This window comes from Vulpes lagopus, chromosome 8 (genome assembly GCF_018345385.1).
Source record: "Vulpes lagopus strain Blue_001 chromosome 8, ASM1834538v1, whole genome shotgun sequence".
Taxonomy (NCBI): domain Eukaryota; kingdom Metazoa; phylum Chordata; class Mammalia; order Carnivora; family Canidae; genus Vulpes; species Vulpes lagopus.
In genome coordinates, this window is record NC_054831.1 from 70,952,365 (window position 1) to 71,529,080 (window position 576,716).

The following is a 576,716-nucleotide window of genomic DNA, read 5'->3' on the forward strand; positions in this document are numbered from 1 at the left end:
ATACTTTAACAAACCTTTTCATAAAGTTACTTTGGTGGTTAAAAAACCCCAGCCCTTGGGCCAGGTGGCTGGCTCAGTCAGTGGAGCATGTGATTCTTGATCTCTGGGTTGTGAGTTCAATACCAATATTGGGCGTGGAGTTTGCTTAAGAAAAAAAAAAATCCTCCACCTTTCCCCTAAAACGTTTTTTGCTTTTCACCTACCACTTTCTTTTTCTTTTATACATCCTTCCAAACTTCCACAAATATAGTTCAAAAGGGCGGTGCTGGGGGATGGGGGCAACGTGGGCAGCTAAGCCGTCCTTGGGATCTTTACGTATCGACCCTAAGTTCATGCATCTGAATTGTGATCATCAGGGATCGTTTGTTTACTCAGCTTGTAGATCACAAATGGAAGCGGGGCCTGGCAGTTCCTTAACCTACCATGAGTCACGTACATTTTTTCCCCCTCATACAATCCTCTTGGTTACCCCCTAAGGTAGAAACCGGGAAGAGGAGGGGAGAAGAGAAGCTGAGCTCGGCTTTCAGGCTCTCAGTTGACAAGCAGGAGGTGCAAGCGAAGGTTTGCATCGCCCTTCCTGGCGTCCTGGGGTGGAGCACCTGCTGCAGGTGTTCCGTGTCCCTTCGCCACGCGGCTCCTGCACAGAAACGGGCACTGCGCACCGGACGCCCCCCGCGGTTTCCAGGCGAGGCGTCGGGCAGGAGTCACGCCCGCCGCGCCCGAGGCCCCGCAGCCCCGCAGCCCCGCAGCCCCCGAGGCCCCGCAGCCCCGCAGCCCCCGAGGCTCCGCAGGCCCGCAGCCCGCCGCTCGCACCGCCGAGCCACGCGGGTCTCCAGCCGCGGAGTCGCCCGCCCGCTCCTCGGCCCCGCCCCCCGGCCCCGCCCCTCCGCTGCACGGCTCTTCTGATTGGACGTGGCTGCGCCCGGCCGGCCAATGGCGCGGCGGCGGCAGGTTCCCGGAAGTGGCGGCGCGGCGCGGCGCGGCGCGGGGCAGACCCGAGCTTCCGCAGGCGGCGTGGGGAGCGAGCCGCGGCGGTCGGCCGGCGCTATGAGTTCCTTCAAGGGGCAGATGGCCGAGTACCCGGCCATCTCCATAGACCGCTTCGACAGGGAGAACCTGAAGGCCCGCGCCTACTTCCTGTCCCACTGCCACAAGGGTGAGTGGCCGCGGGGAAGCTGCGGGGGGCGGGGGGCCGGGGCCCACACTAGCAGGTGCGCGTGTCCCGGCCTGGCTCTGCAGCCTCTTCGCCTGCGCGACGGCGCAGAACTGAACACTTGGGCTCTTCTGGTCGCTCTCCTAGCAGCGCAGGTCGGGGGGCAGCGGGGACGCTCCCTTCCGCCTCCACGTCTTCGCTTCCCTGTTTGGGGGGCACCTGGGTGGCCCAGTGGTTGGGCGTCTGCCTTTGGCTCAGGCCGTGATCCCGGGGTCCTGGGGGCCTGCTTCTCCCTCTACCTACGTCTCTGCCCCTCTCTCAGTGCCTCTCATGAATAAATAAAATGCCTTTAAAAAAGGAGAAGAGGGCAGCCCAGGTGGCTCAGTGGTTTAGCGCCGCCGTCGGCCCAGGGCGTGACCCCAGGGTCCTGGGATCGAGTCCTGCGTCCGGCTCCCTGCGTGGAGCCTGCTTCTCCCTCTGCCTGTGTCTCTGCCTCTCCGTCTCCGTCTCTCTCTCTCTCTCTGTGTCTCATGAATAAATAAATAAAATTTTAAAAAAAGAAAAAGACAGGTTTCAGGTGCAGTTACGCCCTTACCTACCCCCCCCCCCCAATATTTATTATCAAGCAAGTGCATGGACACTCATTCAAGCATCCTCTCTGAAAGTTCTATGAAGCGCAAGCTCCCCCTCCTTGTTGATGTTCTGCCCACATCCAATGTAAAAGTTTTGTTTAAGGCAAGGCAACCAGAAGACTAAGATTTAGCAGCTGCACACAGTTAGGGCTTAAGCCTGAGTGGCCCCCCCACTGATGATAAGGGCTGGAGGGTCTCTAGGACATTATAGTCTGGGCAGCTCGGGTGGCTCAGCGGTTTAGCGCCACCTTCAGCCCAGGGTGTGATCCTGGGGACCCAGGCCTGCTTCTCCCTCTGCCTGCGTCTCTGCCTCTCTCTCTCTCTCTCTCTCTGTGTGTGTCTCTCTCGTGAATAAAATCTTTAAAACAAAAAACATTGGGGATCCCTGGTGGCTCAGCGGTTTAGCACCTGCCTTTGGCCCAGCGTGTGATCCTGGAGACCCGGGATCTAGTCCCGCACCAGGCTCCCTGCGTGGAGCCTGCTTCTCCCTCTGCCTGTGTCCCTGCCTCTCTCTGTCTCTCTCATGAATAAATAAATAAATAAAATCTTTAAAAAAAGAAATTCTGGCCCATCTCCAGAGCCAGAGGAGCCTCATGTTGCAACCGTTGTCCACGTTTAACCTCTAGGATACTGAAGTTACTGCTTTTAGGAAGTGCCTCTGCCTTCTTGCTCTGAGCTACAAATTCTCTCTCATTAATGAGCAAAGTCTGTACTTCCTCTCGATTTGCTAACTAGCACCGTGAGCCTGTTTGAGAGTCCGTTTTATTCTTCAGAATATGGTTTTTGTTTTTGTTTTGTTTTTCATTGTGAGTCTCCTGCTGGGCAAGGATACCTCTGTTTGACCTTTTGTCTTGAGCCTCAACTCGACATGTGCTAGCCATGACTGAAGTGTGGCTTAGGGGCTTGCCCTTCGTGTTTAGGAGTTGGGAGTTTGGAGAAAGAATCCGCCTGCAGGAATCTGAAATCATGATCATGAATTTATGCTTAAGCAAGAAACTGACTCCCTATCATTGAGCAATTTGTAACTGTTCCTCTTCTTTCATTACATGTGTGTTCACTCAAGGAAGATGTAAACTTATCAAGGCAAGAACTCAACTGCTTTCAGAAATTTCCCACATTGCTTACTGGGAGTGTTTAACCCTTTTGAGAAACAGATTTCTTTGGATGTGCTGTGGGCTGAATTGTGACCCCCCTACCCCCAATCACACTGAAGCTCTAAACTCCCTATGTGACTCTATTTGGTAATGGGGCTCTTAGGAAGTAATTACACGAGCTTATAAGGGCAAGGTCCTAATTTGTTAGGATTGGTGGCCTTGTAAAAAGAGGAATAGAGATTCCTCTCTCTCCACACACACAACCTGAAGAAGGACTGTGTGAGCATGCAGCAAGTGGCTGTCTGCAGGCCAGGAGGAGTCCCACCAGAAGCCAACCCTGGCACCTTGATCTTGGAAGTTAGCCTCCAGAACTGTGAGAAATTTCTGTTTTATAAGCCGCTCTGTCTACGATATTTTGTTACGTCAGGCTGAACAGACTAATACAGAATATCTGACAAAATCTGTGGACTCTTGGTAGAAAAAAAATTACATAAATGAGATAGAACATCTCATCCCATGGCCCACTCAGTCCTGTTTAGGAACCATCTGGAACCCAGTGCTATGCTCAGGGCAGGCTTTGCTAAACATCACAGCAAGGCCTGGAAGACAAGAGGGGACCTATGGCTTGAGGTAGCAGCCCAGGGGTGGAGAAGACCCCCTTAGAGGACAATTTACAGTGACTTAATCTGGTCTAGGGGGATCCCTGGGTGGCGCAGTGGTTTGGCGCCTGCCTTTGGCCCAGGGCGCGATCCTAGAGACGCAGGATCGAATCCCACATCGGGCTCCCGGTGCGTGGAGCCTGCTTCTCCCTCTGCCTGTGTCTCTGCCTCTCTCTCTCTCTCTCTCTCTCTCTCTGTGACTATCATAAATAAATAAAAATTAAAAAAAAATTAAAAAAAATCTGGTCTAGGAAAAGGAAAAAGCCCCTATAAAGGAGATGCTGGGTACAGTCCTCGCAGCACCAGGTAAATTGGCTCAAGTTCTCTTGGCTGGCAGGGGAGGGGGCTGGGGTGGTCCTGGGCCATCTTGATTATAGCAGCTACAGAGTGCTATCTGCTGATTTAGTTTGGGACTTGAAGCCAAGTCCTGATTGAGCCTCTTTTTGCCATGGCACAAATTCTTTGGAAAGTCCTGCCCTGGGATACCCCCCATGGGCCCTGAAAGCCTGGACCAGGGGTGATCTGAGGAGATTGACGCTCTGAGGGGACAGGTGCAGGTCTGGTCAAGGTCTGTGGTGGGGGATGTGCCTTGTTTTCTCTGGAGTTAAGGATCACCAGAGGGAAGTTGAGGCTGTGTGTGTCCGTGTGTGTCTGTGTGTGTGTGCGCGCGCGTGCGTTCATGCATGTGTGTGGTGGTGGTGGTAATTAGAATAATTAGGATTGGTTTAATTCAACTCAACTGAGGAGGTGTGGCCATTGCTGTCTAGTCCTTCCCATGCTGGAGATTCAGAATATATTAGAATTTACTGTGTTTTTAAAGGCCATCTCTGTACCTGTTCATTTGGAGGGCTGTGAAGTGGGCCTGTGTGGATGGAAATATCATACCTTCTCATGCTGGTCTAGGCCTGAACAAATTCTTAGAGTCTGTGGAAGCTAGCTCAAGTCTCCAGATGGACTGACTTAAGTGACTGGAACTGAATGGGTCACATGGAGTGGGGCATGACAGAGGGTTGGATAGAAATGAAAGAAGAACATAAAGGAAAGTGCTGGAAGTAGTTCTGAAATGAGGGTCTAGTCACTCATTCTTCTGTGGCTCCTCAGAGTGATTTAGACTCTCCTAAGATGGAGGGGATCATTGTCCTTCTATTTTTATTTTATTTTATTTTATTTTATTTTATTTTATTTATTTTATTTTATTTTATTTTTTATTTTATTTTATTATTTTTTTGATCATTGTCCTTTTAAATGATGGCCAGAGGTGGCCAGCTTTCAGTGGTTCCTGACCTGTTTTCAGATGCATCGTCACCTGCAGAAGAAAGAGCCAATAGTCCATAAGAATCTGTTCTCTTGGGGATCCCTGGGTGGCTCAGCAGTTTGGCGCCTGCCTTTGGCCCAGGGCACAATCCTGGAGTCCCGGGATCGAGTCCCACGTCAGGCTCCCGGCGTGGAGCCTGCTTCTTTCTTCTCCTGTGTCTCTGCCTCTCTCTCTATCATAAATAAATAAATAAATCTTAAAAAAAAAAAAAAAAAGAATCTGTTCTCTTATAAAAGAGAACCTCTTGGGATCCCTGGGTGGCGCAGCGGTTTAGCGCCTGCCTTTGGCCCAGGGCGCAATCCTGGAGACCCGGGATCAAATCCCACATCGGGCTCCCGGTGCATGGAGCCTGCTTCTCCCTCTGTCTATGTCTCTGCCTCTCTCTCTCTCTCTCTGTGACTATCATAAATAAATAAAAATTAAAAAAAAAAAAGAGAGAGAACCTCTTGGGGCACCTGGGGGGGCTCAGTTGGTTCAGTGTCCGACTCTTGGTTTCAGCTCAGATTTTGATCTCAGGGTCATGGGATCAAGCCCTGTGTTGGGCTCCCTGCTCAGTGGGGAGTCTGCTTCTCTCCTCCTCACCACCCTTGCACATGTGTGCACACACTCTCCTTCTCTCTAAAATAAATGCATTTTTAAAAAAGATTTTATTTATTTATTCATGAGAGACACACAGAGAGGCAGAGACACAGGCAGAGGGAGACGCAGGCTCCATGCATGGAGCTGGATGTGGGACTTGATCCTGGGGCTTTAGGACCACGCCATGGGCCGAAGTCAGGCTCCCAACCACTGAGCCACCCAGGTGTCCCTAAAATAAATAAATCTTTAAAAAAAAATGAACCTCTCATCTGTTTTCTCATAAAAATCAACTAATCTTATGTTCTCTTTCTCATAAAAGAACAGACAATTGTTTGCTTGGCCTAAGGAATCCTCTCAAAAAAAAAAAAAGTGCTTATGAATTTTTATTCTTTTGTTTTTAGATCACATGAAAGGATTAAGAGCTCCTGCCTTGAAAAGAAGGCTGGAATGCAGGTAATTTATTTTGCTACTTATTGGTGTGTGTGTTTTTAAGTAAACATTTTTATTGGGGTATAACTTCTACGCAGGAAAGTACATACAATGTATAAGGGTACAGTTGGATGAACTTTTACAGGTGAGCACATCTATAGAGCTTCCACGCAGATCAAGAAATAGAATAGGACCAGTGTCCCAGAGCAGAGCCCCGTCCCTCCCCCCAGTCAGTCCTCGTCTCCCAGAGGCAACCTGTACTTTAACTTGTTGTGGTTTAGCTTTGGCGGTTTGTGAACTTTGTGTACGTAGAATCATACAGTCTATTCAGTATGATTCTACTTCTCTTTCACTTAACATTATAATTGTGGGATTCCTCATGCTGTTGGGTGTAGCAATAGTGTGTTCATTTTCACGTGTATGTGTGGTTCTGTTGTGAAGAAAATCATGTTTTTGGATCTTAAAGCTAAACTGCAGTATTTTCCCACAGCCGTCCTTTGCCTCAGTGTCAATTCCAAATTCTCAAGATATATGTTGGATAGGGCCCTGCTCACTTCCTTTCCTTTCCTTTCCTTTCCTTTCCTTTCCTTTCCTTTCCTTTCCTTTCCTTTCCTTTCCTTTCCTTTCCTTTCCTTTCCTTTTTTAAGATTTTATTTATTTGAGAGAGAAAAAGAGAATGAGCAGGGGGAGGGGCAGAGGGAGAGGGAGAAGCAGGCTCCCCACTGAGCAGGGAGCCTGATATGGGGCTCCATCCCAGGACCCTGTGATCATGACTTGAGCTGAAGACAGATGCTTAACTGACTGTGCCACCTAGGCGCCCCAACTTTTTTTTCTTTTTAAAGATTTTATTTATTTGAGAGAGAGAAAGTTCACAGGTGGGGGTTGACTTTTTAACTTCTGAACCAATGGATGTTAGTCTTCTCTGCAAAGTGGTATCAGTAGTCCGTGTATCCTGGTAATACTAGCTGCGGTTAATCAAGTACTTATATATATGCCAGGCACTATGTATTTATCAGTTCTGCAGTTTTTCTGAGTGCCTGTGATGAGTCAGGCACTGTCTTGGATGTTGAGGATATAATAGTAACAACACAGATGAAAATCCCTGTCTTCTTGGAGCCAACATCCTCATCAGAGCCTCTTGATAATTTTTTGAAAAGATACCATTATTATTTCTATTTTGCAGATGAGGAAACTGAGGAACCAGAGAGATTAAATTAGTTGCCCAAGGTCATGCAGCCAGTAAGTGGCAGGACCAGGATTTCAACCAGGTCTGTCTGATTTTCGAGCTGGGTATTAGTTATCTGTTGCGTAACAAATTACGCCAAAACTTAGTGACTTAAATCAACTAATCTTATGTTCTCTTTCTCAGTTTCTGTGGGTCAGGAACTCTGACAGGGCGCAGTGGGAGTGGCTGGTTTCTGCCTGGCCCCATGGCATGCTGGGGCTGCCATTATCTGGAGGCTCATTCATTCAGTGTTTGACACTGAGGCTGAGAAGAATCAGGCAGTTGGGGCTTTCGAGCATCTCTGTTGCTGGAAAACTCTTCAGCATGGTGATTTCAAGGTAGCTGAACTTTTTAAATGGAGACTCAGGGTTTAAAAAGTATACGTCCCAAGGGAGAGCTAGCAGATAGCCATGTTGCCAGGAGACCTGGCCTCCAAAGTCCTGTGACCTTCCTTCATCACATTCTGTTGGTGGAGGCAGTTACAAAGACAGGCTGAAGGGGAGGTTAAAACAAAACCCGAGGGATTTCCATATCCATTTTGTAAACAGAGCATGTATGGTCAGGATATATATGAGTGTGGCCATCTTTGGAAGATATGGTCCACCACAGACTATATTCTTAACCTCTAAGCTTTGCTTTTGAATTTTTAAAGTTTATCATGAAATAAATTTTTGCTCACTAAAAAATCGAATAGGTGTAGATGAAGTAAAACACAGAAGTCTTCTGTTCCCCGCCCCTTTCTGTTCTGGAGAGGCAGCTTCGTACCTAATCATGTGCAAACATTTATGTATAAAAACTAAGAGTGATGGGGGACACTCTTTTGAGGAGGTCAGAGGGCCCAGTAGTTTCTCTCATCTGTTTCTTCCCCATTGTCCCTTTGCAGTCTTTTTTTTTTTTTTTAAGATTTTAAAGTAATCTCCCCACTGAATGTGGGGTTCGAACTTACAACCCCGAGATCCAGAGTTGCACACTCCACTGACTGAGCTGGCTAGGCGCCCCCCTCTTTGCGGTCTGATGGGACCTAGATAGTCACAGGTGGTGGCTTGTTGGGAACTGCTCTAACACTTTTTGGGCCAGCTGAGTGTCTGGATGACTTGAGATAACTGATAGATGATGAAACGTATTTTCTGGTCACCCAGATGGCTCCCCGTGGATTGTACTGACATAGCTTTTCTAAATTTCTTCCTTTCAGCTTGAAGGTTCACTTATACTGTTCACCTGTTACTAAAGAGTTGTTGTTAACCAGCCCGAGGTACAGATTTTGGGAGAAACGAATCGTAAGTTTTATTTTTTGAATGACACTAACTCTTCTTCTCAAGGGGGAATATTTTTCGAGGTAAACAAAGCTTTTGAATTATTCAAAGCCCAGTTCCTCCTACACTACATTTATCCACATTAATTACAATATTGATGTTTAGTCTTTGTAATTCATCAGTTTAGAGGAGGCAGACATTTTATTGTTGCCAATTTGTTTTTCTTGTTCCTTAACAGTTTGATCTCAGGTCTTAGTTTTGCTGGTTTAATCTCATTCACTCTTGCTAAGTTGCATTTTAATGCTTTATGGTGTAAAATATTTAACACCGTTGATAAATCCTTTTTTTAGGTCACAATGTAGCCTGGGAAGAATGAACACATCTTATGGGTTATGATAAAGGGATAACAACCGGAATAAAAATAGAGTGGACAACTTTGAATTTGACAGATTCAAAATTGTCCAACGGAAAGTAGATAGTAAAGGGGAGAAACAAAAGAATGGTGTATGGAAAATGTAAAGATGCCAGGAAAGGTTCTGTTATAGCAGTAATTACTATAAATATGGCTTTAATTTAACTTTTGCTCAAACTGTAATTTTTTCAGTTTAGGTTTAAAAAAAAAGAAGAAAAGAAAGCTCCATCAGTCTTAGTCTACAAGAGGCTTAGATAAAACAGAAGGAGAAATGCAGGTTGAAATGGAAAGAATAATCCAAAAAGGGAAAAGATGTACTAAACAGTTAGAAGCCAGAAATGCCAGAGTGGCAATTTTTGTATCATACAAAATAGAATCGAAGGCAAAAAGAGATCTTTGTTTCAAAGAGGATGTTATTTACTGTCAGAAGGAACAGTGGATGGGGAAGATAAGAATTTTAACGTCCAATTGACATACTGGCCTCAAACTGGATAAAACAGTAACTGATACCCGGTGCTTGATCAGAGAGAGAGGACGGCTGTGGGGGAAATACAGTTAGGGTTCACAATACAGATTAAACTTTAAGTAATTGTGGGAGCTGCCAGAGAAGTCTGAACAAGTGTCAGAGTCTGATGTTTGTCTACTGACAGCTTTCAACTCTCACATCCTCTTTCCACTAGTACCCCACATTTGGGCGGGCTAATAAAAAAAAGCCTACCCCTCCTTTGGCACTGACATGAAGTTCAAACTGCAAGCCCAGACATACCCCCTAACCACAATAAAAACCCAGGGCCACTTGCTCCTACTGTCTTCAGGCCATGAGAGCCACTTCCTCCCAGCTGGAGCACTGCTCTCCTGTCTCCGTAAAGTCCCACAGCATGAGAAATACGGGGTTTTCATAGCCTGTCAGTGTACGTGTGGCACGTTCAGCCTCGACCTCTGACAGTAACTTGGTGGGATCCATCCCCACTCCTCACAGTGACCCTACACACCAAGGCGTTAGTGTAACACGGCCCAGTGTTAGGCCTGACATTGGCCGTGGATCAGCCCAGCCTGCAGTCGGGAAGTGGAGCTGAGAAATGAAGAGCAGAGAAGAGCTGGGCTGGAGTCTACAAGGACAGACTGGAGCCCCTGTCTGTCTCTCACTCCTTCCAGCCTTGGTAGGTTCTGCACTCCTTGCCCAGGCCTTCAAGAAGCCGAAGGAGGATATGCAGCCACAGGTGGGATTGCTGCAGTCCTGCCCTGTGTCTGTGAGCTGAGCCAGCAGATAGACATCCATGAACTGGTGGAGTTTCTGGAGCTCTTCAGAGCATTAAGAAATGGCTGCTGGTTCACTTTGGCCGTCTGCATCTCACACAGATGTTTCTAGCGGCTAGCTCCAACCTGGAGGTGTATGCCGAAGGGACCTGTAGGACAGTTCCAGCTCGAGGAGTGGTGCAGTCCAAGGCCCCCTCACAGTCTCAGGGAGACTAGGCTGCTTGACAGGAGTAGCTGGAGTACTTCCCACACTGCTCAGAAGCTGAAAGAGGAAGGAGGCAGGAAGTAAGCACAGAGACTTGAAGGGCATGACTAATAAAGGCGAACTCATGGCAGTCCGAGGCACCCAAAGGGAAAACCAGATCTTTGGTATACACAGAACATTTACAACAATTGACCACATACTGTGTCGCAGAAGAAGCAGGAAATCCTAGTGATCTGTCCTCTGCAGTGCAGTGATGCTGGAAGTCACAAATAAAAGGAGAGCTCAGATCACCCCACACCTATTGGAACTGAGTGCATCTAATAAGCGACCATTAGGTCAAAGAGGAAATTATAAAGAAAACCATGTAATACTTAGGACTGATGGACAGTGAAGACACACCATGTCAAAATGTGTGTAACATGGCTAAATTAGCACTTGAAGGGAAGTTGCCAGCATTAAGTACATCTCTTAGGAAACAAAGACTAGAATTACATGGAAAGAGTCTTTGACTCAATAAGAAGCAGAAGGAGCAACAAATGTGAAAGAAGGAGATAATAAAGGTAAAAGGACAAGTTAGCGATGCAGAGACCAATAGCTACCGCAGAAAATAAAAGGGAAGGTTGACAAAAGTCAAAGCTCATCTTTAGAGGAGTAGAACTAGATTTCTACCAAGGTGTAAAAAAGAAGATGCATATAAAAATACAGAATTATAAAAAGGAAAAGAACTATTAATAGCAGCAGTATATTTTTTTTGAAAATGAATGATAGTATATTTGATAATTTAGGCAAAGTGGATAAATCTCTGGATAAGTAGGAAAATACCAGACTGAGGCAAGAAAAGTGGAAACCTTGAATAAGTAAACATTGAGGAAATGAAAACAATTTGCAAAGATCTCTTCTTCAGTAAAGTCCCAGGTCCAGATGGTTTTATAGGTGCATTTTGCCAGATGTTCCAAGGACAAATACTCCCCACACTAGGTGTGCTTTTGTGGGATATAGTAAAGAGGTAAGTTGCTCATTCTTCTGGCAGATTTGATATTGACGGTTTCACATATGGCTGTGTGAACATCCTGATTAAGGTAGTAGCTCACTGAATCTCACAGTCGTGAGATCGCATTTATTTATCTTCAGAGTAGGCCACCACCTCTTGCACTGATCCAGGCTGTTTTCTGCAACACAGAACCTAAGCTTGGAGAACACAGAGCCACGTGTGTTACAGAGACTCAGGTTCAGAGGGAGAGGGCAGTGGGAAGATGGGGATGGGGAGGTTAAGGGAAAAAGTTGAAACAGAATGGCCATGTCAAAGGATATGTAGGTTTAGAAGGCATTTAACCCATGTTGCCACGGCCCCTCGAGAAAGGCACTACTTTAGCTCTATCATGTTTTCCGACTGTGGAAACGTTTGGTACCATGAATCAGAAATTGTTACGCAGAGAGTTTTATAACTACATCTTAGTCCTTTTTTTGTGTTTGAGATGGCAAAGACATATAAATCCATGAAAAACTGTAGAAACACTCAGTATGGTGTACGTATGATCTCTTATTTTAATAGATATCCATTGAAATTGAAACTCCTACCCAGATACCTTTAGTCGATGAAGCGTCAGGGGAGGTAAGTAAATGTTAAATTTAATTTTATGAAAGTATTATTTAATAAGATGATTGACTTTCTCTGTGATTTTGAATGTGCATTTTACCATAAAAAAATTATAGTAATTGGGTGAGTTTGTAGGGGGAAAAATATTTGTGTTCCATTTCTTTTCTACATGCAAAGGTTTGGACGTGACTCCTGTCTTGATCCTTTTTGTATTACCTTCTTTTTTTTTTGTATTACCTTCTAATGTTGAGCACTCCAGTTGTTATTACTCTGATGTCATTGTCAAATTTATTAAGTTTATTATAATATTCAGGATATAATATGGTGTTTAGTGCTTTTGTAGCAAATTTATGTATTTGTGATTTTCTTTTTTTCCTGAATCATTTCTTAAGAAAATCCACTTAAGTGTCCAAATGGATCCAATATATTTTTTTGTCCTTAAATTTAGAAGCAGATACTTTTGTGTTGTGAATATATTTTTTTAATAATACGCAGGATTACGGACCTGCCTTTTATTTATTATTTTAACTCAAATTCTTCCTAGGGCCAGGAAGTATTTTCCTATTTTATGGTAAATCTAGGTAATATTAATTCCATGGCCTGGTTATAACCTGCTCTGTTGACACGTTGAACTCGGATGGGTGTCCACTCTCTGTGACCAGGCGGGGGCTGAATTTTCACATTTCCTCTCTGGGGACGATCAGGCGTGTGAATCAGTCCTCTTTGATTTGTTATCCAAGTGAGGACTGCAGGGCCAGTTGAGGGTGGGTTAAAAAGGAGGTGAAAGGGGTGGCCTGAAGGTTGCTCAATGCTGTCCTGGACTCAGTTAGCTAACACTAGACTCCTTTGTTCACCTCACTGCCTTGCCACTTATGTTGGTGACAGGCTTTGTCAAATCTGGGCACCAGACAGCAGGCAGCTCCCATTGACCAGAGTCTTGCTGTTCCACTCTGGTCCTTTGTTCTCATGCTCTGTGGCTTCGTGTGTTGTGCCTCCAGCACTTACCCTGGGACCTTGCTCTAAAGGGGCCATTGGAATGAATGATGTTAGACTTCCAGAAGGAATTGCCACTATCAGGGAGCGAGCCAGGGTGTCCAGAGCTCTGCCTATTAGCTCTGCCCAGGACAGAATGGTGACTTGGGGCCAGGCTATGTCAGGCTTTTTATTTTTATTTTATTTTTTAGTTTAATAATAGCTTTATTGACTTATAATTCATATATCATACGGCTCACCCCATTTGAAATGTACAGTTCAGTGGCTTTTAGTATATTCACAGAGTTGTGTATTCATCACTACAGTCGTTTTTCAAGTATGTTCATCACCCAGAAAAAGAAACCCTGTACCCATTAGCAGTAATTCCCTGTCTCTCCCTCCCTCAGCCCATGGCAACCACTACTCTAAGTCTATAGGATTCACCTATTCTGGACATTTCATATAAATGGAATCGAACAGTTATGTGGTCTTTTGTGACTTACTACCTTTATTTTGCATCATGGTTTCAAGATTTATCCATGTTGTGATATGATGTCAGTATTTTGTCTCTTTTTTGTGGCCCAAATAATATTCCATTGTATGGATGTACCACATTTTGTGAATTCGCTCATCAGCTGATCGACATTCAGGGTCTTTCTACTCATTAGCTAGTATGAATACTGCTGCTGTGAACATTCGTGCACCGGTTTTCGTGCATGAATGGATGTAAGTTTTCATTTCTCTCATGTGTACCTCAGAGCGGAATTGCTGGGTTATACTAGTCACTATGCTTAACCATCGTTTTGTGGGCAAGGATTCTACTTGTTTCCAGAATTTGTTGCATGAGGAAATGAGAAAAGGCGTACCGTATTCTTGAGAAGTACTTGAATCTATTCTACCAAGGAGCGCTTTTTTAGGCAAGGTCCTAACGATAATTTATATCATTGTTATTTTTTCTTTATTTTCTTTTTAGAAGGAAGATATTGTTGTGACTCTCTTACCAGCTGGTCACTGTCCAGGATCAGTTATGTAAGGGAGCCCATCTATTTTGCTACTTTATTATACATGTATTGTATTTGTAGAAATAAATCTTCAGGGTCTAGAAAATAATAACATGTACGGAGATTACTTCTCTAATATGTAGGTGGCAATTTCTTTCATCTTTGTTTTAAAATTGAACTTGGGGGATTGAGGTGAAATCAAGTTTGACCTGTGTGGCTATCTTTTAACAGAAGTGTTCCATGGCCATTTCTCTGTTGGCTTTGCATTTTCCCATCCCGTGGATTTTTCTCTCCATGAGTAGGAGTGATCGCACATAGTTGGGAGAGCCAACACATTTCAGGGGATGTCTGTTGCAAATGCGGAAGTATATTCTATTGTGTTATTCCCCCCAGGAAAGGTGGCAGCTGAGTGGCTGGTATAGTTTAGAGCTTATATTAAAATCCCATTAATACTATATCGTAGGTGGCTCTGTTCGTCAGGAAACATTTGCTGTGGATTTAGTGTATATTTGCTTCGTTAGGATGTTGTATGAGACTTAAAAGTCACCAAGACAAATTTCCTTCTCAGGTTTTTATTTCAGGGCAATAATGGAACAGTCTTGTACACAGGAGACTTCAGAATGGCAAAGGGAGAAGCTGCTAGAATGGAGCTTCTGCACTCTGGGGGCAGGTATTAGACTTTGTCTGTCTGGTTTTGTTTTTTGTTTTGTTTTGTTTTTTTTGAGAGCTTGCAGAAGCAGGGGGAGGGTTAGGGACAGAGGGAGAGAGAATCCCAAGCCGACTCCACAGGCAGCACAGACCCTGACGCGGGGCTCCATCTCTAGACCCTGAGATCGTGACCTGAGCTGAAATCAAGTCAGCTGCTTAACTGACTGAGCCACCCAGGTACCCCCAGACTTCATGTAATTCTTGACTGGAGGGCTGAATCATCTAAGAAGTTTTACTGCTCCCTTCCCCCCAAGTACAAGCCTATGTTTCAGTTAGAAATTGAAGTGTATTATACTATTTGTGACAGTAAAACAAATTTTTCTCCTTGCAATGGGGTGATGGTAACATTCTTTCTGTAAATTGATTGAGGCAGTAGTTACGTGAATTGTCAAAATTCACCGAGCTGCATTTACAAAATCTTTGTATTTTATTGTGTGGAAATCATTTCCTAACAAATTTGATTTCACAAAAAAATTCCAAATGGAATGGAGCACCCTCTAAAATCACTGAGAATTTGGGGATTCCTGGGTGGCTCAGCAGTTTAGAGCCTGCCTTCGGCCCGGGGCATGATCCTGGAGTCTCGGGATTGAGTCCCAAGTCAGGCTCCCTGCATGGAGCCTGCTTCTCCCTCTGCCGGTGTCTCTGCTTCTTTCTCTCTCTGTCTCTTGTGAATAAATAAATAAAATCATAAAAACAAAATTCTTAAGGGGATCCCTAGTTGGCTTAGCAGTTTAGCACCTGCCTTTGGCCCAGGGTGTGATCCCGGGGTCCTGGGATTGAGTCCCACATCGGGCTCCCTGCATGGAGCCTGCTTCTCTCTCTGCCTGTGTCTGTGCCTCTCTCTGTGTGTCTCTCATGAATAAGTAAATAAAATCTTTAAAAAAAAAAATAAAAATCACTGAGAATTTAAATTTCACATATATTTTATTTCACAGTAGGTGGTTAACACTAATTGTTTTTTTTTTAAACCCTAATTGTTGTTCTCGTGTTGTTTTTTTCCAGAGTGAAAGACATCCAAAGTGTGTACTTAGATACTACTTTCTGTGATCCGAAGTTTTATCAAATTCCTAGTCGAGTAAGTCTCCCCAGAGAGGCAGGGTAGTAACTGGGGTGTGGCTGTATTTCTAGTGGGGGGTTTCTAGAATAACAGGTCAGGTCATAATCGTCCCATAATTAATTGGCATTAATACCTGTGACTGTTGGGAGTAGAAGGGGTGAGTGATGTTTTTAAAAGCATTAAATGCCTTTTAAACCTCTTGCCCAGGAGGAGTGTCTGAGGGGAATATCGGAGCTGGTTCGAAGCTGGATCACTCGCAGTCCCTACCATGTCGTGTGGCTGAACTGCAAAGCAGCTTACGGGTATGAGTATCTATTCACCAACCTTAGTGAAGAGTTTGGAGTCCAGGTACGGTGATGGCTCTTTCTTTTCTGTTGCTCCTTCCATCCTTCCAGGTTCTCCTTTCCTCCCCCTCCCAACCCCTCAACAACCAGCCGCAGTAGCAGAGGGAAGCAGCCAATCAAATACGGCGTGTTGGGGGCCCGGGTGGCTCAGTCAAACAAACCTCTGCCTTCTGCTCAGATCATGATCTCCTGGTCCTGGGATCGAGCCCCAGGTCAGGCTCCCTGCTCAGTGGGGAGCCTGCTTCTCCCTTTGCTTCTCCCTCTGCTGCTCCCCCTGCTTGTGTGTGTGCGTGCAGGTGCTCTCTCTCTCTTTTTCTGTCAAATAAAATCTTAAACCAAAACAAAGGCATGTGTGGCGCAGGTTGGCAGCCCCTGTGGAGTGAGAGGTCATCTCTGTTTATTCACGTCCTCACAGGAGGAGCCCACTGCAGCCCCTGCGGCTGGGAAGAGCCCTTTGGCGAAATGTCCTGTAGAGCAAGTATTTTTTTCAAAACTGTGGATGGTGAAATAAATGTAGCGATCTGAGTGTATTGCTTACAGTCAGAGTAATTGTCATTTTGTGACAGTTTACTTAGGGAATCAGACACATGCATGTAAGCGTGTGTGCAAGTGGTGCCCTGGTAAACCCATTTCTTACCGTGGGTCCTGGTCAAGGTGTGTGAAAACCACTGTCCTTAAAAAAAAAAAAAAAAAAAAAGAAAAGAAAACCACTGTCCTTGAGCACCGAACCCTTTGGATGGATCCATCTGCCCCCAATCAGGCTGGGAGGGTGTTCTGTTTCACCTTCCCTTCCACGTGCTTTGGTGCTGGGCTCTCAGGCTGACAGTGGAGCCTGGGGCGTGAGTGTGGCTGCGAGCATGTGGCTTCTGCTTGTCCCTGAGAGAAATGACCCTGAATAAAACAAAGTGCTGGAGTTAGTTGGACATTCAAGTTCCATTCCATTTTATGCCTTGTAACATAGATCTCCGTCCCCCCCCCGCCCCTCCCCGCACTCCAGCCAACAGACTTGTGCCAAAAATTCAGTCATACACAGTGTCATTCAGTAAAATAAAAAAGATCTAGTTTTTCTGCATTGGACATTTTATAAATTCCTCCCTCCCTTCCTTCGTAAGTCGTGACTCCTTCGGTCCTTCTTTCCTTCTGTCAAAATATATTGGTATAAAGTTGTAAATTCTCCGTTTTGAGGGTTTGCTTTCATTCTGAATTGTCGTTCCTGTAATTTGGGTGTTAAAATGGCCTTTTAAATTAAAATCGGGGGATCCCTGGGTGGCTCAGCAGTTTAGCGCCTGCCTTTGGCCCGGGGCGCAATCCTGGAGTCCCAGGATCGAGTCCTGCGTCAGGCTCCCGGCATGGGGCCTGCTTCTCCCTCTGCCTCTCTCTCTCTCTCTCTCCCTATGTCTATCATAAATAAATAAATAAATAAATAAATAAATAAATAAATCTTAAAAAAATTAATTAAAATCACAGTGAGGATAGGTTGTGTGCACGCGCGCGTGCACACACATACACACATGCTGATCTCTGTTCTCCATTGTTTTTTCCCTCCTGGCCTCTCTTAGTGAAATAGGAAGGTAACAGCCACTTAGCAGGTGCTAAATTTGGGTTGTAAATTTTTGCGTGTGTGAAGTGCGGGAAGGGTTGAAGCTCCTGCTCTTGCAGGCTCTGCAGGAAGAAACCGTGGGCTGAGGAGCCTGCGGATGGGGGAGAGCAGCCTTGGGGGTGTCCCGGTGACCTTGGGGGTGGCCCGGTGACCTCTGGAGAGAGCCCTCTCTTCTGCCCCTTAATCCCTCTGCAGGGGTTAGAAACAGTTTCAGATCATTAATTTCAAAAGGGACCACAGGGAGGTGTTTGACTAAGGGACCTCAGAGATGGTCTGTGGCAACTTTTTCAGGCTTCTTTATTTTTGTTGAGGACAAAAGTTTCTGTATCTCTGTACACCTCAGAACTCACCCCTTTTCATCTCTGTACAGAGTCCAGAAAAGCAAATTTGTTGCTGCTTCTTGTTAGTCATTAGTAAATAGGGAGTGAGCGGAATAGGCCACAGGGTAAGTAAGCAATGACACTTGTATCCTTTTCACGCGTGTCTGGTATTAATTACCACAGCGTTTGACCGAATTCCAATCTGTTGTCAGATTTCAAAATGAGACTAGTTCTTACTGTGCCACTTCATAGTCCTACCACCCACTTAGGTACACGTCACTTAAAGAAGAGAATCCTTTAAAACTGACACATGTGACGCTGGGGTGGCTCAGCAGTTTAGCGCCTGCCTTCGGCCCAGGGCGTGATCCTGGAGTCCTGGGATCGAGTCCCACATCGGGCTCCCTGCATGGAGCCTGCTTCTCCTTCTGTCTGTGTCTCTGCCTCTCTCTCTGTGTCTCTCTCATGAATAAATAAATAAAATATTTTTTAAAAAACTGACACATTGGCTTAACAATTTAAAATGTATTCACCTTAAAATTCCACAGGTGGCAAAGGTTGTTTAGTTTTTTTTCCCCCTCCATCTGCCTTCCTCCTCCTTTTACTCCTGCAAAGGGATGTGTGTTAAGGGGGGATCTGGGCCTCTGCTTCCTGCTCCAGTGGTGTTCCCTCTAAAACTGCCCTTACTTATGCGGCACATTGGAGATGTGTCTTCCCAAGTCAGTGATTGTTGGGTGTTTGTGTGTCTGTGTTCACAGTATTTAGTGAACAGTATTTAGAATAAGACTTGGCAGGTAGTAGGTGCACAGTAAATAGGCATTGAATGACTCTTGATGAAGGACAGCAGAATTGACCCTCCCAACAGTGTGGGTTTGAACATAGGTCCACGTATACGTGGATCTTCTTTGACAGATGTGCTATCAGGTAGTAGGTGCACAGTAAATAGGCATTGAATGACTCTTGATGAAGGACAGCAGAATTGACCCTCCAACAGTGTGGGTTTGAACATAGGTCCACGTATACATGGATCTTCTTTGACAGATGTGCTATCATATCCTATGTGGTAATGTATGGTGGCTGCACTGACGGTGAGCACAGCATGACAGAGAGTTCTAGTGTCCTCCTCCTCCTCCAATCGCTGTGCCTCCCCCTGAAACTAATGTAACACTGCGTAAGCTGTACTTCAAACCATAAAAGTACAGTGCAGTACTCAGTGCATTTTCTCTTCCTTATGATTTTCTGAATAACATTTTGTTAGCTTGCTTTATTGTAATACAGTATGTGATCCATCTATGAAATCTGTGTTAATTGGCTGTTTATGTTATGGGCAAGGCTTCTGGTCAACAATAGGCTACTAGAGTAGTTAAGTTTTGGGGGAGTAGAAAGTGATGGGGATTTTTTTTTTTTTTTGACTATGGGGGGTTGGGGCACCACAGTCGTTCGAGGCCAGCGGTATTAGCATGATTCAGTGAAAGCCACCAGCCGAATCCCCAGCATGTTTTGTTACCACCGATAGGCACTAATGCTGACCGGTGGGGATATGATCTTTGTCCTTTGCTGTTGACAGCCAGCAGATTACTGGTGTGGACGGAAATAGCCAAAAACTAGGGGTGTATTTTGTTTTAAAGGTTTTATTTATTTGGAGAGGGACAAGCAGACTCACTGCTGAGCAGGGAGCCCAACACGGGGCTTGATCCCAGGTGCCGCTGCCAAAAACTTAAGTTTTAAGAAAGAAGAAAGAGTTCACTAAATGGATGATTTGCCCTGCATAATTACCCTTGAACAATTTCTTTATAGGAAATACAATTCAAATAATATGCTTATATGTGCTATTTTACTCAGGTTCATGTGGACAAACTAGACATGTTTAGAAACATGCCGGACATTCTCCATCATCTCACAACAGACCGTAACACTCAGATCCATGCCTGTCGTCATCCAAAGGTAGGGAGTCCCTTGTTTTTCTCACTGTTGGCGTGACGAATGGGAAAACAGAATTGTTGGTCCAGAAAGAAGCTGTGAAATCCCATTTTCTAGGCCCTTCAGTTTACAAATGTGAAGACAGGCTGAGATACCCCAGGCCACGCAGCTAGATGTTACTATGTTCCATGAAATGCATGGTAGTCAACAAACACAGACCCTCTTGGTTGTTTAATGAAGTAAATCCATACACATTTGATACATGTTTATTTGTAATGAATTATGTAATGAGTAATGTATTTTTAATGGAAATAGTAATATGTTAGAGCTTCTAACTTAAAACATTTATAAACTATTTTTCTTCTACTTATTTGAGATAAATACTTAGGTATAACTTTGCTTCAGACTTAGAAATGGTGTTATGGACTGCTGGGGCAGTTTCAAATGACCATTTTTAGTGTCTTTGCCCCTCATTTGTAATTCATTTTCGAATGCCACCGTAGAACTCTCATCACTTATTAAATGTCCTGTTATTAAATGTCAGGTATTAAATTTTGCATTTGCCCTTAACATTTTTTTCCCTTTCAATTTATATAGCCATAATCATGATCTTCAGAAGTGGGATTGCATGATCATCATATCCCTCTAAATTTTAAAATATCTGAGCATTCAGATGCTGAGTAATTTTCATTTTAGTAAACGCTGCATTTATATATTTAGATACTCACTGTGGTAATAATATTGGCTCCATTGCCAAAAACCTAAAGTAAACTTGCTCAGCCCTAAAGTAAAGCATAGTTAAAAAAAAAAAAAAAAATTCTTATCTACAGCCTGGCCTATTCTACTTGAGACCACTATAGGGTAACTACAAGGTGAGAAATTATTTTGATGATTGGTAAGCTGCATATTATAACTCAAATACGAATTTATTTCATCTTTTTGTTTTCGTGCACAGAGACACGCACATACTCACTGAATTCACGGATGGAGCAAAGTCCGATAGATACAGAATAGCACCTGTTTTGTCCCTTTTCTTTCTATTTAAAAAAAAAAATGTCTTTGAGAGAGAGAGTGAGAGAGCACAAGCAGGAGGAGCAACAGGCAGAGGGAGAAGCAGACTCCCTGCTGACCAGGGCACCCGATTCAGGGACTTGATCCTAGGACCCCAGGATCACTCCTGGAGCCAAAGGCAAAACACTCAACCGGCTGAGCCCCCAGTGCCTGACTTGTAGCCTTTGTCCTCACAAGCCCAGTAAATCTCTTAATTGGCAGATTTGTCTCTGCTCTGAGTTTTCTTACATCCCACAAGTAGCTGAATTTGTAACTGTCACTTCCGTCACTTCCCACAAGGCTGCCTGCCTCAAAAACCCTCCTCTAACTGCTTGGTCTTGGTTCCCCGGCCTCAGGGGTACAGCTCGCAGAGCCCTGGCGCTCCCCTCCGCCTCGTCAGGCTTCAGAGGCCTCCCGAGACATCGTATTTGGATGGAGCACTAATGGTTTTGCAGGACCTCTCTCCAAATGTGATGTCCTTGGGAAAACAGTTTCATTGCTTTTCAGCCCTTTAAAAGCATTTTTGTTACTTTTCCCTCAAACTGTATTTTGAAAAAGTTGGATGTGTAGCCCGTATCCATCCCTGTTGTGTAGCGGTGTCCTTTTTAGCATGTGGCGCGGGGGAACAGGGCATCCCGAGCTACGATCAGGTGTGTGTTGCGGTCCCTGTGCCCTCTTTTATCTCTCGATGGAGATCAGGTCTCCAGCCTTTGGCTTTTCTTTCAGGACACCGATATTTTCAGAGAGTCCAGGCCAGTCGTTTTGCAGAATGTTCCTAAATTTGGGATTATCTGATTGTCTCCTTACATCTACTTTTTTGTCGTGTCTGTAGACTTAAAAACATTTGTTTTTGAGACCCTGCCTACAGACAGATTTGTTGAAAATGTTGAACTGCTTTTCCTTCTTTGCAATCTTTTTTTAGGCAGAGGAATATTTTCACTGGAATAAATTACCTTGTGGAGCTATTTCCAAAAACAGAATCCCGCTCCACACAATCAGCATTAAGCCATCCACTATGTGGTTTGGAGAAAGAACCAGAAAAACAAATGTAATTGTGAGGTAAGAAAGCAACCTCTCTTTTGAGAGAAACCTTGCTTTTGAGGTAACTTCTCTGATTTAGTTTAAATGCAATTGAGCCTAACCCAGGGAGGAGGATGCACTATAATTATGGAGAATAGCTTCTGAAATTTAAACGCTATTTAAAAAGGTTCTGCTTCCCAATCTGTCTGATGGCCAGTGTCTTTAGCGGGTATTTGCTGAGGTCTACTCTGGTTGGGTGGCTGGAGACTGAGGGCATCCTGCTTGTCAGGGAGTGGGGGGCTGATGCTGCAGGGGATAGAAGCCCTCGGTGGAGCAGAGGAGAACCATAGTGATCATCCCATTTTGGCAACACTTCTTTAATATTGGGTATTCAGAATGTCTACAAATACTTATATTTCTGGAAAGAGTTCCCTCTTGTCCAAGGAGAAACCTTTGATTGTAGGGTGATTGTATTGGAGTAGACTAAATGAGAAGGCACGAAATGTAGAACTTAGCTTGGTTTTGTCAAAAGACCTTTTAATTTTTGTGTTTTCATTTCCCTTTAGGACTGGAGAGAGTTCATACAGAGCTTGTTTTTCTTTTCATTCTTCCTACAGTGAGGTAAGAGGATCCCACGGACTCAGACCCCTGTTGCCACCTGCTTTGGCAGCCATCGTGGTTGACAGTAGTGCCCCTGACTACCAGAGGCATCTCTCTTCTTACTGCTTAAGATTTGTTTTGGCTTTTCCTAAAGAAGTTTAGGGAAAATATATCAGTAGATGAGCCATGTTTGCTGAGTACAGAGGAAATTGGCTATTATCATCTACTTTCAGCCTAAACATTGAAAAATGTGGATGATTAAGGTTTTCTTCCCATCTTACTTCCTGCATATATTTTAACTTCCCCACTTTGGTTGTTCTGTCCAGCTGTCATTAGATGCTTGTAACTTACGTGAAGGAGTACTACAGATAAATCTCCTATGGGCGGCCCGAAGGTGCCATCCAGATTTTTGTCCCCTTCCAAAATTTGATTGTGCGGAAAAACTATTTAAAAAATAGTCCTGAAAAAAAAAAAAAAAGTCCTGAATATTCAGCAGTGGGAAAGAACAAAGGCTACTGAGGTAAAGACCTTGTTTCTTTTCTTTTTTATTTTTTTAAAATATTTTTATTTATTCATTCATGACAGAGAGAGGGAGGGAGGCAGAGACACAGGCAGAGGGAGAAGCAGGCTCCATGCAGGGAGCCCAACGTGGAACTCGATCCCAGGTCTCCAGGATCACGCCCTGGGCTGAAGGTGGCGCCAAACCGCTGAGCCCCCCGGGCTGCCCAAAACCTTTTTCCTTAAGAAGGATGTAGCATATTGGGATTACTCAGTTTAAGGCTTATTAAATAGTTTTGTTAGGATTCTTTTTACTTTTTTTTTTTTTAGCCAACATATAGATAGAACATTATTAGCTTCGTTATTAGCTTCAGATGTAGAGCTCAGTAGTTACCAGTTTTGCATTGTCAGGATCCTTTTCATGTAGGAAATTGACCTGCTAGAGTGGGAACTTGGTATGTGTACTTTATTTGCAAACTCCTCATGCATTTCCAGAGTAAATGCCAGCATCTCATAAGTGCTGAGTTTTAGTAATCTCATGTACATATCAGGAGAAAAAGGTGCATAAAATCCGACTTTGTATGACACTTTAAGTCCCATATAATTTTAGTTTGACCATTTCGGCACTTAAACATTGATTTCCCGGGTAACTATCATTTTTGTATTTGGGATACACGGATGCGGCACTCCAGCAGTGAGCCGTGAGCTGTGGACGTGTTAATGATTCGAACAATTGGATTCTTCAGAGCGCAAGTCAGGCGTAGTGTTGTAAATGACTCTTCATCATATTATCGAAATACCACAGTGGCCTATTAAATAACTGATCTTAACTTTCAGGTACAAATCGGTTATCTGAGAGCAGCTTGGAAGGGATTCATTGTGATGGCATAATTGAGCTAATGTGTTTTCCTCATTTTATCCTGAAATCTCAGATTGTTGTCAAAGCCCCCTCCTGGGGATTTGTCTTTGGTTTGGTATCTGGCTCAGGATCAGGTCCCCTTCCTTTGATCCCTTAGGGCTGGGGATTCTTTCTGTCTCAGCCACCGGGAAGGCATCTAATGAGGGAACGGGTTTGGCCTTACTTTTTCACTTAGGACTACATCTGGCCTGTTTCCCTCCTTCAGTGTAGTTAGCAGCCGGGTTGAAAAGCATAAGCCCTCCTGGGATATTATGCAGTTACCCCTCAGGAGGTCTTTCTGGTGCTTAAGCAGAGAGATGAAACAGATGACCCTGCCATCATCCCCCACACTTCCTCTGGATTAGCACTACTGATCGCACACTTGGAGAGTCACCATGAGCTCTGCTTGGTCATCTCTCAGGGTGGTGAGGAGACAGGCTTTTCTGAAAAGTATAGATCATGTTGAAATATATTTAAAAACATAAGTAGTAGATTTTTCAAAAATTATTTAGAGCATATACTCGAATGGGAGGGAGAGGCCTTCAGTTTTCCTCATGACCCTGAGACCAGGACCTGAGCTGCAACCAAGTGAGCCGCTCAACCAACTGAGCCACCCAGGTGCCTCCCATAAATAGGAGGCTTAAATATCATTTCCTGTCAGTTTTTCTGACTACAGCTGATCCTCCTTACTCATGGATTCCTTACTTACAAAAGTCTGCTTGCTCATCAAAATTTATGACCCCCAAATTAATAGTTGCAGCGCTGCAAAGTTGTTTGCAGTCAGGCCCAGGGAGTCACCAGACACGCATATTCCTGGCTGAGGCTGAACGGGGTGGTGCTCTTCGCCACTGAGCTCCAGGGTAAACAGGTGTCCTTTTGCAGGCAGGTCAGTGCTGCATTTACACATTTCTGTGCTTTTTGTTGGGGGTTTCACTGTTCAAAACGGCCCCCAGGTGCAGTGCTGGGGAGCTGTGCATGTTCCTAAGCACAGAGGCTGGGCTGTGCCCTCATGGAAAAAATACATGTGTTTGATAAGCTTTGTTCAGGCAGGAGTTATGGTGCTGTTGGCTGTGAGTTCAGTGGTAATGAGTCAACAGTGCACGTGGAATAGGTGTCAGAAGCACATAGAAAACAAGGTGATGCGTTGGTAGGCTGACAGAAACAGTGACCAGAGGTTCACAGGAGCCTGGTCTTCCTGGTAGGAGTCCTGGTTCAGTGTTTGCCAACTCACCGTGCCCGGTGACTTCAACGAACATACGAGGATAAGAATAGACGGTCTTCGTGAATGGTCTTAAGGCAGACATCTGATGCAAGGACATCAGCTTGTACAAGGGACAGAGGATGCCTCTCTAGTGGGTGTCTCTTGCCTCCTGTGGCCACTTCATTTCTAAGTAAAAGTGAATGATTTCTGGTATAGGTAGACCTTTCTTTATCCCTCTTCCCTTGAAAAGCCTCAGAACAAATTATGCAAATCATATAGGTTGTGGCCAGGTAAGTAATAGTTTCTGCTCTGAAAGTAAAAAAAAAGAGTTTATGGAAAATACCTGAAGAATGAATGGGTCGTCTTGCTTTTTCTCCTGTGTTAAGTAAGGTAGCCACTTTATTTTAATATGGAGTTATTGATAATTCCTGGGTTCCTACTTCTTTTGATTTGGTAAAGTTGGGTTCTAATAATTACTCAGATCTCAGTTTCCCCACTTGCAGAAGGGAATAAAAACGTTTGTGTGTTGTCATTATTATGTGTGTGATGGATAATTTCACTGAATGTTAAACATATGCCAGGCCAAACTCTTCACATGCATTATCTCATTAAGACTTTTAGCTGAAGAATCGAACGCAGACTCCAGGTAACCTGACCAAGATCACATGTTCACCAAGATCTAACAAGTGACAAAACTGAAACTTGTCTGGGTTGTAGAGATGTTTTGAGGAATATTGACAGAGTTCCTCTTTTATAGCATTCTGAACTTTGCAGAAAATCAAGGTATTCATGAAATTTTTGCCTTCAGTTTTCCTCTAGGTTAGAATAAGCTGTTAGAACAAATCAAGCATCCTGGAAGAAGTCCATGAATCCGTGATTCCTAGTCCTTACTGTGGAACAGAATCACCTGAAGAACACTTAAATATTCAGATTTCCAGGCCCCACTGTAACTCAGTTAACAAAAGGATTTTGGGGGTGGGCCTGAATGTCGATTCATTTTTCCTGGGAGGCCCCCAGGTGGTCCCCATGTGCAGCTAGCATTGAGAACCACACAAGAAATTCCTGCTGCTCTTTCTCCTGGCCTCATTTGTTGCTTCTCTGACAACCAGATTTTTCAGCATAGAGATAATTGACCTATTTTATTTTCCTTCTAGATTAAAGATTTCTTGAACTACATCTGTCCTGTGAATGTGTATCCAAATGTCATTCCAATAGGCACAACTTTGGATAAGGTTGTAGAAATGTGAGTAGTTGCTACTTGTGAAACTTCTATTGTTGAACAGATGGATACAGAGACTAGTTTTGGGCCTAAGAATTGGGGGCAAGGGTGTAAGATGGACATGGCTATAAATACGTTTCTCGCTGGGAACACGATGGCTTTATACATAACACGATATGTTATGTATAATCCTAAAGGCTGCTGGGAATCTGGCCCAAGGAACCATTTGGCAGTGAGGCCCTTCTCAAGTCTTTTTCTGTGCCCTTTTGTATTTTATCATCACTGTGCCTTAGCTTTCAGCCTGTAGAATGAGATAAGATTTGTGAGATTCTTCGAAGAGATCAGTAAGCCTCATTAATCAGGGACCAGTAAGCAGCCAGCTAGATGTATTCTCTGAAAGCCAGAAGGTGTCACTGTCTTACTTAATAGTCTTGTAGAATAGGACCTGCTTTTCTGCAGTGCAAGAGCAAATACAGGAGTTTTGCCTTCCTCCATCCTACGACTAGATAGCTGTATAACAGGTTGTATTCTGTTTACCACTTTATTACAGTGAAGTGGTTTTTTAATTATTAGACATGGCTTTTCAGTTTTTAAAAGTAGTTATTAATGATTTTTCCCATGGCTAAGTTTTTATAATCTCTGTAGATGATGATTATATTCCAGTAGCTTTCCCCACAGGAAAAATATAATTATCATATTCGTTTCAGCTTAAAGCCTTTATGCCGATCTTCCCAAAGTACTGAGCCAAAGTATAAACCACTTGGAAAATTGAAGAGAGCTAGAAAAACTCACCTAGAATCAGGTAAGAAAATGACCCTGGGCTCAGGGTTTCCACATGCAAGGCTGTTTTCCAGGCTACTCTGGTCCGGTGAAAGCTGCATTGGGCAGAGGTGGCCCTGGAACAGACTGTCACTCAGACCTGTCACCATGCTCTCGAAGTGTTTGCCTTCCTTTCTTCAGCCTGTAGAATCAGGAGTCCGATCTCCTTCACAAGCTTAGAACAAGCGACTGGGAGAACTGTGCCTCTATTGAATGGTAGGGCCTGTAAGGAGAGGCTGTGCTGTTAGTCTTGGCCATTTCCTTCAAGATACTAGTAAATGCTGATAATGGGAACTTTTGTCACTTTTTCATTACTCTTTTAGTTTTTTAGCAAAGAGCAGCAGTAACCTCTGAGGAAGAAATCAGAGCTTCAGACTCCAAACAAAGCTCTGCTCCTTTATAGCAGCCACATTTTGTGGTTAGGATTCTGAGTTTCTGTTGCTTTATAGTGGGGAGCCAGTTACTGTACCAGGTAGCTAATACATGACCAAAAGAGAGTAAATAATGGTAGTATTTCTTGAACACCTGCTGTATATGGCAGGTATTGTGCTAGGTCCTTTACGTACGTTACAGTTAAACCTCAAACCTCCAAGGGGTAGCATCCCAATTTCACTAACAAGAAAAATGAAGTTTAGAGAGTGAAGTAAATCCCCCAGGTCCAGCCAGAAGTGAGTGATGGGGTTGGGATTCTAATCCAGGCCTGTCCTTCTCTTCTCCATTTCTGCATTTCCTCTCATTTAAAATCAAATAGAAAACCATTAAGATGCAAATTCCAGGACTGATTCTAGAAAAACAGTTGTATTTTCAGATGTTACCGCTATCATGTACTGCATCTTCTAATCCTTTATATATACAAACTTAGTTGTAAGTTAAAAAAAAAAAAAAACAACTTTATTTTTTTAAAAGATTTTATTTATGTATTCATGAAAGACACAGAGAAAGAGAGAGAGAGACAGAAGCAGAGACACAGGGAGAGGGAGCAGCATTCTCCACGCAGGGAGCCCGATGTGGGACTTGGTCCCGGATCCTGGGATCAGGACCTAAGCCGAAGGCAGCTGCCTGCTGCGCCAGCCAGGTGTCCCTAGTGTCCAGTTGATGCATGTTTACATATTCACGTACTGGAGAAGCTATCACCCTAATTAAGATAATGAAAATATCCATTACCTCCAAGTCCCCCAGTGCCACTTTGTAATTCCTACCAACTACCCTTCTTGCTCCCTGCTGTCCTCATCCATGCCAAGGCAGCCACTGATCTGCTATCACTGTAGATTAGTTACCATTTTCTAAAGTAATCACATACAAGTATATGTCTGGCTTGTTTCACTCAGCATATTTTGAAACTTATTGATATTGTTGCATGTATCAAAGTTCATTCTTTTTTATTGATGAATAGTATTTATTGCATGGATGTACCACAATTTACTGATCCATTCACCTGTTGTACATTTGGGTTCCCAGTTTTTGGTTAGTATAAATAGAGCTGTAAACATTCATATACACATCTTTGTATGAATGTATGCTTTCATACTAGGAGTGGGTCAGATGGTATCTGTGTCCTTAAAAAACTGCCATATTGTTTTAGAGTGGTTGGACCACTTTGTATTCTCGCCAGTTCTCTTGCTCTACTTTGTTGTCATTATTTGGTCTGGGTAGACTTTGTACTTTTAGGTATCCTAATGTGTATGAAATGGTATCTCATGGTTTTATTTTGCATTTTTCTAAGATCTAGTGAGGTTGAGCATCTTTGGTTATAGGCTATCCATGTATTTTCATTGGGGAAGTGTCTGTTAAATCTTTACCCATTTTATTTTTTTATAATTAATTTTTTTCTTTTAAAGATTTTATCCATTTATTCATGAGAGAGACACAGAGAGAGAGAGAGAGAGAGGCAGAGGCACAGGCAGAGGGAGAGGGAGAAGCAGGCTCCATGCAGGGAGCCCGACGTGGGACTCGATCCCGGGTCTCCAGGATCAGGCCCTGGGCTGAAGGCAGGCGCTAAACCACTGAGCCACCCGGGCTGCCCCTCTTTACCCATTTTAAAAATTACTTTTTCACTTTATTATTGTTTTGAGTGTTTCTGGATATAAATTTATCAGTTACATGCTTTGCAAAACCTTCCTCCTGGTTTGTGGCTCATCTTTGCAGTCTCTTGAAGAGCAGAAATTTTAAATTTTGATGCTCAATTTATTAGTGTTTATTTGTAGCATAGCTAAGAATTCTGCCTGACTGAAGGTCACAAATTTCCTCTTGTTTTCTGATAGTTTTAGGTTTTACATTTAGGTCTATGATCCATTTTTCTAGTTTGTATGGTACAAACTAGAAGTCCAAGGTCTTTGTGTTTTTTTTTTTTTTTCTCCTGCATATGAACATCTAGACACTGGAACCATTTGCTGAAAAGTTATCTTTTTCCTACTGAATCGTCTTTGCACTTTTGTTGAAAATCAATTGACAATATATGTGGGAGTCTGCTTCTGGACTTTTTATGTTCCATGATCTCTGTCTTAACATCAGTACTGCCCTGTCTTGATTATTGTACCTTTATGAATTTTGAAATGATACAAGTTCTTAAGCTTTTTTGTTACTTTTCAAAGTTGTTTTGGTTATTCCAGGTCTTTTGCATTTCCATCTGAATTTTAGAATCATCTTGCCATTTGTACAAATGTCCATGGGAGGGAGTCTGATTGGGATTTGTTAGTAAATTTGTTGATCAATCTGGGAAGAATTGAGAGATTACATTTAATCTCTATTTGGTTTATTGGCTGTAACTTTTTATTATTATTATTATTATTTTTTTTAACTTTTTATTATTTTTTAAAGATTTTATTCATTTATTCATGGGAGACACAGAGAGAGAGAGAGAAGCAGGCTCCATGCAGGGAACCTGACGTGGGACTCGATCCAGGGTCTCCAGGAACAGGCCCCGGGCTGAAGGGGCAACCACCTGGGCTGCCCCTGTAACTTTTTATTTTAGTGGCTTAAGTATACATCTTTAACCTAGGAGAGTGAAAAGATATGTATTATTGTAGTAATAGCATAGCATAGTATGGTATAAGAAACTTAATGGCAGTTATTTCCCCCCTCACAGTCTGCAATTTTACTCATATGTTTTACTTGTTATAAACCCCACAATATTTGCTTTATGCTGTCAGGTTTTTAAAGCTTTATTGCAGTGTAACTTAGATACCATAAATTTCACCCTTTTTAGGCACACACTACCAGACATGCAGACATTTGCCACTAATTTTAGAACATTTCTGTTCCTCCAAACTATGCCCATTTCAAGTCCCTCCCCACTAGCACCTCCAGTTTTAGGTAACCACTAAATATACAGGTTTGTCTCTTCTGGACATTTCATGTAAGTGGAATTGTACAACATTTGGTCTTGTGTGCCTGGCTTCCTAAGCATACTTACTCTTTTTTAGTGCCACATTTTATTTATTCACTAGTTGAGGGACATTTGAGTTGTTTCTACCTTTTACTATTTATTTATTTCTACCTTTTAGTTATAAGTTATGCTGCTTTGCATATTTGCATACAGGTCTTTGTGTGGACACAGGATTTATTTATTTGGGATAAGTAACATAGGAGTAGCATTTCTAGATGATGGTGGGGGTGGTGATGCGATCTTAGCCTGAGCTGCCGTAACAAAATACCAGACTGGGTGGCTTAATAACAGACAGGTCTCATAACTCAGGAGGCTGGAAGTCCACGAGGTGCTGGCCGTTTCATTCTGAGGCTTCTTCTCTTGGCTTGTAGGCAGCTGTCATATTGTGGTGCTGACAGGCCCCTTCCCGGGGCATGTGCTGGGGCTCTCTGAAGTCTAAGGACACCAATCCTATTTCATCAGGGTGCCGTCCTAACTTAAATTATTTCCTTTGAGGCTCCGTTTCCAAATACAGCCACACTGGGGGTTAGATGGCTTCAGCATGTCAATTTAGGGGGAGGTACATTTATTGCATAATATACACACAGTAAACCTATGTTTTAACATTTTAACAAACTGAGAAGCTATCTTTCAAACTGAACACAATTTTATTCCCACTAGCTAAGGATTCCAATTTCCCCACATTGCAGCTCACACTTTATCTTTTTGATTATAGCTCTTCTAGTGGGTATAAAGAGGTGTCTCATTATAGTTTTGATTTGCATTTCACCATTTGAGCTTAAGTATTTATGTTCTTTGCTGAAATGTCTACTTCAATCTCTTGCCCATTTTATTTTTAAAATATTTTATTTATTCATGAGAGACACACAGAGAGAGAGAGAGAGAGAGAGAGAGAGAGAGAGGCAGAGACACAGGCAGAGGGAGAAGCAGGCTCCATCCAGGGAGCCCGACGTGGGGCTCAATCCCGGACCCCAGGACCACGCCCTGGGCCGAAGGCAGGCGCTAAACTGCTGAGCCACCCAGGGATCCTCTCTTGCCCATTTTATTTTTTTTTTCTTGCCCATTTTAAAATTGGATTACCTTCTTGCATTATAAGAGGGGTTTAAATATATATATATATAAAATTTTATCTATTTGAGAGTGTGCAGATGAGCAGGGAGGAAGAGCAGAGGGAGGAGCAAACTCACCACTGAACAGGGAGCCCCGGTCGGGACTCCATCCCAGAACCCTGGGATCATGACCTGAGCCAAAAGCAGCAGCTTCACCAATTGAGCCACCCAGGAGCCCCTGTAAGAATTTTTAAAGGACTTCTACCCAGTGTCCATAATTAGGATTTGCAAATATTTTCTTCCAGTCTATACAGCTCGTCTTTTTACCTTACTGATGGTGTCTTTTGAAGTTTAAAATTTAAGTCCAGGGATCCCTGGGTGGTGCAGCGGTTTAGCACCTGCCTTTGGCCCAGGGCGCGATCCTGGAGACCCAGGATCGAATCCCACGTCGGGCTCCCGGTGCATGGAGCCTGCTTCTCTGCCTGTGTCTCTGCCTCTCTCTCTCTCTCAGTGTGCCTATCATAAATAAATAAAATAAAAATTAAAAAAAAATTAAAATAAAATTTAAGTCCAATTTATCTGATTTTTGTTTTACTGCTTGTGCTTTTGGGGTCTTAATCAACTATGGCTTAATCCAAGATCATGAAGATTTTCTCCCAGGTTTCTTTTTTATCATTTCAGTTTACCTGAAATTTACTGTGTTAGGTTCTGCAATAATTTTGGATTTCTAAGAGTATTCATGCATTTTGTTCAGGCATATGGTTAAATGGCTCGGATTGTGTGATTCTTTTGTGTCTAGAACTCACTCTCCCCACTACTAACACAAGGCCCCTTTTAGTACCCCTACAGATGCCCTGTGAATTATAAGGGGTTCCACACTGGCTGTTGGGAACAGGCACTGTTCCTAGCACTGTGTGCATTCTGGTCACTTTTAGTTTTTTGAAGTGTTCCCTGGCCTCAGGTAGTTACCTCACACACAAATGTGCACTGGCCAGGGTGCTGAACACCAGAGGGGGCCCTCGCTCTGAGCCTCTGCTCTATAGATCCAGCCACACCTCAACTACTGGATGCCCAGGGGCTCTTCCTGCTTGGAAAGGTCACAAAGTGAACAGTCTTAGGGCTCGGAGCCCCTTCATTTGCATCTCCTGTCTCAGGTGTCTTTGTCCTTCAGAGCCTGATAACGAAGGCTCTCAAGAAATTTGACATATTTTATCTGGTTTTAGTGGTTTCATGTGGGAAGTTCAATTTAGTCCCTGTTACTCTTGGCTGGAAGCAGAAATCTTTAACATTTTGTCCTTTTATATATATCTATATCTATATCTATTTTATATATCTATATATATCTACCCAGAGGACTCTGGTTTTTTTGGTTTGTGGGCCACTAGTTCTAAGTTTTCAAATTGGTGTTTCTTTTTCCCTCATTTTTGCTTTTTTTTTTTGGTTAGCTTTGGTTTTGTTCCTTGTTGACTCCCTAGTGTTTTTATTATTATAATGATTTTTATAGCTTTTATTTGTATAGGTATAGATCTTTAGCAATCTCTGGTGTCAGTCTGATGTTTTTAGATGTATTTTGTAAGCCATAGGGATGTTTGCTTTAATTCATATCATTGACCTTATAGTTCTGTCCTGTGTGTGTGCTGCAAGGTCTATGGTAATTTTGGGGTAGTTTTTAGTTTCTTTAGTCTGTTAAATGTTCTGTTGATGCAAGTCAATGTTTAACAAATGTTAACCATGCAGTGTTTAGCAAATCTTAGAGCAACTGATTTTTTTGTGCGTCAGCATTTGAAGGGCAAGTTGAGCAGTCATTCTTTTCTCAGTCAGTAAAGCTCTTTGTGCTCTGATTTTTTGTTGTTATAGCTTATTGAGAACATAGAATTCCACCACTCTATTTTGAATAGCATTTTAATGTATTTCCTTCTCCCCATGTATGTAAACATCTAGAACTCACAGGACATTAAAAATGTTTACTGTCTAGGCACCAGTAAGAACAGAACAGGGTCCTAAGTTTCTGTAGTTGTGTGAGGCTCGTTGGGACTGTGGAGAGGTGGACAGCAGGACATAAGCAGGGACCAGGGCAGTGAAAAGGAAGGAAAAACACTTGGGGACTTAGCTGTACAGAGTGTAGAGGCTGAAAAGCAGTTAACCTTTCTGTGGGGAAATTAAACTTCACTTTTACAAATAATTTTGTGATGAACAACACTGTACCTAAGTCTGTTTCACACTTCTCATTATTGGATTAAATTGTAGAAATTATTTTGTTCAGTATGGTTATACCAAGTTACAAAGTATCTATGAATTATAATGTTTGTCCTTTTTAAAGTTGGGTTTAGATGTGCCTATCAGCCTGGGTAAATGCTATTAAGGATTTTAAAACTTATTTTCTTAGTGTTATATGCCTTTCCATTTTCATGGAGAAATTAAAAATTTTTATATTGTCATAACAGGATTTAGAATAATCTTGGTTTAGTAAAGAAACTTTCTTAGATACAGATGAATTAATGTGAAAAATGTTTTGATAGGTTTTACAGTTGAAACATACTGTGATACTAGTATAGTCACTAATCTAGAAGAATATGAAACTGCTTAACCTTAAATACAAACAACAGAAATCTTTCGTAAAATGTAACTGTGGCAAAAACAAATTTATACTCCGTGTTTTGAAAGAAAAGCCGTATCTTGGAGATGAGGAGGATTCCAAATATAGTCGCTAGACATCTTAGTCACCTTAAGTCCTTAAGAATTAGGCAGAGCGAGGAATCAAACTGATCTGGTTTTGACCTAGAGTCTTGTCACACCACTTCTCTGGACTGGTCTCCTCATTGGTAAAATGCGAGGATGATGATCTCTGGCCCATTTTTTTTTAAAGCAGCTTTTATGTATGTAAGTGTTTAGCTACATCCATGTTACCTTTTTAAGTTGCCATGACGGCAGTCTCACGAGCATTTAATTTTCCTCTTATGTAATGTTTCATTAGAGAGCAGGAAAGAATGTTTTCCCTCCAATTACATGCCTACTCAATTTACGATAATTTCATTCTCCAAGTAGGGTTTCCTCCTTTTAAGAATTTAAGGGGACTGGCTCATTATATTATATTGCTAGTGCAACATGCTTTAAAAAGAAGATCACACACACACACACACAAACAAAAAAATCATACACAAAAGAAAAAAGAAAATCAGTAAATTAAATTCGTGGTTTTCATTTTGGGCCACTAAATGTGGCTTATTCAAAGTAAGCCCCATCTGGCACATTTGTTCCCCCCAAGTATCTATCACAGCCTTGTGTACTTAGCTGGCTCAGGTTGCAATCACAAATACTAGAGACTGGGTGACTTAGCAATAGACATTTATTTCTCACAGTTCTGGAGGCTGGGCTGTCCAAGGTCCAGGTACCAACAGATTTGGTTCTTGGAGAGGGTCCATTTCCTGGTTGTAGACAACCTCCTCCTCAGCACGTGCTCACCTGCCTTTCTACACACTGTCCGTGCATAAAGAAGGAAAGTGAGTCTTCCTACAAAGACACTAATCCCGTCCTAGGGGTCCCACATCCAAATACCATGACACTAGGGCTTCAAATTTAGGAACTTTTGAGGACACAGACATTTTGGCCCATAACATCTGCAAAGTAGGTATCAAAATGTTCAAAGAAATGATAGAAAAGTGTTTTATTTAGCCAATTCACTGAGTATCCACTATTTGCCAGGCACGTACAGTTTGCAAACCTGGCTGTTGAACAAGTCACTACTAAACTATAAATCAAATTATTGGGTCCTACCTTCAGCAATTCAGTAGTCTGGAATGAGATACAGAAGGCTCTTTTTAAAAAAGGGTTTCCAGGGGTGCCTGGCTGGCTCAGTCAGAAGAATATGCAACTCTTGATCTCAGGGTCACGAGTCTGAGCCCCATGTTGGGTGTAGAGATTACTTAAATGAGTGAATAAATGGGGGGGGGGGGGGGAGAAGTAAAAAGCTTTCCAGAAAAGGCTAATGAACAGTCAGGTTTAAGAACCACTGACTGTGGCCTATTTGGAGAACACAGATCTGTACTCTCAACTCAAAGTCCAGCATTAGTTGATGGGTTAAATTGTTCAAAATATCTAAGGGGCCTTTTAAAAAAATAATAAATTTATTTTTTATTGGTGTTCAATTTGCCAACATACAGAATAACACCCGTCAACTGCCCCCCTCAGTGCCCGTCACCCATTCACCCCCACCCCCCGCCCTCCTCCCCTTCCACCACCCCTAGATTGTTTCCCAGAGTTAGGAGTCTTCTTGTTCTGTCTCCCTTTCTGATATTTCCTAACCATTTCTTCTCCCTTCCCTTCTATTCCCTTTCACTATTAAGGGGCCTTTTTCTTAGAAGAAAAGTGAACTATTACTTGCAGTTCCACCAACTGAAATCATAGTTAATGCTACAAATTGGATTTTAAGTTAAAAGCACCAATTAGCCTCTTTGCATTCTGTGTTTCCCATATATCTCTTGTGTTTTCCCACAGAGGAGGAAGATGACCTCTTTGATGATCCTGTGCCGTTACCGTTAAGGCACAAGGCTCCATACCAGCTAACTCTCCACCGTGAGGTATTTGTAATGACTGCAACATCACAAAACCAGCCTGAACAATGGAGACAAAGCACAGGGTACCTCAAAGCAGAGAGCATGCAAACCGTTCCTTGGGCAAACTTTGTAGATTGTGAAGAATCTAACAGTGAAAGTGAAGAAGAATTACAAACCCCAGCTTCATCTCAAGAAGACTTGGGTGCTGTCACACAGCAGCAGCAAAAGGCTGATGTAGAAGTACCACAGTGGGAAATATTCTTTAAAAGAAATGATGAAATCACAGATGACAATTTGGAAAACCTCCCTTCTTCTACAGAGGCAGGGGGTTCTCAGTCACCGAAGCTTTTAAGTGACTCTGATGGGGAATCAACTCATATTTCTTCCCAGAATTCTTCTCAGTCAACACACATATCTGAACAGGGGAGTCAAGGCTGGGACAGCCAATCTGATACTGTTTTGTTATCATCCCAAGAGAGAAACAGTGGGGATATTACCTCCTTAAACAAAAGTAGCTACAGACCAAAAATCAAGGAGAATATCCCTGCTTCTCAGATGGAACAAAATGTACTTTGTCCAAGGAATACTTCCTCTGACTTGAAACACAGAGATCAAAATGTAAAGGTAGTTCCCAGTGTTGGAGAACCGACTGCCCTAAGCAGTGGGAAACACGTACCTCAGGAGAAAAGGATGCTAAATCTTAGCACCAATGCAGATTCCCCGAGCTCCTCAGATTTCGAAATTCCCTCAACACCAGAGACTGAGCTACCTAAAGGAGAGCATTTGCAATATTTGTATGAGAAGCTGGCAACAGGTGAGAATATAGTCCTTGAAAAGAGAAAAAGCTCATTCTTAGATACTTAAAAATTTTAAAGCTTGCATTCTCAAGCAACCACTAAAAAAACCTACACTAAAGAGGTAATAGTCCAAATCATACCAGACATATCAGAGTGGAGTAAAAACGCTCCTGTAACCTAAAACAGGGCAGTAAAGGGGAAGCAGAGAACAAAAAATGGGACACATACGGTAGAACTAAATCCAGACCTCAATAATTACATTAAGTGAAAATGGTCAAAATGCACCATGAAAACATAGGGGAAAAACAGTCCTCCTATATATAGTGAATGATGCAGGTAGGTTAACAGTAAAGAATGGAAAAAGATCCCTAAATAGTACTTAAAAGAAAGCCGGAATGACCATATTAGCAAATTTCTAATGATAAAAGATCTAGACACAACGCTGTACGTATATGTACCTAAAAACAGTTTCCAAATACAAAGAGCTAAAACCAAGGAGAAAGACAAATTAATGCACAATTCTAGCTAGGGACTTGCCCATTCCTCTGTCAGTAACAATCAGCATACAGGAAGTGAGCAAAGATACAGAATGAATAGCACCACTGACCAACTGGATCTAACTGACGTAGAACACTCCACCCAACAACATAAGTGCCCATGGCACACTGACCACAATAGACAACCGTATACTGCAGGTCATAAAATGCTTCAAAAATCAGCCCCTTATTTATCTCAAAAGTTGTATCACTTACAAATGCTGGTATGAATACAATGACAAAATTTAAAGCAGAAAAATTAGAAAAGAAAATAATTAAATGGCAAAAGCATTAATGTGTTCTGAGTTGTTTTCCTTCAAGTCCATCAATGGGGTATGTCATCAACACTTTGGGGTATGCTGGCATTTTATACATTACGGAAGCAAAAAGATTTCACTTACAATGAGTTTAAGTAGAGAATCTAAAACAATCTGCAGATTAAATGGAATGATATGCATTATCATGCGTATCACTGACCCCTTTTTTCTACCTCAGCAGCTACTCCCCAGCTTTTGATGAAATATATTCCACAGACTCCAAATGACTCGGGTAGAAATACATTCACCCCATTTTACCCCTCTCTCCTAGGAGTACTATTACTAAATGCAAAGTGAATATAAAATTATTAAGGAAACCAGCAGAGATTGCAGATCATTGGTTGAGTATCAAGTCATAACTACAACAGGCCTAATAAAACCCAGAGATTTTACTTTTTATTTACAGCTCTAAAAATTAGTTACACTTAATTATTAGAAATCATGTAATCAGGGCAGCCCCGGTGGCGCAGCGGTTTGGCGCCGCCTGCAGCCCAGGGCATGATCTTGGAGATCCTGGATCGAGTCCCACGTCAGGCTCTCTGCATGGAGCCTGCTTCTCCCTCTGCCTTGTCTCTGCTACTCTCTCTCTCTCTGCATCTCTATGAATGAATAAATAAATAAAATCTTAAAAAAAAAAAATCACGTAATCAAATGTAACTATATATTCACTGACACTGAAGACCTCACCTTTAACAGCCTAGCTTATAACCCAAAACATGCCTGTAAACATTCTGAATTTTTTTAGCACTTTATAATCACACTATCAATTTAATATTACATACTGCCATGTTCTCATTGTTCTATAGGTGAATCTGGCATAATAAATGCCAGCTGAATGAATATAAGGGCTAGGAGCACTAGAACAAACTTAAGAAAAAAAAAAAACAACTTGTAGCCATCACTGAAGATTACAGTACAGAAGAACTGTAGCAAATACTTACATATGGTGCTTACTCTATGATGATGATTCATTCTTTTACACACTGGATATCAACTCCATTAATTCTCACCACCACCCTTTGAGGTAGAGAAATTATTCTCCCCATTCACAAATGAGGCTAAGGCACAGAGAGGTTAGTTCACACAGCCGGGAGGGGGTGAAGCCAGGAATGAAAATGCTGGCAACTCAAGCTCCAGAGTCCATGCTCTTTGCCACCATGCAATAATGACTCTCAAAAAGAGCACAGGAGGAAGCAGGATTAATTATAGTGACTACTTGATTTTTACTTTAAGAACTGTAAAGTATAAAAGAAAAAGTGAAAAAAGTTTCAAAATGCCAAGATTCAGCACAGACACACCTCAGATGCTAGCCACATTTGCCTTAGGAATCCAAGAGTTACATGTTTGTTGAAACTAAAAGTATAAAACTGAGTGCATTATAGTCAGGTGTTACTGGCCCCAAGCTGGGTGATCTATGGGTGTGTTAATCTTATCTACCCAGTCTAGACCCTTTCCTTTGCTGTGCTATATAGGGCCAAGAGCACCAGACTCAGGCTTAGGGGAAGCACAAGAGCACATATAAAGAGCCTAAGACTTGCTCAAAGAATGGAAGCTTTATGTTAAATTTCCTGGTGACTAATAATGCTCAAAAAATTTTACAAGTATCTATCCATATCCATTTTATGCTATGTAAAATTCTACTCTAATATTTAAATGGATCAACCATGACTGATAAACTTCTTAAAAGGCAAATAACATTTAAGGGAATAGTATAAAAACCTCTGGTTAATTTCAAAAGAAGTAGGCAGGAATACACTGGTGTTTTTGGCCCTTTTGTAGCCTTGCTGGAAAAGACAGTAAAATATTCAGAAACAAAGCTAACCTACAATAAATAGAAAATCAAATGCCAAACTAAATTTATTTGGCTAAAGAAAAGTGAACTGTAAGAAAAATAAGTGCAGTCTAGATTTTGCACATAGAGGGAAAAGACCCTGAGATTACCAATTGTGTATCGCGATCCTTATATAGATACTGAAAACAACGGTATTAGTAAAACTCAGACTGGATTAATTTACAGTTTAAACTTGATCTAAATATTACCCTTGAATTTTGGCTATACTTATACTGAAGGAACAAATTCTGACAACTTAAGAAACTAAAGCAGCTAAATGTTGACAAAATAGTTAAAAGCTTCTAACAGTTTCATGTAGAGGGTTTCTAGTTTACTAAGTCCAACTTTTTAATAAAGTAAGGGTAACAGGTCATTAAAATCTCAAAGATTAATTAAATTTCTAGTAATAAAGACAAAATGAAACAAATTTACTGAAAATAGCCATTTTCCCTTTGCCCTCCTGTTTTACATTTTTTTTAAACCACAAGTAGACAAGATTAACTGGATAGTACAACTGACTTTTTAAGAAGAATATTAAAATTATATCTTTAAACCTGTTGAAGAATTATAATTCAAAGTAAGCTTGGCCATTGGAGCATTATAAATCTGTGATGTTCTCACCACCGACACCATGTGACTAATTTCTCATAAAAAAACAACTAAGAAATGGCACTAAAAAAAAATTTTTCCTTGACACCTTCTGCAGATTTTGGTTAATACACTGAGACTCCAAACATGTAAAAAATTTACCGTATATTATAAAAGAGCAAAATCATGTGGTAGCTATAAAAATATAATGCATAAAGAAACACAGCTTCTCCCAAAAAAGAGGTTAAGAATTTAGAAGATATTGGAAGTGCTGCATTTGAGGTCCATTCAATTTTACCCACTCATTTTAGGGTCATTAAAGCATCAGGGCAATGAACTTGGGTATAATTTAATTAGGAATACTGAAAGCCAGATTTACTTGCTGCGTTTACCTTCATTCTGGACACCATGATTACAAATCCCACAATCACAGAAATGAAAACACATTTTTTCCTGATTGATGTTTTACTATGCAGGAAAACAAAACAAAAACCAAACAAGGAATATATTCCATTTCAGTCTTCATGGTTCAAGTAAAAAAAGTTCTCATAACTCAGGTACACACTTTGGCCAACCCAAGTTTTAGCTTTATCATATTTTAAAAATTCATGTATAAAAAATAAGTATCAGTTCAAAATATAGATTATTTTAAGAGACTGCAGAAAATATAAAAATAATTAAGTTTGGTGGAAATGTTAAAACTGCCTGAAATTCAGAAGATGTATCATATCAAACATTATTGTTAGGTACAACTGCACTCAGGGCTATCTTGTTTTACTATTTATGTTTAGACCAGAAGTACTCAACGTGGATCTCTTAATTTACGTTACTAAGAGGGGCCCTTAAAGTGCTCCATTTCCTCTGCCTGGCACTCCCCAAAACTCTCCTGGTCCCACTGCCCCCATCCTTCAAAGCAGCATAATGGGCAGCCATTCTAGAATTTTTGAGTTTTTGGAAATTATTCCTTTAAGGGATTAAAAATCTTTAAGAATTACTGGTTCAGATATACATGCCTCATAACAGTCTAGATTGTTTCAAAATGAAATCAAACTGTATTTAAATTTTTATATTTAATTTAGACCTTAAATTTATCATTAAAATCCAGTATCTTGATGAAAGTAGGAAAATAGTATCAGTATCACCTGTTTGTCTCAAATACAAGTACAGTGAGTAATAATGGGAATGACAACATCACAGAAATAGCACTTGTATATATTTGCCCAAATTGAATTAACTCTCTAAATTCAAGGTGTATGGCAGGTTGAATATTTGATCTTAGTGACTTACGCTACTAGTTTGCTTAAACACTGAAGGAGGCATTTTTCTCTACTCACAGTCTTTTTATGTATGCATATGCTCATCTATAAATAGTTTTCCCTTCATGTTTAGTATCTAATCACTAAATATGTATATCTCAAATTAGTCTATGTGACCCTGTGTTCTTCTCTTCAGAAGCATCAGTAATACATTTGGCCAACAGTTTGAAACATGAACTGTAATTAACATAGCATATAATCTTGACAATCTGAAAAGAGTCCCAAATACTTTTTTGAAATGTTAACATTAGAAAAAAACAAAACTACAATTGTCAGCTCTATTTCCTGAAAATTCAGTTGAGGTAACCTCTGCAAGTCACAGCTCCACACTTGCACACAGTTCTGACCCTCTTTTTGGCTGGGCTGTGGTCAACAGAATCTGAAGATATATCTCCAGAACCTGATCACATAGAAAAAGAAATACAGAAGAAAGAGTTAAGACAATTCAGAAGGAAGTTCAAATTTTCTATCAGTTTTAAGTAAATGTGAATATTCAGAGACAAATCATTATGAATTATCTTTTGAAAGGATGGTGTGAGCTAGTAAGAGATAAACACATATGCTATTAGCCCATATTAATAAGACTAGCTTGGAAATGATGGAACTTACTAGGAAAAATCCAATACATAATCACTCAATTTCACACTTTACTAAAGGCCTTAAAGCTAGGCTAAATAGCAACAAGCTGTACTTAACACTTAGAAAAAAACAGTCACAATGAAGCAAATAAAAGTACCATTAAAAAAAAAAAAGCCAAATCCGAGTAGGATTGGACTAAGTTAATGTATGATTTAAATCAGATTTTCAGCCTTTTGAATATACATCTCTTGGTAAATATTCAGGAATGTATGCCTTACAATTTTAAAATACAAGTAATACTGAGAAAAGATGTATAATAAGCTTTCGTAATGGGAATTATGAAAAAAGCAGGTGGCAATGTGGTATAGAGAAAAGAACATTACTCAGCTCAAGGTCATGCAGACCTGGATTCTAGTTTTACCTCTGTGAGATTAGTTTATGACCTTGAGTAAAATGACAAATTTAGCCTCATTTTTTTTCTCCTTTTTAATATCTGCTTGGTTCAGATCTTTTGGTTCAGGTTTTTTTGATTAGATTCTTTGTACCGAAACAACTGAACACCAATCAAACTACTTGAAAACCATACCTTTCATTTGATAATCAAAAGTGAGCTCTTCTCCAGCATTTATAGTTCTTGTGGAAAATAATGCTATTCGGGGAAGACGGGTATCAAGGTTGTCAATGAAAACATTGAACACCTGAAGATTTGGGTCACACTAAAAAGGAACATTAGAACCCATTTAAGTAAAAAAGACATGAACCTTCTCTTTTACATGCCATATAAAATACTTAATTTCCCAGACTTGTATTTTTTAAAGTTCTATTAGGAATTACATTGTTTATTGTTTAGAGGTCTTTGAGGCATGCAAATTAAAAAATACTGTTTTCACTTACAGAAAATCTTAAACACAACACTAGCAAAAATGATAAATCCACATATATTCACCCTGCAGCTACAACAATTACTAACATTTTTACCAATCCTGTTTCATTTAGTCTCAACCTTTTAACTTTTCTGTCATGATAACATTATCATTTAGCCTGTATGTAGTTCAGTAAGGCATAAAGAAATAGAATAAGTCAGCACTATACAACTCAGATTCCATACTGTATGGGGTTTTATTGCTTTAACTTCTGTTTGGAACTAATATTTTAAGAATTCTACATTAAGTTCTGGACAATGCAGGAAGAAACATCTAGTGAATCATACTAAGAAATCAAAATAAGTGTTTACTTGTCCTTGAATAGACTATTTCCAGAGTATCTCAAATTTACCATTAAGAAAAAAAATTAAAGCAAAATAAGTAAAATTTATCTGCTGGCACTTAGTAGGTACCCAGTAACTATTCACCTCTTATTTTTAGAAATAGTTTATAGAATTTAAAATTCTACAGTTAAGGTTCTAGCTGTAGTCTAAGATCTTTTCAAACATGAATTAAAAATACTAACTTGTAATTTAGAAAAATGGCCCTAAAAACTTATTCTACAAATTCTTAAATTTTATAAACAGCTTAACATGTTTACATTTTAAGAAAATACAGCTATCTTTAGTTGCAATCCTAAAATTCAGCTGTTAACTTCTGTAAGAAACTTCTACAGTTGCATGTGATTCTTCACCTTTCCACCTCTTAATTCCTCCACTCACTTCTTCCTCCATATGAAGATAAAACCTTACAAAGTTTTGAAAAGATTAGATGAAATACATAAAATCTCTTGCAAAATGCCTGGTATTTGGTAGTCACCTCAATGAATTTTCCAAATACAGCAATAATACCACAACCTAACTGAAGAGTTCTTTGTATTAAAATGCTTTGGAGGGACGCCTGGGTGCTCAGCGGTTGAGCATCTTGCCTTCCGCTCAGGGCATGATCCCAGAGTTCCAGGATCGAATCCCAAATCGGGCTCCCTGCATGGAGCCTGCTTTTTCCTCTGTCTGTGTCACTGCCCCCACCCCCATCTCTCATGAATAAACAAAATTAAAAAAAAAAATGCTTTGGAATTATTAAAAGGGTAAGTAACTTAAATACTCCTCAACTATGGACAAATCGTTAAAAACAGTACTAAGTTGATTAGTCCTGTCTATTCTTTAAGTATCACTTACACTGTGATTAACAAAATGAGAGACATTTCCGTATCGGGCTGCATCCACTGTGAATTCATCAGATTCATAATCCAGATCAAAGAGATATGTGATTCCCTTGTTGTCATATAACTGTCCCCGTCTTTCAGCTTCTTCGCTTGTGATTACCTAAAAAGAAGAAACTATAGTATATTATATAGCTATTGTTGAATTGAACACTCACCTATAAATCTATTATTAATTTATTAATGCCTTAACAACAAAGGTTTAGAAAGTAAGAAATTGAGGTGTCTTTAAAACAAATATTCAGGGGTGCCTGGATGGTTCAGATGGTTGGGCATCCGCGTTTGGCTCAAGTCATGATCTCTAGATCCTGGGATAGAGCCCCATGTTGGGCTCCCAGCTCAGGTGGGAGTCTGCTTCTCCCTCTGCCTCTCCTCCTGCTTGTGCGCGCTCTCTCTCTTGCTCTCAAATGAGTAAATAAAAAAATGTTAAAAAAAAATAAAACAAATATTTACACAAACTACTCTACAAGAGCTGAATGGAAAGATGTGGGAAACTAAGGGCAGAAATGACTGCAAAAGAGTCAAGGCTGTTTAGACAGGCATTGGGACAACCCACAATTAACAAATTAAGACAGTATTACTTTCATTCTTATTTATTCAGATGTTCAAAAAGCTACCCAAGTATAGCTTTCTGTAGGATATAATGGAATATAAAGGGATAAATTTACAAGTAAAGATAGTCTTAAAAACCTTATTTTTCCTGTAATTAATCTGTGCAGTTATAAATGGAAATTTGTTACAAATACAGAATTTGCAGCCAACTGTATGGGAAGTAGTTTTGTAAAGTAGGCTCTTTTCATGTAATTCTGTAGCTCAAAACTCTCATGTACAGTTCTGTTCTAAGAACATAGCTTTACCAGATGCCTGAGTTAAACCAAAAACATCTAAAGTGATTGTCGGTGTCAACCAGATTTACAAATCTGATTATACAAGATCTAGTATCCCTAAGAGAGATTTACAATAATCTGCCCTTGTCTAAATACTGAAGGCTTGAAACACTTCCAATCTCAGAATTCTAGATGAATACAGATAATTATATGTGACCTAATTCCACATAACTTTAAAATGTCAGATGTGACAACCTGAGATACATAGTCACACTTTTATTTTCCAGTCAGCGTAATCCTTCACTCAGTTTGAGGAAGTGTAGCATAGGGGAAAAGTGCACTCATTTTGGAGCCTTGGTTTTGAATCCTGGCTCCTCTTCACTTCAATGTGACCTTGTGCAAGTTGAATTCTCTGTGCCTGTTTCCTCATCTATAGTAATGGAGATAATACTACCCCAGAGTTATTGAGATGATTAAGGAGTTAAAACAAAAGGTACTTAGAATAGTATGTGGTACATGCTAAATACTACTTTTTCATATATTCAAATTATATGTATAAAAATAAATTAGCTCAGTCTTTGGTAACTTAGAGAATAGTCTCTGAGCTACAAAGAATTTGGATTTTCTTGTGGATGCAATAAATGCTCTTAGGTATATTTTACATTTGTTCGGAAAACATTTGTCTACAGTATCTCTCATGTTGATACAATACTGAATTTGGCCAACTACACACTTAACCATATTTAGTCAAATGGATGGATTATAATCTAAACGTTTTTAAAGTTAGCATGTGTGTAGATCTGATTTTTTTCTTAGGACTTTTGTGTAAAATAGTTGCCATATTTTACAATTTCAATGACTATGTGTGGGTTTTTTTGTTTTTGTTTTTTTTGGAATGGGTGCTTTTGAAAGAGGACTGTTTATCATTATATCTATTTTTGTTCACATACAAGTCTGTATTTCTAATTATGCCAGTGAACCCTTCTCTCAAACCCAAAATTTTTACACACTTGCAAATAGTAATATAAAATTGTACCAATATTTGTTACTAAGGTAAAAAAGAAAAAAGCATAAACCTCCCACACCCATTATTTAAGTTGAACATACCTCTCCAACATATTCCATGACAAAACTCATTCTTTTAATCTTCACAAGGGTTTTTACACCCCAGCCACAGCCATTACTAGTTCGAAAGATGCAAAGTGAATACTGGGTGCCTTTTTGTACAATCCTATTAGGACAATCGGGTCCACATTGACACCTCGAGTTGCATTCATAAATGGGGGTACCAGGTGGGATTTTAATTTGCTGGTTTTTATTATAAGCCAAAAGAACTCCAGCTTCAGCAGGACAACATTTCTCAAAGAAGCAATCTGTACATGAACAACCAAAGGTAGCTTCATTGACTAAGCTGATTCCAGGAGCTGGTTTGTATTCATTAATATAGTAGAAGTCTGAAGGTGGGCCCTCTAAGTCAACAGTATTTTCAACAAAAATCATTCCTTTATGATTCTTTCTTCTGTTGAGTTCATCTTGCCATCTCTGCAGAGCTATCCTCTGTTTAGCCTTCTTTACAATGTATTCAGCAATGGCAGGTTTCAGAGCTTTGTTATTGTCTTTTAGAGATATTGCTTTGCCTTTCTTTACCTGAGATAAATAATTATGCTTGTCATTAGAGAACTGCTGAAGTAGTAATGGGCACTTGAGATTTTGCAAAGGTTCCCAAGTATTTGTAGAATCTGGCCATCCTTTCCATTTTACAAGATAATATTCCATATCCTTAAAATATAAAAGAAAATTGCAATCAGATTATGACAGTCCTAATTACTTAAAGTAATATCTTGAAGGGTAAGGTAGCCATTATCATTCTCCTTAATAAAGTTCAGAATACACTGAGTCAGAGGTTTTCTTTATACTACATAAAATATATACAGAATTTAGTTTAGTATGTTTGAACACAGGTAAAGAATTGCACCTCGGAGATAAGAGTACTGAAATTCAATGGTATTTATCTTGATCATGGAAACAGGTAGTCTCAAAACTAACAATTTATGACCTACATTAGTACTTGACATGACCAGCACAGATGTAGGCATCCTCTAAGTAGGGAATTTTAATATTTTACATTGGATATAAGGCAAGTTCTACTTCTCAATATCATGGGGCACACAGCCCTTAGATGTTCTAGAAACACAATGTTCAATACAAACATTCCTAGCTGCCATGTAGCTACTGAGCATCTGAAATCTGGCTAGTCCAAATTGAGATGTGCTTTAAGTACAATATACATTGAGTTCAAACAATAAACAAAAAAATAACATAGTTAACATTTGAAAAATACTGATTACTGAAATATTTTGCTTTTATTGGATGAAATCTTTTTTTTTTTTTTTAATTTAAAATCATCTCTATGAGCAATGTGGGGCTCAAACTCACAATCCCAAGACTAAGAGTCACACACTCTACCGACTAAGCCAGCCAGGTGCCCCTGATTAAAAATATTACTGAAAGCAATCTCACTGGTTTCATTTCACTTGTTTAATGTGATTACTAGAAAATTTAAAATTACATCTATGTAGCTTATATTGTTTCTATTGGACATAACTATTCCAGAGAATTCTTACTTTAGACTCACGCATGAATGGATTAGGTAGCAGCTACCAAAGAGCAAACATTTTGATTTATCCCTTTGACTGCTGTTGTGGCCACCATGGTAACTAGAATTTTGCCTTCCTACCCCAATGAGTCAATGAGGTTCTCCTCCCTTAAAATAAGGGAATTCCATGTTAAGTAAGTTTCTCTTTAAAAACGTAGTCAAGTGTGTAATAAAATAAAAAAATTCTAAAGCCCTTCAATTTTTTCTTTGTCCTCTGGAATAACATATATCCACATTCTAAAATATAAAAGTGATTAAACTGTATTCTACAGTTTTTAGTTATTTTAAATCAGATATAGATTAAAACCTTAACTGGGATACATTTGCTTTTCCCTAAAATTTTTAACAAAGTTTTTATTATAAAGTAAGGATGAGCATCACACTTGTTTTACTATTCGTAATTTATTAATGCCAAATAACCTGGAAGACTTAGGAAATGTTGCTGAGGCACAAATTAGGGGGAGGTACCCTGAGGCAGCTTTGCTGAAGTCACTTAGCCAGTAAGTTTTATTTTCTCTCCACCGATGAATCTCAATGTTTCAGTATAGTCTACTCAAAGCAATACTGCTTGTGAATTAAAAGAACTATTCTTTATCAAAAACAGTCAAAATATGCATTACCTATTCAAAAATATGGTTAAATTAAGGTGTGAAGATATGCACAAAAATTGTACTTTTGTGGAAATACATATTGTGATTTCAGTGGAAAAAAAGGAAAAGCTTAGTCATATATTTAAGTGTTAAACTGGCTGACTAAAGTAACACAGATTTCTTCCTCCTGTCAGGTTACAATTTAGGATTTACATTAGTAGATATCTGGCTCAACAATAATGTGATCCACGTGGCAGTATCTAACATATCTAGTCTACTTCTTAACTAAGGAAGTTTTTAATTTTTCTGACTTGGGAATAAAGCAATTCAACTCTAGTCCTCTTTTTTTCTACAACAGTTTTTCCTATCATAACCCTGGATTATGCCAAAAGTTGTCAGCAAATAATGAAAGAAACAATAACACTGGCTTCAAATCAACTGATTAAGCTAAATTATCATTCAGCAGAACTAGTAACACCATGCCTCTGAAGTCAGCTTCCAAAGTAACATGTATTGTTTAGTTATGAGCCAGCTGCATTATTAGTGACTAAATTTTGTATGTTAATCCCATTGGTATCTACTTAATTTATGGCTAGTAAAGATGTTTATAAAACATGAGTGCCTTTGGGGATCCCTGGGTGGCGCAGAGGTTTGGCGCCTGCCTTTGGCCCAGGGCGTGATCCTGGAGACCCGGGATCGAATCCCACATCGGGCTCCTGGTGCATGGAGCCTGCTTCTCCCTCTCCCTCTCCCTCTGCCTATGTCTCTGCCCCTCTCTCTCTCTCTCTCTCTCTCTCTCTCTCTGTGACTATCATAAATAAATAAAAATTAAAAAAATAAAAAAATAAAAAAATAAAACATGAGTGCCTTTGGCAAAATAGTATCGAAATACTAGTAATATCTCTACTTGATAGACTTATTTTAGTAAATGTATTTTACTTTTAAATCCAAAACTATTCCCATTTTGAAAAGTTGATAATTTTACACAGAAAAATTAGTTTGGCTTAACAGACTTAGTTAATTCAATATGCTAAAAATCTCAAATAAAAGCCCAAAAGTTCCTAAGCCTCATAGATGTCAGTATCTTCTGATATGCAATCAACTCTTGATTACCCATAGAAATGGAGTATGATTGTAAAAATAATCCATCAATCACTCCTGTATAATTTAGAATGCATCATAAGATTTTTTTCTTAAAGACATTTTCCCCCACTATGCATGGCTTAGGTTAAAATTCATTCAAATATTTTAGTATTTAAAATAAGTACATGAAAGTTCAGCCACTAGGGGGTGTGAAGAGATATAAGGTAGGGCTAACCTTTAGGAGTTAAAAAAAAAAATCTCACTGGGAAAAGAGGCAATAATATGTACAGTAAGCAGCAATGCAAGGTGGCACAATTTTAAATGGCAAAACAAGACAATAAATACCTAGAATATAAAGAGGGAAATTAATATAGTCAGAAAGGAGTACAGAGAAAGCAGAACAAACTAAACTGTGAGAAGCCGATAGGGTTTGTTGGGTAGGGAACAAACAGGGCAGGCAGGATGAAAAACACCAGCAAAAGCTTGGAGCTAAGATTTGTATGAAGTATCCAGAAAACAGTGAAGAGATGGATCTGGCTAGCTATAAAGTTCAGAATATTGAAGCAAGAAATTCAACTGTAATGGCAAGGCAAGAGCAAATTTCAGCTTTGAACGCTCAACAGAGGCATTTGAACTTTTTTGTAGGCCAATGGTTTTTACAATTCTTAGAAACCACGGTGTTTCTGCGGGAAGCTTCATTACATACACATACATTTAATTCCACCTTGTTCATTAGGAACAATTTACCAGTCTTCTAATTGCCAAGCCAACGACTCTTCTTCAGTCCTCCTGATACTTCACTTAGGCTTTGATACCACCTTTTTCTCTTCACTATTGTTCCTTTTCTGCCTTCTTTGGTGAGACTACTTACTGCATCGCTGCCCATCACTTAATGCAGATACTCGGGGCTCTGTTCTTGCCCCTTTTCACACCAAATGTTTATCCCTTTTGAGAATCTAAAGAAAACTATGGACCTTCCCCTAACAAAAGTCACATATGTCGTATTTTGGATAATGGAGACTGTTTGGATTCCAGAAGTTAATTCTTGCTCTCTGGGCAATCTTATCACTCTAGTGGTGTTAACATATGCTAATGACTTCCAAAACTTCATCCCTATATAACTTCAATTCCCCACCCCATATATCCAATAGCTTACTGGATGTCCAATAGGTTCTTAAATCCACCTATCTCCATGGAACTTCCTAAATGGATTTTTGTTTCCCATGGTAATCTTACCATCTACCCAGTCACAGAGTCACAAACTAGGAGCTCAATCTAGATTCTTCTCAACCCATCAGGTTTCTTCAGATACTTGTTCCTGTCCATCTCTATTACCATAGCCCTAGTTACTTCAGGCCTTCAATTCTTCCTGGGATTATTACATTAACCTCCTAACTGGTTTCCCTGCCTCTAGTCTGACAATACTCCACTTTACCTTTACTAAAGTTTTCTTATAAAAATAAGAAATCCACAATACCAATCATTCTATTACTTTCTTGCTTAAAAATTTTAATGGCTCCCCCATAACCTAAAGAATGAAGTTCAAACTTCCTATTACAAAAAGATCATTCTTGGGACACCTGGGTGGCTCAGTGGTTGAGCGTCTGCCTTTGGCTCAGGGCCTAATCCCGGATTCCCAGGATGGACTTGTCCCACATCGGACCCCTTGCATGGAGCCTGCTTCTCCTCCCTCTGCCTGTGTCTGGCCTCTCGTTCTGTGTCTCTCATGAATAAATACATAAAAGCTAAAAAAAAAAAAAAAAAAAAAAAAAAAAAAAACATAAAAGCTTTAAAAAATAATAAAAAGAAAAAAAAAATAATAAAAAGATCATTCTTGATTGTCATTCTTGATGTCTCTCTGGCACAGTCTTCCATTATGGCCCCATTCATACACCACCCTCTAGCAATACTGAACTGTGGCTGCTAGTACTTGAACATGCCAGGCCTTTTCACTCCTTTCTGCTTTGTTCACAAAGTTCTAATTACAATGACCTCTTCCATTTCCATAATGAACTTATTTTGGTCTCATCTTTTATTTGTGAAAAAAAGCTACTCATCTTTATAAGTCAGCTCAACTGTCACCTACCCTGTGAAGTCTTTCTTGCCTCTCTTATCCAAGGAGAGCTGATCACTGCCAACCCCTTGTGTTCCCACTTCCAAACTTAACCAGAGACAGAGGGGGATGAAATCTTATTCTTCATAGCCCCCAAACCAAGCACAATGGCCTACTTTATCTTTGGCTTTGACTACATGTTTCTGAATGCCAAAACAAAAAACAGGACTATCAACATGCATGCAATATATAAAAAGAAAAATCACAAATAATAGTAACTTTATGGATCTTTAAAAGAAACACAAGCTGTTAAATTTAATCTGGATAGTAATTCATGTTTTTTTTCAATATTTGTTCTGTCATCTGCTGTCTACAGCCACTAAGTGGTAGCAAGCACAAAAACTTAAAGAAATATATATAGTTAATTTTTCCTCCAAGTTTTAAAAACATATTTAGTACTGGTGGTAAAACAGCCTGCATTTAATTATGAAAACACTAGTGTCTGTGGAAGGTCACTGGATTTTCAGGCCAGTAACTTACCAAGTAGCAATTCTCAGACCTGGGCTAGTGGTCCAAGATAGACACAACTGAGCAACATGACCCTGGAAAAGCCCTTTCTTGGAGTTCTGTTTTCTTCATCTCTTAAATACCAGATTTTAGTCAAGTGATTTCCATGTTACCCCAGTTCTTAACAAATCATTCTAAGTGCAATCAGTCTTTTAGGAATAGTAATCTACTGTTTGATGTGGATGATTCTATCAGACGTGCCATGCACTGCAGTGGCAGTTCTAGAGACACAGAACTACCTGGAAACTTTATGAAGCCAAACTGTGGTAAGATTTCTTTCTTAATATTTGCTTACTAAGGGAGAAGCCTTACCATGTGCATGGGGGGTTCTGGTTCTTTTCAGTTTTGTCACAAGTTTTCCTGTATGAAAGTTCAACATGACAAGAACATGGTGCAGAAGAATCCTACAGCACTGACACTATTACAGTTTGTTCAAATGGACTTGAACGTGAACTCAAGACAGTAAGAGCCTTGTTGTTCTTCCAGTGAGCATTTGTTCCACTTCCCACGCTGGCTGTTTCAGAACTCTCCCACTTTGTTCAAGGGCACTATCCCGCTACCTCCCCCATTGTTTTCAGTAGCACTAGACCTCTGTTCCTAATATAGAGAGAAAACAGAAGCTTCCTTAATTTTTACCCTTCCATGAACATATAACTAGAGAAAAAGTGGAGCAGATACAAGAGATGTACTTCCTCCATCAATTGTCCCACCTCTCCTATCTCTCAGGTTCTCCCTATTTGTTCTCACTGGCATTTAAACCTCCTTCATTTTTTAAACGCAAAATCAGACCAAACCTTCAAGATATAAATGCTGGACTATGTAAGGAATTTCAAAAAGATATGATAAATTACTAAAAGTTGAGAGATGGGAGACTAAGGTCACGGCGGGGGTGGGGTAAGATTTCTTTTCAGTATAAGAACATTCAAGTTTTCTAACCTTCAATTTTTAAAATAACAGGCATATACTACCTATTCAGATTTGTTAATAAAGTATAAAATTATAAACGCCCTTTAAACCTACATAGCCATTTCTCCCTTTCTTCAAACATAGAATTCTTCAAAGCATTGTCCACACTACTTGACTCTACCTTCTAATTTGTTCAGTTTATTCTACTTTGGCTTCTTCTTCTGAGAACAGCAAGTGTCTGGATGCACAGACACTGCTCTAAGAGCATCAATGACCCTTCCACTGTTCAATCCAATGGGTCCTTTCTGGTTCTTCTCTGATCTATTGGCCTCTTCTTTATTTTGCTGACATTATTTCTCCCTCAGGCTTCATGACTCATTTTTCCAGAGTTTCATCCCACCTTTGGCCAGTTTGTCTGTTTCTTTGATAGTTCTTTGAGTGAGAACTCCCTACCCCATTTCCCATACCACTCAGCAGTCCTTGTTCTCTTCTTACATTTCTTTTGCTTGAATTACTGCAATACCCTTTACCACTTTCGAACCATTCATGGCACAATAGCCAGAATACCATCTTCAAGACATTCACCTCATTATGTCACTCCTCTGCTCAAAACTACTAGGTGTTTCCCTACTGCCCTTAAGTCCAAATTCTTTTCCTGTACTGTAGGGAACTGTACTTTCTGGTCCTCTACATCTTTCTAGCCTCCTTTCAATCCCTCTTGCTATGTTCCACTCACATTTTCTATTCCTTGAAGAAGTCAGGCTCTCTTCTGCCTCAGGACCCTTCCCTACTTCTCTTCCCATCCTTTAGGACTGAGTTGAAACACCATTTCTCACAAACGGCTGCCTAGTTTCTCCAGAAGTTACATCGTTCTGTTACATTAGTCCTTACCTAAACTGTAAGGTTTTCTACCCTCACTGAAGGATCCACTCTATGTATCAGTGGACAGAATGACCTCTGTGTCATTCAATGCTGAGATCCCTAGTGTTTAGGATATAATCCTAGAGATGGGAGATGGCAATAAAAAGCTGCTGAGTTCATTAAGGGGTGACCGTATTCACTCCCAGAACTTTGTTATATTTTCTATGTTTCCAGTTCTCACTCTTGACTTAGAGCCACATTCTCAACTATCTCTCCTGGTCATCTTACAGTTAAATGTTCTCAACCTTCTGCAAACCCAACCCGGTCCTCCTATCCTAATCCTCCTATATTGCTGAATCTTGGGGAGCAGTATTATCTTTACTGCTACAAGTCAGAAACCCATGTTTTCAAAGATGTGGATCCCTCCCCAATCCCAACCACTAAACCATATACTTGTACATTTAATAACCATGATAATTAAAAAAAAAAAATCACCTATTTCTTTTCACCTCCTTTGCTACTTTAGTTTAAGCACTATCATTTCTTGCCCAGATTACTGCAACAGTCTTTCAGAATGTTTAAATTGTGTATCACTCCCCTCCCCGTCAATCCACCTTCCTCACTGCAGAAAGAAAATTCTGAACTAAATATCTGATTGTATCATTTTCTGAAACCTTTTAAATGATCCCCTTTTGCTGTAGAATGATGTGGAAGTTTCTTCATTCCTCCCTCATTCTTTCCCACTCCCATATTCTAGCACTCCATTCTCTTAAAACCATGAGTTACAGTGTACCTGTCTTTTTCAGGCCTCAGTGGGACCTCCCCTCTTCTGAACAGCTTTCTGTGACGTAGCCCAGTGCACCTCCCACAGATATATAATCAAGTCTGCCAGTGCACTTATTATACTATACTACAATGAATGGTTTATCTGTCAATCTTTCCAGCAGGCTGATTAATCTTTATTTTTCCCAGAGCCTAACACAGTACCTGACACACAGAAGAAATTCATATGTTCACTGAGTGAGACTAGAGAAACATGACACGGGAGCTATTAGTCAACAGATTGCTGCTGTAATCTAAGTATGAAGCTAAAAAGGTCTAGTCTACTGGTGACTGTGTGAGGATTAGAAAAAATCACTGATGCAAAAGCCAATTAAATTAATTAACCACTAACTAAATACCCATTATGTACTTGATAGAGACTACAGTAATACATAGTCCTGGCCCTAAATGGTTGACAATTTAGCAGAGGAGGTATGAAACCAAGCTATAAAAGATGTCAAAGTTCTAGAATAACAAAAACAGTGCTTTTTAAGTCCTGACTATAAATTAATTTTAGGGACATGGGGGAGGGAAGAAGGCTCAAAAATAGTGGTAGCCTTTCAGCTAACTTTCCAGACCAAAGAGAATTCTGTCAAGGAGAGAAGGGAAACAACAGTATTCCAAAGAGGGAACTGGATGAGAACAGCAAAAGGGCACAGAGGTGCATAATATGTTTAAGGAATTAGAATATAAGCTTTATCTGTATTTAAACTATGTTCTCAATGCTTAGAAGACTGCCCAGCTCATAGCAGGTGCTCATTAAATCTTAGCTAAATGAAAGAATTTACAAGTATTTCCGTGTGCATAAAAAATAGGATATGTGACCAGTGATAAAGCTGGGAAGGTAGTTGGTTCCCAGATAATAAAGAACCTCAGCACAAAGGATCTCAGCTTAGATTGGTAGACAAGCCATTGAGAGGTCTACAGCAAGGCCCTAATGCAACCAGAAGTGTGTTTTAGAAACTTCTATTGTGGCTTTGAAGAATATGGTATTGAAACAGTCTCTTATGAGCTAAGTGGAGGGGTACACACGAGAAAAGAACACAGATCTTTATATGATCTTTATCCTGCCCTAAACATGAGAGGGCAGAGAGAGAAAAGATAGAGATACGCTGGAATAATACTGGGCTATAGATTAAATAACCTGCACTGGAAATAAGAAAGGAGGGATACAAGTGGTATATTGAGGATCTAAGTGTGCAAGTAGGGGTGCTTATTCCAAAACAAGAAACCAAAAGGATTGATGAGAAGGACCAAGGGGAAACCAAGGAGCAAAAGCTATCTAAAACCTAACTACAATACTCAGAATCCTGCATAAGAATAATGGTAGCTCCTTCAATGTAAGCACAGATCCCGAGGTAACTAACTCTGTGAGAGTACAGCAAGAATGAACAGGAAAACACAAATAGAGACAGAGATAATATAATCTGACAACCTATTAGAGGATAGGTAGGAAGGAAGAATTAAAAATGTATGAACTTGGGATGCCTGGGTGGCTCAGTGGTTGAGCGTCTACCTTTGGCTCAGGGTGTGATCCCCGTCTAGGGATCGAGTCCTACATCAGGCTCCCTGTGAGGAACCTGCTTCTCCCTCTGCCTATGTCTCTGCCTCTCTCTCTCTCTCTCTCTCTCTCTCTCTGCGTGTCTCTCATGAGTAAATAAAATCTTAAAAAAAAAAAAATGTATGAACTTACAAGGTTAGGTATCTGGAGGTATTATGGTTAGCTTAGATAGGGAACACCAGACCAGGAAGCAGATGTGAGGGAGGAAAGCAGGTACAGTTTTGAATATGGTGAATTTGGGAACCTGTAGTGTTCAGTTCAAAATGAATCCATAAAGAGATCAATGCCTCACAAAGACTTGGCAGTCATGAGTCAAACAGACAGAAGTAGAAACCACTGGGAAAGAGGTCATCTACAGAGCCACTTTAAATGAGTAGAGGGTCAAGGATAGAGTTGTGAAGGTTACCTACATTTCAGAGGAAGGACAGATAAGAGACAACAAAGGCGATTCAGAAAGAGTAGGAGGAAAGTGGAAAAAGGAAGGGATATAGAGATGAATAACAGTGTCAGAAAACACTTCTACAATATCACAGATCAGTTTCTGTTGTAAGCATTTATCTTTATCAATGCATTTAATGTTAATCATAACCCTATGAGATGGGTACTATGACTATCCTCATTCTATATTTGAATAAATGGGAAGACTGAGAGGCTAAGTAATTTGCTAAAAGTCACTCAACTAATAAAGAGTAGAGACGGAGTATGAACATAGGCACTCTTCATAGACAAGAATATTTCAAAGAAGAGAGAGAGGCCAACAGTGTCAGATATTCCTAAGAAGGGAATGGAAGGGCAGCCTGGGTGGCTCAGCAGTTTAGCACCTGCCTTCAGCCTCGGGCGTGATCCTGGAATCCTGGGATCGAGTCCCACATTGGGCTCCCTGCATGGAGCCTGCTGCTCCTCCCTCTGCCTCTGCCTCTCTCTCTCTCTCTCTCTCTCTAAAGAATAAATAAATAAAATCTTTAAAAAAAAAAAAGAAGAAGAAGAAGGGGATAGAAGTAGGTCACTGATAGGGGCATGGATCATAATAAAGTGGGTTAAAAAGTTTCTCTCCCAGGAGAAAACTTTTACAAATGTAAAATAATACAAATGTATCTCATGAGGGACTATCTAGCAAATATAAAGAACTATTACAATTCAATAATTAAAAAACAATTTAAAAAATGAGCAAAGCCTCAGAATGAACAGTTCTCCAAAGATATACAAAAAGCACATGAAAAGATGCTCAGCATCATTAGCCATCAGAGAAATGCAAATCAAAACCTTAAGGAGGTACTACTCCATAGCCACTAGGACAGTGGTAATCAGAGTCAGGTAGCAACATGTGTTGGTAAGGAGGTAAAAAAACAGAAACACTAGTAACACTGCTAGTGGGAATGTCCCTTTGGAAAAATCTGGCAGTTCCTCCAATGGTTAAACAAAGAGAAATTGTATGACCCAGCAATTCAACTCCTAGGTATACATCCAAACATGTTCACACAAAAACCTCTGATGAACGTTCATAACATTTATAATATCCCCCAAACAGAAAAACCCAAATGTCCAAGTGACAAATAAATTAAGTAAATGTGCTATATCCCTGTAATGGAATAGTTGTCAATAAAAAGGAATGATGCAACACTGACAAACCTTGGAAACACCATGCTAAGTGAAAGAAACCAATCACAAAGAACCACATACATATTATATGGTTCTATTTATGAATCCAAATAGGCAATCTACAGAGACAAAGAGTAGATTAGTGGTTAGCTAGTGCTAGTGGGGGAAGGAGATTGGGGAGGTTTGGGGAGTGATGGCTGGGTGGTGAGGACTTTCTTCCTGGCATAATGAAAACATGCAATCATCACCACAGTCAACTTTAGAATAATTCTGAGAGCATGCTAAGAGCTCTGAATTGTACACTTTAAATTAGTGAACTGTACGGTATATGAATTACATCTTGACAAAGCTGTTTTAAAAACTTAATGGGAATGAAGTAGAAGACCGGAAATGCTTGAGTGGGGAGGCAAGGTCAAAGAAAGACTGGGGAAGCGGTGAGTAGGTTTTACTGCCTGAGACAAGTCAGTGGAAAAAGAAAGCTAAAAAATAAATAAGTAAGTAAATAAATAAAGTACCACAGATTAAACAAAGTCCTACCAGGGATGGACAGGAAGAAAAAGGAAAAACAGTAACAGCAAAGATACAGGTAACTGGTGTAAAGGTTAAGTTGAAAGTTCATACTTGAAGGATCCTATCTGCCACTGAAGAGATCTGTGGCTGAATATGAAGGTGAAGGACAGCGTGAGAAGCCCAGAAAAGTAGTAAGTCGGAAAAATGCTGACAAGAAAGGGAAAAGTAACAGATAAAAACCTCATGTAGAGGGGATCCCTGGGTGGCGCAGCGGTTTGGCGCCTGCCTTTGGCCCAGGGCGCGATCCTGGAGACCCGGGATCGAATCCCACATCGGGCTCCCGGTGCGTGGAGCCCGCTTCTCCCTCTGCCTGTGCCTCTGCCTCTCTCTCTCTCTCTCTGTGACTATCATAAATAAAAAAAAAAAAAAAAAAAAAAATTAAAAAAAAAAATTAAAAAAAAAAAAAAAAAAACCTCATGTAGAACTGAACAGAACGAGACTAGAAATAAGCTTTAATGGTGTCAATACGTGTGATTATAGGATAATATTGGCTAGTTTGGTGAGGCCACAGTTAATAAAGAGATGGCAGATGACTGGGCTGTTTTGTGGTTGAAGGCTGTTGAAGAGTGCAGGTGAAATGCCTGAACATAAAATCCCACTGAGTGAGGAAGGCAGTTATATGAAAAGATGATGGATGTTTCAAAGGAAGAATTGGATTTAATGACTGAATCGATATGGAAGATGAAGGAGGAGGATTCCTAATTCATTTGTCTGGAAGAACTGACAAATAAATGACCAAAAAAGAATTCTTGGAGAGGTCTGGAGAGGCAGCAGGCTACAGAAAGATGAATTACTCAAAAATATATCATAAGGTTTAGAATGGAGAAGGTTCTTAGGAAAACAACCCTGTCATTTTAAAGAGAAATAGGAATCAAGTGAGGCTCAGAGAAGTTACAGGACTTTGATGAAAGCTACAAAGTATCAATCAAAGATTAGAAATGACTCTGAACTCCAGGCCATTCTATTACACCACTGAACCTCACTAATATTGGAGTTTGACATGATGCAGGACATACAAATGGTGATGCTTCCTGAGGAGATCCAATAGCACTAAAACTGGGTTTGAATTTCTAGGTTTATTTCAGGTGATAGTGGGGAAATATGATACAGGAACAAAATGAATGACAGGAGAAGCCAATAGGAGATAAAACATTTGCTCTGGTAATCCACATGGAGATAATCAAGAGTTGGATGTAGAATGATATAAGCACCTTAAAATAATATAAGAACATTTAATGCTTCAAAATCCTCTCAATGTTACTTGGCAATATAGATGATAGGACATATAAATTTATTATGGCTTAGAATTTTTAACATTAAGAAGAACTTTGCTTACTTTTAAGGTTCTTTTTATGTTACAGAAATATGAAATACTGAGTTGAAGTCTGATTAGGTCTCTTTTAAGGAGCTAGATATTTGCCTTACCTTTACTACCTTGTAGTCACACAAGTATTCCACCTCATAATTGTTTAGATTCCTTTTGGTGATTCCAATCGATTTACATGTGAGTTTTTCTTTTCTACATAATTCCTGAAGAGTATCAAGTGAAACTAGGCAAGGCACACACCAAGCTACAATAAGAAAATAGAATTCTTTACTAATGAAGTAGCTACTCAATTAAAACAAAAAGGAAAAACTTAAGACCTCTATATCCCCACCCTTCAACTGGCAAATTTACAGGACTGAAAATTCATATGACAAGAAACCATTTATGTGTCTTCAAGAAAAAATTAAGCATTAAAGAACTATTTTGGTAAATTGGTCTTCTTGGATTTTCTCATGGGTCTCTATCCTACTACACTTAACTAGTATCAATTAATTTCTACTGAGCCACCTGAATGAAAAGTTTCATGTTTGTAAGCTTTCTTAAAATTACATATAGATGCAAAGGTCAACAAAGACAATGTTTTTACCTTTTCCATTATATTCTACATAGAATATAGCTACTGTTTTAATAAAATGTAGAGCTCTAAGACAAACTTATACATCAATTACACACCCTACTTTTCCCATTCTGGAATCCTGCATGAAATTTTAACTCCATTTATTATGTTGCCTATGCTGTACTGTATTGTTAAAGATAAATAAGCCCAGGAGTTATAATAAATAATGGAGAATTTATTTTCATAACTCATTTCCTATCTTGTTTTTAAAGCCAAGATTTACAAAACAAGAGTACTTAATTTACATAATCCACATACCACACTTAAAACCAGACACACTCGTAATTAACCTTACAGGAGCCACTAACTAAATGTGCTGCCAAAGATTTTATTCTCAAAATTCTGGAAACAGTATGCTACCATATGGCATGTAAAATATGTTAACACAAACTGGTGTTTAGCGATATGTAATAAACTTGGTTTTATGGCTAGTGTTATGGTAATAAGCACTCCAGAGAATCAAGGGTCCTCTGCCCCAGCCTTTGCTAGGGTACCCAGCGACAGGACTTTGGGGAGATTTCAATCTTTACGGATTTCAGGTTCCAGTGGGAGGAAAAAAAAAGCGAGGGTGGATGCAGAGTGCAATTAACCAAACAAAATCTATGGGTAAACTCCAGCTTTGCTTGGTAGCTCTCCCAGGTAATTGTGGTAACCTTTTGTTTTGCGGTGATTTCCAAGGAAGAGAGAACACAGCTGCTCTTACCACATCCTTCCCTCACTCTCCCCAACTCTCACAGGGGCTTCATTGTCAGAAACCTTGAGGCACGATTTCCATCACCCCCGCTTCCCACAAAAGATTCATAATGCCAGACCAAGAAAATGAAAGGTATTTTCTCCCACCCACCCCAAAAAATCTTGAGAGACTGCTTACTCTGAAGTGGTGGTTTGGGGATAGGAAAGCGCTAGAACGGAGATGACCACTTCAGTGTCTTCCACTTAAAAACAAAAACTTCAGGATGTTTTGTGTAGAGTGACCCTCCTCATGGCGATCGCGTGCAAGGGAGCTTCCTCTTGGGTATCGACCCAAGGTGTGCATGTCTGTCGTCCCTACCGTTCTGATCTAGTTTATGTAACTTGACGTTCAAGACAACCTTCGACGGAAATGCTATTATTTTTTTTTTTTTTTGAGAAGAAAAGGGGGAAAAAAAAAAAGGAACACAAAAATCCGCAAACCCTTTGGTAACCATTCCAGTGATCTACAGGAATGTAGAAAAATACTTCATTTGCAAGATTAAACATTTCATTACCAATGCAAAAAAAAAAAAAAAAAAAAACCACCTTACGCTAGGTTCACACAAAAGCCCTCGTGGAAGGTAAGTTTGGGGATAATTGAGTTCATAATCTAGGGAGTGGTGCCAGCAAACGCCTTTAAATTCTAGAACGCCTTGAAAATTCCAGTTTTCCCGAGGGTGCGCGCGACGGACACACACACACACACACACACACACACGCGCGCGCGCAACCACCTAATTCTCCGGCGTCCACAGAGATACCACGCGGGGTCCCGGGGGTATGGAAATTACCGTAAGCCAGAGGCTACGTCTCCCAACACCCGCGAACTGGGCTCTATTCTGCGACGGGGAAGCGACCGTCGCTCGCAGAGCGTCCGACCCGGGGAGTGGGCCCGCTTATTTGTTTAGCGTTGGTGCTTCAGCCTCCATCCCGGTCTCCCCTCAGGCCCCGAGGTCTTCCTCGGGGACACACACCACCGGGTACTTCCTGCTTCCCAGTCCAAAAGGCAGCCCGAACACGGCACGTCCCGCCCAAACCTCCACAAAGGAGCAAACCGCGCGCGCCCACAGCCCCCCCACTTCCGGGGATTACCGGGAGCCGCGGCGGCCGCCCGAATACCTCCACACGGCGGCGACCAGGCGCGGAGCGGCCCCGGGCCCAACGGGCAGCGGGGGCTGGGCCACGGAGTCCACGGAGCCCGCGGGATCTCCGCCGAGCGGCAGGCAGCCGACCTCGCGGCAGGGCGCGAGGGCCGTGCCCGGCGGACGCGGGGCGCAGGAGGAAACTGCGGGGAGCGGGCGGGCCGGGCCTCGAGAAGGGTCAGGGGCCGGGGGCCGGGGGACGCCCGCGGGGCGCCTGTGGGGCCCGAGGTATCAGCGGGGCAAGAGGCGGCGTCTCGCCGTGTCGCGCTCTGGCGGGCCTGCGGGTCCCGGCCCCGCTTCCCGGGCCTCGGGAGTTTGCCTGCAGAACGGGGGACAGTGAGGGGAGCCGCTCTCCAGCCCTCACCTCGTCGCGCCTCGGCCCCGACCGCCGCCATCTTAAGGAGCTTGCATTCAAACTGGCGCGGTCACACGGGATAGCTCAGCTGGCCCGACGCCCCGCCCCCGCCTCCGCCCCCGCCCGGCCGGCGCCGGAGTCTGGGGGCTCGGGCTGGGGGGCTGGAACCCGCGACGCGCTCTGACGTCATTGACGTCTGACGTCTCACGTCCCATCCCGACGCGCGGGAGGGCGCGGGAGGGCGCGGGAGGGCGCGGGAGCCGCGAGGCGTAGAGGCGCCGGGAACCCGGGCGCTCCTCTGGGTTAGCGGCGGGCCTCCCTGATTCGCGCGCGCACCGGGCCTTCCCACGCTTTTTCGTTGCTCCACGTCAGCGCTGCTTGTATGTTGTGCAAAATCCGCGACGCAGAGCGGAGCCATGTGGTGCGGCGTAGTTTTACCTCCCCGTTCCTGGGCCTGGGCCTCAGCTACCTGAGCCCAGCTAACCATTGTTTTCCTTCCACGATACGCCCTTAGATCAAAGGTTCTCAAAATGGGCTGCAAGCTGGGATCACGTGGAAAGCTTTGGCGTTGTGGTCCCGCTCCCTGAGATGCATTTCATTGGTAAGGGGCGTGACCTGAGCGTTGGAATTTTTTAGGAGCTCCCCCAGGTGATTGCAGTGCGCGGCCGTTTGAGACCACCAGTCTCCATCGGTGCTGCTCGCGCTTGAATGGCTATGGGAATCATCTGGGGCATCTCGTTACAGTAAATGCAGATTCAAATTAGGTAGGTCTGTGCTGGGACCTGAGGTTCTGCCTGGTTTTTTTTGTTTTGTTTTGTTTTTTTTAAGATTTATTTATTCATGAGAGAGGGAGAGGGAGAAGCAGGCTCCTTGCGGGGAGACTGACGCGGGACTGGATCACCAGGACCTGGGATGATGCCCTGAGCCGGAGGCAGACGCTCAACCACTGAGCCACCCAGGTGCCCAGGTTCCCCACCTGATGCTTCTGGGCGGCGTCGAGGGGAAGGGTGCGCACAGAACACTAAAGAAATCAGTGTGTTAGGTCTCATTATTAAATACTGTCTAGCCACTTAGGAAGACGTTTATGAGGCCTTTATTATCATGGAGGAAGTGTTTAATAGACCAAAACAACAAAAACGTAAAAGGTTTTTTTTTTTTTTTCAAAATTTTTTTTTTAAAGATTTATTTATTTATTTATTAGAGACGCAGAGAGAGAGATAGAGAGAGGCGGAGAAGCAGGCTCCATGCAGGGACGTGGGACTCGATCCAGGGACTCCAGGATCACATCCCGGACTGCAGGCAGCACTAAACCGCTGCGCTACCGGGGATGCCCTAAAAGGTTTCAACTACATAAAAATGTAGAGGAAAATAAATGTAAAATCTCCGGGGAGTGGTTTCCTTTTTGATTTCTCCTTTTTACATATTTAACCATGTTCTATAATGAACATCTTATTACCTTGATAGTAAGGAATTAAAGGTCCTATCCAACCCTGTCGTATGGAAGCCCCTTTGTGACCTGGTATTTCCTGTCTACTTGTCAAGCCTTACTGCTCATCCATCATTCTTTGTTTTTGAAAAATAAAGGATTCATCCATCATTCCCTCCTATTCTAGTTTGTGACTTCCTTGAATATTCCGCTCCCTGTCCCCAGGGACTTCTTCAGTTCTGCCCTTGCTGATAGAAAATGCCTACTTTCCCCCATCTTTGCTAGGATTACTAGAAATCCTTTTTTTTTTTTTTTTTTTTTTTAAGATTTTATATTTATTCGTGAGAGACAGAGACTCAGACACAGACAGAAGGAGAAGCAGGCTCCATGCAGGGAGCCGGACCAAGTCTCCAGTATCCTGCCCTGGGCTAAAGGCGGCGCTAAACCGCTGAGCCACCTGGGCTGCCCTAGAGATCCTTTAAGACTTAGATACAGCCTCACCAGCCTTCCCAAGTGTATTTTTTGCCTGTCCTCTATGTTCTTAGAACACCCCAGGAGCATCTCTCTTAATTCAATGTCTTTCTTGGTTTTTCTTCTACCTCACTTACCTCTACCTTACTGATCTCTCTTAACTCCCCTTTTGGGCTCCCTTTATTGAGCCTAAATGCTGGGGTTCCTCAGGGCTTGTCCCCAAGACATCTCTCTTAGGCTCCCTCCCTAAGTGACTGCCTCCATTCCCATGGGTTTATAGACTGTCTTTATACTTAAGGTTTTCAACTTTTTGTCTCCAGCCTTAATCTTTCCCCTGAATTCCAGATTTGAATATTCATAGCACCTAGCTGACATATCCTCTTTGGTGTGCACAAACATCTCAAATCAAACACACTCCTAAGAGTGCCCTTGATTTTTGCCTCCAAGCCTGGTCCTTTCCACTGCCGTACCCCCAGACTTTCTCATCTTAATACACTGGCACCACCATCCACTCAGGGGCCCAAGAAGGAAATCTAGGTGTCCTCTTGATTTACTCTCCTCATTCTATAATTTCATTAGCAAGTTGTGTCAATGCTATGTCTAAAATACACCTTGATTCTCTCTCTTCTCTCCATTGCTGCTGCTATGACCTTAGTACAGGCCATTTCTCACCCTCAGTCCTGTAAAAGCCTACCTGGTTTCACTTCCACTATTGCTTCCCCTCCAATCCCTTTTCCATCCAACTGAAAAAGTGACCTTAAACATAAAGTGGGACGTGTCCTTCTCCTGCTTTAAATAATTCCTGGAGTACCTACAATAACATTCAAATCTTTTTTAAAAGGTATGTGTTTGAGAGAGAGCAAGAGCAATGAGAGATCACAGAAAGAGAAAGAGAGAAGCAGACTCCCCGCTGATCGGGAGCCTGATGGGAGCTCCATCCCAGGACCCTGGATCATGACCTGAGCTGGAGGATGCTTAACCGACTCAGCCATGCAGGGGCCCCAAATCTAAACCTTTGGATAGTTGCTAGGCCTTAAGTGATTGGAACCCTGTCACTCTGACCTTACTTTGCCACTCTCCCCTTTGCTCACTGTTCTCTAGGATGTTTTCCATCCATTCAGAAACCTTTTATGGTACATCTCCTATGTGTCAGGCACTGTATGAGGTGCTAAAACAGTAAAGAAAAAGACTGTCTGCCTAGACCTTATATCCTAGTGGGAGGAGCAGATAATAAACAAATAAATACCTTAAGACAACTCTATAATTACTTCCTAATTGTAGGAAGTAATTGTAGGAAGAATTGTCTTCCTAGAAGACAAGCTCCTCTCCACCTGGCTACCTTTTTATTGTTTGGGTCTTAGCTGCTTCCATTTCTTCAGAGGCGTCTCCTGGTCACTCTAACTAAAAGTAGGTACCTACCCTCTTCCATTCTCTCTTCTTTGCACCAAATGCACTTCCCAACATTTGTAGTCATCTTGTCTGTTTCTTTAGGTCTTGTTCAGTATCAGTAAAAATTTACAGAATGGATTAGACTCTTTTGTAAATTAGTTGTTTTTCATGTCCAACCCCACTAATTCCAGGAGACAGATGAGACCTGGTCTCTTCAACAGGCACCACTGTGTCTACTATCTAAAACTGCAACTCTCAAACTATGGGACAGGGACCCTGAGGCCCTTCAGGGGGCTCATAAGTTCAAAACTTTTCATAATAATACCAAGATGCTATCTGCCTTTTTTCCTCTCACAAGTATAGAGTGAGGTTTTTCAGAGAATATACAACTTGGATATTGCAACAGAGTTAATGAAGAAACAGAACAGAGCTATCTTCTCAAGGCAGACATTAAAGAGATTTGAAAAAGCATAAATGATACCCTTACCCACTAAATCTTTTTTGAAAAGTTACTTTTCATAAAAATGTTACTTAACATCTAATTTTTAAATTTAAAAGTGAAGGATTTAAAAAAAAATCTCTTGTTTTTAACACCTCTGGTAAATAACTATTACCATAAAGTCAATATAAATAAAAGCTCTTTAGGTTATCAATAACTTTTTTTTTTTTAAAGATTTTATTTGAGAGAATATAAGCAGGGGGAGGCTCAGAGGGAGCAGACTCCCTGCTGAGCAGGGAGCCCAGTGCAGGGCTCAATCCCAGGACCCCGGAGACCATGACTTGAGCTGAAGGCAGACGCTTAACCAATGGAGCCACCCAGGCACCCCTGTTCTCGATAATTGTTAAGAGTGTAAATGAGTCCTAAGACTAAAACTTTTGAGGATCTTGGTAAATCCTGGCTATAAATAGAAAGGGAAATCAAACTTGAGAGGAATATATCAATGCCTCAAGGGAAACAAAGAATTATGCCTCTACTCCCCAGTTTTTTTCATAAAAACCATTGCAAACATGATTTCTGGAGACCCATGGAATGTCTCCTCTTTCATGTGAATGTTCTTGAAAGGCAGGGAACAGTAGAATGGACAGTGTAAATTTAAATGAAATGTACATAAAGCGCTTAGAATAGTAAGCAAGAAAAACTGTTCACAAAAAAAGCATGAGTATTAGTTCAAATTTTCACATTTACTGTCAGTTCTTGAATAAATTGTTTGATTCCTCTGAATCTATTTCTATTTCTACATGTAGAAAACAAAAGAGGCTAGATTACACTCTATTGCAACTACTCAGGCAGAGTGAGGTCATAATTAAAAAATGAGATAAAGAATTAAAGCAAACAAACTGGTATTGTTATAAATGTTGCATGGTCACTCAGTTATTCTAGAAATCTCGACATTTTCCCACAGAATTTGTTTTGTGCTGATACATTTCTTTTAATCTTTAAAAGATCTTATACATATAAAAGCTTTGTTTGTGATGCCAGATATGTTGTCATCCCAGGATTTTCACACTATTATATGTAGGCATTTATTTCTAGCTGCATATTTGGCTCTGTCCTTTAGACAGTATCAGATATGTAGATAGGCAAAATTATAGTTTGACGTAACATCTTGTTTTACTAGCAAAAGTGCTGTTTTTAAATATATGTGATGCTGCAAAGATAATTGGTAAGTGCATGAAAAGATTATCAAGATGTTCATCAAAAACATCTTAACAGTTGTTACTCAACATGGTAGGAATAGGTTTTAGATTTTCTTCCTTTGCAATTTTACTTCTTTTAACATTTAAAAAAAGATTTATTTACTACAGAGAGAATTTGCATGTGCATGTATGAACAGAAGAGGAGCAGAGGAAGAGGAAGAAAGAGAATCTCAAGCAGACTCCTGCTGAGCTTGGAGCCTGACACTGGACCTCACAACTCTTGAGATTATGACCTGCGCTGAAATCAAGAGTCAGGAGCTTAACCTACTGAGCCACCCAGATGCCCCTTTCTTGTGAAATTTTAATTTTATAATAAAACATGTATCATTTTATAATTAGAAGAATGTTAAAGCTATTTTTATCTTGAAAAAGTAAAACACAAGAAAGAAAAGTTAGTTTAAGGCAAAACTTCCCCAAGAAAAATAACTTGTCATATGAGGATGCAAAAAAAATTGGATTACATTTTACTAGGCAACAGAGCACCTTCGGTGACAATTTCAAATTTGGTATGTCTGAGGAAAAAATCATGCAAAGCTGACTAATGAAGCCAGAAGTAGTGGTATTCCTTTCCTTCTTTATTGTTTCTAAAGAAATCATAAGATATGCAAAAGATGTACTTACTGGTGACCATTGTCCTGTAGAATAAAAAGATGATTTATTTTTTTCTTCCATGTAATGCACTTACTTGATAGACACTGACTGAACACCTATGTTCAGGTATTATTCTAGGGCCTGGGACATAATGGTGACTAAGAGTGTCTCTGTTCTCACAATACTTACTGCTCTAGTGGAGAAAGCAGTCAAATAAATAAATAATTAATGGACATGGAAGGAAAGAAAACTTTTGGATAAATCCTTATGATATTTTATTCTATAAGTTTCATTAATCTACTTTAGGGGTTGACAAACATTTTCTATAAAGAGCGAGACAGTAAGTATTTTAAAGTTTGTGGGCCACAGTCTCTGTTGCAACTACTCACTGCCATTACAGTGTGAAAACAGCCACAAACAATACATATACCATTGAGCCTGGCTATGTTCTAGTAAGACTTTATTCACAAAAATAGGAATGGTGAAGAACTGACACACTGGCTATAGTTGGCCAGGGCCTGATCTAGTTTAAAGAGTTATCAATAACTACAAAATAAAATCCTAAAGCACTTTCCAAAGCATAATGGAAAGGAGTTCAACTAGTTTGGATGCTGTTTTCCTATTTTTTGAAAACATTTAATTTACATTTATTTACTTGATTCCAAAGTTTTTATAACTTTGGAAAAGATCCTAAAAAATAGCTAAGTATTTAGCCTTAATCAAAAAGATATATCTTTGAGTCTGCTTCTTTGTGGAGTCAAAATCTTATCTGAATTCTTTTTGATTCTGTCAATAATTTGACACAGAATAATCAGGAAAAAATGTTTGGTTTCTGTATCTTTAGAAACAGAATATTACTGCAACCTAGCTCCAAAAAAATAAACTATAATGAATAAAGCACATCCACAAGGCCTGAACGAGATAAAAACAGCACTGTTTTTTAATTTTACCACTGGGTAAAGGTATTTCCTCTTCTCAAGTCTTCTGGGAACCAAGGAGAGAAATGAATGGAAAATCCTCTCTTGATAATAGAGTCTGATGTACACTGCTTACCTTGCAGCTCTTTTTTCAATATACACAGATTAGTTGTCTTGTTTTAGTTAGTGAATAAGCTTTTCATTAGTAATCCACTGAGTATCCCAGTGTACTAGTGACTGTTCTCTGATAAATGGAATGTGGCTAGCCCTCTCTTTAAAATAGAAAAAGATCTTTTAATTTCAAGAGATAAATATGTTAGAAAAATCACACTAAATCTGTAAAAAGGAAAGGTGAAAATGGCACCCTATAATATTTCTGTCCACCAAAAGGCCACTGTTATGAGTTTGGTGGGCAGCCTTATAGATTTTTGTTTCCTATGCTTGTTGCATACATATGTGTATACAACAGTTGGGTTATGAATTTACTTTTTTCTTTTAAGCAAAAATGGTATTTTACTTTGCACATGGCTCTCCAATTTCTTCATTTAATGTCAAAGATTTTCAAATTGTTTTTAGTTTATTGTCTAATAAGAATTAGTAAGACTTCTTCAAATTTGAAGTTATAGAAACAAAAATTTTTAAAAAAAGACACTGTTAAATTTCTTGTAAAATTTCCTTCCATCTAATCAAATAATTCTAAATAGCTTCATGATAGAAAAAGCTCCTTATGTCTCCCACTACTAAAGGACTTTATATTTCCCATCTTAAATGGAAAACAAAAAAAGGTTGCAACACTTACCAATATATTGTATTTTAATAGAAACATATACAATTCATTCAAAAGGTATTTTAATATAAACATCACTTGTAAACAAAACCAAATAATATTCTAAAATCTAAAAAATTTCTGGTTTCTTTAGAACATTAGGATGCCACTTCAATAGTGATGGCTTCACATTTTCCAGTCTCTTGATCTGTGCACGTCACATGTAAAGATCCATCCCTAAACAAACAAAAAATAACATTTTATAAGCTCATGTCAGAAGAGCAGAAAGTTCTAAAGAAATTATTTGAGGACTTTGAGTAAAGAGATAATTTTAATTTCTGAAAGAAGAGTATTAAGAAGAAACACAATATCAGTGTCTAAATGTCTAAAATTAATGTCATATGCTATAATTAGGTAGCTGTTCTTAAAAATCTCTTCCTAGACCTGTGACACAGAAGTTGGTATTCCTTGAAAACCATGATACAATGATAAAGATCTCAAGTTTAAGACTTCATACACATTGAAGATGCACCCTGCCATTTTTATTATTATTGTTGTTATTATTCGTGAGAGACACAGAGAGAAAGAGAGGCAGAGACACAGGCAGAGGGAGAAGCAGGCTCCATGTAGGGAGCCCGACGTGGGACTGATCCCAGGTCTCTAGGATCATGCCCTGGGCTGAAGGCGGTGCTAAACCGCTAAGCCACCGGGGCTGCCCCAACCTGCCATTTTTAAGCCCAGGCAGGCCAAGGCAAACCTACTCTAATGAATTTGACATTCTTGCTAAGTATGGTTATGGGATGAATTGTCCCCAGGGTTAATTTGGAAATGATTTACTTGCGAGACATAGTCTTATGCATGGCTGGTTGTTAGTGGAGTGGTTAATATCTGGATTTATCTAAGAATTTACTTCCTAGAGATCTTCTGTAGCAATATTGAAATAAACTTATCCTTTCATAGGACAAATAATATTAATTATTTAAACCTTAGAGAACTATATTTAAAATTGATAAAAATTATACTTCAAACTTCATGGACCAGTTTTTTAGGCTGACCACACCAAAATAAGAGTCCATAAAACAATTCAGAATGCAAATGACTTGAGATACAGTTTTCTTTGTAAGAGACAGCAATTTTGCACGGCAGAAAATATAATTTGTTGGTAAAATCTTTGTCAGCTTTAAAATATGATTTTCCTAGAATGGCAATGTGTGAAGAACCAACAAACTAAGAAAAAAAGGTCAAGCCTCACAGTGAATTTTCTCAACATCAGAAGTAGTTTAATTTTGTACCTTTTCATAGTAAGAACAGCTAATATATCACGTAATCCATTTTCTTTTTTATCTAGATCCTGGAGTACAACCTGTTTGTGCAAAAATAATACAAAGATCATTTAGTACATCGAAGTATTATTATAAAGTCAAAATATTAATGCACCAGTTATTCCAATGGATCAAATCTTACTTATTACTGAAACAAACCTTTTATTTTTTATTTTTTTTTTATAAATGTTTTTTTAATTTTTATTTATTTATGATAGTCACACAGAGAGAGAGAGAGAGAGAGAGGCAGAGACACAGGCAGAGGGAGAAGCAGGCTCCATGCACCGGGAGCCCGACGTGGGATTCGATCCCGGGTCTCCAGGATCACGCCCTGGGCCAAAGGCAGGCGCCAAAACGCTGCGCCACCCAGGGATCCCTGAAACAAACCTTTTAAAATAGGGCAGTTTTCGGTTTTCCTACCATTTACCAAAATCAGAATAGGACTAAGCTTTCTTAAGTGGAAATGTCTCCTCTGGAAGGAGAGCATATAACTAATAGATTTGTTCCTCTTAAATGTGATGTCCTAGATTAAAATGATTGCTTCTGTATGAAGTATTCCGTGTCTCAGAAAATAAAGACTTCTTTGCTTTTTGGTTATTAAGTCAGTACCAGTAACATGTAAATTACATTTTGACATATACTTCCATATAAACTTTTAAAATTTCCAATATTTTAAATACACTTGGAAAACCAATTTATTCTTTTTTTTTTTTTTTTTAAGATTTTATTTATTTATTCATGAGAGACACAGGCAGAGGGAGAAGCAGGCTCCCTGCAGGGAGCCCAATGTGGGACTCAATCCCAGGACCCTGGGATCACAACCTGAGCCAAAGGCAGACGCTAAACCACTGAGCCACACAGGTCCCCCTAATAAACCAATTTAAAGAAACACGTGACAAATTCTTTTGTACAACTATGATTGCATTTGTATGTAAGAGATACTAACGAAGTTATCAAAAAATTCTTTAGCTTCCTAACGAAAGGTATACCAATAAACTAAGTTTGGAAGTGACTTTGCCAATAGCAAGTCTTAATGACCTTAGGCAAGCACTAAGTACCTTGATTTACTCTTTTGTAAAACAGAGAGGCTAGAACAGATGGGATTTTTAAACCAGTACCTTCCAAATTCAGTATTAGGTGACTAACCATTCTCCTCCTGGCATCTGTAAGTTAGGATATGGTGACAGTAGCTGCAGAGTCTTAGAGTAGTATGTGAGGAAAAAAGGTAATGTACAAGAGAGAGAAGCTAAGGGGTTACTAAGACAGCCAACTGAGTTTAGAAATATAGTACACAGGAAAGGGCTTATATTATAGTAATCTACAACAGAAACATCTGGAGGAGTTTTTGAAGAAGCCCTAGATTTTAAGATGTCTGAGGTGGAGCCCAGATATGTTTTGTATGTGTGTTTTCATTATTCTTTTGTTGAAATTAGAAAATAGATATAAAGCTTAAAGTACTATACATTCTCTTTGGTTACCATATTTGTTTTATTTTCATTATAAAAGTATTTCATGCGCATGTCCTGTGCTGTTGATTAAAAATTCAGGACAAAGTGTTAAAAAGTAAAAAAACAAAACAAAACAAAACAAAAAACCCCTCTTGATACCTTCAAATCTACCCACTGTTAAGTTTCCTAAATATAGTTCAAATACCTTTAGATATTTTCTGTATCTATGCATGGATATTTATATACACACACCTACCCAAACACCATTTCCCTCACCCACACTCGTGCTCTCAAACTTTTTATTTAGACACAAATGACATCAGACTATAAATATGGCTCTGCAGTCCTTGTATATGTGTTTTAGTGTAATTATATTTCTTGGTCATGTTTCTAAGCAAATAATGCGGCTCCACTTCATTCCTTTTAAAGGACGCAGAAGACTTGACAGTGTGAAATATGAATGTGGTATTTTGGAAAAGCAAAGGTATCCCGTATCAGAGGCAGTATGGTATAATGGCAAGAGGAAGGGGCCAGGAGCCAAACAAACTAAGGATAAATCTTAGCCCAATCAGGAAAATAACAAGGTATTTACTGCCATGAACCTGTTTCTCAATCATCTATGAAATGAACAAAGTTATTATCTCATGGCATTTTGAGATTATATATGTAAGTTGCCTGGTATAGCACCTGGCATATGGCAAACCAAAAAATGTCATTTTCCCCTGCCACTTACATTTTACCAAGGAGGGCCGAGAACACAAAGGCAAACAGAAAAAATACATATTGTATGTTGTTCTTATTTTCCTGTAACTCTTTCAGATTAAAATTGCTTCTTTCTTTTAAAAGAAGTAATCCATTCATAAAAATGTGTTAGATGTTTTATATACATTTTATATTGATATTAAACTGAGTCTAATGAAGAAGGAAAAGCTAAACAGTTTCACATGACTAATTCATTGTTCAAATTTGTCTTCACCTGTGCGAACTTGTCTTCCTCTTTTGCAGAGTTTTTCCCCTCAGACTCATAGAGTTCAAGGCATACTGAAGATATACTTCCTGGGGCTTGTAATGTGTGTTGTCTTCGAGCTGGCAAAGGAGTCCCCGATGGGAAGAGTACTGTGAAACTATTGGCTCCTGATTCATCGACTCCCTAATAAACAGAAAAATAATATGTATATCCTTTGATATTTATCATTACAATAGTAAAGTCTCTCCTATTATAAATATACTACTTATTCCTTGTTGATAATTTGGAAACTACAGATAGGCAAAGAGAAGAAAATAGAAATGATCCTTCATCTCAACCTACTTTATTTAAAAATAAATTGAAACAGGTTCTGGATTTGAAGCTTATGATTAAAAATATAAGAAATTAACATGTTAGGGGCATCTGGATGACTCAGTCAGTTAAGCATCTATCTGCCTTCAGCTTAGGTCATGATCTTGGGGTCCTTGGATGGAGCCCCACATGGGGTTCACTGCTCAGCGGGGAGTCTGTTTCTCTTTCTTCCTCTTCTCCTCCACCTGCTCTTGTTTTTTCTCTCTCTCAAATAAATAAAATCTTAAAAAAAAAACCACCACCTGAAAGAACATGAGAAACTCATTAAATGTAAAATTATAAATCTAAATTTAAACTTTTTAACAATATATAAAGTTCCACTTAAAACCATGATATGTATAAAAACTTATGGCAATAAGTTGATACTACTTTTATGGAAAAGTAAAGAAAAGTTAAACATACCTTAACTAAAATATCTTTGGCTGAACACTCTATCTTAAGGGAGTCTTCCACTAAAAGGTTTTCTTTCCCAATAAGAATCCCTGCTTCTATAGCTGCACCAATAGGGATGACCTCATCAGGAGGGATAGAATTCAGAAGTTCAACAGATGGGAAAAGATCTTTAATCAGTTGCTGTAGCCTTGGAATTCGAGAAGAGCCTCCACAAAGGACAACCTGGAAAATAAAAATAATTTTCAGTTTTTTACTTTTAAACAATAGCTATTTCTCAAAATTAAGTGTTTAAGTTCAGCCATCTTTTTTTTTCTTTTAAAGATTTTATTTATTTATTCATGAGAGACACAGGAAGAGAGGCAGAGACACAGGCAGAGGGAGAAGCAGGCTCCATGCAGGGAGCCTGACGCGGAACTCGATCCCGGGTTTCCAGGATCACACCCTGGGCTGAAGGCAGCACTAAACCATTGAGCCACCTGGGCTGCCCAGGTTCAGCCATCTTTACTACATGTAATAGTAAAATATAAGAAGCCCTATTTTAACATTATTTTATTAAAATATAAGAAGCCCTATTTTATTTTATTTTTTTAAATTTTTATTTATTTATGATAGTCACAGAGAGAGAGAGAGAGAGAGAGAAAGGCAGAGGGAGAAGCAGGCTCCATGCACTGGGAGCCTGATGTGGGATTCGATCCCGGGTCTCCAGGATCGCGCCCTGGGCCAAAGGCAGGTGCCAAACCGCTGCGCCACCCAGGGATCCCAAGAAGCCCTATTTTAACATTATTTTATGTTGTACTTACCATATGTATAAATATATATCTAACACATTTAAATATTTAATATATTCTTTACTCATAAAAGCAAAATTTAAAATGAGATCTCACAAAGGTTTGAGAAGCAACCAGGAGCCTGGGCTGGGCTGACTGACAAAGTTCATTTGCTATGTGTTAAGACTAGAACGTGGCAGTTACATGTAATGCACAGAAACCAACATGGATAGTCAATACATGTATTCCAAATGAAATAACAAAACAAATCTTCAAAAAATAATTTTAATGAAACAAAGATAAGAGATTTTCCCAATACAGTTCCAAGTAATAGTAATAAAGCTGCTCACTGAAGTCAGGAGAGTAATGACACCCAAAGCAATAACAACGAAACTAAAAATAAGTAACTTCAAACTAAAAAGCTTCTGAACAACAAAGGAAACCAACAACAAAATGAAAAGACAACCTATAAAAATGGGAAAAATATTTGCAAACCACATATCTGAAAAGGGGTTAATATGCAAAATATAAAAGGAAGTCAAACTCAAAAGCAAAAAACCAAACCACCCAATTAAAAAATGGGTAAAGGATTTGAACAGACATTTTTCTGAAGATATACAGGTGGCTAACAGACACATGAAAAGATGGTTAACATCACTAATCATAAGGCAAATACAAATCAAAACCACAATGACACAATGAGATATCACCTCACAATTGTTAGGGTGGTTCTCATCAAAAACACGAGAGATAACATGTATTGGCAAAAATACAGACAAAAGGGAACCCTTGTACACTGTTGGGAATGTAAAATGATAAAGCCGCTATGGAAAGCAGTATGGAAATTCCTCAAGAAACTAAAAACAGAATTATCGTATGACCCAGCAATCCCACTTCTGAGTATATATTGAAAGGAAATGAAGTCACTATCTCAGAGGTATTTTTACTCTCATGTTCATTACAGCATTATTCACAATTGCTAATATATGGAAGTATCCTAAGTGTCTGTTGATGGGTAAATGGATAAAGATGTGGCATATATACAAACATAGTGAGGTATTCAGTTTTTAAAAAGGAAGAGACTCTGTCATTTGCAACAATATGAATGAATCTGAAGGCATTATGAGAGGTCAAATAAGCTACACAGAGAAAGACAAATACTGTGTGGTGTTGCTTATATGTGGAATCTAAAAAAGAAAAAAATGTCAAGCTCATAGAAACAGAAGATGGAAAAGTGGTTGGAGCTAAGTGGTGGGGGAAATAGGAAGAGGCTGGTAAAGGGTACAAAATTTCAGGTGTAAGTAAGGTCTGAGAATCTGATGTATAACATGGTGATTATGGTTGATAACATAGTATCGTGTGACTGAGGTTTATTAAGAAAGCAAACTTAGGTGTTTTCACCCCTGACCTAAAAAAAGTAAAAATATGAGGTGACTAATGTGCTAATGGACACTGTGGTGGGAATCCTATCACAATGTATACATATTATCAAATCTCACCTATATGCTATAAATAGCTTACAATTATTTGTCAATTACACCTCATTAAAGCTGAATAAAATTGCTCCTTTATAAAGACCTTAATTTCCTCAGTTATTCATACACTTAACACTTATATCTCCATAGGCACACAGGATATTAAATAGCCTAAGAAGGGAAATCATCAATAATTACTTCTTGGGAGGAGGGGCAAGACGGCTGAAGAGTAGGTCCCCAAATCACCTGTCCCCACTAAATTACCTAGATAACCTTCAAATCATCCTGAAAATCTACGAATTCGGCCTGAGATTTAAAGAGAGCTGGAATGCTACAGTGAGAAGAGTTCCCGCTTCTATCAAGGTAGGAAGACTGGGGGGGGGGGGGGGGAAGAATTAAAGAAACAAAAGGCCTCCAAGGGGGAGGGGCTCCCGAGGAGCCGGGCTGAGGCCGGGGCGAGTGTCCCCAGGACAGGAGAGCCCCGTCCCGGAGGAGCAGGAGCTGCACCAACCTTCCCGGGTGGAAAGGGGCTCGCAGGGAGTTAGAGCAGGACCCAGGAGGGCGGGGATGCCCTCGGGCTCTCTGGGACACTAACAGACACCTGTGCGCCCAGGAGAGTGCGCCATAAAAGACTGCAGCACACGGCAGGACCCGGAGGAGCAGATCCGAGGAGCTCGGGCAGCGGCTCTGCGTGGAGGGGGCTGCGCGGCCAGGAGCGCGAACCCAACAGCTCAGGCTCCTGAGCACAGGGCGCCGAGACACAGACCAGGATCCGGCCTCCCCCCGGGACAGGGAGAGGCCCGGAGGGCCCAGGACCTCAAGGATGCTCCTGCCCCGAGCTGAGCAGATCAGCGGCCCCGCCCCCGGAGCCTCCAGGCCCTGCTGACAGAGAGCCCCGGAGTTACTGCAGGGGCTGAATCCAGGGCTGCAGAGCTGCCCCCGCACTGCGGTTGTTCCTCCCGGGCCTCACGGGGTGAACAACCCCCACTGAGCCCTGCACCAGGCAGGGGGCAGAGCAGCTCCCCCAAGTGCTAACACCTGAAAATCAGCACAACAGGCCCCTCCCCCAGAAGACCAGCTAGACTGACCAGTTCCAGGGGAAGTCAAGGTACTTAAAAGTATACAGAATCAGAAGATACTGCCCGTGGTTTTTTTTTTTTTTTTTTTTGCTTTTTGATTTCTGTTTGCTTCCACCATGCTTTTTGTCCTTTCTTTTTTTTTTTTTTTCTTTTTTCTTTTTCTCTTTTCTTTCCTTCTTCCTCTCCTCTCTTTTTCTCCTTTTCCCAATACAACTTGTTTTTGGCCACTCTGCACTGAGCAAAATGACTAGAAGGAAAACCTCACCTCAAAAGAAAGAATCAGAAACAGTCCTCTCTCCCACAGAGTTACAAAATCTGGATTACAATTCACTGTCAGAAAGCCAATTCAGAAGCATTATTATACAGTTACTGGTGGCTCTAGAAAAAAGCATAAAGGACTCAAGAGACTTCATGACTGCAGAATTTAGATCCAATCAGGCAGAAATCAAAAATCAATTGAATGAGATGCAATCCAAACTAGAAGTCCTAACGACGAGGGTTAGAGAGGTGGAAGAACGAGTGAGTGACATAGAAGACAAGTTGATAGCAAAGTGGGAAACTGAGGAAAAAAGAGACAATTAAAAGACCATGAGGATAGATTAAGGGAAATAAACGACAGCCTGAGGAAGAAAAACCTACGTTTAATAGGGGTTCCCGAGGGCGCCGAAAGGGACAGAGGGCCAGAATATGTATTTGAACAAATCCTAGCTGAAAACTTTCCTAATCTGGGAAGGGAAACAGGCATTCAGATCCAGGAAATAGAGAGATCCCCCCCTAAAATCAATAAAAACCGGTCAACACCTCGACATTTAATTGTGAAGCTTGCAAATTCCAAAGATAAAGACAAGATCCTTAAAGCAGCAAGAGACAAGAAATCCCTGACTTTTATGGGGAGGAGTATTAGGGTAACAGCAGACCTCTCCACAGAGACCTGGCAGGCCAGAAAGGGCTGGCAGGATATATTCAGGGTCCTAAATGAGAAGAACATGCAACCAAGAATACTTTATCCAGCAAGGCTCTCATTCAAAATGGAAGGAGAGATAAAGAGCTTCCAAAACAGGCAGGAACTGAAAGAATATGTGACCTCCAAACCAGCTCTGCAAGAAATTTTAAGGGGGACTCTTAAAATTCCCCTTTAAGAAGAAGTTCAGTGGAACAATCCACAAAAACAAGGACTGAATAGATATGATGACACTAAACTCATATCTGTCAATAGTAACTCTGAACGTGAACGAGCTTAATGACCCCATCAAAAGGCGCAGGGTTTCAGACTGGATAAAAAAGCAGGACCCATCTATTTGCTGTCTACAAGAGACTCATTTTAGACAGAAGGACACCTACAGCCTGAAAATAAAAGGTTGGAGAACCATTTACCATTCAAATGGTCCTCAAAAGAAAGCAGGGGTAGCCATCCTCATATCAGATAAACTAAAATTTATCCCGAAGACTGTAGTCTTCGGGATAGAGAGATGAAGAGGGACACTATATCATACTCAAAGGATCTATCCAACAAGAGGACTTAACAATCCTCAATATATATGCCCCGAATCTGGGAGCTCCCAAATATTTAAATCAATTAATAACCTAAGTGAAGAAATACTTAGATGATAATACACTTATACTTGGTGACTTCAATGTAGCTCTTTCTGTACTCGATAGGTCTTCTAAGCACATCTCCAAAGAAACGAGAGCTTTAAATGATACACTGGACCAGATGGATTTCACAGATATCTACAGAACTTTACATCCAAACTCAACTGAATACACATTCTTCTTAAGTGCACATGGAACTTTCTCCAGAATAGACCACATACTGGGTCACAAATCGGGTCTGAACTGATACCAAAAGATTGGGATCGTCCCCTGCATATTCTCAGACCATAATGCCTTGAAATTAGAACTAAATCACAACAAGAAGTTTGGAAGGACCTCAAACGCAAGGAGGTTAAGGACCATCCTGCTAAAAGATGAAAGGGTCAATCAGGAAATTAAGGAAGAATTAAAAAGATTCATGGAAACTAATGAGAATGAAGATACAACCATTCAAAATCTTTGGGACGCAGCAAAAGCAGTCCTAAGGGGGAAATACATCGCAATACAAGCATCCATTCAAAACCTGGAAAGAACTCAAATACAAAAGCTAACCTTACACATAAAGGAGCTAGGGAAAAAACAGCAGATAGACCCTACACCCAGCAGAAGAAGAGAGTTAATTAAGATTCGAGCAGAACTCAATGAAATCGAGACCAGAAGAACTGTGGAACAGATCAACAGAACCAGGAGTTGTTTCTTTGAAAGAATTAATAAGACAGATAAACCATTAGCCAGCCTTATTAAAAAGAAGAGAGAAAAGACTCAAATTAATAAAATCATGAATGAGAAAGGAGAGATGAGATCACTACGAACACCAAGGAAATACAAACGATTTTAAAAACATATTATGAACAGCTATACGCCAATAAATTAGGCAACCTAGAAGAAATGGGCGCATTCCTGGAAAGCCACAAACTACCAAAACTGGAGCAGGAAGAAATAGAAAACCTGAACAGGCCAATAACCAGGGAAGAAATTGAAGCAGTCATCAAAAACCTCCCAAGGCACAAGAGTCCAGGGCCAGATGGCTTCCCAGGGGAATTCTATCAAACGTTTAAATAAGAAATCATACCTATTCTACTAAAGCTGTTTGGAAAGATAGAAAGAGATGGAGTACTTCCAAATTCGTTCTATGAGGCCAGCATCACCTTAATTCCGAAACCAGACAAAGACCCCACCAAAAAGGAGAATTACAGACCAATATCCCCGATGAACATGGATGCAAAAATTTTCTTTTTTAAGAAAATCATTCACCATGACCAAGTAGGATTTATCCCTGGGACACAAGGCTGGTTCAACACTCATAAAACAATCAATGTGATTCATCAAATCAGCAAGAGAAAAACCAAGAACCCTATGATCCTCTCATTAGATGCAGAGAAAGCATTTGACAAAATACAGCATGTATTCCTGATCAAAACTCTTCAGAGTGTAGGGATAGAGGGAACATTCCTCGACATCTTAAAAGCCATCTATGAAAAGCCCACAGCAAATATCATTCTCAATGCGGAAGCACTGGGAGCCTTTCCCCTAAGATCAGGAACAAGACAGGGATGTCCACTCTCACCACTGCTATTCAACATAGTACTGGAAGTCCTCGCCTCAGCAATCAGACAGCAAAAAGACATTAGAGGCATTCAAATTGGCAAAGAAGAAGTCAAACTCTCCCTCTTCGCCGATGACATGATACTCTACATAGAAAACCCAAAAGAGGGATCCCTGGGTGGCGAAGCGGTTTGGCACCTGCCTTTGGCCCGGGGCGCGATCCTGGAGACCCGGGATCGAATCCCACGTCGGGCTCCCGGTGCATGGAGCCTGCTTCTCCCTCTGCCTGTGTCTCTGCCTCTCTCTCTTTCTCTCTGTGACTATCATAAATAAATAAAAATTAAAAAAAAAAAAAAAGAAAGAAAACCCAAAAGACTCCACCCCAAGATTGCTAGAACTCATACAGCAATTTGGCAGTGTGGCAGGATACAAAATCATTGCCCATAAATCAATGGCATTATATACACTAACAATGAGACTGAAGAAAGAGAAATTAAGGAGTCAATCCCATTTACAACTGCACCCAAAAGCATAAGATACCTAGGAATAAACCTAACCAAAGAGGTAAAGGATCTATACCCTAAAAACTATAGAACACTTCTGAAAGAAATTGAGGAAGACACAAAGAGATGGAAAAATATTCCATGCTCATGGATTGGCAGAATTAATATTGTAAAAATGTCAATGTTACCCAGGGCAATTTACACGTTTAATGCAATCCCTATCAAAATACCATGGACTTTCTTCAGAGAGTTAGAACAAATTATTTTAAGATTTGTGTAGAATCAGAAAAGACCCCGAATAGCCAGGGGAATTTTAAAAAAGAAAACCATAGCTGGGGGCATCACAATGCCAGATTTCAGGTTGTACTACAAAGCTGTGGTCATCAAGACAGTGTGGTACTGACACAAAAACAGACACATAGATCAATGGAACAGAATAGAGAACCCAGAAGTAGACCCTGAACTTTATGGTCAACTAATATTCGATAAAGGAGGAAAGACTATCCACTGGAAGAAAGACAGTCTCTTCAATAGATGGTGCTGGGAAAATTGGACATCCACAGGCAGAAGAATGAAACTAGACCACTCTCTTACACCATACACAAAGATAAACTCAAAATGGATGAAAGATCTAAATGTGAGACAAGATTCCATCAAAATCCTAGAGGAGAACACACAGGCAACACCCTTTTTGAACTCAGCCACAGTAACTTCTTGCAAGATACATCAGCAAAGGCAAAAGAAACAAAAGCAAAAATGAACTATTGGGACTTCATCAAGATAAGAAGCTTTTGCATAGCAAAAGATACAGTCAACAAAACTAAAAGACAACCTACAGAATGGGAGAAGATATTTGCAAATGACTTATGAGATAAAGGGCTAGTTTCCAAGATCTATAAAGAACTTATTAAACTCAACAGCAAAGAAACAAACAATCCAATCATGAAATGGGCAAAAGACATGAAGAGAAATCTCACAAGAGGAAGACATGGACATGGCCAACAAGCACATGAGAAAATGTTCTGCATCACTTGCCATCAGGGAAATACAAAACAAAACCACAATGAGATACCACCTCACACCAGTGAGAATGGGGAAAATTAACAAGGCAGGAAACAACAAATGTTGGAGAGGATGCGGAGAAAAGGGAACCCTCTTACACTGTTGGTGGGAATGTGAACTGGTGCAGCCACTCTGGAAAACTGTGTGGAGGTTCCTCAAAGAGTTAAAAATAGACCTGCCCTACGACCCAGCAATTGCACTGTTGGGGATTTACCCCAAAGATTCAGATGCAATGAAACGTCGGGACACCTGCACCCTGATGTTTACAGCAGCAATGTCCACAATAGCCAACCTGTGGAAGGAGCCTGGGTGTCCATCGAAAGATGAATGGATAAAGATGTGGTCTATGTATACAATGGAATATTCCTCAGCCCTTAGAAACGACAAATACCCACCATTTGCTTCAACGTGGATGGAACTGGAGGGCATTATGCTGAGTGAAGTAAGTCAATCGGAGAAGGACAAACATTGTATGTTCTCATTCATTTGGGGAATATAAATAATAGTGAAAGGGAATATAAGGGAAGGGAGAAGTAATGTGTGGGAAATATCAGAAAGGGAGACAGAACATAAAGACTCCTAACTCTGGGAAGCGAACTGGGGGTGATGGAAGGGGAGGAGGGCGGGGGGTGGGGGTGAATGGGTGACGGTCACTGAGGGGGGGCACTTGACGGTCTGAGCACTGGGTGTTATTCTGTATGTTGGTAAATTAAACACCAATAAAAAATAAATTTATTAAAAAACAATAATAATTACTTCTTATTTTGCAGTCTTTTTATGGATGTTCTCAAAGCTCAATGTGTCAGAGGAAAGGATCAACTGATGAAAACTAGGCCTCTTTAACATTATGTGTGAAATGAGGAGTAATACCATACTGATCTTCAGGGGAGGGCATGAGGAATATCAGTTGAGTGAAACAAAGAAAAAAAGAAAAGCCTTGTAGTTGAGCAAAGTTCCCTAAGACCTCCTTAAAAAGTCTGTTTTGGAGGTAAGAAAAATAAGTCTTTTCTAAAATTTTATGATCCCAGGCAAATACCATGAGAATAAAAATGTAAAATATGTATGCTCTTTCGAATTTCTCATATTCATCATCAAAAAGCTTTATTAAGAAGCAATTCGGGGTCCTGTGTCAGGCTCCCTGCAAGGAGCCTGCTTCTCCCTCTGCCTGTGTCTCTGCCCCGCCCTCTCTGTTTCTCATGAATAAATAAATAAATAAAATCTTGAAGAAAAAAAAAAAAAAGGAATCAATTTGGGGATACCTGGGTGGCTCAGCGGTTTGGCGCCTGCCTTTGGCCCAGGGCGTGCTCCTGGAATCCCGGGATCAAGTCCCAAGTCCCTGCATGGAGCCTGCTTCTCCCTCTGCCTGTGTCTCTGCCTCTTTCTCTCTCTCTCTGTCTCTCATGGAGAAGTAAATAAATAATCTTTAAAGAAAAGAAGCAATTAGTTGATGCTATGCAAAAAAACAAAGTAGAAAATCTTAGCTTTAGGAATTTTCATTGAAAAAGTAAAAAATATTAAGAATGTGTTACCATTAATGCTGACAGTAACCAGCAAATTCTAATAACTTGTTTAAACATCTAGTTTGTAGCATGAGATTTCTTTTGCGACTTAAATTTTATTTTTTAAAGATTTTACTTATTTATTCATGAGAGACTGAGAAAGGCAGAGACATAAGCAGATGGAGAAGCAGGCTCCCTGTGGAGATCCCAGGATTCTGGGATCATGACCTGAGTCAAATGCAAACGCTCAACCACTGAGTCACCTAGGTGCTCCTGAGACTTAAATTTTAATAGTATATACATATTTTGAACATTAATAACTTCTTTTACTAAAGGCTTTTCAAATATAACTCTCACAGTAATTTCATAAGACTCTTAAAAAATCAAAGCTATCAAAAAAATCAAACCATCTTAATTACTTGGGTATTAAAAACATGAATCTTGGGATGCCTGGGTGGCTCAGCAGTTGAGGGTCTGTTTGCCTTCGGCTCAGGGCGTGATCCCGGAGTCCCAGGATGAAGTCCCACATTAGTCTTCCTGCATGGAGCTTGCTTGTCCCTCTACCTGTGTTTCTGCCTCTCTCTCTTCTCTCTCTCTTTCTCTGTCTCTCATGAATAAATAAAATCTTAAAAAAAAAACCCATGAATCTAAACAACAACAACAAAAAAAGTCAGATTATCCTAAAAATAAAGAAAATAAAATCTGTCAAAACTTGTGGAATAGGGGATCCCTGGGTGGTGCAGTGGTTTGGTGCCTGCCTTTGGCCCAGGGCGCGATCCTGGAGACCCGGGATCGAATCCCACGTCGGGCTCCCGGTGCACGGAGCCTGTTTCTCCCTCTGACTATGTCTCTGCCCCTCTCTCTCTCTCTGTGACTATCATAAATTAAAAATAAATAAATAAATAAATTTATAAAAAAAAAAACAAAAAAAACTTGTGGAATAAAACCAAAATTATTAAGAAGTGAGATTGTAGGGCAGCCCCGGTGGCGCAGCGGTTTAGCACCGCCTGCAGCCCAGGGCATGATCCTGGAGTCCTGGGATCGAGTCCCATGTCAGGCTGTCTACATGGAGCCTGCCTCTCCCTCTGCGTGTGTCTCTGCCTTTCTCTCTCTCTCTGAATAAAATCTTAAAAAAAAAAAAATTAAAAAAAAATAAAAATGTTCTATTACTTAAAAAAAAAAAGAAGTGAGATTGTAGTTAAATTTTTTATTAGGGGAAAAAACAACGGAAGGAATAAACTGACATTCAGTGTAAGAATAATGAAAGTGTCTGGAAAGACTGAAAGAAATAAAGAAAAAATCAGACATAAACCAACCTAGAAAAGAAAAAAACATGACCTAAAGGTTTTTTGGGGGTAGTAGTGGCAGGAGTTGGAGAAAAAATAAGTATGTCAAACCTAGGAAAGCAAAAAACAGAAAAACTCAAGGAAAAAATAGAGAAATTGTCCAGATTTCAAAAATTTCTTTGTACTTTAAAATCTTGGTATCAAAAGATACACAAAAATTAAAAATTATGATTATACAAAGTCAAATGTTAAAAATTTAAGAAATCATCCTGAAATAGGTCTACAAAATTCTTCAATTCAAAATTAAAGCAGTAAAGAGAAATGATGAAAGTTTCTTTGGAATGTGTGAGGAACAGAGAATATCCATGGAATACTTCAGAAGATGAAAAGATATAAAATTCATCTTATGAGCATCTGATAACCCAAGAACAAAACCATAAAAACAAATACCAATAAAACAAAACTCTCTGAAATGGAGGGTGCAGTGTAGCAACTTGCACATTTTATCATACAAGATGTTTTACCTCTTTACAGAGTATTTTTAAAAGTTCTGAATTAGTTACTAATATTTAAGCAGAATTAAAAAAAAAAGAAAAAAATCAAAACACTACTTGTAAAAATATCTCCAGAAGGGCTCACAAAAAATCAGTAATATTAGTTACCTCCAGGGAGGGAAAGAGACTGAGTGGTTGGGGAGATGGGGGGAGGCCTTTGCACTTTGAATTGTGCAAATATAAAACCAATTCAAAATAAACAGTAAAATTTATTTAAAATCCCTATTTCAGAGTCTCTCAGAAAGTCAAAGGCTTTAGTAGCACTAGCCTGCATCCCTGAAGGCCAGTAATCAGTAGGTGGCCAGGAACTTTTGGACTAGGACAGGTCTGTCTTACGTAGCAGGCCAACCACTACCTCCTGTGGCCCTCACACCAGCTTAGTGGTCACTTGCCATTTATAATCACATTTTTGCTCTTGTGTCTGTGACAATAAAGAAGTTTAGTATATATGTGCTGCCAAAGCGAGCACTGTGACAATAAAGAGTTTAATGTGAAACTCCTCAAACTCTTTAAACCCATCTCTTAATCCAGTAGGAAAAGAGAGATCAAGAGGATTGTTGTGTGTTTGAAGAAAAATGGTGGGGAATATATTTCTTTTTTGCAGAATGGTATGGTACATTCAACCCGCTGTCCTACCTGGCTGCTACGCAGCTTAACTGTGGTGGAGTACTTAAAGATATTCATATAGTTTATGTGCAGAAAGAAATCGATCTTTTTTCCATATCATCTGTGGGGAAAATCTTAGCCCTGGTGCATCAGGTATGAGGGACCAAACGTTATCTTTCTGACTGACATTACATTCTGCATAAGAACTACCAATACTTCTGTCCCTGTAAAAGATATGATTTCCTCACTCCTAGAGAAATGAAATGAATACTGTGGAAACCTACTTGGCAAGGGATCTGCATACTTTCTTATGTTGAACTTAGCTTACAGATATGAAAGTGACAACCTAAAATCATATTCCCACATTACATGGTTAAAGATTCATTTTAGAATCCTACATGTATCTTATGTTAAATATATATTTAAAAAAACCACTGTACAAACATTCTGTCCTTGTTTAGAGAAACCTATTATTTTAAGATTTAGAGAGAGAGAGAGAGAGAGAGAGAGAGAGAGCACACACAAGTGGGGGGTGGGGCAAAGAGAGATGGACAGAGATAAACAGCCTCCCTGATGAGCATGGAGGCAACACAGGGCTTACTCCCAGGACCTTGAGGTCATGATCTGAGCCCAAGTCGGACACTTAATGGACTGAGCCACCCAGGTATCCCGAAAGAAATCTATTTTGTGAACAGGTATTTCTTATGATTAAAATGAAAAAAATGAAATATTACTTCTAGTTAAAGGATTTAAGGCTGAATTTTATACCAAACATAACAAAAATGTAAGATCTGACACTGACATTGTGAAACAGAAGCAAAAGGGTGTCAGGTTCCAAATCTAGAGAAATTAGTTGTGAAAGAACATTAATTATTAAATATTTCTATTTGTCAATCTATTTTTTTTTCAAGGTGGAATTTAAAATGTTACCTCTACTACAGGATATTTGTATTTTTATACTGAGTTCAGATTGATATTTTCTGGCAGTTGTGTTTTCCTATACCTGACAACTTTACTCATGTTCATGACTGGCCCCTATAACTCCTGGAGCATGTAACCTCTCCCACACAGTGCTTAAGGCTATGAAGAAAAGGAAGGTAATATTAGCCTCTTTCCTGAAGAACACTGTGTATGATTATATTATCTGGAATAAAGTAAAGTACTGGAAGTTTTGGTTTAGAAGGTATTATTCTGAGTAAATGAATCAGATATATTGTGGTATTTTGTCAAAGTTCAAGCAATTGAGCCAAAAAGGGTTAATGCCCTTAGTTCTTTGAACATGTCTCAGGAGGTTTTGTTGTTGTTTTATTTTTTTATTTTTTTATTTTTTATTTATTTTTTTTGTTGTTGTTGTTTTAAAGAGAGAGAGAGAAAACTTAATTTCCTCTGCTTATAAAGTTACAACTTGGACAAGGTAGACCATTAAAAGGAAGGAGGTCATATTGTATAGATAGAAGAAGGGAGGTAAGGGCAGGAAAAGATGAGAGAAGGATGAGAGAAGGACCAAGCTGTGCCTCCAGCTTACAATATGCTTCTTATTTGAACAATGCTTGAGACTCACCCCTATGCCTCTCACTGTCCCTAAACAGAAACCCTGGGGCCTTACTGAGAAGCAATAGTTCAGGAGAAACCATGGAAAACTCATCATGCAGGGATGAGAGTATGAGTTGGAGGCCAGTAGCTAAGGCACTTCTTAGACCAATGAAATAAAAAAGCAGGACCATTCCTCTTTTAAGTATCTGATGTTAAAAGGGGTTACTTTGTTCAGACAATATGGTTAAGGTAGGGAAACCTGAAATACACCATCTGTTCCTTCCTGCCAACCCACATAAAATAAGGTGAAAATAATAAATAATCACAGAAAATTAAGCAATATATAAAAGAACATTTCTTCATAACCACATGAGGTCTATCTCAGGAATACAGTTCCACATTAGGAAATTATCAATAATTTATCATCTAACTTTAAGACAAATATAAAGAAAACCATAAGACTGCCTTGTAGGTATACAGAAAATACATTTGTGAAGACTCACCACCTATTTCATAATAAAACCCCTTTAAAAATAGGAAAAAAGAAATGCTTAATATGAGAATCTATTTCAACCCAAGTACCAGTAATCACATTTTTTGTTAAAAGACTAATAATAATATTCTCCTAAAAAAGAGAACAAAAGAAGGAAGTTCTGACCAAGGCAACCAAGTATATATAAAAAAGCGAGAGATACATATTTGAGAAAGTATCACCACTAATGTATAACCCTCTTCCAGAACTCACAGCCCACCTCAACTACCATGGCATTTTCCTGCTGCCCTTATAGAAAAACTTCTCAAGAGAGTTCTCTTTACTCGTGGTATCCCTGATCCTACCATCTGTTCTTTATTAAACTCACTCCAGTAACATGTTTCTCTTATAACTCCACTAAAACTGCTATTACCAGGCACTTGCACATTGTCAAGCCCAGTGGTCAATTCTCGAGCCTCACCTATTGGACTTCCAATAGCACAGGACAAGTGACCTTTCCTTCCCTAACCCAGACAGTGTTACTTGTCTCTCGGTTCTCATGTTTCCTCACCGGCTAGCCCTAAATCCTCTGTGCTGTTTCCCCTTTTGGCTTGTAAACGTCCAGAGCCTTGGACCCCATCCTGAGGTCTCATCTTTTTTTTTTTTTTTAAAGAGCTGTTTATTTATTTATTTTTTTAATTTTTATTTATTTATGATAGTCACAGAGAGAGAGAGAGAGAGAGAGAGAGAGAGAGACGCAGAGACACAGGCAGAGGGAGAAGCAGGCTCCATGCACCGGGAGCCTTATGTGGGATTCGATCCCGGGTCTCCAGGATCGCACCCTGGGCCAAAGGCAGGCGCCAAACCGCTGCGCCACCCAGGGATCCCGTCTCATCTTTGTTATGGCTCTATTTCATCCAGTTATGGCTCTAAGTGGCACACAGGCACCGATGAATGTAGATGAATGTAGATCTCCAGCTCAAAACTCTCCTAAAACCCAGACTCACATGTCTAACCACACTGTACTCCTATTCCTACAGCTAGAGGCATCCATGCTGTTCTGATCCGGTCCTTAGCTCCCTTACTACCATCTCTCCCTGGTCCACTCAGCTACACCTACTACCCTCACTGCTCCTCTTTAAACACAGCAAGCTCCTCCCATGTCACTGTTCCCAAGGCCTAGGAACTGGCAGATATGCACATAGCTAGTTCCTCCACTTCATTCAGGTCTCTGATCAAAAGCCACTCCTTATATGGAACTCTTAAATGAAAAATCACCCTTTGTCACTAGCTATGCCCTTATCTTGCTTTATTTTTCTTCATAACAGTTATCATAACTGGGAATTATTTTCCTTATATGTTCTTTTATACATTACCTGGATATTCCTACTAGAAGTTCTATGAAGGCAAAGACTTCATTACACTTAGTGCTATATCCAAAGTGCCTAGAACCTGCTTGCACAGAATAGGTGTGCTCAATAATTAGTTGTGGATTAATCAGTAAATTAATTTAAATGCATGCCTAGGAAATTCTAGAAAACTTAATACCAAGGGTTCATGAATTGGCAAAATATAGGGGTGCCTGAGTGGTTCAGACAGTTAAGTGTCTGCCTTTGGCTCAGGTCATGATCCCAGAGTCCTGGGATGGAGCCCCACATTGGGACTCCAGCAGGGAGTCTGCTTTTCCTTCTCTCTCTGCCCCTCACCCTGCTCTGGCTTGTTCTCTCTCATATAAATAAAATCTTTTAAAAAAAGAATGGCAAAATGTAAGATACAAATAAGCAAAATCCAGTAAATATTCCACTTATCAGTGAAAACAAATTAGAAAACAAAAGTATAAATGACAACTCATTCACAATAACCAGAAATCTGACAGCACATATAGCAATAATTTAATGCAAATGCTAAGAAAACACAAAACTTTAAGTATTAAAGAAGATCTAAACAGAGACAGATATCAACTTCATGGTTAGGAAAACGAAATACTGTAAAGTTACTACACCATCCCAAATTTTTCATTTTTTTAAAAAGATTTAATTAATTAATTTATTGGAGAGAGACATACACAAAGCAAACGGGAGAGAGAGCACAAGTGGCTCTCACAGTCTTAATGAAACTAACAAAATTACAATGGGATTTTATGTAGGAAGTTGAAAAAGTAATTCTAATGTTCTCTAGAAAAAGTATGAATAAAGAGAATTTTTAAAAATTGCTATGTTAATAATGAAGGTTTACAACTGCTTGGAAAGTAAATTGCTTTCAGGTGAGCAATTTGGTGGTAAATACTAAAAGCTTTAAAATTTGGGATTTACTCCTAGATTTTATTCTAAGGAAATTCAGGATGCTCACAAAGCCACAAGACTGCTGTTTATAAAACCAAAATCACCTATCCAACCAAAACAAAGAATTGGTTTTACAAATTATGGTATGTCAATACCATAATATCAATCAAATACCATGCAGCTAATGCAGCTGTAGAGTATGGGAGCTAGATTAAAATGGAGGGATTAAAATCACATCAATTTATTTATGTGTTCTTCCAAAAAGCCCATTAAACTGACAGTAAATAAATTTAAGATATAAGTGCACAATGCTAAAACAAATGGGAATAAGATCTTGAGTTTGAAATTTCAACAAATTCTGGAAGCTGGAAAACAGAGGGAATTGTCTTAAAGTAGATTAAGTTTGAGGGGACCAAGGAGACGACAAGGTGGTTTCACATGCACAGAATCCCAGTGTGGCTTAGGTCTTGGAAGCACCAAGCACCACAGGAAGGGAGGGTGAAGCACAGATGTGAAAGCAGGATGACTGGCAGAGAGGATACACACAGAGTGACTGGACTCTCCAAAGCCCTCACCTAACTCAGACAGGGGGCCAAGAGCACCTTCTCCCACATGCAGGGATGGAGGTTTGGACCAGGTATGGGATGTGGGTACAAGCATACAGCATGGGGCAGGGGTGGGCATGGTGCTGAAAACAGGCAGAACATGGGAAGTTTGCAGATTAAGGAACAGGAACCCTGAGGCTCCTGTTTTCAGCAGGCCAGAAACCAGACATGTCCTTCTCAAGCAAGAGATCAGAGGATTTCTTCTGGAAAAAAAAACAAAAACAAAAACAAATCCTGCTAAGATGAGACTTTCTGACCCTAAGATGAGAAAGGCAATGGGCATACCCATGAGTGAAGAAAGATCTTCGATTATGGAGGCAGACTGCCTGGGCTCCAGTCCCACCTCCACCACTTATGTGCTTCACCTCTTTGGAAACCTCTTGGTTTTCTCACCTGAAAATGGAGATCACGGTGCCTACCTCATATTGCTGTTGTGTGGATTAAATGTTTTAGGGCAAGTAGAAGTCCAATTATTCCCTCCTCCTTCCCACTAAGAGGATTACACATCCCCACCCATTACCACTGCCCCAACTCTGCCTCTCTGCAGGCGGAGCAGATTCCCCTGCCCCATTGTGAGGCCCAGCCCTGTGTCTAGTTTTGGCCGACCGCAGGTGAAGCACACCATATCTAAGTAGAAGTTTTTTTAAAGCCATGCATCTTTTTGCAAACTCTATCCTTCCTTCCCTTGTGCCATGAGAAATGTATGTCCCAGAGAGCTGCCCCTTTAGCCTGGGTCACAGAAGAGAGCCATAGCAACAGACCTACAGCCACCTTCAGCAGCTCACATGAGAAGTGAGAAAAAATTGTTTACTGTAGAAAACCAATGAGATTTGGGGCTTGTTACTGTAAGAAGGTCAACAAACTAAAAAGAAAACTCTGTTTTTAAGTTCTTAAAAGTCTTTATTTTAGAAATATCTGGGGAGTGATCTTTAACAACACTCTTAATCCTAAGAATATATTCGACCTGAATTCCAGCAATTGAGAACTATACCATTTGTGATATTTAAATGTCAGAGCTCTATGAATGAATGATGAGAACTTACATTAATTGGTTACTTACAATATATTACACATGATATTTTTCTTAACTCTCTTGTAACAACCCTGTAGAATAAGTTATAATACTAATCACTTATAAGTATTATCACCCCCTCATAAGAAGAGAGAAAGCTCAGGAAATTAAGTGATTTGGAAATTAAGCCCACTCCGGAACTATTAGAACCATGAAACTTCCAGTTCAGGTGGGTCTGTCTCCAAACCTACTCATTTCCATTGCTGCCTTGCTATCAATATACCATGTCTTATTCTCCATGATGCAGCCCAAGGCCCCAAGCACTAGCACAATGTCTGGCATATTATAAGTGTTCAAAACAAAACAAACAAAACAAAACAAAACAAAACAAAACCTTCTTGAACTAAATTGCAAAGAAAACCACCCAAAGAACAAAAAAAATCCAATCTGCACTATACAATGTATACCACAACAGTTAAAATATAAAAACTTTCAAACTATAGACACATTAAAGGAAAACAATATTAAATGTTTGTCATACATCTGAACAGAGATGGAATTTATAAACCTGGAAGCACCTGAAAAAAATCAGACCAACAAATTTAAATAAATAAATGAGGGTGCCTGGATCGTTCAATGGTTAAGTGTCTGGCTCAGGCCATGATCCCGGGGTCCTGGGGTCGAGTTCCACAGGGGGCCCACTTCTCCCCCTGCCTATGTCTCTGCCCCTCTCTCTCTCTCATGAATAAATAAATATGTAAAGTATTTTAAAAAATAAAAATAAAATAAATGAAACTTTTATATGTCAAATATCCACTTTCCTTCAGTGGGCCAAAATTAAGCAGTAAAGTACATGGTTCAAAAGTAGACTGCAGTAAATTATAATTAATATTTTGATATGTAAAGCATTTGTGCAAATACATTTTTTAAAACACTAAGATTTAAATCATTAAGTAGGTAAAAAATATGAAGTACACAGAAGGAAATATAAAATTAAACATTTAAGAGTCCTCCAAATGTCAATAAAATAAGAAGACCTATCTTTTTTTCAACAATTCAATGGAAAATTTATCTTTAAATAATAAGACTCAGGGACGCCTGGGTGGCTCAGCAGTTGAGCATCTGCTTTTGGCTCAGGGCATGATCCTGGAGTCCTGGGATCAAGTCCCATATTGGGCTCCCCGCATGACGCCTGCTTCTCCCTCTGTGCCTGTGTCTCTCTCTCTCTGGTCTCTCAGGAATAAATAAATAAAATCTTTAAAAAAAAAAAAAGACTCAGAGTCGGCAAGGTAAAATGCACATCTTTAGGTATTGCTGACATGAGTATTAATTAGTGCAACTCTTAGAAATTAATTGAAGGTAAAAATAGTCTTATGCTATTTATGCTCAACTCAGTAATTTTACAATGGGAATCCACCCCAATTATGGTAAAAGCTGATGTTCAAAGATGGGCATCACTGATTAGAAGACAGGGAGACACAACCTAATGTCCACAATAGAACACAATAGAATGGAATAATCTATGATATCTTTCCTTTCCTAGAATGGTACGAATCTGTTTAAAATTGTGTTTATGCATGAGAGACTCTTAACTATAGGAAATGAACTGAGGGTTGCTGGAAGGGAGGTGGGTGATGGGGTAACTGGGTGATGGGCATTAAGGAGCATGTGATGTGATGAGCACTGTTACACATAACTAATAAATTACTGAACTCTACATCCGAAACTAATGATGTACACTATGTGTTGGCTAATTGAATTTAAATTAAAAATGTGTTTATGAACTTCTACAGTAATATGGGGAAAGGAACTGGTCATAACATATTAAAAAAAATAAAATCCAAATTGTACATAAAGATTGGATTAGTTATGTTCCAAAATACAACAATTAGTTATGTTCCAAAATACAATGTTCCAAAATACAACAGTGGTAGTTGCCTTTTGGTACTTCTAGAATTTTCTTTTATGAATACTTACTATTTTAATACTGAAAATGAAAAAAAACTTATATACACTTTAAGGAGCAGAAATAATCTTGGGGTGAAAAAAGAAAACATTAACAATTTGAATATCTTTGAAAGTACCAAAATACTTTCAAGCAAGCAGAGAGAAGTGGTACAGTTGTACTGGTTAAGAACAGACACAGGGGATGCCTGGGTGGCCCAGTGGTTGAGCATCTGCCTTTGGCTCAGGCCATGATCCTGGAGTCCCGGGATCGAGTTCCACATCAGGCTTCCTGCATGGAACCCGCTTCTCCCTCTGCCTATGTCTCTGCTGCTCTCTCTGTGTGTAACTCATGAATAAATAAATAAAATCTTAAAAAATTTAAAATCTTAAAATAAATCCAAAAAACCAAAAAACACAGACTCGGGAACTACAGGGAGTTAAATCCTGGCTCTACCGCTAACCACAGGATTGCCAGGAAATTATTCATTTTTCTGTACCTTGGGGTGTTCACTCATAAAATGGGGATAAATAAAAGCACCTGCCTTGTAAAGCTGGTAAGTATTCAAGGAGTTAATCCATGTAAAATACTTAGAGCGTTTTGCACATAGTAAACATGCAAATATCCATCAGCTTTTGCTTACATATTGAAAGACATACTGGAAAGGAATTATTCTTTTTTTGCTAGGAAATTCATAAATACATATCATTGGAGCCAGTAATAAAAAATTCAATTTTCCTTATTCATTAACACAATCTCAGAAAATATTTAAATTAATAAAAATATTATTTCAGTACCAAGGGGCTATTCCCTAAAATTTAAGTCTGACACTACTCCAAAAATAAATAAGAAAAATGTAAAAGTATTACCTTATTGATATCATCGGCTGTAAATCCACTTTGTTCTAAGAGTCCTCTGATTGCTTCTATACATTTATTAAAAAGTGGAGAACAGAGAAGTTCAAATCTTGCTCTGCACACACACACACACAACACACATAGGAAAAGACACAGAGAAAAGGCTTAATACAAATAAACATGACAATTTTTCTTGTGATGAGTAATGCCAAAACCAAATGTGATGATTCTCTTAAAAATAGGTTTATGAGGAGATCCTTGGGTGGCTCAGCACTGTAGTGCCGGCCTTCAGCCCAGGGACTGATCCTGGAGTCCCGGGATCGAGGCCTGCATCGGGCTCTCTGCGTGGAGCCTGATTCTCCTTCTGCCTGTGTCTCTGCCTCTCTCTCTCATGAATAACTAAATAAAACCTTTAAAAAAAAAAAAAAAAAAAAAAGGTTTATGACCAGGACAAGATATTTAACATCCAACAGTGTAATACCATGGTGTGTGTGTTGTGGGGGAGACATCTAAATTATTCACCTACAAATGTATGAAGACATTCAATGTCAAATTGACAAGATTCTTACCTATGGCTGCTTTCAAAAAACCTACAAGTAAATGTTCAGTGTATGGCATTCCTAAGAAAGCCACAGATGCAAACCAAATCATCATTTGGAAGCTTTTGCTATTTTTATGTTAAAAGTTTAAAAAACTATTTCTCATTATTTTTTCTTTGTAACCTGAGACTATGCTTATGCTGTACATAAGTTGAAATTTTTGTGATAAAGGCAAAATTTCCTTGATGAAAAATTACAAATTCTATTTCATTCCTAGTAACTAAGCCATAATTAGCAAGCATATACTGAGTACTTGGACAAAGTCAGCACTAAGTTAGGAATTCTAGAAATAGAAAAAATATACAACACTTTGCCCACAAAGATATTTCAGTTTAATTTAACACCTTTCAATCTTCTGGGTTGTAGTTTAAAATCTCTCTTAAAAGAATTAACGCAGGGCAGCCCCAGTGGCACAGCAGTTTGGTGCCGTCTGCAGCCCGGGGTATGATCCTGGAGATCCGGGACCGAGTCCCATGTCGAGTTCCCTGTGTGGAGCCTGCTTCTCCCTCTGCCTGTGTCTCTGCCTCTCTCTCTCTCTCTCGGTGTCTCCATAAATAAAATCTTTAAAAAAGAAAAAAAAAGAACTAGTGCAGTGCTAATAGAATTTTCTGTGAGCCATTAGCCACATGAAACTATTGAGTGCTTGAACTGTGGCTGGTTCTAGTGAGGAATTAAATTTTTTATGTTACTTATTTCTAATTAATTATAATTTAAATAGCCACAGATTGCTAGTGGCTATTGTATTGGGCACACAGATCTAGATTTGCAGGAAAGCCTAGGGAAATGAGGAAGCTAAAGTACAAGGGCCAGATGAAGAGTGAATTTAACTAAATACATTCAGGAGAATCCTAAAAATAATACTGTAATTCTGGAAATTTTTACTGCTTCCAAGTCACCTGTTAGGTTGCTGAGAGGTTCAAACAGTGAACCACTAGTGGCTATTATTACTGTCAATAATAAGCAAAGGAAAATGGGAGGGCAATGTCCTCCCTTTGGATTCTCTGGGTAAAGGTGCCAATTACTCGTAACCAATGTTTTGGATTATGTAAAAGATAGGTAATTTTAAACAATTTTATCCACATTAAACTTGTGTTTACTAAATAAACCATATCAAAATTTAAAATGTTGACAATGGATGACAGCCAACAAAACCAAGACAGGTATGAATCTTTGGTAAGATGTGATAGAAAGTATGAACTCTGGAGTGAAACTTGCTGGGTCTGAACCCCTGGTCCACTGCTAACTTACAACATTTATTGTCTAACCTTGGGCAAGAATGAAATTTCTCTATTTCAGCTTCCTCATGTATAAAATAAGGAAAATACTACTACTAACCTCACTAGGTTGTTATGGGGATTTGATGAATTAATGTAATGACTACTTAGATTACAGCCTGCCACACAATGTTAACTAGTTAGTTAGGATAAGTATAACTGAAACATGCCCCACATCAAACTTAATCAACAGCAAGCCTCTCTCTCCAAGATCTAGGATGCATTTTTTCACACATTGCTCTTTGGAGCTGTCAGTAACAGGGCAGGCAATCACAACTGAGGTCAGTACTCTGGAAGCTGTTCCATGGTCATCACAAGAATAGGACCTCAGAGGTAAAGACAGTGATTGAGCAGTTCTGTTAATAATTCTGTTGGAGATCTTTTCACCCCCATATGTCAGTGTGCAGTTAGGCCGATGTACACTTGGTTGTGCTGGGAGAAGCTGTGGATAAATGATGAACACTTGCATGGAGGGGAGGGTGAAAGGAAGATATGTTGGCCTCTCCCTCTTGATTATCCTCCCCAGCCTCCCCTGCTGCGTTGCCACCTGACTTATGGGAACAAACTAACTCTGTAAAAGAGAGTTTCATGGGGAATTTTCATTCCAAGGAAGGAATTTTTATGTGTTGCAGTTCAGCTGTCCCCTCCCACTTTGTTGTAAACATAGCAAAAACAAAGGTCTCAGAGGTTTAGAAGTGAACTGTTTTTGTGAAGTTTTTCTTTTTGTGTGTGTGATTCTCTTACTTTGTTACTATACCAGTTCTTATGTTTTATTAACATGTCACAAACATCTCTGATGATTTAGTGCTGCAATTTAGTGCAAGCTCTCCTTTTATTGACGGCTAATAAGTCTCAAAAGAACAAACAAAAAGCCCTAAGTGAGAAAATTATACCTAAAAATATAAATGTATTTGGAATTTTTCAAAGTTTTTTGAACTTCAGTTTTACCTGGACACATTGCAGTCAAAATCTTGACCTTCATATAATGAATCAAGGAAACAATTGGCACTTCCCAAGGTTGACAAAGAATGCTTTGCAATGTCAGCACTGTTCATCAACTTCATCATGGCTCGGGCGTTCCCTCTCACGTCATGTTTGAAGGCTCTAAATCAAAAATATCTTTGGAGTTTAAAAATTACTAGGCCATGTAGAATTTATAAAACTCAAATCTGGATAATGCCTATTAGAATAATAACAAGCTCATAAATTCTTATTAATATTAGATTTTAGTAACTGGCTTCAAACCCTCCAAAAAAAATTTTTTTTTAAAGATTTTATTTATTTATTCATGAGAAAGAGAGAGAGAGAGGCAGAGACACAGGCAGAGGGAGATGCAGGCTCCACGCAGGGAGCCTGACGTGGGACTCGATCCAGGGTCTCCAGGATCAGGCCCTGGGCTGAAGGTGGCGCTAAACCGCTGAGCCACCAGGATTGCCCTCCCTCCAAAATTTCTGAGGAAATTCTTTGCAATTAAAAGAAGGGTCTCCTGGGGCGCCTGGTGGCTCAGTCCATTAAGCATTGGACCCTGATTTTAGCTCAGGTCATGATCTCAGGGCGATGGGATTGAGCTTTGTCAGGCCTTGGCTCAGTGGGGAGTCTGCTGGAGATTGCCCTTCCTCTTCCTCTGCAGCTCCCTCCTGCTCATGTGTGCGAGCTCTCTCTCAAATAAATAAATAAATCTTTAAAAAAGGAAAGGAAAGGTCTCCTCAAGAAAAGTGAATAACAAGTATTCTTGATACTTAGAATTGCTAAATTCTGTGTGACCATAATAACAGACTGTCCTTTGAAGAAAGCAAAGGACATCTTTGACATCTTTTTTGCAGATGTGACAAAAAGAGGGTGAAGGAGATCTGTTTAACCAAGTCAAGTCTCCTATCTCCCCCTTACAGCTACAGCACAATCACTGTTTCATAGTAAAAAATCATTGTCCAGCACTAAAAAAAAAATAAAAGTTCTTTCAAGAAATTTGACACGTATCAAATATATAAAATTCTCATTCTTCTATCTCCAAGACAAGTTAATTGTTAAAATTGCTTGGCTCTGTTTCTAAACATGTCTATTAACTGGAACTGGGAGTCAAATTAACAATGCCCTACCTTGAGCACCTGCATAACAAAAAGCAGCACAGGTCTTCGAAACAAGTGAGAACTTACCTCTTTTTCAAGACTTTTTTACCCAGTAGGTTTAGTCAAGCTGATGAAAATACTGTTTGAGCTCCAATTTTTTTTTTTTTAAGAGCAATGTCCAAAACATAACTTTTATCTATTTGACTTGTGATTTTGAATGGAATAATTGCACCTAGTAACAAAACCGAAATACTCCTTGTGACAGCAGATTAGTAATTAAATAAACATGCCAAAGGCACTAATTCACTAGTATGTGACTATAATATAATGTAATTTTCATCACATCTAAACTTTCAAAAGCCATTTAGAAGGTAGAAAGCCCTCAGAGCCTGTACCTTCCTTTATCTAGACATAACAGCTGCAGCACCTGAGGAATTACGAATTTGAACTTGAGACTCAAGTTCGTGCAGTTCAACATCTGGTGGGCCCTCACAGTATGTGAAAAATCTGAGCACACTGCACTGTGCAACCAAATCTCTGCTTCCCTGAAAGTGCCTAGAAAGGACATTATAACTCCAGACATGAAAACATCCAGGGCACTGTAACTAAAAACAAAAAACACATCCTCCTTTGAAGCAGGGCAATTTAAAATAAGAAAAACAAACAAATCCAAAACTCTGCAAAGAAACTTCAAAGTATATCATCAAAATACTCACCTCTGAAACTCTGAAGCTAGATACTGTGCTAAGGTTTCTGTGAAATGTGTACCTCCGATGTTATCATCAGTGTTTGTTGAAAGAACACGGTATATTCCACTGTTCACTTCCATGACACTGACAGATAAGGATGTTCCTCCAAGTTTAAATACCAAAATATTGCTTAAAATAAAGATAACATGAATAAGTTAAGAGAGAACCACAATATTTTAAAAGTAGGCTGGACATTAGAAATAACTTACTTAAACCCCTAATGATAATAAGGAAACTGAAAATCTGACACAAGTCAAATTAGCTGTCCATGGTCATCACCTGGACATTCTAGTGCTGAATAAGCCTAGAACCACACCTTCTGATTCAAAGTCAAAATTTGTTTTTACTTAGTTGTACCAGTAAAACTGGATTCTTCTGAGTAACAGAATTCAAAACACAAACTTTTCTAATTCTAGTATAATTGACATATAGTGCAAGACACTAGCCTTTCCAAGTAGAGATTTGTGATTATAGTGAATTGTAAGAAAATTAAGTATAGAAATTCTTTGTGCTAATATTATCCAAGTAACCACTACAATAACATGTTCTATAAAAATCAACCATATGCAAAACTAGAAGCTAATTTCTGATATTCTACATTTATCTAGTTTACCTAAAACTGATTTCCTACTGATTCATACATATTAGTTTCTTTGACTGTGAAATATGAATGAAGTGAAACAATTAGGGAAAATTAACACATCTGAATTAATCTTCCTAAAGGTGCCTATGTCAGCTCTTGTAAGACAGGTTTTCACAACTAAATTAGGAGTAGGTCTTACTATTTCATTATGAAAAGACATCTTAAATCCTATGCTGCATTTTCCCATCTCCTGCCAAGAGAAAAATGTATATAAAAGTACTCACTATTTCTAAACATGTTTAATGACTGAAATCGGTAGAATTAACAGTGCCCTAGCTTGAGCTAGAATCTGGCTGGGCTTGTAAATTTCAAATCTTCCTTCAATAAAGAAAGATAACATAAGTAATAAGAGAAGAGCAGGAAAGCTGAATGTTCCCTCTTGTTATGTCCTTTTTCTGCTCTCCTAGGACATCTTTCTCACCTATCTGAAGAACTTCAGGTGAGAGTTTCAGCTTTTCATTCATAAAGGCTTTATATAACAATTCATATTGATATAAGTGCTGTAATCTAAAATGTTTTCTGCACTGAAAAACTTAAAGCTGCAAATATGGTTTTTACCTTTTTCCAGTGGGGTAGTCTTGTCCAATTCCATAAGCCAGAAGAGCTGCAGATGGTTCGTGGATTAACCGCAAAACATTAAACCCAGCAGCTCTGGCTGCTTCCCTGTGGACGATTTGCTTTCAATGAATTTAATATCACAACATGCTCAAGTATTTTCTTGACAAAGAAAATAACGTGTGCATATACTGAGTACAGAAAAGGAAAGCTCGCAAGACTGCCTGTGTTTATAAACTTTAGAAAGAGATTAAAACAAATTTATAATACGTTTTGGAACTTTCCAGTTTCTATAACTTAGGGTCAGAGTTCTTAGCATCCTATAAGTAAATAAGCAATTATCTGTCCCAGAAGCAACTCAGACGCTTGCTAAATAAAGTCCCATATGAAACTCTATCCTTAAGGCAAAAATATGCATGCTTGCCACTTACATTTGCATAATGACACATAAAAACTAAACCCAATTTTTGGCTTAGATGTGAAGATCTAAGGTGGAAAAAGTCATTGCAAATATTTTCTAAATTGTATTATTTTTATATAATTCCTACATAAACCTTGATTGCATGGAACGAAGGCAAAGCAATTTATAAACATCAACCTAACTTGGTATTAAAAACATTTCCTGGGCAGCCCGGGTGGCTCAGCGGTTTAGCGCCGCCTTCAGCCAGGGGTCTGATCCTGAAAACCTGGGATCGAGTCCCATTGTCGGAGCCTCTGTGTCTCTCATGAATAAATAAATAAAAATCTTAAAAAAATAAAAACATTTCCTTTTTTAAAAAAATTTTTTATTTATTCATGAGAGAGAGAGAGAGAGAGAGAGAGAGAGGCAGAGACATAGGCAGAGAGAGAAGCAGGCTCCATGCAGGGAGCCCAACGTGGGACTCGATCCTAGGTCTTCAGGATCAGGCCCTGGGCTGAAGGTGGCACTAAACCTCTGAGCCACCCAGGGATCCCCCAACATTTCCAATCAAAATAGCTAACAATCACATCTAATTGTATGTTCTCTTGGTACTTCATAAAAGACAGGAAATATTAATAATTACTATACTTTTTATCATACTAATTACATATATAAATACATACATCTGTTTACAAATACAATTTTAAGGCCTAGGGTATTTTCAAATACAATTTTACCTTTTACTACATTGTAATATTATGAAAACTATATTTCCTTTAAGCAAATAAGATAAACTTACCCAAGAGCATTTTTTTGCTTTTCTCCAAAATCAAATGGAACAGTAATAACTACATCATTTGCATCTGAGCCCAATACAGAATGTGCTGTTTCTGTATATGAGAAAACATACAAATAAATTCCAATGACAAAAAAAAGTCATGATACTTTGCAGCTTTTTTTTTTTATTTTTTAAGTGGCTTATTAATTTGTGCCAATGATCTTCTCATTGTAAAGACTTTCCTATTCACCTGATTCCCCACCCACCCCACTCATTTGCTTCTCTGGATCTCTTAAAATGTGCAGAACTTTTTGTGGTTTTGGGTTTGTGGTCATGGGAACCAGGTACTTTCCAAAAAGCCTGGTTCTCAGGCTTCAAAAATTTCAACCACCTCCCAAATTAGACTGATTCTATTAAGAATGAGCTTCTAAAGCATCAGTGTGAAGACAAGCAGCATGTTAGTTCAACACATTAAAAGGCTACCCACAAATTCCTAATTCCAGAACTGAAGTAAGCCTGATAAATAATCTACTCCAGAATTTCCCAAGTTGCTCCACAGCACACCACTCAGCTTGGTGCCTTCATAGGAAGTGGTAATAAGCCAGACTGACTTAAACTGCCTAAATAAGTGTTCAAAGAGCACTTCACCAAGCTTATTCAGCCACTTCAGCTTAAGAAGGTGTGAAAATGCTAACCTGGCCCAACCCATTAATGTTACTTCTAAGGAAACCAAAGACAGGGAAGGTAGTCAATTAACCAAGGTCACAGGGCCAGGTAGTGGCACAGTCAGGTCTAGCACTAGGTCACCTGCATCTGCTCAATCACCCCACTTCTCTCCAAATCAAGAAACACCCCTAACTTTTTCTTAAGGTCAACTTTTAAAAGATCTCTTTGGCTCAATACCTTTCATCTTACTAAAGATCAGTCTGGCAACATCTTCTGGATTAACAAACTTTGTTTCTTCACCAGTATCCACTTCGTATCTTAACTTTCCATTTTTTTCAATGACCTGTAAAGGAAATTACGTGTTAAATAAGGAATAATTTTAATAAAAACACAAAGTTTCAAAATAATATAATAAGTTATAACCTTGGTAATTACTTTGTGTAAAAGAATAATAGAACCATACTCACTAAACATTTACTCTCCGTGATGTATTTCTGAGCCTGGGGATCATCAGAGCTGTCCATAAAGATAAAGACAGTCAAATATTAAAATAAGTATTGTTGATCCATAATATTTAAAGATTATGTATTTCAATACTACTAAACAAATATCAAAATACAAAATTAGTAAGTTGCTTAAAATTAAAAAATCATGATATAGACAATAGATTAAATGGATACAATATTTACAATGGTTATAGTAATTCTATTAGAGTATTAACCTTCACATTTGAAAATAAATAGTTCTTATTTGTTCTGATCTTATTATGAACAGATGCTATACAACTGAGGGTAATTTTCCATAATATCAATAACTTTATGTCATATACTCTTTCATCTATGATTTTGAAGACCCAATCACTGAGATGAAAAAGATAAAATCTATACTGTCCTATACAAAGTGGGCATTAAATGTGTATAGCAATGAAAAAATTACAATAGGTGTTATGTTGCTCAAAATACCAATTTATGCAGACTACAAAATGTTCTCACATGTATTACTTCACTTGATCTTCACAACTCTTAAGTGGGGTTAACTTGGCAGGTATTATTTTAGAGATAATAGGTTCATAGAGAGTCAACGACTTATAAGCTAATAAGGGGCTGAATCAGGATCCAATCTTCTCAGGCAGGCTCATGGTGTTTACACTTTACCAGCTGCTCCCATTAAGAAGGTAAATGACTTAAGTACTTCTGCCCCTTTGAGCAGTGACAGGAGTCTTTGATCCTTGGCTTAACTTCATCTAGAAATTAATGTTAAGCCCTTTCACTTAACCCTTCTTCCAACGGGGCTATAGCTGTTCTATTCAGAGACTAGTTTTAAGAGGAGTTGGAAAGTAATAGTGACTACCTGCTGCAGAGTTATTGAACATCTGAGGACTCTAACCCATGTAAGAGGAAGACAAAGGGGTTTGAGATGGACTAATACAGCTCAGAAATCTCTCAGAACACTTGCAGATTCGTCATACTTCCTTCTCTATTACCCAAAAACTGATAGAGAGGGAAATAGGTAAGGAGCTTGCCCAAAGTCACATGGTTAATTCATGGCAGAACGGATTGAAATCCAGATCTTTAATAGAAAGTTTAGTATTCTTGTCACCAAGCCTACACTTTCTCCCGTTTTAAAAATCCAGTATTTTAGACTATATCCTGGACAAATTATTTTCAGAGTAAGAAAAAAAAGATGAAGTATGTCCATACTAATTTTTTTGCACCAATAGGATTCCAGCGTGACACTTACCAGTTTTTGTCAGAACAGAATTTTAGTCAACCAGGACAATTTACCTTGTTCTCTGCAAACTATCTGTAAGCTATCTAAGACAATTTCCAAGGAAAGCCTTTATTATGGAATTTAAAGAACTTTTAGAAATGGGAAATTACTTCTCCATTGCCCTGCAAAAAGGGCCCTACTCTTGTGAGGACAGGAAGCACACAAAGCTCTAAGGGCCATATACACGCAAGACCCTGGAGATTTGCTAGTAAAGAAACAGAAAGCAGAGAGTGGAGGTGACGACAAATGGTCATGGATATCACCAGAAAGTAGCGGAATGACCCACAAGCACATACAAGTAAAAACTTTATTTGTCCATACCAGGATTTAATCACTTAACAGAAACACAAAGGATGGTGGGAAGTTGGCATACGCAGCACCTCATTTACATCATCATCTTCAGGAGGCAGAGTGTTAATCCCACCACTGTATCACCTCTACAAGCAATGCCACTTTCTGTTCCTCATCCTTCCTTAAATGTCTCTTGCACCGTCAGCAGGCTGTCGGACCTGGCACACATCAGCACTAACTTGCCACAGGGTCTTCTTCCCCGTTACTGTCATAAAACAGTGCCTTCCACATCTGAAAGCATTTTTATTTTTACATTCCTCTGTTCATTTGGCCCTCACAACACTCCTGTGAGGTAGGTAGGAGTTATTCGTTTCTCCCTCTGTAGGTGAGGAACCTGAGTCACAGAATGGTAAAATGACCTGCCAAAGGATGGGCAGGTAGGAATGGCTGGGCCTAGGGCTTAGGCAGGATTTTAGGACATGTTCTCATTCATATGACCCCCTCCTAATCTTTTGCCTCTTTTTCTGTTTATCTCATGAAGAACTTTCCCTTTAATTTTATTCTCACATTAAGGTTATTTCACCCAAAAGATATTCACAACCCTACCCCCAAGTTTAACTCCACTTTTGTTCTTTAGCACTTCTCTTATCGCAAATTAATCCCTGCATATTTACTTTGCTATCATTAAGAGATTAATATAGTACGGGCCTACTCTCCTTCAAGTATTTCCCTGTTTTTCCAGAAAGTCTACATATCTACGTTAGTGTTATCCAGTCGTAACTGACACACATCCCTCCACATAAAGGCCTAAAACAACTGAGAAAAATGCACGCACGCACACACACAGACATATATATCCATTTCACTGTCTTAATATATGGTTCTTTAAAGCAAGGAACGTATGTATGGTGTGGTGCTTATTTAAGCTGAGTATATTGATAAATATTAATACCACAGGATGCTTCCTTAAAATACAATTGTTACCAGGATTTCAAACGTACAACATGTGGCTATGAACTGAAGACACTGCAATTAAAATTTCACTTTGTCCTTTATAACACTTATAGAATTTTTTTTAGAACTGGAAGGTACTAGAAAAGCCATCTAGTACAAACCTCTCATTTTAAAGAAACTGAGGCACAAGAAGGGCACATCATCTGCCCCATGTAACAAATTGTGACAGGGTTATTAGAACCCAGTTCTGAGTCCAGTGTGTTCTATCACACCAGCTGCCTTCTACATTCATCATCTGTTCATCAGAGCGGCTTGCTTGCTTGCCATCCATTCATGGTTCCAGGTGCATTCCCACTGTTGTTCTATTTCTCTATCTATCTGTATTGCCAGCTTTTAGGTAAGCACCCAAGCCTACAAAATATAAACAAAACCTCTTCAAACATGCCTGCATTTGTCTTTGTTTTAGCCTGTAGACTGGAGGAAAAGCCTTTTAAATTCCAAGGCTCCTATCTGTATTTCCTGAAAGTACTAAGTAAATTACTTAAAAGCTTTACTTAATTTAATAATGGCCAGTAATGGCATTCCTTCTAAAGTAAGTTGGAAGTATAGCTCAACACCTTCCTATCTCCTAAAGGAAGTGTGTGTGTTCTGGGCAGGGAGAGAGGTGTGTTTGTTGAGGGCTTTGTGCTTAAAAGGAGTTATCTATTGCAGGCAGTCTTTATCCGCATCATCCTCAATTGTTGCCAAAGCTGTCCTCTTCCACCATATGCCATTAACAAGGTGAACTTTTGTCTACATCATATGAAAAAAAAATGACTTTGGAAAGTTCCCTAGAAGGAAAGTTTCCTAGGATTCACTTTCTGTAACATACTAGACAGAAAAAAGGCTAGGGAAAAAGAATGAAATTAGCTAGAAGAAATTGGAAAACAGATTCTAAATTGTTTCCACATGTTGTTCAAATGACAACCTAAAGATATGTAATTATGGACACAGAGGGACCCAAATGATATGGAATGCAAAGAATTTACTTACATTTAATATTTTATAGAACAGCCAATACCTCATTATATTGAAGATTATCAATATGAATCATAACACACAACTGTGGCTCCCTGTCCGTTCTGAATTATACCCTTATAGTGATAAGTCATTAAGAACTAGTAAAATGGGAGGGCATGATGGTTTGATCATTGAGTGCTTACCAGTAGGTATGTCACAGACACAGCAGTGAAAATATGAGATAAAGGTACAAATACATGTATCTATATTAGTCTAATAAGTTATAGAGAAATTTTAAAAAATGAAGATCTTACAAGAAGCAGTCAAGTTAAACTAGTAAAGATTCAAGCAATGAGGTCATGGTATACACCATAATGCTGTATCTTGTCAACTAATGTGCCTCACCCGAGCCTTACCTCGGCCAAGGTCATATGTATCAATAACTTACATGTATATAAGTGTGTAGTGCTTTTAGACTTTTAAACCCTTTCACATCTATTAGCCATTTGATCCTCACAACAACCCTGTGAGGTAGGCAGGTCAGGAGTTATTACCTAGCCCCCATTTTACAGATGAGGAAACTGGTGTAGAGGTAAACTAAACTGCCTCACATCAGTAGCAAAGCCACAGCTGACCAGCTCTCTGGCCTTGGCTCCATCTGTTTTCTATGAGACCACTCCTCATATATCCAAGAGGTCTTTCGATTAGAGAAGCTTGGGAAAAGCAACTAGCACAGATCTTCCTGCTACTCTGCATATTAAATGGTTCATCCACTCTTTTTTTCCAAAGGACCTGTGGAAGGAGCCAGGGGACCAAAAGGCAGGTGTTGGAACTGGGCTTCCCCAGTTTAGGAAATAGACTCTTCTGTAACGAGTTCCTAACTTTTGGTATTTGAAATTAATCTTTGAAGCAATTTTTCAAGCCCTAGCTGAAAAGCACCGGTGGCCTCTTCCACTGCTGTTGCCAAGCGTCTGACTGCGATCACAGCATCCCTGCGGAGCTCGTTGGCAGTGTCTTGCTGAGCACTGGCCTCCTCACCAATAGCAATCAGCCTGTCCAATTTTTCTTCCTCACGCTTTGAAAGTTCTCGTGCCAACCTCCTGTTTTCTGCCAACTCAGCCGCAATAGTCCTGGCCACTGACCGCCTTCTTCGCCTTGCCCACCTTGGAGGGGGCTCACTGGTCAAGGGCCTATCCCCACCAGAAACAAAAGGAACTCTGGAGGAAGAGGCCGGAGGCCGCTGTGTGGAGGCCACCCCAGGAGTGTTTCGGCTGGTACTGGCGCAGGGACTGGGCTCACCGGACACACCCAGTCTGGTCATGGGGCTGCTCTGACAGGGAGCAACTGCACCTCTGAAAAGGTGGTGGGAACTGCTGTAGCTGGGGGTCCCTTGAGAGCACCCTGAAAAACAAAGCAACAATGTTGCAAAGAGGACATTCCTGCTAAGGGAATGCTTGGAGCCAGCAGCGGAGCTGAGAGACAATTATAAAACTCTGGTAGTTTCTGAAAATGCCTCTTTCCACAAGGGTCTGGGAAGATTTCAATTCCTTGATCTGGACACTTTGGCCTACCGTCTTACCTCCAAAACCTCCCCTCTGCCTTCCCTGAACCCCTTTACAGGTAGCCAGACAACCCAATCTCTGGTCACAAATTTCTAAGTACCCACTATAAATAATGCCAAATCGTTTGGTTCTAAAGAATACTTCTTCCATGTTGAAAAAGCTCCAATATCTTATATACCTAGAATCATTGCTTTTGAAAACCTGGAGCCCTTTATCTTACCAGAAGGCTTAAAAAACACAGGGCATGGGGCAGAAATAGAGACAATGCTGAAGAGAACACCATCCAAACATATACTGCTGTTTAGAACCAAGTGACTCTGGCACCCCAATCCTTCACATGCTTGGGAGTTACCTGCACCCGAGGATTCATCCCAGGAGTCCTCAAGGTCACTGGTTTCTCGCATCTGGTCACTGATTCTCAGTTGACAATCCTCATCTGATTCCTTAACTGTTTTCAAGATAGGCTGATGGTCTGCTGCCTGAGTCCTTTTTGCTCTGAGAATGCTGGCTCCCTCTTCCCCTGGGGTGTCAGAGGCCACTAAGTTCTGATCACAGTGCTTGGCCCAAGCAGTATCCTCCATTAAGTTGTCTGGGTCAGTCACTATCTGATTTCGGAGAAGCTGATCCAACGTATCATAAAATGGACAGTGTGGTGGCTCACCCATACTTGTGGCATGGGCAACATACGCCTTTAAATATAATGCCTTCAGAACTTTAAACTTGGAGCGGCACTGACGTTCGGTGCGGCGGAAGCCTTCCTGCTGCATTCGCTTAGACACAGCCTGATAGACATCTGCATTGTGATGCACAGTCTGGAGGCGCTGGATATACTCTGCCTCGCCTAGTATGGAGAGAAGAGTTCGTGTCTCCTGTCTGGACCACCGGATGCCCGCACTGCTATTGGAACTGGCCATAGTGGACTGGGAAGGAAGGCTAGCTGCAGGAAGGTCCTGGGCAGCAAGGTCAAGTCTGAAGGTGTGGGGAAGCTCTGTGTGCTCTCAATGTACTTCCAGGAGCCAGCCGATTCTTCCCTCTCAGGGCTAATTGTTGAGAAGCCAGGTCCAAGGACCGCATTTCTGGCTGGAAGGCCACAGGGGAATGAGAGTTACAGGGAGGGTGTAAGGATAACTGTGGCAGCAAGTTAAATGGTGCTACCTGTAAGTAGGGTGCAAACAGGCTGGATGCCAAGACTAAAAGAGCCCAACTGTGAGTTCGCCTGGGATAGGTACTGGACCAAAGGCTGAGACGGGCCTTACTGGCTTGGTAAAAGGGGACCGGCTCCTCCACAAAAGAGAGGGTGCTTCTAAGGCCGAGACTGGATACAACTGTATATCCGTAAAAATCACATTGTCTTTTAAGTAGACTGAGGGAGGAATATCTGGACTGTGAGGCAGCTCACTTTAGAGAAGTGCTAGCAGGACCATGGTTGAACAGCAAGTCTGAAGGGCGCTCATACTTTGCCAGCCTTGGCCTAAGTAGCATGCTTTGGCTACATATTACCATCTGTCACCATTGCACTTTGTTAAAAGATAACTTTTAGAGTCAGAAAAGCAAACTTAAATTGTTCCTGATAATACAAAGATTTTACATAATGTGGCAGAAGACAATTGTATCATTACTCCAATCATCTGCCCTAAAGTAGTAACATAAAACAGGGCTACCAGGAGATAGATCTATGGAAATATGCTGCATTTTGATTGTACCAACATCAGTATCCTCGTTGTGATACTATAGTTTTGCAAGATGTTACCAACGAGAGAAAGTGGTAAATCTAGTAATATATTGGATCTTTTTGTATTTCTTATAACGGTATGCAAGTCTACAATGATTTCAAAATAAAAAGTTTAATTGCAAAAAATCCTCTATTGCTGGCTGCTTAGAGTGAGTACAGCTTCAAAGCCCATTTAGAGCTCCCTGCTTTTTTAGGGTTTTATAACTTGCAAATTTTTGACACCAGCTAATTTATTTTCAATATGCTCAATACTCAGTTTTATCAACACATAAATGGATAGAGGAGTATATTTATCATCAGAAAAATTTAAATTCTCTCCACAGTATTATTGTTTTTGACTTAATACATAAATACCCTAAGAAAAAAATAAATATCAAGTTCAATTTAACTAAATACAGATAAAGGATAATAAAAAATATCTATATATATAAAAGAAATAAATATTACATTTAACCCATAACTCCCAAATCCTAAGATCAACACGGGACATTTATACTTAAATTCTCAACCGAACAAAGAAGAAAGGAAAAAACCTGGGGCTAAGGGTTAGAAGTCCTGACCTGCAGTCCTTTCTAGTTCACTCCCCACACCCCTCCGCAAGTGAGCAATAGCATAACTTCTGTGCCTTGATTTTCTCCTCTACAAATGGGGAGGAATAAAACCTGCCCTACCAATCTTCTAGGGATTTGAGAGGATTAAATAATAGATGTGAAAGCACTTTGAAAATTTAAAAACACTGTAGCAAGTATTACTACTGCAGTGAAAATGAAAACCTCTAATTATTATGGTAATCTATAATTTGAGGAGACAGAAGTCTGGAGAAGGAAGCCTCTTTAATCTTTTAATTAAAGTTACAACACATGATTAACCTGATTCTTAAGATGTTAATTAAGCTGTTTCTCTAATGATTAAATTTGTAAGCCAACTGGAAAAGTTAGTTCCCAGAAAGTGTCACAAAAGGACCTGAGGAAGAGAATCAGTAGCTTCTATACAAACTATGACCAATTGTTACATATTTTGCAAAATTCAACAGTGCAGAAAATCATCAAATTCCCACAAAAATCTTTTAAGTTCCCCCAGTAATGTAAAAAGGTAAAAAGTCCAAATTACTATTTCTAAGTGAAACATATTATCAAACTACAGAAATGTTGGCATTTATCAATAAAAAGAGACCTCTCGGCAAAAGACAAATTCCTGAATGAATCCCATCCTCAAAAAGATACAACACTAATTATTAAATGAAAGAGCTTACTGGGATAATCTCTGAAATGACTTAATCATAGAAAGCAACAACAACAACAAAAAACCACACTGGTGTTTCTAGTTTCATTTCACATTATGCTTAGAATGCATAAACATTCTTAATTTCCATATGTAAAAGTATTATTTTATTCCATACCTTCTGCCAAGGATCTGCTTTACTTTCATTACTGTATTTGAAATATTTCTTATTCTACTTTGTTTTGCTGCCAATCCAACAACCTGAAAAAGAGTACCATATTACAATGATGTAATCTTACTTATTTTAAAGTACAAAAATAAGGGGAATAGTACCTCTTCATTTTCTGTGTAAGCAACAACAGCTGGAGTAACTCTGTCACCTGCATCATTTGCAACCACATCAGCCCGGCCATCCTGGAAAAAAAAAGCACAAGGATATTAGGTCTTTTGAAACACACACACACACACACACACACACAGAGTCTCATCAGGCATATGTGGGCCAGTGTTATCTTGCCACATCTGTAGAAAGAAAACTGATGTTATCAATATTTTAAACTTGTGGATTTAATTGCCATTATTAATTTCCTGGATTTTACATAAGATCAACATTCCATAAAGAACTGCCTCAGTTTTTCAATCTGCTCTGCGTAGTCAATCATTGGGACAAACATAATGACCTCCTTGTATACAATAAGATGCCTTATTACATCACCCTTCCTAGTTTTCTTCCTTGCCTGACAAACATTATCTTTCTTCCTTTTCCTACGTATGATTAAGAAGCACTAAATCCCTTTGGTTTTTCCAAGTCACTTGACATTGGATTCAAGACTAACATCAGGGGAGCTCATTATTATTGTTCCTTCCGCCTCCCCACTGATGGGAGGAAGGCTACAATTTTCGTTAAGCTCTCTCGTTCGAGAAAGGTCAAGCCAGTAAAGCACGCACCACCAACTGGCGGGATTAACAACCCCAGGTCCAGACCTCCACCACGCAGTCCTTTCCTGACATTCGAAAAACCTCCGGTCTGGGACGTTCAGGCCCACCTCCGGGCCTCCAGGGGCCCTGTCGTCCCCGGGCCCGCCTCCCCTCCCGGCGTCCGCGAGGTCCTCGGGACCCCCGCGGCCTCCCGCGGCGCTGCCGTCCCCGGGCCCGTCCCTCTGGCGGCCTCCCGCGGCCCCGACGCCCCCGGGGCTGCCCGACTCGGAGCCCCAGTGCCCACGACGGCCCCGAGATCCCTCCGGGCCTGCAGAGGCCCTGGCGTCCCCGGGCCCGGCCCCCTCCCCCGCAGGCTCCCGCAGGCTCCCGCAGGCTCCCCGCAGGCTCCCCGCGGCCCGGACGTGCGCGGACGTTCCCGGATCCCGGGCCCCGGCGCCGCCACGACCCTTTCCGCAGGGGCTGCGGGGGACCAGGCCGGGTCCGCCCGCCCTCCGCCTCCAAACTTCCCCGCGCGACCTTCCTAGGCCGGCGACACGCTGTTCGCAGCCCCGTAGACCGGAGGACTCGGCCCCGCGGCCGGAGAACGGGGTGGCCGGCAGCCCAGACCCCAGCTCCCCCGGTACCTCACCTTATAGACGGCCACACAGGCTGAGGTGCAGCCAAGGTGAACCCCGATGGCCGCCATGAGGCGGCAGAGAAGGCGGCAGCAGTAGCGAGGGGTCCCCCTGTGGCACCAGCTTCGGGCCTCGGAGCAGCCCCATCAGGCACCGCGGAAACTTCACGTTCCCGCCCGCCCACTGCGTCCGCTCCATCCGCCGCGGCCTCCCGCGCCGCCACCAATCAGCGCGAAGGTTTCGCCTTTCCTCCCGGACTGTCGGCGAATAGCTTCACTGGGTCCTCCCACCCCCGCCCTGCCGGGGCCGCAGCGCGTGTGCGGCGGTGCGCACGCGCCCGTCGGGGGGGCCTGGAAGGGATCTCTTCGCTCCGCCCCCTGCGGAAGCCAATGGGAACTCAGGATTGAATTGCGTCATTCGCCCTAGCAACTCCCGGCAGATTTCCTCCCCCGCCTCCCCGGGACACTCGCGCGCCTCCAACGCGTCCCGGAACGGCTCCGGGCTACATCGCAGCGTGGCTGTTGGTGGGCGCAGGTGGCGGGGCGTCCTGCGCGGCTGGCTCAGCATGTGGTGCACGGGCCCGGCCGCAGTGGTGGCCTTTTGTGCCGGGCTTTGGGTCTCGAACCCGGGGCTGGCGCTGGGCCACGAGGCCGGGGAGAGGCCAGGGGCCGACTGTGAAGGTGAGCGGTGTGAGCCCTGCTTGCGTGACAGTGGCACCGCGCTGCAGCGCAGCTGTTGTCGGCTTTGGCTTCTCCTGGCCCTGGCTATAAATAACATTAGATTCAGGAAATGCAGGTCCGCGGCCCTGGCTTCCCATCGCCTTCTTCCAGTCCTGGGCAAAAGTTCGAGCCGGGCCCGGTGACGCCTTGAGGCCGCGTTCTGGTCTATTAAACTGCTGCGGTCAAAACTGGAGAGTTTGGATTTGGATTAGATGTTGTGCAGACGCTACTAGCTTCTGAAGACCCTGGCGCTCCATCAGTGATGCTGTTGCTGGCGGGCGAATCCGGCCTCTCCCTGCCCAGGAGATGTCTTTCAAATTTAAATTTGTTTGACTCCCAAAAGAAAAAACAAGTTGTCTGTAATTGAGTTGAGGTGCCATAAACAGAATAAAACTAACGTTTGTTAGAACTTTACAGAGTCAAGTTGCTTTACAAAGCAGTACGTTGATTCAAGAGGAATACCCAGCAATGATTTCTTTCCAGTTCGCAGAACCTCAGCTGTGCATTTGCAATCAGAACACTTGGGTTTAGGTTCCACCAACTCTTCTGGCTCTGAGCCCCCAAACCTCTTGCTTGCAAAATCAGCGTGATTATACCTACCTCAGAGGGTTGTTAACAAGGTCAAAGAAGATAGCTATGCTAGCCCCTTCCTCCTGGACTGCTGTAATAACCATAGCTCATTCACCAAAACAATTTATGTAAGTGTATATCCTCCTCACCCTTGTGTGATCTTGGGACTCTATCCCTACTTAACCAGAAACTGTAGGTTCACAGTATACATTGAATAACTGGATGAGTGAAGTTTGTATAATAACTTAATGAAGTGCTAAGAATTTGGAGTCCAGTTTTCTACCAGCCCTACAATAATTAAACTTTCTCTCCAGAAATTTGAAATACCCACACGATGTCATTTTTAAACTTTCTTTAGATATATTTATTCAGCTAAGTTATAATTTTGTTTAAAGAATCTTATAACTGCATGCTATACATTTAAAGCAGAATTTGTGAGATAAACAATTGATCTGATTACTCATTAGTAGCAGTTTCTCCAGCTACTACCTAAAAACATTTCAGAAAAGCCAGAGCATCTCGATGTGAAGCTTATGCCATCTTTCTTAGATTTATTACAGCATATTGTGATTATTGCATGTTTGACTAGACCTCATTGTCTACTGTCCTCCCTCCTCTTGCTCACTCTGCTTCTACCACCCTGGTGCCCTGTCTTTGGACCCACCAAGGACTTCCTGCATTAGAGCCTTTGCACTTCTCCCCTCTGCTGGGAGAGTTCTACCCCAAGTAGTCCACTCGTGGTTTTCGCTCCCATTCTTTTTTTTTTTTTTTTTTAAGATTTTATTTATTTATTCATGAGAGACACAGAGAGAAAGAGAGGCAGAGACATAGGCAGAGGGAGAAGCGGGCTCCATGCAGGGAGCCCGATGTGGGACTTGATCCCGGGTCTCCAGGATCACACTATGGGCTGAAGGCAGGAGCTAAACCGCTGAGCCACCCGGGCTGCCCTTCGCTCCCATTCTTAAGGTTTCTGCTCAAGTACCACTTTATCCACTTTTTCCTTAACTACCCCTTTTAGGGTAATACTATTTATCTTGTCACTTTCTACCCCCATTATGTTGCTTTTTCTTCACAGCCAGGAGATTCTTCTATTTATTCCCTGGAATGTAATCCTTGAGGGTATGGACTTTCTTTTTCAACAACCTAGAACACTGTCTGGTGCCTACTAATTGCTCAATGAATGTTAAAAACACAAATGACAGGCTGTTGTATTTAATGTTCTGTTCCTATTAATAGCATTAGGAATGAATAGGACTTTGAGCTCCAAAAGACATGACTGATCCTCTAGCTGAAAACAGCTATAAGCACTGGATAAAATAAAAAAATGTAAAAAAAATATTTTTAAGGTTTATTTATTTTTGAGAGACAAGGAGAGACACTGTGAGTGGGCGGGGGGGCAGAGGGAGAGAGAGACCAGAAAACATTCCCCTGAGGAGCCCCCCTCAGGGCTCTATCCCTTGACCCTCCGAGATGAGAACCTGAACCACAATCAAGAGTCAGACGTTCAACCAACTTAGCTACCCAGACACTCCTAAAAATAATTTTAAGAGTAAGTTAGTAAGGCATAACATTATCAAGGCCAAAAATAAAGGTAAAAGTGGAAACTCAAAGAGGTAAAAGCTGGTAGATGGCTTTTGCCTTGAGGGCATTTGTTATCCAGGCGATCTGAATTTAGGTTTGGTAAAATCAAGAATAAAGATAAAGCCCAGGACCTTCCCAAGTTAGGAGTATAATATAGGTTTCCCCCCAATTAATTTGAAACCCCAAAGAGCTACACCTCCATTATAAAATGTGACCTGGAAATAACCACAGCTCTACCCTCATCTTTAGAGAGTAAAATTAAGTGTGGTACTTGAACTTTGTACCAAAAGGGAAAACAAAAATGTTTCCAGATAACTCCTAATCACAAGATATCCCACATAGGCATTGAGGCCCAAAGGCACACAACTTGAAGGGTCCAGAACATCTCAAACTGAAGTTTTAGTTTAAAGGGATTTTAAGCAGACATCAGCAAAAATTGTTCTTACCTGTAAGAATCCACCTTTAACCCAGTCTGCAAATAATTCTCACAGAGTCTAAGAAATAAAGCTCACATTCAGAAAGTTCTGGCACTCACAGGACAGAAGGGCACCATAAGTGACAGCCAGTTGAACTAGTGGCAGAGACCAGAGAAAAGGCTTCAGGTACTGGAATTATCAGACACAGAATAGAAAATACATTTATTATGTTTAAAGAAATGAAGGAAGGGATTGAAAAATATGAAAATGGGGCAAAAGACTCTTAAAAATGTCCAACCATATTTGGAAAAGAACCAGATTAAATGGCTACAAACAAATTAATAGTATTAACAGCAGATTACATACAGCTGATAAAAGAATTAGGAAGAAGGTTGAAGAAGTTGTCAAGAATGAATCACTAGAGAGAAAGAAGAAGAAAAAATTAGAAAACCTTAAATGCAGCCAGAAGAAAAATTCTGATGACCTTCAAGTTAGACTGTCAGATGATTCAATAGTGAAAGGCCCAAAGTCACACAGCTAGTAATTTGGACGCAGGGAGTCTGGTTTCAGAATCCAAGCACTGAATTATCACCTATATTGCTTCTTCAGTATAGTGTTGGGAACTAAATCATTTAAGGAAATATTAAAAATAAAATCAGAAAAATTAAGTGGTATACAAATTATTCAAGATCTGACTATTCTTAAACTCCTAAACTCCTTATAACAACATGTGTTATGTTCTTAGGTAGCAATTCTCCTCTAGTCCTGGTGTCACCAAGATTAATCTGTTGTCTTTTTTATTTTTCCTCCAAAATCAAACAGATAATGTGGGACTGATTTCGGTGTGAGAAGATGTGGATGGAACTGTTGAAAATAATATTTCTAGCTCACTGCCAGTTTAATTATTCCACTAACCTGACTTTAAACGTTTATCATTATCTTTTTGAATAACTTGTAGCTCTTTTCCTGCAGGTGGCATTATTATATTTTCCAAATCCTATTTTCTCCTTTTGGGCTCTGGCTAATAATTGCTTAATTGATGTGTGATTTCACTTTAACATTTTTTTTTTTTTTTTTTCACTTTAACATTTTAAATTCAATTTCATTAATATTACCAAATATTTTATTGAGCATACTGGGGATTTCTGTGATGGTCGAAGATATTGTGGTGAGTTTTTAACATCAATTAGGAAATACTTCAAACATACAGGAACATTTTTTATGACATATACCTAGCATCTAGATTAACTGTTAATATTTTGCCACATTTGCTACTATTCTCTTTCTTTTTTTTTTTTTTTTTAATTTTTATTTATTTATGATAGTCACAGAGAGAGAGAGAGAGAGAGGCAGAGACATAGGCAGAGGGAGAAGCAGGCTCCATGCACCGGGAGCCTGATGTGGGATTCGATCCCGAGTCTCCAGGATCGCGCCCTGGGCCAAAGGCAAGCGCCAAACCACTGCGCCACCCAGGGATCCCTATTCTCTTTCTTTAAAAAATAAAATAAAACACTTGAGCCACTGTTTTCTCTCCATTTCCAGGACAAATGTCTGTTCTAAAGTTAATGTGTGCTGCTTTTCCATTTTTGAAGAACTTTTACTATAAATGTGTGTATCCACAAATTATGTAATTTTTTGGATCTTAGATGTATATAATTGTACATTGTACATATTCACTTGCAACTTTTTTCACTCAACATTATATTGGGGCATTTATATACATTGAGAACTATAGATGTAGTTCATTCTTTTTAACTTGCCTATACAATTCCACTTTCTGAGTGAAATGCAACTGTTCTCTCTTGGAGGTATGGTTAGGTTCTTCCCACTTTTACATAATTTGAAACAATGGTGCTCTGAATATTCTTATACATGTCTCCTAGAGCACATATATGATGATTTTTCTAGGTCATAGAAGAAGAATTTCTGGATGAGATGTTATATGCATTTTCAACTTAACTCTTCTCTTTTGGACTGTGGGATTATTTTTTATAGATATACAGGAGCTCTTTTATTCAGCCAAAAAATATATATTTCATACCCAATCTAGGTACGTTGTTGAGGACAGAGCAATGTGGCTTAAGTGGGAGAGGTGACAGAAGCTGAGGTGTGAGAAACTGTGAGAAGTCAGGTCATCAGAGACCATGGGACAATCTAAAGACTGGATCAGACTCTGGCTGATACAGAAAGGAAAAAAAAAAAAAACCACAGGAGGGTTTTGAGCAGGTGAAGTAGCATAATCTGACTTTCATTTTTAAATAATCTGATTAGAATGTTGGGAATTTAGTGGGTCAGATTGTTGTAATCTGACCAAGATACCCTAATGCTGCAGGAGAAAATATGAAAACATCATAAAGGAACCAAGAGCTGACAAGACAGAAAGATTCACTAGGGCAAAATTGAAGGGGAAGAAGCAATCCCAAATGGCAAACTGAGTTTACACTCATTTTGCCCGGGTGACACTGGCCAAAGTAAAGATGATGTTTGGTATGAAGGAGATGGAAGGCAAAGCCTAAGACTTGTTTCAAGTGGGGAGTCTACTAGGACACTCTTCTCTGTTAACCTGGAATTCCCAAAGGGTTACTCCCTCAGAGTAAGGTTGAATGAGCCATAAACCTAACCCATCCCTGCCCACAGGGGTCTCTAAGGAAAATTTCCTTGACAGTGAGCAGAATAAAAAGAATAAATACATTTCTGAGAGTATAACCACAAGATGTCCTCACTTGGATTTACAGCTAAAATTCACAAAAAAATATCAAGCTGTCAGTTTCATTTAAACTAGTCCCTGGCTAGTAACTCCTAAGCCTGAAAAAATACAGACACAAATCCTTTATGGAAATAAAGCATCTTCACTTTAGGCCTTAATGATCTCCACAAATACATTTCAAGTGACTGTAAGTATCATGCAGGACAAATAAGCAAGCAGACAAAAAATTTCAAATAACCAGGTAACAAAGGGAAGCAAAGGACTCTGTTTTTCACAACAAATCTTTTATAACTCACTGACTTTAAACTAGGTGTGGGGGAGTGAGGGAGAGGAAGAGAAAAGAGACTTGGAAACCGCAGCATAAAGAATTTTTGAGTGTTTTTTTTTAAAGAGGAGTGGGGAAATGGGGTGGTATTTGATGGTGGCGGGTGGGGAGATGGGGAAGATGTGGTGTTGAGAGAGCTTTCTATTGTTTCTGAGATGTGAGAAGTAACAGTATGTTGTGGGCTAATGGGGAACAAGATGGGAGGGAGAGGGCACAAGTGTAGGAGCAGGGGTTTGATAGGATCTCCTTAGCAAGTGGAAGGGTTGTCAGTCATCATATTCCGTGGTAAATTGTCTTTGTACTATTTACTGACAAGTAAATTTTTATCCTCTATTGATTTTTAGCATCACTTCCATCCTTTACCAACCTCTTCGAGATTTGTGCATTTGTTTCTAGCCCAGTTCTATTTCTGTGACATTCCCACACTGTTTTCAATGCCATCACTCTAGAACTAAATCTTGATATCTGATAGTGTCCACTCCTCAGACTCCTTTTTATTTTCTTCTTCAAACATTCCTTAGCTTTCATTTGCTCTTGTTTCTTCATGTGTATTTTTAAAAAATATTTTATTTATTCATTCATGAGAGACAGAGAGAGAGAGAGGCAGAGACACAGGCAGAGGAAGAAGCAGGGTACTCACAGGGAGCCCGATGTGGGACTCGATCCTGGAACTCCAGCGTCACGCCCTGACCCAAAGGCAGATGCTCAACCACTGAGCCATCCAGGCGTCCTTTATGTGTATTTTTGGACCAGGTTGTAAAATCTATAAAAGTTCTATTGGGGTTTTAAAAAATATTTTATTTATTCATGAGAGAGAGAGAGAGAGAAAGATTGGCAGAGACACAGGCAGAGGGAGAAGCAGGCTCCATGCAGGCAGCCTGCTGATGCAGGACTTATCCAGGAACTCAATCACTACCTGAGCCAAAGGCTCAACTGCTGACCCACCCAGGTGTCCCTGTCTGACACATATCTTTATTAATCTAAATAAACTGCTTATAATTCTTTTTCAGTTTTGCATTTTTATTATCTTTGGAAAATGAAGTTTTAGATTTATTACACCCACATCTGTCTTCTGCACACACATTCCCCCATTTTACATGCATTTATATCACCATTTGGGTTAAAAATAAACTTCAGGATTTATATTGTTGTGCCCATGTCATTATTATTCAGAAGTGAGTTACCTAGTGCACCAGGATTTCATCTTTCATGTACATCTTTCTCCCCTTGAATTAAAACTTGCCAGGGGGTCCCTGGGTGGCTCAGCGGTTTAGTGCCTGCCTTTGGCCCAGGGCGCGATCCTGAAGTCTTGGGATCGAGCCCTGCATCAGGCTCCCTGCATGAAGCCTGCTTCGCCCTCTGCCTGTGTCTCTGCCTCTCTCTCTTCTCTATGTCTATTGTGAATAAATAAATAAAATCTTAAAAAAAAAAAACTTGCCTTAATTTTTTCTCTGGTTTTGTTCCAATCATTAATTGATCATATCATATATGTATGTCATATATACATATACATATATACACAGCTGAAAATCATCTCTGAACATGTTAGCCACATCAGGTAGTCTATTAGTTTGATTTTCTGCTTGGTAACATAATTCCTGGGACTCTCTGTGTCCTGTTCCAACCTGGACAGGCATCTTTCCAGCCTGCTATGTGGCTGGCTTCCTATGGTTCACTCCCCTCCCCTCCAGGGAATTTCCTTGGCCTCTTTGTTGTGTTTGAGCCTTTGTTTCCTGGAACCCAAGGCATTCCCTTGATTGCTTCATTCTTCCAGTTTGGTGAAGCCTACTGTCCTGAAAAACAGTGCATGATAATATAATTTTGAGATCTTGAATGTTGGAAATGACTTTATTTACTTTTACATTAAAATAGCTTACCTGCTTATAATTTTTTTTTTAATTTTTTTTTATTTATTTATGATAGTCACAGAGAGAGAGAGAGGCAGAGACACAGGCAGAGGGAGAAGCAGGCTCCATGCACCGGGAGCCTGATGTGGGATTCGATCCCGGGGCTCCAGGATCGCGCCCTGGGCCAAAGGCAGGCGCTAAACCGCTGCGCCACCCAGGGATCCCCAGCTTACCTGCTTATAGAATTCTTGGTCAAAAATATTTTTTCTGTAGAATTTTGATGATATTAAGTCATTTTCTTATAGTTTCCAGTGTTAGCAAATCTATTTCATAACTGTTTCACTCTATTTCATACTGTTATTAGAGCTTTTTTAGATTTCAGAATTATAGAATCTTTTCTTTTTTACAGGTGTTCCAAAGTTTCTTGATTTTTGTGTTTTGGTATAAATCTTTTTCAATTTTGTGGGTCTACCAATCCAGATATTCATGTCTTCTGCTAATGAAAATATTCCCTATTTTGGTTCTTTGGCAATTGCCTCTTCTATCTTTCTGAAGCTTGTATTATTTAGGTATTTGTCTTCCTGAATTTCTCAAATTTTATTAATCATTTTCAACCTGTTTGTTTTGTGGTCTACTTCCTGGTGATTCCCCGCCCCTGCCCCTGCCCCAACTTGATCTCCTCAATAAATCTGATTGACTTTTCTCTTTAATTCAGCAATAATATTTTTAATTACCAAGCGTTCTTACTTGTTATTTGATTGTCTGAATATTATTTGGTTTATCACTTAAATTTTTTTCCTTGCTAAGAACTTATCTTTATTAGTTTCATTTTATCTTTACTTTTTTGTACTTAGTTTGTATGGTTTTATTATCTAACAATTTCTATATTCTTTTGGTTTATATAGTTATATTTTTAAAACAACTTGAATGCTTTCTCATTAATTTTCTATTTTTTTCTTTTGAAAGATACATACTTATTTATGAATTTCTTTGTAAGTACTGCTTAACTGAAGTCCTTTAGTTTTATATATAGCATTTTTACTGGAATTAAGTACTAAAAATTGCATTCTGTTACTACTTTTTCTGTGACCCATGGGTTACTTAGAAGTGCGTTATTTTAAACATTTCCGGGTGTAAGGAGGGCAGACACTGAGTTGGATCATATTAGTTTTGTTACTCATTTCTAATTATGTTCAGGGAATGTGGCCTGCTTAGTACAGGTTTTTTTGTGCTTGTTGAGCACTGCTTTTTGACCCACTACCTGGCAAATAAATGTAAATATTCCATATTTTCTTGAAAAGAATGTGGATTCTCTAACTTGGGGGAGAGGAGTTCCATATGTTACAAGGTCAAACTTGTGAATAGTGCTTAAATGTTTAATGTCGTTATTAACTTTTGGTTGAGTTGATCAAATAACTGCTGTGAAAGTGTTCAACCATCTATTGTTATTGTGAGTTTGTCAATTTCTCCTTATAGTTCTATCAGAATTTTTTATATTATTAGGCTATGTTATTGACTGTCCATTAGTTTGGAACATTTCTTTTTGATATTTCTGGTAAATGGTTCAGATTGATTGGTAGTGATTATTGTTATGCTCAAAAATGCTTTACAGAACTAAAGCAGATTTTGGTTAGCATTTTCCAGGCATATCTTTTTATTTTTAAAATCTCCTTAATGTTGTTTTTTGTTTTTTCAACCTTTTGCTATATTCTCACTCTTTATATGACTCTTATAAATAGCATATAATTGAACATTTAATAGTTCTACTCTGAAAAATACTGTTCTATAACTGCAAGCTTAATACATTCATACTTATTGAAATTAATGATATAGTTGGGTTTATTTTTCCCACTTAATTTTGTAGTTTAAAAAACACTTATTGTGCTTTTTTTTCTTTCTTTTTCTAGTCTTTTCTGCCTTCTAGTGAACTGATAATGTTTTAACAATCCCTCCCCAGGCCCTGCACAAATACCCATCTCAAAGTAATGTTTATATTTTTTAGTTATTACCCTGTCATTGTTAACATGGTTAATTGGCTAAAAATTATTATGACTTAACAGTAATGTTTCTCCACCCTCTTCTGGATGATAAGGGATCTTAGAAGTTTCATGTGAATTCTCCTTTATTTCCCATCTTATGTGTTTGGATTGTCCTGTATTTGGGTTTTACCTTATGCTTATACCCCTACATGTTTATTATTATTGTTTACACAGTTGATCTTGATTTAGATTTTTCTCCCACTTTCCATTTTCTCTTCTCACATTACTTCTTGCAACGTGATTCTCCTTTCTGGATCTTGCCTCCTACTTTCTGAAGTTTATCTTTTAGTAGTGCTTCCAAAAGTGCTTTATACAGAGGAAGTGCTCAATAAATGTTTATAAAAAATTAATTTAATCAAATGAACATAATTTAAACTAGAGTAGGTCTCTAGTTTGTGTACTAGGGTGATCAGAAGTCTTGTCTCATTTATCAGACAGACAAATAAGACACTTGAATATTGGGGATGGAGGAGAGAGCCCATTATCTGGTTTTAGTTAATATCATGAATCAAAATAGGGACAGAAGCAAGGGCCTGAGCACTCTCCACTCTTCCTTAGTATGTTTCTCTAGAATTCTCTCTCCAATACTAGGGCCACTGTTTTCCAGCATAAGCTTCTAGGCCTCCATATCCTCCTCTGCTTGCTAGGGCCAGATGCTTGCCCCATCTGGGAAAGCAACATGGGAAAGCATCCTCTTCCTACTTCAGAGGTACCTAATGGATACGTGTGTAGGGCCAGGGTCAGATGACCTGGGATCTAATTTCCTCCTTAGCACTTATTAGGCAAGTTAACTGGCCTCTCTTTGACTCAGTGACCTCATCTGTAAAATAAGGATAGTAATGTATCTACGTCATAGCTTTGTTCTGAGACTTGAATGAGTTAATAACATACATTAGAACAGTGCCAGCACCTGTAAGCACCCAACAAATGCTAACTATGGTTAATGCCTGCACTTCTTAGCTCCCTCCACCTCTTCACTGGCTCTGGATGCTGGGATTGAATATGATTGTTCAAATTGGAGTTTTACTTAGGTTCGTGATGATAGAACATAGAGACATAGGCAGACTACCAAGGGGTTTCATTTAAGATATGTATTCAGGTTTTTCTCTGTGCTTTAAACAAAGTTGTCCCAAGCATCATATCCTATATAAAGCTACATTCTCTCTTAAGGTTAACTTTTGTGGGAAAATTCTCATTTTTAGATTCAACTTGGTTCCAAAGATCATTTGATTGATTTATTTGATAAGTTCATATTATTCAAGACCCAATACTAAGCTAATAGCTGTAGACCCCAAACCATTCTTACTTATAATTTGAATCCATTGTCACAATGTGTTGAATCATATTTAACTTTTCATTTGATGAGTGGGGGATACACATAAGTGTATTGTATGTATTGTATGATTGTATGATTATATTGTATGTAACTACATAATTTCTTTGATCTTTCTAGTATGTAACGAATTCTTGAACCGATTCTATAACTCCTTAATAGCCAGAGGAGTCAACTTTTCCCTAGACACCATAGAAAATGAATTGGTCAGCTTTTGCTTGGATGTCAAAGGAAAAGAAAACCGCCTGGTATGGTAAATTTTCATCTTTCATTTTTCCCTTATGCTTGAAGAAAACTGTTAATAGTTGCATTTTTCATCTTAGTCTTAATGTTCTCCTGCTTAGATGCTTGCCTCAAGCATGTTCATTGTAGATAGCAAGCAGAAATTGATCTTCCAGTGAAATGTAGTCCTATGTATTTTCATCTAGAATATATCTGGTTTCATTTTGTTTTCTGAATAAACCATAGACAAGAAATTCCATGTTTTACACAAATTCCCCCTTTTTTTAACGCAAATTCCTTTTTTTAAAAAATAAATTAATTTTTATTGGTGTTCAATTTACCAACATACAGAAAAACACCCAGTGCTCATCCCGTCAAGTGTCCCCCTCAGTGCCCGTCACCCAACCCCCCCACCCCCCGCCCTCCTCCCCTTCCACCACCCCTAGTTCATTTCCCAGAGTTAGGAGTCTTTATGTTCTGTCTCCCTTCCTTAACGCAAATTCCTAATGAGAATTTTTCTGTCCTGGTTTAAGAGTGGTAGATTTTCTATTTATTACTAAGACCATTTATTACCAAGACTATTGTTACCAAACCTGTCAAAATATTTCTTTTTTTAAAAAAGATTTTATTTATTTATTCATGAGAGAGAAAGAGAGAGAGAGAGAGGCAGAGACACAGGCAGAGGGAGAAGTAGGCTCCATGCAGGGAGCCTGATGTGGGACTCGATCCGGGGTCTCCAGGATCACACCCTGCGCTGAAGGCAGCACTAAACCACTGAATCACCTGGGCAGCCCCAAAATATTTCTATAACATGATTTATATATAACTAATGAGGTATTTATATTATCTTATTACCTGGATTTACACAGATGACTTATTTCAATAGTGTTTTACTTTACTACAGATAATTGCAGGCCAATTCATTTTGCCTAAAATTTTCATGTTCAATTTGTCAGTTAAATCTGCATTGTTGACTGTTCACCACTGACACACTGTAAAACTCTCAATATTTATTTGTGGCATTAAGTTTCATATTTTTAAATGTAAATTACTTCAGTTAGGCAGCTACCTGAAAGGCAAGCCTAACATGAGGGAGAAGGATATGGACTCTAGAGCCAAAATACTAGGTTTCTAAATTTTATCTCTTCTGCTTACCAACTAGTGACCTTCAGTTGACTTGGGTGTAAAATGAGGATAATTATAGTACTTACTTCACAGGATTGTTGTGAGAATTCAGTAAGTTAAGACCTTTAAAGCCCTGAGAACAGCACCTCGCACAGAGAAAACACTTAGCAAGTGTTGGCTCTTATTAGTCTTTTGAGCATCGTGTGAATTGTAGGGCGCTTCTAATTAACATGATCACGGGGATGGAATCATTTGTTTTCTGGTGTCTTAGTCAGCAGGGGTTAAAATTTAATAGCTGGGTCAAGAAAACTAGGTTAACCTCTTTCTCACTTCTCCAAAACTATACTAACTACATTTTTTCATCACCCAGGACACTAACTTCTCTTTGTACCCTTCAGTGCTATTACCTAGGAGCAACAAAGGATGCAGCCACAAAGATCCTCAGTGAGGTTGCTCGCCCAATGAGTGTGCATATGCCTGCAATAAAGATTTGTGAGAAGCTCAAGAAGATGGACAGCCAGATCTGTGAGCTGAAATATGGTATAATGAAGTCAAATGTATTTTTCCAATATGTCCAGGGGATTGCCAATTCCCTAAATCAAGGTCCCTGTTTCTAAAAAGTCAGTGTGAGAAGGGAAGGCAATCTCCACTTGCCAGTAGGTGGCTGGGCTGCTGAATGGTGCCTAGTGCCATCTGAGCTCCTTTGGGGAAAGAGAAATGAATCCTGGCACAACCAGCTTTCGGTAAAATTACCAACCCAGATAGCAAAGTTTAAACTCTTAAATCACCAAGGCAATGTCAACTATGTATGTCAAAGAAAAATTCAAAATGCAAAGGGAGCAGCTATTCATGGTGATTTAGCTCTTGGTAACCTATTAAAACAAAAAGTTGCATCTATTCAAATGTGATGTGACGGGACTTTGAAATTTTAAAAATGACTGTATCTTTCCCCCCTAGATTTGTCTACCATCCTGCCAGTTTTAAATGTTAGAAAATAGGTTATTCACATCAAGTCAGGTTTTGCTTGATGAAGTAAGCTTATCAAGGGTGCCTAAAATAAACAGTGAGGAAAGGAAGGAGATGTCCTATTTAAAACATTATCCTTGGCCTTAGGAATTTCACAGATATAGATCTATTCTTATACAGTACTGAAGACTTGTATCTGGACCAGCCTTTTGGGTAGACTGAATAGGTGTGTTAAAAGCCTGGGGAGCCCTCCCTTTGCCAATCCTTAATACCTGAGATTTTACCAGGAAAGACACATTTTTTTTTTTGTTGTTGCTTAAGTCATTGTTTTGTGTTACAGATCCACTGTAGTACTACAAACTAGGTCATTAACACCGACTCTGAATTATTTTAGTCTTATTTTCCAACATAGCTATGTAATATGCCTATGCACCATAGCAACAAAGCTGGCTTTAAATAGGTTTAAGGTCAGAAGATACCAAAGACAACCTATTTCTCAGTTTGCCAAGGGCAGGCCCCAATCTCCAAGGTAGTGATTATGGGGAAGGCATCTGTTTTTATTGGCTTCCAACTAATGAAGTAGAGGTAGAAATCATTGAATACATATGAACAATATTCACAAAAGGGACCAACCTGTCCTGATTCTTTCATTTGATAAATGTATTTGGAATAACATCTGGTATATAAAAGGGATCCTACTTGGGTCCTTGAATAACAAAAAATATTCATATATTATTGAGAAGAAATGCATATTTACTAATGTTTTGGCAATGCTGGCCACTAGAGGCCCTTGGGGAGCCATGAACTAGTTTTAATTTTGGGATCAACATTTTCCTTAGAGGTTTAGGGTTACAGGGTTTTTACTCTTTTAAAATTAATGCCAGAGGCCAAGTTTTCTAGAAAAACTCAAAAACTCTAATGACACTTGCAAGAAAGTATTTTTTTTTCCCTTCAATCATTTGAAGGATGTTCTAAATTCTCCTTCTCATCTTATTGTTGGCAGGAAAGTTAAGATTGAACAGGGAGTTTGAATGGTGGGATATTAATAATTTAAGCTATAAAAGCATCTATGTTTAAAGGTATTTTGCTGGGGATCCCTGGGTGGCGCAGCGGTTTGGCGCCTGCCTTTGGCCCAGGGCGCGATCCTGGAGACCCGGGATCGAATCCCACATCGGGCTCCCGGTGCATGGAGCCTGCTTCTCCCTCCGCCTGTGTCTCTGCCTCTCTCTCTCTCTCTCTGTGACTATCATAAATAAATAAAAAATTAAAAAAAAAAAAAAAAGGTATTTTGCTAAGTCAGTCATGAAATTAACAAACAAGGTAAGTGAAGAGGACTTGTATCTGGACTAGCCTTTTGGGTAGACTGAGATTGGGTAGAAGAGATTTTTTTTTTAAAGATTTTTATTTATTTATTCATGAGAGACACAGAGGGTGGGGGGGGGAGCAAAGACACAGGGAGAAGCAGGCTCCATGCAGGGAGCCCAACGTGGGACTTGATCCCCGGTCTCTAGGATCAGGCCCTGGACTGAAGGCAGTGCTAAGCTGAGCCACCCAGGCTGCCTGGATTATGTTTTTAATTAGGAAGGTGTCATTTGGTTTTTGACCTGAAAGTATGTTTTCACTAGATCTATTTTTTTTTTAAAGGATAGGTATCACTATGAAAATCGAAGGGTTCTCTGGAACACAGGGTGTAGCTGACCCTCCAAATAAAAAAAAGCTTTAAAATTTAACTTTTACCTATTTTTTTCCAGATTTATTAAGATATAATTAACATAAAACTTTGTGTAGGTTTAAGGTGTATAACATGTTGACTTGATACACTTATATATTGCAATATTAGCACCATCACATAAGCTAACACCTCCATTGTGTCTTATAAATACCGTATCATTTTGTGATAACATTTAAGATCTACTCTCTTAGCAACTTTAAGTATATAATACAGTATTAGCCATAAATACCATGGCATACATTAGATCCCCAGAACTTGTCTTATCACTGGAAGTTTGTACCCTTTGCCAAAATCTCCTTAATTTCTCCACCCTGCAGCCCCTAGTAACCACCATTCTACTTTCTGTTTCTATTAGTTTGGCTTTTTTAGATTCTACTGGTAAGTGATATACAGCATTTATCTTTCTCTGTCTGACTTATTTTACTTAGTATAATGTCCTCAAAGTCCATTCATGTTGTGGCAAGTGGCAAGATTTCCTTTCTCATGGCGGAATAGCACTCCATTGTGTGTGTATACCTGTGTATCTCTCTCTCTCACACACACACACATATCTTCTTTATCCATTCATCTGTTGACAGATACTTAGCTTGTTTACATATCTTGCCTATTATGAATAATGCTGCAATGAACATGGAAGTGCAGATAGTTCTTTGATAACCTATTTTCATTTTGATATATACCCAGAAGTGGGATGCTAGGTCATTTGATAGTTTATTTATTTATTTAAAGATTTTATTTATCTGTTCATGAGAGAGACAGAGAGAGAGAGAGAGAGAGAGAGATACAGAGATATATAGGCAGAGGGAGAACCAGGCTCCATGCAGGGAGCCCCATGTGCAACTCAATCCCCAGACTCCAGGATCATGCCCTGGGCTGAGGCGGGCACTAAACCGCTGAGCCACCTAAGCATCCCAGTCTTTTAAGTTTTAAAGGAACTTCCATACTGTTTTCCATAGTGGCTGTACAAACTTATACTGCCAGGGTCAGTGATTTTTTTCCAAATTGTTTTCAACATTTGCTATATCTTGTTTTTTGTTTTTTTTTTTTTTAAGATTTTATTTATTTATTCATGAGAGCCACACAGAGAGGGAGAGAGAGAGAAGGAGAGAGGCAGAGACACAGGCAGAGGGAGAAGCAGGCTCCATGCAGGAAGCCCGACGTGGGACTCGATCCCGATCCGGGTCTCCAGGATCATGCCCCAGGCTGAAGGCGGTGCTAAACCGCTGAGCCACCCGGGCTGCCCTATCTTAGGTTTTTGATGACAGCCATTCTAACAAATATGAAGTGATACCTCATTGTAGTGCCGTTTTGCATTTCCCTTATGATTAGTGATGTTGAGTACCTTATCATGTATCTTTGGCCATGTATATGTCTTCTTTGGGAGAATATCAATTCAGTCCCTCTGCCTATTTTTTTAGTCAGATTGTTTGGGATTTTTTTGCTATTGAGTTGCGTGAGTTCTTTATATATTTTAGACATTAACCCCATGTCAGATATATGATTTTCAAATAATTTCTCCTATCCCATAATTTGCCATTGATTTTGTTGATGGCTTCTTTTCTGGGCAGAAACTTTTTAGTTTATTTTGTCCCACTTACTGATTTTTGCTTTGGTGTTGTGCTTTGGTGTCATATCCAAAAAATCGTTGCCAAGACCAATGTCAAGGAGACTTTCCCCATGTTTTCTTCCAGTTATTTATGGTTTGGGGTCTTATATTTAACTTGTTAATCCATTTCAAGTTAATTTTCCCAAGTGATATAAGATAGGAGTCCTGTTTCATTTTTCTGCATGTGGTTATCCAGTTTTCCAAACACCATTTACTAAAAAGACTGTTCTTTCTGCATGGAATATTCTTGGCTCCTTTGTCAAATACTGTTGACCTTATATGCAAGGGTTAATTTCTGGGCTTTTGATTCTACTCCATTGGTGTATGTGTCTGTTTTTATGCCAGTACCACACTGTTTTATTATAGCTTTGCAGTATCGTTTGACACCAGGATGCTTCCAGCTTTGTTCTTTCTGAGGGTTGCTTTGGCTATTCAGGATCTTTAGTGGTTCCATACAAATTGGGGTTGTTTTTCCTATTTCTTGTGAAAAGTGCCACTGGAATTTTGATGGGGATTGCATTAAATCTGTAGATGGCTTTGGGTAGAAAGGGCATTTTAGCAATATTAATCTTCCAATCCACAAACAGGATGTTTTTCCATTTGTGTTTTCTTCAATTTATTTCATCAAAGTCTGGTAGTTTTCAGTGTATAGATCTTTCACCTCCTTGATTAAATTTATTCCTAAGTATAAAATCCAACTTTTAAATTTGAGCACAGTTACTGGAAATTTTTGATAAGTCACTTGACAACTATGTTAGGTTGTTGAAAGACTTAAATGCTGTGTTGTCTTATGCAGGGAAAAAAAGAGGAAAGGGCTCCTCAAGAGAAGTCAAGCTGCAAAGGTTCTGAGCTGCCACTAATTGTGGCAACATTAATGTTGCATCCATGTTCAAACACACAGCTGGTCATGGGGGAGGGGGAAGGAAAAGAATTTCCCCTTTCTGATGGGGATTATAATCATAAGTATGTTATAGATGAGCTTTGTTTGTTTGTTTTTCCTATTTTTGGGTTTTGCATTAGAGAAGTAGCTGAGTTCTTGACATTGTCTACAGATAGTAAATGGGAGCAGTAGTCTTTCTAGAGGAGTTGGATGTTCGTGACAAGTGTTATTGGCAAGAAGGTTAGGAGCCAGATCAGCTGGCACCAAAGAGCTTGCATTAGAGACGTGGGCATATATAAATGAATGCTGTGATGATTTTGTAATCCCAGTAGGGACAGAGGATCAGGTGAGTTCAAGCAGAGATTCCCAAACAATTAAGGCTCAGTGAAAATGCTCTTAATTTTATTCCTGTGTTTTGGTTTCTTTATATTTGTATTTAAAAACTCAATAGTGCTTTGTAATAGGTATGTCCATCTGTTTTAATGCAGACATGTCTTCAGTATAGAAGGTGAACTATCACTTTCTAATTAATTACAATTAAGGGCTTTCAGTTGGCCACACTCAAGGCCATTCCAAGGCACCGTCATTTATCAGTTCCCTTCTTTATATTTTAGGAGCAGCAATTAGAATGCTGTGCAGTCATTTTAATAATTATGGTCTTGAGAAGCCATGGAGTAGTCACAAAATACTGCAAATCTACCCGGTCCCCTGTTTTGAAGCAAGTATAATTCCATGGAAAACAAGTTTAATAGAACACTAATGATCCCAATAGCTTTGTACATAACACATTTTCCTTAGGTATGTCTTGGTTTCCATAGAAATTGGAACTGATCCCCACTTTGAAACATAGGGTAGTCAGCACCAAGATAAGTAACACCACTGGCTTTTCTAAGTGTTTCACAGTTGTTTTGTTTTTTAAAAAACTGCTTTTCCTTTTTGTCATTTAGAAAAGAAACTGGACTTGGCATCAGTGGACCTGTCAAAGATGAGAGTAGCAGAGCTGAAACAGATACTGCACAACTGGGGAGAGGAGTGCAGAGCCTGTGCGGAAAAAACTGACTATGTGAATCTGATCACTGAACTGGCACCTAAGTATGCAGCAGCCCATCCCAAAACAGAGCTCTGATCCTTGGATGTTGGTACACCATTAATGACAGATACAGTGACTCTCCAGGATATGGACTTGTTGGTTAAGAGTAACCAGGAGTTGTGCTGTATGTGGTCTCACATTTTTTGTTTTGGTTAACACAACCAGCCAAGAATTGGTTACTTGGAATTACAGTGAAAACTGTTAATATTAGTGGTGTCTTATATTTCCAGTGTACCCAACCTAACAGTGCCTTTCTCATAATTTTTATAAGGATTATGTATCTTTTCTTTGCCTGTTTCCTTAAAATTGGGAAAGATGAACTACTGAAAAATGGATGGAATAAGTCAATTCGAAAAAAGAAGACAGTGCTCAGAGGCCCCTCTCTGTGCACTGATTTTTAATTAAATATATTGGTTTAGGACAAAAGAAACAGTGTTTAGCCTACCTAACACCCACCGTCAATCCAACACAATCACATGACATAATCAAAGGTTTTAAAAAGTAAACTTTGTACTTTCAACTGCAAATCACTTTATGTTCTGGCTCTTTTTGGTATCAAATATGGGAGGGCAGGAGGCACTATTTGAAATTAGGGTTTCCCAATAGAAGGAATACCTATTTAAAATTCACTTACACCTACTTAAAGAAAATAGATCAAGAATCCACTCAAGTATAGTCAATGTTTTAACAAATTGTATCAACGCTCATATTGATTGAACCAAGTTCAAGGTATTCTGTATTCCTTTCTACCACATATTAGACAAGCTTTTTTTTTTTTTTTTTTTTTTATTGGTGTTTAATTTACCAACATACAGAAAAACACCCAGTGCTCATCCCGTCAAGTAGACAAGCTTTTGATAGAGAATTAAAGCATGGTAACAGCATCTGCAGGCAACACAGAGTTCTATGGTTCCTAATGCTATTTTATTAGCTTTATTTTTAAAAATATTTTATTTATTTATGAGAGACAGAGAGAGGCAGAGAGAGAGAGGCAGAGACACAGGCAGAGGGAGAAGCAGGCTCCACACAGGGAGCCCAATGCAGGACTGGATCCCAGGTCTCCAGGATCACATCCTGGGCTGATGGCGGCGCTAAACCGCTGAGCCATCCGGGCTGCCCTATTTTATTAGCTTTAGATTGTAAAATCATGCTTGGCTCTATTTTCTGGTCACATCAGAGTAAGAACTCCCCTGTACAAGTGGCTGCCTCTGGGTGGAAGGCAGAGGTGGGGAAGGCCCGCAAAGGGAACTTTCTGGGGGGATGGGAAAGTTGTATATCTTGACTAGGGTGGTGGTTACATGGTTGGATATGATTATGCAACTCATCCAGTAGTATAATTAAGATCTGGGCATTTTATTGTATATATGTTTTATCTGAAATATAGAAAATTTATTTTAAAGTTAACTGAACTTAGTTCATTCAAATCATCTTGTTCATGTAAAGAATTGCATTTACTGACTGGGAGTGCTTTTGGGGAGTGGAGGAGAAATTTTCCAGAATGAACATGTACACTGAAAGTATAATTTTCACATTTAAATGCTGCGCAGGTAAGCGAATTTTCAATTTGTCAGTTGGGATATAACTGAACTTGTCAGAGAATTGGTGGTTAGTAACTTAAAAATGAGAATAAAAAGCTTTGGTGTAGTAAGTGACCAAAAGGGTTATTGTTTCTGGATTTTGGCAGCTTGATCATTATGTGGAAAGCACTCTACTTTATTATGAATTATATCTTCAAAAAGTCCATATTTAGGGCTTTTTTGGTATTTGTTTTCCTTTAGTGCATTTTGAACCAATTGAGAAACTTATCATTTGAAAATAGCATGTTTGATGTCTGATCTCAAAACAGGTCATATTTTCTTACTGTCCTACCCCCTCCCCCCCCGCCCCAGGATATAAATCTAGGTAATAAGAATACTGCCCAGCAGGTTCATTCAGATCCATGATGTTTGGTCTGGCTTGTCAAAGAGCATTTACTCAGTGAATGCCACTGAAACTTTTCAAACTGCATACATAAGTCACCTGGGGATCTTGTTTAAATTTGGATTTTGATTCAGAAGGCCTGGGTGGGGCCTGAGACTCTGCTTTTCTAATAAGCTCTTAAGTGATGCCCATGCTGCTCTTGCAGGGATCACATGCTTGGAGCGGCAAAGGCCTGAGTCATGGACCCCCCAACTGATTTATTTTCTCCAGCTGCCAATTCTCTGTTAGTTTTTTGATAGAGCCGAATATAACAACAACAACAACAAAAACAATAAACACACGAGTTGTTTCTCTCATATAAAAGAAGTCCAGAGGTAGTCAGTCCAGAGTAAATATGGCAACTCCACTGAGTTACTTGGGATCGAGTTCTTATCTTTTTGCTTTACGTTAGGTGCGTGTTCCATTCTTAACCCATGGTTCCAAGCTCACTATGGAGCTCCTTACTCCAGAAGGGAGAAGGCATGGAAAGAATAGTCTTTAAGCCAAGCCAGCCTCTTTAGGGCAGCCTTCCCCCCTTCCCTTCCTGTTACCCCTCCCCAACATCCCCCCTCGGGTCCATCTCCCACTCAACACTCTGCCACAGATCATTGATCAGAGCTTAATCACATGCCAAACCTAGCTGCAAGGGAGTTTGGGAAATAATATCTTTTAGTTGAGTTCATAGCTGCCCTAATAAAATCGAGGTTTTTGTTTGTTTTTACTGAGGAAGAAGGGAGAAATAGTTTGTGGCCACAAGCCGTCTCTGTCACACAGCATAAATTTTTCATTCCCATGAATTTTAGTTATAATTCCTGGTTATCATACCCTAAATAACTCTTCTTCCTTCTTACTATTTGCTTCTTTTGTAAATGTAGGCAATTATGTCTTTCTTTTTTTGGTTTGACAAGAAGTAGCTCCTGTTTTCTATTTTCATTTTAAATTGCTTCCTCTCTCATTGTGTGTGTGTGTGTGTGTGTATACAATTTGTGTTGTATTTTTACCCCAAATCCATAAGCACACAAGATTTACAAATCAGACTTTCTGACAAGTGTGGCAGAACTCTGAGCTGAGAACTTTCATCTAAACAGCAGCGGTTTGGGACAGATGTTATTCCCAATCTATTTTACATTTCAAAAAGTTCAAGTAGATGATCCTTTAATTTGGTGCCCAAATACATCTGGGAGATTAAGTATAACATTTAAAAGTTGTAGTTCCTTGAGTATGGATATTCGTCATTCACATTCCACTAGAGTATTACATTTAGAACAAAAGAGCTTGGCATATACAAGAAAATATTTGATGATCAGATCCTTAAAAACAAGCAGGGCACTTTGTGATCCCAGAGGCTCCACCTATGGGTTTGAGCAGCTCTTGATTAAGTGTTTCTTCTTGGCAGATAGCTGAGTTTTTGCCTTCCAGACTCATCTAGGGGAAATGATTATCAAGGACCTGTTCTTTCACAGTGTGTTTGAATCAAGGACCTGTTCTTTCACAGTGTGTTTGAAATAAAACAATTCCACCAACTATGAAATGGAAAAAGGGATGAACAGTATATATTAAATTTTTTGTTTGTTTAGGGGTTTGCTTTTCACTGATACACATTTTCAGATTTTGGGATTGTGCAGGTAGACCTGGTGCTGAATTTCTTTTCTTTTCTTTTTCTTTTTCTTTCTTTTTTTTTTTTTTTTTTTTGGTGCTGAATTTCTAAAGCTCACCAGGATTTAAATGAAAAATTTGATGTGTGAGACGGATAAATTAAAAATGTAAATGTGATAGTTAACAGAGGTAAAGTTGTTAGCTGTCACTGAAATGGATCAGTTTTAGAAAAGGCAGTATTTTTTAAGGCTTCTCATGTGATTTCTCTGGAAGGCTGTCAATAAGTACTCTACATAGAATACTAGAAGTTCCTCCCAGCCGTCATAGTTTTTTGATGTGGGAAGCTCACCCTGTGCAGTTGGGCCCTTCCAAAGTTTTGGTGGCTGACCTTGCAAGATAAGATACCTGGTCTGGCAAACTGCATTTTCTGAGAACATATGGCTGCTTATTAAGATGCTATGGATTAGTTACTTGTACTGTGTGAGACATGAATTAACCTACATTTAGAACAAAAGAAGAAAGAAAAAAGAACACATAAAGATATATAATACAGGTCTGCATTCCATTACCAAAATACCTGGAGCTAGGTATTCTTGGAATTCATAATTTTTCAGATTTTGGAAAGACAGTATGGTACATATACTAAGTATTTCATAATCACCTAGGGGTTTGAAGCAGCACCCCATAATACTCATAAATCCAGGTCGGGGGTGGGGGGTGCCTGGATGGTTCAGTCAGTTAAGCATCTGCCTTCAGCTGGGGTCATGATTGTGGGGTCCTAGGATCAAGCCCCAACTCAGGTTCCTCGCTCAGTGAGGAGTCTGCTTCTCTGTCTCCCTCTGCCTGCCGTTCTCCCTGCTTGTGCTCTCTCTCTCCATCAAATAAATAAATAAAATCTTTTAAAACAATCAATCAATCAATCAACCAACCAATCCAGGTCAGGTTTGGTCACCAGAAGAAGCTGGATCAAGTCTTGCTTGTCACATGAATTACAAAAAAAGAATCTTTTATTTTCACAGCCTTTTGGATTTCTGAATCTTAGATGAGAGACTGTGGCACTGTCATTCTGTGGTGACTCCAATCTAGCTGTTATCAATCATTAATTAAGACTCTGGGCCTTCTTTGATAAAACCTCTCCCGCCCATAGACTAGTCTCCCATGGACAGAGCTTCCTTCTCCTAGAAAGGAGTTGAAAAGCACCCGAGAGTCTCAGAAAATTAGGACTCCAGGTGCCTCACATCTTTCTTTTGGCCACATGCCTTCCAGAAGTATGTATGGTACAGGGTCAGTACTAAATACTCATCGGGGAAATTTGCTCACCGTGTTGTCTTCCTTCTAAACAGGTGGGTCAGCTGTGGTTTCTCCTTCTCAGGTCCTGAGAGCCAAGGAGCAGAAAGGAGGCTGCTCCTCCTTTCTGCAGCCCCCGCCCTCAAGACTTCTCTCTCTCCAGACTGAAAGTCTGTTCACACTTTGCAAGCAACAGTCTGCTCTTCTCTTTGGTGGCAATGTTTACAATCAGCCACAGAGGACGTTGTTTACAGGGCTCTTACCTTTTTCCTTTTGAATTTTTTAAAACCTATTTTGGAAAGAACAGATCAAATGTTGGCGCCTTAGTGACGGAGCGTCTATAAATACATTCCAAGGGATCTTGGGCTGTGCAGTTTCTAGCGGGCAGTAAACTTGCTCACCTGCTGGATGTTTTCTAAGAATGCCTACACAGAAATTCAGGTGTTTCCCCTGGTCAGATATTTGCTGCTCATATATTTCTATTCTTCCTCAGTCCTAAATTAATAAATTCCTGGTTTCTTTCTGAAAAGAGTCTGGACTTTTTCCTTTTCAGATTATATTTATACGCATATATATTTGTCTCCTCAGAAAGTTCAGTGTCACATCTCCTTGACCTTGGGATGTATATGCTCAGGACTCTGGTTCAGACCCAAATTTTACAAATTATCTTTGCAGTTTTCTTTGCTTTCTCTAATAGTTTATTGGTGGTTCCTAAAAATTTCATTCTACTGGAAAATCTTAGTACTGTAATAGCATCTTGACTATACAAAGATAGAAGTAGAAATAATAAGAGGGAAAGAGCACCAGAATGAAATTTGAATCCTGTATTTGGCCAGTTGTGCTGAGAAAAGTAATTCACCTTTTTTGGCTCTCAGTTTTTTGTCTTAGGTATAGCTAATAACTGGGCTATTTCATTAAATGGAAAAAATATAAGTAAAATATGTAACAGAGTGTCCAGCTCAGGATAGACACCTCAATAGATGTGAGTTGAATCTGCATGGCACTTTATTTTAAACAATTCATTTATTGTCACAATGTTCTATATGAAGGTAGGATGAGCACTGGCCCATTTTATTGATGAGGAAGTAAGGCAAATGAAACATTTAGTGACTTGCCCACTGAGGCGAGGAAATGAATTCAGGTCATTTGACTTCTGGATTGGATGTAAACTTTTAGGCTGAGAAATTCAGGGGTGAGAGAGTTTGATGATTTGGAATTTAGGACTTTTAAGTGATCTTTGGGAAGTAGGCACATTCACATTACACATTTTGGGGTGTGAAAAACATTACAAGAAATGGTCAAATAGAAATGACCTGAAGTGATTGGTATTTGATAAGTCATGACCATAACATGTTCTAGAACAACACTTGTGGTCAATAGTGGGCTATGTCTTTTATGTGGGGTGACTCAATATTTCTGGAGCATCCTATAATTCTACACACCTCCATGATGCTATTGCTTCATGTGAAATGTAGAAGAAATTAGGCCAACTGTCTTGTCCAGCAACAAAAAAGCATGAGTATGTTCCTGGATCTTTTTATTGCAACCTCATATACCAGTTGTCCGGAGACGCCTGAGAAATGTACTCATCAGCATCTTTCTGTAATGCCTTTTAAAATTCTTGAAAGTCAGCAATCTCAGATGAAGCACTTTTGTATTATGCTTTATTTGAACTAGTTTGACTATTAAGAACTTTCCTGATGGTCTTCCCTTTTCTATTAGACAAAAAGGTAATACACTATCATGTGATATTTTGTTCTGTTTTGAAGAATTGCTTCTCACTTGTTTCAACTGTTAGAAACATAAAGTTGATTTTTCTTTTCCTATCTTTATAGTAGTATCAATTATTTTCATCTAACCTATGCTTATCAGAACACACTCCAACTTACGTAACTCTTTTCTGGAGGTGGCGGCAATGGGTAAATATAATGTTTGGGAAAATCAATGACTATGAATGTGCTTTGGGTATAAACCTATTTGTGCCTTAATTTTAAACCTAGGTCTTCATTAGTAAATACTATATTTAAAAAAACAAAAGGACACTTAAATGTTTCTACTAATCATTGTATTTAACTTGAATGGAATTCCAACCCCCCCCCAGCTGTAAGAATGATGATGACTTGAAAATTTAATATTTTTAAAGTGACTATCATGTGTGGTTTAGGTGGAATGGAAAGGGTGATTGTGGCAGTAAAATTTTCACTCTTAAGATCTTGAGTCTTTGATGATCATGTCACTTCCTAGTAAGTTGGAAGCAAACAGGAGGGACTCCTGGGATACCTTTTCTCTTAGCTTCACTGGCTCCATTGAACAAAATCAAAGCCTCACAAAAATAACCACGAACAAACTTATTTTCTGTTCATGCACAGAAATTCTACCTTGAATATCTAGCAATTTCCCAGTGTCTTGGGGGTCAGTTTTGCAAGAGAAATGTCCAAGGCTTTGAATGCTCATCCTGCGACTACCTCTGCTTCTACTATACTTAATGTCCACCCCCCCCCCTTCCTGGATGTTGGCAGAGTGGTAGTGCTGTAGATACCTCTGACCTAGCCCCATCTTGCTTTGCGAAGCTTACATTCTTTCATGGATGGCCCCTCCCACCTCCCTCTTCTAATTACAGAATAATGACATGTATGCAGAAGCTCTGCCATCCCCAATGAGTACCTCAAGGGAGGATGATTCTTTAGCAATAAACACAGAGGATGAAATGGTTTCCTCTGATTGTGTTTTTGCTATCAATAGGTCTGAATAATTTCACATGTGGGTGCATTTTAGAAAATGCTTATAGCTGTAGGATAAGGGAAGAAATTGCAATGCCCATTCCTAAGCAGACTGACAAACAGGCCTCCTAAGTCAAAATGAAAGAGTTTTAATAGCAAGTAGACTATTGTAAAAAGTTAAATCCTTGAAAATTTGTCAGTTGCACTAATAGACATTGGGCATATGAGAAATTTAGGCCCGACTGAAGGGTCTTAATGATTTGTCCATTGGCACTAGCCTTGCCTTGAATTTATCATTACTTTTGAATATTTGTGTGACCCAGGTCTGAGTAGTTCACATGCTGACTTTAAGTATATGATCTTTATTTGGTAGTAAAAGTGTAAAATGAAAATAAGTGTTTTAGAGGGTATTATGCTGAGTGAAATAAGTCAATCGGAGAAGGACAAACATTATATGGTCTCGTTCATTTGGAGAATATAAATAATAGTGAAAGGGAATAGAGGGGAAGGGAGAAGAAATGGGTAGGAAATATCAGAAAGGGAGACAGAACATAAAGACTCCTAACTCTGGGAAACAACTAGGGGTAGTGGAAGGGGAGGAGGGGGGGGTGGGGGTGACTGGGTGGTGGGCACTGAGGGGGGCACTTGACGGGGTGAACACTGGGTGTTATTCTGTATGTTGGCAAATTGAACACCAATAAAAAATAATTTTATTATTAAAAAAATAAAGGATATTAGGTAGCAACTTAAATACTTTCTGATGGGAAATTGGTTTAAAAATGATGGACTGGAAGTAGGGGGCAGCCCGGGTGGCTTAGCAGTTTAGCACTACCTTCGGTCCAGGGTGTGATCCTGGAGACCTGAGATCGAGTCTCACGTCGGACTCCCTGCTTGGAGCCTGCTTCTCCCTCTGCCTGTGTCTCTGCCTCTCTCTCTCTCTCTCTCTCTGTCTCTCTCTGTGTGTGTCTATGAATGAATAAATAAAATCTTTAAAAAAAATGATGGACTGGCAATATAAGGCAATTCTATGTAGTAATTTAAAAAGACTGAGGTAGATTTATCTTACTGATCTGGAAAGATTGCTAAGTAATATTTTTAAGTAAAAAAAGTGAGTTGTGTTTATACCATATTATCCTATTTTTAAAAACTGCTACAAAGCTCCTATGTATGTACATAAATATAGAAAAATGTCTCAGATAATGACTTTTTCTCCCTTCCCCCATCTCTCTGTCTCTCAGTATATCTTGCTCTTTCTCTCTCTCTAGATATGTATTATTTGTTGCTTTGCTAAACTAAAAGTTGGTATTGAATTTTATCATGTACTTTTTGGGGGGAACTTTTGCTTTGAAATAAATTTAAACCTATAGAAAAAAATTTAATTTCAAGAACAGAACACAGAAGTCCTTCCCCAGATCCACCAATTATTGATAATCTACCATATTTTTCATCTCTCTATATATACACATATTTTTCTCAACCACTTGAAATTATGTTTCAGGGGCACCTGGTTGGCTCAGGTGGCACCTGGTTGTTTAAACATCTGCCTTTGGCTCAGGTCATGACCCTGGGGTCCTGGGATTGAGTCCCCATTAGGCTCCCTGCTCAGCAGGGAGTCTGCTTCTCCTTCTCGTTTTGCCCCTCTCCCTGCTCATTCTCTCTCTCAAATAAATAAAATATTTTAAAAAATGGAATTATGTTGCAAATGGTGCAATGTTCCATTACCTCTGAATGCTTCAGTGCACATTTCTTTAAAATAAGAACATTCCCTATGTAGCCACAGGATACCCATTAAAATCAGGGAATTGAAACTGATAATGTACTGTCTTCTACTTTGCAGATCCCTGCTCAAATTTCCCTGATTGTTCCAGTGTTTATACTTCCAGAATCATGCACTGCATGCAGTTAGCATGTCTCTTTAGTTGTCTTTAACCTGGAACAAGCTAGTTAGTCTTATCTTTTTTGAAGTGTCCCAGTCAGTTACTTTGAAGAATGTCCCTCAATTTGGAGTTGTCTCATCCTTTGCCATGATTAGATTCAGGTGTATCTTGACATTAGCACAGAAATGAGCAGATATTTTTCTGCAGATATTTTTCTCAGTGCATATTATCAGCAGGTACATGATGTTGATTTAACTTATTACTGGTGATGTTGACTTTTATCATTTGGTTAAAATGCTGTCAGGTTTCTCCACAGTACAGATAATTAATGAGTACTTTGTGGTAGGGTATTAGTAAGTATTGACAAGTATTCATTAAAATGTTATTTTTTTTTAACTTTGAGTTTTTTTTTAATTTTTATTTATTTATGATAGTCACATAGGGATAGAGAGAGAGGCAGAGACACAGGCAGAGGGAGAAACAGGCTCCATGCACCGGGAACCTGACGTGGGATTCGATCCCGGGTCTCCAGGATCGCGCCCTGGGCCAAAGGCAGGCGCCAAACCGCTGCACCACCCAGGGATCCCTCATTAAGATGTTAATAAGTATTTTGTGGGGATATACCTCAAGTCTGTATAAATACCTGGTTCCTTATTAAACCTTTACCCATTATTTGTGGCATCCAGAGATGCTATTCCTCACCCAATTATTATTAACATGGTGGATAAGTAATTATATAATGCTACTATTTCTTCTATACATATTTGCTGGCATAAGGGAGAGCTTCCTCTTCTTATTTATTTGTATCAGTGTGGATCCATGATTCCTGTTTTATTGAATGATTTATAATCCACTACTAGCATTACTTACTGTGATGCTCAAGCTAGCCCAGATTTAGCCAGTGAGAGACTTTTCAAGCTCCTAGGACTTTTTTTTTTTTTTTTTTTTTTTTTTTGCTCCTAGGACTTTTGATGGTTACAAAGATTCTTGAAGAACTTCCTTATTTCTGCCATGAGAGATTCCATGCTCATCTGGTACTTTCCTTATCGCCCTGGAGTCAACTATGTCTTCAAGGAGCCCTGGTTCCTTTTAATTGAGAATGTTATTTAGATATCAGGATTTAGGCATTAAACGTGCTTAGTGCTACCAGAGCGTCATTGATTCTGGGTCCTCTCAGTGGGTAGAGCTATAAGCACACATGTACATTTGGTATCTACATCTGTATCTATATCTCTATATTTTAGAAACCCTGTGTTCATGCCAATGTGCCTGATTACAATCCAAGATCACGAGTCTTGCCTTTTCCATGTTTGTGCCTCTCTTCTTCAACAATGAGAAGATTGGCTTCCATGATCCTTAATGTATGGGATTATTTCTTTTGGATGTGACCAATCTCCCATTCATGCTGTCTTACCTCCCGTGCTTCTGATGCAAATTGGCCAGGTCAAGAGCAAAGATATCCCCCCAGCTCTAGTGGTATGCCAGCTGAGAGTTTCACATCTATATTGTTTTGAATGAATCTTGACTATTTTATTGAGGGGCTATAATCTAGTGATTAAGTGTGAGGTCTCTACAGTCAGAATGTTAGATCTACATAGTAGCTATGCCACTTGCTAGCTGTGCGGCCTTGGACAAACTAGTTAGCCTCTTCTAGTCTCTAAGATTCCTTTCTTCAGAGGGAAGCCATAAACAAGAGAAAGCAAGCCACCCTGCTACTTCTTGCTCATTGGGTATAGATCCCGAGTCTCAGAGTAAAGGGTGCTGCCTTCTCTGGTTAAGTAGCCATTGATTGAAGAATGAGCAGCAACCTTCGGCAGGCCACAGGGGTGGGGTGGAGAGCATGAGAGGGCTTCAGGGTAGTGGGTGGCTTTATCAGCCATCCAAAAAGGGGCTTGCTTGCCTGTGACATCAGCTCGCTTGGGGTAAGTATAACCCAGTGAAGAATGATGAAGTTCAGGCCTCAGTTTCTTTATTTGCAAACTAATGATGGTGATGTGGGTTTCCATACCTTAAAGTATTGTGGAAGGGTCCGCTGAGCTAATGTTCTCCAGTGTGTGAAGTGGGAGATGTCTAGAGAACATTTCCCACCTCCTTCCCTCTTTTAAAAATAATACATATTCACTGTAGAAAATTTAGAAAACCAACCTAAGCAAAAATAAAGTAATTGCTATCACTAATAATTACAACTGGCAAAGATAACAACTCTTTACATTGGGGGATGGGTCCCCCCAGTCTTAATTCTAGGTGTATCAGGTGTAAGTCACTAGCATGGCGTTCTCCCTCTCTTCTCTTCTCTCTGTGGGAGACCAAGACCAGATTCTCTCTAGGTACCACACTAGACTCAGCAGTACAGTACTCCAAAAGCAGTCAGCAAGCAGGCCAGGTCCACGCACCGTGCACTCCTCCTGGTGGGCACTTGTGCCTGAGGCAGCATCCTCAGATGAAGTTCTTCTTCCTTCCCAGGTGCAGAAGGCCAAACAACAGGTTCCCTCACTCTTTTGAACATAAGGACTTGTCCACTGCGGAAGCTGGCTGCCGTCCAGATTCTGGGGGAAACAGCAGGCAAACATTTTCCATTCAAATGCTACTGCCTTGCAGGCCCTCCAGGCTGAGGCGTTTGGGAGAGCAAATGTGGCTCTAGCATAGACGGAGAGGATGTAGGGATCATCTCGCCAGGAGATGTGCACACACTGACTCATAACCTTCCCACCCCTCCTGTCCTTCCTTTGATGTTGGTGTCAGCTTATCTGGCTGGTCCACTGACCATATGCTTGGCCACTTTGTAAACATTTCCTCAAACATTACGTAACACTATGTTTGTGTCTAGGGATAAATGGGAGGAAGAAGAAATGTAAAGGTTAGCTGTTTTTCCCCCCTCAGAATTTTTACCACATAACCAATGAAAGGATACTAGTCCAAGTTCAAGTTGGCTCTGTGGAACTTTCGAGTACTTCTAAGGACTCACTGATTTTCCCATCAATTATGTCCACCAACACTCACCAGTCTGGGGTGCTGTTCTGGCACTGCAGTCTTAAATTTTTTTTTTAAAGATTTTATTTATTCATGAGACACACACACACACACACACACACACACACACACACACACACACACAGAGGCAGAGACATAGGCAGAGGGAGTAGCTCCCTGCAGGTGAGGGACTTGATCCCAGGATCCCAGGATCACGCCCTGAGCCAAAGACAGATGCTCAACCACTGAGCCACCCAGGCATTCCTTAATATTTTCTGTCATTTAATACACAGACTAATATGTGCTAGGTATTGGGCCCAAACTTTGTTCCTCACTTCCAATCAGTGGTTTAGAATTTCACCCTTAGAGATTTTAGTCCTATGTATCTGGAAGATTTTATTCCCCAAAAGGAAAGTGATTTATTTATTTATTTTTTAAAATTTTATTTATTTATGATAGTCACAGAGAGAGAGAGAGAGAGGCAGAGACATAGGCTGAGGGAGAAGCAGGCTCCATGCACCGGGAGCCCGACGTGGGACTTGATCCTGGGTCTCCAGGATCGCGCCCTGGGCCAAAGGCAGGCTGCGCCACCCAGGGATCCCAGGAAAGTGATTTAAAACATAAATAATCCCAGAGCTGTTTCAGTGAATGCACTGCTGTGTGTTAGTTGATACAAGTTCTGTAAGGGAAGGAGTAAAGAAACCTACCAGGAAGATGGTAACAAGGGACCTAGGAGGTCCTAAAGCCAAGTATCACATTAGCATATTTGAGGAGTTTGCTAGTTTCATCATTTAGCGAGCATCTAGATGTAGCTCATTTCTTTTCTTTTTTCTTTTTTTTCTTTTTTGACTCTTAGAGGAATGAGCTCAATCATGACACTTCATATTAACAGGATTCACTGTATCTGTTAAAGGAATAGTTCTGGGAGGAATGGCACATTTTGGGAATCTGGTGACAGTTGATGGTAATTTCTGAGCAAATGGATAGGACTCTGATCCAGGGAATGAATGTGAAAAAGGCTCTCATGGGTCTTTGGCTTTTATGCGATGTAAGCAAAGACTCTAAGACATACATTCTTGGATCTGCCTTCACACCCTCATAGAAGCCAGCTCCCAGAGCCATGGAAAACCTTGAGAAAATAATAGCAGGAACTATTCCTGATAGAATGAAATTTTGTGAAACCATCTACAGAAGGATTAAATTTTTTTTTTATTATTTTTTATTATTTTTAATTTTTTTTTTATTTTTTTTTTATTTATCATAGTCACAGAGAGAGAGAGAGGCAGAGACACAGGCGGAGGGAGAAGCAGGCTCCATGCACTGGGAGCCCGACGTGGGATTCGATCCCGGGTCTCCAGGATCGTGCCCTGGGCCAAAGGCAGGCGCCAAACCGCTGCGCCACCCAGGGATCCCCCAGAAGGATTAAATTCAAGAAGTTGTATGTTTGATACTATTTTTAAAAAAAGATTTTATTTATTTATTCATGAGAGACACGGGGGCGGGGGCAGGGATACAGGCAGAGGGAGAAGCAGGCTCTGTGCAGGGAGCCCAATGTGGGACTCGACCCCGGGTTCCCAGGATCAGGCCCTGAGCTGAAGGCAGCGCTAAACTGCTGAACCACCTGGGCTTCCCTGTTTGATACTTTTTGATGACAAGCAAAATTATTTCTTATTAAAGGGTTACAAATGGAACCAAAATACTTAGTATGGAACTGGAAAACAAGACAGATATTGCTCATAAAAAATCACTCATGTTAAGTAGATAATAATTCTATTTTGCTGAATGAAGACATAAATATATGCTGATGGTACCTTTGTATATGTAAATCTAGACTGATGATACATAGTATATTTTAAAATATACAATTATTGCAAAGCACATCACTTTAGAAGCACCGAGTCATTGAAGAAATGTGAAGGGATAAGGAAAATGTAAACTGGAGGTTATACAAGTGAAGATTGGGCATAGGCTTGTATTTTGAAAAAATTAAATCACAAAAATATTATCTATTGAAATACACCTTTTCTACATCTCTTTATTTTTTATTCTGTATATCTTACCATCATGTTGGAATTTGCTTGCTCTTCTCACTTCTCATAAGCTACCTTTCACATTATATTTCTCTTTATTTCTCTGTAGAGAGTTCTGGATAACTTTCTACAGCTCTGTCTTTCAGTACATTCTTTCTTTCTTCAGCTATATCTAATCTTCCTATTATGCTCCCTATTATGTTAAATTCATCAATTATGATTTAAAATTATAAATAAATACATATGTATTTAACACCCTTATTGAGATATAATTCACATCTCATGAAATGTAACCTGTTAAAGTATACGGTTTGGTGGTTTTATCATACCACGGGATTAGATAACCATTACCACTACCTCATTTTAAAACATTTTTTTTTAACCCCCAGAAGAAACCCTGTACTTACATTAATAGTCATTTCCCTTTTCTCTTGACCACCAACCCTAGAAAATACTAGTCTCATCCCTGTCTCTGTGGATTGCCTATTCTGAAACATTTCATACAAATGGAATCATACCATACATGGTCTTTGGTATGGCTTCTGTCATTTGGCATACTGTTTTCAAGGTTTATTTATGTTGTTTTTTTTTTAAGATTTTATTTATTTATTCATTAGAGACAGAGAGAGAGAGAGAGAGGCAGAGAGAGAGAAAAGAGAGAAAAGAGAGAGAGAGAGAGAGAGAGAGAGAGAGGCAGAGACACAGGCAGAGAGAGCAGCAGGCTCCATGCAGGGAGCCCGACGTGGGACTTGATCCTGGGTCTCCAGGATCAGGCCCTGGGCTGAAGGCAGCGCTAAACCACTGAGCCATCTGGGCTACCCTGGATGTTGAATTTTGTCAAATGCTTTTTCTGCATCTATTGAGATGTTCATATGATGTTTATCTTTCATTTGGTTCATATGATATATCATATTGGCTGACTTGCACATTTTTGCATTTCTGGGATAAATCTCACTTAATCATAGTGTATGATTATTTTGCCAATGATTTTTGCATCTACATTTATCAGGGATACTGGCATGCATATTTTTTTCTTCTGGCACTCTTATCTGGTTTTGATATAAGGCTAATAATGTTGGCTTCATGAAATGACTTTGGAAGAGTTCCCCCTTGATTGAGAAGGATTGGTATTAATTTTTCTTTGAATGTTTGGTAGAATTTACCAGTGAAGCCATCTGATCCTGGACTTTTTTTTTGTTGTTGTTGGGAGGTTTTTGATTACACATCCAATTTCCTTATTAGTAATTGGTATGACTAATTTATTTATTTTCTATTTTATCTTAATTCATTCTTTGTAGGTTGTATGTTTCTAGGAACTTATCTATTTCTTCTGTGTTGTCCATTTTGTTGGCATATGATTGTTCATATTGTCTTTTGCGATCCTTTGTATTTCTATGGTATCAGTTGTAACATTGCCTCTTTTGCTTCTGATTTTATTTATAATGAGTCTCATTTTTTCTTGATGAGTCTAGCTAAACGCTTATCAATTTTATTTTTTCAAGGAACTAGATCTTAGTGATCTTCTGTACCATTCTTTTAGTATCTATTTCATTTATTTCTGCTCTAACTTTATTTCCTTCCTTCTACTAACTTTAGGCTTTGCTGTCTCTTCTTTTTCTATTCCTTTAGATTTATTTTTATTTTTTTAAATGTTGTTTCAAGATTTTATTGATTTATTCATGAGAGACACAGAGAGAGAGGCAGATAGACGTAGGCAGAGGGAGAAGCAGGCTACCCGCTGAGCAGGGAGCCTGATTCGGGACTTGATCCCAGGACCCCAGGATCACGACTTGAGCTAAAGGCAGACGCTCAACCACTGAGCCACCTAGGCATCCCAATTCCTTTAGGTTTAAAGTTAGGTTGTTTATTTGAGACTTTTCTTGTTTTCTGAAGTAGGCATTTACCCCTATGAACTTCCCTCTTAGAACTTCTTTTCACTGATCCCACAAATTGTGGTATGTTATATATCCATTTATAGTTTTTTTTGTATATTCTTTTATTGGACTTCGATTTGCCAACATATAGGATAACACCCAGTGCTCATCCTATCAAGTGCCCCCCTCAGTGCCTGTCACCCAGTCACCCCATCCCCCTGCCCACCTCCCCTTCCACTACCCCTTGATCATTTCCCAGAATTAGGAGTCTCTCATGTTCTGTCACCCTCACTGATATTTCCCGCTCATTTTCTCTCCTTTCCCCTTTATTCCCTTTCACTATTTTTTATATTCCCCATATGAATGAGACCATATAATGTTTGTCTTCTCCAATTGACTTACTTCACTCAGCATTATACCCTCCAGTTCCATCCACGTTGAAGCAAATGGTGGGTATTCGTCATTTCTGATGGCTGAGTAATATTCCATTGTATACATAGACCACATCTTCTTTATCCATTCATCTTTTGATGGACACCGAGGCTCCTTCCACAGTTTGGCTATTGTGGACATTGCTGCTAGAAACATTGGGGAGCAGATGTCTTGGTTTTTCACTGCATCTGTATCTTTGGGGTAAATCCCCAGCAGTGCAATTGCTGGGTCGTAGGGTAGCTCTATTTTTAACTCTTTGAGGAACCTCCACACAGTTTTCCAGAGTGGCTGTACCAGTTCACATTCCCACCAACAGTGTAAGAGGGTTCCCCTTTCTCCACATCCTCTCCAACATTTGTGGTTTCCTACCTTGTTAATTTTTCCCATTCTCAATGGTGTGAGGTGGTATCTCATTGTGGTTTTGATTTGTATTTCCCTGATGGCAAGTGATGCAGAGCATTTTCTCATGTGCTTGTTGGCCATGTCTATGTCTTCTTTGGTGAAATTTCTGTTCATGTCTCTTGCCCATTTCAGGATTGGATTGTTTATTTTTCTGCTGTTGAGTTTTAATAAGTTCTTTATAGATCTTGGATACTAGCCCTTTATCTGATATGTCATTTGCAAATATCTTCTCCCATTCTGTAGGTTGTCATTTAGTTTTGTTGACTGCTTCCTTTGCTGTGCAGAAGCTTTTTATCTTGAAGTCCTAAGAGTTCATTTTTGCTTTTGTTTCCCTTGCCTTCACAGATGTATCTTGCAAGAAGTTGCTGTGGCCAAGTTCAAAAAGGGTATTATTGCCTATGTTCTCCTCTAGGATTTTGATGGATTCTCATCTCATGTTTAGATCTTTCATCCATTTTGAGTTTATCTTTGTGTATGGTGTAGGAGAATGGTCTAGCTTCATTCTTCTGCACGTGGCTGTCCAATTTCATTTATGTTTTTCTTAAGGTATTTTCATATTTTCTCTTTTGATTTCTTCTTTAACCCATTGGTTGTTCGGTAGCATATTGTTTAATTTCCACATATTTGTTAATTTTCCAGTTTGCTTCAAGTATTAATTTCTACTTTCATACATTTGTGTTGGAAAAGATATGATTTCAATCCTCTTAAATTCATTAAGACTTGTTTTGGGCCTAATATGTGACATATTCTGGAAAATATTCCATGTGCATTTGAGAAGAATGTGTAATGTGTATTCTGTTACTTTTGGATGGAATGCTTTGTATATTCCTGTTAATTAAGTCCATCTGATCTAATGTGTTACTTAAGGCCACTGTTTCCTTATTGATTTTCTGTCTGGATCACCTATCAATTGATGTAAGAGGGATATAAAGTACCTTACTATTATTGTAGTGCTGTTTATTTCTTCCTTTAGGTATGTTAACATTTGTTTTACATATTTAGGTAGGCCCATGTTGTGTGCATAAATCTTTACAAATTTTATATCCTCTTGTTGGATTAATCCTCTTATCATTATGTAATGCCTGTCTTTGTTTTAAAGTCTGTTTTGTCTAACACAAGTATAGCTATTGCAGCTTTCTTTTGGTTTCTATTGCATAGAATATCTTTTTCCTTCACTTTCAATCTGTATGTGTCCTTATCTAAAATGAGTCTTGGGGATGCCTGGGTGGCTCAGTGATTGAGTGTCTGCTTTTGGCTCAGGGTGTGATCCCGGAGTCCTGGGATAAAGTCACACATCAGGCTCCCGGCAGGCAGCCTGCTTCTCTTTCTGTCTATGTCTCTGCCCATTTCTCTGTGTCTCTCATAAATAAATGTAAAAATCTTAAATAAAGATAGGGGATCTGGGGTGGCTGGGGTGCCTGTGTGGCTCAGTGGTTGAGCGTCAGCCTTTTGCTCAGGTTGTGATCCTGGGGTCCTGGGATGGAGTCCTGCAGCTGGCTCCCGGTGAGAAGCCTGCTTCTCCCTCTGCCTAGGTCTCTGCCTCTCTCTTGGTGTCTCTCATGAATAAATAAATAAATAAATAAAATCTTTAAAAAAATAAAAAAACAAAGTGATTCTTGTAGGCAGCATAAGGAAGCATCTTGTTTTTTTAATCCATTCAGCAACTCTATGTCTTTTTTTTTTTTTTTTTTTTTTTTTATGATAGTCAGAGAGAGAGAGAGAGGCAGAGACATAGGCAGAGGGAGAAGCAGGCTCCATGCACCGGGAGCCTGATGTGGGATTCGATCCCAGATCTCCAGGATCGCGCCCTGGGCCAAAGGCAGGCACTAAACCGCTGCGCCACCCAGGGATCCCCAACTCTATGTCTTTTGATTGGAGAATTTAGTCCATTTACATTTAAATTAAGTATTGGTATGTATGTACTTTTTGTTATTTTATTAATTGTTTCCTGGCTGCTTTCACAGTTCCTTTGTTTCTTCTCTTGCTCTCTTTGTTTTGTGGTTTGATGATTTTCTTCAGTGGTTTAATTATATACTTTCCTTTTTATCTTTTATGTATTTGCTATAGATTTTTGTTTGGTGGTTACCTAGAGGCTTACATAAAACAACTTATACTTGTAACAGTCTACTTTAAGTTGATAACAATTTAAGTTTGATCCCATTCTAAAACTCAGCATTTTTACCCCCGCAACCACATTTTATATTTTTGAGGTCACATTTTACATATTTTTATCTTGTGTATCACAGGTATCCCTTACCTAATTATAGTAATCACAGTTATTTTTACCATGTTTTCTTTTACTTTATAGGTGATTCACTACTTTTGCTATATATTTACATTTTTAGTGACATTTATTCTTTCATTTTTTTTTAAGATTTCATTTATTTATTCATGAGAGACACAGAGAGAGAGAGGCAGAGACACAGGAAGAGGGAGAAGCAGGCTCCATGCAGGGAGCCCAACATGGGACTCGACCCTGGGACTCAAGGATCATGCCCTGGGCGGAAGGCAGATGCTCAACCACTGAGCCACCTGGGTGTCCCGCATATGTTTTCTCATTACTAATTGGTACCTTTTCTTTTCAGCTTTAAAGAAGTCTTTTTAATATTTCTCATAAGGTCATCTTGGTGGTGATAAACTCCTTGAGCTTTTGTTTGCCTGGAAAACTCTTTATCTCTTCTTCAATTCTGAACGATAACTTTGCCAGTTAGAGTAGTCTTGGTTGGAATTTTTCTCTTTTTCTTTTCTTTTCCTTCCCTTTCCTTTTTCTTCTTTTTCTCTCTTCTCTTTTCTTTTTTGGTCAGCACTTTGAATATATCATGCCACTCCCTTGTGTCCTGAAAAATTTGTGCTGAAAAATCTGCTGATAGCTTTATGGGCAATCCCTGTATGCAATAAGTTGTTTTTCCCTTGCTGCTTTTAATATTCTTTCCTTGTCTTTAGCTTCTGACAGTTAATTATAGTGTGTCTTGGTGGGATCTCTTTGGGTTCCTCTTATTTGGAATCCTCCCTGAGATTCTTTGATCTAGATGTTTATTTTCTTCCCCAAGTTAATAAAAATTTTAACCATTATGTCTTCAAAGATTTCTGCCCTTTTCTCTTGCTCTTCTGGAATATTTATAATACGAGCATTAGTCCATTTGATGTTGTCCCATAGGCCTCTTATGCTATCTTTATTTTTTTTTTCATACTTTTTTCTTTTTGCCACTCTGATTGGGTGAATTCTACTGCCTTACCTTTGAGTAGACTGATCCTTTCTTATGTTTCATCTAGTCTGCTATCGAACCTGTCTAGTGTATTTTTCAATTTAGTTATTGTATTCTGTAGCTCTGCGACCTTGATTTAGTACTTTCTTATATTTTCCATCTCTTTGTTGAAGTTCTCACTGTGTTCATCCATTCTGCTCCTCAATTTGCTGAGCATCTGTATAGCCATTACTTAGAACTTCTTATCAGGTATGATTAAAGTTTTTTTCTCCTGAGGTTTTATCTTATTCTTTTAATTGGAACGTATTTCTCTGATTCTTCATTTTGCTTAGCTCTCTGTTTTGGTTTTTATACATCAGATGAAGCAACCACCTCTCCCAATCTTGAAAGTGTGGTCTTGTGTAGAAGGTGAATCTTGTTGCTTAACCTTGTATCAGCTTTTTGTTGTCTCTCAAACCTCTGTGTTTCTCCAAAGAGCCTATTTTATATATATACATATATATATGTGTGTGTGTGTATATATATATATATATATATATATATATATATATATATATATATATATAAGAGGGAGGGGCAGAGGGAGAGAGAGAGAATCCTCAAGCAGACTACTCACTGAGTATGGAGCCTGACAGTGGCTCAATCCCAGAACTCCAAGATCATGACCTGAGCTGCAATCAAGAGCCAGCCACTCAACTGACTTAGCACCCAGGTGACGCCCAGCCTATTATATTTTTAATAGCTCCCAGTATTGAGGATGTGTCAAGAACTATCAGTGTTCCTAGTTGAAGGATCTCGGCACCTAGATTCAGGCTGTTTCGAAATCAGGCCCTCAGGCAGCAGCTTTCAAAAGTATGCAAATATAGGGGTGCCTGGGTGGCTCAGTTGATTAAATGTCTGCCTTTGGCTCAGGTCATGATCCTGGAGTCCTAGGATTGAGCCCAGTGTCTGGCTCCCTGCTCACTGGAGAGTCTGCTTCTCCCTCTCCCTCAGCTCCTCCCCTGCTCATGATTGCGTGCTCTCTCTCTCTCTCTCTCTCTCTCTCTCTCATTTACTCTCTCAAATAAATAAATAAAATATTTTTTTAAAAGTATGCAACTATATACAGTTCTGTATAGGGACTACAAGTATAAGCTCTGCTGGCCATGTGATCTGAAAGTATTGCCTGGTGATAGTTGCAAAAATTGAGTCTTCAGATGAATGTATAAGCTCTTCTGTAGGTGATACTGGCAAATTGGAGTAAGGCAGAGAGAGGGTAAACCAAAATGGCATCTGCAGCCTATATTCTTTGAGAGCAGTTCTAGAGGCTACTAAATGTGTGTCAAAACTGAAACCTGTCCCTAAGGCCAAATCTTCTGAACAAGCAAAGAGGCCCCTTTTACAGAAAGACTGGGGATGGTGCCTCAGTCTGTTATCTGTTCAGTGCCCTAGGGGTGGTAGCCTGCCAAGAACCATCTCTCTGATTGCCACTACTGTGCATGCCCTTCTGGTCATTAGAGCCAGGTGATCAAGGGGTGTTCCCTGGCTGCAAAACTTGAGGCACTAGACATAAAAACCAGGTCACTGGCTACATGTAACACTCCCCTCCAGGAGACATTGGTGCTCTGGAGGATGGCAGAGGGGAACTACAAGGATAGCACCCATGCTCTGAGGTCTCTGGAAAGGATTATTATCAGCCCTTACATGCATGTTTAATTAAAAGCCTGACCCTCAGCCTTGATGATTAGCTAATAGGTTTCCTTCACAGAAAGACTGAGCTCCTAGGTTTCTGGCCTCTTCTGTGCCCTGAGGGTGGTGGCTGTTTAGGAACCTTTTCTCTATTAATTAACGTCCTCTGGGACCCATGAGCATAAGCTCCACTGGCCATCAGAGCCAGGAAATGCAGAGGTGTTTCCTGGCAGCAGCCTTTTAATTAGGATACCAAGACAAGGGTATGAGCTTCTTTCTAGGTGATAATAATTATTACAGTTCACAGGACCAGGAATGTAAACTCCTCTGGCCTGTAGAGTCACATAGTCAAGAGGTGTCCCCTGGATTTATTTCTTTACTTAAAGTTATTACCCCTACCCCATGATCTTCCTTCCTTTCTCACCAAGCTTTGCAATGTTGTAATCATAAACAATGCTTTGCATATATCCTCAACTCCTTTGATCTCTGCCCAGTACTCTCCTGGCAAAACCTGATTAAATCTATTTCTGGCCATCTCTGTCTCTGCATCTGAGCTACTGAGTGTGGGTAGAGGCCCCCGACCATGAGGGCTGTCTCACATCAACCGCATGGCTGTCAACCATCATCGCACCTGGCAGTCCTATCTCATTGCCCTACTGAATTAACTCTTCTAATTACAAAGAAGACCAATTCACATCTTCTGTCGTTTCATGAAATTTCAGCATCTGCCCTACCCTCCCTCTCAGCTCATGACCTTGATTCCAATCAGGAAGATAAGCACAATCATGAGAAGACATCCTTGACTATCTCCACCAAATCTGCCAACTTTCTTGCCTTTGGACCTAGACACTTTGCCTTCTCTTTCGTTACAAGTGATAAACAGTCCATGCTCATCCCATCTCACCTACTCCAGGACTTTGCTCTGTGCCCTTCTTTTTCCTGTATCCCTGGATACCTCCCCACTTTTGCATCATTTTCATTAGCACAAAAATAAACTGGCTTAAAAATATATTTGAGTTGTGATGAAACAAACATAACATAAAATTTGTCATTTTCTTTTGGGCTGAATTTTGTTCTCCCAAGTCTATATGTTGAAGCCCTAACCCCCAAAGCCTCAGAATGTGACTGTATTTGAAGACAGGTTTTAGAGAGGTGATTAAATTAAAATGGGGTCATCAGGGTGAGCCCTAATCCAATCTGACTGGTGTCCTTATGAGAAGAGGATATCAAGACACAGATACACACAGAGATAGAAGATGATCTGAACATACAGAGAAGTGGTCATCTGTCAGCTATGGAGGAGAGGACTCTGAAGAAACCAAACATGCTGCCACCTTGATCTTGGACTTCTAGCCTCCAGAAATGTGAGAAAAAAAAAAAGACTGTTGCTTCAGCACCCCAAGCCTGAGCTATTTTGTTATGGCAAGCCCAGCAAAGTAATACACCATCTTAATAATTTTTTATTTTTTAAATTCAATTAATTAACATATGGTGTATCATTGGTTTCAGAGGTAGAGGTCAGTGATTCATCAGTCTTATATAACACTCAGTGTTCATTACATCATGTGCCCTCCTCAATGTCCATCATCCAGTTACTCCCATCCCTCCACCCTTCTCCCCTCCAGTGACTCTCAGTTTGTTTCCTATGCTTAAGAGTCTCTTATGAAAAAAAAAAAAAAAAAGAGTCTCTTATGGTTTGTCTCTCTCTGATTTCATCTTGTTTTTTTTCCTCCCTTTCCCTATGATCCTCTGTTTTATTTCTTAAGTTCCACATATGAAGGAGATAATTCTTTCTCTGTTGACTTATTCATTTAGTGTAATATCCTGTAGTCCCATCCACATCATTGCAAATGGCAAGATTTCATTCTTTTTGATGGCTGAATAATAATAATAATAATAATAATAATATATATATATATGCCACATCTTCTTTATTCATCTGTCAATGGACATTTGAGCTCTTTCCATAGTTTGGTTATTGTGGACATTGCTGCTATAAACATTGGGGTGCAGGTGCCCCTTCAGATCACTATACTTGTATCCTTAGGGTAAATACCCAGTAGTGCAATTGCTAGGCTGTAGAGTAGCTCTATTTTTAACTTCTTGAGGAATCTCCACAGTGTTTTCCAGAGTGGCTGCACCAGCTTGCATTCCCACCAACAATGTACAAGGGTTCCTCTTTCTCCTTATTCTTGCCAACATCTGTCATTTCCTGACTTGTTCATTTTAGCCATTCTGACTGGTGTGAGGTGGTATCTCATTGTGGTTTAGATTTGTATTTCCCTGATACTGAGTGATACGGAGGATTTTTTCCACAGGTCTATTGGTCATGTATGTCTTCTTTGGAGAAATGTCAGTTCATGTCTTCTGCCCATTTCTTGATTGGTTCATTTGTTCTTTGGGTATTGAATTTGATAAATTCTTTATAGATTTTGGATACTAGCCCTTTATGATACATCATTTGCAAATATCTTCTCCCATTCTATAGGCTGTCTTTTGTTTTGTCGACTGTTTCCTTTGCTATGCAAAAGCTTCTTACTTAAGTCCATAGTTCATTTTTGCCTTTGTTTCCCTTGCCTTGAAGACATGTCTAGCAAGAAGTTGCTGTGGCCGAGGTTACAAGGGTTGCTGCCAGTGTTGTCTTCCAGGATTTTGATGGATTCCTGTATCACCTTTAGGTCTTTCATCCATTTTGAGTCTATTTTTGTGTATGGTGTGAGGAAATTGTTCAGTTTCATTCTGCCACATGTGGCTGTCCAGTTTTCCCAACACCATTTCTTTTTTTGTTTTTGTTTTTTTTTTTTGTTTTTTTTTTTTAAATTTTTTTTTTTTTTTTTTTTTTATTTATGATAGTCACAGAGACAGAGAGAGGCAGAGACACAGGCGGAGGGAGAAGCAGGCTCCATGCACCAGGAGCCTGATATGGGATTCGATCCCGGGTCTCCAGGATCGCGCCCTGGGCCAAAGGCAGGCGCCAAACCGCTGCGCCACCCAGGGATCCCCCCAACACCATTTCTTGAAGTGACTGTCTTTTTTACATGAGATCTTCTTTCCTGCTTTGTCAAAGATTAGTTGACCATGGAGTTGAGGATTCATTTCTGGATTCTCTATTCTGTTCCACTGATCTATGTGTCTGTTTTTGTGCTAGTACTATACTGTATTGATGATTACAGCTTTGTAATGGAGCTTGAAGTCCAGAATTGTGATGCTACCAGCTTTGGTTTTCTTTTGCAACATTCCTTTGGCTTTCGGGGTCTTTTCTGGTTCCATAACAATATTTGTTCTTCCAATCCATAAGCATGGAATATTTTTCCATTTCTTCATGTCTTCCTCAATTTCTGTCTTGAGTGGTCTATAGTTTTCAGAGTACCGATATTCTGCCTCTTTGGTTAGGTTTATTCTTTGGTATCTTATGTTTTTGGGTGCAATCGTAAATAGGATTGACCCCTTAATTTCCCTCCCTCCCTTCCTTCCTTCCTTCCTTCCTTCCTTCCTTCCTTCCTTCCTTCCTTCCTTCCTTCCTTCCTTTCTTCTTCTTCTTCTTCTTCTTCTTCTTCTTCTTCTTCTTCTTCTTCTCTCCTCTCTCTTCTCCTCCTCCTCCTCCTCCTCCTCCTCCTCCTCCTCCTCCTCCTCCTCCTCCTCCTTCTTCTTCTTCTTCTTCTTCTTCTTCTTCTTCTTCTTCTTCTTCTTCTTCTCTTTTTTGTTAGTGTATGGAAATGTAACTAATTTCTGTGCATGGATTTTATATCCTGCCACCTTGGTGAATTCCTGTATGAGTTCTAGCAATTTTGGGCAGGAGGAGTCTTTTGGGTTTTCCATATAGAGTATCATGTTATCTGCAAAGAGTGAGAATTTGACTTCTTTGCCACTTCAGATGCCTTTTATTTCTTTTTATTTCTGATTGCTGAGATTATTTCTGATTGCTGAGGCTAGAACTTCTAGTACTATGTTGAACAGCAGTGGTGATAGAAGACATCCCTGCCATATTCCTGACCTTAGGGAAGAAGCTCTCAGTTTTTCCCCATTGAGAATGATATTTGCTGTGGACTTTTTGTAGATGGTTTTTATGGTATTGAGATATATTCCCTCTATCTCTACACTATGAAGGGTTTTAATTAGGAAAGGGTGCTGTAGTTTGTCAAATGCTTTTTCTGCATCTAGTGAGAGGATCATATGGTGCTTATCCTTTCTCCTATTAATGTAGTGTATCACATTGATTGATTTTGGATGTCAAACCACCTTTGCAGCCTAGGAATAAATCCCACTTGGTTTTGGTGAATAATCAGTTTAATGTATTGTCAGATCCTACTGGCTAGTATCTTGGTGAGAATTTTTTCATCAATAGTCATCAGGGATATTGGCCAGGTAATTCTTTTTTGTGGGGTCTTTGGTTTTGGGATCAAGGTAATGCTGGCCTCATAGGATGAGTTTGGAAGTTTTCCTTCCATTTCTATTTTTTGAATAGTTTCAGAAGAATAGGTATTAATTCCTCTTTAAATGTTTGGTAGACTTCCCCTGGGAAGCCATCTGGCCCTGGGCTCTTGTTTATGGGGGGATTTCCAATTTCTGCTTCAATTTCCTTGCTGGTTATGGGTCTGTTCAGGTTTTCTATCTCTTCCTGTTTCACGTTTGGTAGTTTTTATGTTTCTAGGAATCCAGCCATTTTTCCCCCAGATTGCCTAATTTGTTGGCATATAGTAATTCAAAATATGTTCTTATAATTGTTTGTATTTCCTTGGTGTTGGTTGTGATATCTCCTCTTTCATTCATGATTTTATTTATTTGGTTTCCTTCTCTTTTTCTTTTTGATAAATCTGGCCAGAGATTTATCAATCTTATTAATTCTTTCAAAGAACCAGCTCTTAGTTTCTTTGATCTGTTCTACTGTTCTTTTGGTTTCTATTACATTGATTTCTGCTCTAATCTTTATTATTTCTCTTCTCCTGCTGGGTTTAGGCTTTATTTGCTGTTCTTTCTCCAGCAACTTTAGGTGTAAGGTTAGATTGTGTATGTGAGACCTTTCTTGTTTCCTGAGAAAGGCTTGCATTACTATATACTTCCCTCCTAGGACCGCCTTTGGTGCATTACAAGTGTTTTGAACAGCTGTGTTTTCATTTTCATTTGTTTTTAAATTCTTCGTTGATTTCCTGGTTGACCTATTCATTCTTTAGTAGGGTGCTCCGTAGCCTCCATGTAGTTGAGTTCTTTCCAAATTTCCTCTTGTGATTGAGTTCCACTTTCAAAGCATTGTGGTCTGAAAATACGCAGGGAATGATCCCAATCATTTGGTACCAGTTGAGATCCGATTTGTGACCCAGTATGTGATCTATTCTAGAGAATGTTCCATATGTACTTGAGAAGAATGTGTATTCTGTTGTTTTAGGATAGAATGTTCTGAATATATGTGTGAGGTCCATTTGGTCCCGTGTGTCTTTCAAAAACCCTTGTTTCCTTGTTGATCTTCTGCTTGGATTATCTGTCCACTGCAGTGAGTGGGATGGTAAAGTCTCCTACTATTATTTTATTATTATTATCAATGTGTTTCTTCAATTTTGTTATCAATTGGCTTATATAATTGGCTATTCTCATATTAGGGGCAATGATCTTAATAATTTTTCAGTGTTTGGTTCCATGGTATTAGGTCCATTCACATTGTTGTGCAACCACCACCACCTTCCATCTCCAGAAGCCTCTTCACTTTGCAAAATTAAACTCTGTACCCACTGAACAATAACGACCCCATTTCGAAATCCTTTTTCACTATGGTTTCAATTCTTCCTTTTGCCCCAGAGAGATGATACATTTAATATTTTGAACTAAAATTTGAGCTGTAAATAGCTCTGGGAAGAAGGATTGAAAGGATTGAAGAATTGATCTGGCATTTTTGTTCTATGAACTTTGCATTTTCTAACTGTAACTGAATACACTTATTACTTTTATTAAAATATGTTAACCAGAGTAATCCAAGCAGGTAAATTGTGGTCTAATTTTGCTTCCCATTTTTCCTTTTTATCTCTCTGAATTTCAAAGAAACCTAATGCATGTTTTTATTATCTTTAATAAAATAAACATATTTTCAAAACCTATCATTTGAGTCACATTTTTTTAAAAGTTCAATTATTGACTAGCAAAGTCTATATTGCAACCTTTTGCTTATTGCATCTTTCTTAGCCAGGGAGTCCTGTGACTACTATTAAGAAGAAATAAAATGCACTCTTTCAGGAGAAGACATAACAAATTTCAAGAACCATGAAAATATTTATATTATTTGTGCTACTCTCTTAGTAGGATAATCTAAAATACAGAGAAAAGGCTGTATTCATGAAAATTCTCCCAGAATGCTTATTATACTGAGAAACAGAAAGTAGCCATACAACATAGAACAGACAGCTACTAGAAATAATGATGTAAAGACTTGGTGGCAGTCTGAAATAGTTATGCTATAAGGGAAGAAAATAGGATTATTAAATTGCATTTAGCCTATCATGTAGGAAAACATATTTAAATAAAAAGACTAGACATTATATTGGTCTTAGGAAAGTGAAGTTATAAAAGTTTTCAATATTTATTTTCCTAGGCTGTGTAACATTAAATACATAATCAATAATTTAAAATTTAATTTGAGTGGTCCTGTTAGCATTTTAGGCAGAATCATGTCACAAAGGAAAAGGAACAATTTAAGGAAACTTTAGTAACCTATGTCTGATGTGTTTTGGTTCTAAGTATTTCAGAATATTCTCTATATTTGCATGTAAAAATATAAACATATATTTAAAACTTAAATAGTAAATTTAAGTTTACATGTAACAGGGATCCCTGGGTGGCGCAGCGGTTTGGCGCCTGCCTTTGGCCCGGGGCGCGATCCTGGAGACCCGGGACCGAATCCCACTTCGGGCTCCCGGTGCATGGAGCCTGCTTCTCCCTCTGCCTGTGACTCTGCCTCTCTCTCTCTGTGACTATCATAAATAAATTAAAAAAAAATTTAAGTTTACATGTAAAATATATGTACTTATAATAAGAATATGTAAGTATATTTTAAATTAGGTTAGTGTGATGGGGACGCCTGGGTGGCTCAGTGGTTGAGCGTCTGCCTTTGGCTCAGGTCCTGATCCCATGGGATCAAGAGCCCCAAGTCAGGCTCCTAATTTAGTAGGGAGTCTGCTTCTCCCTCTGCTCCTCCCTCCACTTGTCCTCTCTCTCCCTCTCTCAAATAAATAAATAAATCTTTAAAAACAATTAGGTTAGTGTTTCAGGATCAGAGAACAGAGTGCTGCTTCTTCACATTAACTGCTAAAGAGTTTAAGTTTTTTTTTTTTTTTTTTTTTTTTTTGGTATTTTGAGCAGTTTCTTAGCATGGATGAGAATTAGGTGAGGAGTTGCCAGCTTTCCTTTGACTTTATTATGACTTCCCTTCTTAAATAGTAGTTTTTAAGTACATGGAATTACTTATGATCTTGGTCACCATAGGTAATATCTGAAATTAGGTCTGTTAATGTGTGAGCAAATATAAATTCCTGTAAACTAACTGAGATAATGACTGCGATCTAAAAAGATTAAACCAATGGAACACTCTATGAGTAAGTTTTAGACACAAAGCTAATATATTTAAATCCTGGATACCCAAGAGAGATTTAGAAGGTGCATTGCCACTAGGTACTCAAAAGGATAAGATTTTGAGTTCGTTCACTTATGGGAATGCCTTGAGATTTTTTTTTTTAAAGCAGGCTCCATGCTAAACATGGAGCCCAATGTGGGGCTTAAACTCACAACCCTGAGATCAAGACCTGAGCTGACATCAAGAGTCAGATGCTTAACTGATGGAGCCACCCAAGCACCCAACTTAACTTTTATTTTTTTTTAAAGGTTTTATTCATTTATTCATGAGAGAAAGAATGAGAAAGAGGCAGAGACAAAGGCAGAGGGAGAAGCAGGCTCTCCACAGGGGCCCGATGGGGGACTCGATCCCTGACCCCTGGGATTACTCCCTGAGCCAAAAGCAGATGCTCGAATGCTGAGCAACCCAGGCATCCCCCAATTTAACTTTTAAATGTTAGGAGGATATGGCCAGTGCAGTGTGAGAGGAGAGGAGGAGGTGCAGGGTAGAGAGAACATGAATAGAATGATAAGTTTGAAGAGACAGAGCAGCACGGGTAGAAGAGGTGGGTGGAGGCAGCCCTGGTGGCCCAGCGGTTTGGCACCACCTTCAGCCCGGGGTGTGATCCTGGAGACCCAGGATTGAGTCCCACATCAGGCTCCCTTCATGGAGCCTGCTTCTCTCCCTCTCCCTCTGCCTGTGTCTCTCCCTCTCTCTCTCTCTCTGTTTGTCATGAATAAATAAATAAAAGCTTTAAAAAAATAAAAAAAAAAGAAGAGGTTGGTGAGAGGCACCATTATATTATGAGAGTAAAGAAAGGATGGGTGACATTTTGCTTTACTTAGTACTTAAAGCAAGTTGATTGATTTCAGTTGCAATTTTTTAGTAGTTTTAAAATTTTAACTTCTTTAATACTCATGCTCATTTTTTCTACACTAGTGACGATGTTTGACATAACGCAATATTTGGCTATGCCCAACAGAACCCAGATTGGGAGCTACCCAAATTCCTGGTAGAATAGGTATTTTATTGTATTGACCCTACAGGGTACTCACTACACACTAATGAGAATGAGCAACCTATGGTTACACACAACAAAATGGATGAATCCAACAACATGATGTTGAGTGAAATAAGCCAGACTATTCAATTGGATTTACATAAAGTTAAGAAAAAAAAGGCAACACTCACCTATGGTGTTGGAGGTCAAACAGTGTTTATCTTTGGGGAGGGGTAGTAAAAAGAAGCTGGCACAAGGAGATCTTTTGGGACATTAGTACTATTCTTTTTGTTCTGGGTGCCAATTACAAGGGTGTGTGCAATTTATAAAAATAGATTAAACTGTACACTTATGATATATACATTTTCAGTATGGATATTATGCTTCATAAAAATTTTAAAAACATTAGAGTACTGGCCAAGACTCATAAATCTTTAATCTTTATAATTTTCTTATAAAACCTGATCAACATTACAAGGAAAAGAGATCATAGACCAATAGCCTTCATGAACAGAGACAAAAAACCCTTGCAAAATTTTAGCAAATCAAATTTAGTAGATTACAAAGTGGATAATACATCTTGACCACCTGGGATTTATTTCAGGAATGCAAGGTTAATTTCCCATTCAAAAGTCAACATTATCCACCATACTAATAGACTAGAAAAGAATGAGTAGAGCATTTCAATATATGCCAAAAAAAAATTAACAAAATTCAACACAGACATGATAAAAACTCTTAGCAAACTACACATAGAAGAGAACTTCCTCATCTTGATAGAAGAATGTTCGAAAACCCACAGCTAACACAATATAATATAGTACAGGACTGTATGCACACTTCCCCCTGCCTCCCAAGTTCAGCAACAGGACAAGAATATCCATTTTGACACTTTCATTCAGTGTTATACTACACTTCTAGCCAAATCAATAAGGAGTGAGGGTCAGGAAAAGGCATATCAATTGGAGAGAAAGAAGTAAAATTTTTTATTCACAGATATGATTATTTAAGTATAAAACCCTAAGGAATCAGCAAAAAATCTTCCAGAACTAATACATAAGTTTAACAAGGTCACAAGGTCCAAGGTTAATATGCAAAAATCAGTCATGTCGCTATGGGCTGGAAATAAACAATTTTTTAAAGATTTCATTTATTTATTCATGAGAGACACACAGAGAGAGGCAGAGACATAGGCAGAGGGAGAAGCAGGCTCTCTGCAGGGAGCCTATGTCTCTGCCTCTCTTTGTGTGTCTCTCATGAATAAACAAATAAAATCTTTAAAAATAAATAAAGAAAAATAAAAATACAGTAGCCTCAAAAAACATGCAAGATATTGGGATAAATTTAGCAGAATATGTGCAAGATTGGTGCATTCAAAACTAAAATATCGAAAGAAATGAAAGAAGACCTAAATAAATGGAGACATATTTTATGGTCTTGGGTTGGAAAGCTCAATTTTATTAAGATGTTGATTTTCCATGTATTAATTTTCTATAGCTGCTATAACAAATTACCACAGACTTGGTGGTATGAAACAAGAGAAGTTTATATTCTCTCTCAGTTCTGGAGGCCTTAAGTCTGAAATCCATTTCCTGGAGATGAAAGCAAAACGTTGGCTGGGCCACATTCCCTCCAGAGGCTCTCATGGAGATCATTCCTTGCTTCTTATAGGTTCTGGTTGCTGCTGTAATCTCTGGGTTTGTGGCTCCATCACCCCTAATCTCTGCCTCCCTGAGAGGCATAGCCTCTCTTTTCTTCTGTCTTCTCTTGTCTCCCTCTAACAAGGGTACACATAATTGCTTTTAGGGCCCACCAAAATAATGCAGGATAATCTCCCCATCTCAAGATCCTGAAGCATATGTGTAAAGTCTTTGCCATAAAAGGCAACATCTACAGGTTCCAGAGAATAGGGCATGACATCTTTGGGTGGCCATTATTTAGCCTACTATATTCCCCAAATCTATCTATGGATTTAGTGTAATTCCAATCATTATCCCAGTAAAGTTTTTTGGTAGAAATGGACAAACTGATGGTACATTTAATGTAATTGTGAATGAGCTAGAGTATATGAGATAATTTTGAAAATAAAGAACAAAGCTGGACAAGTCATACTACATGATTTTAAGACTTACTATAAAGCTACAGTAAACAGAACAGTGTTTATTAAATTTATTTTTATTGGCATAAATTTAGACATATATATCAATGGAACAGAACGGAGTCCGGAAATAGACCCAACCATGCATAATTAATGGATTTTCCACAAAAATGCTGAAATAATTCAATGAACAAAAAAAATAGTCTTTACAATAAACCGTGTTGGCACAATTAGTTAGCCACGTGGAAAAAATAAACTGGTGGTATTTCCAAACAATGAAATACTACTTGCTGATAAGAAGAAAGAAACTACTGAAATTAACAGCATGGATGAATCTCAAAAGTTAAATGAAGGAAGCCAAGCACAAAATACTATATTTAGATGATTCCGTTGATATGAAATTCTAGAAAAGTCCAGATTATTGTGACAGAGAAATCAGTGGTTGTCAGAATTGAAGGATGGGATGAGGAGATTCACTGAAAAGGGGCATAGGGAAGTTTTAGGGGTACTGGCAACATTCTATGTCTTGACTAGGGTGGTGGTTACATCTCTTTAGCCATTTATCATCACTTACCAAAACAAACACTTGAATTTAGAAATGTTACGGTATATAAATTGTAACTCAAGACATCTGATTTTTAAAAAGTTGTAACAGTTTGGGTGATATATTACATGGTTATCCATAAATTCTTCTCTTTTTTTTTTTTGTGACAATGAAATTGGATGGTTGATACATACTTGTCACCCGGGGATTCTTGTTGGCACAGATCAAAGCCTTCTGTTTATTACTAATACTCCTATTCTAGCAATTTAAAAATATTCAACTAGTAGTCTAGGATTTGGTGAATCCTATAGAAGTAGTTAACTGGAGGGGATCCCTGGGTGGCGCAGAGGTTTAGCGCCTGCCTTTGGCCCAGGGCGCGATCCTGGAGACCCTGGATCGAATCCCACGTCGGGCTCCCGGTGCATGGAGCCTGCTTTTCCCTCTGCCTGTGTCTCTGCCTCTCTCTCTCTGTGCGACTATCATTAAAAAAAAAAAAAAAAGAAAAAAAAGAAGTAGTTAACTGGAAAGTGAGTGGGGAAAGCAGTTCTCAGGACTAGGTGCTTCTATATCCACTTTTACCTTAAACCATCACAATCATTAGACCAGATGATAGGACTGCCTGTTCCTCATTTCACATTTCTCCTGGCTCAGTTTTCATGACACCTTCTATTTTTGAAGTTGTCCTTCTCAGTGCTTCCCGGAGCCTTCAGCAGGAGGCTCATATTTTCAGCATGACATAAGGCCAACTTCATCTATACACCACTTAGTGTTACAGCATTATTTCTCACCTCTTCCACCTTTCAGCCATGTATAGGGCTGGCCATGCCCTAAAAGAACTTTGCTTTTCCTTGCTTCCAGACTTCACCATGTGCTTCCACAGCTACCTGGAATGCCCTTTTTTTCCTTTCCTCAATCTCTCTCTTTTCCTGTATAATTCATCTTACTCATTTTTCAGGATTTACTGTAGATGTTACCTGCTCTAGGAAGCTTGACCCCTCAGAGTTATATTAGATGTTTCTCTTGAGTGCTTCTGTAATACTCTTCATGCCCCCCAGATCTGAAAACACACTTGAGCTCTATGTATAGCCTTGCCTGAAGCCAGTTCTATATTCCTTATGTAAGACAACAAATGTCTTACTTTGCTAAAACCATTTTATCTTGAGTTGTCTTTCTCTTGCTGCTAAACCATCGTAACTGATGGTTTTAAGAACCGATGCCATAACTTTCCAGTGGGCAGGGAAACACGTTTACAAAGACAGTGGAGAAGGGGACTTTGAAACACGATAATGTGAACAGGGAGGAAATTTAATAGATGCTGGTTGCATCCATTTACAGTGCCTGTTAGCTAGCCTCAGGCTAGCCTAAGAGGCTTGAAACCTCCTGAATATGCCTCTAATTAGTACAATTAATTCAGGTGGAAGAAGAAAAAGCCGAGGATATCAAGACTCAAAGCAAAAGGACTTCTATTTTTATTTTATCATCTAGTAAGGTGATATGATCTTAGAGAAGCAGACTCATCAGTTGACAGCCAGTTCCTAAAGGCAGGGGGGAAACTGGGAACCTCTAAGGTAAAGCTTCACAGAGAAATATCTCCTGGAAAAACTCGTAACTGCTCCTGACAAGACACTTTCAGTGACCCTACACCCAGGACAGGACTGTTGGTCCATCTGGGTCATTTCTTCACCATCTAAATTCCTATGCATCATAATTCCCTGAGCTTTTCATGTATTACAACAATTGAGAGGTGGTGTGTTTACAGATCAGAGATTTGTATATCACTTATTAATTAAAATTATTTAAGTATTAAGTACTCCTTGATAAGCTTTCCACACATCAATCTCCAACTCAGACTGCTTGCCAACAAACCCAACCTGAAGAATTGGTTGGTGGTGTGGTTCTAGGAAACAGATTCTGGAATTGAATTTTTTTAAAATTTAAATTCAATTTGCCAACATCTAGTATAACACCCAGGGCTCATCCCATCAGGTGCCCTCCTTAGTGTCCATCACCCAGTTATCCCATCCCCCCACCCACCTCCCCCAGAATTGAATTTTGATGAGGAATCATCTACCAGCCATCTGGCAATAGCTGCATAGCTCCGTGATGACGGAGCAGTGACAACCCCTGGTGTGCAGCTATATTACCATTGCTTAACTTTTTATTAGCATGGACTAGGAATCAGAGCTAGTGAAGTGATGGCACTGGAGGTACGTGTGAGTGCAATGTTTTAGACATATTTTGAAAATTGGGAATTATTAATTATAAGGAATATGGAATTAGATAGCTAAAACTGGAGAAAATCAATGACTTAGAGAAAGACAATGACAGGCTGATAGTGATTACTTTTTTTTCTTTTTCCTTCCCTCCTGTTGTTCTTCCCTCCTTAGTAATTTCTTACCCATTATTTTCAATGTTCTCTCTGGAATTTCTATTCAGTAGATATTGAATCTCATGGGTTGATTTAATTTTTTTCCTGTCTTCTCTCTTATCTTCATTCCCATGCTTTCCTCTTTCCCCTGGCCCAAGCCCACAAATTTTGTGATTCAATTCCTCTGGAGAGTAACATTCTTCTCTGGGGGTGGAGGGCAGGGCTGGGGTCGGGGGAGAGCAGCAACTTGGCTGCCTGGATTAGAGAAAAGACACGGTGTCTAAGTGCTCTTTAACAAATTCCCAAATGGGATCCCTGGGTGGCTCAGCGGTTTAGTGCCTGCCTTCGGTCCAGGGAGTGATCCTGGAGTCCTGGGATTGAGTCCTGGGATCGAGTCTCACATGGGGCTCCCTGCATGGAGCCTGCTTCTCCCTCTGCCTATGTCTCTGCCTCTCTCTGTGCCTCTCATAAACAAACATACAAACTTAAAAAAAAAATCCCAAATAATCCCCCACTCCTTGCAAACTCCATATTATTTTCTGTTCCCAATTTCTAAACCTTTGAAAGGAGTGGGGAAGTGGAGAGTTGGGTGGAAGGGTGGTTCAATGGAGATTAACTTGTTTACCATCTTGTATCCTTGGATATGTGGGTTTCAGTCAGTAAGGACAATTACCACTCTTCTACCAGCTTCCTCTATTTCTTGTCTTCTATTCTCTTTTTCTGTCCTTTTTGTCCTTATGGATTTAAACCCTTTAGATTATTGTTGTGAACTGAATGTTTGTGTTCTCCCAAACTCCTAACCCCCAATATGATGGTATTGGAGATGGGGCCTTTCTGAGGTATTTAGGTTTAGGCGAGGTTATGAGGGGATCCTCCAAGATAAGACTAGTGTCCCTGAAAGAACAGGAAGAGAGACTGGAGCTTGCTGGCTCACACTTACTCTGTCTCTCTGCTATGTGAGGACACAGTGAGAAGGCAGTCATCTGTAAGCTAGGAACTGAATTGCCTGGCACCTTGACCTTGGACTACCCAGCCTCCAGAACTGTGAGACAATAAATGTCTGCTGTTTAAACCATCCAGTTGATATTATTTTTTTTTAGAGCAGCCAGAGCTAAGGTCTTATTTTACTGTTATTTTAGTTAAATTCTCTTACTGTCATTTCAATATTCTTTAGTTGCTTAGAACTTAGAGAGCTTTGAACCATGTCAGGAAATATATTCATTTTTTATTTCAAATTCAGTGTCTCTTTAACAAATTAGATCATATAGGATGCTTTATAATCTTTTTTTTTTAATTAGTCGAGTATAAAGATTTTTAGTTTGTGGTCAACCTACCAGGGGACCTGCCCTCCTCATTCCTTTGTCACCACCTGCCTGTGGTATACAATGCAAGAAAACAAGTATGGCTGGCACACCCACTGCCAAAGAGAAGGGGAATTGCCAGAGGCTGTGAATTTTAAGTGAGGAGGGATGGGAGTACAGGATGAACCATGGTCAAGGTGCAGCTACTTGGAAAGGACATAACACCTGTGGTTTAGGGAAGATGCTTTTTTACTCTGAAACTGCTGGAGCAAAACTTTATGGATATCTAGACATTACCTATGGATAAGACATCCTAATGACTGTATCAGGAGATGGACTAGCCACTCTCATAAGGATATAACTCCATCTGTCTTTATTCACTCACCACCACTGCCATCAATACCCACTGCCTGTTCTTACAGCTGTCCCCACCCCCACCCCAGGGGGTTGGGGGTGAAAACACCTCTGAGTGGCAGGCTGTGGAACATGAAGAATGGTAAACTGGGCTGGGAAATGGGCACATGTGGGGAATCTCTGAATCCACCCAAAGATTAGGGGCCCATTGAAGGAATCTAATTAGGAACCTGATAGATCAGTATTACCTCAGAAGTACTGGTGGAAGCTATAATGATATAAATATAATCCTGAAGCTTAGAGATTTACTGAGCATTGAACAGAGAACGTCTGCTTTCTTCAGTCTACCTGACACATTAGCCCTTTGAATTTCAGCTGTGCTTTTGAACGGAAAGCAGGCAAGCTTTTGCTTATGCTTTCTAGGGAAGATCACATTGTAATTAGGCAGGATTTCTTTGTGAGGATTACAAAGAAGGGTAAAGAAAATTCTGGAAATGTGAAGGTAGGCCAGTCTTAGTTTGAGGCACATCCCATGACAGTCAAATCTAGTTCTGCAACATGTAGGTCATTTTCAACAGTCTCAGGAATGTTTGAGGAAAAAAAGAAAGAAATGTTTGAGAAATGTTTAACAACAACAAGGAAGTTTAACCCCCATTTTAATTCATTTTGATTTTAAAATAAATATGAGGAAAGGAGGAGAATGTAAAATCAAACAATGACATTGGCCTCATCTAGAACTATGGCTGTGTTTGTGGGTCTTACACCTGAGTTACCTGATTCCTGCATCTTCTTGCCATGCCTCTCTTGGTTGGGGCACCTTCCTTTCTCAACACTTAGAAGGAGGCTGGCTCCTCCTGCTACTTTCAGGGACTCATATGGGACCCTTGAATTCTGTTGTGATTATTTGTCTTGCTGGGACATGGGCTACCACCTAAGGGCAAGGGGAGTCTTCTCAGGGCAGGGAATATTTCCAGTGTCGGTCACACTGGTACAGGAAGTGCCTAGAGAGGGAACTCTCAGGAAGGAGAGAGCTCCTTTCTCTCTCTCAGGGTCTTGTCCCTTGAGCCTGGTCTCTAAGGTGTCTAGATGAACTTGAGGGGGTAAAATGGTCATTACTAGACAGATAGATAGACATAAGGGGAGAGTTACTGTAGCAATTGGCTCACAGTCATGGAGGCTGAGAGGTCCCATGATCTGCTGTCTGCAAGGCAGAGAACTGAGAAAGCTGGTGGTATAATTCAGTCTATCCCAAGGCCTGAGAATCTGGGAGCTGATGTGTGAATCCCTATCTAAATCTCAAAATCAAGAGCAGGAGCACTGATACCCAAAGGTAGGTGAAGATGGATGTCTCATCTCAAGCAGAGTGCAAATTTGCCTTTCCTCTGCCTATTTGTGCTATTTCAGCCCTCAGTGGATTGGCTGATATCCACTCATTTTGGAAAAGGTGGTCTTTATTCAACCCCCTACTTCAAATGGTAATTTTTTCCAGAGACATCTTCATAGACACATCCAAAAATATTGTTTAACCAGCCATTTGGGCATCCTTTCACCCAGTCAATGTGATATGTAAAGTGAATCATCAGAACCATATACTAGTACCAGCTGAACTATGGAGGAGAAGGGACAGGTGCGCCTTTTCTTGGGCTGTATGTGTAAAGGGGAGGGCAGTGCCTCCCAAGGTTGTTGTGGCAAGATACTGATAAGTAGGATTCCCAAGGAGAAAGTGAATGTCAGCAGACAAGCACATAGACTGTGAGGGCAGCTATCCTTCCCCACACAAGTTATTATGTCATTTCTGGAGGCCAGTAGGTTCCCCTTATTGTATTTAGCATACTTGCTTACATGCCCCACTGGCCTTTGAGCTCTAAGCAAGCAAGAATCCCGTCTTGTGTGCTCATATCCCCATAGTAGCCCCTAACTCAGAATCTGCTATGTCATGGCTTCTCAATAAACATCGTTTGAATAAATGAGTCCCATTGTTAGTGTTACACCTATGAGTTCTATATGGAAAATGACTAATATTCTTAAGGCATTCTGACAGTGGCACCAAATGACTTCACTCACTCTTAGGTTAAGACCTAAGCCTTGTTAGTCTTCTCTTTAGAGAGATCACTTGAACCAAACCTTTGACTTTTATCTGTGACCCTGCCTAGAAATAATTATGTTGGTGCCATGTTACCCTGCAGGTTTTTTAAATTGAAAAATTAATATTTACATATGGTTAAAAAAAGTCAAACAGGACATACCATGAGAAGTGTTTTCTTCCCAGCCAGATGTTTAGTGCCCTCTCTCTAGAGGCAGATACTTCTTAGACATATTTCCATAAACTTTCTATGTAAGTATAAACACATACACGTATATATTTATATAGGCATATTTATAGATGTGTGCAAATATTTAATACAATTTGAAGCAAACCATATACCTTGTTTTTCAATTTGGTTTTGTCATTCAAAACATATCTTGGATATTTTCCATATTGCCATATGCAAATTACTACATTCCTTTCTTTTAAAAAACATATTAGAGGGATCCCTGGGTGGCGCAGCGGTTTGGCGCCTGCCTTTGGCCCAGGGCGCGATCCTGGAGACCCGGGATCGAATCCCACGTCGGGCTCCCGGTGCATGGAGCCTGCTTCTCCCTCTGCCTGTGTCTCTGCCTCTCTCTCTCTCTCTGTGACTATCATAAATAAATAAAAATAAAAAAAAATATTAGAATAATACATATGATTTAAATTTAAACCATATATAAAGATTTATAATAGAAGAGACTCATCTGCCTCACATCCTCACCTCTATCCTTATTTCCTTAAAGGCAACCTTTTTTACCTGTTTCAGTCTTTGGTTTTCTGGTGGATAGCACCATATCATAAGTAACATCTTTATGCTTCTGTTTCTTAATTTATTGAGTTGAAATATTACCTATTGACATTCAGGTATGATAGATGACCATTTATCCCGCTAATATGGTTTTGTCTTTACCAATTCTAGACATTACCATAAATTTTCTAGTAAGACAGGTGAGCATTTAGTTCTGCCCTATATCTTCCCGGTGGGGCTCGATCTCTATTTCAATTCCCCATCTGGTCACCTCAGCAGCCTCAGACACCACACATTAACTGTTCCTCTTTGCATCAACCATAGGGAGTCCTTCTGACTTTGAAATGTAAGAATATTAGCAAACCTATTCTCTCAACATATCACGGCCTCACAACCTTTCCTTTCTCAGAATCTCTCAGCTTTTCCTTTACTTTGGTATTCTCAAGTAGATAATGTTTTCACCCTATTCTGTAACCATAACGATCTTCTGTGATTTGTTGGTGCCTGTAGGTCATATACTGATTAGGACTCTTAGTAGCAAGTGACAGAAAACTCAGCTCATGCAAATGAAACAATAAAGGAAATCCAGGGGAAAATGTGGCTTATGCAAAACTTAGCATTTTCAGGACCCGTTTTTTTCTCTACATCTCTAAAATCTGCCCTGTGCTGGTTCCATCCTGGAAAAGCTCTCTCAAGGACACAAGATGTTGGCAGCTGCTCCAGTCTTATACTTTCTCAAGTTGAAATTGAGTTAATCAGTGAGAAGATGAGAAAGTTTCTTCCAAGCCAAATTTTGGGATTTATCCTGATTGGAACAATGTGTTCTCATGTATATCTTTGAACCCATCACTGTGATCAGGGGCTCTGGATGTTGATTACCTAACTCCCATTTCTGGAACCAGGCCCAAAGTTCTACCCAAAGGACAGAAGGAGTTCCCCAAAAGGAAATCAGGATGCTGTTACCAAAAGAAAGGAAGGAAAAGATACTGAGGCACCAACCACAAATACCCACCCTAGACCACAAACTCTAATGTCTGTAGTGTTCTGTTTACATAAACTTGTGAACTGACTCCGTGAAACATACAGAGAGTGGCAGTTTCTGTGATCTAACAGTGATGTGATAAAGTTTTTTAAATGTCATGAGCCAAACAAAACACATCTTTAGGCCTAATTTTGCGTGAGAGTAACCACTATGCAACTCTTGGTCTGTATACTAATTCTAAAAGTTGAAAAAATTGGAATAGTACTTATATTATGATAGCTATGTAAACAGTTTTCATGGCAGAGCAAATTAATGTTTTCAAATTCTCTGGGGCTCTCATTACCTCTTGTATGGCACCCAAAGAGAATGTTCCCAGTGTCAAATTGCAAAGAGTCTCCCTCCTTACTCTCCTCCCATTGTTCAGAATCCAGCTGCATACTTGTACCATACTTTTAATGGCAGATGTTGCTGCCTACCCCACTGCCATTCCCTCATTCTTCCTTGCTAGGATCTTTTCTTTTTCCTTGTTTATTGATGTTGGCAGTTCTCAAATGTCTTATGATCTATTTGTATTTTCACATGAGGGAAGAGTTTGAAGATTGGGAACTCTGTAAACGTTGATGAGACTCACTAACTTATGGGTTCACTTTAAGTGGACAGAAAACTCTTGGCTATAATGTCAGGGCTGAAATAAAGCAGCAGAAGGCCTTTATTCTTGGATAGTGACATCCAGGCTAGTGACCCTTGTTAGTTCTTTAGACAGTTCATCAAATAGTTTAGGCAAGAACTGATTAAGCAGGGTTTTTTTTTTTTTAGTTAGTTAATTAATTAATTAATTTACTTATTTGACAGAGAGAGAGATAGAGTAGGCAGAGGGGCAGGCAGAGGGGAAGAGAGAAGCAGGCTCTCCACTGAGCAGAGAGCTTGACTTGGAGACTCAATCCCAGGACCCTGAGATCATGACCAGAGCAGACACCTTACTGATTGAGCCACTCAGGCGCCCCAATTAGGCAGTTTTTAAAGATATGTTTAAATAAGACCCTGACTCCACACCTTAACTTTTATTTATTTATTGTTTACTTAGTTACTTATTTTATTTATTCACCCACTCATTTTGTAGCCTGCTTGCTGGTACAGGAAGGTATAGGAAACTTGACTTTCTTTTTTTTTTTTTTGGTGTCTGATCTTATTTATTTTGTCACTCTTAGAAAATCTCATTTTTCACTGGACTCAGACTTAGAGGTAGAAGCTCTCAGAGAGGACAGCCTCCGTCTCTTGGCAATCTGTTCCTGGCGTTTTTCTTTGGCCTCCTTCATTCTCTTGGCCAAAAGTTTAGCATATTCTGCAGCCTCTTCCTTATTTTTCTTAGTACGCTATTTCTTTAAAGCAATACGCCGACGTTTGTGTTGGAGGACACGTGGAGTAACAAGACGCTGAATCTTGGGTGCTTTGGTTCTAGGTTTCTTACCTTCTTTGTTTAGGGGCTTTCTAACAATATACTGGTGGACATCGTCTTCTTTTGACAGATTAAAAAGCTTTCAGATTCTGCTGGCTCTTTTGGGCCCCAGGTGACGAAGCACAGTAGTATCAGTGAGCCCAGGAATATACTTCTCCCTTTTTTTTCACAATAACCAAATTGAGAACACTGAGATTGGCATCCACAATGCAACCCCAAACAGATTTGCACTTCCTCTCTCCAGTCCTCCTGGGTCGGTAGCAGGAATGCCCCTTACTCAGCAGCAGGCAGACGCAGCCATGGGTGAAGACACCCTGCTTCATGGGGAAGCCTTGTTTGTCATTGCCACCACTGATTTGCACCATGTAACCCTTCCATTCCTCGCCCAGAGCATCGGCAGCAACTTCTGTGGCCATACGCTTCTCATAAAAGGTATGCAGTTTGTGCTCATCATCCACTTCAATGAGTTTCCGGCAGCCAGTGGCTGGGAAAGAGATATTCAGCTTCATCCTGAAGCAGCATACTGCCTCGGAGGCACCACGAAAAAGAGCAGAAACTTGATTTTCATAGACCTTCAATTAATCCCATATTTTCAGGCCTTCCCTTTTTTAATATATAATTTTTTCCCGTATTTTATTTGAGAGAGAGAGAGAGAGAGCATAAGTGGGGGGAGGAGGGGTAGAGGGAGAAGCAGACTCCCCACTGAGCAGGGAGTCCGATGTGGGACTCAATCCCAGGATCTTGAGGTCATGACCTGAGCCGAAGGCAAACACTTAACCGACTAAGCCACCCCAAGTGTCCTTCAGGACTTTTCTTAAGTTCCATTGTACCTGTTGCCCAAGCCAAGAGGTTCCATGTGGTTGTATTATATGGCTGTTCCATGCTGGCTTTCTGTTTTTTTTTTTCATTAATTAATATTTCATCTGATTTTTGCTTTATAGGAATTTATTGAGTTTTCTTTTTATGTTAATAGCCTTCTTCCTATTCTCTTTGTGAACTTAAGTCTTTAAAAAAATTCCATTACTATTATCTTAATAATTTCTCAGAAAGAGGATATAAATACATGTGCTTAATTAGCCTACCATATTAAACCTGCAGTCTTTACATCATTCTTTTTGATAGCTGCATAATGTAAAATTGTCTGGAATTTTATTTTATTTTTTTTGTTTTGTTTTGTTTTTTGTTTTTTTTTTTTTTTGGAATTTTAAAATATATATTAACCTGCCTTCTACTAATTAGCAGTTAATTTTGTGATTCCAAATACTGCTGCAATGAATATTTCTGGATATATCTCTATGCATTGTATATCTGTAGAATAAATTTCTAGAGGTAGTGTGTTGGATTGAAGGCTGTTGGAAAGCTCCCCTTTGGAGCATGTGTGTAGTTTTGGAAAGTGATATTGTATAGTGATTAAGTGCATGAACTCTGGGGCCAGGCTGCCTGGGATCATAATCTTGGCTCTCTTTCTTAGCAAAGCTGTGACCTTGGGCAAGTTACTTAAGTTTCTGTGTCTTGTTTTTCTAATGGGTAAAAATGAGAATTAATAATATCACCTTTCTCCTAGGGTTGTGAGGATTAAATGAGTTAATTTGTTGAAAATCATGACTGATAATAAACACTCAATAACCATTATCTGTTACTACTATTATTTTAGGTAAGACTTAGCTACCATGCTAGCTAAAAAGAAGCCACTGCCCTGCATGGGCTGGAGCTGGCACTCTGGCCAGAGTTCGTGAGCACAGGACCAAGAAGAGAAGGTACAAAAGGTCTGGGGAGGGCTCAGAGCTTTTTTGCCCAGGAGCCTACCAACTGTAGCCACTTGAAAGCTGCATTGTTAATTGCTGTCTCTCTAGTTTTAGACAGTGTTTGCCATATAGTTGAGTAAATAAATGAATGAGTGAATGAAACCAAGTTTAAGAATTATTTTTACTTCTTTTTAATTCCCTCTTGCCATCTGCAAGCCATCTTTGCTTTACTGTAAACATGCCTGGTAGGGAGGGGACCACAAAGGAGCCTGTGAGGGAAGCATCTTAAAGTCACTCTGCCTGAGGGGATCATAGTGACCACGGCAGGAGAGACAAAACACAGTTCCTAGGGCTTCTCAGGAACACTTGGTTGAGGAGCTTACTAAAAGCCTGGACTTCCCACTATCGTGGAGAGAGGGATTTACACTGCTTATACTTCAGTATTAAAGGGAGAATGATCCCTCACGACTGGGAAGTCTGGTATAGGTGGTTTAGCACAGGGCTTGCTACATGGTAACCTTTCAGTAATGGCAGCGTTTTATATTATATTTCTAAATTTTGCTAAAGACTAAAGTCTGCATTTGATGCTGTATCCACCTTCTTCAAGCTATATCTGACCTGATGTATGATGGCCATAACTGCCTATTCACTGCAATGTTCCTAGTACAGCTGTTATGTCAGTAAGATGATTGTCAGGTTGAGTGAGCCTCAGAGATCAGATAGGGTAGCAGTGATCTTAGACTTTCTACCAGTTCTTCTCAATAGCATAACCTTGTATTAGTATCTTGAAATTTCAAAGAATCATTTTCTGTCTCTGTGAAATGGGAGATTACTACTATAGTATCTACCACCTGTTTGGGCTTAAGAGCACATCTTGACATTAAATTAAAAGAGAGAGAAAATGAATAAATTAAAATGGGTAATACACCCTGAAATCTTGATCTGAAAGTCACTATTAATGGTAAAACCATTACAGTATTATCTTTCTCCAACATTTCTAGCAGATGCTTGGCTAAGGAAAAAAATGTCAATTTTCAGCATATTCTCAGAATATGGTTATAATTTATTATTTTTCACCATTCACACATTAATGTGTTGAAAAAACAGATCTAAGTTCAAAAGGAGGTTATTTTCCAAAATTAATATACACAGTAAATGAATAGAACACACATTCATACATACATACTTGTGTCAATTATTCATTTTAGCTAATTATTTTGTTTCAGTGTTGTTGAACATTAGTCTGGACTTAGCATGGGTAGTGAAAAAGCAAATTAAATAAAGACTCAATTATAGTTACCAGAGGAGGAATATGGATCCTAAAGCCAGGAAGCTTGTTTGAGGAAGATTCAGGAAAGCCCCTGTGACATCAAACCCAAACATGGAGCTCTCCAGACAAAAGATTCGAATCTACCTCCTATTTTAATAATGAAACAGCTGCCAGGGTCGAGGACCCTCTAGGGGTCCTCATTTGTGATGGATAACTGAGTGGTGTTTGTTTTGTTTGGGAGAATAAATATTTGAAGGGAGTAATAGAAGAAGGTTATGCTGCTGTTATGATGTTATTGATACACAGGCTGACGCTATTATGGCAGACGCTATCAGGCTACATTATCTTTATGCCTTCAAGGTAACCTGAAGCAACTGTCTTTTTACTTGGCACTACCTTACACTGAAGCGTCTGCCCTGCTGAGGGACTGTAACCCAAGCCAACACATGCCTCACAGACAGCTTTCTTTAGCCACTGACAGCATCAAGGAAGGAAGAGCGTGAAATCGCCCCGCGACAGACGCTTCCCGAAGGGGAGTTGGCTGCTAAATGACTCCAAGGGAGGGTGGCACTGCCATCTCCTAATCTTCTATTTAGGAGTAACCACTAGAAAGCCCTTCTCTTCAGGCAAGGAAATAGTTACTATAAGGAAAGTGGAGGTGATGTGAACCCCTGGAAAGTTTTCCTGCTTTGAATTTTGCAATGTTTCCCTGCAGGTCATGTTCACATGGAAAGCAAGGCTCACCAAAAGACTGAAATCTCCATCTAGGAGGATGCATCCCTTTCCATGCTCAGCTCTGCTTGCTTGTTTTGGGAACACAAGGGAGAATGCACCCTTTGATCAGTCCAGCACAGCTGATACTCATTCCACCATCTATATTCAGCCCATGGCCAAAGCGAGCAGACATGCAAGTCACTCAAAAGGGGAAGAAGGAATTCCCGAGAAAAGGCGAGATTCTGGCATCCGTTCAGAGAAAAATGGCAGCACAAATCTGAATTCAAGTAACCACACTGTCAACCAGCCTGCTGAGACCCCTGAAGATTCTCCTGGGAACCCAGAAGATAAGTTGGACTGTGAGGCAGTTACTTTCCAGACTTCTATCCCCAGACCATCAATTATTGAAATGCCAGCGGTGAGTTTTCCCAATGCTATTATAGAAGGAATGGTGTTGGAGGAGTGTTCTTATCATTTGGTGGATGCCTTCAGGAAACAAACTTGTCTAATGTTAGTGAATAATATGTTGAGGGGAACTCTTATTGGTGAGAGGAAGTGTGTAAAGCCTTTTAAATTATCATAAGGACCTCAAAGGATGTAAAGGGAGGCAATGACAATAAGCACTGGGGCCTTAGCAATGGCCAAAACTGGCCTTTAATTAACTGCCCATGGTGCTTCGGAGTCAACAGTGTCTCAACAGGAGATTAGGGGTAAGGTAGTCTGGGAAAGCTTTTTTGTTTTGTTTTTCTTTTTTTTTTTTTTAACTGGTACATGAGTTTATTTATATGAATATCTACAATATAAAAGATTTAATTATAGAATTAAGGAATTTCCCCTACTTAAAATGGTACCAAGGCAGTTTGGGAAAATTTGGAAATGATGATCATTGTATATATAGTAGTAAAGAAAGGAACCAACCTGTAAAACTATTCGTAATATGGGTGTTCCTGCAATAGTTTCCCAACTCAGGCAGGAGAATGAAGCTATTAAAAAAAAAAAAAAGTGCTGCTCTCCAAAGGCATCATGTTGAGATATTTATTTATCTGTCTTCTTGTTGGGGACAATACCGAATTTTAATTGTTGACTATTCTGATTGGATTGAGCTATAGAGCCATGCTGAAGTTCTTGGTAATCTCAAGAGACAGGGTTTCTTGAATGCTGTTTTCCAGAGATACCTCTTGAGCATTTTTCGGTCATATTCCTGGCCAAGTAGCTTAGGACCAGACTTAATAAACTGAGAAGTCTTTGTGGATCCATTACTAAGATACTCCAATTTTCAAAAATCACTGTTTTCCATCTAGTTTAACAAATCATATTTTGTCTGACTTGCTGACCAAGAGGCCTCATTAGTATTGAAAACTGCTAAACAGTGAAGATAAGGTTAACACATGTTTTTAAAACTAATTTCATTTGATATTCTACAGGCTTATCTTAAATTACTGAAGCTTACCCCTATTGTCTAAATCTTTCTATTTTGAGATTGGACAGAGGATTTCACTCTGTTATAGCAAGAACTGTAGTGGTTTGGGGACACCTGGCTCTGTGGTTGAGCGAATACCCCTGGCTCAGGGCATGATCCTGCGGCCTCAGGATCAAGTCCCACATCAGGATCCTTGCCTGGAGCCTGCTTCTCCCTCTGCCTACATCTCTGCCTTTCTCTCTCTGTGTCTTTCATGAATAAATACATAAATAAAATCTTAAAAAAAAAAAGCACTGTAGTGGTTTGGCTCTCCTCCCCACCCAGCATCACTAAATCAAAACCCAAAACAAGCAAACAAACAAAAGCAAAAACATGTATTATTCAATTTTCAGTTTGTATCCACGTCCAGATGAAGATATTGTTAGCGGTATCATAGTAGGCTGAGTGGACATCCTGGCCGAGTTTTTATTTATTGCATCTTAAAAGACCCAATGATGTACTGGTTTAATGAGCTGGAAGGTTCTGTTGGGTAGAGATTCGAACATCCCAGGACCCACCCTATATTGCTAAATATAGCAGTGAATACAAAGGGTTGATTTATCTTCCTATCTTAGTGGCATATGTGACACAGGGACTCAAAGTAAATACGCATATTCAAATATAACCAATTAAACACAGTGAAGTAGCATCCATATTTATTGTCCACTAGTATGAGCAAGTCAGAGGTGACACAGGCCTTATGATGGAACCGACCCCAATGTAAGGTTAAATACAAGTGTCTCAAGACACACATAAGATAGGTTGAAGGAGGTTGGAAAAGTACACTGTAGTGGAGGTGGAATTTGAGATTGATTTAGAAGGAGGGTTAGGATTTTTATGGCAGTGATGAATGGGAGGACACTGCAATAAAAAAAAATTGTATGAACAAAACCATGGATGTGGGGGAATGTAGCTTAGGGATATGTACATCAGATTGGCTAAATTGAAGAGATACCTGGAAGGGTAGATTGAAGCCAAAAGTGAGATGTCTTGAATGCTATGGTCAGAAGTGAACTTAGAAGGCAGTGTGGAAGCTTTGAGAATTTTGGGCAGAGAAGTGTCATGCTTAGGATTTCATAAGTACGATGGGTTAGAGTTGAGAAGACTTGGAGTTGAGGTCATTGTAATGATCTAGGCTTGAGGATACTGTAAAAAAGAACAGCAGGGAGGTGAAGTGGGAGGACCAAAGAAGAAAGGACCACAAGGGATAACAAATGCAGTAGTTGTATGGGTTTCAGACCGCGTGAGGAGGGAAGTGAGACCAAACTGGGAGTGATGAAATGAAAACATTATAAAACTAATGCCAGGCTGTATGGGAAAAGTGGGTCCTGTGGGGGTGGTATATGGGCATCCTATTATAGTTCAAATGGAGAAAGCGAATATTTACAGAGCATTTGCCAAATGTCAGCCATTCTTCTAAGTGCTTTATAGGGAGCATCCCGTGGACCTTGGTTACAGTGAGGTGCATATTCTTATGATTCCCTGACACTTAGAGAAGGTAAGACACTTGCCTAAGGTCACAGAGGGAGGAAGTGGTAGAGCCAGGATTGAAACTCAGCTCCTTATTATTGCTTGTATGGTGTTTGAGGATTTACAATCAAATATTCACACATGATCTCACTTCACATGCAATCAAATTAAATTTGTGTGTGTATGTGTATGTATTTATATGTAAATGTATCTGTGTATATAACCATCATCATTATTATTTGCTTTTTATTAATTTGCTTAACCTCTTAAAAATCTTAGACTAATGGTATTAACATTATGGAAAGGGACATTTTCCACTTCGCATCCTGCTGATGACAAGACTTGTTGATGACATGGTGGGGTTGTTTTGAGATATTCTGATTAAAAGTGCCATGGGACTGCCCAGAATTTTCATTATCTAGTAATTTTTGTAGTGATGTGTTTCCCCTCCACAGATGAGCTTCTTTTATTACAGCCTTGCCTGGAGGCAAAAGTATTTCCCCGTTAATGCACTGATCCTCATTATTTAAACTGGCTTGGTAGAGACAACAAATAATACTCTTTTTTAGAACTCAGCCTTACAATATAACCATAGCTAAGAAATGGGGACAAGTCCTCCTCTCTAATTTTAGTTACCTAGTTCAGACAAGAGGGTGATTCTTTAAAATCTGAAGCAACATCTGGTCTGAGAGGAAAAGCTCAAGATAGAGAGGCCAAGTGAACTAATTAAAAAAAGGTTTTTGTTTGTATAAATGTATGTGCACATATCTGTATTTACGAAGTGATACCAATTAGTCTTCAACCTTTTTGTGGCCATCTCTTCCTTGTTCCAGGCCTGAAATCAAGGTGATAATAACCCTAACACTGGAATGTTTTACAACTCCTGCTATCTTCAGATTGTACTTTTTTTTTTCTTAGTGGTCTTGCAATTGAAGTGTCTAATAATTACTGGGATTGTAGAGTCAATGAAACACAGCAGTGTGCTATTTATTTTTCTGGCTAAGAGTTATTGTGTTCTTATGTGCCAGGACAGCCCTAGCCCTAAGGAAAAAGACTGAAGATACAGTTTGTGACGTTGCTTCCATTCCAGTGAGAGAGAGTAAACTGTTGGTGTCAATGCAATATGAGAATCATTATGTCTCAACAATGGACATCCAGAAGAGTACATGGAAGAAGCTCCTATCTTAGCCTTGGGAAGACTAGAATATATGGAGGCGAAGGGTTTCTACCTTATTCTTTTAAAATTGGCTTCTTAGTTGAATGGTGCTATTTTTCTCACTCTTCCTTCACAATGCTGGCAGCGTAAGAAAGACACGGTTTCCACATGAACTAGCTTCAGAGGAGTTTGGTAGTTTCAGAGACTTTCTACAGCAGTGGTTTTTTATCCAGTTCTTATTCTATAAAGTTGCCTGCCTGACACAGGAAGAGAAAGTTAACTGTGGGTTGGGAAATCATTCCTGGGTATTTTTTTTAAGATTTATTTATTTGAGAGAGAGAGAGAGAGACTGCACATGCACAGGTGCAAACTGAGGGGGGAGCAGGGGGAGAAGGAGAGAGAGAATCTCATGCAGACTCCTCGCTAAGCACAGAGCCTGATGCAGGACTCCATCCCTGAAATCATGACCTGAGTCAAAACCAAGAGCTGGACGCTCAAGTGACTGAGCCACCCAGGTGGCCCATTCCTGGGTATTTTTGACTAAAAGTTCGTTTTCTAAAAAGGAAGGGAAAACAAGGCCTATCTTGCAGTTGACAACTGCATTGCTTTTTATAATAGGCCATTTTTGCTATTAGACAGAGAAGTGGTAACCAAGACTTTCCTAGAGTCTACGCTTGACTGTCACTGCTTTTTAGGGTCTGAGTAATACCAGTTTTGTCAGTCATCCTTCTGTAAGATGTAGTTCCTTGATACTCATACTTACAAGAGCCTGATGTATAAATCAGAACAACTGTTTAGTTGTCAGCCTTGAAATTGTCAGGGTAGGGCTTACTAAGCCATGTATTTTTGCCACAGGAAAATTATACATAAAGAGAAATGATAACCAGAAAACTGGTTGGAGAGTAAAGATTCAGATGGGGTACTTGGGTGGCTAAGCAGCAAAGTGCCTTCAGCTCAGGTCATGATCGCAGGGTCTTAGGTTGAGTCCTGCATTGGGCTCCCTGCTCAGTGGGGAGCCTGCTTCTCCCTCTGCCCTTCTCTCTGTCTCACATGAATAAATAAAATCTTAAAGTATGATTCAGAGGAAGGAGGGAGACTACATTTTTAATTGTAGTAAAATATATAACATAGAATGTATAATTTTAGTTATTTAAAAATATACAGTTCTGTGGCATTAGGTATGTCCATAATAATGTGCACCTGTCACTATCATCCATCTCCAGAACTCTTCATCTTCTGCAACTCAGACTCTATATTCATAAAACAGTAACTCCCCATTCACTATTCACCCTTCTCCTAATCCCCTGGCAATCACCATTCTACTTTCTGTCTCTATAAATTTAATGATTCTCAGTACCTTGTATAAATGGAATCACACTTTTGCATCCAGCTTAAATCACTCAGCATAATGTCCTCAAGGTTCATCCATGTGGAAACATGTATCAGCATATCCTTCCTTGTTAAAGCTGAATAATATTCCATCATATGTATATGCCACATTTTGTTTACACATTCATCTGTCAATGGGGTTTATGTCATTTCCACCTTCTGGCAACTGAGAATAATGCTATTATGAACATGGGTTTACAAATATCTCTTCAAGACTCTGTTTTCAATATACCCAGAAATGGAGTTGCCCTATCATATGGTAATTCTGTCTTTAATTTTTCAAGGAACTGACATACAGTGTTTTACAGTGGTTGTACCACATATTCCTACCAGCAATGTGTAAGGGCTCCAAGTTCTCCACATTCATGCCACGACTTGTGTCTAAAGCTTTTGTTCATTTGTTTTGATAATAGTTATTGCAATGAGAATAAGGTGATATCTTATTGTGGTTTTGATTTTCATTTCCCTAATGATTAGTGATGTTGAGCATCTTTTCATGTGTTTATTGGCTGTTTATGATCTTTGGAGAAATGCCTATTCAAGGCCTTTGCCTATTTTTAAAATGGAGTTATTTTTTGTTGTTGAATTAGTGTCCTTTGATGTACAAAAATTTTAATTTTGACAAAATCCAATTTATCTATTTTTTTTCTTTTGTTTCCTGTGCTTTTGTTGTCACATTCAAGAAATCATTGCTAAATCTAATACTATCAAGTTTTTTCTCTATGTATTCCTCTAAGAGTTTTATAGTTTTAGCACTTATGTTCAGGTCTTAATCCATTATGAGTTAATTTTTTATTGTGATGCAAAGTAAAGGTCCAAATGCATTCTTTTGCATGTGGATGTCTGATATTTCCAACACCATTTGTTGAAAAGACTGTCCTTTCCACAGTGAATGGCCTTGGTACCCTTGTGAAAAATCATTTCACCATATATGTGAGGGTTTATTTCTGGGCTCTTTTATTACATTTCATTGGTTTATTTGTTTGTTTTAATGCCAGTAACACACTGTTTTGATTTCTGTAGCTTTGTAGTAGGTTTTGAAACTAGTAAGCATGAGACATCCAAGTTTGTTCTTCTTTTTCAAGATTGTTTTGGCTATTTGGGTTCCCTTGAATTCCATATGAATTTCAAGATGGATTTTTTTTTCTATTTATCCAAAAAAATTGTTTGCATTATGTTAGGATTTGCAGTGAATCTTTAGATTTCTTTGGATAGTATTGACATTTTAACAATATTGGGTCTTCTAATCCATGAATACAGTTTATCTTTCTACTTATTTGTGTCTTCTTTAATTACTTCCAGCAATGTTTTATAGTTTTCAGTATAAAAGTTCTTTGTTTCAGGCTGTTTATCTCCAATTTTGATTCTATTGTAAATAAAATTGTTTTCTTAATTTCCTTTTCAGATTGTTCACTGTTGGTGTATAGAAATGCAAACGATTTTTGTCCATGTGTTTTGTGTCTTGCAATTTTGTTGAATTTATTTATTACTTATAATGGTATGCGTGTGTGTGTGTCTGTGTGTGATCTTTATGGTTTTTACATATAAGAACATATTATCTGTGAACATAGATAATTTTACTTCTTCCTTTCCAATTTGGATGCCTTTATTTCTATTTCTTCTCTAATTGCTTTGGCTGGAACCTCCAATGCTATTCAACAGTACTTAGTTGGATAGAAAGGCAAAAGTTAACATTCTTGTCTTGTACCTGATCTTAGAGGATAAACTTTCAGTCTTTCACCATTGTATATGGTGCTACCTTTGAGTACAGTGTGAGGTGGTTTTTTTGGTTTTGTTTTTTTTTTTTTCAGTGTGAGTTTTTTATATATGGACTTTATTGTGTTGAAGTACTTTCCTTCTCTTCCTACTCTATTGTGTATTTTTATCATGAAAGAATGTTAAATTTGGTCAGTGCTTTTTCTGCATCAATAGATCTAATCATTTTTTCCTTTACTCTGTTAATTTGATGTGTTATGGTGATTGATAGTTTGTGTATTGAACTATCCTCACATTCCAGGAATAAATCCCACTTGGTCATCATGTAATCTTAACATGTGGTGGCATTCTGCTTTCTAGGATTTTGTTGAGTTTTGCATCAATAGTCCTCAGGGATATTGGTCTCTAGTTTTCCTGTTACATCTTTGTCTAACTTGGGTGTCAGAGTAATGCTGGCCACACAGAATGATTTAGGAAGTGTTCCCATTTGTTTTGGAAGAGTTTGAGAAGGATTAGTATTAATTCTTTACATGTTTAGTAGAATTCACTAGTGAAGCCATCTGGTCCAAGGCTTTTCTTTGTTGGGAGGTTTTGGTTACTGATTTAATCTCATTACTAGTTATAGGTCTATTCAGATTTTCTATTTCTTCACGATTTATTCTTGATGAAGAAGAACTACTTTGACAGCTTTACTGAAGTATAGTATTTATAATCATGATTATTCATTATTGAGCACTATTAACGCACTAGGCATGGTGCTAAGTGCCTTACTTGGATTAGCTAATTTGGTCCTTCTATCCTTTTACAATGTTAGTTCCTGATAATCTCAATCACCCCTCTGCTCAAAACCTTTCAATGGCTCCCCAGTTCCCTAATCTTAAAAGTCAGGTCTTCACAGGGGCCTGTCAGTCCTATACAAAGTATCCCCCATGACTTCTCAGAACTTATCTCTTACTGTTCTTACTGATGGGGAAACTAGGACACAGTGGAGGTAAGCATCTGAGTAATTTCCACTCTAAGGATAATCCTTTCAGCAGACCAGGAAGTTCACTTCAACCAGTCAAAGCATGACTTCCTTGGGCAGTGTAGAACTCATGCTACCAATAACCTAATAGCTACTTATTCTGCTGTCCTTGTCTAGACTCCATACCCATCCTTCCTCTTTTCTTGGCACAGTCTTTGTTGAGACCTGGGGTGGTTTAATTAATTGGATTTCAGCTTCCTTTGTTAGAATCAGATTCCAGCCATGTTCTGTCAGGGCTACATCAAGGCTGTGCTAATTGGAATTTGGTGTTGGAGAGACTCCCGGGTACATACTAACAGAAAAGCTCTTGGAGGTATTTGCCTCTATAGGCAACTGATCTCATTCAACAGATTTATTTTTATTTTCAATGTCTTAAAGATGTCTTGAAGTTGAGCCTTGAGAGTACTATCTGTGGAGGGCAGTACTACTTAGGAGCATATTGTAAACTTGTGTGTAAACATCTATCACCCCTCATCTCACTCTTAACTCTGCTTCCCCCCTTGTATAAGCATCATGGAGAGCAATGCTGCTAGGCTGCATTTCCATTTTCTGATACAAACCAGTTTGCCTGAATTTATTTAGAATGACATCTTTCCTTCCTTTTCTTATGGGCCTAAATAGAAGAGAACAGAATTTCAGGCTACCTATAAAAACAAATATCCTATTAAGGAAGCTTTCTGCTAGATAGGTAGTTTGATATAAAGATTTTTAAATAAAGATTTTGTTTATTTATTTTAAAGAGAGACAAGAGACCGAGAGAGCACAGTGTGAGGGAGAGGGAGAAACAGGCTCCCCACTAAGCAGGGAGCCCAACGCGGGGCCCGATCCCAGGACCCCGGGATCACAACCCAAGCCAAAGGCAGAGACTCATCCAACTGAGCCACCCAGACACCCGTTGATATAAAGATGTTTTTAAGGAAAAAAAAACCCTTATAAATCCATGAAAATATTAGTTTTTTAGTCCCCTTTCATGCTCCCTATTTCTGAACAAGGGGATATGAACTGGGGGGAATCCCATCCCATTCCTCTTAAGTCCTAATAACTTCTATGTTAGGTTTATACTTTCAAAAGATGTTAAATATAGTGGCATGAGACTGCATGATATACCCAGTGTACTTAGGAATTTTCCAATCCAGATATTCAGTTGCATCCCAACTGGAAAAGAGATCGCTTTCTGGCTTCTCTTGGAATGAAATGAATTAATTATCCTCATAAAACCAAGAAAATTTACATTGTACAGATTTGACTATTGGAGACTGTCCATAAAAGACTATAGAGGATGGTAAAAAATGTAAAATTTTCAGAAAATTTAGAGTGGAAGGGCATATATATTCCAAGCTAAGAAATAAAAATTGAGTGTATAATTTCATGAAATGTTAAAGCATCATTTTCAAGTGAGGTTACTCTAGCATTTACAATTTAGATAAGAATAATAAATATTATCTAAGTAGGTGTTGATATGTTGGAGAGAGAGAGAAGTACAAAAGGAAGAGGTCAGCCCATTTTTGAGCAGCCTCTATTTCTAGCTCATCAGAGAGAACCTGGCAATCTGCCCATGACCTAGTTGATCCTTTGCCCTCATTTTCACAGGTGGTTAATGAAAGAGCAAGGTTTACTTTGTTTGTAATCAGTGGCCTGGAGTGTCTAACCAAACAGCCACCAAGAAGATTCCAATTCATTGACTGGACCCATTTTTCTCCAAATACTTGCATCTGTAGAGTTGGAATTTCCATTCTCTTGATTACATAACATGCAGTTTTACTTCAGTTAAAAAAAAAATTCCACTATTCTACTCACTGGGTATGCTGGAAACTAAAATTTCTTATGCTCCAAGACCCACAGGGGCTGGCTGAATGAATATGCTATATTAATCATGGTAAGTTAGAGGGCTGTTGTTTTTTTTCCTCAGCCAAGGACATGTGTTAACCTGATCTGAACTGCCTTTAGTTTTACACTCACAGTTCCTCATTTCCAAATAAAATAGAGTTCATCAAGTTAACACTTTTTCTGATATTAGGTTGACGTACTTGGTTTTGTAATTCTGTACCAAGAGAGGGGAGTGTTTGGAAATTTGAGGAATTAGAGGAAGGGGGAGTCTCCACAAAGGGCACAGGACTGCTATGGGAAGTGTTTACGATTTTGTTATGGGAAGCTGGTCTGTGGGTATCTCATGTTCAGTTAAACAGAAAATGACAACTCAGGCTACTGTCAGAACCTAAATACATAGGCATGATTTGGTTGTCCACAGAAAAAGAGAAACTTCCCCTCAAATAAGCCACCTCCATGAAGAGAATCCGTTTCTGTAACTTTAAGGCATTGAATCTCAAAAAGATGTACCATATATTATTTATTACTAATGGTAATTAATGTACGGCAATCTGCAGATTGTAAACTAACTTTAAATATTTTGTTTTTTACATAAAACAATGCATAGTCTTCTAAAAATTCAAATGTGATATACATACACTTGTAATTAGAGCTAATTCAAAGTTGTATCATTTAAAAAAAAATCACTCATATGTGTTCAAGTAATCTTCACCAAAGACAGCAAGAATACATAATGGGTAAAATGCTCTCTCTCTTTTTTTTTTTTGTATATTTTTTTTATTGGGAGTTCGATTTGCCAACATATAGCATAACATCCAGTGCTCATCCTATCAAGTGCCCCCCTCAGTGCCTGTCACCCAGTCACCACATCCCCCTGCCCACCTCCCTTTCCACTACCCTAGTTCGTTTCCCAGAGTTAGGAGTCTCCCATGTTCTGTCACCCTCACTGATATTTCCCACTCATTTTCTCTCCTTTCCCCTTTATTCCCTTTCACTATTTTTTATATTCCCCATATGAATGAGACCATATAATGTTTGTCCTTCTCCAATTGACTTACTTCACTCAGCATTATACCCTCCAGTTCCATCCACGTTGAAGCAAATGGTGGGTATTCGTCATTTCTGACGGCTGAGTAATATTCCATTGTATACACAGACCACATCTTCTTTATCCAGTCATCTTTTCGATGGACACCGAGGCTCCTTCCATGTTTGGCCATTGTGGACATTGCTGCTAGAAACATTGGGGGTGCAGATGTCTTGGTTTTTCACTGCATCTGTATCTTTGGGGTAAATCCCCAACAGTGCAATTGCTGGGTCATAGGGTAGCTCTATTTTTAACTCTTTGAGGAACCTCCACAGTTTTCCAGAGTGGCTGCACCAGTTCACATTCCCACCAACAGTGCAAGAGGGTTCCCCTTTCTCCGCATCCTCTCCAACATTTGTGGTTTCCTGTCTTGTTAATTTTCCCCATTCTCACTGGTGTGAGGTGGTATCTCATTGTGGTTTTGATTTGTATTTCCCTGATGGCAAGTGATGCAGAGCATTTTCTCATGTGCTTGTTGGCCATGTCTATGTCTTCTTTGGTGAAATTTCTGTTCATGTCTCTTGCCCATTTCAGGATTGGATTGTTTATTTTTCTGCTGTTGAGTTTTAATAAGTTCTTTATAGATCTTGGATACTAGCCCTTTATCTGATATGTCATTTGCAAATATCTTCTCCCATTCTGTAGGTTGTCATTTAGTTTTGTTGACTGCTTCCTTTGCTGTGCAGAAGCTTTTTATCTTGATTAAGTCCTAAGAGTTCATTTTTGCTTTTGTTTCCCTTGCCTTCATAGATGTATCTTGCAAGAAGTTGCTGTGGCCAAATTCAAAAAGGGTGTTGCCTGTGTTTTCCTCTAGGATTTTGATGGATTCTTGTCTCACATTTAGATCTTTCGTCCATTTTGAGTTTCTCTTTGTGTATGATGTAAGAGAATGGTCTAGTTTCTTTTTTTTCTTTTTAAGATTTTATGCATTTATTCATGACACACACACACAGAGAGAGAGAGAGAGAGAGAGAGAGAGAGAGAGAGAGAGGCAGAGACACAGGCAGAGGGATAAGCAGGCTCCATGCAGGGAGCCTGATGTGGGACCTGATCCCAGGACCCCAGGATCACCACCTGAGCCAATGGCAGACGCTCAACCGCTGAGCCACCCAGGTGTCCCTGGTCGGGTTACATTCTTCTGCATGTGGTTGTCCAATTTTCCCAGCACCATTTATTGAAGAGACTGTCCTTTTTCCAGTGGATACAATCTTCCCTCTTTATCGAATATTAGTTGACCATGGAATTGAGGGCCCATTTCTGGGTTCTCTATTCTGTTCCATTATCTATGTGTCTGTTTTTGTGCCAGTACCATACTGTTTCGATAATCACAGCTTTGTGGTACAACTTGAAATCCGGCATTGTGATGACTCCGGCTCTGGTCTTCTCTTTCAATATTCCCCTGGCTAGTCAGGGTCTTGTCTGATTCCACACAAATCTTAAGATTATTTGTTCTAACTCTCTGAAGAAAGTCCATGGTATTTTGATAGGGATTGCATTAAATAGCCAATGGGTATATGAAAAGATGTTCAGTACTACAAATCATCCAGGAAATGCAAATCAGAAGCACAACGACACATCACTTCACATGTTAGGATGGCTATTATAAAAATGTGAGAAGGTAAGTGTTGGCAAGGATGTAGAGAAAAGGTAACACTTAAAACTTACACACTGTTGATGGGAATGTCAATTAGTACAGCCATTAAGGAAAACAGTATGGTGGTTTCTCAGAAAATCAAAAATAGAAGAACCGTATAATCCATATAGTCTTACTTCTAGCTACATAACCAAAGGAAATAAAATCACTTTCTTGAAGAGACATTTTATACTCTCATGGTCACTGTGGCCCTATTCATAGTAGACAAGACATGGAAACACTCTAAGTGTTTGTCAGTGGATGAATGAATAAATAAAATGTGATTATACACACACACACACACACACACACAGTGGAATAGAACACAATGGAATCCTGTCGTTTGTGACAGCATGGATAAACCTGGAGGACATATGTTAAGTGAAATAAGCCAGACACAGAAAAACAAATACTGTATGATCTCACTAATATGTGAAAGCCAAAAATATTGCCCTTATAGTAACACAGTGATTGTTGCCAAGGGCCAGGGATGGTGGCAGGAAAAGAGTGCAAACTTCCAGTTATAGGGGAATAAATTCTGGAGACCTAATGTACAGTATGATGATTACTAATAGTAGTCATATTGTCAATAACAACATATTGTATGCCTGAAATTTGCTGACAGTAGATCTCAAGTGTTCTTACCACAAAAAGAGGTAATGATATGAGATAAAGGATATGTTAATTAACTAGGTAATCACTTCACAATGTATACCTATATCAAAACTTCACATTTTATGCCTGAAACATACACAATTTTTATTTGTCAATCATTCTTCAATACAGCTGGAAAACATCACTCTCACTGATCTGCTTTCTGGCATAGTAATTCAAGGGGGATGTTAGAGAACCTCAGGGTGGTGATTGTGAATAGTGGGTGTGAGAAAGTCATGCAGTAGAAGCCGAATAAAGGGAGGGTGGGATGCTATTTAAGGAAGCCTTGAATGGGAGCAGCCATGTATATACCCTGAACCAGTAAGAAGTCCTCTTCTAATCTGGGAACTCTTTTCCTTTTTGACTGAGCTGGGTGTTGCAGCAGAGACACACATGAGGCAGTGATGGAAGAAAAAGACCAACTGATTAGACTCTGGTACGGAGTAAGGCAGTGGCTTGCCCAGAAGGCTCTCATTCTTGGTCCCTATCCTAGGATTCTGGGAGATCTGTCTACAGGAAAGATTGTTCTTTTGACTGAGTTTCTGCCAGGACTCATCTGACCTGAATGCATTAACACTTGAGTCTCTGCAGGGAGAAGTAACTTGGTGTAGTGGTGGTGTTGTTGCAAGTTATCCAGTAAACATTGGTGTCCTCCAACTATACGAGGCAGGTACGGGCTGAATGCATACCCACTCACAACTTGATCCCCAGTGAGACATTGCAATAAAGAAAGCCTCACATGAATTCTTTCACAGGTACAAGTGTTGGCAAGCGCGCCAAAAAGGGCATATTCCCTGACCCTATATGCTGGAAGAGGTTCTCTAGTCTTTGACACAGTGGCCCCTTGCATGACTAAAATGATGTATAGGAATGCAACAACATTCTATTGGCAAAACCAACAAACCATCTATTCAGACAGGGGATGAAGGTGCCCTCTGCTCATGAGAATCCAGGGCAAAGTGGAGTTCAAGATCCAGGATGCTAGTATAAAGGAGTTGGATTTCTGATCTCACCACATTCTTAAACATTTCATTTTGCAAAGACAGAAATGCAGATCAGTTACTACTTTGAATACCAATCACTTCACAAGTGAAAAATGATTTCTAAAATCTCTTATCCTGTTTAGTGGATCCTGTTGTTGAGATTTAGCTAAACCTCATTTGAAGCACTTGGTATAGGTGCCTATGGATACAGACTCCTGATTAGAGTCTTTAAAAAACTAACCACCTCTAAGCGTCAGCTCTAAAACTTGGTTTGCTTTCAAGAAAGAACAAGGAAAAATGTGCTCAAACTTGGCCTTTGGATGTTGCTGGGTGTGGATGGGATGCTTGATACTGCTATAACCATCTTGTGAGCAGGAGAGGACAAAGCTATAAATAAAAGCAAATCATCTAGAGATGGCAAAGCAGGAAGGCAAGAAAGCACCTGGGTTGAGGATGCCATGGAGCTACTTCAAGTGCATATATACTATGCATATACTACAGATACTATAGTAAGGGTATAGATACTCAAAGTATGTATGCTAAGGCTATTTTAAAATAATAGCAAACTGTTCAGCAAGGGTAATTGGGCCTACCTATCCTTGGGAAATCTCCAGGTGGACTGACAACCATCTCAAATTCAATGTTTGCAAGAAAGAACTATCTTCCCCCCTTAACCTCCTCCACATATTGCTCAGGACACTTTTAGCTGCAAGAGACAAAAACCCTACTTAAATTTAACAACATGGAAGTGTATTATTTCATTTAAAAACAAGCCTCAGGGTGGGGTGACTTCAGAGTTGATTGATTCAGCAGTTCAATGAAGCCACTGAGCGTCTAGATTCTTCTGTCTCTCTGCTCAGTCATCCATAACACTGGTTTCACCCTACAAGTGCTTCCCTTTGTGGTGATACAATAACTACCATATTATACAGCTGGGCCACGTGCTTCCTCCCTCCCCCATTATCCTCCATGCACTTTGGACATATCCTGCTCATTCTCCTACTGCTCTTCCCTTCTCTGTCCCCACTTTCTGACACCATCCCCAACACTCTGTTCCCGGTTGGTGCTCTGTCCTGGGCTAGCCTGGCACTTGGTGTTTACCTCAATTAAAGCACTTATTAAACTGTACCAAGTTTATGTGTCTGACTCTCCACTAGGCTGTGAAGAACTTTAGGGCAGGCGCTGTATCCTCTTTTCTTTTTATCTATTATACATAGCACCTATAACAGTACTTGGCACATAGAAGATGAATCAATAAAATCAAAATTAGAGGAGAGTTTTATGTTACATGAGCCTTCACATATTTTTATCATGAGGACCTTGTTTAGTGTGGCCTGTATATTTGTGACACATTTGTCATTTTAAAAATTGGTGGAAATAATTTAAGACTACACCAGGGAGTAGGGCCTAAGAGAATGTATCTCTCTGAAGAGTGAGCTGTTTATTACTCAGGTTAGAGACAACAGACCCAGACAAATTTATTTTGAAGTGAACTCGGCCAGAAGTCTCCTTTCAACTGTCCTTATACTCTATTTTTGGGACCACGTTATGCAAAGAATGGGCCACTTTATGCTTGTTTTCCTATTTGCACAATGAGGATAATGAGAGCTTTTATAATTCTAGTACCAGATTGGAAAGAATGACTATTTATACAGAACTTTAAGCATTACAGAAGGAAATATAGGATATTAATAACACAAGTAATGATACCATTAAAATGGGAGCAGAAGAGAACAAAGGGATACATTCACCTCACTACTCTGTGTGACTTTAATAGCATGTGGAGAAGTATAGAAATAATACTGTTCACATTAATAAGACACCAAGCTGTACAAAAGACATTGCTAAGAATGGCCTAATTTTTTTTTCTATTCTGGCTTTACAATGCTTTTGGCTAAAAAAATATATATATATATATATTTTAAACCTTATTAGTTAAACTGGTATAACTATCAAGCACAGGATTTTGTACTTAATGGTTAAGTTTCTAAATCTGAAATAAAAGCTCATGATTTACATGTTATTGTTAGAGAGTATTAAAGGAGAAAAGAAGTAATTCGATTTAACAAGGAACAGATAATTTCAAATAAAATGTTCAACAGGTTATTTCTTCCGTGCTTTCAGTAATCAGGGTGAGAGCTAACTTTGAAGGTTTAAAGTCTTTATTCGATCCTCAATTCAACAGATCTTAATGAGGACCTGACACACATCGTGTTAGGTGCTAGGCATGACATGAAGATCCAAGTGCTTGGCTTGCCTTTGTGTTGCTTGCTATTAGCACAGGAGTCAGGCAAATCCACAGCTATGGAATGAGGTGATAAATGCCAAAATGGCATTAATATTTATTTCTATGGCTTATTGGTAAAAGCATTTATACAGTTAGACACACTTTTTTCTTTCCTATCCAATGGAATTTCCATAAACCTTAATTTGATCATATATCAGTTTCTCATAATTACAGTCTCTTATTTTTCCCATTTTGCTCTCTCCTCACTCCCTGTTCCACACTGTCCTTTATTATTCTTGTTTCCTTTTCTCTTGACTCATAATTACATTTCAGCATTTCTGCTGTCACAGAGAATCTCTATCTCTAAGGTCACGTATTCGTTCATTCATTCACATTTGTTGTGCCAGGGACTCTTTCAATTCTGGGGGGGAAATGAGTAACTTATTTCCTTCTCTTAAGGGGCTTACTGTCTGGCTGACAGAGATAGAAATAACCCCTAAGAGCAGAGATGCCATGATAGAAATCTGGAGCATTAAGAAGGTAGGCAGTGACTCAATGCGACAAGAGCAGGGTCTCAAAGCTGAGAAGGTATTCACCAGGTGAAAAAGACAGAGGCAACTTCAGCAGCAGGTGACCAAGAACCTGATTCCTATTGGCTTAAACAGAAGGATATGTTTTATTCCATAGAAGTAGATGTCCAGAGGTCAGCTGCCTTCATAGTTGCTGAAAGAAGTAAAGGGGGATGCCTGGGTGGGTTGGCCTTGGCTCAGGGAGTGATCCCAGGTCTGGGGATTGAATCCCACACCAGGCTCCATGTGAGGAGCCTGCTTCTCCCTTTGTCTGTGTCTCTGCCTCTCTCTCAGTGTCTCTCATGAATTAAAAAAAATAAGAAGAAATGAAGGGACAGAATGGTGTAAAGACAGTGTATCCTGATGCCACAAGCTGACTCTTAAGCAGACCCTCTCTCACTGTCACAGCCCAGTTAATACTCTGGGGCATATTAATCTATCTCAAAATAGATAGATTTTTTTCCAGTGAAACTTGTATTTAAAAGTTAAGGGAGACGGGAATCCATCAAGATCCTAGAGGAAAACACAGGCAGCAGCCTCTTTTATCTCCGCTGTAGCAACTTCTTGCTAGACATGTCTTCAGAGGCAAGAGAAACAAAAGCAAAAATGAATTACTGGGACTTCATCAGGATAAAAAGCATTTGCACAGCAAAGGAAACAATCAATAAAACTAAAAGGCAACCTATGGAATGGGCGAAGATATTTGCAAATGATATATCAGATAAAAGGCAAGTATCCAAAATCTATAAAGAACTTATCAAACTCAACACCCAAAAAACAAAAAATACAGTCAAGAAACAAGCAGAAGACATGAACAGACATTTCTCCAAAGAAGACACACAAATGGCCAACAGACATGAGAAAAAATGCTCAACATCACTTGGCATCAGGGAAACACAAATCTAAACCACAATGAGATACCATTTCACACCAGGCAGAATGATGAATTAACAATTCAGGAAACAAAAGATGTTGGCTATGATGTAGAGAAAGGTTAACCCTCTTGCACTACTGGTGGGAATGCAAACTGGTGCAGTCACTCTGAAAAACAATACGGAGGTTCCTCAAAAATTAAAAATGAAACTACCCTATGACCCAGCAATTGCACTACTAGGTACTTACCCAAAGGATACAAAAATAATGGTTTGTAGGGGCACCTTTACCCCAATGTTTATAGCAGCAATATCCACAATAGCTAAAATATGGAAAGAATCCAGATGTCTATTAACAGATGAATGGGTAAAGAAGATATGGTATACACACACATACACATAACCACAATGGAGTATTACTGAGCCATCAAAAAGGATGAAATCTTGCCATTTGCAACACATGGATGGAACTAGAGAGTATTAAGCTAATAAGTCAGAGAAAGACAAATACTATATGATTTCACTCATATGTGGAATTTAAGAAACAAAACAGATGAACAGAGGGGAAGGGAAGGAAAAATAAGTTGAAAATAGAGAGGGAGGAAAGCCATAAGAGACTCCTAACTATAAGAAACAAACTGTGAGTGTTAGAGGGGAGGTGGGTGGTGGGATGGGGTAGTTGGGTGATGGGCATTAAGGAGGGCATTTGTAATGAGCACTGGGTATTATATGCAACTGATGAATCACTAATCTCTACCCCCAAAACTAATAATACACTATCTGTTAATTAAATTGGATTTAAATTAAAAATTTTAAACATTTTAAAAAAGAAGTTAAGGGAAATGAGACAAATACAGAGAATGTTGAACTGAATGAGCACAGATTTTCTTTTTTAATCCATTTGCTGGCACTATTTGTTGTTTTTCTCCAACTAACCTGAGAATGCATGTTAGCAGCTGCAGCATCCCAGCCCAGACTTCTGGCTTCAAATGAAAGTTTTTGCATCGGTCAATTCCTCAGGGATCAGCCTGCTAACATATCCTACAGATGGGGACCCCAAATTCAGCACCTAGGGCAAACTGTGTCACTCCACTCCTACTCCTTGCAGACACTCTAAGAGAGGCACAATCACTAACCTATCTCCTAAATGCCTGCTCAGCTTCCGGCCTCTGAAACAAGATATCTTGTCCCAGGTTAGTTTTAAATCCATGTTTGCTTGAGATATTCACTATCTAGTCATTCTGGCCAGTTCTTCAACTTAAGAGTTTCTGTACGTTTCATGCTTTTGGGTGGTACCACCTCTCTTGCTTGATCATCTGAATTATATTCATTTTCTCCAGAGGCCAAAAGTGAAACCCTTCTTCTCAAGTTTCTGAGGCTCCTTGTTGAATGACCTCCTAGGTTATTTATTCCTAAGGGATCTTCCAATGTGTGGCTTACTTTCAGGACACAGATGGTGACAAGTCCCAAATTAAGGTTGACAGCTCGCCCAAGCACAGCATTAGCATTGTTACCACTCTGTTTTTCTATTGTTTTATATAGATAGTTCCCAAACCAGACATAATTCCCATCCATTCACTTCTTTTCCTAGCAAATAGTTAAGCACATAAAATGTGATTAGGCACTGTAATTTTCAGCTAAAAGCATCATTTCTGATCCAGAAAGATGCACTGTTTCCATTTTGCAGACAGAATGCTATGGCTAAACTGGGTTAAATAACTCTGGGTTAAATCACAGAGAATTTTTAAAAAGATTTTTATTTATTTATTTGACAGAGAGAGTGAGAGAGCACAAGCAGGGGGAACAGCAGAGGAAGAGGAGAAGCAGACTCCCTGCTGAGCAGGGAGCCCGATGTGGGGCTAGATCCCAGGACCCTGGGATCATGACCTGAGCTGAAGGCAGATGCTTAACCTACTGAGCCACCCAGGCACCCTGCGAATTTTGTTTTAATGCCAAAGAATCTTACATCTTTACTAGTGATGTGTACATGTCTTCTTTATGAAATCTTCTTTGAGAATTTGAGCCCTTTATAATCATCTTTATCAAAATCCAATGGTAAATAGCATCTTCTTTATATCTGCTAGCATTCAGTTCTACACTGAGTCATATTATTCATTTCGCTTTTCAAAGGTTCATCTTTGTCCCTGACTAGAAAATAAGCTCTTTGAAGATAAGCCCATAGCTCCTATGGCCTGGCATAGCATGGGGTACACAACAAATGCTTAATATAGACAACAAAAAGTGATGGACACATGACTTGAGTTTGGACTGTACTGACACATTAATCAACTGATTTTATAGGGATAATATAAGTAATTTAAAACTCTCTGTGCAATCTTTTTCCCTCTTAAGGGAGCCTGCCATAAATTCATGCTCTATGTGATTAATAATAAAATTATAACAACAACGAAGAAGGAACCAGATGGTTTTGTGTACAGAATAAGGAAAAGAAGGATGGGTGAGCTTTATCCTTCCTTCTATGTAACTAGTTCCAAATTATTTCAACTAGAGAGCTTGTTGTTTTTCCTTTATCTATGGACATTATCAGGAAAAAGGCTGCCTGTTTTAAGAAAGTCTCAATGGTAAAATATTTTCTCTGGTTGTGGAAAATTTTCTCTGTGGTTTCCACTCTATCACACGGCATTTTTGAGGTCTTATTTATACATCACTGTCTCCCTCAGTCACTGAATAGTGGTGTCTTACATCCCAAGGATTCTCTCTCAATTTCTTGATCTTCAACAGGGCAATGTTAGGTTTGTCCTATCTGGCTTATTGAATAATGTATATAATTCAGGGCTCTCCAGAGAAACAGAACCAAGATATATGTGTGTGTGTGTGTGTGTGTGTGTGTGCATGCACATGTACATGCATGTGCACAAATACATATATGTTGGGTATATTTATGTATTTATATCTAAATACCTATCTACTCATCTATGTATGTTATCTATTTATGCATCACTCTTTCTCATGTGTCCATTGATCATCTATATATAGAGAAAAATTTTAAGAAATCAGCTCACAAAGGTGTGGGAACCTACAAGTCTAGAACCCACAGGACAGGGGATCCCTGGGTGGCTCAGTGGTTTAGCACATGACTTTGGCCCAGGGTGTGATCCTGGAGTCCCAGGACAGAGTCCCACATCAGGCTCCCTGCATGGGGCCTGCTTCTCCCTCTGCCTGTGTCTCTGCCTCTCTCTCTCTGTGTCTCTCATGAATAAATAAATAAAATCTTTTAAAAAAATTAATTAAAAAATAATAATAATAAAAAAATAAAATCCACAGGACAGACCAGCAGGCTAGAAACAGGCAGGACTTGCTGCAGGCTTGAGGCAGAATGTCCTTTTCTTCCAGGAAACCTCAGTCTTTGCTCTTAAGGCCTTTAAGTAATTGGAAGAGGCCTGCTCACCCTACCAAGGGTAATCTCCTTTACTTAAAGTCAGCTGATTGTAGATATCAAGGGTATCTACAAAATATCTATGCAGCAATACCTGGATTAGTGTTTGATTAAAGGCCTAGGTACCGTCTTAATCAAGATGACACATAAGACTATCACAAAGAGTTTGATAAGGAGAAAAACATCATGGTGGCACCTGGTTGGCTCAGTCAGTAAAAGTCGGCCTTCCACTCAGGTCATGATGCCAAGATCCGGGGATGGAGCCCGCATTCAGCTTCCTGCTCAGGGGGGAGTCTGCTTCTCTCTTTGCCCTCCATCTTTCTCCCCACCTCCTGCTCTGTATCTCTTTCAAATAAATAAATTTTAAAAAGAAAGAAAGAGAAAGAAAGAAAGAAAGAAAGAAAGAAAGAAAGAAAGAAAGAAAGAGAAAGAAAGAAAACTTCATGGAATGGATGGAAAAGAAATCGATGGAATCCTTTCTGGAGAAAGCAGGAATTGATTGGTCATATTTCCATTGAGGAAAATGCTGTAGTGCTGTGACTACAGAGGCTTTGCTTTGGGGATCTTGAATTTCTTTTAATTCCACTGCTGGTAATTTTACTCTCCTAGACTCGACAATGGCCTTTTACCTAGTGTCACCTGTTCTTGCTCAAAAGAGATTTCTCTGGGACCGCTAAATCATTTTATGCTTACTTTAGACCATGGTTGGTGTTAAATGCTCTTTAGAAGTGTCAGGTCAAATGCTCCTTAGAAGTGTCAGGTTGTCAAACCTATATATTTGCTGACTTTGTTCAGATGGTCAGTTTCCAAGTTTCTATCCCTCTGAAATATGCTTTCCCCTGACAGTGAAAAGGTTAACTGATAAATTAAAATATCATAAAACAGGTCTTAACTCAAGACCTGGCCCTGGCAAGCACGGGTGACCTCAGGCTTGTTTACTTACTACATTGTGTCATTAGGAATTTTTTTTTTAAGATTTTATTTATTCATAGAGATGCAGAGAGAGAGAGAGAGAGAGAGAGGCAGAGACACAGGCAGAGGGAGAAGCAGGCTCCATGCAGAGAGCCTGACGTGGGACTCGATCCAGGGTCTCCAGATCACGCCCTGGGCTGCAGGCGGCACTAAACCGCTGCGCCACCAGGGCTGCCCTGTCATTAGGAATTTAATCCAACCTTTGGTGTTAAGAAATATTTTCCATTTTTTTCCAGATCTGCATTTCATCTTTGACTGAATACCTTTCAAAGGAAAGAAGTTCATAATTTTCAGTATATGATGGATTTCTATAAGGAAAATAAAATAACCCACATGGTTGAAGACACGTAGATGTGCTGTATCTGGCATGGTACATTTGCATCTTAGTGGAAGAAATCCCAACTCAAATGACTAAACAAAGTACAGCTTTTATTACTGAAAAGTCTGGAGTCAGGGCAGGCTTTGCTCAAAGGTGTACCAAAGACCAACTCTTTGTGTGTCACCTCTCTGCTTTTCACAGTGTCATTTTGTTTTAAAGGCTAGCTCCCCCAGTCACCACATGGCCGCCAGGGCTTCAAGCTTTCCCATCCTCATTTAGCTGGAGGAGAGAGAGAGGCAGAGAGGAAAGAGTATTTCTTTTCCATCAGAACAAGTCTTGGACTTTTGTTACCATGATATACAAAGAAGGAGATGGAACTACTCTACTTGGCTTGACAAGTTAGATCCTACCTCTGGGGCTGGATGTGAGGCCATCCTATTCACAACATATTGCTGTTTATCAGTGCAGGGGCACAATGAATTCAGGGGAGGCTCAATGTCTAAAACATATACATTTCAGAAATTACTTGGATTCACTTTCCCTTTAAAATATTTGATATGAAAAAATTTATTAGTTGAATTCAAGGTACCTGAAATTTTATATGGGTGAGGAGAATGTTGAACATTTGGAAAACAGCTAACAAAATACTTTCTTTGTTATCAAAATGGAAAAGTTGAATGTACTTTTTTCTTGTTTGAGAAGCAATAAAATGTTCTCCTTATCACTGAAGAGTATATGTGAAGTAAAAAAATTGGAATAAACTAAAAAGTCAGTCATTTAAATACTTAACCTTATCCCTTCATCCCGTTGCTTTCCTCTGATTTTTCTTCCATCCATCCACACAGTAACTATAACATGGATGTGAGGAAACTAAAAAAGCATTCTATTTTACCTTTAGTAAGTACTGAATAATTACAATGGCTCTCTATGATAAATGCATAAGTTCCTTCTATGTGTTGTGAATCTTCCTAAGCATCAACAAGTCTGAGGAAGATCTGCCCACAGTTAAGGTGTGGGCATCAGGAGGAAGAACTTACATTGTAATGGGATTTTATTTTATTTTAAAAATTTTTATTTATTTATTCATGAGAGACACAGAGAGAAGGCATAGAGAAAAGTAGGCTCCCTGCGGGAAGCCTGATGCAGGACTGGAACCCGGAACCCCAGGATCATGCCCTGAGCCAAAGGCAGACACCCAACCGTTGAGCCACCCAGGTGTCCCTGTAATGGGATTTTAAACTCCCATTCCCAACTTCTAGTTTCTGTCACCATCCTCAATTGTAGCAAATAGTAGAACTTGATTGTTGTCCGTGTGCATGTGTTTGTGTATGTGTGTGTGTATTTGTGTGCATGCATGCAGACATCTATTACCATTCTTTTCATTGCTACCCTTTCGATAATGTCATAAGTAGGTTTTGAATAAGAGTCAGCTTTGTACTTTGAAGCACTCATACTTTATTAAAATTATACTTGGACTGATAAAAATTGCCTGCTCTTAAAATTTTCTTTTATATTATATTGTTTGAATGGCTAAGTTTTCATAAGCCTTATCCATCCCATCTTAGAATCGTCAACAGACGATTGTACTGTCACACACAAGGAGGTACCCCAACACATGATGAGGTTATACAATATGGCACAAATCTAGTTCCACTGGAGTTAGGTGTTTATCTCCTATATCAAACTCTTATTACTAACAATGCAAGGTTTACTAGATGCTATATGTCTCAGGATCTGCACTTGTCCCTGGAGAGGAGGTAAAACTCATCTCTGAAATTTTTGTAAGTGGAATGGGACAGGGAAATCTTGGAGTGTAAAGCTGGGTCTATTCCAGGCTCTCTGTTCCTTCCAGGGACACAGGGTCAGGGTGGTTTAGAGGGCCACCTTTGAAGAGACGAGTGAGGAGCCAAAGGAAAGAAACTCTGACGTCATGGAGATTTGATGAGCAGTAAGTTCAGTCCCTTTTTCCAGGCATCACTTTCCAGGCTGCAGCAAAAACAGGAAGGAAGGATGCCCTCTCAGACCAGAGTGAATGGGTCTGTGTCTGCAGGAGTCAACTGCATTAGCAGATGGGATATCGGGAAACCTGCAGCCTGGGAATGACATCAACCTGAAATGGAAAAACCCACCATGGCCCTGTAAATATTAAAATAGGAAGACTGGTGGGTATTTAAAAAAAAACATTTGGAACCCAGAGCTAGAGATGAGGTGGATTAAATCTCTCTTCTAATTCCTTTCACTGTTTTTGTAACCTCTTTCTCTTACCAACCACTGGGGAAAAGCTTTCTGGTCTTATTAACAAGTCTTTACCTTCTTTGGAGGTGGAGGTAGGAGCATAGGGCAGGTAGACTTCAGTCTAAATATGTTATAAACTTCTCTGAAGAACCTGACCCTTCCTTGCCCTCTTGTCCCTGCAGCTCTCAGAGCCAAAGGCCAGGGCATATGGATACCCAGAGACAACTCTGGGGGGTAATTGGGAATGGTCTATAGAACTATCAATGTTCTAGGACTTTCCATATTTTCAAAGGGTTAGCGTATCAGGTCACTCCACTTGGTTTTCTTCCCTTAAGAACTACTCAATGCTTAATATCCCAGTCTTGCAGACTTTCTTTTTCACTAGTGGTTTCTCAGTCTTGACTGGTAAGCTCAAAAAGAGATGCAGAAGACAAATTGTCAAAAAGAGATGCAGAAGACAAATTGCTCAGCCCCTTGCAGGACAAGGGCCATGTATCAGAAATTACATAAAAACTGAATGGTTTCCCATAATGTCCTCTAGTTTTAATTGCAAAGAGTTTCTTTAAAAATCCTCATTTATGGATTTGCTTTGGAACATTCTCTTGGGAAGACTTGGGGGTGGAGGAGTCTCTGTGTTTAGATTCAACCTTTCCCCAGAGATCATAATGAGGAAGTAAGGGAGCAGATGTGCACATCCCATCTGCCCAGCTGAGGCCTGTCATCTTCCTCATTCTCATTACCTAGCGGATGTCCAACAGTTTGGGGCCCATCCCTTAGCAGATGTGCTGACACAGAAATAATGCATTAGGCAGATTTGTTCCTAATATTTGCAGGACTGGAGTAAAAATAAAAACAAGTCTGAGGCCAAGTTCCCTTTTTGTGCCACTCCTGATTCTGTCTTGTACCTTCAGGGGTCACTAGCACATGCATTTGTACTTCTCAGCCTGCAGGTTCCAATGCTGTCCCATCCTTCCCCAACGAGTTACCCTCTGAACCCTCTTCCTGACTGGAAATACACACATCTGCTATTTGGTCCTTCAGTACTACAGACTTGAGGAAGAAAGTTTTCCACCTAGGATGGTCTAGTCAGGGAATTCCTGGGTCCCAAGAACCTGCAGCATGATCTAGAAGGGGAGAGGTGCTAAGTGGGCACATCTCTTGGCCTAGGACTCCTTGAGTAGAATTCTCTAGAGCAAAGTGCTACCGGCAGAGACCCTGGATGCCTGGGTCTAAGGGCTGGATTCAGGGTCCTCTGCACGCAATGATTCCTCCCGTAACACATTCAGTTTCATGATATCCCTGGGACAATAACAGCAAAAGTCATATTCTGTGTTTGTACTTTTCTTAGACTTGAGTGTTGTCATCTTTGATAGTTTTAGAGTGCTTTAAAAGTGCTCTTCCAGGGAATTCTATTTTTTATGGAATTTTAAATTTTTTATGCTTTTCCATTCTGATTCAGTTCCCTTGGTTTGCACTGTTGGTTCACAGCCTTGGGAGCTCCCCAAACGACATCCAAAACTGGTCTCCATACATGGAGGGCAAGGAGAGACTAAAGAAAGAAGCAGACCTCTCCAGATTGGCAGTTGGCCATTTTAATAAGCAAAGGAGCTTATGTACATGGCTTGTCTTGATGGCCACAAGAAGAATAAATCTCCCACCCATGAACTAGCACCTTTAGAGTTTATATAAAGGCCTTAATTGGGGTTCAGTTGCATATACAGTCAAGATAATCTAAATAACACATTGCTCATTGCTCTCTCAAGGTTGTATCCTTGAAGTGGCTCCTAGTGCAGCAACAGTGCGAAGAATGCACATTCCAAAGATAGGGGAGGGTTGAGGAGCCTCTGATTGCCCACGTCCAGTTCTTAGGTCAGCTTATGGTCATATCCTCTTGATGATCTCCTCCAACATCTCAGATGTCCTATATTCCAAGATGTGGCTCAGGGGAGTAGTTTTCAGGGGAGGATGCATTTAGAAGACATTTGTGAATGAGAACCATTTAAATTCCATAAGAAAGGCCTTGGAGATGCTACCAATGGATTTTCATACTAGCTTTGCCTTCAAATTGTTCTCCTGGCCCCCGGTGGCTTTTCCTAGATTGTTCTCCTTATTTGAGCTATTGACTCATCTTTCTTTCTGAGTTCCCAAGTACCTTGGCTCTTCAGGATGATCACTGTGGTGCCTCACCCATAACTGGCTTCCATGACTGGCTTCCATAATGGGATTAGACTTTTCTTTTTCCAAGCTGTCTTCTTCCTTATCTTAGATTTAATTCCCTAAAGGTCTACTACTGTGGATGTGTCAGTGGCTGTTAATGATTCCTCCCACAACACATGGGGCATTGTCATACGTAGTTTTGGAACTACGCATTGTTTCAAAGACATTACTGCTACTGATTTTAGGCACTGCAGTGTATTGATACAGAGTATATTACTGGAGAGGGTGGGCCCTTGGTACCTCTGCTCCCTGGGATGTTAGAAGCCCATGGTGAGGGATCCCTGGGTGGCTCAGTGGTTTAGCGCCTGCCTTTGGCCTAGGGCGGGATCCTGGGGTCCCGGGATCAGGTACCGCGTTGGACTCCCGGCATGAAGCCTGCTTCTCCCTCCTCCTGTGTCTCTGCCTCTCTCACTCTCTCTCATAAATAAATAAATAAATAAATAAATAAATACTTAAAAAAAAAGCCCATGGTGATAAATTACCCAGATAAATATTGGTATATTGTAACTGCTATCCTTCTGACTCATTTCACATCTCTATAAAGACCTCACTAAGACTAGGATATGAACTTTGGTCATGCCTCAGTTCTAATAAGGCCACTACATTATTCAATTTTCCAGGGAGTGAGGGTGCTGGTGCCAGGGAAAATTATTGTATGATGAAGTATGTTTTTTACTTACTTAACAGACTAGCTCACAATCTAGTTTTGATCGACAGAGTAGATTTTAACCAGGAAGAAATGAGGCACTAGTATCTCAGAAGTCAGGTTGATTGAAGGGGGAAGAGGGGATTGGCAGAGGAATGTCAAAACACAAGGATCTCATTGAGATGTGCTGAGTAAACAGTGCATTAGATCATGTGAGCAGGGAAAGACTTCACTCACCAGCCACACTGAAGTGTCACTCAGGTGACAAGTCCTCAGACAAACTGGCTTCCAAGAGGCTGACAGATCACATGGTCTGTCTGGGCTTTTGTTTCTTCTTAAATGGCATTGTTCCCTGGCTCACAAATATAGCCATTCTACCTCAGCGATTCATTCTTCCCAGAAAGGCTGGCTGGAACCAAACTCCAGCTCTCTTGTAGCCTTTAACAGGTCTCATCTGGCCCTAAACTCTAGGCATGCCACGGAATACACAGGCTCTGACTCTACAACAAGCATTCAGGATTTTTTTCTTTTTTAAAGAAAGGTTACTCCAGATCCCAAAGGTATAATCAGATCTATTCTTAACCTTGCTTTGAGGAAGGACAGGGGTAAAATTCAGGCCAGCTGGCACTTGAGCAAGCAGGTTATGCAGTCCCACTTGGTCCTGCTAAGACTTTGATGCCCCTGGAATTTTACCTGGTCTTCTTTTGCACTGTATCTTGGTTAAATGCTACTCTACCTTTGAAACCTGTGGGATCAGACTCTAGATGTTACTACTTGCACCACTGCTGTTGTAGCCCTGGAATGCAAATTTTGCCTAATGGCCACCGTTTTCAGTTCCATCTATCTAAAGTGCAAGCTTCCCATTCAAAGTCTTGGAGAAGACGGTCCATTTCATTGCAGGAAGTCAGACTAGAGCCTTTGCCACAGCTACAAGAGATGGATAGTGAGTTGCTGGTATCTTCAGCATCAAGAGTGTGAGGTAGGCTCTGCCTCCCACTAAGAGTCAGAAATTCTCCAGACATGGGAGGAAGGTTCAGATACTGGGTGGCCAAAAAGAATAACAGATGTCCACTACCCTTTGTCAGATCTTGTCTTGACCCCCATGTACTTATTCCCAGCTTGAAGACATTCATTCATCCAACATACATTTATCAAGCACTTGTTAGGAAGCAGGCACTGTATCTACTTTTTATGGGTAGGGATGGGGAATATCTAGGTAAATGAGAATGATGTTCTTCTCAAGTAGCCCCCTATCTAGTTGGGAAGGCAGACAAAACTGAAAATAAGAAAAGAACAATAGGTGTTTGATATAAGTAAGCACTGGGGTACCTAATCAGAGGATCTGACACATAAATGAAATCTTGAAAGACAGGTGGAACTGCCAGGGCAAAGGTGGGTGAGGGTGTTTCAGAAAAAAAAAATTTCACTACAGCTGCATATGGTGACATGGAGGAGCCTGGTGGGGCATAGGGGTGGAGTGACAGGCAGAACAGATCATGAAGCTTTGCATGCCTTACTGAGGAGTTTGCATTTTAGACTGAAGATCATAGAGAATTACTGGGGAATTTTAAGGAAACATCACTTTATCATGGGAAATTAGTTGCCAGTTAAGGAGACCACTTAGGAAGTTCCTATAAAAACTGAGGGAATAAATAATGATAGATTCATGAATGATATAATTAAGGAGATGCTTTGGAGAGAGAATTGATAGGACTTGATAACTGATTAAATGTGGTATTTATAAGAGAAGGAGAAGTTATAGATGATTTGCAGCTTAATGGGCTGGGCAATTGTGGGGAAAGTGATGTTACAGATTTGGGAGGGAGAGGATGTGTCTGAATTTGGACATGTTGAGTTTGAGGTGCCTATGAGGCACTAGAGTAAAGATGGCTAAGGAGGCAGAGGAATGTGTAGATCTAAACTTTAGGAGGGTAGGTTAAACCAGAGATAGAGTTTGGAAACTGTTATTGTCTTGGGCATTGTTGAAGTCATAGAGCAGCTGGATCAGTAGGGAGAATCTGAGCAGATGGATGAAGGAGGTCCAAGGATACCACATGGGCATGGACCACAGCATTTCAAGAACAGAGTAAAGAGACCCTGTGAAGAACTGGAGAGGGGTCAAACTAACAGAGGAAGAAAGAAAACCAGAAGAGTATGAAAGCCAAAGGAAGAGACACTTTTAAGTGGGAGGGAGTAGAAAGGTCAAGAGACAGAGGACTAAAAACTGTACAATTGGTTTCGGTAAAAGACATCTTTAGTGACCTTCAAGAAAGTTGTTTCACTGCAAGAACTACAATGAATGTAGGAGAGGAGGATGATTAAACAGTGGAGATGAGAAATGTAGACTATTCTCCAGTAAATTTGATTATGAAAGAGAAAGAGATAGAGATTGAGAGAGAGAGAACGCAGGAGCTAAGGAGTTATATAAAATCCAGGGAGGAATTGCTAAAATTTGGCCAATGAACCAATCCAGCATTATATTACCTGGCCAAATGCTCATCTCTGAATGCATGTAGTATACTGTTCCTCTTCATTTTCTCTCCCATGATTCAGCCAAGGGTGAAAGGAGAAACAACACATCCAGCATTTTAAAAATATTTAGTGAGCACCTACCATATTCCAGGCACTGTTTTAGGTTCAGCAATGAACAAAATTGATAGTAGCTGCTATTTTCATTAAATCAAGGTGGTCTCAGGGGGAGTGTAATAAGTAAGTAAATTATATAGTATGTTAGTGATAAAGTGCTAAGGAATAAAAGAAAAATCAGGTAAGGGTGACTGGGAGTACCTATTGGGCAACATGCGTTTGACATGTTATACAGTCTGGTCAGAGTAGGCTTCACTGAGAAGTGACATTTGAGCAAAACCCTGAAGGTGAGTCAAGTCCAGGAAAACTTCTTAACTGTCCCTGGACAGGTAGCAGAAATCAAAGAATGAAGATCACAGTGCCAGTGGTTCTACTGACTCAAGAAGACCACCACTGACACAGGTGCTCCTTTTCATTCCCAAGTCTCAGCAGCAATGTATCTTTATTCAACTAATTATGTCTTGGGCAGTGATTTTTATGTCTTTAAATTTTTGTTTTTAAGGGAAATTAGTGAAATATCCTTTTCAATGGAAATTTTATTTGAAACACCAATACATAAAATATACAAAAACAGCCATTCTTGGATTCAAAGCTCCCCTTGTTGCCCAATCAGTCTCCCTGGGAAACTGCATCACAGTGCTAGGTCTCTAAATCTGAGGAGCTTCTGTTCAGGTCAAGCCTCTCCTTGTTGATTAAACTATGTCTTTATTCAAAGACACCCTTCCCACGTTACTCAATCCTTATGGTGCATGTATCTTTGTATTTCATGGACTCAGTTCTTTTTTTGGGGGGAAAGAGAAGAGCTCTTGGTGGGCTTTTTAACCTATCTCTCTAAACATAAACATCAGTTTATTAAACTAAAGTCATTAACAAAAAAGAAGAGATCATTTTGGTTGCCTACAGGGAGAGTTCTTAATTACAACCAAGATCAATAATGTACTTTATTAGCATTACCTGATGTCAAAACACACATTGAGCCTGGTGCTGAAATCCAGGTTCTTTTCATTGTCCAAGCTTCTTTGGAGAAACAGTTAAAACATTGCTCATAGATGATTCTGTAGCACCTGTTAGGTCATACAAAACTTATTCAGAAAGTTGGGCAGTTACGTGTGGAAAGAAGAAGGGAGGAAGAATAATATCAACTTGTCATAAGAAAAGAACTAACAGTGCTGGGATCTGGGTTTAAAGAAACTAGTGGGCTTTCAGGAATTATATTTAAAGGGGACTCTTCTCATGGAGTCTGTGTTTGGAGGCAGAGGGTACCCCCTGGTTTTTCTGGAGATAAAGAGATTGACATCTTTCTCCATTTCAGTTTGCTTTTCCTAACAGACTTTTTTTGTCTGTTGTAGGCTAGTGTGGCAATCAAACTGGGTGCTGTCTTGCCTAAAACACAGAGCTCCTCTCCTCCTTTGTTCCCTCCTGCCCTCTAGGGGTGGGGCAGACAATCATCTCTTACAAGCTCACTCTCCTTCCACCTCCAGATCAGGGCCTGGTGGAGGCATCACTACTCTGACACTGTAAGCCTCCTCCATTTCTTGATATCTGGCTTTTGCCTTGTTCCTTGGGACTGTCTTGACAGTTTCTTCAATACTTTGGCTCCCATCTTGCTCTTTCCATTCTCCATTCTCTAGTTCAGAGTCTCACCCCTGACTGGGCACCCTGGTTCTGGCTGGCATATTGTCTGCATTTCTCTAATCACCAAAGTCATGGGGAAACTGACCATAGTGCTGCCTGTTGTTGGGAAATCATCACATCCCATGCTGCCTGCTGTTGGGGCACAATTGAGTCTTGTCACAGTTTTCTCATGTCATTTCCCGGCCACTAAACCAGATTCATCTCAAGACCTCTTAGAATTTTTTTTCTTTAGAGAGAGAAAGAAAGAGCAAGCCAGGGTGGGGAGGGGGAGAGGGAGAGAATCTTAAACAGGCTCCAAGCTCAGTATAAAGCCCAACGCAGAGCCTGACATGGGACTCCCATCTCATGACTCTGAGATCATGACCTGAGCCAAAGTCAAGAGCCAGACATTTAATCAAGTGAACCACCCAGGCACCCCTTAGAGCTTTTTAAAATCACAAGTGACAGAAAACTAACCTAAGCTTGCTTAAGCTAAAAAGAAGATGTATTGACTTGTAGCTTATTTTTTACAGCAATTTTAGGTTTTCTTTTTTTTTTTTAATTTTTTTTTTAATTTTAGGTTTTCAAAGCAGAAAGTAGAGTCTCCATATACCATCTCTTACACCATCTATCCCCTGAGTAGTTTTCTCTATTATTAATATCTTATATTAGTATGGTACATTTATAACAACTGATGAGCCAATATTGATACAATAACTAAGTCCATAGTTTATCTTAGGGTTCATTCTCTGTACAGTATATTCTGTGGGTTTTGACAAATATACAATGGGACATATCCACCAATATAATGTCACACAGAATATTTTCACTGCACTAAAAATGCCCTGTGCTACACCTATTCATACCTTCCTTTCTCCCCCCGACTTGAGCCCTTTTATAGTTTTGCCCTTTCCAAAATGTGATATAGTTGGAATAATACAGGATATAAGCTTTTAGCTGATTCATATTAGCTTCTTTCAATTAACAATATGCACTTAAGTTTCCTCCATGACTTTTTGTGACTCCATGGCTTATTTATTTTATATCTGAAAAATAGTCCATTGAATAGATGTACCATAGTTCACTTATCCATTTATCTATTAAAGAAAATTTTGTTTGTTTCCAATTTGGGGCAATTATGAATAAAACTGCCATAGACATTCATGTGCAGGTTTTTGTGTGAACATTTTTTTAACTCATTTGGGTAAATGAACAAAATTACTAGATTGAACAGTAAGATTACGTTCAGCTTTTTTTTTTTTTTTAAATTTTTTATTTATTTATGATAGTCACAGAGAGAGAGAGAGAGAGGCAGAGACACAGGCGGAGGGAGAAGCAGGCTCCATGCACTGGGAGCCTGATGTGGGATTCGATCCCGGGTCTCCAGGATCGCGCCCTGGGCCAAAGGCAGGCGCCAAACCTCTGCGCCACCCAGGGATCCCTACGTTCAGCTTTTTAAGAAACAACCAAATTGTCCTACAAGATGGCTAGCTGTACCAGTTTGTATTCCCAGCAATGAGTGTGTTTTTGTTGCTCCTCATCTTTGTCAGCATTTGCTGGTGTCAGTGTTTTGGATTTTGGCTAGTTAGTTGAATAGTCTAAGAGACAGACTAACTTTAGGCCTAGCTGGATGTCAAACAATGTTATCAAGACTCTGCCTTTTTCTTTTCATCTCTCAGCTTTCCTTTCCACTAGGCCAGTCCTATTTTCTTGCAGGGATTTACCTTGTGGTATCTCTCAATAACTTTGCATTACATACTTAAGATTCCAAGTCCAGCATAAGGAGGATAGTTCTTTCCTAGTCATTCTAGAAAAAGTCCTATAACTTGAATCATGTATCCCTGAAATAATCCCTGTGGCCAGAGGAATGCAATCTTTTTCTTTTATTCATTCATATTGAGCACCTACTATGTGGCAGGCACTGTTCTAAGCACTGAAGATGTTTGATCAGGTCCAAGTCACATATTTCAGGATTAAAATCTATCCTTTATCCAAATCATATGAGTTAGGAGCTGAGGAGGTCAGGTTGCCCAAGGTGCTATTGCCAGAAGAGAGCTGGCTGGATCATGAATGCTAGGCAGGCAAACTGCTAAGTATACCATTCCCAGTGGGTGATTATAGTTCTTTGCCCTGACTCATTCCACTTTCTCCAAATCTGATAGTTACGTGGCTCCTTTCTGGCCAAATCCTGAGGTAGGTAGGACAATATGGCAGATTGACACTTTTGCCATTGAAAGGGGGAAGCTGTTTCCCCTCCCCCCCTTTTAAATATTTTATTTATTTATTTATTTATTTATTTATTTATTCATTCATTCATTCATTCATTCATTCATTCATTCATTCATTCAGGAGAGACAGAGAGAAGCAGAGACACAGGCAGAGGGAAAAGCAGATTCCCTGTGGGAGCCCAATGTGGGACTTGATCCCAGGACCCTGGGATCATGACCTGAGCCAAAGGCAGATGCTCCACGCACTGGGCCACTCAGGTGCCCCTTCCTCTCCCTTTGAATCTGGATTCCTCTGTGATTACTTTAATAGGTATAATAGTAACATTCTACTTTAGGGCATGGCTTCTAAGAGTACTAGCAAGTTTGTCTTGGTCTTTTGGAAGCTACCTGCCATGTTAGAAGTACAAATAATGACACCACCATGCTGGAGGAAGTCTAAGCCATACAAAGGGGCCCAAGTAGATGAGAAGCTATACGGAGAGAGACTCCAGACATATGGGTAAGAAGGCCATTTTGGAAGGGTATCCACTAGCCCCAGTCACCCCAGCTGATGCATGTGGGTCAGGGCTAAAGAGCCCATTCTAAGCCCTTTCCAAATTTGTGACTCCACAATTGTGAGCAAAATAAATAGTTGCTTTAAGTCATGAGCTTTGGGGTTGCTTGTTACACAGCAATAATATCCAGAATAGACAGCAACTAGTATAACAATACGATCAACTGAAACTTAGCACACCAACCCATTCAGTCCCAAACATTTGCTAGTTTTAATGTTCGGACACTCAGCAGTCACTAGTCCTACAGGCAGTCCTTTGGGTGCTACTGACCTAATTTTGTATTTTTGCATCTAACCTCCTTTTTTCAAATGGTGTGTGACATGCTTCAGGCTACCCAGAAATAGGCTACCACTGGGAATCCTAAGGGAATGTTTTGAAGCTGAAAGGGCCCTGAGAGACCATCTCATTTTATAGATAAGATCTGAGCAGACTAAGGAGGTTAAGGGGTGTGGCTGTGGTCAAGAGAAATAGCCTAGCCTGGAATCCAAGAAAACCATCACATCACTTTCTAGTTAACAATCAATTCTCTGTACAAATGCATGAGCTCAGTGGTAGTGTGGATAACTTTGTCTTTCCCTAACTCTGCCTCCCAACAAACTCACTATTCTCACTGTTTTATCTCATCTAATTTAAGACTGTTTTCAAACAACGTGGGCTCTGGAGTCAGATGTAGATTCAGGTCCAGATTCAGCCACTTATTACCTCTGTAATAAGTTAATTACATTTCCTGTGTTTCTGCTTCTTCAGCTGCAGAATGGGGAAAACTTCTTCCCTGTCATTCTACATTTGTATGTGTAAATATTATTAATTTCCAGTGAGGTTTTATGTGTAAACTGTTTCTCATAATACTAGCACATGATAAATGTTCCACAGTGGTGGCACTAGCTGCTGCTGAATGTCAGGAGAATTAAGCTTCCAGAGATAAAGCTTTTGTCCATGAACAAGTCATGTTCCAAGACGTTAGGCAAGTTTTACAACATCACTATCAATCCATGGTGTAAATTACATTTTCAGATGGAGAAAAAAGATAAGCTAAGGCACTGAACTGGTACCTAGTCTAAGTAAAGCCAATGAGCTAGTTGGAGAGAGCAGAAATCCACAGGGATGGACTGGCCTACTGGCCTGGGGAGCATTTCCAGAGAAGTCTCTTGGTTGGGGAAGATAAATTTATCTTAGAACATTTCCCTGTGGAAATAAAATACTTTCTTTTCTGATGAAAGGAAGTGCTTTCCTTCATTCTCATGTCCTCTTTCCTCTCTCTCCTATTTTCCTCAGATCATCCTGACTCCAACTCTGTAATATACGAAAAAAGAAACCAACCATAGGAGCCAAACAAAAGGGCCTACTGTAAAGCAGAGATGAATGGAGTCTCTCTGTTTTTTCTCAAGAGTTCTGACAAGATCTCTGGCTCCATCGTGCTCTGGGAACTCCTCGGGAATTGCTTTACTGCCTCCTTTATTTCTCCTTTCCTTATTCCTTTGTCCTACTGTGAGTTCAAAGAAGTTTATTCTCTTCACTCTCTCTCAGGAAGTGACATCTTTCCCAGGCTGTCAGCAAAGCTACCTGGTGCTGCCTTCCTATTTGAGGGCTGGGGGATGACATTATCAAGGCTCCGATGGATTCCTCTGCAGACTTAAGTTACAACATTCACCCTGTATTCTACTGCCAACATTTCCTATTGCATTCATTTAAAATCTATTTTTAGTTTATCATTTCAACATTACAGCATTAACTACCCTGAAATAATACTGCATGCCGGCGAGTGAAAATAAATCCCAGAAAGAGTTACTCCTGGCTGGAGTTAAAATAAATTTTTGGAAATTATCAGTTAATGATTTATGATGCTTGTACTTAGTAAGGTTTTTAGTATATCTTGGACTTAGAAAATAGCACTGATTTATAGAGCCAGTGAAGGAGAACTGAGTGATAATTGGGCTTGGGGTTTTTATTTTACAGCCAACTTACTGTACTTATATAAAGTATTGTTCAGTTTAGTGGAATAGGAAGAATATACAAATGGATAGTCTTAATCGTGAGTCCATAGGAAAGCTCTCCCAAACAGTTTGGCTTGTCCCTTAGACTGAGTGGGAGTGGGGAGTGGGACTACTCATATCACTGGAGAGCTGAAAATAGGTTGACAAATTTATGGCAAGAAATTATTTCTTTTAATTTCCAGAAGCAACACAGTAGAACATGAATTTTGTACTCTATCATTCATTCATTTAACTATTACCATCTCTTTGCCGTTTCTTTATCCTTCCATTAATTTATCAAACTATTCAACAAATATTTATTGACTAGCGCCAAGTACTGACCACATAAAATACGTTTTTATAGGAAGATTCAATCATGCTATTGAACCACTAGCAGAGCAAGAAAGTCCCAATACTTACTTCTTCAGCTATTTTGGCCTCTATTTCTGATTCAGATGTCAATATAATCTGGATATAAATATTCTTTGGCTGTGTCAAGATTCCACCCCCCTCCCAGTCTCCTCTAAATCATATTTTCTTCCCACATAGCTTCTTCCTTTTACTTTCCAGCCTGGATTCTGGGGTATAACATATCTGGCATTCTCCTGCCAACACCCTCAACATCTTCATTTCCTGCCATCTACCTGGCAGACCCACAACTTGAATTATCCATTTTCTCCAGCTCTACATGTTTCTTTCTTTTTTTTTTTTTTTAAGATTTTATTTATTCATGAGAGACAGAGAGAGAGAGAGAGCGGCAGAGACCCAGGCAGAGGGAGAAGCAGGCTCCCTTCCAGGAGCCCCATGTGGGACTTGATCCCGGGACTCCAGGACCATGTCCTGGGCCGAAGGCAGGTGCTAAACCATTGAGCCACCTAGGGATCCACAGGGATGTGAGTTTCTAAGAACCGCTGAAGGAAGTGACAATTGGACCATAACTGTCAATGAAGTAACACATTCATTCTATAAAGCACTAGCATGTAATAAATAAGGCAGATGAATTCCTTGTTCCTGTGGAGCACACATTCTTATGGAGAGACAAACAATAAAAAACAGAATAAAAATAGGATAGCCATAATTTCCCTACAGAGAACTATATTACATTACTGTAAAATCTAGTGACCAAATGGCTATACCAAATTCAGGGTTCAGAGAAGGCCTCTCAGATGTAGTGACTTTTGGGTTGAAATCTGAATGAACAGAAGGAGTCAATCATGCAAAGATCAGAGGACTAGTACTCTTAGCTATGGAATAGAATTGATACCAATGCCCTGGGAATGAGCTTTGTGTACTCAAAAAGAAAGTTCAGAGGCAGCTGGAACACCATGCACAAGAGATAAAGTTTCAGAGGTAGGTAGTGGCCAGATGAAAAAACAGGGGTGTGTAACTCAGGAAAAGAGTTTATAGACTTTATTGGAAATTTGGGGGAAAAAAGGTTTTAGGCAAATGAATGATATGATCTGACTTTTCTAAAACCTTAGCTGCTATGCAGAGAAGGAATTAAGGACAAAAGTAATGGGGTAAAAGGTAAGATAAGAGTTGTATCTGGAGCTTGAACAATTAGATAGGTAGCGGTAGTATTTATGATATGGGGAAATTCAAGAAAGATAACTTTTAAGGGGAAATATCAAGGATCTCTTATGACAGCAGTTCTACTTCTATGAAAATATCCAATAGAAATGAATGCTTATAGCTACTAAGAGACATATGAGAATGTTCACAGCAGCTTTATTAATAATAATCCAAATGGTAGTTAAACTAAATGGCCATCAACAGGAGTATGTATAAATATATTGTAATATGTTCAAACATAGAATGCACAATAAAAACAGCAATGAAAAAGATTATACAACTTATATATATATACAACAACCTGAAAGGATCCCATAGACATGTTGAGTGAAAGAAGCCAGACCCAATTTATAAGAAGTTCAAGAACAGGCAAATTTAATCAATGCTTATAGGAATCATAAAAGTGATTACTTCTGGAGAGGTAGAAAGAGGTACTGACTGGGGAGAAGTGTGAAGGAATATTCTGGTCTGATGGAAATATCTGAATCCAGGTAGTGGCTCTACAGGGGTATAATTCATCAAGTTACACACTTGATTTGTATAACTATATAAACTACACTTCATTTTAAAACATACTCTTTTTGGGCCATGTTAAGTTTAAGATACTCATTAGGCATCCAAAGATGTCAAGTAATCAACTGGATGTAGAAGTCTGTATTCCAGTAAGATGGCAGGGTTGGAAACAGAGATTCTAGTAAAGTTAACTTTAATGAGGTATAATTTATATATGGTAAGAGTCACCCATTTTAAGTGTACAATTTAATGATTTATTTTAATATTTTTAAATTTAAATTCAATTTGCCACCACCCAGTGCTCATCCCATCAAGTGCCCTCCTCAAGTGCCTGTCATCCAGTTACCCCATTCCCCCACTTACCCTCCCCATCTGCAACACTTTGTTTTGCAGTTATGAGTCTCTAATGGTTTGTCTTTCTCTCTAAAGTTTACCCAAGTTGCATAACCGCAGCCCAGTTTTAGAACACTTCCATAACCATAGTAAGATCCCTCATGCCCATTTACATTAACCTATGTTCCCACTGTTAGCCTCAGGCAACCACTAATCTTTCTATTTATGTATTTGTCTTTTCTGGACATTTCCATATAATATGTGGTCTTCTGTGTCTGGCATCTTTCACTTAGCATGATATTTTTGAAGTTCACTAATGTAACATATAACAATAATATCAATACTTAATTCTTTTTTTATTGTTGAATACTATTCCATTGCATTGAAATGCCACATTGTTTATCCATTCAACAGTTTATAGACATTTGTTTCTACTTTTTGGCTCTTATGAATAATGCTGCTATGAACATTCACATACAAATCTTTATATGAATGTATGTTTTCATTTCTTTTGGGTTGATGATACCTATGAGTGGAATTGCTGGATAAAATAAACTTACATTTAACTTTTCAGGAAATTGTCAAGCTGTTTTTCAAAGTAGTTGCACCATTTTTTATTCACACCAGTAATGCATGAGCATTCCAACTTCTTCACATCCTTGCCAATACTTGTTAATGTACATCTTTTTTTTTTTATTACAGTTATCCTTCCTAATGGGTATAGGCTGGTATCTCATTGTGGTTTTAATTTGTACTTTCATAATGATCAGTGATATATTGCACATGTCTTCACAGAAAATAAAGATTTGAGGATTGTGAGCACAGAAATATTATTAAATATTAAAAATGTTAAGATACTAAAAATCACAGAGCTGAATGAGATCACCCAAGAAGTGTGTAACTAGAGAAGAGAAAGTGGCAAGAACAGAGCAATGAATTCCCCAACATGTTAAGGGTCAGGTAGAGGAGAATACCAAAAGTCACTGAAAAGGAATGACTGAAGAATCTAGAGGACAATTTCCTTAGCCTTCTAAAAGGTCTCCAGTCTTTCAGTGCATTCTTCCTACACCACTGAATTATTCCTTGTGAAATATAAATCTGACCATATCTGTCTCTCCTTAAAAATCAACATCAAATTCCTTAGTATGGCAATGTAAGGTTTCCCACCATCTGGTCACACATCTACAGCTCTATCTCTTGCTACACACACACACACAAACATTCTAGGCTACAGTACCAACCACTAAACCACACCCAAGAGTATTTTGCTCCTTTGTGCTTTTTTGGTTTTGCACATATACGTCCTTCTGGTGGGGCCTATCCTGTTCATTGTCATCTTGTTCCATTCCTCACACTTAACATAGTTACTGGCAAATGGTTTGCACTCAGAAATATTTAATAACCAGTTTAACAGACTTAACATTGAATAAAAATAGTGAATGTGGGTACAGGACTTGCATTCTAATTTTAAAATTTTCTTGGATTTTAAAAAATTTTACTATCAGTAAAATTTTTCCTACTTCTTTGTTCTTTAAAACTAACACTTAAAAAAAACTAACACTTAAAAGTTAAAATGATGCGTACAGTATTTTTCATTTAGAAAGTAAGTTAAAATGATTTCTTGGTCATTTATGATCAGTTTAATTTTATTTATTTATTTTTAAAGAGTATTTATTTATTTATTTATTTATTCATGACAGACTCAGAGAGAGAGAGAGAGAGAGAGAGAGGCAGAGACACAGGCAGAGGGAGAAGCAGGCTGCATGCAGGGAGCCCGACGTGGGACTCGATTCCGGGTCTCCAGGATCACACCCTGGGCTGAAGGCAGCACTAAACCGCTAGGCCTAGGCCACCGGGGCTGCCCTACGATCAGTTTTAAACTCATATTTCTGGTAAGAATGAGGATGAAACCGAAAGATATGAGGATCATAAAGTAGACTGTGGACAAGTGGAAAGAGCAGAGGGTTTGGGAGTTATGAGACCTGCATTTTTGTTCCGTTATGCCTCTCTCCTGACATGTGAACGTGGCCTGATCACTTTCCTTTTATGGGCTCATTTTCTTCATTTGAAAGCTGGAGAATGAACTTGATATCTCAGGTCTCTTTCAGTTGTCCATTTTAAGGCTGGCTATCATAATATACTTTAGAGGAACACATGTGCTTTGCCAAGGAGACGTTTTTGAGGACTTCCATCTTGGGTCTCTGCTCCCTCTCCATACTGCTCCACCTCTGGGCATAACTAAAACCTCTTGAGGTATATTTTATTACATTTAAACTATAATCATGCCCTATTTTTCTCCTAGCCTTCCTATAACAATAAAATATGGTAATATGTATAATAGTACTTTGGGAAATTATAGAGTAATACGCAAATAGATGTTAGCATTACTACATTTCTAAGGAAGGAATTCCAGAATCCTATTAAGCTAGATATTCACAGATCTGTGGAAGTTGAATATGAATGGCATTTCAGTCCATGCCCTGGTTCAGAGAAGCTTGGCAGATCATTAGACACCCTTTTGCTTTAAATCCTTTGTAAAGAAGTCTTCCCAATCTTCTTTCCCTGAATAATGTACTACAGTGTCTTACTCCCTTGCAATTGGGGGAATTCCTCCTATAATCATCCATAGGCACATGGTCTTTTGCCCAAAATTTTCTTGCTAATTTTTTAATGCTTCATTTCTCTTAAATGGATTAAGAATTCAAGTTATTTCTTCTTTACTGAGTGGACAGACATCCTGAGGAGCCATCTAACCAGTTATCACCCTGCTTGTAGTCAAGGCCACTCCTACATAGCTCCAAGAGATGGGTATCTGGCCCCATCATGGAAGGTCACTGGATTTGGGGGGATAAGAATTCCACTTATTTTTCCAGGCAGCATGCACGACAGTTTAGAATGACCAAACACTGAAATACAACCCAATTTTGCAATACAAGCCTTGAGACAGCAGGTGGGCGACATCTTGCTGGACACTAGCCTACATGACAGCCTATGTTGGCTGGCTCAGGACTAAGCTGACTTGGCAGGTTAGGCTAGGACAGATGGGCTTCCATGTGCCACAGGGGGAGATGATGTATATTAATTTGTTTTCTTTGAGGATTTGTAAAACTGTACTCACTGCATTTCACTGCTAAGGTACCAGAAAATGAACTATTTAAAAGCACAGAACTGTAAGGAAATGCCAAGAGCAGTGGTAAATCTACAGACTCAAAATGTTGCTCAGCTTTGAGCAATGAAGATGTGTCCTAAGCTTTGGTGAATAAGCCCTGCTAATTCTTCATAATCATCTTTATAATCATTTAGTAGATGCTTCTAATTCCCTATTAATTCAGTAGGGCCAATGTAACAATAGTTTCTGTCTGACAATGTTAGTGTCTCTGAGTGCTCTGGAAACTCTTCATCTTGCCTTTCAATTCACTTTCCCTCACTGTTTAATAAGCAATAAAACAATGGATCTTTGACTATGTATAGCAGGACATTTATTCTTCCTGTTATCTTAACGTTTTAATTTCATTACAAATTAAATTGTTTCCAGTGAAGAAGACTCTATTGAACTAAGTTTAAGTGTGTATCTAGAATAAATCTAGTCCCAAATTTATGTGGATGTGGCTAGCAGTCCATTTATTTGAGTCAATGGCTCAAGTAATGACATCATCGGTTTAGCACCAGTTGTCCTTAACAAAGTTCTCTATAAACACCAAGTGACCAGAAACTTCTGGGACTATGATAGTTAATTTTATGCGTCAACTTGACTGGATTAGGGGATGTCCCAGTACCTCGTTAAACATTATTTCTGAGTATGTCTGTGGGGGTATTTGTAGATGAGATTAGCAGTTGAATCAATGGATTTAGTAGATTATTGCTCTCCCCAGTTTGGGTGAACATTATCCAATCTGTTGAAGGCCCAAACAGAACAAAAAGTCAGAGGAAGGAAGAATTTCCCCCCTTTTTTTGCCTTATGCCTTACTGCATAAGCTGGGACATCTCATCCTCTGCTATTGGGTGAAGATTTCAATCAATCTTGGGTCTCAGGCCTTCAAGACTCAGACTAAATTACACCATTTGCTTTCCTGTGTCTCCAGCTTACAGATGACAGATTGTGGCACTTCTCAGCCTACATAATTGTATGAATCAATTCCTCAAAATAAATTTCCCTTTATATCCTATTGATTTTATCTCTAGCAAATCCTGATTAATATAGGGACATCCACTGAAATTAATTCCAAACGGTGTATGCAGTTAATATAATCAAATTAGACAACTACCGAAGAAGAAAATGTTGACAAGCAGTGTGGTTTTCTGGAAAGAACATGAACTCCGGAGCCAGAAAGGCTTGGAGTCGAATCTTGACTTGGCTACTTGCTGTTTGATGTTGGGTAAGTTGCACAGTCTCTCTGAGCCACAGTTTTCTCATGGTTAAATACCTCTCAAAGTGTAAGATAAGTGATCTAATAGAAGCTGAATTTACCAGTTTGCCTTATCATTCACATGAACAAACTTTCTCCACTGTTATATGTATCTACTCTAATATTTCAAGAGCCCCATGATATATTCATTGCTAGTGTAAATTTCCTGGTCACAACAGGCAGGCTGTTGTCACTATACCTTTTTATTCAGGAACTAGTTTGTCATCGTGTGTAAAACAATACTATCTTGGTGAATATCATTTTTGCATAACATATATTTTTACTTAACTTTAGTCAGGTTTGTATGAAATTTGACAGCATTTTATTAACAAAATAAATCAGAGATTTTTCATGAGGCTGACAAAGTTGAGAGAAAATGTGATGTCCACTGACAAAACTAAAGTAGATATATTAGGTGGCCTCTGAGGCTATTTTATCTCAAAAAGTTGGGTGAAGCTAACTACATGTACTATAGCTTATACAGTACTATAGCTTAATGTGAAAGAAGTTGGCATAATGGTTGCCATTAGTTAGAATACTATATGCAATTTCAGTAATTCATTCTACTTCTGAATATCTAAAATTGTATATTATACAAAACACATTAAATATCAGATTTACTGGGCACCTGGGTAGCTCAGTCAGTTAAGCAAGCATCAGAGTCTTCTTGATTTTGGCTCAGGTCATGATCTCAGGATCATGAGATCGAGCCCCACATGGGAGTCTGTGCTGGGAATGGAGCATGCTTAAGATTCTCCCTCTCTTTCTCTCCCTCCCTATCTCCCTGCCCACTGTGTGCTCACTCTTTCTCCCCCTCAAAAAAAAAAAAAAGAGTAAGTATCAGATTTGCTCCTAATATTATGAAATGTTATATAAAACATTAAATATTCTAATATTATCAGTAGTATACATGCCTTCAAAATATTTGTACTTTATACACAGTATATGTTTCTATTAGCAAGAATTATAATTTGGATTAAGCATGTCAATTATAATATAAATATCAAGTGTATTCTACTTTCATATTTACAATACTTTACATGTGCATAGCACTTTACAGTTTAGAGATACTTTCACATATATTTGCTTCTCAAAACAACTCTCTAAAATAGTCCAGGCAGGTGTTATTATTCCCATTTTGAAGATAAGGCCATTTATTAAGGCTCTAGCAAGTTTAATAACATCTAGTAAATGGCAAAGCCATCACTGACAACAGCTCTTGGACTCCTGGTGCAATCAATATTTTCCCACTACACAGCACTGCCTGTCTGACAGGTTGATTAATTGTCCATCTTTGGGAGAGACTGGTTTATATAATGAAGAAATAGGTTTGCCTCATTTCCTTGCTCTTGCTCATGGGTATTCAGGATGTAGTCAATAACCCCTGAACAGTGATGTCTGTGTGGAGAGCTAGCTGTTGTAAGAAAATGAACATAGAAAATCAATAGTAGGATTGAGGTGGTATAGACAGGGTAGTTATTGTTAGGTCTTCATATAATTTACCATAGAAACTGGGGAATTTTTGAGAGTGGAATGTGTCATTATTAATAATTACATTGGGATAGCAGGAGTAAATTGGTAATGTTCCAGGGAAGCCAGATGTTTGGTAATCTTTGATATAATAGTATACAGGGAAGCAATGTGGTAAAAACAGAGGAGTATATGAGTTGAGAAATAAAATGTTTTTGGTAAAATTAATTGACTTAATTCCTCTGTCCTACTAGGTTGAGAGCCCCATAAGGATAGGCATCCTCTGTCTTATTTTTTTGGTGCCTGACATCTAGTAAGTGCTCAATAAATAAATGAACTGATTGGTATTTGGATACTATTAGCCTCGGTTTGGATTTCCTCTTGGGTACTTGCAAGTGAGCATGGTAAAAAAAATAAAAATAAAAAAAAATTAAAAAAAAAAAAAGCTGTAGGTGAATATAAGTAGTGTTACATGATGACTAGATACTTTAAAAGCATTTGTATCCTCCTCAGCTGACTGCTTTGCAAACTTGTCTGTGATTCAGAATTTTGCAAATAAATCACCATGCAGTGAAAGGAAAATATGATCCCCAACCCAATATCCTAGTCTATATAGATACATCAGGATGGTGAAGCGGTTGAAAAAGAAATATATTTCGTAAGGCCCTCAGTGATGGATAGCTCACATAAATTACCCCTGCTGGACCAGCTGGGCTTTCACATCTTTTGGAATTGATATCCTGGGGGTGGTTCTCCTCTCCTTTCTCCTTCATCTCTATTTACTGTGCTCTGTCTTTATATTTCTCACTGGTTTACTTTCACGTTATGACTTCTACCACTGGCAGTTAAAAAGAAAATACACACACATACACACACATATAGGCACACACTAAAAACCACATCATCAAAGAAATAAATAACCAAAAAAAGGGAAAGATAATTGTTGATTATTCTTTAAGAAAGTTGGTACACTGAGTGATTTTTGATCAATAGAAAACTTTGCTAAAAAAAAGAGGCCTGACAACCTCTACTCTTTCTGTGAGGCTTATGGGTTTACAAACACAAAGGCCCATACAAAGGCATATGGCCTTCAGGTGCTACTTCTATTCCCTCTGTGGAGCTGGGTTTATTTTTACGGAAATCTAAATCATATGTTTCTGTTTCACTTACACCAAATTCATAGCAATGTTGTTTCCTTGCAATCCTTTGAAGTTATCAGAACCTTATACATGGATTCCACAAATGTTTATTTTTGTGATTTCATTCTCAAACTCACTTTAGAAATGTCCATGCTTCATTTTCTCAAGCAAGTGACCCTGGAATGGGAGAGACTGGAGTCCCTCTGTTTAAGGCCCAAGGATGGACTTCTCTACTTTTCAGATGAGTTTCTGTCATCCTGGGTCCTTCTTTAGTCTTTTCCCTATCTTTATTAGTACTGGGCTTCCTGGGAATTTGTGTGAAGACCATGTGAGGGCTGATTTTTCCTTCTGAGAGGATTCTGGTCTAAGCTTCCCATCCTAGAGAATACTCTTCTCCTGAAAATGGAATGTGAGCACATGCTCCAGACAGTTTTAGAGTTGATCCAAATTATCCATTGGAGCTGGCATTCTGTCACTCTAGGAGGTGAACTATCTGACTATATGGGATAGCTGCAAAACTAGGCTCTAGGTAGCTAGAAACTAAAATTAGGTCTCTATGAGCCCCTGGAGGCTAAGGACCATATCTTACTAACCTTTATGTTCTCCTATGTCCACACACTGCCTGGCATATTGTAAGCATTTGATATTTAAAGAATGAACTGATGACTACTCAGTAGGTAAGAGAAATCCACATAAACATATATGACTAAAAATAAAAACAAACAAACATATATGACTATAAATACATATTCATGCATGTGCTTATGCATGTTAATCTCAACATGTTCCAATAAGCCCAGGTTCTAAAATAAATCAGGTTCCCCATCTCCCTCCCTCCCTCTCTATTCAGAAAAAAAGACTTTCTCCCCATATAAATGCTACTATGGTCTGAATATTTGTCTCCTCACCAAATTCATATATTGACAACTTGATGCCCAAGGATCTTTGAGAAAATATTAGGTCATGCAGGTGGAGCCCTCCTGAATAGGATTAGTGCCCTTATAAAAGACACCCCAGAGAACTAACTAGATCCTTCCACCATATAAAGACAAACCAAGGAGTCTGACTTGGAAGAGGGCCCTCATCTGACCATGCTGGCACCCTGTTCTCAGACTTCCAGCCTCCAGAGTTGAGAGAAGTAAATTCCTGCTGTTTATAAGTTGCTCAGTCTGTGGTATTTTGTTACAGTAGTCTAAATGAACTAAGACAAATGCTCACTTGTAAAACAACCCTGATTATATAAATACTCAGGATTTATAAAAGTGAGAGAATTAGGGTAATGCTAGCCTCTGAAACAAATATTCAACTTTCAGAAGTTTAAGACGATAGAGTTTTATTTCTCACTCCTATAACAGTACTGATAGAAGAGGTCAGCAGAGCAGCCCACAGTTGTTCAGGGATCAAGGGTGATGGAGGTTTTGCCATCTTTAACTCTTTAGAGGTTAACTATATTCCATCCAAGAAGTAAGAATATGGAGAGCTCCACAAAATTTTATGAGCAGCCCAAGAAGTGGCGTCACTTCTGTGGACACTCCATTAGTGAACTCAGTTACATGGTGGCACCCAGCTGTGTGAAATGTGGTACCTGGCTGGGTAGCTACCTTCCAGTGGTAAGTCCACCTTGGGAAAGGGAGCAGTGTTTTGGGGAATAACTATCTGTCTCTTCGAGAAAAGCCAAGAAAAGTTCAGTGCTCAAATTTCCAGAAAGGGTGGTAAGGTAAGTACCTACCTTCAGAGTTAAGAAAATCTAAGATCAACCCCAGGGTCAGCCCACCCTCCCCTCCCCAACACTCCCAGCCTTGCACACACTGCAGCAGCAGTACATTTGTGGAAGGAACTGCTCCCTCCGGGACATGAAAAGTGGCTCATGCTTTTGCTGTTTATGAGAAGAAATGTCTATACAGCACATCACTTTCTTTTTATTTTAGGAAAACGTTTTTATTTTTAAACTCATGAAAATGCTGAGGATAAAGTAAAAATGGTATAGGCCTGAATTTTGAAAATGACTTTGAATGATACTATGTCCAAGACCTCTAAACCCACAGACTCAGATATAGCTGAATATTCAGTAAATACTAACTGGAAGTGGTGGCTGTCGTGATGATTATTAGACTATAACAGACTTCCTCTCAGCCTCCTAAATGACTTATTCTTCATATATAATGTTAAATAATCTGTGGAATGTGAAATAGAGACATGAAGCTCATACATGGCTAAGTTTGGTAATAGTAATAATAATAGGAGCTGACTTTTACTGTGTATTTGCCAAGTGTCAGGCACTAAATTAAATACTTAACACAGATACATGTCTCTTCATAAGTTAGGTATTCAGGATCATTTTACAGATGGGGAAATTAAGGTACAGAGAGATTAAGTAATTTGTTCCGGGCTACACAGCTAAGAAAGCATGACCCCAATCCCACAAATGACTGAGACAAGCAAACTAATGCCAATTGCTGTGGGATAACAGGAAGAAAAGGCTCAAGCAACAACAGACTCGTGGCATTAATAAAATAGAGATTTTGTTTTACTGCAGTATTTTATTCTTTGCTTACATTTTAAAGTTTAGTACCGTGTATGCTTTATACATTATAGAACATCCTAAATACTTATTCTAAGTAACTTAACTGCTTTGTTCGAACTGAGGGAATAAGCTAGTTAGTAAGAAGAGATCAAATGTGGTAGCTATTTGCTGTCATTTCCGTGGAACTAAAAGAATAAATTCATTTAGGGTAATAGAGGCTAAAAGATCTATGGGTTAGGGCAAGACACAAAAGTGTATTCCTTTAATAAAACATTAAAAAAAAACTAGGAATAGGAGGGAACTTTATCAACTTGATAAAGAGCATATGAAAAATTCACAGCTAACATCATACTTAATAGTGAATGACTGTTACTCTACTCTACTATCAGGGAAAAAACCAAGATGTCTGTCTACTCTTGCCACTTCTATTAAACATGATGCTGGGTCAGTCTGGGTGGCTCAGCAGTTTAGCACCACTTTCAACCCAGGGCGTGATCCTGGAGACTTAGGATCGAGTCCCATGTCAGGCTCCATGCAGGGAGTTTCTCCTTCTGTCTGTGTCTCTGCCTCTCTCTGTCTCCTGTCTCTATGTCTCTCATGAATAAATAAAATCTTTAAAAAAAACATGATGCTGGTGGTTCTTTTTTTTTAATAAAGATTTTATTTATTTATTTATTCATGAAAGACACACAGAGAGAGGCATAGGGTAAGGGAGAAGCGGGCTCCGTATGGGGAGCCTCATATGGAACTCAATCCCAGGACCCCAGGATCATGACCTGAGCCAAAGACAGATGCTCAACCACTAAGCCACCCAGATGCCCAGATACTGGTGGGTCTAATCAGGGCAATTAAGCCAGAAAAAGAAATAAAAAGCATCCAGGCTGGAAAGGAAGAAGTGAAATTTTCTCTATTTGCATATAACATGATATCATATATAGAAAAATCTAATAATCCACTAAAAAACTATTGAAACTAGTGAACAAGTTTGACAAGGTTGTAGGTTAAGATACATATATAAAAATAAATTGTGTTTCTATATACTAGCAATAAACACTCCAAAAATGAAACTAAGAAAATAATTCCATTTATTAGAGCATCAAAAAAATACTTAGCAATAAATTAAACAAAATAAGCACAAAAATTGTACACCGAAAACTATAAAATATCATTGAAAAAAATTTAAAAAGACCTAAATAAACAGAAAGACAGCTATTTTAATGGATTGGGAGACTTATTAAGATGGAAACACTTCAGAGGAAGACACAGACATGGCCAACAAGCACATGAGAAAATGCTCTGCATCACTGGCAATCATGGAAACACAAATCAAAACCACAATAAGATACCACCTCACACCAGTGAGAATGGTGAAAATTAACAAGACAGGAAACAACAAATATTGGAGAGGATATGGAGAAAGGGAAACCCTCTTGCACTGTTGGTGGGAACATGAACTGGTGTAGCCGTCTGGAAAACTGTGTGGAGGTTCCTCAAAGAGTTAAAAATAGAACTGCCCTACGACCCAGCAATTGCACTGCTGGGGGTTTATTTACCCCAAAGATACAGATGCAGTGAAATGGCAGGACACCTGCACCCCAATGTTTGTAGCAGCAATGTCCACAATAGCCAAACTATGGAAGGAGACTCGGTGTCCATCAAAAGATGAATGGATAAAGTAGATGTGGTCTATGTATACAATGGAATATTACTCAGCCATTAGAAACAACGAATACCCACCATTTGCTTCAACATGGATGGAACTGAAGGGTATGATGCTGAGTGAAGTAAGTCAATTTGAGGACAAACATTATATGGTCTCATTCATTTGGGGAATATAAAAAATAATGAAAGGGAATAAAGGGAAAATGAGAGAAAATGAGTGGGGAATATCAGTGAGGGAGACAGAACATGGGAGACTCCTAACTCTGGGAAACGAACAAGGGGTGGTGGACGGGAGGTGGGCAGGGGATTGGGGTGACTGGGTGACAGGCACTGAGGGGGGCACTTGATGGGATGAGCACTGGGTGTTATGCTATATGTTGGCAAATCGAACTCCAATAAAAAAATATATATATATGCTAAATGTTGGCAAATCGAACTCCAATAAATATATATATATATATATATATATATATATATATATATATATATATTTAAAATACTTCCTATAGTGGTTTATGGATTCAATACAATTCAAAATTCCAGCCATCTTTTTTGCAGAAATTGACAAACTGATCTTAAAGTTTAAGGGAACCACAATAACCAAAAACAGTTTTTTCCATTCCTTGTAACTTTATTTTTTGTTCTGACAATGACCTTCAACATAATTTTTTGTCTTTTTTTTTTCAAAAAATTTAAAAAAATTATCAGGAGTAGGTTTCAGGAGTAGAATTTTAGTGATTCATCACTTACACACAACACCCAGTGCTCAACAGAACAAGTGCCCTCCTTAATACCTATCACTCATGTAGCTCATCCCCTGCCTACCGCCCCTCCATCAATCCTGTTCTCAATTATTAGGAGTCTCTTATGGTTTGCTTCCCTCTCTTTCTTTCTTTTCTTTCTTTTCTTTCCTTTCTTTTCTTTCTTTCTTTCTTCTTTCTTTTTCTTTTCTTTTTTCTTTTTTCTCTTCTTTTTTAGATTTTATTTATTTGAAAGAGAGAGTGAGTGGGCGAGCAGAAGCAGTGGGAGGGGCAGAGGAAGAGGGAGAAGAAGACTCCTGCCTGAGCAAGGAAGCCTGATATGGGGCACGATCCCAGGACCCCAAGATCATACCCTGAGCTGAAGGCAGATCTTAACTGCTGAGCCACCCAGGCACCCCTCATTTGTTTTGTTTCTTAAATTCCACATGTGAATGAAATCATATGGTCTTTTTCTGACTTACCTCACTTAGCATGATAAACCCTAGCTCTATCCATGTCGTTGCAAATGGCAAGATTTCATTCTTTTTAACGGTTGAGTAATATCTATCTATCTATCTATCTATCTATCTATCTATCTATCTATCTATCTATCTTCTTCATCATCATCTTCTTTATCCATTCATTAGTCGATGAAAAGTTGGGCTCTTTCAATAATTTGACTATTGTTAATAATGCTGCTATACACATCAAGGTGCATGTGTCTCATCTGAATCAGTATTTTGTATCCTTTGGGTAAACACCTACTAATATAATTGCTGGGTCATAGGGTAGTTCTATTTTTAACTTTTTAAGGAAACTCCATACAGTTTTTCACAGTGACTATAATCTTTTTATAAAAAAGAATATAGCTGGAGAGCTTACACTTCCTGTTTTTATTTTATTTGAGTATAGTTGACACACAATGTCACATTAGTTACACATGAGTACAACATAGTGATTCAACAAATTTATACATTATGCTATGTTCATCACAAGTGTAGCTACCATCTCTCCTGATATATCACTATTACAATATCATTGACTATATTTCTTATGCTCTGCCCTTTATTCTTGTGACTTAACTGAAAGCCTGTTATTCTCTCTCCCCTTCACCTGTTTTGCCTAACCCCCCAACCACCCCACTCCACCCCACCCCCAGCAACTATGAGTTTGTTCTCTGTATTTATAAGTCTGATTCTACATTGTTTATTTATACATTTGTTGTTCTTATTGGTTTAATCTAGACTCCACTTATGAGTGAAATCATATAGTGTTTGTCTTTCTCAGTGTGACTTATTTCATTTAGCATAATACCCTCTAGGTCCATCCATGTTGTCTCAAATGGCACAATCTCATCCTTTTATGGCTTTGTAATATTCGATTGCATATTTGTACCACATCTTATTTATTCATCTATTTGTGGATACATAGATTGTTTCCCATATCTTGGCTATTGCAAATAATGCTACAATAAACTGGAATTATTTGATCATATGGTAATGCTATTTCTAATTTTTTGAGGAACCTCCATACTGTTTTCCACAGTGGCTGCACCAATTTGCATTCCTACCAACAGTGTACAAGGGTTCCTCTTTCTTCACATCCTCTCCAACACTTGTTGTTTCATGTCTTTTTTATTTTAGCCATTCTGACAGGCTTAAGGTAATATCTCATCGTGGTTGTGACTTGCATTTCTTTGGTGATTAGTGATGTTAAGCGTCTCTACATGTGTCAGTTGGCTATCCGCATATCTTCCTTAGAAAAATGTCTATTCAGGCCCTCTGGCCATTTTTTAATTAGACTGTTTTTTTTTCCAGTGTTGAGTTGTATAAGTTCTTTAAAAAAAAAAAAAGATTTTATTTATTCATGAGAGACAGAGACAGAGCGAGACAGAGACACAGGCAGAGGGAGAAGCAGGCTCCATGCAGGGAGCCTGACATGGGACTCGATTCCAGGTCTCCAGGATCAGGCCCTGGGCTGAAGGTGGCACTTAACTGCTGAGCCACCCGGGCTGCCCATAAGTTCTCAATATAGTTTGGATATTAACCTCTTATTGGATATATCATTTGCAAGTATCTTCTCCCAATCAGTAGGTTGTCCTTTTGTTTGACTGATAGTTTTCTTTGCTGTGCAAAAGTTTTTCATTTGATGTAGTCCCAACAGTTTATTTTTGCTTTTGTTTCCCTTACCCTAGGAGAAATATCTAGAAAAATGTTGCTATAGCCAATGTCATAGAAATTACTGCCTATGTTCTCTTCTAGGACGTTTATAGTTTCAGGTCTTACATTTAAGTCTTTAATCAATTTGTTTATTTTTGTGTATGGAGTTAAAAGATGGTCCAGTTTCATTCTTTTATAAATAGCTGTCCTATTTTCCCCAGTACCACTTATTGAAGAGACTGTTTTTTCTCCAATTTATACTCTTGCCTCCTTTATCATAGCATAGTTGTGGGCTTACTTCTGGGTTCTCTTTTCTGTTCCACTGATCTTTGTGTCTGTTTTTGTGCCAGCACCTTACTGTTTTGCTTACTACAACTTTGTGGTATATCTTGAAACTGGAATTGTGATGCCTCCAACTTTGTTCTTTCTCAAGATTCCTTTGGCCATTCAGTTTCCATATAAATTTTAGGATTATTTGTTCTACTGCTAGTATTTTTATAAGGATTGCACTGAATCAGCTTTGTGCAGTGACAGTATCATAGCCAATGAAGTTTATCCACGGCACAATTATTGCTATAAGTATTGCACTGAATCTGTAGATTGCTTTGGGTAATATGGACATTTTAACAATATTAATTCTAATCCACGAGCATGAAATATCTTTCCATTTGTGCTACCTTCAATTTCTTTCATCAATATTTTATACATTTTGAAGTGCAGATATTTCACTTCTTTGGTTAAATTTATTTCTAGGTACTTCATTCTTTTTGGTGCAATTATAAATAGTGTTGTTTTCCTAATTTCTCTTTCTGCTTGTTATTGGTGTATAGAAATATTACCAATTTCTGAGTATTAACTTTATATACTGCAACTGTACTGAATTCACTTATTACTTATAGTTGGTTTTTTTGGTGGTCTTTGGTGGGATTTTCTACATACAGTATCATGTCATCTGGAAATAGTGACATTTTCATTTCTTCTTTACCAATATGGATGCCTCTTTCTTTTCCTTGTCTGATTGCGATGGCGAGAACTTCTAGTATTATGTTGAATAAAAGTGCCAAGAGTGGACATCCTTGCCATATTCCTGATCTTAAGGAAAAGCTCTGAGTTTTCCCCATTGAGTATGATGTTAGCTGAGGACTTTTCACTTATAACCTTTATTATGTTGAGATATGTTCCCTCTAACCCCACTTTGTTGAGTTTTTATCATGAATGGATATTGAATTTTATCAAATGTTTTTTCTGCATCTATTGAAATGATCATTAGATTTTTATCCTTTGTTTTGTTAATGTGGTATATCACATTGATCGATTTGCAAATATTGACCCATTCTGCAACCCCAGAATAAATTCCGCTTGATCATGGTGATTGATCTTTTTTTTTTGATTGATCTTTTTTAATGTATTGTTGAATTTGGTTTGCTAATATTTTGTTGAGGACTTTTGCATCTATGTTCATTAGGGATATTGGCCTATAGTTTTTTTTGTAGTGTCTTTGTTTAGTTTTCATATCAGAGTAATATTGGATTTATAGAATGTATTTGGAAGCTGTGCTTCCTCTTCTATTTTTTTTTGGAATAGTTTGAGAATAGGTATTAACTCTCCTTTAAATGTTTGGTAGAATTCACCAGTGAATCTGCCTGGTCCTGGACTTTTATTTTTTGGTAGCTTTTTGGTTATCAATTCAATTTTGTTACTTATAATCAGTCTATATAGATTTTCTATTTCTTCCTGGTTCAGTTTTGGAAGACTGTATGTTTCTAGGAACTTACTCATTCCTTCTAGGTTGTCTAATTTGTTGACATAAAATTTTTCATAGTATTCTCTTATAATTTTCTGTGTTTCTCTGGTGTTATTTCTCCTCTCATTTCTGGTTTTGTTTACTTAGGTCTTTCTCTCTCTCTCTCTCTCTCCTTCCTTCCTTCCCTTTCTTTTCTTTCTTCTTTCTTTCTTTCTTTCTTTCTTTCTTTCTTTCTTTCTTTCTTTCTTTCTTTCTATGAGTGTGGTTACCAATTTTCTCTTTTCAAAGAACTGGCTCTTAGTTTCACTGATGTTTTTACTTTTTTTAAAGTCTGTATGTCATTTACATCTGCTCTACTCTTTATTATTATCTTTCTTCTACTCACCTTGGGCTTTGTTCTTTTCCTAGTTCCTTTAGGTATAAGGTTAGATTGTTTATTTGAGATTTTTCCTGTTTCTTGAGTCAGGCCTGTATTGCTATATATTTCCCTCTTAGAACTGCTTTTGTTGTGTCTCAAAGATTTCAGACCATCATGTTTTCATTTTTATTTGTCTCCAACTATTTTTTTAAATTTCTTTGAGTGTTTTCTTGACCCACTGGTTTAGTATCATGTTGTTTAGTCTCCATGGATTTGTTTTTTTTCTTGTGATTTATTTCTAGTTGTATACCCTTGATATATATCATGATTCCAATCTTCTTAAATTTATTGAGGCTTTTTTTTTTTGTGGCCTAATATGTGATCTGGAGAATGTTCCATGTACCTTTGAAAAGAATGTATATTTTGTTGGTTTTGGATGGAATGTTTTGTATGTATATGTTATGTCCATCTGGTCCAATGTGTTATGCAAATATGTCATTTCCTCGTTGATTTTCTGCCTGGATGATCTATCCATTAATATATAAGTGAGATATAAAGGCTCCTACTATTATTGTACATTACCATCAATTTCTCTTTTTATGTCTATTCATATTTGCTTTCTGTATTTAGGTGCTCTAGTGTAGGGTCATAGATATTTATAATTGTTATATTCTCTTGTTGAACTGATCCCTTTATCATTATGTAATGCCCTATTTTCTCTTGTTACAGTCTTTGTTTTAAAGTCCATTTTGGGGACACCTGGGTGGCTCAGCAGTTGAGTGTCTGCCTTTGGCTCAGGGTGTGATCCTGGGGTCCCTGGGGGGAGCCTGCTTCTCCCCCAACCTGTGTCTCTGCCTCTGTTTGTCTCTCCTGAATAAAATCTTTAAATAACAATAATAATAATAAAATAAAAGTCCATTTTGTCAGGGGCATGTGGGTTGATTAAGTGTTCAACTCTTGGTTTCAGCTCAGGTCATGATCATAGTCATGGGATTGAGGCCCACATTGGGCTCTGCGCAGAGTCAATTTCAGATTCTTTCTCGGTCCCCTCTGCCCCTCCATACTCGTGCATGCATGCTCTCTCTCTTAAAAAATTTTAAGTCTATTTTGTCAGATATAAGTATTGATACCTTGGCTTTTTTCCTCCTCCATTTGTATGATAAATGTTTTTCCATCCCTTCACTTTCAGTCTATATGTGTCATGAGGTCTGAGGGGAGTCTCTTGTAGGCAGCAGATAGACGGGTTTTGCTTTTTATCTACTGTTATCTTATATCTTTTGATTGGAGCATTTAGGCCATTTATATCCAAAGTAATTATCGATAGATGTGTACTTATTGCCATTTTGTTATTGTTTTATGGTTGTTTTTTGTATTCTTCTTTGTTATTTTCTTCTCTTGCTCTCTTTCTTTGTGATTGATGAGCTTCTGTAGTTTTATGTTTGAGTTTCTTTTTTTGTGTATCTGTCATAAGTTTTGGGTTCGTGGTTACCATGAATAACCATCCTAAGTAAATAGAGTCGGGATCCCTGGGTGGCGCAGCGGTTTGGCGCCTGCCTTTGGCCCAGGGCGCGATCCTGGAGACCCGGGATCGAATCCCACATCGGGCTCCCGGTGCATGGAGCCTGCTTCTCCCTCCGCCTGTGTCTCTGCCTCTCTCTCTCTCTCTGTGACTATCATAAATAAATAAAAAATTAAAAAAAAAAATTTCTAAGTAAATAGAGTCTACATTAATTTGATGGTCATTTTTTTCCTTTTCTTCAAGAATTTTTTCTTTTCCTTTTTCCTCTTCTTTTTCTCTTCCTCTTCCACATTTTATGTACCTGTTGTCATATTTTACATCTTTTTAGTCATAACTTTCTTATGTCTAATTATGACCAGTTTTTTCCACTTAAAAAAGTGCCTTTAACATTTCTTGTAAGGTTGGTTTAGTGGTGATAAACTCATTTATCTTTTGTTTGTCTGGGAAACTATCTCTCCTTCAAATCTGAATGTTAACTTTGTTGGGTAGAGTATTCTTGGTTGTAAGTTTTTGCCTTTCAGCACTTTGAATATATTATGCTACTTTCTTCTGGCTTGCAAAGTTTCTGCTAAACAATCAACTGATAGCTTTATAGACTTTCCCTTCTAGGTAGTTACCTACAAGGTATTCTTGTTTCTTTCTTGCTGCTTTTAAGATTCTATCTGTACCTTTTGACATTTTAATTATTATGTGTCACAGTGTGGACCTCCTTGGGTTTATCTGGTCTGAAACTCAATGCTTCTTAGACTTGGATGTGTATTTCCTTCCCTAGATTAGGATGGTTTTGGTTATTACTTCTTCAAGTAAGTTTTCTACCCATTTTTCTCTCTCTTCTTCTTCTGGGGCCCCTATGAAATGAATGTTTATTCATTTGATATTGTCCAAGAGATCCCTTAACCTATCTTCTTTTGAAAAAATTCTTTTCTTATTTTGCTGTTCTGCTTGGGTACAATCCAATACCCTATCTTCCAGATAGCTGATATGGTCTGCTGTTAATTCCCTCTACGTGTTTTTTTGTTTGTTTGTTTTATTTCTGTTACTGTATTCTTAAATGTTGATTGGTTTTTATATTTTCTATCCCTCTATTGAAGGTATTACTGAGCTCTTCCACTCTTTTCTCCAGCCTGTGATTTAAGATCATTACTTTATCAGACGTATTTTTTTTTTTTTAATGAGACGTATTGTTAATCTCCATTTCAGTTAGTTCTTTTTCTAAAGTTTTTCTTGTTCTTTCTTTTGGAGCATACTCCTGTCTCCCCATTTTGCTTGACCTTCTGTGCTTATTTCTATAGATTAAGCAGAATAGCTACTTCTCCTAAACTTCAAAGAATTGTCTTATGTTTGGTTGTCCCCTCTGTAGACTGTGTGTACTTAGTGACTTTGCTGGCTGGCCGGAGCTGTGACTGTCATGAGCTGAGGGTTCTGTGCTTTCCACATTATGCATTCCCTGTCAGGGCAGCTAAAAGTGAGTTGGAAAAATAAAATAAAATAAAATAAAATAAAATAAATAAAATAAAATAAAATAAAATAAAATAAAATAAAATAAAATAAAATAAAAGTGAGTTGGATGCAAGCCAGGGTATCCCAGGGTTCTAAGCACAGAGAGCACCCTAGCAAGGCAGCTGAAGCTGAAATAGGTGCCATCCAGGATGTTCCAGGGTACTCTGTGCAGGGGGTGCCTTGATGGGATGGCTGGAGCTGATGTGTATGTGGGCCAGGAAGTTCCTGAGCTCTCTGCACAGACAGTGCCCTAGCAGAATAGCTGAAACTAAAGTGGATGCAAGACAGTGAAATCCAGGACTCTATATATAGAGAGGGCACCTAGGCAGTATAGTTGAAGCAGAAGTGGATATAAATAAGGATATTCCTAGACTCTCCACATTGAGAGTGCCCCGAAGGGGCTGCTGAAGCTGAGGTGGGGTTCAGACCAGGATGTCCTAGGGCACTCTGCACAGGGAATGTCCTGGCAGGACAGCTAAAGCTAAAATAGGCATGGGCCAATGTGGTCCCTGGGATGTACATGCAAAATGTACCCTGACAGGGCAGCTGGGCTGAATTAAGTGCATGCCAGGGTTTCCTGGGCTTCCAACACCGAGGGTGACCTTGCAGGACAGCTGAAACTGACTGGGTTCAGGCTGGAGTATCCCAAGGTGTTCAGCATAACAGGTAGCCAGGCGGCTAGAGCTGAGGCCAGCATGGGAAGGAGGGGTCTGGGGCACTCCCCACAGAGGGTGCTCTTGTGAGGTGGCTAAAACCTATAGAAGCAGAGGCCTGGGGTTCCTGGGGCACTTTTCACAGGTGTCACCCTACAGGGTGGGTGGATCCAAAGGAGATTCCAACTGAGATGTTGTGGGGGTGCTCTGCACTGAGGGAATCCTAGCAAGCTGTCTAAAGCCAAAGTGAAAATAGTCCTGGAGTGTTCTTGGGTATTTTGTGTCTGCATCACCTTGGCACAAAGGCTTGGGCTGTAGTGAGCTCTAACCAGGGGTGTCCCAGTGACACTACTCTGTGACCATCTTGGTGGGACAATTAGGGCTGATCTGGGCTAAGGCCCCAGGGTTTACTGAGATGGCAGCTGGTTAGGATGCCCAGACCATGCACTGGCCTGTGCTTTCAAAGTGGAAGGGGAGTATAAACCATGCCCACTAACCCCTCCCACCTAGAGAGTAAGGGAGCCCAAAAAACATAGGTGGGGGAAGAGCAGAGAATGAATCTGAAAAGGCAAATGACTTGTGTGGTTCTCCAGAGCAAATTACTAACATTTTTGTATCTTTCATTCTCTATGAAATATTTATGTTAATGGAAAAATATTATTTTAGGTTCTCAAAAGGAAAATGCATCATTGAAGGCAAAGTATTATTATGTCATATTAGGACATTTATAAACACTTTTTTAATTTAAAAATATTTATCTCTTTCCTGATGATAATCTAACCAAGTACATCAGGATTCTTATTTCAGAGGCAAGAAACAATGGCCAAGAGAGAATGCATCCCTAGCTAAACTGAGGCCTAAGGCCCATGCCTGAGCATATGTCACTGGGGCAGGCTTTGTCCAGTGAACATCAAATCAGACATCCAGGCACCCTGCTCTGATGTCATCATCTGATTGTGAAGACTCATACCTTCCCATCCCAGCTAAGTGCCATGGGACCCTGAGAAGACCTGAACTCTGGTCTTAGTTCTGCACAAACAAGTGTGATTTCAGGAATGTCACTTCATTTTTTTGAGTTTCTGTTTCCTCATCTGTAGAGCTGGGAAAGAAAGTTTCAATTTTTACCACCTCAAGGTTGTTGATCAAAAATAATAATAATTGCATCAAGTAAGGGAGGCATACACAAACCAAAGTTGGCATTATGACTGATGTAATTAATCTACCCCAATAATCCAAACCAACATCATCACAACTGTGATGTAAAACTGTGCTGTTTTACCGTGTCTCATATGCACTTCGTCTATTGAAGGGTGGATGGAGAACCAATTAAGCATATATTTACCAATGGGTGCTAGTCTGACTGGGGAACATTTGACTTAAGGATGGTTGGTAACTTCTTGCTACTCACCAAATCATGCCATTATTGACTCTGCTGTAAGGTTAGAGATTCAAACATTTTTTGGCAAAAGACCTCTGAAGAACTAACAACCAAAACATGACCTTCACTAGCTAAAAAATTTCACCCAAATCTTTATACCCATATATCAGAAGATTCTTTTATGGGCTCTAGGAAGACTTCTTATCATTATTCAGAAATGATAGAGCAGTGCATTCTAATTGTTTAGCTGCTGGTTAGTGAGGTTGTCCAGAGAGGGGTTTTGCTGTTTTTCAGAGTTCTGGTTTGGGTTTAGCCAAGACTTCAGAATAAACCACATCCTTTCTATTTTTCTCAAAGGCATAACAATATTAATAATTGGGTATCTACCATGTGCAAGTCACTTTACACGGTTTATTCTCAACTCCTTAAAACCAGGTAATGTGGCAATATCATACCCTTTTAGAGAGGAGGAAACTGAGGAGAGGTTAATTTGCTTGGGGGGGGCAAGATTCAAACCCATGACCATCTGACATCAGAACCTTTGTTCTTTCCACCTCACCACATAACTGCCTAGCAAAACTGCGAGTCCTTGCATTACCATGAAGCCTTTCTAGCTTTCTCTCCCTGGGTCAGACTTAGTGACTCACTTCTAGCAAGCAGACTCTGATGAAAGGATCACCATGTTATTTCTGAAAGGCACTGCAACTTCCTACTTGCTCTCTCTCTTGGAGTATTTGCTCCAGGTGAAGCCAGCTGCCGTGTCATTAGGACACTCAAGTAGCTCTATGCAGAGGTCCACATGACAAAGAATTGAGCTCCCGGCCAATAGCCAGCAAGGAGCTGCCCTGTGAGAAACCCATCTTGGGAGTGACTGCAGCCCAGTCAAGCAAGCCCTTAGGTGACTGCAGTCCTAGCCATCTTGACCACAACCTCAGGACAGACCCCAAGCTAAAACCACTCAGCTAAGTGCTGGGTGACCTACAAACACTGTGAGATAATAAATGTTTAAAGCCATTACATTTAGGGGCGATTTGTGACATAGCCATAGGTAGTAACCAAAACAGCCTCCTAAATTGATCTTTTTCTTATGCTTTTCTATCCTACTGAACTTTCTCCTTCTGTTTTATTTCCTGAGAGATATCCTTGATTTTATCTTCTAGTCTCTTTTAATTTCAGCTGTCATATTTGTAATTTCTAAAGGTTCTTTCTTGAGCTCTGATTGTTCCCTCTCTGCATATCATCTGTTGTTTTAAAGATCTTTTCCTTTGTCTCTGAAGATGTTAATAATTTATTTCACCCCCTTTTTTTGTATTATCTCTGATTCTTCTGAGAACCCCCTCCCCCCTTTTTCTCATTACTCTCTCAAGTTGTAAATTCTCCTCAAAAGTCTGCTGAGCCTTGCTGGTCCATTCGTATTTAAAAGAGAGCAGTTAAAGGGAGATCAGAAAAGAACATCTTTTAGTGAGATCTAGAGTTTGCCAATTAGTGATATCAGGATAATGGGTAGACCACCAGCTTTATATTTTAAACACCCCAACATCAATAGTTGATGTTCCCTTCTCTGGGTTAGGTCTCTGAAGAAGGATCATCCAAACTCCTGCCTTGAGTATAACCTGGCTATCTGGTAAATGTAGTGGTTTGAAAATTTAACATAGCACTACACATATGAACCAAGAAATGTCATTTATTTTCCATCATTGATCTAATCCGACCTCCAACACTACTGTAGGAAGAAAATGAAAATTCTCTCAGTTTTTTCTGGATTAAGTAGTCCCATTCAGGTCAGTTTCTTAGAATAAATGTTCAGTTTCCAGGCTTCCTCCCTGAGTTTGAGTCTGAACTTCTGGCAAGAAGGGTGGATTGGCTGGGTTTAAGGCTCTGGATGAATGTGCTGCTGTATACACCCTCATCGCCCTCTAATGAAGATTGGAGGGTTTGATTTGTCCTGGGCCTGATGTCTGCTGAGCTGTGACAGTCTCTTATGGCCTTTAGGGCCGTCCTGTGGCTCCTATGACTAGATTTCCTGGTACTAGCCATTTGCATCTTATCTTAAAGTCCCATCACTCTGTCACCTCTGTGTCCTGAGCCAAGGCCACCAGCCCACCAATCCTCTGGGCCCAAATTAAAGCACACGGACACCTGTAAAGTCCCTGGGCTAACAGAGACTGAGGGAGTCCAGCAATATGTCATTGGGGTACCCAAACAGCCCCCTCCTACCACCAATGCTGAGCCGGCAGCACTCCAGCTCCATGTGGCATGTGGCTGAATAAGAATCTTCCCCCAGATGCTTCCAGAAACCTCTAAGCCAGACAACCATGAACCCTGATGTTCTATACTTTCTGCTCAACCCATTTGACAAGCCCTGCATCAGAACATCGGTGCAGAATAGGGAAACCAGAGCACCCACATCTGCCTATCCCTGTCCTGCTCCCCTCTAGAGTTCCCTACACTCCTTCCCTTTTTTCCAGAAATGCCAAATGATTTGCATTACTTTTCCCTGTTCAAAGACTTCTCTGTGTCACAAATTTCCTCCAGCCCTAGGTGGCATTTCTTCCCTCCTCTCCTTGGGACCATGAAGGCAAATGGTTACAGGGACATTTTTTGCAGAGTGGTCCCCTGTAAAATATTTTCAAAATGTTTTTTGTGGGGCAGCCCGGTGGCTCGGTGGCTTAGCGCCACCTTCAGCCCAGGGCCTGATCCTGGAGACCCCGGATCGAGTCCCACATCGGGCTTCCTGCGTGGAGCCTGCTTCTCCCTCTGCCTGTGTCTCTGCATCTCTCTCTCTCTTTGTGTCTCTCATGAATAAATAAATAAAATCTTAAAAAAATGTTTTTTTGTGTAACATAATTCATGCTGTAAAGAGAACATCCTTATAGATAAACCTTTGCTGACATTTATGGAATTGCAGGGCCAAGGGACAAGAACAATATAGAGGCTTTTGATGCATACTATCAACTGGGGAGACAGAGTAACTATTGATAATACCCTTTATCCTCCAATATGACAATCTAGTTAGTTTAAATTTAATCTGATTATCCAGAAGAGACCATGGATTTGATGAGATTCTAAACCTGTCTGTAGAGCAAATAGCAGCAGGGTGTCCACTGAGTCTCAGTAGCCAAGGCCAGGGCTGCTCCAGAAACCCAGTTTAGGAAAAGAAGTCCAAAGAAACAAGAAGCCCTAAAGTGAAAGGGGGGCACACTTCTAGTCTCAGTCACCACTAAGGAAATCTCTAAACTGCAGCCCAAAGCAAATAGGAATTTTGGGCTCATCTTCTAAAACAAAGCCCTTCCTAGGAACTTCTGAGAAAAAGAAAATTAGTATAAAAGCCACTTATCACCCGAGGCTCTGACCATTTTGTTCCTTAAACCTTTTTCCAGCAATAATTTGGAAATCATTAAGCCTCAGACTTACTGTACCAATGATCTTGACTTCCAGTCAGCCTCCCTTACTTCTGTGATTTCCTAAAAGTATAAATGTGTATTTCCTAAAAGTCCTAAAAGTATCGAAGTATGTGTATTTTTCTTAAGTGATGATGCTGGTCTGGAAAATCATATCTTCCTGACTTGGTAACTTGGAGGGATTTCTTGCTCTTTGGCAAGAAACTGGATTTAAGCCTAGTACTACTTTACAGTTAACTGATAAGCCAATACTGATACATTATGTTAACTAAAATCCATAGCTTTATATTAAGATTCACTCTGTGTTGTACATTCCATGAGTTTTAACAAATGCATAATGATGTGTACCCACTATTGTAGTATACAGAAGAGTTTTCTGTCCTAAAAATTCACTGTACTTGACCTATTTCTCCCTCCTTCTTTTGAAACCCTGGCAACCATGGATCTTTTTTACTATCTTCAGAGTTTTGCCTTTTCCAAAATATCATGAAGTGAAACATACAACATGTAACCTTTTCAAATTAGCTTCTTTCACTTAGTAATTTGCATTTAGGATTCCTCCACGTCATGGGGTGGTAGCTCATATCTTTTTTTTAAAGATTTTATTTATTTATTCATGAGAGACACAGGCAGAGGGAGAAGCAGGCTCCATGCAGGGAGCCTGACGTGGGACTCGATCCTGGGTCCCCAGGATCCGGCCCTGGGCCAAAGGCGGTGCTAAACCGCTGAGCCACCTGGGCTCCCCAGCTCATTTCTTTTTACACCTGGATAATATTCTGTTGTCTGGATGTGCCACAATTTGTTTACCCACTCATTTATTGAAATCTCTTGGTTGCTTCCAAGTTCTAGCAATTATGATTAAAAACACTGTAGACATTTATGTACAGGTTTCTAAGTGGACATGTTTCCAACTCATTTGTTTAAATGTTATGGAGTACAACTGCTGGATCAGGGGGTAAGAGTTTGTTCAGTTTTCTAAGAAACTGCCAAAACATCTTCCAAAATGGCTGTAACATTTTACATTCCCTCAAGTAATGAATGAGAGTTTCTGTTCCTCCACATCCCCACCAGCATTTGATGTTGTCAGGGTTTTGGGTTTTGGCCATTCTAATAGGTGTACAGTGGTATTGAACTATTGTTTTAATTTGCAATTCCCTGATAATATATGCTAATTATCTTTTCATGTGCTTATTTGCCATCTGGATATTTTCTTTGGAAAGGTTTCCATTCAGATCTTTAGTCTATTTTTAAATTGGTTTGTTTTCTTATTGTTGAGCTTTAAGAGAACTTTGTATATTCTGGATACCAGTCCTTTATCAGATATGTGTGTTGCAAGTATTTTCTCCCAGGCTATTGCTTGTCTTTTCATTCTCTTGAAGTATCTTTTTCAGACATTTTAAATTCCGATATAGTCCAACTTACCCATTTTTTTTTCAAACATACTGCCAGTGATGAGATCCAATGCCCAAAGAAAAGAGTAAATATGGCCTGGCTGCCTATTGGCTTCACCTCTGATCTGAAAGGCTGTTTCCCTGGGAAATTCAGCTCCATAGATCATGATATAGGTGGGAATCATCTATCATATCCTTTCTGCCTGAAATGCCCATGAAGTCATAAGAAAGGGAAATGGTCACCCTGATCTGGGTTCAAACTTTCTAAGGTGAAGAGACGGGGCAGTTATAAAAAGTGATGGCCAGATGGGAAATGGAAGGGAGAATGGGACACACTGTGCCTCAGCTGGAATGTCTGTCGGCCATGCCAGGGACTGAAGGCCTGTTATTCATAGCCATTAATATGTGCTGTGCTTTCCATAGCCTGGTCTGAATTTGTTTTTTGTTTTTTGTTTTTCCTCATAAGCTTGCTGTCTCCTCCACAAGATGGGATTCACTGACAGCCTCATGAATTTTTTAAAAATCCAAACTGTATTAATATCTCATTATTATGGTAAAGTGAGGGTAAGGAACCATGTTTAAGGATGGAAAAAGTAAAGTGATTTTAATGGAATGAAAAATGAAAAAGCAAAGTAAAATAAATATGTGGGCCTCTTACTTACAGCAGTAATGTAGCTCCTTAATCTATCCCAGCTGCCACAGCTCACAGACGAGAGGGGAGTTATTTGTCGTGGGAAACTGGAGCTCTGTGAGTTGCAATAGCAGCCCTTGAAAATCACAGCCCTGAGGGCAGAGCATTTTCCTCTGCAGTAATGGGCTCACTTCTCTTCAATCTCAGGGACGCTCTGCTGGTGATCATTGCTCTTTTTATCCTGGTTCCAAGTAAACATAACCTGGAAGCACAAACTCACTGAGCAGCTCCATGTGATGAGCACCTGACCCAGAAGTCCAGTCTCTCTATCCTTCAGGAGAATTGTGGGAACAATTAAGGGAAACAGATGAAAGGTAGCTCTGATAGCTTATGAACTCACTTATGAAGTGGTTGTGACAGGATCAGAACTAGACTGTTTAAAGTCATTTTTTCAAACTCTTCTATTTTTTTTAAAGATTTTATTTATTTATTCATGAGAGACACACAGATAGAGAGGCAGAGACATAAGCAGAGGGAGAAGCAGGCCCCCATGCTGGGAGTCCCATATGGGACTCGATCCCAGGACCCCAGGATCACTCCCTGGGCCAAAGGCAGGCACTCAACCACTGAGCCACCCAAGCGTCCCTCAAGCTCTTTTATTGTGGCAAATTATAGCCAACTTAAAATCTACCATTTAAACCACTCTTAGGTGTATAGTTCAGTGCCATTAAGTGCAATCACATTGTTTTGCAACCATAGCTATCATCCACCTCCAGACCTTCTTCATCATCCTAAACTGAAACTCCTTACCCATTAAACATTATTTCCCCTCCCTCCTTAGTCCCTAGCAACCACGATTCTGCTCTCTGAATTTGGCTATTCTAGGTTCCTCACATAAAGAGAAATCATACAGTATTTGCCCTTCTGTTTGGCTTATTTCACTTAGCATAATGTCTTCAGAATTCATCAGTACCATATGCCAAAGTTTCATTTCTTTTTAAGAGTCTCATGCCGGGTGCTAGAATTTCATTTCTTTTTAATGCTGAGTAATATTCCATTGTATGTATATATCACATTTTATTTATTCACTTATCCATTGATGGACATTTGACTATTGTGATAATGCTGCTACAAACATGGGTGTACAAATAACTGTTTGAGTCCCTGCTTTCAATTCTTTTAGGTATATGCCTAAGAGTGGAATTTTTGGGGAATATAGTAATTCTACATTTGGCCTTTTGAGGACTCACCATATTGTTTTTTCAGAGTGACTGCACCATTTTACATTCTCACCAATAATCCACAAATGTTCAATTTCTTTACATTCAAATCAATGCTTTTTTTTTTTATTATGGCCATCCTAATGAATGTGAAGCAGTACCTCACTGTGGTTTGATTCGCATTTCTCTAATCATTTATGATGCTGAGCATCTTTTCATGTGTTTATTGGACATTTGTATATCTCTTTAGAGAAATATCTATTAAACAGCTTTGTCCATTTTTTTTGAAGATTTTATCTATTTATTCATGAGAGACACACACAGAGAGAGAGGCAGAGACATAGGCAGAGGGATAAGCAGGCTCCATGCAGGGAGCCCGATGTGGGACTCGATCCGGAGTCTCCAGGATCATGCCCTGGGCCGAAGGCAGGCGCTAAACCGCTGAGCCACCCAAGGATCCCGTTTTGGGTTGTTTTTCGTTTTGCTGTTGTCATTGAGTTGTAGAACTTCTTTATATGTCCGGGATATTAAGCTCTGATGAGATATATGATTTGCAAATACTTTCTCCCATTCAATGGGTTGTACTGTTTTGATTTTGCCTCAGATGTGTCCAGTTTAATTTTTAACCACCCAACTAGGCCAGGTGTCCCTTGTATTTTTTTCCTGATTTTGTCAGGGACCTGTCTCTAGGTAGACCCACTTTTCTGAGGATGGGTTATAACATCTCAACATTTTTTAGAGCAAATAGTACAAAACCACTTGTTAGCAGATTCTCCCACAATTTTTAACACCTTGTTAGGTATCAGTTCAAACCTGCTACTTTGTTTGGATTAATCATTTATTAAACTTATTTTGCACAGCAGTTTACTGAAACCTTTACTCTTAGTCTCCTATAATGTTTACAACTTTGGAGAAAATAGTGATTGGATTCCTCCTAAGCCTTAATATCTCTTAAGTCCTAATTTGGGGAGGTGAACTTCATTTAATCATTTAACGTTCTCTGAGGATCTACAACAGAAGGTTGATTACATGTGGCCTAGGAAAAGTGCTGAGCATAAGAGAGGCTCTTTAGATATGCACACATATGCATTTATGTATATTAAATGTACATGCAGTATTGTGTATGTACCTTAGTAAACTATGTATTTCTTTGTTCGCTTAAGAATATTTCATTAGATGCACTTTTTGCAGGACCAACTGTCGTAATTCTTGCATTCATCAGTGTATTCTCTATTCTAGAGAAGAGTTTTTACTTCTGCCACATTTGTTTCGGATGGCCTGCTCTTGCCAGGCGCAGGAACCCTGGCCCTCTGAAAGTAGGCTTCAAAGTGCTGCTGATGGTACCATTGCTTTCATTCTGTTTCGTTTGCTGAGAAGTGCATTTGGGTGTGCTTACCTATTCCTGACACCCCTTCAGCCCTCCTTCCTTAAGGACCGCTGCACTGTGTGCCTTCGAAGGGCCACCAGAGGGACAAGTCTGTTAACGGGCTAGTGTTACTGACGGTCACCACTACAGCACCACACGAGTCCCTCTTCCCTCACACATCCTGTTTGAAATAATAACAAAAAAAATTACTTGCCTGGGGTCAGCCATGCCGACAGACTGGAAAGCCTTTGCCTTCCTCTGTTCCCACATTCAGTGATTCTGCGAGAGGCAGAAAATACCATCGGTTGGTTGTTACCACTTACAACTGAGGATTTGGCCCTGCATGAGGATGTTTAGAAACAAGTTTGTTAGAGCTGAACCAGATCAGCGGAATGTCAGGGAACCTGAGATCAAGTTAAGACATTGAAGAATGTTTTTTTTTTATTTTTTTTTTATTTTTTTATTTTAGATTTTATTTGTTCATGAGAGACACAGAGAGGCAGAGACATAGACAGGGGGAGAAGTAGGCTCCCTCCCGGGAGCACCATGCCGGACTTGACCTCACGCAGGACCACAACCCAAGACAAAGGCAGTTACTCAACCCGTGGGCCACTCAGGCGCCCCTTAAAGAATGTCTTCATAGCAGGGGCTTCAAATGAGAGGCGCTCGGTGCTTACCTCCAGAAGCGGGGGAAGGCAGGTTTCCACAGAAAATACAGCTGGGTTCCGCTTCCGGTTTTCTCCTGGCTCGGACAGGAAGTCCTGCTGCTTTAGAGCACGTGACAAAGCCCACATCCGGAGCGAGGTGAGGCGCGGATGTGAACACGTGCGTGCGTGGGTGCGTCTGCGTGCGTGTTGCGTCTGCGTGCGCGTCCGGCGTGCGTGGGCCCGCGTGCCCCGCGTGAGCCTGTAATCCGGGGGAAGGTCAGTGGCACCGCTGAGCTTTTGGGCCCGCTCCCGCGGCCATTTGTTTCCCGCCTGCTCACGGCGTCCAAGTGACCAGCTGGGCCTCGAGTTCACCCAGGACTGGTGCGATCTCAGGTAACTTGGGCTGTCGGAGCTGTCGGAGGTTGTGTAGTCTGTTTCGACGTCTGGGAAGGAGAAGGTCCTTATGGTTCACGGCAGGAAATGGATGCGCTGGGAACCGCAGCAGACTGTGCATCGTGGATCTAGCTCAGGATACAGACATAAGCTCAGGATGGGTTATTTTTATTTTTATTTTTTAGCTTCCACCCCTGTCCTTACCTTCATTTTTATTGTCATTTCAGAATCAGGACATTCATCTTTTTTATTGGCTCTCCTCCGACGTCGGCCCTCATTACTCTCCCCACATGAAATTCTGTGCAGACGCTGAAATGCCCCCAAGGCTTCCATATGGAAGGAAGCCATCCACTCCATTTTTCCGGAGCTCTGAAAGTTGGAAGTCAGGGAGCCAGGCGCTCCTTTATCTCCCAAGGTGCCCTAGGGGATGCCAGGCTTAATGGCCGTTCATTGTGCCGATGCTTCCCTCCAGCTTCACAAATTGCCCAAAAAGATGGCTCGCCGTCAGAGAATAATCCTTTCCACTGGGGATTATTTCTTGACTCTTGGTTGATTTTCTCTTAGATTTAGTCTGCTACTCTCTCTGCATCACAGTGGTCATTACTGCATTTTTGTTTTGTTTTGTTTAATGGACTCTTCACGGTCTTCCCCACTTACAGACTCTCCTCGTGCCAATCTAGTCTGCGCACACTGTTTCCAGACTAACCTGAGTGGACAATGTTTCTGCTCCAATGTGGGCCTCTCACAGCCTGGAGAATTAAATAAAAAGCCTTATTAAATAAAAAGTACTCAAACACTCTACCATGTGGTTCAGCTTCCCGTACAAATGCTCTCTGGCCAGAAAGCATGTCTTATTATTCTCATCATTCACGTAGTTTCCCTGCTTTTCCTCATGTTCTCCCCGTTAGTCTGCGAGATACCCACTTTACCTGCTCACAGTGTCCCCCGTTTCCATGCTCCAATGCACACCTATTTCTGTCATCAAGATTTTCCCGGTCACCCCAAAAGTTAAGATTATATCATTTTCAAAATCTCCACAGCCACTTGTACAGCGATCACATCTGCTTTGTATTAAAATTATTCATGTTTATGTCTTAGCCTCAAAGAGGGCAGGGCAATGCTTTCTAATCTGTAATTCCCTGAAAGCTGGCATACCAGTTTATACACAGTATGCAGAAGCAAGTCAGCAGGGATATAGTGAAATAAACCCCATGTTGAAAAACAGACAAATCTGGAGTTGAGTATTAGCTCTATGATCTTGGTCATGTCACATAATAACTTTTGATCCTTAGCATGCCCAAGTGTAAAATGAGTATGACTGTATTTTCCTTGAAGGGCCATTACATAGCTCATGTAAGATGATGACATATGTGAATTATCTTTTTTTTTTTATTGGAGTTCGATTTGCCAACATTTAACATAACACCCAGTGGTCATCCCACCAAGTGCCCCCCTCACTGCCCATCACCTAGTCAGCCAACCCCCCACTCACCTCCCTTTCCACTACCCCTTGTTCATTTCCCAGAGTTAGGTGGCTCTCATGTTCTGTCACCCTCACTGATATTTTCATTCATTTTCTCTCCTTTCCCTTTAATCCTCTTTCACTATTTTTTATATTCCCCAAATGAATGAGACCATATAATGTTTGTCCTTCTCCGACTGACTTATTTCACTCAGCATAATACCCTCCAGTTCCATCCATGTCGAAGCAAATGGTGGATATTTGTCATTTCTAATGGCTGAGTAATACTCCATTGTATACATAGACCACATCTTCTTTATCCATTCATCTTTCGATGGGCACTGAGGCTCCTTCCTGAATTGTCTTTTATAATTATAAAGTACGATACACATGTAAGTGTAAACAGTAAGAATTTGATGAATTAAATATATAAGTTTGCGAATTGTTTCCAAAATTCTCCACAACAGGGGTTATCAGAATCACTAGGAATCCTTCTAGGAATATCCTTCTCACTAGGAATTGTATTAGCATCCTCTGCACTTAACATTATCACTTTTTTTTCTCCTTTTACTCAACTTTTAATTGGGCCTTCAATTGCTAAATTAGAAAGACACAAGGAACTACCCACAGTAGGTTTCTGTCTCCCTCCTAGCAAATCCACCATGATTTAACTTGGCTTAGGAGTACTACCACAGGAATGATTTGTTTTCATGGTTTTTAAAATGACTATGGACATTATTTTTAATCTTGGTATTTGTGTTTAAGATCAAAAGTTGAATTGGGGCTGAGCCAATGTGTGGCAAATGGCCCCATAGCAACAAAGGTACAAAATTGTAGAAACAGTCTAGATGAAAGTACATTGCAATGGATGGTACAAATTGTGCGTACAAATAGCGGTTGCTCACACTGAAGCCCACAGGCACCTCTTTTTGCGTAGGAGTGAAATAGCTTTCAAGGATACCCTTACATTTTCGCCTAGAAGTGAACTGAACGCATTGGAAAGTAGCTATTTTTATGTGCCCCTCCTCAGTTCCTCTAAAGCTGTTGTAAGAGGGAGAAAAACAGATTCTGGAACGCAGTACTTTATAAAATTTTTGGCACCCAAATTTGAATTTGGTCTATGAATAATTTTTGGGCAGGCATGGCAGACTTTCCAATTCCATGAGTGCCAAGCCCTGCATTATTAAAACAAAAAACAAAAAACACAAAAAAAACCTATGGTTCTTTCCTTGGAAATGATTCCAGATTCTAGCCACGGCAACTTCTTCTGAAGGAACTTGCCACTGTCATCTCTGGGACTCAGTTGGGCTTGGAGGCGGCAGGGTTGTGGGGGGGGGGGGGTCTAGGGTGGAGTAAAGACAAGGAAAGGTCACAAGCAGAAGAAGGAACAGAGGAACCAAGGCAGCCTCTTCTAGTTTGTCCATTAAGTGACTGAGGTATTATATCCTTTCTGTCTGCAGCCTCAGTAGAGGCCTAAGAACAGGATCAGCTCCCTTTCTAGGCTTTGGCTTTCTAGACATTCTAGGCTTTGGTGACTTTTTTTCTTTCTGTACTTCTCCACCCCTTCTTCCCTCTAGACTGATAATTTTCAGACATCATCTGAGTAAAATTGTTCGGCCTGGTGGAGGAGTGGGCATTTGAGACACAGTTGATTTGTGGCAAGGGTAAACAAGACAAAGGAGCAGACTGTGACAATCCTTAGAGACACTAAAAAGAAACACATCCCTGGATCCAGTCATGGTGCCTCTGGTTACAGATGACAGGCCCTTGGGTTGGGGTCCCCCCCATCCCACCCTTCTCTATTGAAGTCTACTGATGAGTTGCAATCCCGTTCAGAACCAGCTACTGAATCAAAGAGGGACACCTTTCTGAGGTCTGTTAATAGGTCACTGGGACCACTGGATGTTTTATGATAACTGCAGGCAAACAGACACTGACTGATCAGTTGTTAGAATTTCACTTGACAAAAGGCTTGAGTCTCCAAGCCATCATCAGCTCTTTGTTTCAGGGACAGAGTTTCTCTCCCTCTGCCCCATCTCAGCTGGGTTGAGTTGCTAGATTTCTCCAAAACAGCAGAGGATCTGTTGGGGGACGACTGACTGCATCATTGTGACTTTCTTACAGCTCTTCATAGCCTTTGTGTACTAAACTATCTCTTCAGATTGTTTCTGGCTCCAAAATTATATAACTTTATGAACTATTTCTATTTGTTATTGGCCATAAAAGTCACTAGCCACATGTTTTATTCTCACTTGGGACATAAAGGATCAGAGAGGTTAATTGAGTAATCTAGACCCATGCAGCAAGACAACACTTATTTTGAGACCAAACTTGGGGTATTTGAAGCTCAGGATCCCACTGCCTCACTTTCTTTTATTGATCAGTAACGTATAGCAGAGGTAAAGTGATAATTTATCATCTAAAACAACACTTTTGAGAGTGAAAGGGGACGCTATTATAATCGTTCTGGGACAACAGGCATAAACCATGATATATAGGTACTTAAGGTATAGGGGGAAAGTAGGTAGGCTTTTATAAGGGCATCAACAGGTCTTAAACCTGAATTCTTCAAAATTTATGGGTTACTTTAAATTTATAAGCATTTCTGTTGCTCACCACTCATAAAAACCCTCTTGTGTGGTTAGGTTGGCTGCTCCTATTCCCAAAGGAAGCATAGGTCAAAGCTGCTCACCCCTAGCCCTAGTGTAGCTAATTACAGGGAACACAGCCTTAAATGTGTCCCTCACCACCCCTCCCACTGACATGCTGATCTCTACTACCTCCATAAACTAATAATTATTAGATCCTATTAGAGGAAGCCATAGCCTCTACAGAAGCAAATCCTGGCATGCCCCTGGGTACAACTGGTTTAGTTTGTCCCTTGACCTTCTTTTTAATCCCAGAGCAAATTGTTAGCTGAGATCTCATTCTACCATACAGAATCAAAAGGAGATTCCAGTAATGTTGGTTCTCCAGCCCATTTCTCACTGTGCAGATATAATAACAGAGAGTAAGCCAAAATTGCAAGATAGCCCTTTGCCTTCAAACCTGTAATTGTGTCTTCTTCACCAAACATCCTCTGGTCTTGGCCATGAGTTGTCTATTCCTGGAAGAGATGATGTAGCCGAGTAGTTAAGAGGGAATAGGCCTTGGATATAAACTTGGGTTATCCAGATGCTAACTAACACTACTAACTGCTTAATGTTTTAAGACTTGGCTTTCTGCAAAATGAGAAAAACCATGCCTGTTTTATAGAGGTTTTCACAAAGAAGAGATATTAAATCTGTTCTTCCACTGCCTGGCTCATGGTGAGCCTTCATCATCACCATTGAGGCCTTTGACCCCAAAGCAGCAGTCTCACCTCTCAGCAGGCAAGGGAGTGTTACCCACAGTGTGACCTGCAAAATGTAGATCCAGTACTTGATCATACCTTGGACTGTCTCCACGTGCTTTTTTCTTTTATTGACTTGGACTTTGGAGAACTAAGCTAGACTAGAGTATAAGTTCTAAGAGTACAGATTGCATTGTACTCATCTTCCCCTTGCCCATAGCTATTGAGGTCATATTTTATGAGCTCCAAATTAAAATATATAATCTGACCATAACAAAAAAATGTTGTAACTGACAGTGTCTCATAAAATACAGGAAGTGTGATTTCCTCACCCATTGTATTTTTCACAGAGTTGGCCATCGATAAATGTCTGTGGAATAAATGAATAAATCAGATAGCATCATTACTATCCCTGGCATATATGTGCGCATGTGCGCACGCATGCACACACACACATATTTATATAATTTTTGCATCCTGCCCTCCCTAATATATTTGCTATTTGCTCTATCATTCACCATCCCAGCAGGAAACAGATGGCCGTCCAGTTAGAATAATTCAAGGAGAGTTTAATAAGGCAACTTTTGTAAAGTGTGGGTGGGATGTAGAGGAACCACAAGGGATACTAATATCAGAGCAAGAGCTGTTACTACTTCTAAACCCAAGGGATGAGGGTGGAGAGGAAGCTGCAACAGGAACTGAGAAAAAAAGAGCATTTCCTAGAGAAGACTGCCTGGATGGGAGAGTGGCATAAAAGCCTTGACCTGACTCTCCTCCCTCTCTCAGTCCAATGGGCTGAGCCCCATGGGAGGCCACAGGGCAAGGGAACCTGTGATTTATCAGCAGGCAGCCAGAGAATGATGGGGCACATGGGCTATTTCTGAAATACAAGGTATAAGCATACCTTAAAATTTTTAAGAAGAAATTGAAACTGAAAAAATAACATCAGAGGGGGGTTTTCTTTAACAATTTTATTTATTTACTTGAGAGAGAGAGCACGCACCCATGCATACGAGCAGGGGGGAGAGGCAGAGAAAGAAGGAGAAGCAGACTCCACACTGAGCAGGGAGCCCGATGCAGGACTTAATCCCAGGACCCTGGGATCATGACCTGAGCCAAAGGCAGATGCTAAGCCTACCAAGCTACCCAGGTACCCAAGGGTTTTGTTTTTTGAAGTGGTTCCCTAGTAGGAAAACCACCACATCCTCCTCTGGTACATAGTGTCATCTCCCCTGAGAAGTCTTCCTGCTTCTTCCCTGTTCTCACCTGCAGACTCCTGAGCCCCTTCCTCTTTACCCTCCCTAGCACTTCTCCTGTTCTAATGGTTGGTTTCCTCCTCCAGGGGGCCCTTGTGGGCTAGGGCTACATATTGGTCCTCCTTGTCTCTTCCACACCTAGCCCAGCAACAAGCACACAGTGGGTGCTCAGTCCCTGTTTGTTGAATGACTAAGTTTCCCATGAAATGAAAGAATGCTTGCCCTTTGATGATAATACTTCTTTCCTTGGTTTTCTAGATTAAAGCTCAGTATTGACCCTTTCCTGGTAAGCACATCTCATATCTATCCATAGAGGAGTAGACAAGTGAAGACCAGCAGAAACTGGTCAGAGTACATCTGGAGCAGGTCTGCAGGGGCTGTGGGAAGCATCCGCCAGCAGGAAGGTGGGGGGAGGGGCGCTCAGACTGTGGAGCAACATCTGGAAGAAGGGAACTCTGGTTATGAATTCCTTGTGAAGGAACTTCGGGCATTGCTTAAGTTAACACTCAGATTTCCAGTAACTCCTCTTCTCTTTCTGGAAGCTCTGACAACAGAGGTGCTGAAACAGCATGGATCCTGATAGAAAGCCTAAAGGCATGGACAGGAGGTGTGGGGAGGCTGAGCAACTGAAGCATCTCATTTACCAGGCTTATTTCTTGTTGTGTTATTCACTCTGTGTAGGTTGTGTGCATTTTTATATGTGTGCTTGTTTGTGTATGTACATGCATGTATGGTGTGTGCACATGTATATTGTACATCTGTGTCTGTTTATGTATAAATGTTTATGTATGTGTGTTTATATTTGTGTTTGAGTAGTATGTGCATATGTATTTGTATGTATGTGTATGTATGTCTTTGTGTGTATATATGCATTTGTGTTTGTGTGTGTTTTTGTAAGTGTACTTAATTGTGTATGTGTGTTTATGTGCATGTGTGTATGTGTGTGTTTGAGTTGTGTACGTATGTGTGCATTGGAGTGTATGTATTTGTATTTGTGTGTTCATCGATGTGTTTATGTGTTTGTGTGTGTGTGTGTGTGTATGTTTGAGTGTCTGTGTATGTATGACCTTGACCCTTATGGTCTAGGAGTGGATCTATCAGGTTCTATCCATGCGTGAGAATTGGGCAGAGAAACATTTATAGGCAGGAAGGGTATGAAAATGGAAGAAAAGAAATCTGGGCAGCACTTTTTGTTATAACCTGCCTCCTCCAAGCTGTTCCTTCTCTTGCTGAGCTTTCTGTACATTCCAAGCAGAACTGCAGTTGTCTGTGTGGTGAGGTTAACCCACAAACCATAAATACTGGCCGGGGGACCACTGAGTGCAAGGTGACAGAATTATATCCATTTGTGTTGATTCTGTATTTACACAGCATTGCTGGGTTTTGGTGAAGCAAAAAGATACCTTTTTAATTCTCTCTTTCCAAATAACAAGAATGTTGAAAACTTCTGTTAAGAAAGCTCAAGATGCTTTTCTGGATACTTCTGGAAGTATTGCTATGACGTGAAGAAGGGCTGCCTTTCTGTCCATTTTGTTAAGGCCCAGGGCAGTGTGAACCTGGTCAGCTTCACACAGTTATGTGGGACTGCCAGATGGCTCTTCTCACTCTCATTTCCCATCTGATGTCACTGTCTTTCTAAAATGATGTTAATGAGAACTAGTGGATGACCATTATTTTTTCCCCAAAATTTTCTTATTGGGACCACAGTGGGAAAGATGAGAGGTATATACTGACTCAGGGAAATACTTAATCCCCTCTGGCTATACAGGTCTTTTTGAGCATAAAGCTTCTTTTTTTTTTTTTTCAAGATTTTATTTTTTTACTCATGAGAGAGAGAGAGAGAGAGAGAGAGAGAGGCAGAGACACAGGCAGAGGGAGAAGCAGGCTCCATGCAGGAAGCCTGATGTGGGACTCGATCCCAGGACTCCAGGATCACGCCCTGGGCCGAAGGCAGGCACTAAACCACCACCCAGGGATCCCCTGAGCATAAAGCTTCTGTGAGGGAAATTGAAAAGCTATGAGTTTCCATGACACTGCTGTAATGAAAAAAGCTGATGCAGACCTGGGTGGCTCTGTTGGTTGAGTGTTAGACTCTTGATTTTGGCTGAAGTCCTGATCTCAGGGTGGTGGGATCTAGCCCCATGTGGAGCCCCTGTTGCCCTGTGTCAAGCCCCCTGTTGAGCCCCATGTCCAGCCCCGATTGATCAAGCTCAGGGCAGAGTTGGCTTGAGATCCTCTCCCTCTGCCCCTCTTTCTGGCCCCTCCCATGCATGCAGGTGCACTCGTGTATACTAGTGTGTACATGCTCTCTCTCAAATAAAATCTTTTTAAAAAATTAAAAAAATAAAGCTGGTGCAATTGTATTTTAAAAATCATGTTTAAAAGTGGCTTTAAGAGGTATGCTTCAACAGGACCCTGCATAGTGCTAGAGCCCAGAAGAGGACAGGACAGCAGGTCACTGGCTCTCTCCTTCTCTCCCTCTCTTGCATTCTTTTTTTTTTTTTTTAAAAGAGGAAGCATTTTTTTTTAATTTTTATTTATTTATGATAGTCACAGAGAGAGAGAGAGAGGCAGAGACACAGGCAGAGGGAGAAGCAGGCTCCATGCACCGGGAGCCCGACGTGGGATTCGATCCCAGGACTCCAGGATCGCGCCCTGGGCCAAAGGCAGGCGCCAAACCGCTGCGCCACCCAGGGATCCCTCTCTTGCATTCTTTAATGGGTGTCAAGCAACCCCAATTTAGCATTTTCCCTCCAAGATGAGTCTAAACAATATTTTAAGCTCATTTGCACAATTTATAAATAGTACTCCATGTCAATTTGAACTTCAGGAAAAGAGGTTGGGTGCGGGACATTGAGTCTAAATTTCCTTACCACAGCTTTAACTTCAGCTAGGACTAGAAAAATTAAGGTTTGCCAAAAAAAAGCCCACCATCAAATGTCTACTTATTCTGGAAGGTTCTACAGAAAATCAAAAGAGTTGCTGGATGTCACTTCCTAGGGTGTAACCTCTGCTCACAGACATAATTCCAGCGTTCACAAATGTCTCAGCTTAGAATAAATTCTGAAAGTGAGGCTGATTGGAACATGGAACCAAAGCTCAGAAGTCACTCCAGAATTCTCAAGACAGCTCTAAGAATGTATTCTCACTGGTGCAGCATGGATCTCTGGCAGCACTGTTCCTCCTTCTCTACTTTTTGATCCCTGCTAGGAGACCTTCTATATTCTGATCCTAGGAGACCTTCTATATTCTGATACCTCTGCCTCAAATCTGAGGGATGGACAGGAGTACTGGAAAGTGTTCCTTTAGTGGGTAGTGAGCAAAGTGTCTGGTCTTGCCTTTCTTTATAGTTGTGCGACCATGGGGTCCAAATTCCTCATGTGGAAAATGGGAGTATGAAATAGTAAGAAAGAGATATATAATATTGGTCTCTGCCCCTGGTTCCTGACACAGAGCTCCTAAAAACCTTGTAGATAGGGATGCTAGAAGAATTTTTGTTCTAATATCTAGTCTTTGACCTGAGTTCTTGAGACAGAACTCTTACATTAATGTACTTTCTGAAGTGGTAGGAACATCTGGCATAGAACTCCTAAATCCCTGGATTTCTTAGCTGATAGGAGCTCCTTTTGTTCTAATGAGGCAACAATAGCCAAGGACTGGTCATCAGAAAGACTAAGCCATGATTAGAAGCAAGGAAATTTCAGCTCCCCCAACCCCCAATTCTCTAGAGAGAGGAGAGGGGCTAGAAATGGACTTAATAACTTACTGTGCCTGTATAATGAAGTCTTCATAAAAATCCTCAAAGTACAGGTTTTGGAAAGCTTCTGGGTTGGTGAACACCTCTACCTACTGGGAGGGTGGTATACCCCAGCTCCATGGAGACAGAAATTCCTGCCCTCACTTTATCCTATGTGCCACTTCATCTGGTTGTTCATGTATATCCTTTAAAATATCCCTGTAATAAATCAACACTAGTAAGTAAACTGTTTTCCTGTGTTCTGGGGTCTATAGCAAATTATTAAGCCCAAGGAGGATATTGGGTGACCTGCAATTTGTAGCCAAATGGGACAGAATTTGTGGGTAACCTGGTGACCTAGTGATTGGCATCTCAAGTGGACCCAGTCTTGAGGGTTCTGAGCCCTTAACCTGTGAGGTCTACACTAACTCTGATTAGTGTGGAAGTAAATTGTGAACACTAAGCTGGTGTCAGAGAATTATTCTGGGGAAAAAAATGCACCCATCTGGGTCAGAAGTATTGTAAGTGTGAGCAGAGGAAACCATGCATTTTCCCTAAACAGGGAGACAATGCTCTTCCCACGACATGAGGTGTTGAAGGAGTCAAATAAACCATGTATTGTACACCTCTTTATAAATTGTGAGAGGTGCTAAGCAGATATGAGATACTACTAATTTTGTGAACCAATGTGGAGACAGAATAAAAACTCATGTCCTGATTTCTAACAAAAACTCTTCCTTCTGTCATTTGCAATGTGTGTATGAAATCCTTTTGGTATATGGTGTCTCTCAAACTTATATCATCTTCCAGTGCTTGAAGCCACATGATATCCACACATAGTTTCCTGGAGCTTGAGTTTTACAGGAAAAAGAAAAAATATTTTGAAAAAACTTTTTCTTAAAGTATTCACTTATATGCTCATTCATTCAACAAATGTTTATATTGTGCCTATGGAGTAGAATTAGATGCTGTAAGTAGCTGAAGAGTTCTATGATTCTCCTGTCACTCATCCAAGATCTGTAATACAGGGCAGTCCCAGTGGTGCAGCGGTTTAGCGCCGTCTGCAGCCTGGGGTGTGATCCTGGAGACCCAGGATCGAGTCCCGTGTCGGGCTTCCTGCATGGAGCCTGCTTCTCCCCTCTGCCTATGTCTCTGCCTCTCTCTTTCTCTCTCTCTCTGAATAAATAAATAAATCTTTAAAAAAAATCTGTAATACAAATCTATATGCAGGATGTATAATGGTTAAGTTAATAAATTAATCAGGGTTTTAGTCTGTTCAGGCAGCTATAATAGACCATCCTGGACTGGATGGCTTAAACAATAATCATGTATTTTTACAGGGAGTCTGAAAGTCCAAGATCAGGAAACCAGCATATTTGGTATCTGATGACAGCCTGCTTTCTGGTACATAGGTGGCATTCTTCTTACTATATCCACACAGGTGGAAAATGCAAGGGAGCTCCCTGGGGTCATGACCTAATCACCCCCCCAAAGGCCTCACCTCCAAATACCATCATCTTGGGGGTTAGGATTTCAACATCTAAATTTGAGGGTGTCTCAAATGGCAAGTCTCTAGCCACATGTACAGGCCACTGGTTTTACCTCTTACTTTCCCCCAGGAGTCTGACAGTTTATTTTATTTCAAATATTTTTGCAGTCATTATGCAACTTTAAATTTTGGACACGCATACTGAATTACAGCCATAAAGATTGTGTCAAACTTTCCTATGCTTCCAGCTCTGAAATTTCCACAATGTGACAAATGTTGTTTTGTTCTGTGGTTTTCTTGGCCTGGAGCTCCCTAAACGTTGAAACACACAATGGCGCATCTTTGAAATGGCCTTCCTTAATCATGAGGAACAATTGCTCATTCCTTTGCAATGCTCCTCCTTAAGTTCTTCCCTACCCAAAGTGCTCTTCAGTTAGTCCTTTCAAGTATAGCTATTCAATAACTAGCTGTTCTTTCCACTTAAGATTAAAGTTTGTAAAAATAACATCCTCTAGGAGTAAACCTGTGGTACTGCTGAGATACCCAGGGCTCTGACTCAGACAAATGGTGTGGATTCTTACCCCCATTTAAAACATGTATTCTTAGACAAAGTCCTCAACCTGTTAGGGCCCCTTCTGTATAATGGGGACACAAGTATCAACACTGCAGTATCCTTGCCAATGCTTTCCAGTCTTGTCTACAGAAGTACCCCCATGTCAGGGACCCTGTGTCCAAATTCTTTTGACATTCAATGGCCATCCTAAATATTTGTCTGTTCTACACACGCTTCTGCAATGTAGTCATATTTAATATACAAATAATGGAGTTTTAATATACAAATAATGGAGTGCCTGGGTGACTCATTTGGTTAAGCATCTGCCTTTGGCCCAGGCCATGATCCCAGTGTCCTGGGATCTAGTCTCGCATCAGGCTCCCTGCTCAGTGGGGAGTCTGCTTCTCCCTCTCCTTCTTCCCCTCCCTCTGGCTCATGCTCTTTTTCTCTCTCTCAAATAAATAAATAAATAAAATCTTTTAAAAACTAATATGCAAATGCTTTTCTTTCCCAAGTCTTTGAATGAAATGATGTTCCAGAGAGAGGTTTGCATACCCCTAGCATATTACAACATACTTCCAGGATGTACCTCTAATTTAGAAGTGTGTTTTATAAGATGATACTGAGGGCTGAATATATTCAGCAGGTATACATCAGTAAGAATATGTTGACTATTCAAATCTCAAAATACCTTTGTATTGACTGGTATGTAATTTCTCTCCAATCTCTAAGTGGCATCCATCTCCCACATCACCCCTGAACTCTGCATGGTCCAGGAACTAAAGGGTTAAGGCCTGTCCCCCAGGACCTCCAAGACCCTCCCAATTCTGATTAGCTGGTAGCTAATCCATGCTGTTAAATATTTTGGATATCATCTCATACACATGTAGCATACATGATGCTCCTAGCGTATGCTAGACCCTAAGAAAGCAGTAGGTATTTTTAGTCCTGTGGCTTTGGAGAATTCAGCCTGGGAGTATATATTTTCAACTGCAATGTGGCCAGTATCTCTACCTCCCCCACATCAGGACACAGCCTTCCTTCCTTTAGGGAACTGTGCCTTTCCGCTTTCTGAGGTTCTGGTGAGCCTTCCAATCCAATTACAGTAACCTTCTCTCCAGCAGCTCTTAAGATGGGCAATAATATGAGTTTGAAAAATCATAGTCTCCATTCTCTGATAGGCAGATGCTGAGACTTGGGATGAGTGTGTGAACCAAGATGGACCAATCAGGATCGTCCCCTACACTCTGAATGCAGAGTCTAAAACACTCCTTGTCCCTCCTTTGAAACATGAGCTGAAAGGATGTGGCCTCAGGACTTCCAGTGGTGTTGGCTCTGCAATGAAGTCAGCTGAGAAGAGACTTATGGGCAGAAACAGGCATATGGAGAGACAGAAAAAGACAGGGCTCTTATGATATTGTCTGAGCACCAGGCCAAATTCCCATCCTTTACAATAGTGATTTTTACACTTGGGTGTGTATCAGCATCACCAGGAGGGCTAATCAGGTCCACTTATCATGATGAAAAATAAAATAAAATGATAAAAAAAGACAACATATGGAATGGGAGAAGATATTTGCAAATGACATATCTAATAAAGAGTATCCAAAATGTGTGAAGACCTGATATAATTCAACACCTAAAAAACAAATGATCCAATTAGAAAATGGGCAAAAGACATGAATAGACATTCCTCCATAGAAGACATACAGATGACCAACAGACACATGAAAAGGTGGTCAACATCACTCATCATCAGGGAAATGCAAATACAAACTACGATGAGATGTCACCTCACACCTGTCAGAATGGCTAAAATTAACAACACAAGAAACAAGTGTTGGCAAGGACACGCAGGAAAAGAAGCCCTTGTGCACTGCTGGTGGGAATGCAAACTGGTGCAGCCACTGGAAAACAGTATGGAGGTTCCTCAAAAAGTTAAAAGTAGAACTATCCTATGATCCAGGAATCACACTACTGAGTATTTGCTCAAAAAATATAAATACATTAATTCAAAGGGATACACAAGCACCTCTATGTTTATAGCAGCAGTATTTATAGTAGCAAGATATGGAAGCAGCCCAAGTCCCATTGATAAATGAGTGAGTAAAGAGGTGATGTGTATTATATACATATGGAATATATATATGTTTATATATATATGGAATATTACTCATCCATAAAGAATGAAATCTTGCCATTTCTAACAACATGGGTGGAGCTAGAGAGTATAATGCTAAGCAAAATAAGAGATAAATACCATATGATTTCACTCATGTGAAATTTGAGAACGAAAAAAAACAAGCAAAGGAAAAAAAGATAGAGACTGACAAAACAAGAAACAGACTTCTAACTACAGAGAACAGATGCTTGCCAGAGGGAAGGAAAGTGGGGGCATGGGAAAAGAGGTGAAGGGGATTAAAAGTGCACTAGTCGTAATGAGCACGAGTGATGCCTAGAAGTGTTGAATCACTATATTGTACACTTGAAACTAATATAACACTGTGTGTTAACTATAATGAAATTAAAATTTAAAACTTGATAAAAAAATTTATGATATGTTAAAAAAACTGATGAGTCACTAACATGAGAAATTTTAGTCTGATTGTTAGGGAACTTCCCAGACAGTGAAATGAACTGAACTGTAACCATGTGCCTAAAATAAATTAATGAAAGTCCTTTGTATTTGACATTTTAGAAACTAGCAAATATGCAAGAAAAGAAAACAGGCTCACTTAGGGAAGTCAGATGACTCCTGACATCTTTTCATCTGTAACTACCATCTCTCAAGGATTTCTTTAAGGACAACAAAAGGAGGCAAAACACCAGATTTTTAAAAAATGTTTGTCAGGGGATCCTGGGTGGCTCAGTTGGTCAAAGTGTCTGCCTGCGGCTCTGGTCATGATCTCAGGGTCTTAGGATCAAGTCCCGCATTTGGCTCCCTGCTCAGTGGTGAGCCTCCTTCTCCCTCTACCTCTGCCTCTTCTCCCACTTGTGTGCTCTCTTGCATGCTCTCACTCTCTCTCTCTCAAATAAGGAAATAAAATCCCACAGCTGGTAAATGGGAGAGCTAGGATTTGACCTCATTCATTTGACTCCAATGTATGTGCTTTTCCACTGCAATAAAACACTATAAATAAAGCATTAAAAAAAACAGGAATCCAGGGGATCCCTGGGTGGCGCAGCGGTTTGGCGCCTGTCTTTGGCCCAGGGCGCGATCCTGGAGACCCGGGATCGAATCCCACGTCGGGCTCCCAGTGCATGGAGCCTGCTTGTGTCTCTGATTCTCTCTCTCTCTCTCTCTCTCTCTGTGTGCGTGTGTGTGTGTGTGACTATCATAAATAATAAAAAAATAAAAATAAAAAAAAAAAAGGAATCCAGAGGCCCAATCTTGTCCAAGTAGACAAGGGCTGGCTCCTCTTCTGTATTTTTGCCATGTCCTCCAAGTAATTTGGATATATACCCAGGTATGAGACCTACTAGCTTTATAAGCATGGAATCTAATACTTCTCCATTTTTTTTTATTGTTGTTGTTGCTATAACTACTTTGTTTTCCTATAAGTAGGGATGAAGAAAAGCACTTAGCACTAAGCACCATATAGGCCATGATGAGCCAAGTCTCTGATCAATGAACTAGGTCTTTGATCAAGGTTCCAGAGCCTCCCCGATCTTGGGTCACTTAGTGAATTGCATGTTTGCTCCTAAGAATCCTCTATGGATCCAACAGTGGCTGGAGCATGCTACTAAAGTAGTTGAGAATTGACACCTTCAATTTTCTTGGGCTCCCCTGCATCTGCAGTTATCTGAAGGACATTCCCTGAGCTGCAAGAAGTTAGAGGCAGCCTAAACTAATAGAAATTTGGCAGAGGAACATAGAAATTAATAATAAACCACAGAATAGGACACATGGACCATTCATCATAGCTCCTTCTTTGACTTTTGCCTTTGCTTCTCGTCGAATGTTGGGTTCATTCGCTTGAGCTCTGTCAGGGGATGTGTCACTAGCTCTGAGACTCCTTCCAAACTGAGAAGTCTCAGCTAAGTCAGGATATCTAGCCTAAATTAGGCTATATCCCCTTGCCTGGATTAATCCTTGTGGCCAGGAGGTGGCAATTCTTATCAGAAGGGCTGCTAGAGGAGTGGAGACCACTCCATTTCACATTAATAGTGACTAGTTTGACATTCTTGCATCTGTCACCTTGTTTAATCTTTGCATCTATCCTGTGAGGACATCAAGTGATGACCTTTACATTTTGATGAGGAAAAACAGGCTCACAGAGTTCCTACAAGGCAGAGCCAGGATTTGAAGTCTGAACTCCCTAACTCCAGGGCCCACATCCTTTCACCACCCTGTGGGATGCCAGTGGGCTTTCCTTCTATTCCCGCCCACTTGCTCTGTAGTTCTTGGCACATTTCAGGATAGTTATATCTGCTGCCTTAATTCTTTAAAATGACAACTACATGGCATGTCTTAAAATTGACCAGATGCTTCTAACCTGTGTACTGGGGTCCAGAATCAGTTCTCTGAAAGCTCGAAGGCTTGTTTAGAGCTTGCTTTGAAATTGTGGGTTTGCTCCCTCAGAAAGAGGAAGCTAGGGACACGGGTGAGCCTACTTTATTTATAGTACTCTTTCCTCTCCTGTAAGTGCCAATCAAGCTCTTTCTCTCAGGTTCTAATATTGAAACTCTTTGTCTTCTCCAGGAGCTACACACTACACCACATGAAGAGGAGGGGAGGGGCTGAGAAAGTTATTTATTAGAATTAAGATTTTACTTTCCCTAAGAAAATTAGGGAACTTTTGAGTTTCTCTCCTGTGGTTATGAGTTTCTGGAGGTACAAGATTATGTTCTATTTCACAGTACTATTCCTCATGTTTTCTGGCATAATGCCATGGAACATGGAAATTTCTCAGTAAATGCATACTGATTTAAAGTGAATTTTGCAAGGTTCTACATATAGTCAGGAAAGAGCTTTTGGTGGATGACCTCTAATCTTCATCTTAGTGGTCCCATGGACAAAAAAAGGACATAAAAGCCAATTATGTGTTTCCACTGGGGGAAGAGGGAAGGTGCATTATCTATATATTTCCTCTGCAGCAGGTATTAAATAGATGCTTTACATATATTATTTTATCGCCACAACAACCCATGGACATAGATACCATTATTATCTCCATCTCCACACTAGGAAATTTAGAGAGAACAAGTCATCTGGAGTGCAGTATGGAGAGGTGATTATGCGCATAGACTCTAGACACAATAGTTTTTTTTTTTTTTAAGATTTTGTTAAGTTATTTGAGAGAGAGAGAAAAAGGAAGAACACAAGTGGGGGTGAGGAGGAGCAGAGGTAGAGGGAGAAGCAGATTCCCCACTGAGCAGGGAGTCCAAAAAGGGGCTCAATCCCAGGACCCTGAGATCATGACCTGAACTGAAGGCAGACGCTTAACCTACTGCCACCCAGGCACTCCTCTATTGGGTTTGTCTTCAGACTCACTTATTAGCTGTGTGACTTGAGGAGAAGAGGATAATATGCTACAATGAAGTTTCTCAATGAAGGCCTTACCAAAGTCATAGGCAGCTCTGAAGGGAGGAGGGCCCTTCAGAGTTGTCTTGAGATGGAGTGAGGGGGCAAGGCCTCTCTGCCCTCAAGTCAACAACTCTGAGTGCCACCTGCACTGCAGCTCTCTCCCAGGATGCTGACAGCTGAGTGTTATCTCTTAACCACATTTCCTGTAGCTGTGACAATAAATCTTTCAGTCCTGAAGGGGCCTCCAGGCAGCACATCATAGTATCCACTATAGGATGAATGAGCCCCTCTGAGCCTCTGTTTCTCCATCCAAAAACCAGGACTGAGAATAATAAGGTCACCTATCTCAGGGAGCTGTTGAGGACTAATGAGCTCTACACATACAGTACAGTTTGACACATTGCAAGCACCCAAGAAATTGTTGCTAACTATACATCTTAAAGTTTGAATGGGGTAGAGTTTGGAATGGAGATGGGGACTGCTTCAGGAAGGTCTTCTTGAAGAAACTGCCACCTGATCTTTGTTATTAGGAGGGACAATGCTTGACTTTTTATTGTAGGATGTGTTACAAGGTTAGACATTAAACAAAAATGTAAAGTAGGTGAACAATTGAATCCATTCAACAATTGTTTAACAAGCATCTGTTGACAAAAAGGGTAGAGCCTGAATGAAACTTGAAGAGGAAGTATAGTTTTTGCTCTGAAAGATCCTGCACTGTAGTGGGATAGACAAGGCTTTAATACTGGATTCCATGAGAAATTAAACATATTTATTAGTAGCAATGCAGTGCAGTAGGAGGGACTTTTGGCACTGGATTGTGGTGAATGTTGGATATCAGTTTCTAAAATAACCTCCAGGGGATCCCTGGATGGCTCAGCAGTTTAGCTCCTGCCTTTGGTTCAAGGGCGTGATCCTGGAGTCTAAGGATCGAGTCCCACATCAGGCTCCCTGCATGGAACCTGCTTCTCCCTCTGCCTGTGTCTCTACCTCTCTCTCTCTCTGTGTGTCTCTCATGAATAAATAAATAAAATCTTAAAAAAATAAAATAAAATAACCTCCAATAGGTGACTTTTCATATCCATCAAAATGTGAACTTAGATGTTGCTAGAGAAGGTGTAATGAAACTGTCACATTTTAACATTAAATTAATTATTTTTACATTAAATTAATTTAAAATTAATTTGCTGCAATATTCTTTTTTTTTTTTAATTTTTTATTTATTTATGATAGTCACAGAGAGAGAGAGAGGCAGAGACACAGGCAGAGGGAGAAGCAGGCTCCATGCACCGGGAGCCTGACGTGGGATTCGATCCCGGGTCTCCAGGATCGTGCCCTGGGCCAAAGGCAGGCGCTAAACCGCTGCGCCACCCAGGGATCCCAATTTGCTACAATATTCTTGGGGGAGTTTTATAGTCTCAAAAACATTCATGACCTTTGATCCAGAATCCTTTCCTTGAAACTTTAATCCAAAATAATTTGAAATAATGAAAATCCTTACATTGAAAGATGTTTTTTGTAGTGTAGCCTATAATAGAGAAAACTTGAAGACTCCTCAAATGTTTGGTGCTACAGGAACAGTCATTTAAAATTAGAATTCAGGGGATCCCTGGGTGGCGCAGCGGTTTGGCGCCTGCCTTTGGCCCAGGGCGCGATCCTGGAGACCCGGGATCGAATCCCACATCAGGCTCCCGGTGCATGGAGCCTGCTTCTCCCTCCGCCTGTGTCTCTGCCTCTCTCTCTCTCATTGTGTGACTATCATAAATAAATAAAAAATTAAAAAAATAAAATAAAATAAAATTAGAATTCAACTTTCTTGGGGAGGAATGGTTACGTTTGGGATCCATTTTCCAAATGGAGGTAGTTGAAGCCAAGAGTCAGTCATGTACTTATTGCAACAGGTAGAGACAAATGGGACCAGATCTCCTTAATTCTCGCTTAAGAATTCAATTTTTCTTTCAAACTATCATTTTGTTTCTAAACTTGCTTTCCTGGAGTGAAAAGCCAGCTGCCAATGTTGCAAAACTATAAGACCAAGTTAAAATGACTTGAAGTATATCAGTAAGGCTATGTTAATATTTTAACTAATTAATTTTTTATTGTTTGTTTTGTTTTTTGACTATTGCTCAAGCAGGTGAATCTTGGGAAAAGAAACTTATTTGTGCTAAAACATACCTTGAACTCACTCATTGTAAACATATTCAGGTTGTGGTTTACCGTGATTTATTGCAAATATTTAAAATTTTCTGTATTAAATTAGGATGTTTTGACATCCTCTCTGTTACATCCTAAACATATTAGGATGTTTTGACATCCTCTCCAGCCTGGAGAATGCCTATGCCTGTGCTAGGAATACTAACCAACCTGGGGTTGAACATTCTCTATTTGGTCTGTGTGTCTCAGGATGCGATATCATTCTGCTTTAATTATCTCAGGGCCAAGTAAAAGCAACTAGGGACCATTTCTTTTGCTCCAAGCCCATGGAAATTTTTTAAACTAGCCAACCTTAAACTGTTTACTTTCCCCTACTTTGCCTTTCCTGTGCAAAAAACCCCAAAAAAGGCTGTGGCTGAAGTGCTCCCCTAGCTCCTGTCTTCTGCCCCCCACTACCCTGGTATTTCCCATGTGGCCCTAAGAGACAGGCTGCACCTCCTTCTCTAGGACCTAAGGGTGATAGACTTTGATTTTCCTGTTTTTTTTTCTCTCCTCTATCTTTTCTTGTGGACATACCTGAGTGACCATCTTGTAAAGAATGTGAAACTCATGGCCTCTCAGTAAAACATCCTGGCATTAGACATCATAAGACATAGATGAAAAGCCCAATTGCTTGTCAAATTGTACTAGCACTTCCTCTGAGCATTTCTTCAGTGCATCATCCCTATCATTCCATTTAATTAAAGTACCCCATAGTGTGTGAGGGACAGAAGCCAATGATCAACACACCCCACTCTGGCTTCCAAGAGTGGAGGTATATCAGCTGGTTCTGTTAGAAGTGACAGAAAACCTGATTTTTAAAAATACTTATTTTTTTAAAGATTGATTTTAGAGAGAGAGAGAGAGAGAGAGCCAGGTGGAGGGATAGGGGAAGAGAGAGAATCTCAAGCAGACTCTACACTGAGCATACAGCCCAACTCTACACTGAGCATACAGGGCCCTATCTCACAACCCTGAGATCATGACCTAAGCCAAAACCAAGAGTCCAACACTTAACCAACTAAGCTGCCTAGGCACCCCCAAATGGGTTTTTATTTTAAAAATCAATGTATTTTTAAAAAAATAGAATATAATAGCTGACTTAGGATTAAAAGTCCAAGGTTAAGTTTGCTTCTGGCATACCTAGATTTGGGGCTCCCATGACATCACTAGGCCTCTGTATCAGTCCATCTCTTGGTCCTACCTTCCTTTGTGTGGACAGCTGCCTCCAACCCTCATAGTTGTTTCAGGTTTCAGTGGGTTAGAATAGGAGTCAAATTCCCAGAATTTCAGAGAAAATCTGTCATTAGCCCTGATCAGATCACGTGATGACTCTAAACCCCTCAATGAGGGAAATGAGATGGAGGGATGGGCCTGGGCCTGGGTCACATAACCAGCCCTGGCGGTGAGGAGGGAGATGCATGGGGCTCTGGGCTGGTTTCATAGGAACCACAGTTGGTTAAAGTCTGAAAGGATGACTTTAAAGAGGAAATTAGGACACACTTACTAGATAGAGTGAGTAAATGCCAGGCAGCAAAATCAACAGATGTCTACTACAGTTGGACTGTTGTCATTTTATTCTAGCTTTGCTGGGAAAAAGCCAGTAAGAACAAACTCAGCAAATCACAGACTTGCGCTGAAGAGAAGAAACATGAGAATCTGAGGAGCTGGGTCTTTTTTCTCTAAATAGAACATAGTTTACACTATCAAAGACAGATGCTTGTTTATTCTATGCTGAGAGCTCTTCAGCGAAGAGGATTCCAAATATCCTTCCATCTGCAGATAATTCCAGGACTTTGCAATTTTTACTATTTAATGAGAAAATTGGAGGAAGGACAATTTAAAATAAAATAATAAATATGTCTGGAGGAAAGCTAAAGAGCTACATTATTTCACAATTCTGGAATTCAGAGCAATAAAAAGTAAACAGTCTTATTGGCTCAAAGGAGAATCCTTTCATCCATGAAACAACTTTATTTGGTTATTTGGGCATCTCAAGAGACTTCCTTTGTGGCTGTATTATAAAATAACTCCTTGTGTTTTCATTATATACTGTCCTGTTGGGTGTTATAAAACAAGAAATTATTTGAGGATTTTAGTTTCTGTATTATGGAGCTTTCTATCATTTACATGTCCTTTAACATCATATTAATTCATATCATTTTTAGAGATATAATTCTTAAAGCAATTTTCATAAAAATTTCTTACAGCATATACATTTGAGCTAATTGAACTGAAGGCTTATTTACCCAAATTGCCTATGCCAGTACTGGTTCATGGGTTTTAAAAGTAGGACAAATTTTTGGAACTAGTCCCTGATGAACATTTGAAGAGAATCTTTGATCTCTGGAAAAACATTTGTTCCCAACACAGGTGAAATCAACTTATAAGAGTTGATACTGATGATGATTTAAATAAATTATTCTTTATGAATTGAAAAGAGATGTCTTATCTTACTAACCAAGCTTGAGAGTCTGGTGGATTCTCATCTGGGTGAAATATTACTTAGGAGGTGCAAACTTAGAACAAATTGGAGAGTGTTCCTACAATCAATTTTTGAGTTTGTTAGTTCTACTTTGGTTACAGAGTAGCTTCATTTACCATTTTTGCAACTCTTCACCGACATGCTTTATTGTGGTGCAAAATTCTTCTATCTGGCTAAATTCCCCCAAGGAACAAGTATGTGCAGAAAGTGTGCCAGACTGGGAAGGAAGCTGAGTAGGCATCTGTCTGCAGTGTAATTGAAGGGATCTTGCATAGAAATTAAGGTCCCACAGAAATAGCCCCTACAAGGCACTCAACAAATATTTGTTTGTTGAAGGAAAAAACTAAATGAAGGAATCAGCATAAAGTTATCTTGCAGATAAAATTAGAAAGGCACCATGTAGATATTCCATCTAATTTACTTCCCTCACTCCTAGCTGGGTCTACTTTATCAATGCTTATAGGAGTCACGATTGTCATTAAAGAATATCATCCCAGAACTCAGAGAAGAATGTGTTCACTCAATTTTCCAAAGATAAAAATAACTAAATTGTGATTGAATTTTCAAAAATACAATGAATCAGCTCTTTGAATTATGAAAAGTAAAGCATAATTATCTTTGTTACACCATACTGGCAGAATTTTTGTCTTATGTAGCAACCCACCACCACTATTATCTAATAATTGATGCTCCCAAACGTATTAGTCACAGAGAGTCCCTGGATTGTACTGCTTCAGGGACAGTATCCATAGACACTTCCGTGTGAATGACAGCCCTGGAGTTTGTAATGCAGCACCCCCGTAGTTACCCTCCTCAACATCTACTATTGACTTTGTTGCTTGTCCAAAGCCTCAGTTCATAAAGTCTTGGTCTAATATTTTCAATCTTTTTTTTTAAAAGATTTTATTTATTTATTCACAAGAGACACACAGAGAGAGGTAGAGACAGGGGCAGAGGGAGAAGCAGGTTTCTGTGGGGAACCTGATGAGGGACTCGATCCCAGAACACTGGGATCATGCCCTGAGCTAAAGGCAGATGCTCAACCATGGAGCCACCCAGGCATCCCTAATATTTTCCGTTCTCGATCTCGTATTAATTCAGTAGGTTTGCAGAAATTGTTGCTGTAAATTAATGCATATTTTTATTTTCTCTCTGTTTTTCTGGTTTGTGGGACTGGAACTCAGGAAGAAGGATCCCAGGAGGAGCCTAAATGCCTCGAGTTGGAACAGAAGATGGCATCAGGTAGCGTACACCAGTGGGATGCCTCCTTTTCTGGGCTGCTGTTGCTGACAGGAGGGCCTACAGCATCCAAAAGCTTTGCATGTTGCACAAGAAAGTCTGTGTGTTCCAAATGATTGGAAACACAACTAAAAATGTCACTAGTAATGGATTCCAGGCACGACATCTAGACAATCTGGTTATGATGCAGAAACTAGCTGCTTCTCTTCTTTCTTTTATTGATTACAGTTCTTGATGAGCAAACACTTGCAATGAAGTAAATGATGATAATGATGAAGAAATTTCAAATTCGGGAATACTAAAATAAGTAATGTAGTTTTTTGCTGAAGTATTTATGATTACCTTGGAAAATGTTATTTAGATGCATTTGCTGGGTTTCTTTTTATGTTAGCATAAAGTGAAATATGCAGCTTTGCTAAAGCTATTTACCCCATAATAGGACTTCCTATGTGATAATATGGGAAGAAACAGTGATAAGTCCATTTATAACTTAGTTTCTGACTATGATCAGTATAATGATAATGACATGTAATGGCCATAAAAATAAATATTAGTTGAGTGGACCTATAATAATGAAAGCTAAATCTTTTTTTTTTTTTTTTTATGATAGTCACAGAGAGAGAAAGAGAGAGAGGCAGAGACACAGGCAGAGGGAGAAGCAGGCTCCATGCACTGGGAGCCCGATGTGAGATTCGATCCCGGGCCTCCAGGATCACGCCCCAGGCCAAAGGCAGGCGCCAAACCGCTGCGCCACCCAGGGATCCCTGAAAGCTAAATATTAATACTCTCTGCTTCTATATCCAAGTGGCTTTTAGATTGGTATTTTAGACATTAAGGGGTTAGAAGAGGGCTCCAGATGTGTTTGCTGCTGGCAGAGGCTCGTTTTCTTGTAATTTAATGGCAAATGGGGGAGCAGAATTGAGAAAATGGAAATAGTAATGAAAAAATATGCAAAACGGGGGAAAGGTGGCACCCTGCTCTGATGTAGATGCAGAAAGGAAAGTTAGCAATTAAGCAGCTCCACCGTCTCCCTCTATACTCCTCCCAAGTGTCTACCCGCCACAGTAACAAACATTGCTTTACTTTGATGCCTCTCCCTAGGAGATCCTTACATGGCTCCCCTTGCAGATCCCTTGCAGATCCTTGTATGGCTGGCTCCTTCTCATCAATCAAGTATTAGCTGAAATGTCCAGTCCCAGAGACTACTTTATTATTCCTTCGAATCACTCTTTATCTCATTGCCCATTTTATTTGTTTCATAACTCTTATTACAATCTAAAATCATCCTTCCATGGATTGGTTTGGTTACTTATTGTCCCGCAGAGAGAAACTTTGCCTATCTTGTTTATTGGTATCTTGGCACCTTAGATAGTGGTTGGCACCTAGTAGTCATTCAGTAAATTCTTATTGAGTCCTTCCTGTTCACTATATGCAAGGCATTTTATTTCCCTGTGTAATGGAGATGCAAGTAGGATACATTAAGTGTGGCAAACTCTGACTATTTTAGATTTCTGACCTATAAAGGATAATAAGACATGACCCATGCCTTTCAAGAAAGTAAATGTCTAAGGCATAGATGTGTTTGGAACATGAGAAATAATGTGAAAAGATGGCACAACTAAAACACCACTGGGAGCATTGTAGAAGTAGAATCTAAGAAGTCTCCTTGAGTTGATGATGCTCATAAGGAGTTTTGGAGTTGATTCTTTAAAGATTTTATTATTTATTTATTTGTTTATTTATTTATTTATCTATCTTAGAGATAGCAAGTGAGTGAGCATGCATGCAGATGCATGGGCATGTGAGGGCATGAGTGGGGGCAGGAAGAAGCAGAAGGAGAGGGACAAGGAGACTCCACACTGAGTGTGGAGCTGGATGCAGAGATCAATCTCCTGACCTGAGCCAGAACCAAGAATCAGATGTTCAACTGCCTGAGCCACCCAGGTGCCCTAGGAGTTTTGGAGTTTGAAAGTAGGGACATAGGAAGGCAGAGTCGAAGCTTGCATATTCTACCCCTTGAAAATTGTTCTGAGTGCCACTTTTGCACACTTACTCTTGATGGTCAGTTCCTCAGCTAGAGGAGGCTGGACTTATGGCCATTGCTGGGTCAATGCAAATTTGGCCAAGAGATTTTGAGTCTCCTGGTTGCTGTTATAAATAGTATCATTTGCCCACTAGATTTTGAAGATATCCAAAGCCTTGATTATCCTCCATGTTGTGAAGACACAGCTACTCTGCAAGGCTTTTCTAAGACATGAATTGAATCCAACAGGTCCTACCATGAAATCTCCAAGTGAGAAATCAGAAATCCACTTCTGAAACAGTCTGCTAGCATCTTAGATCTGTAAGCCCTGTGTGAGTGTGTGACTAGAAACGTAATGTAGTAGGAAAGATTTCCCTCCATAAATTCATTTGGAGTCAGAGACCCCAATGAACAGAATTCTACAGCAAGAGGGACATCATTGAGTTAGAAATCTGTAATCCCAATTTCTTGGGATTATTTCTTGGGATTATTTCTTGGGATTATTCGTGGTTGAATAATATAGCTTTACATTTTGGATTATGAATAAAAGACGTATTCTTCTATTTTTTTTTCAAAAACACCTAATAGCCCTATTCTTTAAGTAGAAATTTCAAACACAAAATGCAAAAATTTCTCACTATTTCTAAAATAGTACTTGGGTTCACCAGACGCAGAGACACAGGCAGAGGGAGAAGCAGGGAGCCTGATGTGGGATTCGAACCCAGGACCCCGAGATCACGCCCTGAGCTGAAGGCAGATGCTTAACTGCTGAGCCACCCAGGCATCCCAAAACTTAACACTTTGAAAATAAACTGTATTTTCCCTTTCTTGTTCTTCACCCAACCTGTTTTCCCAATTTAATACATATCTTCATTAGCTACTTGTTTGAGTCAAAACTCATGGATCCAATCTAATGCCTATCCTATCAGATCTGCCTAGGAAAAAATATATATCAGTTTTATTTACTTCTCTACTATTTCTGCCACCACCACTCTCTGCCATCTCCTATGTTAATTACTTAATGCAAAAGTTATGTACTGTTTTTCTTGTCATTCTACCAAATAACTACACATTTAGTTCCTTGCAACAACACAAATTGATAATCTTATAATTCTGGAGGTCAGAAGTCTAAAATGGGTCTCACTGGGCTAAAATCTAGGGGTTGGCAGGGCTTTCATTGTTCCTTCAGGAGGCTCTAGGGGAAAGTCCATTTCCTTACCTTTTCTAGCTTCTAGAAGTCATCTGCATTCCTTGGCTGGTGGTCCCATTTTTCATCTTTAAAGTCCACCAGTATAGTACTTTCCAATATCTTTCCTGTGTTTCTATTATCATGCCTTTCTGATGCTGACGCCTCATCTTCCTCTTGAAAGGACCCTTGTGATTACACTGGACCAGCCGAGATAATCCAAACATGTGGCATTAGTGTGTTTATGCCTGTAGTTTTAGTTCATTCAGTTCAGACCTACTGTGCTTATTAAATATTCTTTGAAATTCTGTTATAAATTGTGTCTGCCAGGTCATTTGAAAAGTATGAACATAATTCATTGACTAAGAAATGTTTACTGAATAGTATTGCTAGACATTGTGCTGGGAATTACGCTATGTTTAGAGTGGTAACTAGGACAGATGTGACTCTGTGTCTCACAGAGCTTATGGGAAAACGAGAAATACAACCATTAAATAAATAAAAGGAAAATGTAAATTATAGAGAAATTATAGGCTTAAACAAGTAAAATATAAGTTACTGAGAAAGCAGGGTTCTAGAAAAGTCTTGCCTTTAGAGCTTATAGTTAAATAGTGTCTCTAAAACATGAACACAGAGAACTAAGACCACAGGTAGGATATGGTATGTGCTGGAACACAGGCAGGATTGGGAGGATGGAGATCCAAAGAGGTGAGAGAAATTCAGTTTGGGGGATCCTGGAAGTTATCCAAGGATTTGTGGCATATAGGCTGGGTCTCAAAGGATAGATATGAAATCCTTTTGTGAAGAAAGACACATTAGCCAGGCTATTTATAAAGTGAAAACCAAATACTGCAAATTGAATCTAAAGTGATACTTATTTGGTATCCAGCCCCTTTTGTGGCTGATGACCTAATCCTTAAGCATTTGTCACTTTATCCTGAGATCTGTAATTTCTACTTGCAGGGTCTACCCAGGGGCTATGACGGGTTAATTGGGAGTGTGTTTAAACTTTACTACCATCATAACCTGTCCTTTGTTGTCTAATAATTTAGTGTCTGTACATTTGAGGGTTTTTTTTTTCTAATTAAGTGATCTGCCTATAACAGACAGAACCCTATTGCTTATTCAGAATCAGGTGGCACTTCCCCTTGGCTTCATGGATATATTAACTGAGTGGACAGGATAACCCATTTATAATAAATCCCTTTTAATGTGATACATTGTGAGTTGCTGTCAGCTGGTGCTTCATTTCATCAAGACCATTGCTGGATAGGTTCATCATAAGATAAAGTTTATTTTTGCCTCCAGCCTGCCCTTTCCATGCCCTGCCCCCTCAATGGGATTCCCTCTTCACTACCTTCCATCCCCAGCTTTGCTACCATCAAAAGAACATGTAGGGGCACCTGGGTGGCTCAGTGATTGAACGTCTGTCTGCCTTTGGCTCAGATTGTGACCCCAGGGTCTTGGGATTGAGTCCTGCATCAGGCTTCCCACTGCCTGTGTCTCTGCCTCTCTCGGTGTGTCTCTCATGAATAAATGAATAAAATCTTTTAATAAAAAAAGACTCTTTAGCCTATTAGTATTTTAAGCTGCAAATCCGCTTACAGAATGAAAAAATGTAGTGGCTGCTAAAGGGATTTTAAACATTAGCAAGCAGGTGAAGAAGAGGAGGCCTTTCTGGCTGTAGTCACACGTGTGGTTAGCTACTTTCTTGACCTGAATAAGGCTCTGAATCATGAGGACACTTAATGAAGATTCCATCAGGCTATGTGTTCCTTAAAAACAGGGGTTATATTTCTTTGGAAGTAAGGTTAGATCTTTTATCCAAAGGTGCCATTTTGGAGACATCTTGTATCCTTCTCATATAACATCATTATCATTGCACAGGGATAAGGAATAATGAGGTAATAGACCCATGAAAAATGGTGATAGGAATGGAGGTGTGAAGGAAAGATTTCCAGACATAAGAGCTCCCTTGAGGTGCCATGATGTTGTCTGAAAAATAGAGAGAAAAACAACAATACTTTAATAATAGTAGCAAGAAGGAGGCCATAGTTCCAAACAGAAGAATCTCTAAGTCAGCAAGAAGGCATAATTCAAAGCCTGGCAATATGACCATCTGAGATAAGCCAGTTATTAGAAGTAGTTGAGGACAGGAGAAGAGTTTACACGTTCTCACTTGGATTTATACCTCATTTCTCAGCAGCTGCTACATCTAAGTTGGCAGACATTTTGGTTTGCATGGCTCACTTGGCCACCTGCTCCCAGGTCTGTCTTTCTGTGGGATGTCTTTCCTTTTTGCATTGCCGTAGGATATGTTCCTTTCCTAGAGCCTTTTGTGGTTTCCATGACTTGTCATTTTAAAATTGGAAATTGACAAGTCATTTTCCATGACTTGTCATTTGTGATGAGGCTTCATTTAATCTCTTTCTGTTTCACTGTAGGGTCCTTGGAACAAGCCAAACACCACAAATACAACAGCCTGTAAAAGGCATCAATACTGAATAAGGTTAAAAGTGAGCATTACCTTTTTAGTACAGAGACTCAGATTTATGAGTTGACATAAAGAAACTACAGATCTTGCCCAAACTAATCTTATCTCTAGCCAAATGAATAGAAATTATGTAATATCAGTTTTGGGAGAGTGAGAGGAAGATTTATTTATTTATTAATGAGAGATGGGGGCGGGGGGCAGAGGGAGAAGCAGGCTCCACGCAGGAAGCCCAATGTGGGACTTGATCCTGGGACTCCAGGATCACGCCCTGGGCCGAAGGTAGGGGTTAAACTGCTGAGCCACCCAGGGATCCCTGTGAGAGGGAGTTAGCACATCATATCTTCATTTATTCATTCATTCCCTTGTGGACAGGGAGACAGATGAATGGATGGGCCAGCTATATTTTCTTGAGAGAATTTTTTTTTAAATGAATTGCACCCTTTCTGGTGGCTATGTTTCAAAAGAAAAAAATTGTTTTTAAAATGTTGGCTGGATCTTGCCTTTTTTCTTGCCCGTGCATTGCTTTAGAAGCAGGCCAAGTATTTTTGAATGCTGAAACAACTTTCAAATGTGTTTAAAATCCAAGAAGACTTTGCAGAATCCTTATTATCTTTTTGGTTGCTATCAGCCTGTGTGCTGTTGTGGCCTCAAGATTGCCACACTCTGATCATAATGGGGGAGAATCTTATAAGTCAATGCTGTTTTATGACAGAACATTTCACTGGAACATTCTTTTTGCTAAAGGTCACCTAAGGCTGAGGGAGGCCCAGCACACTTTCAGAGTTGGCCTTCTGTGTCATCTGCATTTAGTCAAGCTTTCATTTCCTGTGGTTTGTAACGTTGCTTATATGTGAAGTAAACCCCAAACAGTTAAAACTCTTCAACTAAAAATGAAAGCAATAAAGAAAAAAATATATGTATTTTTGTAACCTTTGTGAGGAAGTGAGACCAGGGTTCCATTGAGCAGCTTCTTAAGAGATGTAATGTTGCTGTGTGTGTGTGTGTGTGTGTGTGTGTGTGGCCGGGCCCCCTGCAGGAAGGTGGCACTTCTGGCTGGGAGCCATGGGAGTTGAGAGAATGACCTATTCTCTGGTAATTCAGATAACTAAAATGTTTGCTTTTACTGTCATGTCATAGTAGAACAGTCAAAATGAGGTCTCTACCCCATGCCAACTGTATTTCAGTCATGCCTCACTTTGTGCAAAAAAAAAAAAAAAAAAAAAAAAAAAAAGGTGATTTATCTTCCTTACCGATTTTTCTAAGGCCCTGGCTAAAGAATGAATAGAAAACTGTTCAGGTAGGGACATTGGAAAACAGAAGGTGGTGTGCTTCCTGTATCCTGAGTTTACTTTCTTTCCATCCCCTTAACCTTAGGACAGACCATCTGAGGTCCTAGGAGGTCTTTTATTACAGAAAATGCTGCTGGGGGCTGGAGATGTCTTCCAGCAAAGACCTGATCCCTAAATTTCCATATGGGATGAATATGTTGGTCTGCATGGCTTCCATCCCTACCTCCTGACTGGTCTCTGCCCTCAGTAAGTCTTTCTCTGACCACCCTGAGCAGAACTGTAATCTGTCTATAACTCTTACCTCCTTGCCCCATCTTGTCTGAAAACCACTTATGACTCTCTGATGCACTATGTCCTTTCCTTGTTCTTTATGACTCTTCATCGTCTAGAATGTAAGCTCCATAAGCTCTGGTGTTTGAGCATATGCTATGCTGCTATGTAAATAATGAATGCCCAGAACAGAGCCCTATGTAAAGTGGATGCTCAATAAAGATTTGTTGGACAAAGAAGGAATGATTGCTCTTCTCTTTTAAACTCTTGCTACTAAAGCAGTTGGCTCCACCAGAAGCTGAATACACAGAATCTTTTTCTATTTTTTTTTCTCCAGTTCCCAGCATAATGTTCTGGAGTATGGAAGAGTTCAAAATAGATGGTTGTTTGACTGAAGTATAAATGAATGCATGAATGACCAAGTGTGGTTTACAGTACAACTTTTGATATTGAAGACTTGTTCAGTAGGGGCTTTAACAAACATGAAGACGACCACGCTAATCCCTGGGAAGTCAAAGATGAGGGAGACACAGGGCTTGTCTTCAAGGAGCTAAATGTACTTCCTTTACCTTCTTCCCATTCCCTTGGCTATAGGACAGTCTCTGGGTTCTAGGGGACTTTTATTAGAGAAAATGATGCTGAGGTTGCACATGACTTCTAGCAAAGTGCTGATCCCCAAACTCCTGTATGGGACTTGGCTACCATGCTTTTACTTTAGTCTAAGGAGATTTTATTTAATCTTAGTCTCTACTTCAAAAGATAATTGATTGGATGTTCACTATCATGTAAATTCTTCCCACAAAGTGAAGGTCTACCAGAGGAATACACACCTATGAATGTGATATATTCCCCATCCCAAGAACTAAAACACCACTGGATGGGATACCATGCATGGGCTTTTATAGATACTAGTGTACTTAGGAGAAAGTCATGGGGTGGGGGAGAGCACAGCTAGATTTTCTTCACTGTTAAATCAGCTGGCCCTGCCCTTGAATCCAAGGAGATGCTTGGGGTGGGAGTGAGTGTAATGTTTGTTTTCGGCAGGGCAAGGCAGCAAGAGTGTTCTTTCATGCAGGAAGGGAAACTTCCTGGCCTGCCCGCTTAAGTTGTACCAGTCTGCTCCTAACTCCGTATTATTTCATGTTGAGAAGGTGTCAGACTAATGAATCCAGTTTCCAGGTTCTCAGCACTGTCTTAGTAACATCTATTAAGCAATAATACCACCCACAGCTTTGAAACCACAGCATCCATACTCCTCAGGGTCACTGAGGGAGCAGTTTCTGGTTTTTCTCCTCTCCCCATGGACAGAGAGCTAATCATTTCCAGATTTTTTTATTCAGGAAATTCAATAGACCACTTGTTGTTTGTAAATGAAAAAACACAAATAAATAAAAAGGAGTTTGATTTAGTCCTCTGCAATCAAGGTACACCTGATGTGTTGTCGACTGACCAGGCACCTGTTTCTCAAAGAGGAGCAGAAATGCACCTGCACAGCAAATGTTTGGTTTAGATATTGTGCCCATGCACCACATGAGACACCTTGGTAGCTTTATCGGGTACTACTCTTTATCCAATCCTGAGTCCCCTTAGCACCCCTGAGGCACAGGGCTTCCTAGAAGTTTATCCAGGTCAAAAATGAATCAGTTACTAGGAATGAAATGCTCAGTGTTGGCAATACTTGGAGCAGAATTTTCTAATGTGTGGTGTGTGTGTGTCCCCCACATGTTTCAATGTTATTTTATTTTCTTCTATTATTTCCCTGTTTAAAATTTCTTATCCAGCCTTTGTAAGAATCCCTCAGAGCAGAAAGAATCATGAAGGCAGCACTAATATACAAGAGCAGCAGTGATGAACAACTCTCAGGTTAAGTAAGTGAAACCATACACGGATGGTCTTTGGGTGTCTCCATTCTGGAGGAATCCCTCTACCCACTTCCACTCCTCACTTCCCATCCCTGCACGTGAATGGAAAGCAGGAGCTTGCGCTGCATGCTGTGCTTTTGGATGCCCAGCACACTCTCTCCCTGGACTGTACCCTTCCTCCCGTTCTCGGGACACAGATAGCGGAAATCATCATGTAGAGGTTCCAGCTGGTCATTGTCACCAAAGCCCTTAGGTGAGATAGAAAATGGAAAGTTTTGGAATCTCAAAGATTGGTGGTGGTGTTTCTCTTGTTGCTATTTACCCATGTTTCCCTGCAAACATTTAAATGAAGTGGCTTTTTGATCCTAGGGGTCCCCTGAAGTCAGCATTGTTATTCCCCTCACTCCCACACCTCAGTTCAACATGGCTTTGTGGCAGTCATGCCCTACTACCCATTTAGGTGACTCCCAGTGGGTGAGCCACTGCTCTAGAATCTGTGTACAGGAGGAGCATAGCTCAAGCAATGTGGTTGAAAAGACAAACCAGGACTTCTCCTAAGTTATTTATACTTCATTGAGAAAATGTCACTGTCCAGATTAGGGGAGGCAGGACTGATGAAGCTTGGGGGAGCAGGGTGGCCATCATACCCCAGCTTCTGCTTCTATAGACCTTGGCTCCACTTCCTATACCTACAGGTGTCTGCCTTGGGCTTTCTCTTCCAGAACCTGCTCTGACCCCCTCAGGAGTAGCCCTCAAACAAACACTGCTGGGACCTGATGAATAAATACCTCCACTCATTGACCCCTTGGGGAGGCCAGCCGTGGGCCACATGTCCTGCACTGATGCCCAGAGTTGCTCCCAGGGGTTAAGCCACAGAAGTAGCTGATAGCTCTCCTCCTGGCTTATCACCCCACCGCTAAGCTGCTATTTCCCTCACCTCCCACAGAAACAGCTTTCGGGGGGGAACCCATAATCAGAGAGGGTACCCTGGCACCATCAGAGCATTCAACACAGTGTAATATATTCAAAAGAATCAATGAGCCTGAGATCTCAAAAAAGAAAAACTAAAAACCTTTTGACAAGTGTTTTAAAACGTCAATGCGAAATAGCTGCTCTGATCACTAAATTATTAACTCATTAAAATGGTGGCATTCCTCAGCTTTTTAAAAATTCTCCAACCTTTTCTGAATGCAGCATTCTGTACTTACCTGTTAATTGGGGGAAGTTAAATGATTATGAAGAAGGAAGGAGACTCTTCCAACTTGATGTTGACCATCACAAAGCATATTTGCTTAGATACTGCTATATTGTGACTCATTTTGAACTAACTTGATATGAATTGAGGAGTGGATTTGAGTCACAGAATCATTTCTTTCCGAGCCCCAAACATGAGCCCTAATGTTTGGCTGAGTTACTGATTGGATCGGTGTGAAACTTGAATCATCATTTACCCTATTTTGAGCCTGTTTTTAAAAACAGCTTAGAAAACAACGCCTCTGGATCTTTATCCTTCATCACAGAGAGATGATGAGAAAAAGAGACAACAAAATATAGAGCAAAATGTTAATGAGTTTTCTAACGAATTATGGCTGAGGATTGGTATGTAGTCCGTGTTCCACACAGATAGTAAAAAAACACTGAGTAATTCTGAAACCCTGAAAAGTGACTTCTAATATTTTAGGACTGATGTTACCAACAGGGCAAACTCAGATACATTTTGTTTGGCCTGCAGTCTTCTTCAAAATTAAAAATTCAGTTCCCAATGTTTAAAATCTGGAAAACTTCCTGTAAAAATCTAGGTTCTATCTGTTCTTGAGAAATTGTACAAACTGACAGAGCAGGCCTGCATGCCCAAGTGATGAAATAATAGAAGTGGGGTGGCATCACATCCCTGCCAGGTTACCTCCCCAACATGCCTGTGTCGGAGGAGCAGGTGAGATGGCGTGGGGGCCGTTGCTGTGGAAACGAGATGCACTAGCTTGCGTCAAGCTGGTGAGCGCTGACCTCGGGCCAGTGATCTTTACCCCGTTCTCTGAAGCTCCCCGCAGTTACATTTTCTTCTGTGTCAGAGGCTAATGCTACACCATTTAGAGGCTTCTCGTGATTTCAGTAATGGACAATAACAACTATGAAGGGTACCCTAGGAAAGGGAAACATTTAATGGATGGGTGTGACTGAACAGCTAGAAGTGTAGTTGCAGCTCCCACCTTAACGACACAGGACGTTGGAGGACTCGGGATGGCAATAGGGCACAGCTGCTTCTCTGGGTCTTTTCCTTTCATGGGAACTAAGGGGTCACTGTGTTCTCACCGAGAGGGCTGCCCTGATGGACTTCTGTTTCTGCTCTGGCTAAGCAAGGCTGATGTAAAATTTCCTTTGTGAGCATTTGCCCGTCTGGCTGTGTGCCTGGCACCTTTTAGATGGATTTTGATCAAGCATGACTCCAGTGTGTATAGTAATCATGGAAAATTTCAGCTTTCCTATCCAAGGAGAAACTGACAAAAGGGACAAACAGCCCTTGGCTTTTTCCAAGCCATAGAAGCAGAACCAGACCAAGGACTCAAGAGCCAGGGCACATTTGGCGGAAGCCCATTGCTAGCCTGGCCGTCATTATAAACACAGAGGCATCAGATCAGTTCGTTTGGTTACTTACACAGTTAACTTGTCTGGTGAGTTCAACAAGTGTTTGTGGAGACTGCCCTCTCTGCTGGGCACTGAGATATAGGGCTTCAAGTCTCGCCTTGTTGGTTTTAATGCACTCAACCCCAATAGCTGTGTTTCCAGTCATTTTCCTTTGTGCCCGCATTCTTTTCATGCCTGCCCTGCTCTAAGTGGGTTCACAGGGTGGAGTTCTCTCCAACCATTTGGAAAGCCTTGAAGAAAATGTTTTACTTTCTTCAGGTAACTATGACTTTCTCTGCTCCGTACCAAGCTACACCCCACTGATTGGATTCAGGGTTCACCTGGTCCAGCTGCCGTTTTTGATTTGAGCGTATTCAGCATCACATTATCTGAATTGTCCTTTTCTAACAACTGAACACAAAGTGTCTGGTAAGCATGATTGCCGGATACTCAACAATAACACCAGCTAACATTTATTAAGTACTTGCAATGCATTAGGCGCTATGCTAAGTGCTTTCGTGAGTTTCTTATTTAATCCTCTTAACAGCCCTCTAGAGTCTATATTATCCCCACTTTGCAAATAAGGAAACTCAGCCTTAAAAAGTTAATTCATCCCAACAGAGCCCCAGTTGAGTCCAATGCTCTATACTCTTAGCCATCTCAGCAACTCTTTAAAGACTGGTATAGGGCAGCCCAGGTGGCTCAGCAGTTTAGTGCCACCTTCAGCCCAGGGCATGTTCCTGGAGTCCTGGGATTGAGTCCCGAGTCAGGCTCCCTGCATGGAGCCTGCTTCTTCCTGTGTCTCTGCCTCTCTCCGTGTCTCTCATAAATAAATAAAATCTTTAAAAAAAAAAAAACACTAGTATATCTTCTGGACAGAGTTGAGAATTTCTGAGCAGTACCACACGCGGAGAGGGTAGATTCTATTTGCCTCTGATTTGAGGGCATTTATCAGCCGGGATCTTAGATCTGGTGCCTTTTAGAAAGGCTAACCATCCTGGTTTCCTGTAAAGAGGGCACACTGGGGTGGGGCGAGTTCCTGGAATTGGCCCTAGGCATATAAAGTCATTGAGAGGATTGAGATGAAGTAAAGAAATGAGTCTTTACTTTTTACCCCAAGATTGGTGAAACTTAGTATCTTTGTTTTTAATCTGCTTCGCTGTAGGATACTAGGTTGAAATCCTGCAGCATCTAAGACAAAAATGAAAGCCCCCAGATGTGGCTTTTCTTTCCAACTGTATGACTCCTGTTTATGCTGTCACCTTCCATCTTGGCTTTCAGCTTCAAAGTCATGTTTCATTGCTATTTTCCGCTTAAACTCTACATTGGGTTTCTTTGCAATATTTCTTGTATCAATTCCAACTTTTCCAGTCCTGTTGTCACATTCCAGGTTAGTTGATTATTCCCCCATGCCCAAACTATTTTAATAGTTTCCTATCTGGTCTTTCTGTATCTAGACCTTACCTGCTCTTACCCACTCTACATATCACTCTCAGACGTATTCAGCTATTATACATGGGTTTGAAGGTCCAAGTCAAATTCTGTACTTTTAATGAAGTGATAGAATACCTACAGAGAAGGAATTACTCTAATACCTCTCTTATGGCCCATAATTTACAATTATGTGTGGATATGTCTTATCTCTGCCAATTGTTTATCCAATATTCATCTTCTCTTCTTTAGCTACAGGATTCTGATTTTGTTGGGTGCAGTGTAAGCCCAGCTATAAAAGTACGTTTTCGAGCCTCCCTTACACATAGGTCTGGCCAATGGGATATAAGCCAAGTTGTCAGGAGATACCTTAATGTGGTTCCCCCAGAGGTAGATCCTGGAACAAGGATTCTAGTACAGCTTGTTTGGAGGAGATCCCAGGATGCACATTGTGGTAAGGAGGGGAAGTGAGACAGCGTAAGACAGGCAGTCGATCAAGGGTTGATTATTAAGAAAATAATCACTTTTTGTGCCTGGAGTTTCATCCTACCAGGGAACTATGGGATGTACGTTAGGTACTGGCAGTTTCAAGTTGGGACAGTGTGTAAGATGGCAAGAGCAAGGGAATGTGGCTGAGATTTATTTTTAATAGACTTCATTTTTTTCTAGACTAGTTTTAGGTTCACGCAAAATTGAACAAAAGGGGAGATCCCTGGATGGCTCAGCAGTTTAGTGCCTGCCTTCGGCCCAGGCGTGGTCCTGGAGTCCCGGGATCCAGTCCCACATCAGGCTCCCTGCATGGATCCTGCTTCTCTCTCTGCCTCTCTCTGTGTATGTGTGTGTGTGTGTGTGTGTCTCATGAATAAATAAATAAAATCTTTAAAAAAATTGAACAAAAGGTAGAGATTTCCTATATGCCCCTTCCCTCCCCCGCCCCCACTGCCCCACATGCATAGCCTTCCCCATTATCCACATCCCCCACCAGAGGGGAACATTTGTTGTAATTGATAGACCCACATGGACCCACCATTATCACTGAAACTCCATGGTCTACATTAGGGTTCACTCTTGGTCTTGTACATTCTATGGTTTGGACAAATGTATAAGGACATGTATCCATCATACAGAGTATTTTCACTGTCCTAAATATCCTCTGTGCTTTGCCTATTCATCCGTCCCTGTTCCCCTACCCCTGGCAACCACTAATGCATTTACTGTCTCCATAGTTTTGCCTTTTCCCAGATGTCATCTAGTTGAAATCATACAATATGTAGCCTTTTCAAACTGGTTTCTTTCACTTAGTAATATACATTTAAGATTCCTCCTTGTCTTTTTATGGCTTGATAGCTCATTTCTTTTTAGTGCTGAATAATATTTCATTGGATGGATCATAGTTTATTCATCAACTGAAGGATATCTTTTTTGTTTTATAAGATTTTATTTATTCATTCATGAAAGACACACACACACACACACACAGAGGCAGAGACACAGCAGAGGGAGAAGCAGGCTCCATGCAGGAAGCCTGATGTGGAACTCGATCCCCAGACTCCAGGATCACACCCTGAGCCAAAGGCAAATGCTCAACCGCTGAGCCACCCCGGCGTCCCAACTGAAGGATATCTTAATTGTTTTCAAGTTATAGCAGTTATGAAAAAACCGCAACAGACATGTGTGTGCAGGTTTTTGTGTGGATAAAGTTGGTGGATAATGTTTCAGCTCCTTTGGGTAAACACCAAAGAGTGCAATTGCTGGACCCTATGGTAAGAGTATGATGTTTTCCATAGTGGCTGAGCCACTTTGCATTCCCACCAGCAATGAGTAAGACTTATTGTTGGTCTGCATCCTCACTAGCATGTGGTGTTGTCAGTGTTCTGAATTTTGGTTATTCTATAGGTGTGTAGTGATATCTCGTTGTTTTATGGCTTTTTAAAAATAACATTTAATTTTTACTAGGAACATATTTGCTTGCTACAAATTTAGTCATATGATAAAGTGGAAAAAAGCTAATGATTTAATGTTAAGCAAAAAAAGTAGGATATGAAATTATTTACTGTAATTACAACTACAAAACACAAAAACTGATGCATAGCTTTACAAAATGGAGAAAAAAAAATCCAGAATGCCCATAGTAGTTATTTACTCTCAGAATGCCCATAGTAGTTATTTACTCTCACAGTCCTAGCTCCTAGTGCGATAGCGTGCAATAAATATTTGTTAAGTATTGGTGTTAAGGACCAATTAATCCATTTTCCAAAGTTGCTGTAATAAGATGATGTAATTTCCATAATGAAAACGTGGGGGCAGCCTGGGTGGCTCAGCGGTTTAGCGCCGCCTTCAGCCCAGGACCTGATCCTGGACACCTGGGATCAAGTGCTGCATCGGGCTCCCTGCATGGAGCCTGCTTCTCCCTTTGCCTGTCTCTGACGCTCTCTCTCTCTCTCTCTCTCTCTGTGTGTGTGTCTCTCATGAATACATAAATAAAATCTTAAAAAGAAAAAAAAAAAAGAAAAAATGGAGCTATATATAAATAAGACTGATTTCACACCCCTCAAGCAATAACATGAAGAGGGGGCTTTATATTTTTCATAGAAAGCCATCAAATGCTGTAATACTACTGTGGGGCTTTTAGAAATCTCCCTCAAGAGAGAACACTCTTCCCCTCCTAACCATCTGGAACATTGGCAGGATATCATGGTGACCATTTGGATCACAGGGTGACTTTGAGGATGAAACTCTTATCCAAGGATAGTGGGGGCAAGACACAGGAGAAACTGGGTCTTGGTGACCATGGGGCTCCATACCAACTCTGCACTGCCTCCGTGCAGACTTCTTTTATGTGTAAGGACAAAAAATATATATACAACTTTCTATCTTATTTACACTACTGTTATGTGTGTTGCTGTCATCTGTAGCCAACCCTCATGCTTGCATGTGTTTCTCTTACAAGACCAGGAAGCTTCTTGAGGGGAGGAGTATATGTGCTCATTTTTGTCTGCCACAGAGCACGCCAGATAGTGCACATAGAACCGAATCCTCAGTAAATGTTTGTGAAAAGAGGAGTTGAATTCAATACATACGGAGAACTGAGTGTAGAGCAGCTGGGTTGGAAGATGTTGGCATCTGAAGATAAATAAAGCCTTGTCTCTGCTCTCAAGGAATTGATAATAAAATTACTGTGTGTGCTCCTGTGTGTGCATGCTGTCGCTGTTTGCAACTGACACACCTGGGTAGAAAGAGAAGAAGGGGGGGGGGGGGTGTTAGCCCTCTGACTGTCTGAATAAAGAAAGACAAGATGCCCATTCACTTCTTGTCCTCTCCCAGCATCCTCGGCTCTTTGGTGCCTGCTGGAAAAGCCAGGCCTTGCCTGGTGTTACCATGACGTCTGAGCTTTGAGAGCTGTTTCCTTTCTTCCTAAGCCTAAGAAAGATTATTCTAGTGATATCTGAATAGCTTGAGTTAGCTGTGTATGAGCACAGAGGAAGTGGTTCCCTAGCAACAGGAGCCTCTGAAAGCCTCTGAGCACTCAGTGCTTCTCCCTTCTTTTTGTTTTCTCTCCTCCATGTTGCCTGTCAGCAAACGGCTGGAGTGATTGCACCTGCTCTGAATTAGGGCCAGTTGGTTAAACTCTAGCAGTTCAGTTTTCTAAGTCAGGAGCACTGTTCCTCTTTTGGTCAAGTTTCCTCGTGAGGTCTGGGGCCTGTTTTGCTTCTGCTCAGACCATAATTACTTCAGATCATACTTCCTTTTTTGCTGTTCAGATCTTGACCAGAAATGGAAAATATTGAGGCTCCTGAAGAAAACGTGAACTGAGGTGTTTTTTGGCAGAAAAAAAAATACTCATTTCTGTACATTTTTTTCAAATGTGCTAAATCTCTTAAGAAAAAGTTTAGTAGGGTTTTTTTTTTTTTTTGCTAAAGGGTTTATTCTCACTTTGTTTTCCCACAGAAGGCTAAACAAATTCTTCATTCCTTATACATGTCAGCATCTCGATATTGTAGTTGAGTCTGCAAGAATGAGAGGGGCAATGATAAAGTATCTTCTTATGACATTGCCTCAGTCTAGCAAAATACTAGGTTCTAGAAAACAGATATCCTTACTGGGGCCACTGATCCTATTCTTTTTCCAGCTCCAGGGTCATATTTGAGAAAGTAAATCTGCAGAGACCATACCACATAGTGCTAGCGTGGAGTCAGAATTACAGTGGAAACGCCTTGTTTCATCTTCAAACAGCAATCTGGACAAGCATCGTGATCTTCTAGGAGGTGGTTATACAGCCTTACTTACCAATTGGCTGGTATCAATTGGCAGCATTGAATATCTGGCCAAGACTGCTAATGATTAATGACAGCATGAGCCTAATTATAATTGAACCTAACAGCTCCTAAAAGGCTTGTCATCTACGCCTATTAAAATAGTCTCATTCACTCATTTGTTTAACCAACAAATATTTGTAATCAATTGTCTCCTGTGTGTGTCAAGAGACTATGCTGTGTCTTGTGGGAAGGACATGAACGACACTGTCTGCAACCATAGGTCTCAATCTAACAGAGGAAGTAAGATATGTACCCACACAACTATCAAGCAAGATTGTAGCCTAAACAAGGATAATCCATCCAATTCTAGACATTCTCTTTAATTGACTCTTTCTGTGAGAGGGCAGTGGTAGAGGTAGGGTGAACCCACCCTTCTGAGTAATCAAGTAGAGTATAAGGAAGGGGAGATGAGAAGGTATATGTGTTCTGTAGATAAACAGGATTTGGTCTCCAAGACTATTCACCTAGGTCTCTTTATTCCCCTTACACTTATTAAAACTACAAAATGAAACAGCAAAATCCCCTTGTGTTGTGATAGTCTGTTTCCATCCAAATGGTCTATTTTTAATCAATGTTAAGAGCTTGACATGTGTCAGCCAAAGTGACATAAAACAGAAATCAGGGAGAGAGTTTATCTGAGATCTGGGAAAAATAAAAAATAAACCCTAGCTTAGGGGAAATTTGAATTGCCACTGTTTATCTTGTTTTCCTCCCAGGCTTTATTTTCCACTAGTAATTGAGAAAGGAAGAAAAATACATCTCAGTAGTCAAACCCTCTGGGAGCCAAGCTCTCTTGTTAATAGCCATATCCCCTTGATAAGCTGAGGAGTCCATCCAGAGTAGTATGCATGGTCATGACCATGGTCACAGTTAGAAAAAGAAATGAGTTATAAATCACTGGAGATGTGGAGGAGGGGAAGAAAGCCCCTAGATCAGACAGACATGGTGTGTTCTTTCTCAGGCTGGCTTAGACTAAAGGAGGGTGAAAACCTAAAAGCCATTCCTCATATATCCAGGTGATAAGCCTTTGGGGACCATTTTAGACTTATTGAATCAAGCCACTGCCTTCTGGGAGCTGGCACCTATTGAAGATTTATGAAGTAGAGAATGTGAGACAGACTATAAAAGAGTCTTTTGTAGCCAAATAAGTGATTTGCACCCTAGAACAGAAAGGACACTGAGGTGCCAGCCATGACAAGTAGTGAGCTCCCCAAGGGTATGTCCTGAATCATGAAGCTAGAGTTCTGATATAGTTAAATGACTCTTAGGGCACAGCTCTTCCTCCTCACCACACTCCGGATTTTCAATTTCTTATTAATTAATTAATTAATTAATTTATGATAGACACAGAGAGAGAGAGGCAGAGACACAGGAGGAGGGAGAAGCAGGTTCCATGCTGGGAGCCCGTCATGGGACTCGATCCCGGGACTCCAGGATCGCGCCCTGGGCCAAAGGCAGGCGCCAAACCGCTGAGCCACCCAGGGATCCCCAGGATTTTCAATTTCAAACCTAATTGCTTACAGGAAAATCGTGGCTGATTATTAGTTTTAGGATGTTGCAAACAGATCTTTCCTATGGCACTGAGTAAGCATATACCAGACTCTGTTAGTCATGGTTCTCTGAGAAACAGAATCAGTTTATATATATATATATATATATATATATATATATATATATATACACACACACACATATAATATATATGTATAAATTGTATATATAATATAATCAATTATATATATGTATATATATATGTTTATGCCTGTATCTTTAGAGAGAGAGAGAGAGAGAGAGAGAGACAGATTTATTAAAAGGAGATGGCTCATGTGATTTTGGAGGTAAGACCTAAGATTGGAAGATCTGTGGACTAAGACAGCAAACCAAAGACCAGAAGAGCCAATGGTTTAATTTCAGTCCAAAGGCCAGCAGGCTAGAGACCCATAAAGAATTGAAGTTCCTGTTTGAGTCCAAAGGCAGAAAAAAAATTCTCTCTTATTCCAGGGGAGGGTCAGACTTTTTGGTCTACTGGAACTTTCAACTGATTAGACAAGGCCCACCCACATTAATAGGGCAATCTGCTTTGCTCTGTCTACTGATTTAAATGTTAATCTCGTTTAAAAACAGCCTCATGGATTGTTCAATCACTATATTGTATGCTTGAAGCTAATATAACACTGTAGTTTAACCACAATGGAATTTTAAGTAAAATAAAATACTGAAACAGAAAAAGAAAAAAACAAAACAAAACAAAAAAAAAACCCCTCATTCTCACAGAAACACCCAGAATAGCATTTAACCAAATATCTGGGCACCATGTGGTCCAGTTGAGTTGACACATAATTAACCATTGCACAAACTTTGCCTCCTATGCTCAAAGTAAGGAAATTAATGTTTATTTAGTACCTATGAGACAGATGCTCTACATTTATTCCTTTTTATAAGTAAGGGGTAATTTATTGCCAGCTTCACATAGCTGGTCTTGAAAATGATGAGAAAGAAGTATATAAGAAAGACCTCTCTTGTCTGTCAAAGAGAAAGAAAGGTTTTTGTATTTTGGTTTTGCATTTTATAGTAAACACAATCATACCAATGCCTGCATATGGAAACATTCCTCATGGTACTTTCACAATTCTTTTATTGGATCTGTCATTAAATACCTTGACAAAGTGGGACAGATAAAATTTTCACTGTACAGGTAAAGAAACTGAGTCACAGAGAAAGTAAATGACTTGCTTAAGGACCCTTGGCAAATGTGAAGCAAAACCAAGATGACACCCTCACATTTTCTGGCTTCTAGCAGAGAAGAAAACATCACCCATGTTCGCAGTATTTATATCTGCTAATGTATATGGTGCTGATGGGCCTTCGAGGTGGCAGCCAGAGTAAGTGGCACAGGTCATGATTCCAGATCAGACAAGCTAGATAAGGGTCCAAGCTCAACCTCTGGTTTGTTGTTTGACTTTGGAAAATTTCCTATGGTGTAAAATGGGAGAAACCTAGGAATATCTCATTGGCTAGGTATGAGGATAACACAAAGTAATACCTGGAGTGCACAATGCCAGGTACACAGAAAAGAATTCAACAGAGAGTTAAATGAGAATATAGTAAGCATGCAATAAATGTTAGCCATCGTTATTACTATTGTTGTATCATCATAGATTCTCAATATAAGTTAGCTTCTCCCTTCGCAGCTCTGTTTTTGCAATAACAGGAGTAGGCAGAGAGAGAGAATAAGAGGACCAAGAAGAGGAGGAAATATTCTTCCTGCTTATACTTGATCTCTCCTTATTGCAGCATTAGGTAATTTTCAAGTAAGAAATATGACAACAGTTTCAAAAAAAAATCTTACATTGGACAGCTGTTTTCTTATGTCTTTGCCCAAAGTGCCTTTGAATTGCCCTCTAGAATGATTTCCTGGCTGCCTGCAATGTCTGCTGAGGTCCTGTACCCAAAAGTCAGTCATCTGAAACCAGCTTAACGTGGCTTTGCATCTATTTGTCTAACCCACACACAGGGCTCAGCAGAGCACCTAACATTTTACCAAACCATTACTGGCTTCAATTAGTCAGGAATCTCATGCCATGGAGGATCACAAACTCCAAAAATGTGTCTTATCGGTTTACCTATCAAAATTAATATTATTATATTAATGGTAGTTATTTATTTTTTAATTTTTTTTTAATGGTAGTTATTTATAATACATAATCACACACAATCAATATAATATGTAATGATTATATATAGTAACATACTGGATATATATTGTCTATATCTCTTCTTAGGTAGATAAATAACCATGTTGAGACTTTCTAACAACTTGGTTATCTACCTAACAAGAAACTACAGAGTGTGGTAGAACTTGGTTGATGATCAATTATATTATTTAAGGAAACACATTTGGTTAAAGCCCATTTGCCCTTCTGCTAGAGCTGCTAAGAAAAGCGTAGTCTCTTCATTTATGAAGCAAAAGGACCTTCATCTAGTAGGATATTACAGAACCACCATAAATCTTTTGGATCCAAGCCCACTAGGAAGTGTGAGCAAATTATGCTACGTAAAGAAAGGGTGAAATCCTTGCAATTGGATCACAACTCTGTTAAAGCAAGTTTTCTATTAAAAAAAAAAAAAAAGTAGGGAAATAATGTCAGAACCAGGCATTTTCCTTGGAGAAAAAACATACACCAATAGATTGTGGAGTATTTTGTCTCCTCTGGCCTTTGGTCTGGGAATCACTAACTAGCCTGTGGCCAAGGGAAGTTTGATGACTTTGCTGATCTGAGCCTCGATCTCTTTGTTATTAAATTAAGGGATTGGAATGCAGCAACTATAAGGCCCTTCCAGCTCTTAAATTCCATAATGCTGGCTAGGAATTATGCAGGATGCTATTCTAGGAAATCCAGCAAGCAACAAGAAAACTCTCAAGTTTTATTTCACTTGAAGGAAAGCACCTCTTTATTATGCAGTATCTGCCACCCAGCCAGGTCATATTGGGTTTATACGAGAGCTCTACTGGCCTTAAATTGGTCAATCCTCTGCTTTATTTCCAAGAGAACCAAAGCAGATGAGAACCTTCCCCAGAGATGTAAATCCAAGAAGAATTCACGTAGAATATGCTAACATGAGCACTGAAGGCAAATGAAAAAGGACTGTTGATTCCCTCCAATCATTCTGGAGAAATCATTCATTTGTACACTCATTCAGTCAATGCTTACTGAAAGGCAGTATAGTATATGGTTAATGGTTTGGGCTCTGGAGTCAGATGCCCTGGCTTCAAATCCCAGTTCCACTACTTCGTGCCCTGTGGCCTCAAGCAAACTACTGATTTCTCTGTGTCTTCATCTGCAGTCATCCTCTCAAAAGCTCATTGTCAGGGATAAAATGAGTTAATACATGTCAGCTATTGAGAATAGCACCTGACACCTAGAAATCCTTCAGTTGGGGATCCCTGGGTGGCTTAGTGGTTTGGCGCCTGCCTTTGGCCCAGGATGTGATCCTGGAGTCTCGGGATCGAGTCCCATGTCAGGCTTCTGCATGGAGGCTGCTTCTCCCTCTGCCTGTGTCTCTGCCTCTCTCTCTTTTTCTGTGTCTCTCATGAATAAATAAATAAAATCTTAAAAAAGAAAAAGAAATCCTTCAATCAGGGCAGCCCTTGTGGCTCAGCAGTTTAGTGCCACCTTCAGCCCATGGTGTGATCCTGGAGACCCAGGATCCAGTCCCATGTCAGGGTCCCTGCATGGAGCCTCTTTCTCCTCCTGCCTGTGTCTCTGCCTCTCTCTGTGTGTCTCTCATGAATAAATAAAATATTTTTTTAAAGATTTTATTTATTTATTTGAGAGAGTGACAGAGCAAACATGAACAAGGTGGTAGGGGGGATGGGCAGAGGGAGAGGGAGAAGCAGACTCCCCTCTGAGCAGGGAGCTGATGTGGGGCTTGATCCCAGGACCCTGGGATCATGACCTGAGCCAAAGGCAGATGCTTAACCACCTGAGCCACCCAGGTGCCCCAAATAAAATATTAAAAAAAAAAAAGGAAAAGAAAGAAATCCTTCAATCAGTAAGTACTATGTGTACCATGGCCAAGCTCTGTGCCAAATGAGAACTCAGAGAAATGGACAAGATAACAATAAACAGGTAAGGGAGGAAGGAGGTGGCAGTCAGGGCAAACTGCATGGAGGAAGTGACTCCAGCTGAGTCTTAGTGATGAGATAAGCCTTTCTTTCACGAAGGAGAAAGATCATTCCAGTGCAGTGTCAGCTAATGGAGAAAGACACAAATCTTCCTCTTAATGGCTAATCCAGAATGGCTGGACTATAGATGAAAGGAGAAAGCTCACGGAGGTGAAGTTGGAAGAGTAGGTGCTGTTATGAAGGGCTCCGTGATAGGGGGTATGCAGTGTCAGTGAAGCTGGGATTTTAAGCTATATTCTGTGAGCCTTCTGGTTTGGAGCCACTCTGGGAGTGGCTATTTGAAATAGAAAGAAGTCAGGAGTGGGGTTGGGCTTGGATGGAGGGTCTGGTGGATCTTTGAGTTAGGCTGGTGGCAATAAGAAATCTTGTTACTTTTTGCATCTTTTGTGAATCTTAGCTCCCTGTGGCTTTCTACTATGAGATTTCCTGACTCCCTTCCTACTACTTTTTCTGAGCCAGAGATCAGATAGCCTTTCAAATCAGAGTCACAGTCTTTTAAAATGTATTGAACACTTAGTCTCTGGAAGGCACTTTACTAGGCAAAGATACACAGAAGTAGAGCATGGCAGTTCTCAACCCTAAGGTTTCAGATACTGTTTGAGTGCAGAGGAGGAGGAGAGCTTGGGCTCAAGTTAGTTCCAGAAGGCTTCGTGGAGAAAGCTGTCTTTGAGCTGGATGTTTAAAGAGGTAAGATATTGACAGACTGGGCAGACTGGATGGAAGTACCAGCATGAGCCAAGGTAAGGAAATGAGAAAGCAAAAGAAAATACTGCAGGCGTCTAGACATGCAATCATGGGAACCTATAGTAAGGGGCTGGCGATAGCCATGAAAGGAAGAAGCGGATGTGGGAAGCGTTGTAAAGATAAATAAAGAGCTCTTGGCCACCAGCTGGGTAAAGGGGTGAGTAAAAGGACATATTGGAAGCTGATTAAGAAATAATCCATCTGAAAGATTGTGTATGGGGGCTGGGGGAGGGAAGGAAATAAATTGCCTTAATGTCAAGATAAGACTATCAAGGGAAAAGTATTTCTAAAAGGCAGAGGAAAATATAGATTGGGGTTCTGAGGGAAAGGTTAGCATCTGAGATAAAAGTTTGAGCGTCTTCCCCAGAGAGGTCGTATTTGAATTTTGGAGTAGATGCATTTTCTGTGGAAAGAATATAAAGAGAAAAGAACATGATGCTTCCAGTTGACTGGAAATCTTTAATGAGTCCTTCCATTTCTAACCACAAGGAGGACTATAACCCTGAAGCCATCTAGCTTGAAAACAAACAAAATTTGAAAAACAACCTAAATATGCTACATCAAAAATAACAAAGATTTTTTTTGCGCGCGCATGCGCGCGCACACACACGTGTGTATGTGTGTGTGTGTGTGTGTGTGTGTGTGTGTGACTGGACAGCTAATTGTTAGAGAAAATTTCAGAAAGCCCTAGGAGCCCAGAGCAAAGAGACAATTGAAAATCAGATAACAATCCTGTAAATTGGTGTGGCTGCCCTGGGGGTGGAGGTCTTGGAAATCTCTGCACTTGGGTTTGATGCCTACATGAGCTGGGGAGGGTGGGGTGTGTTAGTTATGGTTCACTAGGTAACAAATTACACAGACTTGGCTAAAAACAACACACATTTGTTATCTCACAGTGTCTGGGTCAAAAGCCTGGGCTGGTTGGGATGCTGAGATGGCTCAGTTGGCTAACCATCTGACTCTTGATTTCGGCTCAGGTCATGATCTCAGGGTTGTGGGATTCAGCCCAGCGTTGGGCTCCCTGCTCAGCATGGAGTCTGCATGAGATTGTCTCTTCCTCTCTCTTTCTCTCTCTCTCTCTTCCTCTGTCCCACCCCTCAAATAAACAAATAAATCTTAAACAAACAAACAAACAAAGAATCTGAGCTGGTCCTCTGCACAGGGCTTCCAATGGCTGCACTCAAGGTATCAGCTGGGCTGAGGTCTCCAGTAGGGTCTTCCCTGGCGAGCTGCACTTGGCAGAATTAAATTCCTATGGTTGTAGGACTGAGGGGCTTCAGGTTTTTCCTGATTATCAGCCAGAGACTGTCCTCATCTGCCATGTAGGTTTCCTGATATAGACAACCCCAACAGGACATCTTGCCTCTTCAAAGGAAGAGAGAGTCTGGCTCCAGCAGGATGGGTACTACAATCTTGCCCATGTCATCATGTATGTCTCATCACATACATTTAATCTTGTATGTTCACCATTGTTATGGGTGGGAGATTCTGCTGTGGAAATGGAGGTCTTGGTTCTGGGATTCCTCATGTGAGATTTATGTGAGGATCTGAACTTAAATAAAGACAGCCAGAAGAAAAATAGAAAGCAAAAACAGTTTATTTACTAATTTATTTTTAATTTTAAGTTTTTAATTAACATATACTGTATTATTAGTTTCAGACGTAGAATTTAATGATTCATCTGTTGCATACTGGATACAGTTTATTAAGGACAGTAACTCTTAAGATGGGAGAATGGGCAGGTTCAGAGATGTGACTGCCCTGAGGCTGCTGGGGTCTTGGGTCATGGATGGGGTGGTCTCTAATGGAGTCTGCTTTCCAGTCACTTGGGGGTCTCTTCCCAGGTTGGGAGAGGGAGTTTTCCACCCTACAGTATTTGTACTGGAACCATCATGGCACAGTCCCCCATTGTGGGGGGAGGATTCAAAACCACAATGCAAATGAATTATAATGAGTGTAGGGTTTACACTGGGGCAGAGGGGGGAGGAGGAGAGCGCATGTTCTGCACCTGTGGCTCTTGGTCTGTTAGTCCTGAGGTCTTAGAAGCTACAAGGCCAGAATGTGCCCCCAGGCTTCTAACATGTCACCTATTTATCACCACCCTGACCTATAGTTGGTGTCTAACCAACTCTATCACCATCACCTGGCCATATTCTGTTGGCCAGCAGCAGACACAGGTCCTGCCCATACTTAAGGGGAAGACAGCTCACAAGGGTGTGACAACAATAGGAGCCACAGATCATCAAGGACCACCCCAAGAACTGGACCACCTCAGTGCAAGACCTGACGCTGTGAGAGGCATGGTATTGGAAATGAAACCTCTCATTAAGCTAGGACCTTGAGGAACCACACCCTCATTCCAAGGGAGATGCCAAGGAAATCTGTGTTCTGACGGTCTGTAATGGGGGGAAAAAATCTCCCTGGGAATTCATGATTGCAGGCTACATGATGCATGGTTTTGAGATGCAAGCTTACAGCAGAGCCCAGTGACTCTTCAAGTTGAAAAACGAACATACAGAATATCCTCCATCAGGGATCCCTGGGTGGCGCAACGGTTTGGCGCCTGCCTTTGGCCCAGGGCGCGATCCTGGAGACCCGGGATCGAATCCCACATCGGGCTCCTGGTGCATGGAGCCTGCTTCTCCCTCTGCCTGTGTCTCTGCCTCTCTCTCTCTGTCTGTGACTATCATAAATATAAATAAATAAAAAAAACAAAAACAAAAAACCAAAATATCCTCGATCAATAAATACCCAGAGTGCCTGGCAAAAACAAATGCAAGTCCTTTTTTGGAAGGATACTTACAGATAAAGCCTCGTTGAAGATAAAGATCACAATTCCAATTCATAAAACCTACGAGAAGCTAATTCATTATGAGTTAGAGGTAGTAGTCTCAAACTGCAGGATTAAGTCTCCAAGAGCTGAGTAGAGAATGTGTTGTGGGCTTAATTGTGTCCCCCAGCTCCCAAATCCATATGTTGAAGCTCTAACCCCCAGTATCTAGAATATGACTGTATTTGGACATAGGGCCATTATAGGAGTGATTGGTTCAAAATGAGGCCCCTTGGGTGGGCCCTGATCCAATCTGAATGTATCCTTATAAGACAAAATTAATACACAGACACAAATAGAGGAAAGACCATATGAGGACGCAGGAGAAGGCGGCTATCTACAAGTCAAGGAGAGAGGCTTCAGAGGAAACCCACCCTGTCAGCACTTCGATTTCAGCCTTCTGGCCTCCAGAACCGTGAGAAAATGAATTTCTGTTGTTTACACCACCCAGTCTGTGGCATTTTATTATGGCAGCCCTAGAAAACTAATACAATATGGAAATGGCTAAAAAAGAAGAACGTTAAAAATGATCAAGAGCATAAACAAAGGAATAAAAACATAAGAATTAAATGAGAGGGGAAAAAGAACAGGCACATTTATTGGAGAATCAAGTAGAATTTCTAGCTAGCAAAACAGATTTTATTATTAAGGGATTACTGCATCATAAAATAAATCTGAAGAAATTACCCAGACAGCATAGAGCCCTGAGAGATGAAGAGATTTGAAACATGAAAGAGAGGTTAAGAGAGGTTAAGAGTGAACAGAACCTGAGAAAGTAGAAGGTACATCTCATAGGCATTCGGTACTGGGCAGTGGAGCACACATGAGTTAGGGCTGAGAATCTTCCAGAATTGATTAAAGACATGGATCCTCAGATGCAGGAATCAAATGAAGTCCCAAGCAAGGTAACAAAAAGTAAGCCCACGCCGAGGCATGTTCTAGTAAAAATGCAGAACACTGAAGACAGCTAGGTCTTGAAATAAACCAGAGGAGAGTTGGTGCAGGGATGGGGGGGCAGAGAATACTTAAAAAGGAGCCACCCTTAAAGTGACAGAAGATTTATCAATTACAAGGAAAGAAAGAAGAAAACAAACAACCTCACCAGAGATCTAAGAGGATAAGAGAACGCGACTATCAACCTGGAATTTGAATCTCACTAAACTGTTATTTAAGTGTGAGGGAAAAAATGAAGACAAAATATAGAGACATTTTTAGGCAAACAATGACAATTTACTGCTGACAAACCAGCAAGGAAAGAGGAACTGGAGGGGTTCCAGGGAAACGGAAATTAAACTGGAAGGAAGATCAGAGATGTAAGAATAAGAACGGGGCGGGGGGGGGGGGGTGGCGGCGCCCGGGTGGTTGGTGGTTAAGCATCCAACTCTTGATTTCAGCTCAGGTCACGATCTCATTGTCATGAGATTGCACCCAGTGTCAGGCTGTGCTCAGTGTGGAATCTGCTAGAGATTCTCACTCTCCCTCTCCATCTGCCCCTCCCCCGGCATGCTCTAAATGAATGAATGAATGAAATCTTTTTAAAAAGAAAAAAGATTTAAAAAAGAGTAAGAAGAACAAGTAAATTGGTAAACATGAAGGTAAATTTAAATAACACTTGCCTATTTAGAATGAAACTGATGAGTTGAGAGAGAGGTAATTAAGCTGAAAACTTGGTTTACAGAGTGTTCAATGCTTTGTTTTCCTACGATTCTTATTTTAAAACTGGACATAATTACTTTGAGTTATCAAATAGTTCGCATACTTTCCCTCCGAAAGGGCTGGAGACATGCTGAGAAAGAGCAGAATATATTATCAGTTTCATTCTGTGGGCGTCTAACAGTAAACTTCTCTCCTCTCTCTCTCCATCAGAAATATGTGCTTAGGCTGATGTTTTCTTTTTCTGAGAATAACAATATGGCAAAATCCTGACAGCATAGCTACTTTATCCTGACTAGGCATGAAGTACTGCTCCTGTGTGTTCAGGACCGGAGGGGCAGCCAGGTGAACTGGTGAAGGTAGCTGAGCTTGAAGCAGAAGCAGCATCTCCTACATGGTTATGTTCTAAGATGTGCCAAAGTGAGTCATGTGAAATAGAACATCAGAATGTATTTTCACATCAAAGCAACATTATAAGATCAGTATTATTTCTAGTCCTGGTTTAAAGAGTAACCCATCTTGTGCCTGAGTCAGAATTAGCTACCCTTCATAACAATGTTTCACTAGGAAGATCCATCCCAAGTTCTACCTAGGGAGGTCTGAAGCTTCTCTGAATCTTAGAGCAGCACTTAACGTGGCACCACCGATGCGTGTGTGTTAAAACATACATAACCAGGGGATCCCTGGGTGGCTCAGCAGTTTAGCGCCGCCTTCAGCCCAGGGCGTGATCCTGGAGTCCTGGGATCAACTTCCACATCAGGCTCCCTGCATAGAGCCTGCTTTTCCCTCTGCCTGTCTCTGCCTCTCTCTATCTCTCTCTCTCAATGTCTCTCATGAATAAATAAATAAAATCTTTTAAAAAATACATAACCATTAAATTTACCATTTTAACTACTATTATGTGTACAGTTCAGTGACAGTAAGTATATTCATAGTGTTGTGCAAATGTCATCACCACCAATCTCCAGACATTATCCCAAACTGAAACTCTGGACTCACTAAATACTAACTCCCCATTACCACCTCCTCCCAGGCCCTGGCCACCCACCATTCCCCTTTCTGTCTTTATGAATTGGACTGGTGTAGATACCTCTTGCAAATGGAATCATATAGTTTCTGTCCTTTTGTGTCTGGCTGATTTCACTCTGCATGATGTCTTCGAGGTTCATCCATGTTATAACAGGTATCAGACTTTCATTACTTTGAAAGGCTGAAGAACATTCTATTTATTGTCTGTATATGCCACATTTTCTTTATCTGTTTATCCATTAATGGATACTTAGGTTGTTTTCTACACCTTTTGACTATTGTGAATAATGCTGCTATATCCATAGGTGCACAAATATCTGTTTGAGTTTCTGCTTCCAGTTCTCTTGGGTATACACCCAGAACTGGAATTGCTGGATCATATGTTAAATCTAGTGTTAAATTTTAAAGCATCATGCTGTTTTCTGCAGCAGCTGTACCATTTCACATTCCCTCCAGCAATGCACAAAGGTTCCACTTTCTCCACATCCTCCCCAACACTTGTTATTGTCTGCTTTCCTGATAATAGCCATCCTTTGGATGTGAAGTGGCAACTGACATTTTGAGTGAAACAATCCTTGCTGTGTGTGGCTGTCTCTTACATGGCAGGAGGTAATTCTATCCCAGCCACTCACTGGAGAACCACTGGCAGAGAATATTGATTCTTTTTCCTTTTGTCTTTGTAAGCAGTGAACAACAGCTAAAATCTCTGATTAGCTTTTAGCCTTAGTGGGGGCTACTCAAAAGTCCAATGGTGCAGGCATAGCTTGGACGTCAGCCTAGAGGTTATGGGCAGAATTTATGCAAAGAAGTTCTCTCTCTTGCTTTCCTTTCTCAGATTTCCAGCTGCTGTGGTCCTTGGTCCTCTGGTTCTTTGGGCCAAAAAGACTGTGGGTGTCTGTTCCAGTTTTAGCTACCTTCCCCTTCCCCATCATCCCAAAGGCACCATCTAACTTCAGGCTTAAAGCTGTAAAAGAGGGAAACTCAGCTAGTGCTTTTCCTTCTCCTAATATAGACCCCTCTCCAGGTTCTGCCTGCTTTTTTGGTCGCTGACCAAGCCTTCAGGTAGTTGGTTCAGGGATTTTCTTTGAAGTTCACTGTTGTTTTCCTTGGGAACCGTGACTCCAACCATTCCGGAAGGCCTTATCATCTCTCTCCCTATCCACTCTTCTCCTCTTGCTACTGCTGTGTAAATTAATCCAGCTTGTCCACCTAGTATCCAAACTTTGGACATTGAGCATATATTTTGAAATCTTAATAGCTATTTTGTATGATTTTAAAAACCAAAAACAGGGGCCCCTGGGTGTCTCAGTGGTTGAGTGCCTGCCTTTGGCTCAGCTTTTGATCCTAGGGTCCTGGGATAGAGTCCCGCATCAGGCTCCCTGTAAGGAGCCTGCTTCTCCCTCTGCCTGTGTCTCTGCCTCTCTCTCTGTGTCTCCCATGAATAAATAAATAACATCTTTTAAAAAAACAAAAAATCAACAACAATGTCTTGAAAATATAATTACAGAAAAAAATTACAGTCCACTTCAAAACGCCAGGAGAAAACACTCCAGTGTTTCCTTACTTCCAGGCGTGTGAGCTGAGGCTTTGAATTTTTCAACTCATTTCATCCCTTCCCTAGCCTTTATTTTTGCTCCACAAAGTGTCACAATGATTGGCCAGAAATATTTTAAATTTCTTGCTGTGTGGGAAGTAAAGAAATATGGGGTTAATACTGCAAACTGAATGTCTTTTGAAACAGTATTTTCTCTGGTTGCCTTGTTTGCGAAAAAAACATTGTCAGGTTTCAGATTGGAAAATTAGAATTGCCAAGATTTGCAGGCTAATAGGGGATTTGTTTGCATTTACCCATTTATTCATTTGCTCAACTAATATTTGCTGGAGCCTTTTTATATATCATTTCATTGCATTTGTTTAATGAAAGCTAATTTAGTAATTTGTATGTTAGGAACTAGCTGACCAGTTCACACTCTCATTTGTCAAGAAGTTAATTCACAAATTTAATTGAGTTAATTTATGAATCCATCAGTGAAAAAATGTAATTCATCAATAAACTCCTAATGAATTCCTATTCCAAGGCTCTGCAAGATCTCTTCATCCCTTCTGAAATAGCAAGTTGATTGTTTTGCTTGGGCTAGTTTTGGATTCATTATATCTTCTTGTGTTATTATTTGAGAACCAGGAGTTCACATGTATGCATACAGATTCTCTTACAGTATAAAGTAAAGCTGCTTTTGTCTGTTGGTCAGTTTCACAATTAAAGATCTATCCAAATTATCTGTGATCTCCTGAAGGGAGCCTTCATTCACTCAGAGGCTTTTGACTAGCTGTATGATTATATATATTAAGATTTTATTTATTTATTTATTTATTTAAAAAATTATATATATATATATAATTGTGTGTGTGTGTGTGTATATATATATATATATATATACACACACACACACACACAGAAAGGCAGAGACTTTGGCAGAGGGAGAAACAGGTTCCCTGCAGGGAGCTGATGTGGGACAAATCCCAGGACCCCGGGACCACACCTTGAGCTGAAAGCAGACACTCAACCACTGAGCCACCCAGGCATCCCTAGCTGTACGATTTCAAATCGGTTGTTTATTTCTGAACATGGGCCTCCAGTTCTTTGAACCTTCCCTCTCGGGCCCTTCTTATCCTGCTCCCCCTTGTCTGTATCCTCTGCTGGCCGGGCTCTCCATCCCTCTGCTGCGTCTCTCCCCACTATCTTCTCTCTCACAGCCTTTGTTCATACCCCTCCTTTCCCTAAGAAAAAGTTACTTTTGGATTTTCTTTATGCAATAATTTGTAAATGAAGATTTCGGAATCCTACGAAGGGGCTTCTGATTCTGATGGTCGTGAATCTGCACTTTTCTTCAAGGACATATGACCTGCATAGTTGGATAGGGACCTGAAGTTAGAAGGGCCCTGTCCTGGGATTCACGCTATGCTGTGGCCCTCCTGAAATGCTTCATTGTTGTTTTTTGCTGTGTGTGTGTGTGTGTGTGTGTGTGTGTGTGTGTGTGTGTGTGTTTAATAAGGGACCATGACCATGTATTTCCATTTTGCACTGGACGCCACAATGTATGTAGCCAGTCCTGTGTTAGAGATGCTCAGTGAGTCAGGAGCTGTGTGATTCAACAAGGGAGAGTAAAGGGACAATCAAGGCTATTTAGGAAGTCAGAAGGGTGGGGACTCAGTGTTGTGGAAGGAGCAAAGATGGGATCATCTTTCAGTAGTGTGCTCCTTTCCCTGGGAATCTCCTTAAATTACAAGGACGGAGTTGGAGGGCATAGTGGGAGCCCTCCTCTTATAAATTGATGGCGGAACCATTCACATGATCATAGTCAATTCTGATCTACTCTTGAGGAATCCCTGCCAAATTCCAGAACGGAATTTATCTCTAAAAAGTAGATTGATTCTAAAAGCCCTGCCATAGAATTTATACGCTTGCTCATCTCTCAGCTGAACTGTAACTGAATATAAAACATAGACAAGTTTATCCCAGGAACCCCAAGTTTATCCCAGTTTATCCCATGAGCACAAAGTTGCCCTGCAAAAATTAGAGGTGGCAGAAAGGTACTTTGCTATAATGATATATGGTGGTGGTTCAGGAAGCAAATCCTGGGACAGTTACCTGGGAGAGGATCTTGATGTGGACCTGTTGAAGAGGTGCTAGGATGGCAGGCAGGCAGGAGAGGAGGAAAAACGTTGAGATTCATATGTAAGAAGGAAACAGGAACACGTGTGAGATCACTGCAAACTATTCCAGAAGAAAAAAATGGTCTGTGTTGATCTAAATAGAAAGGTCTTTGTAATGATCTGCATGACAAACAGGACAAGAGGCAGAGTTGAGATTGCAAATTCGTGCCTATGTCCTTTGTTCAACTGTTATGTTGGTTCTCAATAAATGTTAAATAATACAACATAATAAAAAATATAATAATAGCAATAATAAATAATAATAAAAATCCATCAGGTAAGCCATTTCAGACAGACTAGACCCCATTAAATTTCAAACCAGAGCGTTCAAAGGCCATTTGCTGAAGCTCTTTCCTTTCTTTTTCTTTTTTTTTTCTTGAAGTTCTTTCTTTGAGTACATAGAAGAGAGTTCATTTCAAAACACAGTTTTGAAAATGGGAATGGAGTAAAGTACATATATGTAAAAATTAGCTCTGCCTAGGTGCACTGTTTTTTGTTTTTTAAAGATTTATTTATTCATGAGAGACACAGAGAGAGAGAAGCAGAGACACAGGCAGAGGGAGAAGCAGGCTCCATGCAGGGAGCTTGACAGCGGACTCAGTCCTGGGTCTCCAGGATCACACCCTGGGCTGAAGGCAGGCGCTAAACCGCTGAGCCACCAGGGCTGCCAGGTGCATTGTTTTATTGATAATTTGTTGAGATTCATTGGGAGCAATGGGCATTTGCAAGCAATTGTATATTTTTCTAATGATTACTATGGTCAGTCTTACAATTCAGGTTCTTTCCATAATTTTTTCCCACTGAGTCTTCTAACACTGAGGAAGAAGTGGTAGTGTATTGTATTCAACAACCAAACTTTAACTTTGCATATGAGACATAAAGTGCTAAATTTAATACAAACTGCTGATGTGAGCAGGAGAAGTGCCTTTTGCATGTTTTCTTAAAAGTCTTGATCATTGCTCTGAGCTTGAGGTACGGAGAACAGGAAATTCTGCAGCCAAGGAAAACCCTATCCATATGTAGCATCCTGCGGAAGGAGATAAAGCTCCATCAAAGGGTTTTGCCATCATACATATTGTTCATTTACAGTGAAACCTCAAAGAACATATTGTCTGTGTTTTCATGTGTCTTGGGTAAAAAGATTATTTGCATTTCTACAATTTAAAAGAGTAAATTTAAAAGTCACGATTTTTCCTTAAGTTTATAAAATCTCATTTTGTCATGTACAATGCTGATACATTTCTAAAAATCACTTTAAAGGCTCTTCAATTAATCTTTGGTCCCATTTAAAATCTTTGAATTACACTTCTATTTTTACTGCTTATGTATTTAGCTTTCTTAGTCTTTCCCTTGTCTCTTGTCCCAAAATCGTCCCAAAACATACTTCAGTAATATAAATCTAACACATATAATATCATAATATGTAAGTTATATGAATAATCTTAAACTCTCCTTAATTTTTTATACTATTTACAAACTGGGTATTTCCTTGTCAACTTAAAAATCCGAAGTCTAAATCAATTATCCATGCCAATTATTCTTTGAAACACTATAATCATTTCAAATACCAGGTACACGCAATTTAACAAAAAAATTTAAATACTATGAGTTATGCTTACATAATTATCATTAGACTTAGTTCTTCGTGGGTCTGGGGTTAAAACAAACATATCCATCAAGGAACCAATTACAGTATCCTACACTGATGTCATTTTTCTTTCCAACTGTTTTTTTCTGAGTATTTTGGGGAATGTTGTTCCAAGGAAGTGGGATTTCCATTCCAGGTGCAGTGGGGTGACCTTCTCAGAGGCTGACTGCACATAAACTAGAAAGACTGGCCTGGGTGTGAAATGAAAAAAATCAGACATTTGGCATAACTTTTCTCACCAATAAACTGCTATATTGAACCTTAAAAAATAAAAGAAGTGAAATTCATGTCACATAAAATTTACCATTTTAAAATTAAAAAAAGATCAGATGCATTTAGTACATTTACACATTTGTATTTACTTTACTTGATGTACTTATACTTTTCTACTTCCACTCTTGAACAACCATGTCTTTTATTTAGTTCTAAAACATTTCCATCACTAAAAATCAAGCCCTGTATTCACAAACAGCTATTCCCCATTACTTGCTACCCTTGGCCCCAGGTAACCACCATCTGCTCTTTATTTCTGTGCATTTACCTATTCTGGGTGTTTCATATAAGTAGAATCACATGCTATGTGAATTTTTGGTCTGTATTTTTTTTTCACTTAACATAATGTTTTTAAAGCTCCTCTATGTTGTAGCATGTGCCCATCCTTTTTTCTTTTAATGGTTGAATAATATCCTATTGTGTGAAGATACCACAATTTGTGTGTTAATCCCTCCATTAATAGGCATTTGGATTGTTTCTCCCTTTTGACTATTACGAATAATGCTGTAATGAATGTGCCTGTACATGTATTTGTGTGGATACCTGTTTTTATTTCCTTGGGGTATATACCTAGGAGCAGAATTGCAGGGTCATGTGGTGGTTCTATGTTTAGATCTCTTTAAAAGATTTTATTTATTTATTTATTTATTTATTTATTTATTTATTTAAAAGATTTTATTTATTTATTCTTGAGAGACACAGACAGAGAGAGACAGAGACATAGGCAGAGGGAGAGGGAGAAGCAGGCTCCCCGCAGGAAGCCGGGTATGGGACTTGATCCCAAGACCCCGGGGATCATGACCTGAGCCAAAAGCAGACCCTCAACCACTGAGCCACTCAAGTGCCCAAAGATTTTATTTACTTATTCATAAGAGACACACAGAGAGGCAGAGATATAGGCAGAGGGAGAAGTAGGCTCCCTGTGGGAAGCCCGATGCAGGACTTGATACCATAACGTTGGGATGACAACCTGAGCCAAAGGCATATGGTCAACCACTAAGCCACCCAGGTGCCCCTCTATGGTTTAGATTTTTGAACCACCAGACTTTTCCACGGCAGCTGAAGCATTTTACATCCCCACTAGTAACATACAAGTGTTTCAATTTCTCTGTATTTTCACCAGCACTTGCTAATGTCCATTTAAAAAATATATATAGCATCTTTGTGAATGAGAAGTGGTCTCATTGTGGTTTTGGTTTGCCTTTCAAATGATTAATGATGTTTGAGACCTTTTTTTTTTTGAAAGATTTTATATATTTATTTATTCATGAGAGGCAGAGATACAGGCAGAGGGAAAAGCAGGCTCCCAGGACTCAATCCCAGGACCCTGGGATCACAACTTGAGCTGAAGGCAGACGCTCAACCACTGAGCTACCCAGGTTCCCCAGTTGGAAACATTTTTATTAATGGCTTCTGCTACCACAGGCTCCAAGCTAATGCTCTATGTATGCTCTAGGTCCCCTGATTTCATGCTCATTCTTTACTAATTACTCTCAATTGTGTCCTTTGATTAAGTCCAATGATATGATGTGAACTTTCCTCTAAACCTCAATTCTCTTCCCACTTTTTGCTTCACAACCTATTTGGATTCAACCAATCTGTTTAATGTGGTTTTATACTCTGAATTCTTTGTGCATTCTTTCTATCTGGCAGAGCTGCTACTCTAAACAGATATTTGGATGACATCCTTCAGATTCTGCATGGCTCTGCTGTCTGTTTGGCTATGTGATCAATTTCTAAAGTCATTCTAATTATAATATTCTAAATATAATATTAAATACATTGGGAGGTAGGAAATTTTGGACTGTGATAAAATTATTTTTGGTAGAATCAGATTGCCATACTTTACAAAATAATCACGATTCATTTAGGAAATTTTCCTTTTGAATCCTAGGACCACAATTTAGGCTACAGTGTTTGAGCAATGGCAGTTTATCTAATTGCCTGGGTGGTAATGGGTGCCTTCTTGGGAAATTTCATTTTTGCAGTTCACCTTCAGGCTATGGTCATACCTAATTAAGAATGTCTTATGGAGAGAGAAATGCTAATGAGAACAGGAAGCATAGGCAATTGGTAAAGAAAATATGTGTAAGTGAGGATTTATAATGTGATGGCTAAGAGAAGGAGTGAGGTACAAAGAAAGTCAAAATTGGATCTGGGAGGTGATCAAAAATGAATTCAGAGGCCAACGATCATGGGCTCAGTGGTACTTTTCGTGCACTTTGCAGGGATACACGAAGACTGACAAGACACCTAAAGATCCATCCCAAATGCCACCATCTGTTTCCATGAAAGTCAGGGCCAGTGATAACTGTGACCCCAAATGAGAAACCAAATAGCAGAAGTGTTGGAAAATAATATGTGCTTTTGTGTCTAAATTTCAAGATTTCCAGCTCTTGAATAATACACTACAATAGAAATTCTAAATTGCCACTCAAATATAAAACAGCATTGTTTTTATTGTTCCCCTAATGAATTGTATATTGAAGACAGAAGAGAGGGGAGAGGGATCTCGGCTAACTCATGCTACAAGAAGAGTGTTGTGTAAGTCCAAGGCCACCCAGAGACTGGCAGTGGCCAGCAGTGACCAGCCCTGAAAACACTAAATAAAATCATCACCATAACAGGAGATCGCTTTTCTCTTCTCTTCTGCTTTGCCAGCTTCAAAACAACCGCTGTCTTAAAAGAGTCCCAAGTGTACTTTTGGGGACCCTGTATCCCCAGCCTCCTCTTGGCCCTAATGAGAGAGGAGGATGTGCTTGCCTTTGATGTACAGCTGTAGGTTTTTTTAATGAGGTAGGCAAGAGATCAGATTCCATTAGGACATCTCCTTTTAAGCCTTGATTATTCAGCAGCCCTGTTGAAATTAGCTGTTCATTTATCCATGAGCAGCTGCATGCAGGGTTGGACGATTTTGCTTGTAGTGTCAAACTGAGTGGGTCTGGGCTAAAGCACTCCTGAATATTTATTTACTTTAATTATTCCTCTGTGCTGATTTTTTCTTATTCTAAGCAATAACAACTAGATCCTGAAACTAGAATTTCACCATAAAAATGACCAAGAAATTTGATCTGGATTGTAAACTACAGCTCAGTTCTAATACGAAGCAAATCCTTTCTGTCCCTTACGCCTGCTTCTCTTCCACGCGACATTAATGCCTATTTTGGCACATCATGTCACAGCTGCAAAGCAGGGCTGGTCCCTTCTGTTTGCCTGTTCTTATGAGCTCCCTGCAGGGCTGCCAGAATAGTCATATTTATGACTGTCAGGCCCTGGCTGGAGTGGCTTTTTTCAGAATAGGGACCAAGTTTTGCTCGCTGTCCTGGGAAGGTGTGTGGAGCTCCAGGAGGCTTTGCTGGAGGGTCAAAGAAGGAATGAAGGATGACCCTGAGACAGGGCAGAGATTTAGTGCCAAGTTGGAAAATTGGCAGGGCTAGAAGAGATACACACACACACACACACACACACACAGAGAAGTGGCATTCTGATCAACAGAATTATTGTCATGCATCAAGGGCAATGGGCCACCAGGAACAAATGTTTCTTACTCTTGAATACTTACTGATCAAGATTAATAAATTTTTTTATGTATGTGCTTTTGATTTCTAAGACCTTTGTGTTACTGGTTTAACAGTTGCACCATCCTGTGTTCTTCTCCCTACGTTGGCAGCTGCTTGAATTATTTTACTACAGTTGTCATAAGTGCAGCTTGTCCCAAATATGGAAAAATACTCAGGGACCTTCAAGCTCCTTGGGAGTTGACCCTCATAGTTTTTATACTTGAGATAAAGTGGGCTAAACACTCGTTGGCTCAGCAGGAGCTGGCTCTGCCATTTCTTCTCCAGCCTTTTCAAACCATGTTGGAATTTTTCCATACTTCTCACATCTTCTGATGGGCTTCATGGTTGTATTTATTATTCTTAGGACCACTACATTGTTTGGATTGTTAGTAGGTCTCTTTCAGCACTTCCACTGGTTTTTTTTTATTGATCCTCCATGTGTTTTCTGAATTGGGCACCAGCTTCACCAGCCTCTACATTGTTTTATGTTTGCTTGGAACCATTTGGGGCTAAGTACCATGGAAGTTGATGACAGGAGCAACTGACATTTTATAATACTCCATTACTCAGAAGAATGCTTTGTAACTGATGTTGGCAAGTTCTTTAAAAATGCAGTGTCCTCAGCAATGTTGAGTGCTAATATTGAGAAAGATGAGTTTGACATTTTTGTTAAACAATAGTAGTATGAAGGAAAATGGACTGTTTTATATGCCTCTAAAATGCAAAGCCCAATTGTGAGATATTTAGTTTGAAGTCTGAGCCCATCATTATCCTTCACATGACTTTTGGAAATTGTGAAATTTCCACAAATTGGAAATTATGTTGCTTTTGTGCCTATCTCCGTATCTCTGGGCTGCTTACTCTCCTTGGGACGTCTGTGCCTTCTCTGTTTTAGATATCCTTTTTTTTCTAACATTTCATTTGTTTATTTATTCATGAGAGACACAGAGAAAGGCAGAGACACAGGCAGAGGGAGAAGCAGGCTCCTTGCTGGGAGCTTGATGTGGGACTTGATTCCAGAGCACTAGGATCACAATCTGAGCCAAAGGCAGATGCTCAACCACTGAGCCACCCTGGTGCCCCAGTAGATATCCTTTTAATGAATCTCCACTTAGTACCTTGTGGGTGAACTGAGGAACTGTCGCTAAATTCTTTCTGTAAAATACACAGGGTCAGTCTCATGGCATGCTAGACTCTTGCAGTTGACAGACTGTTTTTCACACACTTCTGCTTCTACTGGTTGAGTGGTTTGCTTACTGAGAATAAGATGTATTTGCTTCAAACTTGCTTATGCTTGATTACTTATTACTGTAACACTGTAATATAATTAAACATTAAATAAGTAAAAAAAAACATGAGTCCCAAAAGAAAGAGGGTTATTATTATGAAAATCTAATCAAATGCTTGGAAAAGAACAAAGATGAGCTGCTTCAGACAAATTGCTATCAAATTAGGTGTGGGCAAGAGAAATAAGACAAGCAAAGTAGTAAAAATTAAGAAGTCTTCTTTACTTAGATTGCTTTGCAACTCTCTTCATATTCTTGCTCCCATTTGAAGAAACAAATTGGAAATTGTGTTGTTAATGCATTGTAGGTATAATTTATGCAGGGGAAAAAAATGTCAAGGGAAATCCCATTGGAAGACCTATATTTAGAAGGAAAACTTCACCCTATAATCAAGTCAATGAGTAAACAAATACCCAATATATGTTTACATTAAATTAAGTGTGGAAGGCAAAAGACTATTTTTATGTGATTTCCTGCACTGATCAATTGGCCATCTACCTGAACCAGGTTTTTTTTTTTTTTTTTTTTTTTTTGGATAAAAAATATATTGTTTGCTGTTTTGCAATCTGCAAACATTTAAGAAGCCTGCGCCGAGCCAGACAGCTTCTGGAGATAATGCGGGCCCGAAGCAGGGTTCCCGCTGTGACTCAGAGGACACCCGTCGTAACGTGCCCACCCTCCGTTTGCCGGAGGGGCAGCTGTCGACCAAGAATTTTGTGGTGGAAAGTTCTGAGCCGAGGAGGGGACAGTTTCTGGTGAGGTCATGGGGAGGGAATGCCTTCCTCAGCAGAGGTGGGAGCCTGGGACAGAGGCCAGGAGTGTGGTCTGGGATGCTCGGGCCCTCAGACACAGGAAAAGGAGTCCTGCCCTTGCCCTGGCACATATTTCCTGCACTGATCAATTGGCCATCTACCTGAACCAATAGCCACTAAGAGGTTTCCTAGTGTACAGATCCTTTAACATACTTCCTGTGTGCCGTATCCTTCTGAAAGCTTCCTCTGACTCTCCTCTCAAGTCTGGATTAAAAATATCATCTTAGTTCCTACCTGTTTGCCCATCACAACATTTTATTACTTCATAACTGGTTTGCTTGTTTATCTCCTCCACTGGACTGTGAGCTTCTTGAGGGCAGTGACCTCATTTCTAATGTCTCCATATTTGTACTTAATATTATTAAAATATTCTCATTTTAATATTCTCCTGAAACACTGCATGACCTCTATGTGGATGCACAAATGTTTGTTGAATGAATGTTGAAATCTACACTTCATTACAGGTGTTTATGAAATAACTGAGATAAAAAACCAAGGTATTACTTTATGAAAAAATTTTGTGGGTAGAAGAGGATTGTTTCTCTGGGATTTAAGATATGTAATGTAATGAGCATGAAGAGAAACTACTACATGGAGATCACAGAACAATTTGAATATATTTTACTGTTAGTGTGCATTGTCTTGACACATCTTCACTTAACTACAAGATATTTTTGTATTTTTCACCCTGTGTAATCAATCCTCCTCTTTTTGCTCTTCATGTGCTGTATTGTTTCCAGCACTAACTTGTGGAGCAGAGCTGGTGCCACCCCATATCATGTGAGAAAAACTCAAAGAATATGTATCTTTCCATTCAGAAGGAAGGATTTATTTATTCTCCTTCTCTCTTCTCCAACTTCAAATCAACATATGCTTCTAGTCTGGGAATCTAGGGGAGTTCTCAAGGCCATGTATCTGTTTCCTTTAATAGACTTGTAGCATAATTAAGCTAAGCATTAGCTTCCTTTTTGTCCTTTACATTCATTGATTCCTTGGTCTTAACTCTTTAATCAAATGTCTTGCTTTAATTTCCCCTTGCCCTGTGGCATTTGGCTTATGTCTAGCCACAAAAAGTTCCATTTTTGTATAAATTTTAAAAAGTGGCCCACCAGAGGAAATAGTTCATCCAAAGTGAGCATTACAGTTTGAACATTTCAGAGCTTGGAACCTAGGAGTCTGCAGTAGGAATCAGTCACAGACACAAATGACACCAGCACAGTTTAACAGAAAAATTATAAAATGAGTCTATGTATGTAAGCGACAGCTTAATGTGTGCTTTCAAAGCATAGAAATGTAGAATGGATCTCATTCTACTCATTTGTCACAGGCATGCCCCTTCCCCTGAAGTCCCCTAGAAGCAACTGCAAGTTAAAAAACACAGAGAACCTAAGAAATAAAACTCTCTTTATTGCAAATGACACGGTTATCTACATTACAAATCCCAAAGCATTCGCAGAAACAGCTATGAAAACTAATAGGAAAGTTTATCACATTCATAGGATACAAGGAAATCAATTGTATTTCTGTACACTCGCAACAAATAATGGACAATTGAAACTGTAAATATTTACAATAGCATCAAAATCATGAAATACTTAGGAATAAATTTAACAAAATATGTGCAAGTTTCACATGCCAAAGAATATAAAACATTGATAAGCAAAGTCTGAAAAGATTAAATCAGTGGAAAGATATACCATGTTTATGGACTATAAGACTAAATATTATGATAATCTCAGTTCTTCCCAAATTGATCTATATATTTAGTATAATCTCAGTTAAAATCTCAGCAAGTTTTTTGGGAAAAAAATCACCATGTTGATTCTAAAATGTGTATGTAAAAGCAAAAGATTTAGCATAACCAAAATAATTTTGAGGAAGAACAAAGCTGGATGACTCATACCAATAGATTTTACAGCCTGTGAAAGACTTAAGACTTACTACAAAGGCAAGACAAATAAAATATTATGGTATTAATGAAAGGATAAATATATAGGCACAGGGTGCAGAATAGAAAGTTCAGAAATAGACTCACATAGTCTGTTGATTTCCCACAAAGCTACCCAGGTAATTCAGTGTATAAAAACAGTCTTTTTCAACAAATGAAGCTGAAACAATTGAACATCCTTAGGCCAGAAAACCCAAAAGCCAAAACAACAACACAAACAATAACAAAAAGCTTACCCTTACCTAGCAACACATGCAAAAATAGATCATAGATCTAAATGTAAAGGTAAAAACTAAAAAAATGTCTAGAAGAAAACAAAGTATTTGGGGCGTTGGCTTGGGCAAAGGTTTTTTTTAGCTAGGACATAAAAACACAAACCACAAAAGGAAAAAAATGAATGAATATGACATGAAACCTCAAGTTTTTACTTCTCTGGAAGACACTGTTAAGGAAATAAAAAAAGAAGTTACAAACAGGGAGGGATCCCTGGGTGGCGCAGCGGTTTGGCGCCTGCCTTTGGCCCAGGGCGCGATCCTGGAGACCCGGGATCGAATCCCACGTCGGGCTCCCGGTGCATGGAGCCTGCTTCTCCCTCTGCCTGTGTCTCTGCCTCTCTCTCTATCTCTCTGTGACTATCATAAATAAATAAAAATTAAAAAAAAATTAAAAAAAAGAAGTTACAAACAGGGAGAAAACACTCACAAGACATATACTTAATAAAGGATAAAAAAATTCGTACATCTTAAAAAAAAATTCGTACATCTTGATCACTAAGAAAACCCACAACCAATAAAAACTGGATAGAAGATTTGAACAGATGCTCCACTAAAGAAAATGTATGAGTGGCAAATAAGCACATGAAAAGAGGTTTGACACCATAAGCCATTAGGGAAATGAAAATTAAAACCACAGTGAGCTATCACTGCACATCTATTAGAATGGCTAAAATAAAAAGTATTGACAACACCAAGTGCTAACACAGTGTAGAACAACCAAAATTCACGTGCATTGCTGGTGGGAATGTAAATACAGGCACTTTAGAAAACAAATGACAGCTCCTATCAAGCAAGATATATACTTAACACATGTATTAATTTCCTAGGACTGCTGTAATAAAGAATCACTAACTGAGTGGCTTAAAGCAATAGAAATTTATGGTCTCACACTTCCGGCAGCTGGAAGGGTGAAATCAGGGGGTCAGTAAAGCCGAGATCCCCTGAAATTTATAGGGGAGTATACTTCCTTGCATCTTCTAGCTATGGGTGCTTGCTGGCAATCCTTGGCATTCTTTGGCTTATAGATGCATCGCTCCAATCTCTGCTTCCATTGCAGTATTTCCTCTCTGTGTCTCTGTTTATATGTCTCCTCTACTCTTATAAGGACACTAGTCCTTAGATTCAGGGCCATTCAAATCCAATATGAGCTCATCTTAATTAGATCTGCAGTGACTTTGTTTCCAAATAAGGTCACATCCTGAAGTAAAGGGGATCAGGATTTCAACATTCTCTTGAGGGGACATATTTCAACTCAGAATACCATTCAACCCAACAATTCCATCTTTAGGTATTTTTTAAAAAGATTTATTTATTTATTTTAGAGGGAGAGTATGTGTGCATAAACAAGCAGGGGAGATGGGAAGAGGGAGAGAATCCTGAAGCCAACTCCTGCTGAGTGCAGAGTCCAATGTGGGGCTCAATCTGAGGACCCTGAAATCATGACTTGAGCTGAAATCAAGAGTTCCTTAACCAAGTACACCATTCTGGCACCCCTCCATCCTTAGGTATTTACACAAGATAAATGAAAACAATGTCCTCACAAAGACCTGTATGAGATGTTTATAGCAGCTTTATTTTTCCAAAATAGGAAACAACCCAAACCTTCATCAATTGTGAATGAATAAATGTGGTACATCGATCTGGTGGAATGCCCCTTGGCAATAAAAGGGCCAAATTCCTGATACATCCCAGAGCATGGGTGGTTCTCAAAGCACGATGTTAAGTGAAAGAAGCTGCCCAGAGAAGACTGCAAACTACCATTTATTCAACATTCTGGAAAAAACATCACTATAAGGCAAAAAGCAGAGGAACCAGATGTGGGGAAAGCGTACTGATCCCAAAGCAGCAAAAGGTGACTTTCTCAGGTGATGAAAATACTCTCCATCAAAATTGTGGTGGTAGTTATATAACTGCATACATCTATCAAAAGAGTAATTTTTAGGACAGCCCAGGTGGCTCAGCGGTTTAGCGCCACTTTTGGCCCAGGGTGTGATCCTGGAGACCCCGGATCGAGTTCCACATCAGGCTCCCTGCCTTCTTCTCCCTCTGCCTGTCTCTGCTTCTCTCTCTTTCTCTATCTCTCTCATGAATAAATAAATAAAATCTTTTTTAAAAAAAGGTAATCTTTACTGTATGTAAATTATACCTCAATAAAACTGATTTTCACAAATATTCTCAGGTACTACATTTGAAAATCAAAAGTACTTAAAAAAATAGGACCCAAGATTCTTCGAGATCTCACTGTAGGTGAACTGTCTATAAACTTTTCTAATTCAAGGAATTAAGTTTTCTAACAAAGATTGTTATACATATTAGGATTAACCGACAAACATCAGTATTGCTTCCCACCACTGGAGATCAAGAAAGGAAATCTCCAAAGAGCCAGGGTCTGTCCTTTGGGGGAAATGGCCCTCAGATCATTTCAGGGAGCAGCCCTTAAGAAAATCAGATTTGGAAAGCCGTCATGTTGAACAGCAGTGAGGCTGCCAGCCTCAGCTCCTGTGTGCACCTTGGGCTCTTTCCTCAGCATCTCCCTGAATGTTCGTGACTTAGTTCTCCCGACAGCCCTTCCCAGGACCTGGCTGTGTTCTGCTCTCCCTTACCAGGACAACCTTCTTTTGGTTTTCACCTGTCTTGCTCTGGGCTTATTGTTCTGCTTTGGTCTGCACTCAAATATAGATAAATGACTTCATGTTTCCTACCAAATGTGAAATTGTGATATGTTAAGCTTCACATGATAGAACATACAATTTCATGTTAACTCATATTTGATGTACAACAGTTTTTCTTTAAGTCTGTGTCTCCTGTAGTGCGTGACTCCTTTTCTGAACAAGACCGGAGTCCTCTCTCTCATTTTTTCTTTCAAGATTAAGAGTCCAGTGTCTTTCCCAGGGATCAAAACCAGAGGGCCCCACCTTCAGGTGCAACTGCCCCCTCTTTACAGATATGCTTCTCTTAATTTGCAGCAACTGCTTAAAAGGAAAATAAGAAGGGGCACCTGGGTGGTGATGTTGGTTAAGCATCCGACTCGGGTTCAGTTCAGGTCATGATCTTGGGGTGGTGAGCTTGAGTCCTGGGTGGGGCTCCATGCTCCTCTGCTTAGGACTCTGGCTCCCTCTGGCCCCTCTCTCACCCCCATCCCCCATGCTCTCTCTCTCTCTCTCTCTCAAATAAATAAATAAATAAATAAATCTTAAAAAAGAAAAAAGAACATAACAAGAATCACACACATGTCTCAACAGGAAGGTTTGTTTCCTGAGGCTTTAATTTACAGTGAAAACAGGGATTGACCTTCAAAAAAAAATCTTAAAATATCCCATGTCTCTCTCCCTGCCAATTTCCTTTTCCTCCCCGCCTCTCCATTTCCTCTTCTTCCCTCCCACCCTACTTGAGTCCCAGTCTGCTCTTCCCTCTTCTCACTCCCTTTTCTCTGTCCTTCTCTCACTTCTCCCTCCTGCTCCCATCTGCCCACCTGACCATCTTCTGTCAATTTTATATTTTGTATTTTCCCCACTCTCTTTGACTGTGATGAGGGACTCACGTGTATTTTTCATTAAGGCTGTTTTATTTAATAAAGCTTGGTGTTCTCCGAGAAGCCTTGCAAAAGATCTCCACAAACTTGCCCACAGTATACTCACTGGGGCCTTCCACTTTTCTATGCCAGGCAGATGTAGGGAGGAACAATACCCTATATAGGGTTCTTGGGGTGGTTCCAGCTCATGCATATTCATATTTCCCACCTCATTAGTAGTCCCCCGGGCTTACTCTCTGTCATCAGGAGAGCGTGAAGAATTGTAGAAATCTCAATTAAGATAATGCCCCTTGTCTTTTCATTGGCCTTGATAGTTTTTGAAATACGAGTTTCCAATTGCTCCAGAGAACTGCTAACCAGATTCTTTTCCTATATATAAAAGCGAGTCTTAAGAACAGTTATTTCTGCAAATGTGCAATGTGTCCTAAGTTCAGCTTTATCAAAATTCCCAATAAAGACACCCAGTTCTGCATTCCACAAGCAGATTGAAATCATTTTTTTAAAAAAATAATGTTTCCAAGGACCTTTGCATAACACAGCAGGGAAATACCTAATATCTTAGAAAGATTTAAAACAATGACTATAAAAATGCTTAAGAGGGTTACCTGGTTGGCTCAGTTGGTTAAGCATCTGACTCTTGATTTTGGCTCAGGTTGTGATCTCAGAGTTGTGAGATTGAGTGCCCCATTGGACTCTACGCTCAGCACAGAATCTGTTTAAGATTTTTTTTTCCCCCTGGGGATCCTTGGGTGGCTCTGCAGTTTGGTGCCTGCCTTCAGCCTAGGAAATGGTCCTGGAGTCCAGGGATCGAGTCCCGCATCAGGTTCCCTGCATGGAGCCTGCTTCTCCCTCTGCCTATGTCTCTGCCTCTCTCTCTCTCTCTCTTTGTGTGTCTCTCATGAATAAATAAATAAAATCTTTAAAAAAAAGATTTTTTTCTTTCCCTCTGCTCCTCCCCCCTCCTGCACTCCCCCTGCACTCTCTCTAAAAAAAACAAAAACTAAAAATAAATTAAAAAATGAAAATATTTGAAGAGATAAGCTGTTAAGCTAAGTTTTTTGTGTGATTGTTTCATATAATTGGGAGGTGATATAATAATACTTTAAGTAATTTTATCATAGTGATTTTTAATATAATTCAACAAATATCTATAACTTCTCTTATGGAGCTAAGCCCCAAGAGGATGAAAATGCTGCCTGCCCCCAAGATCTACAAGGGAATTAGGGAAAAAAGATATGCACAAAAAATGGTAATGTATGACAGATAATAAGTTTGTTAGCTTCTTGAGTGTAGATACTGTGCCTTCCATTTATTTCGTTTAACCTATTCTCCTTCCAAATCTAGCTCAGTCCTTGATGCACAGAGATACTTAATAATTGTGTTAGAAAAACTAAGTGTTATAAGAAGGAAAAAATGCAAACAATGCAGATTACAAAAGTTAGGGAAGGTCTCACATAAGCAAGACTTGAGCTAAAACTTAATATATTGGTAAAATTTGGATCTGTTAAAAGAGAGAAACAGCATTCCTATCAGAGAAAAGAACATGGATGAGATTCAGAGGTGGGAGCTAGTGTGTTGAGCAGGTGCAAGGAAAATTGGCTGGAGCAGAGCATTCCCTCAAGGTTTAATGTTTAGAAGGCCAATAAAGATAATCACTAATCCTCTCAATACAGGATCATTCCCATCAGCTTAGAAAGAGCATACCAAGAATTACACACAGACCTCAATATGCCATTAATTTCATCCATTTTTAAAAAGATTTTTATTTATTTATTTGAGAGAGAAAGAGAGTGCAAAGCAGACTCCCTGCTGAGCAAAGCCTCATGCAGGGCTTGATCCCAGGACCCTGAGATCATGACCTGAGCCAAAAGCAGATGGTTTACCATCTGAGCCACCCAGGCACCCCTAATTTCTTCCATTTTATTTTTTAAGATTTTATTTATTTATTTATTCATGAAAGACACAGAGGAGAGAGAGGCAGAGACACAGGCAGAGGAAGAAGCAGGCTCCATGCAGGAAGCCTGATGTGGGACTCGATCCCAGGATTCCAGGATCACACCCTGGGTCAAAGGCAGGCACTAAACCGCTGAGCCACCCAGGGATTCCCAATTTCTTCTATTTTTAAAAACAAAACCAAACAGAACCTTTCTTGGCTCCATATTCCCCTCCCTAAAAAACACTGCCTATACCAGCTGCCTCTAATTCCTATCCTTGACTCTCTCTTGGAATCCCTCCAGTAAGGCTTCCATGCCCACAGCTCCACCAGTGATGCTTGGGTGGATAAATCTACTAGTCAAGTCCCAGCCCCCACCTCCCTGGGCCTGGATCTGCCAGCAGTGTTTGAGACAGGTGAGCATTCTCTCCTCCTCAAATCACTGGCCTCACCTGTCCACCAGGACCCATACTATCCTGTTTTTCATTTTTTCATTGGCCATTCCTCCTCAGTTTCTTGTGTCCACGCATCTCCCTGACCCCAAAATGTTGGGGTGGCCCAGGGACCAGAACTCAGTCATTTACTAGGTGATATATGAAATCTCATGTTCAGTATCATATGCCCGCTGATGATTTTTAAGTTTATAGCTCTGGCCTGGCCCATCACTCTTAGCTATAATCTCATATCCAACTACTTGTTGGTATCTTTAGATCATTCAGGGTATCTCAGATTTGGCATACCCCAAAATGAACTCCTGATATTCTCTCCCAAAGTAGTTTCTCTCATAGTCTCCCCTTCTTAAAGAAAGGGAATTCCATCCTTTCATGTCTTCATGCCAAAATTTGGGTGTCACCCATGACTCTTTCCCCCCTCTTCTTCCACATATAATCCATTAACAAATCCCGTTGACTCTACCTTCAAAGTATCTATAATGTGGCTATTTCCCATTACTGGTTCAAAGCACCACCTTCTCTCTCTTGGATTAATACAAAAGCCTTCTTTCTTCTTTCTTTTCTTTCTTCTTTCTTCTTCTTCTTCCTTCAGATTTATTTATTTATTTGAGAGAGAGAGAGTGCACATGTGCATGGGGGCGGGGGCAGAGAGAGGGAATTGCCAAGCCGACTCCCTGCTGATTGCAGAGCTAGATGCAGGGCTCCATCTCAGGACCCATGCAATCACAACCTGAGCCAAAACTGAGAGTTGGATGCCCAACTGACTGAGCCACCTAGGCGCCTTGAAAGCCTTCTAAGTGCTCTTCCACATTTGCTCTCCTGCAGTCTGTTTTCAACCCAGCAGCTTGGTGATCCCTTTAAAATGTGCATCAAACCAGATCTCTCTTCTGCTCTGAACCTCCCAGTGGCTTCCCAGCTTACTCAGAGAAAAAGCCAGCCTTTCTCTGCAATAGCCTACAGGGCCTTATATCCTCTGTTCCTCTATCCATCCCACCTCCACTTGCCTCTCTGACCTCATCATCTATCATCCCTCCTTACTCAAGCTCTCAGAGCCACACTGGCCTCCTGCTGTGCCTGGAATCTGCCATGCGTGCCAGCCTCAAGACCTCTGCATTTGTTATTCTAGTTGCCTAGAGAGTTTGTCCTCCAAATGCCTGCAGGAGGAACTCCCTCATGTCCTTCAGGTGTTTGCCTAAATGTCACTGTCCCAGAGAAACCTTCCCTTGCTATTCTGTTTAAAATCACAAATTCCCACCATGACTTTCTAGCCCCTTCTCAGCTTTATTATGTTTTTCTATAGCATAGCAATAATGAATGCTATCAGTATACTATATGCTTTTCTATTTTTCTTTTTTCTTCCTTCATTCCTTCTACCGCCTGTTTGATTCCTTCTTTTAGAATATACATATCATAATGGGAGGGATTTTTTAATGTTTTGTTTACTATTGTATTCTCAGGGAGTAGAACAGTTCCTGGAACAAAGAATGTGCTTGAGAAATATTTGTTAAATAAATGAATAAACCTGCACCTTACTAGTGAGAAAACGGAGTCTTAGAGAAATGAATAATTTAGCCAAAGTCACTCAGCTGGTAAGCAGGGGATCTAAGACGCATAATCACATCTGTTGGACTGTGAACTGAACCACTGTAATATTTGGCTCTCTGTAAGCAAAGTAAGCATCTTTATCTTATACAAGCTATGCCACTCTTCAAAGCATTTTGTATTTTGTCATTTGATGACTTCTCTATGACAGTGAAACATTTGATTTTTTTCCCATCGTTGGGAGTTCAAACTTGCTCAAAAGTAAATAAGGACAATAAAAGAAAATATGAATTCTAAAACCACATGATTACTAAAAATTAGTAATTTTTTACTAAAATTACTAAAAATTTTACTTTGTGATTCAGTTCTATTTTGATAAGATAGGAAAAATCAGGAACTAAATTAATCATCCAAAGTAGTACAGTAGATCAGAAAAAACTCATAAAAGAAGAAATATTGTAAGTGAATATTGCAGTGAATGTGGAATACATATATCTCTTCAAGGTACTGATTTCATTTCCTTTGCATATATACTCAGAAGAGAGATTGCTGAATCATAAGGAAGCTCTATTTTTAAGAAAACTATTTCTTAAAGAAAGAAGTAACTGAATTTTAAGAAAAGAAAAGCCAATGCTCTGAATTAGAGGGTGAAAGCATTGTATAATTTGTTACACTGGATTAGCCTGGTAGATGTGGCCTACTGGAGGAGCTATGGCTTGGACAGTAGTGTTTACTGTGTTTACTGTGTGGGGCAAATGGAAGGAGAAGAGTATCTTGGGTGTCCACTCAATGAGTATTAAGTATCTGTGGTCCGGGCAGAATTTGATAGAAATGAAGAAGAAAATGGGAAATTGAGAGAAATAATAGGGAAAGTAATGGCTTGGTTTTGTGAGCTAAGTGGATGTGGGGCCTGAGAGGAAATGAAGATTTTCCTAATGTCTGTGGGTTCAAGACCATCAAGCGTCCTTTTTGTAAGGTGGCAGGCATATGGTAAGTGGGGAAGTTAGGAGTGAAAACAGTTCTGCTTTTCTTTTTTTTTTTTTAATTTTTATTTATTTATGATAGTCACAGAGAAAGAGAGAGAGAGAGAGAGAGAGGGGCAGAGACACAGGCAGAGGGAGAGGCAGAGGGAGAAGCAGGCTCCATGCACCGGGAGCCCGACGTGGGATTCAATCCCAGATCTCCAGGATCGCGCCCAGGGCCAAAGGCAGGCGCCAAACCGCTGCGCCACCCAGGGATCCCAGTTCTGCTTTTCATTAGTCCCACTGATGAACTTTCTCTCAAAGAGATTAAGAAGATCTCTAACTGAGCTAAGAATTGTCATTAGCAAATAATTCTTAAAATCAATTTCCATATGGGGCTCCTGGGTGGCTCAGTTGGTTAAGTGTCTGCCTTTGGCTCAGATCGTGATTCCAGAGTCCTAGGATGGAGCCCCACATCAGGCTCCCTGCTCAACACGGAGTCTGCTTCTCTTTCTGCCCCTCATCCTGCTCATGCTGTCTCACTCTCGCTCTCTCAAATAAATAAATAAAATCTTCTAAAAAATAAGTAAATAAAACCAATTTCCTTAGTCCTAGATTCCTCCCATTCCATAAGAAAATTCCAATTGCTCATCCAATTCATTGAGAATTTATGGGACTCTCCAGATTTCCTATTTAATCCTCAGTTGGTTGTATTTTTGTTGGAATGTTTCCATTTCGTCTAAATTTTCAAATAAAGTCGCTCATAGTGTTTCTGTATTCACTTTTTATTCAGCATTTTCATTCCTAATATTTTTTTACTTGTTTTCTGTGTGTCTTTGTCCTACATCATTTTGGATAGAGATTTGTCAATTGTATTGGTCTTGCAAAGAAAAAATTTCTTATATTTATTTGTTCAACTCTTTCTTCTTTTTCTTTCTTTTCTTCTTTTTCTTTTCTTTCTTCTCTTTCTTCTTTCTTTCTTTCTTTCTTTCTTTCTTTCTTTCTTTCTTTCCTTCTTTCTTTCTCTTTCCTTTTCTCCCTTTTAAGTGGTTGTTTATGCTGTGATGTGGATGATAGCAGATGGCACAAGCAGTTGTTCTAGAGAGAAATGACCTGGGGAAAGCAAGTGCGTGTCAAAGTACTGTTTCTTGCCATGTGTCTCAGCTGTTAACTTGCAAAAGGGTGGTCATTAGGGAAAGCTGGAACTAGGACAGGGCAGGTTGTCCTGAGCAAGGAGGGTGCTGTCTGAGAGGTGAACAAGGCAGAATTACAAAACACTTCCAGAAATTGCCTTCAGTTGCCTGAGAAGGACTCTGTCCTGTTATTCACTCCGCCTTTTTCCTTCTAAAGTTTAACTCTATCAACATAATCCAGCAAAAGCTAACATTAGTTAGAATTTTAATTCATGTTAAATTGCAGTGGGACAACTAAAAGAATGTTATCACCCAAAGAGCATTTTTTAAAGCCCAGTAATTCTTAGCATTTCTAATGTGTGAGTGATACCATTCTCTAAGCAGAGTTAATAAGCAAACCTTCTCTGGCAAGATTTAACATTAGTAGCAGTTTGGACTTTAGTTGTAAGCTCAAAGTGGATAGAGCAGTCTCCTATCTAGCAAAGCCTGGACAGCAGCAGAAATACCATTAATGCTAAAATTTCCATATAGGAGAAACGTGATGTCCGTCTCTATGTACATAAAAGTGCCATAAGTTTCTCCAAGTTTTTATTTAAATTCTAGTTAGTTAACATTTAGTGTAATATTAGTTTCAGGTGTAGAATTTAGTGATTCAACGCTTAACATACAACAGCCGGTGCTCATAACACTAAGTGCACTCCTTAATCCCCATGGCATATTTAACCCATCCCCTTGCCCACCTCCCTTCTGGTTACCACCAGTTTACAGAAGATATAGACAGATATAGATATGGATATAAATCACTATAAAACCACTAACCATTAAATCTAGAAGAAACAGCCTTCAGTGAGTTGAATATCTTGTCCAAAGTCACAAAGTGAGTTGGTAGTGGAGCCATGATCAAAATCTCTTCTGTCCTAGTTGAGTCTTTATTCCATTACTTCACAAACTTATGTTACTGCATTGCTTAAAAGGTAGATTAGAATATATAAGTGACATTCCACTCATTATTACCAATGCAAGCATTAAAGGAATACTTTCTGCTGACAGAAATGTATGTATATGAAAAGCATTTCAGAAAGAAGAAAAGAAAGTTGGAGAGAAATGTAGATTGTTCTCAATGAATTGGCCATTTGTTTTACACATTAGTTATTTGAATTAGTAAACATATAGGAATTATCTTTATTGTGCTCAAATATGAGATGGTTTGTTTACTCATTAATATCTATTAAGATATCATAATATATTAATATTATATTAATATATATATAATATTTTTGACAGGATGAGGGTTTGAGGGTTTTTCTCTCTCTCTTTGCTTTTTAGAGATTTTTTGTTTTAAAATACAGGAAGACCTCTCAGGAAATCCTCTTTTCTGGTGCTGGATTCATGTGAGGAAAAAGACATAAAACTCAGATCTTCACATCATTCAGGAGTTGTTTATGTGGCTAACAGCTGTTTCTCTTGATTCTTAGGTAATATTTTTTAAAAGATTATATTTATTTATTTGAGAGAGAGAGGATGAACAAGCAGGGGGAGGGGGAGAGGGAGAAGCCTGAGATGGGGCTGGACCCAGGACCCCAGGATCAGGACCTGAGCTGAAGGCAGATGCTTAACCGACTGAGCCACCAGGTGCCCCTCTTAGGTTATATTTAGTTAGATTTTAATCACTATTTTATAAAGTCCCTCTGATTTTAAAATTATCAATAGCAAAGAGCAAATGTTTTGTAAAAACTAAATTAAACGTTTTAGGCAACACATTGATTAGAAAATTTGAAGTTAAACTCTTAAACTCCTTAGAAAGGGCAGGGGTTTAGTTACACTACAAATTATAGCTTTGTTGTAGAGTTTGCAAAATGCTTTGTAGCAGATTCACTACTAAAGGGGATAAAATTCATTTTTATTATTGGTCCTATTAGCATATTTAATGAAGTGGCTCCACTCTTGTTCACAAATGCTCATGCAAAGAGGCTATTTTGATGTAAGACCTCATGATGTTGTTTACAGCACATTCATTTTGACTTGGGTCTTTCATCTGATCCTTCCTAGAACCTACTAATTTTAAAAGGTACATACATCTAGCTATGCTGTGAAGTGATTTTGCAGAGGTAAGGAAGGTCTCAAGCCCATTGACCTTAAGATAGGGAGGTGATCTGGGTCAGGCTGGCCTAATCACAACTAGCACTGTAAAAGAGTCTAGGAGCAGAGATGGAGGGAGATAGAGGTTAAGGGAGGCAGAGATAGGAAGTATGAGAAGGATTTGATGTGTCTTTGCCAACTTGATAATGGAAAGAGCCCCATGGTAAGGCACATGGACAGCCTTTAAAATCTGAGAGTGGATCTTAGTTGACAGCCAGAAAGGAAACAACAAGGAAACCTTAACCTTGGTCATACAGACTGGACAAACTGGACAAACGAGGAACTGCATTCTGCCAAGAGGACCTTTGCAGTCCAGATGAGATGAGCCATGGGCTCTGCCAAGTTCTTGATTTTGGCATGGGGGGGGGCGGACCTTGAGCAGAGAACCCAGCCAGGCCATCCCTGAAGAAAGTGAAGATGAGTTGATCTATGGGTACTGTCTGAAGTTGCGAAGTCTGTAGTAGTTGGTTATGTGGCAAGAGAAAACTAATACACTGGTGTGGAATTTGGTTAAGCTTAGCTTGTTTAGAGACCTTAACGCTATTTTTACCTCTAGTCTCATTCTTACTTGAAAGCAAAAACAAATAAACAGAAATCAAGTATTTACTCTGATCTATCAATTCAGGACATGAAGCCAGTACCAATTTATGGAACCTGTTATTATGAGCTTTATGTTCAGTTGCAGGTGGCTTTTGACTTGTTTATAAATCAGAATGATATCCCTTGAGACTACCATTCTCAGTTGTCACAGTTACCCTCCACTCTGGTTCCTCAACTCCAACTTGGGGGAAGATTCTTTGCAGGGATGATGGCCACAATTCCTCCTATCCTTGGATCTGGGTGCTCAGGTCCCTATGTAATGTGACCACTGCTTTTACCATCAAGGGGTGTTGGCTATTTCCCTGAACCTCGGATTAGGGCTGGCTCTGTGCTATTTTTGAATGCTAGAATGTCACAGAATGACCTGGCGGCTAGACCTCCTGGGGCCCTACTGCTTCCTCTTTCACCCTCTTGGACACAGCTGCCCCGTGAGGAAGTCTCAGGGATCCTGCTGAGAGGCTATGTGGAGGGCATCTGAGGCACCCATGTAACAGCTCTAGGTAACATCTGGACTTTGAGGCCACTGGGGACATGCTGGGCCCTGGCAGGCCTCCCAACGGACGTCAAACACGTGACAGAGCCTGGCTAAAACCAAATGGAGCAGAAAGAAGCTAATCCCAGCTGAGTGTGGTCCACGTTGCCAGACCCTAGCATTGTGAGCAAATCATTCATTCTTATCTACTAAGTTTTAAGGTAATTTATTCTACAGTAATCGTTCACTGATACAGATATTAAAGAACATGACTTTTACAATACTATTTTAAAATTAAAATTTTATTTTTTTTAAAGATTTATTTATTTCAGGGAGAGATTGAGAAAGAGGGGGAGAAAGAGAGAGAGAGAGAGAGAGAGAGAGGCGGAGGGAGAGAGGAAAACAAGATTCCTCGCCGAATGTGGAGCCTGACAAGGGCTTGATCTTCCAATGGGGAGATCACAGTTTGAGCTGAAACCAAGAGTTGGATGCTTACAACTGGGCCACCCAGGTGCCCCTAAAATTTTATTTCTTTTTTAATGGATTATCTATTTGAATGTCCGCATACACAGTACAAAATTTAAGATACAAAAGAGTATACACATAAAATGAATTTCCAGCCTTCACGGCACTGTGAAACCTTTCTCATCTCTCTGGAGCTCTTCAGGACAATAGGTAGGGCATAAAGGAACAATTTCAAGACTATACATAGGGAAAAGTGACCAAGTAGGAGCTAAAGAACATCTTATTCCAAATTGCTTTGCGTTGTTTTACTTCATGCCCCAGATGTTCATCACTGCTTTCTTCAGTTTTCCTTAGGAATAACTTTAAAAGGCCTCTAGATGTGAAAGCAACAATGAGGTTAAAGTTGAGTGCATGGGTGACCTTGTGGGTAAGTGTTATAGGATAGGAAATTATCATCCACGTTTTCTAGTAATGTCAGGTTAGGGACTCTATGACCAACATATTAAGTGACTCAACCCTTCAGAGGAGTATTTTCTTCATATTGTATTTGGAGAAAGCAAGTGGGGCAGCTCCGGTGGCTTAGCAGTTTAGCATGGCCTTCAGCCCAGGGCCTGATCCTGGAGACCCAGGACTGAGTCCCGTGTCGGGCTCCCTACATGGAGCCTGCTTCTCCCTCTGCCTGCGTCTCTGCCTCTCTCTCTGTCTCTCATGAATACATAAATAAAATCTTAAAAAAAAAAAAAAAAGAAAGCAAATGAAAGGCCCTTGATGTCTGTCGCCTGATAATCCATGTCATCCCAGGAGCAAGAAACCCAAGCAGAGCACAGGAGGTGCCTAGGCCACTGACATTTCTTGGAGTCCTGTCCACATCCAGAATGTGGAATCTGTAGAACATAATACCTGGGCTGAGAGTTGGTGTGACCTGGCATAACCCTGGGAAGTCTACTAGTGCCCTGAAAATCTAAATGTATTCATTCTACAAACATCTACCATGCACCCACTATATTCTGGGCACTGTTGGTAGATGGTATGGGTACAAATATAAATATCACTCTAGTTCTTAACCTTAAAGTTTTTACTTCTGAGCTCTATCCATAAGTGCCCCAAACCAAACTGGATACTTGATCCTACCTGGATTAAAATTCCCCTAAGGTTCCCAGAATGTGAAATATTCAGCCCAAAACAGTAGATTCAGTAAGTGGGTATTGGTGTCTTTTCTTTTAAGAAGGCTTTGACTCAAGAAGTTCAAAGATATATTTCATCTCCTCTTAATGTTTTTGTTTAAATTATGTTTTGTGATACAAGGGTAGGCTTGTATCTTAGTGATGGCTAAGAATCTGTGGGCATTTATACCTCAGGCTATGGAATGAGCTACATATTCCTCTCAGAGGGCAGAGGAAATGCTATGTGGTCGCTTCTCACATCCAGACACTCTACCCGCTGTCCTAGCATCTTAGAAGTTTGCTTCAGGCTGCTAGAAGGGGACATTACAGGCTCACTGGTGGGTTAGTGCTTTTCCAAGGTTAGAATCTAGAATTTAATGCATGCTCAGGCTGCCATGATAGTGGCTTAAACAACATTTATTTTCTCACAGTTCTGGAGGCTGGATGTCCATGAGATGCTGGCAGGGTTGGTTTCTGATGAGGCTTCTTCTTGGCTTGCACATGGTTGCTTTTTTTTGGCTATGTCCTCACATGACCTCTTCTCTGAGAAGTCTCTAGTGTCTCTTCCTCTTCTTGTAATGTCACCAGTTCTACCAGATTAGGTCCCTACCTTTATGACTTCATTTAACCTTAATTACTTCCCTAAAGGCCTTATCTCCAAATATAGTCACATTGAGGGTTAGGGTTTCAACATATGAATTTGTTGGGGGCGGGGGGAGGGAACACAATTCAATTCCTAACTATGTTAAGCATGAGGGTGTAAAGATATATGTATCAAGCATAAACTCAGTTCACGGAGGACATATATTGGGTTGCCTCGGTGGCTCAGTGGTTGAGGATCTGCCTTTGGCTCAGGGTAGTATCCCAATGTCTTGGGATGGAGTCTTGCATCAGGCTCCCTAAGAGGAGTCTGCTTCTCCCTCTGCCTACATCTCTGCTTCTCTCTCTGTGTCTCCTTTTTTTCAAAGACAAACCTTTGAATAAATAAATAAAATCTTTTTTTTAAAAAAGGAGGACATATATTTACTGTAAAGCACAATAATTACCAGGCTGTGCCAGGCATGAGATGGGAGAGAAGATCCATCCAGTTTGAGCAAATGAGGGAAGTCTTTTCAGAGGAACCTGGGCCTCAGAGAGGAGAGGAACCTTGGGGGGTGGAGTGGGGTGAAGGTATGCTAGGCAGAGGGGAGGTGTGCGGAAGAGCATAACAGGCTCTTCCTCCAGTCCTTATATTCACAGAGCAGGGTCATTCAGCAAATATAGCACTCTGGTTGAGTGAAGCTCTCTGGTTGTCTGGGGGATGTAAGAAGGACACATGGGAGAGGTCAGGTGATATCAAAAAGTATACTACCTTATGGGGTACTATAGCAAGGGGCTTGGACTTGATTATGTAGTAGGAATTGGGTATTTGTTGAAGGGTTTTAACCTGAGCAGATTTGCACTTGGAAGTTCACTGAGAAGCAGTTTGGAGGAAAAAATTGTGTGTGACTGGAAGCTGGGGTCAGTTGGGAGGCCAGTGTGATGACTGACACCAAAGGCCAACTATGGCAGTGTTAGTGGGATGGAGAGGTGGGCATCTAGGCCTCCTGCAGGATTCCGAAGACTTGGGATTGGCTCTATCAGCTCTATCAGGTCCTAGGATCCTGGGCTGGATCCCAGGTTCTGGTTTGGCGACTGGTAGACCCTTTGTTAGTTACAGAAACAATACAATGCAAGGACTGGGAGAAAAGAAAGATATGTAGGAAACCCTATGGATAAAGTTCACACGACAGTTTCTCGGGCTGGGAAGGAGCTGCTTTCTCTCTAAATCCTGTATCAAGTGATTCCACCCCTCAGTGGGCTTCAGGGATCTAGGGCTGGTCAGGCCATTTAGGGCTTGTGGCTTTAGAGCATCTTTGGAGTTAAGTTATTCGTTTACCAAAATCCGTAATTGATATGACTGTTCTTTGTGATAATGACCCAAGCTGTTTTAGTCAGAAAGATTTCCCAATTAAAAAACAAAACAAGGGATCCCTGGGTGGCGCAGCGGTTTGGCGCCTGCCTTTGGCCCAGGGCGCGATCCTGGAGACCCAGGATCGAATCCCACATCAGGCTGCCAGTGCATGGAGCCTGCTTCTCCCTCTGCCTGTGTCTCTGCCTCTCTCTCTCTCTCTCTCTCTCTCTGTGACTATCATAAAACAAAACAAAAAAAAAACACCTCATTCATCTGTTGCCAAGAAAATTAAAAAGGTTTTGATCTAAAATCCACCAACCTGCTGTCCTCCTTTGCTACTCTGAATTAGATATTTTTTTTTGTTCTATGTCCTGATTCAGGTACATGGTAATCTGAGAGTCTTAGGGTTGGGCAGAGAAGCAATTTACCGTACGAGAGCTGTAAATAAGGAAAATCAGAGAGGGGGTAAAAAGGAGGTGAGACAAACATTTCCTCCTGGCGCACAAATTAAATCCCCAATGACTCTTTGATGATTTGGGACAGGGAAGGAATAGGAGTAAATTTCCAGGTCACTGGGTTTGAAGTCCTGGTTTGACAGTAAATTTATACAAATAGTACAAATCTGCTTCCTCTTCCTTTTGAGTTTTCTCCTGTGACGTATTTTCAGGATTTCAACGGGGACAGCCTCGCTAAGCCTCACAAGCATGGATTGGGGATGGAGGCCGGACACCCACCAGCCCAGCACGTGAGACGGGGGAGGAGAGGGAGGGAGAGAAAGGCCTTTCACTGTGGGCTTCCTGACCCTACTCCCGCCACCTTCCAGTCCCCATTTCTCTCTCTCATCTGGTGACACTTAGGGTTTTTTTCCTTCCAACATTGCCTCTCTTCTTTGCAAGTGCCTGAAGCCAACCGGACCCAAACAGCAGAAGGGGAACCTCTCGGAACCGAATCCTCGGACTTTTTTGCCCCTCGCCCCGCCCCTCGCCCCGCCCCGCCCCGCCCCGCCCCGCCGCTTAATTCGGACGCGCGGGGCCGCGGGGTGTGAAAGAGCCGCCCTGCGCCGGACGGGCCGCGCCGCAGTCGGAGCCGCCGCCCGCGCCGCCTCGGGGCCGCCCTGAGAAGCCGGGCCGCTGGGCGCCGCCGCGGCCGCCCGCAGCGAGCGCCGGGGAGGGAGCCGCGCGCCTTTGTGAGCGCGCCGAGGTAGGTTCGCCGCCCGCACTTACTTTGCACACAAAGACTGGGAGCTCGGGAGGCGGGTGCCCGCCCCGGGGAGAGCGCGCAGCCCCGACCCCCGGCCCGAGGGACCCCGGGCGGAGACGGCGGCCGGCGCCCGCGCGGCGTGGGCGGTGGGGCGGGGGCCCCTGCGTGCGCCGGAGGACGGACACGCGCCGGGCGCGGGGAGACGGGCGACGGGCGACGGGCGACGGGCGTGCGGGAGCCCGCGGGGGGCCCGGGGGCGGGGCCGGGGCGGGGCGGGGCTGGCGCGTGGCCCCCGGCCCGAGGGGCGCGGGGGGGCGGGGGGCGCCGCGAGGAAGGGGAGCCCGGGCGGCCGCTCAGCTCGGCTTATTGTTGCCTCGTCGGCCCTGAAAATGGAGAGACACTGCCCGCCCGCCCGCCCGCTCGCCCGCCTGCTCGCCCGCCCGCCTGCCTGCGGCGGGATGCGCGGCCAGATGCCGAGCCCCGGCGCCCCGTCGGCCCCGCGCTTTGCGGGCGCGCCCGGGGGGGGGGGTCGCAGCCGGCTGCGGGGCCGCCGCGAGCCGGGGCCTGGCCAGACAAAGGAGGGGCCGCGGGGGGCTTGCCCCGCCGCTTTAACGGTGACCGGCGCCCTGTTGCCCAACAGTCTGCAAGTAGTAACTTTTCCATTTTTGACTCCTTTACGCTCCCTTCCCTTGCAGTCACCCCAGCATATTGGGTGGCGTCTGCAGCCCAAGAAGTCCTGAAAATTGGGTTCCCGTTAATTTCTCCCTTCGGGTCCCTTGGGGATGGCACGGCTGCGTATGGCCAAGTTTTGACATGCTGCCTCGGGCATGGTAACAGCCCCTTCTGAAATGTGAAAAGCAATCCTGTTTGAGACGATAAATTGCAGATGTTAATCTCTGAGGCAATACACCATACCCTTCCTTCCTCAAAAAAAAAAGAAAAAAAAGAAAAAAAATCAGTAGAGCAAAGTTATTTGATTAGAATGAGTGTGATATTTAAGGGAAATAACAGAAAAATGAAGTGAGGCTTGTTAGACTTTACCTTTCTTGCTTACAGGTATGTTTTCTTCTTTGACCATGTTCCCCGGGCCATTACTTTGGAGATGTTAGCTGTCCAAGTAGCTTCAAGGTGACATAGTATTTGGGGTGCCTGTCTGGAGATTCCTTAGTGTTCCTAGTTTCAGGTTTAAAACTTTTAATTATAGAATTATGTATGTGTATTATAAAATTGAAAAGAACACAGAAAAGAAGGTCACTTATGTCTACCACCCAAACACACCCAGAGGTTGAAGGCATCTTAGCCTGATTCATGGCTTGGCAGCCACAGCGTGATTGTGTGAGGGAGAGAGAGAGTGTGTGTGTGTGAATAAAGGAAGGAGTTACAGATTCTTAGTCTTTACCATTCACATCAGACTGAAATACATCTAATAACCATAGTCTACAGAAGTGGTTTGCCACTTTTCACATAGGATTAATACCAACAAGTTGTCTGAATAGTATTTTCTTTTTTTTTTTAATTTTTATTTATTTATTTATGATAGTCACACACAGAGAGAGAGGCAGAGACACAGGCAGAGGGAGAAGCAGGCTCCATGCACCGGGAGCCTGACGTGGGATTCGATCCCGGGTCTCCAGCATCGCGCCCTGGGCCAAAGGCAGGTGCCAAACCGCTGTGCCACCCAGGGATCCCTGAATAGTATTTTCTTATAGCCTAACAAATAACTACCTGCACAAAAGGGAGAAGGGAAGAAATAGGAAAAAAACAGGTGCTTTCCACTTAATTTGGAAGAATGAACCGACAGAAAAGTTTTAGGGACTGTTCTTTCGAATTCAGGAGTTTTAGATTGATCATTTTTTAAGAAAATAAATATTTCAGCTTTTAAAATATTTAAAAAGTAAAATTCTGTGATTTATGAGAAATATGTGATGGAAAGGCACCCTTTTTGTAGAACACGGAATGACAGAGATTTGATAGCCAGATAACATGTTTACTTCCGAACATTTAAAAAAAAAAATTTCCCTGAGTAGTGAGTGGTTTCAAGTGCCTGTGTTCTGTTAAAAAAAAAAAAAAAAAAAAGCCAGAAAACAACACATTATTCAACCATAGATTTGTCATTGAATGCTTTTGTTATTACCGACGTTATTTTCCACTTGTAAAATCTTCGGACATTTCATTTCTCCAGTTTCCACTTGTAAAATTTTTGGACATCTTCATTACTCCGTGCTAAGTGTAGAGGTCTTGGAGACAACTGGAAGTAGATTGATCATGAGGATGATGCAATACTCTTCGAAGTTAGAATTTCCCAGAAGGAAGTTGTGGTCTTATTCTATTAGGTGCAATCTTTGTTCCTGTTCCTGACTTGGGGCTCCTTAATCTGCGTACATGCATACAGGGAGCTTTTGCCATGCAGTAGACACTTCTAAGTCAGCATGTGAAGTATATGGTGCAAAGTATGTAGTGGGCTGTAATGATCAGTGTTCCTTCAGAAACAAGGGGATCCTGCCACATGCAAAAGTCAAAAGAAACTCGAAAAACATCAGAATTTTTAGATACTAATTTTCAACCGTCCTGTGGCCTTGGACAACAGTGTAAGCAACGTAAACCCACCTGGAATAGAGGTCAGAGTTGAGTAGCTTTGCCTTTTTTCTATAATGTTGCTTCGTGGGGAGGAGAGAAAAGTTTGGGAGTGGCCCAGTGTCATGGACTTGGCTATGGCTGTTTGTGATGGCCAGCCTCTTGCCCCGATGGACCGCAGAATCCATTCTTCAGGTGTTTAAAAGTAGGCCTGGTTTGTGTTTTAGAGAAGTTCTATGAGAAATCCTCTTCCTCAGCTGTGGTAGGCTGGATATTCTTATCCTTATCTTTGTTTTCTTAATTGTTTAAAATGTCACAAGTAAAGGTGGAAAAGATTTACACTGATTTTCTTTGGGAGTGGTTGCGGGGTGGAGGATTTTTCTCTGAAAAGAGGGACCCCAGTAGATTAGTAATGTGGCTTTCGTGTTATTCATGATGTCTTGTCTGCACTTTCTTCTCTCCAGGATTCTGTGTGCAGAATGTTTTTAAAAATGGGTCAGGACATTTGGTTTAGTAAGCTCTAGATTTCAGGCATTGGTAGAAGTCCCCATATATGTTGGGGAGTGAGTCTAGAGAAAGTAGCTGTGGGCACTGGCCCATTTTTGCAACTCATTTTGGGCGTGTGTTTTGGGGAAGCTTTGGTGCTGACGAGAAGTCTGTGCACAGCTCAGGGCCATGTAGTGCTGGGATGTCCTGATGAGGCTTCATTTTCTTGTATAATTTCCTTGTCTTATCTTGGCCTATTTTTGCTTTTCCTTTGTGAAGGCAAGTCATTTTTCTCCCTTTTTCGTTCCGAGTGCTGAAAGTGCTGGGCCTTATCTATCTGAATTTTTCCTTATGCTCAATACTTAGGGAATCAGCTGAAAAGGAATTGGAGCTTTTACCCACCTGATATTATTTATTTCATTTCGCATCAATAAAATAAATAATTTCGCAAGCTGATGTAGGTTGCCATTTAGCCATGGTAAATAGCGGCTGTTTCTAAGACTGGTGGGGGAGCTTTTGCTTTTCATTCACTCCTTCATTTAACAGACATTCACATAGAGCCTCTTCTGTGCCCGGGGATTGGCCTAGCATGGGGTGTATTGCAGTTGACAAGACTGATGGGGGGGTTCATGTCCTCATGGCAGGGTAGGTGTGGACAGTATTTAAAGAACCTCACAAGATGACACAAAAGTTGTTTAATGACTGCGGCTCCTGGGTCAGTGAAGCCTCTGCCTTTAGCTCAGGTCATGAGCTTGGGATCCTGGGATTGAGCCCTGGGTTAGGCTCCCCTGCTCAGTGGGGGAATCTGTTTCTCCCTCTCCTTCTGCCCTCCCCACTGCCACCTGCTTATGCCCCTCCCTCCCCCCAATAAACAAAATCTTTTAGAAAATTTCTTAAAAAGTTGTTTACTGACAGTCATGGTAAGGGCTGTGAATTAAGGCATCTGAGAGTATGATGTAAATCACAGCTAAAGCTAAGGGGTCGGGTTTCTGATTCAAAGGTGAAGGCCCGGGAGAGGCGTGGGAGGGAAATGAGTGTCATTTGCTCAGGGCTGATCAGTTTAAGAGTCTGGTGGCAGGGGCGTAGCTGAACACAGGAAGAGGACTATTCATTTTTGTCTCAAGTGTGGCTGCCTCGAGGTTGGGGCAGTCTGTAGTGTGGAATCCAGGAGAGAGAGAAACTCTGGTATTGTTCTTGTGTTCTTGCTGGACATAGACGTCACAGCTGATGGCCCTTGGAAACCAGTTGTGGTGGGGCCTTTTGGTCCTGAGCTGTTCCGAAGTCTTCCCAGGAGCCGAGGGCTGGTGTCATCCGGGAGGATGGGGGTAGCTGGCTACAGGTGTGCCCACCAGACGTTCTGGACAGATGAGAAGATAAGATGGGGTTTGTGGGGGAAGTTGTGGGAATTCTAACTACATGTTTTTCAAGGTCTGGTGAACTGTGGGCAGGAGAACGAAGGGGAGAGGTTCAGAAAAAGGAAGTAAAGAAGGAAAAAAACGAAAAAAAAGAAAAAGGAAGAAATTTGCTTTAGCACTAGGTGACCGCGTTAGCTGTGTTACCAAAGATTTCAGTGGAGGGGAAGCAGTGGGCACCAAGCATTTGTGAAGCACGGCCATAGTCTGCTCTGTGGTGGTGCTAGGTGGGGAAGTGGGAGGGAGGCATGGTCTAGTGACAGTCATGTTCCACCTACACCCCAAAGTCTTGGGGTTCTGCGGTGTAAAAGGATACGCCTATTAAAAAAAAAGCACCCTTCCCCCACCTTTAGAGGCCATGAAACAACAGAGGCCTCTGGGCTGTACACAGTGCTTTTTCCTGCTTATGCTTCTGTATCATGAGTTAGGCCCACAAGTCTTAAATAGAGGGGATGCCTAGCCTACGTAGCCTTCTGGGGTGAGTATGTGTTGTGAAGTCTCCTCCAAAAACAGGATTGAGAAAATGCAGGTTATGGACCAGCTGTCTGCTTCCTGGCTGGTCGTAGGTGCATGTGGTTTGGAGCGTTCTTGATTATCCTCTTTGCTGTCAATGCCCACTTGGGTTGCCCTGGAGCACCTATGGGGCGCTGCATGGAGCATACTCCATGAGAGGTAAGATGAAAACTCACATTTTATCCAAGTTTTTCAGGTACCTGGGCCTGTTGCATGCTAATGAGCTTATGAAACGACAGTTCTATTATAAACTGCGGTGTTAGGGACGCCTGGGTGACTCAGTGGTTGAGTGTCTGCCTTCAACTCAGGGTGTGATCCCAGGGTTCTGGGATCGAGTCCCACATCAGGCTCCCTGTAGGGAGCCTGTTTCTCCCTCTGCCTATGTCTCTGCCTCTCTATGTCTCTCATGAATAAATAAATAGAATCTAAAAGAATAAAAAATAAATAAAAAATAAACTTCCTGTAGTGTAAATAATCAGAAGTTACTTATGAATGTCTCATGTGGATGAATTCAAATTTCCAGGAAGTTAAGAATGTCATTGTGGATATGTATATGTAGAAAGACTTTACAATATTCATTTCCCTTATAACTTAATGTCATTTAAAATAGCTAAAGCTGTGGTCTTTATTTTTCTTGCTGTTTTTAATGGATGCACAGAGTAATATAGTGTGTGGGGGGACAGAGAGAGAGAGAGACACCTAGGTTTTTAAATTTTTAAGAATCCTAAATGCAAGCTTCTTAGTAGTATGATTTTTGAGTGGGTCATTTATTTCTGTTTTTCTACTTTCTCATCTGTAAACTGGAGGTAAATCAATCACCCTTGCCTACCTCATAGAGCTGTCTTGAGGGTGAGGTGAAGCTCGCATGCTTTATAGCTGGTGGAGGGCCTCATAACTCTAAGTTGTCATTTGAGGGACTCCCCTGTGGTTCTGTGGCACCCGGGCCACCCCGTTAGGACAGGGGTGGATCTTTGAAGGCAGAGGAGGCAGAGAAGGATGGTGAAAATCAGTTGCATCATCCTTTATGTTCCTGCCAGAGTGAGAACATGTTCCTCTGTGCTCATGGGAGGAAGGCATCTTGAGTACCAAAGTGGCATACTTAGAGTTCTACCTGGATTATTAGCATGTTAACCTAGGAGGGCTTCCATATTCTTTTGTGAAATAAAATAACAATAACTGTGTAATAATATTTTTATTGTTACTAACTTAAAATTCTGGAGGATTTCCTACCTGGCAGGCTAAGTGCTTTATGAGATCTCTTCATTCAGAAAGTATTTAAGTTTCCTCTTCCATGAAATTTCCTCTATGCCAGGCTCTGTGCCAGACTCCGGGTATGTGACGAGGACAGTGGGCAGGACTGTCAAAATCCTTGCCTACATGGAGTTTTCACTATAGCAGGAAGACAGTATGTGATTCTAGGGAACAGCAATGCAATGAAGAAACCAATCAGGCGAAGGGGCTAGAGTCTAGCAGGGCAGGAAGTGGTGGTTTTAATAGGGCAAGGCCCATCTCGGAGGAGAATTTGAGATCTTAAGGGAGGAACGGATGAGCCTCGCCCCCATCTCTCTGTACAAATAACAGCCCAGAAGCGGGAGGAACTTGCTTTTGGGGAATGGCAAGAAGGCCCAGGTGGATGGAGCCAGTTGTGGGTGTTTGGTGGGACATGAGCTGAAGTCCGAGTGGACACCGGATTGTGTGGGGCCTGGAGGCCATGGTCTAGTCAGTCATGGGAGGGACTGCACAGGGAATGATAGAGCTTGGCCTTGAGTTCAACATACACCCCTTTGGGATGCAGTGCAGTGGTACCTGCAGAGGGGCCAGAATGTAAGTCCAGAGACCAACCAGTAGGCGGCTTTTGTGAGTCCCTGGGGATGTTGTGATGACTGGGAAAGAACTGGTGGGAACTGGTTGGGTACCTGATAGAGTTTGAAGATGGAGCCATCAGAACTTGCTAATGGATTGGAGCTAATATTTGAGAGGGAACGGAGTCAGATATGACATGGCACTTTTAGCCTCAGCGACTTCGTGAAGGGTGGCGCCATTTATTGATCTGGGAAACCCTGGAGAGGGGTAAGGGGAGGATGATGTAATGCCCACAGCAGCCTTTGAGAATCATATTGTTAGGATTCCCATTCCCGTTTCACAGATACAGAAGCTGATGCCCAGAGAAGTGAAGAGTTTGCCCTGAAATGAGCAAAGCTGGATTAGGATTGGGATCCAAGTCTGATCCTTGCCCAAACTTGCATTCTCCACTATTTCTGCTGTCCTTGGTAAAATATCTGAATTTGCTATTTTCATGGAGAGGTATGAAAATGCCTGTGCCAAGGCTTTGGAAACCTCTCTTTTTTAGATTAGTGTGGCTTTATCGAGGTTTAATTTACATTCATACACCTTGCCCATCGTAAAGTGTGCCACTCTATAGCGCTCAGTAGATTATGCAGTTAAACGACTGTCACCCAGATTTTGCAGTCCATTCCTGTGGCCATCCGCAGTCTTAGGCAACCACGCATCTTTCTTCTGTCTCTAGAGTGTTGCTTTTTCTAGACATTTCATCCACAGAGAATTGTACACACGTGGCCTTTTTGTCTGGCTTTGTCTTTGCAGTTCACCCACTGTTGCTCCATGCATCTTGCTTTTGAGGCATGTGTTTTTGCCTTTGTCAGAAAGAGGTGCTCTGTGTTGATAAGAATGATTTCCACTGAGATGGGTCTTAAAGATGATGATAAAAATAGTAATAGCTGGCATTTACCGAGCGTTTACTCTTATGCCAGGCGTGGTGGTGGTATTCATTGTCTTCTGTGATCTTCCAAGTGATGCTTTGAGGCAGGTAGCATTACTAATGTTTGACAGATGAGACACTAAAGGATAAAGAGATTTTTTTTAAAAGATTTTATTTATTTATTCATGAGAGAGAGAGAAAGAGAGAGAGAGAGGCAGAGTCATAGGCAGAGGGAGAAGCAGGCTCCATGCAGGGAGTCCGACGTGGGACTCGATCCCGGGTTTCCAGGATCACGCCCTGGGCTGAAGGCAGCGCTAAACCGCTCAGCCACCCGGGCTGCCCAGGACAAAGAGATTTAAAAACTTGTCCAAGGTTATGGTGAGAGCTGGTATCACACTTGGGCCTTCTCTCTCAGGACCATGTCTGTATTCCCTGTGTGGATAACACGTTTGACTTCCCAACTTTAGAAGGAGTTTGGGATCCCAGTGGGAGTAATGCACTTGCCAGGTAAATCCAAAATCATAGTTTTAAGGAGAATATTTGTACTGCATTTTTACTTTGGCATTACCATATGGAAATTATAGCATCTTAACACGATTTGTTTGTGAAGTCGCTTTCTTTTAGGTCTCATGTTTGGATGGTGCCAGATTAAAAACACATAATTATGTCATAAGACAGTGCTTGTATATTTGAGTAGTGTTTTAAATATTATATTTACCAGAAATGCCATTTTTGTACAAACTATCCCCAGGCTACTGCCTTATTAATGGATGGAATTTAATTAGGCATGATGCATTTTTCAAGATGTTTATATAATTATATTATACATTAATACGTTTTTCCCCTCTTTGTAACAATTCTGTATTCAAACAGTGTTTTTTTTCTATTCACATATAATCCATATTGGAGGATTTTGTATTCCCTATTGAAGAGGAATTCTTTGTGTATCCCCAATATTCTGAACATTTTCAAAGCATTTTAAACACCTCCTGTGTGTTTTTCTATTTACCTTTTTTTTTTTTTTAAAGATTATTAAGTAGCTTGATAAGAGCTGGTTATATAATTTTACCCTCATGAGTAATAGCCTCTTTGGAATAGGACTAACTTTACACTTTGGTTTCTGGTGAGACACTTTTTACTGGCCTCCCAGCTTCCTGACTTTCTAAAACGGAATTACAGCATTGCTAAGCTAACTCTGTAGGTGTAGTACATCTTTCATTTTTAGGGATTTTTAATTATGGACCCAGTTTACTAGTTCAAAATAGCAAACAAAAAGGCCACTCTTTATTTTAGAATACCTGGTTTGAAGAGTGAAACAAATGAACAGTTTTGCATTTTGATCTAAAAAGATTTCCTTCAAATCTTTAAAAAGTCTCTATACAATTAGAACCATGGGGGAGTCCGCTGTGTTTTAAAAGAAGATTGACCAGTAAAATGGCAGGTCTTTGAAACCGGTGAAAGGAGAGAAACCCTGTTCCGCAGCCATTGGGACAGTTTGGGCAGCAGCAGCAGGTTAAAAGCCCTAGAACTTGAGCTAGAAACTCTGGGAAAGTCAGATTTGGGGGCGGAGTTAGAGACTCAGAAGGTGTGGTGAAGAAGCCGTATCTTCACTTGCCATCGCCGTCTGTTCACATTTACTGTTTGTACCCTGGCTGGACGGCACATTTCGGCTGCCGAGGCCACCAGTGTGCAGAGCTTGGAAGTTGGAAACAGGCCCCAACCTGTTTCTTTGTCCATCCCAGGCTGGCTTCTGGCTGGCTCTTTAGCCTTAGGGAAAGGGGAACGCTACAAAGACAAATCAAATAAAAGACAAAGACAAATCAAATAAAACTAAAATTACAGCAAGTGAAAAGTGATGGAAATGGTGTGAAATGTGTGCCATTTGCATTATGTATGTTCTGCCTCCATTAGATAGATTTGAAAATAGATGAGAAACAAAAGGAAACTCAACCAAACTCTCTGAGGAGTAGAGGCAGGAGTGGAGAACGGCTGAAGAAAGCAAACGTGAAGTTGCCACTTGGGTGTTGCTTGTGTGTTTTCTCCCATTGCACAGGTAACTTGCTTGTTTCAGATGCTGGTTTTCCTGCTCAGAGCAGTAATTTTATGCTTTTTACATGATGGGTTTCAGATGGAGCTTGGGGCTGCTGGAAACCTATTGGCAAAACTTGTTCGTAGAGGAACCTGTCCATTTCCTCCCTAGGTAACCCCAGGAACTAACTGCCTCTTGTTCCACCAACTGTGAATCTTCCGAATCTTACCTGCGAGTCTCCCCTTTCCGCATGGGGCTTGGTGAGGCCCAGCCATCGGTGCCCTGGTCTCCCTATGGGCCCTGCCCTTTCATTGTGGAGTGGCTGAACACACAGTTCCAGAGCATCAGACGGCAAGGTCTAGGGGAGGGCAGGGGTCTGTAGAACTTCCACCTGCCCGGGGTTGACCTCATGCCTAGTAGCTTAAAAAGGTCTTTTACAGTAAGTTTTTTTCAAACTGGCACCAGGATAGAGTCCAGACTTGCAGTCTGATTATTACACCTCCCGAAGCTTTTAAACTCTGGAGCAGCTCTTCTTCCCCCACCCTTTTCTCCAGAGCTGTTGATTTGTTGAAGAATCAGGTCAGTTGTCTTGGAAAGTGGCCCACATTCTGGACTTGGCAGCTGGTTTCAACCTGTTCCACCAGTGTCTGTAATGTCTGTAAACTGGAAGTTAACCCTAAAGCTTGATGAGATCCAGGTCCAGTTGTTTGGGTGAGATCCATCTGTTAGTGGTGGTGGTGAGTACTTCACGTTGCATCATCTGAGAAGAATGTCTGGGTACCTCCCTTGGGGTGATACCGGGGCAGGTCACTGAGTTCACAGGGTGGCCTCTTAATCCTTTCATCGTGAATTTCTTATCCTCCTCTCCCCTGATGTCTGCTAACATCCCCTGGGGACTGTTACCCAAACTAAGGATTTCAGGACAGGTTGTTGATTCTTCTTTCTTCATGGACATGGTTAGGGAGAGTGAGGCGGAATTGAAACGGGCCAGGGGTCAGGGAATACCAGTGGTGTTGATGCAGCCTAGGGACATCCAGATGACTCATAGAGAAGTAAAGATTGGTCTGGTTTCCTCCAGGTATCTCGGATACTTCCTGTCAGTACAGCTGATTACCATTTGTAGTTTTTTTTTTTTTTTTTTTTTTTTAACGAGTGTTACTCCGTCAGGTTAATTGTATTGTAGTCTTGCTTAGCAGCAGCATTAAGATCTGCCCTGTTGTTTACATAATGTGGGTACCTGGCCACCACCTAAATTAGGAGATTATGGTGTGGGTTTATGAGACAGAATCCTGTGTGATGGTGCGCACCATGACAGATTATCCTTTTCAGTAATCATTTTAAATCTCCTGCTTCGTAAGGACGTTAAAGCCCTGTCTTTCCTTAGAAGAGGTGTCACTGAGGAATTTAAAACAGTGAGGGGAAAATGATAAATCTGAAATAGTTGCTGTTCCACCCAGATTTAAGAGAAATGGACTTTTAGTGGCTGCTTTTCGACTTCATTGTTAAGCTTAGAAAGGATAGGTTCTTGCAGTGTTTTCAGCAGGAAGTAATTGAGAGCTCCTTTTATGAAGAAGGGTGGTTACAGCAAATGAATTTAATTTACATACACGCTCCTTCACTCCCAAGCCACACCAGGACACATTACACCACATCCTGATTTGGGGACAGCCCCAACATTTGAAAGCCACAGGAATGGAAATCTATTGATTCCTCCTAGCACTGGCAGGCCTTCCTTTTGCCACCGTGTGTTCCTGGATACCACTTGTGAGAGGGATCATCACAAAACAGGATTCCCATAAGCACAGTCACACACAATGGGGAGTTGTGTTTGTTTGTTTGTTTGTTTGTTTGTTTTTTGGTGGGGGGAGTTGTGTTTGTGACCACACCTTTGGTATCCAGTCATGGCTGGGACCAATAAATCCCAAAAGAAAGGTGTGGGTACTAGAAGCATAAAGGCGTTTGACCTGGTAAAGCACATCACGTTGTCAGAGAGGATTTGAGCTTGGAGAAGCCACAGAGATCATCTAACCAAGACTCACTTATTTTGTGAATAAGCCAACATTCAGACATGGCGACTAGCTTGCCTCAGACCACACAGCTAATTAGTGGTGGAGTTGGAACTGAACTCAGTCCAGAATGATGGTCGCTAATACTTAATTTCTTGCACACATGCTGAATGTTTTATGTGCATCATTTTTTGGATCCTCATCCATCCCACAATTGTCTTTTGCCAAAGAGGACATTGGTATATACAGACCTTCAGTAACTGATCCAAGATCACTAGAATTCCATACACTCGCTACAGACAATGCACGCTTATCCACCCTAGGGCATTGCCCTTCTCTTCACCCCTTCTTTCTTTTCCTCATTTCTTCCTTTTTATTATTTTTTAAACTTTATTATTATTCACTCAAGTAATGCTCTATTCCTTGTGGCCCATAACATTACTGCTCTAGAGCCTTCCATTTACTCTAAAGATCTATATTAAAAATCTATAAGCTCTAATTTATTGTAAATATGGTCAATGGAAAATGAAGCACTTGCCATAATCAGTATTTAAATAATTGCTTTGCTTATTTAACAAGTGGTTCTACTTGGCTCCTTAGTATGTGGAGCTCTTAGGTGGTAGATGGTTCAGGACTCTTAGAAGAGGTCTGGGTAGGTGTGAATGGAGGGCTTTTTTCTTTTGATGAATACCCTGTGCCCACCCAAAGCTGTAAAGGTATAATTCCTTTGATAATTAAAACCAGTTGCCCCTCATCTTTTAGCGCTGGGAAACATCCCTGAGGCACTGGCTGGAGGTGGGGTCTGAAAAGCAGAAGTTTTCTCCTCTCCTGTTCCTCCTCTTTGTTTCTTGTCTTCAGTTACACCCTAGGAGTCCTGTGGCACAGATCTCATCAAAAGCGACTCTTCTTGTGGGGATCATTGTGCGAGGGGTGGTGGGCAGAAGGCAGTGCTGGTGAGTATTCAGCCCACTAGACACGGGAGATTGTGTTTGGTGTTGGTTTTCTGAGCACTGGCCTCTTGCTGCTTCTGACTGTAAGACTCCCCTCTTTCTCTGTCCACGCTGTCCCCACAGAGCATGGTGTGGGTGTCGCAGACGCATTTATTAGACTGGTTGGTCTGTGTTATGTGAGTCCATAGGGAGGGGAAACGTGGAGACCTTGGTAACGTCCAGGGAAATGTCCACTTGGATGTCTCTCGTACTGTGCTCCGCTGGTCGCTTTAAACAATTTGCGGTTAAACAAAAACACAGTTGGCTTTGCAGCTGTCCATATATATGCCCAAAATAGGTCTTTTTGGGGGGTTTTGTTTGATTTAAATGCTTCTAAATTGCATTTTTCATGAGCTTCCTGTTTGATTTGTACAGCTGAAATCTGTAATGATTGGATGTACAAGGCTGTTTTTTTTTTTTGTTTTTTGTTTTTTGTTTTTTGTTTTTTTTCCATTTTTGCCAGAAACAAACCAGCTTACAAATAGAGTCTGGAACATGTTGCATGCATGTGCTTCTCAGTGAGCCTTAAGTCAGCCGTAGCTGCCTGACTTCATACACTCCTATTTATAGCCTCTTCAGGAGAACTGTAAAACATTAGATGTTCCCTCTACGAACCTCTTGTTGATGAACACGACTCTCTAAATGGAGGTAAATGAGTTTTTACTCATGGATGATTCACTCCCTAATCTCCTTTAAACACATACCCTCTGTTTCTTGGAAGTGTAGTCACCCCGGTCGTGAGCCCTTGTTGTTGTGGGATTGACTGGGAGATGAGGCCTCATGATGTGGAGCTCTGGCTGGGAAGCAGAAGCCCGGGAGTGCCGACTAGACCAGCATCTCACAGCTCCTGAGTGTGTGCATAGGACTTGAATTCTCTTTCCTCCATCCCTGAGTCAATACAGGTTCCTTCGTGTCACCCACCTTGAGTCACCCTGCCTACTGCACCTGTTGCCTGTTGCCACTGCTGAGGAATAGAAACAAAAACCCAAGATCGAAACTTCCTAGATACTGGGATGATGGTGACAATTTTATGGCAGAAAAAGAATGTTAGAAGAAAAGCAACTCACACAATTCTGTCATCGTAAAAAACTGCCCTTTTGGGGGGGATGTGTGCATTCTTAGCTCTTGTTTCGACTAATGTCTTAAAAACATTAAGCGTAGTTACTTGAAACACTGCGAAAGCCTAGGGACTCATTCGAATGTAGGAGAACTATCTTTGTGAACTCTCGTCTGTTCACATTTTGACTTGTAGTGCAGGCAACTTCCTACAAGTAAATACATATATAATTTCTTTCTAAATAAATATATGAGCATATTTTTGTAAATAAGTGTATGAGAATATAGTTCTAAGAACAAATGTGTGAGTTCTTTCTATGATTGTGGAAGAATGCCCTTCACATTACCTTTCCCTGCAAGCCTTTTTATTTTTATTTTTTTAAAGATTTTATTTATTTGAGAGAGAGAGGAAGAGTGAGCCAGAGAGCATAGCTGGGGAAACAGCAGAGGGAAAGGGAGAGGCAGGCTCCCCACTGAGCAGGGAACCCAATGCAGGGCTCAATCCCAGGACCCTGGGATCATGACCAGAGCTGAAGGCAGATGCTTAACCAACTGAGCCACCCAGGCACCCCCCTGCAAGGCTTTTTAAAGTGTTGGTTAGTATTCATTCCAACCCTGGCAAATTAGAAAGAGCATGTGCCTTATTTTAGGTAGACTTGTTGGTGTGTGGTAAGTTCTTTTACCTTTGTGAGCTCCAGTTTTCTCATTTCTACCATGGGAATTTCAGGCAGGTAATGCAGGTGAAGCCCCTGGCTCTGTGCCTGCATGTAGGTGCTAAGAGATGTTAGCGTTCTTACTTTGCCTGCTCTCCTCAAGCTGGTATCTGGATGTGACATTATACAGGACTGTTTTCATCCACCCGGTGGAATAAAACCGTTCAGTTCCATTGGACTCAGAGTCTCCCTGAGGTTTGGGGTGAGTGCCCTATTCACCTGTATCGTCCTAGTGGACCTTCTGTACCTGAAGTGCTGAGTCAGTTTTATAAATCGTGGTAGAGAAGAGAGTTGGGTTAAGAAGCTCTAGGTGAGGGGCCCACCCTGGGAGAGTGGAAGAGAGAACATTGGCTGGAAGAAAGAAAACTGAACCCAAAGGTATGGATATGCTGTCTTTGTCAGCCCAGGGGCTGTCACATGTACCATAGATGGGGTGGCATAGACAGCAGACATTTATTTCTCACAGTTGTGGTAGCTGGAAGGCCGAGATCAAGATGCTGACAGATTTGGTGTCTGATGAGTGCCCCCTTCATGGTTTGCAGATGGCGGTCCTGCTATATCTTTACTTGGCAGAGAGAGAGAAGTCATCTCTCTTGTGTCTCTTCTTCCAAGGACACTAATCCCATTCACCTCCCAAAGGCCTCACCTCCAGGTACCATCATATTGGGCATTAGGGCTTCAACGTCAGAATTTTGGGGAGATAGAAACATCCAGCCCATACCAATGGCCAATGTGAAGAGAGGTTTAAAATGTGTGAACAGGCAAGGTTTTTAGAAACAAAGACATGTTATGCAGAGAAGGTAGAATTTCAGTGGTCCAGCATGGGAGTGTAAGTGAGGAGGATGTGGTGAGTGAGTCGGGAATCTCAGCCAGAGAAGAAAATCAGGTCACTAGGTCACCAGTAACCAAGAGTTACTTGGCAGGGATGCTGAGTAAGGATTGTTGCCTGGTTCATTTGTGGGTCTTGGGCTCCTGTAAATGCAGGAACTGACTGCTCGTTGAGGGGTCCAGGGTCAGTGGTTAATGGCAGTAGAGCAGCCCACCAGGTACCCCTTACATAGGGATGATTTGTTTGTCTGGTTTAAGTTTTGTTTATGTCTTTTATGTCATGTGTAGTTAATAGTAGAGCCTTCATCCAGATTCCACAGTGACCTGGTATCATTGACAAATAATTTAGCTTCCCTAGGCACATATCCTTGGTGGCAGATAAGTGTTTGTTGTGTGTTTGAATAAAGATCCTTGATCAAAAGGTTGATTGACATAAGGTTCTCTGGGAATCCCAAGTCTCCCTGCCTCATTGGGGGAGGTTGGCTCCTATCTCTTTGCTTATTATTTAGATTCTGAAGAACATTCTACATTACATTTTTCAGCGTTCTTTTCACTCTGGGTTTGTTTTCAACGACTATTTTAGGAGTGACTACTAGTGCTGTACCTGGTAATACAATCACACCTGGCAGTACCCTAATTGCACCTTTTTGGCTGCACCTCCTTAGGAGGCTGTGGTTTCTGTGGGGCTCCCCACAGTGCATGAGCTCCACATAACACCTCAGCGGCAGGACTAGTGAGAGGAAGGGAGGAGGGAAAGGATGCTTGGCCTCCTTTTATTGGTCAGCCTGATTAGAAGGGCTTTGGGAAGTCTTGCCAGCCTGGCAATTGGGGCCCCGAGGGGGTGGTGGGGGTGAGTGAGGTAAGCAGGTCTTGGGGCCATCTTGGTGCTGTTGATAAGGCATCCTGTGTGTGTTTCCTGTTCCCCTTGGCGTGGGTTCTCTGTCCATTCTGGTAAGAGTTTCATTCCCTAGAAGAAGAATGGATGTTTTTTTCTTGAAGCTCCTTGAGCACTATTTGATATGGATGCCAACATCACGCAGTGTACTGTCCTGTTTTGAGACAGCTTCATTTATGATGAAGTGGAGTGAAAGGCTCCAGTCCTTTGGGTGCCCTGGGATGAGAAAGCAGAGCTCACTGCACATTGCCGCTGCTGGGAAGTGCTTTCCTCCTTCGGGTTTCTTTGTCGTCACTTATCACGAGTTGCATATTTTCATCTCTGATCCGAAACTGAGGATGGGGCCCCTGTCATCCTAATCGTGGCCTCCAAGTGCTTCTTCCTATGTGCTGCTATGCCGTTCCCAGGTCAGACTGATGGATGGGCTTCAGGCTGCGTAGAAGCCAAGGCTAACTTCAGTCATGCCGTTCATGAAGCGCATGAAATGTGTGTGGCCTCTTACTCAGCCTTTGTTTCAGGCTCACTGTGTGTCAGCATTGAGATCTCATGAGTGCTAGGAGTTCCTTTTCAAAGGCATCCTTTTACATATGGTTTTATGTCATTTAAGTCCCATATTTCCTCTCCCTCCTAAGGACTGGTCTTGAAACCTACCACCTCTTTCCCTGACACCAACAGCACCTCTGACAGATCCTTTTAGGGGAAAGTCTTGTACTTGATGCTGTGTCCCCAGGCCCCAGATCTCAAGAACTGGCCTTGTGGTAATTGCAGAGAATCCCAACCATGTTGAGATAACAGAGATGATCCTCCTGGTAAGTGGATGGTACAGGTTTGTGTGTTTGCCTTCCCTTTGCATCAGTCGCTTACTTCCATTATGAACTTTCCCCCTTCCTCCGTGGCAGTGGTATTGGCAACTGAACGTGCAGGTTGGTGGGGCTGAGCCTCTTCCTCCACCCCCATGTACCGTGTCTTTGCAATTTTGGGTGGGGTGGTGTGTCAGGCCACAACTTTGTGACCCCTTGTTTTATTTATTTATTTATTTTTAAAAATATTTTATTTACTTATTCATCAGAGACAGAGAGAGAGAGAGAGAGAGAGAGAGAGAGGCAGAGACACACCCAGAGGGAGAAGCAGGCTCCACGCAGGGAGCCCGATGTGGGGCTCCCAGGTCTCCAGGATCACGCCCTGGGCCGAAGGCAGCGCTAAACCGCTGAGCCACTGGGGCTGCCCTGTGACCCCTTGTTTTAACTAACTAACTTACTAACTACACGACAAGCTTGTGCTCTTCCCCAGATGAAAGGATGCGGAAATGTAGAAGGAGGGTGGCTAGTGGGTGGGTGCCCAGGAACGTGAGCTTGCATCCTGTTTGTGGAGGTCTGTGGTCCACACAGTGGTTCCGCATTTCATGTCACTTGTCATTAATGAGCAGTAGATTCTTCTCTGTAGTTTCTTTAGCTCTAGGTTATATATATCTCCCTAAAGAGTCTTGACTGACTGTAGATCTTAAAGAAGACACAAGACTCTCATTTTTAGCTAAATGGAAAAGGATGTGGGTAACTTTGGTCAATGAGTGAATTCTCACTGTACGATTTCTTTAAAGAGAGGCAGTGTGATTTGGCATCCTCTGGGATCAGACTGCTTGGGCCCACCCTCTGGGTCTTTAGTTTACTAGCTTTATCATAAAATAGGAATAACAACAGTATAGGCTTGATAAGAGTCTTACAGAAATACAAACAGTGCATTAGCAGTGTGCCTGCATGTAGTAAGCATTCAGGCAAATGTTAAAAAACATGGGAATGTTAATAATGCAAGCCTCAACATTCTGGTACTGTTTTTAGAAGAATTTTTATCTGTCTCCTAGAGGTGTGGTCACTGTGTGTTCTCTAATCATGACCAGAGTAATTTGAGAATAAGGCATGCATTTATGGGGATGATAGGGAAGAGTATTTGAGGTTGGGGGTGTCCCAGAAAACCCCAGCTCTTTGATAACCTGTGACAGGTGGGATGAAGATGACAGGAGTTTTATTCTAACACACCATAACCTGGAGTTTCAGCTGCTGTCACAAAGAGTGTGTGGGCAGTATGCCAGGTCGGAAACCATCCGCCAGGGCAAGAAGCCTACACAGTCTCCAGCATTAATTCTGAGCGCCCTGCTGTGTGTCTTCTTACAGGAACAAGGCATTGGTTCACAAATACCACCGTGCGCTGATGCCTACAGGTGAAGCCGAAGTGAGACAGTCCTGGGAACCCCCCAGATGGCCTTAGGAGGCTGGCCCAGTGGATCACTTTGAGCATCTGTCAGGCCGGTTGATTTCCACTGCATTCAGAGGTGTAGAACTCTGATCCCTGAATCAACCATTGCTCCAAGTGTTGGAGTGAATCAGAAGCTGGTCTGGCTGCTGCCATCCCCCTAACCTAGTTTCCAACCACTTTCCTCGTTCCCTCGCTCCAGCCACATTGGCCTCTTTTCTGTTTTTCCTAAACATGCCAAGCACACGCTTGCCCAGGGCCTATGGGGCTCTCCAGATCTGCTCTCTGGAAAGCTCATCCCAGATACTCTGAGGCCTCTCCATCACCCCTTAGGAAATCAGCCCCTGACCTGTACCATCTCACCCTGCTTTGTTTGTCCTGCTACCACTTAGCCAGATGCAGGACAGTTACGTCATGAGCTCCACTGTTTCCTGTCCTTGCCCTCCCCTTGCAACACCAGTAGAACATAAAGGCTGAGAAACCAGTGTTTCCAGCAACAGGGACTGTGCTTTGTTCTTGGTTTGCTGTAACCCCAGGTGTCCTTCCCCTGGATGTGATGCCTTCTCATGCTGCCGAGCAATGCAGGATAAGAGTTATTGAGGTTTTAATCACGGAGTATAACAAAAATCATTTGTCTTCTCAGTAAGGAAGAAAATATTTGGGAAGAAAATTCTGCAGAATACATTATTTTAAGTTCCATCTTGGTATGAAGTCAGGATCTTGGGAGGCCAAGTATGAGGATCACATTAGCGTTTCCTTTTGGTAAATTAAAATGAATTAAAGGCCAGTGAATTAAAGGCCAGGCATAATCCTCTGCCTTTGGCCTTTAACAGGTTGTTTTTGTTTTTGTTTTAAATAGAAAATAGCTTAAATAAATAAATAAATAGAAAATAGCTATGTGTTCCATGTGCTTTTTTGGGATTGGGCAAATGGATAAGGGATATTGTTCACACTGTTGTTCATTGTTCATACTTTTGCTGTTCCTTCTGTAGTGTGATCTTAACTTTTAAATTCTATGTATTTAGTTACACATAGGACTTATTTTGAGGTACCCCATATCTTTGAGAGGAACCAGGGGATGACAAAACAATTTTATCCCCATTTCATCTCCTAATGAGAGGTTTTGAGTAGCCAACTTGGTTTTGAGACTGTTACCTCTGTGTGTTGCTACTTGGGCAATGCTGCTAACAAAAATTTCTGTGTTTACTTAGGTAGTTTGCATTTCTTTGGCTGATAAGCTCAGGGAAGCAACTTTTGGGTCCTGGCCAGTCAGGTAGGAGGTAAATAATCAGGGTAGGGTTTTTTAGGTGAATTTCTCTGGCTTTATCTGGATTATTCTAGTTGTAAGGTTTTGGTTACTTTGCAGTTAGGAGGCTTTCAAAGGAATATGCACTGTAATAGGGGAAACAGATAACTAGCTTCTGAATATTAAAATACAATTTCTTAAACATTGCTATTTCCAGAGGATTTGAGTCCTTTCACTCAGTAATGCTGTGCCTTCCTGTGTTCCAAGGTTTACACTAGTTGCTATGGAGGTCTAGGTTTATACTTAATAGCAGAACCTACTTTTGAGAAGCTTACATTCTAATAAATTAGTTTTCAAAATTAGCGTGTCACATTGGTAACTGTTTCATAAGCAGTGAAAGAAGTATCTTCTGTTTTAGAAAATCAGTTTATTTACTAACCTGAACTTTGTGCATAATATAAAAAAATGGGTCTTTTCCTGCTGTTTGGTACCAGAATTTTTCCTAGACGCCTGTAGAAATAGAAAGCAAATGTGTTTTTTCTTTTGTTTCCTTTGTTGTTAAAATTTTTCATAGTCTTAAAGTTTGTGAACAAGGCTGTCCTTTTTAGCACCCATCTGAACAAAAACATTTCTTTTTAAAGATTTTATGTATTTATTCATGAGAGAGACACACAGAGAGAGGCAGAGACGTAGGCAGAGGGAGAAGCAGACTTCCTCTGGGAAGCCTGATGTGGGACTCGATCCTAAGATCCCAGGATCACGACCCAAGCCAAAGGCAGATGCTCAACCACTGAGCCACCCAGGCACCCTGAACAAAAGCGTTTTATACTTTGTGATTAGAATAGGCACTTAGGGGGCACCAGGGTGGCTCAGTCAGCTAAGTGTCTGCATACAATTCATTGACATTTGTACATTCACATTGTTGTGCCACCATCACACCATCCATCTCCGGAACTTTGTCATTTCCCAAATGGAAACTCTGTACTCCTGAAACACAAATCCCCTATTCTCTCCTGTCCCCAGTCCTGGCAACCCCCGTTTGACCCTCTGTCTCTATAAATTCGAGTATTATAGACCTCATGTAAGTGGAACCATATGGTATTTATCTTTTTGTGTCTGACTGATTTCACTCAGCATATGGTCATTGGGGTTCGTCCGTTGTAGCAGGTGTCAGAGTTTTCTTCCTTTTAAAGGCTGAATAATATTCCACCATATGTCTGTACCACATTTTGTACACACATCCATCCTTTGATGGATCTAACTCTGTTTTATACTGTGGGTCACAATCAGTACATTTATAACATAAAATGTGATAGGAAATGTATGCTGTGTTAGGTATTACCATTTTTTGAAACGTGTCTGTTATATTAAACCCTTGTTTTCACAGGTGGAGTGGGGTTGAACTCCTAAATATCTACCAGGTCTTAGGACACTTTTCACATGGGGAGGTGTGCAGTGTTTCCTTTGTGATGGGAGGGGCAGATAGAAGGAACAGGAAGGATCAACTGACTCATGTCCACAGTGATGCACTTGGAAGGAATTCTAGTGAATCAGATATGAGCCAAGCAGCATGGCTTATAAACAGTTTTCGGGATTGTCCATGGAGCCTCGCTGGTTCTCTCTGTGCCACTGTTATGTGTTGGGCTTGGTGTGGGAGCAGGTGTCACTAAATATGTCTTGTGTGTGCATCTGCAATTGTAATTTTCACACCCTGCACCTTGGTCTAGATTTGATATTTCCTAATAACTTAACCTAGACCTAAAAGGAAACTTCTTTGGTTTGGAGAGGTGGATGCTTCCCAGCCCAGAATTTCACGCAGGTAGTTGGACAGAATTGGGACGGCGCAAGGCCCTTCTTCCCCTGGTTGTGGTTTTTCCATTATCTTAAACACTTCCCCCAAAATAGAAAGTTCCGAGCACATTTCATAAGTGGGCCCTCATGTCCTGAATTATTATCCTTAGAAGTGCAAGTTTTAGGTGTCTTAAAGCATCTGTGCTACAGGTATCACCGTGGTGTTATAATGAGTATTAAACCCCAGCCTCTTGTAGTTGGAGAGGGTATTTATAAGCTGTTGGACAGGTGACTTGAGCATGATTAAGGTGTATGAATGTTGGATTGGGGACCGTGCACAGGCATTGACTTGTTTATAAATGTATATTGTCACAGCACTCAGAGAGGACGCTGATTCATAGGTGGAAGTGCTTGCCTTTGTTATTAGATTTCAGTGAACGGGTATAGAGGGCATTTGCCTTCTAGCAGAGTAGCTGATGTTCAGCATGAGATAGCATGTTCCATTGGTCTGGAAGGTCAGTAACTGGTACCAGAGTTGGAACAGTTTGTTTTGCATTGTTTGCTCTTGTTTCTATGCCTCATGAGGTCATTCATCTGCACACGCAGATGGATATGCCAACTTTCCTGCTCTCTGGATTTGCCACAGCGTCTCCCTTTGAAGTTGAATTCTGTCTTTTTTGAGTTCCAGAAAGAGGGCTTCTTGGTAGGGGGACAGGTAGTGGTGGTAAAGTCTTGTCTGAGGGGCTTTTCTTCCCCCTAAGGGTACTACTGCTATCTGGTAGTGCAAGTGTTTTTTAAAAATCTGTTGTATTGAGTGAGGAGCCTGCAAATATCCAGAATTTAGCCTTCATTCTCAATAACCTTTTGTTGCTTATGCTTTGAATTAGGTGACAAGTATAGGGCAATTTCCTGGGCAACTTTGTCTTACTAGAGGTTGATTTTTCAAAGCTTTGAGTGAGCATGAGTAAAGCATAAACAAGAGAATGTGTATCTGAAGTAATAATAAACCTTGAGATCTTCCCACGGGTTATTGAATCATCTAGTCCTGAAGGACTAGAAACTGTATAAACTTAAATATGTGTGTTTAACAGAATAGCAGACCTGTATGATACAAGGCCAAATTAAAAAAATCACCTCTTGTTATATAGTTCTGGACATCATATCATATCTTTGCCAGGGAGAGAGCTCTGTAAGAGGCTGTCTCTCTTAGAGTCATAGACTTTTACCCCCTAAGATTTCTTCAGATGCCCAACCATCTCTGCATACTCCGGATGAGTTGTATTTTGCTTACCTTTTTAAAATACCTTTTTTTTTGTGTCCAGTAAGTTTTATCTCCATGTATTTATCTGTCCCCTATTCCATGTTTGGGATCCTGATGGTTAAATTGTGCAATTTCTTTGAAGATACATACTTCTGGTTAAAAAAAAAAAAAAGTGACTATCCAATGAAAATTATAGGACTGATGTGTATTTTGAAGTATTGCATTTTAGCAAAATAGCACTTGATTTGAAGTTGTTTGGTTCATTGCCTTCACCTCCTCCCTAGTAACTGTGGATGTGAAAAACACAAGTGTGCAGCAACAACAAAATGCTCTGATATGCTCTGAGTTTAATTTGCTGCTTCTTCCCTGGTTGGGATCAGGAAGGATGGTTTCTTGGGTGTCCAATAGGAAATAGTATTTTCAGTCTCTGCTAGTACCAATCTGATAAGAAAAGGGACGCAAATGCTCTCCTTCATCATGCTGTAATTTTCACAGTGGGTCTGACTTTCCTTGCTATATGCTTCTTCACTGGCATAGGCGTGTACAAATATTTGGTGACAATGTAAAGTTGATGTAGATGGACAGATCCTCCCCCCCCCCCCGCACAATTTTTTGGTTTGTTTTCTTTTTTTTGATAGGTGCATTTGCAGTATATATATATATATATATGTATGTATTTTTTTTTTTTAGATTTTATTTATTTATTTATGAGAGACACAGAGAGAGGCAGAGACAAAGGCAGAGGGGAGAAGCAGGCTCCCTGTGGGGCGCTTGATGTGGGACTTGATCCCAGGATCTGGGATCACAATCTGAGCCAAAGGCAGGTTCTCAACCTCTGAGCCACCCAGGTGCTCCTGCAGTGTGTTTTTACTTGAGAAAAAATACAGGCTATGCTAATTAACATAGGATCCTGATCTGCTTTGGGCACATTCATATTTATTTATATATAAATTAAATTTTGAGTAGCAGAGACAAATGCCCAGCTGAAGTAATACAGGCTTAACTTTTGAAAGCTTTAGTTGATAAAAGAATTCTCTTTCTGTAGCTAACAAAACTGATTTAGAAATATTTATTGACTGGGAACTGCATCTGTAGGAAATGGACCCAGTTGCTGGGGGTTTCTGCTCCAGTTTCTGTGCTCTGGTTTTTGATGAGCTCCAGCTTGTGGTTGGGGCTGAGCTGAGGCTGTTATGGGAAACTGTAGAAGCACCCGTGAGGTATGAGAGCAAAGTCCCATTTTCTGTCATGAAACCTGGGCTTGAATCAACAGAGAGAGTGAGCTTGTTTGTGGACCGTGTGAGAGGAGGCAAAGGGCCTTTGGTTTCCTTCCCAGGCCTTACCTGTTGAGTAACCATCATACCTCCTGGCACCTGTGAGCTCACTGTGCTTTTTGTGTTTGGTTAGCGCCTCCCCCCAGTTCATTGTGTTATTCTGTCGCATAAGGATTTGTGAATACTCAAGTCTCTCCTATATTAAAACCAAAATAGAAAGAGCAAACACCACAAAACCCATCCCTTCCCCGGTGTCCTCCTCTTTTGGCTACTACTTTCTCTCTCCTCTTTGATTAAACTTCACAAGAGGATATTTTCCTTTCTGACTTGTACCTTATCTACTGCTGCATAACAAGTTATCATAAACTTAGTGCCTTAAAGTGACATGCCTTTATTATCTCACCATTTCTGTGGGTCAGGAATCCAGGCACAGCCTATCTGGGTCCTGTGCTTCAGGCTGTCCTCAGGCTGCAGTCCATGTGTGTATGGGGCTGCAGTCTCATTAGAGTCTGAACTGGGGAAGAATTGCTTTTAAGCTCACTGAGGTTGTTGGCAGAATTCATTTCCTTGCCAGTCATTAAGTTGCATTAAGTTGTCCTCTGTTCCTAGAGGTCTCTCTTGCACTTCCATGTCACCTGGGGCTCTGCCGACTTCATGGCAGCTCCTCACAGCTGGCAAGAGAGAGACTCCAGCAAGACATAATCATGGGAGTGATATCCCATCGCCTTCGCTGTATTGTGTGGGTTAAAGGTGAGTCACAGGTCCTGTCCCCACCCAGAGGGAAGGGATTATACCAGGAGAGGTTGGTGTGGGCCACCCTAGTGTGTCCACCACACACCATATGTCTCAAGTGGCTCTCTTCTGTTCACTCCCCCAAACTACTATATTCTTTTTATAATCCCTACTTACTTCACTGAAATGGATCTCAAAGGCAAAATTAGCTATATAGTGTTCAGAGTTCAGTGCTCATTTTAAGCATGAAAATGTGAGGCTCCTTGTTCAAAAATTATTAAGAATTTCAAGATGGTGACAGCAAAGCATTAAGGCAAGTCTGGGGCCCAGGCATGCAGAGCCAGCCTCGCAGAAAAGCTGTTCTCCCAGTTGTGAAGTCCAGGGGTGTTTCCTTGTGTTCTTGATTGACCACTTCACAGTTTTTGCTTGACAGAGATTACTACTGCTGAGGAGGTGTGCCTCTGTGCAACCTGTCTCTGAGCTTCTGAGACCTTGCTCTCTCCTGGATTCCCTTCTTTTCCTGAATACTCCCCTTCAGTCTCCCTCATTGGCTCTTCCACTTTACCCACCCTGTGGGTTTTTGGTTCCCAAGTCTGTGTATCTAGCCTATATCTGACTCCCCAGCTTGAGCACTTATGCTCAGTGCCTCCTTTATATGTCCACTAACATGCTTTATGAGCATCAAAAATGCAGCATATCTTAAAACTCTTCTTATGTTCTCTGATCCACCAAATTTGTTTCCCTCTCAGTGTTTTCCATTTTGGTGTCTGGCTTCACTGTCTCCCCAGGTGAGTTTTGACTTCAATACATATACACCCCTGCTCTCAAGCTCTTTCCTTTTTCTGATTAATCTTAAACTTATGCTCAAGATCTGTACTGCCACATGTCCACAGAGGGCTGGTTGCTGGACCTGTATTTCATCCCAAAGATCATCCTGGTGGCCTGTTCTCAGGGTTTCCCAGGCTGCTTCTCTTAAAACCCAGTGCACTTCGCTGCTGCTTCATTAGTTAGCATATTAACCTCATGAGACCAGGGGCTTTGTTTTGTTCACTGCTTTATTCTTGGTGTTGATGTGTGCTGGGCATTTGCTACACACTGGATAAATATATATTCTAATGAAAGGCTTTTTTATATTCAACCTGATTTTTTGAAGTGGGATCATTTTCTTTATAGAAACCGAATGTTATGGAAGACCAGGACAATGGCAGAGTAGCATTGCAGTTCTTGAGATACTAGGAATATCTGTAATGCTAGAATAGTTTTGGGACTTTGGATTGTTGTTGATTAGAAAGTAACATTGTAATAGAAACTAAGTGGATATTTTCTTATTTCCATGGAGTTCTGGGCACTATAGGTTAGAAGGGTGTATGTGTGTATAATTTGGTCTCTACAATTCACAGAATTGCTTTTGTAATTCTGTAAGAGGAAGTAAAACAGTTGATGACTGTGTCTTAGGCATCATCATCTGAATCACTCTGCTCTTACCTCAGATGTATTTTGATAATTTTTTGTTTTATTGTGTTTAACCAGCAAGTGGAGAAGTAATTGTCGTTAGAGATCTATATCTCTTTCTGGAGTTCTGTTTTCTTTGCACTATCTGCTTTAAGAAAGTATTTGGCAATACAATGCTGAAATGGATTAAGTATTTGGGAGCCTAGTTATTTACAGACTCAATGTGGGCCAGGAGAGGAAGAATTCCACTCAGTGCAGACATGACGAATCTCTCAAAGGTCATGGAGCAATCTCATTTTAAGCAGAAATCAGTCACAAGCAAACAAAATAATACATGGGCTTACTTGTTAAAGAGATCCTTCATTCTACAGCCCTGGATTTTTTTTTTTTTTTTTTAAGATTTTAGTTTATTTATTCATGAAAGATACACACACACACACATACACACACACACACACACACACACAGAGGCAGAGACACAGGCAGAGGGAGAAGCAGGCAGGGAGCCCACCACGGGACTCGATCTCAGGACTCCAAGATCACGCCCTGGGCCAAAGGCAGGTGCTAAACCGCTGAGCCACCCAGGGATCCCCTGGGTTCTTAAACTTCTTGATGTCAGGACCCTTTTGTGCTGTTAAAAGGTGTTTGAGGACCTCCAAAGAACTTTTTCTATTGTAATGTGTATTGATATTTACTATATTAGACCTTAAAACTAAAAAATTTTAAAAAACGTACTTAAAAATGCAACAATATACTCGTTAACATTGAACAAAAAGACCATTTGTAATGAAAATAACTTTTCTGGAACAAAAAAAGTAGTGACATGGGAACCCTGGGTGGCGCAGCGGTTTAGCGCCTGCCTTTGGCCCAGGGCGCGATCCTAGAGTCCCGGGATTGAGTCCCACGTCGGGCTCCCGGCATGGAGCCTGCTTCTCCCTCTGCCTGTGTCTCTGCCTCTCTCTCTCTCTCTCTTTCTCTCTCTCTCTGTGTGACTGTCATAAATAAATAAAAATTAAAAAAAAAAAGTAGTGACAGGAACGACACTATTTTACATTTGTGTCAGTCTCTAACAATTATTTTTTTTAAATAAAAAATAAGTATTTTCCAACCCCCCAAAAAAAATTTAGTGAGAAGAGTGGCACTGTTTCACATTGTTTGCAGTCTGTTTCATAACAGCTTTAATAAAAAGTAGTGGGTTCTCTGGTCTGCTTTGCCCTGCGGTCTGTAAATGAGTTGGGTGGAAGTGTGCAGAAAATTTAGTCTTGCACAGATGTGTAATTGTGAAAGGTAGGAGTCTTGAAATAATCTTTTCAGATAATTGTGGGTATTCTTCTTTGATACTACACTAAAACATAACTAGTAGTAGTTTTTTAAAGGTTAGGTATGATGTAGATTCTAAAACCATAATATAGATCTTTTACCAAATCTGTTACCTTAAAATTCATTAATTTATCTTGCATTGTGAATAGAACAGGAAGGGGGGGGTGGTTAAGTCAGTTACCACACATCTGTGTAATGGAATATTATGCAACCATATTTAAAAAGTATTTTATCACAGATGAAATGTTTACCAATGGAATAAGTTGTCTCATGATCCTGATTTTGCTGAAGAATGAAGAGTGTGTGTGTTTGTATTAATTGAAAGGAAAATATAGCAAAATAAGGATATGTTTAGGGATGTGTTCATGGATGATATTTCATTTTCTTTATACTTTTCTGTATTTTCCAAATTTTCTACAATCCGCACGTTGCTTCTAAAACCAAGGGAAAATAAGATTTTTAAAAATGAGAATAAATACGTCTATTAAGCTATTTCCCTCATTCATAAGCCACCTTTTATAAGAACCACCCTGGTATTTCCAGTTGGAGTGGTAGCAGGATCTATTTCTCCCCTTTAAGTTTTATTTATTTAACAGACCAGTGTAACCTCTTTGGCTGTTCTAAGCCTCAGAACTTTTCCTCTTTATTTCAGTGGAAATTAATTGGTTTATAAGAGAAACTTTATTCAAGAATTATTCAAGAAAAGTATTAGTTGTTGAACTTTATATAGCAGGGACATAATTTGTTTTTTCTCATTTCTGTTGCACCCCAGGCAAGTTCTATTTCTATCTAAGTAGAATGGCAAAAGGATCTTGTCCTAGGTGATAGAACGGAGTTGAGAAATATCCTAGAAATCAGCATGTAATTAACGTCTCATTTATTGCCTCTGAGTAGTTTGTCACTGTTGTGTCTGTCACATTTGTCTTTATGGTTTTATGGCTAGCAGTTGAAGTGGCTTTATAGAAATGTAGAGGGCAGCCCACGTCTAGGGATTAGTTCCCTGCTTACCCCTGGATTTAGAAAGGATGTTTGCTCACTATTATGTCCCTGAAATAGTATTGTCCTAAAATATTGCTGCTTTAAGGCTTTTGTCCTCAGTCTGTGGACAGGAATCCAAATCTGCTGATGTTTTTTTTTTTTTTTTCCTGAAAATGGAAGACCTCATCCTGTTGGCATTTTTTTTGTTTTGTTTTATGTTCCTTATGATATAATTAAGTGATTATTAAGATGTCTACAGAAGCTACAACGCATCCACAAAGCAGGAAATTAGCAGCTTTGCATCCTCTACTTCTCATCTTAAAGATGAGAACAGCCCTTTGATATTTCCAGCTGAGCATACAGTTCTGTGGCTTTAGGTAATATGTTAGTGACATGCAGTGTTTGCAGTCTCTCCCAAGACTGTTTACTAAGGCACAGCTCACTTTGAAGTATAAACTGTGATGGGAAACTATGTCAGTGCCTATTCTGATACTGTTTTACATTAAAAGACCATTCTATCCTCTGCCTATAAAACAGCTGAGAATGTTCTACTTGTGGGCATCCCTAATGGTTAAAGCCATCATTAAATTGGAAGTATTCTGATTTCCATCAGATTTTTGAGTTGAACATTTTGGAGGCTGGGGAATGCTCTAAATATACCTAATACTTTTTTCTTCATTTTATTATTGAAACTGCTCTTTGCATTGAATTTATTTCTCAGATCCGTCTTCATCTTTTGTGTAACAGACCAGACTTGGAAGGATCTGTAGCTTCTAAGGAAGGAATGAAGACTGTTATTATTACTGTATTACCATGACCATAAACTTTGTAAACTGCAGGGGTGCTGTACTGCTGCCTGCCTGTGGTGTTGTTGCCATAATCTTGTTCCTGACCACTCTCACAGCTCACCCTGTGCCACTCCTGCTACCTGTGCTGTACCCAGGCCTCCTGGCTGTCTGGTCTCAGCTTCTGCACCTGCACCTGCCCATAACTCTGCCTGTGCCTGGAGTGGAACTCTGGCCCCACAGAGCAGGTTGGCTTGCTCTCTCACTTCATTTGGCTCTTTGCTCAAATATCACTCAAGTGTCTGCTCTCTCAATGCAGTCTTCCCCAAATATCCAGAATAACACTACCTATTTCCTTACCTGTGTGTGTTTTCCATAGTACTTACTTCCTGTCTGATAAATGCACCCTTTCTATTTGCTTGCCGGCTGTCTGCCTGCCCACCTCTCTGTCCCATGTAGGCTTCATCAGGGCAGGGGCTTTGTGTCCTTTGCTGCCACTTCCACACTGTATGGAATAGTGTCTGGTTTTACTTCATGGACATGAAATAAATACTTGGTGAATGAATGGAAGAAGGAACTCACCAGAATCTCTGTTGTGGGCTGCTATGAACAGATTGTATTTGCTTTCCAGATATTATACCTCCTTTGAAAGACCGGGATGAAAGGCTTGCTGTTGTTAGACCTTGATTCAAACTGTGCCAAACACCGTGCCTGACACACAGTTGATGGTCACATGTCACGGTACAAAATTACACATGGATGGCCAGATAGTTGTTTGTTCATGTCTATGTCTGTCAGTGGTTCCCAGAACACCAAGTGTGCTCTGCAGATGGTGAAGATGGAACACAAAAAAGCTCAGGAGGTCGGTGTTTGATTTTCTAGTTTGTAAATATTTGGATGCTGGCATACTTTGGCTTGATTTTTTAATAGTAGGAAAGGAAGTGTTCTGAACCACTTTGATGACATTCTTGTTGAAAATAACTGGTGTGTCAGATATTCATTATAGGCTGAATCAGAGTTAATGACAGCTGTCTTATCCATGTGCCTAAGACAGTTTCCATCTGTGCTCTACTCCTTTCCTTCTCAGAGTCATGCCACACCTGTCTTTACAGGGTCATAGGACCACATCTGATTCAGAGCCCCATGTTGAACTGTTCCTACCTGTATATAGCCTTTCCTGTGCTGACCTGATGAGTCCTCCTTGATTCAGTCAGGCTGATGTCTCCATTATTTCTCATCCCTGGGCTCATGGTGCTCCTTAAAATATCCTGCTTGGTCACTGCTGACTATGCCTGGCCAAACCCTTCTTTCAGAGCTTGCTTCAATGGAGTGCTCACACCCTAAGTAATCGATATTCCCTACTCCTTCCACAGTTTAGTTCTGAATCAGTATGTAATATTAATACGTTATATATCTTAGTTTAGTTTTTACAAAAAGACTAAATACTCTTTAAGAGGGATTTTTGGAGGTCTTTTATATGTCCCCAAGCCTGTGATAGACCATGAGAAAAAGAGAACATATGAGACCCAGCATGGTAATGGGACAAACTTGACTTCGGAACATTCCAGTCATCCTGAGGATGTGGGTGCAGTCAGGGGCACTGAGGAAATAGTGTTTGATTGTCTGGATCCAGCCATTGAGTAGAGCAATCCATTGGGTAGTGCCTGGCCTGCCAGCTGAAGCACAGCACAATGCAACAAAACACTTTTCGGAGGATCGAATGAGAAGCTGTGGTTTAAAAGGACTTCAGTTCAATGAAACTGTTGGAAACTGGGGGAACCTTTTTAGCTGCCTTTTTTTTTTTTTTTTTTTTTTAAATAGGTTAACTTAAATCTCCCTGGTGTGATTTCACTAGATGGAAGGTCCTTGAGGGCAGGTCTGCCAGTGTGGTCGGCTACGTGTCTCTGGTACACAGTGCTGGCACAAGAGGTGCTCAGGGACAGGTGGATGGATGGATGGATAGTAGGTTCAGGTGGTTGGTCTTGGAGGGGAAGGAAGAGGAGACTCGGGGACTAGTTGGTTCTTTGAATCCTGACCAGCCCTCCCTCTTTACATGGTTACATGTTGGGACAGGCCCTATTGGGGGTGGCTGACGAGTGGCTGATCATGGTTGATTCTCCTTTCATGGTTCTCTAATGGAGCAGACCCTGGAATTGTGTTCTGAAGTTCTGGCATGATTCTAATGTGTGAGTCAGGGTTGTAAACCACAGTTGTGGAGTGTTTGAAGGAAAATGGAGGTCCTGGTAGTTCAGGTGGTTCACATGTAAATAAGCAGTCAGCGTGGCCTATTGGGGGATGCGTTATTTTGCTACTCTCTAATGGGAGCCGTACAAAACTCAGTAGTTGAAGGGTTTTTTCTCTCCTACATCTTCATCTGCTACTTCAGGCTTCCTTTCACATTTAGCTCTTGGCAGCTTAAGAATCCAAGCTCTTTGGGTACACTTTTATTATACCTGGCAGCACATATTATTAAGGTGTTGAAGTGTTTTTAAAAATTCAGCAACAAAGTGTAGGCGGCCTCCAGCTGCAAACACTGGAGTTAGAATCCTCTGTTCAGTGTTCTTTCCACACATCAATTTTCCATTCCTCCCTGTGTGTTCTCCCGAAATATAGTTATGAGCAGCCTGGACTCTGGATTTGGAAACAGGGGATCATAGATAGGAAAAATCACAGTCAGGTGAGTGGTTGCCAGTTGGCCACTTGATTTAATTATCATCCTGGACACTTCTTGAAGTTGCCACCTAATTTTGGTCATTTTCAGGCTCTGTAATAATTCAACTGTACTTGGTGAACACGTAACCTTTTATGTTATGTATTTTAGCATCTCTAGGAAGGTCAAGGAGTTTTTTGTTACCTCTTCTTATACCTCAGAATGAATAGTTTAGGTGACTTATTTACCTTCCGACTTCTAAAAGCTAGAGAGAACAAGTTGGAGTTTGGAAAGGGATTTGCATATGCACGTGTGATTGCGTGGGCACACTTAGCACTCACACACTTGCACAGGCTGGGGCAGAAAGTAGTTCTGGACTGTGTGATGAATTCCAAAGCATTGAGATGCATGAAGGAGCAGGTCAGGGAAGTAGGAGACACAGGGAAGTAGGAATAGGGGAGTAGCCTCTGGAGGAATTAGGATAGAATCAGCTGGACTGAGGCCAAGTGGGTCACAAATGAGTTTTTGTTTTTGTTTTCTTTTTCCCCCAGAAAACAACAACAAAAAAATGGCCTGGTTCCAAAATAAAAAGAGAAAGCTCTACCTTGTCTCTCTTTCCCCTAGGAATGGACTGCTCTAGGAGGGATAGAAGATGGGGCAGGGATCCCTGGGTGGCTCAACGGTTTAGCGCCTGCCTTCTGCCCAGGGCGTGATCGTGGAGTCCCAGGATCGAGTCCCACATCAGGTTGCCTGCATGGAGCCTGCTTCTCACTCTGCCTGTGTCTCTGCCTCTCTCTTTCTCTCTCGAAAATAAATAAAATCTTAAAAAAAAAAAAAAAAAAGATGGGGCAGTAGTGAGGAGGCCAGGTCTCACAGCGCCCCACCCAACCAACCCACCTCTTCCTGCAGCATGACCTTGAGCTAGTTGCTAAGTCGCTGTGCATCCGCTCCTACTCTGTCAGTAGGCATGAGAATACCTCTCTCATGGAACTGTCTTGGAGGTTACATAAGATGAACTACACAGTGTTTGAACGGTGCCTGGAACATAGTAAGCACTGAATAAATGGAAGCTAGTAGGAGGAGTATTTCTATAGATTACCTGAGACCCAACCATCACTGATAATATAGTTCCTATTACAAATTTCAAATATTTTTTTTCAAAATCTCATTTTAATCAGGAAATTGCAGTAGAGCACAGACCCAACCACAGGTGGGTATTTAGTAGGGAGAAATAGAGTAGAAATTAATTTATCTCAATACCAGTGAATAACTTTTTTTTCCACCCTGACCAATTTAGGACAAATAAAAATGTTTATGGGCTGCATCTTTTCTCCATGCAAAATTTATTGAGATGTTGAATCATCTTAACAAATGATAATTGAGCATTTAGTATATTTTTTAGCCCTGGAGATACAGTGGTTACAAGAGAAATGGCTGTGGCCCTTAGGTAGCTCTGTATCTAGAGGGGAGATGATCAAATAACATATATAGCAATATATAAAGAGTTCCAGATTGTGAGAGGGAGACACAAGCTCCCCCATTGGTTAGGGCAAAGACTGACGGTGGAGCGACCTGTTAGATGGGGCGCTCTGGAAAGATGATGTTTAGGTACAGATAAAAAGGGCAAGGATGAGCCAGCTATAAGGAGAGTTTGGGGAAGGGTTGGGAGGGCATTCTCTAGGGTTGGGGTAATGGCCTATGCGAAGACTCAGCTGGGTAAGAAATGAAGGATGGGTAGTGTGGCTGGAGTGCACGGAGCAAGGTGAGGGAAGAGCTTGGTGTAGGCCCATGTCCAATGTGGTAGGGAGTGTGAGGGCCACTGCCAGGGGTTCAGAGAAGCTACTGTGCCAGGGACTTGACCTAATTTACCTTTTAAAATAATTGCCTGGGAAGAAGGTCCATTCTTAGAGCAGGTGTCCCGCTTTGACGTTTTTCTTTTTAATAATGAAAATGTTGGCACTGCTTTTTTAGCTATGGAACTGTTGGTATCTGACTATGTCTGAGAAGTGGCAGTGCCAGAGTGGCCTTCGCAGATTTTCCCCTGAAACTGCATTGTTGCCAGTGAAGCCAGGCTGGTGGCTGCGGCCCAGACACAGTCTGTAGATTCCCATCGAGAAGAACACATGGTGGGTTGCTAATCAAGTCAGAGGTCCTGTACAGCTCCGTTGTGTCAAGAGCAGAACTCTGAGTCAGGACTGCGATGGGTGAGAATTTTGTGCCCAGGCTGCTGTCTGGCCTGCAGAGCGCTGACTGGTGTGTTTCCTTCTTCAGTCACAGCATCCTGGCTGAGCCAGAACAATGCAGAAATTCTGTGATCAGCACTTGTAGATCTTGTGCTTGGAGAGGAGTAATTGTGGACTCCTTGATTGTAGATCTCTGATATCAAATTACTGACTTTCAAATCTGTCAGTTCTGATGACAGGGAAGGACTCTTAGGAAGGCCATTTTCAAATAATTGTTATTAATCAAGTCGTGTTTTGTGGTTACTGTTTGTTTACATTGAGTATTGAAAAAGGAGAATGTAATGCTGTGTTACTGCAGTTTGCTTTCTCTTGCTGCTAGATCACCTCTGACTGTTGAAAGCCCCAAGGTGGCAATGAGGGGCTGCATTTCATACTCAAGCTTTAATATGCATTCCTTATGGGTCATAGGTATTTTAGGGGTCACCCTATTAATTGTATTATAGCTGCAGATATAGGTAAAGAGCAGATTTCTCACATTTCTCATTTTTCGGGGGATGGGGGAGTGTGTGTGGCTTTGAAAGACCTGTCTCATGGAGCCTGACTTTGTTGCCCAGCACATTGTGTAAGTCTCAGGTTTAGATCACACTGTCCTGACTACTGTGAACCTCTGATCTGGGTTGGGGCTCACAGGTGAGGAAACTGACCCAAAGGGACATGATCATTTTCTGAATGCACAAGCCTTTGGGGTGACAGACTTGGGAATGGGACCAGGCACTCCTGAGGCTTGAGCTTGTGCCCTCTGACAAAGAGTGTTTTAGGTAATTATAAAGGAAAGGGTCAGTAACAGATGTAATGAGGATAATAATGTCCAATTTTTCCAAGTCCTGGAGTCAAATCTTTCTATCTCTGCAGTGAACCATTTTAAGAGAAAACAAAATTTGTTTCTTACTAATGAGGTGGAAATAATTTATTTTTAAAAAAAGCACAAAAGGCAAAATAAAACTAAAGACAAAGTCTAGGATACTTTGTGTTTATTTTATAATCAGGCATTAAATGATAACTTAAGTAGGAGTGACATTAATGGTTCTAAGCTCACAGTGTCATCAGTACTTCATTTAATTAACATAATAGATGTATTTGTAAACTGCTTTTGTTTAGATAATAGTAATCTGGCAGTTAGTTTCATCATTAATTTTTTTCCAAAGTCTGAAAGCAATGTATCTCTTGAGATTATTAAATGGCTTTATAGTAACAATGTCTTATTTTCTGAACATTCATAAATTCAATTTATGTCATTTATACCTTTCAGTGCTTTTTTTTTTTTTTTCCTCCAAGTCAGGCTCATTGGTTATATTCCCCCTTGGTATGGCAAGCTAGTGATAACCTAATACTCAGAAGGTGGTTTTTATAGTAAGTAGTGATAGATGTATAATGTGAAACAGGTAAATTTCTAACTACCAATCTGAGCAGGCATTGTTGTCTGCTGTTGCTACAACAGCTAATGATTGAGTTCTGACATTGGTTGCTCCCTTGTTACACCATAGGAGCATACATACACAGTTACTCGATCTTTGTGTTAAGAAATGGCCTGAATCAGTAAGTGGGTGATGGTGTATTACTGGCATATCTTTCAACAACTTGGAAACTTGATTGATGTGTTTTGGTTAGGTCCATTGAGTGGTCCATTGAGGTCCACAGCCCATTGAGCCTGTGAGTCTGCCTCTGTTTACCCACTTTTCTTGTGAGGAAATGGAGCGGATGGCATTTGCCAATGCATATGGACAGGAAAGAAAGGGAGAATGTAACTCTTATTTTGAAAACTTCTGTCGACACTTATTAGCTACTTGATACTAGTACTTCCTGTTTCCAAAACTGATGTTAATGCAATCCTGCTTTGCATTGTAAGGTGGTTTATTGCCCTCAGCAGAATTCCTGGCATATTTGAGGCCCTGCCCTCGGATTTCTGCCAGCCCCCCCCCCCCCCAAGCCACAACTGGCCCAGTCCATCCCACTCTGGCACTACCCACTGAGGCTCCCTCCTGCCTTCGTGCTGTTGGTGGTAGAGATCTTCCTTGCTCGGTAAATGAGCATTACCCTGATGATCGTTCTGGCACACTCCTGCCACTGCGCTGAGTCCTCTGTAGTTCTCTGCTCTCATTGTCTTGGCTTTGAGTTAGGCCTGACTACTTTGCCCTGTCTTACAAACATTACATACCTCCCTTCCTTCCTTTGGTAAATATATTCACAGGGGTTATACTGCTCTACCTCTGGTACATATTTCCTGAGGTCAGTGAAAGGTATTTGTGGGGGAGGTGTGTTTGAGGGGTGTGGGGCAGTGAGAGAGTAGAAGAAGAGATCAAAGTTTGTGACTGAACAGGTGAAGTCAGCTTACCTGAGACAGTCTGTGCCCTGTGCTGGTGGCAGCTGTCACTGGATCCTGCTGGTGATGAGTCTTTATCTGACAGGCCAGATAAAGGTGTTAATCCATATAGCAGCCCTGAGAGGGAATGATAAGGAAACCAGGGCTCAGAAGACAACCCTCACAAAGGTTTTGGGATGAGTTGGGCTGTGTTTGAACTCTGGCCTTCTTATGACTAACTGTCTGCAGTTGGATGAGTTTCCTAGTCCCTTTGTGTCCCTCAACCTACCTCAGGGTGTTGTGAAAATTCAGTGAGTTGGTGGGTCCTTGCCCACAGCTAATATTTATTGAGTGCTATCTTTAAAGTGTTTTTATGATTGAACTAAGGTCATACAGCTAATGTGTGCTTAGAGCTGTGTTTGAGTTTCTCAGGTACTAAAGCTTAAGCTCCTCTACTGTTCCATTTTGCCCTTACTGTTGCCTTACCTCTGTTGACCAGGAAGAAAAATGGGTCAATTTTATTTTCTCCCTTACATATTCTACCCAGTTTCCTGGGTGGTGGGGCTAAACGGCCTATCCTTGGTTCCAGATACCTGGGATGGGAGCCTTTCCTCTTACTCACTGTTAACTTTAGCTTCCCTTATGGAATTTTGTTCTGCTTCTTACAAGATTATGCAAACAGAATTATTATTTTGGTGTTAAGAAACATGAGCTGAGTTGCACTGTCATTTTTTAAAAAATAGGCAAATGCCACTCAAGTTAGTTTTAAATATTGATGTACTGTATCTATAATTTTATTTGTGGGTAGAGAAATTATGAAAACTGCTTTTTAACAATATTTTAAGAAGGGGAGGGGTGCCTAGGTGGCTCAGTCAATTGTATGTGCCTTCAGCTTAGCTCATGATCTCAGTGTCCTGGGTTTGGCAAAAGTTGTCAGGCACTGTGCTCAGTGGGAAGTCTGCTTCTTCCTCTCCCCACTCATGCTCTCGCATGTGTGCACACACTCTCTCTCAAATAAAATCTTTAAAAAAATAAATTCTATAAAAAATATTTTAAGAGGAGAAAATACAATACATCCTCAGTCTTCTCTATTCCCTACCTTCTACCATAAGCAGAGAGAAAAACTTACCTATGAACAGAATTCTCTAGGTAATCTTTAATTTGTATTCCTTTACTCATTCATACACAGCTGGAAGGATTTGAGGTTATTCTTTAATGATTGTAGTTAGGATAGTTTAAAGATTAGGTGGGAGAGAGATGATGACTTTAGTATTAAAGTCATACTAACCCAAATAAAACTTTTAAAAGGTAATGGATTTTAAGTGTTTTCTATCTGGGAGGGATGATGACAGTTGGCATACAGCAGCTCATCCAATTTACATTGCTGTTGGAAGATTTCAGGTGCCTTCTCTTGTTGCTTCAGAGTGCTGCTAAGTTATTGTGGCAAGTTTAATGAGTAAATGAATCAGGGCAGGATTTCTCAAGCTACATCCATTAATGGGTCACGAAATCAATTTAGTGGGTCACAACCAGCATTACCAAAAAAAAAAAAAAAAAGAATGCAAACATTAGAGTGTCTAGCATGTAGTAAAGGTGGCATATTGCTTCTGGAAACTTCTGCCTCAGCTAATTTTAGTGCGGGTGTGTATTCGGTCACTGAGTGCAAAGAGGATTTCAGACAAGTTTAAAAGCCATTGATTTCAGGTATTTTAGAAAGCTTACCAATTTTAGAGCAAGTCTTATGGTGCATAGAAGGAAAGTGCTTATAACCGTCTTTAACATTTTTTTGTGTGTATTGCTATGGGTATAAGGATATTTAGGAATGGTAACAAATCTTTTCTAGAACTAATATATTTTATAAAGAGGAAAGAAGGCTTAGGACTTTAATTCCAAAGAGTCACGGATGAAATTAGGAAAATAAAGTTGTTAATGCCCTGCTTAATTACCACGTCGTGTGTACCATTGTGTTTGTAGATTTTGTACTATAAACTGATTTTTTTTTAAATTTAATTATGATAGTCACAGAGAGAGAGAGAGAGAGAGAGAGAGAGGCAGAGACATAGGCAGAGGGAGAAGCAGGCTCCATGCACCTGGAGCCTGATGTGGGATTCGATCCTGGGTCTCCAGGATCGCGCCCTGGGCCAAAGGCAGGCGCCAAACCGCTGCGCCACCCAGGGATCCCTATAAACTGAATTTTTAAATCAGAGATAAACTTCACTCCCAAATACTTGGAATCTTGTTCAATTTGACATTTGTAAGATTACAAACTAAAGAATACTTATTTCTAGATTTTGTTCGAGCCCTGAATTGCCTTGAAAATTTTTTTAAAGAATTGTCTCATTTTTTCATAACTGCCTTTTAATTTTGAATACTTTATGTAAGTAGGTAAAACTGTTCCTATTAAGCTTTTCAGATTTTTTTTTTTTTTTTAAGGAATAAGAGAAATAGTCGTCATGGTACATCTGTAGTTTCTTGTTAGAGAATGATTTTATAATTGTTCTTCTGGAAGCAATTAATGATTTCCTTTATAACCAGCTGTAAGTAAAAGACAACTTTTCATTGTGAATGTGTTGACAAGTCATTTGCCCTTCCCCTTTTCATTTAATTAAATTACAGTAGCTACTACTTGTGTGGGTTTTAAAACAGATACTGTTAAAGTTCTGAACTATTTGACAGGAGATGTTAGAGAAGTCAAAACTGATGAGAAGTTTCTGGATGTCGAGTTCTTGAGTAATGAATCCTCTAGCAACAAGAGAAGTGAAAACATTTAAAACTTTGGTAACTGCAGAAGCAGAATTCTCCATTTTATATGGAACAAGCATTGGGCAGGGTGTTTACTGTTACCAGCCTATCCTGTTCTTTATCACTATTGCAGCTATAGGATTTAAGTGGCCTGATGGTATGGCAACATTGGAGGAAACGTCATTTGACTAGTACTATTAGGTAGTAACAGATCTGATTGAAATGCCAGAATAAGTAGCCTGATGGAGGATATGTTGAGACTTGGGGCATAAGTCCTCATCCTGCCTGATGACTGAAGCCACGAGGGCTATAGACACAGTGGTAGATGGTTTGAGTCTTGCATGCTTGCATAGGAGGAAGAAGGAGTGATTCGCTTTAAGAAGAAATTTACTTAGAGTGGAAGCTATAAAGTAAATAGGAGACTATTGCAATGGTTATAAATCGGTCTTAAAAGCATCCTGTTTGAATGGGAATGAATGAAATCTCTCAACTACTATAGGATCTGGATTATGACTTACGTATCTATTTCTCACTGCTAAAAGTAAGTGATTATTTCTCTAAGGCCTCCACTCTAGAAATATGTTTGCATTTTTGAAACCTTGAATATTTTCCAAATCAGCGAGCCTCCTTCCTATTCCAGTAAGAATAAGGGCCATTACACTTTTTTTTTTTTTTTTTTTTTAAAGACATTATGGCACCTGAGATCTGCTCATTTGAATGCAGGCTGCTTGTTCTTAGGCTTCCATTTTCCTGTGTTCCTAGTTTGCCAAGTTGGTTGCTGTTCTTTTTCCCCCAAAACTCGTTTTGAAAGTTTCTCTCTGTCTGTTATACAGAGAGATAGTCAAGGCTTCGGTGTAGCCCTGCCAGAGACTGGATGTGTCTGTGAGATGGGTGGCTGAAGTAATGGCTTTGGGAAGTTAGATGCATCCTGGAGCTGGGGACAACGTGTTTTGTTTTCCTGTGACTCTGCATGACAGCTCTGAGAAATAGCAAGGTCCGCGGTCTTAGAATGACAGGGGTCCGGAGGGAGCTGGATAAATGTGCAGAGTTCAAGCCGAGAAAGTAACCAGTTGGGGTCGTTGACTCCCTTGTTACAGGCTCCACACCCCCAACACATGTGTTTACACTTGAACTCTTGCCAACCCTCCCCCCCCCATGTGTAGAAAGGGAGGTTTTGTGTAGATGGAAAAGAAAAGCTAAGGATAAAAGGGTTTCCATTAAAGGCCTCCTGTCTGTGTTGCTTGTTGCAGCTTTTACTACTCGTGCTGTGAGGACTATACGCTTCCAAGACATTATTGTTGCTGGGATTTCCCGTTCCGCTTTGGAGCCCGGGTCCGGAGTGGCTAAAGGACCTCTCCCAGAAGGCCCAGCAAGCCTCTTGTCGGGAGGCTAGAGTGCCCTTGAAGGCAGGCGCATCGCGGGTATGGTGGCGGTCCGCTCCGGCCACCATGGCAAAATACCCTAGGCTGGGCGCCTTACGGGACAGCCGTGTCCCTCGCACAGTTCCAGAGGCTGGCGGCCCACGAGGAGGACGCCCTTCCCAGCTTCAGGCGGCTGCCTTCTCGCCCACTGGCCTCATAGGGTGCCCGCCGCGGTGACCTCCTCCAGTCACCCCCAGGTGCCATTACACTGGGGACTAGGGCTCTACCGGACGAATCGGGGCGGCGGGAGAGACGGAGGGCCTCTGCCCGACGGCCCCTGCTCTGGGCTGCTGGCTGCTGACTTTCCCAGCTTCCTTTGTGCGTCTGCCGAGCACATGACGTAGTTCTGACCAATCAGATGCAAGAGGCAGCCCCGGGGGCTCCTGGGAGTGACTTCCCCAGACGGCAGGGGCGACTCCTGGGCGGAGCTGCGGTATGGGGCCGCCAAGGCGGGGCCGAGCCGCGACAGCCGAGGTCCCTGGTAACACCCCCGAGCCCCGAGGCCGCCCTGGACGGTCTGGTCTGCGCCGGCTTCTTGTATGAGTTAACCCCGAGGGCCTGTGGTTTGAGCCGCCCGCGTGCCTCGGCGCCCTCTCACGGAGCACCTGGAGTCGGAAGGAGGAGTGCGGGGAACGCCTCTGAGGCCTGGATATCACACCGGCTCAGGGCTCAGCTCCCTGGGAGCTGGGCCCCGGGGACCGCGTCTCCCCGCACCCGCACCCTCACCCTCGGGGCCTGAGCCGACTCACCCTAGCGGGGGACATGGCGGCCCCCAGCGGCGGCCCCTTCCTGTCTCGGTTTCGGCCTCTTCCAAAACAAGACCGGCGGATGCTGCTGCTCACAGAAAGCCCAGGAGGGAACCGGAGGGGAGTGAGGGGGAGAACAAGCCTTAATTAAAAGTACCTGGGCTGTGTAAATGGCTGCTCTCCGGGGCTTAGAGCCAGACAGTCTTCTGAAGAACCAGACGGAGACAGAGCCCCATGTTCATTGTGAAAGTAGAAATCAAATAAAAGTCAACTGATATTCTTATAATTATGAGACATTTTAACCATTCGGAAAATAACACGTAATTGTAACCACTGTTTTTGGTATGAAGTTCTTCCCTCCTCCCTCACACACTTTTTTTTTTTGAGTGTGAAAAATGAAATTTTCTAGACAAACTGTTATCAGTGGAAGGGTAAGTTGAGCGAGTGGAAGCCAGCTCACGTTCTTCCATAGAAACAAATCTGTTTGACACACAATATGGCAGAAATTTAGCAGATTTGAGATGAAAGTGAAAGGATTATGGGCTGTCATTTTATCAGTAAGGAATCGACCCAGAAAAGTGATGTCAGTTTGTGGGCTTTTTATTTTTGAGGTTCTTTCTACTCTGCCACATGGTAATGGTACCTTATTAAGACAAAAGTGTGTTGAATCTCATCCACCAGCAACAGCCAGGAGCAGGTGTGGTCAGACCCAAGTGTGGTTCATTCAGCTTGCTGCTGTAGGTGAATGCACCCCAGAAGACCGTTGAAATTCTCTTGGAAAGCAGAGTTGGGATTGTGCTTGAGCAGGGGGTTTTGAAGGCAGGGTTGGGGGAATGGGGCCAAATCTGGATTGGCTGTGGTCAGGAAGCAGGCACAGTTCAGCGATGGGGTATACTAACAATATTTATCTGGGAAGCAGGAGATGAATGTAGAGTTAGAGCTGTCACTTAGTAAAAAGTTAGCGATCACACCTGCTAGTGAGATAAGAGGGATGTCTTGTCATTTTTCTGGTGGCGGCATTGTGGGCTCATCTGGGTCTCATTCTGAGCATTCTTTATGTTCTGGTGGCAGCATTGGGGACCGCTTGTAATGTTGGTCTTCTCCAGTTGTCAGGAGGGCTGATTTTCGCTTCTCCAATAGTTTAATTTTATCCTGAATCCTGATGCTTGAGGAAGGGTAGGATTTAACAGAGGGTTGAGATCATAAGTGGGGAGTCTAAAGGGGATGTCTGAAGTTACTGTGTCTGAGCAGTCACTGGTTTTTGGTATTTTTTTGTGTGTTTGCTTTTTGTTTTTTTAACGTTGTTCAGTGCTAATATCTCAGGTTTTTAAAAAAGGGCAGAAGTGCCTGGCTGGCTTAGAAGAGTGTATGTATGATTTTAGAGTCGTGAGTTTGAGCCACAAGTTGGGTGTAGAGATTACTATAAATATTTTTCTTTTTAAAGGTCAAATCAATAGTTTTCTCCTACCTTGAGGCTTTTTTTTTCTTTTTTTTTTTTAAATTCTCACAATGAATTTGTACTCTTCCAGAAAATTTTGGCAGGGTATAGAAGGAGATAGAGTGTTGGTGCTGTTATTAAAGTATCCTTAAAATTCAAACATATAAGCCTCTTTAAAGATGCTATTCAGTTATTGATCGAGAGGTAATGTTAATGGTGGTGCTAGAGATTGTGCCAAATGAGTAGAAAATGTAGAGAATCAACTGAGAAAATTCAGTATGGTTGCCAGAAATGAGAGAAGGAGCCAGTGTGGAACACTGCAGTGGGGACCAGTTAGATATTGGTTCTAGTCCAGGCATTGTCCCTTTCTCTGTGAACTTAGCCAAGCCCTTTCAGTTTCCTGGGCCTCAGTTTCCTCATCTGTAATAACAGGAAGTTGAACAAATGGCCTCTGTGCTCCTTTAAAGTTTCTGTCACTAAAGTCCTTTTAAAGATAGCCTTCTCTTTTAAAATATTTGGTTGGTTGGTTGGGCCAAGTCATAAATTTTATGGAATTATTATTCAGCTCTTGAAGGCAGGAATATTTGAGGGCTTTGAAAGCTAGTCCAGCTGGATGTTTTTTGTAGTCTGTGTAGTTTCCTTCCTTTCAGGAGTGATGAGGCCTAAATCAGCCCATCTTCCAGTGCACCCCCTTTGTAGTTTCCTGACATGAATGACTGAGGTGTTTCTTCCTAGAAAATAACATGCAATAAAGGTGCTGAGGGAGGCCTCTTTCCTTAGGAATTTGCAGTTTGGGAATAAAATCTGGCATAATCATTTTTTAAACTCGAATTTTGTGAATATAAAATAGTGTAATGTAAAAATGTACTACGTGGAAATTTTGAAATAATGCAGAAACCAGAAGAGTAAAAGAAACTGATCAAAAGTTGCATCATTTCAAAACTGGTAAGGCAGGCAGTTTGTAAAGTGTGTGTCTGGGACTGCCACACAACAGCTTCATTTCAGCTGCCAGTAGACAGGCCTTCTGTGTGTAGTTGGTATCATGGTCCATGCTGTCTTTTGCTGGCGGGCATTGAGGCGTTTGCCAGTGTGGACTGATGTTTAACATGCACTTAAATCTAAAGATCTTTCGAGAGCCTTCAAAGATACCAAGCAGATGCTCACCAAGAGGTGTGTCTACAGTGGTGCCAGTGATCATACCAAAACACCTCCACTCCAGGCAGTAGCTTTGTAACAGAAGCACTAAAACACAGTGAAATAGGCAAACCAATAAGTGGAATGCATCATGCTGTTCATTTAGGGGAACGAGCATGGAGCACACTTTCAAATATGAGTTCATCTGGAGAGCCTCTAGAGCAAAGTGGGTAAGAGTATGGACTCTGGGGCTAGCTGTGTGATGCTGCCCACTTATTAGCTTTTTGGCCTCAGTTGAATTACCCAGCTTCTCTGGGCCTCAGTCTGATAGGGTGAGTTTCAGTATCTTACCTCAAAGATTGTGTGGCACACAGTAAGCATGAAACATGGATTGCTGGGCCTGCCCACAGCAGTTCTGATTCAGTAGCTCTGAGGCTGGGCATTTGCATTTAGCAAGTTCCTTGTTGGTGCTGATGGCAGCTGGGCCTTGTACTGTGTTTTGAATAGCTTTTGTACATGCAGACACACATACTAGAAACTAGGGGGTATACCATCTTAAAACCTGATATTTTTCTGTGTGATACATGGTGAATATTTCCCCTTTTACTGTTTAAAAATATAATGTTTAAGCCACATCGTAACCCAGTATGAAATATTTAAGTGGCTTCCATTTTTTCACTATCATAGATTATAGATATGTGTTCTTATTTTTGTTTGTTTGTTTGTTTATTTATTTATTTAATTTATTTATTTCTAGGGATCGCTGGGTGGCGCAGCGGTTTGGCGCCTGCCTTTGGCCCAGGGCGCGATCCTGGAGACCCAGGATCGAATCCCACGTCGGGCTCCCGGTGCATGGAGCCTGCTTCTCCCTCTGCCTGTCTCTCTCTCTCTCTCTCTCTGTGTGTGTGACTATCACAAATAAATAAAAATTAAAAAAAAAAAAGGCATTATTTATTTATTTCTAAAGATTTTATTTATTTATGAGAGACCCAGAGAAAGAGAGGCAGAGACACAGGCAGAGGGAGAAGCAGGCTCCATGCAGGGATCCCGATGTCGGTCGGACTCGATCCAGGGACTCCAGGATCACGCCCTGGGCTGAAGGCAGGTGCTCAACCGCTGAGTCACCCAGCGATCCCTGATAAATGTTCTTATACAATATATTTTTGTCTGAATCTCTGATTATCATCTTGGAGTAAATTCTTAGAAGTGAAATTACCCTGTTCCAGGGTGTGTACATATTAAAACCTTTTGCCACAGACTGCTAACAAATTCTTCAGAAAGGATGCAGCAAAAATTTATCTTCTGATAAGTGGTCCATGAGAGTAGATAGTGATTTTCTGAATGTAAGAGAATGAGGAGAAAAGTGTAATTAACTTCATAAAACTACTAGGTATTTGGGATTTGGCAAGAATTAGCAAGAAGAATATCTATGAATTTATAAAGAAGACAAAGATGTGTAAATAGAAACTAGGTGGGAAGTAATGGGTGAATTGTGGCATGATCCTAGGGTAATTTTTAGCATTCAGACTTGAATATATTCAATTATGGTACAATTATATACTTGATGTAGGAGACTTTATGCAAAGAGGAATAAATAGATTTTAATTTACCCTTTATGGTGTATGTGTGTTTCTTCACTATGATATCAAGGAGGATATCAGGATATCAAATCCCCCCTGGATTTGGAGTTTTGGTTTATTGAAGTCTGGTTCATGCTCCATTCCTATGTGCATGTCTCTAGCTCTAGGCCAAGCAGATGAGACTTCGGAGGACTTGGAGTAAAGGTGGCTGCCTTTGGGGAAATTTAGTATCACTACCAGAAAACCTCCTCACTAGATTTCATACGGAGAAGTCCATGGTTCTTGGGAACAGGGGTGAGTTGGAGTGGAGGCCAAGGTGGAATGTGTGTGGAGTATCAGGGGAGCACCTTCCTCTAGTCCATCTGGCTTGAATGATGGGGCCAAGCTCTGTAGCCCTTGGCTATAAGCCTCTGTGGTTGAGAGCCCCAGATAAGCTGGACTCTTCTGTATTATCAGAATGTTAGAACTAGTGAGGGATCTCAAGGGTCATCTGGTCTAGCCTTCTCTTTTTACAGATAAGGATGTTAAATAATTTATTATTTTCAATTAAACTTCACCTCATAAGTTTTTAAAATCAGTCAGCCTTGGAACAGAATTGGCTGGTTCTTCTTTCCTTGTTCTGAAAGATCTAAGCTTTTGAGAACTGAAAGTGGCCAAATGGTAGACAATAAAGCAGATGGCAGGGGTGACTGCGGTCCTGTTGCTCAGCCTTGGAACACTGAACTGATTTAAAGTCAAACCTGCACTACCCGAGTCACAGGAGCTTCACTTGTGCCTCTCTTCAGATCTGTACACTCTTGTGTGGTTCCCAAGGGCTTCAAAGTAACCTTGGCTATAGGGTAGCTCTCTTCTTGTACCAGCCCCATGTTTTCCAGAATTTACACATACTAGTTTCCTTTGTTCAATTCAGAAAAGTGGTTTTCTTTTTTCCCTTTTAGTAAACACATGAGACAAGTGCTTCTTTTTAAAAACAACAGCTGCTCTGAACACAAACTGTGCCTACTACCACTGGGTGACACTGTTAGATCACAGAACAGTCTTCTCTGGGAAAAAGCAAGAGTGCTTGAACTTCGGATCTCATTAAGCTGCTTTCTGTAGGAGAGAGACAGGCTCAGAGTCACTTAACGGTCATGTATCAAATGTTATTTGATAAATATAATTTTCCTATCTAAGGCAATTTTAAGGCCAATGACTTTAAGGTAATCAATTATTAAAGAAATCTGTTAATTGCTTTGAGGTTTGTTCAGATTAGTGGGCAGCATATTAATGAAGTACTAATTACTTTATGGGAATTTTTATGTAAGCCAACGGACTAATAATGTATTTCTCACCAGACAGCAATTTAAGTTATCTTTTTGGGGCAAAAGACTCAGCATTTAATGTATGGACTTCTGGTGAGTGTTTTGTTGGGTCATCTTGTTCAAGAGGGAATGTAATCTTCTGGGTTAGAAAAATGGACATTTGGTTCCCTATACTGATCTGTATTAAGAGAAGAGACTTGCCTATAACTCGTTCTGGGCTCCTTCAAAATCAAATGAGGATGGACAATGTGGAAAGCACACTGAGATGTTTCCAGAGTTGAGAAATAAGAGTCAGGCTTTCCCTTTGTGTGTTTGATGTGATGGATAAGAAAACTTCAAATATAGGGTTTTTTTTTTTTTCCCCTTAAGATTTATTTGAGAACGAGAGGGAGAGTGCAGGGAGAGTGAGTCGGGGGAGGGGCACAGGGGGGGAGAGAGAGAGAGAGAGAGAGGGAGAGAGAATCTCAAGCAGACTCTCCACTGAGCTCAGCCTGACATGGGGCTCAGTCTCATGACGCTGAAATCCTGACCTGAGCCGAAACCAAGAGGGAAACACTCAACCAACTGATTGACCCAGGTGCCCCCAAGTATAGTTTTAATAGGAGTAGACTTCAGTAGCCTAAGAAGAACATGAACAATGTCCTGTTGGGCTAGAGGGGAAGGATCCCCCATGAGGAGTCAGGAAAAGCATCATGAAAGGAGCTACTTCATTTGGACACTCAAATCCTTCAGTGTTGGCTCCTGTCATTCAGTATATGTTTCTAGAATGGACATAAGCATGGTGGATTAGGGACACAGTAGAGAGTGAACCCAGATCTGTCACTGACCCCATGGTCTGCAGCAAAGGCACAAGGGGCCAGTGGCCCCCGCCTTCTCCTGGTTCTTTTGCATCATGTAGTCACTGTGTGGCTGCTTCTCCTCATGCCTTCTGTTTGAGGTATTGTGCTAGAGCTGCGGGGATGACATAAGTCAGTCAGAGTCTCTTCCCTGCCAAAGGGGTGAACATCTGTTCTTGAAGGGAGACAACATGGATATATAGGAAAACTTATCTCATGATAAGTGTCAGATTCGTGGGTACAGGGGGCTGACAAGCAGAATTGTCTCCATCAGTCCAGGCAAGAGGAAGATGGCTCTTGAGCAGTTGGTATGGGAAGATTCGTGGTGAGGTGAGCTTAGAACTGAGTCTCTGCAAAGTGCCTGGGCTTTTCATTGGCTTTGATGAGGGAATTCCAACTGGGAGGAAATCGGGAACAGAGGTGGAGATGGGAACATGTATGGGTTTGCGTGGATTTGTTTGCCAGAGTAGAGGGTTAAAGCTGGAGTGTAGGAGCCAGAGGTTTGCAAAGGTGTTTGAGGGACCTTAAGAACTAGGCAGAAAGTAAAATTTTATCCTGGTGTCTGTCTCAGTGATGCTTGGCTTGGTGGTTCTTGATCTGATTAAACAGTGTATTGGATTTGGCTAGGGTGCAGCTGGATTAGGGAAGAGTGACCAGGGGGAGCGGAGGCTCTAAAGAACCAGGTGCTCCATCCTGAGACTAGGATAAAAGCGTGGACTAGGATTAAAGCAGCGGCAATGGGTGATGGTCTCAAGGATTTAGTATGAGAAAGAAACACTGAATGTTCAATTACTTATGAGAAAGAAACACTGAATGTTTAATCATCAAGGCTGAGGGCTAGGACATTGCAGAGATAACATTGATTTAAAAGATGCCTGGCTGATAGCGAAATAAGGAAGTTGAGGGAAGGCAACAGGATTATTTCTGACACTGGAAGAATGGTGTGTGTGATGTCCTCTTTGTTGCTGTTGAAAAACAGTAATTTCAATGTAAATTTGGCTGGGTTGGTTTCCACTAGAATGTAAGGGGCCTACTCTGTCCTGTTCAGTGTTCTATCCTTATCTGGTCCATAACGGGCACTCAGTGAATGAGCCAGCAAGGTTGAGCTCAACTTCAAGCATGTTGCTTCAGATGTGAAGTACCAGTTGGCACTTGGAGTCTGTGACCTGGAGCTTGGGGAGAAGGGAACAGTCTTTACATATGCTCTAGAAATGGCTCACGTAGCAGAAAGGCCAAGGCCACGTGGGATGACCAAAGGCAAGAGTTTAGAGAGCTAGGGACTCATTCCTGGAGAACAGTGGGAGAGAGTGGGAAGGAAGAGGCTGCTTGGGCAGACAGGTAAGGGAAAACCAGGAGAGCATTGTACAAGGGACTGGCTTTCACATCAAGGAGGAGACGGACAGCAGCTTTGAATTTCAGGGAGGGGCTCAGGAGAAGAAACCAGGAGCCCTAAGAGCCCTGAGGAGAAGCCCTGTGCGTGGATGCCTTGCTGATAGGACCATGCTGTGCAGGCAGTGAGTGATCGCTGCTCAGAATTTGTTCTCTGGGACCTGTTAGTGATCCACTGGTGAGTCCTTGGCTGCCTCACAGATCGCTGTCCTTGTGAACAGACCTGAGGGCTGGAGCACAGGACCTCTTAACCTGAAAGAACACTAGACTGAACCCTGACTGAACGTCAGCCCTGTGGATAGCAGCTGATAAGGAGGCCCCCTTCTCAGGCTAAAATATCTCTGGGTTAGAACTCAAGCCCAGCTGTTTTCTTGTACTTGTTTGGTTGAGAAACCATTCTGTGCTCTTTGCTTTGGGTAGGACTGAGTAGCTGGGACATGCGGCACCAGAAGCACAGCAGGCTCTGACATGCCCTGTGGTATGCAGCTGTGCTGCATGTCGGTACCCTTGGTGGTGCCAGTTGCTTGGTTGTCCCTGTCCTTTCAGATGTGTGTTGCTGTTGGCTAGAGCTGAGGAGCATTTCTCCCCCTCCATCATTTACTCCTCACAGAAGTAGGGTAGTCTTGCAGGCCACCAGGGAGTTCTAGAATCTGCCCTGGAGGTAGAAGGAGGGAATGTGCAGAATTCAAGTCTTATCTGAGGCCACAGGAGATTAAGCAAAATTGTGAACATTAGTAAGGTTGTCTTGATGTTTGAAGAGTTTTACCCTTCATATCAGGCCAAACTAGATGTTTTGTTTTTGTATGTTATGTTTTGATCTACAAAACAAAACAACATATGATTGCTCTGTGCTCAGAAAAGTTATTTGCAACAGACTACTGAGAAAGGGGAGAGAAATGACCACCCAGTTCTGGTAAGAAGACTGAAGCATAGATATTGGGAAATTATCAGGATTTTCAGGGCCTTGGCAGACTCAGGCTGTGGGCTCTGCTCTGTGCTTTGGCCTCATCTGTCTGGCATTTTCATATCTGCCCCCCGGCCCCCCATGTCCCTCTCTGTCACGTAAGTCCAAATTGGAAAGGTGAGCAGAGCAGAGACCAAGATTGGGTTTATCTGTTAAACTTTGTCTGAACTAGTATACGTGTAGTGTATGGTCATTCATTTTCACTTTGACCAAACATTAGTTAATGGAGGGGTAGATTAATGAATTAATTTGTTGGAACTATTAAACTGTCTAACTTATTGAGTGGCTGCTGCAGGGTAGGTATGGTGTACAGTGGATGTTTTCCATAGGTTTCCTTTCATGCTTATAACCACTCTGTGAAGGTAGGTAAGTAATTTATATAAAAATTCGCACATAACTGATGAGCGACAAAACCAGGATTCTAATCCAGAATAGGTGGTCTTGAAACCTGGTCTCTTTTTCCATTATATACTGTATTACTTCTCATAGACTGAACAAAGTATAAAATAACAAAGTTCTAATTACATAGCAGCAACCAAATGATCCCTAGATAGTAATTTTAATAGCTATTTAATATGTACTGCATTGAACCCAGTATACTGTACATACAGAGAAGGGCATAAGCCAAAAAGCTGTAGTAATTGGTGAATTTTCGGAATGAACAAGCCTGTATAACCAGAACATATATCAGGAAGCAGAACATTATCAGCACCCCAAAAGCCACCTTTATCCCCTTCTAAGCCTAGCCCACTCCGAAGATACCCTTTATCCTGACATCTGACACCAAAGATTGGTTTCGCCTGTTTTTGAACATTATATATATGGAATCATCCAGTATGGACTCTTCTGTGTCTGGCTTCCTTTGCTTAATATTCTATTTGTGAGATTCAGCCTTGCAATTGTCCATTCATTCCCTTGCTGTGTAGTAGTCCACTGTCAGTGTACCATAATTTACTTATCGATACTACTGATAATGGACATTTGGGTCACTTCTGATGTGGAGCTGTCAAGAATAGCCATGCTGTGAATGACTTATAAAAGCCTTTATGTGTTTTAAGGAAAATGTGTCTTTCACTTCCTTCTGTCCTCACTTTAATGTGATAGCTTCTGCAAGATGTTTTCAGTTTGGTGTTATAAAGCTATGATGTTAGGTAGGGAAGCTTCCAAAATCTTCTCGAGAGAGAAAAATCATCCTGTTTTAAAGTGAAACTCAGTTCTTCCCTCTCTATTCATTATCCCAGTCCAGAAGAATGGAATGCCCAAAGAGCATCCCTTTGGAATCAGACCCAAGGTCAAATCCTAGTCCTGTTCTTTAGTAGCCATGTGATGCAGTACAGCAAATAACAGTGTTATCATTACTAATTATTATTTATTGCCAGTGACAGTGCGAATAAAAGATGACATCTACTGAAGGTTAGCGATTTCTAGTCCCTACCTTTGGTATACATTTTGCATTTACTCTTCCTAACAACCCTAGGAGATAATCTGCCTTTTTTTTTTTTTTTTTAAACTAGTGAGATGACATGTCCAAAGACACACAGTAAGTGAGAAATCTGGAATTTAGACCCTATTCATGTGATCTGGAATCCATGTTCTTGAAGCTGTCTGAGCCCCCTTTGTAGGCCATAGGGAGTAATAACCCCTCACCTCATAGGGTCTCATCAAGGATTAAAATATGGGGAGAAACTTAGGTACACCTTCTAGGGCAGATGCACAGGGATTCCCAAACGGATTTCTTTCGTGGCATATCTCTGTGCTTTCAGCCTGTACTCCTCACAGTGCTGAGGGCCAGGGTGAGGCGTCCCTGCTCTTCTCTGGGTTGTGGTTTTGATGATGAACACCTGGTTATTCGTGGAGCTGTCGCCACCTTCTGGTTGGTCTCACCTCAGCCAGACCTGCTTAGCTTTGATAAGGGCCTGTGTTCTGTTTACCCGATGTTTCTTGCCTCCCTTCCCATGTTCTAAATATAAAATATGTGCCTTTTTTTTAAAAATAAAAATACAATTTTAGGGAATGAAAAAACTGATGAGAAAATGAGTTTGGTATTTTCCCAAGGGCGTCACCGTTTGGCATTTGTACAGCAGCATATTTGCAGCCAATTTATTGCGAGTTTGAAGTGGCGACAGTAGTGGAGTGGGCAGAGCAGAAAAAGTAATGTTTCTGTGCTTGTGCAGATGGCTCTGGTTGGCTGTCATTTCTAAGCCTTAGTTTAGGTTTGTGGCCACTAAGGCCCCCTGGGCTCTCCTAACGCCTTAGGGTACCAGTTGTTGTCACTGTTCTTGATGAATTTGCAGGTTCGCCTGAGGACCAGGCTAGTCAGGAGTTTGTCAGTGAAACCCTTGGCTGTTGGGGAACCATTCTTGCCTTAACTCACTCTGCTTCACAACTTTCTTCTCACAGCTGCTGCCCTTCTGGGAATAGTGGGTGCCGAGGGCAGGCTTTCCATCCTTAGCTGACCTAGGCCTGGACTTGGCCTGCCTGCAATCTGAAGTAACTTGGCTCTATCAGAGTTTTGTCAGAGGGTCACTAGAATTTGTTAGAGCCAGCCTGGGAAACAGCCACTCCCAAAAAATGCTTTGGAATTACTTTTAACTTGCCAGAAGTAGTTGTAGCAATTCAGAAGTTTAATTGTTTTGCTTTGACTGGTTATAGTATAGCTGTAACCTGTAGGACACCTGCATTCATTGCCATGTTTCAGGTGTTGTTTAAAAGACTTCAATTATTAGTGCTTCTAGGTAGAATTTGATTTTAAATATTTAGGTAAACGTAAAACTTAGTATAATCTCAAAATTTGAGGTTTAAATCTCATAGGATTAGGTTTTAAATTTTATCTTTCTGATATGCAGATGAACTACTAGTGTCCAAAATAGTATGAAGAGGAAACTGCAATATGATCCAAGAAATACTTGTTTTATTAATCCTGTATAATTTTTCTGTGGGAATGGTTATTTACCTCTGGAAAGCAATCAACACAGGATGCCTGGTGTAGGCATGGAGTGGTCCCAGAATCAACCTCCGGTAGGGAAAACAATGAAAAGCAAGGATTCAAAATCCATTATAATGTTGGGATTTCTTGACCTTGGGAATAGCAGAGTTTAGTAATGACTTCTATTGATTTGCAGAAATTAAAGGCCGAAGTCTCATCAGGTGGTGTTTTTCAGTGCATGCTGTTTGGGCCTGCGGCCTCAAAGGTCCTCCAGGCTCTCGTCTAATGCCTTTGGGTACTAGAAGGTGTCCCTGCCTCTTCCTGGTCTAAGACTGAGTTTTTAGGTTTGCTTCAAATACCTGCCTCAGATGTACTTAGTATCTGTCTAAGATGCAATTCTGTGTTATTAAACTTCTTAAAATATTTCAGCAAACCCCCTTTGTCTCAGAGCAGTATAAAAGGTCCTTTTTTCTCTGTCAGGCCTGTTTCTTGCTGTTCCCTATACTCTGACTGAGCCATTCAGAACTCCATGGAGCACCTTGAAGGGGTGTGATCAACCTTTTTATACTTTTCAGAAGGTTCTTGATATTTGTTTGTAGCCTGAATGGGCCTTAGAACAATTGACTCTTATCAATGAGAAGGTCTGTGGGTCATTTAGTCAAACTCTTATGTTTTTGAAGAAAACAAGGCTTATAGAGGTGAAGTTTTGTATGTCAGGTTTCCCAGACCTCTAAATAAACTCTGTCATGGTGTTGGTCACATAGTTTATTTAGTAATAGCTTCTATTTGTTGAGCTCCCACAGACATGCCAGATATTGTACAGAGTACTTAAATCTACATTTCAGCCAGTTCTTACAACAGTCAGTTTAACAGATGGGCGAACGGGGAGTCAGGGAAGTTAAGCTCTGTTCAAGATTTCAAGCCAGTTTTATTTCTCCTACACTGAGCCAGCACTAGTTTTCCCTTATCAACTTGAAACTTAAACTGATTTGTAACTTTTAAAATTTTATCTGATCAGGGGAGTATGACAAAAATGTCTTCATGTTTATTTCTGGAAGAGTGTTTCATGTAGTAATGATAATACCCAAATGCCAAGTACTTTTCCTTCCAGATAGTTCTGTCTCATCTTTTTTGTCTGTCAGGCTTCTGGATTGCCTGATTCTCCGTGAGGAGACCTGGTTTCTCAACTCCATTCTCAGCCCTGTACAAACGCCTTGTTGCTAGGACGTCAGACAGCTCAGGGGCTCCCTCTACTGGGTGTTAACCCAGGACTCCGTTACCTAATTTAAACATTTATTGATTCAGTCCTGGGAGTCTGAGGAACGTGAATATAGAACAGATATGGTCTTTGCAGTGAAGAGTTGACGATATATATTTGTATCGCTGGAACAGTAGGTTTGGGGATTGGTGAGTAGTAGGAAGAGGAAACAGAAACTTCTTTTGTTTTTGAGAAGTCAGAGACTTTAATCGCAACTGGGGAATTAGGAAAAGTGTGGAAGATGTGACATTTATCTGGATCTGAAGGGATGAGTGAGATTTGGCTTTGTGGCAGTTCTGGGATAGGGTAGGAAGAGGATCAGCATCTCTGCTGGAAGGAATGGTGCTAGCAAAGGCATGCTGGTGAGGAATGCAGGGAAATGAAAATTTGGGGGAGCAGTGCATGTTCATTTTAGTTTAAGTAGAGCTCAACTGGAAGATAGGATCTCTGAATGGAAGAATTCCCTTAGGATCAGGATGGCATTTTCCAGCCTTGGTAGTGATGAGGAGGATGGTTGGCAGAGGGAAGAAAGTTGAATAAGAATGTAGGTTCCACGTGTTGGTCTTGGCTCCAGGGGGGAAAGTCGCTGAGAAATGACCAGAATCCAGATCCTTCGCAGCCACTGCCACTGCCACGAGTACTGGAGCTTTATAGAGGTTGCTCCCTGCCAGTTCACCCCCTTCTTTCTAAGTGACCTTTGCCCAGACTCCGGCCTGGTCTACTTCATGAGGGGCTATAAGGAAACCTCAGAGCTACACTGGACTCAGGCTGAGAGCCTTCCGTCTCTCATGTCCCAGTCCCGGTTGTGAAGAAGGGCCAGTCAGTGAGGAAAGAATTGAAGGGAAGTGTTTGCACCTTCGCCTGCAGCAGAACTCCTCCTGCACACCCCTTCCTCCACCTGTAAGGGTGTCTGCTTCAGTCCAGTAGGAGACACGCTACCACCTTCCTACACTGGTCCTCTGGGAGAAGAGCACTTCCCAGATACTAAATCTAAAGAGGAATCAGAAAAGTTTCCAAGCTGGAACTTGTTTTCTAGATTCAGAACTGAAGCTTTTCATTCTGCACACTGGAAGTTCTCGGAGTCTTGGCACCAGGGCCCAAGATGATGCCTGTACCCCAGTGCTGACAGGAGACATAGGTGAGCTATGTTTATGTTGCCTCTGCTAGTGAGAACAGGCGAATGGAGGGGCAGAGGATGGGGGCTGGCAAGGCGGGGATGGCTGAAGTGAGAGACCGCGGAGGTCAGATTAGTGAGACAAAGGAAAGAGTCACCCAGGGGTTGAGTACTGACTGCCTTCACAGCCTTGCTGTCACCGCTTGGACGTCTGTCCAGCAAGTACCTTAAATTCTGCGTCTCCCAAACGGGATTCCTGGGCTCATCTCCTGTCCAGCTCCCCTCACGGCCTCCCTGCCTGAGAGTACGGACTGACCTCCTCGTTGCTCAGGCCAGGAACCTCGGAGTCACCCTTGATTCTCCTGTGCCTTTCACACTTCATATCCAGTCCTCCAGGAAGTCCCGGAGGCTTTCTTATCCGAGTCTATCCTGACCGTCTGTCCTCCCACCTGTGCTGCAAGCACCCTGGTCTAAACCATCTGTCACCCTCATCATGGCGATAGCTTCCTGCCTAGTTCTTTCCCTGCCTGCTGCTGCTGTTCTAAATTCTGTAACTAGAGTAGTCTTTTAAAAATAGGAGTCAGATCTTGTCACTTTTCTGCTTCAAACACTGAATGGCTTTTCCACTATCTCCTGAGTAAAGGCCAGCAGTCCTCACGGTGGCCCTCATGCTCCCACAACATCTGGCCCTTCCACCCCCATTCCCTCCCTCAGCTGTTACCTCTGTGTCCTCACTGACACTCCCTTGCCTCCGGCCTCACTGGCTTCTTTGCTTCTTCTTGTACTCACCAGGCACACTCCTACCTCATGGCCTGGGCATGAGCTCTTCCCTCTCTGTGGAGTGCTGTTTTTCCACAAGTCCACAGGGCTCACCCTCCCGTATGTAATACCTTAGGAGGCTGTAATCTGTTTTGATTTGGTGTCATGGAGATTACCCGTGGTTTAGAACAGAGAAACAGATTATTTTACGGAATCCTGTAGGCCTTCTTATCTACTGATTAATGAGAATGAAACTACTGTTGGTTTTTAAAGACAACTGGGACTGCACAGAGGTGTGTATGGTGCATTTTACATTTCATCCAAGGAGCACAATTTTGTGTGGGCCAGTGCATTAAAGGCAGGCCGGCTGCGATGGGTTCACTAATACTCCATGTGCAAGGTTTGTGTTTCTCCAATCATTGAAGGTTGTAGGTGTTCTTTTTTTTTTTTTTGGTTGTAGGTGTTCTTATTTTTTTTTATTTTTTTTATTTTTTTTATTTTTATTATTTTTTATTTTTTTTATTTTTTTATTTTTTTTATTTTTTTATTTTATTTATTTATTTATTTATTTATTTATTTTTTTTTTAAGTAGGTGTTCTTATTTAAAAGATCAATGCATGGGCAGCCCAGGTGGCTCAGCGGTTTATCGCTGCCTTCAGCCCAGGGCATGATCCTGGAGACCCGAGATCGAGTCCCACGTCAGGCTCCCTGCATGGAGCCTGCTTCTCCCTCTGCCTGTGTCTCTGTCTCTCTCTCTCTCATGAATAAATAAATAAAAATCTTTTAAAAAATAAATAAAATAAAAGATCAATGCAAATAATGTTCAAGGAACACTTGGTGTAATTTGTTATATATGTCTCAATGTTTAGTAATTTTGAGCCTCAATTATGCCATTGAACCTAAAATATATAAATGAATAACACATCTGCAATGTTGCTATTTTAGTTGATTTATTTATTCTTTGGATTTTTAACCTCTTTATTTTCACATAATCTTCAAAAGATTCATTATAAAAATAGCAAATTTGATTGAGCATGAGTTTTGAGACCAGCGGGCATTCATTTTAGTTCTTTACCTTACTAGTAATTATTAGTATGAACAAGTTATTTAATGTTTGTTTCTACATTTTATTGTCTGCAAAGCAAAGATTCTAATTCTTTTCCTCGTTGGGTTGTTGCTAGGATCAGATGTGGCATGTTGTATGTGTTGCTAGGTCAGGTACTGGCTCTGAGTAGTTGTTGGCTGCCACTTGGAACGCATTTCCCTTTGGATGTGGAAGAGTACAATGGTGTTTTGGGATAGTTCAGGAAGACATCTTTAATGACTTTGAAAGCAAAACTCCTGTTTGTAGCTGAGTACCACTGAACCCATTTTTTGTTTTTGTTTTAAAATTTTTAGTTGAAAACACCTCTTTATTTTTTCCACTGTCCACCCCCCACCCCCATGTCCAGAGTCCATGGAAACATACCATGTGTTCTCTCCTCCTTTAGTCTGTCAGCATATAAATAAGCACACAGTTACTTAGATGTTTGCTCGGTGGGTTGATGTCATGGGCAGAAATAAAGATGGAGCTTGTCTTCCGTTAAGGAGCTTATTTCTGGAGGACCTCTCCACTTTTTCAGTTTAGACCAGATTTTATTTGGTTCAGCGTTTATTCACCTTCTACCATGTACCAGGCACATTGCTGGACTTGGGGATTTAAAACTGCAAAAGAAGTGGTTCTAGTCCTTGGGGAGAATAGACAGAAACATGTGGTTACCCTGTGTCGGTGCATTTCATGACGAAAGTACATCACCACCACTGCTGGACTGGGAAGGCATGTAGGTGATGATTATTTTGCTGTCCCAGGGGAGGTGGGGCAAGGTGGCAGTATTGGGTGTGAGTCCATTCACATGCACATCCCCCTCCCAAACTTCCCCTGTTCTATGATCACTGTTTCATTTAAAGGCATAAAGCTGGCCAAAGGATTAGTAAGCATGTTCTCTGGACTTCCAAGGAAAGGCCCAATGCCTAATACTCTGCCTTAGTCTGGCTCTGCATCTGCTTTTTGGTTTGGGAAATAAAATCATCATGCAGGAACAGGGAAGCAGAAAATGCCACATTAGTTATCTTGAAATATTGGCCAGATTTGTTTTGAGGGCAAGGGAACAGGATTGAGGTCATCATCAAGAGAAGAACCTAGGAGTCTACAGCAATGGGATGCCTGCCTGATGGACCTGTGGGCTACTTCCAGCAGGATGCCCATTAGCCTTCTTGCTCCCAGCTCTTGCCCTCACTGAGTGTGTTCTTCTGTCTCATTAAGGATCACATATGTTCATGGAACACTCACCTTGTGCTGCACACTGCCCCCGGATAGCTACAGGGGAATGTGTCCTGCTGTCCAGGAGCATCTCTTATTGGGGAGGTCACGTACACTTGAATCCTAGGATGAGCAGCTCAAATTGAACATGGAGGAAGGGACCCTAGGGATTATCATCTGTTCATTTCACTGTACTGGTCTGGAATCTGAAACCGGAAAGGCTATGTGTCTCTGCCTAGGCGTTACATCAATTTTTCTTCTTCTGTACTCCAGTGACTGCTTGTCCTCCTTACTAAAAAACTTGTATGGATAGGCTTTCAATACAAGGCATCCTCCCTTCTTCCTCTCTGGAACTTCCTTCCTTCCTGGCACTTTTCTAGGGCATGTGTGTTTGTGTTTGTGTGTGTGTGTGTGTGTGTGTGTGTGTGTGTGTGTCTGTGTGTGTGGCAGGGGGTAAGACCAAACCACTGCCCCCCAGAAGCATTTGCTTTGAGAGCTAGTAACAAGCAAAATCTGTAGTATTGGCAAAGCAGGGAAGAGCAGGGGTTGGGATTGCAGGTTTAAGTGTGGTGGTAAGAGGTCAGACTTCTTTGAGGAGGTGACATTTGAGGAGGGACCTGAGAAGATGTGAACAGGGTGCTCATGAGAGGGGAGAGGAGACCCCGGCCGGTGGCAGCATAAGGAACAGAGGGCTCTGTGTTCCAGAAACCTCCTGACGTTGATGGATATCAGGCGTCTGTACATTGTCAGTGCATAATCATTTGGGGTGGTGGAAAGCAATGAAGCACTTCAGTCAGGTGGCCAGGGTATTGCTTGTTATGGGGTTAAGTTGGGCTTGAGACATGTTGGTGGGAAGCATCCTATGTGACCTGAAATTCCTCAAGGTGTGAGTAGTTGTGACCAGAGTCAGATTATGGGACCCCTCTGCTTTAATCACGGGCAACCCAAAACAACAAAGCCATTCTTCTTCCCATGGCTTTCACAAAACTTCACATATTTTTCCATGAAGCAGCCAAGTGGGCCCACAAGGATAACATGTTGGTCAGATTTGTTTTGAGGGCAAGTGTGTTGCACAGGATGTTTCAGCAGAAGAGCTTATAGATGATCTCCCCTTTGTATTTCAGACGGCCCATCTGAGGATACTGACCTTAAGGATACATATCTCATCCCAAGAAACATCATGGCCGAGCCAGACTACATAGAAGATGACAATCCTGAGCTAATTAGGCCTCAGAAACTAGTCAATCCTGTCAAAACGTCCCGCAACCATCAGGATCTTCACAGAGAACTTCTCATGAATCAAAAAAGGTATTATAGTGGTTTCTCGAGCAAAGTTTGACTTTGGGGACTTTGACTTCAGAGATTTTTTTTTTTTAAATTTTTATTTATTTATGATAGTCACACACACACAGAGAGGAGAGAGAGAGGCAGAGACATAGGCAGAGGGAGAAGCAGGCTCCATGCACCGGGAGCCCGACGTGGGATTCGATCCCGTATCTCCAGGATCGCGCCCTGGGCCAAAGGCAGGTGCCAAACCGCTGCGCCACTCAGGGATCCCCCAGAGATTTTTTTTTTAATTCTTTTCTTGACTGTATTTAAGGCTGTCTTATTCCTTCTAGTCTGACCCAGGGCATCCCTTCATGTAATAAGGTCATCTGCATAGCTGCCACTACCACTCTTACTCCATGATCTACAGGACTCTGTCGCCTTCTCAGATGGACATATATTGTAGAATTTGTATGGAAGGGGATTGATTAAGGATAAAAGATAATATCCTAAGTTGAAGAGAAATACATTATTTCTTGGATTCGTAAAAACTCTGAATTTGCTCCTTACATTTGGGGAAATGTAGGAATCACATATAATACTGCCTGCTTTAGCCTTTGTGAGTGGCAAGGAGAAGTCTCTAGAACTACATCAACTTAATAATATACAAGAACCCTCTTTCTTTTTTTTTAAGTAACACTAAAATTATTACTATGATCATTTTTATTAATTTTTTTAAAGGGAAGAAAACATTTGCCTTTTATCTTCTTTGTAGACCATTTGTCAGCTCTACGTGTGTCATAAAAATGACAAAAATGTTTGGATGTTGGGTTGACGTAGTCTGCTTTTTAAGTGATTTTGGGCAGGGCCAATTGACTAGGCGAGCTGAAGATACAAAGGTACTTTTTATGTATTAGGACACAAAATTAGTTACATTATCCAAAACCTATTAAGCTTCCTGTAGAGCTATTCTCAGACCTTCAGAATGAAACTGTTGATCTGAATTGTGGGACCACAGGTCAGTCATCCCCTCACTCTTTGCCAAGCAAGCCCTAGTTAGCTAACCATTGAACTGAAGGATATGTAGACCAAGGTAAGCAGAGGGTCATGTTTTAGACGGAAGGCCTAATTTAAAAACAAAAAAATATAAAGAGGTTGTGAAGGGGCAGTCCTCCTTCCCTCATGTACCCCTGCCAGAATTTGTAACTCCTGCTGAGGCGTTCATTGTCAATCGCCCTTCCTCCAGACTGGGAATGTGACTTACTACCTTCTTTTTGTTACCAGCATGTACTAGTATGCCATTGGATTCATGCTGATGAAATTGAATGCAAGTTTGATCCATTCTGAATAAGTGCTTAGCTTCTAACTGTCTTTGTCACATAGAAGGAAAAAAAAAATACAGATTTGGTATCATCATGCTCAAAGCAAAACAAGAATATGTACATTCCTAAGTAGGCCACAGAATTTGGAGGCAGTCTTGTCTGGGAAATGATGCCTGCATTTTGATACGAAGATCACAAGTTTGATATGCTCCAAAAGAGCATTATAAGTCAGCACTAACTACTTTCCTTCTTGGACCTCAGTTCCTTTATCTGTAAAACGGGAATAGGGGACTCCATTGATCTCTGAGGGACATTTTCTCTCAAACAAGGGTTGGTTTGTTTTTCTGTTCTATTTATGAATAAAGGCTCCAAGTCAGAATAGAGGCAAAGGTAAAACCAACATTGGCAGAACAACTGTTCTCTGAATTAGAGGCTACAAATTATTCCACAGAAATGTATTTAGCACCCTGGGTTATATATCTCTAGAAAGTAGAGAATCTGTTGCCAGATTTTCTAGAATACACACTTTTGTGAAAATGGACCTCCCTTCTGCCTGATGTTCTCTGGCCTGAGATCCCTTGTCCTCGTTCACATGGTGACTCTAGCCAGGCCCAGCTCAAGTAATCTGGGAGATCAGTCTGTTCCCTTGAGTACCACAGTGTAGAGAGGACGCTTTGAGGTTAGAGGGAAATCATCCAGATCCTGGTTTGCCATTTGACTTGACCTACCTTTATGACCTTGGACAAGACCCGCCTTCCTGAGATGTGGCTTCATTTATAAAGTGGAGAATAAAAAAGATCCTTCTTCTAAAACTTAAAGAATAACAGGTCCAAAGTCCTACTAGGATGACTGGTGTATAATAAATATAACAAACAGATGACTCTGCCATCCATGGTCTGTTCTCAGGGAGCATCTTCAGGAAATCCCCATTGCTTCTCCCTCTTTTCCTCTGAGGGGTGCTGGTGTGGCTTTTGAAGTACATCAAGAGGGGTGGAGGGGGAAGGCAGTAAGGCAGGTTTCCAAATAAAATGAATCCATCTCATCCTATGTTTCCAGGTTTTTCAAGATAAAAATCGTAGTTTGGTGGGGGTCCTCTCATTAGAAATTACAACTGGTTTGTGAGAAACCTCTCCAGCGGTTTCTTCTCTTTATTCACCTTCCATCATGTACTTGCTAGGGACTTTGTTTTTTTTTTTTTCCCTAAATTTTTGTGCCAAATGACAGGAAGTTTCACATGGATAATATGTGTGTTTGGTTATACAGGATAATTATACTTGATTACTGGTTCAGGTCGTAATAAAAGTCTGCTTACTTTCCTACAATTCGTCAAGGGCCTTCCCATATTTTATCTTACCCAGTGATCTTTCCAGTAACCCAGCGTGTATTATCGTGGGGTCACCCTTATTTGATGTGTAAGTAAGAGAAAACTCAGAATAAACATGGAATTAAAGGCAGTTCATGTAGATAAGGCAAGTAATATTATTGGGAAAAAAAGAGAAAAGAGTGGAGATAGCAGTGAGATCAGCATGCGACAGGTGAAGCCCTGCACCTTTGCATATGCACAAATATGGCTCACAGCCCTGGAGCAGGTGGTTCACAGAGTTTTTCAGGTTACATTTTAGAAATCAAGATAAAAGCAGCATCACTACTTTTACTTCTAAGTATTTTAGCTCTGAAACCTATACCCTTTCAAGGATCTAATTCTCCTCTACTTCGCATCTTCAGACCTAGCTAAGTTTTTTAGCTCTGAAACCTATACCCTTTCAAGGATCTAATTCAGCTCCTCTACTTTGCATCCTCAGACCTAGCTAAGTTTCAGATTAAAAATCTTTAAATTTTAAACTGTTGACAGTCTGCCATTTTGTCTGATTCTGAGGACCCTTGGTCAGGTTCTCAGGTTCTGTATGTGTTACAATGGCATCATTTCAAGAGGCATTATTTTTCGTAGTTGACAGATGGGTGTTCAAGAGGTCTCTTAAATAGAGATATTTCTCATATAACCTAGAGAGGTTCTATTTTCTCTACTAAGTGTACTTTTGGCCACAAATATAGAATATCCAGTCACTTAAACATATCCCTAAAATCGATTCTTTGACTTTACCTTCCAGTTAGTGGTTTCCAGTTCTCTATGCTTTTAGTTGATCATTTTACATGCTTTGCTAGTCATAGAGTTCTTCAATAAATATTGTTGCTGTACCACATGGAAAAAAATAATAGGAAGTTGAATTACAAATGTTTGCTTTTATAAGCCATGTAGGTAGACATGGCTCAAGCCAAAAATGTAGATAAGACAGGCCAGGGCAGGCCCAGTGGCTCAGTGGTTTAGTGCCGCCTTCAGCCCAGGGCCTGATCCTAGAGACCTGGATAGAGTCCCACGTCGTTGGGCCCTCAGCATGGAGCCTGCTTCTCCCTCTGCCTGTGTCTCTGCCTCTCTCTCTCTCTCTCTGTCTCTCATGAATAAATAAATCTTTAAAAAAAAAGAAAGAAATCCTTCAATCAGTTTTTCCTCTGCCTGTGCCTCTGCCTTTCTCTCTCTCTCCCTCTCTGTGTCTCTCATGAATAAATAAATAAAATCTTAAAAAAAAAAAAAAAAAAAGACAAGCCATACCAGGAGATTCCAAGATTAAAGGTCAAGGGCTTGAAATCCAAAGGCAGCCCTCCCCCTTCACCCTAAGAAAAAGATTAGGCCAGGAGATGTTTGGCTGGGTGGGTAGGGGGTTTGTTCTCTTAGGGTTTGGACCCGCCCTTGCCTCTGGCTCCATAGGCTTTCTGCATCTGGGATGGAGGTGGAGTGAGTGTAGACCCCTCCATCCCACCCCTGGATGTATTCAGCAGTTCTACTTCTGTGAATCTAGCCAACAGAAATACTTACATAGGAGCGTAAGTATACACATGCAAGGAAGTTCATTGCCTCATTGCCTTTAATAGGGGATGATTGAAAACAGCCTAAATGTCTGTCAAGGGAGTGGAAAATTATGGCATTTCTGTACTGTGGTATCTTGGGCAGATGTTGGGAAGAATGAGGAAGAGCTCTGTCAGGATATAGAAAGTATGGAAGAGCACAGACCAAACTCTTAGTTATCTCTGGGTGTAGGAACAGGAAGCACTGTGGGACAAGGGCCACCACGGTGTACCTTATACAGTTCTGTCCACATAGAAGAATACAATGTAAGTGGTATTTCCAAGATTGGTTTAACAGGAATAGTTTGGGTGTGCTTTTACTCCTTATTTCACATATATTTATGTTTCCTAACCAATTTTTTATAAAAAGCACATACTAATTTTTCTAATTTATTTATTTTTGGGAGGAGGGACAGAGGGAATTATTGGGGGCAGGGGGGAGCAGAGGGAGAGGGAGAAAGAAACTTCAGCAGATTCCATGCTGAGTGGGGATCCTGACACAGGTTTCGATCTCATGACCCTGAGACCACAATTTGAGCTGAAACTAAGAGTCAGATGCTTGACCAACTGCACCACGCAGATACCCCTAGAGCACATATTAATTTAAAAATTGTCTTGGCCTTCTGTCACGTCACGGCCACTGAAAGACTCAGAAATAACTGCTGGTGTTGATTGGTTCAAAACCACCAGGACTTGAGCCACCTGTCAGTCATAAAGGAATTGAAAGTACTTATTAATTATATATGTCAGAATTGATTAAAGCAAATCAACTGTTAACCAAGCACAGAATGACATTGTAGTCTTTATGAGATTTGGAGAGGCTCATTTCTGTCTTTGGGCACGCTTTCTGCAATCTGATCCAGTTTTCAACTCATAATCATATGGGCAAAGCTTGACTTTTTCCATTCAGCCCAGAAAGTGAAGTGATCTGCTGTGATAAAATATTAACTAAATTTGTATGACTTTTTGACTGCTGTAAGTGCAGAACATTTATCAGATAAGCACCATTTTCCTGAGCCTTCTGTGACTAAATATTTTGTCTTACTGCCACCATTGTGTAAAATCTTTGACTAGAAAATGAATACTGGATATTAGTTAAACCCATTCATAGGCTGCAACAGAATGTCAGCTTAGTGTTCATACATCAAAGTTTGTTCAACAGCCTTTGCATAATCCAGAAGAATTTAATAACCATTGAGGTTAATTTTGTCAGTAAAATAAAGGGAAAGGAAAATGTTTGAAATTTAAATTACGCAGATAGCTAAATTCGTAATCCTAAAATTTAAATCCCTTAATTCTGTCTGTGGTATCACACTGAGGCTTTTTAATAGTCATGAAACTGAGTGGGTCTTTAGTCAGATTATCTACAAACAAGTTTTCCTACATTTGCTGTGAGCAAAGTACCATAAGCACATAATATTTTTTTGCACATATTTAATTTCCAGAATCATCTGTCCATACTTCTGTAGATATTATAAGATCTTAATAACTGCAAACCAAACTATAAATTATAAAAGTTACACATGTCTTTTGCTGCTTCTTTTTTTAGCTGAATTTTAATACTTTTTTATCAAAAGTTCTAGTGAAAATTGGCAAAGTGGAGCCATATGTTATTTTAACTACCTTTTATCGATGGAATATACTGATCTTTACTCTGTAAACAACAATTTTGAAAATTTTCTGATTTGAAAAAAATGTAGATAGGAGAGATGCCAGAATTTTTAAAAACTATAGTTAAATAAATGAAGCAGTGTGAAATTAAGAATTCATTTGTAAATGTGGTAGTGTGTACTTGAAAGACTCTGAGATGAGTGTGTTGTTAAGTTTCTACAACCAGAGCACACACTTTAGTAATTATTTAACAGTTTCTTAGATGACTCCTAGATGCTGAGAGCCATTGGTTGATTGACATAGTGTAGAGAACAACCACCCAGGTATACATTCCTGATTTACAGACTAGCAATCACCATCAACAGGACCAGGCGGTGCATGGGAAGGTGCTTAGGTTCATCTCAGTTCTGGGTGGATTCAGCAGGGCCTTTTGTTGCTGCCCAGAAAAGCCTGAGTCACTGTCAGGTCAAGTGTGCACGTGTGTGGAAGCATGAGAGTAAACACCCCCACCATCACTTACACCATGTGCTGCCTGAAATTGACAGTGTTCTTCCTGTTTTGTGGTTTCATTTTCATTTTAAATGTTCTTACTAAATGTTAATATCAAGTTGAGATGACTTATAAGCTAGTGGAGACTTGCTACAGAGAAAGGGAAGACGAGAGGCTGGCTGAGCGAGCACCTTGAAAGCCTGTCCTACAGAAGCCTTAAGGAAATGGTAGAAAACTGAGACAAGGAGTGTCCTTGCTAATGGTTAAACATAGACATTCCATCTAAGGAAATGCCCTTGACTTACCTCAGACATTTTGGGTGGAGGGGTAGTAGAGAATGGTCTAAGTTTTGGTTTTGTTTCTCCCATCTAGAGAGATTACAGCCTAATTTATCTCTTAGAAATGTAGAACTTCCTGTAACCTGGTTTCCATCCATCAGTAGAAAACGACACATCTGAAGTGGTTCCATAGTGAGGAGCCCTGGGGGTGGTGGGATCAGAGTTCCCTGCTGCCACACATCCCCAGGATTGATGACATTTTAGACATCTCTGGAGATATTCAAGAACCCTCTGACAAAGTTGAGAATTTTGGAAGGGTCCAGTGCCATTTTGCTGTTTAAATTTCTGTGCTGGCCTGTCTTTAGGCTGCTTTTAGTACATGGGATCAGGGGCTCCATCTTGGAAAGCTTTCCCTAAAACTTCAAGTGGAGGCACCTCATATTCTGGGCATCTATCATCACCATCTCCATCTCTATCATTTTCTTCTTCACTATCTCCATTGTCTTCATCTCTGTCATTTTTTTTTTTAAGATTTTATTTATTTATTCATGAGAGATAGAAAGACAAGACCCTGGCAGAGGGAGAAGCAGGCTCCACGCAGGCAGCCCTATGTGGGACTCGATCTCGGAACTCTGGGATCACACCCTGAGCCAAAGGCAGACGCTCAACTGCTAAGCTACCCTGGCATCCCTCATCTTTATCTTCTCCATCTCCGCTATCTCCATTGTCTTCATCTCCGTCGTCTCCATTATCATGAGTGATCGTGATTGAGTGATTGAATGAGCATGCTATTCCAACCTTCCCCACTCTAAACCTTTGCATAGGCTAGTATCTGGCACATAGTGGGTGCTTAATACATTTTTATTGAGTGAGTGGATTTTTCTAACTCCTGGAAGTTGTTCTTGCCCTTTTTTTCGTGTTTGAATTTCTCATACCACCAGTATTGACTAACTGGTAGCAGGCATCATAGTAATGTTAACTTGGTAGACTCATATTCTGTGGCTGACACCTTAAATTAAGTTTCTGTTTATGAAGGATGTGTCCATTAGATTAAAACCCTTTTTTTTTTAGGTTTTGTTGTTATTTTTTTGTTATTTTTTGCAGGGGTCTTGCCCCTCAGAACAAGCCGGAACTGCAGAAGGTGATGGAAAAGAGAAAACGAGATCAAGTAATAAAACAGAAAGAAGAAGAAGCACAGAAGAAGAAATCTGACTTGGAAATAGAACTATTAAAACGGCAGCAGAAGCTGGAACAGGTGAGAGTACTGGGGATGAAGATTGTCTTTTTCCTTTAATGAGTTATATTTGACATATATATCAAGTATTGTATAAGTTTAAGGCATGCAGCATGTTGAATTGGCACATTTATGTTGTTGTATGTCTGCCCCTGAAGCTTAGCTAGCCCCTCTATCACATCACATAGATACCCTTTCTTGTGGTGCTGGCAACAGTTGAGATCCAGTCACTTAGCAAGTTGAATGTTCATAGTAGAGTTTTGTTGATTGCAGCCAACAAAACTGTACTGTGTGTATCAGGTCTCCAGGACTTCTATAGCTACTGGTTGTAAGTACATACCCTTAAACAATCTCTCTCCCATTTCCCCAGCCCCTGGAAGCCACCACTTTACTCTCCTTTACAGTTTTAGTGGTTATCTTTAGAGTCTACCTATGAGAGAGATCATGCAGTATTTGTCTGTGTTTGACTCATCTCAAATGTTATTGTTTTTGTCCTGAGAAATAAGGATATTGGAACAAGCCGAATTTGCCAGGCATAGGCGATGTAAATGTTTTTTGCACAAAAGGAAAATGTGAGCCACAGTGTCAGCAAAGGGGCTAAAATACATTCAAAGTAAAGACAAAGATTCTGCTGAGGACCTAGATTCAGGAAGCAAAGCCCAGACTGGGGAATATCACTGAACTCACAACAGAGCATTGGGAGGAGCACAAGAAATTGAACTTCACTGAGATTACATGCAGAGTCAACTGTGCCCTGGTCTCAGGATCTTGTTTGGTTAGCCTTGATGTTGGGTTCTCATCATCTCTGGCATTGCTGGTAGTACCAGCCAAGGAGCTGCTGCTCCTGCACAGGATGACTCCAGGGCCTGTACACATATGCCCTTTTATATACATGTGAGGTGGAGACCAGGGGAAACTTTCTCCCACTGGGAAATAGAAGGTGTTAGGGACTTTGGAAAGAGGAGGAATATTTGCAAAGCCTCTCAGTATGTGAATAATTTTCCTGTTTCTGAATTTCATTTAGCAAGAACTTGAGAAGCAGAAATTGCAAGAAGAACAAGAAAATGCCCCCGAGTTTGTGAAGGTTAAAGGCAATCTCAGAAGAACAGGCCAAGAAGTGGCACAAGTGCAGGAGTCCTAGGCCCTGGCGACAGAGACCACGCATGCGCCACACCCACTCACTCCGTGGGGAAGCTGTGAGCAGGCGCCTCCTCGACACTTAATCTCAGGGCCAGAGCCCCTGGAGAGAACCCCAGCCAGCAGAGAATTGTTACTTTAAAAAAGATTTGGCTTTGATTTTCCTACAATCTAGGCGGATAAATGATCTGTGATGGTTGCAGTTCCTATTCACCAAACGAAGGACGTTGACCAGCACTTAAGTTGGGATAAATGAACCTGTGTTCGTAAGACATAAAACAAAAACACAAACACCACAAAGCAGAACAGAAAGAGGACATTGGAATAAATTCTTGAGAGTTGCACTACCTGGTTTTTCTTCCAGTCCAGGTTTAATGGGGCACAGAGCCTTTTTTCTTTTAAATCTAAAGAAAATGTGTTTTGTTTCTCCTTTAGTTATCTGTTAGATAATTTAAATCACATAGGAAGGTGTTTGATCTGTTACATCCAGTATTTGTAAATTTCCTTTTGTGAATTAGAATTTTCTTGTTTGGTTATGCTTTCACCTGTGTTAGATCGACACCTGACAGTGTTAATGTTGAGCACAGCTGTTAACCTTAGTTGGCATTAAGATTTAGGAAGAGGGTGAGAAGTTTTAAAAATATGGAGGAAAAAAAAATACATAAAAATTCGGAAACAAATATATGTAAAAGATAGGAAAAAAAAAAAACCCACATAAATCTTGATCTTATTTTAATTCCTTTTGGTTCTCTGATACTAGAATGCTCCACAGTGATTATTCCAGTTCAGAGAAGGCACATCATATAAATCCATTTATTGTTTTGATAACTGGTAAGAATTTTGTTTGCTTTTTCAGTTTCTTGCTGAGCTAGTCCTTTTATACATGAAACAATCTCCTGATCCTTCAGAGAAGAAAAATGAGTCCGTGTAACGCAGCTTCAGTGTCAAAAGTAGAGGATCCAGATCTTTGAGAACAGGGTGGGGAAAGCTCCCATGGGAAGCTGGGCAAGGAGGACTTCTTTGGGTATTTTAATGTGAAACAAACGTAGGCTGGTCTCCAGGAGGCCGAGCTGAAAGGTCGGTGGTAGTAGCATTTGTACATTTTGATTTTCATTAGAATCCCAAGTTTTGAAAACCAGATTAAGGATCACATACTGCTTTGCTTTTTTTTTTTTTTTCTTGTGAAGAAAGATTGCTCACCGCTCTGTTGGCGGTGACGACTACTGTACTGCATCTCAGGAAGTGCTGAGGTGAAGGGGAGAGGCTGCCTGGCATCTGCACGCTAGCCAGCTCGCGGTCCAAAGTGAAGTCCCAGTCCAGCAGCAAAGTCCTGATCCAGAGTGGTTTTTTTTGTTTGTTTTGGTTTTTTTTTTTAATGCTGGTCTGGGCAGGGGTATATTCTACATGAGGTGATCGGAGGAATTGAGGAGGATTCTGTGTGTTTCCATTGAGGTGATTGGGCCAGTCACTCTCACATTGAAGAGTCGTCTTAAACTTCCTTTAAAGGCTCCATAGGAAACTGGATCCTGAGCTTTTAATCCTAATAAGCATTGTAGAAATTAGCTTTCTATGGGAATGCTTTAGTTTTCAGTCAACAGGCTCATATTCAATCCTCATGTGAACCAGATAAAGGTAAACACGATGACAATATACTGCTAGTCAGAGGACACGTCAGTCACACCTGACTTCTCAGTAAATATCTCTGAAGAGAATATGAGATGGTTAAGATAAAATGTTGCTCTATGATAGTTTGCTTTCGAAGGATGGAACGGTAACTATTTTTCCATCCTTCTAGCTTTTGCAAGAAGAAAGTCTTAAATGATCAGCTTGAAAATACATTCTGATAGCACATTGACTGGAATGCTTTCTTTGTGCATCTGGACTCATGATGAGATTTGCGAGGTGAGGATTCAGGACTGGTCATAGCCTTTCACCCGACTGGATGTTGGATCTTAAGTCCTGTGCCCTTGAAGCAGTTCTGCTGCTTGATAACATTCTCAAGGGCGCTGACAGGCCCCGGTACCATGATTCACCTAGAATTCATCTTCACCGGGAAGAAAAATTATAAAAGCATTTCCCTCCCAATCACACTCCCCAGACTGCACAGTGACATGTAGTGAGTAGTACAAAGTCTGGCCAAAAGACTTGTAAATAGTGTGAAGTGATGTCTCGGGACCGGACAGTGGAATGTACAGGTAGAGAAGCTCTGCGAAGTTGTCTGCTCTGCTCGGCTCACAGGCCTGAGCTTCAGGGCGCCCGTCTCCGCTCCACACATTGATACTGTACAGTCCAAACTCCTAGGGCTCGTGAACATCTGAGCAGTTTTGTGCTGTGAGCCACTTTTTGACAAAGAATGGCTCCATTTTTCCACTCTGTGGTTTTCTTAAAATAGTTCACTGTTTTATAGTCTCCTGGTAGTAAAGTAGCATTGCTTTCTAAGCTACAGCAAACAGTTGACTTTATTCTTCTACTCCGAAAAATCTTGACTTGTTTGAGTGTATATAATATATATAAAGGGAGCCTTAATGGATTTGTTTTCATAATTTAATATTTTTTGTATTTGCTCTTGTACAATTGTTTTTAATGGAAAGTATTACAGAATTGAGGGTGGAATTCTTAGAACCAAAGTTATTCTTAATAAAAATCACCACATGCTTGGACCATGAAGCTGTGTTTGTCTGATCTGTTGGTGATGGATGTCTGGCGCTACAGGTGGGGGTGCTGTGTTCAGCTCAAGGAGCAGAGAAGGTGCTTTTAGGGTCTCCCTTTGGTGACCGCCACCCCCTCCCCGCCCCAAATCAGTTACCTCTGCCTTGTTTCAGGCTGACAATTCACTGTGTCAAATTCATGCTTAGAGATCATCTACTTTTTGCATAAAGAATGTGGTATTTTAGCAGCCACTGCCATTCCTTCAAAGTATTCTGAATCTTCAGGGCTGGGGAGGACAGTGGGAGGTATATTTTGGTAGGGGCCATTTTTTAATGCTGTGACCTAGAACGTGTGACATACCTGAACTGTGACCATGAGATTATTCTACTTATTAAGGGAAATGAACCATAGCCTCAAAAAGTTACTTTGGGAAACTGTACACATTGATTACATTGTACTATTAGTTAAAGTGGTTCAGAGGTTTTGGTCTCTCTCTGCCTTTATTTTCTAACCCCTAATTACTACTCCATTTGATTACCCAGCTCCTGGTGTTTTTGGACTCCATTTTGATAATCACATCTACTCAGGGCAGCGCAGGTCTCCTACCTCTTAGGGTTTGCCATGAGTTCTAAAGGCCAGTGCCCAAGATGGGCTCCAAGATGATCTGAGCTATAGTTGCATTCTTGGGCTGCAAGCAGCCAGTTTCCCCAGGGGGGCAGTTCTGAGGCTGTGGCTCCAAGCCACGCTGTGCTTGTTTGTTACTTAGAGTAATACTCCTAGATTTGAAAAGAGAGGGCAATTAAAGTCTTTGATAACATTTAAAATGCCAAGTGCAGGGAAAAACTCTTAGACTAAAACTGCCAGGCTTACATTTACTAGTATAATGAGAAGCGAAGTGTTTTCTTTCTAAGGTCTTAGGGTAAATAAAATCTTCCATGAGGTAGCCTCACAATTACAATTTCTTCCTTTCTGTTTGCTCTTGAGAAGATGCAGTCTGATGATGATGAACTAGGGATGTTTTGAATGTCTTCCCACTTGTTCCTAGATGTCCTAGCAAGGTGGTAATGACCAGCTAGAGTCTGGTAATAAGGACCCTTGGTTATTTACTAAGAAAGAGTGTGCTGATTGCTGCTGGGATGTTGAGGCTCCCAGACCCCTAAAGGTTAGGGAATATGTTTGTATGTGTCAGTGTAAGTATCTTTCTGCACATTTGCATTGATAGGTTTATATCTCCAGTTGTTGAAAATCATGAGTTCATATTAATATTCTCTAGTCTAACCTAGTAGTACTTTCTCACTTTCCAGTTTCCATAATTGTGGCTCCTTTCTCTAGCATTGAAAGCCTCCTCCTTTTCACAGTAAGTAACCTGCCTCCTGCCTTTGCTCAGCGCCATCCCCACTCTGGCCCTGCCTGGTGGCTTTGTGACTGGATTATTAAGGAAGGAAAGAAGGAAACATGTTTTCCTTGGACATTTAAGCATTTATTGTGAATTTAAACTAGTTAAATCATCTTAAACCTCTTAAGCTGCAGATTTAGTATGCCTGGTTATTTTTTACCTTTCAAAAACTCAAACAGGATATGAACCACACTTGTCCTGTCAGGTCGGGTTCTCTAGAGAAACAGAACCAAGGAGAAATAAGAAAGGTTTAGTGAAAGATTGGATTGATGGATGGATTGATTGATAGGTAGGTAGCTTGCTAGATAGGCTTATGAGGAATTGGTTGAGGCACCTCCCATCCTGGGGAGAGCAGCTTACTGATTGAACCCACTGATCCAAATGCCAGTCTCCTCTGGAAACACTCTCATGGACACACCTAGAAATTATGTTCACTCTGGGTACCCTGTGGCTAGGTCAGGTCGACACAAAGCCATTATACTTGAATACAATGGTTAATACATTATTAAAACTAACTTACATAAACTACTTTAAAGTCAACTTTTGAGCTTTATGTTAAAAAATGTGTTACTTTAGAAATGCTTTCCTACTTTTATGGCTGTATTTACTTTCCTATCTTCCTAGGGATTTAGTCATAACTCACTCTATTGCCTGGGCTTGTAGGAATCTTACACCAAGCCTAAAAGAAAAGGAATTCCTCAGGCCGAGAACGTCATCTAAGGGCACGGAGCCTGGCCACACAGTGCAAGTTGATTCAACCATGAGCTGTGGATTAAGTCTTTTTATAATTAATTCTTACTTGCTTTGTCATGGGATTTTTTACTATCTTAACATATATATTACTTTAAATTTTTGGAACTTGGTGTCTTTACCAGAAATGAAGTATTCTTTACCCTTGCATGGCCAGCATTGCGTAACTTGTCCTGCCTTTAGGATACATTGATCTTGTCTATTAGCATTATTGAAAATTAGATGCGCCTTATCAATATCATGTAGGCTCAGTAGGATTATATTGAGTTTAATTAGTAGAATCATGTTGAGATTTTGTCTAAAGAATCATTAGGTCTGTGAGGCAAATTCTTTGAGACATATCTGCCTATTATCTTGGGCGTGCTGTCATGTCCATTTCAATTTGTTACTGGGTCTAATCAGTGACTCCGTTTCTGTTTGTTCCATATATGTGATGTGACCACTGATGATGATCAGTATTCCTTCTTCTTGTGCTACTTTTTCTTTTTTCCTGTATAGATAGCTAGAAATAAGCACATGCCCTTGCTTTATGAAAATACGTATTCTTAGAACAAAATACTCATATAGAAATAATTCCTTAAGTGTATCCATCCTTATTTTGTCTTGTTTTTAAAGATTTTATTTTATTATTCATGAGAGACAGAGGCAGACACAGGCAGAGGGAGAAGCAGGCTCTATGCAGGGAGCCTGATGTGCAACTCGATCCCAGGACCCCAGGATCATGCCCTGAGCCGAAGGCAAGACGCCAAACCACTGAGCCACCCAGGGATCCCTCCATTCTTATTTTGTATTAAAATTCATTTTTCTGTTTTGGGTATCACGAATCTGGCCTTTTGTAGATTCAGCTTCTTAACCATTTCCATTTCCATTTCCTTTTCTTGGATGCTCAGAATTTTATAACTTGGCTAGTGGAAGCCCCAAGGTTACTCCTGTGTTTTTGGAGTTTTATGAAATACTGATCCTAGCAGGAAAGCATCCTTACTTTGTTACAACGATAGGATGTTTCAGACCATCCTAATTTTTTTTCCTGACCTAAAACATATATGTGCCTTTCAAGGAGTCCTGGTTCCTCTGATGGAGAATGGAAATGGGGATCACTGTCTGGCATGAGGGGGTGCAGAGGGGAGTTAGTGGACAAAAGTGCTCCTGCATGTTTAGTAGTGTTAGAGCTACAGGATGTGAAATCACCTTGGGTTTTCCATTTTAATCCTTTAGGTGGTTCTGTCCTATGTTTCTTACAGCATGAGTCTCATTGAACCAGAAACTTTTTCATTACACTTAGATTTACAGAGATCTTTTCCTTTAATGTAAGAATATGAAGAGGCGGGTGGGCACACCTGGGTGGTCAGTCAGTTAAACATCTGCCTTCTGCTCAAGTCCTGATGTCAGGGTTGGAGGATCGAGCCCCACATCAGGCTTACTCTGCTTAGTGGAGAGTCTGTTCCTCCTTTTGCTCTGCCCCTCCCCACCATTCATGCTCATTCCTGCTCTCTCTCTCTCTCTCAAATAAAATGTTTAAATAAATATTAAATAAATAAAATCTTAAAAAAAATTATGAAAGGGGACCTGCCTGCCTAGGTATTAAAACATACTTGTAAGCAACAGTAATTTAATTGGGCTGATATTGGCCCAGAGTAGACACTCAATGGAATGGAATAGAAAGCCCAGAAAGAGACTCATTTATATATTGAAGTTACTTTATGATTGAGGTAGAATTTTATTTCACATCAGTTAGGAAAGGGTGTACAATTCAGTGAAAAGTTTTGGGGCCACTGGATCTAACCAAATACATATTCCTCTACCTAACACCATGTGTGAGACTGACTGCCAAATTTATTAAAGTGTTCACATAAAAATAAAACTATAGAAGTATTAGAAGAAAGTATAATGGAATATTTTTATAATCCTGGGAACAGGAGGGGCTTTCCTAAACAAGACATCTAATTCAAAATCTATAATGAAGAAAACTGGCAGATAGAACTGGTGAAAATTAAGTGTTTTTGCACAAAAAAATTTTTAAAGGTTAAAAGGAAAGTAAGATCTACATGTATAGCAGCAAATGAATAATACCTACATTGCATACATGTCTTACATACATGTCTACATCATAAAATGTCTATATCAATCCAATAAAAAAGAACATATGTAACAGGCAGTTCGCAGAAGGAAAAATACAAATGGCCCATCAATATGTGGAGAGATGCTCAATGTCACTAGTATCAGCAAAAGGCAAATTAAGATGAGGTAATCTTATGCAAATATTCATAGAGCAAAACTTAAATAGATTGATAATAGCTATTATTGGTGAGGATGTGGAGAAATAGGTACTATTACATAGACACCTTTGGTGGGAGTGCAAGTTGGTAAACCCAACTTTGAAACACACACACCTTCACACCCTCTGGAATGAAGATGATCAAAAAGACAAAGAGGTATTGATAGGAGACTGGTGAGAATATAACATGGTACAGCCACTTTGGAAAAGCCTGGGAGTTTCTTAGGATGTCAAACATAGATTTATTATGACTCAGCAATTCTGCTTCTAAGTATATACCCCCAAAACAGAGTCTTGCACACATTTTGGAGCAACATTATTCATAGTGGCTAAAAAGTGGAAATGACCCAAATGTCTATCAGCCATTTGGTGGATAAGCAACAGGTTGCTGTATCCCTACAGTGGAATATTACTGAGCAATAAAAAGGAGCGAAATACTGATACATGGATAAACCTCAAAAACATCATGCTAAGTAAAAAAAAGGCAAATACCAAGGACCACATAGTGTATGGTTACATTTATATCCAATGTCCAGAAGAGAGAAAGGAAGTACAGTAGTGGTTGTCTAGGGCAGGGGGCAGGTATGATGGGTTGGGGAGCCACTGCAAATGGGCATAAAGTGCCTTTTTGGGGGTGATGGAAATGATTTAAAATAAAATCGTGGTGCTGGTGGCACAACACTTTATATATGCTAATGATCATTAATATAAATATAGTAATACCCACGTAAACTTTTATGGTATGTAATACATCAGTAAAGCTTTTTAATTCATACATATCGTGTGACACACAATTACAGCTCTAGGAATTTGGCCTTCAGGAATATCTATACACACAAAGGTTGTTGGTCATTTCTCAGGAGAACAACCCAACTATACAATAGTAGCTTACTAAATTAAGTATAATAATACATCTCTATTTGCTATTATGGACCTATTATATTATGCTACATATATAGAAATAAGACTGAAACTATCCTGTTATACAAAACAGCAAGCTGAGGAACGACACAAAGTATAATCTCATTGACATGAAAAAAATTAAAAAAATATATATATATAGCCATATAGCCATGTAAATGCTTACAGATAGGACCGGGAGTTTATTGATCATGTCAACAGTGGGGAAAGGGAGGGAATTGTGGCCAGAAATAAAAGGCTGCTGCCATGTATATTTTTGTGCAATAAAAATGTGTTCATCAATGACTATTTAAAAGGCCATAAGTCACTTGATGGGATGAGCACTGGGTGTTATGCTATATGTTGGCAAATTGAACTCAAATAAATAAATAAATAGCCATAAGTAGCAGGAGTGCCTGGGTGGTGCAGTCAGTTGAGTGTCTAACTCTTGATTTCGGCTCCCGTCGTGACTCAGGGTCATGAGATCAAGCCCTGCACTGGGTTCCCTGCTCAGCGCAGAATCTGCTTGGGATTCTCTCTCCCTCTCCTTCTGCCCCACCTGCTCATGCTCTCTCTCTCTCTCTCTGCAAAATAAATAAATCTTTTTAAAAAAGGGTATTAAAAAGCAAAGAAAAAAGTTGGAAAATGTCTGCTTCATACAAAATTCTCTCTTCCAGTTTAAACGCTATTCCTTTCCTGTTTTTTCTTTTTTTTTTTTTTTAAGATTTTATTTATTTATTCATGAGAGACACAGAAAAAGAGAGAGGCAGAGACACAGGCAGAGGGAGAAGCAGCCTCCATCCAGGGAGCCCGATGCGGAACTCGATCCCAGGACTCCAGGATCACGCCCTGGGCCGAAGGCAGGTGCTAAACCACTGAGCCCAAGGATCTCCATGCTATTCCTTTCGTGATTGTGCACATGCAGAGCACAGGTGTGCTGAGAACTCACAGCACAATGATTTCAGTGTTCCAAAATAGCAGAGTAAAAGTGAATCTGTTGTAAGAAACTGTCAGGAATCCAATTATTTTAAGCAGACCTGTAATTGATGGAGAGTCCAAGAGAAAAAGGGTCCAGGTAAGGAATAAAGAGAAGCTTAGGCTTCCGTCCCGGTAAGGACAGAACAGAGACGTGAGCCAGGGCTCCCTGTGAGGGATCAGCTTTAGGCTTTGCCATGAAAACAACTCCGCCCTTTACATTTTTGCCCTGCCACCGGGATTTAAGGTAATATGGTTCCAAGATTAACTACATTTTTCCTCCTATTATTTTTATTGGATGAGGCCAGGGTTCCTGGCAATGTGAGGAAATGTGGTTTGGTAATGAAGTTCTGGCACAAGGTGCACACAGGGCCTTGGGGGAACTCTTAGTTGACCCATCAAGGTCTTCCTGGCACACATTCGCTCTCGGATGATGGTGAAACTTCTGTTCACCTTCTTCCTTGATTCCAGATGGAGCCTTCATCATATTACTCAGAACACTTTCCTTTCTCTTTCTGCTCCTGGATGCTGCTTAAGATTTAAACTTGGGCAAAGGAGCCTGCCAAGGATGGAAGAATGATGATGCCTGGCCTTGTATGGAGGCCCAGTAGGCAGAGGTGGGATAGAGGTGGGCTGAGAATGGAACTTACCAGAAAGAACATAAATGGCAGTGTTACCCGTTCTGACTTCATCATCGAGGCTTGAGGTGCATGCTCCTGGGGACCTCCTTGGTCATTTGTAGATGGCCATTCGAGAGATTCTGGGAAACCATTGCACCTGTGTCAGCCAAGTGCCAACAAGGAGGGAAGCAGCATGATTAAAACATCTGCTGCTAAGCAAGAGTCCAGAATCTTACACAAGGAACTGTGAGCCACTATCGGGCTTCGTAGGTAGGCTCTCTGGAGCTAATGGCCACCTCAGGGCCTTAACGAGAACTGTGTCAACTCCAATGAGCAAAGGCGATTCTCTGGCTACTGCAAGTTGGCTTTAATTTGCTGAGTTAGAGCTCTTGTTATCTGGAGACAGCTGTTCCTGTGTGTTCTCTTTCTTCTCATTCTTCTTTCCTTCCTTAATGATTTCCATTTCCCAAAGATAAGCAGCCAGATCAATCAGCTAAAATTACTTACCAAATACATTTACCAGATACCTTGCTAGGAGCTGGTTCCAACCCTGGGGCAGTTTATAATCTTGTTCAGAGATAAGGCATTGCCTGAGATGTAATAAATAATAACATGCATTAAATAAAATGCCACATCAACACCTACAAGATGCGAACCATAGGAGCAAATTAAGAAAAGAGAGTAAACACGCTAAACCAAATGGCTTTATTGCTGCATTAGATGGTCACATAAATGTTCTCCGAGGGAGGCTGTGAAAAAGAACAGATAATGTTTTAAATTAAACGTGAATCTTATTCATCCTTGAGCTCCCTCTCTGCTTCACAGACTCCTCTTCCAAAACTAAGACCAGACAGTTTGAAACCCCTGTTTTTTTGTGAGTACCAGCAACGGGAGAGAGATGGGGGGGGGGGAATGGCAATCAGCCCACAGCCTCCCCCACCCCTGATGGTAGTACTGCCATGTAACCTCGGTCCTGGTGGCTTTCTGCAGACCTTCCTGGGGTGCTCGAGGTTAGGCTGTGGGTGAGTTGAGGTTTGCTCTCTGCATGAAATCTGAGGCACTGTGGGGTTTTCTGTGGCATACTTGGTAACCACTGCGGGGCAGGCTGGCCCCTGGTCCTGAAGTGGCGGGGGTGGGGGTGGGGGGAGAAGTGAATGGGGCTCTGGCAAAGCAGGTGTTTCCTGTTGGGGTTGGTGGTCCACATTTATCACAATGCTTGGTGCTGGGGACACAAGGCTGAACAAAACCATACTCAGGCCCCGCCTCTTTGGAGCTGGAAATCTAGTGATGAGGCAACTATTTTTCAAAGAATCACACAAATGAATAGAAATGACAGCTGTAATGAGTGCTCTGAAGCCCCCCAAAGAAGCAGGAGCCCAGAAAGTTTGAGTGAGTCCACAGGGTGGGTCATGCCAACAAATTGAGCTAACTGGAAACTCGGGACAGTCTAGAAGGCCCTGGATAATCTGACAGGTACAAGGTGGAATGCAATGATTGCCCCTGCTCTTCCACATTGTATTTTTCAGACAAAGGGATTGGATCTATAATCAAGACTTGGATAAACTCAAACGTAAGCCATTTGTTTACCCTTATTGAGATGCTATTAGTCATCAAAAATAAGTCTCCTCTCCTCTTTCTCAATACAACTCATTGTCTTTCCCACTCTCTTTCCTGACTCTCCTTTCAACATAGCAAGACCAAAGAGATACGGTAACTGCTGATCATAACTTACTTAGCCAGGTGAGGTTTTTTTTTTTTGTTTTTTCAAACCTGGAACCTCAAGGCTCTAATGAATCAACATTCCTTTACCTTATTTTCTATAATGGCTTATGTTTCTTACACAAGACCTGGAGGCATCTTGCCAATGTCGTACTTATCCAAGCTGTGCCGGCTTCTTCTGCACTGCTGTTTAAGTTTCCTCCTATCTTATTTTATACCTGGTAGCTTTTGGCTGTGATACGCATGCTCACACACCCCCACCCCCTATTCTGTGATGGGAGCAGTGAGAGGGGCCTCCCTGGGGAGCCCCAGAGAAGCCCCATGAGGGAATGGCAGGTTTGAGTGGTGGCCAGCCCAGGCAGCAGGTGGTAGGAATCCAGAGGTGACTCATTCTTTCCTGAGCCCACTCTCTCTTCTTCCTATTGTGTTCTCACACTTTACTTTGTGTCAGCTAACATTTATTGAGTGCCCACTGTGGGTGCCAGCCAGCATGAAGATAAAACAATGACTAGAACAGGGTCCCCATTCTTGAGCCTATACCCTCTGGAGACTCTGCCAGTAAATAAGCATTCCCAACATGTAAGGAGCCTCCCCTATGTTGACCTTGACCAAGTGGATATGGAAAATATAGGAGCCACAAAAGGACATAGAGATTTTTCTATGAAGCAAGTTCAGATTCAGGTGTCACAAGGAAGTAGCATGGTCTTGTCTGTGTCCCTGCACGAACACAATTACAGGCTCACACACATTTGTATAAGAGTAAAATGCCACGAACCAAAGGCAGCAGCCCATTCCTGTTTCTCTGTGGCTTCCTTTCCCTGGCCTGCCACTTATTGTTGGGCTAATTCTCACTGGCTGACAGCAGGAGCCAGGATGTATTTGGGGCTGGCCGCCTTCAGTAGAAGGGTGCTTGTGTGTGTGTGTGTGTGTGTGTGTGTGTGTGTGTGTGTGTGTGTGTCCAAGGGGTAGGGGCTGCTGTCCATACCCAAGACCTGATGTAATTTATATTGGATGTCACTTTGGAGTTTGGAAGACATTGAAGGGGCAATAGAGTAAAGGTTAGGAGTGCAGGTGCTGGTTTAGATTTTAACCCCACCCTACTTTCTAGCTTTGTGATCCCGGGAAAATAAATTCTTTGGCTTGCTACTTCCTCATCTGAAAAATGGGGATAATGAATATACATGCGTCATTGTGCTGTTGCAAGCGTGACAGGAGTTAATCCATGCAGAGCACTTGATAAACATTAATAATTATTGTTGCTGTCCTTCATGCTGGGATCTCTATGCTGTGTTTCTGAGGTCTGAGCAAGCACAGGCTCAGTCAGCAGGGATCTGTGTGGGGCAGAATGGTTACAGGACTGTTGCCCACAGAATGAACGCCCCAGGCCAGGGGGCCTTCCAGACAAGACCCTCCACCACATGGTAGGATGTCAAGCCATAACCTACCCATCCCAGATTCCTCTTCTAAAAGCCTCTAGCATTAACCCTTAAAATCCCAAAAAGTTCAGGGGCACCTGGGTGGCTCAGTCAGTTAAGCATCTGACTCTTGATCTCAGCTCAGGTCTGGATCTCAGGGTCATGAGGTCAAACCCCATGTTGGGCTCCACACTGAGCATGGAGCCTATTGAAAAAAAAAAGTGAAACAGTTAAGATCTAAGTTCCAACATGTCATTATGTGAGGAGACACAACACATTTACGCTTTACTGCATAGCGGAGACCTCTTGATGCACTGGCAAGTACTGGAAGCAGTCTGCACTATCCCTCGTGGTTTGGGAAGGGTGGAGACAGGGCCAGGCCATGTGGGGTCAGGCTTGGGGAAGCCACACAGGAGCCCCAAAGAATCTGGAACAGCAGTGTGAGTGGAGGTGGATGGTGTTGGAGGTGAAGACACGTGGGAGTGGGGGGCTGGTGTTTGGGGCATAACTCCTGGGGCACAGCAGGAGCTCAGTAAATACCTGGCATGAAATGGCAGGTCCTGGAGGGAGGTAGCCCAGGGAACGGGGTGGCCTGAGCCCCGCTGCCCTGCTGGGGACCTCCCAGCTCCACGGTAAGTCAGGGGTGGGAGGAAGGCGGCAGGTGGTGTTGCTGCTCCATCCTCCCGGCCACACCTTCTTCACTCAGAAGAACCCCTCACTTACAGGCTCCTGGGGGTCCAGGCTTCACCGGGGGGCTCCTGGAGCCGCAGGGCAGCCCAGGGAAACCGCTGGCCCTGCCGGGGTTGGTAGGAAGGTTGGTGACGATGGGCTTCTGCAACTCGGATTAGCTCCTCTTTGCTAGGGCGTTTTAGTCTAGGGTGCTGAGCAGTGGAGAAGCTTAAATAAACGAAATTCAAGCCCTTGCTTTGGTCTACGCGGCCCCTGAGAGGAGCCTGCGCTTGCTGCCCTCAATGGCCTGGAAACGATGCGAGATGCTGCCACCTGGTGTGCATCAGCAGCACTTGTCGCACTTTTTCATTAGAATTGCAATTATTATTATTAATCATTATTATTATTTATTATTATTATTATCTCTGTTGGACTTAGAATTTTTTGTTATAATCCTGATCTTTGTTCTTGGCCTCGGGCGACCCGGTGTGCACCAGGCCCCCCGCCCAGTTCACTGCTCCTGGGCGCCCCCCCCCAGCCCGGCCTCCCTGTGGGGCGGCCTGCAGGTCCCCAGTGAGCACCCCCCGCCCGTTGCTCACCGAGCGCAGGAAGGCTGCCTTCATTCTCTGCTCCCCGCGCCCCCCTTTCCTGGTCCTAGTTCACCTGTGAATCGTGAACCTGAGCGCATAACCGCCTGGCTCACGCGTCTCCCCCTGGCAATGCAGTAGCGGCCCTACCCGCGGGGGACCCGTCCCCCGACCCTCCGGGGTGCCTCAGGCCGCGACAGCACCAAACCATCTATGGTGTCTTTCCCTCTACATACAGACCTGTTGTAAAGTTTAATTCACAAATCAGGCACAGTAAGCGATTACTAGCTAATGACAAAATGCAGTTATAACTATAATAAAAGTTACATGAATGGGGTCTCTTCCAAAATGCCCCATTGTGCTCTACTCACCCTTCTTCTTGTGACACGTGAGATGCCCAAATGCCCACGCGATGGCATGAAGGGAGATGAGTGCGGTAGGTGCTGTGACCAGGTAGGTGCCAGGCGACTGCTGTTGGCCTTGTGGCCGTGTCAGAAGGGAGGTCACCTGCTTTTGGACCCTTCAGGGGTACTTGAAGCTGCAGAAAGCGCAACCGCAGATAAGGGGGGAACCACTGTATAATCAAGACCACTGTATAATCAAGACTCAAGGAAAATCCATCTGCGGGTTTATATGTACTACATGGGCATTGCGGGCATTGCATTTGCGGGCATTGCATTCCCACCATGGGGGCTAGGGCTCCAGTCAAGCTGGCTGGCTTCATCAGGCTGTTGGCGGCTTTCTGGAATACCAGCAGGTGACCTTTACTTCTGCTAAGTGTTTTATCCACTAACATTCACGGCAACCTTGTTATTGTCTCTTGTTCACCTGTGGGGAAACTGAGGCAGAGAGCAGGGAAAGAACCTATCAGAGGTCCCGCAGCCACCGAAACCGAGGTCCGGCTGAGAGTAGAGCCCATGCCCTTAGCCAAGGTGTCGCATGGGGGCTGCTTCCCACTTCTGCCCCTGGGCCCCTGTCCCCTCCCACCTGGAGCGCTTGCCTTCCATCGCCCTGACTGCTCGCCGGCTCAGGTATCTCGACCTCCAGGCTGCTCCTAAGGGCCACACACTGGCCTGCTCTGCTGCCCCAGCCCTAGAGGGGTGGCGCATGTGTCAGGCTCCATGGTGCACGGTAGAGGTTGTGCCTGTGTCTGCTTCCCTTGGCACAGGGCAAGCCTCTCGTAGACACTTTGAAGACAGTCTTGCAGACGGTCTGAACTAAAGGAAGTTTTGCTGAATTGGAGTAAGTGAACAGCACAGGAAGAAAGCGCTCTGGAAACTGTAAAATACCATAGAACATAAGTCAGCAGATGATTTGAAAATGTCTTTGATTTGAAGATGATTTGAAAACGATTTGAAGATGCAAATGAATTTAGAATATAAAATATTCATTTGTTTCTGAGCGTGTTCTTTTTTTATTTTAGCCCACTTTCTATGCCAGCTAGGGATTACTTCTACCTCTTTAACCAGGGGTTACTACATGGGGAAATATTCTGAGGCAGGGATTTGAAACTGTCCCTCTACAGACTTTACATGAAAGCAAGCCTGACAGCGCCTGGGTGCTTAGTCCGTGACTCTTGGTTTCAGCTCAGGTCATGATCTCAGGGTCATGAGACTGAGATGGAGCCTCGCATTGGGCTCCGTACTCAGCACGGAGTTTGCTGGAGATTCTCACTCCCTCTCCCTCTGCCCCTCCCTCACTCTTTCTCTCTCAAATAAAATAAGTAAAAAAAAAAAAAAGTTAAAAAAAGAAATCAAGCCTGACCTTCCCTGCAGAGATTCAAGAGGCTCCAGTGAAGTGACTCCAACTGCGGGAAAACCTTGCCAGGAAATGGAAGGGCCCTGGCCTTGGCACAGTCCTTGGTTCTGGCTGGGGCTCTGCCTCTACTGAGGCAGAATGACATTAACCTTCTCAGCAGAACAAAGGAGCCTCGAAATTATTTCTGAGAGTCCTTCCAGTCCTAGGGTTCTTAGATTCAGATCTTGGCTCTGCAGCCTCATTACTCAGTTTCTTAATTGATTTGGGAAATCAATTTCCTTGCCTATAAATTAGAGCTGGTCTAACTTATTGGAAAATTGTGGGCATTGCAGAGAAATATGAATGTGAATTGCTCATGCAATTTAAAAATCTAATGAATGCAGGGACGCATAGTGGAGCACCGTGTTGCCACAGGTAAGTTAAGAGGGATGGCTCCCTCAAAGTGGCCTGTTTTCTCTTTCTGGGAAATGAATTAGGTAGATGAAATCTGGAATCTTTTTTCTTTGGGGGTGACAACCAGATAGTAATAATCTGTGACATCAGAAACTAGGTCTCTTGTTCTCTAAGAAAGAATGTCTTCCTCCTTCTTCCGTTGTCACCCTTGTCCGGTGGTGACGACTCCCCACTCCTCTGACCTTCCTGTATTAACAGTTCTAGACTCAAAGACGAGCAAGCTCATGGCCTCCTTCTGCCCATGCTTCTGGTTGCTAAGAGTAACTGCTTTATATGAAATAATTTGGGATGGGGGGGAAATACCTTATTAAAAGACCCAAATACTCTTCAGTCATATTTACATGCTTTGAAAATACTGAACAATGATCAAAAAGATCTTAAAAGTCCGTACATAGCTTGCATGGCAAGTTTTACCAGATAATTAAGAAAAAAAATAATTCCAATTTTACAGAAACTCTTCCAAGGCACAGCAAAAGAGGAACTCAATTTGTGAGACTTCCAAAATGTCAATAACCTAACAAAGGCAAGTAGGAAAATTATTGGCCAGTATTAGTTATAATCATGGATACAAAAAATTCCATACAGCGTACTGGCAAACTAACTCCAGCAACGTTCAAAAGGGTAAGATGTCAGAACCAAGTCTGTTTCTTGGGGGAATGCAAGGCTGGTTTAACTTTTATTTTAGTTAATGTAATTTACTAAATTATTGCAACAAGGGAGAGAAATCATGATGATTTCACTGTATAGAAAAATATTTAATAAAATTCCACATCATTCATGATTTTTAAAAAAATCCTTTGCAATCTTAGAGAATTTTCTTAACATGATAAATATATATTAACCAAGCCAAACAAAAATCTGGCCACAGAGATCATTGTTAATGGTGAAAATATGAAATTATTGCTATTGAGATAAGTAATAATCAAAGGGCTGTCACAATCTTTAGTCATCATTGTTCTGGAAGTCTTAAAAAGTAGAGTAAGGCAAGAAAAATAAATAAAAGTATAAGAATTATAAAAGAAGAAATAAAACAATTATTACATAGAAGAGTCATTGTATATATGGGAAATCCAAAAGAATCAATGAAAAACTTTTTAGATTTAATAAAAAGTTGTCAGAATTGTGGATGTAATATTAATATACAAAAATATTGTATTTTAGTATACTGGCAAGAAAAATTTAGAAAATTAAATGAAAGAGCTATTATTTATTTTTGCTGTGAACCTAAAGCTATTCTAAAAAATAAAATTTGTTAATTTTTAAAAGTTGCTATTTAGAAGAGTGTATATATTAATTTCTGCACCCAACATGAGGCTTGAACTCACAACCCTGAGATCAAGAGTCAAGCACCCCTCGAGTAGCAAAAACATTTTTAAAATTTTAAATATTTATTGAAAAATAGGAAAGAAGTCAAATAAGTGGAGAAATATACTATGCTCATGGATTAGAAGATATTCTTTTCAAATTGATTTATATTCTCAGAGCAGTCTCAATAGGTTTGTGTGTGTGTGTGTGTGTGTGTGCACATGCACACATGTGTGTGTTTGTATAATTACTAAGCAGATTCTAAATTTATATGGAAGTATGAAGGGCCAAGTACAACCAAGGAGAAGAGATCAGCCCGAGAAGGCTAATAACCTTACCAGATATCAAGACATAGTATAAGCCGAACAAGTGACTCTTGAACAACACAGGTTTGAACAGCACAGGTTCAGTTATTCGTGGAGTTTGTTTTTTTTTTTTATAAATACAGTACAGAACTATAAATGTGTTTTCTCTTCCTTATGATTTTCTTCATGGCATTTTATTTTCTCTAGTTGGCTTTATTATAAATGTACAGTATATGATACATATGCCATACAAAATATGTGTGAATTGACTGATTACATGATCAGTAAGTCTTCTAGCCAACAGTCGGCTGTTAATAGTTACATTTTGGTGGCAGAAATTATGCATGGAGTTAGACCATGTCTCTAATCCCTGCATTGTTCAAAAGTGATGTAATAATTAAGATTGTATGGTATGATATAGAAATAAAAAAAACTGAACATGAGAACACAATAGGTCCAAAAACCAGAGCGGCACAGATATTGTCATTGGTTATACAACATAGCTGATATTACAAATTTGGAAGGAGAAGGATTGACATTTTAATAAATGTTGCTGAAACAATCATTTATCCATGTGGGAAAAATGAAATTGGATTCTACATCATACCATACACAAAAATCAATTCCAGGTGGATTAAAGAACCTAAATATGAAAGCAGAAGTTGAAAGCATTTATGAAAGAGCATTTTCAGGGCTTGGGAATAGTGATGCATTTCTTAAGACAAAAATCTTAAGGAAGGTATTATAAAAATTGTAAAGAAGGGCTCACATCCAGAGTATATAGAGAGATCTTATCAATGAATGAGAAAAGACGGAACTCAGGGCACCTGGGTGGCTCAGTTGGTTGAGCATCTGCCTTCAGCTCAGATCATGACCCCAGGGTCCTGGGATAGAGCCCCAAGTCAGGCCCCCTGCTGAGTGGCGAGCTTGCTTCTCCCTCTCCTTCCCACTCTCTCACTATCTCTGTCGCTATCTCTCTCTCAAATAAATAAATAAAATCATTTTTTTAAAAAAGATGAGGAACTCAACAGAGAATTGCATTCAAGATGTGGTCAAATATTGCACAAAAGAAGGATAATTCGGTACTCCTGGGTGGCTCAGCGGCTGAGCGTCTGCCTTCGGTTCAGGGTGTGATCCCGAGATTTGGGATCAAGTCCTGCATCGGGCTCCCTGCAGGGAGTCTGCTTCTCCCTCTGCCTACGTCTCTGCCTTTCTCTCTCTCTGTCTTTCATGAGTAAATACATGAATCTTTTTTTTTTTAAGGGTAATTCAATGGTCAGAAAGCATATGAAGGACGGCCAGCTTCATTAGTGATTGTTAAATGCAAATTAAAACCATAGTGTAATGCCATTACATGCACACTACATTTGGAATTTTAAAAGACTGAAAATATCCTGTTTTGGCAGGAATATGGAGCAACTAGAAATACTGTACACTGGGGTGAGGGTGAATATTGTGGCAACATTTCGAAAACAGCCAGCATCACTTTGTAACACTGAGCAGGTGCGCACACTCCAGGACCTAAGAACTTCACTGGTGTAGATGCTGTATTAATTTTCTAGTGCTGTGTAACAAAAACCACTGCAAATACAGCAGCTTAAAATATCACACACTTGTTAGCTCTCAGCTCTATAGGTCAGAAGTCTGACAGGCTGGACTGGGCTCTCTGCTTAAAGCTCTCTCAAGGTCAAAGTCAAGGTGTTAGCTGGGCTCTTGTCTGGAGGCTTGGGGAGGAATCCGCTTCCAAGCTCAATGAGGTCGTTGGCAAGATGCAATTCCCTGTGGTTGTAACACTGAGGTCTTGTCTCTCGTTTGCTGCCAGTGGTGGGGAGGACCTGGAGCCCTCCCTTTGTCCAGCAAGACCACGCCATGTCCTTCTCCTGCTTTGAATTTTCTGACTTCTTCAGCACACAGAGAAAACTGTTTTCAATCCTTTTTTTAAAGATTTTTAAAATTTATTCATGAGACACACACACACACACACACACACACACACACACACACACACACACACAGAGGCAGAGACAGAAGCAGGCTCCATGCAGGGAGCCCGATGTGGAACTCGATCTTGGGTCTCCAGGATTGGGCCCTGGACTGAAGGCTGCACTAAACCTCTGAGCCACCAGGGCTGCCCTGCTTTAAGCCCTTTAAAGTTTCATTCGATTAGATTAAGCACCCTGGGATGATCTGCCTTTTGATTGACTCAGACAATTGATTAGGAACCTTAATTACATATGCAGAATCTCTTTCACTATGTAACTTAACATAATCAGGAGTGTACTACCTCCTGAAAGTCATGTCCCAGAGAATAGGGTGGGAAATATTGGAGGTGTTTATAGTTTCCCCTGCCCCATATGTATCAATGAGAAACTATTCTACACGTGTACAAGGAGCCAAATACAAGAATGTTCATAACCCCCAAGTGAATGCATGCCGATGTTTATTGCCATTAGGTGAATAAATTATGATATAATCGTAAGATGGAATTCAGTACAGCAATAGAAATAAGTGAACTACAACCACTTTCATCAACAGGCATGAACTTCACAGACGACGTTAAGCAAAGGAAATTTTTCACAAAAGAATGCATATACTTTGACTCCTTTCATATAAAGTACAGACAGAGGCAAAATGAGACTACTGTGCAGCAAAATCTCATGACTAGTGATGCCCTAAAATGTGGTAAAACTATTAAAAAGGGAATGAAAGGATTCTTAGAAAAATTATGATGTAGTTACTTCACATACCTCTGGGTTTAGGAAGAAAGATGCATCAAGGAGAGGAATGCAAGAACTTTCTAAGTTATTCTGATGCTCTACTTCAAAACTTGGATCATGGTTGTTTGTATATGTTTGCTTTATCATTATTTATAGTGTCGGCATATGTTTTATACACTCTTCTATAGTACAAAATATTTCAAATTAAATTTTTTTAAAGGCAAATTTTCTTTTTTTTTTTTAGAGGTGTGGGGGGAGGGGCAGAGGGAGAGATTGGATCTCAAGCAGGCTCCATGCTCAGTGCGGAGCCTGACATGGGACTTGATCTCATGACCCTGAGCCAAAATCAAGAGTTGGATGCTTAACTGATGGAGCCACTCAGGTGCCTCTAAAGAGTGAATTTTCAGTGAAGTCTTATGAAACCAGGAAGCTTTCACCAAACAATGGTTCTGAAAGAAAGGATCTCCAGTTTCATCTCAGAGCCAGACTCTCTCCACTGCTCTGCAATCATCTCTTGCCTATCCACCAGCACTCCCAGTGGGTTCTGGCAACTGCTAGTATGCAGCGGCGGAAATACAATTCTACTGTTCCAAGGAGTAAAGGGGAGACAGCAACGGTGCCCTAATATTGCAGCAAAGGGATTTAGGTGAGATTTACTTCATCTATTTTTTAAAACTGGTAGCACTGGCAACATTTGTAATGAATCTGTAGGATGTATATTGGCCTTCTGTGCTTGTCATTGAAAACCTAAGACCCCCCTCATCTTCATCTCCTTTTACTGGCCCCCTATCATGAGGCTGAGAGAGAGTGCTAGCATCTCCTTATCTGAAATTTCATTTAGGATTCCCTTGAAACAACTGTTCCCTATAAAAATGAAACAAACAGAAGTGAAGGGGAGGAGGGCCATGCCCAGTAATTGGTCATTATGTTCACTTTATCCGTTGTAATTCATTTTGGCCCTCACTTCTATCTCCATATCTCAGGTAAGCGCTCAGGAGACTTTTCTGCCTACGAGGTCTCTGAGGCACTGGAGCATGTGGCCATCCAAAGTTGGAACCCCCTTTGTTCTTTGAGGGTGCACTTTGGATGCTCCTACTGGCAATTTGGCGAAGGGCCCTCAATGTATACCATTTGGGGAGATATAATCCATGCAGCAATGTCTTAATTCAATCATTTCCATGCATAAAGGGCTTCACCATTATTTTATAGGATGAATGTATTTCTTTGAAAAGAGCGCCATGTGAGGAAATTAATAACTATGGAATCAGTAAAATTTAAATTCATTCTAGTAAGAAACTGTTACTAACAAATTATTTGTAAGTAACAAATAATTATCAGTTATTTCCCACCCCACCCCCTGCCCCGACACTGGGCATGGATCATGCAGTGCTGGAGCTCCCATGTCTCACACAGCAGCGAGAAGGGACTTGTTGGGTCATGCCGAGTGACATACGCATTAGGCCGAGCATCCAGGCTTTGATTAGTGTTTTGTCCAGGCCACACTTTTAGGATCACTGCATCAAGATACTTGTTTTCCAGCGTGTTATTCTGTGAATTTTGAGTGAAAAAAAGTAACACTTTTCCATTGCATCAAGCAGGAAGGCCATAAAACCCCTAGGCTTGAGTTTATGGTATTAAGATCTTAAAGACTCAAGATTCTGTTTGTATCAGAAGTGAAAAGTAGAATTGTGCTGGTGAATGCGGAATAGCACAGCGCATATCTTTTCCCATAAAATGGGTTTATTGAATGAAATGTAAATGTAATGTAAATATACTGGGTGAAGCAGGATGGCTCATCAAGTTATTTAAAAGAGATAGCCTGTCCTATTAGGCTCCAGAACCTTGCATTAGGCCTGAAGAGTATATTAAAATCACAAAACTTCCCCTTGAGGGTTGTAAAAACAAATCCCTGTTATTATGAGTTAAAAAAAAAAGCACTTATCTATAGAGGTCACTCCTCATGTTTTCAACCACAGATTTCCATAAGATAAAAACATGAGAATCAGAATTTAAGGCAATGTGTTGTCAGATATATATATATATATATATATATATATATACACACACACACACACACACACAGATGTAAAATTATATATATAATTTATATATTTAAAAAAATATATATATTTAATTATATATACAATTTATAAATTATATATAATATATATTATATATATTTATATATATAATATATATATATATATATATATTTGGTCTTTTTGTTTAGCTGCATGTTCTCTGAAATTAGTCTGCTGGCCTCCCAGGCCCGGGTCTGGGGCAGCCAAGCACAGATTCTCTCTTCAGGAGCACAAGTGAAGGGCCTGGCTGGTGCCTCCTGCTGAAGGTCGTAGCTCCTCTTGGGCTGCCTGAGAACCTCAGCCTCTCAAACATCCAAGTGCCCAGGAATCAATACCTGTGCTGCTCCACAGCACCCATGAGGCCAAGATCCAATTGCATCTGTGAGCAAACTTCCTAGAGTGTATAGAAAGTGAGCCTTCTTCTCTGCTCTCCTTCTTCCTTCATGCTCATGTTTTTTATTTAAGTAGGCTCCACACCCAGGGTGGGGCTTGAACTCATGACCCTGTGATCAACAGTCATTCATTCCACAAACCCAGCCCAGCTCTCCATCTCATGCTCCTGTTTTGATTCATAGAGACAAGAGTGTTGTGCCTGAATCATCTGAATCTTGACTCTATAAGCATTTGATAAAAACTCTACCTTAGCCTAGAAAATCATCTGTCATCTTTTGGATGACATGTGCCAGGCATGTGGCCCTGTTATCAGAAAAATGGCTTCTAGCTAGCTAGAGGTTCAGGGAGCCCACTACAGTGAATGTGGCCCTGCAAGTGCATTCCACGCCTGAGGGAAGTGGCATGGAGCATGCATGCTGTGGGAGGCCGTGGCGTGCCAGGTGAGCAGCTCTAGCCTTGAATCCTGCTTCCTTTATGCATCCACTTAAGGAACATTTGAGTGCCTGCTGTGGGCCAGGTTCTGTTCTAGGCATTCGTGATGCATCAGTAGACAAAGTCCTGGTCTTTACAGGGCTTGCAAACTAACAGAGGGGGCATGTCCCAGACAAAACCAGTAAATTCTTGGATTTTGTGTTTGTTGATTCTGGGAAGAACAGTGTTTTACTTCAGCAGCTCTGAAGTTGAGATGCCTTCCACAATCACTGGCATGTTTGAATTTCTGTTGGCTAGAACTATTTGTCAGTGCCTATGAATCTGCAAGCCGTTCACATTGTTGCTACTTCTGTTCAGTTCCCCACGTTGTTGGTATGCGTAGGACTTAATTCACCATTTAGTCTGTCTTCATAAAGATCCTATGATGACTTAGCATTAAAACAAAAAGTTATCATGTACCCAGAAAAGTGTGGAAACCAAGAAGCAAATATCCATTCCTGGAAGATGGACCACAATTTTATATTTCCTAATAAACGACCAGCGGTGTTTTGACACCATAAGAAAGGAGGGTACCCCCAAGTGAGAAGCAAGCTGTGTCATGTCTTACTAGTGAGCTATATGTGCAGAAAGATTGACTATCACATGCCAAGGAATTCAGCAGAAAGGCAGGAAAAGTCTCGTAAAACCTCTGAATTACTAAAGGAAACTGGAGAGATTTGACCTCATGTTAAGGCCATGACTCAGTGGCAAGTCTTAGTGGCACATGACATAACGATGTTCCTTAAAATTAATTCTGCCTTAGCTGAAATAAGCTATTTTGAGTGTCAGATGTGTCGTGCAGGAGAACACAACAGGGGGGGATGCTGGGAGGAGGTGCAGTTTTCAATGGTGGAGATGTGGATGTGCTCACTGAGAAGGTGGCATTTGAGCCAACACATGGAGAAGCTTCCTTCCAGGGGACGACTGTTCTGAGAAGAGCAACTCTAAAGGAAAATTTACTGAAGGCTGTACTCCAGCCAAACACAAAATAATTTAGAGCCGTCACTGGGGAGTAAGCTCTGCCAAAGACCGAGACTTTGCCCCCTGGTTACCGCTAGATCTCCATGCAGGGCACGTACTAGGCACTCGCTCAGTATTTGTGAATTAAGTGAATAAACTCAACAAAAGGAAAGAAATACTACAGTGAGAAGTGAAATAATTAATGCTTGAAGTTACATTTAAATAACTACTGTCAATGTGGTTGTAAGGTCTAATACTGTTGTGGTCGGAATATTGATAACCCCCAGGTTCATATATTGGAATCTTAAGCCCAAGGTGATGGGGTTAGCAGGTGGGGCCATTGGGAGTACTCATGGGTGGGATCCATGCCCTTCTAAAGAAACCCCAAGAGCTCTCTCATGGAACCCTCCGACTTTCAATAGGTGAATGAATACATAAACTGTGGTACATCCATGCAGCAGAATATTATGCAACGCTAAAAGGAAGTGAGCTATCAAACCATGAAAAAGCCACGGAGGAAACTCATGTGCGTATTACTAAGTGAAGGAAGCCATCTGAAAAGGCCACCTACTTTATCATTCCAACTATATCACATTCTGGAAAAGGCGAACTATGGAGGCAGTAAAGGGTCAGTATTTGCCAGAAGTTGGCATGGGGTCAGGAGAGGCGAATAAGCAGAGCACAGAGGATTTTGGGAGCAGTGAAACCACTGCACAGGACACTACAATGGTGGATCCATGTCGTGATACATTTGTCCAAACCCATAGAGGACGAAACACCAAGTTTAGGAGGTAAACCAAAGATGTGTCAGTGTGGATTCCACTCTGGTGGGGGGTGTTGATAGTGAGGGAGCCTGTGCATGGGGGTGGGGGGACAGGAGGTATACGGGAAATCTCTAGACTTAACCCTCAATTTTCCTATAACCTAGAACTGCTATAAAAAAATAAAGTCTCTTAGAAGTAAAAGAAAAAGCATGAAAGAGGCCCTACTGATAATAATTATAATCCTCAAACTAGAATGCCACATTATTCCAACAAAGCCCAAAGGCCAGGGGCTATTGAGAAGGGGGGTGGGTTATAAGAAGTTATGAATATCTCATCTGGCTTGACTCAGAGAAGAGAGAGGTTATAAATACTAGTTAATTATTGATGTGGCTAGGAAAATGTAGTTTAATTGAGTTAGTTAAAAATTAAAGTAAAGCTAGTAGAATAAAAATAGAACGTAGAACTTCAAAAAAGAGGACAGCAAAGAACAAAGAAAAAACTGAATGAAGCCAGTCTGTTAGGAAAGGTTTTCTCTTTATATGTAGGGAAGATATAAAGAGAAAACATAAATGGAGCTGGCGAGAGCAGGACACCTAGCTCGGCAACACTGGGATCCCCCCCATCAGGGGCAGATGGTTCTGGGTGTGGTGAGGGAGGAGGAGGGGGCTGCCCAGGACATACTTTGGGGCCTCCTCGAGTGGGGTGGGTGCCGGCAGGAGAGGCTCTGGGGGCCAGTCCCCTTCATCCGAGGAAGCTCATGGGCTGCAAAGGAAGGGAGTTTGCAGAACCTGCTTCATGCCTTCCGGGCCGACTGTTGGCTTGGGGTCAGGGGGTCCCCGGGTGTTGCCAGTGGCGGGAAATCGGGAAGGCAGTGACACAGGAGCAAAGACTTTATCCATCGCCTTTCCCTCCTCTCCAAGCTGTGGGGCACGAGGCTCCTCAGGGATCACACTGTCTTGCTCACTGCCTCCCACCCCCTGCTTGGATGTTGGGAAACTGGGGGGCAAATCCTCCCTTCCCAGGCCAGCTGTGCACCCTGCAGGAAGCTGTTCTTTGGTGATCCTGGTGGAAGTTTGAGAGGAAAGGCATATGAGTAGCAATCTGAAGATGCAAGTTGCAATCGCAGAATGGCCTCCTTGTTAAAATGAGTGTAAAAGCACTTTGAGGGTAAAAACACTCACATGGGTGTACCACGTATGGCACAGTACGTTTGTTAAGAGACAAAGCCCGTTCCTTTGAGTGCGCCGGGCCTTTGCAGGTCTCTTCCCACTGCTGGCCTGGCTCCCCCGCAGATGCTCACATAGCTTGTATCCTCTTCACTTGTTCTCTGCTCAGATGCCCCCTCCTCAGAGGGACAGTCCCTCAGTACTTTTGCCGTCTCTCTCCTTCTTTGCTTTATTTTTTACCCTCTCTGTCTTTCCTTGCTTTATTTCTTAGCACTTCTCATTCCTTGACATTGTCTTATGCATTTATCTGTTTGCTTTTTGCCTCTCCTCTCAATAGGGATGAACTCCAAAAGGGCAGGGAGTTTGCCAACTTCTCCATCCCCAGCTCCTAGAACAGTGCCTGGCACACAGACATAACTATTGATATTTGTGACTCTAAGGATCTGTGATCATGGAGAGGGGCAACCGGTCCAGCTGGGTTGGCCGAACCACAGCCCTCATTTCCCCTTCTGTAATGTCAGATTCACACGACAGCTTGCCTTATAGTTTTGGTAGGTTTTCATCTCTGGATTAAAAAAAATATATCTTGCATTTCATTGCATAGTAATATATCGACCTCCCAGTTAACAAAACAGCCTCTGAGATACTAGGTTACAGAGCCTGGAGACGTAACCATGTCAGAAGCCTAAACCCTGCTGCCCATGTGCAGTGTCCCTCTGAGTATAACCTTTTGTTTGTGAGCACGTAGCTGGATCTGCCAGCTGGACAATCATTCAGAGATAATAAGGCGGTATAGCAGTTCCCAATGGCTATGTTTGGTTGGTTCTGTCCTCAGCTGACATGATTTTATTAATACCAGCAATCACTCTTTACCATTCTATTATTTTCCAGTGTGATTAATGGTAAGCCTATGGATGAAAGGAGCTTTACAATAGTAAACGATTATTTAAGTCATGCTTTGACTACCTCCAGCTGCCTGTTCAAGTGGAAACCAACTGCTCGAGGAGGAAAGTAATTGCTAGATGTAGAATTTAAGTACCAAGAAGTGGTAAGGTGGGGAAGAAGGTTCTGAGGAGGAAAGAGCATCCTGCACGGGGCAGGCTGGCCTTCCAGAGCTGCACTCGGGCCAAGGCAGGGATCAACCATCTCGTTAGCAATCTGCAGGTCCAAAGGTCCTCCAGGAGAGAGCATGAGCCAGGAACAATAGTTGTTATGAAGAAGGAGGGCGGGTGCAGAGGAGGCAGAGAAGAGGAATAAAGAAATTGGTTTCATTGGGGAGTACTAGAATATCATGATAAGAGAATTTTGCTCTCTGACCTCATTATAAGATCTTCTTTCCAAAACACTTAGGAAGGAGGGCAAGAACTGGTTCTCACTTTTCCATTGACTTCTTAATGATCTCCACAAGTCAGTGTGCTTTGATGTTGTCAGAATTGCCCTGGACAGCTTCAGCTCTTAAGCAGCACTTCAGGACACTGATAGCAGGCATCGAGAGGCTTCCAATTGTGAGGGGAAGCTGGTACCAGTGGACAGAAGTAATAAACATCCTGTTGGCCGCTCCCAGAATTCCTCCTTTTTGGGGTTAATGTTGAGGAGCTGAAGTCTGCCCTGGCTCTCAGGATGACTTTCAGGGTATGTTTTTGATCTCTGATGCCAGCTGCTATGTTGGAGCCGGAGAAGGTTATAGGATAAGACTAGCTCAAAGGGTAAATTTTGATGAAAGCTGTTACAGGAAAAATCCCATCCCTTACTGGAACATTCCATAATTCCTTCTTGGTTGAGTGCCCCTGGTTGGCGCCAGAACCAGATGTGGTGTTAACTGATGGGATATAATCAGGGAGGATGGAAAGAATCCCGCAATACAGGTTTGCCTCCAGTTCAGCCTTCAAGTTGCCTTCTTATGTTCTCCTGGTTTATGCTCAGCACATTCAGACAGGTGACATTCTACCATTAGCATTTAAAGCTTTCCAGACTACATTTAACATGTTGGCAACAAAGATATTGCTGGAATCCTTCCCTGCTGTGTCTAGTAGCAATATCTGAGGAAAATAACGCAGTTGCATAAATTTTAGCATAAGGGGTACGTTAGCAACAAGGGGCCTTGATTAATGGTTAAAAAAAGAGAGAGAGAGAAGACTGTATATGGTTAAGAACATGGGCTTGGCAGTCCAAAAACCTCCAAGAGCTCCTGCCTGGTAGCCTTACGAGCTTCACCTCATTACCCAGCTTCGGAAACCTCAGTTGCTTCACCTGTGAAATAGGGAGCCTCTGTCATGAGAGTTCCCAGGCAGGATTCTCAGTGGCAGGCCTTGCATATTCAAAATGTACAATAAGCAAGTGTGGTGCTATGATTACTGCTATTGCTGTGCATTCTGGAGAATAATGGGAAGAAATTTTAGCCCAAACCACATGGACTGGAGATCTTCTCTGGCCAAATCCCCCAAAATCAAACTCAAGAATCTCTCAACAGTGTATAATTGTGATCAACACGAACCGGACTGTTGTGTGCCGTCCCAACCCATCTGTCCTACCATCTCCAGATTTTATTTAAACAGTGAGAATCTTACCGTGTTACTTCCTGTCCCCTCCTCCTCCAGGAAGAAGTCTGGGGGCCTCTGCCTTGGTCCTCCTGTAAACCCATAGTTCTCACTCCCTTTCAGGAGAGACTCCAGACTGCCGAGCTGGATTCTGATCAGATAGGAGGGTTGGTAGTGGCCCTTGCAGACACCAGGCTTCCGCCACAGTGGCCCCCTCTTCCTCTCTCCCTGCCTTTGTCCACTTTGGCCACTGCCATTCATCTTTAAGGCACAACCCAAATGCCACATCCTCTGAATCCTTGGCTCAGACCCAGCCGCTCACTCCCTCTGTTGTGCAGGAGCCCTGGTGTAGCCCTCTGGCTGCATTTATTTCGTGGATTAGTGGATGGTGGCATTCCTGTCCCCTTCCCCCACTAGACCTTGAGTGTCTGAGGGGTTCAGGCCATGTCTCGCTCATCTTGGGGGCCTCCATGCACGCCCACTGCCTGATAACAGAAGATGCTCAGCACGGTAGTTGAATAAATCAACGAATGGCAATCGGTGTCACCTCGGGGAAGCGAGGTGCACCCCTGGGTGCCAACCTGCCTTCCTACTGTATCCCATGGGGATGCTAATGTTAGCACAGCCTGTGCTTTCTCAGCTCCAGCATGCTCAGGACTTCCACTTCCTGAGGCTGGAGTATAGTTTCCCCTTTCCCTTGCCCTGCTCACTCCTAGGCACCTTGAAGCCTTGGCTAGAAGGGCTGCAGTTTTGAATAGTATTCAGTCCTGGTTGTAACGTGTGGGCCTCCCCTGATTACCTGTGGACCCCTGAGGATAGACGCTTTGTCTTCCATCACTATAGTTTGGAGCCTGGTTGAGTGCCTGGAACATGGGATTTACTACAGAATTTTTTTTTTATGATGTGTGTATAGATGAAAGATAGACAGTGTCCTCCTTATTCATTTGAGACTTATTTACTCCTGATGTTTTAGTTGCCTTTTTAAATCTTAGACTTCTGGAAATTGCTTTTAGCAACCGTCCCTGGCCTGAAGATTTAATAGGCCCTTACCAGATATTGCTTGCTGACTCAAGGTTTTCCTTACTGTTGAGCATTATGACTTCAATTCTGCCATTATTAAATTTCTTAATGTTATCCCGGAAGTGAAAGACACACACTTAAACTTTAAGCCCAGGCTTTCGCAGAGAAGCGGAATTATGATTATAGATAAACAGACATTCATATGTAAGTGAATCGAGTGCTGCTGGATGGCAGAAAAGTAGCTCAACACTAGAGGCCCCTCTCTCCATATCATCCCATGGCCCTTCCCAGGATCTTTGCCAGCTTCAGTGGCTTCTGGCTTGGAACAAAAAGTGAGGAGCAAAGGAAATTTGAACCAGTAAATTCTTTGCGGCATTACAAATTAGATCTTAAACATCAGGCCTGCATTGCCGAGGCTCTGGAAGAACCACAAGAAAAGTACTATTTTCTGCCCCCAAATTCTAGCCCCAGTTTAATTTTATTCTATTTATATCTGGCTCTTGAATTAGCCCATGTGACTTTATTCAGCTCTTTTTATCTCATCCCCATCTGGGAGGCAATCTGGGTTTGGTTACTAGTTTCATACTGAATTATCACTGTGGAATATAATAAGCAAGGAGTGGTGTTCCCCTGTCCCTCCTAGTGGCATGTCAAATGGCAAGATTAGAGCAGTTCGGTAATGAGTAGGATGTCCTTATTCAAGGGAAAGCTTGGATGGGGAGTACAGTATGATACCCCACAAGCAGTAGAGCACTCTTCCAGAGGGGTTCTGGGGAAGAGCAAGTTTTATGGTGTTAGAAGAGGCAGCGTGGAAACAGGGCACGGTAGACTAGTGGGTCAGGGGCGTCCTTTGAAGGCTAGCAGGTCCTGTTTTCAAGGGTAGATGAGCTAGCTGGAGCTCTGATGGAAGGTTGTGATTGGCATATGTTAGCTTCCCTTGACAGATGTTTCCTGTAAGCCAGGCTGATTTAGGTTTAGATTTGTGGTGTGGTCCAGGCCACTGGGGCAGCCTCCATTTTGTGGGTTCCAATATATGAATTAACTTTATCTCAGTTCCCCCCTTTGAGAGTATTGATCAAAATCTACGATACTAGAGCTGTTTCAAGGTATCGCTTTTTGTTGGTGTTGGAATCAGGTTGGGTCTCCAACTGGAAATCATAGATTAGGATATCAAGGTCCCGGTCCCTTCACTGGCCTTTTTTCTTTTTTATCTTGTTTTTAGCATTCTGAGTGAAGGGAGACCATTTGTCTGGTCACCAGTGGCTGCACATATGCATTTAAAGCTTTTGAGAGAACACAGTGTACCAGGGATACTGTTAGAATGACTATAAGCAGGATAATATCCAACATTTGGAGAATGGTTGGAAGCCACGATCCCCATAACCCAGACTAATTTAGATGAAACAGATCAAAGAAAGGCCCGTGGAAGGAGTCGCTTTTGTAAGCCAAATGGCTTGTCCAGTGATCTTATCTAGCTGACTCTCAACTTTCCCAGAAGTGTTAATGTAAGTGTGGCAAGTCATGTTGGCCACAGCACAGACATCTCTTTGCTCAGCTAAAAGATAGTCAAAAGCTGTCCTATTATCAGGAGCAACTCTGGTCAGAGAGTGTAGGGATTTTTTTTTTTTTTTTTTGACACCTACTGCCGTAGCAGGAAATTCTGCAAAACTTTCAAGAGTTAAGAGATTCCTAATCATAACCTCATGTATACTTACTCCAAGCCAGGGTAGTAGGGATCTGCCCAAAGAAGTGAATTTTGAATCATGAATGCCTCCTGACAATTCCCATTTGAGCCTGTGATGTAGGTTGAGAAGTGTAGCCCGACATGAAGGTTTAGTTATGGACAGTCAGGTGTGCTGAGGTAGCACAGACCACAACTTCCAACCATTTCCCATCTATTTAACATGGAGCTGCCCATCAATGAGGGGATACTAGCCCTCCATAGATAAAGAAAAGCCCAGGAGGAGCACAGTGGCATTGCTAAAAGTGATGTCCCATGGTGGAGGCTGTTAGAATAGTGGAACACATGGCAACTAGCCAAGGCTCTGAACAGGAAAGATTATAGCCCTGGAGGCAAGTCAGATTGAAGAGTCTATAGACCACAAGATGATATTATACCAATTTCTCTTTCTGTGGCAGAGCCAGGATGGGAAGTTTCTCAAGTTTGTAGTTTTTAATTGGAAGCAGGGGCATTGACTTGCAGGGACAGGGTTAGAGAGTCTGACACTATAGAGAGGGAGCTTAGCATCTAGGACAAGGCAAAGAGTCATTGTTTGTAGAAAAATTTGTAACGGACAATACTAAAGGAGCCCAGAATCATGAACTCACCGGGGGATTTGGTGGCAAACCCATCAGTCAGATAGGTTTCTCCATTTCCATGAACTCCAGAAATATGAATGATAACATTAGTTTCCCCACCTGCAGAAAGAGAAAGAATGGCAAAGCAGATACCAAGGGCGGGGGGAAGGGGTTTTGTGTTGAGAGGGGAAGGGATCAGAATTCTGGTTCTAATGTCTTGGGTACCAGCAGTCTACTTTGTGATATCAGTGGATTCTTGTCCCAGGAAGCTTGATTTTGAGGTCACCAGTGTTTGTACAGGACAGTATCATGTGGAGCCTTCTTCAGTTGTGAAATATACACCAAATTTCAACATCTTGTAATTTGGCCAGGGTGTCTGTGCTCAAGAGTTCTTGGCAAGTGTTCTTTTCATGAATCTCACTTTTGCAAAAGCATCATAGTAAAGCAATAACTGTCTGTAAATGACAAAAGACTTAAAAATGCCCATGGTTGAAAATCTAAGGAGAGTTCATTTGATAAGGAAATGTAGTTATTTCTGTGACATACAATAATTTAGGATAATAATTGGACAATGGGAGTATGGACAAATTTCTAGACTTTAACCAATTTTTGGAATGCCAATATTAGTAATATATATCCAAATACATGTAACCTAAGGTTTATCATCACTTATTTGACAATGCTACCCACATAATTCAGCATACCAAATAAACCTAATTAGTTTAATGCCTCTCCTTTCCAAGATGAGAGACAAATCCTCTGAGATTTTCCAGGGATTCTCTGGGAAATATCAAAGTTACTTTGAGTTCAGAAGACTCCATTTAGAATTTGGTTTGGAGATGTTGTCAAAATGGCTATAGGTTTGAACATTCGACTAACCAGGATCACAGATAAATAGGAAATAATACTTAATTATCTATTTCACCAAAGTGATGATGAGATGTTAAAGGCAAACACAGAAGGTTACATAGTGATGAACAGAACTTAGCTCCTTTAAAATCAAGAAGACTAGGTTTTCCTAAGTAATCCTACCTGATAAAGACAACAGGAAGCATAGTAAATCATTTTGGTTAAGACACAAGATCTTTGCTGTCCAAGTAGATTACTCAAAAGTTAAAAAAAAAAAAACTTTCACAATTTCTTATAAAGAACAGATCAATAGTCCAAGAAAACTTTGTTCTTTTAACAGAGAGAAAACCAAATTCCAATTTTGTTCCAGTGTACTTTTTTATATTAAAATCATTTTTTAAAGAACTTAATTAAATCCATTCCAATCTTAGCCAGGTTAACTGCACCTAAAACTCCTTTCCCAAGATTCCACTCTCATAAATACTTTACCATTTTTTTTTATATCCATTCAAGTTTGTCTTATTCCTCACCTCCCTTTCTCATTCTGGATCAATAATTTTACTTTAGCACAAAATTACTCTCCCTTCCCTTTACAAAAACCACACACGTATACCTTTTACCTTTTCTTACCAAAAATACATCCTACTTTCTCTTCATAAAGTTATTAACTTTATTATTTCTAGTAGTTTAAATTATTTATATTGACTAGAATTCTTAACACTTAGAATCATTAATTTCTAGTGAAAACCAAGAAGTAAGCACTTGCGAACTGTCAAACTACAGTTCTGTGGATTGGCCAATTTATATACATATTATAATTTCTAGAAATATATTTTTCCTTGCAGTGAATTTTTCACTGTGACACAAAACACGTTTATGAGTAGACTCAAATATTTTTAGTTCCTCTGGAAAAGGAAGCCAAAAGTAAATAAACCTATGTTGAGTAATTGATGTTTCAGTATTTTATCTTTTTAGAAAGTGATCTAGGTATTCAGTGAATATTCATCATTTGACCATGTGACTTTAAGGTTTCAAGTTACCATATTTTTTAAGTAGATATGCCGTGACTGTAACTATTGTTGAAAAGTTTATAAACTTGTATCTTACTTATATCTATTTAATTTACTTATTCTTAATAATTATGTTTAGATTACTCATGAGACATTAAATGGCTAAACATTTTAAGTATCTTTCTTGCTGACAAATTTTGTAGCGGAGATAACATAAGCTTATTTGACTGGTAGCAAAACCTAGGTAGAATGAAAGTTTTGTGCAGAACTGTATTTAATATTGATAGTTCAAAAGAGCTACCAAGAGTTTTTGTCTTTGGGCTTTGGTCCAGTGTGGAGCCCAATGCAGGGCTTAAACTCACCACCGGGAGATCAAGACCTGAGCTGAGATCAAGAGTCAGAGCTTACCTGGCTTGAATCACCCAGGAGCCCCAAGACATGCCTGTTTTAATTAAACTGACAAACTAGCTTTTGTTTCCTGAAGGTTACCCTAAATCATGAGAACTTGAACATTTATGTTGGTTTCTAAATTTCTGAGAGTATGCTTATTTATATAAATGCTTAATTTTTTTGAAGCTTATCAAATAGAATTCTTTACAAATTAATTTTGTCGGTACCAAGGTAGAAGAAAAAGCCCATACTTATAACACACATACATAGACATACATAGTATACAAACAGATAAAAACAGATCTGATAGCTTATGTTTTAAAATTTTAGCCATTAGACAGTCAAGATAATGCAAAACTCACTAACTTATAAAAGAATAGTTGGATCCAAACTGTGTTTCTAGCAGATGAAATAAATTAAGCTTACCTGCTCAGATGCCTTCATCTTTGGAAAGATTTTTCATTTTCCTTGTCTCCAAATTTTTTCTCTCTTATTTTCTCTCTTTTTTCCTTCCCATAAGAATTACCTCCCTGAAGTTTGCATTTCAAAGAGATGGCCCTTAGTTCCCAGAGAAGACTGAGTAGAACATTTACACTGCAAATGGTCAGGAAAAGAATGCAAGTCCCTCCAAGAAGGATTTTGTTTCCTAACTTCAGAATTTTACAAACCACACCTTTATAGATGAATTGGAGAGTTTGGGGTCAGGAGAATTGGTCAAGAGGATAGGTGGGCTTTGAATTGCTTTTTGAGATGAATTTTTGTTCCTGTAAAGGCTCAATTTATAAGATAAAGACACTTGTTTTTAATTTCTTAGACCTAGGTTGTAACCTGAATGACCTCCCAGGCTGACCTGCCCATCCAACTACATTATCTTCAGTTTGCTTCTCCCCACCCCTACCCCCCTTTCTGGTTTGTTTCCCTGGTGGTCTAGTGGTTAGGATTCCACGCTCTCTTTCTGGCTTGCTTCTTTATGTCTTTCTATCAGGGAGAAGATTTTCAAGTAAGATGGAAATCAAAACATTCCTATGCTCTAGATTTAGAGCTCTTTGTCTTTGGAATGTTTTTCTTTCCTTCTGGGTACATAGTTTCATTTAGCTTAGAGGAGGAAGACATAGAAAAAAGTTCCTATCAGGCTCTGAATATCAGCTTTCAATTTGGCCAATTTCTGACCACAGAGCTGCTTAAAAAATCCTTTCAAGTATCTTGTCAGGTTTCACCCAAGACAAATAGTCAATATTCCTAGCAAGATTGAACAACCCCTTGGATACAAGAGGCATCCTCACAGAGGGTGCAAAAGATAGTACCCTCTCAGGATCCAGAGCCACTGCCAAAGATCACCTGAAGAAAGAAATATTTAGACAGTTTCCTTGAGAACTGGCAAAAGTTGAAAGGACACCAGCTACAAATGGAGTGCAACCCACATTTCTGTTTGGCCCTATCTGGCTGCAAAATGGGATGTGGCCCACATTTCTGTCTGGCCATATTTTTAGAGCCCCCAACCTGATTTTGCCAAGCCAAGTTCTCAGGACACCATTTGAGACACACAAGAAGGCAACAGTTGTCCCTGGGAGAGAAAAGATCAATAATCAATGGGTCTAGGTTTGGAAAGGAAGGGACATGAAATTTTACCTTCCTCTTGGGGCACAGCAGAGGTTTGGGAGAGCTAATTCTGGTGAGGATTCTCACCCTGTGCCCATTTCTTCCAGTTTTCCTAGGATCTCACCTACAAGGTCTGAAGCAAGTGGGGTTTAAAGCAGAGAGTGTAGCCCTCATATCTACCAGAATTTGGTGAGGTTTTCCATTAGTTTTAATTTTAATTTCCCCTTGGCATTTAAGGGAATATCTGGTAACAGTTACAAGAGAATCCTTTGGAGTCCCATCAGTCTGGGAGGAGCTCATATATAGGGGGGGTCCTCCACTGAGGGCAGATATGAGGTGTCTGCAAGACTACTAACTTGGCAGACTTTTGTTTACAGTCCTGTGGTCTCTTCAGAGAAGACAGTACAGATAGAGGATTAGTAGTCCCTGAGTACTCATATAAAGGAAGATAAAGGGGAGTAGCGGGGCTCATGTCAGCCTTATGGTCTTTTGTTTTAGGTACCTCTTGTGTCTTTAATTTTTCATAGCTTTTTGCAATGAGCATTTCAATGAAGCTATTTTGGCATTTTGGAGCCTTTTAGAGGCTTTTGTGTGCCAATTAAAATAGGTACCCCATTCTGTTCATTGATTTGGGAACAATGACTTTTTTTTCACAATGCTTAACTCAAGGAGCCATCCCTCCCATACAAAACTAATAACACCAAAATTTTACATTCTTCCATCAAATTAAAAAGATAATCAAGGTCAAATTTCAGGTCATGAAAAATACTGTAAAGACCTAATTTAGCATTTTACAGCTGGAAAGGATTTTAGTCTCTACCCAACATCTCCTTTTATAGATAGGGGAAATGAAACCCAGGAGAGTTCAAGGATTCCCTAAATCCATACAATCAACTGTGTTAGAAGGTTTAAAAGGTTAGAACTAAGGTGATTTAAGAACTGGGTTTCCTGATTCCTAGGAAATTGCTCTGCACTGAGCAAAAATGACTTGAGAGCTATTTGTGTGGGTTGGCTTGTAGATTCATTGTGGAACCAAGATTCTTACTGCTTTAGTACATTTCTACTACTTTCAGCAAAAAGATGGATCAGTTTTTTAAGTCACTGGCTACTTTCTGATTCGTTCTCTCAATAACTCTCTCTCTCTCTCCCCCTCTCTCTCTCCAGTATAAAGGAGTTTTCTATCTTAATTTTAAAGCATCCCTAAACTAATTAGGATTATTTAAGAGAAAAAGTTAGGGTAATTTACATGGTATTATTGAAAAGAAAAGGTAGAAAAACCTGTTAGTGAATAAAGTGAGCATGTAAACTGCTGAGAAATTGGACCATGTCAGTGTCAAAACAGAAGACAAGTACACAAATTCACTTGGCAAATGTAGAGAAGAAAGGACAGAAGAAGAAAGCAGAATAGAAGCCTCACAAAATATTTATCTTTCATCTTTGGTTTTTTGTTTTTAAAGACTTGGTTTATTTATTCATGAGAGACACAGAGAGAGGCAGAGACACAGGCAGAGGGAGAAGCAGGCTCCCTGCAGGGAGCCCGATTCGGGACTCAATTCATGAATCCCAGGATCATGCCCTGAGCCAAAGGCAGACAGTTCCACCGCTGAGCCACTCAGGCATCCCTATCTTTCATCTTTGTTTGAAAAATGGCAAGAGGAAATTTTTAAGAAACTATCATGAAATGAGTCAGTACATAAAGTAGGAAACAAACAACAAAATGAGCAATATTTTGATTGCAACCCACTGGGACCAGCAGGGCCAGAATGTCTTTGTTGCCACAAGCATAACCACCCCTCCCTTTTAAAATTGAGGTATAATTGACATATAATATTCATTATTTGGGGGATACAACATAATGATTCAATATTTGTATACACTGCAAAATGATCACCACAATAAGTCTAGTTAGCATCTGTCACCATACATAGTTACATTTTTTTTGTAATGAGCACTTTTAAGATCTACTCTCTTAGGAGCTTTCAAATAGGCAGCGAAGTATTATTAACTGTAGCTGCCACGCTGCACATTACATGCCCATCACTCACTTTATAACTGGAAGTTTGTATCTTTTGACCCCCTTCATCCATTTCACCACTGGTCCTTGTCTGACAACCACCAATCCATTCTCTGCATTTATGAGCTTGGTCTTTTTTTAAAGATTCTACATGTAAGTGAGATCATATGGGATTTGTCTTTGTCTGACTTATATTAGCATAATGCCTTCAAGGTCCATTCATGTCACAAATGGCAAAATTTCATTCTCATTTTATGGCTAAAAATATTCAATATGTATATTGAACAATAAATTATATATATTATATAATATTCAAAATATTGTGTATATCTACTACATCTTCTTTACTCATTTATCCACTGATGGACACTTAAGCTATTTCCATGTCTTGGCTATCATAAATAATGCTGCAATGAACATGGGGGGTGCATATATCTTTTTGACTTAGTGGTTTTCTTTTCTTTGGATAAATATCCAGAAGGGAAATTGCTGGATAATATGGAAATTCTATTTTTAATTTTCGAGGCACCTCCATACTGTTTTCCATGTGGATGCACCAATTTACATTCCCACCAACAGTGCACAGGGGTTTCCTTTTCTTTCCATCCTTGCCAACACTTATTTCTTGTCTTTTTGATAATATCCATTCTAATAGGTATGGGGTAATATCTTATTGTGGTTTTGATTTGCTTTTCTTTGATGATAAGTGATTTTGAGCATCTTTTCAAGTGCCTGCTGACCATCTGGATATCTTTTTTTTTGGAATAATGTCTATTCAGATCCTCTGCCTATTTTTAAATGGGATTATTTGGTTGGGTTTTTTTTTTTTGATATTGAATTGTATGATTTTTAAAATATATTTTGTATATTAACCCTTATCAGATACGTAACTTGCAAATATTTTCTCTCATTTAATAGGTTTCAAGTGCACCTCTTAAATGAATAATCTTGTCTAGTTGGAATATTTCCTGTAATAGCCATTTTAATTCTAGGTTGTTTTAATAAGATTTTGCCATTTTTGTAGACATCTATAGCTTCCAGGACCACAGTTCTTAGACTAAAATAAGCAGTTGTATTCAAAGGTGGCACGTTTAATTCTTTGAAACTTGGGGATCTCATTTCTTTAGCCAAGCCTTAGGTCTCTTGGAGCCAAATTAATATGTAAGGGAATATGCCCCTGAGTTAGAGATTTTGTGGCGTTTTACAGTATACTTTTTTTGCACAGAGATTTTCTTGAGAATTGGCAGATGACCTACTGTCAATCTAACCCATTTCATGAGCAATTTATCCTAGCACAGGAGTTGGGTCGTGAGCACTCTAACAGCTTTTAAGTGCTTAACCCATGCCCATCAATTTTGTAGCTTTGGCTCTCAGACTCCCATGAGCAACAGATCTATGATGTCCTTCATGAGATTTCTTTATAATGGTAGAGTCCTAATGGCTATTAATAGTCCTGATTTAGGCCTCTTAGATTTTGATGTGGTCAAAGAAATCCAAGTTTCTCCTCTAAATTTATTTCTCCAAATCCCCAGCAGTCTATGCTGTGGACTTACCTCAAGGCTCTGGGAGTCTTCTGATAGCTGCCATCTTATTTTCTTAGACTGAGGGGTACCCATTATTTTCCTTGTTGAAATAATCCTCCTAATTCAACTAGATTTACTGTTTCTGGCTGCTGGTGCCCAGTTTCTGAGATCTGTCAGGACCCCTGAAGGCACTTACCTTGTAGATGAGCTTCGACATAAACCCAAATGCTGTGAGTTCACTAAGTCTCTCTTGGAAAATCTGGAGTTAGAAGGATTAAGACAAACTCAAGGAGCTCAGAATACAAAATAGAGTTTGATCTGAGAGAAGCTTTGGGAGATCCCAGAGAGCAGCCTAAAAGGCAGAGAATCACAAGGGCTTTGTAGGTACCCTCACCTGGACCTAGGAGCGGTCCCTGGGATCTTCAGCAGCTGTTTCTGGGTCCCATCTTGTCACCAAAACTGTCCAATGACAAACTAAAACAATTAGTAAGGAGTTTGATGTCCTTTATTTGAAGGAAAACAACCCAGGGATGAGGGATTCTGGGCAAGAACAAGTTTTATGAAGTGTTAGAAAAGGCAGCATGGAGACAGGACATGACTGGCTAGTAGTCAGTCCTGTCATCTACAGTAAGATGAGCTAGCTGAAGGCCAGGCGGAGGATTAAGACTGGTGCACTTCTCGTTCCTTGACAGGTGTTTCCCATAAGTGCAAGCTGCCTTGGCTTTATGTGTTTGTGACATGGGCCAGGCCACTGGCAGGGCGCGGGAATGGGGGGGCTCCCTTTTGTGGGTCCCAGTATCTAAGCTAGCTCTCACACATGAAGGAAATGGGAATAAACTCAAATACCAGGGTTTCAGAGCTCAGGCTGTGCCTTCTCCAGGATGGCTTCACACCTCAAGGGTCAAGGCTCCGCTCATCTGCAGAGCACCTTCATTTTTCACATGCAGCCAGAAGTAATGTGGGGGTGGGGGTGGCTGTAGGTGGGCACGTTATTCTTTCCATCGGGATCAATAGCTCATAACCAGAAATCAGTAGAGGAACCCATGGAAAGGGTAAACACTGCTTTGAAATGAGAAACACATTTTTTTTTAATTAATTTTTATTGGTGTTCAATTTACCAACATACAGAAAAACACCCAGTGCTCATCCCGTCAAGTGTCCGCCTCAGTGCCCGTCACCCATTCCCCTCCCCGCCCCGCCCTCCTCCCTATCCACCACCCCTAGTTCGAGAGAAACACATTTTAACTTCTGTTACAAAATAATAGAAAGTTGACTTTCAAGCACATAAGAAAATTAAGTTTCAGCTTTTTGACACCGCACTGATAGAGTTGTGAAGAAGAGGAGGCAAAAGGTGAAGGGTTTCCTGTAAGCTCCTTGTGGCTAAAGCAAATGTAGCCTTTTCAGAACTCATTTTGTATGATCTCCAACACTGCAGGCCCAGGAAAGGGCCTCCCCCCTTTTCTGTATCACAAGGGCCCTCCACCCTCTCCGCTGTAGGCACCTGCGCCTTGGCACTGTACGTCCCTGTGACGTACATGGGCAGAGCGCAGGACAGGGGAGGAGGTTAGGGCAGCCCTGCATGCAGGCTCTGGGCAACCTGATCATGGAATTCTGGGCTCTAGAAGTGGGAGGTGATCTGATATCTGGTTGTTGATGTTGGGGGATATCCTCTCAGCCTTATGAACTCCTATCTCTAGCTGGAGACTGACCAGCTCAAAGCCCAGGGCCCGGACCCTGGTTGTCCCGGGGGTACTAAGAGTGATTTCAAAGTCTCCATTCTTGGATCCTTGGTTTTCTGGTTCTATGTTCAGTGCCCCCTGAGCTCAAGCCTTCCCCCCTCAAGACCAGGGACTATCCCATCACTAACCTAACTGCTTCCAGTAGTTAAACTCTTAAAGATTTACCAAATCCAATGGCATTGGACTTGGCACAAAATGTGTATAGCAGAGGAAATTTTTTTTTTTATTTATGATAGTCACAGAGAGAGAAAGAGAGAGAGGCAGAGACATAGGCAGAGGGAGAAGCAGGCTCCATGCACCGGGAGCCCGATGTGGGATTCGATCCCGGGTCTCCAGGATCGCGCCCTGGGCCAAAGGCAGGCGCCAAACCGCTGCGCCATGCAGGGATCCCTAGCAGAGGAAATTTCAACCAGATGAGATGGGATTGGAAGTGGTAGACAATTATACAACTTATCAATGCAATTCTACATCCAGGCGAAACTCATTTTATTGCCCTTTGCAGATATAGGTAGGGGCAAGCGCAGTGCCCCCTGAAGATGGACCACTTTGGCAGGAACATTGTTTTGAGCTACAAAGCAATCAAACCCCAGTAGATTCAGGAAAAGCTCTTTGCCTCCCCTACAACTGCCTAAAAAGAATTAACATAGTGGACCTGCTCCAGGAAGGGGGCTGTCACCATAGAGAACTACATTATGACAGGAACCTAGCAAAGTGTGTTCAGTCAGAACCCTCTCTTCGTCCCATGGTTTCTGAGTGGCCCAGCAAGCATCTTCCTGTGAGTCACACTTCTTTCCTCTGAAGTCCCAGACCCCTACCCTCTTCTCCGTAGTTCAGGATGACACAGATACCTCATTTTGCCTGGCTGTCTTTGGAATTCCCACACCTGTGCGGGTTCCCCGTATGCTGTGAAATTTGATCTTCTCCTGCTAATCTGTCCCATGCCAATTTGATTCTTAGTCCAGCTAGAAGGACCTTGGAGGGGACAGATATCTTGCTCTCTGACACAGATACTGTCTTTTTTTTTTTTTCCACTAACTGAAGGTTCGTGGCAACCCCGCATTGAGTGAGTTTATTCGTGCCATCTTTCCAACAGCATTTGCTCAATTTGTGTCTGTATGTCACATTTTAGGAATTCTCACAGTATTTCAAACTTTTTCGTTATTACACTTGTTATGGTGATCTGTAATTAGTAATTACTAATCACTGGCTGAAAGCGTAGATGAAGGTTAACATTTTTTAACAATAGAACATCTTTTTAAAGAAGATTTTATTTATTTATTTGAGAGAGAGAGAGAGAGGACACGAGCAGGAGGTGGGCAGAAAGAGAAACAGACCTCCCACTAAGCAGGGAGCCCGATGGGGCTCAACCCCAGGACCCCAGGATCATGACCTGAGCCGAAGACAGATGCTTCACCGCCTGAGCCACCCAAGTGCACCATAAAATATCTTTAAAATTAACATATGCACATTGTTCTTTTAGACACAATGCTATTGCACAATTAATAAACTACAGTATAGTGTCAACATAACTTTTATGTGTGCACTGGGAAACCAAAAAATTCATCGAACTTCATTGCAATACTTGCTTTGTGGCAGTGGTCTGGCAGGGCACCCGCGGCATCTCCAAGGGGTGCCTGTACGCCTCCAGTGCCCGGGTTTGCTCCAAGGTGGTTCCTGACTACTTTCAGGATGGGCTACACCCGGGGAATGCCCAGGGCCTGGAAATGGGTTTTAGAACCTAAGGCCAAACGCCCTTTGCCAGGAGTTCACAAAGCGGGGAGGTGGGGGTGATGCCCCAGTAGCCGCCTCCCGTTGGGAATGACCCTACAGACATTTCTGACGCCTCAGTTTCAAAGGCCATGTGTCAGGTTACAGACACGTTAGTTTGCCACCCTGGAACTCTGCTTGGAGTTTGGCAGAGCCTCTTAGCTGGCTGTGACCCGTCCGCAAACGGGTAGGAATTAATGTGTTTCACATGTTGTTGGCAACTCTGAGCCCTCCTACAGTAGTGAAATAACTCAGGAAATTCTTTTGCTGACTCCTTATGGTTTTTATTTCCCCCCCAGAGACACAACTCCGAGGCCTCTGTGATTTCCAAATCAATGAGCAGGAACACCTGTGAATCACTAATGGCATGAAACTTTGGGGAAAGAGCTCCAAACCTGACAGTGGCCTTCTGATTTATGTAGGGAGAGGCAGTGTGCAAGTGTGTATCCAGAGCGGATTTTCCCAGCATCTTGTACCTTGTTTAGTTATGAACATGTACAGCCTCCTCTGAGGTGCACAGACTCTGAAATGCAATCCAATTAACCTTTTGCAGAGTTTCAGCTGGGAGGCTGTAAAGCACATTTGTTTCCCCTAATCCTGCCATTGTCGTGATGCTAATCGATGATAGCACATTGATGGGCCTAATAGTCATTTTTATAGCCTGGCAATTAGCTTCTCCATTTGACAGCAGCCTGGAAGGCTGGAATCCCAAGGCAAGATCCTTCCTCCCCACGTCCCCTGCTTCTGAGCTGCGGCGCCCCTGTGTTCTGCAGGTGCCGGAGAAGCCCCCCGAGCTCGCCCCTTGGTGGAGGGCAGTTAGGCTTCAGCAAGAAGAATGTCAGTTGCGAAACATTACAATCTTTTTTCTGTATGGAATGCATTTCTTTGGAAGATGTGGAGCTTCTACTGTGCCAGGAATTTAAAAATAAGTATTTCTGAGACATTGGAGTATTCTGGTTATAAATTGCTGTGTTGCAAATTACACCAAAAACTTTAGTAGCTTAGAGCAAAACTATTCATTTATCACCACAGTATTGATGTGCTAAGCTGCCATAACAAGGGACCACAGGCTGGCGACTTCAACAAATACATTTATTTTTTCAAGGTTCAAGGACCAAGGTGTAGGCGGGGTTGGTATCTTCTGAGGCCCCTCTCCATGGCTCTTCAATGGCCATCTCTTCCCTGAGTCCTCACAGGTCTTCCCCTACTTGCCTGTCTCCTAATCTCCTCAGCTGCGATGATCAGGGCACCCCCTAACGGCCTCCTGTTAACTTACCTCTTTAAAGGCACTATCTCCAAATACAGGCACATTCTGAGGTCCTGGAATTTGGGACTTCAACTTGTGAATGTGAGGAGACGGTCATGCATCTATCGTTTGGACAGAGGTCAACAGAGACAACTCATTGTGCTCTCCAACATTCTGGGCATCAGCAGGGATGGCTGGGGCAGCTGTGGCCATCCAGGCATCTCTCTCTTCATTGGCTCTCTCCCTAAGTGTCCTTTCCTTCACTGGCTGCTTCAGGGTGGCCGATTTCTTACTTCATGCTGGGTCCAGGATCCAAGAAAATGAGGCCGAAGAAGCTACAAGGCCTTTTACAATTCAGTCTTAGAAGTCATCGTTAGTTGTCCTTTATTCAATGGGTCACACGGGGCCAGCTCCAATTCAGCATGGGAAGGGTCTGTGAATAGTGGGAGGTCTGCATCACTGGAAAGCCATCATGCAGGCTGGCTCCCACAGGAGAGAAGATGGACCTAACACTCAGAGGTGAAAGGAGGATAGATTGTTGGGAGAGGTCAGGGAATCATGAGTTATGGTCATGGCAACAGAGAGAAAGGAGAGATTTGAGAAATGTTTAGAATTAAAATTGACAAGGTTTTGCCAGCGATTTGGGAGTGAGGGGTGGTGGTGGTAGGGTATGTATATGTGTGTGTGTGTTGGGGGATGGTTCTAAAATGCTTTTTCATGGAGAAGTCTTGGTCTGACATCCATATGGATGTAGATATACTTGGCACAGTTTCCATGATGTCCAGCTGACATCATATCAACAAAATCACCATGGAACACTGGGGGCCAGATTGATTTCAATCTTTAAATTACCCTAGGGCCCCAGAGGTCTCCAACTGTGGAGAAAAGACCCTGGTGCTGGGGCAATGGCCACTTGGCAAGGTTTTCATGAGGATTAAACGAGGCTTATTTCTATGAAGGGCCTGGTAAGTGATAAACCAAAGTTCATTTCTTTCTCTTTATGGTCTTATTATAATTTATGGTCTTAAAATGATTTCTTTAAAAAATAAGGTTTTAAAAATAGCAATTCCACTTCTCTAGCAATTTTAGAAAGTTTATTTCAGGCTTGGGCACAGTTTCTAACTCTGTATAATAGATGAACCAATGCACTATAGTTTAGTGGGGGTCAGGCCAACACAGTCACCCCAGAAGTACTTGAAAACCAACTGGTGAAAAACATTTTCATGATTACAGCAACTATATATTTTTTGAGTCGAGTGGAAAACAAGTCCCAAGAAAGTGTGCAAAATGGTTCTCAGAGAAACGATAAAATCCATAGGAAGGACATCAATAGGCTATTCTTCCAACTGCCAACAAAAAAGAATAAACACTATGGTCTGCCCCGATTCCAAAGCACAGCTTTTGGAAAATAAAGATTTATGATCTGGGTATAAATGGTGATGAATCACTTGGCGATACATGTTTTCTGGCACAACCTGTCAGAAGTAACGAGCCGTAGTCTGTTCCAGAGTTCATCTGGTTGTTAGCGTTCCCTATAAAATATGGAAGAGAGTGGGGCACAATTTGTCTGAGTCTTTGCACGACTTTCCTCCCAATTACTGTGCTTCTGTCCCTGTCACCAGTGAAAATAAATGGGCTGATAATTACAGCCTCAGATACAGTCTTGTCGCCTGCGTTTCCCTGGGCTTCACCAGCCTGTGTGTCTAATGGGGTCACATTACGAGTCATAACTCAAATTTTATTGTCTCCTACCAATGCCCCCTCACCCCTCTGCTCCCTCACTGACCTCTGTTTTAGTATAGGCTTCTCCCCTCACATCTCAGGCTCTCCCTGAGGCACGCCTCACTTACCCTTGGATAAGTCTGCTCTTTGGATACTGTCTATGTTCTGGGCACACAGTGTCCCCCTGGGCACATCAGGTGTCATACTATTTTTGCTGGGCTTTGGGTCTTCCTCTGCCATCATCACTGCCCCTAATTCCTGGGACCTTCCCGGTCCCAAAGCTGTGTGGTGAGCTATGGCAAGACAGGGCAACACCTCTCTCCTTGTTACTCTATGCTGTGTGCGACTATGCGTAGGCATGCGTGCCTGTAATCTGCGATGCATGCACCAGAAAGTTGTACAAATATATTAATGAAAAAGCCTGTCTGATTTTACATGTAGCCTTCCTTCTCCCTCAGACCCAAGTAAAAGCCACTGTGGCCCTCCTGCATCCCTGGCTCTCCATGCCTGGCTCTTCCTCCCCCGCTTACAATGAACTCTCTCCCAGGAGACACCTTAGTTTCCCATGTAAATAATGAGTCTGTCCTCCAGGTTCACCATACAAGTTCAACAAACATAAATCGCAGCTGAAGCTCAAGCTGGGACCTGTCTTACATTTTCTTTTTAATGAAATATTGGTAGCTCTTTTGCAACGGTTTTCATGGCTACCCATGAATCCCGTCTTGGAAGGTAGAGAAATGAGCCGTGGCACTTCTTCCGGGGGGCTCGCAGGGCCTGCTCGATCTTTTGCGTGAGACCTTGACCCTGGCTGTTATTGCTCTGTCTGTCTGACAGGTAGCTGACCCCACCCATTCTCCTTGATCTCCAACTGTTTCCATTAGGAGTGCTGTGTCCTAGGAAAACCACCATGAGCAATCACGTGTACGATGTTCCTGTGGCCAGTTCTTAGAAAGTGTGAGGACAGAATGTCTGCTTGGCCTATTCTGATTTTTATTGCTTTTTTTAAAAAAAAATCACTTAAAATTTTCTTTTATATATATATAATTTATGTAAATTCAATTTGCCAGCATATAGTATAACACTCAGTGCTTATCTCATCACATGCCCTCCTTAGTGCCCATCACCCAGTCACCCCATCCCCACACCCACCTCCTCTTCTGCAACCCTTTATTTGTTTCCCAGAGTCAGGAGTCTCATGGTCTGTCTTCCTCTCTAATTTTTCCCCACTCAGTTTCCCTCCTTTCCCTAATGATCCCTTTCACTATTTCTTATATTCCACATATGAGTGAAACCATATAACTGTCTTTCTCCAATTGACTTATTTCACTCAGCATCATACCCTCCAGTTCCATCCACGTCGAAGCAAATGGTGGGTATTCGTCATTTCTGATGGCTGAGGAATATTCCATTGTATACATAGACCACAGCTTCTTTATCCATTCATCTTTCAAAGGACATTGTGGCTCCTCCCACAGTTAAGCTATTGTGGACATTGCTGCTGTGAACACTGGGATGTGGGTGTCCCGGTATTTCACTCCATCTGTATCTTTGGGGTAAATACCCAGTAGTTCTATTGCTGGGTCATAGGGTAGCTCTATTTTTAACTTCTTGAGGACCCTCCACACTGTTTTCCGGAGTGGCTACACCAGCTTGTGTTCCCACCAATAGTGCAAGAGGGTTCCCCTTTTCCACATCCTCACCAGCATTTGTTGTTTCCTGTCCTGTTAATTTTAGCCATTCTCCATGCCTGGCTTAATGATGTAAAGTGGTTGATTCTTATTGCTTTTAAGTCAACTTTATTTGCATATCTAACTTCAGATAATGGTCTTCTTTTTTTAAATTATGAATAGGGAAATTGAGAAAAAAAATTCTGAACCCTGCATCTTTCTTATAATCATCAGTGACCTGCCCTGGATACGAACTTGAAGTAGAGACTGAAAACGGAGAATACATTGACACCCAGACTTATCCCTTCTCAAGTTTGGGCCCCATTCCAGGGTTTGAGCACATGCTGTCTGTCTTCTTCCAGGATGACTTCATGTCATACTGTTGGTTTTCACGAGCCATGAAGGACACCGGTCCAGGTCACAGATGGCTGGTCCCAGTGAGTCATGCTCGCAGTTCCAAGATCTCTCCCTGTGAGCATGATTGATGGGACCTTAGGGAAGACAGCACTTCACCTTTCCAGAGGTTACCATGGAACCAGCTCAACTTAGCTGAGATTAAAAAAAAAAAAAAAATCTCATGAGCCATGTTATAATAGCTGTAACAGGGATTTGGAAAAATAAGCATCCGGAATCCCAATATACCAATAAATAACTATTTTATTTTTTCTGTGTTCATCTATAAGAAACAAACAAAAAATAGTATAAAGGGTGGTTGAGGCTTTGAGTAAATGTACAAAATTGATTAAATATATATGTAAATAGACCTACTTGGGTAAAAGCTATAGTCATAATACTGGATACTCCTAATTTATTCAAAAGGATTTAAAAAAATGAAATGAGAAAGCTCTATTACTTTCACACATCCTGCCCGAGTTCCTTTTGTCTAAGAGAAAGAAGTATCTTAACACCTTTTATTTTTTTATTTTTTTATGTGTGAAATATTTATTTATTTTATTTTTTAAAAATAAATTTATTTTTTATTGGTGTTCAATTTACCAACATACAGAATAACACCCAGTGCTCATCCCGTCAAGTGCCCCCCTCCGTGCCTGTCACCCATTCACCCCCACCCCCCTTCCCTCCTCCCCTTCCACCACCCCTAGTTCGTTTCCCAGAGTTAGGAGTCTTTATGTTCTGTCTCCCTTTCTGATATTTCCCAAATCACCTGTCCCCACCAAATTAACACCTTTTAGTTTTAAAAGAAAACAATTAGTTTATTGCTTAAGAACTTTGTACTGATTATAAAAGTAACATACACTTACGGTAGAATATCAGCAAAAATAATAAGAAAGTGGGGGTGCCTGGGTGGCTCAGTCGATTGAGCATCTAACTCTCTCTTTTTTTTTTTTTTTTTTTTTTTTTTAGCATCTAACTCTTGATTTCCACTCAGGTCATGATCTCAGGGTCATGATACCGAGCCCCGCATTAGACTCTGCACTCTGCCTAGAGTCTGCTTAAGATTCGCTTTCCCTCCCTCTGCCCCTCCCCCTCCTTTCTCTCTCTCTCTCTTTCTCTCTCTCTCAAATAAAATAAATAAATGAAATATTTTTTTAAAAAATAAGAAGAAAGTAGAAATCACTTAATTTCACCACCAGGGATGATAGCTATACTTTGTTTACTTTTTAATGATGTCTTCTCTGCACACATATGTGTACTCTAAAAACTAAATTTGGTCGTGCTGTATTGACAATGTTTATTTCTGCTCTTTTCACTTATTATCATGTGCACAGCATCTCCTCAATGCCAGTAAACATTATTTGAGGGCATCATGTTAAATGGCTGTGTCATCGTCCATCACAGAGATTCTTCTATCACTAAACATTTGATTCCAACGTTCATCATAAGCACTTCAGTGAACAAGTTTGTACATTGACCTTTGCTTGGGTTTTGGAAAAATTCCTTAGGGAAGGTGCTTAGAAAGCTTCCTGCTATTATTAGCGTGAACAGTGACATTCTTTGTTTCATCCTTTTTATTCTGATTTTGGTGGTTATCAAAGGTTTTATAGCATAATCCATGACTTCTCAAAGCCTAATTAATATCTGGTATTTTTGCCCTCTTTGGATAAGACAAAGTCCTTATAACACTTTCCCATTTACAGGTGATCATTTTATTTTAATTCTCTATTTTATAACTCACAAAACTTTTGGGGGGGGTATGTAAATAGTCAAAAGTTCCTCATACTTACCTACAGATTTACCCTTTTCAGTGAGCTTCATTTTTTCCTGTAACAGTGAACTTTATCTGGGATCATTTTTTCTTCTGCCTGAAGAACTCTTCTAGTATTTTTTGCAGTGCGAGCGATCAGTTCTCTGCTTCTGTTTGCACGAAAATGTCTTTATCTCACCTTTTTGGAGGATCCTTCAGCTGGGCATAGTAGTCACTTCTTTCATTCCTTTGCTTTCTGTCTTTCATTTCTTTTTCGTACTGATCTAACTGTTGCTCCTTTAAAGATAACTTGTTTTTCTTTTAAGGCTAATTTTAAGGTTTCAATTTTTATATATGTTTTAAAGGTAGTTTTACTAATATGTACTCAGACGACCATTTTCTTTTTCTTTTTTTTTTTCTTCCTTTCTCTCTTCCTTTCTTCCTCTCATTTGGAATTTGTAGGGCTTGAATTTTTGACTTCATATCTTTTCTTAGTTTTACCCAAGTATTTCTTCCCTCCAGTTTTTTCCAGTCTCATTCTGAGACTCTAGATATACTGCTGGACCTTTACCCAGCATTCTATATTTCCTACTCTTTTCTTCTATAGTTTTTAATCCTTATGTCTCTGTGGTTCATCCTGGATCTTTTCTTGTTAGCTGCATGTTTTTGTTCATTCTTCCTCCACCTATGTAATCTGCTCTTAATCCCATTCTTTGAGTTTTTAATTTCAGTTATTGAAGTTTTATTTATTTTTTAAAAGATTTTATTTATTTATTCATGAGAGACACAGAGAGAGAGGCAGAGACATAGGCAGAGGGAGAAGCAGGCTTCCTGCAGGGAGCCTGATGTGGAACTTGATTCCGGGATCACCCCCTGAGCTGAAGGCAGATGCTCAACCACTGAGCCACCCAGATGTCCCAGTTATTAAAGTTTTTATTTTATAATTTTAATGTCCTTTCAAATAGTTTCACATTCTCTGTTGAAATTCTCAGCCTTATTTTTCCCCTTGAGAATTGTTACCATAAAGTCTGTGTCTGGTAACTGTAATGTCTAGAGTCCTATAGGTCTGTGTCTTTTTGTTGTTGTTGTTATTTCTGCTCATTTTTATTCATGTAGTCTTATCAGTTCATGTGCTGGGTTATTTTTGATTGTGAACTTACAAAATTCTATGCAGAAATACTTATGAGGTCAACAGTGATTGTATCTTCCTTTGCCAGTAAGAAGGGGGTGGGAGGGGGCACGACCATCTGAGATTTCCTTGATACAATTTCAGGGATTAAGACCGTTCAGATGCCTCCAAGGGCCACCAGTACCTCCGTGTTATCTTACTCCTAGGATGGAGCTCTCTATAACCCTAACTGAAGAAAGGGCCTTCACCAGGACATCCTCATTGTTGGAGTCTAGATCCTAGTCCTTTTTCTCTGTCAGACACAGTGCTCAGTCTTTCAGCAATGGCTGTAGAAATTGGCAAATACTTCTGGGGGAAATCAGTGCTAAGTGCCAGCTGGATGTCCCTGGACCTCTGTCCTCTCCCAGGTCCCGGCCCAGTAGTTATTCACTGTCTCATCACCTCCCTGTCCTCTCACAGGGCCAGGAACGGAGCTGGCAGGGCCTTGGCGCAGATGGGTCCCTCTCTCTCTTCTGAGTCCTAGACCAGCACCTGGGGAGGACACTGCAACAAGCCAATGGCCCCACCATCAACCCAGCACCAAGACAGATAATCCATTTCATTATCTACCTGAAATAACTTATCTTCTTTCATTTTGAATTTCAAGTTTTATCATTGTTGTTGCTTTTTTTCCTGCCTTAAAATTAAACCCAGTGAAGTGCCATTCCTGATGGCGAAGTCTGGATGCTTACGTCTTCGTCAGATCTGTGTTAAGTGGTGGGGGAGATTGCTGGTGGGGCTTGGATCCTTTTTCATCCTCCTATTTATTTAGGAAAGAGCACCAGATAACAACCCAGGAAAGCTAAAACAGAAAGTGTGAGGCCAAAGCCACAGCTCCCGTTATCAAAGCCAGCCATCTCCCTGGTTGATCTCTGTTCGGATGTGTTCCAGATCCTCAAAATACCGCGGCTTTATTCTCCGCCATGCCCAACAGCCAAGTCTGACCTTCAGAGTGATAGAGAAAATAAGCATCCTCTCAGGAAAGGAATGATGTCACCCCCAGTCTCTTTGTTGCTCTACATCCCAGGGGGAAGCACAGCACATTTCCCAGAAAACCACCCTGGTGATATCTTAGCCATGGTTTCATAAGCTTTACAAATGTTAGGGCCCCAGAGTACAGAGCTGCTCGCAGTTCTAGGGTAGGCACAACCTGGCTCCTCCTCTCACTTGGGCTGGATGAAATATCAGGCTGTCAATGGTTATGAAAAGAAGAAAGTAAAAGTGAGAGCAATTGCATTTTTTGCTCTGCTTCCTTTTCTCTAACATGTATCTGCCCAAAGATGACCGAGTGGAAGCTGGGAGCATGCAGGGCTGGCTGGAGAGGCTTGGCCACTCTGGGGAAAGCTGGCGTGGTGACATCTGGGGAGCTATGTGACGCCTATCAGAACTTGCCTCCCCATGCCGCCTGGCACGTTGGTTCCTGGCTGGTGGCAAGTGCCTGACAGGCGGGCAGTTTGTGGTGTGAGACACACTGCATAGGATGGAGCCCATGGGCATGTCTCCAGGGGGAGTGTTCTAGGTGAGGACCTGAGGCAGGACCATGTCTGGAGAGGAGAGGTCCTGCTGGGAGCTGGTGGGGCTGGAGCAAGATGAAAGCGGTGAGCTGAGAGACAGGCTTATGGGGTCAGGTGACATAGTGCTCTGAGGAATCCACAGTAAGGAATCTGAATTGTAGTATGCAGGATGGTGAGGCTCAGGAGGGCCTTAGACAGGGGAGTGATAGGATCCAGTGTGTAAACCAGCTCATCGTGGCTGGTGGCTGGAGAAGGCACCCGTGGGCAAGAGCAGTGGCAGGGACACCAGTTGGGAGATCATTCTAGTAGCTTGGTTGCTCCAGCTTTCTGGGAATCAGCATCCAGTGACTTTCCCTGCTCATCCTAATGGCTATATTCTTTTCTTGTTCAAACCTTGCCTCTCCTTGATTCTCTGGGTTCTGGGAACCGGCCCCTTCTAGTGCCTGAACACTGTTTTTATAAGTTACCTGGACCCACAGGGCTTCCTTTTCTTACTCATCTCTCCTTCCCACCCTAGGGAAGGAGCCTGTCTCTGGAGCCCAGGCCTGTGGTACCAGCATTCTTCCTGCTTCACTGTGTTAGGCACTGAGCAGGGAGCTGGGAATTCAGAGCTGGACAAGACAGACACAGTTCTTGTTCAAAGGGAGCTTACAGTCTCCCAGGGGAGAGAAAACATGGAAACATCAAGGAAACTAACAAATACACAGCTGAAATACCTTAACTACATGCTTATGAAATATGTAAGTCCTGGGAAAAACCCAAGAAACATGAACAGGTGGGTCTATTAGTCGGGGTTCTCTAGAGAAACAGAATATATACATATATATATTTAATATATTAAAATATATTTGTGTTTATAGAGATATTCTATATATATGTTATATATATATGGAGGAAGGGGAGAGGGGGAGAGAGAACATATACATCTTCCATATATATGTTAGATATGGATATAGATATGTAATATATATGCTATTGAGAAAGAGATTTTAAGGAATTAGGTCATGGAATTATAGAGGCTAGCAAATCCAGAATCCACAGAGCAAGGCAGAAGGCTGGAAACTCAGGCAGGATTCCTATGTCACATGAAGTCTTGAGACAGAAGTCTTTCTATTCTGGAGAACCCAGTCTTTGCTCTTAAGGCCTTCAACTGATTAGATGAGGCCCACCACACCGTGTAGAGCAATTTGCTTTACTTAAAGTTAATGGTTAATCATATCTAAAAATTATCCTCACGGCAATATCTAGACTGGTGTTGGGCCAAAGAACTGGGCATCATAGCCTAGCCAGGTTGACACATAAAATAAACATGTGTGTGTGGGGGTTGCTTTAGACAAGATGGATGTGGAAACCCTCTGTGAGGACGGGACATTTATATGTGAATTAAAAGATTAAGAAGGATGTAACCATGTGAAGGAAGGGGAGAGAGTCTCCAGGTAGGGGAAGTCGTGTGCTCGGGTTTTGAGGCAGAGAACCTGTCTGCAGAGCAGTGGGAATGTATCCGGACAGTAATAGGAGGACAGAAGTAGGGTTGGGGAGGACAGGAGCCAGGTCACTCAGGGCCTCACTTGTGCGAGCCCTGTCGTCACTGTAGGGAGTCTGAATTTCATTCAAAGTACAGAGGGAACCTACTGTGAGGTTTTAAGCATAAATGATATTTTGATGCACTATTTTTAAATTTTAAAATTAATGCAAAAAAAAAAAAAAAAGCCATGATGAGCAATGTATCCAACTTTTAAATAAAGACAGGATCCGGTGGTGCCGTGCTGAGCCATACTGAGGCCTGAGGCCAAAGAGAAAACATTGCTCTGGTTTGCATGTTTTAATATATTTTTTAATGGTTAATTTTCCAGGACATTATAGTTGTTGAAAAATATTGAGAAATGGGAAAGTAGGTGTGTTGAAACTCACATGATTATTTTAGGTTGAAATATTGGGAAAGACATTTATTGACGCCTTTTGTAAAATTTAACATTTACCAACACACTTTAAAAGTCACTTTCTCCCATTGGTTGTCACTTAAAACTCCCAGCTGAAAAGAAGATGAACAAAGAAGTAGATTTTGAAAATACTACTGATTACTTTTGTTATATCCAGGGAAATGAAGTTATAATAAATTCTTTTTTTCTAATTATAATAAATTCTGTTTGGGGTATAAGCAAAATACTTGAACTTAAAATAACATAATAAGTTTTAATTCATCTACTTTTTTCAATTTTTCAGTATTTTCAACTACTTTAATGTTTTTTAAAAAGTCACTATTAACATTTTCCCTAAAACCTGTGGATAGAAGTGCACAATTTTCCTTCTGCGCCAGGCTCCAGTGTGACGTGGCATGGTACTGTTGCACCATGTCTTTATTTATAATTTTGGTATTTTGTTAGTTATGAATACATTTGCGTTAAATTAGGTTTTTAAAAACTGTTGCACTGAACTAGAATTTATCCCAAGTCCTGCATTTTTCAGTATATTTTGCACCCTTGCACTTTGCAGGTGAACCCCTGCTGCACCTAATTTGGATCCTGATAGGGAGTGGGGTAGTCCGTGAGAGCTTACCGTGACAGCCCAGGGGAGGCGGGTGGTAGCTGGGTCTGGGTAGTGGGGGTGGAATGGGAAAACAGTCTGAAAAGTATGAATGAGCATAACTACATGGTGTTTTAGTATTATGGTTCCTTGTTGCTTTGAAGATAATCATTTGCTGCTTCTTACTCTTTGCCTTGCTGGGCAATGTGGAGTCGGGATGTAGGTTTGCCTTAGTGGTGTAGTTTTGCAAAAGCAAAATTACAACAATCACATATTCATTTTTCACTTCATGCCAACATTTCACATGCACAAAGCCAGTCATTTTCTTCTAACATTTCAGACATTGGAATAGGAAGGAAATATATTCTGTAGGCAGTTCTCTTTCATAGCCGGGCACTGCAGACTGAATAAATATGGCACTGAAGGCAGTTGACCATAATCACGTAAAGGAAATAGTACCTTCCCTTTAAGAGACCTGGGCCATGAATAAACCAACGTGGCTTCTGGGGCCTTAGTGGATTGTCCCCCATTTGAGACTCACAGAGTTCACATGGCAATTCGGCCTATGGTGATTGCTATGCGCGTCTGATGAGTGATTTTTATTAAGTCTTCTCAATTTTCAGTAGTGACAGGTGAGGGGGATACAATACAATGATGATACAAAGAGCGTAGTTCCCAGGGATAGGATCATTCTGGCATGGATCGGGAAATTTTCTGATGATTTTTTTTTCCTGAATGTCTCATTAATTTTCTTTCTTTCATCTCCTTTTTAATGTTTTTTTTTTTCTTCAAGGAAGCTTATTCTAGTTTAAACGATATGCTCCCAAGGAAAGAGCATGTGCAAATTATCTTTTGTTAGAAATAAAAGGGCATGTCATGAATGCTTTTCCACCGTAGGGTTTCGAAGAATGCGTTCACTCTTCTGGACAGAGAAATAATTGACTCTGAATTAATTATGCAATGAAGATTAAAATGTAATTTTCATAGCAGGGGTCCTCTGGGTACTTTACCTTTCCGTCACAGGTGAGGCATAGCCTCTGGGTTTCCTTCCCTCTGAGCTGCCATGTATTGATATGGGATGTGCGGAGAATCCTAAGAGGTTTCAAATTTGGGGAATATCAAATTTGATAATGGCAGTCATCAAATTGACAGTGACCATATTATTTGATTTTTCTACACTCACTTGGGATCTAGTTTTGGAGCTAATGAAGATAAATACCAAGTATCGTGTCTTAGAACTGGTAACATGAAATGCCTCTTTATCACATTCATTCAACAAATATTTGTCACATGTGCACATGTGCCTTGTGTGGTGCTAGAACTGAAGGTATGATACTTAAATGAATGTTTTATTAAACACTGGTGGATTTAAAACCTTAAGATATATGTTTTGAGTGGGTCTATTGGACTATGCCTTATAGGGAGAATCCTTGGCTTCCAGATGGCAGAAAGGTCCCCATCTTGGTCAACTCAGGCTGTTATAGCAAAACACCACAGACTGGGAGGCTTAAACAACAGTTATTTCTCATGGTTCTGGAGGCTGGACCATCAAGATCAATGTGTAGGCAGACTTGGTACTTGGAGAGGGCCTGCTTCTTGGCTTGTAGATGGTTGCCATCTTGCTGCATGCTCACATGACTTTTCTGTGTGTAAGGAGAGAGGGAATCTTCTTCTTATAAGGCATGGGGGCCTCACCCTCATGACCACATCTAAACTTATTTCTCCCAAAGACACCATTTCTAAATACCATGCCCCGGGGAGTTAGAGCTTCAACATATGAATTTGAGGGAACAGAAACTTTCAGTTCTTCACTGTTCCCTTGGGGAAGGAACCAGCTCAGGAAGGGCCACTTGAAGTGAAGAATGTTTGAGCCCTGCCTGAGCTCAGAGGAGCATGAGGAGTGGAGAAAGAATTGTTCTGTGGGCAAACCTCCCCCTGCCCCTCAGATTCCCCACCCTGAGCAGGGCTGTTGGCAACTTCAATCTGCAAAGTGAGGAGAACTTGTCAGGGGCATGCTCCCAGGCCCAGGCCTGCTGATGGCTAGAGTTTTCTCTCCCCTCATTTATTTGGGGTATGTTGGACGACTCTATGCTCTGAGGCAACATTTCAGCTACTCACTAATGTCCCCATAATTCCTCTCAACCCCAACTTACCACTTTTTTGCTCAGAAATCCCTTGCCTTCTCTTTCTCCTTCAGCTGTATTTCCAAGAGGAAGGAGTCACTCTGTTATCTGTTAGAAGGAAGAAGCCCTTGCAGAAAGGACACAACTCCGTGCTCTCCCTGGACAAGAACTGACCTCGGCACTGTCCCTCCTGGAGCCTGTCTCCTAGACATGGCTCTCAGCTTCTTTCCTTTGTCTTTCTAAATCTGAATGAGGCCACAGTCCACGTGACTGGCACCCTTTAGTAGGACACTGGGATCCTTGCTTTCTGTCAGCAGCTGTCTTGCTTTCTCCATTCCCAGAGGCTTCCAAAGAGTGTCTCTACTGTGAAGGAGGAACACCAGAAAGAGGAGTTCCAGATGTTTGCCTGCATCCCTGTGGTTCCCTTTTGACAAGCCCTCTACACAGAGTTGTGTTCTGTTCAGGTTACCTCTTAAGCCTTCACTGGAGCAAGGAGAGTCGGTAGCTGGAGGACTTGTGTGGATGCCCACCGTCCTCACCACCGTGTTACATGTCTCCCATGCTCCAGGCTGAGGCTTTAGTCCTTAATATCCAAGGTAGTTCGTGCCTTGACTTCAAGTTCACTTGTCTTTCACTTCATGATGTAGAAGTAGCTCAGAGTAGCGGGGAACACACTAGGCTGGTGCCTGAGGGTCCTGACTGCCTGTCCTAGCTCGGCCACTGATAGCTGTGGGGTCTTGGGCAACTTCCCCATTTAGAACTGCAATTGTCAACGGGGCATCTACATTCCCATTCTTCGCCACTCAAGCCGCCTTTCCCACTGGATGTAGAGTCCTCCAGAAAGGTCTACCAGTGACTGGATTTGCTCACATAACCGAATCCCATATAAAATGAGGGATGTTGTACATCACTGGTTTTCCAACAATTTTTACAGCAGAATTCTTTCTTCAGATGTGGAAACCCTATATACAAGTACATTCTTCCTCATTATTCATGGATTCTGTATTTGCCAATTTGCCCACTTGCTAAAAATGTATTTGTAACCCTAAAATCAATACTTGTGGGTCTTCACAGATATGCATGGAGTGATGAGATATTCGAATTGCCCTATGGATATATTCTCAGCTTGAGTCAAACAAGGTTCTTATTTCAGCCTTATTTCAGACTAGAGGATGGACATGGCTGGAAGGGGGCAGGGTGGGTCAAGGGCTCCTGGGGCCAGTCAATAGGATTTGAATCCCAACTCTGGCTCCTGTTAGTGGGGCTGCCTCAGGCAACTCGTTTGACACTCAGAACCTTGTTTTCTCTTTTGTAAATCACAGAAAATATAATCAACCAGGACAAATTGTGTTTGGGATGTAAGATTATAATCTATATGATATATATATATATATATACACATACATGCTTCCCCTAGAAGCAATGTTAGTATTCACGAATTCAGAGGTCAGGTCACTTTATAGAACATACCCACTATGAATAACCATAATTGACTGTAAACCAAAGTGCTGACCTGGCCTGGAGATCTGTTAGTGGACCTCTCTCAACCTGGAAGAGGGTGCAAGGAAGCTAATGTCACAAGCCCTGGACATATGACTCTAAGGAGCTCCTTTGTAGTTGTTACGCTGAATGGGTTGGATCCTCCTAGTCAGAGGGGGAGACTCCCCTGGTCGAGCTGGACAGGAGGACTGCTCCATTTGGAGCATCACAAAGAATTATTCCTTCCTGAAAAAGATTTCCCACACAGCTCTTCCAGGGAGGTCTCGGCTGAATCAAAGGGACCCATTTCTATTCATGTGGTTGGGGTATCAGATCCAGAAACTCCTCTGCAGTTGGCTGTCTTTTCTGTTTCCTTTACTGGAATGAAGTGTGATTGTTTGAGCATTAAATATTGCAGTGTGTGTGTATGTGCATATTTGTGTGTCTCTGTATGGGTGTACATGTGTGTTCATGCATGTGGGTACTTGTAGGTGTACTTGTGTGTGTTTATGCATGCTTATCTGTACATCTGTGTATGTGTGTGCATATTTGTGTGTATGTGCATTTATGTGAGTACATATGCATGCATGTGTATATGTGTTTGCATGTGTATGCGTTACAGGTGTGCATGGATGTATATTTGTGTTACGTGTTATGTATATTTGTGTCTCTGTGTCTGTGTTGATGCATGTTTGTATTATGTGTCTCTGTGTGAGTATGTGTGTGCACATGTGTATGTGTGCTTACGTGATATGTGCGCATATGTGTGTTGGAGGTAGAGTGTTAAGATTCAAGGTGGGGGGAAGGCAACCAGCCCAAGTAGTGAATTTAAAGGCAGCAGAGACATGAATTTCACAATGAGGCAGCTTCCGGGGCCGGAACTAACTTAAAAGATGTCAACATCCTTTCCTATTTCAGCGTTTGAACCACCGCCCAGATGGTGTCTTCAGCATGATCAAAAGGAGACAGATGCCCTCCTCTTGCTTTGATCGCCCCTCTCGTCTCATCCTCCTGAACCTCTCTCCCTTTCCAGCACTGCTTCCTCCACCGTCCCTTCTCCCACCCAGGTCGTGACTAGATTTCTTTGTCAGCAACAGGCTTTAAAGCCAGCAACTGCCACACATCCCTGCCCCCACGCTCAGCCTCACTGACCTAGTCCATTTGTGGCGCAGAAGGACCTTTGCTCATCCCCAGCAAGCCAATGGGGGCCGTGGGCCAGTAACCTCTGTCTCCCCACTTCTTTCCCCACCTCCCAAGGCTCTGGGAGCCATCACTCAAAGCTAACTATGCAGGAGAAAGTAGCTGGCCATAAGGTAACACGAGGAATGAACACATCCAGCATCCTCAAAGGAAAGCACCCTCAAATGGCAGCACACCTGCTTCAACACCGCAGTGCGAAGGGACATCTGGAGCGTCCTGCTCTGATGTTCATGGTGCATTTTTAGCACTGCAGATTGGCCATGAGAGGGGCCAGGGCTTACCCGCCACATTGGGGAGTGGATTCGGTACTGCTGCTCCCCTGGTGCTCATCCATTCACTTGTTTATTTGTGATAGGTGATCACTGAGTGCCTGCTATGTGCCAGGCACCGTTCTAGGCACTCAGGACATTGGACTCTGCCCTGATTCAGCCACTCGACCTTGGGCAAAGCAACAACAAAACATCATAGCATTTGGGAATCTGACTGCTAGGAAATCCCCCGACTTAGGCCTCTCCCTCACTTTCAGCAACCTGCAAGGTCAGGAGGAGTCCACCAGGGCTTCGGGCATGACGATCAGTCCCCTTGTCAGGGCAGGGGCTGAGCTAGCTGTCCCCAAATCCCCCATGCTCCAGCCAACATCACTCAACTTCTGTTGGATTTATTAACACTTTGCCAGACTTTATTGCGCAAAGCGTTCTGGGGTTTGTTTTACTTATTTATTTTTATAAAGATTACTTGCTCAGCTTCGGATTTGGAAGGAGACTTGTATGTGATTTTCTAACCCTGAGGCAAGGTCCAACCTATGGCAACTCACTTGCTTTGGTTCCGCTTGGCTTATTTCCCCCCAGGGGATAGGGATATTAATAATTGGTAATAGCTTACATAGCTATCCCTTTATGTATTCAAAATAATTTATATACACTATGTCATTAGGTATACATTTCCTTTTTCTCATGGTTGTAGCAAAATAGTGATTGCTGTTACTGGAAGAAAGAGCACAGAGCACGTCTAAATGGATAGTTTCTGTGTAATGACAGGGTAGGCTACAAGAATGTATTTTTTTTCTATAGCACACATTATTGAAAAAGAAGCCTGTATACATTTGGGGCTTCAACATATCAATAATTAAACAGGATCATCAAATAAATATTGCAGCAATCTCCCCTTCGCCTCTTCCTTTTCCACACGGGCACCCTGACATTTTGTGCTGTCGGGATGGCTGACAAATCTGTTTACCATTGAGAAATAAACTGCTTTTCCAACCCAAAGGGGCACCCAAACAGTGTCTGTTCTTATAAGGAGACGTAAAATATATATTTTGATTAAAAGAAAATGTCAACAAGGGGGAAATACTGGGCTTTTCTCCCGACTGCAGCTGGTAGCTCTGAAGCAAAGGTTGAGATCATGAGCAATGAAAAGTAGTCTACAGAAAAAGCCCCAGTCCCATAGCCCTTTGTAGCAAAATGTTCTGAAGGTATACTCTGTACAGAAGCAAAACTTTTTGGCTATTTATTCCTTTGGCTATTTATTTCGTCCTTCATTTAAGAATTTTTTTTTGTTTGCCAATTTATAAATTATTATGATATAGTTTTAGACATAAAATGATTTTATGTATCTGTGTTTAAGATAGGAAGGATGATTAATAACCGTGTACTCATCATCCTAGTTTAAGAATATTATAAGAACTTTATGATCATAGTCCTCTCCGTTAGCCCCCCAGCAATACACTATTTTAGTGTTGTTCATCAATCCCTTGCTTTTTACTATAATTTTATTACCTAAATATGAATCCTTAGACTAGATGGCTTTGTTTGTATTTTTGATCATTTTATGAATAGTATCCTCCTGCTTTTATTCTTCTGTGACTTTTTGTTTTGCATTTTATGGTGCATACATGCATTCTTAAAAAAATTATCCATTTTCCTATGGAAGGACATTGATTCTTCTTTGTTTTTTTTTTTTTTTTTTGCATCATGCACAATGCTATTATGAATATTCCTGAGGCTGCTCCCTGTGCTCCAGTGCAAGAGTTTCTCTAAAGATTTTATTTATTTATTTATTTATTTATTTATTTATTTATTTATTTATTTATTCATTCATTCATAGAGACAGAGAGAGAGAGAGGCAGAGACACAGGCAGAGAGAGAAGCAGGCTCCATGCAGGGAGCCCGACGTGGGACTCAATCCAGGGTCTCCAGGATCACACCCTGGGCTGTAGGCGGTGCTAAACCACTGCGCCACCACCACCGGGGCTGCCTGCAAGAGTTTCTCCAGAGTAGATTTCCTAGAGTAGAATTGCAGGCTCATGCAGCCTGTACATCTTCAACTTTACCAGATAATGTCAGGTTGCTTTACAAAATGTAGCAGTTTACGCCCTAGCAATATATAAAAGTTTCTGTTGCTTTGCAAACCTGCCAACACTTGATATTTTGTAACTTTAAAAATGTTTCCCTCTCTGAGGGGTGTTGATACTCATGTCGTTTTAATTTACATTTCCTCCATTAGTATTAAAGTCCAGTATTTTTTCATTCTCAACCATTGGTCATTGTGAGAAAATGTTCTGGGAAAATATTCCTAGTTTTTTGTGTCTCTGTGTAAATATTGTATCAGTTCTTTCTAGCTCCTGGGCACTGATTGTTTGCTGGTTACGTATGTTGCATCTCCTCTGGCTTGTGGCTTGATGTTTAATATCTTTAGATGGTTGTTTGATAAAGAGATCATTCTAAGTATAATGTCAAAATTGTCTGTGTTTCCTTTATGACTTGTTATTTTTGTATATGGTCTCAGAATGCCTTCCCCACCCAAAGCTACAGAAATGTTTTCAGTACAGTTAGTTCCCTGTTCAATGAAGGGTTGATTTTTGTGTATATCGTGAAGAATAGGTCAAATGTTATTCCCTAAATGGATAACAGGTGTTCCACCCCCATTTTTGAATAATCCATTTTGTCCCCATGGTCTGCAATATCGTATCTGGGTTTTCTTTTATATTCTGTTGGTTTACAGACTTCTCTCCCATTCATACTCAGGTACAAAGGGTGAGGTTAATCATCAAATGCCTCAGTTCATGGTACATTATTATTATTGGTTCATGCAAGCTCCTCTCTTGTCTACCTCTCTCTTCCTCCCTCCATGTCTTTCTCTTTTTCTTCCCTTTTTTTTTTCTTCCTAATCTCATTTTCCTCCCTTTCCCACGGGCAATCTTTCTAAATAACATAATGTATATGTTTTCACTTTTGTTTGCACAATTTTGTTTGTGTGTGTGTGCAATCAGCTTTATTGAACTGTAATTTACTTATAATAAAACTCACCCATTTTAAGCATACAGTTAGATGAGTCTTGGCAAATGTATACAATCATTAACTACCACCACAATCAAGATATGAAATGTTTCTATCACCCCAAAAAGTTCTTCCATGGTTCTTTGTACTCAATCCCTCCCCTCTCCCCTAGCCTCTGGCAACTGCTGATTTGCTGTCTCTGTATTTTTTCTATAACTAAATGGAGTAATATAATCTTGAGTGTTTGAGTTATTTGTACTTCGCATGATGCTATTAAGTTTCCTCCATGTTGTCCTATAGATCACTATTTCATTCCTTTCCATTGCTGAGCAGGATTTTGTTGTATGGATACATCACTATTTGTTTGTTCATTAACACTTTGATGGGTGTCTGGGTTGTCTCCAGTCTGAGGGGGCTATTGTGAATGAGGTAGCTAATAACATAATGTATAAGATTGTGGAATGTATCATCATTGTTTTAGGTAAATAGCTAGAAGGAGGTTTTCTGGGTGGTATGATAGTATATATTCAGCTTGATTATAACTTGTCAACATGTTTTCCAAAGTGGTTGTGTAATGTGAATTCTCACCAACAAAGAATGAGCATTCCTGTTTCTCTGCATACTCGTGAATAAACATATTGTTGGTCTTTTAAATTTTTGCCATTCTTATGGCCATGTTGTAGTATCTTCTGGTGTTTTCATTTGCATTTCCTCAATGACCAGGGATGTTGAACATTTTCTTTTATGGGCTGTTTGCCATTCTTAAGGCTGTGAAGTATTTGTTCAAATCATTTGCCTGTATTATTTTTACTAGTTGATTTTCTTGTTGTATTATAAATACACACACACACACACACACACATATATATGTATATATATATAAATATATATATTTATATATCCCATTGAAAGTTCTTTGTCAGATATATATTTTGCATTTATTTTTTCCCAGGATGTGACTTGCCTTTTTATTTTCTAACAGTGTCTTTCAAAGAGCAAACATTTAAAATTTTTATTTATCCAGGCACCTGGCTGACTCAGTTGGTAAAGCATGTGACTCTTGATCTCAGGGTTGTGAATTCAAGCCCCAAGTTGGGTGTGGAGCCTACTTAAAATTTTTAAAAACCTCTTTTATTTTTTTTTTCTTTTTGATGGTTTATGTTTCTGTCCTATCTGAGAAATCTTTTCTTTAAACCTAAGTTCACAAATAGTTTTTTCCTATGTTTTCTTCGGGAAGTTTTATGCTTTGAGCTCTTACATTTTGGTCTTTGATTCATTTTGAGGTTTTTTTGTGTTTGTTTTTAATACTATGAAGTTGAGTTTTAGATTCAGCCTGCTGGGATTTTGAGACAGGTATGCTGAAGAATCTCCTGCAGAAGACTGATACATGATTTTCATGCTAATTGTAAATCTAAATTCCCTCTTGCAGAGGAGACATATCCTAAATCAATTTGCTTTTTCTTTAAGGAGCTCTGATATTGCACTTAAACTTTCCAATCCTTGAAGCTTAAACAGCACAAGCAATTTTCACTTTTGAAATTAAATTTTTTATAATGTAAGTGCATGGCAAAGACTATATAACAATCTTGCATTTTAAGACAAGTATTCTTTTATTTCTTTTAAACTGAATGTATTATTTTTATTCCCTAGGCAACTAACTTTTGCTTGTAGCTACAATTTAATTTCAAAGTTAACTAAATACAAACAGTAAAAAGACAATTTTGATTGTGAGGACCTAATTAAAAAGTAAATAACATAAGAAAAAAATTAAAAAATAAAAAATAAAATAAATAAAATAATAAAAAATGAAAAATAAATAAACTAATTAAATAATAAATAAATAAAATGCAAGGAAAAACAAAAAAGTGAGGATACTTAGTTTTATTTATTTTAATAGTGGTCAGTAATTTTTTTTTTTTAGCTTTATTAGGTATAGTTGACAAAATTGTAAGATTTTTTTAGGTTAAATTGGTTCTAGTTGGTTTCTCTTTCTGGTCATTGAAAGTGTTCTACAAATGGTCAGGGGAACGCTAGTACTTTATAGACATCAGGTTTCCAAGTAAGTCTAGGTAATCAGAAAGCTCCAAGTGTCTGAGGATGATAGAGAAATACAGTGGTAGGAAGAAGCCTACTGTTACCGGCTGAATATCCATGTTCCTCCCAAATTCACATGTTGAAGCCCTACCCCACAATGTAATGGTTTTTGGAGGTAGGGCCTTTGAGTGGTGTAAGGATTAGATGAGATCATGAGGGTGGAGACCCACAGTGGGTTAGCATTGAGAAAGGGTCAGGTGAGGACACAGTGAGAAAGTGGCTGTCTACAAGCCCACATGAGAGCCCTCTCCATGAGCTGCATATGCTGCCCTCTTGATCTTGGACTTCCCAGCCTCCAGAACTGTGAGAAATAGATTTCTGTGTTTGAGGCTCCCCTTCTGTGGGATTTGTCATGACAGTGTAAGCTGACTAAGATACCAAATCATATGCTTTCTGCTCCATTCACTCTACTTAAACCTGTGCAGACCAATGTCCACCCTGGAGCTGCTCTATGGGCATGCAAGTGAGCAAGGCCAAAATCAGGATGCAGCAGAGGCATTGAGCATGAAGCAGTACAACTAAACAGTCTGCACACTCTATCTTTCAACCTTCACATCTTTTCACCTCGTTACTGCAGGTCCACAGATCACTGCTCTCCCTCGGCCTCACTGTGCTCCTTCCTTTCCCAAAGAAGCAGATGCACACCCCCATACACACCCCACCGGCACACAGCCACATGCCCACACTCCCCACCCACAGCCCTTCTCCCCTATTCCACCCTGCATACCTTTGCCAACATACCTTCAAATGCAGTAGATTCTGTGGTGATAAAGAAAGTCTCCGTTTATGTCCCCCCAACTTTATTAAAATATATAGTAATGAAGATTAGCTCAGACCAGAGCATTTACTTCCAACTTAATTTTTTCTTTGTAGGAATTCATTGATGTCCTCAATTTCCCTGACTTGGCACTACCGCGTCTAACTTAGAGGGCTTAATGGGATGGCTTCAGTCTAAGTAGGATGTCCCTGTGATGCTTGCAGCCAGACTTGGCCTAATTCATTGCTATTGCTCTGAGCTCAGCCACCAGCTACCAGATCTTGAAAATTTGCAAGGAATTGAAAAAAATCACTGGAGAAGAAAGTCAAGGAAAATAAATGTGTCCTCAGATGGCCTTTGTTCACTCGATCTGACAAGTGTAGATTATGTTGTTTGAAATACTTTCCAGTCTGCTAGAAAGTGTCCCCTAGTGGAGTATATGAAGGGAATAAAGTCCTTGTATTGTTATACACTGCTCTACTATTTATGAAATGGCGTAGATTTGAAACAAAAGGCTTATTAAGTCATTGGGTCTGCTATGGCAGCACAGACTTCTTTCTTTCTAATACTACATTCACCCTGCAGTGTTTGGGTATTTTATGCCTATAATTACTTATAGCAAAGTAGTACAAGGCCAAGGTTGAGTGCAATTCGTCTTTGGATCTATAGTACCTACCTTGGTAAAGGTGACTTACAGATTAATAAATGTTTGTTGAGTGGAATTAAAGCAACATTTTATCTAAAGCCTAGTCTTTGGCATATTGAATTTTTCTAGTTTGCTTATTGATTTATTATTTATTATCCACAATAGGTGAAGCACTGGTTACCTATTTTTTGATAATTTTTGATATACACATAAAAACAGGTTCATCCATCTTCACAAATAAATAAGATAAAACATGCGATAGAATGGAATCCTTAGCAACTGACCTCATACTGCTTAGCTAAAAAAAAAAAAAAGAATCGGCTCTCTTTTAAAAATGAGAGAGAGCTGTGTGTAAAGAATGTAAAACAGATTCTGTTTTGTCTCTTTTTTCTTCTAAAAGCAAGTCTTAATAGACACCACAGGCAAACAAACAAAAAAGACTAATGAGAAGCTGAAGACTACTGAACTTAGAAAATGTTTTTCGTGTTATGACCAATCTTATAGAAAAGATATAATAGGTTCCTAATAAATGGAGCAACTGAAATAACCAAGGAGCTTAAATTTCATGCTGTACATCATTGCTCACATTTTTACCAATAGAATAAAAAATGTTTTTTAAAAAACAACAAATACTTAACCATATGCCATGTACAGACTATTTTTAAAGACATGCTTATGGGCAGTATCTGCATTTAGGTTCTATGATTCTTGGAGACTAATCTTACAAGGGATTGTTATAATGTAACTTCTCTGTACCCAAGTTGTTACCTTGTGTGTTTATTCCTCTCTGGAAATGATGAGGGAGGAAGTAGAAATCTTTAGTAATAGTCTTTAAAAAATAGTCTGTACATGGCATGTCATAAGGAACTTGATAAAATTAAAAATTGCAAATGCAGAGACTTGCCCACATGTTAAACATCCCAGAGCTATTCAGCATTTTTTATCTTTTTATTTTTTAAGATTTTATTTATTTACTCATGAGAGACAGAGAGAGAGAGAGAGAGAGAGAGACAGAGACAGAGACAGAGAGGCAGAGATACAGGCAGAGGGAGAAGCAGGCTCCATGCAGGGACCCTGACATGAGACTCAACCCCAGGTCTCCAGGATGACGCCCTGAGTTGAAGGCAAGCGCCAAACCGCTGAGCTACCCAGGGATCCCCATTCAGCATTCTTTTAGAATCCTCTTTGGTGTTGTTATAAAATGGTGCCATCAATTTTAAAGAAAATTCCTTTCTTTGCATTAATGGCTTTTCTCAGAGCCCCTAAAGGAAAAACACGATGTCCTCAAGGACCATAACCTCTCCCAGAACTGCTTTCCTTTTTGCTAATTAGAACCCAGTTGGTTTCATCTACAACTTAAGTTCTCTTCAGTCTTTCTGTGATGCCATTTGAAATCTTTGATGATACCTGGTCCCATCATTTGATTTTAGTTAACAGTGCTTGGGAAATCCAAATCCTTAAATCATAATCCCGTGTCATACTTCATTTTTAATCTGAGTTCACATTGAATATTCTGTGATAATGTGTAATAAAAGCATCTTGTTTTTATTTGTAATGAAGAGATGTTATGGGAGAAAATGTCTCAGTGCATTACCATACAAGGCTGGCTTCATGGCCACACTCCCCATATTTCTTTTAATGTTCTGTTTTCCCATCTTGAAACTCTTCATGCTTATTGAACAAGGGACCCACATGTTCATTTTACTCTGAGCTCCTCAGATACTAGAGCTGGTCCTGTCATCAACTGCCCCAATATGTTTCTCCATTAGCAGAAAGCTGGATTTGGATGAAACACTAAAACATACTGTCTCAATGCGGCTGAGAACACAGTGGATTTTTGCAGTATTTGTTCATATTTGCTGAACACAGCGTCTTGGGGGAATCCCAATTCTTCCAGGGAAAGGAAATGGGGGTCCTTCAAGCTGTTGGCTATTATTCTTTACAATGTACCTGAAGTGTAGTGTGTGTTCCAGGCAGAATGAAAGGCAAAAATAAATAGAAATGTGTGGGAAAGTGGGGTGATGCAAGAGGTAGCCCAGTGTTGCTCATATTGCCATACTTCTTCCAGACATTTAGGCTACCCTAGAGCACAGAGTATAGCTAAGTATTTTAATGTACTTTGTGTTCAGTGGTTATATTAAAGTAAATTCAGAGACACCTTGGCAGCTCAGTCAATTAAATGTCTGCCTTCAGCTCAGGTCATGATGCCAGGGTCCTGGGGTAGAGACCCGAGTTGGGCTCCCTGCTCAGCAGAGTCTGCTTCTCTTGCTCCCTCTGTTCCTCCCCTCCCCTCCCCTCCCCCCAGCTTGTGCTCACAAGCACTCTCCCTTTCTCAAATAAACAAAATCTTTAAAAAATAATAAATTCAATCCATGTTTCTGAATCATTTATTTCTAATTCTACAAGATAATATTCTTAAAGGCCCTTTGAGGTCTAGAAAAATCTCAGAAGTTCATAGATATTTTCTTAATTCCTTTTTGCTAAAATTAAAAATATAAAATTGAGATGTGGAGAACAAGGAACCCTCTTTCACTTTGGTGGGAATCAAACTGGTGCAGCCACTTTGGAAAACAGCATGGAGTTTCCTCAAAAAGTTGAAAATAGAATCTTATGACCCAGGAATCACACGACTGGATATTTATCCAAAGAATACAAGAACCCTAATTCAGAGGGATACACGCATCCCGGTGTTTATAGCATTATTTGTAATAGCCAAGATATGGAGGCAGCCCAAGTGTCCCTCAATTGATGAATGGATGGTGAAGATGTGGTGTTTATGTGCAATGGAGTATTAGTTAGCAATAAAAATAATAAAATCTTGCCATTTACAACAACGTGGATAGAGCTAGAGAGTACAGTGCTAAGTGAAATAAGTCAGTTAGAGAAAGACAAATACCATATAATTTCACTCATGTGGAATTTAATAAACCAAACAAATAAACAAAAAGAAAAAAATGAAAGAGAGAGAGAGAAACCAAGAGACAGACTCTTAATTATAGAGAACAAACTGATGGTCACCAGAGGGGATGGGTGAAAAAAGTGACGGGGATGAAGGAGTGAACTTGTGATGGGCACCAGATGTTGTATGGAAGTGTCGAGTCACTATATTGTGCACCTGAAACTAATATAACACTGTATGTTAACAAACTGGAATTAAAATGAAAACTTCAAAATAGAAAAAAATGGAAAATCAAAGATTTTCCACATAACCGAAAACAAGAAATTGTAGAATATGATTTGGAACTCAAAATGTGGTAAGTGTTTTCAGTTGGCCAGTTAGTTTTCAGTTTGTGCTTTCACCTCCAGCACAAACTCTGTCACTTAACCACAAAAATGTGGCCACCCTCTTCAGCTCTGGCTGACTTGTACTGCATGTAAATCAAGATAACCCTGTCACCTCCTTCAAGATTGCCTTCTGTCATAGAACGAGTTCTCAATGGTAGATCTAAATAGATTAATATTTGGTCTCTGATGTTTAGATGACAGGCAGTGTGCATATCATTTCTGCCCCTGGATTGTGGGTGGCCTTGGGTGGGTTTTCATTCTTCTAGGACCTTGATCTCGGGACTAGACTTAGATGATCCTCCATCTAAAGTGCCACCAAGACTGCCATTTGCCTTTTGATTCCCATTTTGGTCCCCATGGTGCACATATCTGGACCACAAGCACATTCTATGCAATTTAGTGGAGGTGCCATAGATAGTATGATGTTGTCCAGCCATAGTAACATAGAGATGCCAGTATTTTCCTTTGAAACCATGGTGTGGATGTGACCACTAAAGGGTAAGTTTGCAGATATGACTCACATATGTTTGTAACCCCTCATACTTCTTAGCATAATTCCTTACCATGGAAAACTCTCCCACTGTATTTCTGGTATGAATACAATGGTTTCAATACAACAGTGGAAGCACAGATGGACTTCTATTGATAATTTCTAAGTGAGTGCCAGAAAAAATTTTAAAACTTTTTTGCAATCCTCAACACTAAGGGAAAATTTTCTGCTAACAGAAGTAGGCCAAATAATCAAAGAGTGTCTAAAATAATACTTTAGAATTTCCTCCAGGATGGAAGCTCCAGGAGAACAGAGCCCTTTGTCTGTTTGATCTTTGATGTGTTCCATCAGCTTGATGGGTACTCAAGAAAATTTGTTGAATGACTATCATTGGGGATGGATGCTGGACATTTCTGGAAGCCATGGCTTCTCCCCAAGGATGAAAGCTATGATTCACCACCTACCTTAATTCCCCCTTTGCCTCATCCCAATTAACAAAGAAATCCTGGGATGCCTGGGTGGCTCAGTGGTTGAGTGTCTCTACTTTTGGCTCAGGTCGTGATCCTGAGATCCTCGGATCGAGTCCCGCATCAGGCTCCCTACGGGGAGCTGGCTTCTCACTCTGCTTATATTTCTGCCCCTCTCTCTGTGTCTTTCATGAAAAAATAAATACAATCTTAAAAAAATAAATCCTTAAGGAAAAAAATCTCTCCATGCTGCAGACCACTATAAGCAGATCAAAGGTGATCTGTAGACTAAGCCCCTATAAAAGTCTTGGAAAATGTTACAATTATTAATGGAACATAATTACTTGAATTCATAGTTATTTATAGGAAAGTGCAGTAGAGAAGAGATTGAGGTTTTGGAAATATATTTTGTTTTTTAACAGGCCCAATTATTTTTTTATGATACATGTCCACGCATGTCTGAATCAGCCTAATCACTTTGTACCAAGATGGTCACTGGTACCATACATATACTATCATGTAATTAATGTGGCTCTGGTGATGAGATTTATTTCACAATCTTTTGGCTCCATTCCATTCTCAGCCTCTTCATTTATTTTTCAAGTAGAAGTTTTTAAAATTCGGAAAAGACTTATAGGACTGTTAAGAGCTCACCTGGATGTCCTCCCCTTACACTCTTACTGGTTTTGTTAATCTTAAGATAAACTTTACATCATCTAAATGTGACCTTTGTCTCTCAAATATGATCATTTGGGTTTGTGATTCAGAGGGCAGTGCAACAGTGACCAAAGAGTTAGGGGAGGGATATATCACTGCTGGCATGCATAGTCCCACTCTCCCTCCTTCTGCCCATGGCAGACATTGCCATTGGGCCTGGCTGTCCCATCCACTACCAATGGCCCCAGACTCCTCAGTGTAGTGTTGTGTTCACCCACCAAGTGACTGGAGTTGGTTGTTTGTCATCTTTAGCTTTGGATCTTTTCAAAATGCCATTCTGGTGAACACATCAATTAAAGTAATTTTTACATGACTAGGGTTCATTTTGGTGGTGTTAGAGGCAATTCTAGAGATGATCTGGTTTTAGACTGGAGTACCAGGAAGTTCTATGCCATGGAAGCATGCTTAATAAGGCTCTCTCTGTTCATTTTCTCTTATAATGGGTGTCTGTGATGTAGTGATGATGAGCCAAGCCCACCTAATTGCGCTTAGTGCCTACTGAGTATTTCATCAGTTACTTTATGTTTCTTAGATGACTTTGCAGTTAACATGGGCCACATGGTTAGTTCTGACCAGTGGACTGTGTCACCTCTGGGCTTGGACAGTCAAGAATGATACTTTTTTCTTCTCCCTGTACCACCCCCCATCCCTGCCTCCAAACAGTGATCTTGTCAACTGAGATGGCAGCATGATAAGATAGCACAATCCCTAATGTCTAGATTAAGAGAAAGAGTCTCCTGCAACCTGCAGTGGTCCTTAATTATGTTAAATTAATGCACTATATGAGTGAAACATCACTACCATGTGAATGGGATGGATTAACTCCAAGTTCAGTGTGTGACTGATATACCTGCCAGTAGAACTCATCACAGGTATTGAATGTGAACCTATGTCATATGCTTTAAAAACAAGGAACAGCATAAATACCAAAAGTGAAAGATATTTGTATACCCATGTTCACAGCAGCATTATTCACAAGAGCCAAAAAGTGGAAGCACCCAAGTATCCATCGATGGATGAGTAGATAAGCAAAATGTGGTAAATACCTACAATTGAATATTATTCAGCCTGAAAAAGTGATGAACTTCTGATATATGTTGTGGTACGGATGAACCTTGTGGACATTGTGCTAAGTGAAATAAGCCAGTCACAAACAGACACATAGTGCTTCCACTCATATGAAGTACCTCAAGCAGGCAAATTTACAGAGATGGAAAGTAGAATAGTGGTGGCCGGTGGCCAGGGAGGGAGAAACGCAGAGTTGTTCAATGAGTACAGTTACATTTGGGAAGATAAAAAAAAAAAGTTCTGGAGATGAATGGTGGTGATGGTGGCACAATGTGAATGTACCTAATGCCACTGATCTGTACACCTAAAATGGGTTAAAATAATAAATTTTATGCTATGTAGAATTACCACAGTTAAGAAAAAAAAGAGAGAGGGGGGAGGCGAAGAAACAGAGAAGATTATTTAACTTCTGTTAGGGGAGAGCTCTCTGAGTCTTTATCCTCTCTTGGGCAGATAATTCTCTCCTTTTTTCAATTCTCCTTCCCAGATTCTACACACTTTTCTTATCAGCCTCCTCTCCAAGGCTGCCTCCTTGTTTCTGTGACTGAAAACACTGGGAGGGCAGGGACTGGGTCTGACTCATTCATTATCATGTCTCTAGAATAGAGCATCAGCCAGGGATGCCTGGGGGGCTCAGTTGGGTAGTGGCTGCCTTTGGCTCAGGTCATGATCCCAGGGTCCTGGGATGGAGCCCTTTGTTGTTGGGCTCCCTGCTCAGCACAGAGTCGGCTCCTCTCTCTGCCCCTCCCCTCTGCTTGTGCTCTCTCCCTTCCTCTCAAATAAATAAATAAAACCTTTAAGGGAGGGGTGGGGGCTAGTGTCAGGGAGAATCTAGGACTCCAGAAACCCTAAGTGAAGGAACTCGGGGACTCCCGTTTTCCCTCGATTGGTGCTGTCAGAAGCTACCAGATGGGGGCAGCACTGCTCTAGTGAACTCCTTGATGCCGCTGGAGGTGAGGCCTGGGTTCTTCCCTGTGGTCAAAGCCAGCCTGGGCACCTGCAGCTGTCGACCCATTGGGTAGAATAATGTCTGTTTTCCCTGGTGTCAACCTCCAAGAATGAAGAAGCTACCTTAAACACCATCAGCTTTCCTTAATATCTTGTTATGAATTTATTATTATATTCATATATATGAATTTATTATCAATTTATTATATATAAATATTATTATATATTTATTATATATATTATTATATATATAATATCTTGTTATGAATTATATATCTGTATTTCTCTTAAATTCATTCATTCATTCATTCATTCATTCATTCAGTAAATATTTATTAGGTGCTTACTAGTCTCAAGTACTCTTCTGGGCACTGGGTAAGAAGACAGACCATAGGTTCTTGCCCTCATGGAGTTGATCCTAGTGTGGGGACACTGCCTTCCACCTAGACAAGCAGATGAGTGAACCTTGTGTATGGAGTGGGGATGAAAGCTGTGGAGAATGGGTCAAAGAAGAGGATAGACAGTGATGGATGGTTTCATGATGGTCTTTTTCCAAGTTTGTGTCTTGTGCGTTTGTTCGGAACCCATTTTTCTGTCTCTTCATTTTGATTGACTCTCTTTCTTGAGAGAGTGGCCTCCCGGGAGGGATGAACCTTGTCTTTCTACCCTGCGCTGGCCCTTGGTTGTCTCACCAGCTTTTGTGATGATTGTCCGAGCAGCCTACTGCCCTTTCAGTGGCTCCCAGGAATGGGCGTCTTCCCAGGGGAGGATCTCAGCACCTGGATTTATGCTGAATGGACGCCAGACCCTTAAGAAGCAGCTTATTTTTTATTTTTTATGAATATGTATCATCCCAGTGTAAGTCCCATGGGCCACCAGAGCTGGGGGTTCTAGAGCTGTCCTCTGGGCCACAGGGGCAAATAGGAGGGCAAGGGATGAGATGAGCACTGGGTGTTCTACTCTATGCTGGCAAATTGAATTTAGGGGCTCCAGGGCTGACCCCGGGAGGGAGAGGCGCAAAGATGGCACTGGCTTGCCGTCTTTGGAGAGCAATTAAGTAGGTCGGTTAGTAGCTGTGTAAAATTAGATGCCATGTCCATGTCTTCCTCTGTGAGATTTCTGTTCATGTCTTTTGCCCATTTCATGATTGGATTGTTTGTTTCTTTGCTGTTGAGTTTGATAAGTTCTTCATAGATCTTGGACACCAGCCCTTCATCTGATAGGTCATTTGCAAATATCTTCTCCCATTCTGGAGGCTGTCTTTTTAGTTTTGTTGACTGTTTCTTTTGCTGTTGGCAAATCGGACTCCAATTAAAAAAATACCAAAAAAAAAAACAAAAAAAACAATTAGATGCCTGTCCCTCAGGCCAATGCCTGACGATAGGCAAGACATCCCCGCCGGAAGTGGGAAGAACAAGTGTACAATTCTTTGTTTTTGAGCTCTGTTTCTCTCCAGACCACAGTTCTTCTAGCATTTTCTTCTTCTTTTTTTTTTTTTTTTAAGATCTTATTTATTTATTTATTCCTGAGAGACACACAGAGAGAGGCGGAGACATAGGCAGAGGGAGAAGCATGCTCCCTGCGGGGAGCCGGATGTAGGACTCGATCCCAGGACCCCAGAATCATGACCTGAGCCAAAGGCAGATGCTCAACTACTGAACCACTCAGGTGTCACCCCTCTTGCATCTTGTAATGAGCACCTCAGGCAGCGAGGGATCGGGATGTCAGGTTTCCAGGGTGCTGGGAGCCTTGGCATTCCAGGATCCCGTACAAAGACATGTTCACCCTTCATCTTTTTGTGGTCTTGAGCTTCCAGAGTCGCTTCTCCTGGCCCCCATCCCCAGTCTGAGGCTTCATTTCTTTTCTTCTCATTTTATTTAAATTCACTTTGCCAGCATATAGAATACCCAGTGCTCATCTCATCACATGCTCTCCTTAGTGCTCATCACCCAGTTACCCCACCCCCCAGCCTCCTGCTCTTCCACAGCCCTTTGTTTCCCAGAGTCAGGAGTCTCTCATAGTTTGTCTTCCTCTCTGATTTTTCCCCACTTAGTTCCTAACCCCCCACATAGTCTCTTTCATTACTTCTTATATTCCACAAATGAGTGAGACCATATCATAATTGTCTTTCTCTGAGTGACTTATTTCGTTCAGCATCATCCCCTCCAGTTCCATCTATGTTGATGTAAATGGTGGAAATTCATCCTTTCTGATGGCTGAGTAATATTCCATGGTGTATATAGACCACCTCTTCTTTATCCATTCATCTGTTGAAGGACATCGTGGTTTCTTCCACAGTTTGGCTATTGTGGACATTGCTGCCGTTAACATTGGGGTGCAGGTGTCCCAATGTTTTACTCCATCTGTAAATACTCAGGAGTGCAGTTGCTGGGTCGTAGGGTAGCTCTATTTTTAACTTGTTGAGGTCCCTCCACACTGTTTTCCAGAGTGGCTGCACCAGTCTGGAAGAGGTGCAGTCTTTCTCCACATCCTCACCAGCATTTGTTGTTTCCTATATTGTTACTGAGGCCCTTTATTGAAGGTCAGCTCTACTGTCTGCCTGTTGATTGGTGTTGTCATCACCCAGAAAGTTTGCTTTCTGAGATAGATAGTGTGCATTATTGAGTGGAATGCTTTAGGGAGGAATTAAAATGAGTCCACTATTCTTACTTATTAGCTACCATCTTCATCAGGAATTGTTTCAATGCAATGAATGGAAACCAGTTTATCAAGGTCTAGATCAATGGCTTAGCCACCAGTGGCCTTCTTCCTTTACCCTGGGACCATCTGGAAATATGTAAAGGTCACTTTTAGTTGTCACAGTGACTGTGGGTACTCTGTCATTTAGTTGCTAGGAGCCAGTGATGCTAAGCATCCTACAGTCTGCAAGATGGTCTTGAATGGTAAAGCATTGTTCTATTGAAATTGCTGTGAGAAACCTGTTGAAAAACACTGACTTATGAAAAAGAGTGGGGTTTGCTATAACTCAAGTAAAACTGGGCCTCCTTGTGTCCTGGCTCAGAATAGGATCTCCTTAAGAGAGGAATGCAAGTCTATTTCCTTAGAAAGCCTTGGGAAATAAAACAGCTTGCAGAGTTTCAAAGTAGTACTGCATTTAAACAGATAGCAGAGCTTTGTAAAATCTTTCCAAATATCTCATTCAATCTCAATTTTATTTTACTCTCTCAACATATCAACATCTTACCCAAACAGTTTTTCCTGAGTATTTCTCCACTCTTGTCCCCTATCCTGAGCAGCCCTCTTCTTTCCTAATACAAACCACATCTAGTTTTTCTATCTTCCTTAGTTCTGTACTAGTTACATGTGCCAGAATGTATATGAATGTGTGTGGGTGTGAGAGAGAGATCATGAGGTTATAAACACTCCTATTTATGACTTTTTCCATGGCAAACCTAAGTGGGGGCATTGGATAAGATTACAGGTAATCCATTAAAACTCAACGGCTAGATTTATAGCAGTGTGTCACAGGACCTAGGAAGCCATTTGGTGTCTATTGTTTCCATCCTGTTCTTTCTGGGTCCACTCCCATCTTCTCTCTGCATTTCCTATGCTCCCTACTTGGTTAACCTGCTTTTTCAGACAGCCTCCTAGTTTCTGCTCTCCATAGCTGCAATTGACTGAATGTGTCCTCACAAAATTCATGCGTTGACCCTTAACCTCCAATGCAAGGATATTAGATGATTAGGTATTGAGAAGTAATGAGGTCTTGAGGATGATACCCTTGCATGGGATTAGAAAACTCCCCCACCCGTTCCACCATGTGACATAAGAAGGCTGTCTATGAACCAGTGGTTCTTGCCAGACACCGAATCTGCTGGCATCTTCATCTTAGGCTTCTAGCTTCCAGAACTGTGAGAAATGAGTTTCTGTTGTTTATAAGCTACTCAGCCTATGACATTCTGTGGTAGAAGCCCAGACAAACTAAGATAATAACTTTGCTAACTTTTAACTTTCGCATGTCATGTGAGTCTAACTTTACATGAACTTCAGCTCCAGTACTGTCTGACTGATTCAAACTCTATCTCTCAGTTCCATGTGCCTTTGGTGGGGGAGCCAGTGGCTATTGATGAGGTCCTGCCTTCCCCAATGGAGTGGCATCTTCTGAGTTGTGGTGAGACAGATTCTTTAAGGAAGGGCTAGTGATGGGGAAGTGCTGATGGGTGTCTGGTTCAGCAACATAAGTCCGTGTAGTTCATGGTGATACTTAGTCAATATTAGTAAATTCCAGCTTCAGGTTAAGGCATTATCTTGAGCTCATTATTCTGCTAAAGCAACTAAACTAATCCTAGCAAATTAGCATAGTAGAGAAACTTAACCTGATGTGCTTCATTTATTTGTGTCCTTTAGGATCATAAAGCAGGTTCAAAGCTGCGTTTTAGTCTTCGTTTTGAATTTTTCTGGTTTTCACCTAGCCTGGGCGAAACATTAATATTTAACTTATAATGTCAAGGGTGGTCTAATCATAAACTCCAAGAAAACTGTAGAGATAATGCAGACTCTTAAAATGGAGATGAGCCACAAATTTTGTAGTGATGCATAAACTCTAGGGCAATGGAAATATTAATTTTAATAGCTCCAAGGACATTAATTAATATTTATTGAGAGCCAGCAACATTTACTCAATTTGGCATGTTGTAAAAAAACAAGAATGTTCTTTGCTTCTAACTAATATTTGTTGAATGTTCATCATGAGACAGCAATCACTGCCATCACTGAATTGGGAATAAAAGTAAAACCATATTTAAGTAGACAAGAAATTTAAAAGTCTATTTTTGTAGTTATTATTTCCTTAAATCAAACTGAAGACTTTAGAAGTGCTTCTGACATAACTAAAATTCTTCTTTCATTAAAACATAGAGTTGATTGTGACCTTATAGACCTAATAGTAATACCTGTTTTTTTTTTTTTTTTAAGATTTATTTATTTATTTATTCACGATAGAGAGAAAGAGATAGAGAGAGAGGCAGAGACACAGGCAGAGGGAGAAGCAGGCTCCATGCCAGGAGCCTGACACGGGACTCCATCCTAGGACTCCGGGGACTCCAGGATCGCGCCCTGGGCCAAAGGCAGGCGCTAAACCGCTGAGCCACCCAGGGATCCCCTGTTTTTTTTTTTTTTTTTTTTAAGATCAAATTGAAACCTAGTAAGGGGCTAAGAAATCAGTTTAAAGTCACATGACTAATGGGCTCTCTTTCTCTTAATGCCTATGGTGTGAGCTACTTAGATGCTCTCTAGGTAGAGTGGAAAGTTGCTTGAAAAAAGGGCCAATCAGTATTGCAAACTGGAGACATTGTTTCCACATTATGTTTGATGTTTCCTTAATTAATTAAGATTCCAAAAACACTGGTTGATGACCAACTTTGTATTTTTTTTTAAAGATTTTATTTATTTATTCATGAGAGACACAGAGAGAGGCAGAGACACAGGCAGAGGGAGGAGCAGGCGCCCTGCAGGGAGCGCCATGTGAGACTCCATCCCAGGACCCCGCTATCAGGACTTGAGCCAAAGCAGACACTCAACCACTGAGCCACCAGGTGTCCCAACTTTGTATTGGTTTAAAAAAATCTCTATTGCTTGAGAATTTATGTACTTTTTATGTTCTTCTAGGTTTTTATTTTGAAGCTTCAAACGGTTTTATTTATTTATTTATTTATCCCCAGAAAAGCAAAACAAATTCAAACAGTTGTCTGGGAATTCTCAATCATTTAAGCAAGAAATAGTAGAAAATAGGACAAATATATAAATACTAATCAAATTGATAAATAGGTTCAAGAATAAAGGATTCTCCTCAAAATAAAAGTAGACAAAAGAACAAAGCAGATTTTCACATCGATCAGAAGCATCATGCTGTAATCATTTACTTTTTAAAAATTGAGGATTATAGATGTAGTAAAGTATAATACTAATCTGAAGTGTTCATCTGGATGAATTTTTGTGCATAAATAATGCATGCATCTACCTGTAACCACTACCCAGATCAATACCTCCAGCATCTGCCAAGATACTCATTCCCAGCTTATACTTTATCCCTACTAAGGAACCTACCATCTGACTGCCAGCATACTTCTTATCTAAAAGAAATTAAAGTTTTAAAGTGGAAGTTACCATAATTTATTTGCCATTCATTAATTTAACAAATATTTAATAACTATAATGAGCTTTACATAGGCACTGGGCAGCACTGGTGAAAATGTTAGAAACCATTTCTCATTATTATAAATAATGCTGTGATCATTTTTACTGTATTATTTTTTAATATTTTATTTTTTTTAAGTAATCTTGACACCCAATGTAGGACTCAAACTCACAATCCAGATATCAAGAGCCGTATGCTCCACCAACTGAGCCAGCCAGGCGCCCTCATTCTTACTGTGTTTTGAGCCTTTTTCCTCTTAAATTTTATTCTAATTGTGAATATTTCTGAAAGATGTTACATATATCAATTTATCTTTTATAGCTTTAATATACAGTTTGAACTTTTAAAAACGCTTTTTTCTTTTTTTGAAGTGTAATGAATAGAACCATGAGAACAGTAGGATGCAACTTTCTTAGTTGACCTGCTGGGAACTCTGGCTGTCAGAACTAAACAGCTGTGGCTGTAGCACCTTTACCAACTTGGGGCAGCACATCTTGATGAAGGCAGAGTGTCCAGATGGAATAAAATGCACTGATCTGTGAATTATGCCCTGAGTTACTGTGCTATAGAGGAAGAGGGACCACGGCCTGTTGTAGGAAGGTGAAGATGGAATGTCCCAAGAGAAATGCATGAACAACAGCTGTGGAAATAGATATCCACAGCTCATTTCATTTTTGAAATATATCAGTTGTACTCTAAGGGCAAAATTTTTTAATTGAAAAGTATAATTAACAGTGTTGTATTAGTTTCAAGTGTATAATGATTCAACAATTTTATATATTACTCAGTGCTCATCTGGATAAGTATGCTCCTAATCCCCTTTATCTATTTTACCCATTCCCCCACCTACCTTCCCTCTGGCAACCACCAGTTCTTTGTATTTGAGTCTGTTTTTTTCTTTATTTTCCCTTGTTTTTTCTGTTTCTTAAATGCCACATATGAGTGGAACTATATGGTATTTGTCTTTCTCTGACTGGCTTATTTCACTTAGCATTATACCCTCTAGGTTCATCCATGTTATTGCAAATGGTAAAGTTTCATTTTTTATGGCTGAGTAATATTCCATTGTGTGTGTGTGTATATTACATATTTTGTATCCATTCATCTTTGTATGGACACTTGGGTTGTTTCAATATCTTGGCTGTTGTAAATAATGCTACAAAAAACATAGGGGTGCATGTATCTTTTCAAATTAGTGTGTTCATTTTCTTTGGGTAAATACCTAGCAGTGGAATTACATGTGTGTTATTGGTGGGATGCAAGTAGATAAGTCATGGACTGTTGTATCAGAAGTCTCTCTACAGTCCCCATATCTAAATGATGATTAAAAGCTTGCTGAGTGTATTTCCCAGAAAGAAAGACACTTCGAATGTCACTATTAATTACAGGTACTATTCCAGGCCAGTGCTCTTGGATATCTCAGTTCTATTGTAGGGAGTCAGCTTATGATTTCTGTAAGTTAGAACTGAATTTAGATACAGTTGTTTTTGGAAAGGGGAAACACACTTTTCATTTTTATAAAAACAATCTTGAAAAAGATGTCCACTTTCATTCTTTCTAATAAACAGTTGGCGCAAGTGAAAGCAAACCAATCTATATACATAGGAAATGGCTTGTAGAAAGTGGGACTTGATCTATTATAGATTTATGGAATCTCCAAAACCAATCAACAGTCATTTACTGTTTACCAAGGAGGTTTAGGAAGGAAATAGTAGACAGGTTCACAGACTAATGTCCCAGATAGCTCTTGAGTTTGCTGTCTCTTTTTTACTTCCTGCAGGGAATGGGAGACTTCCCAGATGAACGTTTATTTCAGACAATTAAATAGAGGGTCATGATTGACATGTTTTCATGTTATTCTTTCTTGGTTTGACATAGAAAATCTACTGGAATCAGGCTAATTTACAAATGAAGGGGTTTATTTTCCCTTTGGTTTGTGGGCATAATTGTCTCCATTAACTTTAATAGGAGTTTCGGGGCCTGGTCTGAAGGGAGAATGGATGGTTTATGGTAGAGTGCGGCTCTGTGCTATTAAATCCATAGGGAGGAAATGCAGTGTATATTTCGACACCCAACTTGTGTACTGTGCAGAAAATAGAAACTGTTTGAAAGCATTCACATTTTTCTCTATCAATGCCTTAAAAAGAAATAAAAATGAAAGCCCAGTGTGCACAAGAACAATTTTATGTGACCATTGAAAAGATTAAGGATCATCTTAAAAACACCACAAACATTTCGTCTTGAGTTATGAGGATGTGTGGAGCAAATAAATGCACGACAACAGGGAGTCCAATTTCTGCATCTTGTAACCAGTGCAAGTCCATATCCAAAAGGTCAGGTTGGCCAATAAAAACTTCCATAAAATTCAGGCAGTGGCAACCTAATCCCCTGGGAAATGAATATGAGATATTATCAGGGAGGTATTTCCTTTTTTTAAAAAAAAATCAGGGAAATAATTCACGTGAGGGTCTCTGTTTCACTATTTTAAGAATCAAGAGTGCAATAGGCATCTGGACAAGATACTAAATTCACAATTATGACACCATTATATTAATGATATAACTATCATGTAGCATTGTATACTATGTGAAAATGATAAAAGGGCTCTGAGTGAATGGAACTCAACTTAGGATTTAATTCATTTCTAGAAATGTTAATTGTCTTCTTCACTGTCTGGCACATATTTGGAATCAGGTAGTATTTGTTGAATGAAGAATGGACGATGAAATGTTTACAATGCACTATCTTAATAAGGAGAATCAAATAAGGTCCTTGCTCTCAAGAAACCACAGTCTAATAGATTCACATATGCAACTAGAGTGTCCTTTTATTTTTTTCAACTCTAATCTTTAAATCCAAATGCAAAGCTTATTATCCTGTCAGTATTTTTTTTAAGTATAATCTAGGTATAATGGGAGAACACAGAAGGGAGTAGTGAATTATCTAAAGGGATCTGGGAATATTTCACAAAGGAAATACCAGTTGGCCTAGGCATTCTATGATAGGGAGAAAGAGGGATGAGAAGGGGATCAGAGATGTGAAGATACACATCCTTTCCAGGGAATAACAATCTAGTGATAATACCCATGCTTCCTTAACAGCTACTTTTTCTCCTTCATTTTCCTAACAAACCTTGATTTCTTTCTGATATTGGTTGGCCATGTACTTTTGGAGAGGCTGGACTCTTCCTCAGTCCCAGGCAGTTGATCTCAATTAGTACAAATTACTTATTAATTTATTCAATATTTATTGAGAACCTTCTAGGTACAGTTTTTCAGAACTGGGGAGATAGCAGTGAGATGAATAATGATGATTCCTCGAACTAAGATGCTCACAGTTTATTATTGGAGACACTTACTTTGATTGGAGTACATAAAAATTAACTATAGTCAGACTTGTAATGCTCATCCATATCTTAAGCTCTTCTCCTGGGTGCACACACTCCCGCAGTTAGGCAGGACCAAAGTGACTAATCATTTCTTAGCCAGGATCACTGAGTTTGCATGGAGGACCAGTACCCAACTCACAATTACCTGAGTAGGCCTTGCTTGAGAGGTGAAAAGCCTCTGCTTATACAATAACAATGATTTTCAGAGTTGATTATTACTGTAGCACAACTCAGCCTTACCTGACTGATAAAATGATTAATGCTAGTGTTCAGGTCTGAGCTAAGTGCTGCTGAAGCCCAGAGAAGGGAGTTAGCTGAACAGATAGGCAGCAAGAGGCTTCAAAGTAGCAGCTTAGGGGCTGAAGTGTCCTGACAAGTGGGAAGATTACTTTAGCCCCATGGAGAGTGTGTGGCCAAGAGAATGGCTTTTGTCAGGCCAGGAGTTCAGCTCATTACTGCAGAGTGCCTTCCCAGCACTACGATTGAGAATGGTGGAAGAACAGCAAGAGAACCAAATACAAGTAGCAAATCAAATGTCAGAGCTTTTACTTAATCACGGTAATTAGGCGTAGAATTACAGGTTTTCTTTCCACTTCAGACTTTCAGCCTTTGCCGTCACTAAATACCCTTAAATGAAGTGATATAACCTATTAGGGTCTTTCAGACAATTCCCTTTGGGCGCATGGAGATCTCTTTAGAAAGATTAAACTTTGGAACCAATGGTATAAATAGAAATTATCCAGGGAGAATTAACAAGAGTGGGTGGATGCCATTTGAGTTGTATATATTTATGGTCTAAAAAAAGGAAACCTAAAAATACTCTTAGAGCAGTGACATGTTTTGTGGCAAATTTAGTTCTATAGAGAGGGACAATTATACTATTTACTGGGAGTAATTATTTTTAAAATGTCTTCTCTATGGCTCACAAACTTTATAATAAAGAAGTACATGCCATCATGGAACTTATTAGATGTCTCAAGAAAATGCATAAGCTAGAAAATATTCTTTAGTCGCTTTATAAAACTAAAGAGAATTTAATTTTTTCCTCTTTATTCCTTGACATTAAAAAAACCAGTAACTAATAAATGAATTATTAATACTGAAGACTATAAGCTCTTCTACTTGAAGGTAGAAGTGTGCTAATTATTTTTATATTTCTCCAAAACCTGGTGCAAGACAGTAAAATAAATTAATTTATTCAATTTCACAACAAATATTTACTAAATGCCTACTCTGAGTCTGGCAGTATTCTAGGTGCTAGGGTAGTGGTCAACATACTGGACTGATTGCTGCCTGGAGAAACTTGCATTTGAGTGGAAGAAGAGATTTTAAGCAAATAAATGAGTAAATGTAAATGATGTCAGATGGTGGTAAGGGCTATGGAAATAATAAATCAGGGGAGAGGTAGGACATATTGGGAATTATTTACTATTATATTTAGATTGGTTAGGGAGGGCCTCACCTGTATAAAGTGACATTTGTGCAGAGACCTGGAGGAAATAAGGTAAAGATCCTGTGGATATCTGGGCAAAGACAGATCCAAGCAGGAGGAGCAGCCATGCTGCTGAGGTGGGATGTGCTTGAGGTGGGATGAGCTTGGCATGTTGTAGGAACAGCAAGAAGGCCATTGGGGAAGGAGTGGAGTGAGCAAAGATGAGATCAGCACAGTCTTGGGATCAGATCCTATAGGACTTGTAGATCATCCTGGGAACTTTGGCTTTTGTGCTGAGTAGTCAGAGACCACTGGAGACTTCAACTGGAGTGTGAAATCTGGCTCTTACAGGCTGAGTTTTGTCCTCCTGAAATTCATTTGTTGAAGTCCTAGCCCTCCAATACCTCAGAATGTGGCTGTATTTAGAGCTAGGGCCTTTAAAGAGTTACTTTTGGTAGAATCAAGTTATATATATGGATGGACTGTAGTTCAATGTGACTAGTATCCTTACAAGAGGAGATTAGGAGACAGATGCACACAGAGGGAAGATGATGTGAAGACACAGGGAGAAGATGGCCATCTACAAGCCAAGGAGAGAGGCTTCAGGGGAAACCCATCCTGCTCACACCCTGCACTTGTACTTACAGCCTCCAGAACTGTGAGAAATAAATTCCTGTTGTTTAAGCCATATAGATGGTGGTACTTTGTTATGGTAGCCCTAGCTGACACCAGCATGGACCTTCTTTTTAAAACAGATCAATCTGTCCTTTGTATGAGTACAGAATGTGGGGGTCAAGAGCAAAAGCTGGAAGAACAGGTAAATGCTATTTTAATAATCCAGATAGGATTTGCTGGTGCTCAGTTCTGAGAGCTGGCAGTAGAGGAGGTGTGAAATGATCAGATTTGGGATATATTTTCAAGGTAGAATAGAGGGAATTTGTTCTTGGCTTAAGTTCTGTGTGGTAGAGGAAGAGAGGAGTCAAGACTGTCTTCAAGGTTTCAGCCTGAGCAACTAGAAAATGACATTGACATTTTCTGAGATGGGAAAGACAGGAGGAGTGGGGTTGGGAGGGTGGTGTGGAAATCAGGAAGTATGATTGGGATTTGTGAGTCTGACATGTCTATCAGAGAGCCTGTAAATGTATCTCCAGTGCCAGGTAATGGGAAAGAGAGTTTCAAGAGCCTTTGTCTACTGACCACTCAGTAAGTGATTATACAGTGCTGATTGGATAAATGAGTGAATGAATTTGAAGATGAGGATTTTAGCTGTGCTCCTTTTAGCTTTGGGAAAAGCATATTATATCTCTGCATTTGAAAAAATGTGAATGCTACTACAGAGATATCTTGCTGTGAGCTATCTTTACAAATTATATGATGGCAGCTTAGGAAGGGATTCACATTATAGAGATATGTGCTGCCTTATTGTTTTAAGGGGATTTTCCAAATGCATTTAAATGGGATATATGATCTGAATAATGAAATGTTTGATGTTTTGTAACCTCTCTGGGACAGTTCTTGGTCCTTTCCTCCAGAAAGTGTTTAGTCCATCCTGTCCCCTTAGGTCTGTTTACATCCTGGTCTTCAGGAGGAGCCAGAAGTGTTACCCTATATTGAGATCGCTTAAGCATGGCCACTTGGTGATTCTACACATCTCCAAGATTATGTGTAGTATCGTCTAAAGGAGATAGAGCAGGTTAGACAAATTTCAAAATTCCACCCAGCAGATATACTGCAACACAAATAAATATTTGTGGATTAATTTTTTCTAGCTGTGACTTCTTCCTTGATACTATTTTGATAACATTTTAAACTTAGAGAAAAGTTTTGAGACTGGGACAAGGAATTTCTGAATACCCTTTGCCCAGAATCACCAGTTGTTTTAATTTCCCTATTCCCTCTTTGTCTCTCTCTCTCTCTCTCTCTCTCTCTCTCTCTCTCCCTCTCTCCATGCATGCACATGTGCATTTTTAAAAATAATATGGAAGTTGGGGATCCCTGGGTGGCTCAGCGGTTTGGCACCTGCCTTTGGCCCAGGGCGTGATCCTGGAGTCCCAGGATGGAGTCCCACATCGGGCTCCCGGCATGGAGCCTGCTTCTCCCTCCTCCTCTGTCTCTCTCTCAATCTGTGTCTATCATTAATAAATAAATAAATAAATCTTTAAAAAAATTATATGGAAGTTAGAAACACCATCCTCTTTCATCCCTAAATACTTTAGTATGTGTTCCCTTAAAGCACGAATATTCTGTTACGTGATAATATATTATCAAAATCAGGAAATTTACTATTTATATGATGCTATTACTTAGTTCATAGTCCAAACATGCTCAAGTTTTTCATTGGTGATAATAATGTTCTTTATAGCCATTTTCTCCCCTAGCCTAGGATCCGATGATCTGAGGACACAGATTGCCTTTATTTGTCATAGCTTGTTTGTCTTTAGTTTCTCGACCTGCCTTAGTCTTCTTGATCATGACATTCTTGAAAAGTAGAGGTCATTTATTTTTTAGAATGTCTATATGGCTTGTTTCTATCTTCATAACTAGATTCAGGTACTGCATTTTGGCAGGAATAGCGCAGAAGTGTTGTGTCTCTCTCTGTGCCCTATATCAGGAGGTACACGTCTGTTTGTCCCAATGTTGGAGATGGTTGTTTTGCTCACTTGTTAAAGTGAGGTCTCTCACTTTGTTGTTACTTTTGCTCCCTTTGTAGTGAATAATGTCTGGGAGATACCACGAGACTTATATAAATGTGTTGTTTCTCAACAGGCTTTGGCCTACTAGTTTTAGTATCTGATGATGAGTTTCTGTCTCCGGGTTGATTGACTTTTATTGGTTATCCATTGATAAGTTTCTGTCTTAAGGTTGATTAAACTGTAGGACATCTATTGAACTGGACATTTATAAAATTATTCCTCTCTAGATCTGTCTGTGGAGCTCAGTGGATCATAACTGAGGCACACAAGTACTCATGGCCTTCTTTGGTCATGAAGGTCATGGTTAATTAAAATCCTCTGGCAAGGTGTCATAAAATTATTGGATATTCTGGAAGTCAGAGGGGTTTGTTCTAGCAATTATTTAATATTTGAAGACCATCTTATAGAATTGACAGTTCTGTATATGTAGAATGCATATGATGTACTTCTGGATGGCATAGAATAAGTGTTATAAAGTAAATCCCTGATTTGAGCCTTGTTTTCATTTACTATCCATTCAAAAGTCAAAGGAGCGATATTCCAATTACTGGAAGATTTCATTTATGTTTTAATAAAGTATGGCATAGCTAAATGTAAAAAGATCACTTTCTAAGCAATTTTAGGAATCTTTATTTCTTATGACAGAATGGAAGTTTATAGATGTCGTTATAATATATATATATATACATATATATATATATATATTCCTCTTCTTCCTGTTATATAAGTTTTGTATTATAGGACATATGCATTATAATTTTCTTCTCAGTTTTGGACAATATTTTATTTTTTGATTTGAGAGAGAGAGAGAGAGAGACAGAGAGAGAGAGAACAAGCAGGGGGAGCAGCAGAGGGAGAGGGAGAAGCAGGCTTTCTGGTAGGCAGAGAGCCCAATGTGGGGCTTGATCCCAGGACCTTGAGATCATGACCTGAGCCTAAGGCAGACACTTAACTGACTGAGCAATCCAGGTACCCCTCCTCTCAGTTTTTTTCATGAATAACAGCCATGCAATACCTCAAAAACCAAGTTAGGTTAAAAATTACTTATGTGTTTAAATGATAATTCATACAAAACAGTGATTATTGTTACCCCAATAATATTGGATCAATTCATAAACAATGTCATAGTTAATAAAATTTGTAAGTATTTAGCAAAATGAAACGAAATACTCAGAAGTTCTGAGTCTCCTGTATATCTCAATGGCTTCCAGGTTACCAGGTTTTCTCTGTGACACTTAGATGTTAATTATGCTAATTTTGCCCTAGGATGGGAACCCAGCTAACTGGAGCGATCCCTAGCCTAGCCCACTGCAGGATATGTTCACAAAATCTGGTCCCTCCTAGCCTCATTCCAACCCTCCTAGGTATCCATACAGACTCAGGGGCTTGAGGAGATATCTGAATAGAAGAACAGAACCAGGATTTACCACCATGGGTAGTAAGTGCACTGTGACTGGTGGGTTCTAACCCTGTCATTTGCTAAATCTGCAGGACCCCATGCTGAGTGAAGCAGAACCAAGTTTCTGTTTGTGTGCTGTGTGGTGAGTTTTAGAAACCAGCCTCAGTGAGGAATGTCAGAGTCTTAGAATTTTTTTTAAGATTTTATTTATTTATTCATGAAAGACAGAGAGAGAGGCAGAGACACAGGCAGAGGGAGAAGCAGGCTCCATGCAGGAAGCCTGACGTGGGACTTGATCCTGGGTCTCCAGGATCACACCCTGGACTGAAGGAGGCTCTAAACCGCTGAGCCACCCGGACTACCCAGAATCTTAGAATTTTTAATGTGCTCTTATATTGCAAGCTGAACTCACAATCTGTTCAGAGACAGGAAGAGAAGTTATTAAACTCTGATCTTTGTAGTATGTGCTTAAAATGAGAATGAATTCCTTGGTTTCAGTTTGGTTATAGTGGAAGAGATGGGAGTATAGAAATCTACCAGAGCAAGGGAGACTTTCATTATGATGATGGTCCAAAGTTACCTCTTTTTGTGCAATGTGAGATCTCAGTAAATTTTTAGAGGGAGTGGACACATGCAGACCTTGACCTCACGCTGATATTACCATAATCTAATCTCCTTGATGTGGACTGAATATTATTGTATCACATAAGGTTTTCTTTCCAATGTGTTCTGTACTTGGCATGCTTTATTTACAGGAGTAGCAAATCTAGCACCACATGAATGAATTACTTTTATTGTAATATTTGGCATGCTGCTGGGATGTTGAGTAGCCCATAAGATGAATATGCTCTCTTTACATATGTGTATATATACTTGGTAGCATTTTCAGCAGTGTTCTTGAAGCTTTCAAATGTTCACTGTTATTTAGAGGAACTAAGAATTCAATCACACATTTTATTTCTTTATGCAAAGTCAAATGAGGCATCCATAGATCCAAAGTGAAATCTTTACCCTTTTTGGGATATTGCTTATGGGGCCAGGGGAGTCTGGCTGCCTCGTGTTAGTTATGCCCACAAATACGGCTCCCCTTCAGTGCTTGTTTATTGAACTAGCAGGCTAATAGGCCACTGTTTTATTAAGTGGAAGTGTTTATGGGCAGTGAGATGGTCAATAACATTGACTATTCATAAATCAAATATTTAAGTCAAATGAAGCCCCCACAAGGTAAGCTGACAATTCTCTAGAAACTAACTTCCCAAGACACTTCAACTGGTACAATTTATTTTGCTAGACTTCAAGTTATTCTGGGTTTAGCATGGAGTGGTAGTTTTGGTTTGAGGAATGTGGAGTAATACCCACAGCACAGCTTGTACCTGGGTGTTTGTTTTGATTCCCCCACTATGGTGAGATGGCACTGTCACATTTAGTGAGCTGTTCATTCTCCAAGGGCACTCCTCAAGGTTCTTCTGAATCTGCCAGGACTCAAACAGGAAAACTAAAGGCACCACACATACTTCATATTCCTACAGAGCTTTACCTGTTTCAAAGAGGAATTCTCACTGGCTGTTTCTCTAGGGAAGAATAGGAATGTTCTCAGAGCCTTTTCTCATTGTGTCTCTACGGCAAGATCAAGGACAGGAAATCAGGAAGACAAAAGAACTCCTGTTAATTCCAATTGACTTACTTCACTCAGCATTATACCCTCCAGTTCCATCCACGTTGAAGCAAATGGAAGTAAGTCAATCGGAAAAGGACAAACAGTGTATGTTCTCATTCATTTGGGGAATATAAATAATAGTGAAAGGGAATATAAGGGAAGGGAGAAGAAATGTGTGGGAAATATCAGGAAGGGTGACAGAACATAAAGACTCCTAACTCTGGGAAACGAACTAGGGGTGGTGGAAGGGGAGGAGGGCGGGGGGTGGGGGGGAAAAGGGTGACGGGCACTGAGGGGGACACTTGACGGGCTGAGCACTGGGTGTTATTCTGTATGTTGGTAAATTGAACACCAATAAAAATTAATTTATTAAAAAAAAAGAACTCCTGTTAAACTAGGTGCATTCTTTAGCTTTAGAAATCATAATGGCAATAATGCTCTATTTGCCATTTATGAAGTGCCTGTGAGATACCAAGGATTGCACTGTAATCTTTGCACATGTTGACTCAGACATTCAAAATAGTCTCATAGGGCAGGTAGTGTTCTCCTCTAACAGATGAATTGGGTTCTGAACATAAAGTGATAAGACTGGGATTTAAACCTGGATTGGACTGCCCTCAATAAGTATCTAGTTGGAAGAAAAAGCTAAGGCCAGATGACTCTGGGGGTAGAGTAAACCAACTTCTCTGTAACATGTATTTCTAAGGCTTATGCCTGAGCTGGGAGTGTGAGTAGGTGCTGTTGAACTATGGAGACATGAGTTTCATTGAGCTTTGTGGCTCCAATAAGACAATAACTACCACTCATGCAGTGCCTAGTAGGTGTTGATCATTTTTCTGAGCCCTTTTTAAAAAAAAAAAACATTTTATTTATTCATGAGAGATACAGAAAGAGGCAAAGACATAGGCAAAGGGAGAAGCAGGCTCCTTGCAGGGAGCCTGATGTGGGACTCGATCCCAGGACCCAGGATCACAGCCTGAACTGAAGGCAGACGCTCAACCACTGAGCCACCCAGGCATCCTTATTATTCTGAGTTCTTGTATATATAAGTATGCAATCCTCACCATGATCCTATGACGTAGGTACGGTTATGACCCCTGATACACCTTTGTAGGTAACCAGCAGTCTCCTCAGTAGTCTGAATCTTGATGTGGCAAAAGAAACACAGTGAAATCTAACAGGAGTAAAAAAACAGAAAACAGCCTTTTCTGGTAACTGTTCCTATAAATTCTATTTATTGTAACACTTTTGGGTCCACATGTGCATTGTCTGATAAAATCTAAGATGACTATCTGTTACACGGATTTTGAATTTAACATTTGTTTTGATTGCAAGTATGATTTAAAATAATTTTTTAAAAGAATTATTTAATTTTTTTAGAGAGTGTGCAAGAGGGCACATGCACATGTATGGGGAGAAGGGCAGACTCCCTACCTAAGAGACCTGCTCCTGGGATCCTAAGACCCGTGAGATCACGACCTGAGCCAAAATCAAGAGTCAGATGCTCAACTGACTGAGCCACCCAGGCGCCCCTGCAAGCCTGATTTTTAAAAACTAAAATAATTTTAAAAATTTCTAACCAAAAGCTTTTCAATGGTAGGGCTGGAATCTTAGAAAATCGTTGCTCTTTGAGTAAGTCAGGTGGTTTAGGAAAAATCAGAAGGAATCCATTGCATCTCAAATGTCTGCTCAACACTGAAATTACCCAGACAGAGGGAACCTTCGCTGGGGATTATTCACAGCCTTTCTTTAGTTGTAGCAAAGGGAACAAACAGGCATTCTGAATGCTCTTGATTAAAAACTGCGATTCTGTCTGAGTTCTGTAGTAATCAGAACATACCTACTAGATGTCTGAGGGAGATTCAGAAGCCAGTAGCAGTTCACCTGTCAATAGGTGTAATAATCAAGTTATTAATTTACTTAAAATAACATAGTTTAGAATAGGATAGTGATGAAAAACCCACAAACTTCTGTTATCTAAAAATTTTAGATACTATAAAAACTGTTATAAAATTATTTATAATTTATTTTGAATTAGAAAATTCAAATACACAAGAATATATTTTTATTTGTCCGTAATCCCATGTCTCAGAGAAAAATCTTTGGTTGTTTTTTGTGATTTTATTAACAAGGACATCTGTGTTTTTCTGACACAGGCTAGCAACCATGTGATTCTGTGGCTAATTACTGTTGCTGGTAAGGAGATGTTCTGATTGCTACTCACTTCCAGTGATTTCCCTGCTGAAGGTGGCTCAGCGGAAGGTGGGATGGTTGTACCATTTTTGCCAAATGGCAGGAGAGAAACAAAATGAGAATAACAAGTGCAGTGGTACTTAAGATGTTCTAATTCAGTGAGATAAACTGCTGCCTGTAAAGTGACACAACAAATCAAGGACAAAGCTAGGGCAAACCAGAGCCTGAGACTCTACATCCTTCATTGCTTGTTCTCCACCCTCCTGGCTGACACCAGGAATTCTGGCAGTGACAAATTCTTGAGCGTGGCTTAATCCCTCTTTGTCTTCATTTTAACTCAAACAGTCACTGTCTTGCTTCATATCACAGGTCATCAGAGGAATGGATTTTTTGCTTAGGCACATCTCCACTTAGATCTTTGGTGTTTTAAGCAAAGAATTTTAGGTGAAATGCAGCTAGTGTTTATATATTTGTTTTTAACTGCCTGTTTTACCTAAATTCTCATAAGGATAAGTGAAGGATCTGGGGGTTTCTTTAAAGAGAAGGAATAAACTAATGACATGGGCAACAACATGAATCTCAAAATCATTAAACTGAGTCAAAGGAGCAGGAGGAAGGGATTACCATGGAGTACCAGGAGACTTGAGGGGTGATGAGTATGTCCTTTATCTCCATATGGTGGTAGTTTCACAGATGTACAAATGTGTAAAGGAATAAGTGAGGGACATAGGGGTCATTTGAGGGGACAAGACCGAAGGAGTAGACAAAAAAGATTGTCATCCACAGGAAGTAAGATGGGTTGAAGACCTTGGATGGGGTGAAGGGCAGGAAAGTGAGAAGCGTTAATAGGAGTGGTGTGAGGGGAGAAAACAAAGAAATAACCACAATATGGAAACAATAGGTAGAAGAAGTCAAATGAGAGGGTGTGGGCTCAAGAAAATTCAGGTCAACACTTTTCTTCCGTCTAATTTTATAATTTAAAAATAATAGTAGGTTATTGGTTTTTACTGAAAAAAAAAATGGGGGGTGCTGTTTACACACACCTAGATGATGATGTTGTCATCATCTCCCTTGTCTGTTAATATAATGAATAAATCTAAACTTTCTGTGATATTTTTAGTCTTTAGGCTTATTCCCTGTGATATAAGTATGTTTAATAATAAATATGTTTGTTTTAATAAGTTCAGTATGGTTATATGAAGAGTGGAAAATATGTTTTCAGTTAAGAAGGAAAAGGAGTCCTTGGTCAAATAACTGTTAAAATATAAATAAGAATTGGAATGAAAAAAATCCAGAGAGGGTTGTAAAATGTACTGTGTTGGCAATGATGCTAGTTATGATTTTGAAGGCCAGGAAAAAATTACGAAGTTTCTCATGCCATCCAAGGGCTAATATCACAATTTATGGGCCATATAACATGTTTTATATAAACTCCTGGGAAATTTAAAAACTGTATATACCAAGATGATATTTGAGGAAATAAAGAATCTTGTTTTAATTCGATAAGGTGGTTTGAATGTTATTAATGTATGGGAGTTCATAGCTCCCTGACCTTCTCTAACCCTGCTTTTTCTGGAGAAGAAAAGGACAAAAGCCATGGAGGAACAAGGGAACCGGGGGCTGAGATGGGGCCAGGATGGGTGGACTTGGCTTAGGTGAAAGACAGAGTGGATCCTGGGAGATGTAGCCATTTAAGAGTTTGCATGGACTAATTTTTTTGACCTACCTTAAACATTTGAGAGAAGAACAAGGATTGAAATTCCCATATGGTTATTCTTCTTCCACTGTAACCCCAATTCACACTTATATACTGAGGGACAGGGCTACGTAAGGATTGTTAAGACAGAGTGACAGGACACTAACTCTACCCTAAAGTAGATCCATGTAGGAGGACAAAAGCCCATTGGTTCCAGGCTTAATGGAATGTGTGTGTAATCCTCATAACAGCTATCTAGTGCTGATGTCATTGAATCTCATTTACGGGCAAGGTAATCAAAACTTGGGGAGGCTGCTTAAGTTAAGCAAGTGTCGACAGCTCATATCCCATACCCAGTTATGTCTAGTGGGCTGACCCCATGCTCTGACCTCTTTCCTCTTGTCCTAAACAGCCTTTTAGTTTAGAATCACTTCTCAGTTCTTTCCATTTGGGGCCCAGTCACAAATCTCTCCCTTCTCCCCCATGGGATGTTCAGCAGAGACGGTGAGTGACAAAATGCCAAACTTAGATATGGCTTTGCTGACGGGATTGTTTCAACTCAGGGGACTTAAAATCTCTCAGATCCTCCAAGGCAAAAAACAGATAGAAGAATGTTGTTATTCTCAATCCCACAGAGAGTTTGTGAAGATTAAGAAGTCAAGGCCTGCTGCAAAACCCCTCAGGAGAAAAGCACTTCTTACAGTCAACCAGAATCAGGGTCCTTCCTATGATCATCCCAAGGTCTTGCTCAGAAGACCTCCATAAATGAGTGCATGGCAGGTCTACAACTGATTAGGATTTGAGTTACATTGCTAAGGGAAAATTCAGAATCTGAGTTGCACTTCTTCTCTGTGAGAATTGGAGATGAGAAGGGATAGGGCCCGAAATGCTTTCCCAAGTGTCTACTTAGCAGATAAGGTTCTTCGGTTTAGCACATGATTTGTCGACTGGAGTATCAGACCCCATAGAATAAACCCTGTCTGAACATAGATGCATGACTGGATAGAGTTTGCACAGGGACACCTGTCATATTACACACATAAGTAATCCTTTGTTAGCTTCCTCTCCCTAGGATAAGTGGCATTGGCAGTAATATGGAATTAAATTCTAGACCTTTAATCAAATAAATTCAGAATGAACTCTCTTGCCCATATTGATTTCAGAATAAACATATATCCAACAAAGGGACATTCTTCCTTTGAGAGCCTCCTTGTAAGTCAGGGACTGCTTGGAAGATAGTGATTCTTTTGATGCCAGGAGTTACTTAAACATCATCTTAAAATAAGGGAACTCAAAATATTTAGCAGAGGGAAGGCCACCAGATCTTGTGTCTTTGTGGTCAGGCAGCCATGTGGTGGCAGGTTACCTAACTTCTCTGCAGCCATCTGAGACTGAGAAACTGAGAAAGTAAAGCCATTCCATCAAGAGAATTATAACAATTTGAAAGAATCTTCTTTGCTTTTTACTAGATCTGATCCATGGCAGGTTGGATCCAAAAGAAGGGATATATTGACTTGGTATCTTCTTCCTGAGGGTGGTGACAAAATGAGGGTGACCTGTCAAATATGCTAGACCAGATCCTGATATTCCAGCAAGAGACAGCACAACAAAGCAATAGTACAGCATCTAGATTGACCCCAGGCAGTCAGTGGGCAGTCCTGGGCATTTTGTCCTGGTGAGGGAAGCAGTTCATTTCAGACATAGTGTCCCTTTTTTTTTTTTTTAAGGCTTAGAAACTCTCTCTTAAGGGATACTTCCTCTCCTAGCCCAAGACCTCTAATCATCCTGTAGGCTGACTTTGTGCCCGACCCTAAAAAGAGAACATTGGTGGTAAATTCAGTGTCTCCTTAAATTACCCCTTTATTTGAGCATTTAAATGTTGTCCTTTGTTATTGTTGTTGAGTTATTTTTAAGCCAGAATGAATCTCTATCCTTACACCATCTATTTTGGACACCCATGAGACAAGGAGCGATGTTAGAAATCAATGCTGGCTGTGGCTTTCTAAATTAGCTTAAGAGATCCAAGAATCCTTATGTGCCCTAAACATTGTGTGTTGCCTGGGTAATAATGATTTATGTACATATGTGAGATTTATGGATTTTATTGTAAGAAATAAGATACAAATTTGTTTATAAACATTATTAAATTTATAGTAGCTTTTTGCCTTGTTCAGTGTGTGCTAAGAATAGAGTGATGATCATGTATATTTTGGAAAATTACAACAGGACTCTAATGTTGAAAAGAATGGAAGTTAGTGGAGCTGCAGGATGAATTTCACAATAGCACCTAGCTCTCCAGACCTTCTTCTACTTCATTTGATTCCTGAGAGTAGAACCTGTTTCCCTTCAAGGAGCCAGCCAGGATGGACCATGAATGGACTCAAACAACCTGTATTTAAATTCAAGCTTGTTCCTCCATTGCTAGTTCTGTGACCCTGGCAAAGTTCCATGGCCTCTGCTTACCCTAATGTTCTCATCTGTAATATGGGCACAATGCTAGGGCTACTTAAGGTATTTATCATGAAGCTTGGAATGTAGTTACTATTCAATGAACAATAGCTATTTAAAAAATAATAATAATAGCTATGCTCTAAGAGGCCCAAACTGTGCAATTTCAATTTGATTGGTCAGTAGCCCTGTTTGTGATCAAGTGCTCTCATGAGTATGCTTTGCCTGAGCTCTGTAATTCCTTCTGTGGAGAGATAAGACACAAAGGATAAGATACTAAAATGAGCCCCAGGAAACAAAGCTGATGAGATGTTTAATTTTGTTCTAATTGAACAGACTCAGCCCATGTTTAATAGTTCCTTTATTTTTAAAATAAAAAGAGGAAGTCAAAGCCTCCCAGATAGATGTGCCTGACAGAATGGGATAACCAACCAAGAATGGCTGCTGAGCATCCAAACTCCTGTTGGGCTGCCTGCCTGTGTCCTTCGACATTGACAGCAGGTTCTGGAAGACGACCTGGCAGCCCTCACAGTCCATTAAGACAGCAGATGCAAACACACTCAGAAGCCAACTGCTGCAATCAGGTTAATTTCAGGCTCATCCTGCGGCTGTCCCTTCACAGCCAATGCCAGCTCAACCCAGAACTGTGCAAGGTTAGGTCATGGTAAAGCTCCCACTAATGGACATTTCTCAGTAGGGTGTGTGCTAAATAAATGCAAAACTGGGTGGCTGCATGGCTTCTGTTTGGAATAGAAATTGCCAGTCTGTCATTAGGAGATGAAAGTAGGGTAGAGCGTAGATAATAGGAGACAAATGCACAGAAGCGGAGTTGGGTGACAGGAAAAGTCTTCGACTTGATCTGTGTTCGTTTCCTAGAAGATAAGATTGTTTCAGCAACAGTGGGCTTAATTGGGTTATGTGATTGAACTTTTTATGAAGCAGTAAGGTTTATTTGTATTTTGCCATTGTGACAATAGTGTGTCCATGTGGAGAAACAGGAAGACAAAATTGAATAATTCAATGACCCTGCAACAACTAAAGTTGGATTTTAGATCATTTGTCCTTACCTTTGTTCTCCATAGTCTCTTTTGCCTTCTTGTTGACTCAGGATTGTACTTAACATTGAGAAAATTTGTTGTTAGGCTTGCTTTTTGTGTGTGTATGTTTGTGATTTAGAGTAAAGAATGAACTTTGGGAAAATGAAAGAATTTGGAGGCTGCCAACTTTCTGGTAACAGTTACTTTGCCTCTTAGGGAAAGTGCTTTTCTCTTACTGGAAAGGGAAAATGATGTGCTTTTTCTCTCTGATGCCATTAAATTTCTGATGATTGTGGTCCCTTGATAGGCAGGTCCCCTGCCTGCCTTCTCCTGTTTGCCTTGGTGGTGTCCCTACTTCTTCTCTTCCTTTTTTCCCCAGTGCCCAGTTCAGTGTAGCTCAAAAAAAAAAAATAAAGGTCATGTGCACCTGCTCTTTGCTGGGCATATGGTAGAGCATTGGGTAGATGAGACAAACAAGTCTGATCTTTGCCCATAAAGAGTCCAAAGCCTAGGAATGTAGGGCTTGCCACCTCCAGAGGAGAAAGGCATAGCACAGGGAGGGAGAGAATCCCAAGCTCATGCTCTTTGCTCTGCAGTTCCTACCTTCCTGAGTACCCTAAGCTCATTTGGGCTCATGAATGGGTACAAAATGTGAATGGAAGCTTGTTTGGGCATTTTTAGGAGTGATGGTTTAAAGAGCAGTGCTGTCCATGGTTAAGAGTCTGGGCATTGGAATTAGAATAGATAGAATCGGAATTCTGGTGTTGCCATTAACCATTGCGAGACCTTGATGAATGTGCTTATTTACTTTCTGAGCATCAGTTTTTATATACGTCCAAACAAGGTGCTTTGTTGTGCTATTAAATGACATAAAGAGGAGCTTAGCAAACTGACTTGCACATAGAAGGTGCTTAATAAATGGTAACTGCTATTATCTTCTGGTTTTGTATGTTTGTGGATGAATTTGCTTATGTCTGTGAAGGGTAGGACTGCAGGCATGGGAGGAGAGAATAGCTGGGGCAGGTGACACATGAGCCATGGATGGCTGCCCAGGAACCAAGGTGGGTATGAGGAGGTGGGGGACACTGACAACATCTTTGCTTTGGCAGCTGCTGAGTTTTCTCTTATGGGAAGGAAATGGCATGTTTAGCCAGCCAGATAACCAAGCTGCTACCATCAGACAGCCTTTAAAACAGAGCTTTGCAAATGTGTTCCATGCAGCCCCTAGTAATGAGATTCATGCTTCTTCAGTGGTAATCCTCTACTAGACAGCATTTTAAATCTTTTCCTATTTGGTACACAGAACTGAAGTCCAGGATATACATATTTCCAAGTGTCATTTTTAATTTAATGGATGATTGAACGTATTACCACTGGCACAGCTAAATAGTTAAACTAGAATCTATCAATTTGTCCTGAACTGTTGACATGCAGGGTAATGCTACGGTTAAATTAAATTTAAATATAAGAATGAGAGGCAGCTTGGTTTCCTGGCAATCCTAGGGCCTGCTTTGTCAGTGAGGCCTGGCTGCAGGGAAGAAGGACATTTTAAAATATGAAGTGCGTCTCTCCCTTCCCCTCCGTATGGCTTGGAGAATTGCTAATTCTTTTGCATTTCTGGTTATTTTCCCTGAGTGGCAAAGCAGACCAGGTGTCCAGGTTCTGGCAGGAGGGCATTGTGCAAATGTAAAAGCAAATCACTGTTAATAGGAAAAACCTGGTTTGCAAATCATAACGTTTCAAAACTAGAACAGATTTGGGAGACCCCAGAATGTCAGAATCAGGGAGATGGGCCAGAGCTTTGGTCCAGCTCAGAGAGACTGGGAAACCTGCCCAAGGACATGTGAGATGAGGACCAGACAGGCCCTCCCAATTCAGAGAGAATGTTATCTCCTCTGCATTTCTTTATGCTTTATGCAAAGATGTGGCCCAGTGTGTTCTGCTGCTCATTCATGTGAGAACCTGAGGACAAGTGAGTGAACCATTCTGAGCTCAGTTTGCTTGTCTGTATAATGGAGAGAATATCAGTAGCTACCTCACAGGATTGTCAAGAAGACTAAATGGATTTTAGATGTGAGATGATTAGAACAGTGGCTGGTACTTGCTAAGAGCTCAATAGCTATAAACTGTCCTGTTTTGTTACACTAATAAAAATAACTTACTTTTATTATTAACTCAACATTTTCCCAGTTTTTTTTGTCATTCTAATAATTCCTTGGTTTGTTCCCACATCACTCAACTCTCTCATCTTCACATAGCCTTCTCTTCTCCATGTAACTGTCCTTTATGTGTCTTTCTTTTTTTTTTTTTAAAGATTTTTTAAAAATTTATTTATTAATGAGAGATACAGAGAGAGAGACAGAGAGAGAGAGAGAGGGAGGTAGAGACACAGGTAGAGGGAGAAGCAGGCTCCATGAAGGGAGCCCGATGTGGGACTCGATCCCGAGTCTCCAGGATCAGGCCCTGGGCTGAAGACAGCGCTAAACCGCTGAGGCACCCGTGGCTGCCCCTCTATGTATCTCTTATAAAAACATTTGTCATTGGATTTAGGACCCACCTGGATAATTGAGGACTTATTTCATCTGAGATTTTATGCTTAACTTAATTATATATATGCAAAAAATACCCTTTCCAAATAAGGTCATATTTATATTCATAATTTTAGAACATGGACATTCCTTTTTGGGGACCACTATTCAGTTTGCCTCAGCTGGCAATTGTTGGGGTGATACTGGACATTGGAAATGGAAAAGAGCTGAAAGGTGTTAAACCCATAGACTTGGCTTTGATTGAACTTTGTACTAACCCACCATAGTCTCTGGTACCTAAAGGGGTGGAAAATGGTAGAAAGAGAGAGATGATGTAGAAAGACTTCATTTGGATAATCAAAATGAAACATGTGTTGTGACTGGTAAATAAGTTGGGCCTCATTTATTCATTCAGCAAACATGAATTGAGGGCATACTATGTCTCCAGCTCTACTATGTGGCACATGTCAGAGATAGAAAGATGAAAAGGGACACTGTTTCTGTCCTTATGGAGCCAGTAGTCTGGAGAGGAGCAAACATGAAATTTAAAAAATTATAAAACGATATAATCAATCTAAAGCTTGAGCTGTTTTCAGAGTATTGTAAGTATAGGGAGGGAGTGGGATAGGGTATTAGAAAAAGAAGGTTGAGTGGTGTGTCTATTCAGGCTTCCTGAAGGAAGTGACAGTGAGTCAAATCTCAGTGAAGAAGTCAAGTTGAACACAAAAGGTGCCATGGAAGAGGAGATAGGAAGAGGGGAAGGGCTTACCAGGCATGGGGGACCAATGCATGAACAAAGCCACAGAGGCAAGTCAACAAATATGGGGACCAGGGGCCAATACAGGGGTTTTAGAGCACAGAGAGTGTGACAGGAAGTACCTGCAGCGTCCACAGAAGTAGGTAAGGGCAGATTGTGGAGAGCCTTGCTGTGCTAAGTATAGAACATGACATTTATTCTATAGGATATTCTTGAGGGTTCCTGAGTATTATAAGCAATGTAGAGTCAGATTTGCTTTATACAAGACAATCCTGGCTATGTGGAAGAGATTGAAAGGAGAGGGCAAGAAATGGAGCAAGAGGCAGTTAAGGGGGATTTTATAGAAACTCAGTCAAAAGATGAGAAGACCTAAATTTAGCTACTAAATATTGTGAGGGAAAATGAGTCATAAAAATTGCCTTCCATATCTCCGGCCTGGGTGACAGGAAGGATGGTGATGGCACTGAATGAGTGAAGAATATAGGAAAGAACACATTTTAATGGAAATTCCTGACTTCTGCTGGATGTGTCCACATGTTGGACAGTCAGGTTGGAGGAGCCAGGTGAAAACAAACATGAGTTGGAAACAAGAGTTTGGGGTATGGAGAGAAGGCTAAGGTGCTGACATAGCTTTGTGATTTACCAGCACCTTCATTAGGTCTTACAGCTGCTGTCACAAACAGCCATAACCTGGGTGACTTAAAACGACTGAAATTTATTCTCTCATGGTTCTGGAGGCTAGAAGCCTAAAATCAAGGCATCTTCAGGGTTAGTTCCTACTGAAAGCTCTAGAGAGAACCTCCTCCATGTCTTTGCGCTAGTTTCTGGTGTTTGCCTACAATCCTAGGTGTGTCTCATCTTATAGACTCATCCCTTCAAATCTCCCTCTCAGGGCCTTCTCTTCTATGTCTGTATCTTTGCTTCTTATCCTTGTCTTAGAAGGACACCATATAGGATTTAAGTCACTCTGCCCCAACTGCATATGATCACATCCTAACTAATTACATCTACAAAGTTGCTATTTCCAAATAAGCTCACATTCTGAAGTTCTGAGAAGGACATGAAATTTGGAGGATGCTATTCAACACAGTGCAGCATCCATTGTAGTATTTAAAACGATGGGAGTAAATTAAATCATTTGAACACAGGAATAGCAAGTTGAGGACAAAACACCTACTTTTTAATAATTAGCACACATTAGTATCTTAGTTTCAGCTGTATACAATATAGTGATTTGACCTTTGTATATGCTATCAAATGATCAGATCAATAAGTCTAGTTACCATCTATCACCATACAAAGTCAATACAACATTACTGACTGTTCTCCAAGTTCTATACATTATATCCCATGACTTATTTATTTTATACCTGGAATATTGTACTTCTTGATCCCCTTCACCCATTTCCTAGCCCACCCCCCTGCCTCTGCAGCCTTCCTCCCTTCTGGCAACCAATCTGCTTTCAGTAGAACTAGGTTTTGTTTTGTTTTGCTTGTTTTATTTTTTAGATTCCACATATAAGGGAAAACATATGGTATTTGTCTTTCTACGTGACTTATTTCACTTAGCATAATACCTTTAAGGTCCATCCATGTTGTCACAAATGGCAAGATTTCATTCTTTTTTATGACGGAGTAGTATCCCATTGTGTGTGAGTGTGCATGTGTGTATGTGTCACATCTTTTTATCTGTTCCTTTGTTGATGGACACAGGTTGCTTCCATATCTTGGCAATTGTCAATAATGTACAATGAACAGAGGGGTCCATATATCTGGTCCAATTAGTGTTTTCATTTTCTTTAGATAGATACCCAGAAATGGAACTGCTGGATCATATGGTAGTTCTATTTTTAATTTTTTTAGGAATCTCTGTACTGTTTTCCACTGTGGCTAAACCAATTTACATTCCCACCAACCTCATTCACAAGGATTCTCTTTTCTTCACATCCTTGCCGATACTTGCTATTTGGTATCTTTTGATAATAGCCACTGTGACAGGTGTGAGGTGATATCTCATTTTCTTTTGATTTGTGTTTCCCTGAGGATGAGTGATGTTGAATATCTTTTCATTTGCCTTTGACCATCTGTATATCATCTTGGGGAAAAAAAGCTACTTAGATCTTTTCTGTCCATTTTTAAATTGGACTGTTGTTTTCTGTTATTGAGTTGTATGAACTTTTTATATTTTTAATATTAACCTCTTAACCAATATATGATTTGCAGATGTGTTTTCCTATTCAGTAGGTTGCCTTTTCATTTTGTTAGTGGTTTCCTTCCCTGTGCAGAAGTTTTTTAATTTGATGTAGTCCCATTTGTTTATTTTTGCTTTTGTTACCTCTGCTTTTGGAGTCAGATCCAAAAAAAACATTGCTAAGACTGATGTCAAGTAGCTTACCACCTATATTTTTTCTAGGATTTTTATGGCTTCAGATCTTACATCCAAGTGTTTATCTGTTTTGAGTTAATTTTTGCACATGGTGTAAGACAGTGGTCCAGTTTCATTCTTTTGCATGTGGCTGTCCAGTTTTGCCAACACCATTCATTGAAGAAGACTGTCTTTTTACCATTGTATATTCTTGGCTGCTTTGTTATAAATTAAATGACCATATATTCATTGGTTGATTTGGGGGCTCTCTCTTCTGTTGATTTGTGTGTCTTGTTTAATGCCAAAAACATACTGTTTTGATTACTATAGCTTTGTAGTGCAGTTTGAAATGCAGGAGCATGATACCTCAAACCTTGTTCTTTCTCAAACCTTGTTCTTTCTCAAGTTTGCTTTTGTATACACGGTCTTCTGTGGATCCATAAAGATTTTGGAATTACTTGTTTTAGCTCTGAGAAAAACGTCATTGGCATTTTTATAGGAATTGCATTGAATCTATAGATTGTTTTGGGTAATATGGACATTTTAACAATATTCTCCAAATCTATGAGCATAGACTTATCTTTCAACTTATTTATGTTGTCTTCAATTTCTTTCATCAGTGTCCTAATAGTTTTCAGGGTACAGGTTTTTCACCTTGGCTAACTTTCTTCCTAAGTATTTTATTCTTTAAAAAAATATTTTATTTATTTATGAGAGAGAGAGAGAGAGAGAAAGAGAGAGAGGCAGAGACACAGGCAGAGGGAGAAGCAGACTCCATGCAGGGAGCCTGATGTGGGATTCAATCCCGGGACTCCCGGGTCATGCCCTGGGCCAAAGGCAGGCGCTAAACCACTGAGCCACGCAGGGACCCAGTATTTTATTGTTTTTGATGCAATTATAGATGTTTTCTTGATTTATCTTTCTGATAATTCGTTACTAGTGTATAGAAATGAAACAGAATTATGTGTATTAATTTTGTTTTGTGGAACTTCACTGAATTCATTTATTTTAACCATTTTTTTTGTGTGTGGAGTCTTTAGGATTTTCTATGTATAGTATATGTCATCTGCAAATAGTGAAAAGTTTTATTTCTTTCCAATTTGGATGCCTTTTACTTCTTTTTCTTGCTTAATTTCTGTGACTAGGGCTTCTAATACTGTGCTGAATAAAAGCAGAGACAGTGGGCATCCTTTTCTTATCTGACCTTAGAGAAAAAGATTTTAGCTTTTCACTATTGAGTATGATGTTATCTGTGCATTTATATAACCTTTGTATACTGAATTATGTTCCCGCCATACCCATCTTGTTAAGAGTTTTTACCAAAAATTAATGTTGATTTTTTGGCAAATGTTTTTTTTTTGCATCTATTGAGATAATATGATTTTTGTTTTTCATTTTTAATGTGGCATATCATGTTGATTGATTTGTGGACATTAAACTACCCTTGTGTCCCAGGAATAAATCCCACTCAATCCTTGTGGGAATTTAAAAGTCCTTTTAAAGTACTGTTGAATTCAGTTTGTTAAGGATATTTGCATCTATATTCATCAGAGACATTGTCCTATAATTTTCTTTTTCTGTAATATCTGTATTTGGTTTTAATTTTTTTTAATTTTTTAAATTATTATTATTTATTTATGATAGTCATACAGAGAGAGAGAGAGAGAGAGAGAGAGAGAGAGAGAGGCAGAGACACAGGCAGAGGAGAAGCAGGCTCCATGCACCGGGAGCCTGATGTGGGACTCGATCCCGGGTCTCCAGGATCGCGCCCTGGGCCAAAGGCAGGCACCAAACCGCTGCGCCACCCAGGGATCCCCTGTATTTGGTTTTAATATCAGGGTAATGTTATCCTTGTAAAATGAGTTTAGAAGCATTCTCTCTCACACACACGTTTTGGAAGAGCTTGAGCATAAGCATTAAATCTTTTTTTGAATGTTTGGTATTGTACTCACTTTTCTTCTAATGATGTAAGATGATAAAATGCCTACAAGATGAGATGCAGTGAAGTGAAGGACATAGGCATTGTGACATGGCGTTAAGCTACTACTGACCTTTTGATATCAGAAGAAGGATTATCTGCTTCTGGAATGTGGTTGACTGCAGGTAACTAAAACTGTGGACAGTAAAGCCATGGAGAAGGGGAGATTATTGTAGAAAATCTAAATGGACTAATTAGTAAGGAGATTGAATCAGTAATTAAAAATCCCCAAGAAATAAAAGTCCAGGTCCCAATAGCTTCACTGGTGAACTACTAAACATTCAACAAAGATTTAATGCCTATTCTTCTGAAACTCTTCCCAAAAGAAAGGGAGAGAATGCTTCCAAACTCCTTTGACAAGGACAGCATTACCCCAATACCAAAACCCAGATGACTACTGCTTCTCAGGGCACCTCACCCATCCCATTTCCTTTGCACTGCTTCCACCTTACTTCACAACCTCATCATCTCATACTAGACTCAACTAGGAAATGTCTAGGTGCTGTCCACACTTCAGTCTCCTCTGCTCCTGATTTTGTTTCATATACCATAGAATCGTGAGGTTTCCACACAAGGATAATGGGACTTTCAATATGTCAGAATGTCTCTATAGACTTTTTCCTGTTCAAAACTCTTTGTGACTCCTCATTTTCTACAAGGCCTTTATCTGACCTTGTGTTACTCTTTTCACACGATTCTCCTATAAATTGTCCCTATCACTAGACTGGTCAAGTGGTTCCTTACCACCTGGAAATAACTCTTATTATATTCTTGTACACCAGAATTCCCTACAGCCCCTCTCCAACTATACTTATTCTACATTATTTTCAAGTCCCGACTCTTGTTCTGTGTCCCTTGTGAATTCTTCTGCACGATTCCAGCTTTCTACCAGCTTTGCTTCTTCTGACTTCCTTCAACTTTTATTAACTCATGAGGCATATTTTATTTTAAGGATTTGCCTTAGTTATTTTTCTGCATTTCTCTTCCTTTCAGCTAGACTGAAAAATTCTTGGGGGAAGCTCGTTTGGTGTGATGGATTGTTCTGGAGAGAGAGTAAGATAGCCTGAATTATAAACCCACTTGCATAAATTGGTAACTGTGATTTTGAGTAAACCACAGGGCACTTATTGTTTCACTGTGTGGTAGGACTTAAACTTATCTCCCCTGCCTTCACCATAAGCTTGCTGAGATCAGATGAGTAGCACGTGGGAGTGTATTGCCCTGGTAAAGTGCCTTCCCATGTTAGGTGCTGATAAATAACTGGAGCGTCATTCAGAAATTCTCCTTTGATAATCAGAAAGTAAAGTAAGTGACATCTGAGGGTGAGGGGTCACTTTTATTTCTCATATGGCTCATAACAATAGTTGGTTAAGTGAAGTTATGCCCAGAATACACCCACAAGGATGGTCTGTTTTAAAGTTTTAAGAGAAAATGGACTCAGTGTGTTTCATTACTAATTTCCTTTCACTTGCTTACCTGGTGCCAGCTACTACAAACAAAGCAACCTCTGCTTATATATCTTACAGAAAGAAAAGAAGTTTCAGTTACCTGTTTTCATAAAAAGAAGCCAAAAGTTTTACTAGGGTCCCTGCAGGAGTTTTCAAATCCAAGCTCCTTCAGGATGATCCTATAGGAAAGTCCAGTTTTTGGATTGCATATGAAACTGTGCTAAATTCTCTGGTTTTTGCACCATCATTCTCTGGTTTTGTATCTTCATTTCTTTTATAGCCCAAACTCAATGGGTAGAGAAGAAAGAAAGGTGAGGTCCATCCAAGGCAGCAACATCAGACACACCTGGCTGGCCAGCCTTGCCACCAGCCTCTCTCAGCCTGCTGTATGCTCCACAGCAAGGGAGGTGGCTGACCAGCTCCTGGCATGACATTATCAGCTGTGCAGCTGTGGGCCTGGCACATCATTGCTTGAGTGTGGTGGTAGACTGCCAGCCACTGAATAGCTGGTGATTAGGATGAAGTGCCCAGCAGATGGGTCAGATTTAAGCCTGCTGCTTGTGGTCATAGCAGCCATTTTTATCTGTCCTATTGATGCAGATTTAAGCACTCAAATGATTTTTTTTTTCTTTCAAGTGATTTCTTAAATTTCTTGGCGCCTGGCCTTTAAGATGACAACCACCTTTTGGGAGACCTTGACACTGCTCTTTTTATAGTTTCCCTAGGCCCACGCTCTCTTTCTACTCTTCTCCAGAATGAGAGGGAACCCTTGATGCCATGAGTTCTGGGACTGATTATGCCATGATTTGAATCCAAGAAACTTTGAAAGCTGACTTTTCTTGCTGTCCTTCTATGACATCAGAACTTGGAGTGTTTGGAATCTTAGAGGGAATTTCAAAGCTGAGATAACTAATAAAACTGTGAGTTGGGCTAATGAGGGAAATGGATACCAGACAAGTCAACATGAGGATAGAGTATGGCGCCTCCTGAAGCGTAATTTCAGGGTCACCAAGATATCCATTCATGGTCACCAGGTCAAGGAGTCCTGAAATTTGACCAGCAGAAGATTGTTCTTTTGACTTAAGCCTGTTCTTTTATTGAGGAGTGAGGGCTCCTGGGAGGGATGGCCAATTCATCTGTTTTAAAATATGTCTACCTAAATGAGCATGAGTTTATCAGATTACTTCCTAAGATTAGATTTTGTTGGCAGGATGAAAGAGGGAAAATGAGGGCACTATACATCTGAGTGATGTGAGGAATTGGGAGAGGGGCTGTCAGTAAGAGAGGGTAAAGAGAATAAGGCTAACTTCACATATATTGCTAGGCTTGGCACTGTGAAAGAACAGAATGGTGGGAAATTAGGACATCTTGATGGAATATGATGGTTAGAATCCTGCTATCCTGGAGAGAGAGGCAGGGAGTCATCCAGCACATCATTTAAAATGTAGCAGTAGGTTAAGTGGGTTCCAGGGTTCCTTTCTTATATAATTTTTTTCTGGGTTTAAAAAACAGCCTGATACATTTTAATATATTTTCCCTTTCCTTACCCCCCCCCCCCCCACCCAACAAAGCATTTCATAGACCATTGCTGGATACTTAGTCCCCTTTCTCAGCTTTCCTGATGCCACATAAGGTCGAACAAGACTTTTCCACAAAGTCATACTACAGTAGGTTAATTAATGGAAAATACAATGTTGCACCTATATTTAAAATAGCAGGTGTGAACTGTTCTATAGCCCTTAGGCTGTAAATACTATAATGTCTCCATTATTTCCTCAAATTAAATTAAAACTAGACTGTGAAAATTGGCTAAAACTTAAAATTACCCTATTGAGTCTTGGTTAAAGCTAGAAGAAAGAGAACTAAGGTTGTAAGAATATGAAATAAGGTTATGGTGGCTTTGATGGAGTCAAAACTTGAAATGGAATAAACTTTGTTGACAAAACTGGTTCAAGAATCCAAAGTGCAGGGCTAAGCAATTCCATATTTCAGCAAGATATGAAAGATTGAATTAAGTGATACTTATATTTGGTGGTTCATAAAATACAATGGACCAATGATCCTCAGCCATGGGAAAAAACCTTGTATTTTTCTTTAAATTTTCACATGTTCTGATTCTTGTAGATATAAGGATGGTTCTTCCTAAAATTTGGTGAATAACGGGCATAGAATTCTTTAGATGAGATCTGGCTTCTCCTTCAGAGATTATTTATTTTTGGATAATTATCACCCAAGGTTGGAACCGAAAATCATCAGTCTGTGTAAACCTCAATGTTTAAAGATAGTCATTAAAGAAACTTTATTTGTTCCTTTAAACTTATAAACTCTGTCATAGGAAATTTCATTTACTTGCTAATAACTAAATTTTTGTCTATGGCTTCACTGACCACAGTTACATAAACTAGTTAAGTTCTCTTGCTGGTCAGAAAAATATTTAAGAATTGACCTCCTTAAATCCAGAATTTCCTCCTAGAAAGTCAACTAAATAAGTAAAATAACATCTTGTTTATGTCCACAATCATAAATGCACATTATTTCACAGCTACCACCTCTCCCTAAGATAAGTGGGAAGTCTCGTGTTTCTTGGGGATACTCTCCTCCGCTGGATGATAGGAGAACCCAGGGAAGTTTACACGGTTTAAGAGCCCTGTAAAATCTTGTTCTTAAGCCTACATGAGAATACTGTACTTAAAGGATACATTCTGTCATCAGAACCCAAGATACGGACACCTGGTTTTATGACTGCTGGTCAGTAGACGTGGGAGACTGAGGAAAGGCATGTACTTACTCTTATATTAGACACAATAGCTTCATGGAACTCAGTGAATTTAATATGTGTGGATAAATCAATTGTCTGTCTGCATCCAACAAGAACTCTGATTTACCTAAATTAAAGCAGGAAGCCAAGGTTATGTAATGAATATAGGGCATTCACATAATCGGCTAACATCCTTAGAGCTACCATGTCATAGACTTTTTAGCATAAACATAGCCTAGTAAATAGTGTGTATATATATGTTGGTGTGGAGTGAATTCCTTCCAGGACTCATATGGTCCTCGGGATTCAATGTCATTTACACAGTACAGTGCTTATTCTGAATTCTTGACTAATACTCATCAAGCTTCCTGAACCCACAAGTGATCATTACTAGAAGTTGGTATCTTAATTCTCCTGAAGAATTCAGTTCAGCAAAACATATCAAGACAGTGAGCTGCTGAAGATGTACCAAATTGGAGAGATACACATTTGACAAACATCAAGTTGAGATTTTGACTCATCACTGTTCATGGAGGTTTCTCATTGAAACTTGTTAAGGTCAGTGACTGAACCAAACAACTAAATTCTGTTAACATTTTTTGGATCTCATGGTCTATAGCCAGGGGTTTGTGCTATATCTCTTTACACTAAATGCTCCCCTATTTGAAGAAATATCATAAATCATCACCCTCCTTTTATGAAATGCTATCAGTTGATTTATTCATTTATTCATTCAATTCCTTATTTAAGAAATAATGCCTGTGTTATTCTTGGCTATTAGTCCAGAATTGGTTAACATATACTTTTTAAGCTCTAGAGACAAAATAGTGAGAAAAATAGACATGTTTTACACTCTTACAGAGTTCATTGTCTTGCAGGAAAGACAAGACATTAACTAGCTGCACATGATGGCAGCTAGTTAAATGCATGATTATAGGTAGGTGAAATGCCATATGGGAAAACTGGGTGCTGTGGGAATATTTAACAGGGAGACCTGAGTCAGGGAAGTCGGGAAGGTTTCCTTGAGGAAATTTAAGCTGAAATAGGATAGAAGCATCTGCATATTGTTAAGTAGCACAGATACTATTTTTAGTGGGTTTTCAGATGTACCTGTAATCCCAACTCTGTTATCATGCCCTAGTAGTCACATGAATTGGTCATTAAACTATTTCACTTGTCTCTGCATTTCAGGGAGCCAGTGGTTCCATGGGATGCACATGAAACTATGAGGCCTGTGCCCAGGTCATGGGCTAGAAGGAATCTGACTTCAGCTTTGAGTCATGGGCATAATGGATTTTATCCCTGAGTATCCTAAGTTTCAAGACAGTCATTGAATTAATGAAGAACCTTCCTTCTGACAGTAGAATTCTGTCATAGGATGGCTCAGGTTTCTGCTCCCACAGCAGTCTGATAGGGGGCATGAAGTAAATATGAGTTTTATTAACAACAGCTTTTGCTCAACAGCTCCCTCTTTGAATACAGCCCACACATCCTTCCCATCACAACGAGGGATCCTCGAGTCTCTTCCATATACTTCTGAGTGCCCATTGGAATTCTTTTCTGATTGTTCTGGAATGATCCCCTTGTTTTTCTCACTATGTGATTTCTTAACTATTAGAAGGGAGAGGAAGGTCAGTAATGTATCCTTCAGACTGAGAAGGCACTTTAATACTGAAAAATAAAACAAGCCTCTTCATGTCACTTACACAAAGTTTTATTCAGGGTAACTTATTGACAGGGATGGGCAGACAGATGATTCAGGTCACACTACTCAGCTATTCTCTGCCCAGTCCAGACCTTAATCCCCACCTTTTATGGAGGAGGGCCATGGTGGTAAGGTCAGGGGGTAGATCATCTGGTCGGGGGGTAGATCATCTGTGTGCCAGAGCATCTCTACTAGTTGTCTAAAGTGGAGTCTTTTGTATGGTAGAGGGGAGGACAAGATGGAGGGCTAAAGACAGAGTCAGTATTGTCAGCAGTCCTATACTTAAAACTGTGTTGATACTTTTGCAAGGGAGAGTACTAGATGGTGCCTCAGTGTTTTGATGTTAATTTGGATCTGTATTTTCTTGTTGTTGTTGATACATGGCAACTATGTGCTTTGGGTTCCTTTGAGTCAAGGTTCCAGTGTACACAGTCAACCCCCCTCTCCTCCAGAAATTGTACAGCAACTCTGTACAATTGAAGAACAAAGAAGAAGAAGAACTCTGTACAAAAGAAAGAACAAAGAAGCAGTTGGTGCTGGTGCTGTCCACCCGTGGACCCCTTTCCCACCCTTCTGCTCCTAATGTGTACTTCTTGAGTGGTAGTGTGAATTCTTTAGCTTGAAGAAAGAGGTTCAACCCTAATGAAGAAACACCATGTCTCTGAATTCAATGCAGATAATTTGGGGGAGGAGGAGCCCAATCTATTACACACAAGTTTAAAATTTCCAAAGCTCTGTGTGGGAGCTGCTGTTATAAATCCTGCTATCTGTTAATGGGATTTGAGCCTGAAACGCCCACATGCTGCTTTGAAATTTTCCTCCATCTGTTCATCTCTGCAAAGCTTATTTATTTATTTAGGACAAGAGAAGTGGCCTACTAATGTTGCCAGCAGGACAAAATTGTAGATCTGAAGAGCAAATAAGCTGTTTGCTGAGGGTTTCCTGACATTTGTCTTCTTATGCCCATTCCTCTAGTATCTTGAGGTGAGAAATTTTTGGTAGAAATAGAGATTAATGGTAGATTAGTGGTAGAAGTCACCGTTGGATAGTCACCCATCCTCAGGATGAGGGTTCCTGCAGATTAACTGTGTGGTGTCAACATGGTCACTGGAAAGTGCAGTAAATGGGTTTCAGATCATAATACTGGGTAGACCGAGAAGTGATAGGCAAGAGCTGTTCAAGCAGCTATGGAAAATATGATCAAATAAATACCTAGGAGTCTCCATTGTGAATTGGCCCAATTTAGACTTAGTTTAGGACTTTGTTCTTAATTTGCCTTTGGAAAATTTCACCATAAACATTGGCTTTTTAAAAAAAATCAACTTTTGGAGCTTTTCTCTCCATTCTTTTTGATTATGAGCTGATTATACTTAGGGGGCTTCCTTTCCCTTTCTTGCTGGGTGGGGGTTTGGCCCAGATTTCCACTCACAAGCTTTTTGGCCCATGTCTTGAGATACTGTGGACAAGATGAGTACAAAGCTTTCAGAACCCTGGCCCTTTCTTTTGATTGTCTGCTGCTCTGGCCACAGCACTTCTACAGTTCCAGTTTTCTTTTCATAAAAATGGATAACTAAGTCTTCTACCTATTTTGTAATTATAGAGAACTTCTGGATATTTTCTCCTTTAGCAGATATTTACTGAGTGCCCGATATGTACCAGGCACCTTGGGGATATAGAAGCAAAAATACAGACAAGGGTTTTTGCTCCTAAGATGCTATGGTTGAGTGGGAGAAACCTATATTAAACAAGGAAATACACATACACACATAATTTACTATTGTGGACAGTGTTGTTAAAAAGAGTGAATGGAAAGATCAAGACTAGGGGCCTGATTGAGAGGGGGGCACTTCTCTCAGAGGAGGTAACTTTCTGTTATGAAGGGCTTTACCTCTCCATTTGTGTTACATTTCAGTTCCACTTCTATTAAGGGCTTGACTGGGAATTAAAACAATGCTTGTCATTATTAAAACTCAACTTGGCTGGGTGATGCTTTCCATCCATGTCACCTTTGGTGATTGGTTACTGAGACCAGGAAACTATAACACATCCAGATATATATTTACATCATGTTTTCAGTGCCTGAGCAACTCATTTGGAAAGTGTTAGATTAATATTCCCCATGTCAGCCTTTTGTGGGGAGGGGACAAGGTCCTTAGGGAGGGAGCAGGCTAGGTAGAGAAGCAGGAGGAAGACATTGCTCACAGTTATGGTGCCAGGTAGCCAGCAGAGGGTCTTTCTCCTCCATTCCTTCAGGAAATTCTGGCTGTCCTATGGGATGGGGGTGGTGGAAGGGGGCTGATGTGGAGGAGAACCTGTGGTAGTAACTGGCTTGGGGATCCACCACAGAAAGCTTTGAGGTCAACTCCTCAGAAACCCCAGGCCCAGAAAAGCATTTCCCCAGGACTCTGTGAAGAGGGAAAAGTCTCAGAAAGGAGATAAAGTGCTTCCATATCAACCACTTGGCATGGGCCCAAGAATTTGTATTTCCATCAAGTTCCCAGGTGATGCTGAAGCTGCTGATCCTTACAAGCCACCTCCACAATCTCTCTTCTGGTCTCTCTCTGTGGTCCCTCTCTGCCTCTCTCAAATGTCTCCTGTCTTAAGGGACATTTACTTTCCCCTATACTTCTCATCGCTGTTTCCCCTAGATCTACCTGGCCCCAGCCACCATCTCAGCTCTGAATTTGGTCATTTCTGAAATGAGTGAAACAAAGAGTGGATACTCTTCCTGCCTTTCCTGTAACACAGATATTACATCTGACTTATGGGAGGAAGTAGACCTATCCCATATCTAGAAAAGATGGGTCATTCACAGTCTCCATCAGAACCGTGTCAGCCTTACAGTTTTTTCCATTGCTTTAGGTGTTTTCTTTCTCACTAATAGTATCCACTTAACACAAACTAGTTATGAGACAAAATTTCTTAGTGTCTACATGGGCACGCACTTAGGATGAAGTCTTGTAGATAATTATACTTTCGTGAATCTCTTTTGGATTTATTTGACAATGAATTTGAAAAACTCAAGGAAGGATATAGAAGCAATGATTTATGTACTTAGTTTGGATTCCATAGCTGGATTACAGTACTAATGATGGCACAGAATGGTGTGGTCCACAAAACAAGTCACATGCATAATTTTAAGATTTCTAGTAATGATGTTTAAAGAAATACAAAAAAGTGGGTACAAATAGTCTTAATAGTATATTAAATTTACATATAAAATGTTATCATTTCTACCTGTAATCAATATAAAATTGTTAACATTGCAATTCAGTGTACATTTCATACTTACAGCATCTTTTAATCTGGACGAGCCACATTTCAGACACGCCATTACTACATGTGGTTAGTGGCTTCTGAATTTATACAGATAGAGCATTGTTCTCTATTTCTTCTTTGGCTTCCCAGATTTAAATAATGTCATTTTAAAATTAAAAGTCTTTCAAAACTGTTTAGCCCAAATCTCACTTTTTACAGATAAGAGATTTGAGTCTAGGAGAGATAAGGTGAATTGCCAGAGAGTGTACAGTGAGACTGAGTGGGCTCTGAGCCCATGTCTCCTGCTCCCCCTACCATGGCTTTTCCAGACCATGCTCCATCCCTTAGGTGTGGTGACTCATGAAACTCGTCTAGACAAGGAGCAGGCCAAACTTTGCAAATGCTGCATTCTGTGTTGTGCCTCTGCCTTAAGATAGGATCAGTTTCATATCCTTTTCTTGACAGATTCACTTGCTCACTCAATTCGTTTGACTGCCTACTACTCCTACACACTAGGAATGCAAATGCACCCCGGACAAGTTCAGTGTGAGGGGGACAAACAGCTGTGACATCCTTTGTAGCATTATGGAACCATGTATGAAAGGGTCCACCATGAATGTGTGTAAGTTTTAAAAGCTGAGGGACCATCAAGGAGAGGACTGATGAAGACATAAAATGGCAGGAGTGTAGTGGAGAGCCTAACTAAATGGACAAGTGCCACTGATACCTGTGCTGGAATTGAGACCTTTATTCATTTATGCAGGATGTGTTATTAAGTTTGTATTAGGCAGTGGGAAATAGAGTAACAAACAAGACACAATTTGCATTCTAGTGGGAAAGACATACCAAAATTAGTATGTTAAAATGAGTAAATAAGTTACAAAGTATGAAAAGAGGAAAAGAAACAACATGGTGACACAGAGAATGATGGAGGGGTAAAGATTTTTGTCATTGGTAGGGCAGAGAATACCTGTGAGATTTGTATTAAAGATTAGTGTTTTAAGCATAAGAGGAGCACTGCAAAATATATAAAGGCTCTAAAACAAGGGTTTCTTTTTTTAATCACTCATATAAAATCCAAATTATTTTATCAGCAGGTGGCTCCTTTCCATGCAGTTATTCAGAAACCCTGGCCCCTTCCATCTGTTGGCTCCTCAGTTTTCAACACAGCTTTCACAGGTCACTGTGCTCTTCTGCATTGTCGTTTTGTTATAGGAGATAACGAGCCCATAAGTGATGCATGCTATTTGTGCCCACTGTCATGTGACACATCTAACTACAAGGAAGGCTGGGAAATCAGGTCTAGCCCCATACCCCAGAGGAAGATTGAAGCAGCTTGCTGTATATATAGCTAGCTTTTGTCATAGATTCAAAGGTTTAAAAGTACTTATATCTGCAAAGAATAGCGAGAAGAATGTTCTTGATGAGGAAAAGATATATGCACAGCCTCTGAGGCAAGAAAGAGGTTGGCATGTCTGAGGACCTGAAATAAGAATGGGGTGGCTGAAGCATGGGTAGCAGAGATGAGGCAATATGAGAGAGTGGTGAAGAAATGGGTAGAGGTCCAATTAGGAGAGGGGTCTGGAGTTTTTAAATTTTTTATTGTGGTAAAATATACATAACATCAAATTTATCATTTTAACCATTTTTAAGTATGTGGTTGGTGGCATTAAGTACATTGACATTGTTGTGCAGCCATTACCACTGTCCACTCCAGAACTCTTTCATCTTCCCAAACTGTATATCTGTTAAACATTAACTCTCCATTCCCCATCCTTCCATGTTCTGGCAACTACTAGTTTACTTTCTTTATCTATGGATGTGACTACTTTAGGAAACTTGAATAAGAGAAATAATGCAGTATTTGTCCTTTTGTGTCTGGCTTATTACACTCAGCTGAATGTCTTCACCATTAATCTATGGTGTAACATGTATCAGAATTTCATTCCTTTTTAAGATTAATATTCTATTACATGCATATAGCACATTTTGTTTATCCATTTCTCTAACCTGTAATGGACAGTTGTTTCTACCTTTTTGCTATTTTGTATAATGCTACTTTGAACGCTGGTGTACAAATATGTGTTTGAGTCCCTGCTTAATTATTTTGAATATATATTAAGAAGAATTGGTAGATCATATGGTAATTCTGTGTTTAATTTTTTGAAGAAACACCACACTATTTTCCACAATGGCTGTACCATTTTATATTCTCACCAGCAATTTACAGAGGGTCCAATTTGTCAACATTCTTACCAACAATTACAATGTTCTGGATTTAGAAAAAAATAATAACCATAGTAGTGGATGTGGGGTGGTATCAGACTGTGGTTCTGATTTGCATCTCTCTAATGATTAGTGATGTTGAGCATCTTTTCACATGCATATTGGCCATTTGTATATATTCTCTGGAGAAATGTCTATTCAAATCCCTTGCTGATTTTTGAATTGGGTTGTTATGTTGTTGAGTTTAGGATTTTATTTTAAGTGCAGTAGAAAGGCATCCTAGAGATCAGACAAGGGAGTGACATTTTAGGAAGAACCTGTGCCTTTTTCTGGGCAATTGCGTGGCATTCTTCAGCAACATTGGCTCCTGGGTCCAGAAGCAGTGTGGGTGGATATTGATGACGTCATTAACCAAAAGAGTCCTTGTTCACTATGAGCTAAAAATGTAGTGTAACTAGGGCAGAAAGCCTGGGTTCTGTTTTTCCTCCCACAAACTTCAGCAATGGCCTATATTTTCATGCTGCTCCCATGGTGTCCCATATTTCCCATATACTGAAACTGAAATTGGTTGGAGTAGGGGGTGGGGCTGAGACAGTTCTGAGCCTATGAAAAGTGATTTAATTTCCAGGGCTCATTTAGTCCCTTTGATTCTTAAAGGACCTGACAAGGGCAGCCCAATTAGTGCAGGCAGTGATAGTGGTTGCTGTGAGATGGCAGAGACACCTGTTCCTTGGGAAGCTGATGACATTGTGAATTCATTTCACACCATCCTGACGGGAACAGCTGGATCAGAGTAAGAGATCAGTGATGGAGAAACAATAGGATTTCTGCTCTCCTGAGAGCCAGTTCCCCTCACCTCCCAATGTTACTGCAGTTTTATACAGCCTGATACATTCAAGTCAGGACTCAATATTAGACTTAACATGGCACTTGACAATTTTACCTGTCTTTTGCATGTTTTGTTCTTCTCATAAGCTCCTGTTTATCCACTAAGGCAGCAGTTCTCAAACTTGAGTGCATTGGAATCACCTGGAGGGCCTGTTAAACTATAGAGTGCTGGGCCTGATCCCCCCAAAACTTCTGTTTTAGTGGGCTCAACTCACATTTCCGACATGTTCCCAGGAGATGCTGCTGCTGCTGCTGCTGATCTGGGCCTGCTTTTTGAGAGTCACCACACGAAGACACTAAGCAAAGCTCTTTGGGGTCATTGAGCAAGCTGATTTAGAGCTCTTAAATTAGAAGTAATTGCCGCTGCTGTTTGGTGTGGCATGGCAATAGACTGCCTACCTTCTTTAGTGAGCTTTTTGTCTTTGGCCTACAGTATGCAAGAGTGTGTGTGCATGTGAACACAGACATGTGAATCCATGACCTCTGGGGAGTCTTCAGAAGCAGCAGTAGGAAAGTCCCTGGCCCTGATATGTCTGGGAGGAAATCATTCTATTGTTTTGTGTGATCAAAAAGAAAAATATTATCTCTATTACTCAGGAGTGCATGGCAATTAATTAACACCCATTAAAACCTTGATTTCCTGCATACATCTCATTAAAAATATTAATTGAACATCTATTTTATGTTAACTTTGCTTTATATGCTGGAGACACAGTAGTGAACAAAACAAAACCCCTAATGAAGTGGAACCTTTTTTCTTTTTCTTTTTTTGGAACCTTTTTTTCTAATGGTAGGGTGAAGAGATAAAGAGAAATTTAAATATGTTGTACGTCTAATGGCAGTACATGCTATGAGGGGAAAAAAGAGTATGGGAGGTAGGGTGCAGTGGGAGGGGGGAATTTGCTCTGTGTGTGTGTGTGTGTGCGTGTGTATTTACAGTGTTCAGGGAGGCATCTCTGAGAAAGTGGCATTTGGGCATAGATTTGAAGGAAGTGAGGGAGTGAGCCATAGGGAAATCTGGAGTAAGAAGGAACAGTAAGTGCAAACGCCCTGAGGTAGAGCACCCTTAACATTTCAAGGAATAGCAAAGAAGTATTGTGGCTGGTGTGGAGAAAAATTCACAGAAGTAACCAGGACCAGATTATGTAGGAATGGGTAAGCCACTGTAAAGATTGTAGTGAGATGTATGTCATTGGATGGTTTGAGCAGATGAGGGGAGCAGTAGGATTTATATATTAAAAGGCTCTTCCTGGTTGCTGAGTGGAGCATGCTCAGTAGGGGAGTGATGGGGGAAGCAGGAAGATCACTTAGGATGCAGTTTCAGCAACTAAGGCAAAGGTGATGGTCGACTGGGTCAGAAGGTTGGAGGCCAAGGTGGGGATGAGTGGTGGCATTTTGAAGGAAGAGCCAATAGGATTATTTATTTAGATGTGAGGCAGGAGAGAAGATGGCACATGACTTCAGGTGTTTTGGCTCAAGCAGTGGGAGCAACAGAGTTGCCATTAACTGAGATGGGGAAATCTGCTGAAGGAGCAGGCCTGTTGTTTAGCTGTGTGCCTGGGAGAGATTGGAAATGTAACAGTAAAAGGAAAACAAAAGAGAATATAAAAGAAAATCACCTGAATCCTACAACTTCAAAAGAGCTGATTTTTTTTCATGATTTTTTCCATTTCATATTCATATCATACCTAGTTTACAGGTAGCAATAGTTACCATTATCGAGTAGTTAATATAAGACAGGGACTGTAATAAACATTTGTCATGCATTATCTCATTGAATCCTCAAAACACCCCAGAATAAAGATAGTAGAAATTAGACAAATTGAGCAATGTCCTGCTAGTAAGCAGGGGAACTGAAATCTCAGCCAGGACTGTCAGACTCTAAAACCTCCTGTTACATTGTAATGCAGTATTATTATCATGTATAATAAGACTTTTCTTTCTGTTGTACTGAGGGAATTCCTCACCTTCCACAATATTCCTGTGTACATTTAGGGATTGCTTTCCCTGGAATGTCAGAAATAATAAAGCCAAAGATCACCAGGGATAAATGTGTAGATCAGGGAGATTTGCTGACTTGTTACAACATAGGGGAGTCTTCCAGGGGAACCCCAGAGGATCTCATTAAACAAAGGAAGCTGCGAGGTTATTTATTTATTTATTTTTTTGAAGCTGCGAGGTTATAACAGGAGTTGGGGAAATGGTAGGATTTAGCTAAAATTCAAATAACCCAGGGTTTTGATGGGCTCAAAGCAACGCAGGGCTGTGTGTAAACAAATTAACATCAGCCTGGGCTAAGGAGGAGACAGACTCAGTCCTGTTTCCTTGGAAACTACAGGGTTAAGAGAGGGACAGAATGTGGTGTCCGGAAATCCTTGTAGACACCTGTGCACCTGGGCTGGAAATCCAGGCTGCTTCCCTGCATCCAGGATGGCTGGGATCTTCCAGGTAGCAGTGGGATACTTCATTCTCCCTGAAATAATTTCCAACAGAAAAGTTTCTGGAAGTTAATTTTAGAAAATAAATTTCTTTTTTAAAAAGAGTTTATTTTAGAGAGAAAGGGGAGGGAGAAAGAGGATCTCAAACGGATTCTGCACTGAGCACAGATCCTGATCCTCAGGACCCTGAGACCATGACCTGAGCTGAAGCCAAGAGTCGGATGCTTAACCAACAGAGCCACCCAGGTGCCCCAGAAAATAAGTTTTTTAATGCAATGTCTTTTTGCTTGTTAGTAAAAGTATTTTTTCACAGGCTCACAGAACAAAGCTGTGTTTCCTGGCTGTTGTTTCCGTGGCTCCTGTTTTGCTTGCTAACCAAGCTTGCCTTGCTGTGGTCCCGGGCCTGTGTATTCCCATGTGCATCTAACATTGGGCTGCCCATTCTTGCTTTTGTATTTGGGATCACAGCATGGGATTATAGTACAATGCAGAAGGCGTGGTTGCACTGTCAACATGACTGCTTAAAAATCATTTCCTCCTTAAGGAAATTGCCCGTTGGCCAAGTCTTGCTTACTGCTGTTTTCTCAGGATTCTCTTCACTCCTTGAGGCTCTTCCTTTCCTAGCTCTCCTTCCTTTCTCTCGTTTTGGGGTTCCTTACTGTTCTGCTCAATGCAGCATTCTCAGATGTACCCCACTTTCTTGTGCAGAGCATTTCTGCTTTCTTTCCCTTCTTCTAAGTAATGACCTGATGGGCAATGACTCCTCAGGTGGAGTGCTGGGGCAGGGATCTGGCAGCATGGGCTCAAGAAGGCAAGGGAGGGGAGCTCAGGTCCCTCTGTGGTGCACTCATAGGAGAGTCTACCTCTTCTGATGCCGGTCATGCCAGGATGATAGTCTCCCAAGATACACACACAGATGCAGCAGGTTTTTATTGAAAATGCAAATACTTTTCTTGGAGTTACAACAGCATATTGAAAGGGTTTACCTGGTATAGAGTTGATGAGCCCAGGATGTGGGTCTGGTGTCTTTCATCTTGAGAGCAGACCGAGGAGTGATGATTTGCAAAGCTCAAGCAAAGGTGTTTCCTACCTGAGCATAGAGCCGGGATCTCTCATGCGTGGGCACAGGCTTTACGTAACTGAAGGACTCCAGGTGGGTTGCAGGGAAACTTGTGCTGGTGCACTCCACAGAGCTGCTGCCCATGTACTCAGTACAGTTTTTACTGAGGTGTACTTCTTGCCAGGCCCTGGGCAAGACTCTTGGGTAGAATTGTGATTGAAATATAGACTTGTCCTCAAGTGTCACGTGTGAAGCAGATGAGGTGGGGGAAGAGGTCTCATTTGTGATTGTGATTGTGATTGAAATATAGACTTGTCCTCAAGTGTCATGTGTGAAGCACCTGAGGTGGGGGAAGAGGTCTCATTTGTCCTTTGGGAAGGTCCTTCTGGATGCACATGGGTGAAGTACCAGAGGCAATATGGACAGCCGGGTGAGGGCCCAGGAGAGCCTGTACTGAAGCAGCAGTGAGAAAACTGGAGAGAAATGAAAATACCAGACAGCACATGTGAGTGGGTGAGAGTGGCTACTGGGAACCTTATGTGGTAACCAGGGCCTCTCAGAGGGCAGGAGGCAAGGAGTGGAGTAAGAGTCCCAAACTGTAAGGTGGGAGCACATGCCACGTCCCCACGGAGCCACTAGGAGCCACTCCATAGCTGCCTGGGTCAAGGCTCCAAGAATGGAGACCGTGTTAGGATTATTTTCTGTTTTGTGGGGCTTGTACGTGTGACTTGTTGGGTAGACTCATTCACATTTTCCACTTCATGATGAGAAGTGGGAATGCCCTTCGGGGTGTGACGGATGCTCTCCATTAGGCTGCCTGGGGCTGTAAAGGGGGTTCAGTGGTATGTGATTAATAACCACTAATGGCTCTATTATAATGTACACTCAAGAGTAAACTGTCCATTTATCTTCACCACATGAGTAAGAAGCACCATTTAATGAGATACTAGGAAAATTTACTGAGAGAAATGCCCTCTATATAGTGTGAGGATGAAGAACAAAGGAAGACCCAGCTTTTTTTTTTATTTTTTAAGGTACCTGACATCACTTAATCACTCAACAAATATTTATTGAGCACCTAGCATGTGGCAGGCGGTGTGCTAGGCTCTGGAGATAGAACAGTGAACACGGGAAACAAAACTCCTGATGGGGTAGACACTTGGCGAAGGAGGCAGGCAACCAACAAATAACAAACAGGCAGGATAACTTGCTGGTGTGAAGTGCAGTGAAGAGAGTGATTTAACAGGGCAACATGATATAGTGTGTCAGTGGGGGTGGCCAGAACAGGTGATCCTGAGCCTGGAAGGATGAGCTGGGGTCTGCTAGTCAAGACCCAGTGGAACAGATGCTCAAACAGAGGACACTGGAAATCTGGAGGGCCTGAGAGGTTTTATGCTAGAGCAAGGCTAGAAACAGGGACATATGAGGGGCAGCAGAAGAGGTGGGCTCCAGATGGCAGCGCCGCTAACATGCTTGTGAATGTTAGGGGCCACTGAAAGGGTTCAACAGAAGAGAGACCTGGTTTGCACTGTTAAAACATCGCTGTCCTGCTGAGGGGATGAATCAATTGAAGGAAGGTAGGAGTCTGAGCAGGGAGCTCAGTTGGGAGGCAGAGGCAGTTGTTCAGAGCAGATACATTGGTGGCTTGCATTAGGGGGGTAGCCACAAGCACAGGGAAGGATGCATGAGGTTGAGGCAGAGCGGACAGGGCTTGTTGCTCAATTCAGTGTGCAGTTTGGGGTAAAGAGGTATCCAGGAATACCCCTGAAGTTGAACGGGTGGAGGATGGCATCATCGACTACAATGGAACATCTGGGTAAAGTGTGAATAACGATACACATGTAGAACATCTGGAGTCTGAGAGGCCCCTTGGCTCTCCAGGCAGAGACATTCAAGAGATGAAGTTGGGCTGTGAGCCTATTGCCCAGAAGCCAGGTGTGGGATAGGAATTTGAGGGCCTCCATATGTAGATGGCTTCATTCAGACTATAGGATTGGGAAATAATAGCTCACACAGAGAGGCTTCGAGAGAGGAAGATCCCACCAAAGAGATGGAGGAGCGGGCCATTCAGGTAGAAGGGGAGTCTAGGGAATAAAGCACATGAAAAGGCCTGACAGGAGAGAACTTCTGGAAGGAGTAGATCTTATGCTGCTACACAGCAAGTCACAGGGGTGCTGAGACAGAGCAGTGGGTTAGCAACCAGGGACAGTTGGTGACCCGGACTAAAATGTGCCAAAATATAGCTCTGGCACCCCTTGCCTGAAGAATGGCTCGACTTACATATTTTGTTATATTTCAAATAGTCTCCCTGGGCCACAGGTTAGATGAATGTAGATAGTTCAGTAACAATGATTGGGGTAGGAGCTATGGCTGCTTATCTGTATTGTGAAACAGATACAGGGTTTTACTACCAATGCCATCTTTTCTTTAAACAAGCATCAGAGGGATCCCTGGGTGGCGCAGTGGTTTAGCGCCTGTCTTTGGCCCAGGGGGTGATCCTGGAGACCCGGGATCGAATCCCACGTCGGGCTCCCGGTGCATGGAGCCTGCTTCTCCCTCTGCCTGTGTCTCTGCCTCTCTCTCTGTGTGACTATCATAAAAAAAAAAAAAAAATTAAACAAGCATCAGAGCAGACAGCAAATTCTGACTTAGAGTGGGTTCCAGAGAACCACTGCCCCGTGTTCATTTAAACAACAGTTCAGATTTGACTGTTAATTTGGCTCAAATCATGGAAGTCTCCAAGGAAGGCAAGTTGGACGCTTTGGTGTTCTCGGCTTCAGGCAACTTTCATTTGGAATACCATCAGAGTACATAGAATCATCTTCTTGTGTTTGCCCCTTCCATGTTCCTACATTGCCTAGGAGGGCAGGCTGCTCCAGCTTTGATGAGATATGGACACTATGATGCCAGATTGCATCTAGCATAACCCTCTCATTATCAGCCCAGGAAACAGGCTGTGTCACAGAGATACTCCTCCACAGATCTCAGGGCTTGCCAAGACAGGAAGAAAGAACTGGAACTGAGAACTTTGGATCTCCAAAGTCCTGGGTTCTTCTAGTCCAGCTGAAGACCTTGAACTACTTATTGGTACTTCCTTTACCAACATCGTCTTGGGCTTCACAGTCATGTTAATAGCTGTTATCATTTTGCCGCTCACCTCCACTTCCTCCTCTTTACTACAACACTATGCTCTGAAGGGAAAATGTACCTAGGATTAGAGAGAGAGTTTATGTTATAGTCTTGCACTTTCTAGAAAGATCATGCAGTGATTAGCATCAAAGGCACATGTGCACACACACACAGTATATATACACACATATATATACGTATACACACACATTTATATGAGTGTATAGACCATATATAGGTATACTTACATATGTATATATATAAATATAAACATTTTTATTTATAAATATATTTTATGATATAATCTACATTATTTTGTGATAAAATACCAACCATTAGGTCACTATGGAAATGAAATATTTTGAAAGTGACTGTCATCTGGCCTTGATGTCGAATACAAACCAACTAGAACAGGATGGTGGAAGAAGTGGGAGAGGACAGCGTTGCTTGTTTTTGCTCATGAAGGCCATGGCCCTCAAGCTTATGGGTTTAAGGCTTGTGGGTGGCAGGGTTGGAGGCCCTGACTCTCCTTTCATCTTTCTGGATCTCGGCACATGATCAGCTCTGGTCTTTTTGTGAACTTGGACATGCTCCTAAATGTACACACTCCCTAAAGACCAGTTTTGTCAAGAGGGTGTTTGAGCTGGTAGTCTCTGTGCTTGTATTGACAGGGGGAAGGAACTCTGAACTCACAGAAGAAACTCACAAAAGGGTATCTCTTGGGTGGATGCAGATGGATATGGGCTACAACCTAGCTGCAGCCCATTTGCTGAGGTCCAGAGAGATAGCTCCTGTCCTTTCCCACCCATGGACAGGAAACCACAGACGTCCAGCAATTTGATATGCTGTGATGTTTTCAGAGTCCCAGAGTGGCATGTGTGTCTGCATTGCATGCTTCCAAGAAAGTGCCTCCAATGTGGGGAATTTGTCATTTTGTCTATAGCTCCATTATAAGCTTTGTAGTGGTACAAACCCCAGGCAGAAATGGCCTTTTTGCAAATGCCAAGAAAATCACTGGGTTCAGATGCACAGTGTTTGTAAAAAAGAGCAAAGCCAGAGTGATTTTTCACAACTGGTGCTTCCTGTGGTCCACTGTGAATGTGACATAACAGTCCACTGACAATGACATAATTTGCCCAGCTATCTTTATGGTCTATTTACTTAGAAAATATTTTTTTAAATGCATAGAAGATGACTTCAGGTTTAGCTGTTTTTCTTTTCTTTTTTTTTTTTTTTTAATTTAGGAATGCTATACCACATTAGCTACACAAATGGCAAATTCATTTGCCCTTTCATGCAGAATTTCCACGTTTGGAAATTATTTTATAGGTTTACTTCACTGTATATGGAATAACATCTTCAGCGCCACACCCACACAGTGGGAGCCTATGCCACTTAAACAGGAGCCAAGGGAAAGAAAAGAAAAAAAGGAGCCAGGATGTGCTCTTTTTACTGACACAGTATGATGGCTAGCTTATGTTATTCAGTGGAAGAGAGGGAGAAGTGGAACGGTGCTATACTTGTGTGAGAAATGGAGGAAAAATAAGCAAGTATTCATATTTGCTTGCATATGCATAAAGAAACACTGGGAGGTAGAAAGGAAATTAATAAAAATGGTCCCTTTGGGGGAGGAAATGAATGGAGTAGATAAAAGACATAGTGCAAGACACCTCAGTGTATTTCTTTATTAGAGTTTTGATATTAGAGTCATGCAAATGTATTCTCCCCCACACACACACACACAAGTGTTTTTTTGAACTAAGGAAGATACAGCCAACTATATCTAGGCCCTAGTGGGGGGCCTAGTCAATAGCTTGACTTTTGACAATGGCATACTGAGGTGCAAAGAGTTCTGAAAGTCATATAAATTTTGGACACCAGCGTGTCTGGCAGGGGCTGGGTCAGGGGGCTTCAGAGGGAGAGGTGAAGACCTAGGAGCTACCCTGGAGGTATGTGTGCTGGAGGAGGCAGGTGAGTAAATATCTGATGACAACACATTGTACTTGGAGCCCATAGGAGAGGAAAGTACTGGATGCTCTGATGCTCAGAGATGCAGTTGCTAGCTGTTGGTGTGGGGTTGGTGCGATCTCAAAGACAGGGGAGAAGTGGCCCAATCGTAAATGTCCTCATATGTCTTTCTGTGACGAATGGTGCTTCTTGTGCTATGAATATCCTTTCTCCCTTTATTCACTTCCATTTTTGCTTAGCATATGGTCTCTTGGAACAGACGATATTACCTAGCTACTTTTGGGCATGGGTGTGGCCACGTGACTAAGTCCTGGATAAAGGGATGTAAGTGGAAGTGATGTGTGGAACTTCCAGGAAGTACTCTATTATAAGGGAAGGGGTGTGCCTTTTACTTGACCTTTTCGTCTTCCTGATGGCTGGAATGCAAACACAACAGCTAGAGCTACAGCATCCAAGTTAGACCTGACGGAAAACACATGTAGAAATGAGTAGAGCAAAGAGACTTAAGTGTCTATGTTTATGTAAGAAAGAAGTAAATTTATGACCTAGTTTAAGTCACTACAGGGTTTTCTGTTTCATGATGCTAAATCCAATACCAGTTAACGTGGATTTTATTTTTTTTTTAAGGTTTTATTTATTTGAGACAGAGAGGGTGAGCATGGACGGGGGTACGGGCAGAGGGAGAGGGAGAAGCAGACTCTTCACTGAGCAGGGAGCCTGATGTGGGGCTCAATCCCAGGACCCTGGGATCGTGATCTGAACCAAAGGCAGATGCTTAACTGACTGAGCCACACAGGCACCCCTAACCTGGATTTTAAATCTTCACTATGCATTATCCTTGGTGGTTTGGGACTGTGTTTCCCAATATCTAACTTCCTTTGACTATCTCTGTCTGAAGCTAGGAATCTCGACTCTAGCCTTTGACTATTTCTAGTCTACACAATGTGTTTGAACACATTGAACATCTCCTTATCCTTCCTGTTTGATACATGTTTTTGGAATCATTGAAAACCTTCTCCTTCAAGCTTGATATAATATCATGTGTTTAAATCAAGTCAGTATTACAGAGTGGCTGAAAGTAACCAGCTGTGTGAGGTCAGATAAGTTACTTGTTATTAGTAAGTCCCAATTTCCCATCTTTAAAATGAGGAAACTGATAGTCTGTTCTTTATAGCCATGTTAAGAGAATCAACTGACAAAATGTAGGAAGAGCAATTAGCACAATTCTGGTGCTTGGTAACTGCCCAGTACATTTTAAGTGCTCTTGCATTTTTTGAGAATCTCTAAGCATATTTCAAGCATAGGCTCATCAATATGCACACAAAGCTCTCATCCCAAAGTCATGTGAGGAAAGTATGTTTATCCTCTCTATTTATAGGTATAGAGATGTAAAATTGTATTTTTCACAGAGCACAGACAGAAGTAGAAATCAGATCTAGTTATGTTCTCAGATTAAAGATAATACATGTGAAACAATTTTGCTAGTTGTTCAGAAATTTATAAAGGAGATATTTTAGTATTATTTCATTTTCCTTGTTTTCTGCCTCACAGCACTTGCCCCTTACCTCTTATCTATGCTACTACTACCTTTTTCCTGTTTGGCTTCCTGGATGACAGAAGCATTGCAGGAGGAGATAGGAGGCCCTCTCTCCCCTCTACCCCCCGCCCTCCACCAGCCCCTGCCCTTCTCCCTCTATCGCCATCAGGCACTGGGCTCCCATTCTGTGCCACTCCTTACCTGCCATCCCCCGAATTGGTGCGGTAAATAGGAAAAAAATGATCCCTTCAGCATTTGTTCTCATTGGCAGGAAGAATGAGATGAGTATGAAGTATTCATGATGTAATTACAGAGCTGCTCCTATATGGACGTGTCTGGAAGCTGACAGAGTACAAGAATGGCCCTACAGGGTTTTTGCATGTGCTGCCCCTGAAGTTAGGACAACTATTGGTGAAGACTGGGATTCTGGAATGAGGCTGCCTGGATTCAAATTCTGGCTCTGCACTTTGTTCCTGTGAGTTTGGGCAAGTTACTTAACCTCATCTGCAAATGGGGGTTACAGTAGAAGATGTGGTGATGGGACAGTGCTGTACACAAAGTTTGCCCTCAGTGTAGTGTCTGGCCCTGTAAGACACATGGTGAGTGCTGGGTTGAGTAAGGGATATCTCTCAGGGACAATTTAAGTTTTCCCTCCCCGAGTGCTTAACCTCATTTGACTATTAACTATAATCCAATGTGCTTCTTTGTATGCACAAGTCTTTTTCCTCACCTGGATTATGGGCTCTGTAATTTCTTTCTTATCAGTCCCAGGACTCCTCTGCAAAGCCTACCATGTACCTGCATCAGTTAGCTTTTGCTGCATAACAAACTTCCTTAAAGCATATTGACTTAGAGTAATAACTATTTATGGAATTCATCATTTTGCAAGTTGGCATCTTGTACTCAGCTTAGTTGGGCAATTCTGGTCTAGCCTGGGCTTTGCCAATCTCACCTGGGCTCATGCACAATTTTGTGGTCAGTCAGAGGGCCAGCTGGGGAGGGCTGGTTTGTCACAACTCTACCTTAGATCCCTGGCTGACTGAAGTCCCTTTCCATTGGTGTCTAATCTTCAGCAGGCTGGCCTGGGCTTGCTAACACACTGGTTGCAAGGGCCTGAGAATTACAGAGAGGCATTAGCATTCTCTAGTCTTTGCTTCTGTCACAGTTTTCTACTGTCCTGTTATCCAAAGCAAGTCCCAGGGCCAACCCCAGAGCGAATGTGAGAGGAGATGCCTGAAGGCATGGAGACAGGGAGGTGTGAAAAAATTAGGATCCATTACTGCAACGGTCTATCATGGTGTTTCAGAGAAGAATTTTCATAACTGCTTACTAATTGGGTGATTACAGTCTGGCCCTTTCCTGGCTGAGTAGCTATCAGAAGCCACTCACTTTCCACTTTGTTTTCTGAGGCCAACATTCTAGTCAGCTCTGTATCATCACACCTGGCTGCCAGTGTGAACTAGCACTCTTTTTAGCTCTATCTAAGAAAAGAAGGTGTATCCCTCTCCTCTTAGAAAAGCCCAGGGAATCCATGTATCAAAATTCCAGAGGTGCTATTTACTTAGTTTTTGTATGAATGCACTTCCTTAATTGTGCAGTGCACAGCCTGTGCAACCATATGTGGCAGGTCTCAAGCAGAATCTCTCTGGTGGATGTGAAGGTTTTCAACTCTAACGGAGGAACTAGGTCACTGTATAGTCAAGAAGGAGGGGGAGAGTTTGCATGGCCACAAATTCTTGTGTTTTAGGAGGGGGTTGGTGTCTAGGCCTCATCTGTGTCACCTGTTAACTAAGCAGCATGTACCAGAGACTCTCAATTTGAGTAAGAGTCTAACCTTCTCAGTAGTATGTTGGTTATACCAGTTAATGCCTCTCTAGTTGAGAAACAATGGAAGGGGAACTAGTATTTATCTCAGGCCTATAGGCCTATTATGTACCAGGCACTTTATATGTAGGTTACCTTGTCTAATCTTTACACCAAAGAGTCCGTGAGGTGGGTACAATTAACTCAATTTTTGCAGAAGTGGAGACTGGAAATCAGAGAGGATAAGCAACTTGCCTGAGGTCACAGAGGCAGTAAACAACAGGGATAGGATTTGAACTCTGTTTTGTCTGGCACCAAAGCACTTTTCCCTCCCCTGCAAATAACAGAAGCCTGATGAATAACAGTCAGCTTGTCTATGACAGTCTCCCTAAATATTCCATGGGCAGTTGCAGGTTGCTCACAGGGAGCCGCAGTTGTGAACATCAAAGCTGGTCAGGAATGGGGGGCCTCCACTCTTGGTAAGGCACTCGGGCAGAGCGTCATGAAGGAGGAAGGAGCACAGCTGGCTAGCTGGGCTGGAGGGCAGATTCCCGACTGGACACTAATTCTGTTGAGGGGAAATTGGCTGTTTACTGGAGATAATAAAACAGGAAATATTTCAACATTAAAGGTATCTGAGTTTTGGCAGGGAAAGATTCGATGACTTAATGACAAGCACTGGAGGCTAATTTGAAAATAGCAGATACCTCTATCTATCCCTAAAATAGGGGACTGGGCTGCATTAAAATGGAATATGCCAACAAGCCTGGAGACAGTATTATTTAAATTGGATGGGAAGGAGAAAGCTCAGCACCAGAGGATGGCTTTTATTTCTTTTTAGGATTAATGATGTGGTGCTGGGCCTGTTCCGTTTGGTGGCCTGGCTGTGTGGGTGGCATGTTGAGGGCTCAGCTGACGGGAAGCAGCTGTCGGGAAGGGTGTTCTATCCTCAGAAAGGGAGGGCAGGAGCTGGAGCCATGAGCAGCACCATGTGACCTTATATCTGCACGCTCCCTTTTCTGATCTGCCTCTGGAGTCTATGCAGCTGACTCTCAGTTACCTAAATGGAGGAAGAGAGCTTGACCAGCTCACAGGGAATTCATTGTTTTGACCAGTGCTGCTGATGTGCCAGTATGAGCTTGGTACTGGGGTATGCAGGTGGATTAAACTACTTCCTTATCTTGACCCTGCCTCCAGTTTGGTTACAGGAAGAAGGCAAACAGGCAACTTTAGTGTGACCTGCTAAGTGATTGTATAGCACCAATCCTGGGGATTTGGGGATGGGGATGCTGGTCCAAGCATGCATCAACCCTTAGGGTGTCCCATGGAGGCCACAGTTCCCTCATTGGACAGGTGAAGTGGACACAGTGGCTAGAAGTTGGTAGTTGTGTCCTTGGGGGCCCTAGGAGTTCCTGCCTAGAAGTTTGAGGACATTTGCTCCCCTGAGTGCCAGAATTGTCATCAGGGCAGTCACCTCCCTCACCACTGTCCAACCCCACTCTGGCTAAGGAGCCGCGTGGGGTGAGGGAACTTAGGGTGGTTGAGGTGGGGGCACTTGGTGGTCCTGGGGCAGCATCTCTTTACCAACCAGACAATTTAGACACATGTCGTCTTTTTCACCGCATTATAGCTGTACCTGTGCATTCAGGCTCAGTGGCACATAGGAAGAGCACTGAGGGAAGAGAGGACATAGAAGACAAAGGTGAGATAAGCATTCTAAGAAGAGAGATTGGTTTACGAGAGCAACAGGGTTGGGTGGGCACTGTGATTGTGGCATAGAGGGATGTGACGAGGCTGAGGGCATGGAGGGGGGAGGGCAAGCCTGGAATGCCATTCTAGGGAGTTCAGAATACTTCCTGTTGGTGATGGCATGCTCTTTAAGGGTTTTAAGTAGCCAGTAATAATAATAATGGCCATTTAGTGAGTACTCACTATGTGTTCTATAATGTACTGCTTCAAGATTTAATTCTGGAAATAACTTCATGAGTTAGGAATTACTATCCTCCTATTTTACAAAGGAGGAAACCAAAGTACTAATAAGTCCACCTGCTATGGTTTATGCAGTCAGTGATCAGAACAGCAGGGATTTGTCTCCAAAACCCATACACATGACGAGTTTCCTACACTACCTCAGGCAGAAAAGGCCTTAGACTAGACCAGTCCACTTGCAGTGTAGATGGTGAGCTGAAAGAGGGCAAGAGTATAAGCTTTTGTCCACTGGGCCTGTGCCTGGCCACTAGTAGGAACTCATGAGGAATTCATTAAGTAAGGAAGTGATCAGAGGCAGGAGGCCAGTTAGAAGGCTACTGTGACAGTTCACGTGAGTGAGAAAGTCTTCAATTAGAAGATCGTCACAGGCATTTGGACAGAATGGGAAGATTAAAATCCCTCATACCTTGATAACTGCCTAGTTAATGAGAGAACTATTTTGGTCACAACCAGGGTACATGTGGAAGAGACGAGGAAAAATGTTCAGTGCTCCCGTGGGGACACATATCTGAAGCTCCCAGGGAGGTTGAGGCCACAGGTGGCAACTTGGGATCATCAGATCTAAGGTTAAAATTCTGTGAATTTCCATGAAGAGGACTAGAAAGAAAAGCCAGGAGAGCGAGAGAGGAACCAGGAGAGTGATGGAACCTGAGGGGAAGAACATATCCAGAGGGCATCAGAAGTCATCTATGGCTGCCTAAGGGAAGGAGGATTCCCTTGTGTTATGCTCTCAGCATGCCAAGAGCCACACCAGCCCTGCTGCAGCTTCTGGTTGCTTCAGGGCTCTTGGTCGCCCCTTGGGAAGCTACTGGGTGTTAAAGGAGGAGCAAATAAGTAGAAAATTTGTGCAACTAATTTTTCAAAGTGTCTCATTTGGAAGCCACGCGAGGGGAAATCTGATGTTCCAGTAGTTTCCACGGGTTTCTGCTGACTCATCTGTTACATCTGGGTGTAGTGTTAGCACTTAGAAGATCTTTTACAGTTGGAGCATCCTAAGGCTGATGTGCAGTACCAGCCTTGGTGGGGAAGTGGATCTTCAGATGACACATTAATACATTGGTCATGGTCCCTTAGTTACATTAGATGATGTACTAGCAATTCACCCTTCCTTTTTTTTTTTTTTTAAGAACTTTTTTTTTAAGGTTTTATTTATTTATTCATGAGAGCCAGAGAGAGAGAGAGAGAGAGAGAGAGAGAGAGAGAGAGAGGCAGAGACACAGGCAGAGGGAGAAGTAGGCTCCACACTGGGAGGCCGACGCGGGACTCGATCCTGGGACTCCAGAATCACATCCTGGGCTGAAGGCAGGCACTTAACCCCTGAGCCACCCAGGGATCCCCTCACCCTTCTTTCTAAGGGACGTTCTTTTAAAGAACATTCAACCTTAGCTCCCTTCTCTTGACTTCGTGTTAGTACCTGATGATGGAGAAAAAGAGCAGGGATGGAAAATATCTAGTATCCCATATGGTTAAGACTTGGATTCAAATTCTGATGAAATTACTTTGGTATTTTTATTATGACCCATTTTCTATTATATGACTTACTCTCTATCATTGAGACCCTCAGCAAATTGTTCAACCTTTCTTAGTTTTTTCATCTATAAAACAGGTATAATGATAATAACTAGTATTACATTACTATGTAGAAGGCACATTACCCCAGTTAGCTGATGAGTCCTTGCACCAATCCAGGAACTTTTAGTACCTGTTCTCTAGACAAAATTATTCTTTACAATGATACTAGGACATATTTGCCTTTTTTGCTATCATTCTGCCATGAGTGTATGGTGGGTTTTCTAGAAGATATGTAATGGGTGGTATGGCAACTGATAGAATGCAGAAGCAAACAGAATTTAGCTGTTTTCTTTTAATCCAGACATTTAAGAGTTTTTGCAAAAAATGTGAAACTATAATAAAACTGAATAATAAATAAAACTAAAATATTAAATAAATATTAAATAAAACATATTTTTGGATTGAAAAATATAGTCATTTGGATAATAGAAAATTTTCATTAATATTTTAAATTAACAAGTAGCTATTTTAAAATATTTCTCAGTTTTAAGTTCTATTATAGAAAATGTTGATAGGTATGATACATATAAACAAAAGTTCTCAGGGTCCCTTAGTTATTTTTAAGGTGTGCAGATGGGTCCTGCGATGAAATGAAATGTTTAGGAGTGTGGGTTGACAATGTTTATAGCAGCAATGCCCACAATAGCCAAACTGTGGAAGGAGCCTCGGTGTCCATTGAAAGATGAATGGATAAAGAAGCTGAGGTCTACGTATACAATGGAAATTACTCAGCCATTAGGAATGACAAATACCCACCAATGGCTTCAACGTGAATGGAACTGGAGGGTATTGTGCTGAATGAAGTAAGTCAGTCAGAGAAGGACAATCATTATATGGCTTCATACGGGGAATATAAAAAATAGTGAAAGGGATTATAGGGGAAAGGAGAGAAAATGAGTGGGAAAAATTAGAGAGGGTGACAAAACATGAAAGACTCCTAACTCTTGGAAACGATCAAGGGGTAGTGGAAGGGGAGGTGGGCAGGGTGATGGGGTAACTGGGTAATGGGCACTGAGGAGGGCACTTGACGGGATGAGCACTGGGTGTTATATGTTGGCAAATCGATTTCCAATAAAAAAATATACATATTAAAAAAAGGAATGTGGGTTGATACCATAGTTTATTTTTATATGTTTTAAAGTTTTTATTTAGTTATTTGAGAGAGAGAACACAAGGGCATGAGTAGGGAAGAAGGGCAGAGAGAGAAGCAGACTCCCAGCTGAGCAGGGAGCCCTAATTGGGGCTCAATATCCCAGGATCCTGAGATCATGACAGGAGCCACCCAGGTGCCCCTACCATGGAGTATAAAAGGATGTGTTTAAGAACGTGCTCTGACATCATCTGGGATATGGCAGCTCTCCAGCCAAAGTCATGGTGGAACCAGAAGCAGCAGCTCTGTGACAGTCACTGTGGTAGGGATTGCTGTTCTGCAGCCATGCTTGTGTCCTGTTACAGCCTGAGTGGAACTTGACTGAAGAGCAGCAAGAACCAGCCGTCACTGAAAGCACAACATTCAACATACAATACTCGGGGCTGCCTAGGTATATTAGGGTTCTCCAGAGAAACAGAACCAAGAGAATATATAGAGATTTCTTTATAGAGAGATTTATTATGGGAATTGGCTCTCATAATCACAGAGGCTGAACAGTCCCACAATCTGCATCTGTAAGCTGGAGAACCAGGGGAGCCAATGGTATAATTCCCTGTTCAAGGCCCAAGGCTTGAGAACAAGAAGTGGGGGTGGGGGGGCACTGGTGTAAGTCCCAGAGTCCCAAGGCCGAGAACAGGAGCTCCAGTGTCCAAGGGCAGAAGATGAACATCCCAGCTCAAGAAGTTTGTCCTTCCTCTGCCTGTTTGTTCCTTTCAAACCCTCAATGGATTGAATGATGCCCACTTGCATTGGGAGGAGTTATCTTTACTTGGCCTACCAGTCCAAATGTTAATCTCTTCTGGAAACAACCTTCATAGGCACACCCAGAAATAATATTCTACCAATTATCTAGGTAGCCTTCAGCCTAGCCAAATTGACATGTAAAATTAACCGTCACATCAGGTCCTTATCTTCACTTGTGATTTGGGGTAGTGGGAGCAGAAGAATGACAGAGAAATTATAACCCTGATAATTATGAATTTTGGCAAAGTTTAAGTAGGTCTTGGATTAAAAGGAGGAACAACATGTTTTCATGGTACACACAATGAGTATGCTTATATTTCCCTTAATAACAGATGTACCTTGATGTCAAAGAGTGAAGATGTGGGTGGCAGGTGGGGAAACAGAGCTCTAAAATTTTGACAGATGTTGGTAAATTGAACACCAATAAAAATTAATTAAAAAAAATAAAAAATAAAATTTTGACAGTAGGGAAGTATCATGATGTGTTATACCAAATAGGATGGTCCAGAATATTATCCTCTTCAGAAAAATGTACCAGGTGATAATGAAATCTGCAGAGTTCAGGCTCCACTGGCCATGATGAGCACCTTCAAGATCCAGATGGCTTTGAATCCAACCTACAGATGGGGGGGACCAGTGCTGAGGCCTACTTCTACTTTAGGAAAGACTAAAGTATGTTAGACTAAACATGCTGTCTGCAAAGTGAATTATGATTTAAGTCCTAGAGGGAAGCTCAGTACCCACAGCATCATTGTGGCAAACCCTGTTTTAAAGCAAATGATCCTTTTTGACAAATGCCTATTTCAAGTTTCACACCCAGTCACATCACTTGCTGAGACCAAGGAGAAAAAGGCCTCATTCTTTAAGGCATGACAGGGCACGTAATTAGATTTGGTTTGTAAAACACCGCTCCAAGATAGAGGTGGAGATAGCACCTTGTGTTGATTTATTCAGCTTCCAGTAACCTCTTGGTAATGACCACAATAAAGACAAATCCAACAGTCTGGATTTAAAGCAAGGTGGTTTCCTTTAAGAATCAAATGAATTGAGTGGGAGATCTGAGCATTTATTTTTCTTATAACTCGGCCCCAGGGAAGTTAGGGAAGCACAGTAAGGAGCCAGCCCAGAGATCCAAATGGGGGAGGTCAGTCTTCCTGCAGACAGCTTCTCCTCTGGAGGCCTCAGATGTCCAGGTGAATCACCTGCCCTTGCTTTCAGCTCTCTAGTTTCTGCTTAGCCTGGAAGTCAGGTGGGCAGCAGAGGCTGTAATGGACTGTGGTTCTCAAGTCAGGGCCACAAGCTTGGCTCCTATGTGCTGAGCCCAGTTGTTTGGGGTAGACAGGATTCTGGCATGTGGGAGGTGCTATTGACCGCATGTAATAAGGTGTTATAGGGACAATTCAAGAGGTTAAGCTAGTGAGAATGGGTTGATAAAATGGGAGAGGGATCATGTCTATTGCTATGAATTAAGGCAGAATTTTGGTCCTAATGAATGCAAGATTGAGACAAACTCTTCCAACTCTGGCTGTTGCTCCCTCTGTACCAGACAGAGGCTCCTGAAAGACAGTAGCTAGGTCTCTGTTACACTTGTATCTCCCAGGCTTGGAGCGTAATAAGTTTTCTGTGAGCATTTGTTTGCTAAATTCAAGTAGGATCTAATTCATCTATCATTTGGAAATAATTTTGAACTTACAGAATAGATGCAAGAAAAAGTGCAGAGAGCACCTGTATATTCTGGACTCAGATTCACCTCTTGTTTGTTGGCATTTGCTTCATCATTTGCTCTCTGCCTCTTTCTGCCCCTACCCTCTACTCTCTATTCATAATGTTATTTTTTGCCTGAATCATCTGAGAGTAGGTTGCCTATATCACTGCCATGTACCCTTAAATACTTCAATATTTATTTGCTAAGAATAAAAATCTTCTCTTCAAAACTGTATGGTTAACCTCAGTTGATTTCACACGTATTCTGTCCTTGTATCTACTCTACCATTAGTATTCCAGTTTTCTTAATTATTCCAATATTGGCCTTTATAGTTTATGCCCCCTCTGGTATAGGATCCTAAGATCAAGTATATCATTTATTGTCATGTCCCTTTAGTCTTCTTTACCTAGAATGTTTCCACAGTCTGTTTTGTTCTTTATAACATTAATATTTTTGCAAAATACACTCATCAATTCTTCTGGATTGCTGTGGACATATATTCTAGATATGTGTCTGCATTTGCCTCCTGTGGTGCCTCAGACATTGCATTTCTCAAAGGGCTTCCCTGGTATCTGATGTATTGTCTTGGGGTCTTGAGTAACCTTAGAACAAGGGACCAATTTTAATGCAAAGGAAGTGACCCAGGATCCACTGGTCCTGCTATACTACTGAATTGGCCGGAGATTGCCAGCCCACATTTTGGTATGGTCCTTTCAAGTGGCAGCTAAGGTGCTAGCTTGGAGATGGCACCCTGAGAGTTGAAGGTGCTCTCCTTCAAGATGCAATATGTACTTTGAATCAATGACTGTTATGTGTTGCTGTGACTTCAAAAAATAGAATCAAGAGTAGATGTAGAATCAGCCCCTCTGTTGTTGTTGATCTTAGTGATCCACTGGGGAATTCCCTTTCTATCCCTACAACTTCAGGTTCTTTTGGGAGTGAGGGCCTCTTCTTCTAGGGTGTACCTGGAAAAGATACTACTAAATCTGAAGGTATGGCCATCTCCTGGTTATTCTGGGCTTCTCCTGTCAGAAGTCCAGCAGGCAAAGGAGTTACTGTACTAGTGCTAATTGACCCTGATTGTCTCAAGGAGATAGGGTTGCTCCTACATAATGGGATAGGAAAAGATATGTCTAGAACCCAGGGAATTCACCAGGCATTTCTTGGTGCTTCCATGATCGGTGATTACTATAAATAGACAATAGTGACAACCATAGCCTGACAAGGGCATGGTGCCCAGGGGCTCAGATCCCTTTAGGGATGAAGGCCTGGGTTGCCCCCAACCCCAACCCCTGCAAGTAAACGGGGCAGCAGAAATGTTGCCCAAGGATGAGAGGAATCTAGAACAGGTGGTGGAGCAGGGAGAAGATGAAAATCAATTAGTTTTGAGACCAACTGTGATGAGGTTACATCTTGTCTCACTAACATTCACACTCTTTCTTATTTTTAATTGTGAGTGTCCCCCCATCTTAACGATACAGCAGACTGAGTACATGGTTTGAGTGGATCTGATGAGTGATGTAAATGCCAGACTGAAGCAGACACTCCTTGTGAAGTACCTGTATCCCTTGGCATTCCTCTCTATACAATAAAGGCTGCTTACAGAATCTGCCTGAACACTTCTTCCTGGTCCTAGAGATGCACTCAGCCTTCTTTCAGGGAAAGCCAGAAATGCTTTCTGCAGAGTTAACAGGCTGGGGAACATCTATGAACCAATGACAGATGGGGAGTTAGAAAACGCTGACTCTCTTGCCCTTCACTGTCTCCCAGAGTACTCTCTGGGACTGAGCTCTGGTTGCTTTTACAACTGTTTTAATAATGGGTCCTTTATTGGCTTCCTCCCCTCCTCTGTCTCACCTCTCTATTCCTTTATCAGTGTTTCATGGGTCTACTTCCTAGATATCCCTGACTCAGGGTCTGCCTCTTGGGACACCCAAATTGGGACACCTAAGGAAGTTGCTCTAGGCTCCAAGGTCCTCATTCATGACCATTCAGGTACGTCCTCCAAGTTTATGGGCCTTTGCTTCACAGTGTCCAAGAGAGCTATGGAAGAAAAAAAATAAAACTTTTTGGGGGAGAATATTTGTAAAGAAAAGTACACATAGGAAAGTATGTAGCTCATGGATTTCCCTGAAGTCAACACCTAGACGAAGGTCCAGAGTATTACCGGACTCCCAGAAGTGTTTATGGATGTTCAACTTTACTAGACACTGAAATGGTTTTCCAAACTAATTGTATGAATTTACATCGTCTTGAGCAGTATGTAAGGGTTCCCCTTGCTCATAAATTTTGTCAATACTTGATATTGCCTGTCCTTTTTTAGCCATTCTGGTGGGTATGTAGTGACTCACAATGTAGCTTTCACTTACATTTCCCTGAAGACTAGTGAATGTGAACACTTTCAGTACCTTTCCAGCCATTTGGATTTTCTCTTCTTTGAAGCATTGGGATCCAGTCTTTGCCAGTTTTTCTATCAGGTTATCTGTCTTTTTCTTATTGATTAGTAAAAATCCCTTATATATTCTGGATATGAATCATTTGACAGATATATGTATGGAAAATAACTTTTCTTTGTGAATTATCTTTTTACTCTCTTAATGGTGACTCTTGATGAGTAGAATTTCTTAACTTTAATACAGTCCAATTTATTGATTTTCCTTTTAAGTTCAGTATCTTTTGTGTCTCATTTAAGAAATCTTTGCCTGAGAATGCTTACATGGGACTGTATATATAAGGCTCCATCTGGACTTTCTGTTCCATTGGTTAGTTTTTCTATTCTTGTGTCTCTTTATTCTTATGTTAATTACTGTAGTGTGTAATAGGTTTTAATGTCCAAGGGGGGAAGTTGTGCAGCTTTTTCCACCTTCTTCAAGATTGCTTTTATACTTTCTGGCCTTTTGTATTTACATGATGGTTTTAGGATCCACTTGTCTATTTCTGAAAAAAAAAAAAAAAGAAAAGGAAAATTCTGGGATTTCGTTTGGAATTCCATTAAATCTATAGATTCATTAGGGAAAAAATTGATTTTTATAATATCATGTCCTACAGTTCATGAACATAGCAAGCCCCTTGATTCATTCAATTTTTCTTTATATTCTGTCAGTATTGTATTTTTAGTTATCAGTGTAGAGTTCTGGCATACCATAGGGGCCTTAGAAGGTCTGAGTTGCTTCAAAGGCAGCAAAAGGATAAGTTGAGACACAAGACACACTCTACTGAGTGAAAGTTGAAATGTTTTTCAGTTCACTCAGCATCCACCCAACTACATAGCCATTACTATGGTAAAGTTTTGGAGTGAGCTGCAGTCCTCCCTTCCAAAGGAAGAAAGGACTGATGTGGGTTACATTATGGAAGTTTTTTGGTTAACTCAGCAACCACCAAACTACATATCCATTACTACAGCAAGATTTTAGAGTGAGCTGCAATCCTCTCTTCCAAAGGAAGAAGGACTGATGTGGGTTACATTATGTGCCCCAGAAAGATATTTTGAGGTCCAAACCTCCTTTACCTGGATGCAGGAGAGTCTGAGAAGTGCAGTTTTTGACATTTGAGTCTGCAGTGCAGGAAGGCCCACAATAGAAGCAGGAATGAATGTTGAGTGAGCCAGCTTGAGGCATCTATTAAAGGTAAGAGGACATTTCTCCACTGCTATGGCTGGTGTCAGGAAGAGAAAACCTTCTAGGTCAATTTAGAGAGACTTCTTCGTCTCAGAATTTGTGTGTAGTTTCTTCTTTTGCTGTATTATTAAATATCACCTATCTCTTACTCCTTGCCCTCTGCTAGTCTTGGGTTTTGACTCCTTAACCCTTTCCTGCCATTTGTGAAGATGACATTAGCATTCTGGTTTCAAAAGCTCTAATAGATTCTAGTAGCTATTTTCCAATCCATAGGAGAAACTACCAGACCATTGCTTTGTCTGTCTTCTCAACATATTAGAGGCAGAAGGTAACTCTTGGAACATCCAGGGCCTGCTTCCCTTTGCTCTCACTTTTGTTCTCCCAGTTCTATTCTTGGGACTGGCTGCAATTCTAACAATAGCACCACATGGCATTCTGCCTCCAGATCTACCTCTGATCAGCAATGCGTTTTTCTCTCCTCTGGTGCAGCTGACTGTTGGGCGCTTATGAAGTAGGATCAACAACACATGCTGCTAGTTGGCACTGGTACACACTCACACATATGTAATGTGTGTGGTCTGGCCACTGTCTCCCACTATAGTGACTGGGGCATGCACCTTTCACATCACCCTAGCACAGCCACAGCAACCAATGGTGTTAGGGATGGTCTCTGGCAATGGCATTTATGTGGTCTGGCGAGGGAGGAGTATGAGCTTGTGATTGTGCCCAAACCCAGCTGCCGTCTTTCACCTCTTTAAGGGGGACAATGGCAGATGAGCTGCCCCTGCATTTGTGTACGGTATAGAGGTGGGTTTTCATGGGCTTTTTTGACTTTTGGCCCCCTGCCCTTGTAAGAACAAACTGCACAGAAAGCTTTACTCTTACCTTTTCTAAGCTCTCTGCTAGATATAAATTTGCTGTTGCAGCTGCTCAGATCGTATTTCATCTTGGGAAAAGGAGGCCCTGGCACTTGCATTTGACAACAGGGTGTAACTGACTAAATCACACTGGCTTTCCTGAAAGTCACACTTGCTTTCCTGATTCCTTCACTTGAATTTGTTTTTACGATGTATATCGATCAGAGTCCTGCAGGAAACAGATGGAATAGTCCAATGGAATAATTGCAGAGGGTTAGTTAAATGGACTTTTTATAAAGTTGGGGGTGGTGATGGTGAAGGGGCAGGAACAAGGGATGGCGAAGTATCCTTTGGGGAGTTGGAGCTATTTGGGCCTCCAAAGGGACAAGGAGAAGGCACCATTCTGAGACCCTGGTTGTTGTAAGAAGGAGACTGCATGACCAGAGATCAGTCCAGAGTTGTGACCTTCAGTTCAGGAATGCAGCCACTCTCTGACCACCTTGGAGGGAGGGATTGGTGAAAAATACCCTTGCCTCATATTCCTCCTTTCCTGTAACCTCTTACCCTTCATTGACCCAACCCAGCCAGAAACCAGAGTGCAAGGGAAGCCATATGCAGCCTACATAGGTTAACCTCCTGGGGTATCAAGGGTATAAAGTGAATGTGGAGAACAGATCACCAGCAGCTGTAGGAGGAATGAATTTACCCTACTATGTTTGGGCCCAAGAGTTGTCTCATTGCTCTATTTTTCTAAATAGAGATAAAACTGGCTCAATATGCCATTATTTCAGCAGATCACAAAGCAAACATCAATCATTAGGAGGCTCCTCTGTATGACACTGGGTCATATAAAAATCCTGGCTCTACATAGCTATGGCAACAAGTGGAAGAGGCTTTTTCCTTGGCTCATAGGGTCCTAGCCATTGTGGACACCTGTAGTTTTTCCAGCATGCTCCCTTCTTTTAGCAAACAACCTATCATGTTTATTTGGGAAATGACTACCCATCAGTTGTATACTGCATGGTGGGTTTGTCAACTAACCAGTCTGCTTTTCCTTGGCCAAAGGGGAGGCATGGAACCATTACGCCAAGTACACTCAATTTTCTGGGAGTTTAAATTAGAGCCAAGTACTCAACATCTGAACAGAAAATGGGTGGAATGAAAACATCCCAGTAGTAGTCCCATGGAGAATGGACATTGCTGGTTATCTAGATATCTTGAATTGCCTTGATTTCTATCCTTTTAGAGACCTAGTTTTTCAGTTTTCCCTTTAATTGTGTGAGCTACCCTTTATTCTTTTTAAATCACCGGTGTTACTTTTGTTGCTTACAATCAAAGCACACTGATAGCTACACCATTGTTGCCATGCTACATCTCCTACATGGTGCCTTTGCTGCCCTTATCTCCAGCCAGCTGCACTGGGAGAGCTGCAGGGAGCTCCTCACAGAGGTCTTTCCCCAATTGCAGGCTTAGTCATGGAGGACCTTACTGCAGCTGGTAACACTGTGGCTTTAGTGTCCAGCCTCCCTGCCATCCTGCCTCCAGGGAGCTTCCTGGGAACAGAGGGCATGTTTCCACACTTATGCAGAGTGCTATCCTTTTGTGCTTCCTCTTTCCCTCCTTCCTTTCCTGGGAAATTGAGATTGGGCTGGGCCAGCTCCTTCTCTTCCAGTCCTCAGAGCTCTCTTCTCTTTGCCTACATTTAAAAAAACTAAGTCTGTTAACTCCTTGTAAGCAGGATGAGTCTTGATTCCTAGGGTTCAAACACCTTGGACTGTCTTCTTTAATGGGGGAGTTGTGGTGGAAAAATTCACCATTCTATTGTGGGAAAACTTCAGTACAAAACTAAAACAGTACAAAAATAGTTAATTTCTCTGTTTATCCTGTAATATTTCTTTCAATATCTTTTGACAGAATATATCTAAACCTATAGTATGTGTCTATGGGATCTCTTCTCTCTCTCTTTCTTTCTCCTTCCCTCCTTGCCTCTCCATATTTAATTATCATGAATATAACTTACTACTAAACTATAAGGGGTTTCTCTGTACGCAAATGAACTATATTCGTAATTGAATACATGCTATTGTATATAAACAGTATTTCTCTTGAAATTGCTAGAAAAATGAATGAAATAATATCTACAATAAATGAATTCCTACCAGCTCACTAGCACTGAACTTTAATGATTTTAGTCAACATGAAAAGATGGAAACTCGCTGTTTTTCTCTGACTCCCCTCATAGTGCCTGTTTGTCATCATTCATTTATCTGGCTACAGAGCTCATTATAGTTGCTTCCGAACCCTTTATGTAAGCATCTCTTTCTGGCTAGGTGATCTCTCTTTGGTAAACTTATTGTTCTTCCATTGTTTTTCATGCCTATGTCATATCTCCCCACTTATAAGAACATTTCCAAGCTTAATGGGAATTTTGTCTTTACGTAATACGAATATAGAATATAAATTCAAATACATGTTCACCCTTTCTTCCATTTGTGTATTTGTTTGTCTATTATCTATCAATCTGTTTGTTACCTCTGTGTTTACATAAACAGAGAATATGTTCATGTATTAAAACTTAATTTTGAACAAGAACCCATTTATATATAAGAAGAAAAAGCAAATGGAAGACAAAACTTTTCCTTGCATTGAATGTGCCACTTTGCATTTATTAGAGTTTAGACAAACAGGAATAATTTTCCCTAATTTGTTTTTTGAAGAAAAGGAAATGAAACCACTATCTATAATAACTTAATGGTAACAAATTAAGACTCTATATTGACACAAGAATAATGAGAGTATAAAAGGGTGCAAGGCCAAAGATAAGCAAAGTTGATCTAAAAAAAGCTTATTGTCCAAATAAATGAGATCATATAATGTTTGTCCTTCTCCTATTGGCTTATTTCACTCAGCATAATACCCTCCAGTTCCATCCACGTTGAAGCAAATGGTGGGTATTTGTCGTTTCTAATGGCTGAGTAATATTCCATTGTATACATAAACCACATCTTCTTTATCCATTCATCTTTCGATGGACACTGAGGCTCCTTCCACAGTTTGGCTTTTGTGGACATTAAGGGAAGGGAGAAGAAACGGGTAGGAAATATCAGAAAGGGAGACAGAACATAAAGACTCCTAACTCTGGGAAACGAACTAGGGGTGGTGGAAGGGGAGGAGGGTGGGAGGTGGGGGTGAATGGGTGATGGGCACTGAGGAGGGCACTTGACGGGATGAGCACTGGGTGTTATTCTGTATGTTGGCAAATTGAACACCAATAAAAATAAATTTATTATTTAAAAAAATAAAATAAAATAAAAAAGCTTATTGTCATAAGGAATTAGTAGTAATTCTGGTAGTCTGGAAAATCAAGAAATTTCCTGAATTGCTGAAAATTTGAGTTTGTATTGGGAGAAGACAAAGAATAGTGTATTGTGATTTATGGTTTTGAATAATAAAATGTCAACTTTCAATGTAAAAGAGAGAGAAAATTAGTCATGTTTATGTTTTATGTGCCAGGAAGCAAAGAGCAATTTCAGTTTCTTTGTGGTTTATGTCCCGCAAGTATATTTCAAAGGATGCTTATAAATTTATGCATGTCTGCAGAAGTTCATGAGGCCCCCAGGAAAAGAAGTCTAGGTACAGAAGTTCTTCTTTACTACACTCAGGTGTCACAGAGATTGAAATTCTATTAGAAATGATTCTTTTGAGTTATGTGTTGTCCATTTTTTCATGTGTTTATTAATTTTGCGAACCATTATTGAGCCTGAACATTTTCAGGGAACTGTAGGAGAACCTAAAGATGGAGAAGACTTGGTTCTGCCAGAATATATACAGCTTGGTGTGCCCCATAGGCATGTTAATAAAAAATTATGCAGGGGAAAACAGGACGTGTGCTCCAAGAGGATGGAAACACGGTGGTGAAGGAGGGAGCTCAGGGAAGGAGTGAGGTGTTCCTAGGGAAAGTACATCTTCAGGGGTCCTGATGCTGATCAGTGTGACTGCCTGATGCTGAGCACCTGCAGAGGAACTTGCCAAAGAATGGAATCTAAGGGTTAGAGAGTCACCAAAGCACTGGGGACACGGTGCTCTTCAGCAGACTTTGCTTAGGATTGGTTTTACAAAAATCACAAATGGGATATAAACTTATTGTGAACACATTCCCTGACGTTTGAAAGCTGGCCTTCTCAGATGGATTTTTACGGAACATCCCTGTTTTGTGAGCCCTCTGAGTGCAGAAGTAGATGTGTCAGTAGGCAATCTGACTTACTGAGTTGGCATCTTGCTTCACTGCTTCCCTTTTGCTCCAGGGACCCCGTTCCTTCCTTTCAGCACCTTTGTGAATTCAGGATGAGGATTTCTTCTTGCTGTCCCTGCCTCTTAAATTTGTCTCTCTTCTAAAATGTCAGTGCACTGACCCCCTAAGAACCGGGGAAAGTTAGCGGCATTACAGATAGCTTTTCTTTCAGGTCGTTGGTTCCAACCCCATTGAAGATACTCCAGCTACTTTCATTGCTGCCCACTGTATGTGCCCTGGAATATCCCTGTCACTATAGGAATCCATACCAACAAAAAGGAAAAATCAGTTATATTACAATTCTTATAAGTGCATTGCCCAAAATCTACTAGGCCATCAGTAGTTCTGGGCCTTCAGGCCACTGTTTCTTTTTATATTTGGGTTAAGGAGTTGCATTTGGATTCTGGGAATAAGAAGGTATCTGAAGCACAGCACTAACTACCGCAGCAGGGAAAATGATGCTATTTAAATTTCCACAGTACTGCCAGGATTGATGACTCAGCAATACTGGCTCCTGCCTCCCATTGAAAGCTATGACAAGGGACTTACCCTGGGCAGTGAGCCAGTAAACCACCTGACTGGCACATGCCCTTGCCCAGAGCTCTTCGCTTCTCTCGCCTTGCAGAGGGGCCATGGTGTTCCCAGGAAGCAGCAGGGGCACAACCCAGTATGTAAATGAAGTCTTTGGAACAGCCTTTGGAGTCTTGGCGGTGCTATCCCTTTGCAGGTTCTAAAAGAAAGACTAATCTTTTTTAGAAAGTGTGTGAACCTGGGAATGACTGTATAGGGCCCTAATGAGCAGATCGTTGGGACATAATGAGACTTATGTGGTCATTTTGATGGAAAATAAGAGAGGTGGATAGATATTATAAAAAATTCATCTTTATCTTAATCAAATCCATTCACACACTTAGCACCTATCCCCAACAGCAGCTACTAACTAAATGGACAAACCTCTACTAATTAAAGTAGAATTCTCAACATTTATGTATTTTCTCTCATTCTATGTGAACAAATGGTGTATAAGACCATTAATATTTAAACTAACTGCATGATTAAGACCATTTCACAATAATTGGCTAGAGGAGTCTGATATTTACCATCTAGATATTGACCTTTTGGGCATTTGATGTTAATTATTTTATGTTGAATATTCTCTGCAGTTTTTAGAGTCTAATTAGGTTGCATTTATGTTTTATCTGGGAAGCCTAACAGGGAGAGGGAGAGTTTGTTTATTGGATATTGTTTAATTATTCTTTGAAAGCTCTTCTTCTAGCAAAAATAGGCCTTGAAGATATCCCCATTGCCTTCCAGTTCTCTCCTTAACTGTCTTTTGTTCTTGCCTGAGGGCAGGTGCGAGGCCTGAGGCTCCTCTGGTTAGCAGCCAAGCGAGGAATGAGGTGCTGGCTGCCAGCAGCTGGTTTGACTATTTCTCAAGTAAAAAACACAGTACCTAAATTCCATATTAACACTGGGCCTGGCCATATGCAACCCTGGGAAAAATCATTACTAATACAGAAATTAGGTGATGAAAAACAAGTGAGAAACATGGAAGTAAAGCACTTAATGGCAACTATTTCCTAAGACTGTGTGATGCTTTAGGAGAGAAGGAGGAGAGCTACATTGTATTTTTTTCTCTTGGATTATTTATATTTTTAGGTTAATTTCCCTCTGATTTCTATATTACTTGAATAATTTGTGGTTTTCTAAGAACTTATTTATTATTTATTTGAGAGAGAGAGAGAGAGTGGGAGTGGAGGGGCATAGGGAGAAGCGAGTTCTAAGCATACTCCATGGTAAGCATGGAGCCCAATGCAGAGCTTGATCCCTGGACTGTAAGATCATGACCTGAGCCAAAACCAAGAGTCAGACTCTTAACCTACTGTACCACCCAGGTGCCCCCATTGTATAATTTTGTTTTTAAAAATATTCTGAAAAAAAATATTCTGGAATAGAAAATTCCCCTATAATGCATACAGTGAATTTATTAACTAGTTTCCCCCTTGATATTTTCAGTATTCTTAAGTAAATTTCTTCTTGAGAACCTTCATAGAAGTATCATATTTAGTATGTTCTTCTGAAAAGCTAATGTTGCTATCTTTTTACACTAGTAAATATTTAAAATGTAAATATTAAAGAGCAAGTTAGCAGTGGTTTGCTTGTGATCATAGAAGCTAGATCTTTGGAAGTAACTCCCAAGGTTCACTCCCAAACCCCTTTGCTCTCTCTTTTACATTAAAACACATCGCTAGGGAATGTTTGGTTTCACTTTTCCTGTGAGGGAATGCTGGAAGTCAACCCTGAAAGATACAGACACAGAAAACACAGTTTAGGGATTTGTCTATTTAACTTCATAGTAATGCTGAGTTTATGAATTCAAAATTTTCTTTGCTTCCAGCTCTTTGCTTGAGTTTTCTGTCTTGACATTAACTCAGGGTGAGGAGTAAAGAGTGCTAACTTCATGCTGTGGATTGTTTCTCTTCAGCTTGTTGACCTGATAGGCTCAACCCTGTTAGTTCCCATGGGAAAGGCTTGATCATTTGTGGTCAAGTTGCAGGAATTTGTCATTCTGGCTGCTGCCTTGTTTGCAGTTGGGCACTTAGGAGCAGAGCTCTGTGACCTTTGTGGCTATTATAAGGCTGGCTGATACCTGTTCCCTAGGGTGATATTTGGTTTGATACTACTAGATATACTGTATAGTTTGTTGTTTATAGAAGTATGCATTGCTTTAAGTAAATATACTGCACAAAACTCAAGATTTATAAAGAGAATCTGATGATCATATATTTTACAAAGGGATCATCAGTTTTGAAGAAATATTTAGCATTCTATTTTTTTTAAGTGTGATCCATATCTGCTCATTATTGACCATTCCATTATTCAGAACCAGTGTTGCTGTCTTATTTGTTTGGATTTTTATAAATATAGGCTACCTTATAAATATAAGCAATATGGAATATCAAGATAATCATCTAGATAATTCAAGCCAAAAATTACTTTGATCTCTTCGCAGAATCCAGGAGGAAAAGAATACCAGAATCGATATCACCACTTACAGTAAAATATCTCATTTGAAGTTTTACATATAGTTTTGGAACTTTTTTCAGCATCTGTTATGAAAATAAATCACAGTAATAATCAATATATTTGACCAAGTTTTAGCCATGTTCACAATTCTAATTTTTAGGGGGATCTCTGGGTGGCTCAGCAGTTCAGCGCCTGCCTTTGGCCCAGGGCATGATCCTGGAGTCCCGGGATTGAGTACTGCGTTGGGCTCCCGGCGGCATGGAGCCTGCCTCTCCCTCTGCCTGTGTCTCTGCCTCTCTCTCTGTCTCTCTGTCTCTCTCTATGTCTATCATGAATAAATAAAATCTTAAACAAAAAATAATTCTAATTTTTAAAATAAATTTCAGAATGCCTGGTAGTTCAGTTAATTGCGCATCCAACTCTTGGTTTTGGCTCAGCTCATGATCTTATAGGTCTTGGGATTGAGCCCTGCGTCAGGTTTGTTCCCACTCCTGCTCCTTCGTGTTCCGTGCTCAGTGGGGAGTCTGCTAAAAGATTCTTTCTCTCTGCCCCTCTCCCCACTCACCTGAGCATGAGCACCCATGCACGTACTCTTTCTCCCTCAAATGAATAAATCTTTAAAGAAAGTAAAATAAACTTTAAAATTTTAGAACAATTTTAGATTTACAGAAAAATTGAGAAGATAGTACAGAGAATTCTCTTTTAGTTCATACACAGCTTCCCCTATTATTAATACCTTACATTAGTACAGTAGAGTTGCCAAAATCAATATTGATACATATTTTTTAAAGATTTTATTTATTTATTCATGAGAAACAGAGAGAGAGAGGGGGGGGGGGGCAGAGACACAGGCAGAGGGAGAAGCAGGCTCCATGCAGGGAGCCTGATGTGGGACTCAATCCTGGGACTCCAGGATCATGCCCTGGGCCAAAGGCAGGTGCTAAACCACTGAGCCACCCAGGGATTCCCCCTTGATACATAGTCTTAACTAAGGTCCATACTTCTTGAGAGTCCCTTCATTTTTACATAATGTCCCTTTTCTGTTTTAGGCTCCCATCCAGGGTACCACATTACATTTGGTTATCATGTCTCCTTAGGCTCCTCTTGACTGTGACAGTATTTTTTTAAGACTTTCCTTGTTTTCAAAGGCTTTAACAATTTTAAGGAGCACTGGTCAAGTATTTTATAAAATATCCCTCATTTGGGATTTTCTAGTGCTTTTGTCATGAGTGCACTTGAGTTATATAGGTTTTTGAGAGGAAGACCAGAGAAATAAAGTGCCATTTGAATTGGCTTTGATCACTTGGCTGATGTAGTGTTTGTTAGATAGTTTTATTTATGTATGTAAGTATGTATGCATGTATGTATGTACATATAATTAACACACAAGTGTTATAGTGATTTCAGGTGTCTGATATAATGATTTGACAATTCTATACATTACTCAGTGCTCATCTAGGTAAGTGTACTCTTAATCCTCTTCACCTATTTCATCCATTTCCCTAACCCACCTCCCTTCCAGAAATCAACAGTTTGTCTTCTGTACCTAAGAGTCTGTTTTTTGGGTTGTCTTTTTTCTTGTTTGTTTGTTTTGTTTCTGAAATTCTACATATGAGTGAAATCATAGGATATTTGTGTTTCTCTGACTGACTTATTTCACTTAGCATTATACCTTCTAAGTCCATCCATGTTGTTGTAAATGGCAAGATTTCATTCTATTTTTGTGGCTAAGTTATATTCCAGAGTGTGTGTGTGTGTGTGTGTGTGTGTGTGTGTGTGTCAATGGACACTTGTATTGCTTCCATATTTTGGCTATTGTAAACAATGCTATAATAAACATAAGGGTGTACTTATCTTTTTATGTTTCTATTTTCATTTTCTTATAGTGGAATTACTGGATCATATGATTTTTATTTATCTTTAATTTCTTGAGGAAACTTCATACTGTTTTCCACAGTGGCTTCACTAGTTTGTATTCTCAGCAACGTTGCAGAAGGGTTCCTTTTGCTCTACATTCTTGCCAACACTTACTTCCTGTGTTTTTTATCTTAGCCATTCTGACAGGTGTAAGGTGATTGTAGTTTTGATTTGCATTTCCCTGATGAGAGATGTTGAGCATTTTTCGTGTCCCTTGTTGCCATCTGTATTTCTTCTCCAGAGAGATGTCTATTCAGGTCTTCTGCCTGTTTTTAATTGGATTATTTGGGTGTTTTGGTGTTGATTTGTATACGTTCTTTATATTTTTTGGATATTAACCCCTTATCAGACACATCATTTGCAAATATCTTTTCCCATTCAGTTGGTTTGCTTTTTTGTTTTGTTGATGGATTCCTGTGCTGGGCATAGAACTCTTTTAAATGGCAATTTTCCATTGCCTATTTGAAGGATGATAAATTTATTTCTGTGCCACCTGCCGGGAACACAGCTTTTACCTGAAACAAATTATGGCCATAATGTTAATTTTGGGTAGTGAGAGACTGAATGGACATGGAATAAACCAGAATCACCTAGAATTGACAAAATATTTGAATTTCTGACCAGGTTCAGATTTCATTTGACTTTTAAATATTTGTAAGTTTAAAAATAGCTCAAAAATATTTCTAAGCATTCTGAATTCTACAATATTTTATTCTATAGTAAACACCAGATTTTTACCACTGAAGGCAAAGGTTAATATAATTTATTCATTAAAACACTTTGGACACTTTGGGGCAACTGGGTGCTCTGTCGGTTAAGCATCTGCTTTTGATGATCCCAAGGTCCTGTGATGGAGCCCTGTGTTGGGCTCCCTCTGCTCCTCCCCCCTCGTGCTCCCTCTCTCTTTCTCTTAAATAAATAAATAAATAAATAAATAAATAAATAAATCTTTAAAAAACCTTTGAACACTTTTTCTGTGCTAATATCACAGATACGTATGTTGGAATTGGCATCTACATTCTACTTCTTACTTGTGGAGCTATTTGTAGGAAATAGTTGGGAATAAGGAAACTGCCAGATGTTGGTAAAAGAGTTAGGAGGTTAAAATCAAGGAGGTTAAAAGAAATTATAACTCTTGGGCTATGTCATATGAGGGAAACATTGTCTGTATAAAACTAGTTGTTGATAACTGGAACTCCCATCAACTTACCCAGACAGTCATTAATCAATGTTCTGTACACAAACAAATGAGACCTATTCACAGGAGTCAAGTTGAAATATGTCAGCAAAGCATTTTCACTTTATCTTGGTTATTTTTCATGCTGGCTAAATCATTAGAATTTCCTCTTCTTTGCTCTCTCGTGGATAAACCATTGGCCTGTATCCATGAAAAGGCAGTAAGCCCAGTTGAACAATATATCCAATATTTTTAGGAATATCCCTAGAGATTAATTTCATTCAATCATTCAAGGAGAAATGCTTACTGAAATGCATTAACCCCCTGAAGAATGGCATGCTATATAAAGTTACACCTGTCTAATGAAGTGTTTAATAAAATTCAGCACCAGTTCCTAATCAAAGCTATGAAAATAAAGACAGTGTTCTTCTAAAATATGATAAAAGGGTCCACTTATTATAGGTAAAAATGATACAGAATTTAGATATATTCAGAGTGATTTATCTTCAACTAGATGCAAAACATCAGGTGTGCTTTTATTCAGTACAATTACTTATTGAGCATCTACTTTCTAATGCTGAGGATATAGTAATGAGCAAAGCAGGGAGAAATCCTCACACTCTGAATCTTTTAGTTTAGTGGTGGTGGGGGGTGGAGTGGGAAGGAGATGGGTAGAGAGATGAAAAATAACACATATACAATGTCAGATGGTGAAAAGTGCAGTGGAGAAAAATGAAGCAGGAAAGATTTAGGGAGCACAGGGGAGGAGGATGTATTTTTTAAAGGGGAGTCAGGAGAGGCCTCCTTGATGATCTGAAATTTGAGCAAACATGTGGAGGATGTGAAGGAGTGAGACAAGCAAATGCCCAGGGAAGAGCTTTTCAGGCATCCACAGCAGCAAATGCAAAAACCCTGAGGCAGGAGCATATCTGATATATTTAGGAATAGGAGAGCCTACTATTACTGCAAAAAAATTAATAAGGAAAATAGGTTAGATGAGTGGAGGAGGGAGACCATATAGAACCTTGTAAGAAACTGTTAGGACTTTGGAGAGTTTTGAGCAGAAGTGTTAGAATTTCTGATGTAAATTCTCAGAAATCACTCTGGCTGCTCTTTTGGATTGTGATTGGGAGGCCATTACAATAATCCACGTGAGAGAGGATGGTTGCTGAGAGCAAGGTGGTGAAGTAGACAGAGATGGTGGGAAGTGGTGGAATTCTGGAAGTATCTTGAAAGTAGAGTCAGCAGATTTTGCTGATCAGTCAAGTGTGGATGTGAGTTTCCTTTCATTAAGAGCAGCAGGAAGGATGGAAAGGCTTTCACAGGGACTATTTTGTAGAGGTTTATATTTTCTTGTCCACACAATAATGTACAAAAAAAGAAATGAGCTTTAAAAGGAACCTGATTAGAAAATTATAATTATATACCTACCAGAGATAAAGTAATCAACCAGAAGCTAAGAGAGATAATAGAACAATGGGGAAAAAACCGCTGGCCAAAAGATAGAATAATACAAATCAGTCCTATACTCAAATACCTTTATTTTCTAGCCAAAAATATAATAATAAAAGACTGCTAACTTATGATAGCCACAAAATTGAATTATATGTTAATTAAACTTATGTGAGCATATATAACACCTATCAAAAAAATCTACAAAATTTTAATGGTGAAAAAAGGCCTGAATTCTTAGAGAAATATGTCCTACTCCTGGATAGGGATAATGAATTGAGGTGGCAATTGTTTCTAGTTTAATTTGCAGTTTTAACACGACTCCAATTAAGATGCCAATGATGTCATTGGCATTATATAGAATTCAAAATAATTGATTCTACAGAATACTGGGAAAGGTAGATAATAATATTAAAGCATTAATGAAGGAGTAATAATTATCTCCCAAAACAGACTGTTTAAAAAAAAAAACAACTGAGCCAGTGTAATGCTGGATTAGAAGGAGAAATGTAAACCATTGAAATAAAATAGAGCATGCATAAATAATTTTAAGTACATATAAAAATATAATATATGGCAAATGAGTATAATAGAATTACAGAGAACATTATTTTATACATGCTACTAAAATAACTTTATTTCAATATGGCAAAAACCAAATTTACCTCAAGAAATTAAAGTAGAAAACTAAATCATAGACAAAAAGATAGTTTGTTTATTTAACCAAAGAGGGAAACCATTTTAGATTGTTAGAGAAGTTATGAAGAAAAGATGGGCAAAGACATTTAAATAAAATTAAAATATATTTACAATTAAAATAAATTACAAATAAAATAGTAGCAAAATAAAATATTTTTATTTTAAGTACTTGCAGGAAGTCCAAGTATCACATGTGTGGTGTTATTAAATGTTCTTTAGAGTTACTGATATTTTAAAAACACACTAATACAACATAGAAATGTAATATATGGAATATATAAAGAGCTGATAAAGTCTCTAAAATCAGCACCAAAACTCTAAATTTAGCACCAAATCTCAAATGGATATATATATATATATATATATATATATATATATATATACACATACATATATACATATATATATTTATATTTGTGTACACACACATTAAATTGGCTCCAATCAGGTGCCTGGCTGGCTAAATCAGTAGAGCATGGAATTCTTCATCTCTGAGTTGTGAGTTCTAGTCCTACTTTATGTGCCTATCCCTGGCATTGTTGTCACAATCCAACTTAATTTCAATTCAGTTTTTACTTTGCCGTTACAATTAGAAGATGAAGGAACAGGAGATTAATGCATTCCAGTAATTTAGAATGGTGATAGCAATATCTTCTTGAATGTGGTAATACTTTAGAAGTTGAATTGTTTTATTTATATATTTTGTAAAGAGCAAAATTATTGAAGGAAATTTCCAGTCTTTCATGTATACATAAAATGTATTCATTTTTATTAATGTAATGTTATCCACATATGATTTAGATAATTCTAAGGCATAATATATCCATTAAAGCATCATTTAATTTGTAAAATTATAAACTTTTTTTAAGTACCTAATAAATGTTTAATTAGTGGTTCTGAATCACAAACAAAACAAAACAAAACACACAGAGATTGTTTTAAAAATAAAATCTTAAAAAAAAAATAGCCCAAATCAGGGGACATACAGATAAATCTTAAAGAAAAGGTGCCTCACTCAAAGAGAGGACAGTGTAAATGAGTTCAGTTCTTCAATAGGGCAATGTTTTAGGGAGCATTCGTGTTTTTTTGGTTAATTCTAGGAATCTCATTATGGAGGAAGTTTTTGAACAAAAATAATTTAAAATAAAATAAATGTTAATTATACAAAGATGCACTATAGTAGTGTACCCATGGTAGTGAACAATTACTAGAAACGAAATAAATGGTCAACAATTGGAGAGTGATGAAGGAGAATTTTGAGTAATTTTATGCAAGGCTGTTTACTGTGAACCTGAGATGGGAAATTAGAAAAAATATTATCAGGAAAGGATTATAGGGAAAAAGAGCCAGAACACAAAATTTTTGATCATGATCCAAGAATTGGATAAAATCTACCTATGGTTAAAGGTAGGAGATTCTACTGAGAAGGGTAGTGAAGGAATTTAGAATATAATTTTTGTAAAAAGAATGAGTATAAACATCTGCATATGTTAATAGATTTATTGAAGGTGTTAGGATGTTATAAGAAATATACTCATTTGCCCATTTCTTATGCTTTGAATTCCTTAGGCAGTGTTGCTTGTTTCATTTTGGAACTGGGGTGGTTGAAGGCACCTTCATCTGTGGGCCCTTGGAGTGGAGGAATCCTGGCTATGGGTGGGGCTGGGGAAGGTGACCCAGGCTGCTTTGTTGCATAGACAGCATGTGACTAGGGTTTGGGGACAGAATTGGAATCTCTTGTGGAACTGGAATGCTGGGCAGGGGGCTAAGGCACAAGCTGGTCATATGGATCCAGCTACCTCAGCAAGAATGTGGCAGAGGAAGTCTTCGGGGAACAGGTCCCCTGGGGTTGATATAGGATTCCAGCAGACAACTGGCTCTGGTTTATAGCTGAGAAGACTGGGTCTGTTAGTGAGAGACATCTCTAACCCTTAGTGGGGGGGCCCTCTGGGGAGGCTAGGGGTGGGGCCACCAACCATTGTTCTGCTGCAGAGGAACAGGGGGAGACCCGTGATTGAGCCTGGGTCTGGGCTGTGGTCAGAGGGTCCTGACTGTGGGCTGGGGCTCTGAAATGGCATCAGGGAGAGCAAGCACCCAGGGAAGCCTGGCCTATTGCAGGACTTGTGTGGGGCACACATCACCTCTGTAACCCTGTGCATGCATGGTTGGTGACTGCTCAGAAAGAGGGGCCTGGCGTTGGGGAGGAGCTGGAGTAGGGCAACCAGCACTTGCCAGGGCTTGTTGTTACGTGGCGAAAGGGAGAGAGGGATGGAAACATGAGGAACATCTACGAGATCAAGACCCTTAAAAGACGGTGCATCAGGTCCTCCTTGGCAGACTAAAATATCCGTTTCTGCTTCTCCATGCTTTTTAAACATTTCTTTGCATTTTTACGTATTATTTATTTATTTATTTATTTATTTATTATTTTTTATTTTTATCTTATGAGAATAAGCTCCCTTCTTTCACATGAAGAAATAAACCCTTTCCCTGGATTCTATTCTCTTTCCACTCCTTTGGTGTTTTTTTTTTTTTTTTTTAAAGATTTATTTTTATTTATTTATGATAGTCACAGAGAGAGAGGCAGAGACACAGGCAGAGGGAGAAGCAGGCTCCATGCACCGGGAGCCGGACGTGGGATTCGATCCCGGGTCTCCAGGATCGTGCCCTGGGCCAAAGGCAGGCGCTAAACCGCTGCGCCACCCAGGGATCCCACCTTTGGTGTTTATAGTATCTTTTTGTCTTTTCATCTGTCTGGCTTCTTTTTACATGCCTTAAGATACACCTGAGCTCTTCTGCTTTCACCAGCAACAAGCACCAGCATCTTCTGACTCTACTAGCTCCTCAGTCTGTACTTTTCTCCTTATTTAGGTTAATAAAATATTTCTATAAACATTATTATTTTAATTATTGAAAATATGATGTAAAGACAAGTCAAAAATTTGAAACGGAAAAATCATGCAATCCCACCTTCTAATTTAATTTTTTTTGGTAATTATCATACCATCTGTGTCCCTTAAAAAACAGCTTTATTGACATAAAATGGACATACCATAACCTGCACATATTTAAAGCACATAGTTTGGTAAGTTTTGACATATTTATACTTCCATGAAACCACCACCATGATGAAGAAAATGGGCATACTCATCACCCCCCAAGTCTCTTCATCCCCTATGGTAATCCCTTCTTCCTTCCTCTTTGACTCAATTTAATGATTTTGAGATTCATCCATGTTGTTGCCTGTGTCATTAGATCATTCCTTCTTAAAAAAAAAAACACACAGCATTTTATAGGTATAACTGACATATAATATGATTTACCCATTTAAGTGTACACTTCAATTAGTTTTCATAAGTTTGCAGAATTGTGCAACCATCACCACCATCCAGTTCTAGAATAACTTTATCCCTCAGAAAAACCCTCGTGCTCATTTGCAGCCACTGTGTTATAGGCAATCACTAATGTACTTTCTGACTTGACTGGCTTGCTTTTTTTGGATGTTGCATATAAATGGAATAAAAAAATATGTGGTTTTTGTATCTGGCTTCTTCTACTTAGCATAGTGTTCTTGAGGTTCATCCGTGTGGTATATGTATCAGTACTTTCTTCATTTTTAATTGCTGAATTGGATTTCATCATATGGCTATCCAGTTTGTTCAGACATTCACCCGCTGATGGACATTTCAATTTCCAAATTTTGGCTATTACAAATAAAGCTGCCATTAACATTCATGTACAAGTCTTTGCATGAACATAGGTTTTCATTTCTCCTAAGATGGCTGGATCATAAGATAGATATATGTTTAACTTCATAAGAAACTGCCAAACTGTTTTCCAGAGTAGGGTATATTTTACATTCTTACCAGATCATCACATGCTGCTTAATACTTGGTATGGTCAGTTTTTTTAATCGTTGCCATGTAATAGGTGTGTTACGTTGTCTCATTATGATTTTAACTTGCATTTTCCTTTTTTTAAAGTTTTGTTTATATAAGTAATCTCAATACCCAACATGGGGCTTGAACTCATGACCCTGAGATCAAGAGTCACATGTTCTTACCCCTAAGCCAGCCAGGTGCCTCTAACGTGCATTTTCCTAAAGACTGATGATGTCAAGCACCTTTTCATATTCATATTTGTCATACATATATATTCTGTGAAGTGCTTATTCAAATATTTTATATACTTTTTGTTCCATTGTTATCTTAATATTGAATATTAGGAAGCTTTTTATATGTCCCCGATCCAATACCTGTACCAAACATATGCTTTGCAAATGTTTGTTATCATTCTTTGAGTTGCATTTCTGTCCTTTTAATGGTGTTTTCCAAATAGCAGAAGTCTTAATTATGATGAAGCACAATTTATTGATCTTTTATTAGCTGTGATTTTGGTGCCACATCTAAGACATTTTTGCTCTACCCAAAGTCACAAGGATTTTCTCTTCCATGTTTTTATCTACTGATCTTACAGTTTTAGGTTTTGATTAAGTCTATGATATATTTTAAGTTAAATTTTGTGTATGTTGCAAGGAATGGATTGAAGTTCATTATTTTGCATATGCATATCCTATTATTCCACCATCTTTTAAAAAGATTTTATTTATTTATTCATGAGAGACACAGAGAGAGAGAGAGAGAGAGGCAGAGACACAGGCCAAAGGACAAGCAGGCTCCATGCAGGGTGCCTGATGTTGGACTTGATCCTCGAGTCCCAGGATCTCGCCCTGAGCCAAAGGCAGACGTTCAACCACTGAACCACCCATGCATCCCTATTCCACCATTTCTTAAAAAGGCTATCTCTTCTCCAGTGGATTGCCTTTGTACCTTTGTCAAAGATCTATTGTCTATATATCTATAGATCTCTTTCTGGATTCTTTTTTTAGCTTTGTTGGACTGTTCGCCTTTCATTATGTCAATACTACACTTTTCAATACTGTAAGTTTCTAATAAATCTTTAAGGTAGGCAGAGTTAGTTCTCCAATGCTATTTTTCTTTTCTGAAATGTTTTGGCTATTATGTCCTTTGCATTTCCATATCAATTTAGAATCAGCTTGCCAGTTTCTGCAATAAAAACCAGATGAGATATTGATTGGGATTCTGTTCAATCTCTGAATCATTTTGGTAAAAATGGACATCTCAATAACACTGAGTTTTCTGATCCATGAGCCAAGTCTGTCTCTCCATTTAAGTCTGTACTGACTGTCAGCAATGTTTTGTCCTTTTCAGTGCACAGATCTTTTATATCTTTGTCACATTTGTCCCTAAGCATTTCATATAGTCTATTGCTATTGTTAATTGTACTTTTAATTTAAATCACCTACTATTTGTTGTTGGCATGTAGAGTAATACAGTAGATTTTTTAATGTTGATGTTGTATCCTTCAACTTTACTAACCTTTCTTATTCTAGTAGCTTTTTTGTAGATTCTGACAGATTTTCTACATGAAAAATCATGTTGTCTGTGACTAAAAATAATTTTACTTTTTCTTTTCTGATCTGACTAGACTTTTTTTTCCCCCTTGGTCCTATTGCTCTGTCTCCCATATAATGTTGAAGAGCAGTCCCAAGAGTAGACATCTTTGCCCTATTCCTGATCTTGGGGGGAAAGTATTCAGTCTTCTACATTAAGTATGGTAATAGCTGTAATTTGTTGTGGATGCTCTTTATTAGGTTGAGAAAGTTCTCTTCTATTCTTAATTGTTGAAATTTTTTGGAAATCAGGAATAGATCTTGAATTTTGTTAATTGCTTTTTGTGAGTCTATTGAGCTAATTGTGTGGTTTTTCTTTTTTTCATTTGTTAATATGGTAAATTCCACTGGTTGTTTTTAGGATGTTAAACCAACCTTGTATTCCTAAGTCCTGGTTGGTCATGATGTGTTATCTTTTTATATATTGTTGGATTTTATTTTCTAGAAGTTTGTTTAGAATGTCTGCATTTTTATTCATGGGAATAATGATCTATAGTTTTCTTATACTCTTTGTCTCATATTTATGCTAGCTTCATAAAATGAGTTCTGAAACATTTCCTCCTCTTCAATTTTCTCAAAGAATTTATGGAGACTCAGTATTATTTCTTCCTTAAATATTTACTAGAACTCACAACTGAAACCCTGTGGGCCTGAGTTTTCTTTGTGGGAAGTTTTTCTTCCTTTCCAATCTGTTTGGCTTCTATTTGCTTTGTATATCTGAAAAAGTCTTCCTCTTGCTTTTATCTTTGAAAAATATTTTTGTTGGATTTGGAATCCTAAATTGATGATAATTTTTTCCTTTAAAATTTTTAAAGGATGTTGCTGTATTGTCTTCTTGCTTATGTTAGTTCCAACAAAAAAATCTGTTGTCATCCTTATCTTTGCCCCTCAGTGTGTGTTATATATTTATTTCCCTCCGGTTGTTCTCAGAATATTCTCTTTATCACTGATATTGAGCAATTTGATTATGATGTGCCTTGGTGTAGTCTTCCTTATGCTTAGAATTTTTTCAGTGTGTAATTTGGAGGAAATCTCAGCCTTATGTCTTCAAGCATAGTGTGGCTCTTTCCTCAGGAATTACAAATTTCTTGTACATCAGGTTCCTAAAAGTTGTTCCACTGAGTGGAACGCAGTGTTTTTTTTATACACACTTTTGTTTTTGTTTATAAAAACATTAAAATCTCTGTGTTTTGTCTGGAATAGTTTTTATGTTTTCAAGTTCACTAAGTTTTTCTTATATAGTGTCTAATCTCCATTAATCCCAACAAATGTGGGGGTTTTTTCCTTTTTATTTTTTTTAATTAATTTTTTTTTAATTTGACAGAGAGGGGGAGAGAGAGCAGGAGTGTGGGGAAGGGGGAAGGGTCAGAGTTAGATGGAGAAGCAGACTCCCACTGAATAGGGAGCCTGACATGGGGTTTGATCCCAAAACCCTGAGATCATTACCTGAGTGGAAGGCAAATGCTTAACCAACTGAGCCACATAGGCACCCCTGCTTTTCACTTTTAACATTGTAATTTTTAATCTCTGGAAGTTCAGGTTGGTTCTTTTTTTTATATCTTTCATATCTCTACTTAACTTTTGAACATACTATATAAAATTACAGTATATAAAATTACTGTTTTAATGTTCTTTTCTGCTAATTCTAAAATCTGTTAGCTCTGGATGATTTTGCTTGATTTTTCTTCTATTTAGTGGTCATGTTTTCCTGCTTCTTTCCATATGTGATAATTTTTATTAGATGCCAGACACTATAAATTTTAGCTTGTTGAATGCTGATATTTTTATATATCTCTAAATATTCTTTAACATTGTTTTTGAACACAGTTATTTGGAAACAGTTTGATTCTTTCAGGTCTTGCTTTTCAAATTTGTTAGGCAGACTCAGGGGAGTGATCGATCTAGTGCTAATTATTCCTCACGCCCGAGGCAAGAATCTTTTGAGCATCCTATCTAATGCACCATGAATCTGCGTGGCCTTCTGGCCTGGCTGGTGTGAAAAGGTACTAAACCGGCCTCTGTGTGAGCACCAGTCGCCTATCTTTTTAATTATTTTAGGTGGTTCTTTCCACAACTTCAGATAGTTTCTTCTTGTGCATGTGGTGATTAGTACCCAACTAAATGTTCAAAGGGAAGATCTCTGAGGTTCTCTCTCTGCACCACTGTCCTCTCTGGTGTCCTGCCCTGTTAATTCTACCCCTCCTGGTCTCCCCTCTTGGTTCTGCTCTTCAATTTAAGGAATCTACTTGACTGCACCTGGGTTTCCCTCTCTGTTCTGTGGCCTGGAAACACTCTGAATTCAATAATCTGGGTTATTTTAAGTCTTATCATTGTCCTTTGTTGTCCTGTGTCCAGTGTCTTGAAAATTATTGGTTCATATATTTTGCCCATTTTTTGCTTTTTTCAGTTAGTATAAATGTTGTCCCTGTTATTCCATCTTGGCTGAAAGCAAAAGTTTCTTCATGTTTTCTTAGGTACAAATATTTACATGGTTGTAATTAAAGTATATGTATCATTTTATGGTCAAATAAACCCTGTAGTTCAGACAGTTTCCATATTTTCTAAATAGTTTTCATAATTGCCATTTTAGTAGCTGCAAAGTATTTCACAGTGTGCCAAATTTATTTGAGAGCTGTTTATACATTAAGAATGATTTATGTTCTACCTCTTTCCAAAAAAGAATTTCAGATGGCTCACTGACAAAAAGGCCTACTAAATAAGACTAATACATTATGAATTAGAAGGGAAAACAAGGTTGAGAAAAACCGAGGAAGTAATAATGCCAACTATGATAATGTCTGCTGTGGGTATCCTGGCAGCCAAATGTGACAACTGTGATCAGTTCTGTTATGTTCATTATCAGAATGAGAAGGAGATTTCTAGGGAATAATAGTTATTGAGTGCCTACTGTGCACAACTTAAGGAAAAAGTGTCTTTGATTTTACCTCTACCTTACGGTACTTGCCCTGGAGCACAGAGTAAATGACAGAATAGGCCTTTTGGTTCCCAAGAATAAAATGGCACAACAGGCGTTCTGAGGATAATGCCATCCATCACACACGCTACTTCAGGAGAGACAGACATCTTCCTGGTACTGAATTCTGAGAGAAATTTCTCACATGGGGCAATTCATAGAGGCAACAATGAGTGATACAGTGATCAGTGTCTTCACAACAGCTTCACACTAAATACAGAAATTTTTAATGAATTTTTTTTTTTTTTGGTAATGACTTTTGATAGCTGTGACATTGAACCATTCTTCAGTTGAGAAGTTACACTGAAAGGATTAACGTGTCTTTCTTGGGAGATAACACTAGCCAACGATGGAATTTAGTTCCTTGGAGGAAAGGATTGCTTGCTGTCCCACATGCCTCTTTTTATGATATGGATTGTTCTTGGATGAGGTTCTGAAAAGAACTAGAGGGCTCCTGTCTCATTGCTTTTGATTTTTAATGTGAGAGTCTATTTTTACTAATTAACTCCTTTTTCTCACAAACTGCTCCATAATCCTTTGTACTTTGACTTCTTTTAAAATATTTTTTATTTAAATAGAATTTGATTAACATATACTATATTATTAGTTTCAGGGGTAGAATTTAGTGATTCATCAGTTGTATACAACACACAGTGCTCATCCTATCACGTGCCCTCCTTCATGTCCATCACCCAGTTAGGCCACCCTCTGGGCCAACCTTTCTTCCAACGACCCTCAGCTTGTTCCCTAGAGTTAAGAGCCTCTCATGGCTTGCCTCCCTCTCCACTTTGCCTTCAGTGTCTGTAACTCTACTAAAAGCTCTAGGCACCTTTGTGGGACCACCATTGTCACTGGAATTCTGGGGTCCCTCCTTCTCTGTCAGCCTGTTACCTTTCCTCACAAACTCCTTGTGTTCTCCTTGTGCGCACTCCCAGTCCTTACCCCTTTCTCTTTGTACTTAACATTTTAGCAACTTCATTAGTGCCTAACTTGATATGACTGAGTACCCACTACTCTTTGAGCTTGATGCTCAGAGCTACAGGAGTGAACAGAGACAAATGATACCTAATTCTGATGGGTTGTTCGCTTTCTAGTAGGAGATAATAAAGGAAAGTAAATAACTGTTATAAAAACCCAGCAACTTAGAAGTTGTATAAACAAAGCAAATATGAATACCCAAGTGGAAAAATGGGGGAATATTTCATACAGGCTGTAACTTTTGATGTTGTGAGTTATGTCTGTAAACATACACGCTTGCACCGGACTCCAGACTCAGTTCATCTACCCACCTTCCCCTCCATCCCACTGACTAGCTCCTGGGATTTAGCTGTTTTCTTGGTGGGACTCTAAGTGCTATCACTGTCATTTCAACTCCTGGCACTACCAGCCGTCCCAGACTTTTCCAGAGTGTGGACTGAGCTTTGGGACAATTTTCATAACATGCGCTGGGGACAGAGCCTCAGCAGCCTCAGTGCTGAGGTCCTGTCTTACTGATCCACAACGTCTGTGGCATCCCTTTCCATTTCTGGCTTCAGATGTCATGCCTTTCTGCTGTTTCTCTTCTGGTATGTTGTGCCAGCAGCTGGTATGACGTAACTCTGCAGTGCAAGGGAGTTCATGCCCTATGGGGTCAATCTGCCCAGCAAGATTCAGCTGATAGGAACAGGCAAGCAATTCCCTCTCTCCCCCTGATGTACTGTTCCAGGGAATAGAGTTCCATGCCTGTCTGGAAGCCTTTCCTCATGACTGAGCAGTTGTATTGTGAGCAGTTTAGTAGGCACCACCTTGTACCTGCTCTCATCCCTTCCCTGCCCCTCCTTCCCAACTTCTTCACTCTTGCCTCCCTGAGATGACACCTCCCAGTAATGTCTTCACACAGGAGATCTTTTTTTTTCTAAAGAATCTGGACAAAGGTTCAGCAAAGTACAGAGAAAGCAAGGCAGGTGTGCTGAGGCTCCACACCAGTAGTCAATATAAAATCTTTCAGGGTGTGATCTCAGGGTCCTGGGATGGAGTTCTGCATCAGGCTCCCATAGGGAGCCTGCTTCTCTCTCTGCCTATGTCTCTGCCCCCCTCTATGTGTATCTCATGAATAAATAAATAAGATCTTTAAAAAAATCTATCTCTCAGGCCTGCCTGTCCAACTTGAGCATGTCCTGCACTCTTGCATGCCTGGAACTGTTCTCCTGGGCTCTCTGTGGGCACTGTCCCCTGCCCACCCCACCAGCAGCAGGAGTACAATATTAATTTCTCCTTGTGCTTTCTGTGTTTTACAAGCTCGTGGTCCATATAGAATTATAAAACACAAGTCATAAAAAAGACATTCTGCATATTCCTCAAGTTTCGGCCTAACAACCACCATGTTCTTGAAACCAAAAGTAAATTTTCTCTACTCTGTGCAGCCCAACTATTTGTTTTTAGGTCACTTTCTAGCATTTATCACATACTGTCTTGAATCATAGACAGTTGTTGGGTATTACTGCATTTGTCAGATAAAAAGGTCCTTGAGGGGAAGGGCCACAATTTAGTTTTACATCTTCTATGAAGCTTATCATAGAGTACTGCACACAGTAGGCACTCAGCACTTATCAGGTGAATACATTTAGAAAGCTATGTTCAAGGTTAAGGTAACACTGTGGATATGTTCTTTAAATTTTTATGGTCACACTTGATGGGGGTGAACACTGGGTGATACGCTATATGTTGGCAAATTGAACTCCAATAAAAAATTTTTTAAAATTATTACGGTCAAATAATAAATTATAATAATAATCAAAAATTCTTTTGAGAAACCCACCAGCAAGTCTAGAATTTTTTGACAGCTCAGTTTCAAGGACACATTGAGAGGACTGAGGTCATGCTGTGAATCTCCAAACACCTGATACTAGAAGATTCTCAGAGGTTCCTGAGTTCAAGGGCATTAGAATCCAATCAGACAACATAGAACAAAGGTTCAATCTCATTGGGCCACAGGATAAACAACAAGAGAGGAATCTTTTCTTTCATTCAGTGAACATTTTTGAGCACTTACTGTGTGATAATCAAATACATGCTTTTAAAATATGAATGATAGAGGGACAATAGTTATACTTGTCCATGGGAACATATGTAAAGGTGATTAATTTGCTCCCTGAGTTTCTTATTTAGAAAGTTGGTTTGTGTTCTTACATTTCACACTGTCCAATTAATTTCAAGGAATTTTTGGAGTCATTACAGCAGGTGAGTAAAGGAAGAAATTGAAAGAGAACATTAAAACTGTTATCAGAAGTGTTAGTAATCGCCATGTGTAGTTGAATAATTGTGCTCCATAAGAAGATAGAATCTTGGTGGTGCTCATAAATAAAAAGTATTTAATTTTCTTAAATCTTTGACTGTGAGAAGCCTTTTCAGCCACTCATTATATAACAAGACTGGGCAAGCTTCCTTCTTTCCTTTTTTTTGTTTTTGCCATTGACATCTTCCAAGGAAAATGCTGCATGATATGATTTTCAAGGCTAATTTGCTTTTTTGTCTTAAGCAGTGCCTCTTGCTACACATTAGCCTCCTGTACCTCCCTGAGCTAGAGAGGCTCCTTCAAAATTCCTAACAGGCAGCCTGGTGGAGAGATGGGAGGGAAAGGAAGGGAGGGAGGAAGGGCGGGAGGAAGGGAGGGAGAGAGGTAGAGGGTGCCTGTCTGCTGCGTACATGTGGTACAGGCTGGGAGATCGGAACGCTAACAGAACAGGCAGTGTAATTACATGTTCCCTGTAAGTATGTTAGCCCCACGGGGAACTGAGCTGGCCAGTCTACTTGGAGAGGAAAAGTAGATTTAAGGATAGTAGAAGGGGTCATTTCATAACTGACTTATTACTCGGTTATGATGAGGGCATTTGCTGATCTCCAGTGACTGCCTGATGCTTTTGGTCAGGCTCGGCTCTGTCACTCCCAGATACTTGATTTTGCAAAAGGGACACACCTTTCTGCAGGAAAAGAAGACACTGACCAGATTGCAAGCGGTAGGTTGTGACATTCAGCATGTTTATGCAGCAGAATTGCTGAGAGATGGGGGTGGGGTAGGGAGTGGGGGGTGGTAGTGGTGGTGTTTGGGTTGGTTAATTTATCTGCAACAGGGAATGTTTTATTTTAATTGTCAGTTAAAAAAAGAGTTGCTGCCTAGGCTAAGGTATCAGTTAAAAAATTCTGCGTTCCCAGCTTTTATATTTGTTAGATGTGGTTTCTGTGCTCATGCAGCTTTAGTGAAGCTAGGGAGGGCTCACCTTTAAATAACCTGCAGCTTCCTATTTTCATTCTTTTTTTTTTTTTTCATCCCTAAGCACTGTTCCCACCCCTTCTTCCCAACATCCGCCTGACCGTCCCCCCCACCCCACCCCACCCCACCCCACATGAAATGTGGCCTCTCTTCATCATGAGTCTTCTGCACCCTGAGTCTGGATTTCTGGCTGGTTTGCTGTAGGTGTTTGTGGATGCCTCGCAGTCAGCCAGGGCCCAGGCGAACTGACTGTGCATGGGAATCGGAGACCATGGCCGTGCAGCTGGTGCCCGACTCTGCTCTAAGCCTGCTGATGGTGAGTGCTCCGGGAGGAGGTGGGGCCCAGGCAGCGCCCAGCTCCAGGCTCCCCGCCTGCTCCGCACGGTGCGCTGCTGCAGTAGCTGCAGACATGCTAAAAATCGCCCTGCTTTATCCCGCAGGCTTGTTTGAAATGATTTCTTGGGTGAGAGTATCAGCCATGACAAAGCACTCTCAGGGAAAAGAAGCATTAGATTTGCCATTTTAGAAACTTGTTGCTTAATGCTATTTTGAGAGATGTGCTTGCAAACAGGTGCTAAGAGCCCCTGGAAATAGATTCCCACCAACGCCTCCCCCTGGCTTCTCAGCATCCTTTCCCTGCTGCCTTTTGCATCGAAATTAAGGTGATGGTGTTTGTTTGTTTTTATATCTTCTCATAGCAACTGTGGAATATTTTGCCCACGGAGCAATTGAATAGGATCTTCTTTCTAAGGTGCCCCCCCCCCATGACTATTCAGATTTCCCCATAGAAGCAGCTGAGGAGGTAGTTTGTGGCCTTGTGTAACACTGGGACTGTAGAGCTCACCTCCCAACTGTGATTGCTGGGGAGACACTGGTAGGCCTTGTCCAGGCACTTGCCAGTGTGTGGACCACTGACCTACTGGAAGCTTCTCTGTGATTCCCATCATGTTAAGAAGGCCTCCACTCTTAGCCTATCTAAAGCAAACAGGGACACTGATGTCACCTTGTTTTAACCTGATTGACTTTCTGCTAGACTCTAGATTCAGAGTTTGCTTTTACTGTCCTGTTGCTCCCCTTCTCACTGAGCAGCCCATATGCCAGGGTAATGCTGACAGAAGTAGGGGCTTGGTGTGTGAATGTTCTCACAGTCACACAGGAGGTTTTACGAACAAGGCATAAGTGCTTCTGCTGTGTATATTGATCTGTGTTTTCTCACTGAGAAGGGGAAATGCAGCTTTGTGAGGCCTGATGAGTTTATTAAGAGCACTTGGAAGAAGAGCCAGTGGGGAGTCTGCCTCCAGAGTGATGAGCTGGGTCAAGTTAAGAGGGATAGATATCATGGCTTCTTTGTTACCCCAAATGTCATTTAGGCCACACAGCCATTTGAAATGCCTGAGATCTCTTGGGCTTCTGCTGACTTCCGATTCTGCTGGGAGAGAAGTATCCACAAGAATTAAAGTTGTTTTCTGGAGAAATTATCCTTGACCCATCTCCCTTCCTCATAATTGTATTGTCTAATGACACTTTATCCTCCATTGTGTACCTGTGGTCACGTATGTGGATGGTGAGGGTCTGAGTATTTCTGACTGTGGCAGGAGATGCAGTGACAGTATCTATGAGGACCAAGAGACTCCAAGAAACTGAGAATGAGTCATTTGCAAAAAAAAAAAAAAAAAATATATATATATATATATATATATATATAGGCACATATGCTCATATTCAGGTATGCATATGATCTATATTATCTAATTAAATCTTGCATTATATTAATATAGAGAAGAAATGTGTTATTAAAAATTAGCTTTAGGGAGAGCTGGACTTGTTTGCCTCCAGATTTTGGTTCTATTTCTCCTTGATGCTTCTGAACATTCAAGTGTGTGTCTGTTTTACTGTGAGCCATGAGGATAAATCCTTGGTACCCAAACAGAATGCAGTTTGGCATCCTGGTCCAGCTACTCTTGCCGCACGCACATTCAGGTTCTTTTATTCCTTGTGTTCCCAAATATTATGGTTGCTTTCCTGGAGGTGTCTACAGCTCACACTTGATCCTCTGTGTGTCAGCAGCCTCTGCCCTCAGATCTATCCCTAGAGCTCCCCTCTTGCCCAGATTAAAGGATTGCAAGTATGTCTCTTAGAAGCTGGGAGGAAATAGCTCTTTACACTATGAGGGACCGTTAGATTAGATAACCTTGGGGCACCATGTATAATCGCAGTCTGTGCATTTTTCTGTTTCATGACTGGTTTAGAGGAATTTTCTCCTATGGACTTGGTTGCTTTTTTCATTTTTGAGAGTAAACCTCAAAATAATTGCTTCCCAACCTATTGCGTTGATGAGTCTCAAAACGTATAAGCAAGTCAATAAGGGAGAAAGGAGGAAAAGAGGCCACTTAGCAGTTGCTTTGGCTGTGAATTCAGGAAGGAAGTCGTAAACATGATTGTTAATTAGCTAATCAATCAACCAATCAGTCCTCAGCATTTATGGAATGCCTGCTGACTGAGGAAAGTAGCATAGTATAAGGGCCAGAGCAAGAGTCATAAACACCCTGTTTGGGGAGAGGTCCATACTGGGTGTCTTGATTGCAATTCTGCCATTTTATCCTGTAAAGTCATTGAGCTGCAGGGAACTAGGGGAGAGCAATTGACCACACCTCTTGATTTTGAATAAGGAGGCAGCCAGAGATTATATTCACTGTAGACTCTAGATGATTCAGGACAGAACACATTAATTTGGTTATGCAAGTGGCAACAGATCTAAAATTGGAGAGCCCTGTGCTGTCTAGTTTTGCCACTCAGGTGATCCTGGGTATGTTGCTTCCTTTCACTGTGCTTTAGTTGTGTTATTTGCTTACTGCGGAGGTCATACTCATCTGTAGGGTCCCTTTAAGCCCTGTTAAGCATAATTTAAGACTTCTAGGAATAGTGTCTAGAACAGAGGTCCTCAAGAGGCAACTCTAATGCTTTATTCAGCATTATGTCTTATTTATACCCTACAATATGGACAGTGATGCTTTTAGATGGTGGAATTTTTTCCCACCCGTATGGCTTTTATGTCGAAAGAAGTGTTTGATATTATTTGCATGAAGAGGTAATCATTTGGGTTTGTTCACACTCTGCTATCTGGAGTCCTACCCCATGGGAGCCTAATTTATTCTGTTGGACCAGAGCAGGTGACTTTTGGAAAGTACCTAAGATGACTTTCTAAGCTGGTGCAGGGTTTGGGGCATATGTAAGGGTCCTGGGTAGTAAGCATGTGCTGACTGTTTTGAGGTGGGTGGATTTCACTGATTCTTTCAGTGAAGAGTTAATTCAGGGAGATGATGATCATCCATGCAAGACAGAGGTCTCCTCAAATAACCAAGGCAGGGTGGACTCAGAGAAAGGACACGTGCTGGTGGTGAAGACCACCTCACAGGCCATTGAAAAGCCTACCTCCTCCATCTCTGCAGAAATCTTGGGAAGCAAGAAAAGAGTATTGTGTTCACCACATCGTTGGGAGTCTCTAGCCTGATGTGACTAATTATAGAGCAGGAAGCTCTTGGCTATGTGTCATTTGCTGAAATCACAAGAGTTTAGGGAACCCTTTAAGGATTGGAATGTGGTAGATCTAGCCAGAGATTTATTGATCATTTCTCTAATGACAGCTAGAGATATTTAACGAAGAGGCTACAGAGGTAGTATTAGGATATTTTGGCTCTTAGATTCTGAAAGCTCAGACAGCTAGCTTAAAATATTTTAATGTAAGTTAGCTAGCTAGGCAATAATGCAAATTATGCTTTTCTACCAACAGAGTTTCTTTACATATATTATCTCACTTAATCCCTTCAACAGTCCTGGTTTTAAGACAAAACTTTTTGATAATTAGAATCTGAGAAACTGTCAGTGGTCACACAACTGAAATTGATGGGGCAAAGTTTCAAAATCAGGGTGCTTTGCCTTTCAAGTCAGGGCTTTCTTTGATACCATGTCAAAGCTCAAGAACTTGACCACCAGGATCTTCTAACACTTTGGATTTAGTGTCTCTTGGGGGCTTCACCTCTGAACCACTCTGCACTTTTCACATTTTAGGTAAGTAGTATTATCTTATTATTTATTTTTATTCTTTTCCATGTTGCAACTTAAAATAAAAATCCAGTGCCTGGCTCAAGACATCTGGTTTCATTCTAGGAAAAAGAAATATTTTTATATCTATAAGAAAATTCCCATGTTTCCAAGGTTCCATTCTCTTGGATTCTAAGAAAATTGCCAGGAGTCAAGTTTTATAATAGGAAAATTAAATATGTAAAAACTTCCATTCATAAGTCAGAGAAATTAGTGAGTAATTATTCTCAGTGAATGAAGGATGTGAATTAGATTATCTTGAAGATTCCTTCCATTGCTACAAATTTGATTTCAGATTTCTGGGATTCTCTTGAATATATTAGCTCTCTGGTCTGTTTTGAATAGATTCCAGTTCATAACCTGCTCTTGGAAAACTTTATCTCTCTAGTTTTTTTCATTTCACTTTATTATGGATTCTTCTTTCCTCACGTATTTTCCTTATTTGGAAATTTTCTTTTTTAATTAACCAAAAAATACTTGCTGAGTATCCACTCTGTGTAGGAAGAATACATAGCAGTCATTAGCTTTTGTGAACTTAAAGACTAATTGGAAAGACAAAGTAGAGATGTGACCAGGAATTTATAGGACAACTTCAGAAAATCACATAAGAACTGCAGTAAGATGTGATGATCCATAACCAAGTCAGTCCTGGGGTGCAGTGCCTATCAGAGTGGAAGAACTGGTTCAAGTTTAAGTAACAAGTTGAGGGATAGATGAACGTGAATCTGAGTTGAGGTGAGTTTATAAATTAAGATAGAGTCCAGACGATGTCAGGAGACGGAAGGTGTACTGGTTTGGAGAAAGTTCCTAGAGATAACAAAGGCATAGGGTAAAATTAGAGTCTGTTTTGAGGAATCTTTCTCTTGAATTAATAATAATAATCCTTATATTTTTCAAAGTGCTTTTATGCCTGCTGTCAGGACGAGTACTGTATCTTTCTATTATATGGTCAAACTGAGATCCAGAAATACTAAATGGCTTGCCCAAGATCTAAAAGGTTTTGCCCCCAGCCAACCACTGGGTCCAGGGATGGGTTCTCTGACCAAGCAGGTTGGCTAATTGTGATGGTTTCCATTATAGTTAGCTCATACATTTGAAAATGTAATATTGACCACATTTATGAAAATTCAAAGAATAATAATTATGTGTTAATACAGAATATAGCCACTTAAAGTACTGTGCACAGAGTGGGACCATCTAAGTTTAGGGTCCAGCCAGGGGTCCTGGATGTTCACATCTATAGTGGGATGGGTTCTTAGTATCATTTATCTTTCTCATTTATTTAGAGTTGGTTGATTGTCAGAACATCTCTGGAAAATGTTCGTGTAATTGTTATATCTAAGTCAGTAGCTAAAATCCTTCTTAAACTCAATTATCCACCTTCTAAAGTACATTTTTCCTAATGGATATGTCTGAAATATTGATATTAATAATATTTGTGGTTAGTATTTAATGTACAAATTTATCTGTCTCAGAAGGTGAAATTTAAAATCAATGAGTCATACTCCCTCTCTTAATTTTTTGCTGAGTGTATTTTTATTTCATTTTATGTCTTTCTGATTTTAAGTGACAGAGATCAACTCACACCAGCATTAATAAAGAGTGGAAATGTATTGACTAATGTAAATTGGAAGTCCAAGGAATTAAGTAGTTTCAGGAGAAGCTGGGCTGTGGATTTTTGGGTGACAGAATCTGGACCCTTTTTTCTGCCTCTTTCCATGTCTTAATTCCACTTCATTCTGTGTTAACTTTAGGCTCTAGCAGATTCTTTCCTCTACAGCTCCAGGATTACTTGTCCTTAGAGCTAATGGGCCCAGATAAATGAGCGGGACTTTCCTTATAAAGTCATTTCTTTTTTTTTTTTAAAGATTTTATTTATTTATTTATTCATGAGAGACACACAGAGAGAGAGAGAGAGAGAGAGAGAGAGAGAGAGAAAGGCAGAGACACAGGCAGAGGGAGAAGCAGGCTCCCTGCAGGGAGCCCAACATGGGACTCAATCCCGGGACTCCAGGATCACGCCCTAGGCTGAAGGCAGGTGCTAAACCACTGAGCCACCAGGGATCTCCTATAAAGTCATTTCTTAACATCTGTTTGGCCCTGTTAGATAATAGGTTTTGCCCCTGGCCAATCGTTGAGTCCCGGGATGGATTCTCTGACCAAGCAGGTTGGCTTCTATTTCTAGATCTGTTGGGAAAAAGGAATTGGGTCAGTTGGCTAATAATTCCACCGGAATCAACAGGGAATGGGAAGGCCAGGTTCCAGAAGAAAAAGAGCTCTTTTACCTGGAAGGAGAAAGGGATACTAGCAAGGTAAAAACAATAGATGTTCATTACAGTGTTACAACTTGTGTGCCATTTATAGGGCTCCTATAAAACTGGTCAGAGGGGTAAAGCATCAGTAAACCCTAAAAATAAGTATAAATGGAAAAGTCCAGTTTCCCTCAAAATAAATATAAATGGAAAAGCCCAATTATCTAGTTTATGCTAGATTTAAAAAGTCTCACCATCTGTGAAGTGGGTTAATAATAGCTAACATGTAAGATTTGGATAATTCAATGAGATATGCAGGTAGAGTACTTAGCACTGTTCCTAGATCAAAGTAAATACACGGTAAGTATTTGTAATTGTTTGCTTTATGTCAAAATGATGTGAAAGCACCATCTACCTAAGCTCATCTTATTAGACTCCTGCATGAGCCAGAGTCAATCTAAAAGAAGTTCCCCAAGCCTCTCTGCATCCCAGTTTCTGAACAGTCAGTGACCACTTTGGACAGCCAGCCAGTTGTTTTAGAAAAACAGATGCTCCTAGGATCAGGTGAACTGTTCCAATCATGAGCAAATTTAAATTTGCACTCCTATCTTGACTAACAAAATTTTCTTACCCTCTGAGGGAAGATGACTAAAATATGGGAGGCAATATGTTCTCTCTGGCATGCAAAATGCATGCCATCCAGACTGCTGTACATGATCGGGTGGCTATTAGTGCATCTCTCCTAAAAATTAATTGTATGGCTGCTTTGCAAAGTTTAGTAGTCATTTGGAGAGCATGTGTTACTGGTGCAGGTAGCGCTATCTCGTTGAATTCTATGCCAAAATACAAAGTTAAATGGAACATATGGTATTTAGCCTGGACATAATCAAAGGTTCCGGAAACATGCTTGACTAAAACCATGGGTACATACAGTGTAAGAAGACTAAATTCCAATATGAAGGTAACATTGGCCTGCAATGGATGTTTCCTAGTAATGAGTGCTCTTTACAGCCTTGGATATTGAAATGTTAGTCTCTCAATCCAGACCTGAAGAAGCAATTTCCTGAGCAGCAGATCCAGTTCCACTCCCCAAGCAATGTCATGCATGCCCATGGTTATAACTCTCATCTGTACACTCATGACTCCCTAATCATGCCTTTGGCTTAGGCCTTGCCCCCAAGTTTCTCATGACTACTAATCCAAATTTATCCTTCTGCTTGTCCCATAGATGTCTTAAACTCAGTTCACTCCAAAGAGGAATTGTGACCTTCTTACTGGTTTACACTTCTTTCATTGGTGGTAGTACCATTCACTGTTGACTTTTTCTTCCTCATCCACATTATCCAGTTATCTCCAGGTTCTGTTGCTTCTGCTCCCTTGCTTCTCTGTAATCTGGCCCCTCCTCCCCTCATGCCCCTCTCCCTGCCTAGTTCAAGTTTACAATCTCTTGCACCTGACTTCTGCTTCTACTTTCTTTTCACTATATCTATCCTCTGTACATTTTCCAGAGTGATATTTATAAAATGAAATTCTGATTTCTCTACTAATTAGATCTATTTTCTTCTAAAATGAAAGTCTAAAATCCTCTGATTATACTCAATTATACATGGGATAAAGCTCAAGCTTTTTAGTTTTAATTGAGGTAAAATTGGTTTATAATAGTATGTAAGTTTCAGATGTACAAAATTATAATGATATATGTGTGCACTACAAAGTGATCAAGCTTTTTAACAAGCACATTAGTCACTTCAAGCTCTGACCTCTGCCTCCCTGTCCAACCTCATGCTTGCTATACCTCTTACCAGCCCTCAGAATTGGTGCCTTAGCAGTGTTGGGCTGTTACTGCTCCTCAGAAACACCAAGCTGAATCTAGCCCCCCAGAAATACCAAGCTGGTTCCTGCCCCCTAGAAACACTGCTTATTTCTGCCCCCAGAAACACTGTGGAAGCTTCCTCCCCTCAGATACACCATGGGAGTTCCTGCCCCCCAGAAACACCATGCTGGTTCAAGACTGCACTTTTGAATGTGCTCTTTCCACTCCCTGGATTATTATTCTTTTTAATCTCCTCACTTTTACCTTCATTTCATTTATATTTATATTTTCTATCATTTCACTTATTGATAACACTGTGTATGACATTTGACTTTTATTGTCTGTTTTCTTAATAGAATATGAGCACATCAACAATATAGAGTCTTTCTTATCCATTTATTCAACAAATATTTATTGAACACCTAGTATCTTCTGGACAGTTTTAACGTGAAGGATACAGTAAAGTGAACAAGACAGACAAGGTTTTTGGTGTCCTTGAGCTTACCTGGGTAGAGATAAGAAATAAGTACATTAAAAACACATAGAAATATCAGGGAATAGTAACTGCTTTAGAGCAAATTATAAATGATGATGGGGAGACGATGTTTGGGTGACAGCTCTAGAGTGGGTGATCAAGGGAGCCTTCTCTGAGGCAGCTAAATGATGACTGGAAGAAGGAGACGGTACTGAAAATTGTGAGCAGGGCATTCCAATTAAGGTAGAAGCCATTGGACCTGAAGGCATTTACTGGGTCCCAGCACCTGGCACCGTATAAAGTATATTTGATAAATTAAAGTATTGCTTGATCATGTCTGGCATTTTAGCCCAGGACCAAGCTAAGACACACGAGTCTCTATCCAGAGCTTATATGCCACAAAAGAAATACACCTACAGGAAAGGTGGAGGTAACACGTCATGACCTTGTGAGAGGGACAGTGCCCCCCCCCCCCCCTTATAGGGTATGGTACCAAGACTGTGGGAAGGAGTTCAGAGGACTGGTCTGGGAGGGTTCAGGGAGGGGGACCTAGAGATCTAGTTATGGCAGGTTCTGTGGGGGAAAAGGACATGGAGCCATTTGAAGGGAACAGTTTATTCCCCTCTATTGATATGACTGACATATGCATTATGTAAATGTAAGATGGACAGTGTGTTGATTTGTTACACTGATATACTGCAATATGATTACCAGCTTAGTGTTAGCTAGCACCTCCATCAGGCACGTATTTACCATTTCTTTTTTGTGCGAAGAAAATCTAAGATTTATTCTCTCGGCAGCTTTCAAGTGTATAATACAGTGTCATTAACTCTAGTCACCATGCTGTAGATTAGATCCCAGGGCTTACTCATCTTCTAACTGCACGTTTATACCTTTGGTCAGTATTTTCCCATTTGCCCCACTCTCAGTTCCTGGTAACTGCCATTCTACTCTCTGTTTTCTGTATGTTTCACTTTTTAAGATTCCACATATAAATGATACCATACAGTATTTTGTCTTTGTCTCTCTGACTTTTTTCACTTAGGAAAATGCCCTCAATATCCGTTGATGTTGTCACAAGTGGCAGAATTTCCTTCTTTCTTGTGGCTAAATAATACTCCAGTGTGTGTGTGTGTGCGTGTGTGTGTGCGTGTGTGTGTGTGTGTGTGTGTGTGTGTGTGAGAGAGAGAGAGAGAGAGAGAGAGAGAGAGAGATACCTGCTTTAGCCATTCATCCATAGATGGACAGTTAGATAGTCTTGGTTAGCCAGTGTCTTAGGTTGTTGTGGTTGGCCAGTGTCTTTGCTATTGTGAGTAATGCTGCGGTGAACATGAGGATATAGATATGTCTTAGGGATCCTGTGTTCATTTCCTTTGGATATATTCTTAGAGGTGAGATTGGGGTGTATTTATTTTTGACGCAGGAGGGAAGGGGAAGAGTGTCTTTCTGGGAAAAGGAACAGAGTGATGAGGGAAATTGAGGAGCAAATGATTATGAACCAGTATGGTAGGGATCAGATGAAGGCAGAGGTGGGGCGGGAGGAGGAGGCTTTGGTAGGAGAGGATTTGCACTGTGGAGGAGGAGGAGATCTGATAGAGCAAGTTGGGACCAGATGAGAGAAGACATTGCAAGTGGTCCCGTGACT

General features: G+C 40.6%; 6 protein-coding genes and 1 pseudogene across 16 annotated transcripts; 3 read left to right on the top strand and 4 right to left on the bottom strand.

The window, feature by feature from the left end:
• The first annotated feature begins 989 nt into the window (after positions 1 to 989).
• Positions 990 to 37,920, top strand: DCLRE1C (DNA cross-link repair 1C). 2 transcript variants are annotated; one of them, XM_041766533.1, is made up of 16 exons: positions 1,067 to 1,156; positions 5,834 to 5,885; positions 7,045 to 7,129; positions 7,231 to 7,424; positions 8,279 to 8,363; positions 11,766 to 11,825; positions 13,756 to 13,811; positions 14,352 to 14,453; positions 15,494 to 15,566; positions 15,756 to 15,896; positions 19,652 to 19,753; positions 21,702 to 21,838; positions 22,366 to 22,420; positions 26,151 to 26,239; positions 26,923 to 27,017; positions 35,963 to 37,920. In XM_041766533.1, the coding sequence occupies exons 4-16, from the start codon at positions 7,297 to 7,299 to the stop codon at positions 36,883 to 36,885; spliced, it is 2,046 nt and encodes a 681-aa protein (XP_041622467.1). In that variant the 5' UTR covers positions 1,067 to 1,156; positions 5,834 to 5,885; positions 7,045 to 7,129; positions 7,231 to 7,296; the 3' UTR covers positions 36,886 to 37,920. The 2 variants fall into 2 exon arrangements, with proteins under 2 accessions (XP_041622465.1, XP_041622467.1); XM_041766531.1 differs by lacking the exons at positions 7,045 to 7,129; positions 7,231 to 7,424 and having other exon boundaries at positions 990 to 1,156.
• Positions 37,921 to 38,054: 134 nt separating this feature from the next.
• On the bottom strand, positions 38,055 to 62,571 carry SUV39H2 (suppressor of variegation 3-9 homolog 2). 7 transcript variants are annotated; one of them, XR_005989435.1, is made up of 7 exons: positions 61,993 to 62,571; positions 59,651 to 59,796; positions 46,065 to 46,736; positions 44,087 to 44,233; positions 42,572 to 42,701; positions 38,613 to 41,806; positions 38,055 to 38,270 (listed from the first exon to the last, which is right to left on the bottom strand). XR_005989435.1 is itself a non-coding variant. In XM_041766535.1 (6 exons), exons 1-6 carry the CDS (start codon positions 62,435 to 62,437, stop codon positions 41,700 to 41,702), a joined length of 1,233 nt encoding a protein of 410 aa, XP_041622469.1. In that variant the 5' UTR covers positions 62,438 to 62,571; the 3' UTR covers positions 38,514 to 41,699. The 7 variants fall into 7 exon arrangements, 6 of the variants coding, with proteins under 6 accessions (XP_041622469.1, XP_041622468.1, XP_041622471.1 ...); XM_041766535.1 differs by lacking the exon at positions 38,055 to 38,270 and having other exon boundaries at positions 38,514 to 41,806; positions 62,407 to 62,571; XM_041766534.1 differs by lacking the exon at positions 38,055 to 38,270 and having other exon boundaries at positions 38,514 to 41,806.
• Positions 62,572 to 69,686: 7,115 nt separating this feature from the next.
• Positions 69,687 to 112,815, bottom strand: HSPA14 (heat shock protein family A (Hsp70) member 14). The gene is made up of 14 exons (XM_041766646.1): positions 112,659 to 112,815; positions 111,425 to 111,505; positions 111,270 to 111,352; positions 103,030 to 103,078; positions 102,800 to 102,905; positions 101,918 to 102,008; positions 100,722 to 100,826; positions 99,488 to 99,649; positions 97,654 to 97,809; positions 94,845 to 94,947; positions 74,167 to 74,379; positions 73,402 to 73,575; positions 70,948 to 71,018; positions 69,687 to 69,892 (listed from the first exon to the last, which is right to left on the bottom strand). The coding sequence occupies exons 1-14, from the start codon at positions 112,713 to 112,715 to the stop codon at positions 69,814 to 69,816; spliced, it is 1,530 nt and encodes a 509-aa protein (XP_041622580.1). The 5' UTR covers positions 112,716 to 112,815; the 3' UTR covers positions 69,687 to 69,813.
• LOC121497259 (zinc finger and SCAN domain-containing protein 20) lies at positions 104,626 to 111,479 on the bottom strand. Its single transcript, XM_041766647.1, has 4 exons — positions 111,425 to 111,479; positions 111,270 to 111,352; positions 108,491 to 109,218; positions 104,626 to 107,977 (listed from the first exon to the last, which is right to left on the bottom strand). Exons 3-4 carry the CDS (start codon positions 109,050 to 109,052, stop codon positions 107,454 to 107,456), a joined length of 1,086 nt encoding a protein of 361 aa, XP_041622581.1. The 5' UTR covers positions 109,053 to 109,218; positions 111,270 to 111,352; positions 111,425 to 111,479; the 3' UTR covers positions 104,626 to 107,453.
• A 268-nt stretch (positions 112,816 to 113,083) lies between the features above and the next one.
• On the top strand, positions 113,084 to 133,460 carry CDNF (cerebral dopamine neurotrophic factor). Its single transcript, XM_041766648.1, has 4 exons — positions 113,084 to 113,324; positions 124,302 to 124,429; positions 125,927 to 126,068; positions 131,660 to 133,460. Exons 1-4 carry the CDS (start codon positions 113,210 to 113,212, stop codon positions 131,836 to 131,838), a joined length of 564 nt encoding a protein of 187 aa, XP_041622582.1. The 5' UTR covers positions 113,084 to 113,209; the 3' UTR covers positions 131,839 to 133,460.
• Positions 133,461 to 174,060: 40,600 nt separating this feature from the next.
• Positions 174,061 to 174,848, bottom strand: LOC121497571 (annotated as a pseudogene).
• A 3,005-nt stretch (positions 174,849 to 177,853) lies between these two features.
• Positions 177,854 to 402,646, top strand: FAM107B (family with sequence similarity 107 member B). 4 transcript variants are annotated; one of them, XM_041766453.1, is made up of 6 exons: positions 177,854 to 177,980; positions 178,070 to 178,486; positions 270,808 to 270,865; positions 390,866 to 391,049; positions 398,713 to 398,863; positions 399,867 to 402,646. In XM_041766453.1, the coding sequence occupies exons 2-6, from the start codon at positions 178,073 to 178,075 to the stop codon at positions 399,981 to 399,983; spliced, it is 924 nt and encodes a 307-aa protein (XP_041622387.1). In that variant the 5' UTR covers positions 177,854 to 177,980; positions 178,070 to 178,072; the 3' UTR covers positions 399,984 to 402,646. The 4 variants fall into 4 exon arrangements, with proteins under 4 accessions (XP_041622387.1, XP_041622388.1, XP_041622389.1 ...); XM_041766456.1 differs by lacking the exons at positions 177,854 to 177,980; positions 178,070 to 178,486; positions 270,808 to 270,865 and adding exons at positions 331,325 to 331,339; positions 386,606 to 386,707; XM_041766454.1 differs by lacking the exon at positions 399,867 to 402,646 and having other exon boundaries at positions 177,883 to 178,486; positions 390,866 to 391,048; positions 398,711 to 398,843.
• The last annotated feature ends 174,070 nt before the right edge of the window (positions 402,647 to 576,716 follow it).

Bases quoted from the DNA above. Each gene is read 5' to 3' on its own strand.
- LOC121497259 (XM_041766647.1), bottom strand. From the start codon at position 109,052: ATGGCCAGTTCCAATAGCAGTGCGGGCATCCGGTGGTCCAGACAGGAG. The intron at 107,978-108,490 runs GTAACTCCCAAG...TTTGTTTTTCAG, and splicing joins GGATGAATCCTCGGGTGCAG to GGTGCTCTCAAGGGACCCCC.
- SUV39H2 (XM_041766534.1), bottom strand. From the start codon at position 62,437: ATGGCGGCGGTCGGGGCCGAGGCGCGACGAGGTGAGGGCTGGAGAGCG. The intron at 59,797-61,992 runs GTAATCCCCGGA...TTCTTATTGTAG, and splicing joins GGCGGCCGCCGCGGCTCCCG to CTTGGTGTGTGCCTTGCCTA. The intron at 44,234-46,064 runs GTATGTTCAACT...TCTTCTTTTTAG, and splicing joins TCATGGAATATGTTGGAGAG to GTAATCACAAGCGAAGAAGC.
- DCLRE1C (XM_041766531.1), top strand. From the start codon at position 1,048: ATGAGTTCCTTCAAGGGGCAGATGGCCGAGTACCCGGCCATCTCCATA. The intron at 1,157-5,833 runs GTGAGTGGCCGC...TTTTGTTTTTAG, and splicing joins CCTGTCCCACTGCCACAAGG to ATCACATGAAAGGATTAAGA. The intron at 15,567-15,755 runs GTAAGTCTCCCC...CCTCTTGCCCAG, and splicing joins TTTATCAAATTCCTAGTCGA to GAGGAGTGTCTGAGGGGAAT.
- CDNF (XM_041766648.1), top strand. From the start codon at position 113,210: ATGTGGTGCACGGGCCCGGCCGCAGTGGTGGCCTTTTGTGCCGGGCTT. The intron at 113,325-124,301 runs GTGAGCGGTGTG...TGATCTTTCTAG, and splicing joins GCCAGGGGCCGACTGTGAAG to TATGTAACGAATTCTTGAAC. The intron at 126,069-131,659 runs GTATAATGAAGT...TTTGTCATTTAG, and splicing joins GATCTGTGAGCTGAAATATG to AAAAGAAACTGGACTTGGCA.
- HSPA14 (XM_041766646.1), bottom strand. From the start codon at position 112,715: ATGGCGGCCATCGGGGTTCACCTTGGCTGCACCTCAGCCTGTGTGGCC. The intron at 102,906-103,029 runs GTGAGTATGGTT...TTTCCTTTACAG, and splicing joins TCACGGAGAGTAAATGTTTA to GTCATTGAAAAAAATGGAAA. The intron at 94,948-97,653 runs GTAAAACTGAAG...GTGTGTGTGCAG, and splicing joins TTTGACTGCAATGTGTCCAG to AGCAAGATTTGAACTTCTCT.
- FAM107B (XM_041766453.1), top strand. From the start codon at position 178,073: ATGTTCACATGGAAAGCAAGGCTCACCAAAAGACTGAAATCTCCATCT. The intron at 178,487-270,807 runs GTGAGTTTTCCC...ACTGGAACTCAG, and splicing joins CAATTATTGAAATGCCAGCG to GAAGAAGGATCCCAGGAGGA. The intron at 398,864-399,866 runs GTGAGAGTACTG...AATTTCATTTAG, and splicing joins GGCAGCAGAAGCTGGAACAG to CAAGAACTTGAGAAGCAGAA.